At 40.5% G+C, this 487,082-nt stretch overlaps 23 protein-coding genes, 1 long non-coding RNA gene, 1 other non-coding gene and 1 pseudogene across 40 annotated transcripts; 10 read left to right on the top strand and 16 right to left on the bottom strand.

Moving 5' to 3' along the window:
• Positions 1–6,121: 6,121 nt before the first annotated feature.
• On the bottom strand, positions 6,122–11,934 carry r3hdml (R3H domain containing-like). The gene is made up of 6 exons (XM_072366325.1): positions 11,863–11,934; positions 11,027–11,359; positions 8,436–8,554; positions 8,214–8,316; positions 7,115–7,230; positions 6,122–6,521 (listed from the first exon to the last, which is right to left on the bottom strand). The coding sequence occupies exons 1-6, from the start codon at positions 11,932–11,934 to the stop codon at positions 6,398–6,400; spliced, it is 867 nt and encodes a 288-aa protein (XP_072222426.1). The 3' UTR covers positions 6,122–6,397.
• A 9,185-nt stretch (positions 11,935–21,119) lies between these two features.
• Positions 21,120–24,710, top strand: fitm2 (fat storage inducing transmembrane protein 2). Its single transcript, XM_072367166.1, has 3 exons — positions 21,120–21,322; positions 22,667–24,612; positions 24,651–24,710. The coding sequence occupies exons 1-2, from the start codon at positions 21,150–21,152 to the stop codon at positions 23,274–23,276; spliced, it is 783 nt and encodes a 260-aa protein (XP_072223267.1). The 5' UTR covers positions 21,120–21,149; the 3' UTR covers positions 23,277–24,612; positions 24,651–24,710.
• Positions 24,711–24,899: 189 nt separating this feature from the next.
• gdap1l1 (ganglioside induced differentiation associated protein 1-like 1) lies at positions 24,900–48,460 on the bottom strand. Its single transcript, XM_072367165.1, has 6 exons — positions 48,048–48,460; positions 43,021–43,213; positions 38,806–38,979; positions 34,680–34,774; positions 29,540–29,654; positions 24,900–29,461 (listed from the first exon to the last, which is right to left on the bottom strand). Exons 1-6 carry the CDS (start codon positions 48,225–48,227, stop codon positions 29,118–29,120), a joined length of 1,101 nt encoding a protein of 366 aa, XP_072223266.1. The 5' UTR covers positions 48,228–48,460; the 3' UTR covers positions 24,900–29,117.
• Positions 48,461–50,532: 2,072 nt separating this feature from the next.
• On the top strand, positions 50,533–70,623 carry jph2 (junctophilin 2). Its single transcript, XM_072367425.1, has 6 exons — positions 50,533–51,371; positions 54,982–55,795; positions 63,782–63,900; positions 65,242–66,131; positions 68,066–68,166; positions 69,880–70,623. The coding sequence occupies exons 1-5, from the start codon at positions 50,993–50,995 to the stop codon at positions 68,144–68,146; spliced, it is 2,283 nt and encodes a 760-aa protein (XP_072223526.1). The 5' UTR covers positions 50,533–50,992; the 3' UTR covers positions 68,147–68,166; positions 69,880–70,623.
• A 1,903-nt stretch (positions 70,624–72,526) lies between these two features.
• Positions 72,527–75,036, bottom strand: LOC140271520 (tubulin alpha-1C chain-like). Its single transcript, XM_072366768.1, has 4 exons — positions 74,939–75,036; positions 73,906–74,128; positions 73,666–73,814; positions 72,527–73,577 (listed from the first exon to the last, which is right to left on the bottom strand). Exons 1-4 carry the CDS (start codon positions 74,939–74,941, stop codon positions 72,603–72,605), a joined length of 1,350 nt encoding a protein of 449 aa, XP_072222869.1. The 5' UTR covers positions 74,942–75,036; the 3' UTR covers positions 72,527–72,602.
• Positions 75,037–76,386: 1,350 nt separating this feature from the next.
• On the bottom strand, positions 76,387–442,612 carry LOC140271521 (tubulin alpha-1C chain-like). The gene is made up of 5 exons (XM_072366769.1): positions 442,607–442,612; positions 80,057–80,086; positions 78,036–78,258; positions 77,512–77,660; positions 76,387–77,428 (listed from the first exon to the last, which is right to left on the bottom strand). Exons 2-5 carry the CDS (start codon positions 80,057–80,059, stop codon positions 76,454–76,456), a joined length of 1,350 nt encoding a protein of 449 aa, XP_072222870.1. The 5' UTR covers positions 80,060–80,086; positions 442,607–442,612; the 3' UTR covers positions 76,387–76,453.
• On the bottom strand, positions 92,452–93,307 carry LOC140271201 (tubulin alpha-1C chain pseudogene; annotated as a pseudogene).
• On the bottom strand, positions 96,622–99,838 carry LOC140271518 (tubulin alpha chain). The gene is made up of 4 exons (XM_072366766.1): positions 99,730–99,838; positions 98,537–98,759; positions 98,270–98,418; positions 96,622–97,775 (listed from the first exon to the last, which is right to left on the bottom strand). The coding sequence occupies exons 1-4, from the start codon at positions 99,730–99,732 to the stop codon at positions 96,795–96,797; spliced, it is 1,356 nt and encodes a 451-aa protein (XP_072222867.1). The 5' UTR covers positions 99,733–99,838; the 3' UTR covers positions 96,622–96,794.
• LOC140271519 (tubulin alpha chain-like) lies at positions 103,078–106,085 on the top strand. The gene is made up of 4 exons (XM_072366767.1): positions 103,078–103,202; positions 104,368–104,590; positions 104,695–104,843; positions 104,932–106,085. The coding sequence occupies exons 1-4, from the start codon at positions 103,200–103,202 to the stop codon at positions 105,910–105,912; spliced, it is 1,356 nt and encodes a 451-aa protein (XP_072222868.1). The 5' UTR covers positions 103,078–103,199; the 3' UTR covers positions 105,913–106,085.
• On the bottom strand, positions 106,874–117,834 carry pmelb (premelanosome protein b). Its single transcript, XM_072367239.1, has 12 exons — positions 117,777–117,834; positions 115,761–115,856; positions 115,399–115,545; positions 114,096–114,224; positions 113,745–113,906; positions 113,203–113,535; positions 111,195–111,425; positions 109,350–109,487; positions 109,151–109,253; positions 108,863–109,068; positions 108,699–108,789; positions 106,874–107,209 (listed from the first exon to the last, which is right to left on the bottom strand). The coding sequence occupies exons 1-12, from the start codon at positions 117,832–117,834 to the stop codon at positions 107,047–107,049; spliced, it is 1,857 nt and encodes a 618-aa protein (XP_072223340.1). The 3' UTR covers positions 106,874–107,046.
• sarnp (SAP domain containing ribonucleoprotein) lies at positions 122,423–165,512 on the top strand. The gene is made up of 11 exons (XM_072367327.1): positions 122,423–122,504; positions 123,984–124,083; positions 159,850–159,893; positions 159,992–160,062; positions 161,363–161,414; positions 161,732–161,805; positions 162,360–162,397; positions 162,927–162,952; positions 163,050–163,118; positions 164,507–164,593; positions 164,698–165,512. Exons 1-11 carry the CDS (start codon positions 122,472–122,474, stop codon positions 164,737–164,739), a joined length of 636 nt encoding a protein of 211 aa, XP_072223428.1. The 5' UTR covers positions 122,423–122,471; the 3' UTR covers positions 164,740–165,512.
• Positions 173,791–174,442, bottom strand: LOC140271816 (uncharacterized). The gene is made up of 2 exons (XR_011907870.1): positions 174,203–174,442; positions 173,791–173,967 (listed from the first exon to the last, which is right to left on the bottom strand). It is a non-coding gene; the product is annotated as an uncharacterized lncRNA (long non-coding RNA).
• ccnt1 (cyclin T1) lies at positions 180,737–186,500 on the top strand. 2 transcript variants are annotated; one of them, XM_072366761.1, is made up of 9 exons: positions 180,737–180,938; positions 181,572–181,653; positions 181,748–181,876; positions 182,604–182,664; positions 183,226–183,288; positions 183,417–183,462; positions 183,690–183,853; positions 183,942–184,012; positions 184,117–186,500. In XM_072366761.1, exons 1-9 carry the CDS (start codon positions 180,766–180,768, stop codon positions 185,422–185,424), a joined length of 2,097 nt encoding a protein of 698 aa, XP_072222862.1. In that variant the 5' UTR covers positions 180,737–180,765; the 3' UTR covers positions 185,425–186,500. The 2 variants fall into 2 exon arrangements, with proteins under 2 accessions (XP_072222862.1, XP_072222861.1); XM_072366760.1 differs by having other exon boundaries at positions 183,408–183,462.
• Positions 187,810–204,425, top strand: kansl2 (KAT8 regulatory NSL complex subunit 2). Its single transcript, XM_072366763.1, has 10 exons — positions 187,810–187,888; positions 193,336–193,593; positions 193,730–193,902; positions 194,063–194,177; positions 194,484–194,647; positions 194,743–194,906; positions 197,365–197,461; positions 198,153–198,406; positions 200,737–200,943; positions 204,068–204,425. Exons 2-10 carry the CDS (start codon positions 193,343–193,345, stop codon positions 204,155–204,157), a joined length of 1,515 nt encoding a protein of 504 aa, XP_072222864.1. The 5' UTR covers positions 187,810–187,888; positions 193,336–193,342; the 3' UTR covers positions 204,158–204,425.
• On the top strand, positions 197,577–197,737 carry LOC140272542 (small nucleolar RNA SNORA2/SNORA34 family). Its single transcript, XR_011907953.1, has one exon. It is a non-coding gene; the product is annotated as a small nucleolar RNA SNORA2/SNORA34 family (small nucleolar RNA).
• nckap5l (NCK-associated protein 5-like) lies at positions 204,814–249,080 on the top strand. Of its 2 annotated transcripts, none has more exons than XM_072367817.1 (13): positions 204,814–205,125; positions 229,860–229,940; positions 237,449–237,589; positions 239,108–239,176; positions 239,266–239,304; positions 239,387–239,506; positions 239,795–239,887; positions 240,168–243,076; positions 243,779–243,908; positions 244,050–244,122; positions 244,946–245,224; positions 245,729–245,880; positions 246,511–249,080. In XM_072367817.1, exons 3-13 carry the CDS (start codon positions 237,449–237,451, stop codon positions 246,769–246,771), a joined length of 4,266 nt encoding a protein of 1,421 aa, XP_072223918.1. In that variant the 5' UTR covers positions 204,814–205,125; positions 229,860–229,940; the 3' UTR covers positions 246,772–249,080. The 2 variants fall into 2 exon arrangements, with proteins under 2 accessions (XP_072223918.1, XP_072223919.1); XM_072367818.1 differs by lacking the exon at positions 204,814–205,125 and adding an exon at positions 227,213–227,621.
• Positions 250,158–264,266, bottom strand: tegt (testis enhanced gene transcript (BAX inhibitor 1)). 2 transcript variants are annotated; one of them, XM_072367819.1, is made up of 10 exons: positions 264,155–264,266; positions 262,577–262,684; positions 262,372–262,480; positions 260,750–260,870; positions 260,613–260,661; positions 258,374–258,471; positions 258,175–258,254; positions 252,869–252,969; positions 252,561–252,636; positions 250,158–251,001 (listed from the first exon to the last, which is right to left on the bottom strand). In XM_072367819.1, the coding sequence occupies exons 2-10, from the start codon at positions 262,630–262,632 to the stop codon at positions 250,978–250,980; spliced, it is 714 nt and encodes a 237-aa protein (XP_072223920.1). In that variant the 5' UTR covers positions 262,633–262,684; positions 264,155–264,266; the 3' UTR covers positions 250,158–250,977. The 2 variants fall into 2 exon arrangements, with proteins under 2 accessions (XP_072223920.1, XP_072223921.1); XM_072367820.1 differs by having other exon boundaries at positions 264,151–264,260.
• Positions 265,140–273,589, bottom strand: ctdsp2 (CTD (carboxy-terminal domain, RNA polymerase II, polypeptide A) small phosphatase 2). 2 transcript variants are annotated; one of them, XM_072366243.1, is made up of 7 exons: positions 272,911–273,589; positions 270,437–270,588; positions 269,135–269,236; positions 268,731–268,787; positions 268,039–268,131; positions 267,450–267,635; positions 265,140–266,810 (listed from the first exon to the last, which is right to left on the bottom strand). In XM_072366243.1, exons 1-7 carry the CDS (start codon positions 272,969–272,971, stop codon positions 266,685–266,687), a joined length of 777 nt encoding a protein of 258 aa, XP_072222344.1. In that variant the 5' UTR covers positions 272,972–273,589; the 3' UTR covers positions 265,140–266,684. The 2 variants fall into 2 exon arrangements, with proteins under 2 accessions (XP_072222344.1, XP_072222343.1); XM_072366242.1 differs by having other exon boundaries at positions 270,437–270,591; positions 272,911–273,588.
• LOC140271525 (natural resistance-associated macrophage protein 2-like) lies at positions 278,693–297,283 on the bottom strand. The gene is made up of 14 exons (XM_072366774.1): positions 297,197–297,283; positions 293,142–293,261; positions 291,458–291,465; positions 290,704–290,802; positions 290,547–290,617; positions 290,368–290,435; positions 289,813–289,968; positions 289,569–289,727; positions 289,364–289,450; positions 281,975–282,094; positions 281,585–281,734; positions 280,632–280,705; positions 280,392–280,545; positions 278,693–278,934 (listed from the first exon to the last, which is right to left on the bottom strand). The coding sequence occupies exons 1-14, from the start codon at positions 297,266–297,268 to the stop codon at positions 278,827–278,829; spliced, it is 1,446 nt and encodes a 481-aa protein (XP_072222875.1). The 5' UTR covers positions 297,269–297,283; the 3' UTR covers positions 278,693–278,826.
• On the bottom strand, positions 314,333–345,564 carry marchf9 (membrane-associated ring finger (C3HC4) 9). Of its 2 annotated transcripts, XM_072367403.1 has the most exons (5): positions 344,562–345,564; positions 343,918–344,179; positions 335,449–335,604; positions 315,282–315,474; positions 314,333–314,957 (listed from the first exon to the last, which is right to left on the bottom strand). In XM_072367403.1, exons 2-5 carry the CDS (start codon positions 344,140–344,142, stop codon positions 314,626–314,628), a joined length of 906 nt encoding a protein of 301 aa, XP_072223504.1. In that variant the 5' UTR covers positions 344,143–344,179; positions 344,562–345,564; the 3' UTR covers positions 314,333–314,625. The 2 variants fall into 2 exon arrangements, with proteins under 2 accessions (XP_072223504.1, XP_072223503.1); XM_072367402.1 differs by having other exon boundaries at positions 343,918–345,564.
• Positions 351,813–358,161, bottom strand: tspan31 (tetraspanin 31). Of its 2 annotated transcripts, XM_072366912.1 has the most exons (6): positions 357,981–358,161; positions 355,069–355,236; positions 354,620–354,700; positions 354,387–354,518; positions 354,015–354,125; positions 351,813–353,443 (listed from the first exon to the last, which is right to left on the bottom strand). In XM_072366912.1, exons 1-6 carry the CDS (start codon positions 358,041–358,043, stop codon positions 353,369–353,371), a joined length of 630 nt encoding a protein of 209 aa, XP_072223013.1. In that variant the 5' UTR covers positions 358,044–358,161; the 3' UTR covers positions 351,813–353,368. The 2 variants fall into 2 exon arrangements, with proteins under 2 accessions (XP_072223013.1, XP_072223014.1); XM_072366913.1 differs by lacking the exons at positions 354,620–354,700; positions 355,069–355,236.
• agap2 (ArfGAP with GTPase domain, ankyrin repeat and PH domain 2) lies at positions 381,995–425,217 on the top strand. Of its 5 annotated transcripts, none has more exons than XM_072366439.1 (19): positions 381,995–382,304; positions 394,844–394,902; positions 401,505–401,592; positions 401,771–401,856; positions 401,968–402,103; positions 406,578–406,712; positions 406,830–406,948; positions 411,127–411,279; positions 411,422–411,496; positions 411,845–411,949; positions 412,436–412,616; positions 414,983–415,108; positions 415,187–415,321; positions 415,673–415,732; positions 416,851–417,002; positions 418,810–418,900; positions 419,084–419,306; positions 419,987–420,266; positions 423,926–425,217. In XM_072366439.1, exons 1-19 carry the CDS (start codon positions 382,142–382,144, stop codon positions 424,130–424,132), a joined length of 2,574 nt encoding a protein of 857 aa, XP_072222540.1. In that variant the 5' UTR covers positions 381,995–382,141; the 3' UTR covers positions 424,133–425,217. The 5 variants fall into 5 exon arrangements, with proteins under 5 accessions (XP_072222540.1, XP_072222541.1, XP_072222537.1 ...); XM_072366436.1 differs by lacking the exon at positions 381,995–382,304 and adding an exon at positions 386,182–388,637; XM_072366440.1 differs by lacking the exon at positions 415,673–415,732 and having other exon boundaries at positions 381,996–382,304.
• Positions 426,905–435,410, top strand: LOC140272059 (zinc finger and BTB domain-containing protein 39). 4 transcript variants are annotated; one of them, XM_072367381.1, is made up of 3 exons: positions 426,905–426,994; positions 429,138–430,845; positions 433,183–435,410. In XM_072367381.1, exons 2-3 carry the CDS (start codon positions 429,169–429,171, stop codon positions 434,161–434,163), a joined length of 2,658 nt encoding a protein of 885 aa, XP_072223482.1. In that variant the 5' UTR covers positions 426,905–426,994; positions 429,138–429,168; the 3' UTR covers positions 434,164–435,410. The 4 variants fall into 4 exon arrangements, with proteins under 4 accessions (XP_072223482.1, XP_072223481.1, XP_072223483.1 ...); XM_072367380.1 differs by having other exon boundaries at positions 426,921–428,527; positions 428,563–430,845; XM_072367382.1 differs by having other exon boundaries at positions 426,921–430,404; positions 430,486–430,845.
• Positions 435,485–438,369, bottom strand: gpr182 (G protein-coupled receptor 182). Its single transcript, XM_072367383.1, has 2 exons — positions 438,252–438,369; positions 435,485–437,161 (listed from the first exon to the last, which is right to left on the bottom strand). Exon 2 carries the CDS (start codon positions 437,156–437,158, stop codon positions 436,067–436,069), a length of 1,092 nt encoding a protein of 363 aa, XP_072223484.1. The 5' UTR covers positions 437,159–437,161; positions 438,252–438,369; the 3' UTR covers positions 435,485–436,066.
• A 7,392-nt stretch (positions 442,613–450,004) lies between the features above and the next one.
• Positions 450,005–467,660, bottom strand: pip4k2ca (phosphatidylinositol-5-phosphate 4-kinase, type II, gamma a). The gene is made up of 10 exons (XM_072366435.1): positions 467,176–467,660; positions 462,586–462,683; positions 461,825–461,921; positions 461,567–461,716; positions 454,071–454,217; positions 453,659–453,697; positions 453,456–453,569; positions 452,395–452,659; positions 451,055–451,158; positions 450,005–450,901 (listed from the first exon to the last, which is right to left on the bottom strand). Exons 1-10 carry the CDS (start codon positions 467,332–467,334, stop codon positions 450,821–450,823), a joined length of 1,254 nt encoding a protein of 417 aa, XP_072222536.1. The 5' UTR covers positions 467,335–467,660; the 3' UTR covers positions 450,005–450,820.
• A 3,324-nt stretch (positions 467,661–470,984) lies between these two features.
• LOC140272307 (insulin-like growth factor-binding protein 6) lies at positions 470,985–475,832 on the bottom strand. Of its 3 annotated transcripts, XM_072367702.1 has the most exons (5): positions 475,255–475,832; positions 474,318–474,352; positions 473,493–473,612; positions 473,350–473,403; positions 473,186–473,233 (listed from the first exon to the last, which is right to left on the bottom strand). In XM_072367702.1, exons 1-4 carry the CDS (start codon positions 475,589–475,591, stop codon positions 473,374–473,376), a joined length of 522 nt encoding a protein of 173 aa, XP_072223803.1. In that variant the 5' UTR covers positions 475,592–475,832; the 3' UTR covers positions 473,186–473,233; positions 473,350–473,373. The 3 variants fall into 3 exon arrangements, with proteins under 3 accessions (XP_072223801.1, XP_072223803.1, XP_072223802.1); XM_072367700.1 differs by lacking the exon at positions 473,350–473,403 and having other exon boundaries at positions 470,985–473,233; positions 475,255–475,826; XM_072367701.1 differs by lacking the exon at positions 473,186–473,233 and having other exon boundaries at positions 473,242–473,403.
• Between the last annotated feature and the right edge of the window lie 11,250 nt (positions 475,833–487,082).

The following is a 487,082-nucleotide window of genomic DNA, read 5'->3' as shown; positions in this document are numbered from 1 at the left end:
TACTGGCAGGAAATTAATTTGTTGATTGTTGTATATTTGCATCTGCAACAGTATTTCACAATATACACCTTTTCAGCTTGTTAGTATTCAACTTTTTCTATTTTCCAGAAAATTAGTACCATGTCAAGCAATAAATTAGACAGCATTATAGCTCTGTAACTTTCATTTGTGCTGTATACTTTATTTTTCTTTACAAATAAAGACCAAGGCTATTCAATGTGGGGTTTTTTGGGGGGCATAATCAACAAACTCTATAGTGCATACTCTTAATCTTATGGATTATTTCTTACTGGAAGACAACAAGTGGTCAGAATCAATTATCAACTTGTTTTTTTCCGAACCTCTTGATTTCACCTGTGCTCCTTATACTGTAAATATATGTCTCCAAGAGTTCTGATCCAAAAATCAATATTCTAATGGTAAAGTCTCTGTGGGGCATCAAAAAATTTTACTTACTTATTGCCTACAACAAACCAGTTTGGTTTTGTACTCTTAGTGACATTGAGTAGTAACTCACTGAATAACATAATCAAAATTAATAGTAAAGTTATTGAACTGGAACTATCAACGATTATTTAGTAGCATCTCAAAGTAAAAGGCCAACAAATCAGAAAGACTTGTGTCAGAAACACACACACACACATACACACATTTTATTACTGTAATAGTGTTTTACACGCAGAGTGTAGATTTAGGGCACTCATATTTTATTCATTCCTCATTTTGAATAAGCAATGCCTATTAATGTTGTGTTGCATAATCAGTCACAACGTTGATATGTTGAATTGTTTCACTATTCAATTATTCTGTTTTTAACGCTTTGGTTCCATTACAGACTCTCTTGCCTGGTTTCAACTCACTAACAGAACAAACACGAAGCCAAAAAAAAGAAATGGGAATGGGACATGTTTCCATAGACTGGCTTAAATTGATTAAACAACAACTGCTGTGAGCACCTACAAGAAGAAAATGGAGTTTTCATCAGAAATGACTCAAACCGAAAACAGCTGGCGAGTCGTGTTATCTTAATCTTTGCCAGATCAGAAGCTATTTGTAAAGTTGCTTTCATTCACTGTGATGTGCACAGTGATTCACTGTGATATATATATACAGTATATATGTAGTTTCAATCATATTTTTTATGTGCCATAATCTATCAAATCATTTTGGAAGTATTATTTGTACGTCTCTACTTCTTGAACCCACAACAAATTTTATGGATGTCATTGGTTTTCATATATTTATGTCACAGTGACTATTAAGATTTAACTTATAGACCACTCCCCATAAATTTTGATGGAGGCTTCTGCTAATCTGAAATGACTGCACAGAGGCATGTCCTTCCTAAGGGTTTTCCTTAGCAACCCCCTCCACGACAAAAACAGGGAAACCATAATATGATATGTTGATTAATTTATCCACTTTAGGGAAAGTGAAAGAACATTCCATAGAAACTCCATGGTAGCTTGGGGAACTGATTTTGCAATTTCTAGTATGCAAGCTTAAGTGGTTTGCTTACCACTGAAAGTGATTTATGAATTAGCCCATAAGTAGATGCTATGTCACTAAGTTTCTACAACGGACCAACAGTTTTACGCATTTCCACTTTCACTTTGTCACATTATTGTGCACTGACTCCTTTGTTGGCAGGATACTATCACATATTGGACTGATTCAGAAGTATGACATGAAAAAGAAATAGGCCTACCGGTGAATGCTGTGTCGGTTTTTCAGAAAATGAACAGTAACACTGTGGTGTTTGTTGCTCTCAGACCATAAAGGTGGATCACACAATTCAGGAATACATCATGTATTAAGTTTTTTGTATTAATCTTTTGTTCAGAGCTTTATGAAAAGGGATTTGCATCTCCACATCCCACTGTGAAATGCAAATTGTTCAGTGAATGACCATGGGAGTTAATGTAAAACTCCCCACCAACGGAAAGATGTGAAAGGCTGCACAGAGAGGACTGAGCTGGTCAGTAAGTATGCATGACACAAGAAAAATCTTGTCCAACCAAAACTGGACTTTTAGAATGCACATATTTTAGTTTCACGAAATAAAAACTTTTTACAGCTGGACTAACACAGTGAGGTAATGAAGTTGGGAAGCTATTTGCGCTCAAGTGGACTCAAACTGGCCTGATATATGTCACATTTAGACCGTAGCCTAAAGACATATGTGCTGTGATTTTGACCATACTAACATGCATGATGATGTCCCACATTAAAAGTTAGAAGTGACAAAACTACTTTTACGTTTATTCACACAGTCTCGAGTCACAAAGTCTGACATACTTCATTCAATATATCAACTCCCTCTCAGGCATGTAAACTAGGACAAAGAAGAGAGGTACAATTAACTGCCCAAGCTGAGATATAATTGCAGCCCAACATAACCATGTATGTATTCTTACTGATTTTTCACAGCAGACATCACAAGGGGACATCTGGTCCCTGGAGAAGCAATGGAGGGAGGGTGAATGATTGGGATTTCGGCGATCCCAAAGGAATTTGAAACCCTCTGTGTTTGTGTTAGTACAGTATCAAATAATAATACAAATATTCATCAAAGTTAAATTTTTGTTCAATGTTTCAATCTTTTTGTAGACTGTAAATCTCAATAAGAAGTGTGTTCTCAGTGCTCCCAGTTCAAAATAAAGATTTGATCCCCTCGGATTAATCGCACTCTTAGTCCTTTGACATCTCGTCATCTCTGAACCTTCATCTCTGTCATGTTCCGCTCCCATGCCGTTTTTAACAACCTCCCTATCTTAGACACACCTCCTGGATTGCAGCTGTGTGAAAAAGCAAGACACATATGGCAATGATATTTCCATTGTGAATCACTTGTGATCGAACAGCGCTTTAGAGCTAAATAACTGTAGCACAGACCACTGAAAAAGAAAGAAAAAAACAGAAGCTGCCACTCTTGAGCCTTTTTTTCTTTTTACTGAAATCAACAGGCCAGGTGGATAAAAAGAGAACTGTGTACTCACCAAATGGAGGTTCCATACTTGAACTGACTTGGGTGTTTACATTGACCATGTCGCCCTCTACTTCCTCTAGAGCATATGATATAAATCCACTTTTTTCTTCCTTACCATAAGGCGTAAAATGTAGGAGTTTTGCACTGCGCGCCGCACTGTGAGAAGGGTGTTGTTGGTGCAAGGTAAGGCCGGTGTTGCCGCTGTTATCTTATTGATTTTCCTAATCTGGGCAAATGTGGGTGGGGAGGTTAAACAGTAACCAGGCTCATATGGACACCAATCTATATAGCAGCTGTAACTATAGCAACATAATGATAGAAACTCAAATAGACATAAAGTTATAATGTGCTTTTCCCCCTCTTTCAATAACAAAAAAATATTTCTCCAGATTTAAATTTAAAGTAAGAGTGCTGAACGGGAGGCAGTTTATACATAAAACAGATTGAAGCAAGAGGGTGGGAAGGAACTTTGAAGACAGAGAGGAGTGGAAAATGTACTGAAGGTGGCAGTGAACAAACTCTGATGGGTGACGTCATCAGTTTTGTTTTGACTGATGGGAAAAGTTTCATGCTTAGCTCTTACGTATTGAGGACTAAATTGTCTGTATGTGTAGACACCCTCTGAATTCTACAGGTTATTTCCACTGTATATGATATGTGGTATGGCATGTTACATTTCATAGGATGATTTCACATCTTGTAGCCCAGGTTGAAAGCTATCATTTACCTCAGTTTAATGAGTTTATGCTAAGCTAAGTTAACTGCTTAGTGCAGGCAATAAAGTAGTGTTAATCTTCTCAACAAAAATGTGCAAACACGCAGTTCAAGGACAAATTTCTTTCACAAACAAATCAGAACTTTCCTCATTTATGAGGAAAGATAAAGTGACTCCACTTCATCCATTCATGTAGATAAAGTTTTAAAAAACAATTAAATGAATCACTATGGTGGAACATGCTTTTATTTTAACCATGTGTTAATCATACATCTATGGTTACTGCACAGATAAACTTATAGTATGTATAAATATATATATGTGTGTGTGTGTATGTATGCATACATATACATTTTGATTATTTAATTTTCAATAAGTTTTCATTTATTGTTACTTTTGGAAGTTTCAAGTGATTTCAGTGAGAATTGTGGGTTTTTCCTTCTTTAACTGAGGGGTACCAACAATTTTATCCACGTGTGTACATTCATATGTATGCGTTGCCTACTGTCCAGAAGTAGAATGAACAGAAACACTGAAATTCCTTGTCTTCCAAGTTTTAGTATAGTTTCAATTGTATTCAACCAAGTATAGCCAAAACCAGTGCACATACTTTGTCTTTAAGTTACTTGAAATGTAATTTTGTCTGATGAACCTGCAGTTGTAACATCAGGATTTTATCAGATCGGCGCAGCATGTAGTCCTAATAGGTAAATTTTCAGTCGCAATTTCAGTCATCTGACAAAATGTGAATGAGAGCTACTTTATTTCAAATTGGGCTGTATTAATATAATATAATATAATATAATATAACTACTTTTACAAAAAGATTAAAAAAAGATTCAACTTTATTGCATATATGGTGTGTCTAGAGCCACTTCAGTGTATACATGCTCAAGTTATCTGGGCATGAAAGTTCAGCTTAGAAACGTTCGATTTTGTTCATTTCAATCAGACTGACATGTTTACATGTTATAAAAGCCTCGTTTTGGTTTGAAAAACTCAATTATTTGTCATTTTCTCATGTCATGTAAATATGCTATGTAGAAGCACCCTGCAGTGCCAGTCAGTCAGATCAGTCTTACTTTAGGTCTACTTTTCGAAGTGGTGGAAGAAGTACTCAGAGACTTTACTGAAACTAAACCAATACTGAACAAGTATTCCTTCACATTCCATTGTTACTCTGACACTTTTATGTGTTTTCATTATTTTATGCTTATAATGACGTACATAGAATGAGGAAATGTCCCACTATAACAGATAAAGGCTGAGCTTATTATTATTGCTAATTTATGTCAGGTTGTAACTTTGATTATCAATTTTTCTGATTCAAAATAAAATTAAAATAAAAGAACCTAAAATAATCTCCGACCTCAGCCATCAAAATATTTGCTTAATCCAACCCTCCAACTGAACAAAAGGGATTTAAGATATGGTAGCAAGTTCACCGTTTAAAATGTTGTTCTGTCAAATGTCAAAATACAAATACATTTTCATCAAATATAGTTTCTTATAAGATTAAATAACATATTTTGGCTCAGATTCTATTTTAGATTCAATCTTCAACAAATTGTTTAAGGATGTATAATGTCCATGCATTCTTTATGTCAAAATCTTATTTCAAAAAGCAATTTCTTAGGCTGTTAGAAGTATCAAGTAGTATTTCAGTTTCCATAGTTAATTATTTAATTTTGTTTGAGTTAATAAACTTATGAGTTATATCTGTCCATTTCTGATTCCTCTTTCCAAAAAAAGTCACCATTATTATCTTTTAACATTTTATTCCAGGAGATTACGCAGCTCTAGTTTACTTGGTTTCACAGTTTTATGCTTCACTCTGCTTTAACAACCAACTGCTACTCATAGCCATTAAATAAACAATTGCTGAACTCATTATTGCTCTTTATATGCTTGTTTGTATGAACATTTCTTTTTGGTTTCTACAGTATATGTCCTTATACATTACCTGCTTGTGGAAGCAAATACTCTCAGGTTTTTAACCATAAAAGCTGCATTAGTGTCTTGTTTTATGACATAGAAAGCCTCCATCGGGTAAATTGTGAGATGTAATGAGGTGAAATGCAGGACAGAAAATTTCCGGCTGTGGCAGTGAACAAACACAACTTGTAAACATTAGATTACTTGTATGGGTGTTCAGAATCATCCATTATTTATGGCTAAATTAATGGTCAGTAAGACAAACCATGAATGAAACATATTGTTTACTGCAAGAATGACACAATATATATTCATACTGACCAAACAAAGACATTTGACTAATCAAGTTAAAAAGATAACCCTTATAACCCATATAAAGGGAAGTACAAAAAAGTGCTTGATTTCGTAATGTTAATGCCATTCAATAATCACTCAAAACTAAAAATTAATATGTAACAGTGCAAAAACTTGAGAGGATAAAATTTCATTACTTAAATTTTTTAGAGTAATCAATTTAATTTGATTTGTCACTAAAATATGGATAATCACATGCAGTATGTGTGAAACTGCATTAGGTAATACTTAGAAGTATACACTGTTATACTGGTGACTGGACAGCATCATCAGTTGCCCTTAATGTAAATTGCCTATTTATACAACCATCATGTTATTTAAAGTTAAACTTCACATTGATTATTTTTTTCTTCAATAAAAACAGATGTAAAACTCTGTGTTGTGTTAACAACTTGGATTTTAAGTTAAAGTCTCCCGGTTTTTGTGTTTGATGAGCACTGGTTCCTCCGACAGGAGCCTCTGTAGCTGGATGGACAGACAGAACACGGCTTTCCTGTCTTATAAGGAGCCTCTCCAACCCAGTTTCCCCTGAAACACAAGTAAGCAGATAGTGGCATTACAATTGCAAGAGGTCTCGTTAAAGATGATGATGCAGAGTAGATTGTAAAATTTTCCTATTATTATCAGATCCAATGAAAAACACCAAACCAGATATTTGTTTCTACATTTATCAATCAACACAGTCTCACTCCAGGATGTGTAATAGCTACGTTGGGCCAAACAAAACATGACTTTCACTATGAAGACTCAAAAATGGTAAAATTACAGCACTTTCTGGGCTCCCAAATTGTTGCATGTCTTAGTCTGTCTTTTGATATGGTATTTGTAAAGTGTTTTATTTTGATTTACAAAATGTATAAGATTACTGTTTCATCAAAGACAACTGTAGCAGTTATCCATTCTCTTGTGAGACAGGGCTGTGTAGTACTTAGTAACATCCCTACTCTGCCTCAGTTCACCAGTTCATTCTAAAAATGAAAATCTTTATAAGCAGGTCACAAATGGAATCTTTGAATTAAAAAGAAAGAATTCTGAATTGATTTGAACTGAAAGTGACAGTGTTAATCAGTATAATGGGGCATATCTGAAAATGTCAAGCTAATCTTTTATGTTCCTCTTACTTTATTGAGTAGTTGCAGACCAATAGAATGGCTTCCTTCCAGGTGCTTCCAAACACATGCATGTTCAAGCACTTCCTGACAGCACATCCCACTCTGTTGCTGCTTGCCCAGACCATCTGTGAAAAACAGTAAACATATGCTTATTTTCATGAGCATAAACTGAAACAACACATTAACAAGGGGTGGAAGATGCAGCTCTTGAAATAGATTATATGGAGCAAGGCAGTGAAGGAAAAGTTTTTGTTTGCTTCTCCTCTGCAACAGCATTTTCTTCCCATTTATGGCAACCATAAAATGCTTGAGCCACTCTGAGTTTTGTATTAAGAGCTGCTAAATAAACAGCAGTGCAATCAATGAATGAGTGAAGCCACCTTAGTCAGCAGCTCTGTGATGCTTATAAAACAAAGGGTTGGAATAATTTCACCTCACCTCTAGATTCTGAATGATATATTATGCTTTAGCCTGATATACTTAACACCCACTCCCAAACCCACTGAAAATATATCATTTGAATGGATTCAAAAGGATCTTCTCCCAAAATATTCAGACAATTCTGTCTTCATTACTATCCTCCTCAAAATAAATGATTCCTATAAAATAAAATTATCACAAAATGATGAACCATATACAATATATAGGGGAGAACACATTTTCTTAGTGTAGTTAATTGCAGTGAAGTTCTTTTAACAGACCTAATGTTCTTTTAACAGACCTAAAACATTCTGAAGCAAAACAACATCCCTAAACATGCAGCCACAGTTACGAGGATCTCTCTTCAGCCACAAGAGGAACAAGGAGTCCTGCAGCAGATGGCACAGCTTTCACAGAGCCTTAACCTCAACGTCATGAAGTCAGTCTGGGATTATGTGAAAGGACAGGAAATGGAGAGAGAGAGTAGGTAGAGAGCAGAACAAGCTTACCAAGATGCTGGATCAACCTACCAGCAAAGTGCTATAGTAAACTTTTGCCCAGACATCTACTGTCAGAAAGCCGAGATAGGTTTCTTTTCAGAGCTTTGAATTAAAATATATATTTTTAGAAAGATATCTTCTATGTAAATCATGTTAAATGTTCCTCCTTGAAAACATTAAAACTATACCTGAGTGTAGTGAGAGCACACAGATCCACTGCATCTGTTCGGGTAGGAGAAATGATGCCTCTCATCATGCCAAGACCTGATACGTTCTGCAATGGACTGGTACCTGTCACATCCATCACACATCAAAATATTCATCAACATACAGTGCACACGGTGCAAAACAACTCTGTGTATGATTTGGAAGACTGAAGAACTCATTCTGAGGTCAGAAATCTGCACTACCGTCCTGAAGTTATTGACAAGTTTTGGCCAATGTATTTCATGGCATGTGTCGGCCCATGATCCCAAATGCATTTTGAAGCCCAGGAGTCGGCTAACTTAGCAAGGCCCTCATCCCAAAGCTGTCACAGAAAAGACAGAAAAATAGAGGAGTTGTTAATTTCACTCTTTCCAGCAAGAAGCAAAATAAGCAATAAAATAACTTCTACTCCTTTGAATAAAAATGACGGAAGCAGACAAAGAGAATAGCAACACCTATGTATGCGGAGAGATGGCAATATGTGCGAAAAAGACCTGAATTCTTGACCCCAAACAGTGGGGGAAAAGTCCTCTCAGAGAAAAATATTACTGCAAATTAATATAAAGTGATAATGTTTGTGTCATGATTACAGATTTTTATCCAGTGGGGAATGATCTCAATGATGGTAGACATCCAAAAGTCAGGAGGAGTCAAGAACAGTTGATGATCAAAATTGAGCGAATTTTGTGCCATGACCATCACAGTCTGCAGATTTCAAACAATTTGAACCGCTATTCAGACCAACCATCATCAAAACACCAAATGAGGTCTTTGGAAAAATGGTATTCTATCTCACTGAGTTTCACAAACTTGTAGAATCAATCAGGAACATTACTTTATAATATGTTACTGAAACGTAATGGAGCCGATTCTACCTGTTCTATATTTCTTTTTGGTTTATTTGAAGACTAATTTTTAAAGAAATGTCAAAAAATTTACAAAAACCTTTTGCGAAATAGTTATTCAGAGTAATTTCGCTGTACATACATAGATACATTTCCCTTTGTTTATAGAGATGTACTATATTAAAGCCACTATAGCTCAGTACAATAGGAACAGGAGTGTTGAGATTTGGTCACTGGATCAGTGGTTAGAGACGGTTGTCCAGTAACCAGAAGGTTGGCAGTTTGTTTCCCCATTCTTGCCACTCAAAAAAGCTTGTTGAACTGAACGCTGAAGGGGTGGCAGCAGAGCCAGATTAAATAAATGGACTACACTAGGCAGACTGCATTTTTTGGGCCCCCCTCCATCAATGTTATTTATGAATTGAAATCTGAAATTTACCAAAGTTACAAATAAAAGTTAATTCACATTTTACATAGTGTAGTCTTTGGTTAAAAGTTGGTTGTTTGTATGACAAAAATAAGTCATGTGTCGTATATTAAACGGTCTATTAGGATATTTTTTTTTATTTTCATTATTTATATGTTATTACACGGCTCTATTAAATGCTATTAAATTAGCCATATCTTGCCATCGTGGTAGTCTACCTCCTTGCCACGACAAGGCGCCCATGAGCAAGGCACCATACCCCATGCTCCCCGGGCGCTGTGAATGGCTGCCTACTGCTCCAGTGTATGGAATCTGTCTCCACGAGTGTGTGACCCTGTGCATGTGTTCAACAGGAGCCAACCTGGATGGGTTAAATGCGGAGGACAAAATTTGTGTATTTCCCTGCATGTACATTACAATAAATCTTAATCTTAGTTTATGCCATGCTGCATGCATGTAGCGACTACCTACTTTCTTGTTATGGGATAACAGTAAACTGCCATGTGTCACTTTATGATGCCATCATTTTTATCTTTTAGTGTTGCTGTATGACAACCCGTCAACCCTCATCCTGCACGGTCCTGACTGTTCTAATTCCCTCTCACCTGCCAATGGTTAGGATTAAGAGTTGAAGATACATAGTGAAGGGGAGAATGAGGTTAGCTTTAGATGCTAAATGGATGGATAGGGTTAGAAAGTACGCAATATTGTGTACATTTTAAAGTGTTTGCCATCTCACAAGTTTTTATTTTGATTTGTGACAATTCTATGATTTGCAAATGTGAAAAGACAAACCTATCACTCATTATCTTGTGGGACTGGGCTGACACGCGGAAATACACCAGAACTGTATTTAGCTGCTAAATAATAAAAGAGAAGTTGTTTTATGTGAAGACAAAAGAACATTTCATGTCAGTTTGTTTATCCATTTCAGCTTTGCATTTTATGCTAAGTTTGTGTAATCTTTGAGATTTTATTTCTGTAGTATCTTATCTCACCTGCTCCATACAAATCAGCCATGACACTGAGATCACTGACAGGTAAAGCAACTCTGCTCATCTTGATACAGTGATGCTCTCCTGTTGGACCTGCATAGTGGTATTCATCTAGAGGCTACTGGGACACTTGTGACCTAACTAAACACCTTTAAAAACCAATGAAACCTTCCACATTACAGCCTTCCCCAGCAGAAAAACTTGGTTAGAAAGGTTTAGAAAAATACTACAAAAATTCTGAAGAGTTCACGCCGCAGATACCAATCTGATATCATCTGTGTGAAACAAACCCAATCCACAACGACCCCACATCGCAACCTACTGAGTTCAGACGATCTATTGCTAAAGTTGTAGTAGTAAAGACTGTCCAGGACACCCCAAGATATTCTTTGTCCAGGGCACACACACAATACTATAATGTATAATTGTTGTTGTGTGTGTTCTAAAGTACGAGAAAGAAAAATAAACTACTCTCAGAAAGAAAAGTAACCTGTCTGCCTGGTCTAATACACCACACAGTATCTCACCATGTACTCCATATCAGCAGCAATAGGGAAGACCTGCGAACGGACACGGTTGTGGTAGTCCAGCAGGTTGTTCATTTCTCTGGGTGAAATGGCTCGCTTCGGTCTTCTACAAGGCACACCAGAGGCTCCAGTCAGCAGAAAGAGGCGAGTATCAGCTGCAGCTCTGGTGTTGTTGAACAGCTCGGTGGAACTTGACAGGACAGCAGCAGCAGCTTCCATGTGAGGCATCATCCACAGGGTGGCAGCTAGTAGGACCTGAGCAGCAGCAGCAGCCATCTGAGTCCTGCGGAGGAGGAGGACGACGATGAGGAGGAAGAGAAAGCCGTAGCACCTCTGAGGAAGGAAGTAGACGTGTCTTCACGGATGTAGTAAAGTAAGAGATGCAGGGGCCCAAAAGCATCACGCTGGTCAGGAGGTGTACAGAGAACAAGTTGACTTTTATTAACTAAACAAATGTAGCCTTTTAACAAAGGGAAAATGGGGTGTTGCTCTTCCCATAGCACATAAAAACATGACTGAACAACTCCCAACATACATATATATATATACTCTGATAGGCCTCCTCTCCAGTTCAAACGAGCCTATCAGAGCAGATCTGTGGATAAGAGGACGGACACCATTAACAATGAAATCATACATATCTTAGTTTGTTTGTGCCAACAAACACAAATGAACTCCTGCAAAATAAAGAAAGAAAATATAGTACATTCAAAACTAATCCACAAAATGTACAACATAAATAACCCAACTTAATTAACTGAAAATATTTCCACGCATTTTGTCCACCAATCACAACAATCCCCACCTCTTTCTGGTCTCTATAAAGGGAGACCTACAGAGGCGAGCTCCCTCTTTGAGCCCATGCCCAGATGCACACAGGACTGGAGAGACCAGGTGACAAACCACATTGTTTAACATTTACAATCTGACCCAGCATACAGGAAGTTAGCACTTCCTCACAACGGACCAACCTCTTTGTGGTTAGAAAATAAAAAGTAAAAACAAAATTTGTTGTTGGCAACAGCCTTTTAAAAAGTTGAGAGAGAGGCATGTTTACCATTTTGTTACATCACCTCTTTGTTTGATTACATTTTTTATTAGTTTGGGAAGTAATTGTTGTAGTTTTGCAAGAGGAATCAACGTCAGTCCTTAATGAATAAAACATTTCTACTGCTCAACAGTCCATGGTTATTTGTCTAATTCCTCTTTTCGAGATGATCTTTTTATTTTCAGCATGTCACAGGTTTGGGCAGCAGGCCTGTCAAGCACATGCGCTCTGTATATGCTAGCCACACTGATTATAAATTATTCAGAATGAGGTTTGGCACTCTATCCATCCATCCATTTTCTATACCAGCTTAATCCAATCTAGGGTTGTGGGGGTCTGCAATCTATCCCAGCTCTAATTGAACAAGAGTGAAGGGCAGGTTTGGCATTATCCTGCTGAAATAACCATGGACCAAAAAGACATAATCTTGAAGTATGAAAATATCTTTCCATAATTCTATATACCTCTGCATAAATAGTATCTTTAAACATTTGCTAATAACAGTTGATAACTGCCTGACTTGTCTGTCATATCTTTGTCACCCAATGTCTGTGTTTCCCAAAAGCAGCACAGACATGGACTGTTTGACCACAGAACATGCATCCACTGTCTTTCTGTTCTTCTGAGATGAGAAGAGAAAGTGTTTCTGTTCAAAGTTTTAGTTCATAGTTCATATATCTGCGTAATATACTTTCAGGTTACAGTTCTATTTCAGGATTTACATATCTGCTGCTCAAATGAAGCTCATGTGCTTCCAACAGTTACTTCCATCCTTGACCTTTAAGCAATGAGAATTCCCCAGACCATGGCTTAAAAAGATTAAACTTTTTACATCCAACCCTGACACCCATATTCCTGAACCATGTTACCTGAATATTATATGAACTTTTCTGCCTTTATTTGCCACTTTCAGCTTTTAAATCTGTGTTGGCACACAATCATTCTACAATTTCTTAGACTTTCTAAAAACAATGAGGAAATGCAGAATATAAAAGAAAATATTTCTTTTGTACTTCAAATTAATTAGAAAATTTCCAATTTAGGTTTTCATTGCATTCTAGAAAACTTTTTTAGAAAAAATAAAAACAAAGTTGTTGATGAACATAAATGATGCATTAACTTTGTTGGGATTCATTAAGGCAGAAAAGTACATTTTATTACATGTTATTACAACACAAATAAAGGGACACATTTTCTTCATTATTATATATTTTTTAATGCTCTGGAATTCATTTCTGTCATTCCTTTAAGAACCAATTTTTTTTTTACCAGATTGCACAGAAGCTAAACTGCATAATTAAGTTAAATTATGCCTCAAACCCTCTTTAATGAATAGAAATAAACTATCTATTTCAACATACAGTCACAGCATGAATACACGATTAATCTGAACAGTGTAATTTAATGTGTTAATGTTCCTAATATGCAACATAAAGCAACAAAAAATCCATGCCTCCTACCTTCATATGTATATCCTTTCGCAGATCAGAGCCATACAAATAGCAGCGGAGACCCTCACTTTAGTATGAGGCTTTGCAAACATGGTCGTTTGTCATTTGTGGCAGGGTGTTTCAACAGAGCCAGGGACAGTTTCACACACACAAATCCTCCTCTATGTTTCTTCCTCCTTTCCTCTTTTTTTCTTTCTGTCTCCTTACTTAAAGGGAAGTCAAAGATGTTTTTCACATCCTAAATCTAAATCATGACATTTTGAACAAGCCACTGGAGTCAGACTCATGTCTTATGGGAGACATCCACAACAATGAAATCTCTCTGTTTATCATTTGAGGTAAATATATTAGTTACCACTCATAATATAATGTAAACCAAATAGGTTGTACTAAGTAAATATTTGTGCAGCATTCCAGTTAACTAATGTGATTAGAAACCTGCCTGTGCACCACTTCGTGATCACTGAGGTATGACCACTGTAGGGCCTGAAAGGAAACTTTTCTAACTTTGGTTATAATGTGACTGAAAGTTAAGTTGCTAACCCACTAGTCATACAACATTTATTCAGCCAGCTCAAAGCCCTTTATACTTTTCCAGAAAACTTGAGTGAAAACTGGGGTGGTACAACCCTAACGCAACATACCTGACAAGTGCTGAATTAAATTACACCTAAAGTCAATTCAGAATAACGAGATAATTTAAAATGGCTTTAGACTGGGACAGGCACAGGGAGAGCATGCAAACTCTAGCTAGAAAAACAGCTTCAAACCAAGAACTTTTGCTGTTTGGTGATAATTTATGAGGGGGTGTATATACACAGAATTTTTACACAGACTATTTTCAGGACTTTAGTCTCCTGCCCCAGTTCACAGTCTACAGATGAAAAACTTCAATGCTGTAAATCAGCTAGAAATGTCATATACAAAATATGCAGTATTTTCAGTCAAACCATCAAGCTTTACACAGTGTGGAAAAGAACAGGAAATGCCTGCAAAATTCAACAATGTCGAGTAAGCATGAAACAGAGCTTTGACCCCTGCAGGTACATAAGAACTGCCACATGTGTGTCTGGGGGAAGTTGTGCAGCATTCCAGTTATTTTGGTCCACAGACAATAGTCAGTAATAACACAAAACAAAACACCTTCAGCAGTCACATCTCATTATTAAAGAGTATCATTAGAGATTCACAGATAATACACAAAGTCTGGTTTTAATAATTTTGCCCTACATTGTTTCTTGGTCTTCTTCTCTGCATTTGACAAGAGATTGAAACAACCCAAAGGTACACAATACCACTCTGAAGTTTCTTTTGTGTCACCGAGCTAGTCAGGTGAGCTCTCTGAAGTAGAGCCTTCTAAGACTGGCCTCATACTTCCACACAGCTTCAGCAGAATGCTGTCAAACTTTGTGACTTTGTGTGTAAAAGGGACTGATTGCATCATCAAAGAGGCAAAGAAGACATTTTGCACAGCTCATCCTTACCTATGGTTGTTATGTATTTAACTTTTTCTTTGGTCAATGAAGATGCAATGCTTCTCAGATGTTTTGTATTTCTGTAATTTGTAATAATTCCAATCATTTATTTAATTCAAGCTCCAACAGTTTGATACAACAAAGTTACGTTCTTCTGAGGTAGATCAGAGTTGCTGGCTGGATGATGGATGAGTTTGAGCATCACTTAACCTGTTGAAATCTTGTCTTGTCTTTGCAGTATCCAGCATCTAAATTTAGCAATGGCCACTTACATGTCAGTTCTGTCGCATAGTTGATATACCTCTATATGAGAGTAGAAATGCTGAGCAGCAATATAAAATAGATGCATCAGACTTTAAAAGGTGAGCAGACAGACAGCAGAGTAGAACAGAATTTTTGAGTGGGGAAGGTTATCAAAAACTAAAAGGAAGGTCAAGCGATGCAGTAAAACAGTAAATTTCTCACATGATTTGGATGTTAAAGTGTAAAGAGCTGTTCTCAGCTGAGTGTGACTGTACCACACAGAATTTACTGCAACACTCTCAAAGGGCAAACAATGGAAAAGCGTCATCCTACTGTCCAATTGAACAGTCTCTCGCTAAAATGTATTAAATATGGATAAACACCACTGCATGATTGTGGAGCAGAACACATTTGCCATGAGAGTCACTGCAAAAACACATTTGTAACAGTGCTAATATGAGCAAAAGTGTGCAGGAAATTTTTTCATGGTCAGTTGTCACAATTCAGGAAATGTGCTGTCAGAAACGTGTCAGACCTTGGTGGGATGATTCTCCAGCCAGCAGAGACCAGGCACTTTTTCTCTTCCATAAACTCTCATTTTTACCAAGCAGCATGACATCATCTGTATAATTCAAGGCACTGCAGAGTCCTTGTGTACAGAAGTTCCCTGTGCCCGTGTCATGAATGAGGAATGAGAACATAAAGTGAAATCTGTACCAAGCATATTTAAAAAGTGGTTAAAAATAGTTGGTTGATGTGAGTGACAGTTTCACCTTGTGTCTTCTGGCCCCATCCAGTCTCAAAAGAAAACGTGTTAAATATACACTCATTCACATGTCCAAAAATGTAGAAGTGTCCCAACAAGACTTCCACAACAAGGTCAAACCAGATGTGTTTCACCCCTAACCTTAAATATACTTATATTTATGTCGAAACATAACAATGCATTTTCATGCCCTTGTCTAATCAACTCTGACTGAAAGCAAAGTCAAAAAGGGAATATTTGTTGGACAATAGTGGGTCAGATGGGACAAAAACTCTCTCTGTGGTATAATGGCACCTCTCATACCCTCCTATAGTACTGTGCAAAAGTCTTGAGCCTCGCTTCAACAAGAAATAGGTGCAGCAATTTGTTGTAACATATCAAAAAAAGAATTAACATAATATATATAAAGTAAGACAAACTAGAGTTTGTAAAATTCTAATTAGCTTGAAAGACAATATTTGCTATGACCACTTTTAATTTTAAACAAAGCCTGCCCTCTGAGCAATATTTTTTGTAATCTAGTTTGGTAGTCTTTAAGAAAAATTGCCCAGTCAATCATGAAAGATTGTCCTGGCTTCTCTAAAAAGATTCCAAAGCTCTCCTTTGGATGTTTCATTCTCTGTCAAGAACATACCACATTGTTTCAACAATGGTGAGATCTAAGCTCTGGGAAGAATTCATTACTCCATCAGAAATGTGCCCACAGATTTTCAATTGAGTTCTTCTGTCATTTCGAATGAGGTTAGAAGACTGGGTGGGAATCTCTGGTACTGCTTTAAACTTTTGTGGAAATTGGTAACTGTGTCTCAGACCAAATGGCTATGACCTGTGGGGTTCCCCAGGGCTCCATCCTGGGACCCCTATTGTTCAATCTGTCATTGATGGCAGGAGAACACAGGCAACATTTTAATCATTATCTGTGGCCCACAGAAACAAAGAGAAAGTGTTATCAGACTCTCTCTCTAAAACCTAATAATCAAGTTAGAAATCTAGGAGTAATATTGAACTCAGACCTGAACTTTAACAGCCACATTAAATCAATAATATCAGCAGCTTTTTAACATCTAAAAAACATTGCCAGAATCAAAGGAATAGTGTCTAAACCAGACTTAGAAAGACTAATCCATAAATTTGTCTCCAGTAGGTTAAACTACTGCAACAGCCTGCTCACTGGGTGCTAAACGGGCTGTAAGACAGCTGCAGTACATCCAGAATGCTGCTGCTCAAGTCCTGACTAGAACCAGGAAATATGACATTATTAGTCCAGTGCTCAGGTCTCTGCACTGGCTTCCTGTCGTTCAGAGAATAGACTTTAAAACAGTTCTGCTTGTGTGCAAATCTCTTCATGGTTTAGCGCCAAAGTACATCTCTGACATGTTAGAGCCATATGAACCAACTTGGACTCTGAGAACATCAGGGAGAGGTCTCCTGCTGGTGCCCAGAGTCAGGACTAAACAAGGTGAGGCTGTGTTTCAGTTTTATGCTCCTAAAATCTGGAACAGTCTCCTAGAAGGTGTGAGACAAGCCTCAACTCTGACAATGTTTAAATCCAGCCTGAAAACAGTTCTATTTAGCTATGCATATGGCAACTGAAAGTATTTTATCTGCACTCTTCGCTTTTAATTAATTTAATTAATAACTATTCTTTATGCTTTTGGAATGATTTTGTTTCCCTTCTTGTGATTTTATGTAGCTATAAAGCACTTGGAATTGCCTTGTGTACGAATTGTGCTCTACAAATAAACTTGCCTTGCCTTACCTTGCCTTACCTTGCCTCACCCTTTTCTCTCAGTCTCCTTTTCTATATATGATTTATTGACAGCTGCTCTTCCATGGAGGCTATTTCTTATGGTGTTTAATCAATAGATTATTCAACTGAGGGGCCAGGTCCATCTTTCAGGTCCTGTGTCAGGCCTTTGCTGACTTTTCTCCTACTTCTTGAGGACATCTCATACAGATATTGTTCATCTGCTGTTGATAGCTTATTATCATTATCCCTATTTTCTTCTGTAGGTTTTTATTTAGACCTGACACTTTAGACCTTTTTTGTTCTCCACTTGTCTTGTTTCCTCAAACTTTTCAAAGAAAAACAGCACAACATACAAAGATGGGAATTTTTTGGCTGATAAATGGTCCACACTTATATAGTTTCTTTATAACCTTATTAAGGTTCTACAAAGCTTACAAAGTTTCACGTTCACCCATTCACTCAAACATTCAACATTAAACGCTTTTATATACACTATATTGCCAAAAGTATTCACTCACCCATCTAAAAAAATCAATTCGGATGTTCCAATAACTTCCATGGCCACATGTGTATAAATTCAAGCACCTTGGCATGCAGACTGCTTCTATTTGCATAAGAACGGGTTGGTCTCAGGAGCTCAGTGAATTCCAGCGTGGTACCGTGATAGGATGCCACTTGTGCAACAAGTCCATTTGGGAAATTTCCTCTCAATATCCCACAGTCAACTGTCAGTGGTATTATAACAAAGTTTAAGCGATTGGGAACGACAGCAACTCAGCCATGAAGTGGGAGGCCACATAAAATGACAGAGTGGGGTCAGCGGCTGTTGAGGTGCATAGTGCACAGAGGTCGCCAATTTTCTGCATAGTCAGTTGCTACAGACCTCCAAACTTCATGTGGCCTTCAGATTACCTTCAGATTATTAAGAACAGTGCATAGAGAGCTTCAAGGAATTGGGTTTCCATGGCCTAGCAGCTGCATCCAAGCCAAACATCACCAAGTGTAATGCAAACCGTTGGATGCAGCGGTGTAAAACACGTCGCCACTGGACACTAGAGCAGTGGAGACACGTTCTCTGGAGTGACGAATCACGCTTCTCCATCTGGCAATCTGATGGACAAGTCTGGGTTTGGCGGTTGCCAAGAGAATGGTACTTGTGGGGTTGTTATTCAGGAGCTGGGCTTGGTCTCTTAATTCCAGTGAAAGGAACTCTCAATGCTTACAAAGAGATTTTGGACAATTTCATGCTCCCAACTTTGTGGAGACAGTTTGGGGATGGACCCTTCCTGTTCCAACATGACTGCGCACCAGTGCACAAAGCAAGGTCCATAAAAACATGGAGGAGCGAGTTTGGTGTGGAAGAACTTGACTGGCCTGCACAGAGTCCTGATCTCAACCCGATAAAACACCTTTGGGATGAATCAGAGCGGAGACTGCGAGCCAGGACTTCTTGGCCAACATCAGTGTCTGACCTCACAATCGCGCTTCTGGAAGAATGGTAAAAAATTCCCATAAACACACTCCTAAACCTTGTGGAAAGCTTCCCCACAAGAGTTGAAGCTGTTATAGCTGCAAAGAGTGGGCTGACATCATATTAAACCCTATGGATTGAGAATGGGATGTCACTTAAGTTCATATGCGTGTAAAGGCAGATGAGCAAATACTTTTGGCGATATAGTGTATATGCACTCTACAGTATGAAGTGTTCCTTCTCTAAAATTACACACCAGTGGGTAATGTAAAAATTTTTCTCTGCACGGTCAGCCCCAGAGCAGTCCCACAGAGCCAGCCTTAATTCTCATTTTCTTTCTGATTAAGACAGCAAAGCTGATTGCACTCTTCACCATAGACTCTTAGTAGATATGCAACATCGTGTTGCAGACACTGAAGGAGCTAAGCATCTGCTAAGTAACTCTGCTCTGTCTCTTATTGTAGACAGCCTCAGTGTTTCATTTTTAGTTCGGATTGTTGTCCAGGTGAAAACCCAGGTATTTGTAAACCTCCACCTCTTCATCCAGGATGATACGAGTGTTTGGCTTAATCCTGGTCATTTTAAGATCTCCATTCATTTCTTTTATCTTGTTTACATAAAAAAATTGGTGACTGTTCCCACAATATGCCACATATTGGACAATCAGTTCCCTGCATTCAGCCTCTAGTCCATCACTGTTACATCTCACAACTGCAGAGTCATCTGAGAATTTCTGGAAATAACAAAACTCTTGTGTAGTACTGAAAGTCTCAAGTGTAGCAGAAAGTCCATCCATCCATCCATTTTCTATACCCGCTTAATCCAACTCAGGGTCGTGGGGGGCTGGAGCCTATCCCAGCTGTCACTGGGCGAGAGCCGGGGTACAAACTGGATGGGCCACCAGTCCATCACAGGGCTACATAGAGGCAAACGAAACAACAACCATGCATGCTCACAGTCACTGCTAGGGACAATTTAGAATCACCAATTAACCTGCCATGCTTTCTGTGCGGTGGGAGGATGCCAGAGTACCTGGAGAGAACCCACACATACACAGGGAAAACGTGCAAACTCCATACAGAAAGGCCAATTAGATTAATTGCATTTGATTACAATGAATTGGACTCTAATTGGCTTGAATTGGACTATATCATGGAAATGCCTTGAGATGACATTTGTTGTGATTTGGCACTATATAAATAAACTGAATTGAATGAAACTGAATTGAATTGAATTCTATCATAGTTGATGATAAGCGTTGATGGTGTATCATAATGACAGGGCTTAATATAGTAGGGAAAGAATTTAACAGTGATGCGTAAAAAGGTAGACGAAACAGATAAGGTTGGCTGAGAGATAGACGTATTCATGAGGATTTAAGTTTTTCAAGAGGAAGACAAAGGTGATATATAAAGATAAGAGAGGATAGGGTAAAACTGGAGCAGGTCAGGTGAAAACATTTTGAGAAGATATAATGCTACAGCCCCTTACCCAGTGTCTCGTCCATTGTTATTTCACACTGTGTGCTAAGATTTTTTTTATATATATAAATAATCGAAAATGGGGCTAAAGGAAAGGAAACTTGATAAGAAATAGTTGATAGAAGACATATCAAACATTTACTTTAATATTTACAGATACATCATTGAGGTTCATGTTAATCCCGGAAAATAGGGGCATCAAAGGCTTTTTGGCTGAACAAACTTTGAAGCACAATAGAATTATAGAGGTTTTTTATAACTTGCTGTCAGTAAAAAAAAACAACTTCGTCCCAGCAGTTTGGTGGCAGTAATGTACATATACTACACTGGATTTCAGTTGTCCCATTAAAGAGAAGAAGAAGAAGAAGATGAAGTGTCATTGGTTGAGCTCTAGTGACGACAGAGACCTCCCGACCCGGTGAGATCTTCAGCGTCAATATGGCGGCGATAGATGTCATTGTGGACAAGTTGGTGGTACTATGGAGGAACCCTGGTGTCCGACAAAAAATTCCCTGGATGTTTATAGTCATTTCGGTGGTGGGGTCAATTTTGAAAGAGCTGGAGCTCGTCCCGCAGACTTATTTCAGCAGCAGCAAAAACGTCGTGAATGTGTAAGTCGAGTTAGAGTACGTCGTCACCAAACTGAGATAGTCTCCAGAATTCATTTATTAAGCCAGTGGCTCCTGTCTAACTGGTGACCTGATGTTGGAAAAGACGTGAAACAATAGTCCTTTTTTTTTTCTTTACAGTTTTGTAAACTAATGTAAGCAACGCTTGAAAGATGTGGGTTAAGGGTAAACTGTCATTGTTTGCTGTGCTGCTGCCGAATTATTCAATATTTCAGTTTGAAGAGTTCAACTATAAATAAGAAATACAATGATTTAAAGAAACCATATTCAGGAAATGACTATAAATAAACTTTGGCTTAAAGTACCCAGTCAAGTCATCTAGCCCAGTAAAGAAATTACTTTTCGGACATTTCAGAAATTGAAAAAATGAGTTTATTGTTCAGTTTGTTACATCACTATGTCTGTGTATCTAGTTTGGTTTTAGATGATGAAGGCTGTGATGAGTTTAAGGCCAGTTTTTACTAAAGAAAGGCGTCGGAAAAAAGTTTCGTGACATGTAACTTTTTAAAAAAAGAATTGAGTGTGTTTTAGGTTGATCTTTGACTAAATTATGGTACATGTATCTGTGAAATGATTGTAACTAGGTTGTCAAATAACTATTATCCACATGGTTTAGGCATGTACATATGTTTGGAACTTTCAGATGTACTGGCCTTTTTAAGTCACTTGATTTATTCCATTAAAATTTAGGGGATAAATGAAAGTTATTTAAGATTCAGGGAAAGACTTTTCTTTTTTTTATCAGACAGAATAAACTGAACGATAACATTCCTGGATTGACTGATTGTTTTCTTGCAGAGTTTGGGACAGAAATGTTGTAAATATATTTGGACATACATACATACATATACATACAGTACATTGATTAACTGTGTAGTTGATTGACAGTGACTTAATTTCTAATAGAGTAGTATCAAGAAGCGTATAAGAAGAAGTATAAATAATGAATAAAAAAAATAGGGCTTTTTTTCTTTCTTTTTTTCTAAGCAACACTTTTAAATAGCTGATTCGCTACGATAATAAACTAGATATTTTTATCAGGTAGACTTGTCTGCAAATTGGTGTGAAAAGGCACACAATTATTTAGCTTTTGAGAGCTGACTGTGGATTCTGTAAAGGATGGAGCATTAATGAAGAAAAACAATCACATCTTGGTTAAATATTTAAGATCAATGCTTTTATTCAAAGTGACAAAGAAAAGATATTTTCCTCACAGCACTTCTTAAGGTCTGGTACAGCATTGTAGTGCTGAGAATTGAAAGAATCAAGGCACAAACATGTTCCTGATAGCAGAGTGCTAATATCTCTGCACTGTTACTCTTGCAGGTATTTTGTCAAAGTGTCTTGGGGTTGGACGCTGCTGCTACTGACACCCTTCCTTCTCCTCTCCAACTCCACCTTCAGCAGGAGTGTTTCTTTCCTTGGATGGCGGCTGTTGTCTCTGGTAGTGGCAACTATCATTTGGTATATCTGCACAGAGACCTTCTTTCACATCGAGGATATGACTGGCACTTGTTTTGAAAATGACGCCTTGACTGTTATCAACAAGGATTTAATTTCCAAAGCCACCTGCAGGCAGGCCGGCTTCCACTGGCAGGGGTACGACATCTCAGGACACTCCTTCATCTTGACCTACTCTGCCCTCCTCATCATGGAGGAAACTAGCCCAATGGCCTTCTTGAGGCTGGCCAGTCTGTCAGTACTACCCAGGATGGTCCTCAATCTGCTGTATGTGGCCTTGAATCTGTTTATAATTATATGGGTTTGGATGTTTGCCTGCACCTCTGTTTACTTCCATGATCCGTCACACAAGTTGCTAGGGACCATGTGTGGCGTGTTGGGGTGGTATGTGACATATCAGTTTTGGTATCTAAAGTCATGGTCTCCAGGGCAACCCCCTCAGCGCCAACCAAAAAAACAGAAACAACAGGCCTAAGCTAAAACCATGCTACCTTCTATAGATGGTCGCTAAATTTACTGCTATGCTCAAAACAACACTATAAATGACAATATCTGTATCCGGGTCCAAGCTGGTCATGATACTTGAAGCTATTTTGAGTTATTACCTCCTCACAGAAAGGTCTCTTTGTGCGAATGACCGACATGTTGCCCTTCGTAGTGTTTAACAGCTGCTGAGCCCAAATTACTTTTGGTAATCCGAGATAAAAGCAAGACTGCTCTGCTATACAGAAGGGTGTACTACGAAGAGAAATGAATGAGTTACCAGGAATATTCAATATCCTAAAGTTGGTCTTTTTTTAAAAATTTTCATATTTAAAGTGACTGATGCTAAATAGTCAGATTTAACCATAATAGATTTTTGATTCGGTCTGCCTAAAAGCATATCTGCTGTGGATTTTGACCATTACTCAGTGTTGAATGAACACGTCAAGTATCACTTTTAAAGTCTGTGTATTAGTTTTTAATTATATAGCTCTAATTTGTGGCTATCGTACAAAAAATAAGGCAGCAAGCTTTAGGAGTGAATTTATTGTTTGAATAACGCTTGTTTTAGTGTTCCTTGATATTTAACACAATTATTACTTTTCTGCGTCACCTTATTCTGAGCAGCAATGTTTCTTTGTGCCATTTTTTTAATGTTCTTCACTTTTAAACATTTTTGTGCAGAAGAGGCATCAATTGGCACGTCCAACGGCCACTTTCATGGGGAGCATGCAAAGAGTCTGGCAGGCTGAACAAAGATAGTTGATAATCTTTGTCGTGATACACATTATATCTCTTGAGTGTTAGGTTTTGTCAAGCCAGATGCCTCAGAGAAACCCCTCCAGCTTCAGCCTCTGTGGCTTTCATTAAACTGTTGTTAATCTGCCTTTATAATGCTCTACTGATCACTGAGTAATTGGAATTTTTATGACTGGGAACACTTGAGAATGTTTACAGCCCCAGTTATGTGTGTTTTTTGCACAGAATACAAATGTTTATTGCATGTTGGTAACTATCTTCAGATAAGATACTGGATCAACTTTTCATCCTACATGTAGGATTTAAAAGAGTTGCTCAATGATTTTACTACATGTCACTTTATCCGAATCTGTTGTCCAAAAATACTTCTAATTTAAGTGCAGTTTTTTTCCATTCCTAATGCTTGTTGCTGGAAATACTCACCTCTACAGATGAGTTGTATTGCTTCATGTCTAGAAACGTTCCCATACAAATACACTGTACACCCTTATTTAAACAAACATTTGTGACCCCTAGAGCATCCCGCTGCCTTATATTACTTACATGTTCCAAACTGAGTTTTTTTTTTAGTTTTTTTTTTTTTACAGCTCTTTGTTTTTAGTAGGAGACAGGTTTTGAGGCTCAGACACAATTTAAAAGTAATGAGGGATATTTATTTTCTGTAACAGCCGTAGATTCGGTGTTCATAAGTTGATTGTGATGTACAGATTATGTGTGGCTTCCTACATTGCAGGAGGCTCACAGTGTTTTGGGAAAATAAAAAAATAAAAAAACAGTTTCTGTAGATTCCATTTTCATTATTTATTTTTCATTGATGGCAACTGAATAAATTAAGGCTTATGAACAAACATCATAAAAAGCACCATAAACAATGCATTATATATGTGTGTGTCTATATATATATATATATATATATATATATATATATATATATATATGTAGACATGGTAATATTAAAAAGTAAAAAATATTATAGTGAAATATAATTGCCACAAATCACAATTTAGATTTTTTCTAATTTTGTGTAATCCAACAAGTACGTGTCCAACTTCTCAGGTAGCAAGATTTCAGTCAGAGAAAGAAAGACTTTATAGCTGTGCTTGCAGTAATGCGCTCACAGTCGTTGGCTGGTTATGACATTTCATGTTCACCCCCTCGGTGTCATATGCTGTTTATCAGTTAATCAAAAAAAAGTGAATAGGCATAAAAAAAGATTTGTTCAAATAATAAAAAATGTCAAAACACTGTTTAGCTATTTTTATGATTCATTTGCAACCACAAATAGCACTTTACATGTGCATATTTCCTAGCTTCTTTCCCTTTTTGCATTAAATGGCTCCCTGCCCTCTTTATATAAAACCTGAAACTGGACACAATGAGCTTCTTCTAAAGAAGACGCTACTCTTAAAAGAAGAATCGGACATCATCTTTGGATGGGGCACTTTCTGCCCTGGCTGCAGCGGGCTGATAATCTCAGCAGAAACTAGACATCTGGAAAATTTCTCAAATTATCTTTTTTTTTCCAAGTCTTATGATGTTAAAATAATGTCACCCAGGGTCAAAATGGAACAATGGACTGTCCTTTCAGCAAGAGTATCTGTCTAACCAGCCATAAAGCCAGACGGAGCTCACAACTCCAGCCAATACCTTGTGTCAATGAGTGAAATCCAGAGAGGGCACAGTTAGAGAGCATATTTATATCATGCTCCCATTAAGGGTAAACAGGAAAAGTAGACTCCATCAACAAACGACACTGGCAAGTCTACCGGAGAGGGCAAAAAACTGTTGTTTTTTTTCTTTCTGCAAACCCTCATCCTTCAGCCTTCAAATTAGTCTGTTGTTTTCCTAAGAGCTTGAAAAAGGGCAACTAGACGTCTTGGTTCTTGAAGATGCTTCACCGCTCAGCCGAAAGGCTTCTTCAGTTCTGAAATAGGTGGTGGGGGGTCTCGGCTTATAAGTAGCAGAGGGGCCATTCACACTTGGCAGGTCGTTACAGTTACCTGTTAATGAGTCACCTGACCAAGGTGTGGTTGTTCAAGTCAATCTCACCCATAAGTTGTTTATCTGTTTGAAAGAGCAGGTTTTGGGTCGCGGGATCCAAGGTTTGAATGGTTGTAAAACTGCCTGGGGAGGAGACACAATGCTGCTTTGTAGGTGCTGGGAAGGTGATACCTGAGACTACCTCCTTTTTCAAAGGTTTTTTATTTTTTTTCCAGTTTAATATAAGTGGCTTCTTTGGCTTCTCTTTCGAACCATCTGTCTTGTATGTCCAGAACGTGCACATTACTGTCCTCAAGAGAGTGTCCCTTCTCCTGAAGATGTAAAGGAACTGCTGAGTCTTGACCCATGTTGTGCCATGTGCTCGTGAAGCTGTTGTTTGGTCTCTCCTAAATAAAGATCTGTACACCTCTCACTGCCTGCAGTGCACATAGGACGCAACTTAGTGTTTGTTTAGGTGTTTAGTTCTTTAGGTGAACTCATCTCTGTCGGAGGGTTCTTGGGTTTGAAATGCACAGGAATGCCATATTTGGAGAAGATCTTTTTAAGTTTCTCAGACACCTGCCACATATGAAATTACAATATGTATGCGTCTGTTATTCTTAGCTTCTGTACCAGCGTTGTTTGATCCAGATGTCTTTACTGATTTGTCAAAGACCCACTTTGGACATCCACAAGTATGAAGTACTTGAAGTACTTCCTTGAGGTGTTTCTTTTGTTTTCTATAAGCCTTAGTAAGGACACTCACAGACCACATGTGACTGCAACAACCTGCCAAGTGTGAACGACACCTCTAGTATATAAGCCGGTACTCTCCATCAACTGATTTAGAACTGTAGAAGCCTTTTGGATGAGATGTGAAACATATCAAGAACCAAGAAGAAGTCCAGTTCCCCTTATTCAAGTTCTTAGAATTACCATGACCTGGATGACTGAGAATCTCCACTGACAGTCAGCTGTTTTCTTTTCTTTTCTCAAACTCTTTAGCTCATTAAAACAATCATTGTAGGGAAATAAGACAATTTGTAAATAATAATATCTATTAGCAGGACTAAGTGACAAACAACAGTATAATCAAGTGCTGATCTCTTGCTGATTGGTATTCAGCCACCAGCCCACTGAACAGTACAGGTGCTTCAAAGGCTGCACGTAGCAACTCAACATTTTGAAATCTGAATTCTGCTTCTGGACAACACAAAACCCTCTGTGTCCTCCCACACAAAATACCAGTTCCCATCCAATGAAACATACATCCTGAATCTGATGCAAGACATTTGTGCCATTGATGCAGAAATTATCGTGTACATCTAAGTGTCATTTTTCAAACAACAAATTTCTGTGACATCTGAACTCCTGCTCAGCAGAGTATGACAGTGGATTGTTGTGTGCTGTGTAGTCTGTGGTGCTGACAACAGGAGAAAGTGAGTGCTGGTTATAATGTGCCATAAAGTAGCTCCGCAAATCCCAACCACACACATTTTTGACACTAGATACGGGGTAGTGACTGACTATTTAGCCTGACTATTTCTAGAACAAAACTAACATACCAAAACTTGCACTCATTTCATTCAGTGATAGGATGCATGTTGGAAAACAGCTGTCCTTTTCTCTCTCTCTTGTTTTGTACATATGTAAACAATAAGAGTGTCTTCCAGTGACTATCATCCCCATTCAAACATTTTGTGTCTCCCCTGACCAATAACACTGTACTTTTCCCTTTGAATTCGAGTGTGGTCTTTTGAAAGTCTTTTGAAAGACCACACTCAAACATTAACCATTGAAACAAGCTTTGTATATTAGAAATAAAAATGAAAAACACTCACACTGCTGCACAAAAAATAAGGTTCTTGTTACATGTTTTCAGTTTGAGAGTACAATAGCTGAAAATTACATATCTCCTTGCTAAGCTAGTGGAAGTTAAAACTAAATTAAACATTTTATCATGATCTTGAAAATACATGCAAACTGTGTCAGTAGTTTGCCTGTTTCACAAAAGGAGCCAGGGCATATGTTGTTTCCAACTATCTGGCTGAGAAGTTACAGGAACAATGAAATAGTTAATTGTAACTTTTAGATTTAACAGTATTTGAGAAAGTGATTTGCTGCCTCTAGTCTCATAACAGTGCTGTGTGTTGTTAAACCAAAGCTCTGTAGTTTTCTAGGTGAACAGATCTTTTTTGGAAGAGATATTTAATAATGATGATGCATGAGAAGCATAATCTGCAGTTAGGGAAACAGCTAATCGAGCTCTGTCAAAGGGTAAAAAAATCTGACAGCCAGCCTCTTTGTAACTCAAAAGTTGTTATCATTTAATATATTATATCATATTGTACAATTAACATACATATAACCTCATTCATTAATGAGCTTTAGAGATGCTGTTTTGGTGAATTTTAGCTTTTGACAGAGCCAGGCTGGCTTTTCTCTCTTTTTTTCCAGTCTTTATCCCAGGCTTCATTAGCCATCTCCTTCCTGTAGCTTCATACTTGGTGTGCACAAGCAAGTGTTACTGAGATTCCCACCACACTTAAACAAGAAAGCAAAATATTTAAACCTTCAAACTTTGTCTCCATCCTCTGAATATTTTATCTGGCAGTTATTTGCAGCACAGCACTTATCAGACGGTTTGTGTCACGTGTTTTCCTGTGGTTTTACTGGTTTAACCCCAGGCAAATGGAAAATAATTAAAAAGCAGGTATCAATATAACTATTATAGTGGCATGCGGAGGTTGGTTAACCCTCGTTGGTGGTATTGTGTTCCATTTTTTAACTGGGTTTCTACTTGGAGATTCTCGTGTGAGTGGACCTGCATGCCTTCACAAAAGGTTAAATGATGACTTGCAAGCACAAGTGCTGCAACTTTCCTTAAATAAAACTTTATGGAGGCCGTTTCCACCAGAAAATGTGCTGTCAGGAATTTCTTACTATGGAATGTTTTAATATGTATTTGTTCACTCGGTAAGTAATAGTGTTATCTATATAGATTAATTATGTTTTCCTGCAGTCATAAAACATTACAGAAAAATTTAAACATCACACAAATACACATACATTTAACACAACAAGAGAGCATTCACTACATGTATTTCTTTTTTAAATACCAGTAGGCAAAGTAACCCATCCCACCCAGCGAGCCCATGAGAAAAGAGGCCCCGAAGAAAGATGGTGGCTTCTTTTTTACCATCCGGAAGGCGTTAGGTAGGACCGCTGACAGGAGGGTCGTGTGGATGTCACCCAAGACCTTTCGAAAAGCGTAGCGTTTTTGCACACGCACAAAAAAGGACTGTAGGTTGGGTCGGCTGCCATCCTCCCAATATTTCTTAGAAAGTCCCAAGAACTTGAGCCTGTGCAACAAGGCTCCAAGGCAGATATCAGCTAGTGTAAATTCAGGTCCACAAAGCCACAACTCACACTTCTGACCTGTGAGACAAATAAACAAATTAAATAACTAACAGCACAGCTCGAAACTTTTATCAGTATTATTTGAACATACTGTACCTTGATACTCTAGTTTCCTTTTCTCCAGCTCAGCCTCCACTTGATCAAGAACCATGGCTAACTCCCCCAGAATTTTCTTCAGGTAGTTCACATTATCATGGTCTAAGATTTTTGCCTGAAACCCATTTGAAAATCAATTGTATACCTGAAAAGCCTTACTTATACAGACACTCCAAAGTCCTGAATGGTGTTTTGTTTTGTTTTTTTCAAAATCTTCTGATGAACTGGTATTAGATACAAACAATAGTTTTCTTGAACCCCCTATTTCCAGAAAATTTAGGAGTTGTATTTTTTTAATGCAATAAAAACTTAAATCTGTTGTTCGTTCATTTATTCTCGCTTTTATTAAACAGACAGACTCCAAAGGAAATTATTTTCAATGTCTTCACTGCCCAACTTCATTGTATTTGGAAAATATAGACAATTTTAAGTTTGGTGACAGCAACGCACTAAAACAAAAAGCTGGGAAAGAGACGAATAAAGAGGAGAAACTGTTTATAGAATATATGCAAGTTACACCATTGTGGAAGGTGACCGGTGAGGGAGTCAGGATTGAGTATAAAAGGAACATCCATTCTTCCAAGCCAGGATGTGACATGATTCACCACTGTGCCAGACTTAGTCAGAGAATCATTGGTAAGTTCCAAATATATTTTTCTCAATGCAAGACCACAAAGAATGTTGGTCCTCAACATCTACAGAACATAATATTGTGAACAGATTTAAGGGATTTTGGAAAATCTAAATGGCCAAGGATGGAAACTGCATGTGGCCATCTGATCCTCAGATGGTGAGAAACCATTATGCCACCATCATCAGTATAGCCACATGGTCTCAGGAGTACCTTAGAAAAACACTGCCACTCAAAACAGTCCCCCACTGAAACTGTTTACACAAGGAGGTGGTCATATGTCAGCACAGTGCAGAAATGGCATCAAGTTGTCTGGACTTGAGCTCATCTTAGATGGACGCAAAGACAGTGAACAGATGTTCGATGGGCAGTTTAGTCCAGGTTTCAGCAACTAGGTCTGGTTCACAGTACTTTCCAAAGATGAGAAAAAGCATCAGAAAGAGGTGCACAAGCCAGCATGTGAAATGGTATGGGAGTACATCAGTGTCTACGGCATCTGTTATCTGCATATGTGCCGGGTACCACTAACGCAGAGGCGTACGCTGGATTTTTCATCCATCTGTTAAACTTCTTCTGCTTATCTGGTCAGGTCGCAGAGGCAACAGTTTCAGAAGTGAAACGCCAACGTCCTTCTCACTCCCTCCTGACGATCCCAAGGCATTCCCACAAAAAGTTCCTGTCATCGAATTTGTTTCAAAGTTGGCCAGTAATGACATTAAAATCTTGCCATTTGCACATGTCATACCCTTAGTACATGTACCTTTAGTACATGTATATGGATTTACATTTTTTTTTTTTTTTTTAATTTCTCAACTTTTCTGGAAAGGGGATTCTGTACATACAAAACAATATTTAAAGAGCATTACATAATCTTAACACCATGTTGAATTACAACGTTTAAAAGTCAGTCAAAAAAATCAATCTGGGTACCACAAGCGCTTCTCCAACATTTGTTGACAATTTTATGTTGACTTGAATTAACTGAATTAAGATTTAATTCTTCATATTTCTATTTTCTCACACACATCTAGTTGGAACCGAAATGTTTGCTCGGATTAATCATATTTAGATACATTTATTTTCTGTACTTACTGTACTATAGGAATTTGAACAGGGTAAAATTCCCTTTGACATGTACAAAAGTTATTCATGCTAAATGGACCTTACTTATATGGCGCTTTTCTAGTCTATTTGCCGCTTTTACACTACAAGCCACATTCACGCACACAGTCATAGTGTCTATACAGTGTTCAAGGAATCAAACTGCCACCCTTCCTATTGTTTTAAGTTTTATTGTCGTATACAGGTAACAATGGGACATCATTATTCATTATTGGTGATTAAATAAATTTAAAAAATATTTGTGTGTATATACGTTTACCTATACAGTGTGGTGGACAGTAACGGAGTACATTTACTTGAGTACTGTACTTAAGTACATTTTTTGAGTATCTGTACTTGACTTGAGTATTTGTTTTGTTTTGTTTTATGAAATCACTCCACTACATTTTAAAGACAAATGTTGTACTTTTGACTCCTCTACATTTATAGGAAGCTTGTCGTTACTCGCTCCTTTTAAGCTTTGTAATCCGCTGTGCTGTTTTTCATTCCTAAAATGCAATTGGCCACACCAGAGTGGTGTAATAAGATCTGGGGCCTCATGTACAAAGGGTGCGTACGCACAAAAAAGTGGCGTACACATTTTTTCATGTCAACGATCAGATGTATCAAGAGCGAAATGACCGTGGAAATGTGCGGTGCCTCACACAAACTTTCAGGGCTGTCATACACACTTTTCTACAGCTGTTGATTCTTTGGCGAAAAGTGATGTTGGGAAACTGCTATAATAAATAAATGTGAAAACAATTTGTCCTTAGAATGAGTGATCTGCACATTTGAGATACATGAACAATTAACACACACGTGTCTACAATTACACGAGTGGATATAAAAGCATGCGCAAAGTGTTGCAATGCATACCATTAAAAACAATGGCTGCTTTAGTGGTATTGGAAGACATTGTAAATGGTGCAATTGGAAGAAAGCGTGTGTTCAGAGACTGACAGGATTTGCTGGCACAACATGACAACTGGCTCATCAGCTGTTTTGAGGGCAATCCTCCTGGAACTGTGCACAGACCTGTGGCCGGCACTGAAGCACAACACAGAGAGGAGCCATGCGCTGCTTGTGCCACAGGTGACGTGCACACTGGGGTTTAAGCAACCGGGACATTCCAGAGGGAGCAACAGATTGGGACTGTGCCAGTCGACCCTGAGCCGAGCCATGCCAGCCAAGTGGGACGGAATTATCTGCATCTCAGCAGACATCAAATTCCCAAAATGCAGTCCAACAGGCCAACATTGAAGCACAATTTGAGGCGAGAGCCGGTTTTCCTAATGTAATCGGAGCTATCGACTGCACACACATTGCTATAAAAGCTCCATCAGATGATGAATTTTCATATCAACAGGAAACATTTTCATTTCATCAATGTACAGATCGTATGTGATGCTTTGTGGGGGTGGCCTGGTTCAACGCACGATTCATACATTCAGTAACAGAATTGTTGGGAACAGACTACAAGCTGGCGCTGTGTGCGATGGGTGGCTTCTTGGTAAGTAACTTTATTCGTGTAATTGTCCTAATATTATTCCACGTGAGGTGTATTGAGTATGTGCGCCCCCAATTTCTATCTCATCTTCACAGCATCATAGTTGGTGGTTAAAGTTAGTAACTTGCTGTTTTTTGCTGGTTAAACAACAGCTTAAGATCTTTCTAACAAGCCCCTGATCGTCTCTGTGTGCAAATGCTAATAACCCTGTGCATAAAGTGTGAAATGTCTTAGTTAGCCTCATCTTTTCCCCTACACACTTCTGCACTGTGTGAAGGTCACTGTGTGAACACATTTGTTGTGAGTTACACAAATATGAGTATTTACCTTGGGGGTAATCAGAGTCACCCACACTCCCACACCCACCACCCCTGAGAGAGCAGTGTCACCCATAGTTGTGCCGACTCTCTGTTCAAACAGCCTGCCTGTTTTGGCCACACTTCGGCGGTGGGCAGCCAGTCTCCGCTTCGCATCCACCTTAATATCGGACCACTTCTTCTTCACCTCTGCTTGTGTGAGCTTCTCAGACCCCACATCATTAAAGGCCTCGCTCACGCTCTCCCACCCACTCCTCTTACGTTTGCTGCTTATATCGTAGGACAGCGTGCCAAAGAGCACATTTTTGCGGGCCTCCACTTCAGAAAGTAGCACCTCCATCTCGCTTTCCGTTAAGTTATTCTTTTTCCCGTCTTACTTATTCTTTTTTCTTTATTTTCTGATCGTGCAGAGAGAGGAATCGCATATGCAGGGCTCATTTAAATATTATTTGCATATTTAAGTAGGGGCGTGGACAGGGAGGAGTCGGGTACTTTGACGTGCGTTTCAATTCCACGTTGATTGGGATGTACAAACGAAATGTGCATGGATTCATGCGTACGCCATGTTTCAGTAGGAAATTTACTTTATTTCCTTCAGTAGGAAAGTCTTTGTACATGAGGCCCCTGGAGTCTCAGCAGAAAACTGGATTTGGCTGAAGGCTGTTTTCTGCCGAGCCTACAAGTGTTTTGTGAACTGAAGATCTTCATCAAAGCAGAGTTGTAGAATGTTCGCGGTACTGTTCTCAACAGTAAACTTCTACTCCACAGTGAATGTGTGGGGAGAAAAAAAAAGACTCTCCTGTTTTTTGGGTGGGGATGTTTTAAATATATTTTTTTTATGAAAATTGCAGTCCTTATCATTTTTCATTGCAATTTTATGCTGAAGTTTTTACAGGTGGTTTAACTTTATGTAGCAGAGCGGTACAAAAAGTCTACATGTCAGCACATCATCAGGTGGTTTCAGGGAGTTACATGGTTCCATAAAAGCACTCAGAAAACAATACAGCAATGCACTGATATTAGCAAATGTACTTTTGCATACTTAAGTATTTTTAAAAGTAAGTACTTCAGTACTTTAACTTGAGTAACATTTTTACTGAACAACTTTTACTTGTAGATGAGTAAGATTTGACCATGAGTAGCAATAGTTTGACTCAAGTATTGGAGATGAATACTTTGCCCACCACTGCCTATACTTATACGTATATATACACAGAGAGGTAGAATGAATATATGCAAAAATAGAATGTATCAGAATACACAAAATGATGTGGCTGTAATGCAGGGGGTGTGAGTATGATGTGTACAATAAGTGTCCGATATTCAGCAGTTCAGTAGCCATATGACTTGAAGAAAGTGTCTCTGAACCTGCTGATGTGAGTTTCTATTAGCAGGACTGCTCTTCCCCCTGAGATACAGCTACCCCAGCTTACTCAATTCATTTCAGTGAGTTGAACTGAACTGAACTTATTGGACTGAGTTGCATTGTATCTAACTGGACTGTGCTGAACTTGTTTACTTTCTCTGTGAAGTGCCTTAAGATGATTCCTGTTGTGAAATAAAATATTAAATCAAACCCACCATTAGCTTCTTCTGCTTGGACAGGTACGGTTCTGTAAGCTGAGGCTCCTCATGATCCAACTTCATGAGCTCCGTTGCAGCATTAGCCAGGTGTCCTGAAGTTACACACAAATACACACACAGAACAGTATATACAAGTAGCCTGTTATCCTGTTATTCAGTGAGGAAAAATCCTTTCAGAAATAATTTTATTATAGCTCTGTTTCTGGCATGTAAGACAATTCACAAACCTTTACTAAACCTTCTTTAGCATCTGCTGCCCTCAAAAACACTCATGTCTATGCCTGTGGTTCATACATTGTTAACTTACATCATCAAGCCCACTGAATATGTCTGTGTTTGCAAAATGTGTGTCCTGTACTTCTGCATTGAATGGCGCTGTAGTTTATTTTCAAAATCACGAACATACACAGTCTGCATAGAACGTAACAGTTGTAATATTCCATCCAGAAAATGTTGTATTTTAATCATTTTTGCCAAATCGTCATTGCCTACCTCTCTTAGAAAATTATTTTGTCTTTTGGAAAGATTTGAAGGAGTCAGACAGCAATAAAACACAGACACATTGCTGAATTTGGTATTTGATTTTTGAACTTATGATAATAAAACAATTACAACGTTTATTATGGTATATATTACATGTTCTAATATATAAATACAAATCAAGTTGATTTGATTTGTTTTGCAAAACCTGACCAGAATTTCACGGGATAATGAATTCTGCTGCACAATTCCTTCTCATCCAGTCTGTTGCTTTGATTTACATGCCATGTATAAAGCCACAGTTTGGACTGTGAGTGCTGATGTCAGCTGTTATGAACCTGGCATTACTACAAAGTGCTGTGTTAAGGGTTTTGGTATTGCATAACTTCAAAATGGACAATGTGCTAAAAAAAAAACCTGTCTGTGAACATAAAAAGGGGCTAGTGTGCCAGTAATGTGGATTATACTGTCAGGAAAATGAACAACTTCACATTCAAAATGTCTAAAGTCTGCAGCTGTTGTTCCACAACACTTGTTGGTTCCAAAGCTGAAGCACCTTTATCTGTAGCATGAGTGCATGTCCTGATTAATGTACTGCAACTGATTTATATAATTCATTTATATTTGTTGAGATTTGTGTCTGCAAATCAATCATTTTTCAAGAGATTTCTCTGTGCTGGTTTAGAAGCTAAGCTGCTTGAGTAGTTTCTCCTCATACTTCTGATCTTTTTAACATTTGTTATGACAAGTCATTATGCCAAATTAAGAGTTGCTTACAGTTGACTGAGCTTTCCAAAGACCAACTAGTGCTATGAAAACAACCTTAAGTACCTGGCAACTGGAAGAGGAAAAGCAGGAGCAAGATGGAGAAAGAGGTGTCGGAAATTTAAACCTTCTCTGCCCTCGATTTTCATGGGGAATGTCAGATCACCAGCAAATAAAATGGACAAAGTTGGAGCGCTCATGAGGACAGGCATATTGAGAATGCAGTATTGTAGGTTTTACCAATACATGGCTGTGTGAGCATGTAACAAACAGCAATACTTTTCTGCCTGGCTATCAGACTGTTTAGATAAACCGAGACAGCAAAAGCTACTAAGTTACTGTGAAGGAGAGGATCTATATCCAGGACATTAAACTGTTAGCTGTGAGTTTACCTGTGTTTTATATATATATATATGTATTTTTTAAACAAACTTTATTCATTGTTTGCAGTATACAAACAGAACAGTCAGTCATTCCAGTTTAAATTCAGGAAAGAGAAAACATAAAAACAAGTTAAAAAAATAAACAAAACAAATAGGCAATAAATAAATGAAATACATCGTGAGACAGACTCCATAAAAGCACTCTGTACAGAAAGGAAATGCACTTCTGACAGCTTATGAGCTGAAAACCTCCGAACAGCCATCATTGATATACATTTATTATTTGTAATCAATTAAGATACTTAGGATAATAATCAACTTCAATCAAAAACAGCTTAAATAATGGGGTTGAGTTTTGAAATTTACATTTATGAATATGGAATTTTCCTAATAAAATATAAAGGTTGACAATAGTGCATATCTTTTTTTCTTTATGTTCAAAACAAGTAATAATGTTCTTCCCTTCTATGTTGATTTTATATGTTGTTTTACACAGTATATAGTTCTCAAGTTCTTTCCACAATCTATAGGAACAACCACAGAACAAGTGGGTTACATTTTCAGGTTCAGTTTTACAAAAGGTACACTTTCTATCAACTTTCTATCAACGGAATCTTGAAATATAGATGGATATATGTTATGCTGCTATATATATATTATCCAGCACTACCACACTATCTGTGGTGTCGTCAGCTCAGTTATTGCCAGGTTAAAAGCCCAACACTCCAACGTATTCATAGCAAAGTCTAGAGATTTCAATCATTTCTCCCTCTCTGCTACACTTTCAAAATTTCAAACAGATAATCAAATGCTCCACCAGAGAAGCACAATCTGGTTCTCAACACCTCCAACAATACATCCATTGTTCAGTAGCAACCTATATAAAAAAGTTTGAGGAGATGGTGCAAATACAGATAGCGTCAATGCTATGACTGAGTGTATGACAGGCTTTAACAACTTCTATATGGAGACTATAATGCCCAAAAAGACCGTGTGGCACTTCCTCAGGAACATGTCCTTTATCACCAGTGACCTAAAAGGTGCTGAACATAAAGACGAAAGCCTTTAGAAGAGGGACAGGTATATACTGAGGTGTGTACTGAAAGAGTTGAGATGTAAGAAAAGAGAAAGTAAAGAGGTGTAAAGAATCAAGCTTGAAAACGAGCTTTCAGGAGGACATTGTGAGGGATGTGTGACCAGGAATGAAAAAAGGTCACAGGCTTTAGGAATCAGACCGATGAAAACCTGGACAGGGCCAAAGACTGACCATGTTCTTGAATAACTTTAGTTCAGAACAATGCCCGACATTCTCCTCCCCTGCCTCCAGCTAAAAAGAGCTCATACCCTTCCTGGACACCACAGCCTCGCTCCCTGTCACACCTCTGCAGTGTCCCCGAGCAGCTTGGCCATGGATCATGGGCTCACCAAAAAAAAAGATACTAGAACCAAACCTAATCTAACTGAAAGATGTCAATGGAACATGTCTTGAAACCCACAGACTATTAAATTATGATAACTATAAATAAGAATAAGAACAATAAGAAGTCCATGACCTGATATATCTATATCTAAATCTACTTAAAGGATAGAATATAACCAGAACAGGTGTGAAATTGCAAAGTCAATGCAAGTTAGGCAGGATAGTGTGTATTAGGTAAGTATTAGGAGAGGAGTTATTCTCAATAGAGATAAGTATTCAATAGCTCTTTGAATGTAGAAATAAATGTCCCTGTTCTGATAGCATGTGGTAACACAGGGGCGGCTGTAGCTCAGGAGGAAGAGCAGTCACCCACCAATTGGATGGTCAGTGGTTCGACTCTGGCTTCCCCAGGATACATGTCGAAGCGTCCTTGGGTAAGACACTGAACCCCACGTTGCCCCCCCAGTGTGTGAGTGGGGTGAAGCGCTTTGAGTGAGGGTGAGCGCTAGAAAAGCGCTATACAAGTACAAGTCCATTTACCATTTAACTTGTTCAACCATCATGAAACCACAAATGGTAACAGTCTACTTGTGTGTAGGAACGGCAGTACCAGGCAGAGTTTGTGAAAAGGTTGAAAAGCAGCATAATACTACATCAGTAAGTTTAGATGACTGGCTGTAGAAGCCACTATGTAGGCAAGTATTTGTGATTTGAATTTATCACGGAAAGTTAAAGATTTTTAAAAAAATCCATCTCTTTGTGAAGTATTTTGAAATTCAGATTGTTACAATATAGGCAGAAGTTATTATTGTCTGTATGGTAAGGTCTGTGAATATTTCAACACTAACAATTCTTATTTTAGCTGTTAAACAAAATGTATACATCTCAGTTTTAATTTCCTGGTATTAACATTCAAACATTCAAACTATAGTTTAAATAAAAAATGTTGGGCCAAGTCTTCATGAAGTGGAACCTCCAGACATCACCAATAGATTGAGCTTCTGCTTTTCTTCTTGTAATGAATACAGTTATGCACATTTACAGTTACTCCGTACGGTAAGCTGGCATCACTTACTACGTATTTCTGCAGTGGCGTACTTTGGGATCATAGAGTCAGTGGTGAGCTCTGGATGGAGGATGCAGCCATGTGTGTAAGCGTCCATGGGTAGACCATCCAGTAACTGACGATACTGCTGCACACGATCGTGGAGAGGCGAGTCCACATCTGGAATCAACTGAGCCACTGTCTCTGTGTGAGGGTAACATAAAAGTGAAATGGTGAAAACAATTTTACTGTACTAAATCAAAACATTTAGTATAAAATAACATTACTTTTTTATGAGATGTTTTCATCTCTTGAACATCTGACATCTCTAAGATGTAACAGATGATTTCCCTACCTCCCTGTATTAAAAATCCTTGCATTTAAATTAAACTGGAACAATCTGGGGGGAAAAAACAACTCCTGCAAACTAACAGGCATCTGAGAATTCATATTGGAAAAACATTCTATATATTATAACCTAATGCGATTAATTTAAAGGACCGTGTAGGTTACTAAAAGACACAATTTGAGCACTCATATGAGGCCACTCATTAGAGGCAGGTTAATTAGGACGCATTAAAAGCCTGTTGTGCCAATTCCCTGTTGGCCTTTTCCTATTTGCTTGAGTATATCTAAAACAGCTGGAAATGTTTAGTGCCACTTTCATTCAATATCTTTCTCTTAAAAGAGCACTGAGTGTGAGCTATGAGCGTTAGCTTCATTCTTTTTAAGTAGCCTGTAGAGCGAAGGATAAACCCCTGCGTTTAACACACTGACATGATTGTCATCAAACTCTTCATCAGAGGTGATTCATGGGGGAATACCTTTCCCCACCCTGCTCTTTAATTTTTTTTCTCTATCTATGTATATGCCATTCTAGCTGTCCCAAACTTTTTCACGAACTGGCATCATATGAATACGAAACTGGGCTAATCAGGATTGAATTGGATCCTAATCGATTGGATAGAACTGGCTTATCATGAATTGGTTTGAAATTAACAAAGATAAATGCATGGTTATGCAATTATGCATCAAGTATACTTTTAATTAGGGTGGCTGTGGATCAGTGGTTAGAGTGGGTCGTCCAATAACCAGAAGGTTGGCAGTTTGTCTTGCAATTCAAAAAGATTTGGTGAACTGAGAGCTGGAGGGGTGGTAGTCCACCTCCTTGCCACAGCTGAGGTGCTCTTGTCACAGCAAGGCACTTACAGGCGAGGTATCTCATGCATATTAGAACATATTTGAATGACTTTTAGAGCAATAGAAGCTCTAATATTTCAATTGCTACCAGTTGGCAAAAAGCTTTTGTAGCCTTTGTTGCATCTTAGCAACGCTGTACAGTTACACTGCTGTTCTCTATGAATCTCCTCTATAAGACATCTGTACTTTACAGACAAGGTGCAGCCCACAATGTCAGTTTACATTAGAGATTTGAATGCAGAGGAACAGCATGCCTGTCTTATTACCCAGACTGACTTCTGTATAAAAAGCATATCCAGTTAGGGGCCTGAATTTACAACATAGTGGATCTTTTTCAACATTTAAAAAAATGTCATGTCTCTGAATGATTTTATATCTTAACTGTTTATATTGCACATTATATTAAAATCTATTTCATTTTGTGTTTCAGAATTTATATTTGGGTAACTGAAGTGATAACCAACCAAAAAAAACTCATCCGTGTCCCTTAGTTTGGGGGTGCCTTGGTCTGCAAATATGTCATTCAGTGAGCCATTCAAATTTGCCTGGTAACGTTTTCTCACATACCCAGTTCAGAGTAGAATTACCCACCCCCCAATCTTTATCTCCGTCCAACTTCTACTTCATGTCATCATGCTGCAGTCACTGCACTGCTTCACCTACTACTGGATATTACTTTTGCAAAGATTTAAAAGATGGTTAATGTTCGTTATTTTCCAGGTTTTACTGTTTTTTATTTTGCCATAGATGCAACTTTGGGATTTGACACAAATCACAGCTGATCAGCAGTAGGATACAATGCACAGCAGTCACTGGCACATAGGCTTGCAGATGTTCTTTGGTTGACAAAATAGTGACAAACAACTGTCTGATGCAAAAGTGATGCAGGAATAAAATCATAAAAAATCATAAAAATCATAAAAAATAAAAAGTATTTGCTAAAACTGCTGTGAATTTTTTTTGTAGGTTTTTTTTTCAAATTTGTTGTTCAAGGGTTTCCTATTTTGAATAGTTGTTACCTTAGATAAGCTGTCCTGTAATTCACACTACCCTAATTTAAAAAGGGTTAGGATAAAAAATAAAAAAGTTAATTTCTTTTAACAGAAAATTCTGATCAGCAGTTATATAGTTCACTCAAGAAAGAAATGATCCAATAATGCTATTTTCAGTCTAAAGTTGGACATTTACAGTTAGGATGTGTCTTTGAATGTACCATCAGCAGCACAAAAGTGGTCCCACCATTCTAGAAACAAAGTGATGAAACGTGTCCCACATAAGCAGCACTTCTTATCATCATTTTTCAAAAACTACAGGATAGGAGGAAGAAACGGATGAGTGAACAAACAGTCGGGTGGCTCACTCCATACCCTCAGACTGATTGCTGAAAACAGTTCTTTAAAGACAGAGTTGAAATGGGAGCTATTACATTACATGAAAATGCTTGCTACCCACCAGTAACTAAAGATGAAGAGAAATGTTGGCTGTTTTTTGCAAAGAAAAACAATGACATAGATAGCATCAGACTCAGAGCCAGAGCCAACTGAAGATAAAAAGGCCATAACATAAGTATTTAACAAAGACTGGTTTGTCAAATTTGCATGAATTGCAAACTACCAAGTAATTACTAAATAACTTGCCCGGACCAGCCAGTATGTAACAAACCATTGAATGGTTAAACTTAATGGATCTGAATAATAAAAAAATAAAAAAATCACTGAGGTAAATGTCTATCTTGCTGCCCACAAATCATGCCTCAGGCCTCTCTGGGGCTGCATGCATGTCACATAATGTCTCAGCTGACAGTCTTATAGGGCAAAGCACTATAGATACCAATACAAAAGATAAGATTCTGTGTATGCATCTTCACATTTACACACTCTTGGAACCGCATGTCTGTTATGTTTTAATCAAAGTCATTGCCTCAGCGTTCACAAATCAAATCTTCATAGATACTCTCCTCTGTATGTTTTTCTAATTAGCTAGCAATTTGTCCCACACCAAATCAAGTATGACAATCAAGCTGGACTCAATGTTTTAATGACAATTCCATGCTAAGTAATCAGTATCCCCCGTGTTTGTATCTGTGTGTGACGTAAAGATTTTGTTCTGGGTTTCCAGTTGTGTCTAATTCAATAAAAGTTAATCTTGGCACAAAAACATTGTTGCAACAACTTAGTTACAATAACACTGAGTGTCACATTATAGTACACAATGACACACTCCCCACAAGCATGACAGATGGCCTTGAATGTCTTCCAAAAGTCTCTGTTACTTCAGCTTTTACGAACCCCCTAAATGTGGCCTTACATTTCTGTAGCTCAGCGACAGGGAAAAGCAGGCCCCAGATCTCCTAATGGTTTGCAGTAAAAAATGCAACTGTAGATTTTTTTTTCCAAATGTTCAGAATCCTCTTCTAAGTAGATTATCAACTGAAATGGTATATAATGTTATGTGTGTACATAGTGTGTACATGATTTTGCATGTGGTAGACCAGGCAGTGTTTGTCACTCAGAATGAACCATTTCAAAATAAGAAATGGCAGTAACTTTGCAGTTTCTTCACCTAAGGTAAAAGGAATGCATAATGGTGTGGGATAACACACGTACAGTCACCAGCAAAATTATTCAAATATCATCCATGTGGAGGGGTTGAATCATTTTGTCAACTATCAGTATCATTAATGAAAAGATATTTACTTGATATTATTCTGTGCTTGCCTGGACTACTGATGCCAAAATGCTCTTCAGGGCAAAGGTGTTTTTTGTTTCAGAACTTTTTTTACAGACTTGTACATGTGAATAAGGCTTAATTACACCAACACACACATTGTTTCAAAGTGAAATAAAATTTAAAGCTTGCTGGCTCTTGTTAAGGTTGTTGCATAATGATTGTCTCCTCAGTGATTGTTTAATAAACAGTCAGTGGAGGTCCAGCAACTTATTTCTGCTGCAGAGTTCCACAGCAGGTCTATCTATGCTGGGAAAGTAAAGAGAAAACGAGGAGATAACGTTGTCACGCAGAAGCCTTAGCATTTGTGCGCCTTACCTCCCACAAAGTTTTTTTCCAGGTAATCTATTATCTGGTTGTAGTCGCTGATGATGGCGTCTCCATGGAGGAACACAGGTACCTCCTCTCCCAGGTTCAACCTCATGAACCAAGGCTCTTTGTGCTCCTGCAGCGGCAAACTCACATCTCTCTCGTCACAGACCAGACCCTTCTCGTTAATGACTAAACGTACCTAAAAATCACAAGACAATATTAAACTTTTCATATAAATTGCAAAATATGTGTGTCTCTGATATATGCAGGTTGAAATTAAGAGGAGTTTGTCAATGTCAAAACTTTATTCAAAAGGTAAAGAAAATATAAAAGGAGGTTATTTTATATCTGGAGTAGACTGAAAATGGAGATGAACAAAACAGCATGACTTTGTAACTCAAGTTACACAGTAATTATCGTAGGACCGGTGGTTTAGACAGCCGGAACAAATCAAGTCAGCTACACTGTCAAAGAATACAATAGCTTCACGTCTCTATCAGCACAGGTTAACAAATAATTTATAAGCTGGGGTGTCCCACTAGGATGCCCACAAATAAAACACTTACTGCTGCAACAAGACTTTGCTATGTAATAATAGTAGTCACTCCCTGGTGAAGACAAATGTTTAGTAACTAACAAGGTCAGTAGCTCAAAAACACTTCAAAACAGTTCCTTCATCATGAAAGTTAGAAAACTCTAACATGGCTTTTCTTACGAAGCAGTGGTTTTATAAATGGGCTTCTGTGATTCGTCTTAATGGAGGTATCCTTATGTACATCTAGGGGGCAGAGCAAAGGTGTGTCTGGCAGAGTCAAGTTCCTAGGTGGAGCCATCTGCCCAAAGGAAAATGTTCAATATTCAGAGGTTTTGCATTGCTTTGTTACGAACAGAAAAAGATTGTGGAGGTGTACTACTGTCCCGGTCTCAGCTGTCACATGAGTTTCATACAATATGTTTAGAGTAGCTGTAATTTCTAAATGTCACAGCTAATAAAGAAGCCTTGTTTTAAGCATATTATTTTAACTTATAGGGCTTAGTGATAAAATTCTTAACACTGTGCTGCTTACATGGTTAACTAAGGAGATAAACAAACAGCTAATGTCAGCAACACTACAATTATACGATTAATAAAACAGTTCATTACCAGCTCCCGTCAGGCAAAAACTATATGGCCTCCTGAATGCTTACACATCCAGTAAAATTAGTAAGGAAGATACCGCTCCCTAAGTCCTAAAACTTTTACCCAGGAGACAGTTATGCCTGGCAAGAATTAGGGGAAGTTCATGTTTTAAGACTTTTGCATAATGCCACCTGTCCAAATTCACATGTTAACTGCCTTTTTGAGTGTGTGTGTGTGTGTGTGTGTGTGTGTGTGTGTGTGTGTGTGTGTGTGTGTGTGTGTGTGTGTGTGTGTGTGTGTGTGTGTGTGTGTGTGTGTGTGTGTGTGCTACTGCTACCTTAAATATCCATGAGACAGAGATGAGTACTGCATCAAAGTCAAAATCTGGAAACGAATTAGGACTAACCATAATTTTTTAGATAAAATATTACACAAACACACCCAGGGGCTGCATGGCAGTGTGGTGATTAGCACTGACAGCAAGAAGGCTGTTGGTCTAAACGTTGACTGAGAACTTGTGGAGTTTGCATGTTCTCTCCGTACATAACCAGGCTCTCTCCAGCCAATCTGGCTTCCTCTCACAATCCAAAGACATGCATGTTACGTTAATTAGTGACTCTCAATTGACCCTAGCAAAGAGTGTGAGCGTGCACAGTTGTTTTGGCCATGCGTTGTCTGGTGACCTGTTCAGGTCATGTCATGTTATATTGTTGCTTTTAGTTAAGGGAATGAGTTTAGAATTGCTACATGACACTGATCTGAGGGCCATGAGTTTGCAGGTGTATTGTTCTGTAATAGATTAAGCAGATTAAGTCTGTTTAAGTGTGTCGCTCCTCCTCAACAGCACTCACCTGAGTAACAGGACTGCAGCTGAGTCTACACAGAAAGTGTACTAGAAGTGCACTGAATTAGTTGCATTTAGCTGGGATGTTTTATTGTGAAAAGATAAAAAGATCTGTGTTATCATGACTGCTGCTGCTTCAGCTGTTTCTGAGTGGGAAGTAGTGTCCTGCTGATCACAAAATCTTACTAACAACAAAATATGATTCAGTTACAGTCACTGAAAATGTGTTTGTTACACATTCTATGGGTTTTAGGGGTGTTTTGATTTGTTCCTTAATTGTACGACACTGTGAAACAATGTTTTATTGCTCTAATTTGACTGCTTTCATAATGACATTCAGAACAATCTTTTATTCCACCTGCACTGCACTGCTCTCCTGCACTCCAGGAGAGCCACCACCTGCACTGCCACCACCTGCACTGCTTCCCCATCCGATTAAAGAGGGCACGAATGGCTGAGTTTGACTGTTTTGTTCACAAACAGTAACAACTATTCATGTGGTACAGCTTAGAGTTATATGCTGGAATGTAATATGCTGGATATTAAACTTGATGTGACTCAAAAGGAAAGGTAGAAGTAAAACGTTGGGAATATCTAAGCAATCAGTAAGGTTCAGCACTGCAAGCCCCACCCCAAAGGCTCCAGTTAATCGCTTCAACATTACCTCGTTACCACAGCCACTTGTGGATTTGAAATTTGTCTATGCTTAGCACCTTGGAGGGGGTGCAGCAGTTGAAATGGAGGGGAAAAATGGAAAATAACATGGTTCCTTGAAAAGCTTCCTGCAATTATCAGTTAAGCTGATTTCTGGGTGTTTTTTTTCTGAGGAGGATTCCCATATAGTAGTGAGTTCACTGACAGCACTGTCACACATGATCATGGAGTCACTCCAGCTCAAAGATTGAGGTGATAATCGTGACAGTTAGTCTGGTGTTTACCCTCTGCTGAGAGACAACCAGCATAATCAGCAGCTCAGACGCAAGTGGCTGTGAGCCAACAATCCAGCCTTATAACTGACATACAGACCTGAGACTGAGCCTCAACTCAAGGTTGTTGAGCTACAGTGGAGAGGAATAGTGATGAGACACCACACTTCAGTTCGTAAAGATTGCTGTAGCTGATTGATTCCATACTGAGTAATATGTAATTATGATACATGTGTTTAATCACCTCTAACGTTCATGTCAAACGACAAACAAAGCAAAGCTCTCTTTAACCATACATTTTTTTCGTGATCAGTTATTCTGTTTTTTAGTAGTTTTTGCAGCAATTGATTAATCATTAGGTGTATCACAATTTCTCAAAGGGTAAATGGTTCTCATCTGATTGTTTTTTTAAGTCAAGTCCCTTTGACTTTAGAAAAGCTATAGAAACTCATCAGTTTGAATGATAATAAAATGCAAATATTAATAATAATAATAATAATCTCAGTATGAATCAACCTAGCTCTCAATCCTCTGTTATGTAGAGGAAGATTTCAGCCACAAGCAAGAAATTTCTGTATTCAAAATACCCTTAAGTCAAGACCAGTGAACACTAAAGTGAATTCAGATTGTCAATTAATATCTAAATTCAATTGAACACTTTTTAAAGTGGAAGTTCAGTAATTCAATATTTGATGAATTTGGAGGTGTGACAATAGACATAATAAAAGCATAATAAAAGCCAAGATGTCCTGAGTTTTACTCCACAGTATGGGTCATAAGTTCTTAAAATCACTAGAACCTACGTTTCACATAATGCAGTATGTGGATGCAAAAAGGATCACTAAGGGAAACAAGGGAGTTTTCTGGATAGTGTGATAACTATGTGGGTTTAATTTATGGCCATCATCATTCTTCAGGGTGTTCACGCTGACATTTACACTTTGTTTCCCTGTGAAAGATGCTGCTTATCAACCAAAGCTCTCAAAATTATTAGCGCATTATAGGATTCAGATATGGTAAACTATCTGAATTCATTTTAAGAACATTGAAAAACTCCTTTTGCTGCTCCCATTGTCATTCTTCACCAAAAGAGAGTATCATAAGTTTTCACTCTCTGAATATATCATTTCCAACTAGATACTAGCTATAAAAATGTATATACGATGTTCTACATGATGTTTGCAATGGAAGTTATTAAGAGGGGTTCAAATGAAATCACATTTAACTATACTTTGAGAAGGCAGACAGCTAAAGCTATCTCAAAACACGCAAACCTCAGCTCCTCTTCCAAAATGTTATGATAGTGAGGTTTGATATGCATGAATTGTTGTCAAAAGAGCAGATGTTGTATGATGCTTTCATTAACATTTTTGTTAATTATTCAGTCATGGGGATCTCCATTCCTAACCTTGTAAAGGTCTAATTTGAATTCCAGTGACATATCATCTTAAGTCTCCAAGTTCATGCAGTCCTGATGACATCACAGGGGTGATACTTAAACTTGACAAAGCTCTTGCAAAAGGAATGCAATTTAACTAATTGTTATGTGAGAAATTGGTGGAGTATCCCTTTAATGTATGCCACCGTTCATGTCATATGAAAGCTATTGTAGCTGCATGCATCTTATTACTCCGTATATACAACATCTTAATTGCACATGCTCAGAACAACACAGGTTATTTATTAGATGCCATGGCAATCAATGGTGGGCCCTAGAAAGGCATTAAAACAGCACCATATGTTGTGATTCAGCTACAGAAGGGAGAAGATGGCCTTTGGTTTGTTTTGCCCATTATTTTAATGAATTATTCAGGATGTCATGTGTCAGTGCTCACACTGGCAGTAAGAACAGAAAATAGCTGTAGCATGTGGATTTAACGTGGAAGCAGAAAAAACACGAGGCCTGATTTATGTGGTGATTCATGACAGTATAGAGAAAGCAAATTCTGCTATATGTCGAAGAATTGTGCGCCCTGCTGCAGCTTAAGGAGATCTGCATATACCTGAGTTATATGTGGACTAAACAACACAAATGCGCAGATGCTTCGGCCATAACAAACACACAAAGTGAGCCTCACATTGTAAAATCATGCAAAGAGACATGGAGCCATCTCAATTTTCAAGCTTTGCTCTTTTTTTTTACCTTCTGGGATGTGAAAGACTGTGTCCAGTGGTACAAAACGAGCCTGTCTTTGTTGAAGGGTTTGGGCTCTGCTGTCGGTTCATCACACTCCTCCCCATCTGTAATTTTTCCGTCTTCATCCATCGCAGAGATGGGCCACCAGCTACAGTTGGTGGGGGTAACATGGTTGGAAGACGCCATGACAGAGCGTTTTGTGCGTGTGGAGGAGAGGAGCGAGGAGGGAGTGAAAAGGAGGGACTGTGTAAGAGATACAAGCAGAGTAAGAGAGAGAGGGAGGATGTCAGCAGCCCCAACGCAGCATCACCAGTTCACGCGGCAGCAGCATCAGCCAGAGAGGGACAGCTCTGGTGCTGAACACGGCCTCACCTCCCAACGAAGCCAGAGATAGGCCGAAAAAAGACCCAACCTAATCCATATGCAAATTGATACTTACTTACTCGAGCATACATTAAATCAGCACGTAACCGTAATTCATTAAATCACGTGACAAGCCACGCACAAACATGCGCGATAGAGACTCACGAGGGAGCTCTTCGGTGGAAGGTCAAGCGGCTCCTGTAGGACGCTGAGAATGTTGAATTTAATACAGTGTAGAGGGATGACATAGGCTATTCACAACAAGTACACTGTGCTATTACGGCTTTTAGTATTTTTCCTTATCAATACTTTAATGATAAAAGATAAGCCATCTCATGAACTTCAAAACAAAATACTACCAATTATTTGTAGACGCAACCCAAACATTGTGTCTTCGTGACAAGCTGCTGATAAGAAAGTCCATAAAAAAGCAGTTTAAAATTGATACTTTGCTAAGTTGTTTGCCATGTTTGTACACAATAATGATTCCTCCTTTGAGTTAAGTGTCTTTTTTATTAGATGATTCATGGGTCAGTATTAAAATAACATTTTTCTGAAAATACTTTGGTGAAAGGACTGAACTAAAAACAAAGCCAACAAAAGAAAACTTTGAAAATCCTTTAAAGTTGGAGGGATATTGCCAAGAACATCTGGTTATTTGAAGCAAAATATAAAATGAAGGGTGGCTCAAGACTTCTGTCCAGTACTGTAAATATATATTCCAAGTTAATAATGTGGTTAAACCTGCTGCCCATTTTATTTTATATGAGTAGGTCTGTCCAAATCATTGACGAGCGACCAGTTGCTCTTATTTTGAAAAGAGATGTGTTTGTCTTACTTGCTTGCTTCGCTAGTTCAGCAGTTCACCAATTTTGGTTCTCATTTGTTGTCATTTTTGTCGCTTAATGCACCAAATGTTTCCAGCTTGAAAAGGTCTGTGAGCAGGCAGGTCAGTGTAACACTCAGATTATTTCACTCTTTGTTAATCCTGTTGTGATAAATTCCAGTGACCAAATTATATCTTCTGGATAGTTGTTGGGTACCATGTGTATGCAGTGATGTCTGGTGACCTCTTTTTTTTTTTCAAATTCCACATTTGAAAAAATGTATCTAAAGTTTATAAACTGGTGTCTTTAGATCCAAAATCTTCAAATTTCTGAATAAGAACATCTGATTGTATAGATTCCTCTGAAGCCACTCACTCCCAAAGATTTATGTTGTGAGTTCTGAGGGGATGAAACCTGTAAAAATAGCTGGGGACAAGTTTTTTTTTCTTTCTCTTACCTTTACTTCTGAGATTTTGTACAGATTATAATATTATTATAATAACGATATTATTAACTATAGATATCTACATTAATTCAGTGGTACTTTAATTTAAGTAAAATAACTGATAACTGCTTCCACCTGAGCTCAATTGGCTCCAATGGTTTGTCAAAAAACAAAACAAAAGTGTATTTAGATTTGAATAATACAATTATTGCAGGTACCGACATTTTCAACAGAGGGCACAAGTGAGTGCTGTAATGATGGTATAGAATATAAGGGACAACATTAAAAAAAAAGTAAAGTGATTATGAATGAGTATATGAGCAGAAATTATACCTATTTCAAATGGATTCCTGCAGTTACAAAGAAAAACTATTTCTCTATTATCTACATAACAATAGACAATTAAATATATTCACAATACCATTTCAACAGCATAACAGTTAGTCACTCATGAAATACATAAAGCGATACCAACATCACATATCTTAATAGGTACGTGCTTGGATATGGTGTTGAATAGAATTATAATTCTTGTGAATACTCATTGATAAAATGCTGACCCTATTTGATTTGATGCGATGCATGGTCACGACGTAATTTTATTACAGCTATTTATTCATCCATCTTTTACATTTTTTTCTTCAAGCTCAAAAGCTCATTGGAAAATAATTGTGTATAGCTACTCAAACTGCATCAGAGTACTGAATGTACCTCACTCCCCAAGTGGCAAGACTCTGGCATGGCTCCTTGCAGGCAGCAGAGTAAGGATTGGGTTGTATTTTTGGAAGGGTGTGTGTGTGTGGATTGGTCGCCTTGTTAGGTCTGCAGAAGTATTTCTAAATGCAACGACTGTCAGGAGATAGCTGGGTGGCAGGGACAGGGGGAAAGGGGCTTTTCTCATTAGCCACCTGAGAAGCCATGAAAGATCCCTGGCTTATCAAGGCAAAAAATACAGAAAACTATAATAATTAGCTTCAAATTTTGAACACATAATTTATTATTCAAGAGCGACTATGTATATTGATTTAATCAACGTATATACACAGAAGACAAAGTAATCTGGAGAAGAGGAAGAAATAAAGAGAAAGAGTGCTCAATGGACACGCTCAAAAAATCCCAAATCTAACTCCAAAAGAGGATATCTGCAAAAGTTCTGCACCGAGGATATGTCCAGGAAGTTTTGATGTCAGCTGAAGGTGAAGTCAGACTGTCGGAGCTTTTCTCCTCAACAAGGTAACAAACAAAAACAGGAAGGGGGAAAAACAAGAAAGAAAAGCTATTCTCTCTGATCGGTGGGTTTCGGGCTGAGGTGCGGGATGAGTGGAGGTCGCTTTGAGTTTGATGACGGCGGTGCTTACTGCGGAGGCTGGGAGGGGGGCAAAGCCCACGGCCATGGCATCTGCACCGGACCCAAAGGCCAGGGTGAGTACTCAGGCTCCTGGAACTATGGTTTCGAAGTGGTGGGAGTCTACACGTGGCCCAGTGGAAACACCTACGAGGGTTACTGGTCGCAAGGGAAGCGCCATGGTCTGGGAGTTGAAACCAAAGGACACTGGATTTACAAAGGGGAATGGACTCATGGCTTTAAAGGGAGATATGGTGTACGAGTCAGTGGTGGCAGTGGAGCAAAGTATGAAGGAACGTGGAATAACGGGCTTCAGGATGGGTATGGAACTGAAACATATGCCGATGGAGGTGAGTGACACATAAAACACTAACGAAAGTATAAAAACACTCATCATATAGAACAAGGCTATTCTCAGCAGTGCTTCTATGTATTAATGAGTGGCAATGGGTTTTTTTTATTCAGTTCAATTCTATTCCATTTCATTAAATTATACTTTATAAATCCCCGAATTGACATTATGTTACTGCAGTAAAAAGCACTGTGGATTAAAAAAATTAATGAAATGATTTTAAAAAATCAGCTGACAAACATTTAGAAAGTTGAAAAGTTGCAAAAAGAGGTGTGGTAGATCGCTATTAATTCATTGAGATGTTTTTGTCGCTTGGACACAACTTAGCTGATGATGTCACACACCTCGTCAGCAGGTAACACAGGCGAACGCTCAAAGTAGAGAACATGAACAGGATCCCACAGCCAGCAGTTCAACATGTTGGGTGCAGAGATCCATCTCAGTGACATGTCCAGGATTACGTGTTCTGTTGCCAACTGGCAAGAACTTTAGTTTACAAACGTGCTTTTGATAAACTTAAACTACGAGTTTATGATTATTTAGGCTATACCCCAATTCTTGAGTTATCATAAGATGAAAGTTTCTTATTTGATAATACATTTTGACTAAATCATGGTAATTTGAGAAGAAACTTTAAAAGGAAGGGAAAGGCAGAAATACAGGTGAAAGAGTAAAATACCATAAAAGAGCAAAAAGGTGAAAATACTGTACTATATATTTACCACTAATCACAGAATAACTAAATGAATGTGTATGCACATTGAAACTGCAGTTGGCATCCTGTGCAGGGCGCTTTCTTTTGTGATTATCATTTGTGTATTAAAGTACAGCATTTTACTGCAGTAGCTGAGGTGAAGCCAGTTTAAACCTATATTGATATGAAAGATATATATCTTTCATATCTTTCTCGCAATCTAACTTATATATTGGATCTGTAAATTAGCTTTTGTTGTCTAGTGGGCTTGATAGTATGAAGTAACAGGGTGAATGGTTTAAGAAAGAAGATCCTTAAGTAGAAGTTACTTAAGTCAATGTAGTTACAGATGTCCTACAATGTAACATTACTCTGTTACAAGTATTAGCTCTGCTGCATACCCACTTTTACTTAGGATGATAAGTTGTTTTGCAAAATGGTCCCTATCCAAAGTTACTGTCGGGATATTGTAACTGATATGCTGCTATATGGTTTGAAGTTGAGCTCATTCAACTTATCTATCTGTTCATAACAAACTTAAATATAGCTTTCAAATTGTTGCTAGTAAAAAGTCGAATATTGGTATAAATAACATAAAGTGGACCTCTCTATTTCCCTGAAGTTAAGTGATTGATTAAAACTGTGGGTTACGCTCCACCGTGCTGTGGTTCTTCTTATTACACCGAACACCTCTAGCCAAGTGTAACAAGTTGGTTGCAGCAAGATCATTATAAGAGACATGGAGAGAAATAATTGCAGCCCGATAATTCTCCGGGTCTTTTATGATGTGTGTGTAACCAGAAGAAAATACCTCCCTGCTGCTGTCAGTCAAGCAGTCTTCTGAAATAGTTTGAGCCACACAGTAATATGTCCATTTCTTAAACGATACCATTACCCACAGAGGTTGGAAAAAACTCTAACATTTACAAGAATGCTAAAATAAATGTATTACATAATATATTTTGTCCATAAAAAGCATCCTACTATACATTAGCAAAAAGCTGTTAAATTACTGAAAGTATGTTGTTATGCAGCAGAATGGTCCCTTTTAGTTTAAAGATTATTTAGCATATTTAAATATACTAAATATTTAGCTAGCATATTTTTTCCACATTACAGCTGATGAAGAGAAATCTGTCATCGACTTTATTTATTTATTAGAACGGATGTTGCCTATAAACGAGTGAAGAGTAAGGATTGTAAAAATTCCAATATAAAGTGGCATAAATTAGAACAACTTGAATTTTAGTGAATACTTTTTATGCACTAATCATCAACAATTGCTTTAGAATTCCTACACATCTCATGAGAGGATTTCTTACACAATATTGCCAAGAAAACTTTTTTTTTGTTTGTGTTAAATGCTTTCATATTTTTTTTTAAGCTTCTAGTAGCATTTTGTTAGCCCTCCACCTTACTCATTTAACTTTGCAGAGGACACCAGATAGTAAAGACAAAAGACATGTATCGTTCTTGTACGTACAATAGTAGTGGTTCCCTGACTCTTCTGCTTGAAGCTGTGGTGGGGGATGTGATAGCACCAGATGTCAGGATTTAATAATAGAACCACAAGCCCCATGCCCTCTTGGCCTCAAGGGCTGAGGCCTAGCTGTCACTGTAATCCATACATGTCAATTTTAGCCTGAGAACAGTCCTTTAGCTGACTTGTCAGTGAAGTATTAATGAATGAGATGTTTAATTATAAAAATAACTATGACATTCTGGCTTAAGTAAAGTAAGTTTTAGCTAGTTTTAGTGACAGCAGTGTTAGCAACTCAATGAACCTTAACAAATTCTAACAATAGCTGTGGAAAATTACAATGCTAACATGCTAATGATGATAAGGTAATGTTCAGCATTTTCACCACTACGTTGTTTGTATGTTCATATTTACTAATGAACACGAAACAAGAAGTGTTTCTGGTGTTGGATGAAAAAAATGTTCATCTAAGAAAAGCTTTGTCAAGTGCAAAAGGACTAAAATCTTTAAAAATGTATGGTAAGGTTAATATACTTTGGGCTTGTGTGGTAATTTGTTTATAATTGCTATTCAACATATAGACAAATAGAAATGCCACCCTGTCAATTTTTCCTGAAAAAGTGCGTGAAAGGGGTTATATTGATGAAAATATTTCATGTCAATTATCAAGACCAGACAGGTCTTATGAGAGATTATGAGAGTATATTACTATCTTTTATCAGTAACATACTTTTTAATTTTAGAGCAGACTTCATTGTTTTTATGACACTGCTATCCCTTAAATCTTTGCCAAACAGATAGTCTAAAACTGTAGAGCAGGACATTTGTAGACACAGCAGTGAATGAGTGGTGATGCACGCACAGTATTAAAGTTAAGCAGAATATATTTGTTTGCAAACAAGCACTTTTTGATTCTGAAGTTTTAAGGGAGATCAAACAATATCTTAGCATGAAAATAAGGAGTCTTGCTGTCAAACTGAAAAAATAAGCTCTTGATAGAACATAATAAATGGAATATGACATCCACATTTTTGTCAAAAATACATAATCAAAATGTTACATAGCATATGTAAAATGCTTTTTGGAATGCATTTTTCTTGGTGTGTATTTTGTATTTGATCATAAATCAAAGTATTAGACATGCACTGCACTGTTTGTGCAAGGTGTTTTGTAGTCATCTTGTAATCTTGATCGTCTTTGAAATTTTATGTTGATGGAAAAGTCAACATAAAGAAAAGTCATTGAGCAATTTCAATGGGGTTCATCCTTTTGAGACCATGACCATCAATACAAATTTTCACTGCAAACCTTCAAATAGTTGTTGATATGCTTGAGCAGAATCATGCTGCTGATTAAAACAGCTGGAGCTTTGATGTTTAATTTCTAAACATTTAATTGCAGTAAAACTTAGGTCCTGTTTTCCAATGTTTCCAGGTACTTACCAGGGTCAGTTCACTGGCGGTATGCGACATGGCTATGGTGTTCGTCAGAGTGTCCCCTATGGCATGGCAGCAGTTGTACGCTCCCCTCTTCGTACTTCTTTGACTTCGCTTCGCAGTGAGCACAGCAATGGCACTGTCTTACAGCAAGATATCCCTGTCATCACTACCACCAATGCCTCAGGTGAAGAAACACCTGTTGCCACCCCAAACCAACTGGGACCATCCCGTGGGGGCTTTGCTCTTACTCTCCAGGTGGACCCTGAAGCTGTGAAACCCAAGAAGAAAAGTCTTTTTCGCAGGAGCTCCCTACTGGGAAAGCTGAAGAAGTCTGATTCAAGCACATCACTCTCAAGCCAGAAGAGCAAGATTAGCTTCCTGAGGACAGAATCAGCTCTCAGTTCCAATGCCAGCGACACAAACTCCACCATCAGTGGGGATGAAAGCCTGGCTGGAGCTGAGGACTTCCCCCCAGTGGAAGCTGACATAGATGCCACTACAACAGAGGTCTACATGGGAGAGTGGAAGAATGACAAGCGTTCAGGATATGGAATAAGCGAAAGGTCCAGTGGGCTGAAGTATGAGGGCGAGTGGCTCAACAACCAGAGACATGGGTATGGCTGCACCACATTTGCAGAGGGGGGGAAGGAGGAGGGCAAGTACATGAACAACATGCTGGTGAAGGCTATCAAGAAGAGGGTGATTCAGCTGAAGGGAACCAAGATCAAGCAGAAGGTGGAGCGGGCAGTGGAGGGCGCTCAGAGGGCAGCTGCCATTGCCAAGCAAAAGGCAGAGATTGCAGCTTCCAGGTAAGAACAGACAATCAAAGATGGTTCACCCTATGTCTGTTTCACTTCTCTCTTCTACATTTACTGCAATCACAAAACTAAAGTATCAGTTCAAATCTGTAGTAAAACTAGAAATCTTATATTTATATACTTATTTTGATATTTTTAACCTGTTGCTGAAGTTATTCCTTTTTTTTTGTAATCGTATCAAATGATATAATTAATACATTCAAGAATTGAAGAATCAACTCTTTACAGGAGGGTTAAATAAAAGTCCAGTGGACCCTGGCAATACTCTTAGAACAGTAGTAAATCACTGTTCTCTGAGTATTTTGAATGTCCCTGAGAGTAGCACAGGTGCTAAACTTTGAATGGAAAGTGAACACATGGACAGCACAAACTGGAGAAACTCCAGTAAATAGGGAAAAAACAGTTCAAACAGAAAGCATAAAGTAGTTGAAGTCCCTTTCCTTGACTGTTTTTTGTTGGCATCTTCATTATAAAACATAATTGTTTAGAGATCACTGTAAGAAATGAAGTAGCAGCTAAGGTAAATGTTCGGAGTCATACATGGTTGGAGATGTTAGAATACATGCTGGTTTTCCAATGGTGCAATCACAGTAGAGACTACTAAAAATCAGTTTGGTCTCTACTGTGATTGCACCATACAAGAAAGTCACAACATTTCTCTCTCTCTGTGTCTGTTGCTTTGTGTTTCTGACTGAACGTGTTTTCAAACACAAAGACCAAACTAAATTTGAAATCGTAGCTCCACTGCATTCTGCTGCATCGGGGAATGAATATGTGAAAGTGGATTTCACCTACATCAGTGTTAGAAGAGGAGTTGAGAAATGGCATAAGCAAATCTGAATGTTTTTTCGGTTACTGATATCATTCTGCAACAGCAACAAAACTGTAATGTTGTTCCTCCTAACTTGATAAGGAGAGTAAACATCATATACTCATTATTTACGTGACAGAACATTGTGCCTCCTACTGCAAGTCCAGTAAAAGATTCAGCTAAGAGAGGACTGAGTTCTAAGTAAACACACTTCCAACTAACATACCAACTATTCATCTAGAGACTACCAACAAAAAGCTTTAACCGTGGTTTTAACCTTATTGCCCTGTCTATGTTTGTTTTACATCCTGGAGGACAGGGATGGGGGGACACTAACAATCAGCACTATTGTTGGGCATTTGATGACAGATTCAAAATCATACAGTGAGCTAGCAGGGTTATATATGAAACACACCTCAGGACCCAGTACTTGCAAAAAGGTTTTTTTTAGAGCTGGTAAAGAAGAACAAGGTTACTCTAAAATTACCAACTTATTAATAAGTGTTTGCTGCTGTCAATAAGCAGGGGGCAAAGTCATTTTCATAAATAGATTTTGTAAAACGAAACAAGAAAGCTTTACATTTACAGTTTAGTTAAGGGCATGTAATCAAACTTACACAGCACCAATAAAGTTCATCAATTAATGTATGAGTTTGTGAGTAGTTATTAGAGCAGTAACATCACTACTCTAAGAAACAATTTAGATCAGCGGATTTTTCAACTATTCCATCCATTTACTGATAGTGAAATGTCATTGTAAACTCTTTTCTTCCCACACAGCAGGGTTTAACCTCAGAGTTCAAGGCTTTATGTCTTTGAAGAAAAAGCTAATTTTCCAATTCATTAAAAAAACAAAAAGAACTTTTTCACAGACCAGGGGCATGTTCACATGCTGTATAGACAACTGACATGTTTAAGAGCTCATGGTAATAAGTCGTTACTACTACCATTCTGACTAATTTATTATAAGATCAAGTCAAAGAAAATTTGTCATTTGTGGGTATGTACTGTTCATACATGTGCATGTCCACCTTTAGTTTTTTTGTGACCATACAAGGTGCTGTTGTGTCTATCTACAGTCATCACTGAAACCTTAGCTCAGTGTTTATAGCCATGAGACACTTCACTGATAGACTGCAGACCTCTGTCCCAGTAGATTGAAATCTAAATATTGAACTGTACGCATAAGCAGTATATAAGAATTATTCACTCTGTCACTGCTTTAAGCTCACATTCTGCACATCAGGAGAAGGAGAACGGGCTGAGAATGGAAGCGTACACGCTGTATTTATGCAGGACTTTGTCCAGAAGAGTCATGGTGGCCTTTACAAACTATCTGAAACTCCAATGTACTGGAAGACCAGAGCTGGATTGTAGCCAAGTTCCCTTATTGAGAAGTATGTCTTCAGTACTTGAATTCTATACCATTTCATATTTTGAGTTGCTGACATTTTAGAAGAGAACTTTCACAAAATGTACTGCTCATGTTTTTGGTTAGCGTTCACATTACACTTTTAGATACAAAAATTTCAAATGACATTTTATATTTATTCAATTTTATACACATGTATTCATTAATGCCCTACAAAAAAGCAATGCCTGTTTTGGAAGTATGCAGGCATTTTTACTCTAGGTTGCCAACCCGATGACATGACAGAACTGTTGTGAGAACTGGAAGATCCAAAAATAGAATGCAGATTACATTGTTTTGTTGATGTTGTTTTATTACAAATGTGCAGCATGCTAAAAGAAAGAAGAAAAAAAGCAATCTGGTATTGTCTTAGTTAGCAGAATGATAGTACGGCGTCTAACCCTAACCCTAGCAGGGTGATAGAAAGGCTAGAGACTGAGTGGTGGCAGGCAGGCAGAACTGACAGATAAGCTCTGGGTAGAATCCTGGAAACATGGAGGACAAAGCTAATCAGACGGTCTGAACTAAAGCAAAAAAAAAAAACAATAAATCTTAAGTACTCTAACTAGAGTTGGCCACATCTGTTGTTACCAGGCTGGCTTGGACAACAATCTGACCACAAGTGAGAGAAATACCTGGTGTGTGTCTAATAGTCAACAACAAAAAAGAGATAGGGTTATGGAAGGATGGTATGAGAAATTCGTAAGGACTTGGAAAAAGACCACCACACTGCAACGAGAATCCAACCACACTTACACCAAGCTGTGTTGTAAGCCTGCATCACTGAAACTGTGTTAGAAAATTGAATACTTCTTCTAACTGAGCAGCTATACTCCATTGGTCCTGCACATAAACTGGAACCTTTGTTATATAAGCAGAGGAGACATGACACATCTGTTCCTGGCAATGGTTCGTTCCTGCTATGATCTTTTAGCAGTGAAGTCAAGGGATAAAAATACATGTACAACCAGTGCACTACATGGGATGCCAGACCTGGCCTCTTCAAGTCCAGTTGGTTAAAGAGTTTGCTGGCATTTACACACTCTATGGACATTGTTCTGCAGCATGGGCTGCCAGCTGGGTGTCTGGAGGAAGGCCTGTGTGGAAGGGCAGAGTGTAAATGACGCACACTGGGGCCATGTGGTAACTGAGGAGCCCTGACTAAATATGGACAGGCGCACTCTTGCTGTATCACAATCACACGGGAATGCAACAGCTGATTATCCACCCTCCCCCTTGCTGTCAGAGCCCATCTTCCCTGTCTGGTCACAAACAGACACTCTTTTCTTTTGCTCAATTGCATTGACTCTGTCCTTTAACGTCCGCATTCCTATTTTAGGCTGTCACTTTATTCACTATTGTACAGATAATTGTCAGAATACAACTTAACTTGAAAACAGTATGTGCTTGTCTCTTTATGTCTACTGAAAGCTTTTGCTTCTCTGCTAATAGCAGCAGTTAGAGACTCAGTACGTCTTGTGTCAGCAGGGGTGTCAGATGGTTCTGTGGATAAAAATATGACACAGCTCATAAACAAGTGCTTGGGTATAAAGGGTTGGTGTATACATGTACCACACCTTGCTTTAGTGTTAAAGCTTGGATATCGTACAGTACTGCTGATAAGAGCATTCTGTGTTGGATTGCAAATAACCAGTCAGAACATTTGTAAACAGCATTCAGTTGTTACTTCAGGTCAGCACTATTTGCAGGCTCGTTTTTAAAAGTTGATCATTTAATGAGAAATAATGTTAAAAAGGGAAAAAATTAGGAGTCCATATTAGTTAGAGACACTGATGAGATTTCTGTAACTGTTCCTCACAATATGACCTCTAAGCAACGTTGCAATAATGAGGTTTCAATTAGCACATTTTGGTAAAGTGATTCAATTATATTTAAAAATATAGTCATCTGTTTATAGAAACTGTATGTCTCTTTCAACTCCCTCATGTATGCTCACACACTCTCCCCACAGTTGAGCAGGACCCTCCACAAAGATCCGGCAGCACATGCCAGAATGACAGAATATCTCCTGCCACCAGCAGGCTCCAGGGCGGCTGCAGCAGGATAAAAAACAGACAAAGCAAAGGGACCCAATGGCCTACATGAAGAGAGAGTTGTATATTCTACTGGCCAGATATTAAGCTTTTGATTGTTTTGTGATCTTTAAACTTCGGGGTCTCGCTCCTACAGCTGGTATCTCTTAACTTCTCAGAGTAAATTGAATGTCCTCTCAAGGCAGCTCCCAGAAGTATTGAGGGAATTCAGGAATTCGGTGTAATCTCTGGTTTCAGAGAAACACGGGAAGAAAGACTGAGGCAGTTATACAACTTCAGGGGTCACTCTGGAAAAATGTAGAACTGACACCTTTTCACCTATAGTGTGGAAAGACAAGTGTTTGTCGTGTTTCATCTCTCCACCCTCTGTCTATCATCTAACAATTAGCAGATGCAACAAACTTTATCAGAAACAGCAGAAATCTAAAAGCAGCTCATTTGCTATTTCATATATACAATGGATCACATGACCACAGGGAGGAAGCCACAGATAACATTTAGGGTTACACCTGCATCTAGAAGTGAGAGAGAGATGTTTTCAGCGACACCAGAAGGTGCATTCACCTCGACTGTATTTGAACTGTCCAAATGTACACTATATAGTCCACTGTGCAGTGTGTCTTTCATTTTGCAGTGGTTTTTCAAAATGTCTACTGTAACTTGGTTTACTGAACATGGTTTACTGAAAACATGTGGTACACCTAAAGTAGTTTCCAAAAGCTTCTTCTCTGTTGTCTGTGCACAATGATACCACTTGGATGACTCAGTCTTGAAGTGACTAGTCTCTTTCTCAGCTTGAGCAGTGGAATTTTAGAAATTATATGTGAAATATGTAACAGAAGCATGTTTTGAACACTGCATTCAGTGTATGCAGTGAATATGTTAGGGATACATTGTTATATACCCACTTTGGAGATGTTTGTGGCTACAACAGTGGGGGTGCTGTAGCTCTAAAAACAATTATTCACAAACAATTGTCTTGTTTTGACATATTTAGCTTTTAATGGCTCAAATGAAATCATAATGATTATTATACTAAAGATTATTGTATAGTTACAGCTCCAACCCATGCTTGGATTGTAGGATATGGTACAACCAAGGCAGTTATGGATACATAACAGATTTGAGTTTTGTGTTCCCATTAAAGTTCTGTAATAATTATGAGATTCTTCTTAACTCTCTTGCATTCTTTTACCCCTCAGTCGCTCTCTGACCTCCTTTATTTCTACACTCTCTACTGAAACCTCCTCAGACACCGTTGTCTAATATCAGACTGATTTGTTCCAGTACATTTATTTTAAAAGGTTTCTATAACGTTCTTTCCATAACAAATCACTTACTAGTTAATTGTTGGGTTTCCTGCAGTGTTCAGTTTGAATCAAGAAGCTGCTGCTCCATGTAAAGAGATCAGAAGAGTGGACAGATTCAAAGGTCTGGATCCAAGCACCTAACAGGGCAGCTGTTCATATTCCTCTTGGGATTGTACACATTGGAAGACACTGCTTTCTACTGTCCTCACTCAAAACTCATTTTTTAAACACTTATTCTCATAATTGATTTATAATCCTGTTGGTCTTTTTTTTAGTACAATCCCTCTTTCTGGAAAAGTTGAGAAATGTTCTAAATGCAATAAAAGCTTTATCTGTAATTTGTTAATTAGTTTGAGCCTCTGTTCAACAGACACATGTTCAAAGACATTACTTCGGTTTCTTCACTGACCAAATTAATTTTGTTTGGAAAATTTAAACAAATCTAGAAATTGATGTTAGCAGCACAATCAAAGAAGTTGGGAGAGAGGCACGTTTACAGCTCTGTTACGTCACTCACCCTTTTAATTACACTTTTGAATAATTTATTAATCTGTTTGTTGCATTTTTGCGAATCTGTGTTCATTCTTGCTAAATACAAACTTTCTGCTGATCAACAGACCATGATTGTTCTTGCCTGATTCCACAGAACATGTGTCCAGTGTTTTTTTCACAAAACTGAAAATGTGATTTGCGTAGTTTAGTAACGTATGCAAAATCATACAACAGTTCTGTCACAGAGACTATTTTTGTTCGTTAAAGGAGCATCATATTTGGGAACTTCTTTCATTGTGCATTTTAGTACACCAATACCATCCATCCAGTAACTGACAAATATTAGAATTGCCACCTCTTTTTAACCCCTCGGTTGCACTGGTGTGCCTTAGAAAGTGCTTGGTGACCGTGTGTATCTCAGTGAGGACAACTATACTTTAGCAGAAAATATTGTAATATTGCAAACAAAATATATGATCACCTGATCAAATGTGATCCAATAAACTGGACTACACTGCTCAACAACCAATATGAAATATATTAACAAAATATATTGAGAAATTAACCATTTTGGTCTATTAATTGCATTGGTTGATGATAAGCTAAATATGGAATATCAACACTGTGTTCTCTCATTGTTATCTTATTTTAGTTTTTTAGTTTAGTAATCATTGTGGTGTGTTAGAGGTAATAGCCATGGGAGTTACATGCACTACCCACTCACTCACACACTCATACAGCACATCTTAGTCCATATAGGCTACATGGGGCATTCTTCTAAACATTCACATACATTCATTCACCAATGGACGCATTGGTAGGTGTGAGGTTCAGTGTCTTGCCCAAGGACAAGTCAACATGTGGGCTGGAGAAGCCAATTGGTCGGCAACTGCTCTTCTTCCAGAGCCACAGCCACCCCGGTAAAACCTTTGTTAGTTGATGTTAGCATGATTGATAACAAAAAAAGAAAAAGAGACTATATGAAAGTAAAAGGTTTTCTCACCCTGACTACTGCATCATCCCTTCCTTGTTTTTTTTTTTTTTGTAGTACTGGATTCCTGGCAACTCTGTTAATACAAATTTTATTTACACAGTAGCTTTGAGAGCAACCTGATGGCTGAGATCACAAATTAGATGTGATGCTGAAGATATAAGAAGACTTTTACATTTGATTATTTAAAGGTTTGGTCTACAAACTGTTAAAATAATTCTATCCAAATCTATGATCACATTCTATGACGGCATACTACAAATGCAGCTGTTTTTTATCTAATGATTTTGTTTATTTGTGTGTTTCTACCTTGTCCAAAACACAAATCCTGCATATCAAAATGATTAAATTTATTCGTACCTATTCTACAACCCAACATGAACAGCAACAAAAAACACAGATTTGCAAATATCATACATTAATAGTTTGTCAACAATAGAACAGAGAAAATGGGACATATTGGTATTTCATGAAAGATATTTTTTTCTTTAAAAAGTTGGAATGGGAGCAACAAAAAGATAGAGAAGAGATACTAAAAAGAAACAGCTGGAGGAACGTGTTGCAACTAATTAACCGCCCACAGCAAGTGGCCTTTCACATGGAAGAAACTTTTCTGATATTGTCCAAAACTAAGTAAGCATATGTTTCCAGTACCTCAATAATCTTATCTTGTTTGTTGATTCTGTAGCATTTTTTTGTTTACAAAGACTAGCTTTTTCCTGTTCCTTTGCATCAAACTGAGCTATCCATATAGCCAAACTGGTATGACTCATTCACAATTACCTCAAACATTTCATGATAATGTGACGATTGAAAATTTTCCAACATATCACAATAATATTTCAGATTATTATTCTTGCTACTGGTTCCCACTGATTTGTAACTTGTTTGGTATCTCTTGACTGCAGGACAGCCCATGCAAAGGCGAAATCAGATGCAGCTGAACAGGCTGCTCAGGCCTCCAACAGTGAGTCCAGCATTGCCAGACTGGTGGCCAAAGAGCTTTCTCCTTCCTTCTACCAACCAGGTCAGTGGACATATAGTCATTTGAGAGGAATAGCTTTGACTAACTTTGATTTTATTGAGGTATTTACTTTCACCTGTGCTCTGATGTGCTTTTCTTTCCAATAGGTGGCATATGTTTATCTTTGTAAGTGACTTGAATGCACCACAAAATGCTAATCACAGGCAATACTCCTATGCTAAGGCTTATGCTTGTGGAAACATCACACAAATCAACAGGTTCAGCTGGATGACAGATGGTCCAGCTTTGTTGTTTTACCTACTTGTTTTTATAGAATCAATATGAACCTCCAACTGCTATTTTTGTCATTCTTTGCCCCTTGTTTTATACCTTTTGCCGGTAGATCCCTCTGTTGAGGCTCACCACAAGGAGAATTGAATCTGAATGTCTAAAAAAGGAAAGTCTTATTTAGTTGAAGGAACCATATCAGTTTCATGGTGAGCCTGTCGACACACACACATTGACACAAAAGCAAAGCAGCCTCCTGCTTCTCTTCTTCTTCTCCTCATAGGGAGCTTGAAGAACATAGTCCATCAAAAAGACAGAAAGTCATCCAGCTCTCTGATTAACACGTTACAGACTATATTTAGAAGTGGAAAAAAAATGTCCTCTGACATGGATATCTTGCAAATAACTGCTTCACTTTTGCTGGGAGAAAGGTTACACAATTGTGAATGAAACACAATACTCTATATTTCATCTATTAAATCTAATTTTTAAAAAAGATTTTCAGTCTTCGAAGAAACAGGACTAAAGAAGCTTATTCCTCTGAGCCTCTTAGCTACATCGTACAAAATCAAATCATATTCATATACTTCTTTCCAAACGTGTTAATCCAACTAAACAATTCTACCGTGGAGACTGCAGGATACTGTCAGAAAATCAGAAAATGACCTTGTCGGCTTCCAGTTTGTATTATCTTTTTTTAAATGTTTTGTTGTTTGTCATGCATTTTATGGAAAATTTACCCTGATCAACATTTTATGAAGCCTAACTATAAAAAACTATATTTGACAGGAAACATCTGTAATATACTGTTGATGAAGTGGCAGGGGAATTTTGTTGTGGATAGTTGGACTTTAGGGGCACTCTTGCTCACCCGGTAGAGTATGCACCCTACACGAGACAGCTAAGTGCTCACTCTTGCAGGCCCAGGTTTGAAACTGTATCTGGTTTATCTACTGCATGTCCCTCCCACTATCACTATTTCCAAGTCTTCTTTCCACTGTCCAAATAAAGGGAACTATTTTTTTAAAAATGCTAATAAATTTACATTGATCAAATGTATATATGGTCTTATTAAGCTGTATGCTCTCTAACATAAGGACTCAACTGGTTCTTTAGGTCCCGAGTATCTGAAGAAGAGAGTGTTACAGGAGGTAGTGGAAGATAGAGAGCATACAGACACTATTATGCATGAGCCCCTGCTGGCTGAAGAGGAGCCCCTACCCACACCACCTGAAAGTCCACTTCTGAATGAACTTGACCACCTCATACCTGGTTCATCCCCAGGGCGCACCCCATCCCCCAGCCCAGCTATAATCAGCAAGGAAGACCCCAAACTCCTCAGTCCAAGAGGATGGAATGAGGACAAATCCAGTAAAGGTGGTGGTATTAAAGGAGGAAGTAAGCCCAACAGCGCACCAAGTAGTCGCCCCAACACCCCTTCAAACTCGGCTGTTGCACCTGTTTCAACTGCATCTGATGAAGGAGGGGCCTCTAGCAGTCGTGGCCCTTCTCGCTCTCCTAGTCGTCAGAGCAACAAGAATGAGCAGGGCTCTGATCTAGAGATTAAGCCACTGCAGAAATTTGACTCTGAAGCAAAAGCGCCAGACCTCGCTCCAGCTGCTGCTGCCCCTGTAAGGAATAGCCTCATCTTGCCAGATGAAGAAGAAGCCCCACGCTCTGCCTCTTGTGTGCCCGCCAAAGCTGTGACCCCTGAACCTAAAGCTACAGACGTAAAAACTGAAAGAGCTCCATCAGTCCATGAACGATCACCATCCGTCTCCGAGAAAAAAATGCAGTCCAGGGAAGGGAGCAGGCCAACCAGCAAAGCAGAGACAAGGCCATTACCAAAACGACAACCCAGCCCAACTCCACCCCCTAAACCTGCTTCCAATCTTGAACCTAAAACAGTTACAAAGCAAGTTGAAGCCAAACCTGCCAAACCTGCCCTGAAGGCCATGGTGTCAAGCCAAAGTAATGAGGTGATTACAGAGTCTTCAGAACTGGAGGTGAGACAGTAAGAATACATAAATACTCGCATTTCATTCTTTTAAGCCATCTTTGCTGAACAACTGCTGTTTATTTCTCTAAAGACAGATGTTTGTCCATTCAAAAAAAAAAAAAAATCACCCCCTCCAGACGACAAAGTAGAAATTCCCACAAACATTGTATTAATCACATCAGAATAGTATGTATAGATGTCTGCATTAACAGCATGTCAAAACACAAGAGAAGAACATTCTGCCTATTCTGTTGATTCAATTTTGGCAAAAAGTTCAAAACCAAAACAGTAGTTCACTTAATGGAAAAACCAAAAGAAAATATCATTTAATTTGCGTGGACAAAGAATGAAGTACAATTGTTGCTTAATGTAATGTAACAGTACAAGATAATGAAAGCCCAAGAACATTCTAATTACACAGAGCACTCATTAATGTGATCAGTCATAACATTATGACCTCCTGCCTCCTGCTTTTATGTCAAACAGGCCCTGAACCGTTAATGCAGGAGTTCCACTAGAACTCTGAAGGCATGGTGTGGTATCTTGCACAAAGCGGTCAGTAACAGATCCTTTAAGTCTAGTGTGTTGTGAGACAGGGCCTCCATGGATCTGATTTGTTTGTCCAGTACATTCACGTGAGCGTGGTGGATTGGAATGGATTTAGATTGTTTTAGGGGGCGAGTCAAATCCCAAACTCACTGTGTTCCTCAAACCCTTTTTTAACCATTTTTGCAGTGTGCCAGGGCACATTATCCTGCTTATAGAGATCACTATCAAGAAGCCCTTTCAGCAATGGATGCTGGTCAGCATGGGCACTCTGACTAACCTGCAGCTAGGCAGCCCATACGCAAAAACATTGTGATGAACTGTGTTCTGAAGCCTTTCTGTTGGAACCAGGATAAACCTTTTTGTAGCAACATGATAACACAACTTTGGACAGCAGTGATGCAGCATTATCTTCACTGGCCCGTGCTGTGCATCAATGAACCACGCCTCTGTCTCAGGTCCTCACCCCTGTGGACTGGGAACATCCCAAAAAATAATGAGCGATTATGGAGATGTATGATCCAGTCATCTAACCATGAAAGTTTGGCTCATGTAGAAGTCAAACAAATCCTTACGCTGGCCTATTTTTTCTCTTGCAACACATCAACTTCAAGGACAAAATATTCACTTGCTGCCTAAACTGTCCCACACACAATAGCCAGGTGCTATTTTAATAAAAACAGTCAGCTTTTTCTTTTCGGAGCTGTCATAATGTTATAACTTATCTATAAATTTCAAAAACTGATTTCCATTAAGATGGTGATATGTTATTCTTACTACCATGAATGATGATATAAATGTTTTACCTTTCTGTTGTAAATGTTTGATATGTGAACACATTAAAATAAGAATATCACATTAGAGGAATTTACATGTATACTGTTCACTCTAAAGATTGATGAGATGACAAATACCTTCATTGTGTCTGCCCATTTAAAATAAGCCAGAATAGATATTAGCTTAGCTTGGCATAGGGACTGAAAACAGGGTTCAAAGCTAGACTGACTTTGTCCAAAGCTAACAAATACCACCTATCTCTGCCTCTAACAACTAAAAACAATATACAGATGTGAGCTTTATTACTGCTGGCTCAAGGAGGTTACCAGTTGCCTCAACCTGCCTCAACAGTCTTCTTAATTGCAGCTTTATACAGTATATAGCAGAAAGGCATGAGAATGATGTTGCTCTTTTCATCTAATCTCAATTATAACACAAAGAAAGTTTGCCTCACCTTCTCAAACTACTTCTATAGCAGTATTTTCAACAATCCTCCAGCTGTTCATCACATTTACAAAGACTGAAACTTGACAGTAAACAAATAACTTACAATTGCATTTATGTTGGTCATCTACTGAATGCACTGTGCTCATACAACATATGTTCCTTTCTTTTAAGGGCCCAAACACGATAATGGTCTGCATGGTAATCCTGCTCAACATTGGCCTGGCAATTCTCTTCGTTCACATTTTGTCATGAGACAAATGCCACCACATCAGGTAAAACACCAACCCAACCCTGTCTCCAAGAACTTCTAGGATAAGATAAAATAGACCTTTATTCTTTGGAATTGAATCATGCACTCATACACATTTGAGTTGAGATACAGTTACAGCTCAACTGGGCCATTTAACTGGACCTTCATCCTTGTAACAGTATACATGCATGGGAGTGGAACTAAGTTATTGACCGAAGTGCATCCAATACCACAACACTGTGGATTGTGAGTTAAACATTGGAGACATTCTGCTGCTTCAAACTTTCTCTGTGGGAGAAATTAGACGTAAGCGTAGCTGAAATCACAACAATTACATTGCCTTTAACTTATTTGAAAGATAATTTTGTTAAATAACGCTACAGTTATAAATCTCAATTATATTAGTGCAAAGAGACATTCCAAAAATGCTTTTAAGAGGACATAATCACATTTTTGCAATTGAGAGCATATTTTTAGGTGTCTGAAGTCACTACTATTCAAAAATACAGCCCTGGCATTTTGTTTTGGGCCCCCTTCATATATAACAAATGTGACGTTCAGTGAGCTCATCATATTTGCAGAGAGATTACTTACATCCCTTTACAAGGTTATACAGCTTATTTTGCCTTCCCTGCACCTATCCTCAACTTCAGATGGTGCTGCATTTGCTGTACCTTGGAAGGAGGAATTTCACAATCTTCTCTTCCTGCTTTTTGCTCTGATATCAACATCAAATTTCATGATAAGTGAAATTGTTCATTTAAAGAAATAACTGAGCTGATAATAGTATCCCTACTTTGTGTAATGTACTAAGAAATCTGACCTCTAACTGGTGTTTTTTACAGGTGTAAGTTGTGAAATTCTGATTTCTCATTTGTCACTGAATGCACCATGCATCAGTTCAGCACTGGTAACAGCCATTTAAAAAACACACCAAATATAAATGAGAAATAAATGCAAAACTGTGCCTAAAAGAGTGATCTGTACCCAACCATGGTACACCTGCAGTCAATGGAAATTATTAGTATTTGAAAATGAAATTGCCATTTAATTATTTTCATAATAGGTCAAGTAAACATTGAGGAAGAGCGTGGAGGATAAGAGTCCCGTGGATCACTCCATGGCCACTAAAATGATCCGTTTGAATAGAGTTGTAAATTATTATAAATTGCAGTGGTGTTATTTTGACCAAAGCATGTCACAGATATTTCATGAAGACCTCATGAAATTGTGTCAGTTAGAAAAATAAAAAGGCGTAATGTGTCTCCTAGAAGCAACGGTGAGCTGCCAAAAGTGGTTTATTGGGAATTTCTTTGCTTTATTGCTGCATCAATATACACTTACAGTTTGGGGTTAGAATCACTCCTTCATGTATGTGTGCACACCAAGAAGTGTGTCTTATCGGTGTGTTAGTCCAGTTTAGAGAAACTAAATTCAGTGAAAAAACTCAACTCAATTCATGTTTTTGGTTGGATTTGGACTTACATATAATAATTTGTTATTTTCATAGTTTCATGTGAGGAATATTTTATTTGCTACCTCTAAGTTTCAACATTCGATGTTGTTTCAATAGAATATATAAGGTTTACATTTTTATCAAATCATTGCATTTGTTTCTACTTACACCTCATCAATTTTACAGCACCTCCCAACTATTTTGGAAATGGGTGATTTGTATAAAAAATGACTGTAGAAGGCAACACATTAAAAATGAATTTATGTGGGTTTGCTGCAGGTTACTAGCGGTGTTGGAGAGCGATGCTGTTGCTCTTCCTCCATATGGACCAGAGATCAAAGACATCGCTGATGGTTGACAAGAGCCTCCTGCAGACCGCTGCAGGTTTTTGTTGGTGTAATTGTGTGAGGATCTGTGGAGATCATCTCTTTCCAGTGCTTAAAGAAACTGAAAGACACTACACGACTGAAACCTCTCAGTTAATCTGAATATGATTGTTATACTAAAGTTGCTGGCTGGATGGTTAAGTATGTCTTGGAGTGGACACTCTAGAAGCAAAGCGGTAATGCAGAAGTAAACTTTGTCACTGTTTCACACAAGCATGTCATCATTTGCAGTGTAGCTTTTAACAAAACCCTTAATTGGCTCATACTGACTTGCTCAACTCTGAATCAGTAGATCATCACATTTTGTCTCAACATGGTTTCTTTCATCATTGTAGCTGAATGAATGTTGCTACCATATACGGACTGAATTTTCTTTCCACTATGCCTTGAACTTGATTTGACGCTGCAGCAGATGTGAAGTATTTGGGAATGATAAATGTCACCATCAATTATTTAATTCATTGCCATGTCTGGTGTTAAACAGGTGAAAAAGATGCTTTAGGAAAGGGTATTGAAATGTGTGCTTATATCGTCTGAAAGAGTTCTCCCAAAGCTTCTATAAATATAGGTCATGTTATCATCTTGTGGCTTTTCACTCCCATGAGAAAAGCTCCAAAGTGTTATGAGTTACATTTCTACTTATACAATATCTTTTTATGAGACTGTGGTCTACAACGCTGCAAAATTTTCTCTTTTAACTTTGATTGATATGCATGCGTTGTCAGTCTGCTCATAATTTCTTTGGGGAGCAGATAAAACAAAATGAGAGGGGAAAACAAGAAACTTAGGAATGCTTTCGCTTAGGTCCGTATGTTCCTCTGAAGCCATGTAGTGCCATTTGGAACCTCTGTGGTTTCAAATGAGCTTAAAATTTTTGCTAAATATGGAGAAAATTATACCTACAATCAATCTTAGCCAAAGCAGTCACTATATGTTGTAATGGGGTTGCGCAATCTCTAGATTTCTATTCATGCAGTTGAAGGTGGGTTGAAATGATGCATTTGTCTGTGAGCTTCTAGAACATTCTTGGTTTGATGTGACAGCATAGAAACCGATTTACACTGTGCTACAGCATTATATTCACATCCTGTTGCGCTTAAGAGCCAAACTTTTGTACGCATGAGGGCACTTTGTGTGCACATTTCTGTATTTTTGTACTTTTTGAAGTGCACCTTTTCAACATTCACAATACCCTGCCTTAAGGTAGTTTTGTTGAGAAGAAATATGCCATTCTAAATTTACTTATTTCCCAAAGGAGTTAGATTACCTCATGATATCAAGATAAAAACACAGAATTATTCTTAACTCCATGTCTTACAGTGAGAAGCGAGTTGTTGTTTTGTTTTTTCTTTGGGAGGGGGGGTATGGGGCTATGGTAGCTAATGTTTTTCTCCCTTTAAGTTGGCTAATGAAGACTGTAGATTAAATGGAAACGTGAAAGAACATTTACAAAAACTGCTTTCAATAAAGGCCCCATGATTATACATCTTGTAGTTTTTGTTGTATTCTCACAGTTCAATGTAATGCTCAGGCCATTTTAGGGAATGCGACTGCAACATGAAGGACTTTGAATAGTTATATTAGTGTAAAACTTAAATGACTAAATTAGAATTAGAATCCAAAGCATCTGAATAAGTTTTTAGTAAGTTGGGAGGTTTGTGCCATGCCATGTCACTCAGTCACAATAAATCCAGTTGAGTAAAACAGCATTTATTTTTAAACACCAACTGTCTGCCAGAACGAGACACCTTCTGTCCCTTGGGCCAAGCTGAATACCACTCCTTATTTTAGACTTTAGTTCTGACGAAGGGTAAACATTACACTTGTAATTTGTAAGAGTTGCAGGTGGTAGGATGAAAACATTCGAGTCCTTCTCTGGGGAGACTAAACTATCTGCACCAGCTGGGACCTTTGTCATCTTGTGGTCTTGGGTTCAAACTGTAGAGCATCACTGCCCCCTAGTGATCAAGAGGAGGAAAGCTCCACCTCACAAGTGCACATTTGAAGCATTTCTTGCAAGAACTTTAGTTGGAAGCATTTCTGAGCAAGAAATCGCAGAACAGGTTTAGTCATCCTTCAAAAATAATTGGGAGGGAGTGGTGTTCATTGTTCCCTGCTGTGGGAATTAAAAAGAAAAAAAAACTGAAGCTCCTCTTAATTACAGAATTCTAGTAGCTTATAACTGCTACTCAGATAATTACACTCATGAGAGTGTTTACAAAAACTTTCTAAGCAAATAATTTGACTAAACACCAATTTCCCCCTTCTTGCCTCCTCAGCTCCTGCCTAATGTTAACAGAAATACATTTACACAAACTGCTTTGATGGTCAGGCAGTAGGCTGCTACAAAAAAAAAAAAAAAAAAAGTTCAACAACACTGCAATTACAAGTAATGTGAAAGTCTAAATGCTGCACTGGAGAGACTTTGGTTCATTTTTGTTTTTATATAAAAATAAAGTAATGGTGTACAATTTTGTTAAAAGAATTGAACACCAAATGGTCAATGCAATTAGAGAAATTTAAAAAAAAAAAAAAAAAAATTGTGCAGCCAAAAGGAGAAACTTTATTTTTGACATTCATAAGAGGCACAGATCACATACATGAAATGAATGCTGGTCAATACTCCTCTCCCTCATCTTCCTCTCCCACACTATCAGTTCCAACCTCTTCATAATCCTTCTCCAGAGCTGCCATGTCCTCTCTGGCCTCAGAGAACTCTCCCTCCTCCATACCCTCACCCACATACCAGTGAACAAAGGCACGCTTAGCATACATCAGATCAAACTTGTGGTCAAGCCGAGCCCAGGCCTCTGCAATAGCAGTGGTGTTGCTCAGCATGCACACAGCCCTCTGGACCTTGGCCAGGTCTCCACCAGGAACTACAGTGGGAGGCTGGTAGTTGATGCCAACCTTGAAACCAGTGGGACACCAGTCCACAAACTGGATGGAACGCTTGGTTTTGATGGTGGCAATGGCAGCATTGACGTCTTTGGGCACCACATCACCACGGTACAGCAGGCAACAAGCCATGTACTTGCCATGGCGAGGGTCACATTTCACCATCTGATTGGCTGGCTCAAAACAAGCATTTGTGATCTCAGACACTGAAAGCTGCTCATGGTAAGCCTTCTCAGCCGAGATGACAGGGGCGTAGGTGGCGAGAGGGAAGTGAATACGAGGATATGGCACCAAGTTGGTCTGGAACTCTGTCAGATCAACATTGAGGGCACCATCAAAACGAAGAGAAGCAGTGATTGAGGACACAATCTGACTGATCAGCCTGTTCAGATTGGTGTAGGTGGGGCGCTCAATGTCTAGGTTCCTACGGCAGATATCATAGATGGCCTCATTGTCCACCATGAAGGCACAGTCTGAGTGCTCTAGGGTGGTGTGGGTGGTCAGGATGGAGTTGTAGGGCTCCACCACAGCAGTGGACACCTGGGGGGCTGGGTAGATGGAGAACTCCAGCTTGGACTTCTTGCCATAGTCCACAGATAGACGCTCCATCAACAGGGAGGTGAAACCAGAGCCAGTGCCGCCACCAAAGCTGTGGAAAACCAGGAAGCCCTGAAGGCCTGTGCACTGGTCAGCCTGAGAAGAGAAAAAAAAAAAAAAAAAAGCTTTTAGACAAAGCGGTTTTATTTTGAACAAAATGTCACAACTGCTCTGAATAACTCACCAGTTTGCGGATCCTGTCCAGAACCAGGTCAATGACCTCTTTACCAATGGTGTAGTGTCCACGTGCATAGTTGTTGGCAGCATCCTCCTTGCCAGTGATCAATTGCTCAGGGTGGAACAGCTGGCGGTAGGTTCCAGAGCGCACCTCATCTGAGAAGACAATGAGACTGAATTAGTTATTGTTTACAGAAATTGTAATATCAGAATACCAAATTGTACATTTTCCACAAGTTAAGTTTACCGATGACAGTGGGCTCCAAGTCCACAAAAACTGCCCTGGGGACGTGCTTTCCTGCTCCAGTCTCACTGAAGAAGGTGTTGAACGAATCATCTCCTCCTCCCCGTGTCTTGTCACTGGGCATCTGTCCATCAGGCTGGATCCCATGTTCCAGGCAGTAAAGCTCCCAGCAGGCATTGCCAATCTGGACACCAGCCTGACCAACGTGCACTGAAATACACTCACGCTGTGGGGGAAAAATAAAAAAATGAATCTATCTGCAAGCACTTAAGTACTTGTAAAAAAAAAATAAAAATTAGGTCTAAAATTGGACATTTGTTGCCGAAAAAACACAACTCAGCCATTTCAGCTACTTCCAGAGGAACATGACTCACGTGTTGAGTACTGCTCTTGGCTTAATGAAAGACGTAAGGAGATAAAGGGCTCTACTGTGAACAACCAGATATTCATGGCTACGGTCACCTGATTCATTTCACGCAGACATGAAACTCTGAACTGAAAACCCTTTAGAAACTAAAATATCGCAGATACGGAAATATGTGGTCAGAGAAAAGAAGGCTGTGTTAAGAACAAACATTTTACTTTTAAGTTAAGAGGCGCAACAAATCACACACCCAAACCACCATGAAGCTCAGAGTAAAAAGCTCATGTTGATTAGTTTTAAAAGTTCATAATAGCAGATTCACAACAGCCCGGTCGATGCCTTCAGAAAAGGTGCTTTAAGAGAGGAATGCGACAGTCACACCGAGTCTCGCCAACTGGGTCAACGTGCACGCGAGAAACAGGAAACACACCCATGACTGAATTTCAATTTGGACAATAGCCTGTCGAGTTCCAATAAAACTACGGTCTAAACTTCTCACTGACGATCAAGTTTAATTCACAGAATTGAAGAAAAAAAAGTCAGTCTATGAAACGCTGAATTTGAATGTAAGAAACTTTGGAAGACTAATTTAAAAAAATATATAAATAAAAAAATGCATACTTAAACAACACAATGAAAAACGTGAGTCTGAATTTAGCAGAAATTACTCACCATGTTTGCTCAGCTTAAAAAGTTCACGATTTGAGATGAGGGAGGGGGAAAAATAATAATGTTAGCTCCCACTTCAGACTTTTATGAGTCCTGCGTAAGAGAGAACTGACGCCCAACAGGGCGGGTGGGGTTTTATACTTACTGGTTGTCGCCGGAAACGCTTTGCTTAATCCGATTGGTTGGGTGCCACATGAGTCTAATTTCCATTGGTTAGAATTAAATTAAACGTCATTTCCTTCGTTTACACGCTACAAGAAATTGAAGAACATAACGGTAACCTAACTGAAAAACTCCGGTATCATTAGTGTAAGCAACGCAGGTGAAAATGGGAGAAATGCCATTAAGGATCAGGAGCATTCAGATTTTATTGGAATACTGGATTAATCTCCAGGGGCGTCCCGATTTACACTCTACCAAGCATAATTTCTCAAATGCTTAGGCACACAGTGAAAATAACTATAAGTTTAAGAGAGGTTAGTGATGCCATGGCAGAGGGTGTTTGATTATGTTTTTACAGTAGACTCCATAGTTTGAGTTCACCCCCCTGTCATGGCCCTTTCCATATGTAGATCTCAGTTAACAGCAAGACTTTATAAACACGGTCTGACACCTTTCAATATGGCACATTGTTCAAAACGATTTTGACCAGTAATATTCAAATTCCGTATATCTGCCTTTTTAAAAAAAAAATCTTATTCGTATACAATCGGCTAGTTCATCATTTAGAACTAACATTCTCGCCTCAATATAGGCTACACTATATTGTACAGGATGGAGATCAAAGGTATAAATACACACTTTGTTTGGGTTCCTGCTCCTGTTTGTGTGGAGGGAAATGAGCTGGTTGATATGTTAGCTAAACAAGCACTAAGATGCAAAACAGTTGAATTTCACTTTCCATTAGGCAAAGCGGAAGCAAAAATATTTTTCAGGACATATTCATGGCAGGAATATGCAAACTTGAGTGAAACTGAAAGGAGTCTATATAACACACTGAGACACGTTGTTGCTGGGAGAAAGTTTGGTTGGAAAAGAAGGGAGAGCGATATTATCCCTCGTTTAATAGATCATACAGATCTCAGCCGTACATTACATACAATAGGCAAACATCCAACTGAGAAAAGAATACACTAGTCTGCCAGAAACTGTGGAACATGTTCTACTTCATAGGAAATATAATAGTGATAAGGGGTTGCACGTTGGTGTAGTGGTTAGCACCGTCACCTCAATGGCACCTCACCCAAATCAGTGATGCGAGATCGACTTGCTGTTACGACCCCTGATGGAGGGAAGGCCGAAAGAAGAAAAAGATTAAGGAAAACCTTATAAATGTGTTGTTTTGGTAAGTTGGAGAGGTTTTCCCATCTAATACTCATAACACTCATCCAGAGCAAATGCAATCTACTGACATGTTTGATCATTTGACTGAAAATGGGAAAAAAGACAGCTGCCAAGAACCAAACTTTATTTTTGACATTCATGAAAGGCACAGATCACAGAGGAAATGAATGCTGGTCAATACTCCTCTCCCTCATCTTCCTCTCCCACACTATCAGTTCCAACCTCTTCATAATCCTTCTCCAGAGCTGCCATGTCCTCTCTGGCCTCAGAGAACTCTCCCTCCTCCATACCCTCACCCACATACCAGTGAACAAAGGCACGCTTAGCATACATCAGATCAAACTTGTGGTCAAGCCGAGCCCAGGCCTCTGCAATAGCAGTGGTGTTGCTCAGCATGCACACAGCCCTCTGGACCTTGGCCAGGTCTCCACCAGGAACTACAGTGGGAGGCTGGTAGTTGATGCCAACCTTGAAACCAGTGGGACACCAGTCCACAAACTGGATGGAACGCTTGGTTTTGATGGTGGCAATGGCAGCATTGACGTCTTTGGGCACCACATCACCACGGTACAGCAGGCAACAAGCCATGTACTTGCCATGGCGAGGGTCACATTTCACCATCTGATTGGCTGGCTCAAAACAAGCATTTGTGATCTCAGACACTGAAAGCTGCTCATGGTAAGCCTTCTCAGCCGAGATGACAGGGGCGTAGGTGGCGAGAGGGAAGTGAATACGAGGATATGGCACCAAGTTGGTCTGGAACTCTGTCAGATCAACATTGAGGGCACCATCAAAACGAAGAGAAGCAGTGATTGAGGACACAATCTGACTGATCAGCCTGTTCAGATTGGTGTAGGTGGGGCGCTCAATGTCTAGGTTCCTACGGCAGATATCATAGATGGCCTCATTGTCCACCATGAAGGCACAGTCTGAGTGCTCTAGGGTGGTGTGGGTGGTCAGGATGGAGTTGTAGGGCTCCACCACAGCAGTGGACACCTGGGGGGCTGGGTAGATGGAGAACTCCAGCTTGGACTTCTTGCCATAGTCCACAGATAGACGCTCCATCAACAGGGAGGTGAAACCTGAGCCAGTGCCTCCACCAAAGCTGTGGAAAACCAGGAAGCCCTGGAGGCCTGTGCACTGGTCAGCCTGAGGAAACAAAATATGAGAGACAGTTATGTCATTTCATATTTATCTTAAAATATTTAAGATAAGTGTTTTCAATTGCTCACCAGTTTACGGAATCTGTCCAACACCAGGTCAATTTTCTCTTTACCAATGGTGTAGTGTCCACGTGCATAGTTATTGGCAGCATCCTCCTTGCCAGTGATCAATTGCTCAGGGTGGAATAGCTGGCGGTAGTTTCCAGTACGCACCTCATCTGGAGAGACGAGATATTCAGTTTGTTGAGGTTTACTGATCTCACTAAAAACTATTTAGACCAGTCAAAAAGCCCACTAACACCAGCTTTTGGTTGTAATGTGACAGCATTTATTCGCCATTCAGTCCTGCGTCAAATTACTGCAGTAGTTGCAGGTGTTTACTTGCTTTAGCTCAGCATCAATAGGAACACAATGGAACACAATTTATTTTTGGTAGTTACTTGATAAACTCAGTTCTGAATATATGAGAGCACTGTTAGTAAAACACACTACTATTGGCAGTGGGAAAGGATTTAATCAACTTGTCTTAGTGAGTATACCCATGTTTAAAAAAGAAACACTTAAAATGTTCATCTAGAAGACATGCTGCTTACCAATTACTGTGGGCTCCAAATCCACAAAAACTGCTCTGGGGACGTGCTTTCCTGCTTCAGTCTCACTGAAGAAGGTGTTGAACGAATCATCTCCTCCTCCAGTAGTCTTTTCACTAGCCATCTGTCCGTCAGGCTGGATCCCATGTTCCAGGCAGTACAGCTCCCAGCAAGCATTGCCTATCTGAACACCAGCCTGACCAACATGAACTGAAATACACTCACGCTGTGGGGAGGGGAAAAAAACATTTATATTTTACCTGCATGTCTTGTTTCTTTGGAAACTTGTGATGAAAAAGTTTCCAGTTTTCAATGTCTGCTATTCTAAAGCAATTGCTCCAGGAGGTTTTAAATCATATGCTGAGGATTGCTCTTCATATGCAAATAAAAAGAGAAAAGGGTTCTTTCGTGAGCTAAATTAGAGCATCACAACTACATTCACTTGACTAATGTAACATACATTGGAAATGGAACTGAAAATCATTCAGAAACAAAAATACCACTGAGGCTGGCATATAATGGGTTTTAGGACAAAAGAAAGTCTTGTTTAAACAACACATATCCTAACATCAAAGTTCAGCTGTGCAACAAAACACACAGCTGCTCCTGATTATAGAATTTCACATGAAAGTAGCAGACCTATACAACCTGAAAGAACAAATGTGAAACAACCATAAAGCCACTAGGATTTGCCATTGACTGCAGTTTGCTAAAGCCCTGCAAGCCTCTTTGAAAAGGTGCTGAAACAGACAAATGCCACAGGCACACTGAGTCTCGCCAGCCAGAGGGGAGAGAGGGGGGGGGGGGGGGGGGGGGGTAGCACTAGACCCCCTGAAATCTGATTGGACACCTCAGGTTGGTAACATCTGATTACTGCTACATTACACCTGTACAGTAGTTGGCGCTATGTACCACAGAGAGTTGGAATCCAACCCTACAAGGAGAATAAGAATTACCACAGATTAAGAATACATGGAAAAATATTGCAGACGAACTGTGTCATTGGACAATGAAATACAAATCTGAAGTTTTTCAGTGCTTTCCAAAGGAGTCACCATTTAAAATCACTTTTGTGTTCAGAGAGGAGATGCTTTTTGTTATTTAACTTTGCTACAAACCACGAGTGTCAAGGTAACATTAACGCTACATCTCATGGTGTCAGATGATCGGCGTCCTTCCAAGGCTCGCCCCACGTTAATGTCTACCTTTAAATCTTGGTGTCGCCAAGGTTTTCCATGAGCTCTTCAGACTTTGCAACATTGCTGTTGTTACACTTCAGTCAGCTGTGCTTCCTGCAAGAGAAGCCTCTCAGCTTTAAACTGATAAAAACCTACCTCAGGACAACAATGACTGATGACAGGTTAAGTCACTTTGGAACTCTCAGTGTTGAATCAAGGAGGGCACGTGCACTCAGCATTGATTAATATGTCAAGCATTTTATTGAATCTCACAACCAAAAAATTATGCTGTTCTGAACCTTTATAATGTGGTTCATGTTAAAATGGTGTCATTGTTTGGTGTAAAATTGATGCCAAAGTGTTTTACATTCCATACTTTGTTAACAAACTATGCAAATTACATACATAAATCTTATCTCCTGTATGCTTAAAATGTACGTGGCTAATATTTCAACATTTGCACAAGCTTGCAATTTCTTGTTTGAGAAACAAGTTTATTATCATAGTCTGTGGGGCCCCTGAAAATAGCCTTGGCCAGCTCAAGGATAAAAGTCTCACTCCGCCACTGTCATCAGCTGGGTCAACATGCACGCGGAAAGCCGGAACACACCCATGACTGAACTTGAATTTGGGCTGTGGCGTGAGACTTACTGCAGAACTACATGGAAAAGACGTTTGTTAAACAAGAGTTAATTTTGTTGTGTTATTACAGCTTAAATATCAACACTTAATTGTACAAACTCATTTAAATGAACCAGCTTTCACATAACAAAAAAACTTTTTAAAAACCTTTTTAATTGAGCGAAGTCAGCACATGATAAGGGAAACTAAACGTTACATACTCACCATGTTTCCTGAAGTGAAAAACGAAAAAAGCTCAAGCTTTGGGAAAAGAAAAGGAATAATCAAAGTTTGCTCCTGCTGACAGACTTAAAGAGTTCTGCGCAAGAGGTAACTGATGATGACTACTGGCCGGACGGGGTAATTTATACTCGTTTGGCGATCGGAAACGTGTTCTATAACGCGATTGGTTTGATCTCACTTGAGTCTCATTCCCATCTGTTCAAATAGAAATCGTGTCTTTCTTGACACGGCACGCTATCTGCAGAAAAGTAAGGAAATCCAACCGAGTTAGCTCCAGACAGGAAGTGAAGTAAAGTGTATCCTCTGTTGTATCCATACTAACTATAAATACTCCTAAGTATAATTGGCAAAATAAACAGTGATTTAAAGTTCGTCAATTTATATATATATATATATATATATATATATATATATATATATATATATATATATATGATATGCACACTCACTCACCGGCCACTTTATTAGGTACACCTGTTCAATCGCTTGTTGGTGCTGTCGGTTGCTGGCTGATTAACAAACAGTTAATCAGCCAATTGCATGGGCGCAACTCCAATACGTTTAGGCATGTAGAGGTGGTCAAGACAACTTGCTGAAGTTCAAACCGAGCTTCAGAATGGGGAAGAAAGGGGATTTAAGTCACCCTTCCTCCCTCTGCTCTCTTTATTTCCCATGTAAATACTGTATATCTGACATTATTTATATCATTAACTTGTGTTTCTCTCTTTCCTGTTTAATAAGCCCCTAACCAGTTGAGGCACATGGCTCCTCTCTCTGGCTTTAGTTCTGCTGGAGGCCTGTTCAAAGGGAGTTTCCCTCTAAACTGTTACTGTATGCTCAGGATGGGGAACTGAATCAAAGTGAACACTCAATGTAATCCACTGGATACCTTAATTAGGCAACTTTTTATGAAGTGGTATTATATGAATTTGTTTCATTTGGATTTTATTGAATTGGGTTATATGGATGTTTGTGTCATTTGTCTCTGTATTGGCCCTGTGATGGACTACTGACCTGTCAAGGATGTACCCTGCCTCTGGTAGCTGGGATAGATCCTTGCAACTGTGAAAAGGATAAAGTGGCAATGAAAAATGGATGGATTAATGAATATGGTTCGTTGCAGATGTTAATTGTCACGTTACGTGGGTGGAGGTGCGTGGTGGGGTGGATATAGGACCCGGATGCAGATATTTCAACTAAAAACTTGATTTATTTAAACAGTCCAACAAAAAGCACGGCTGAGCCGGTATACAGGAAGAAACTTAACAAAATAAAAATCTGACTAGAACTGTGAAAAACCTGACCTGGATAACAAAGACAAACCTGATGACATGAATGACGGTGGCATTTATGACGGCAACATGGGGCATGGAGACTGTGGAGACCATGACCCTGGAGAGTGTGGAGCCAGCAACGATCTGGTGGCCGGCCAGACAATGAGGGTGCAGGAGCCGGAGATGGTCTGGCGGACGGCCAGACGACGTGGGACCTGGAGCCAGCGATGGTCTGGCGGATGGCCAGACGACATGGGACCTGGAGCCAGCGATGGTCTGGCGGATGGCCAGACGACATGGGACCTGGAGCCGGCAACAGCAAGGGAAACCAAAGGAAAACATGGTAAAACTAATGACTGACCAAGAACTAAAAACATGAAAAACCAACAGATGTGACATTAACAGAAAATACATTGTTAGTCTTGAAAAAAATTAAATGTGTTGTCACAGACTACACACTTGCTTTTTGACTAGGGTACCCATCACATTACATATCATCTCACAACTTCTAAGCCAAACTGTTACATTCTTATTTGACAATTTCCAGTAAGACTGGGCTGAATTTTAATAACGGAAGCTGTTTAATTTAAGAACATTATAGAACTGCTTTGTAAATATAACTGTGTAACTTTAGTCACCCTATGATCTGGTGCGACATGTGTCACTTTACCTCTCAAGTCTGGAGTGACAAAGGATTTTCAATACGCACAATTACCATTTAAATAATTGCCTATTGATTTGAAGGTCAGTTCCCCGAACCACATGTCAAAGTGTCCTTGGCATCTGTATGAATTGTGTGAGTGCGCAGAGGAAAGCCTCTATGTAAACTGAGATGTGCCGAGTGAATGTGGCATGTAGTGTAAAAGCGCTTTGAGTATATATTTGGGTATGTTTTTTTGTTTTTGTTTTTTCTATCTCACACTTCCACTCTTTTGCACTGTTTTTCTATTCTGTCTTTCTTCCCCAACCCGCTGCATTTCCACCTTAATAAGTAATGTTAACAAGCACGGCACACATAGAGTTTTGAGCAGAGCACATAATCAAGTTCCACACAGCATCGATGGCGCAAGTACATATTGTAGCAAGCTCATACTGACAACTGAAACACCAAGAATGGCATGTTCATGGAAGCATATATGCACACACACGCACGGGACGCTTTTAGCAAGCATCCAGCACTCACTGCGTTAGTCTGAGCATGTCCACGCTGAGGTTTATCTCCTGGAATGTGCATGGAGCTGGGTCCAGGGAGAAGAGATTAAAAATCTCCAATAAATTGAAGGATTTACAGGCGGACATTGTTTTATTACAGGAGATTCATTTATCACAGACTGTAGCTGATGTTCTCACCACAGCACAGTTTCCTCATGTGTACTCAGCCTGTTACAACTCCAGACAAAGAGGTGTAGACATTCTGATAAATAGAAGAGTAAATTTCACCGTAAACAACACAGTTATAGATCCAGAAGGTAGATTTCTAATAGTTACTTTAACATGGTATTAGACTCAGGAGTAGACAGACTCAGTACTTCAGGAAGTTAGCGGAACTGGCAGTCCACGAATATTGTTAAACAGTATATGAAAGATTTTGGTCTTTGTGATGCTTGGCGCTCCCACCACCCCACTCTTAGAGAATACACCTTCTTTTCACCGGTACACCACTCATATTCAAGAATAGATTATTTCTTAGTTAGCAGTTCCTTGATGAGGGATATTTCAGACACCAAAATCCACCCCTTCACTATCAGTGATCACGCTCCAGTTTCTATCACACTGAAGAATAACAGAGTTACACCACCAGCTAGGAATTGGAGATTTAATACATCATTACTAAAAGACCCTGATTTTATTAATTATTTCAAAAGGGAATGGTCTGTATATTTAGAAAATAATGACCTGCCAGGAATGTCAGCTTGTACTCTTTGGGAAGCCGGAAAAGCAGTTATGAGAGGCAAAATAATCTCTTTTTCATCAAATAAGAAAAAGAGGGAAAGTTCAAGGATATCAGATTTAGAACTCAGGATTAAATCATTAGAAATTGTCTACAGTACCTCCAAAGAGGAACACATACTGAATGAACTAAGAAAAGCTAAACTTGAATTAAACAAAATTATTGATAAACAAACACAGTTTCTGATACAAAGACTTCGCTTGGAGAACTTTGAGCACGGCAATAAATCTGGAAGGTTCCTAGCTAACCAACTAAAGAGAAACAAAGAGAAAACAACAATCACTTCTGTTAAAGACTCATAAGGAAATGTCACCCATGACCCCGATGTAATCAACAATGCTTTTAGGGACTTCTATAAAACCTTATATTCATCACAAAATGATCCATCAGACAGTAACATAGATCAGTTTCTTATAATATCAACCTTCCAAAATTACAAACCGAACAGGCAATGGCTCTGGATTCACCTCTTTCAATAGGAGAACTCCATGAAGCCCTTCAACATATGCCTAGTAACAAAGCCCCGGGACCAGATGGTTTTCCAGCAGAGTTCTACAAAGAATTTTGGACTGTTTTGGCACCTGCATTTCACAAAATGGTATTACAAGTTAAGCAGAATGGCAGAGTATCCCCACACATGAACTCTGCTAACGTTATCTTGCAACAGAAACCAGGAAAAGACCCCATACTTCCATCCAGCTACCGCCCAATATCTCTAATAAATGCAGACCTCAAAATAATTTGTAAAGCCCTTGCCAAATGAATGGAAAAAATAACTCCACTTATAATACATCCTGACCAGACAGGTTTTATAAAGGGTAGACACTCATCCACTAACACTCGCAGGCTAATTAATCTCATAGACTATTCTAACATCAACAACCTGGAAACCACAATAGTCTCTCTTGATGCAGAAAAAGCATTTGATCGAGTGAACTGGAAATTTTTATTCGCAGCATTAAACAAATTTGGGTTTGGGTCACACTTCATCAACTGGATAAGGATATTATATAGCTCCCCAAATGCGTGTGTCAGGACAAATGATCAAACTTCTCCAAGCTTCAGTCTGCAGAGAGGTACAAGACAGGGTTGCCCACTTTCTCCCTCACTTTTTGCTATTTTGATCGAACCTTTAGCAGCTGCTATCAGACAAGATTGAAATATTAAAGGCATCCAACCCCAAAATATTGAGCATAAAATAAGTCTTTATGCTGATGATGTTTTACTTTTCCTTCAGAACTCTCAAACGTCTCTCACTCACACGATCACACTCATAAATAAATTCTCAGCACTTTCTGACTACTCTATCAATTGGTCTAAGACCACAGTTCTGCCCATTAACTGCAGAGTCCAGAATATACCTGCGATCACTTTACAGTCAGGAAATATTAGATATTTAGGCATAAACATTTCCTCCAGGCTCTCAGAGCTAACAAAGCTAAATTATGTGCAAAAGTTAATTATTTGTTCTCAATGATCCCCATAAAACCATCTGCTACTTGGTTTAAGTCACTAGATTCATGCATCTCCAAATTTCTGTGGAAAAACAAACCACCACGTATTAGTTTAAAAACCCTACAGAAGACCAAGGACAGTGGTGGATTAGATTTACCTAATTTTCAGCACTATTCCTTAGCCAATAGGTTACAGTATATATCAAAATGGTTTAAACCTAGCCCAATAGATGAACCATGGATAAATATAGAACAAGCATTGTGTGATAATCTGGAAATCTCTGACCTGCCACTTATTAGTCAAAACGTAAAAAATCACAAATGTTTCAAAAGCATTAACATCAGCACCTCTCTGACAGCCTGGTGGGAATTTCTTAAAATAACACAGTCTTCAATTGTCCCATGTAAGCTTACACCCATCTGGAACAATCCTGACATACTGCAAAACAAAAAAATGCTAAACTTTACTCTGTGGAAGATCAAAGGAATCAAACATCTGGAACATATAATCCAAAATGGAAATTTTATTTCATTTGATGAGCTCATATCACAACATGAGATAGGCAGCAATAAATTCCTAGAATATCAACAACTTAAGTCTATAATAACAAAGAAACATATCCTCCACCAACCAGACTTACAACTCCCCATTAGGGTAGCAGAATTTCCAAGCATCTGCACCCCAAAACTGTTATCAAAAATATATAAATTATTGTCTAAAATAGATGACACAATGTCTCTTCCATCCTCAAAATGGGAGGCAGATTTATCCATCAGTTCTAGTCATAGCTTCTGGCCACAAATATGTTTGAACACCTTCAGAATGACTCGGAATCCTAATTTACAGCTCATACAATACAAAATCCTTCATAGAACACACTATACAGGACAAAGGATGTTCAGGATGGGTCTAACACACTCAAACATCTGCTCACATTGCACAGATAACACACCTGATGATTATGCACACGCTTTGTTGTTCTGTGCGCCTGTCCTGAAGTTCTGGCTTGAAGTCTGTGAGGACCTATCAACATGGCTAAAGTGTAGCATCCCTGCATGCCCCACACTGTGCATACTGGGTGACTTAGACAACATCAACATGGAAATTAACTCAGCACACATGGTTGTCACAGTGTTATGTATCGCAAAGAAAACTATTCTCATGAACTGGAAAGCGAAGAACAATCTGTGTATTAACCAGTTTAGAAATTTTCTTTTAGATTATATTAGCATGGAAACAATGTCTGCCTCCTCAAAACATCAATTGGCTGAATTTCATTCTCTCTGGTCCCCTCTGATTAGCTTTATCACATAGTGGTGGTGGTGGGTTGCTGTCCCATCGCTCTGGGCGGTTGGGTGTGTGCTGGGGGGGCTGTGTGGCTTCGGGCGTCTGGTGGTCTCTCGGGTCGTGGGGACCGGGTTGGTCATTGCTGGGGGGGACTGTGTGTTGGGCTTGGAGGGCAGTTTTGGGGGCTTGCGGGTGGGGCTGTCTTGCGGTGTGGGGCGGGGTCCCTTAGGGGCCTTGGGGTGGTGGCTGCTGGCTCTATGCCGGGTGGCCGGGCCGCTCTGGCGTGGGTGGTGGTGCTGGGCCTGGGCCCTGGTGGCTGGGCGCTGCCTTGCGCCCGGGGGGGGGCCCTGCCTGTGCCTGGGGGGGCTGGGTTGCCCTGGACGCGCCACAGTATGGGTGGGTTGGTGCAGGTCCTGGTGCCGGGCTTGTTGCTCTGGGACCTCCAAGGTGTCCGCAGATGGTTGTTTTTTTTCAGGGTGTTGGGGCGTGCGGTGGGGGGGGGGGGGCGGTGCTTTTCCCCTGTTGGGGGGGGCCTGGGTGATGGTGGGTCTCAGGCCCGGGCTGCTGCGACTGGTGTGACCGGGTGGTTTTTTTGTTTGTTTTTTGTTGTTGTTTGTTTGTTTTTTGTAGAGGTCCTCCGGCGTGGGGTTGGGTTGAGTGGGGTGGGGCGGGATGGGTACCTTCTGGGGGTACAGTAGCTCCCGGAATATGGTCGCTGCAGGCCCCGAGCCTGGTGGACATCAGCCCCTCCTGCCCTGTGTTGGCTCCCAGGTAGCGGGGATGCCTATTGCAGCCAGTCCCTGGCTGCCCTCTCCGGGGGAGAGTAATATTAGAAAATATTGAAGAGCCAGAAGGGTGAGGGGAGGGGTCTTCTTCCCACACCCCTGCTTCCTGGTTGCTGCTCGGGGCGGGAGGGGCCAAGAGGATTAATTAATTGTTCTGCTGGTTTGGGGTCTGTGGTGGCTGGGGGGCTGCTGGCCCCCTGGTGTGCCCGCTGCACTACACCCAGCGGAGTCGAGGGAGGGAGGACGTGTGGATGTATGGGACGTGAAAGTGTGTGTGGTAATGATTGGGCCTGGGTCTGGGACTTGCTGTCGCCTGGCCTGCCTGTGCTTCTCCCGATGGGGGGGCGGCGTTGCCTCTCCCCGCTGCTCGCGACTTCACCCACCTGTGGGCACGTCTTGACTCCCAGGGCACTTGGCCAGGGGCGCTGGGGCAGGCGCTGACCCACTGTGTGGCTGTCTGGGGCGCTTGGCCCTCCTGGGTATTGGGTGGGGCCTCTGCCGGGGGGTTTGGGGGCTGCTGGTGGCCTGGGTCTTGTGGCCCTCTCTGCCTGCTTCTGATTGCTTGGGGGGCTGTGGATTTGGCCCTGTACGCTTATACACTCATAACTAAGCACGGTTATCATGTAGGTCCTGTGCCATGGGTGTTGCATGTTCTCTCACACACACACACACACACACACACACACACATCTATTAGTCCAGTAGCATGGTCGCTAAACAGTTGATGTATTATCATGTCGTCTCAGGTCATCTATATCCACAGCTGTGTTGTATGTGATTGCCGCTTCTTGTGCTTGTTTTTGTTTGTTTGTGTGTTTGTTGTTTCTCTGCTTGTCTGCTTTCAGGTGCTCCTGGTGGCGCTAAGGCTGGATTCCCCTCAGAGGCCATGGATTGTTGTCTGTTTTGTTTTTTGCAGGTGTAGCAGCTGGTTGTCTGGTTTTTGTTTCTATTTTTGTTCTGTTTCCTCTTCTTTCCTCTTCTTTTTTCCTTGTCCCCCGGTCCGGTTCAGTTCTATTACATGTTATATATTGTCAACAGAAATAAATAAATGGGCATCAAGGGGAGCTTTACATTTATAAAACTTCCCTTGGCAAAGCAAATCTGTTTGGCATCAAAGGTATTCAGACTACAATGCTGTTGCCATAATGCTGAACAGGACAAGGGAAAAAAAAAAGCGCTTTGAGTGAACCGCTAGACTAGAGAAGGACTATACAAGTACAGTCCAGTTACCATTTCAGATGCTGAGAAATAATAGGTTTTATTGTACAGTTTTGTTTATGGAAAAAAACTGCTCTTTTAAAAGAGGCCCTAGATCTGATTGGGTTGAATTATGTTCAGTGCTGTTTCCACTATTCCATCTCTTCAACCATGGTTCTACTGGGACTTATTAACAGTAAATTGTACATTTGAGTTCTGTTATGATGAGCAAATTATTTGTATTCTTTGCAACAAATATCTCGCAGATGATGCAAGCCCACTCCAGCTTCCTCCCACCGCCCCAAAACATACATGTTAACTGGTGACTCCAAATTGTCCCAGGAGTGAGTGTAAACATTCATGGTTGTTTGTCTTGTTTCTCTCTATAGAAAATGGATGAATAGATGGATGATGCAAGCCCCCAAATCGAACAAGTTTCAGAGATGAATGGAGCTAATCACACTTAAAACCATGTAGAAATGTAGACATTGAGGTAGTTCTCTATTCTTCCTTTCCCAAATGGATGGTTTGAATGGACGATGTTACATCATCCATTCAAACCATCCATTTAACGATCGCAGTGCAAATTCAGATTTTATAGATTTGAAATTAGGAAGAGAAAGGCTCCAGTCACCTTAAAAAAACTTTAAACTTAAAAAAAACTTTTTTTGTGATAACATCTAGCATTTGTTCCAAAAATGAACTCATCTTTCTCAGTTCAAGACTGGCAACAGTCCTTGAAATTCTTCTTGATATCCCCAAAGTCTAAAAAAAGACAGGACGAAACTTAGTGATGCAGATAAATCAGATAAGTAACAGAAAAGTCTATCTCAGTTTGAACTGGCAGTGGGTAGTAATCAGTGGCGTAGTAGTACTCAGAGATGAGAGTATACTCTGAATTTCTATCTCAATGTTTTAGGCTGTTTGTTTAGCAGCTGTAAACAAGCTGTGTTTTCAAAGACTCGCAGCTGAGCCACAAGTATTTGGATATCGTCACGTATGCCCTTAAGCCCTTGCTTGACATCAGGGCTTAAGAATCATTGGAAAACTGGTGTCTATTTGTTTGCAATAACCCAATAAATGCAACTACAACTAGATAATGAGTGGCAAAGAAAGATTGTGACTTTGGCTTTTTCTGAAAAACTGAATAACACTTCTGAATGTGATGAACATGTGATGAGATTTGGAAGTGCGTAGACTACCTGAAAAATAAGTATGTTCCATATAGCCACATAAACACTTCATTCATCAATCTATATGCATTATCATCTATAGCTTTTTCTCTGAGGGCCATGCAAATATTGCAACCCATAATTTATCATTACAACTAAATGATGTAACTCTAATACTTTAAAATACAGCTATCTTCCCAAAAACCAAGTCTTTCACAATTTGATCTGTATTTGACCTGCAAAGTGGTGTGTATAAACACTTACCAAAGGTCTGGATTGTAAGTGGAAAGAGCTGGACAGATAAATAGGTAAGAATGCTAAAGCTGATGCCTTCCTGTGAGTGTCTTGCATACGTTTACAAAGTTATGCAATTTGCTTGTGTGTGACTTCTTACTTTTAAATCTTAGAGTCAACAAACAAGTACGTGGTCCAAAGTGAAGGATAGTTCTGGAATGGCTTCTTTGGATTTTCTAATGAGTTTTTCCTCTGAAAAAACATGATTTTTTAAAAGATTTATCTGTGATAGTTTGAATGCTGTACTACTGGAATTATTTCTGCTGATAGCTCACTAATTGTTACCTCTGTATTTATGCATAACCATGGCATTTGGGAAGTTGTTTGCATGTGGGAGCAGCTGATTTAGCTGAGATGTCTTGGATGTTACACAGAACAACAATCGCAATGGAACTAGAGCAGGAACAAACTGAAAAGAAGGGGGGGGAAGTTTAAACTATCATCCTCTTTAGATGGTCATGGGAAGTGTTAGATCAATGGCAGATAAAAAAAAGACCAGATTGGAGCCTTGACAAGGACTATCAAGATGGAAATGTTTTTTTTTTGTTTTTTTACCTGGACATGGCTGTGTGAACAAATCCTACACTTCCGAATTCAGATTTTAGACTTTATGGGTAGATAGAGACATGGACAAAGAGGTAACAGTGAAGGAGGAGAGATTAAAGTGCATATCAACAGCACATGGTGTGGTCCTGAACATGTCGACAACATGTTGACAACCTGACCAACGTGCACCAAGATTATATACATTCATGCTGTGAGGAGGGGAAAGAAAAAAATAGTTTATCTCCAAGCACTTTAGTACTTGTAAGAATAGTCTAATAAAAATTAGACATGGTTAGCTGGAAGGACTCTTTCCATGCCTATGCCATTTTTGCTACTCCCAGAAGAACATGAGTCACATGTTGAGTACTGCTCTTGGCTTTATGAAAGATGCGAGGAGATAAAGGGTATATTCATGGCTGTGGTCACATGATACCTTTCACACAGACATGAAACTCTCTGAACTCAAAACCCTTTAGAAACAAAGATACCACAGAGGCTGAAACATGATGTGGTCAAAGATAAAAGAAAGTTGTGTGTTGAGAACAAACATTTTACTTTTAAGTTAAGAGGTGGAACAAACCACACACAGCTATGACCAACTAAAGACTCTCACATGAAAGTAACAGGACCATACAAACTGAAAGAATAAATATCAAACCACCATAAAGCTAAGAGTTAAAAAGATTTAGTTTTTAAAGCCTGTGACCACATATTTGTAAAGGCCTTCTCAAAAAGGTGCTTTAATAGAGGAATACTTCAGTCATATTGACTCTCGCCAACTAGGTCATCTGGCACACAAGAAATGGGAGTTCAGCCTTGAGTGAATTTTAATTTGCACAGTGGCCTGTCGAGTGACAGCAAAACTACAGTCTGACCTCTCACTGATTAGTTGATGATATAAAAAGTTCACTTTTGTTGAACTGTTGAACTTAAGTGTCAACAGTCTAATTTTAAAAGGAAAGTTATGAATTTAGCTGAAATTAAAACATTTTCTTACTTACTATGTTTCCTCAATTGGAAAAGTTTAGGTGTTGGGATAAGGAATAGAAAAAAACAGTTGTCTCCCACCTATGGACCTTTAGGAGACCTATGCAAGAGAAAACCCCTACGTAAGTGGGCAGGGTAATTTTTTTACCCACTGGTTCACCAGAAACAGGGCTGTACAGTAGTGTGTTGGTTAGTAATGTTTCCTCCCAGCAAGAGGGCTTCTTGTTTGAATCCCGACTGGGGCCTTTCTGTGTGGAGGTTGCATGTTTTCTCTGTGCATGTGTGGGTCCTCTCTAGGTAGTATGGCTTCACTGAATTTTCATGATAGGCAATGATAGGTTAATTGGTGATTCTGAATTGACCCAAGGAGTGAGAGTGTGAGAGAGTGTTGTCTCTGTGTAGACCTGTGATGCTGGTGACTTTTTCAAGAGTGCACCCCACCTCTCACCCAGTGGGAGATGGGACAGGCTACAGCCCACTGCGACACTGAACTGGATTAAGCAGTTACATAAAATGGATGGAAGGATGGTTGGTTGTTTTGCCAGAAACATGTTACTTAATCCGACTGTCAACATGAGCCTAATTTGCAATGGTTAGAATGTAATATCATTGCCTACGTTTGCTATGGTACAAGATCCTCAAGAATATTGAGGTAGCCCAACTCAAAAATTCTGGCTCAGAGAGGAATGGAAACTTTCATAAAGATTTTACATGTACTGTTGTAAATGTCAACATGCTGTACTTGTGATGTACAGTACAATAGAGAACAGTCACTTGGGAGTCTACTTAAATCAGTTTCTAAAAAAGAATGATTGTTTTTTGTGTATCTGTGTCTGGTCATTTTCAGTGTATGTTTATTACATTGGTGGAAGAAGTATTCAGGTGGGTCTATTGCAAATTAAAGTCACTCTCCAGTATAAAGGGGAACAAAGAGGGTTTCTCTCTTTATAGGCTGTACTGACAACCTTCTGTATATTTGCATAGATGCAGTCTAGATGGTTGGATGTTTGAGAACATCTTTGTGAAAGTCTATGAAATAGAGGCTAATTTCCTTCACTGATCCTCAAATATGCTATTTCATAAAATCATATGAATAATTTAGAAAATAATAAATTACAACCCGTCCAAGGTGTAACCTACTCCTTACCTGATGGCAGCTGGCATAGGCTAAAGCACTGTCGACAGGTGTAGAAAATGGATGGCAACACAACTGTCAGGTCTTTATTTTCCTTGACCAGGGTGACCAGGGGCGACACCACCAGTACATCAAGTACTCTTGTGAATTTTGTTTCATTTTAATAATGCACAAAGCTTAGCACGGAGGAGGCAAAGATGTGTTTTTACAATAACATTTTTAATCTTATTTCGACCAAAAGAAATCAACCACAGCTGAAGCTGCTGGGGGAAAATAAGCCAAAAATTTAAATAACTAAAAGGAGATGTAAGTAAAAAGGATGTCTTTATCAACACAAAATGACACAAGGTGTGGAGTTGAAAGGAAAAGGATCCAAGATGCAGACTCGTTGCCAAGCCAAGCCCAGGCCTCTGCAACAGCAGTGGTGTTGCTCAGCATGCACACAGCCTTCTGGACCTTGGCCAGGTCTCCACCAGGAACTACAGTGGGTGGCTGGTAGTTGATGCCAACCTTGAAAACAGTGGGACACCAGTCCACAAACTGGATGGTACGCTTGGTTTTGATGGTGGCAATGGTAGCATTGCCATCTCTGGGCACCACATCACCACAAAACCGGAGGCAAGCCATGTACTTTCTGTGAACTCCATCAGATCAACATTGGGGGCACCATCAAAACAAAGAGACACAGTGATGGAGGACACAATCTGACTGCCCGTTCAAGTTGGTATAGGTGGGGCTTTCGATGTTTAGGTTCCTGCATCAGATATCGTAGATGACCCTGAGTGCTTCGGGTAGTGTGGGTGGTCAGGATGGAGTTGTAGGGCTCCACCACATTAGTGGACACTTGGGGGTCTGGGTAGGTGGAGAACTCCAGCCTGGACTTCTTGCCATAGTCCACACACAGAAGCTCCATGAAAAGGAAACAGTTTGCATAACCTTTTCAGTATCAGGTCAGTTATCTCTTTTCCAAAAGTGTAGTGTCTATGGGCATAGTTTTTGACAGTGACCTCCTTGCCAGTGATCTGTTGCTCAGGATGGAACAACTGGCAGTAGGTTCCAGTAAGCACCTCATATGAAGAGACATGACATTAACTTCAGTCTAGAAAGCCCATTATAGAATGGCCAAAAAACCCACTGCCTGTGACAGCATTTATTTGCCGTTAAGTCCTGTGTCAAATGACTGCAGTATACAGAAGTGTTTATTGACGCCAGCTCTGCATCAATAGGAACACAATGGGGATGCTACAACTCAGACTAGAAACAAATAAAATAAATGAATAAGAGTAGAGATTGACTGATGCGTCCCATCTGCAAAACAGCTGGCAGTTCACCATTTCCTGCTGTGAGAGGTTGATATCCTTGGTTATCCTTGGTTAAAAATAATTACAGTTTAATTATCTCCAAGTCATGCTTATCAGACAAGGTGGTCCAACACAGCCTGCTGTATACAATGTAATGCCATCTTTTTGTGTTGTAGTTACAGGCCTGGGAGGTAGAGGTAATTACTCGATAGCCTCAGTTCTGAATATATTGTAGCCCTAAGAGCACTGTTAGTAAAACACACTACTACTGGCAATGGGAAATAGATTAATCAGCTTGTCTTAGTGAGTATACCTGTTTTTTTTTTTTAAATCTAGACCTGCTCCAGTCTTGCTAAAGAAGGTGTTGAAGGAATCATCCCCTCCTCCAGAAGTTTTGTCACTGGGCATCTGTCTGGCTGGCTGGACCCCCCATGTCACACAAGGCAGCAGCATTGCCATTCTTTTAAATGCTCACCAGTGTGTGAGTCTGTATGAATGAAAAGAACAGAACAGTTTGGTATTTTTCAAGAGTACACTATATTTTTTAAAAATAAAAAGAGCACTCAATTGTTGGGCCCCTCTCTTGTAGAGCCAGCTGCCAGTTTGGGTTCGGGGGGCAGACAGCCCTCTGTCTTTAACATTAGGTTTAAAACTTTTCTTTTTGTAAAGCTTACAGTTATTGATGGCACATGTGATCCTGAATAATTTTTTAGTATTACTGCCACAGGCTTAGACTGCTGGAGGACCTCCTATGATGGACTGAGTAGCTTTCCTCATTCTGCTCTCTTTTCCTTTTGACATTATTTGTATCATTAACTTGTGTTTCTCTCTTTCCACCAACTAGTCAAGGCAGATGACTGTCCCAACTGAGTTTGCTTCTGCTGGAAGTTTCTTCCTATTAAAGGGGAGTTTTCCTCTCCACTGCTGCGTTGTGCATGCTATTAAACCACTTCACCCTCATGGGAGAGACTGCCAGTTAAAAACCCTTACTGCTCAATCCTTATCACAGTAATTTCACTTTTCTATGTTTGATGTTTTTTGCGCACATTTGAATTTCTACTTCGCTCCCACCTACTAATGGTTGAGCTAGAGGTTAGAAGAAGTATATGGTGAGGGTTAGAACTAATGTTTGCAGGGCTGCATGGTGGTGTAATGGTTAGCGCTGTGGGAGTGATTGGAAGCAAGCGTGGCTTGTTTGTGGGGAGTGTGTTCTGCCTATGCACGTGTGTGTTCTCTCCAGGTACTTCCCCTCACAGTTAAAAAAACAAGCATGTTTTTATCATAAAGATTACCATAGGAGCGAATGTGAGCATGCATAGATGTTAGTGTCATTTGTCTCTGTATTTGCCCTGTGATGTATTATGGCCTCAAGGCAGCTTGGATAGACCCAGACCTCCGTGACTGTGAAAAGGATGAAGTGGGGATAGAAAATGGACTGATGAACAAGGTTAGGTTGTAGAAGTTAAAAGAAAACACATTATTAGGTTAGAAAATATATACATTGTCATAGACTACACACTTGACTTATTGACTGGGGTCACATGACACTACCCTACCCTACACAAAAAAATTGCCAGCCAAAATGTTGTCATCTCACAACATTTAAGCCAAACTGCTACAATCTTATTTCACAGTTACTGGTCAGACTAGGGTGGATTTTATTACCTGAAGCTGTTTAACTCAAGAATAATAAAGACCTGCTTTGTAAAGGCACCTGTGCTTTAACCTCCCTATGAACTGATACAACATATGTGACATGCAACTCTGGCACTTCAAAATGCTTTAAGAAATTGCAGCTAATCCAAGCCCTCCTCAATATTACCTAAATTTGACCTTCAAAATGATGAGTATAATCACGTTCCTCTCTGAAGGTCTGGATTGTAAGTGGAAACAGCTGAACAGATAAATAGGTAAGAATGCTAAAGCTGGTGCCTTCCTTTGAGTGTCTTGCATAAGTTGACAAAGTTATACAATTTGCTTGTGTATGACTGGAAATATGAATACTTGCTTTCAATTCTTTGGGTACATAAACAAGTATGTGATCCAATGTGAAGGAAAAACTTATTTTGTACTACTGACAGGCCCATTTCTTTTCATCTGTCATTTTGATCACGTAAGATCAAAATCAAAAAAAGCAGGTTCTGTTTTTTGTCTCTGTATCTTTAGTCTGTATCTTTTCACATACACACATTGTTTGTATGAGAGTATCTATGCGTGTGTGAAAGAGAGAACTGGATGAGCAATAGGAACCCAACAGAGGGAGGGGTGACTATAAGGCCGATAGTCAAGGATTATGCAACTGAATGCTGATTTATTGCATGTATATCTGTTGCTGCCTCCCTTAGAAGCTATTATCCTGTAGTTGTAGTGTGTTTTATGACTGACTGAGGGAAGATGGGGCATTGGTCACTACATAACCCTTATTGGCATGAATTGATTTATTATGCATGTACTTATGACCAGCACAAAAGAGAGGAAACAAGATGGGCGACTGATGAGCCAACGTGTAAACAAGGTTGTTACAGTTCAAAATGGCTGTCATAAGTAGTTATTTGTGACATTCAGAATAAGGCCCAGACTGGAACTGCACCCAGGCTACTGTTGTAATTCATTGTGGTTTAGCCTGCTGAATTCCCACATGGTTTCAGTCTGTAATTTCTTATGACCTCTTATGGATGAGCTAAGTTCGTAAAATACATTTCAGGGGTGCTGTGTATGAATGCATTACTTACTTTGAAATAACTTAGAAATGGTACAATTAATGAGCACTGAGTGAGCCCACAACGTACCTAACAGGGCCTCCAAATGCAATATTGGCTTATTCAAGCCTATTCAAGAATTCTCTGAGAAACTGATGGTCTATGTGCACCCTCTGCTGGTGGCTGTTTTGGACTGAGTCTCTGTTCTTTCAATAAATTAAATACTCTTCAGATCACCATTTACATTATCGTCATAGAGCAGCATGAGTTTAGATGAGCTATTGATACATAATTTCTGCATAAATTAACAATGCAAAACAAAAAAAAGAAGCACTGGAAAAGTGTTGCAAAAACTCTGAATCCATTTTATGTCAACTGGATAAAATTAATCATTTCAGCTTTTTGAAGAACATCTCACTCAGGGCTAACAGCTATACTATCTGTACAATAAAGAGACAAATGGCTTCACATCACAGAGATTTTATTCAGAGCACAGCCAAACTTGACATTTTCAGTAGTTTTATTTGAACAGCCAAACTGCTACTTTAATTGACAGAAAAACATCTCTGTTTGGAATGCATTCAAGAGCACATTGCAATCAATTATTTCCTGTTTAGCTAATTCCGCCATGTCCCTTTTAATACTCTTCTCCCTCTTCCTCTCCCTCACCCTCAACCGAGTCGACTCCAACCTCTTCATAATCCTTCTCCAGAGCTGCCATGTCCTCTCTGGCCTCAGAGAACTCTCCCTCCTCCATACCCTCACCCACATACCAGTGAACAAAGGCACGCTTAGCATACATCAGATCAAACTTGTGGTCAAGCCGAGCCCAGGCCTCTGCAATAGCAGTGGTGTTGCTCAGCATGCACACAGCCCTCTGGACCTTGGCCAGGTCTCCACCAGGAACTACAGTGGGAGGCTGGTAGTTGATGCCAACCTTGAAACCAGTGGGACACCAGTCCACAAACTGGATGGAACGCTTGGTTTTGATGGTGGCAATGGCAGCATTGACGTCTTTGGGCACCACATCACCACGGTACAGCAGGCAACAAGCCATGTACTTGCCATGGCGAGGGTCACATTTCACCATCTGATTGGCTGGCTCAAAACAAGCATTTGTGATCTCAGACACTGAAAGCTGCTCATGGTAAGCCTTCTCAGCCGAGATGACAGGGGCGTAGGTGGCGAGAGGGAAGTGAATACGAGGATATGGCACCAAGTTGGTCTGGAACTCTGTCAGATCAACATTGAGGGCACCATCAAAACGAAGAGAAGCAGTGATTGAGGACACAATCTGGCCAATTAGCCTGTTCAGATTGGTGTAGGTGGGGCGCTCAATGTCTAGGTTCCTACGGCAGATATCATAGATGGCCTCATTGTCCACCATGAAGGCACAGTCTGAGTGCTCTAGGGTGGTGTGGGTGGTCAGGATGGAGTTGTAGGGCTCCACCACAGCAGTGGACACCTGGGGGGCTGGGTAGATGGAGAACTCCAGCTTGGACTTCTTGCCATAGTCCACAGATAGACGCTCCATCAACAGGGAGGTGAAACCAGAGCCAGTGCCTCCACCAAAGCTGTGGAAAACCAGGAAGCCCTGGAGGCCAGTGCACTGGTCAGCCTGAGGAAACAGAGAAGAAAGAGATGAAACCAAAAATGAGATTTTATGAGTTATTCTATTTTCACCATTTTCATATGATTTTTGTCCTGATTCATATTGTGCTTTATCTTCCTGCAAAACAGATTTCATATCTGCTTTTACATCTTGATTATCTATTAATCTTTAATGGCACTGGTTATGCCACACAGCTTTTAAAAAATGACACCTTATGTTTTTTGGTTTATTTTTCAAATGCTGACATATTTACTGATCATGTCATATCAGCTGGTTTATTATAGTAATGTTTATTGGTTCTATTTAACTTGCGATATTGTGTAATTGTGAGCATTTTATTCCTATTTCCTCCTGTGATGCATTCCCCCATCCTTGCAACCTCAAACCATTAAAGCTTTACATCACCCAACCAACTCTGATAAAAGTTTAAATATTTTCTTTCAGAGAATAAATGTCATTTTTGTCCTTTGATATCAAGCAACTCCTTATCCTTTACCCACCAGTTTGCGGATCCTGTCTAGAACCAGGTCGATGATTTCTTTACCAATGGTGTAGTGTCCACGTGCATAGTTGTTGGCAGCATCCTCCTTGCCAGTGATCAATTGCTCAGGGTGGAACAGCTGGCGGTAGGTTCCAGAGCGCACCTCATCTGAGAAGACAATGAGACATTAAATTATTTGTGGTTTACAGATACTCTGATGTTTAACTAACGCCAACAACTCATCACTGAACATTAAGTTTGACAAACTCTAAGACATGCTGCTTACCGATGACAGTGGGCTCCAAATCCACAAAAACTGCTCTGGGGACGTGCTTTCCTGCTCCAGTCTCACTGAAGAAGGTGTTGAACGAATCATCTCCTCCTCCAATAGTCTTGTCGCTGGGCATCTGTCCGTCTGGCTGGATCCCATGTTCCAGGCAGTAAAGCTCCCAGCAAGCATTGCCAATCTGAACACCAGCCTGGCCAACGTGGATGGAGATACACTCACGCTGTGGGACAAAAACAAAAAAAGAAACATAATAAAAGCTGTATGCATCCGTTTTTGATAAGGCAAAAAATAAAGTTAAACAAAAGTGTGAGGGGTGGAGAAATATGGTTTAGTACATATCTTTTTGTATCACACCCACTTCAATTAACCCTTCTTAGATTTTTTTCCCCAGCTTCAAACTTGTTGAATTCTTCATTAAAAATAGTCTGTAAGACTTCACTGAAGAGTCGATGTTTTAACTTGTCTGGCACACTGCGGTTGTGTCTGAAATTGCGTTGCTATGCAACAAGCCCATCACTCATGCCACGAATGACGTTTAGTTGCACGCTCAAATTCGTGTGAAATTCAACTGGTCTCTTTCATGCAAGAGATATATAATAATATATATATTATATATTATAATCTAAGGTAAAACCGCTGAGCTGCTTTTTGTCTGTTCATCAGGGGGAGAGGCAGCGGTGTCCATTACTGGCATGCATTATTAATGACTGCCGCCATACTGACAGTGCATTTCATCCATTTCCCCACAGATAGGATTTCTTTGGATGTGCGACATTTTCTGCTAATACGGTGATTCTTTCTACCACTTAATTATAGTCACGGCCCACTGCTGTCACTGAGTGATGATCGGGGCTTAGTCGTGCCAAGGGAGAGAATACAATAGTTGAGTTGGCGGCTGGGCTTCAGCCTAAATTGTCCAGCAGTGAAAACCTCTTTTGTTCAGTCTGCCCACCACGTCCCCACCCAAAAATGGGCCAGAACATCTCCCCACATCAAATTTCAGAAGGAACATAACTTCACATTGAAAATATAGAATATGTTTGTCTAAAAGCGCAGTGTTACGACCTCAAGTTTTAATTCACACATTGGCAACAAAAATAACGGTTCCTCTCTTTTTCTCTTTAAAGACCTAAAAGGTGGATGTTACACCTTAAATATGCCATTCAACAAAGCTACTGAAACGTTCTTACCATATTTGTTTTGTTGAAGTTGTGATAAAGGTTGGAAGAATCTCCTTGACAGGAAGTCTTACAATTCGACAGTTATGGGGTCGATGTAAGAGATAATGGCGCACAAGAGGATGACAGTGGTATATATACAAGAGAAACCCTAGCGCCGGTGTCTTTTGTGCTACTATTGGTCGTGCTAATGTCAGTCTATCGTTTAGAATCAGTTTCCACATTGTTATTGGACGAGCCCTTGGCTGGCCAGAAAGACCGCCTTCCAGACCCCACCCAAAATCTCCCCGTCATTGTACTGAAAGCATGGCGTTTCTGACCGCGAGAAAAATGCTGCGTAATTTTCTGCATGCTGGTAGAATACAGACCCAATGCTCTAACCGTCCACAGTTACTGCAGCATTATTAAACTCCTTCAATCACAGCTGCAATTCAAATTTTATTTATTTTAAATAGGACAGAAATTGATATGGGGGTATTTATATGCACGTGTACAACTTGAAATCCCACTGGTTTGATCTTTGATCGCTGTCGGCCATAATACATATAATGTCTGATCGTCTTCTGGTACAAATCAAACATAAAAAGTCGACATACTCATTATCCCTATATTGTCCATAATTTGTTACCACTGGCCTCAACTTCTAACCTTCAACATTTTAATGTAATACAGACTTTCCACTGGGTTATTATATAGTATATACACCTTAAGTTTATACATAAAAAAGATTTATATATTAATAGTTTTCTATTATATGGTGTTACAGAAAAGCCCATTGATTTTTTTTTTTTTTTTGCATTTCATAGAGTTTTGGTATCTCTTCTGTGTTACTTGGTCAAAGTTGTGCATATATTTGCATATTATTGCAATTCATCTTACAATACAATTCATTATGTTAACATGATGGCAGTGGATTTTATCTGATTTCAAACTTCCCTGCCAGACATGAGGGATATAGGGCACAGAGAACTGAACCCAACCCCCTCCCCCCAAGCCCTCTGTTGCTAAGATTTAACGGTTGCTAGGAAATGAATAAAGGAGTTGCCTAGAAACAGCCTTGTATCCACACAGACTGGCTTTATCTGATGGTCACATGACCCAGCTTAAATGGCAGCATTAAGAGGTGGTCCTGTAGCTGCCTGTGTGGGGGGATGTGATACACCACTTTCCCAAAATCTGCTTGCCTTGTGTCTTGTAAGGGCCGCCTTACCCTGCACAAGATTTTTGACAGAAAACAGCACACTTTCTAGATTCATGACCTGCTCTGTTAAACAATGCCATTCTTCAGTCACAAAGACTAAACAGAGTTCTTGACCTGCTGCCAGGTAATCACCTTGGTTGCTAACAACAAAGAAAGCCATGACAACAGTTGTCTCAGAGATATGCGATACTTCTTTGAATGAGGCTACTCAAATAGTCTGGATTTGTAGTTAGAGGCTGCTGAAAAGCAGGTAGCCTTGGGCCATTGTCACATTTTGTCAGGTCACATTGAATGTCATCATATCAGCAGTGAACGACATCTAACCTGGTTTGTCTGCATCTTTGTGTTTTCTCACTGTAGCATCTAATGCCAAACAAATAAAACAAGCACAATTCCTTATTGAAATTGTACATACCAGGCATTTGACTATTTGCTGTAACAAAAAGGTCTGTAGCTGTTTGTGGTTATTTTTGTCTATGCTTAATCATTTGATTGATAATGTGCTTTTTCCTTCTCTTGTAAACCTGCTTTAATGTTAAATTTTTAGTCACGATTGTGTATAAATTTCTCACTGTGCTGATTTTACCATTCAGACTTCATGGTCATTTTCCACATGTAGAAATATTAACTGATCTTAACAGATGTTTTAATGGCACAACATTGATTTTGGCTTCTCTGTAAATTTCAGTCTCTCATTCCTGTTTCCTGTAGGGCAGTTTTCCTGTGAGGCACTGCCCCACCCTTTTAACCCCACACGAGTAAACTCAGAGCCAGTTCTGACAAAAGCTCAAAGTATTGCTCGTGAAAATAAATATAACTTTCTTCTTTTTTCCCCACAACCCAGTTTATCTGACAGTCCCTTCATACAGTAACTCAGCTGTGGTCGATGGAAAATATGCTCAATCACTTTCATAGATATCATATTCTCTATGGAAGGATGCAATGCGGTCAGTTTCACGCTATGAAGGACCACTCCCATCTCTCTAGCATTCCCATCCTCCCTCTCTTCTTCAAGTGAACAGCTGCTCTGACCCTCCCTGCCTCACAGCTGCTGGGGAGGAAAAAGAAGATGAGGAGGGGCTAGGGGATGGAGAATGTTCTCTCAAAAAAACACTGGCTGTCAGCCATGGCTGTTTCCTGTTCTTCTGTCTCTTCTCCTATCGTTCATATTGAGTAAAGCAACCATGACTGGCTGCCCTGATGAATTAATGAGCGATCCCACGAAAATGTCCGCTTTTTGGGTTCAAAATGCCTGATTTTCAGTTCATTTTAATGTTTTTTTCAGCATTACAATAAATGTGAAAAGCTTTGATCAAGTCACATAAGGACTGTGTCTCCCAAGCCTCTTTTAATATAATTTTCATTCCTTGCAGGAGTTTAAACTGCAGCCACTGCTGTCGAGTTCCCTGATACCCCCATTATGTCACATAAACTGCTCTCCAGGCAATTTCAGTTCCTCAAACAGAACAGAACCAGAAGAAGCTGAGCCCAGCCTCTGTGCTGCTAAACAGTAGAGGTACACAGAGACATGCAGACATGCAGTCACGTGATCGCCCCACTGAATGACATCATTGCAGAGAATCTAGGACAAAGAGGGAGGAGAGTCAAGGAGCTGGCATCTCCGATGTACACCATGGCAGGCCTCTGCAACATGGATTGCCAGCAGGCATCAGCTCTAGTGGGAAGTTTTAAGTGCAGTCAAAGCATTCAGGCAGTTCACCTCCTTTGTGATGTTTCAGATGCTCTGGGAAAATTCCACATTTAAAGAAAATACTCAATCATGTTGTATGCATAATAAGTAAGATTAGTTTGAAACAAATCGTTTATTCAGTCTGTATGACTTCAATTCATGCCCTCAAAAAATTCCATATCAACAATTATAAGAGAAATATTTGCACAATTAAAACAAATCATCAAAATATACCAGCATCCTCAAATACCCAAGCTTGCACTTCTAAACACCCTTCATTTTTAACTATATTTATCTAATAGCCGAGGACTTAAAACTGATTTTAAAGCAAATATTTTGTCCAAACCAGAAACCGAAAAACAGGATCTGCGCAGTATTAACCAATGGCGGTGTTTAGAGTCGTGTTTTTTCCACAGCGCACAGGGCCAAGTCGCTCGTGCCGCATGTATAAATCTGGTCGCACCGCCCTCCCATTCAGCAGTTGTTGCATCGACCCCGTTGGGTACAACACGCAACGCAAACACCCCGTTCTTACAAAACCTCTTTCTTTACATTTCTTCCTTCTCCTCTGCTTTGAACCTTATCGGAAACATGGTAAGTTTGCTTCTATAATCTGCTGAAACAATTAGTGGAATTTCAGGTTAAATCAGCAGCCGGTGTCTCTGCCGATGTCTCTGTTGTTACACGACGTCGTCAAAGATGTTCCAGCCCTGCATGACATTTTAATGCTTAGGTGCGTTTGATTTTATTTTTACACTAATTTTAGTTATATTACAAATGAAAGAGAACGTTGTGATTTTACAGTTGATGCATAGAGTTTCCTGCAGATGTGGCAAAATCTGATTATCATTGTGACCAGATGAGAACAATGCATTGACTGGCAGCATTTAGACGACAGCGAGGACAATAAAAAATATATATTAAACCAGCCGCCTCTTTTTCGTTTTATATGTATTTTCCTCTAATTTAATGTGTGAATATCTTTAAATCTGACTGATTACACTTAACCTACCCTGTTTAAGGCAGGGAGGGGCAAATTGGGTGTGGATGGATGGATTCGATTGCCGCTACCATGTTTAATTCATGGGATGCAGTAACAAACATGTTTATTCTCTTATATTGGTATGATTTAAGAAGATAAACAGATGCAACCGAAGGATCTTACTGTAACATTACCATACAATTACGATATTTAAAATCAAATTAGAATACACATACCTTCTCTCAACTGATTGATCCTAATGGTTTATCTTTTTGCTGATTTCAATATTGCAGAACAGGAGGGATTAAATTGGACATTTTTTATGTTTTATTTTTTTTCCTTGTTTCCAAGCAGCAACTGTGGTTCTGTATCTTTAAGAAGAGTAAGTGGAATATTCCAGGCTGACGAAGTGTGCTGCCTGTGCTCAGGCAAATTAATTTGCATGTGAGCTTATGCTTGCAAAAGAGGGGTGAGGGTGGAAAAAAAGACAAGAGGGCAAAGAATACTGGAGGAAAGAGGAGAGTGTCCTGCCTCTGCAGGGACTGTTGTCAAGCATTTTTGTCCCCTGCGGGTTGTGGTGCAGGGAGGTGCCTCCTGCTGCACTGACTGTTCCTCTCAGATAGGAGGGGCAACTAAATGTCCCTGATGTTCAAATGCGCTTATGTTGCAATTTCTATGATAGGTTTAGTGTAAAAACAATGACAGAATGTGAAACTGAAATTGAATTAAAATAGATAAATTAATCTCTTTTTTCTTTTCTCCTTTTTCTCCCCACAGCGTGAGTGTATCTCCATCCACGTTGGTCAGGCTGGTGTCCAGATTGGCAATGCCTGCTGGGAGCTTTACTGCCTGGAACATGGGATCCAGCCAGACGGACAGATGCCCAGTGACAAGACTCTGGGAGGAGGAGATGATTCCTTCAACACCTTCTTCAGTGAGACTGGAGCAGGAAAGCACGTCCCCAGAGCAGTCTTTGTGGACTTGGAGCCCACTGTCATCGGTAACCGGAATCTCTTCTAGATGAACAATAAGTTAGGCAAATTTTAGTTAAATGTCAGAATATCTGTAAATCACATTTAATTCAGTGTCTCATTGTCTCCTCAGATGAAGTTCGCACTGGAACCTACCGCCAGCTGTTCCACCCTGAGCAGTTGATCACTGGCAAGGAGGATGCTGCCAACAACTATGCACGTGGACACTACACCATTGGTAAAGAGATCATTGACCTGGTTCTGGATAGAATTCGTAAACTGGTGGGTAAAGTGTTAGCAGTTCTTTTCAAATTCACCTTCAAAATATCAATGAAATTATATAACTGTGTCCCGTCCTTTGTTTCCTCAGGCTGACCAGTGCACAGGCCTTCAGGGCTTCCTGGTTTTCCACAGCTTTGGTGGAGGCACTGGCTCTGGTTTCACCTCACTGTTGATGGAGCGTCTATCTGTGGACTATGGCAAGAAGTCCAAGCTGGAGTTCTCCATCTACCCAGCCCCCCAGGTGTCCACTGCTGTGGTGGAGCCCTACAACTCCATCCTGACCACCCACACCACCCTAGAGCACTCAGACTGTGCCTTCATGGTGGACAATGAGGCCATCTATGATATCTGCCGTAGGAACCTAGACATTGAGCGCCCCACCTACACCAATCTGAACAGGCTGATCAGTCAGATTGTGTCCTCAATCACTGCTTCTCTTCGTTTTGATGGTGCCCTCAATGTTGATCTGACAGAGTTCCAGACCAACTTGGTGCCATATCCTCGTATTCACTTCCCTCTCGCCACCTACGCCCCTGTCATCTCGGCTGAGAAGGCTTACCATGAGCAGCTTTCAGTGTCTGAGATCACAAATGCTTGTTTTGAACCAGCCAATCAGATGGTGAAATGTGACCCTCGCCATGGCAAGTACATGGCTTGTTGCCTCTTGTTCCGTGGTGATGTGGTGCCCAAAGACGTCAATGCTGCCATTGCCACCATCAAAACCAAGCGCACCATCCAGTTTGTGGACTGGTGTCCCACTGGTTTCAAGGTTGGCATCAACTACCAGCCTCCCACTGTAGTTCCTGGTGGAGACCTGGCCAAGGTCCAGAGGGCTGTGTGCATGCTGAGCAACACCACTGCTATTGCAGAGGCCTGGGCTCGGCTTGACCATAAGTTTGATCTGATGTACGCTAAGCGTGCCTTTGTTCACTGGTATGTGGGTGAGGGTATGGAGGAGGGAGAGTTCTCTGAGGCCAGAGAGGACATGGCAGCTCTGGAGAAGGATTATGAAGAGGTTGGAGTCGACTCCATTGAGGGTGAGGGAGAGGAAGAGGGAGAAGAGTATTAAAAGGGACATGGCGGAATTAGCTAAAAAGGAAATAATTGATTGCAATGTGTTCTTGAATGCATTCCAAACAGAGATGTCTGTCTATCAATTACAGTATCAGTTTGGCTGTTCGATTAAAACTACTGAAAATGACAAGTTTGGCTGTGCTCTGAATAAAATCTCTGTGACGTGAAGTTGTTTGTCTTTTTATTCATTCTAAATATTTATTAACTTAATGTGAGTGTCCTTTAATGTAAATTCTCAGATTCAGAATTTTAAGCTCTTGAGATAAAGACATAGACTATAAAAAAAAAGTTTTACAGTAATTTTGTTTCATAGCCTGCTTAGTGTTGTACAGTCATCACAATTTCTGCAGTTATAGTCAATAATATTAATGTGACATAATTATTCGAAGAAATGTCTCAGTTAGATTCTTAATGTGTTTGCAATATATGACCCAAAACATAAGGTGATGTAAAGCTTATATTTTATTTACATTAAAGATGTTTGTATGTATAGAAGCTAAAGCTACTCAACACTGCTGCCTGGGGTTTTTCATGAGGTAATGGGGCCTTTTGCTACATGTCATCTCCTTCTCTTTGTTCTCTTTTACAGTAAAGCAATTTAATAAAGGCCACTAATGCTGGCAAAATCCTTTTATTAAAAAAAGGTGTCAGTATGCGCCTTTTGATGGAAGAACATTTTATTTATTGTGTCTCAAAAGAGGGAAAGAGATGTTTATTTTCCATTTTTTACAATTAATGTGTAAAAAATTATTATTTTCAGAGGGATATGGTAGTTTGTCTTCATTTTTTACGATCATCAAACTTTTTTTATCAACTACAGGATGATGTTTGATTTAATGTAACACAACTCAAAAAGTACTGGCCATTTAAACAATGTTTATTTGAAAAACCATCAAATTCAGTTTTGTTCAAATAGAAGAATTCACATTCAAACAAGCTTCAAGCGGGCTCACAAAATCAGCATTTCTAAGATATAATTACAGGATATTACCTGATTCAGTCATAAATGTTACACATTTGTGAAGTTTTCTATATATAAAAAAAGGTACAAAAGTATAAAAAGCCACAGTGCTTGTAAATTTTAAATCAGATGCTATTGGTTTTTGTTAGGTTGTGTGAGGCTGGTGATTCACAGGGGCCTGTCCTGAAGAAGAGGACAGTTGTCGACGGCTCCCCGTCTGCTCAGGGAGTTCCAAAACATCAAGGCTCCAGTGCAGCTGTGAGCCCTGCTATGCTGCAGGCCTTCAAATGCAGGAATGTCTTCCTTCAAGGGACTGTAGGATTTAAAGCGCCTAATCAGGGAACCACAAATACAGACGAGTCATGTGAAGTATCCAACATTGATTGAGTGATTGTGAATGTGAAATGGGTGAATTATAAACAGAATCAATTGGTCCCCTGTGACCCTGAGTTGGAATAAGTGGTTATAGAAAATGGATGGATGGCATTTAATTTAAAAAATTTTTTAATTGGTTCCCTGGTGGCCTCGTTCTGAGTAGCTTTTACCTTTAGTTCACCCATTGTGACCACTGTCAACACAAAATTATTTGACATGTTTCATCTCACAGAATAGCTTGGGGTTTGCCTCCAGCTGCAGCAGCTGTTGAAAGCTTGGGAACCAGATAAACCAGAGAGGTCATGTTTCATTTGCTTAGACAGAGTGGTATAACCCACCTCCCCATCAAGCAGATTTCTCCCCCTGCAAATTCACTTTCATATTCACTTTTGTCTACTGAGGCTGGATTTGGCTGGATTTTGGAGCTTTTACAATAAGTTGAAATACATATTGAACCTTTAGGAAGACGTCACTCACATGCATTTCAGACATCAATGATCTTGCTTCTCATTCACTTTGAATGGCATAATTTCTTGCATTGCTGATTTTGAATTATGGATCCATTGGTTTGCTATGCTACCATCACTTCCAATGGAAAGTTGAGAAAAATTCTACCTCTGAAGCAGAGGCCAATTAAATATAGAGTGACACTTATCTCTGCTATTTACAAGGTGGTACTAATGTGAGCCAGCACATGTGAACAAAGGGTATTCAACGTCAGTAAGACATTATTGCTCTTTTAATTGCTCTTTAAAGGTCTCCTGCAACAGAAGTTAAAGAGCATGCTTCCCTCCCAAAAGAATTTATTGAAATTAGCATAAAATGTATTTAAGTGCTGGATATTTTTAATTGTTTCAAAGAAATGACAATCTCTCCGATACCTTTAAAATACTTTTTGTCATAATTGTGCCAGATAGTAGTGCATAGGTGATGTACAGATTGAGAAAGATAATGTATAAATATTTAATCATCAGATTTGATTTCATAGTGACATCAAGCCAGAGCCATGAGAGTTTGAGCAGACTCGAAGGTAAACAGTCTGGCGCCTATCTATTGGGAACTAGATTAGTTAGCCATCGCCTGGAGAGTCACACTTTTGACCTCTGGCTACCCTAGTTCACATGCTGAAGTGTTCATAGTAGAGCTACAGAACCCAACATTTTCCCTGATTTTTGTAAAATGTTTTGGATAAATTTACATTTGTTGAATGAGTTAATGTAAGAGTGGTAGAAGAAAATGATGGAACCAGTTTGTGTGCGTGGAAATCTATGCATACAAAATAAGGTGCAGAATTACATTGAATCTATTTCAAAGTGCAAAATCATTTTGTTGAAAATACTACTGAATATGTCATTCTAATTAACGAAAAAAATTTATTTGGTTCTTCATAAATGCCAGTAGGTAAAATTAGATATCTTCAACATAATTACATTTACAGTTCTTACATGTAAGAGTAAGCCGTTATCCCCACTGCGAGAAGAAGAACAAGGGCACCCAGCAACATGACAATGGGGACAGAGGAGGGCAGAACTGAGCCTGAAACAAAGATCTCACTGTCAGCGCAAAGCAGACATTTATGAAGTGGTGTATTGTGGTAATGCTGCATTACCCGTGTCAATGTTGACTTTGGCACTGGTGACAGCTAAACTGACATCATTTGACATGGAAACATTGATGCAGAAGACTCCAGAGTCATTGAAAAAGTGACGTAGCACCAGCAGGCAGTCCTTGGAAGGTTCCACCATGTTGCATGTTATGTGAATTGGCTTCAAACAGTCTTCATCCAGAATCACACTACATACCTCCCTTGGAAGACTGCATGAAGAAGAAACCCCAACAGTAAAGACAACCTTATTCGTTCTGCAGCTGGCTTAAAATGTAATGCACAAATACTCACCTTCCCTGGCAGGTAACAGTGATATCTAAAACATTGGTGCCCTTTCCAGACATTGCCTTCACAGTCTTGTCTATTTGCACAATGCTTACTTTTTCAATGGCCTCTGAAAACAAAAATGTGGAGGAAATCACTATTGGTCATTTAGAATGTTTTACCATATTTTTTCAGATGAAAACAGCTGTGATGAAAAGTAACCCACCCAAAATTTCAATGCCAGTGCAGAAGGAGCCATATCTATATATCACACAGTCATCATCAGATGGCTTATCATTGGCATCTCTCTTAGCAACAACAACAGCTGTAGTTCTGCCTTTTAATCTCATTGTTCTCTTTGCATCTGAAAAGAGCAAACAGGCCAATATTACATTGTTAATTATTCCCACTGAAGTTTATGTCAACATGTTAAACTGCATTTGCACACTCAGCCATATTTACACATATACTGTAAAATACATTTAGATACATCAAACCTGATATACCCATCTCACCATTTGTTTTCACTAAACAAAGACTTGCTTGCAAAACCTTAAAGGATAACGTGAACAGACTAAAAAAACAGATTACTATAATAGAAAGGAAATGTAAGACAAAATACAGCTGAATAGACTAGAACGCAAAAATATTCATAGTATTGTTCAGAACCATACAGCAAAATTTGGAGTGCTACACTGATAAAGTGCCTCAAGTTAAAAAGCACAAACTGAATGATGAATACACGATTTATGAAAACAACAGATAGAATTTTAAACAGATGAATAGACAGTAGAAAAGCTTCACTAGGTCCTTTTGGGAACAGATGCAATCCATTCATGCAATCATCGATCCATCCATTCATAAATTATCTTCTGCTTATCCAAGGTCAGGTTGCAGTGGCAACAGGTCCAGGAGGGAAACCCAGACATCCATTTCCCCTGTGACACACTCTCCATCACCTCATAGGAGATCCCGTGGTATTCCCAGCACAGGAAATTCCTGTAGTATGTTTTGTGAGTACCCTAGGGCCCCTTGAGCTCCTCACTCTAATTCCAAGGCTGAGCCCAGCCACCCTCCAGAGGAAACTTATATCAGCAGCTTGTATCTGCAGTCTCATTTTTTCGGTCATTACCCAAATCTTGTAACCATAGGTGAGGGTTGGAACAAAGTTGGACCAGAAATTCGAAGGCTTTGCCTTCACAACAACACACATCACAACACAACACAATTCCCTCTTCACAACAATGGAACGGCACCCTGACAAACACTGAATCCATCTGTCCATCACTTCAACTTACCTTCATTCGTTAACAGGATCCAGAGATACTTTAACTCCTTCACTGGAAGCAGAGACTAATCTCAGACCCAGAAGGAGTCCTCCACATTTTTCTGGTTGAGAATTAGGGCCTCAGATTTAAAGGGTCTGAGTCTGATCTTGGCTGCAAACCACTCCAGTCCACACATAGCTTGAAGAGGCCAAGAGAACTACATAATTCGCAAAAAGCAGAGCTGCAACCCTGAAGTTCCAAAAACAAACGCCCTCTTCTCCCCAACTATGCATTGAAATCCTATCCATGAACACTACAAATAGTATTGGTGGCAATACTCCCCATACTCCTGCAGGACTCCCAAAAGAATCCCTCAGAGGACATCATCTTAAGCTTTCTCCAAGTCCACAAAACACATGTAGACTGGAGGGAAACGTTTTAGCTAACTTGGCAGCCTCTGTCAAGGTGATGGGTGAGCATTCCCCCAAGTCTTCTGACTATGCCTATTCAATGTAGGATATACTAGTCAGACTGAGGAGATTCCCAAAAATGCTCTTTCCACCAATAGACAATATCCCCAGATCAAGTCAGCAGTTTTCCACCCAGGCCAAGCACATTTCAGGTCTTTCTTAATGTCTTATAATATGTATAATGCTTATAATATGTTTATGCTTATCTAATTCATCTGGCTATAGAGCAGTTTTTGAGTTCAGTGTTCTGCACTTTAACAGAAGACATTGCTTGTTTTTCTGAATTATTAGCTTTGGAGGAAACCAAGCCTTTTTTATAAACAAATAGCTTACCTGTTGCCGCTGCCAGCTTGTTATCTTTGTCACCAGAAGTTGCCAGATTGATTTGTGACGGAGTCTTTGCCATTGTGGGATTTTGCTGGGCAGGTTGAGTAATAGAGGCAGTGGAGGCCTCACCCTCAGTGTTGTCCTCCTCAGTGTCTGAGGGAACCATGTTGACGTTCATTCCAGTTGGCTTGTTTGAAATGAGTATGGGTATAGCAGACACCAATGCAGGCACTATAACTTCACAAAGAGAAGATTGCTGAATTATATGCTGTTGAGCTAAGACAGCAAACATGTGTTAAATAGACCTTTAAAGAATAATTTGATATTTTAGGAAATACAGTCATGTGCCTACTTCATCAAACATACATAAGAATATAGACACTACTTTTATATCTGGCAAAAAAATATTTTTGCTTGTTAACCCTGCATAATGACGATCAACTGCCAGAGACAGCTAACACATTGCACCTACCAGCACATTCATATAGTGCCTGAGCAATGGAGCAATACGTCTGAGTCAGTTAGGAGGAACAAAGCATAAACACATAGTGCCAGTACAGCAGAGCAACCTTTATCCCAATGCCATGATGTGCATTCAAGAGACTTGGCTCTTCTTGATAGGCTGATAAGTTTCCCTGAAAATGTGATTCGTAGATTTTGAAGGATTTCTAAGATTTCTAAGATTTTCTGTATGCTGTTTTTGCCATGTGTTCCTATGTTTCATTGATCATGCTGAAAATCTACTATAAACTATAGCCTAAGGACAGCTGTTTAGGGCTGGTCTTTTTGTTTCCAATCTCAGACTTGATTTTTTTAACAGAAAAAATTATTTCATATTATCTGACCAATGCCTATGTTAAATAGTATATTTACAGTGTTGCCATCTGACTTACTGGATTTGTTGGTTAATGTGCAGCAAGAGGTTGGAAAGTTATGTAGAAAGAGAGAGTTATTCACTTTATTATATTATACACTTTATTGTGGATTTTCGGTATAAGCCATGAAACTTAGAAATGCATTGCAAAAAATAGCATACAGTCAATATTTCAGTCTTTGGTGTCTGACTAAAAAGCTAATTTGCTGTACTATTTGCTTTTGGCTTCACAAGCAAAAACTTGTATGAACAAAATAATTACGAAAAGTGAACAAATCAAGTACAATGATTGAACGAATATTATCTTGTTAGCTTAATGGGTTCTTTCATTAGTCAAGACAATCCATAGAACTATTTCATCCATTTTAGCAAAGTTAGCCAGATTGCTGGTGTAATTTTAGCTAGCTGGTTAGACAGCATTGAGTTGTCGAGGTTGGGGTATCAGAAATTAAAGGAAATTTGTCAGAGAACAACAGGGGGGCTGAGAGAGATGCACAGGGATATCTGTGTGCTAACAGAAATGGATCAGAGACACAGTTGACCCTTTTCAAATGCTCTTGTTGCACACATCCACTTAATTAAGCTGTGAAAGAATTCACAATTGACAAAGTTGCAGTGAAAAGAAGAGACTAAATAAGTACAGTGTGTTTGATCTTACTTTGATGAGCAAAATTAGTTACTAAATTGAATCTTCTGTGTTCCATGTGTTAAAAGTAGCTAACTCAAGCTTTTAAAAACACATTTTCTATGTTTACACATAATAGGCTCTGTGTCTGTTACTAAAAAACTTCACTTTCTCAAATGTGCATTGAAACAGCTCTTGGTTAGAGGGCGCCTAGGTTGTCAGCTTTTTGAAGTTATCATTAGTTACCCAAGTATAACATTATCCAAGATTTTTATACATCCATTACACAATTTGTAATGGGATATTTTGTAAGGTTATTTAATTTATACTGTATAGACTGGTTTATAGTTTGACCTCAAAAATGTCTACACTGGGGTGCTGGATAACCACAACCACAGCAATTATGCATCTTTCCCTTTGTGTCCTTCAATTTAAAACACAACCACACATGAAAAGCATTTTATGGTCCTCATTAAAAAGTATCATGTGATAGAATGATAACATTTGTAACCTACATGTGGTGGCCTGATCATCAGATGGAATGGGGGCCATTGTTGGGTTATCATCTGGTGGGTTGCAGGCCTTGTCAGGGATGACTGCTTGAATCACCACCTGAGGCTTGTATGAGCCAGAGTTGATGTAGGTGTGAGTGACAGTCAACTCTCTGGATATTAGAGCTCCACTTTCATCCCCAAAGTCCCAGTTGAAGGTGATATCTGCATTGCTGAGGTACTCGCTAGGGTCATGCAGGGTAATGGTGAAGGCAATTGCCCTGTTTTGAACAAAGTGCATGTCCCCAGACATAATGTCGTTCACTTGATCCAGGGAGACAGCAAAGGGGATTTGATCTGTGGAGTACAGCAAGTAATAAGATGATGGATTAAATATTAGACCCTTTTAGTTATCATCAGTTCAGCACTTTTGAAGTGTGTGGCCGTTTTGTCTGAGTAAAGAAATACAATTTACATTTCATTAGCTCTAGGGAGAGTTCTGCATTTCTAAAAAGGTGAACTGTAAGTTGTAGCCCTTCTAAATGCTTCTCTACAGTGAAACTAACCAGTGATGAAAAACTGAGCTGAGGCATATCCCAGAGGAATGAACCTCTCTTTGCTCCGGTAGTGATAAATAACAATGTCCATGGTGTAAGATCCCAGGGGAATGCCATCTGTATCAATGGTCAGTGATGAGGATGGCCCGTCTGCAACCTGCCAGTACCGATCTGTAAAATTAGCATCCAGAGCACAGTGTGATAATATTCAAAAGACACTATCCAGAGTAAGTTAATTAAGTCATCTTATGACATCAAATATGTATATGATTGGGCTTGTCAAATGATTGATGAACCATAGAGAGCTTTGTGACCAACAAAAATCACCGTAATTTAGCAGTATTCATTTTTTACACTCACCCCAAGTCTTCCACACAAACACATAGGCTGGTTTCTTATCCTTCTTTACTGGTGTTCCATCAGGAAAAACAGCTTCCCAGTTTGTGTTGTGCATTGCGTATACTGACTCAGACTCACGATACTTTATTCCTTTAAGAAGAGAGGTAGCAAAAACTGCAATTACCTGAGCTAAAAACACCAATGTGTAAGCTCTACTGTCTTCATAATGAGCTACAACTGAGGAGTGGTTGGAGTTTTCACTTATTTTCAAATAATTACACAAATATACATGTTGGTCAGATGATGGTGTTATTTAAAAATAAATTGCCATTCCTTTGTGGAGTATGACAGTCTGAATCAAATCTTACACTATCAAAAAGGCTGTCATGACATTTCACTCAAAATCAATGTCAACTGAGCAGCACTGATTGGGCAAATGACCATGGGTTACTAATACGTGAGAATAATATATTATTGTATAACCATGTCTTAGTTATCTGTGGAAAACATTTAATTAAGCAATGGTTACATGTTACTCAGTTGTGGTCACAGATTACTAATGCATGTATACAAGATAACTGAGTTGTTGCCATATGTTACCACAACATCAGACATTACCAATTTATAAAGTTGTGGCCACAACTTCATTATTGAGTGGCCACACTTTCAATATTTGATTGAACAGTACGAAAATGATTGATGACTGTCTATATTTCATTTGTCCTAAATAAAGGTTTATATGGTATGCCAACAAGCTTGGAATTGGACATTTATAGAGCCCTAAACTACTTCAGCCTTAACAGGTAGCGACTACGCTTAGATGCAGAGATGCAATGATTAAACTAAATTCTACCTTTTTTGCATTGATCCCATTCATCAGGAATTTTTTTATACATAATCCTACAGCAATATTTTCTCCCAGGTTGTACCAGCTCCTACTTGGAGAGAAAATAAAGCTCTTTAGGGACACTTTGCCACCACAGACTGGGTTGCAGTTTGGGAGCCAAATGAGTGTTATGAATGTCTTTAATTTTCTTATTTTTCTTAACATGGTATTTATTGTTACATTGCCCATGAAACTTGGTCCATAGAGTTTACATTTTATTCCTCTGTTATACTATATATGTTGAAAAATGACAAAGTTAAGTTGAGTTGCACTTTTTTTCATGTGACCATTTATCTTTGAAGCACCCATCAGTTCTATCAGACTATAGAAAAAGAGAGGCACACGGGAGGCATGATGAGTACACATTTTCTTGTATCTTGTATAAAAGACACTATACAATTGCATTATCTTACAGTTGGTCAAATGTGTGTGTATTACCATTCACTGTACAGTCTTCGGCCCAAACTACATTTCCGTCAGGCTGGACCTTTTGGTTTTGAGGAAACTCCAAATCGATGGTGAAGGTGACTTTGGCTCCGGTCAGAGTTGGTGAATCATTCCCAACATTGAAGCTAACTCTTCCACCTCCACCAGCAGACAGAGAGACACAGATTTTTCATGTCTGTCAGTCCCATGTAACCAATTCAATCCAATACAAAATTATTGTAAAGCATGTTTAAAAACAACAATGGTTGACCAAAGTGCTGTACATTAAGAGAATAAAAAAGCTAGACACACCAGAGTCATCTTAAATCAATGACCACATATATGGTTGGAACAACTGTATGTTGCACACACACCTTTCCAGGAGTCCTTGAATCGTGGGTCATCATCTTTCCAGATAGGATACATCCTAGTGTTCCATGATGGATATTGAGTGAAGCCGGTTTTGGGCTCTAAAAGATTGAGAATAAATACACTAGATGAATACTCATCCATAGTCACCCATCCATATTAGTTATGGGTCTAAATTATTCAGATATTTTGGATAGAAATAATAGAAAGGGGACTGCACAGTGGTGTGGTGGTTAGCACCATCACCTCACAGCAGGAGGGCTTCAGGTTCAACCCCCAGCTGGGGCCCCTCTGTGTGGAGCTTGCATGTTCTCCCCATGTATGCGTGGGTTCTCTCCAGGTACTCCAGCTTCCTCCCACCATCCAAAAACATGTATGTTAGGTTTATTGGTGTCTCTTAAATTGTCCTTAGGCATGAGTGTGAGCGTGTGTGTGGTTGTTTGTCTCATTTGTCTCTGTGTAGCCCTGTGATGGACTGCTGACCTGTCCAGCGTGTACCCCACCTCTCACCCAATGACCACTGGGATAGGCTCCAGCCCCCCCACAACCCAAATGACAGATTAAGTGGGTATTGAAAATGGATGGATGGATAATAGACAGATTAATTAGTTCAGTTTGTTACATGTGGCTGAGGCTGCCTATAACTAATTAAAAAGGCATTTTAATACCAGGTCAAACCTGTGGTACCAATCCCACTCATGTGATGTTAAGCTCAGTGTGAGCAAGGTTTTATTACAGAGCTGAATTTGGGATTAAATGTTAAAGCAGATAACATAATTAGCTGAATCACACTTTTGAATGAATTCAATCTGAATTGTTTTCAAGCATTTAATTCAAACAAGCTTCTCTATTACTCTACTCATGGGCTTTGCTGTTGACTTTTTTGTCCGTTTTATATTCAAAAGAAGTCTTTCCAAGGTGATGCAAAGTGATTTGCAATATAATGTAGTGCAGGAGAGACTATCAGGTTCAAGAGATGATAAACAGAGAAAACCTCTCTGGTCAAAAGCTTCTTCCAAGGCTGAAGGGGAAGAGTGTTAACTTTGGAAAATTTTGACCTTAACTTTGGAATAAATATTTTTTTCACCCATCACTTAATTTAAAACAACTTCAAAGTCTCTCTATCAATTGAAAAAAAAGTGCTTTAAATATCAAATTCTGTGTCATTTACATCCATGCGCAGTACAGTAAGGTTACTGAAAATCTAGACTCAGAGTTGAGATCAGCCTGCTTGTAAAGAGCAAGGGGTGTAGCCAAAAAAAAAATAGAAGCTTCCATAAAACCTATATCCAGAAAAAGGAAATCAAGTAAACTATGTGTTGTTTATGAGTCCTTATAGAATCATGGTAATTTTCTAAAAGTACTTATACAGTTATAACAAAGAACAAAGACTTTAACAAAGTACAACAATTAACAAAGACTTTTTACATGTTAGGCAACACCTAATTATAGATAAAGGAATACAGGGATTAGATCTAGTTTACAGAACATCTGCATTTTGACTGTTGTTTGGGACACTGACTTTATAATGTGTAAGTCTAGTTATTTGTAAATTGAGAAAATTTTGAGTAAAATTAAAGTTATGAGTAAAGTCAATTGATATGATATTCAATTCCACCTTTTATTTATTTGGTACGTAACTCAATTTCAAAATGAATATTGTACTGCATTTCTTTAACACTTTTATGATCATCCAAATATGAACAATAATTCATCAACATTAACATGAACATTAATTGATCACCAATCTGATCTTTTATATAAAAGACTAAAATGATATAATTACATAATATAATATAGCTACTAAATTAGGTAATTCTTTGTTGCAGCACTTTTCCACAAGCAAATGATCTGGTTGGCTTTCTCTCCATTGAAGTCAGAACAGCTTATTCTGTTCTGAGATTCTCACTTCCTGCATCAAAATTCAGATATTGTACATTTTCTAATAGAAAAGTCTAGATATGAAAACACAGATTGGTGTACACATGTTCTAATACAAAGAAAACATTTCCTCTACTCACTTGCCACAGTTTGTGAAGCTACTACCAAGAGCACCAACAGTACAGCAGATGTCCCCATTGTCAGTGCACCACTTCCATGTGAAAAATCCTTTCAGTGAGCAGTGGGCAACAGAAAACTGGCTTTATAAACTAATGGATATTTTATCTGCAGAAACCCCTCCCTTCTGCTGACCGCTCCTCCTCCAGTAAGATTCAAGGGCAGTTAGACTGATCTTGATTTGTTCTTTTACAGTACATGTGGGTCTCAGGGATTATAGTTACTGCTGCAAGGCAACACCTGATCATGAAACACAGTGCCCAACATGACTGAAGGAAACAATTTTCAAATAAATATTCTGCGTCACCACTGCCAGAATTATTGGAGACATAGGAAAATAGCTAAACCTCCAGGTTTAGATGATTGGGTAAATGCTGTGACTGCATGTTATGAATCAATAACAATGCAGTATAAAAGATGGGAGCAGCCTGTGAAATCCTAATTGAACGTAAATAAACTAAAGGCTAAAGACTGTTGAAGATCCATTTTAACTTTTGGATTGAATGCAGCAGGTCATCTGCTTTTAAATTTGGTGACTGAATTTCTCATCTCTCCAGCCATTATCTTATGCTTATCCTGGGTTGGGTGGCGGGGGCAACAGGTTTGTGAAAGAAACCCAGACATCCCTCTCTCCAGCGGCACTGTCCAGGACATCCTGGGGGATCCCAAGGCATTCCCAGTCTAAAAGGGATATATAATCCCTCCCTACAGTGGCTCAGAGGTTCGACAATTGGTCGAAGCCACCTTTCCCAATACCCTAGAGTAAACTTTCCCCAGGTGGCTAGGAACTGTGGGTCTGGATAGTGTAGAGGTAAGATTGCCACCTGTCATGTGGGTGACCTGGGTTCAAATCCTGACACCCCTGCATGAAATGTACTACCTCAAGTAGTAGTCCTTAGGCAAGACACCTTTACCCTATCAGTGTAAGTTGCTTTTGATAAAAGTGTCTGCCAAAATACATTAACAGGCTGAATAGTATGATCCCCCTTCATTTTCTTAAAAATGGGATTCACCAACCCGGTCTGCCACTCCACAGGCATTTTCTCAGGCCTCCATGCGATATTAAAGAGACGTGTCAGCCAAGACAGTCACACCATGTCTACAGCATTTAGCATCTCAGGGCAAATATCGTCCAGTGCCTTACCGCCAGGAAGCTTTTTCACTACCCTGTGACTTCCGCCAAGGTGATGGACGAGTCTTCCCCCCAGCCCTCACACTCTGCATCCTCAATGGTGGACATGCTGGACGGATTTAGGAGATCCTCAAAGTGCTTCTTCCATTGCATAACAATATACTGAGTTTGGGACAGCAGTTTTGCCCCCAGGCCAAGCAAAACCTGGAACAGACCCTGCTTTCCCTTTATGAATGGTTTGCCAGAATATCCCTAAGGCCAATCAAAAGTCTTTCTCCTTGACCTCAGTGAATTCCTCCCACACCCAAGTTTTTGCTTCAGCAAACACCAACACTGCAGCCCTTTTAGCCACACAGTACTTGTCAGCTGCTTCAGGTGACTACTGGGACAAGCAAGCCCAAAAGGCCTCCTTCTTTAGCTTGATGGCTACCCTCACTGCTGGTGTCCTTTGGTTCCACGACAGGCACCAACAACCTACAGGCCACAGCTCTTGGAATCCACATCTACAATGTAGGTCCTGAACATGGTCTATTCAGATTCCATGTCCCTAACCTCCCCCAGTATGTGAGAAAAATTCTCCTGGAGGTGTGGGTTGAAGACCTCACAGACAGGGGCCTCAGCCGGATATTTTCAGCTCACCCTCACTACAGGTCTGTCCTATTTTCCCCACTAATGGATCCAACTCACCACCAGGTGTTGATCAGTTGACAGCTCTGCCCCTCTCTTCACCTGAGTGTACAAAACATATGGCCGCAGGTCTGATGAGATGACTACAAAGTTGATCATCAACTTTTGGCCAAAGGTTGCCTGACACCAGGTACACTTATGCACCACCTTATGCTCGAAGATGGTGTTTGCGATGGACATTCCAGGACTAGCACAGAAGCAAAAAAACGTATCTCGTTCTCTGCTTAGATCACCCGGCCCAATTTAGTCTACATCTCTGATTACTTTCAATTATGTGCAGATTTACTCAGAATTTAAGTTATTGCCATAGTTGACAAATTGTCATCTTGGAAAGTTTTTCCAAAATTCTGCATCACTGAAAATGTACTACTACAAGTTTCAATATATTTTAGTGAAATGCTGGGATAAAATATAACATCTCAAATGTTAAAGTATGCAGGGGGAGTTTTTCATTTCTGTGTCTTTAGAACAATAGCTCAAACATGCCTGAAGAAAAAAAATGGAAGGAATGCAATGTTAATTAGGATTACTGAAGCACTTGTGACTCTGAATTTATCCGGCTTTGTCCTTCAACCCCACAACTTTAAAGTAACTCTGTTAAAAGCTTTTTTGTCTGCATATCATATGCCAAACTGCAGCAATGTTAAACCTCTTTTTGAACAATGTCAGTATTCACAGCAAATCCTGTTCAACCATGTTTCATCTGTCATTATGTTGACCATGAACTCTATAACTCCGCTCAGGCCTCTTCACTAATATATATACAGAGATCCATCCATCCAGTTTCTATACCCATTTTATCCTGTTCAGTGTCAGGAGGATGTTCACTCGGGTGACACTGGGTGAGAGTCAGGCTCAGCACTGAAAGACAAGCAATCCCAAAGCACAAAAAGTTGCAACAGTATTGAAAAGACAAATAAAATCAAATTAACAATTCTTTTTGCATCAACTTAATTTAAACTGATAATAGTTGTACAATTTTACATTTCCAGTCTGCAACTGACACAGGGGCAATATAGGGTTGGTATTGCTGTAGATAAGAAAAATAAAATGGGGGAAAAATCAACAAGTTATTTTACAAAAAGGAGATCTATAAAGGGCTTTGTAGTTGAGGAGCAAAGATTGATAGAGTATCTACAGTTTGTCAATAAATGTGTAAGAAAATCATTGAAATGTTAAAAAGCAATATTTCTAAAAGAAAAAGGAAAGAAAAGAAAGGAAAGGACAAGAAAAGAAAAGAAAAAAGATTGGATCGGCTTAGCATATTTCTCCCACTACAGAGCATGACATGATTAATGAATTTTGGTGCTTAAAGGGCACAGGCCTAAGCTGAACACCCGTGATCTCCAAACCTTCAGACAGCACTGCTTCAAGAAATGTCATTCATCAGACGCTGACACAACCACATGGGTAAGGGATTACTGTCCTTTGTCAAGCACTAAAATACAGATTTGGATCACAAATATCACTTGGAACTTGATTCTGCAAATAAAGATGCCTAATGTTAACTGTCCAGAGGCAACATCAACATACAATTTTCTGGGATGTCATCATTAAAGCAAATCATTTTATTGAGATTTTATGTCGACATATGCTTCTTTTAAGACAACACGTTTTACAGGTACAGCCAAGCATTTTTCAGCAAAACAATGCAAAATGGCATTTGGCACACATTAAAAACACACCTGCACAGAAGAATGGCATTTGCACTGGATTTGCTGTAGTCCTGACCCTTACCCCAACAGAAAATGTGTCTGGAATTTTTTAATGAAAAAAATCCCTTAAGTGCTTCATCACTTGGTATTATCAATACCAGAAATTATTTTAGGTATTATGAGTGGAAATGGAAATTTCCCAATGAGGTAAAAACTTTACTATCCCATAATTTTTTTAATGTGCTGCAGGCCTGAAATGCAAAAACTGACATATAATAACAAATTAAGTGAAGTTGACGAAAGAAAAAGTTCTGAATTTATACTAGTGGAGCAGATAAATCACATAATTGTGCATTTGGTGATACAAGCATGAAAATTGGAGGAGCCCCCAAGGAGAAACATACCTGATCATCGCAACATCACAGACGGTGTCTGAGGTCTGCAAAAGCTGGCATGATGAAAATGTGATTTGAAAATCTTTGAATAGAAAAAAAAAAAGAGATTATTTACTAAAGAGAACACTCTTTCTCACACAAACCTGGGGATGGAAATATTCCAGAAAACCCTGCAGGGGTAGAGGGAGGGTTTGATTTCAACATACATATGCAAATTCTGGATCCAAATGTCCTGAAAAGAGTTCGAAAAAAAGCTGTGAAATACAATTCACAATCACAGTATAACCTTCTAATTAGTTGTTTTGTCCAAAAAAGAGTAATTAAAAAATAAATGTCATAAAAATGAAAATTTAATATTTTCATTTAATGATATTGCTATCATGAAAACTTTTCACTCGAATATGAAAAAATAGAAAATTAATTGGTTTAACAAAAATCTAAATTGGTGCCAATTAACTATTAAAAATCACCTGTGTCAGCTATCATTGTACAAACTATTTGTTTACTTAATCTATCAAAAAAAAGTGGTCTTTTATAAACTCTTGTTTGTAAGATTCAGCTGAAAAAATTGTGCAGTGAATAGATAGTATTTTGGTTGCTGATTTTTGTTTACTGTTGGGAATGTAGTTCTTTTTTTTTTGTTTGTTTAAATAAGCATCGGTGGGACGTCTGCAGAGTGTTATTCTGACCGATAGAAGGCGCTGTGACAAAACGAGTGAAGCGAGTGTTGGAGTTCAGAAGAGATCAGCTCCAGTTTGATTGGAGGAAGTAATACATCAACAAAGAAAGATGGCCGAAGTGGTAGAACTGCAGAAATTGAAGGTTGGTAGAGCCATAAAATATTTACTTTAATTTTATTTGGCGGTTCATTCGTGGAGACCGACTTGAACTGGTTCTAACTGCAGAACCACAAGATGAAGTAACGGACAACTAAATGGTTCGAAAGAACGAAATGTGTTCTCCGGTTGTGAAAGCTGGGGGGGGGGGGGGGGGGACCGGGACCGGCATGTGTTCATGGAGCAGTAGCTAATTCCAAGCTAACAGTGAGACATTTAAGGGTAGCTACATACGGATCATATATATATATATAACTTAAAACACTAACTGTTGATAGATCTCAGCAATTCTCTTCTAGTTGGATGAAGTAATGGTAATCGTGTTTGGTCTAATAACAGTCGAACATTAGCATCCTGTGGTACGCTTCTGTTGCATCCACAAGCTGTCTGAAAGTAAACTGAAATAAATACTCTTATTCCAGTACAAAAGTGTACTTTTATAGTTTAACTAAACATCAAAGAGTTTGTTAAAACTCGTCAGCATTTACCGCTGTTTCCTACTCAGGCGTGCCTCATTACTTAAAGCAAATATTGCTATTAAGGCTAACCTCCTTCAGGCGTGTTGCTGCTTATTATCCACCACGGTCCTTAAGTACTTCCTCTCAGTGAGGTGGTTTTTATTGTGTGATACATTTACTCATCTCTGGTCTGGAGTTGAAGGGGTATAGTACAATATTTATTAGATTTCAATACTTTTACATTTTCTTTCCTTTCAGACAGTACCACACATTTGAAAAAGATAAATTGGAGATTTAATGATAATACACAGGGTCTCCACTGATATTAAGATTTGTTGGCTAACGTTCTGATTTTTTTGGTTGAGTCTCTGTGAAGTGTCTTTACCTGTTAAATACATTTCAGTTTTATTTATATTGCGCTAAATCGCAACAAATGTCATCTCAAGGCACTTCACTACACTGCCTAAAAGACCAATCAGCTGCATTACATTGAACCACCTGAACACGTTTTGAATGTGGGTGTGTTGAGATTTGTGTCTTGTGTGTTCTTCCTCTCGTCCTGTTCTCGGCTCTTCCTGTTGACCTGCAACAATACAGATGCGACTGAATATTTCTTGGATGTGACTGCTCACTCTGACCACACTCCACATGACAATGAAGTATGCAAATGTTTGGATCTTGATGTGAAATACAAAATATGGCATTGACCAGGACAGCTAAGTTTTCCAACAGCTGCTGTAACTCCAAGCAATCACCGACGCGTTTAGCTGAATGCCGACAGTTAACGTGGACGCAGGTTAAACCGGAATGCCGGAATCTTAATGAAAACTTCTTCTACTGCAATAATGAAAATGAACATGGTTTTGATTCAGGATCTCTTTCAAGATTTCAAGTTAACATTCAACAACTCTACAGCAATATCGGTTTCCAGAAACGTGTCAGTCAGTTCTCCTACTTTGCAAAGGAAGTTCACAATTTCTGTACTGCTGTTGTTTGTTGTGTTGTAGCTCGCTGAACTGAGGCAGGAGTGTGAGGCCCGAGGTCTAGATACTAAGGGAAACAAAGGAGAACTCATCGCCCGACTCCAAGCCTATCTTGATGAGCATGGTGAGTAGTGGCAATTTAAGCACTTCATTGAAATGAAAAGAAATGACATGACAGATGCATTTACCTCAGTGAAGAAGAAAAAAAATGACAGTTTACCGTTTTAAACAGCAGTTGTGACATTCAAAGTATAGATTTTCAACTTTATGTTGTGATCTTGAAGATACTACAAAGCCTCATTTGGCATATAGAGAAATGTAGATTTCATCATTTACTTTGTCTACCTTAGATGCACTTTGAAGTCCCATGATTGTAGTTTCAGGAGATGTAGATTTTAGGGCTGTCAGAGAGACGGCAATCATCAGATACTGATATCTATCTGCAAAAATTTTGTCAAACTATACATTAATTTTATGCATCTCTTATATAAATTTTGCTGCCTCTGCTGACTGTTGTAAGCAGACGCACAGCACAGAGCTGCTGATGTTCAGCCTAAAACTAACTCAAAATGTCAGTATTTTAATTGTAATTTTTCTCTCATACACCTCGGGGAAGTGATCATTTGTGTATGTGTGTTGTGTGAGGAAGAGACTCAAGTCAACGCCAGTCTTTCTCGTAGTCATAGTGACGCATCTGTGAGATATTAAAACTGTGCGGCTCGTCACCTACCTATGTCCTCTCGCTTTGCGGCTGATTCTTAGTTATCGGTTAATTTTTTTTTAAAGAACTGTGCATTCAGAGCCTCTTATGACAGAGCAGTCCTGAGTTGATAATGGCAATTAGATTTGAAAGCAGTAGGCAGAGATCTCCTTTCAAATTAAATTTAGTATTCAACCAACGCGTATCTTCATCTCTGAATGAGGCGGGCGGTATGAACTTTACTGCGGGCGGGAGCGAGCGGTATAAACTTTACTGTGGGCAGTATGAACTTTACTGCGGGCGGGAGCGAGCGGTATAAACTTTACTGTGGGCAGTATGAACTTTACTGTGGGCGGTATGAACTTTACTGCGGGCGGTATGAACTTTACTGCGGGCGGTATGAACTTTACTGTGGGCAGGAGCGAGTGGTATGAACTTTACTGCGGGAGGTATGAACTTTACTGTGGGCGGTATGAACTTTACTGCAGGCGGTATGAACTTGACTGCAGGCGGTATGAACTTTACTGCGGGCAGGAGCGGGCGGTATGAACTTTACTGTGGGCAGTATGAACTTTACTGTGGGCGGTATGAACTTTACTGCGGGCGGTATGAACTTTACTGCGGGCGGTATGAACTTTACTGTGGGCAGGAGCGAGTGGTATGAACTTTGCTGTGGGCGGTATGAACTTTACTGCAGGCGGTATGAACTTTACTGCGGGCGGTATGAACTTTACTGCGGGCGGTATGAACTTTGCTGCGAGCGGTATGAACTTTACTGCGGGCGGTATGAACTTTACTGCGGGCGGTATGAACTTTGCTGCGAGCGGTATGAACTTTACTGCGGGCGGTATGAACTTTACTGCGGGCAGTATGAACTTTGCTGCGGGCGGTATTACTGCGGGCGGTATGAACTTTACTGCGAGCGGTATGAACTTTACTGCGGGCGGTATGAACTTTACTGCGGGCGGTATGAACTTTGCTGCGGGCGGTATTACTGCGAGCGGTATGAACTTTGCTGCGGGCGGTATGAACTTTGCTGCGGGCGGTATGAACTTTGCTGCGGGCGGTATGAACTTGACTGCGGGCGGTATGAACTTTGCTGCGGGCGGTATGAACTTTACTGCGGGCGGTATGAACTTTGCTGCGGGCGGTATGAACTTTACTGCGGGCGGTATGAACTTTGCTGCGGGCGGTATTACTGCGAGCGGTATGAACTTTGCTGCGGGCGGTATGAACTTTGCTGCGGGCGGTATGAACTTTGCTGCGGGCGGTATGAACTTTGCTGCGGGCGGTATGAACTTTGCTGCGGGCGGTATGAACTTGACTGCAGGCGGTATGAACTTTACTGCGGGCAGGAGCGGGCGGTATGAACTTTACTGTGGGCAGTATGAACTTTACTGTGGGCGGTATGAACTTTACTGCGGGCGGTATGAACTTTACTGCGGGCGGTATGAACTTTACTGTGGGCAGGAGCGAGTGGTATGAACTTTGCTGTGGGCGGTATGAACTTTACTGCAGGCGGTATGAACTTTACTGCGGGCGGTATGAACTTTACTGCGGGCGGTATGAACTTTGCTGCGAGCGGTATGAACTTTACTGCGGGCGGTATGAACTTTACTGCGGGCGGTATGAACTTTGCTGCGAGCGGTATGAACTTTACTGCGGGCGGTATGAACTTTACTGCGGGCGGTATGAACTTTGCTGCGGGCGGTATTACTGCGGGCGGTATGAACTTTACTGCGAGCGGTATGAACTTTACTGCGGGCGGTATGAACTTTACTGCGGGCGGTATGAACTTTACTGCGGGCGGTATGAACTTTGCTGCGGGCGGTATTACTGCGAGCGGTATGAACTTTGCTGCGGGCGGTATGAACTTTGCTGCGGGCGGTATGAACTTTGCTGCGGGCGGTATGAACTTGACTGCGGGCGGTATGAACTTTGCTGCGGGCGGTATGAACTTTACTGCGGGCGGTATGAACTTTGCTGCGGGCGGTATGAACTTTACTGCGGGCGGTATGAACTTTGCTGCGGGCGGTATTACTGCGAGCGGTATGAACTTTGCTGCGGGCGGTATGAACTTTGCTGCGGGCGGTATGAACTTTGCTGCGGGCGGTATGAACTTTGCTGCGGGCGGTATGAACTTGACTGCGGGCGGTATGAACTTTGCTGCGGGCGGTATGAACTTTACTGCGGGCGGTATGAGCTTTGCTGTGGGCGGTATGAACTTTACTGCGGGCGGTATGAACTTTGCTGCGGGCGGTATGAACTTTGCTGCGGGCGGTATGAACTTTGCTGCGGGCGGTATGAACTTGACTGCGGGCGGTATGAACTTTGCTGCGGGCGGTATGAACTTTACTGCAGGCGGTATGAACTTTACTGCGGGCGGTATGAACTTTACTGCGGGCGGTATGAACTTTGCTGCGGGCGGTATGAACTTTGCTGCGGGCGGTATGAACTTTGCTGCGGGCGGTATGAACTTTGCTGCGGGCGGTATGAACTTTGCTGCGGGCGGTATGAACTTTACTGCGGGCGGTATGAACTTTACTGCGGGCGGTATGAACTTTGCTGCTGTTAGGAGCGAGTGTTATGAACTTGACTGCAGGCGGTATGAACTTTACTGCAGGCGGTATGAACTTTACTGCGGACGGTATGAACTTTACTGCAGGCGGTATGAACTTTGCTGCTGTTAGGAGCGAGTGTTATGAACTTTGCTGCGGGCGGTATGAACTTGACTGCGGGCGGTATGAACTTTACTGCGGGCGGTATGAACTTTGCTGCGGGCGGTATGAACTTTACTGCGGGCGGTATGAACTTTACTGCGGGCGGTATGAACTTTGCTGCGGGCGGTATGAACTTTGCTGCGGGCGGTATGAACTTTGCTGCGGGCGGTATGAACTTTGCTGCGGGCGGTATGAACTTTGCTGCGGGCGGTATGAACTTTGCTGCGGGCGGTATGAACTTTGCTGCGGGCGGTATGAACTTTGCTGCGGGCGATATGAACTTTGCTGCGGGCGGTATGAACTTTGCTGCGGGCGGTATGAACTTTGCTGCGGGCGGTATGAACTTTGCTGCGGGCGGTATGAACTTTGCTGCTGTTTGGAGCGAGTGTTATGAACTTTGCTGCTGTTAGGAGCGAGTGTTATGAACTTTGCTGCTGTTAGGAGCGAGTGTTATGAACTTTACTGCGGGCGGGAGCGAGCGGTATAAACTTTACTGTGGGCAGTATGAACTTTACTGTGGGCAGGAGCGAGTGGTATGAACTTTACTGCGGGAGGTATGAACTTTACTGTGGGCGGTATGAACTTTACTGCAGGCGGTATGAACTTGACTGCAGGCGGTATGAACTTTACTGCGGGCAGGAGCGGGCGGTATGAACTTTACTGCAGGCGGTATGAACTTTACTGCGGGCGGTATGAACTTTACTGCGGGAGGTATGAACTTTACTGTGGGCGGTATGAACTTTACTGCAGGCGGTATGAACTTGACTGCAGGCGGTATGAACTTTACTGCGGGCAGGAGCGGGCGGTATGAACTTTACTGCAGGCGGTATGAACTTTGCTGCGAGCGGTATGAACTTTACTGCGGGCGGTATGAACTTTACTGCGGGCGGTATGAACTTTGCTGCGGGCGGTATTACTGCGAGCGGTATGAACTTTACTGCGGGCGGTATGAACTTTGCTGCGGGCGGTATGAACTTTGCTGCGGGCGGTATGAACTTTGCTGCGGGCGGTATGAACTTGACTGCGGGCGGTATGAACTTTACTGCGGGCGGTATGAACTTTGCTGCGGGCGGTATGAACTTTACTGCGGGCGGTATGAACTTTGCTGCGGGCGGTATGAACTTTACTGCGGGCGGTATGAACTTTACTGCGGGCGGTATGAACTTTGCTGCGGGCGGTATGAACTTTACTGCGGGCGGTATGAACTTTACTGCAGGCGGTATGAACTTTACTGCGGGCGGTATGAACTTTACTGCAGGCGGTATGAACTTTGCTGCTGTTAGGAGTGAGTGTTATGAACTTTGCTGCGGGCGGTATGAACTTGACTGCGGGCGGTATGAACTTTACTGCGGGCGGTATGAACTTTGCTGCGGGCGGTATGAACTTTACTGCGGGCGGTATGAACTTTACTGCGGGCGGTATGAACTTTGCTGCGGGCGGTATGAACTTTGCTGCGGGCGGTATGAACTTTGCTGCGGGCGGTATGAACTTTGCTGCGGGCGGTATGAACTTTGCTGCGGGCGGTATGAACTTTGCTGCTGTTAGGAGCGAGTGTTATGAACTTTGCTGCTGTTAGGAGCGAGTGTTATGAACTTTACTGCGGGCGGGAGCGAGCGGTATGAACTTTGCTGCGGGCGGTATGAACTTTGCTGCTGTTAGGAGCGAGTGTTATGAACTTTACTGCGGGCGGTATGAACTTTGCTGCGGGCGGTATGAACTTTGCTGCGGGCGGTATGAACTTTACTGCGGGCGGTATGAACTTTACTGCGGGCGGTATGAACTTTACTGCGGGCGGTATGAACTTTACTGCGGGCGGTATGAACTTTGCTGCTGTTAGGAGCGAGTGTTATGAACTTTACTGCGGGCGGTATGAACTTTACTGCGGGCGGTATGAACTTTACTGCGGGCGGTATGAACTTTACTGCGGGCGGTATGAACTTTACTGTGGGCTGTATGAACTTTGCTGCTGTTAGGAGCGAGTGTTATGAACTTTACTGCGGGCGGGAGCGAGCGGTATGAACTTTACTGCGGGCGGTATGAACTTTACTGCGGGCGGTATGAACTTTACTGCGGGCGGTATGAACTTTGCTGCTGTTAGGAGCGAGTGTTATGAACTTTACTGCAGGCGGTATGAACTTGACTGCAGGCGGTATGAACTTTACTGCGGGCGGTATGAACTTTACTGCGGGCGGTATGAACTTTACTGCGGGCGGTATGAACTTTACTGCGGGCGGTATGAACTTTACTGCGGGCGGTATGAACTTTACTGCGGGCGGTATGAACTTTACTGCGGGCGGTATGAACTTTACTGCGAGCGGTATGAACTTTACTGCGGGCGGTATGAACTTTACTGTGGGCGGTATGAACTTTGCTGCTGTTAGGAGCGAGTGTTATGAATTTTACTGCGGGCGGGAGCGAGCGGTATGAACTTTACTGCGGGCGGGAGCGAGCGGTATGAACTTTACTGCAGGCGGTATGAACTTTGCTGTGGGCGGTATGAACTTTACTGTGGGCGGTATGAACTTTACTGCGGGCGGGAGCGAGCAGTATGAACTTTACTGCAGGCGGTATGAACTTTGCTGCGGGCGGTATGAACTTTACTGCGGGCGGTATGAACTTTGCTGCGGGCTGTATGAACTTTACTGCGGGCGGTATGAACTTTGCTGCGGGCGGTATGAACTTTACTGCGGGCGGTATGAACTTTGCTGCGGGCGGTATGAACTTTGCTGCGGGCGGTATGAACTTTGCTGCGGGCGGTATGAACTTTGCTGCGGGCGGTATGAACTTTGCTGCGGGCGGTATGAACTTTGCTGCGGGCGGTATGAACTTTGCTGCGGGCGGTATGAACTTTACTGCGGGCGGTATGAACTTTACTGCGGGCGGTATGAACTTTGCTGCTGTTAGGAGCGAGTGTTATGAACTTGACTGCAGGCGGTATGAACTTTACTGCAGGCGGTATGAACTTTACTGCGGGCGGTATGAACTTTACTGCAGGCGGTATGAACTTTGCTGCTGTTAGGAGTGAGTGTTATGAACTTTGCTGCGGGCGGTATGAACGTGACTGCGGGCGTTATGAACTTTACTGCGGGCGGTATGAACTTTGCTGCGGGCGGTATGAACTTTACTGCGGGCGGTATGAACTTTACTGCGGGCGGTATGAACTTTGCTGCGGGCGGTATGAACTTTGCTGCGGGCGGTATGAACTTTGCTGCGGGCGGTATGAACTTTGCTGCTGTTAGGAGCGAGTGTTATGAACTTTGCTGCTGTTAGGAGCGAGTGTTATGAACTTTACTGCGGGCGGGAGCGAGCGGTATGAACTTTGCTGCGGGCGGTATGAACTTTGCTGCTGTTAGGAGCGAGTGTTATGAACTTTACTGCGGGCGGTATGAACTTTGCTGCGGGCGGTATGAACTTTGCTGCGGGCGGTATGAACTTTACTGCGGGCGGTATGAACTTTACTGCGGGCGGTATGAACTTTGCTGCGGGCGGTATGAACTTTGCTGCGGGCGGTATGAACTTTACTGCGGGCGGTATGAACTTTACTGCGGGCGGTATGAACTTTACTGCGGGCGGTATGAACTTTACTGCGGGCGGTATGAACTTTGCTGCTGTTAGCAGCGAGTGTTATGAACTTTACTGCGGGCGGTATGAACTTTACTGCGGGCGGTATGAACTTTACTGCGGGCGGTATGAACTTTACTGCGGGCGGTATGAACTTTACTGTGGGCTGTATGAACTTTGCTGCTGTTAGGAGCGAGTGTTATGAACTTTACTGCGGGCGGGAGCGAGCGGTATGAACTTTACTGCGGGCGGTATGAACTTTACTGCGGGCGGTATGAACTTTACTGCGGGCGGTATGAACTTTGCTGCTGTTAGGAGCGAGTGTTATGAACTTTACTGCAGGCGGTATGAACTTGACTGCAGGCGGTATGAACTTTACTGCGGGCGGTATGAACTTTACTGCGGGCGGTATGAACTTTACTGCAGGCGGTATGAACTTTACTGCGGGCGGTATGAACTTTACTGCGGGCGGTATGAACTTTACTGCGGGCGGTATGAACTTTACTGCGAGCGGTATGAACTTTACTGCGGGCGGTATGAACTTTACTGTGGGCGGTATGAACTTTGCTGCAGGCGGTATGAACTTTACTGCGGGCGGTATGAACTTTACTGCGGGCGGTATGAACTTTACTGCGGGCGGTATGAACTTTACTGCGGGCGGTATGAACTTTGCTGCTGTTAGCAGCGAGTGTTATGAACTTTACTGCGGGCGGTATGAACTTTACTGCGGGCGGTATGAACTTTACTGCGGGCGGTATGAACTTTACTGCGGGCGGTATGAACTTTACTGTGGGCTGTATGAACTTTGCTGCTGTTAGGAGCGAGTGTTATGAACTTTACTGCGGGCGGGAGCGAGCGGTATGAACTTTACTGCGGGCGGTATGAACTTTACTGCGGGCGGTATGAACTTTACTGCGGGCGGTATGAACTTTGCTGCTGTTAGGAGCGAGTGTTATGAACTTTACTGCAGGCGGTATGAACTTGACTGCAGGCGGTATGAACTTTACTGCGGGCGGTATGAACTTTACTGCGGGCGGTATGAACTTTACTGCGGGCGGTATGAACTTTACTGCAGGCGGTATGAACTTTACTGCGGGCGGTATGAACTTTACTGCGGGCGGTATGAACTTTACTGCGGGCGGTATGAACTTTACTGCGGGCGGTATGAACTTTACTGCGAGCGGTATGAACTTTACTGCGGGCGGTATGAACTTTACTGTGGGCGGTATGAACTTTGCTGCTGTTAGGAGCGAGTGTTATGAATTTTACTGCGGGCGGGAGCGAGCGGTATGAACTTTACTGCGGGCGGGAGCGAGCGGTATGAACTTTACTGCAGGCGGTATGAACTTTGCTGTGGGCGGTATGAACTTTACTGTGGGCGGTATGAACTTTACTGCGGGCGGGAGCGAGCAGTATGAACTTTACTGCAGGCGGTATGAACTTTGCTGCGGGCGGTATGAACTTTACTGCGGGCGGTATGAACTTTGCTGCGGGCTGTATGAACTTTACTGCGGGCGGTATGAACTTTGCTGCGGGCGGTATGAACTTTGCTGCGGGCGGTATGAACTTTGCTGCGGGCGGTATGAACTTTGCTGCGGGCGGTATGAACTTTGCTGCGGGCGGTATGAACTTTGCTGCGGGCGGTATGAACTTTGCTGCGGGCGGTATGAACTTTGCTGCGGGCGGTATGAACTTTACTGCGGGCGGTATGAACTTTACTGCGGGCGGTATGAGCTTGACTGCGGGCGGTATGAGCTTTGCTGCGGGCGGTATGAGCTTTGCTGCGGGCGGTATGAACTTTGCTGCGGGCGGTATGAACTTTGCTGCGGGCGGTATGAGCTTGACTGCGGGCGGTATGAGCTTTGCTGCGGGCGGTATGAACTTTACTGCGGGCGGTATGAGCTTGACTGCGGGCGGTATGAGCTTTGCTGCGGGCGGTATGAGCTTTGCTGCGGGCGGTATGAGCTTTGCTGCGGGCGGTATGAACTTTGCTGCGGGCGGTATGAACTTTCCTGCGGGCGGTATGAACTTTCCTGCGGGCGGTATGAACTTTACTGCGGGCGGTATGAACTTTGCTGCGGGCGGTATGAACTTTGCTGCGGGCGGTATGAACTATACTGCTGTTAGGAGCGAGTGTTATGAACTTTACTGCGGGCGGTATGAACTTTACTGCGGGCGGTATGAGCTTTGCTGCGGGCGGTATGAGCTTTGCTGCGGGCGGTATGAGCTTTGCTGCGGGCGGTATGAACTTTGCTGCGGGCGGTATGAACTTTCCTGCGGGCGGTATGAACTTTCCTGCGGGCGGTATGAACTTTACTGCGGGCGGTATGAACTTTGCTGCGGGCGGTATGAACTTTGCTGCGGGCGGTATGAACTATACTGCTGTTAGGAGCGAGTGTTATGAACTTTACTGCGGGCGGTATGAACTTTACTGCGGGCGGTATGAACTTTGCTGCGGGCGGTATGAACTTTACTGCTGTTAGGAGCGAGTGTTATGAACTTTACTGCGGGCGGGAGCGAGCGGTATGAACTTTGCTGCGGGCGGTATGAACTTTGCTGCGGGCGGTATGAACTTTGCTGCGGGCGGTATGAACTTTACTGCGGGCGGTATGAACTTTACTGCGGGCGGTATGAGCTTGACTGCGGGCGGTATGAGCTTTGCTGCGGGCGGTATGAACTTTACTGCGGGCGGTATGAACTTTACTGCGGGCGGTATGAACTTTGCTGCGGGCGGTATGAACTTTACTGCGGGCGGTATGAACTTTACTGCAGGCGGTATGAACTTTACTGCGGGCGGTATGAACTTTACTGCAGGCGGTATGAACTTTGCTGCTGTTAGGAGTGAGTGTTATGAACTTTGCTGCGGGCGGTATGAACTTGACTGCGGGCGGTATGAACTTTACTGCGGGCGGTATGAACTTTGCTGCGGGCGGTATGAACTTTACTGCGGGCGGTATGAACTTTACTGCGGGCGGTATGAACTTTGCTGCGGGCGGTATGAACTTTGCTGCGGGCGGTATGAACTTTGCTGCGGGCGGTATGAACTTTGCTGCGGGCGGTATGAACTTTGCTGCGGGCGGTATGAACTTTGCTGCTGTTAGGAGCGAGTGTTATGAACTTTGCTGCTGTTAGGAGCGAGTGTTATGAACTTTACTGCGGGCGGGAGCGAGCGGTATGAACTTTGCTGCGGGCGGTATGAACTTTGCTGCTGTTAGGAGCGAGTGTTATGAACTTTACTGCGGGCGGTATGAACTTTGCTGCGGGCGGTATGAACTTTGCTGCGGGCGGTATGAACTTTACTGCGGGCGGTATGAACTTTACTGCGGGCGGTATGAACTTTACTGCGGGCGGTATGAACTTTACTGCGGGCGGTATGAACTTTGCTGCTGTTAGGAGCGAGTGTTATGAACTTTACTGCGGGCGGTATGAACTTTACTGCGGGCGGTATGAACTTTACTGCGGGCGGTATGAACTTTACTGCGGGCGGTATGAACTTTACTGTGGGCTGTATGAACTTTGCTGCTGTTAGGAGCGAGTGTTATGAACTTTACTGCGGGCGGGAGCGAGCGGTATGAACTTTACTGCGGGCGGTATGAACTTTACTGCGGGCGGTATGAACTTTACTGCGGGCGGTATGAACTTTGCTGCTGTTAGGAGCGAGTGTTATGAACTTTACTGCAGGCGGTATGAACTTGACTGCAGGCGGTATGAACTTTACTGCGGGCGGTATGAACTTTACTGCGGGCGGTATGAACTTTACTGCGGGCGGTATGAACTTTACTGCGGGCGGTATGAACTTTACTGCGGGCGGTATGAACTTTACTGCGGGCGGTATGAACTTTACTGCGGGCGGTATGAACTTTACTGCGAGCGGTATGAACTTTACTGCGGGCGGTATGAACTTTACTGTGGGCGGTATGAACTTTGCTGCTGTTAGGAGCGAGTGTTATGAATTTTACTGCGGGCGGGAGCGAGCGGTATGAACTTTACTGCGGGCGGGAGCGAGCGGTATGAACTTTACTGCAGGCGGTATGAACTTTGCTGTGGGCGGTATGAACTTTACTGTGGGCGGTATGAACTTTACTGCGGGCGGGAGCGAGCAGTATGAACTTTACTGCAGGCGGTATGAACTTTGCTGCGGGCGGTATGAACTTTACTGCGGGCGGTATGAACTTTGCTGCGGGCTGTATGAACTTTACTGCGGGCGGTATGAACTTTGCTGCGGGCGGTATGAACTTTACTGCGGGCGGTATGAACTTTGCTGCGGGCGGTATGAACTTTGCTGCGGGCGGTATGAACTTTGCTGCGGGCGGTATGAACTTTGCTGCGGGCGGTATGAACTTTGCTGCGGGCGGTATGAACTTTGCTGCGGGCGGTATGAACTTTGCTGCGGGCGGTATGAACTTTACTGCGGGCGGTATGAACTTTACTGCGGGCGGTATGAACTTTGCTGCTGTTAGGAGCGAGTGTTATGAACTTGACTGCAGGCGGTATGAACTTTGCTGCGGGCGGTATGAACTTTGCTGCGGGCGGTATGAACTTTGCTGCGGGCGGTATGAACTTTGCTGCGGGCGGTATGAACTTTGCTGCTGTTAGGAGCGAGTGTTATGAACTTTGCTGCTGTTAGGAGCGAGTGTTATGAACTTTACTGCGGGCGGGAGCGAGCGGTATGAACTTTGCTGCGGGCGGTATGAACTTTGCTGCTGTTAGGAGCGAGTGTTATGAACTTTACTGCGGGCGGTATGAACTTTGCTGCGGGCGGTATGAACTTTGCTGCGGGCGGTATGAACTTTACTGCGGGCGGTATGAACTTTACTGCGGGCGGTATGAACTTTACTGCGGGCGGTATGAACTTTACTGCGGGCGGTATGAACTTTGCTGCTGTTAGGAGCGAGTGTTATGAACTTTACTGCGGGCGGTATGAACTTTACTGCGGGCGGTATGAACTTTACTGCGGGCGGTATGAACTTTACTGCGGGCGGTATGAACTTTACTGTGGGCTGTATGAACTTTGCTGCTGTTAGGAGCGAGTGTTATGAACTTTACTGCGGGCGGGAGCGAGCGGTATGAACTTTACTGCGGGCGGTATGAACTTTACTGCGGGCGGTATGAACTTTACTGCGGGCGGTATGAACTTTGCTGCTGTTAGGAGCGAGTGTTATGAACTTTACTGCAGGCGGTATGAACTTGACTGCAGGCGGTATGAACTTTACTGCGGGCGGTATGAACTTTACTGCGGGCGGTATGAACTTTACTGCGGGCGGTATGAACTTTACTGCGGGCGGTATGAACTTTACTGCGGGCGGTATGAACTTTACTGCGGGCGGTATGAACTTTACTGCGGGCGGTATGAACTTTACTGCGAGCGGTATGAACTTTACTGCGGGCGGTATGAACTTTACTGTGGGCGGTATGAACTTTGCTGCTGTTAGGAGCGAGTGTTATGAATTTTACTGCGGGCGGGAGCGAGCGGTATGAACTTTACTGCGGGCGGGAGCGAGCGGTATGAACTTTACTGCAGGCGGTATGAACTTTGCTGTGGGCGGTATGAACTTTACTGTGGGCGGTATGAACTTTACTGCGGGCGGGAGCGAGCAGTATGAACTTTACTGCAGGCGGTATGAACTTTGCTGCGGGCGGTATGAACTTTACTGCGGGCGGTATGAACTTTGCTGCGGGCTGTATGAACTTTACTGCGGGCGGTATGAACTTTGCTGCGGGCGGTATGAACTTTACTGCGGGCGGTATGAACTTTGCTGCGGGCGGTATGAACTTTGCTGCGGGCGGTATGAACTTTGCTGCGGGCGGTATGAACTTTGCTGCGGGCGGTATGAACTTTGCTGCGGGCGGTATGAACTTTGCTGCGGGCGGTATGAACTTTGCTGCGGGCGGTATGAACTTTACTGCGGGCGGTATGAACTTTACTGCGGGCGGTATGAACTTTGCTGCTGTTAGGAGCGAGTGTTATGAACTTGACTGCAGGCGGTATGAACTTTACTGCAGGCGGTATGAACTTTACTGCGGGCGGTATGAACTTTACTGCAGGCGGTATGAACTTTGCTGCTGTTAGGAGTGAGTGTTATGAACTTTGCTGCGGGCGGTATGAACGTGACTGCGGGCGTTATGAACTTTACTGCGGGCGGTATGAACTTTGCTGCGGGCGGTATGAACTTTACTGCGGGCGGTATGAACTTTACTGCGGGCGGTATGAACTTTGCTGCGGGCGGTATGAACTTTGCTGCGGGCGGTATGAACTTTGCTGCGGGCGGTATGAACTTTGCTGCTGTTAGGAGCGAGTGTTATGAACTTTGCTGCTGTTAGGAGCGAGTGTTATGAACTTTACTGCGGGCGGGAGCGAGCGGTATGAACTTTGCTGCGGGCGGTATGAACTTTGCTGCTGTTAGGAGCGAGTGTTATGAACTTTACTGCGGGCGGTATGAACTTTGCTGCGGGCGGTATGAACTTTGCTGCGGGCGGTATGAACTTTACTGCGGGCGGTATGAACTTTACTGCGGGCGGTATGAACTTTGCTGCGGGCGGTATGAACTTTGCTGCGGGCGGTATGAACTTTACTGCGGGCGGTATGAACTTTACTGCGGGCGGTATGAACTTTACTGCGGGCGGTATGAACTTTGCTGCTGTTAGCAGCGAGTGTTATGAACTTTACTGCGGGCGGTATGAACTTTACTGCGGGCGGTATGAACTTTACTGCGGGCGGTATGAACTTTACTGCGGGCGGTATGAACTTTACTGTGGGCTGTATGAACTTTGCTGCTGTTAGGAGCGAGTGTTATGAACTTTACTGCGGGCGGGAGCGAGCGGTATGAACTTTACTGCGGGCGGTATGAACTTTACTGCGGGCGGTATGAACTTTACTGCGGGCGGTATGAACTTTGCTGCTGTTAGGAGCGAGTGTTATGAACTTTACTGCAGGCGGTATGAACTTGACTGCAGGCGGTATGAACTTTACTGCGGGCGGTATGAACTTTACTGCGGGCGGTATGAACTTTACTGCAGGCGGTATGAACTTTACTGCGGGCGGTATGAACTTTACTGCGGGCGGTATGAACTTTACTGCGGGCGGTATGAACTTTACTGCGAGCGGTATGAACTTTACTGCGGGCGGTATGAACTTTACTGTGGGCGGTATGAACTTTGCTGCAGGCGGTATGAACTTTACTGCGGGCGGTATGAACTTTACTGCGGGCGGTATGAACTTTACTGCGGGCGGTATGAACTTTACTGCGGGCGGTATGAACTTTGCTGCTGTTAGCAGCGAGTGTTATGAACTTTACTGCGGGCGGTATGAACTTTACTGCGGGCGGTATGAACTTTACTGCGGGCGGTATGAACTTTACTGCGGGCGGTATGAACTTTACTGTGGGCTGTATGAACTTTGCTGCTGTTAGGAGCGAGTGTTATGAACTTTACTGCGGGCGGGAGCGAGCGGTATGAACTTTACTGCGGGCGGTATGAACTTTACTGCGGGCGGTATGAACTTTACTGCGGGCGGTATGAACTTTGCTGCTGTTAGGAGCGAGTGTTATGAACTTTACTGCAGGCGGTATGAACTTGACTGCAGGCGGTATGAACTTTACTGCGGGCGGTATGAACTTTACTGCGGGCGGTATGAACTTTACTGCAGGCGGTATGAACTTTACTGCGGGCGGTATGAACTTTACTGCGGGCGGTATGAACTTTACTGCGGGCGGTATGAACTTTACTGCGGGCGGTATGAACTTTACTGCGAGCGGTATGAACTTTACTGCGGGCGGTATGAACTTTACTGTGGGCGGTATGAACTTTGCTGCTGTTAGGAGCGAGTGTTATGAATTTTACTGCGGGCGGGAGCGAGCGGTATGAACTTTACTGCGGGCGGGAGCGAGCGGTATGAACTTTACTGCAGGCGGTATGAACTTTGCTGTGGGCGGTATGAACTTTACTGTGGGCGGTATGAACTTTACTGCGGGCGGGAGCGAGCAGTATGAACTTTACTGCAGGCGGTATGAACTTTGCTGCGGGCGGTATGAACTTTACTGCGGGCGGTATGAACTTTGCTGCGGGCTGTATGAACTTTACTGCGGGCGGTATGAACTTTGCTGCGGGCGGTATGAACTTTACTGCGGGCGGTATGAACTTTGCTGCGGGCGGTATGAACTTTGCTGCGGGCGGTATGAACTTTGCTGCGGGCGGTATGAACTTTGCTGCGGGCGGTATGAACTTTGCTGCGGGCGGTATGAACTTTGCTGCGGGCGGTATGAACTTTGCTGCGGGCGGTATGAACTTTACTGCGGGCGGTATGAACTTTACTGCGGGCGGTATGAGCTTGACTGCGGGCGGTATGAGCTTTGCTGCGGGCGGTATGAGCTTTGCTGCGGGCGGTATGAACTTTGCTGCGGGCGGTATGAACTTTGCTGCGGGCGGTATGAGCTTGACTGCGGGCGGTATGAGCTTTGCTGCGGGCGGTATGAACTTTACTGCGGGCGGTATGAGCTTGACTGCGGGCGGTATGAGCTTTGCTGCGGGCGGTATGAGCTTTGCTGCGGGCGGTATGAGCTTTGCTGCGGGCGGTATGAACTTTGCTGCGGGCGGTATGAACTTTCCTGCGGGCGGTATGAACTTTCCTGCGGGCGGTATGAACTTTACTGCGGGCGGTATGAACTTTGCTGCGGGCGGTATGAACTTTGCTGCGGGCGGTATGAACTATACTGCTGTTAGGAGCGAGTGTTATGAACTTTACTGCGGGCGGTATGAACTTTACTGCGGGCGGTATGAGCTTTGCTGCGGGCGGTATGAGCTTTGCTGCGGGCGGTATGAGCTTTGCTGCGGGCGGTATGAACTTTGCTGCGGGCGGTATGAACTTTCCTGCGGGCGGTATGAACTTTCCTGCGGGCGGTATGAACTTTACTGCGGGCGGTATGAACTTTGCTGCGGGCGGTATGAACTTTGCTGCGGGCGGTATGAACTATACTGCTGTTAGGAGCGAGTGTTATGAACTTTACTGCGGGCGGTATGAACTTTACTGCGGGCGGTATGAACTTTGCTGCGGGCGGTATGAACTTTACTGCTGTTAGGAGCGAGTGTTATGAACTTTACTGCGGGCGGGAGCGAGCGGTATGAACTTTGCTGCGGGCGGTATGAACTTTGCTGCGGGCGGTATGAACTTTGCTGCGGGCGGTATGAACTTTACTGCGGGCGGTATGAACTTTACTGCGGGCGGTATGAGCTTGACTGCGGGCGGTATGAGCTTTGCTGCGGGCGGTATGAACTTTACTGCGGGCGGTATGAACTTTACTGCGGGCGGTATGAACTTTGCTGCGGGCGGTATGAACTTTACTGCGGGCGGTATGAACTTTACTGCAGGCGGTATGAACTTTACTGCGGGCGGTATGAACTTTACTGCAGGCGGTATGAACTTTGCTGCTGTTAGGAGTGAGTGTTATGAACTTTGCTGCGGGCGGTATGAACTTGACTGCGGGCGGTATGAACTTTACTGCGGGCGGTATGAACTTTGCTGCGGGCGGTATGAACTTTACTGCGGGCGGTATGAACTTTACTGCGGGCGGTATGAACTTTGCTGCGGGCGGTATGAACTTTGCTGCGGGCGGTATGAACTTTGCTGCGGGCGGTATGAACTTTGCTGCGGGCGGTATGAACTTTGCTGCGGGCGGTATGAACTTTGCTGCTGTTAGGAGCGAGTGTTATGAACTTTGCTGCTGTTAGGAGCGAGTGTTATGAACTTTACTGCGGGCGGGAGCGAGCGGTATGAACTTTGCTGCGGGCGGTATGAACTTTGCTGCTGTTAGGAGCGAGTGTTATGAACTTTACTGCGGGCGGTATGAACTTTGCTGCGGGCGGTATGAACTTTGCTGCGGGCGGTATGAACTTTACTGCGGGCGGTATGAACTTTACTGCGGGCGGTATGAACTTTACTGCGGGCGGTATGAACTTTACTGCGGGCGGTATGAACTTTGCTGCTGTTAGGAGCGAGTGTTATGAACTTTACTGCGGGCGGTATGAACTTTACTGCGGGCGGTATGAACTTTACTGCGGGCGGTATGAACTTTACTGCGGGCGGTATGAACTTTACTGTGGGCTGTATGAACTTTGCTGCTGTTAGGAGCGAGTGTTATGAACTTTACTGCGGGCGGGAGCGAGCGGTATGAACTTTACTGCGGGCGGTATGAACTTTACTGCGGGCGGTATGAACTTTACTGCGGGCGGTATGAACTTTGCTGCTGTTAGGAGCGAGTGTTATGAACTTTACTGCAGGCGGTATGAACTTGACTGCAGGCGGTATGAACTTTACTGCGGGCGGTATGAACTTTACTGCGGGCGGTATGAACTTTACTGCGGGCGGTATGAACTTTACTGCGGGCGGTATGAACTTTACTGCGGGCGGTATGAACTTTACTGCGGGCGGTATGAACTTTACTGCGGGCGGTATGAACTTTACTGCGAGCGGTATGAACTTTACTGCGGGCGGTATGAACTTTACTGTGGGCGGTATGAACTTTGCTGCTGTTAGGAGCGAGTGTTATGAATTTTACTGCGGGCGGGAGCGAGCGGTATGAACTTTACTGCGGGCGGGAGCGAGCGGTATGAACTTTACTGCAGGCGGTATGAACTTTGCTGTGGGCGGTATGAACTTTACTGTGGGCGGTATGAACTTTACTGCGGGCGGGAGCGAGCAGTATGAACTTTACTGCAGGCGGTATGAACTTTGCTGCGGGCGGTATGAACTTTACTGCGGGCGGTATGAACTTTGCTGCGGGCTGTATGAACTTTACTGCGGGCGGTATGAACTTTGCTGCGGGCGGTATGAACTTTACTGCGGGCGGTATGAACTTTGCTGCGGGCGGTATGAACTTTGCTGCGGGCGGTATGAACTTTGCTGCGGGCGGTATGAACTTTGCTGCGGGCGGTATGAACTTTGCTGCGGGCGGTATGAACTTTGCTGCGGGCGGTATGAACTTTGCTGCGGGCGGTATGAACTTTACTGCGGGCGGTATGAACTTTACTGCGGGCGGTATGAACTTTGCTGCTGTTAGGAGCGAGTGTTATGAACTTGACTGCAGGCGGTATGAACTTTACTGCAGGCGGTATGAACTTTACTGCGGGCGGTATGAACTTTACTGCAGGCGGTATGAACTTTGCTGCTGTTAGGAGTGAGTGTTATGAACTTTGCTGCGGGCGGTATGAACGTGACTGCGGGCGTTATGAACTTTACTGCGGGCGGTATGAACTTTGCTGCGGGCGGTATGAACTTTACTGCGGGCGGTATGAACTTTACTGCGGGCGGTATGAACTTTGCTGCGGGCGGTATGAACTTTGCTGCGGGCGGTATGAACTTTGCTGCGGGCGGTATGAACTTTGCTGCTGTTAGGAGCGAGTGTTATGAACTTTGCTGCTGTTAGGAGCGAGTGTTATGAACTTTACTGCGGGCGGGAGCGAGCGGTATGAACTTTGCTGCGGGCGGTATGAACTTTGCTGCTGTTAGGAGCGAGTGTTATGAACTTTACTGCGGGCGGTATGAACTTTGCTGCGGGCGGTATGAACTTTGCTGCGGGCGGTATGAACTTTACTGCGGGCGGTATGAACTTTACTGCGGGCGGTATGAACTTTGCTGCGGGCGGTATGAACTTTGCTGCGGGCGGTATGAACTTTACTGCGGGCGGTATGAACTTTACTGCGGGCGGTATGAACTTTACTGCGGGCGGTATGAACTTTACTGCGGGCGGTATGAACTTTGCTGCTGTTAGCAGCGAGTGTTATGAACTTTACTGCGGGCGGTATGAACTTTACTGCGGGCGGTATGAACTTTACTGCGGGCGGTATGAACTTTACTGCGGGCGGTATGAACTTTACTGTGGGCTGTATGAACTTTGCTGCTGTTAGGAGCGAGTGTTATGAACTTTACTGCGGGCGGGAGCGAGCGGTATGAACTTTACTGCGGGCGGTATGAACTTTACTGCGGGCGGTATGAACTTTACTGCGGGCGGTATGAACTTTGCTGCTGTTAGGAGCGAGTGTTATGAACTTTACTGCAGGCGGTATGAACTTGACTGCAGGCGGTATGAACTTTACTGCGGGCGGTATGAACTTTACTGCGGGCGGTATGAACTTTACTGCAGGCGGTATGAACTTTACTGCGGGCGGTATGAACTTTACTGCGGGCGGTATGAACTTTACTGCGGGCGGTATGAACTTTACTGCGAGCGGTATGAACTTTACTGCGGGCGGTATGAACTTTACTGTGGGCGGTATGAACTTTGCTGCAGGCGGTATGAACTTTACTGCGGGCGGTATGAACTTTACTGCGGGCGGTATGAACTTTACTGCGGGCGGTATGAACTTTACTGCGGGCGGTATGAACTTTGCTGCTGTTAGCAGCGAGTGTTATGAACTTTACTGCGGGCGGTATGAACTTTACTGCGGGCGGTATGAACTTTACTGCGGGCGGTATGAACTTTACTGCGGGCGGTATGAACTTTACTGTGGGCTGTATGAACTTTGCTGCTGTTAGGAGCGAGTGTTATGAACTTTACTGCGGGCGGGAGCGAGCGGTATGAACTTTACTGCGGGCGGTATGAACTTTACTGCGGGCGGTATGAACTTTACTGCGGGCGGTATGAACTTTGCTGCTGTTAGGAGCGAGTGTTATGAACTTTACTGCAGGCGGTATGAACTTGACTGCAGGCGGTATGAACTTTACTGCGGGCGGTATGAACTTTACTGCGGGCGGTATGAACTTTACTGCAGGCGGTATGAACTTTACTGCGGGCGGTATGAACTTTACTGCGGGCGGTATGAACTTTACTGCGGGCGGTATGAACTTTACTGCGGGCGGTATGAACTTTACTGCGAGCGGTATGAACTTTACTGCGGGCGGTATGAACTTTACTGTGGGCGGTATGAACTTTGCTGCTGTTAGGAGCGAGTGTTATGAATTTTACTGCGGGCGGGAGCGAGCGGTATGAACTTTACTGCGGGCGGGAGCGAGCGGTATGAACTTTACTGCAGGCGGTATGAACTTTGCTGTGGGCGGTATGAACTTTACTGTGGGCGGTATGAACTTTACTGCGGGCGGGAGCGAGCAGTATGAACTTTACTGCAGGCGGTATGAACTTTGCTGCGGGCGGTATGAACTTTACTGCGGGCGGTATGAACTTTGCTGCGGGCTGTATGAACTTTACTGCGGGCGGTATGAACTTTGCTGCGGGCGGTATGAACTTTACTGCGGGCGGTATGAACTTTGCTGCGGGCGGTATGAACTTTGCTGCGGGCGGTATGAACTTTGCTGCGGGCGGTATGAACTTTGCTGCGGGCGGTATGAACTTTGCTGCGGGCGGTATGAACTTTGCTGCGGGCGGTATGAACTTTGCTGCGGGCGGTATGAACTTTACTGCGGGCGGTATGAACTTTACTGCGGGCGGTATGAGCTTGACTGCGGGCGGTATGAGCTTTGCTGCGGGCGGTATGAGCTTTGCTGCGGGCGGTATGAACTTTGCTGCGGGCGGTATGAACTTTGCTGCGGGCGGTATGAGCTTGACTGCGGGCGGTATGAGCTTTGCTGCGGGCGGTATGAACTTTACTGCGGGCGGTATGAGCTTGACTGCGGGCGGTATGAGCTTTGCTGCGGGCGGTATGAGCTTTGCTGCGGGCGGTATGAGCTTTGCTGCGGGCGGTATGAACTTTGCTGCGGGCGGTATGAACTTTCCTGCGGGCGGTATGAACTTTCCTGCGGGCGGTATGAACTTTACTGCGGGCGGTATGAACTTTGCTGCGGGCGGTATGAACTTTGCTGCGGGCGGTATGAACTATACTGCTGTTAGGAGCGAGTGTTATGAACTTTACTGCGGGCGGTATGAACTTTACTGCGGGCGGTATGAACTTTGCTGCGGGCGGTATGAACTTTACTGCTGTTAGGAGCGAGTGTTATGAACTTTACTGCGGGCGGGAGCGAGCGGTATGAACTTTGCTGCGGGCGGTATGAACTTTGCTGCGGGCGGTATGAACTTTGCTGCGGGCGGTATGAACTTTACTGCGGGCGGTATGAACTTTACTGCGGGCGGTATGAGCTTGACTGCGGGCGGTATGAGCTTTGCTGCGGGCGGTATGAGCTTTGCTGCGGGCGGTATGAACTTTGCTGCGGGCGGTATGAACTTTGCTGCGGGCGGTATGAGCTTGACTGCGGGCGGTATGAGCTTTGCTGCGGGCGGTATGAACTTTACTGCGGGCGGTATGAGCTTTGCTGCGGGCGGTATGAGCTTTGCTGCGGGCGGTATGAGCTTTGCTGCGGGCGGTATGAACTTTGCTGCGGGCGGTATGAACTTTGCTGCGGGCGGTATGAACTTTCCTGCGGGCGGTATGAACTTTCCTGCGGGCGGTATGAACTTTACTGCGGGCGGTATGAACTTTGCTGCGGGCGGTATGAACTATACTGCTGTTAGGAGCGAGTGTTATGAACTTTACTGCGGGCGGTATGAACTTTACTGCGGGCGGTATGAACTTTGCTGCGGGCGGTATGAACTTTACTGCTGTTAGGAGCGAGTGTTATGAACTTTACTGCGGGCGGGAGCGAGCGGTATGAACTTTACTGCGGGCGGTATGAACTTTACTGCTGTTAGGAGCGAGTGTTATGAACTTTACTGCGGGCGGGAGCGAGCGGTATGAACTTTACTGCGGGCGGTATGAACTTTGCTGCGGGCGGTATGAACTTTGCTGCGAGCGGTATGAACTTTACTGCAGGCGGTATGAACTTTACTGCGGGCGGTATGAACTTTGCTGCGGGCGGTATGGACTTTGCTGCGGGCGGTATGAACTTTACTGCAGGCGGTATGAACTTTACTGCGGGCGGTATGAACTTTGCTGCGGGCGGTATGGACTTTGCTGCGGGCGGTATGAACTTTGCTGCGGGCGGTATGAACTTTACTGCGGGCGGTATGAACTTTACTGCGGGCGGTATGAACTTTACTGCGGGCGGTATGAACTTTACTGCGGGCGGTATGAACTTTACTGCGGGCGGTATGAACTTTACTGCGGGCGGTATGAACTTTACTGCGGGCGGTATGAACTTTGCTGCTGTTAGGAGCGAGTGTTATAAACTTTACTGCGGGCGGTATGAACTTTACTGCGGGCGGTATGAACTTTACTGCGGGCGGTATGAACTTTACTGCGGGCGGTATGAACTTTGCTGCGGGCGGTATGAACTTTGCTGCGGGCGGTATGAGCTTGACTGCGGGCGGTATGAACTTTGCTGCGGGCGGTATGAACTATACTGCTGTTAGGAGCGAGTGTTATGAACTTTACTGCGGGCGGGAGCAAGCGGTATGAACTTTACTGCGGGCGGTATGAACTTTACTGCGGGCGGTATGAACTTTGCTGCGGGCGGTATGAACTTTACTGCTGTTAGGAGCGAGTGTTATGAACTTTACTGCGGGCGGGAGCGAGCGGTATGAACTTTACTGCGGGCGGTATGAACTTTACTGCCGTTAGGAGCGAGTGTTATGAACTTTACTGCAGGCGGTATGAACTTTGCTGCGGGCGGTATGAACTTTGCTGCGGGCGGTATGAACTTTACTGCGGGCGGTATGAACTTTACTGCGGGCGGTATGAACTTTACTGCGGGCGGTATGAACTTTGCTGTGGGCGGTATGAACTTTGCTGCGGGCGGTATGAACTTTACTGCGGGCGGTATGAACTTTACTGCGGGCGGTATGAACTTTACTGCGGGCGGTATGAACTTTGCTGTGGGCGGTATGAACTTTACTGCGGGCGGTATGAACTTTACTGCGGGCGGTATGAACTTTACTGCGGGCGGTATGAACTTTGCTGCGGGCGGTATGAACTTTGCTGCGGGCGGTATGAACTTTGCTGCGGGCGGTATGAACTTTGCTGCGGGCGGTATGAACTTTGCTGCGGGCGGTATGAACTTTGCTGCGGGCGGTATGAACTTTGCTGCGGGCGGTATGAACTTTGCTGCGGGCGGTATGAACTTTGCTGCGGGCGGTATGAACTTTGCTGCGGGCGGTATGAACTTTGCTGCGGGCGGTATGAACTTTACTGCGGGCGGTATGAACTTTACTGCGGGCGGTATGAACTTTGCTGCTGTTAGGAGCGAGTGTTATGAACTTTACTGCAGGCGGTATGAGCTTTGCTGTGGGCGGTATGAACTTTACTGCGGGCGGTATGAACTTTGCTGCGGGCGGTATGAACTTTGCTGCTGTTAGGAGCGAGGGTTATGAACTTTACTGCGGGCGGGAGCGAGCGGTATGAACTTTACTGCGGGCGGTATGAACTTTGCTGTGGGCGGTATGAACTTTGCTGCGGGCGGTATGAACTTTGCTGCTGTTAGGAGCGAGTGTTATGAACTTTACTGCGGGCGGGAGCGAGCGGTATGAACTTTGCTGTGGGCGGTATGAACTTTACTGCGGGCGGTATGAACTTTGCTGCGGGCGGTATGAACTTTGCTGCGGGCGGTATGAACTTTGCTGCGGGCGGTATGAACTTTGCTGTGGGCGGTATGAACTTTGCTGCGGGCGGTATGAACTTTGCTGCTGTTAGGAGCGAGTGTTATGAACTTTACTGCGGGCGGTATGAGCTTTGCTGTGGGCGGTATGAACTTTACTGCAGGCGGTATGAACTTTGCTGCGGGCGGTATGAACTTTACTGCGGGCGGTATGAACTTTACTGTGGGCGGTATGAACTTTACTGCGGGCGGTATGAACTTTACTGTGGGCGGTATGAACTTTGCTGCTGTTAGGAGCGAGTGTTATGAACTTTACTGCAGGCGGTATGAGCTTGACTGCAGGCGGTATGAACTTTGCTGTGGGCGGTATGAACTTTGCTGCGGGCGGTATGAACTTTGCTGCGGGCGGTATGAACTTTGCTGCGGGCGGTATGAACTTTGCTGCGGGCGGTATGAACTTTACTGTGGGCTGTATGAACTTTGCTGCTGTTAGGAGCGAGTGTTATGAACTTTACTGCGGGCGGGAGCGAGCGGTATGAACTTTACTGCGGGCGGTATGAACTTTACTGCGGGCGGTATGAACTTTACTGCGGGCGGTATGAACTTTGCTGCTGTTAGGAGCGAGTGTTATGAACTTTACTGCAGGCGGTATGAACTTGACTGCAGGCGGTATGAACTTTACTGCGGGCGGTATGAACTTTACTGCGGGCGGTATGAACTTTACTGCAGGCGGTATGAACTTTACTGCGGGCGGTATGAACTTTACTGCGGGCGGTATGAACTTTACTGCGGGCGGTATGAACTTTACTGCGGGCGGTATGAACTTTACTGCGAGCGGTATGAACTTTACTGCGGGCGGTATGAACTTTACTGTGGGCGGTATGAACTTTGCTGCTGTTAGGAGCGAGTGTTATGAATTTTACTGCGGGCGGGAGCGAGCGGTATGAACTTTACTGCGGGCGGGAGCGAGCGGTATGAACTTTACTGCAGGCGGTATGAACTTTGCTGTGGGCGGTATGAACTTTACTGTGGGCGGTATGAACTTTACTGCGGGCGGGAGCGAGCAGTATGAACTTTACTGCAGGCGGTATGAACTTTGCTGCGGGCGGTATGAACTTTACTGCGGGCGGTATGAACTTTGCTGCGGGCGGTATGAACTTTACTGCGGGCGGTATGAACTTTGCTGCGGGCGGTATGAACTTTACTGCGGGCGGTATGAACTTTGCTGCGGGCGGTATGAACTTTGCTGCGGGCGGTATGAACTTTGCTGCGGGCGGTATGAACTTTGCTGCGGGCGGTATGAACTTTGCTGCGGGCGGTATGAACTTTGCTGCGGGCGGTATGAACTTTACTGCGGGCGGTATGAACTTTACTGCGGGCGGTATGAGCTTGACTGCGGGCGGTATGAGCTTTGCTGCGGGCGGTATGAGCTTTGCTGCGGGCGGTATGAACTTTGCTGCGGGCGGTATGAGCTTGACTGCGGGCGGTATGAGCTTGACTGCGGGCGGTATGAGCTTTGCTGCGGGCGGTATGAGCTTTGCTGCGGGCGGTATGAACTTTACTGCGGGCGGTATGAGCTTGACTGCGGGCGGTATGAGCTTTGCTGCGGGCGGTATGAGCTTTGCTGCGGGCGGTATGAACTTTGCTGCGGGCGGTATGAACTTTGCTGCGGGCGGTATGAACTTTACTGCGGGCGGTATGAACTTTGCTGCGGGCGGTATGAACTATACTGCTGTTAGGAGCGAGTGTTATGAACTTTACTGCGGGCGGGAGCGAGCGGTATGAACTTTACTGCGGGCGGTATGAACTTTACTGCGGGCGGTATGAACTTTGCTGCGGGCGGTATGAACTTTGCTGCGGGCGGTATGAACTTTACTGCTGTTAGGAGCGAGTGTTATGAACTTTACTGCGGGCGGGAGCGAGCGGTATGAACTTTACTGCGGGCGGTATGAACTTTACTGCTGTTAGGAGCGAGTGTTATGAACTTTACTGCGGGCGGGAGCGAGCGGTATGAACTTTACTGCGGGCGGTATGAACTTTGCTGCGGGCGGTATGAACTTTGCTGCGAGCGGTATGAACTTTACTGCAGGCGGTATGAACTTTACTGCGGGCGGTATGAACTTTGCTGCGGGCGGTATGGACTTTGCTGCGGGCGGTATGAACTTTGCTGCGAGCGGTATGAACTTTACTGCAGGCGGTATGAACTTTACTGCGGGCGGTATGAACTTTGCTGCGGGCGGTATGGACTTTGCTGCGGGCGGTATGAACTTTGCTGCGGGCGGTATGAACTTTACTGCGGGCGGTATGAACTTTACTGCGGGCGGTATGAACTTTACTGCGGGCGGTATGAACTTTACTGCGGGCGGTATGAACTTTACTGCGGGCGGTATGAACTTTACTGCGGGCGGTATGAACTTTACTGCGGGCGGTATGAACTTTACTGCGGGCGGTATGAACTTTACTGCGGGCGGTATGAACTTTGCTGCTGTTAGGAGCGAGTGTTATAAACTTTACTGCGGGCGGTATGAACTTTACTGCGGGCGGTATGAACTTTACTGCGGGCGGTATGAACTTTATTGCGGGCGGTATGAACTTTGCTGCGGGCGGTATGAACTTTGCTGCGGGCGGTATGAGCTTGACTGCGGGCGGTATGAACTTTGCTGCGGGCGGTATGAACTATACTGCTGTTAGGAGCGAGTGTTATGAACTTTACTGCGGGCGGGAGCGAGCGGTATGAACTTTACTGCGGGCGGTATGAACTTTACTGCGGGCGGTATGAACTTTGCTGCGGGCGGTATGAACTTTACTGCTGTTAGGAGCGAGTGTTATGAACTTTACTGCGGGCGGGAGCGAGCGGTATGAACTTTACTGCGGGCGGTATGAACTTTACTGCGGGCGGTATGAACTTTACTGCGGGCGGTATGAACTTTACTGCGGGCGGTATGAACTTTGCTGCTGTTAGGAGCGAGTGTTATAAACTTTACTGCGGGCGGTATGAACTTTACTGCGGGCGGTATGAACTTTACTGCGGGCGGTATGAACTTTACTGCGGGCGGTATGAACTTTGCTGCGGGCGGTATGAACTTTGCTGCGGGCGGTATGAGCTTGACTGCGGGCGGTATGAACTTTGCTGCGGGCGGTATGAACTATACTGCTGTTAGGAGCGAGTGTTATGAACTTTACTGCGGGCGGGAGCAAGCGGTATGAACTTTACTGCGGGCGGTATGAACTTTACTGCGGGCGGTCTGAACTTTGCTGCGGGCGGTATGAACTTTACTGCTGTTAGGAGCGAGTGTTATGAACTTTACTGCGGGCGGGAGCGAGCGGTATGAACTTTACTGCGGGCGGTATGAACTTTACTGCCGTTAGGAGCGAGTGTTATGAACTTTACTGCAGGCGGTATGAACTTTGCTGCGGGCGGTATGAACTTTGCTGCGGGCGGTATGAACTTTGCTGCGGGCGGTATGAACTTTGCTGCGGGCGGTATGAACTTTACTGCGGGCGGTATGAACTTTACTGCGGGCGGTATGAACTTTGCTGCTGTTAGGAGCGAGTGTTATGAACTTTACTGCAGGCGGTATGAGCTTTGCTGTGGGCGGTATGAACTTTACTGCGGGCGGTATGAACTTTGCTGCGGGCGGTATGAACTTTGCTGCTGTTAGGAGCGAGGGTTATGAACTTTACTGCGGGCGGGAGCGAGCGGTATGAACTTTACTGCGGGCGGTATGAACTTTGCTGTGGGCGGTATGAACTTTGCTGCGGGCGGTATGAACTTTGCTGCTGTTAGGAGCGAGTGTTATGAACTTTACTGCGGGCGGGAGCGAGCGGTATGAACTTTGCTGTGGGCGGTATGAACTTTACTGCGGGCGGTATGAACTTTGCTGCGGGCGGTATGAACTTTGCTGCGGGCGGTATGAACTTTGCTGTGGGCGGTATGAACTTTGCTGTGGGCGGTATGAACTTTGCTGCGGGCGGTATGAACTTTGCTGCTGTTAGGAGCGAGTGTTATGAACTTTACTGCGGGCGGTATGAGCTTTGCTGTGGGCGGTATGAACTTTACTGCAGGCGGTATGAACTTTGCTGCGGGCGGTATGAACTTTACTGCGGGCGGTATGAACTTTACTGTGGGCGGTATGAACTTTACTGCGGGCGGTATGAACTTTACTGTGGGCGGTATGAACTTTGCTGCTGTTAGGAGCGAGTGTTATGAACTTTACTGCAGGCGGTATGAGCTTGACTGCAGGCGGTATGAACTTTGCTGTGGGCGGTATGAACTTTGCTGCGGGCGGTATGAACTTTGCTGCGGGCGGTATGAACTTTGCTGCGGGCGGTATGAACTTTGCTGCGGGCGGTATGAACTTTACTGTGGGCTGTATGAACTTTGCTGCTGTTAGGAGCGAGTGTTATGAACTTTACTGCGGGCGGGAGCGAGCGGTATGAACTTTACTGCGGGCGGTATGAACTTTACTGCGGGCGGTATGAACTTTACTGCGGGCGGTATGAACTTTGCTGCTGTTAGGAGCGAGTGTTATGAACTTTACTGCAGGCGGTATGAACTTGACTGCAGGCGGTATGAACTTTACTGCGGGCGGTATGAACTTTACTGCGGGCGGTATGAACTTTACTGCAGGCGGTATGAACTTTACTGCGGGCGGTATGAACTTTACTGCGGGCGGTATGAACTTTACTGCGGGCGGTATGAACTTTACTGCGGGCGGTATGAACTTTACTGCGAGCGGTATGAACTTTACTGCGGGCGGTATGAACTTTACTGTGGGCGGTATGAACTTTGCTGCTGTTAGGAGCGAGTGTTATGAATTTTACTGCGGGCGGGAGCGAGCAGTATGAACTTTACTGCGGGCGGGAGCGAGCGGTATGAACTTTACTGCAGGCGGTATGAACTTTGCTGTGGGCGGTATGAACTTTACTGTGGGCGGTATGAACTTTACTGCGGGCGGGAGCGAGCAGTATGAACTTTACTGCAGGCGGTATGAACTTTGCTGCGGGCGGTATGAACTTTACTGCGGGCGGTATGAACTTTGCTGCGGGCGGTATGAACTTTACTGCGGGCGGTATGAACTTTGCTGCGGGCGGTATGAACTTTACTGCGGGCGGTATGAACTTTGCTGCGGGCGGTATGAACTTTGCTGCGGGCGGTATGAACTTTGCTGCGGGCGGTATGAACTTTGCTGCGGGCGGTATGAACTTTGCTGCGGGCGGTATGAACTTTACTGCGGGCGGTATGAACTTTACTGCGGGCGGTATGAGCTTGACTGCGGGCGGTATGAGCTTTGCTGCGGGCGGTATGAGCTTTGCTGCGGGCGGTATGAACTTTGCTGCGGGCGGTATGAGCTTGACTGCGGGCGGTATGAGCTTGACTGCGGGCGGTATGAGCTTTGCTGCGGGCGGTATGAGCTTTGCTGCGGGCGGTATGAACTTTACTGCGGGCGGTATGAGCTTGACTGCGGGCGGTATGAGCTTTGCTGCGGGCGGTATGAGCTTTGCTGCGGGCGGTATGAACTTTGCTGCGGGCGGTATGAACTTTGCTGCGGGCGGTATGAACTTTACTGCGGGCGGTATGAACTTTGCTGCGGGCGGTATGAACTATACTGCTGTTAGGAGCGAGTGTTATGAACTTTACTGCGGGCGGGAGCGAGCGGTATGAACTTTACTGCGGGCGGTATGAACTTTACTGCGGGCGGTATGAACTTTGCTGCGGGCGGTATGAACTTTGCTGCGGGCGGTATGAACTTTACTGCTGTTAGGAGCGAGTGTTATGAACTTTACTGCGGGCGGGAGCGAGCGGTATGAACTTTACTGCGGGCGGTATGAACTTTACTGCTGTTAGGAGCGAGTGTTATGAACTTTACTGCGGGCGGGAGCGAGCGGTATGAACTTTACTGCGGGCGGTATGAACTTTGCTGCGGGCGGTATGAACTTTGCTGCGAGCGGTATGAACTTTACTGCAGGCGGTATGAACTTTACTGCGGGCGGTATGAACTTTGCTGCGGGCGGTATGGACTTTGCTGCGGGCGGTATGAACTTTGCTGCGAGCGGTATGAACTTTACTGCAGGCGGTATGAACTTTACTGCGGGCGGTATGAACTTTGCTGCGGGCGGTATGAACTTTACTGCGGGCGGTATGAACTTTACTGCGGGCGGTATGAACTTTACTGCGGGCGGTATGAACTTTACTGCGGGCGGTATGAACTTTACTGCGGGCGGTATGAACTTTACTGCGGGCGGTATGAACTTTGCTGCTGTTAGGAGCGAGTGTTATAAACTTTACTGCGGGCGGTATGAACTTTACTGCGGGCGGTATGAACTTTACTGCGGGCGGTATGAACTTTACTGCGGGCGGTATGAACTTTGCTGCGGGCGGTATGAACTTTGCTGCGGGCGGTATGAGCTTGACTGCGGGCGGTATGAACTTTGCTGCGGGCGGTATGAACTATACTGCTGTTAGGAGCGAGTGTTATGAACTTTACTGCGGGCGGGAGCGAGCGGTATGAACTTTACTGCGGGCGGTATGAACTTTACTGCGGGCGGTATGAACTTTGCTGCGGGCGGTATGAACTTTGCTGCGGGCGGTATGAACTTTACTGCTGTTAGGAGCGAGTGTTATGAACTTTACTGCGGGCGGGAGCGAGCGGTATGAACTTTACTGCGGGCGGTATGAACTTTACTGCCGTTAGGAGCGAGTGTTATGAACTTTACTGCAGGCGGTATGAACTTTGCTGCGGGCGGTATGAACTTTGCTGCGGGCGGTATGAACTTTACTGCGGGCGGTATGAACTTTACTGCGGGCGGTATGAACTTTACTGCGGGCGGTATGAACTTTGCTGTGGGCGGTATGAACTTTACTGCGGGCGGTATGAACTTTACTGCGGGCGGTATGAACTTTACTGCGGGCGGTATGAACTTTGCTGCGGGCGGTATGAACTTTGCTGCGGGCGGTATGAACTTTGCTGCGGGCGGTATGAACTTTGCTGCGGGCGGTATGAACTTTGCTGCGGGCGGTATGAACTTTGCTGCGGGCGGTATGAACTTTGCTGCGGGCGGTATGAACTTTGCTGCGGGCGGTATGAACTTTGCTGCGGGCGGTATGAACTTTACTGCGGGCGGTATGAACTTTACTGCGGGCGGTATGAACTTTGCTGCTGTTAGGAGCGAGTGTTATGAACTTTACTGCAGGCGGTATGAGCTTTGCTGTGGGCGGTATGAACTTTACTGCGGGCGGTATGAACTTTGCTGCGGGCGGTATGAACTTTGCTGCTGTTAGGAGCGAGGGTTATGAACTTTACTGCGGGCGGGAGCGAGCGGTATGAACTTTACTGCGGGCGGTATGAACTTTGCTGTGGGCGGTATGAACTTTGCTGCGGGCGGTATGAACTTTGCTGCTGTTAGGAGCGAGTGTTATGAACTTTACTGCGGGCGGGAGCGAGCGGTATGAACTTTGCTGTGGGCGGTATGAACTTTACTGCGGGCGGTATGAACTTTGCTGCGGGCGGTATGAACTTTGCTGCGGGCGGTATGAACTTTGCTGTGGGCGGTATGAACTTTGCTGTGGGCGGTATGAACTTTGCTGCGGGCGGTATGAACTTTGCTGCTGTTAGGAGCGAGTGTTATGAACTTTACTGCGGGCGGTATGAGCTTTGCTGTGGGCGGTATGAACTTTGCTGCGGGCGGTATGAACTTTACTGCGGGCGGTATGAACTTTGCTGCGGGCGGTATGAACTTTGCTGCTGTTAGGAGCGAGTGTTATGAACTTTACTGCGGGCGGGAGCGAGCGGTATGAACTTTACTGCGGGCGGTATGAACTTTGCTGTGGGCGGTATGAACTTTGCTGCTGTTAGGAGCGAGTGTTATGAACTTTCCTGCGGGCGGGAGCGAGCGGTATGAACTTTACTGCGGGCGGTATGAGCTTTGCTGTGGGCGGTATGAACTTTGCTGCGGGCGGTATGAACTTTGCTGCGGGCGGTATGAACTTTACTACGGGCGGTATGAGCTTTGCTGTGGGCGGTATGAGCTTTGCTGTGGGCGGTATGAACTTTGCTGCTGTTAGGAGCGAGTGTTATGAACTTTCCTGCGGGCGGGAGCGAGCGGTATGAACTTTACTGCGGGCGGTATGAGCTTTGCTGTGGGCGGTATGAACTTTGCTGCGGGCGGTATGAACTTTGCTGCGGGCGGTATGAACTTTACTACGGGCGGTATGAGCTTTGCTGTGGGCGGTATGAGCTTTGCTGTGGGCGGTATGAACTTTGCTGCGGGCGGTATGAACTTTGCTGCGGGCGGTATGAACTTTGCTGCGGGCGGTATGAACTTTGCTGCGGGCGGTATGAACTTTGCTGCGGGCGGTATGAACTTTGCTGCGGTCGGTATGAACTTTGCTGCGGGCGGTATGAACTTTGCTGCGGGCGGTATGAACTTTGCTGCGGGCGGTATGAACTTTGCTGCGGGCGGTATGAACTTTACTGCGGGCGGTATGAACTTTGCTGCGGGCGGTATGAACTTTGCTGCGGGCGGTATGAACTTTGCTGCTGTTAGGAGCGAGCGTTATGAACTTTACTGCGGGCGGGAGCGAGCGGTATGAACTTTACTGCGGGCGGTATGAACTTTGCTGTGGGCGGTATGAACTTTGCTGCGGGCGGTATGAACTTTGCTGCTGTTAGGAGCGAGTGTTATGAACTTTACTGCAGGCGGTATGAGCTTGACTGCGGGCGGTATGAACTTTGCTGCGGGCGGTATGAACTTTGCTGCTGTTAGGAGCGAGCGTTATGAACTTTACTGCGGGCGGGAGCGAGCGGTATGAACTTTGCTGTGGGCGGTATGAACTTTACTGCAGGCGGTATGAACTTTGCTGCGGGCGGTATGAACTTTGCTGCTGTTAGGAGCGAGTGTTATGAACTTTACTGCAGGCGGTATGAGCTTGACTGCGGGCGGTATGAACTTTGCTGCAGGCGGTATGAACTTTACTGCGGGCGGTATGAACTTTACTGCGGGCGGTATGAACTTTACTGCGGGCGGTATGAACTTTACTGCGGGCGGTATGAACTTTACTGCGGGCGGTATGAACTTTGCTGCGGGCGGTATGAACTTTGCTGCGGGCGGTATGAACTTTGCTGCGGGCGGTATGAACTTTGCTGCTGTTAGGAGCGAGTGTTATGAACTTTACTGCGGGCGGGAGCGAGCGGTATGAACTTTGCTGCGGGCGGTATGAACTTTACTGCGGGCGGTATGAACTTTGCTGCTGTTAGGAGCGAGTGTTATGAACTTTACTGCAGGCGGTATGAACTTTGCTGCGGGCGGTATGAACTTTGCTGCGGGCGGTATGAACTTTGCTGCTGTTAGGAGCGAGTGTTATGAACTTTACTGCGGGCGGGAGCGAGCAGTATGAACTTTGCTGCGGGCGGTATGAACTTTGCTGCGGGCGGTATGAACTTTACTGCGGGCGGTATGAACTTTGCTGCGGGCGGTATGAACTTTGCTGCGGGCGGTATGAACTTTGCTGCGGGCGGTATGAACTTTGCTGCGGGCGGTATGAACTTTGCTGCGGGCGGTATGAACTTTGCTGCGGGCGGTATGAACTTTGCTGCGGGCGGTATGAACTTTGCTGCGGGCGGTATGAACTTTGCTGCTGTTAGGAGCGAGTGTTATGAACTTTACTGCGGGCGGGAGCGAGCGGTATGAACTTTGCTGCGGGCGGTATGAACTTTACTGCGGGCGGTATGAACTTTGCTGCTGTTAGGAGCGAGTGTTATGAACTTTACTGCAGGCGGTATGAACTTTGCTGCGGGCGGTATGAACTTTGCTGCGGGCGGTATGAACTTTGCTGCTGTTAGGAGCGAGTGTTATGAACTTTACTGCGGGCGGGAGCGAGCGGTATGAACTTTACTGCAGGCGGTATGAACTTTACTGCGGGCGGTATGAACTTTACTGCGGGCGGTATGAACTTTGCTGCGGGCGGTATGAACTTTGCTGCGGGCGGTATGAACTTTACTGCGGGCGGTATGAACTTTACTGCTGTTAGGAGCGAGTGTTATGAACTTTACTGCAGGCGGTATGAGCTTGACTGCAGGCGGTATGAACTTTGCTGTGGGCGGTATGAACTTTACTGCGGGCGGTATGAACTTTACTGCTGTTAGGAGCGAGTGTTATGAACTTTACTGCAGGCGGTATGAACTTTACTGCGGGCGGTATGAACTTTACTGCGGGCGGTATGAACTTTGCTGCGGGCGGTATGAACTTTACTGCAGGCGGTATGAGCTTGACTGCGGGCGGTATGAACTTTACTGTGGGCGGTATGAACTTTACTGTGGGCGGTATGAACTTTACTGCGGGCGGTATGAACTTGACTGCGGGCGGTATGAACTTTACTGCGGGCGGTATGAACTTTGCTGCGGGCGGTATGAACTTTACTGCAGGCGGTATGAACTTTGCTGCGGGCGGTATGAACTTTACTGCGGGCGGTATGAACTTTACTGTGGGCGGTATGAACTTTACTGCGGGCGGTATGAACTTTACTGTGGGCGGTATGAACTTTGCTGCTGTTAGGAGCGAGTGTTATGAACTTTACTGCAGGCGGTATGAGCTTGACTGTGGGCGGTATGAACTTTACTGCGGGCGGTATGAACTTTACTGCGGGCGGTATGAGCTTGACTGCAGGCGGTATGAACTTTACTGCAGGCGGTATGAACTTTACTGCAGGCGGTATGAACTTTACTGCGGGCGGTATGAACTTTGCTGCGGGCGGTATGAACTTTGCTGCGGGCGGTATGAGCTTTACTGCAGGCGGTATGAACTTTACTGCAGGCGGTATGAACTTTACTGCGGGCGGTATGAGCTTTGCTGTGGGCGGTATGAACTTTACTGCAGGCGGTATGAACTTTACTGCGGGCGGTATGAACTTTACTGCGGGCGGTATGAACTTTACTGCGGGCGGTATGAACTTTACTGCAGGCGGTATGAACTTTGCTGCGGGCGTTATGAGCTTTGCTGTGGGCGGTATGAACTTTACTGCAGGCGGTATGAACTTTACTGCGGGCGGTATGAACTTTACTGCAGGCGGTATGAACTTTACTGCAGGCGGTATGAACTTTACTGCGGGCGGTATGAACTTTACTGCGGGCGGTATGAACTTTGCTGCGGGCGGTATGAACTTTGCTGCGGGCGGTATGAACTTTACTGCGAGCGGTATGAACTTTGCTGCGGGCGGTATGAACTTTGCTGCGGGCGGTATGAACTTTACTGCGAGCGGTATGAACTTTGCTGCGGGCGGTATGAACTTTGCTGCTGTTAGGAGCGAGTGTTATGAACTTTACTGCGGGCGGTATGAACTTTACTGCGGGCGGTATGAACTTTACTGCAGGCGGTATGAACTTTGCTGCAGGCGTTATGAGCTTTGCTGTGGGCGGTATGAACTTTACTGCAGGCGGTATGAACTTTACTGCGGGCGGTATGAACTTTACTGCAGGCGGTATGAACTTTACTGCAGGCGGTATGAACTTTACTGCGGGCGGTATGAACTTTACTGCGGGCGGTATGAACTTTGCTGCGGGCGGTATGAACTTTGCTGCGGGCGGTATGAACTTTACTGCGAGCGGTATGAACTTTGCTGCGGGCGGTATGAACTTTGCTGCGGGCGGTATGAACTTTACTGCGAGCGGTATGAACTTTGCTGCGGGCGGTATGAACTTTACTGCGAGCGGTATGAACTTTGCTGCGGGCGGTATGAACTTTGCTGCGGGCGGTATGAACTTTGCTGCGGGCGGTATGAACTTTACTGCGAGCGGTATGAACTTTGCTGCTGTTAGGAGCGAGTGTTATGAACTTTACTGCGGGCGGGAGCGAGCGGTATGAACTTTACTGCGGGCGGTATGAACTTTACTGCGGGCGGTATGAACTTTACTGCGGGCGGTATGAACTTTACTGCGGGCGGTATGAACTTTACTGTGGGCGGTATGAACTTTGCTGCTGTTAGGAGCGAGTGTTATGAACTTTACTGCAGGCGGTATGAACTTTGCTGTGGGCGGTATGAACTTTACTGCGGGCGGTATGAACTTTACTGCAGGCGGTATGAACTTTACTGCGGGAGGTATGAACTTTACTGCAGGCGGTATGAACTTTACTGCAGGCGGTATGAACTTTACTGCAGGCGGGAGCGAGCGGTATGAACTTTTACTGCGGATTTTCTGGATTTAATCACTCATTTTGGGCCGTATTTAGCCTTCGGTAAAACTTTCTAATAAATGTTTTAGTTGCATATGAGTCATGACTTTTTTCTTCATGCTATCCAAATGCTGTTAACTGTTAACGTGTAATTCGAGCATGTGTCCCGTACAGCCCTTCCTCGTCTCTAAGCATTCTTTAGATAAACGTGCTGATCTGTCCTTCTTTCTGTCTGCTGGAAATTAATTTCTCCTATGCTTCAATCAACAGAGGAAGATGTGGACGTAGATGATGTGCTGGCAGAGGATGCAGTGGTAGTGCGATAGTTTTTTCCCATCATATGCTTTTGCTTGCCCTTTCAGCCCTCCTTGAATCATTTTACAAAGAAAAGATATGTCTTTTTCCATTTTAGGATTTCACTAAAGTTGAGAGCTCTGACAACTTAAAAGTGGATAATCATACTGAAACACCCGAGAGTGAACTGTAAGTTTATTTTAACTCTATTATTCTTTTTTATGTATCTGCCATTGTTAGACATAAGTGCCTTGTATTCTGAAGAATGTTAGGAAACCAACAATGGACAGAACGAAAGGCCTGAGACTGACTAAATGTTTTTTTTAGACATTTATGACAGAGCTCTCCTTCACACGTCAGTCATGGCAAATAACTGTTCAGTAGTTATGTAGTGAATTTAAATGATACAGTTTTAGTTGGAAATACGCTTTTAATCCAAGAATAAAATGTGTTGATCTATGATTCGCATGGTTGTTCATTAACCACCTCTAGCAACTAGAAGCAAGGCGATGAGCTCAGCTTAGTAGTGATGTGTCCATCCGTGTGGAGTCATTTAGGATTTATTTTGTGAAGCGTGTATCGAGGTGTGCGTCAATGATGTGTGTCGATGACGTATGTGGTGATGTCCACACGAACCGGCCGTACCACGTGACCGCTTCATGAAGGCTTCGTGCATAATTCGAAATATAAGTCCGAGCAAAACGGAATTGATCTGTCCTCACATTGTGTGGATTTAGAACCTTATGGTGCAAACTTATTGTTCATAGCTAGCTGCCTTTTTGTTATGGAGCCTGCCCGAAAGAGATTTTCTCCTGTCTGGGAGCATTTTGAGCTGAACTCCCCTAATAAGGCAGGCACACAATAATAATTGTGTGAAACAGAATAGAAATACTTAATTAACCCCATAGAGAAATTCTTGTAGCAAAGCTACAAGAACACAGAACGAATAGCATATATATGAAATATAATGAATACATTTATATTAATTATTATTATTATTATTATTATGGTGGACAACATAGTGAAGCCACGTTGTCATTTCAATCATTACCTGCTTTACATTTATTGTCCACTTGATGGCGCAGTCGAGCAAATGAAGCTTGGGCCCATTTTTGAACTACTCGGATGGAAAACGTCAGTGCTTCATGAGGCTTCATCTCGTCATCACTACAGCTTAGTGCAGAACCTTGACACAGATAATCTGGCCAACTAAAAGAAAACAAGAAAATCTCATAGCAAATCATTACAAGATGGAAGAATATAAAATCAGGCTGAAATGGGCCAAAACAGCTGACAGGAATTGAAGAGTGGGTTCCTTGTGTCGTGCTGTTTCTGTTGGGATTGCCTGTGGTCATTATGAGGTTGCCAACCATCAGAAAATCATCGTGACGGATTTCACATGTCTGATTTGATAAAGTGTTCAACCTGCTTAACGCCACAGATCACATCCTGTCTTTAATCATTTGTTTCTTTAATTTTCTGCTTTCAGACCTGCTGAGAAGAAGGTGGTGAAAATAGCTCCTCCATTATCTGCCACTGAAGTATGTATGACATCCTTTGCCCACTAATAACAAGCATGGCGATTATTGCAGTGATCTAATATAAAATGTTAGGTTTAAGTTTAAATGTATGTGCATGCTGAACAACAGCTAGTATTCATGGTCGTGGTCCTCACCAAAGTTTGAGATTTCCAGGACTGTTTCTGGGATTGTTGAATGTGTGATGCATCGACTTTATGGACTGCATTTCTTTCCTGTTTTTTTTTTTTTATTAACCCCCGCTTTACATACTGCTTGTCATTACTGTTTAAACATGGGTATAATGTTCGGATGTTTAAAGTCTATCATTTGTTGAGCAGAGACTACAGAAGAGAGCTGAACGTTTCAACATGCCAGCAACAAGTGAAAGCAAGAAGGCGATACGGGCAGCAAGGCAAGGCTTAAGTCAACTCCTGACTTTCTTTTAATAATATGGAATCTGTTTTGATAGCTGTGACCATCATTTATTCCAATAACAACTTTAAATTCACTGCAAAATTTGTTAGACTACAGGTTACTTGTTGTCACCGAGAACAGAAGATGAACAGGAAAACATTGACTCTGTGTTGTAGACTCCCTGGTTTGAGTTTTCGGTACTGCTACTGTTAACAATCAATGCAGCAGGTTTTAGCTTGTTTTCTAACCTTACGAAGCTACTAAATTCTCTGGAGATTCGCGAGATCATGAGAAAATAAATGTTGCCAGGCTCTAATCCATCAGCTTGTGGCCGACTCAGAAGCGCTGAGCAATCAGCAGACTGTGTTAGTAGCCAAGGGCCGGTTGCATGGGTGACAGTCAACAGTGACGGTTCCTCATCGCGGACTGGTCCAGGTGGTCCGCTTAGATTTTGACAGACAGATCCCTCAGGTCACCCAAGTTATAGCAAAGTCAAATCGTCCTTTAAGTAATTCTTAATATTGATGTTGAAATTTCTGATGCCCCCCCCAGGTTTGGTTTACCGAGTGATGCTTCAAGTCCTTCTCCGGGTATGTTTTCACTGCACATCTCACTGAGCTCACTGTGTCCTGACGGGAGTAACTATGAATGTATAAAAGGCTTACTTTAAAGGTTTCCTTCTCCACAGATTGTGTTGGTCTTAGTTTGACACCTGCAATTTATTTGGAATGAATGAGGATTTATATTAAACAAACATCTATTGAAAAAAATGAAAAAGAAGAAGGGAAAAAAAACAGAAAAATACGTTTGTGCTGATATTCTTCTCATGTGTAGCTTGTTTTAACAGCTGCTGTTGAGCTGTATTACCACAGGAACAGATGGATAAAGGGGCTCTGTTAGTCATTTTAATGTTAGAAGATATATTTGTCTGATTTAATAATCAAACTGTTGAGATTGGTGGAGTCACGCTTGGAGCTGATTTATAAGTGATCTTAACTGACTGCTTCAAACGCTATCCTAATGCTGCCACGATATGGTCGAGGAACATCATATACCTTAAAGTGTGGCAGCCGATACTAGTGTTTTTTCTCACTTTTTTTCCTGCCATCTTCCAAACAGGTCTTGTTGCAAACAGTAAAGCTGCTGTAAGTATTACAGAAACCATCCACCACTGAGCTGGTCATTTGTTTCTGTCGCTCCAGTGAATGAGAAGCCTGTTTCATGCGTTTTGTATTCCTGCAGGTGAATGTTGACCAGCTGAAGAAGAGAGCAGAAAGATTTGGCATGAATGTTTCATCTGTCTCACAAAAGGTGACTGAGCTTTTATGTTTGAGAGACCGTTTTCTCCCCTTGTTCTCTGCCCTTTTGGAACCTTGAGTTTGGCATTTTTGTGATTCTTTTTTTTTAAACTGCATCATTTTTCTCACCCACATGACAGAAGATATACATATAATTCAGATTGTTAGTTAGTATCATTGGCTGCTAAAAGTTGTGTGTGATTGTTTTACAGTCACAGGAATTAGCTTTTCACACACTATTGTTATGTTTTGATTTTAAATGGATAAAATTGACAATTTTGCCAATTAGTCTACACTCAACACTAAAAAAGCAAGAGGTGAAACAACGTTTGTACAAATTTCAGACGTTATTGTTTAAAAATGGTCAAAAGTAGAAATCTCATTTAAACAATTTATCAACACACCAATGGGCAAAAGCACATGCGTGTGTGAATCCTTTCTGAAGTGACAGCAGAAGACAGAAGAAGTCAGATTTCAGAACACAAAAACCAAGGGGAGTGTTTTTGTGAACTGCACGGCTTCTCAGTGTTGTGACTTTGGGGCAGCAGTTGTGTGGTGATTAGCACTGTCACCACACAGCACAAGGGTCATGGGGTCAAATCATGGCTGTGGCCTTTTCTGGAAGGTTCTGGAAGTTTCTTTTTTTCTGGATACTTCAGATAGGTGTAGTGAGTGTGAGTTTGGATGTTGGTTGGTTGTCCAGTTTGTGATGGACTTCTGGATGGACTGTAGACCCGTCCAGGCTGCATCCTGTCTTTCACCCTGTGACAGCGAGGAAAGCCTCCAGACCTCCCGCAGCCCTGACCAGGAAAGAGCTTGTGCAGAAAATGCATCGATGTGGAAGGCGGGCATTTATAAAACAGGCCAGCTACCTCTGAACTAGCAGCATATTCATTTGTCTGCACTTAAAGTGATCATTCGGTTAATCTTTTAACACTCTCTTAGTTTATTAAAAACCAAATTTTGTTAGTTTCTGTTTTTTTGTAGGTTTACATACGTTTACATCTTTAAATAATTCACCACCTTGATTTAACTTTGCTAATAAGCTGTTCAGGTGGTAAGTTCTAGGTCCCACAGTTTTATCTTTTTCCGTCCCATCAACACATTTCTTTTCTGGACACATTTCAAGACTTCAGTGCGAGGATGGAAAAAGAACGTAGTGACGTTGCTTGAGCTTGTTGGAATGCGTGGCACAATTAAAACCAAGGGTGGTCCAACAAAACATTAGTTCTATGACCACATTTGTTTTAATTGACTCAATAAAAACCTGACCATAAGGAGGTGGTACATAGTTTGGTGGAAAGGCAGGCAGGCAGGCATATTACTGTGCAATATAGTCATCCAGTATTAGTAAATTGTGTATGCATCAAGCATTATGTGATGTAAACTTTTTTTTTTCAGATTGAAGAAGATGAAAAGTTCAAAAAGAGGAAGGAGCGGTTTGGGATCTCAACAAGTGCACCTTCAGCTGGTGCAGACGATGTCGAGGTAGTTTTCTTTGTATGAACAGTCATGGTTAGTCGTAGAAAATGATCGCAAGGAATTTATTGAAGTAACACTTTATTATTTCTGTCCTTTCTTTATCTTCACAGGCAAAGAAAATGAAGCGTGCTGAAAGATTTGGAAATGTGTAAATGATGTTTGAGTTTGTTTTTGTAGTGTTCATATGGCTGTTCGACAGATATTCCCAAGGATGACAGTTGCCTCAAATATGATTCTTGTAAATCAAAAGTACACTTAAATACAAAGATAAATGTGAGTAAACTGAGAACAATCTCAAGAACCGATTGGGAGTCATTGGATAATTCAGCCAATTCAGGAAGAATTCTTTTTCACATTTCAGGTGATTGTGTTTAAACAAAACCACTTCAGTGTGTTTAAATCAGTTAATGACACGAGCAGGTTGAGACAACAAAAACTTTTCCTTTGAAGCAGCTGCAGAAAGCCTTACATCAGCCAGCTGGTGGCTCAAATGTTGCTTTAAGTCTAAATTAGGAGCGACTTTTTAAAATGACTTTAACAAATGATTGTAAAGAAATGTAGAAGAATAAGAACTCAAAATGTCCCTTTCATTCAGCACAACAAAGAATCTGGGATATTTTGGTCATTTTATTGATAATCTGTTTCAAATATGTTGAAAGACATGTCTTAAAACAGAAAAATCACACTTGCTGAAATATAAAGATGTGGTATTTCTAATTTATGAACTGTAGGGCATTAAAACAGTTCTTAGTTAGTGACTCAACTCACTTTTGTAGACACTGTATTTGATTGTACTTTTGACTCCTCAGACAGACAGCCTGTTAAATTCTTGTTTTCTTTTGGGGGATTCCATTGTTACTCTGCTTTGGTTTTCTGTCCATTTTATAACATTTTGTGATTAATAAATTGTTTTCAATTTTTGAAATTTGTCTCTGTCATTTATTATTTTGGACTTTGAGTATGAGTGTTGACACTGAAGCCACGAATAAAAAAAACAACCCAGCCCAAATTTTAGGGTGAGCTGTATCATCATTTTACTGTAACTGATGCAACTTTGACAAATGGTGTGGGATTATTCCTTCTCTCCTCTATTGAAGATGAATAAATAGCAGTTCTTGCTCTGTGATGGGATTTCATATAAATTATTACACTTATTATTACAATTATTAGGTGAAAGTCCTCTAAATTAGTGGAGGGCCACTTCCTTTCAAGCTATCTTGAAGTCTGTTTTAAAGAAGAATCTATGAATCAAAGCAAGGAGCTAACCCCTCTCTAACTGATAACCATCTTTTTCAGAGGGGCAATATTGTGAAGTGTTGTACACATGCGATTGTAGCCTGCCCATAAATTAATCCACATGTGTAGGAGAAAAGTCAGGGCAGCTGTTGTATTAGCACATGGCACTGAAGAAAACAATACTGGAACTGATTACTTGAATTTGGTTACAGTATTCTCTGATAGACTCCTATAATAATGACATTTCTTAAATACTGCTAAGTCAAATAATGTAAGCTCAAAGGTTATTAAAAATGGAAGCGTAAAACAGGGTTGTGAGAAACTACTGCAAGTTTTTACTTGTTTCTACTCCCTTTCAGGCCAGAATAAGATCAAGGGAGTGACTAGGTATGTATGCATTTTAAGAAAAAATTTGTGATGTGATCATTAGTGCGTCATTTTCAACGTGTACATGAATCTTAAAGTTGCCCACAACAGAGACTCAACGCTTAGTGAGACACAAAGATTTGAGGATTTAGACAGAATGACCAGGTGGACTCTGCACAAAAACCAATAGAAGTACGAAGATGTGCATTTACGAAGCCCCAGTACAAAGAGTCAACAATGATCTGGCCCTTCCAAGCAAGGATGGTTTGTGGCTCACCACTTTGTGTCAAACTCCTTCAGAGAATCATTGATCTGTTCAAAAAATATCTTACAATGTATAATACCAAAGAACCTTGGTTTTTCAACATCTACAGTGCATGATATGGTGAAATACTTAGGGACTCTGGGGAGGCCTCAGCACAAATAGGCCAAGGAAGGAAAGCCATGATGGATGCAGCTGATCTCGTAGCCCTGCATGAAAAACCACGTCAGCTCTGAAGTACCTTGGAAAACCACCATCACTCAACACAATCTGCTGCTGCATCCAGAAATGTAACCTCAAACTGTATTATGCAAAGAGGAAGTTTATTCATTTATCAACTCCGTGGAGAACTGCAGTTGAGTTGTCTGAGCACGAGTTCATCTCAAATGGACAGAAAGACAGTGGACATGCTCTGATCAATGTTTTGAACCAAACGATGTCAGACTCTGTAGTTTTCTCTGGACCCCTGCCAAATCTGACCAGTGACGACATGTTTAGCTGCATGTCCGCCTTCAATCACTGGTTGTCTTGTTGGTGTCCAGCAAACAACGTGGTCTACATAGATAATTGGCAATCTTTCTGGGGAAAGCCTGATATGATGAGGAGAGACGGCATCCATCCCACTTTGGAAGGAGCAGTTCTCATTTCTAGAAACATGGACAAATTTATTAGTCATCCAAAAACCCAGGGTTGAGACCAAGATGCAGAGTTGTAGTCTTAAACACTTCTCTGCAGCTTCCCACCTGCTGCTACCCCCCAAAACCCCATAATGACTGTGTCTGCTCCCACACCACCCACATTAAATAAAACAATTTATTAAGTAAATTTAGAAAACCTAAAAAAATAAACAAAAAAATGTAACAGAACAAAAACATCAAACTATTAAATGTGGTTTGCAGAATATTAGATCTCTCCCTTCGAAGTCTCTGTTAGTGAATGATTTGATTTGTGATCATCATATTGATATATTTTGTTTTACAGAAACCTGGCTGCAGCAGGAGGATCATGTTATTATTAATTAATCAACTCCCTCTGACTATTTAAATGTTCACGTTCCTCGAACCACAGGTAGAGGAGGAGGAGTGGCAGCTATCTTCAGATCAGGGTTACTAATCAGTCCTAGACCCAAGATTAGTTTTAGCTCTTTTTAATCTCTGATTCTCAGTTTTTCCCACCCAAAGTGGAAATCACAAAAACCTCTTGTGTTTGTTGTTGTGTATCGTCCACCTGGCCCTTATTCTGAGTTTCTGTCTGAATTCTCAGAGTTTTTATCACAGTTAGTGCTGAGTACAGATAAAGTCATTGTAGTGGGTGACTTTAATATTCATGTAGATGTTGAAAATGACGCCTAAATATTAACTTTGATTCTATATTAGACTCTATTGGATTTTCTCAAAGTGTTCACAGACCTACTCACTGCCTTAATCATACCCTTGACCTTGTGCTGACTTATGGCATTGAGAGTGAACAGTTAACAGTGTTCCCTCATAACCCTGTCTTGTCTGACCATTTTTTTAATAACTTTTGAATTTACATTACTTGACTACACGGTTTCTGAGAAGAATTCTACATATAGAAGGTGTCTGTCAGAGAATGCTGTAACCAGATTTAAAGAGTTGATTTCATCATCCTTTTCTTCACTGCCATGTGCAGATATGACAGAGGACGGCTACCTAAATTTTACTCCAGTAGAACTTGACTCTCTTGTTGACAGCACTATAGCTTCAATGCGTACAACACTGGACAATGTTGCCCCTCTGAAAAGGAAGGTAATCAGTCAGAAGAGGTTGGCTCCTTGGTATAATCCACAGCTGCGTGCTTTAAAGCAGACTACAAGAAAGCTGGAGAGACAGTGACGTTCCTCTAATTTAGAAGAGTCTCAATTAGTCTGGAAAGATAGTTTAATAACGTATAAGAAAGCCCTTCGTAAAGCTAGAACTGCTTATTATTCATTATTGATAGAAGAGAATAAGAATAATCCCAGGTTTCTTTTCAGCACTGTTGCCAGGCTGACAAAGAGTCCGAGCTCTGTTGAGCCATGTATTCCTTTAACTCTCAGCAGTGATGATTTCATGAGATTCTTTATCAATAAAGTTGTTTCTATCAGAGAGAAGATTAATGATATCCTTTCCACCATTATCACTGATGTATCATCAAGTAGAGCAGCTTTAGAAGTATCTTTAGAACCTGATTTGTATTTAGACAGCTTCTGCCCAGTTGATCTTTCTGAGCTAACAACAGCAATAGTCTCTTCTAAACCATCAACTTGTATTTTAGACCCAATCCCAACCAGACTGTTCAAGGAGGTTTTCCCTTTAACCAACACTTTCATATTGGATTTGATCAATCTGTCTTTGCTGACAGGATATATACCTCAGACTTTTAAGGTTGCTGTAATTCTCCAGTGTTAGCTTGGTCCAAATTCAGAATAGAATTTAAGATTCTTTTCCTCGCATATAAACTTCTTAATGACAAAGCTCCTGTTAAAAGGGAGTCGCTCCTCTCCACAATTACCTCAGGCATGCTCAGGACGGGAGACTGGACCGAAAAGAAGTTTCAGTGCAATCTTTTGGATTCCTTAGCTAGGAAATTGTTTTGGAATTGGCTCTGCATGTATGAATTGGATTAATTTTGAATTTTATTGATTGGATTTGATCGGATTATGATTACAATGAATTAGACTCTAATTGGCTTATATTGGACTGTATTATTGAAGTACCTTGAGATGACATTTGTTGTGATTTGGCACTATATGAATAAAACTTAATTGAATTGAGTTCAGTTCAGCACAGTTCAGCTGTGTTTTTGAAGAAACAGACATCAGGTTTTTGTGCCAAAGGTATTAGACCATTCAGGCTGTTATCAGAGAAGGTTCCAAAAGCCAGCATTTGTGACAGTATGGGTTAGTTGCACATATGTGACAGCAGCATTCATGCAGAGGTGCACATTAGAATTTTGAAGAGACTTGATCTACAATCAAGGTGATAGCCTTTTACCAGGTGGTCCATAGTTATTTTAGCAGAATAATACAACCTCATTTTACAAGACCTACATCAGCACGACTTCAGCATATATGTTGTGCCACACATTGAAAATATATGCTGAATTATGAAGAGTAGAATTAGATGATGATCACCGCAGATTATTGAGCCGCTGAAATATTGTATTTAGCAAAATGGACATCGATCCCTCTTACAAAACTGCAACAATAAGTATGCTCATTTCTTCAATTATTTTAACCAAACCTCTCATCAAACTTTCATTAAGTCAAGTTTCCATACCCTCTGCATATTATTCAGCGTCACAGACTTCAGAAAGGTTCCAAGTTTATCACAGGGCTAACTCAGCAACAAACAACCATGTAGGATCCCACCGGCTTTTATGGTCAATTTCCAAATCAAATGTGTATGGTTTTGAAGTGTGGTAGAAAGCCAGAGTAATAAGAGAAATCCATGCATGCACAGGAAGAAGTGTTTCATCCCCTATTTGAACCAGGTGCTTTCTTTCTCTGAGGCGACAGCGCTTACCACCACAGAGCAGCCTTCTCACCCAACTTCATTTTCCAAATACAGCGAAGACAACTGACACCAATTTCCTTTGCACTAATGGTTCAAACAAATTAACAATACAGAGACTTAAGTTTTGTTTACCTAATTGAATACTTTGTAAGATAAAGATCATTGTTTTCATTATGTCAGTTACCAGGGACTCAGGACACAGACGCAGGGTCTTTTTGGATTCCAAGGGGTTTTATTTTCAAACTGCACACAGAAGGCACAGCAAGGCAGGGCGATCTCCAGGCAGAGCAAAAGAACGGGCTATGGAAACCTGAGCGCTCTCCTCAGTAATTATGGCGTGGAGGGTGAGCGCAGCTATGAAAGTTAACCAACATAAATCTCTCCAAACTGGGAGGAAAACAGAAAAGCTATGAACAGTTTTACAAAACAAAGACACGCTCTCCTAACGAGGCGGATTTAAACGAAGGACGCACTCGAAAAACAGAGGCACTATGACACTTAAACTCTCCTTTAACGGAGGCAACTATGAAAGGTAGCAACGAAAAATCCCTCCTTAAAAATGGAGGAAAAAACACGGCTATGAAAACGTATCGTATTAATAAATAAACTAAGGTTAGGAACAAGAATAATTTACAAAACAAGATAGCACTGCAGGAGGATCCCTCACTGCAGGCTCGTGGAAGCTATGGATCAAGGTAACTATGGCTGGTAATGAAGCTCAAAGGGAGACAACATACTGGCACAAGACAAGGGAAACGCAGACTATTTGAACACATAAGAGACCAAGGGGAACAGGTGGAAACACTTGGGAAGACAATCAGACGCTTGACACGGGAGGAAACGAGAAGGGAAAGTCAATGATTTTTCAAAATAAAACAGGAAATGACGAAACAAGACATGTAAACCGTGACACATTATTTGTTTGTTACAAATTCTAAACTAACATTTTATTTTTCTGTTTCAGTTTTTGTCTCTGATATACAATTCTGAAAAGATTATTTGCCTTTGTTTTGCTTGAACATCTGTTCAATAGAGTTTGTTTTTCTTTTTAAATAAATATTTTGTTGATTTAAATTTTCCAGAAAACGGGTTTCTGCTTTGTTTCTGTCAGTGCAGTTAAATGTGGGTAATCGGATCGGATTAATGGCTAAATTACAATAAGATTGAGTTATTCAGCTCATGTAACAAGCTTAATCCGACAAGAAATTGAATTGGATCAGGTTACTTGCGATCGAATTAAGACCCCGGGATAACTCTATCCGATTTGCCCACTCAACGTGCCTGGAGACGACACTAGATCGGATCGAGCGTTCTGCGCATGCTCGAATTTTTTTCCCGCGATCGTCACCCGATATTACTGTTGTTGTTGCCGCCATCAGAAAGAAACAAACAAGGCGATGGAGAATGCGCCGTTGTGCATCGAGTTTGTGCCATAACCAGTTCATCACAAACTAAATGTAGAGGGACGTAGCTTCATCTTGCTCTTCGTTCGCCATCTTTCTCGAATGCCTTAGTTTTGTTGTTGTTGGTGGTGAAGACGTCAACCGGAAGTAGTTCTATTAGGATAGTTGAAATGGTACAGCGCCACTTACCTACTGTGGTATTGCATGCTTTGTGGCAGTGATTCGATTCATTCACCGCCATGTAACAAAGAACAATTACCCTTGCTCAGATAAGGAGCATAATCCAACTATAGCTATAATCCAGTTAATCTCATCATGTAAACCCACTGAGTGAGACTTCACTTATCCCAAGAGTTGAAAGGTCTGAGGTTTCATACAACTCAACCTTTCTGAGATCAGAGGGGTGTTCCACGAATGTAGCTAAAGAAAGCCAGGCTAACACCATCTCCCAATTAAGCCTCAAGTCGTTCCACTAAGACATTTCTGCTGCATCTAAGCGAGGCTGATTCAAGTGAAGCTTACAAAGCCTTGCTATGTGCGAGTGCCCGAGGAACGTAGGAAGCCCTGACGAATGGATGGTGGAAAAAAGATGGCAGAAAAGAAGAGCAAGGCAAGAGCTATAATTTTCTCGGCAGCTGAACAAAAAATACTGATGGAGCTGTATGATGAGTTTAAAAGTGTGATCACCAGAAAAGGTAATACAGCTGTGATCAATGAAGGAAACGGCCGTAAACAACTGCTGACAGACTAAATACGTAAGTTATACAAGTTTCATACCATCGTCAATTGTTCCATGTTTATTTCACTGTCCTCATGTATTTATGCTCTCCTCTTTGTCTTATATCTTTTTTACATAAAGCATGCTAAATTGTCTCTGTATGAGATGTACTGCACAAATATACTGGCCCTGCTCATTTTATTAATAACCCAATGATCAGCATGCATCATCATACTTTGTGACTATATTAAGGTGAGTGTGTGACCCACATATTAATTCTTCACTGTTACAGCTCAACAGGAGCAACCTTAACAGCCTAAAGCGTACCTGGCAGCAGGTGAAAGTAAAGCACAACAACTTGTTTCAGAGTAGCCTTTGAAGAAATGTGTTTGTCCAAAAAATGTGTTGAGCTGTAAATATGTTGCCCTGTAGCTACCAAAAAAAAGACAGGCCTCCGCCACTGGTGGGGTTCCCCCACCAAAAATCTCACACCAGCAAAGGAACTTGCTCTAACCAGCAATCGAGGGTGGCCCCTGGTGGAAGGAATAGATGGAGGGACCTCCTCGGGATGTCTTCCCAAAAGTGTGCGGGATCAGATGTAGACGGTATTGATCACTTTCTCTCGTTTATAATAACTGATGGTGTGTCTGAGAGGACATCCCTAGCCCATGTGTGAGTAGTTGTATTCTATTTAATTTTCTTTCGATGGAAATGCTCTGCATCTCATGCATTCCTGTGATCTCCTACTCCTACAACACAGTGTTTCTCCGTGTGTAGTTTGATGGCCCCAGCTCATCTCGGCCATTCGATGATGAAACTGTGTCTGTAGACGCAGAAATGCCACAGGCAGGCTATTTATTATTATAAACTGTGAAACGGTTTGGATGTGTCTGCAGTCTAACTATTCTATACCAACAGGCCTAATTATCACCAATACACTTTACTGCAGGTTGCAACAGGAACACAAATTCCAGCAGCAAAAAGTGAAGTAAGTAATTCTTCACATTACTATCACTACCTACATACTTTGTTGCTCACAGGCACATTTCCTCTATCACATGATGTCTGAACTCTGTACAAATGGAAACTTATGTTGAGTATAGAGAACACCAAACTAGATGTGGAATACATGAAACTTAAAATAAAAAAGATCAAGCTAGAGATTATGAAGCTGGAGAGGGATGCAAGTATAAATTCTGACAAAGAAGAAGGTCATGGTGTGAACTGTATTTAATTCTCTTTTCTCTCCACAGCTTGAAAAACAATTCAACACAACTTGAACTCGAAACTTGTCATTATTGTACGGTTCATGCAAAGTGTTAGAAAAACGTTAATACATTTCTATTCACAGCGGGGTGCCATGACCTAAAATTTGGAAAATTATAAATGATCTCTGTTTATTTAGCCTTCTTACACTTGCTCGAACTTAAACTGCTACTGTGTCAATGCTAAATTATGAAAAGAAGTCCTAACTCAAAGGTCACAACAATAAGGATTAATGGATAAATATGTGACCCTGTATAGGTCCCTCACTGCGTCAGGAGAGGCTCTGAGTCCTTTCAGGCACTGGAACCTGCAGGGAATCAAGCAAGAAAAGACTTGAGCCTGAAAAGTTGTCCACAAGACAAAATGTAAAAAATATGAAGTATACTATTAATTTAAGATAGCTCTGTCAGAAGTCAGCCATGGTGCCTGAGAACTTTAAGCAATGAACCTGCATTTAATTTGGCCAAAGGTAATTTCTATCTGTGCCCTTGTTTTAGCATGTGCATGGTTGAATGCCCTCTCCGCCCTTGTTCCTGGATCAGGATATGGCATGAGGAGGTGCGGCCAGCATACATAGCCTCTGTCCCTGAGCAGGACACCATTGAACTCTCCTGCAGATTAAGAGAAATATTGGTTGGACATGCGTGCGTTAAGACTTGGCAATTTGATGCAATATGCGCCTTATATGGCTGTCTATAATGAAGTGTGACGAGCACTTTAAATTCCTTAAGATGACCTCTACACCTGACCTCTCATAAGATTACTAAAATTATGCCTATGTTACATACACCTTACTTCAAAAGGACACGCCTTCAGGTAAGTAAAATGATTGCGCCTTGTGCAAACCTCTGTGCCAGTGAGGATGCTCAGAAGATCCTAGAATCATGAACTGATCCCGGCCATTTAGCCTCAGTGTTGGAAATTAAATTACCTCCATCACAGATCATCTGTATACATGGAGGATGGGAGGTAATGGTGAGGTGCTTGGTTTCACAGGGCATTAATGTAACATTTCTCAGCATTACTCAAAGGGGTTGATGTGGTGTTTTTCCAAATGAGAAATCCAGTTCAGAGTCTATGGACAATTATCCCAGTATCCCAGTAAATGTACCTGTACATTTAGGCTGTGGAAAACTTTTCGCTTTACTAGTCACTAGTGGTTTCCTTCTATGTAGTTTATTGTTAGCTTTGATGTTAACTGTAATGTTATATCCTCATTTGTAAGTCACTTTGGATAAAAGCGTCTGCTAAATGCATAAACATAAACAGCCGGTAGGACATTCTTTGAGACACTGCTAAGCTAAGCTTGAATGTTAGCCTGCGTAGCAGGGTATTGCACAAAACTAGAATAAAGAAATCCAGGCTAATTGAGCAAGCCCGGCTTGACCTAGTCTGCTCGGCGCATCCTGGCTTAATTGGTTGCACGTTTGCCGAGCCAGGATGAAAAGGCGCGGCTATGTTAAACCAGGTGAAGATAGTTGGGATAAGTGCGTGTTTACGGTACCTAGACCTCGCGATCGATCACAGAATCACCGATGGGAACATGGATAAGCTTCATACTTCACCGCCGCTGAATGGCTCCTGATGGAGTTTTATGAAGATGTGAAAGATACCATAAGAATATAAGGCAATACAAATGCTATAATTAAGGAATGTGAGAAAGCCTGGCAGACAATAGTGGACCGGCTTAATGCGTAAGTAGTCCAAAACTGTACACTCCACTGGAACTGCCAAAATTAGGCTACAATTAAAGGACTAAAGGAATTACTTTTGAGATCCACTAATCAACTTTTGTACACTTTACTTTAAAAGTGGCAAGTAGAGGTACATGTTACTCAGGAAATGTATAGTATGATTAAGTGCACAGAATTATCCACATTGTGTGTCATTTAATCTCTTTTTCTCATGTTACCTTTTGAGTTATTTTATCTTTCTATCCCTCATAAAGAACAAACTTATCTGACGATAAAAGGACCTGGCAGCAGGTTCAAATAAAATATAACAGCATTTTGCAGGCTGGTAAGTGACTTTAAGGTAGAACAGTGAACAAAGGAGGTGACTAGATTTGGTGTCTGCTGACATGTTGAATGTCTGTATGATTGATTTTAAATAAAAAAGCCCATAGAACTGGCACAGGGGACAGCCCACCAAACCAGGATATGACCCCGGCGGAGGAGCTGGCATTCCATTTAAATAAAGGGAGGCCAGTGATGGAGGGGGTCCAGGGAGGGAAAGTAATAGACTGTCCCAGCCACACAAACTGTCCGCTTCATACAAGGTACATATTGCAGTACTTCTGCACATGGAACACAATCAAATAAATATATTATACTGTCTGACTTTTGATTTCCTTGCAGTGTCTGGGAACACTCTTACACTTTTGGAGCCACCAGAAGATGATCCGGTTAGTACATTGTATTGAAATCACAGGCTTGGTATGTCCTGTGAAATCTGGATTCAAGTTCTCTCAATACATGTATATGGCAGGGGGAAGGCACATCTGCAGCTGCAGAATGCACTTCTGCAGATGAGGAGACTGTGTCACTGGACTCCAGAAGGCTTGAGGTATGTCAATTTTATGGAAATATCCTGCTTATTTAGTCTGTAAAGGATATGAAGTCAGTGATGTGGTGCTAATAGAAAATGTGTAACAGGATCCAGATGCTGCACAGTCTCCTTAGCAGCCTGGTAACATTGTATTGGCCAAAGTAAATCTACATTATGCACAAATCCTTCCATCCATCCATCATCTACCGTTTATCCGGGGGTCGGGTCGCGGGGGCAGCAGCTTGAGCAGAGAAACCCAGACGTCCCTGTCCCCGGCCACTTCCTCCAGCTCTTCCGGGGGGACCCCGAGGCGTTCCCAGGCCAGCCGAGAGACATAGTCTCTCCAACGTATCCTGGGTCTTCCCCGGGGTCTCCTCCCAGTAGGACGTGCCCGGAACACCTCCCCAGGGAGTTGTCCAGGGGGCATCCTAACCAGATGCCCGAGCCACCTCATCTGACTCCTCTCAATGCGGAGGAGCAGCGGTTCTACTCCGAGCCCCTCCCGGATGACTGAGCTTCTCACCCTATTTCTAAGGGAGAGCCCAGACACCCTGCGGAGGAAACCCATTTCGGCCGCTTGTATTCGCAATCTTGTTCTTTCGGTCACTACCCACAACTCGTGACCATAGGTGAGGATGGGAACGTAGATTGACCAGTAAATAGAGAGCTTCGCCTTCTGGCTCAGCTCCTTCTTCACAACGACGGGTCGGTGCATAGCCCGCAACACTGCAGACGCTGCACCGATCCGCCCGTCAATCTCACGCTCCATTCGTCCCTCACTCGTGAACAAGACCTCGAGATACTTGAACTCCTCCACTTGGGGAAGGATCTCATTCCCGACCCGGAGAGAGCATTCCACCCTTTTCCGGCTGAGAACCATAGTCTCGGATTTGGAGGTGCTGATTCTCATCCCAGCCGCTTCACACTCGGCTGCGAATCGCTCCAGTGAGAGCTGAATGTCACGGCCTGACGACGCTAACAGAACCACATCATCCGCAAAAAGCAGAGACCCGATTCTGAGGTCGCCAAATCGGACCCCCTCAACGCCCTGGCTCCGCCTAGAAATTCTGTCCATAAAAGTTAGGAACAGAATCGGTGACAAAGGGCAGCCCTGACGGAGTCCAACTCTCACCGGAAACGTATCCGACTTACTGCCGGCAATGCGGACCAAACTCTGGCACCCGTCATACAGAGACCGAACGGCCCCTATCAAGGGGTCCGGCACTCCATATTCCCGGAGCACCCCCCACAGGGCTCCACGAGGGACACGGTCAAACGCTTTCTCCAAGTCCACAAAACACATGTAGACTGGTTGGGCGAACTCCCATGCACCCTCCAGGATCCTGCCGAGGGTATAGAGCTGGTCCACTGTTCCACGGCCAGGACGAAAGCCACACTGCACCTCCTGAATCCGAGGCTCGATTATCCGACGGATCCTCCTCTCCAGTACCCCCGAATAGACCTTACCAGGGAGGCTGAGGAGTGTGATACCCCTATAGTTGGAACACACCCTCCGGTCCCCCTTTTTAAAGAGGGGGACCACCACCCCGATCTGCCAGTCCAAAGACACTGTCCCCGATGTCCACACGATGCTGCAGAGGCGTGTCAGCCAAGACAACCCTACAACATCCAGAGCCTTGAGAAACTCAGGACGGACCTCATCCACCCCCGGGGCCTTGCCACAGAGGAGCTTTTTGACCACCTCGGCAACCTCAGCCCCAGAAATGGGAGGCCCCGTCTCCGAGCTCTCCAACTCTGCCTCTTCCGAGCACGTGTTGGTAGGATTGAGGAGTTCCTCGAAGTACTCCCCCCACCGACTCACAACATCCCTAGTTGAGGTCAGCAAAGCCCCGTCCCCACAGTGTTGACTGTGAGCCGCTTCCCCCCCCTGAGACGCCGGATGGTGGACCAGAATCTCTTCGAGGCCGTCCGGAAATCGTTCTCCATGGTCTTACAGAACTCCTCCCAGGCCCGAGTTTTTGCCTCAGCAACCACCGAAGCCGCAGCCCGTCTGGCCTGCTGGTACCTATCAGCTGCTTCCAGGGTCCCACTGGCCAAAAAGGCCCGATAGGACTCCTTCTTCAGCTTGACGGCTTCCCTCACCACTGGTGTCCACCAGAAGGTTCGAGGGTTGCGGCCACGACAGGCACCGACCACCTTACGGCCACAACTCCGATCAGCCGCCTCGGGAATGGAGTCACGGAACATGGCCCATTCGGACTCAATGTCCCCCACCTCCCCTGGGATATGGTTGAAGCTCTGCTGGAGGTGGGAGTTAAAGCTCCTTCTGACGGGGGATTCTGACAAACACTCCCAGCAGACCCTCACAATACGTTTGGGCCTGCCAGGTCTGATCGGCATCCTCCCCCACCAGCGGAGCCAACTCACCACCAGGTGGTGATCAGTTGACAGCTCCGCCCCTCTCTTCACCCGAGTGTCCAGGACATACAGCCGCAAGTCCGATGATACAACCACAAAGTCGATCATCGAACTGCGGCCAAGGGTGTCCTGGTGCCAAGTGCACATATGGACACCCTTATGCCTGAACATGGTGTTCGTTATGGACAGTCCATGACTGGCACAGAAGTCCAACAACATAACACCACTCTGATTCAGATCGGGGGGGCCGTTCCTCCTGATCACACCCCTCCAGGTCTCACTGTCATTGCCCACGTGAGCATTGAAGTCCCCCAGCAGAACGAGGGAGTCTCCGGCAGGAGCATTCTCTAGTGCCTCCCCCAGAGACTCCAAAAAGGGTGGGTACTCTGAACTGCTGTTTGGCGCATAGGCACAAATAACAGTCAGGACCCGTCCCCCCACCCGAAGGCGGAGGGAGGCTACCCTCTCGTTCACTGGGGTAAACCCCAATGTACTGGCACACAGCCGGGGGGCAATAAGTATGCCCACACCTGCTCTGCGCCTCTCACCACGGGCAACTCCAGAGTGGAAGAGAGTCCAACCCCTCTCAAGAGGACTGGTTCCAGAGCCCAAGCAGTGCGTCGAGGTGAGTCCGACTATATCTATCCGGAACCGCTCAGCCGCGCGCACCAGCTCCGGCTCCTTCCCCAACAGAGAGGTGACATTCCACGTCCCAAGAGCTAGCTTCAGTAGCCGAGGATCAGACCGCCAAGGCCTCCGCCTTCGGATCTTGAGATTAAACGCCGGACAGTCAGGAAACTGGACCTGAAAATCCAGAAGTGAGTATTTCAGTGCACACAGTAACCATAACTGCAATACAGTGTTCTAATCGTTGTTGATTTTGCTCTCTCTATTCCAGGATCCAAGCAACCAAGACAAATGAAGAATGCCAAAATAAATATTCAACTAAAAAAGATTGTGGTGTCCTTCCCTTTTTATGAATGCAAAGTAGAATTTAAAAGAGAACCACCAATGCTATACAAAATGCACACACAGCAAATGCCATTTAAGATCTTTTATTAACTAAAGAATTGGGAGGGGGGGGGTCTCTCCTTTCTTAGGCCTGCAATGTTATGCAGTACTGCACATGCAGCAATAACATCACAGGCACTGTCCGGGGAAAGCCTCAGGTGGTGCAGACACTGAAACCGAGATTTCAGAAGGCCGAAGGTCATCTTGATTCGAGCCCTTGTTTTGTTGTGTGCTTGGTTGTAGGCTTGCTGTGATGGGGTTTGGGAGTCCGCAAGGGGAGTCAAGAGGAATGACTCGCAGGCGTACCCTTTGTCTCTCAGCAGCACACCAGAGAATATGCCTGATAATACAAGAGAACATTTAGAAAACAACACAGCCGAGTTGCACACTAATGATGTCCAAGGTGCTTACAGTACAAATAAAATGTGTGGCTTACCTTGTGAAAGACACTCGTAAATTGGACTAGTCCGAAAGACTCTGGAGTCATGCACTGAGCCAGGCCACTTGGCCTCTAAATTGCTGACAAGGCAGTCAACATCCCAGATTATCTGAAATGTTAAGTTGTAAGCGATTAAGTTCATTAAATACACAGAATTTATTTACGTAGGTCATAATAACCACAAATCACTCTTACCTGTACATTGATGCTGTGGAAGGAAAGAACGTAAAGAACGTGGCGCTGAAGTCATGAGGAAGTCATGACTTCAGCGCCATACAAACGCGTCTTATTGTGCCATGCCTAAATGCTTGCCTGAGGATTAGGGCTTCCTCATCCAGTACATCCTCCAAAAAGGGGCAAGCCATTATGAAGAGGGAACAGGTGAATGGGAGGAATAACTTATATGTACTATATTGCCTTGGCACAGATTTCATTGAAAACACCTTTGCAACTTCATCAGCTGTGTTTTATAATCGTAAATACTGCAAAAAACATATTTATGAAACCCTTGATAGCAATTTGACAAGCAGTCTTCATCAGCATAGCAATATAACAAAGCCCGAGTAATAATACTACCACTTGAATCAATATAAAAAGACTGTTGCAGTTACAAACATCCAACAGATTTAAATTAAATGAGAAATTACTATGTAATATTTGAATGCAGGATAATTAAAATGATGCAACATACTTAGACAGACCATGGACATGCTGTGAAACACATTAATTCGTCACAGGATTGACAGTGGAAATACAGGTGAATCACTAGGATTACTCTTAGCCTGGCTGTTAGCCTGGTCTGGATAAATCACCATAACCGTAATTTGGCCGGATTAAGTTTGAGCTACTTTAATGCAACCGATTTGAGGCTTAACTCAGCCAGGATAACCAACATATCCCGGCTTAATCCCTTATCTTGATTTTGTACAATACCCCACTGTTGGTGAGCAGCGGAACAACACAGAACTCTGGGTTTGGTGTGACGTATGTTCCTGTGACGCGCAGAAATTTTAAACTCTCGTCCTTCTCAGTGATGGCGGCTTCGTTTCGTTCTCTCCCTGTAAACTGTAATAACAAATGGTATTATACCCGACAACAGATCGACAGCAGTCCATCTCGGCGAGCTGGGCTTGATCCAGACAAGGAGCTGTCCTACAGACAACAGGCGGCAAACCTTCTCCAGGACATGGGACAGCGGCTCAATGTGTATCTTTTGTCGTGGTTTGTCGCACGTAGCCAACATTAGCTAGTTATCTAGCGAAGTTTAGCATCTCTCCTGCAGCCGGCTCGACCGATAGCGTGGCCAGTATCTGTTATTGTGTTTTGATCTTGAATTTTTTCCATGTTTCTCATCTGTTTCACACAGTGATTGGGGATTTTAGTCTACCTTGGCTTGTAAACGTTATCCGGCGGTGGCGTAACAAGCTAACTGGGGCCAAGAAGGCCCGTATGGTCGACAGGCCTTCATGGCGTTACCATTAGCCGCTGTAAATGTTTAAGAAGATAACATATAGAGTGGAAAAGTGTCTTAACAAACGTATCATTCCGTTTGAAAATGTTTCTGAGTGCTTTTTTTTAGATGAATGGCTTACATTTAGAACGTACTTTATCTTATGTTACTGTTTCTTCCGGCTAATATATTGATATGTTGAGCTAACTGGGGCTTCAACTTTGTTGTTCTTCTGCCGATTTGGTAACTGGGCAATGTAGTGTTGACTCTATTTTCAATAGCTAAATGAAGCCACCGCAGTTCTGTTATTTTGAAGGTATTCGCCCCGATACAGGTAGTTTTTTCTGTATTTTCACTATTTTCCAAATTGTCCTTTACGGCCGTGTCAGATCCCAACTAACAATTAATACGGCCATTGTGTACATGCACCGGTTTTACATGGTCCAGTCTTTCACCAGATTTCATAGAAATGTAAGTATTATTTTCTTCATATTCCCATGCCGTCCCTTGTGCAGCCGGTATGTGCTTTTGTCCAGAAACTGAAAAGTTCTTTTCTCCTCCTCAGGTTATAGCTCCTGCGGCTCTCTTCCTTGCTGCTAAAGTCGAGGAGCAACCCCGAAAGTTAGAACATGTCATCAAGGTGGCCCATGCATGTCTCAATCCTCAGGATCCTCCACCAGATATCCGTAGTGATGTAAGTTTTGGAAAGTAGTTAAAATGACCTGCCAATGTGGAGAGTGAATTTGTTTCTCAGTTTTATTTATATATACATTTATTTATTTATTTAGTGAAATCAGTGAAGCTGTAATCTTAAGAGCATTCATAGACTTCAAAGCGCTGTGTTCTCAGCTTCTAACTTTTTTTGTTGTTAGTTTTGTGACACTCATAATCACCCCCCCCCCCCTTTTTTTTGAGGGGGGGGGGTGTAAGTGCAATGCTGAAAAAAAGGAGAAGAAATTTCAGTTTTCTTCTTTGCTCCTGTTTTTCACATGGCATATAATCTTGGAACAAGCACTTGATCAAGCATTTTGAAATGCTGCTCCTTCAGATGTTGAGGTGGCTTGATGTATGGGTTGAGACAGCAAAAGGCAAAATTTATCCTTCTGTATAGGTTTCAGTCATCCAGGTGATGTGATGTCTAGCAGTTGTAAAACAGGAGCATCTGTACTTGCTGTTATCGCTTTTATCTTTATCGTTTATCTTTGAGGCTTCCTCGGGCTCTACAAGAAAGATAAGTTTAATATGCGCAACTCTAATCGTCACTATTTTAACACAAGTAGCTGAAACTTTCATTTGGGCAACGAAAGCCTTTCAGATGAATGACCAGACATTGTTAAAGCTACACAGCATGTCCAGTTACTCTTGTTTGACAACGTACAGAGGCCTCCCAGTGAGTAACGTGCCTGTCCTCTCAACCTCAGGCTTACCTGCAACAAGCCCAAGACCTGGTCATTCTTGAGAGCATAATTCTCCAGACCCTGGGTAAGTTTGGAAGGAAGAACTGGGTCCCTTTATTTTCCTCCAGAAACCCATAAAGCTAACCTGTTAAATTTTTGGTTTACAGAAACTCCAAATGTGGTTAGCAGACTTGGAAAGTGGCATTCATGCTTAATATTAAAAGTACTTTCCCACTGTTAAATGACTTGTTGTTTCAGCGTTTTTCTGTCATGTTCCTTCTTCTTATTGTTGTTTTCAAATATAGTTTAAGACATTTCTTTGACGACTTTGTGGTGAACAACATTGGCCCGGAAACTCCTGAAAATAATTTTGCTGACATGACATTGCTGTTTTTTTGTGTCCATTTTTTAATGTTTTCATCTTGTCTGAGGTGTTCTCTCGTGAAAAGTAATATTTCACATTACACAGACTCCCCACTTAGTATGGTTTAATAATATCCATTTTCTGTTTTTCAGGGACTTTAGTTTTAAGTTTGCCATGGGAACTGGATTTAATGAGGCCCAAATCGTTCGTGTACGTGTAGAAGTTTTCACCCAGCTTTCAGTTTACTAATCTCAACCTTTTTTTGTCCTGTTTTTATTGCAGCTTTTGAAATCACAATAGATCATCCACACACTCATGTTGTCAAGTGCACTCAGCTCGTCAGAGGTGAGTATCAGGTCCTCGGTCTCGAAGAGAAACGTGCTTCAGTATTTCAGCCTGATTTTGGTGCTTGCATTTAAACTAGTTATTTTGCAGGTTTTAAAGTTATTTTCTTTGCTCTGTTGTTATTCCAGCCAGTAAGGATCTGGCCCAAACGTCATATTTTATGGCCACCAACAGGTATACTTACAGTTAAAAACATCGTTTTGCTTTCTTTTTAAGATCAATAGGTCAGCAATTAGAATGTGCTTAGGGTACCTCTTTTTTCCTAGCTTTTTGTTTATCTATTTATTTTATATCTTGGTGCTATCCCTGAAATTGCACAGCCCTGAATGTCTGTCGTCTTCTCTCTGTTCTGTTTCCTTTTTTTTTTTTTTTTGCCGTCCCGGGCGCATCATGCCACATAGTCTGCATTTGACCACGTTCTGCCTGCAGTATAGTCCACCTGTTGTGGCCTGTGTGTGCATCCATCTTGCCTGCAAATGGTCCAACTGGGAAATTCCTGTGTCTACAGATGGCAAACACTGGTGGGAGTATGTTGATCCCACAGTTACACTGGAGCTGTTAGATGGTATGTACTATAAATCACCCTATAATAATGAATATTGATATATTTGATCAAAACGAATTGATCATTTTACTCATTAAACCTCTTTCAGAGCTCACACACGAGTTTCTCCAGATCTTGGAGAAAACTCCCAGTCGTCTTAAACGAATTCGGAACTGGAAGGTACAGCTTTTTTTTTTCACACTTACCTGAAAGTGCAAATCTTCAGGCGTAGTGTTGACTACATAAATTAACTTGATTTTATTGTCTGGTGTCTTGGCGTCTAGGCTGGAGGTCAGACACCAAAAGTCAAGCCAAAGGTCCAGGAGGAAGGCGACCAGAGGGACACCATGATCAGCATGATCTCTATGGCCTCGTCAGAGAGTACTGTTGCAGGCCTGATGAGCCTGTCAGCTCCTCCATCTGCCTCATCTTCCTCATCTGTGGGAGAAAGGGACAGGGCTACATCTGGCAGTGCTCAGACTTGGAGTGGTAAAGGACAGGCTGGAGCTGAGCAGCAGCAGCCCAACCACGAGGTCCATGCCCCAGCTAAGGTATCACTAAGTGAGTACCGTGCCAAGAATGCTGATGTCCTGGCTGCCCAGAAAAGGAAGCTTGAGAACATGGAAGCCAGTGTTAAGAGAGAATATGCTAATGCAGCGCAGGCTTTAATTGGTCAGCAGCAGAGGAAGGAGAAGCAGCAGTATCATCACCAGCAGTCCAGCTCCTCCTCCTCTTCCTCTGACATGTCCAACCCCTCACCCATTATTCTTAAAATCCCCTTGGAGAAGGAAAGGCACGACAGGCCTCTTAAAGTGCGCTTTCCACTTGCTGGAGGAGGAAGCGGTGGGCATAGTAGTAGTGGACACAGCGGCAGCGCCCGAAGTCAGGATCCTGACATCAAAGTCAGAATACGAGTGCCTGAAAAGCAAAGAGGGAGTTCAGGAGAGGAGGGTAAGAGTAGGGACAAGCATAGAGAACGATCTAACCACCACCACCACCACCATCACCACCACCACCACCATTCCTCCTCCTCTAGCAGTGCCTCACTTTCCTCATCACACAAACATTCCTCTAGTTCTAGTGGGGTGCTGGGGAGCTCCAAAAAAGTTTTGAGTGACTCCTCTAGGACAGTCATTTCATCCTCTTCCACCTCCCGAAAGAGAACGCACTCCCAAGATCCCACACCAGGGTCTCACTCAGCATCTAAACTCAGCAAGTCCTCTAGGAATCTTTACCAGCTACCGTCCATGTCTTCTTCTGCTGGGCAAACACTGGCTCACGGTCCTGACCTTCTCCCTGCCCTGGGCCTTTCCCACCATCAAGGGACCTATTCACACTCCAAAAGTGACAAGACAGACACTAATGGGCACAGCGCTGCAGGCGGAGCCCAATCAAACGAGTACCAGGACACTTTTGAAATGCTAAACTCACTTCTAAGTGCGCAGGGGGTCCAGCCATCCCAGCCGTCTGTCTTTGAATACAGATCTCAATATGGTGACTACCGGTACTCTGGTGGTTCAAGGGGGAACAACCCTAGGCCTCCGCCACTGCCTTCAGAACCACCTCCCCCACTTCCACCACTACCCAAATGATTCTCTAATCAAGAGATCACATTATGTACATTGTACTTGACATAACAACCATCCACCTTGTTACATAAAGTATTGTATAATGTTTAATTTTTTTATATATTCACCCGGCAATTTTGTAGGTTTCAGGGTGACAGCAGAGAAATGTACTGGTGCAATTGGAGTTTTTTCTTTTTACATACTTGGTGGGGCAATAATGAGGTTTGAAGAGTTTGCAAAATGTGAAGGGGAAAAAAAGGAAACTGTAGATAAGTGTAGATAACCTTTTTTTCTTTACTGCTCCATTCAAATGAAATGCTATTATGATAATTGATCTAAAGAAATTCATTGTCTTGAAATCATAAAGAAATTTTAACTGATCACACCTTTTCGGCCCTATTAACAATTGTCTTTTTGTAATGATTTTATAGTATGTTATTTATTGAGTGCTTTTAAAAGTAACATTGTCTGCCTTTTCTACTTTTTTTTTAATTTTTTTTTTTAAAGTTCAACTCTGTTCTATCTGGGCAAATGGAAATTTCTTCATCAAGACTGTACAGGCTAGTTTGAGAGTGCATGTCTCCAAAGCCATCTTTTAAAAAAAACAAAAAAAAAAACAAAAAAAAAAAACGTCCTTTGTTTTGGGAGATTTTTTTTTTGTCAAATTTTTAAAAAAAAAAGAGCCATAACCTCTCAGAAACAAACCTCGCCCTATAACTAATGTCTGTTTCCTGCATTATTCGGTTACCGTGGCATGTACAAATATTGCAAAATGTTTAAAACAAAATAATTTTTTACATTTTGTTATAGAATAAGGGGGAGTGGGGTGGGGAAGGGGGGTACTTTCTTTTTAGACTTTAAGTTGCAGTCATTGTTTTAAATGGTTGTAAAATATTCATGTTGAGTTCTGTTAATTACACTATATTCACACCAAGGACATACATCTGTTCAATGTTTAAACATATCCACCTGATATGGTCATGATGAAGAACTTAGCAGTGGTTTTTTGGGTTGTTTTCTCTAGAGTGTCAGTCATTTTAAGTGATCAGAGCAAATGTCGAAAAAGGCTACGTTTCTGAAAATACAAGATTGATTTTTGACTTTTGCTTCAGGGTGTTCATTTCCAGACAAGTCAGACGAGAAATGTATTATGGTTTTTTGTGAACCCTTTTGAACACGGACTACAATGGAGTATAAACAATACACAATATAAATTAATAATTTTTTAAAATTTTGGCAATGTTTTAAAGGTTGAATTCCTCATGTTAATATGGCTTTGGTTTGATAATTTTAAAGTTTTTTTTTTGTTTTTTTTTTGGGTTCGTTCCCTCAAAGTTGTCAGATAGTTATGTTTATAATCCATCCACAAGCCACCAAGATCATATCTCTTTGCATGTTTTCTGTATTTGTATGAAATCATAGATGCAAACAAGCTATTGATATACCTCCATTACAAGATCCTGAGCATGAAGTCCAATAATGAATGTTTAAATTTCGTGTTTGAACAAAATAGCAAAGAGGTTCTATTTGTTGGCAAAAGAATCGGGTATCATATGTACATTTAATTCATTTTAAGTTTTAAATGGGTTTGATTGTGTAGTATTACTGCTCTTAACCTGCTTTCCTTTCAGTTGACTAAAAATATGTTTTAGGCAGTTTACAGTAATACAGTACAACAAATCAGCCATAAAATTGTGAAATATTTTTATTCCCTTGGTTTATGAAAAATATGCTGGAAAAGAAATGCTCCTTGCTCAGGCAGCAGAAGTTTTTAGTTGTTCAACTCTTTATTGTAACAGGGAAATGTTGAATGCACTGAATATTTATCTTAGGTTTGCCTACAATGCAATTGATAAAGTGTTACATGTATAATGGTTAAACTAGAGTAGGTTTCCAATATATCATGGATATTTTTAAAATGCATTATTTGATCTGGGCAAATCTTTCAATTTAAGTATTAACATGCTGTGAGAAAGTAAAAAAAAAAAGTAAACATTTCATATTAAAACCATATATGATAAAGGAAGACACTCATGCAACCTAACAATGCAAAAATCATAGCTACGATAGCACAAGTTTAATTTTTCTTCAAGTAGTGGTGTTTTTATCGACACTCAGGTCTGGAAAAAAATGTTTTGGGTTTTTGTTATTTCAAAAGTTACATGTGAGCACTGTTCTTTTTGATATTATGTGGTTGCTTTATTCTGAAAGTCAATAAATATTTTAAGAAAATGTTTACTGCAATTTATAATTATTTTTTACCACTGCTATTTTATTGGCGCACCAGAAAGAGCAGGTTTGGTGACATTTTGAGTAGCAGTAATGTTGGCCAATGAACTATTCTGAAATGTGCCGTTGTGGCCAATCAGAGTTCTAATGGGCGGGATTAGTTTTTGCCTGCAGAGGCTGTAGCAATAGTAGTCGAAGAATGCAGGATATTCACCGTACTGTGCTTCGGCTGGTGCCGGTTGGTCGGACGACTGAGAAGGTAAGTCGTTTAACACCAAAAAAAACGAGGGTTTATCCACTTCCTGGTGTCGAATAATTTATTTGATATCAAGATAGACAGCTGCCGATGCTATCGGTTAGCAAATACGCGTTTTAAAATGCGAGTTATCAAAATTAGCGCCTAGCTAGTGTTGTTATCTGCTAAACAAAGATGGCAACTCCTTAACTGAAGCAGTGACGCAGTAAAAAGAGGCGGGTTAAAGCTAGTTGTAGCGCGTGTGTGGAGTTGGTGAAGACGGAAATATACACGTAATGTAGATTGAAACAAACCTTTTTTTGTCTATTTAGTCATTAGTGTGGCTGCAATATTTTTGTTTTAATACTTATGTTCGTCTTTTATGTTCATAATCTAATATTTTTTTATTAGAACCTACTAAGTGTTAAAACTGACAAGCCACCGTCTGCTTAACGTTAGGTACTGTGGAAAATAACAAACTCACTTTCTGCTTATTGCGATAGTTTATGCAAACACAGTGCTTTGAGTGATCGTTTGATCATGTATTTAAGTCTACATATATTATTTACTCAATTTGTAGACCATTTGTATCTTACGCATTTCAGACACTTAGACCACACACACGTTTATTTTTGTGTTTAGAGACAAATTAAGCCAAGTGTATGCTAAAGTAGACTCAAACATTTATGGATTTAAGTTGTACTGGCAGTGATAAAAGTTTAAACACAAAAGATTCTTATTTAATAAAATTATTCGTTACAGTATATGTTTACTGCTCTTCTACAAGTCCTACAGAAACCAAGACTTTTAATTTTATGTAATAAATGTCTAAGATTGGGCATGTCTTCTTCACTCTTTAAGAGGCTGACATGAAAGTTGGGCATTTTTGCAGATAAATCTCTGAAATCACTATGAATTTTTTTTCTCCACTGTAGAAGATAGAAAATATCAAATGTTGAAAAAAATTAAATCATGAAAAGTATTAGCTTATCTTACATTTGATGAGACCAACACTTTTCAGTAAAGTAGCATCTTCTCTTCTTTAACAAAAGTCCGTATGCATCTGAGAACTTAAGGCAAGATGGGGGATAATATGTTGAAAGCGAAAAATTTACTTTTTATTTTTACAATCTTCCTTCAGGGAATGTATGCAAGCTTTAGTTTGTTTGTTATTAACCTGTAAAATTTATTTTTGTCTCGAATGTTGGTATGGTGGTTACTAAGGACGCTACTATCGCTGTCGCTTCTGCAAACGGCAGAAATCACCAGAGCTTACTTTTTGTTTGTTTGTTTTAATTAGCTTTTGTTCCGACATAAAGGAAATACACGCAGGCAACGGAGAAATAAGTTTGTTTTGGATGAACAACAGCACACCCTGAAAGATCACTGACCACTGACATCTTCTGCATAGAATCAGTGCGCCGAAACGAATAGAGAGAGCTGGAATAATTATATTTAAAGAAGGATGTATTCACGGAGAGATACTATACAAACTAAATGAAAATAGGTTTCATTTGTCATTCTAATGTTTCACATGAAAACGAAATTGTGTTTCACATAATCCACCGTTTGGAGATCAGTGCAGTTAATTTCAACAATAAATAAGTAAACATGGATAATTAAAACAGATAAAAATGGTCAGGGATAAAAGAGAATAAAAATTATCTTTAAATAGGTACTCCAACAGATGAACAGCTACAGACACCACACACTCGTAGCAGTTCTGTTTTGAGCTAAACTAACACAGTTTAGACAGGATGGGGCGAATAAAATGGAGCGAAAAAACCCCCCAAAAAGCTAGAGACCCAGGCTGGCTGATATATACTGAAGTATACTGAAGTCTTGGTCATCTAGGACCATCCTGTCAGCATGGGGAAAGAAAGACCGTATCGTATTTTCTGCACCATCAGGCGCTCATAAAAGCCTTCAATTTTCACAAAAGTCGGCCGTGCGCCATATAATCCGGTGCGCGTTATGTGTGCACCGGATCCCAAAATCTGTCACGGATACCGCCATTTTGAATTTACTGCCAGGAGCGCCGAACATTCATCAGGACATTAATCCCCCTGCATCACTCACCGCTCTCCCTTCGCGCCACTCACCGCCACGTTCACTTTTGTCGCACAAGTGTAAAAACGGCCGATGATGTTGTCCTTGACCGGACCATTTCCCGCTGACTCAGCGACGTAATACATACACTACGTATGCTGGCAGCGATAAACCAATCAGAGACTCTGGTAGGTATACTACCGGTATCCTGCAAAACAACATTTGTTTGTCTAAGGACCCCCGAAAATGGCACCAGCAAAGAGACATGCTTACGAAGCACAATTCAAACTGCAGGCTATCAGTTACGCGGCTGTTCATGGGAATAGAGAAGCTGCGAGAGAATTCAAGATCAATGAATCTATGGTACAGAAGTGCAGGAAACAACAAAATGAACTGCGCCAAGTTAAAAGACCAAACTGAGTTTCCGCGGAAACAAAGTGAGTTGGCCACAGTTAGAAGACCAACTTGAGCAATGGGTCATTGAACAAAGAACAGCCGGGAGAAGCGTCTCTACAGTCACCATTTGGCTGAAGGCAAAAGTGATAGCAGAAGACATGAACGTTGAAAACTTTGACGGAGGTCCATCTTGGTGCTTTCGTTTTATGAAAAGGCGTCAGCTCTCGATCCGCGTGATGACGACTGTGGAGCAGCAACTGCAGGTGGGTTACAAAGAAAAGCTGGCCATCTTCCGCACCTACTGCTTAAACAAGATAATCGAAAAAAAGATCCAGCCCAATCCCATCACCAACATGGACAAGGTCCCTCTCACCTTTGACATCCCCATGAACCATACTGTGGAGAAGAAGGGGACCAACACGGTATCCATACACACCACAGGCCATGAGAAGTTGGCTTTCGCTGTTGTTCTTGGTTGCCATGGTAATGGAGAGAAATTGGAGGAAGACGCTGCCAAAAGAAAAGTTTCCAGCCGGAGTCATTGTTAAGGCCAATCAAAAGGGCTGGATGGACGAGGAAAAAATGAGTGAGTGGCTGAGAGAAGTGTATGTAAAGAGACCGGATGGTTTTGGGGAATTGTGCATGCGCACTGGTGTCATTCGGTATCCGTAGGATAATGCACGAAAATCTGTACGTAACTTTTCATACGTTTCAATACGAAACCAGCTGCACACATACCACCAGCACCCTTCAAAAAGTCTGGCACACAAGTGAGAACTAAAGTCCCAGATATCCGATTTGTGCTGAGAAATTGCACGTTGTATGTTTGGCTGATTAGAACATGAACATATTTTTCAAACTGAGTATGGATTTTCAAATTGACCTTTTTTGTCTTTCTAAAATATATTCTAAAACTTTCAAATTCCACAATACCTGATCTATACTCTCCGTTTTTTTTTTTAATGCATTCATATAGGGGTGGGCGATATGACGATATTAGATCGTGAAGAATTATAACGTGAAGACGATCTGTCAAACTGCAGAGATCGTGGGATCGTTTCGGGCACATTCTATAAATTGCTGTTCTGTGCTGATGCACTGACGCACCAGACGTAATACGTCATCAACCTGACCGACCAATCATAGCGAATGACGGGCAGCGACGCGCTTTTTTACCCGCCTCCTTGTTTGTGTGTGTAGCCGCATGGAGAGCCATGGCTGAAAGCCAAACGGAGGAGTTGGTCGCTAAAAAAATTCCACCTGCATTAGATGGAATTGGTTTGGATTTTTCGCAACTGATCAAGCGCAAACAAATGTCATTTGAAAAGTTTGCACATAAACGATTCGCATGTCGGGTGGCAACACGACGAACATGTTCAATCACTTGAAGAGGAAGCATCCCAAACAGTATGCAGAGAGTCAAACAGCGAGCGACCCGGCGGCACTGCAGGCGGAGGCAGCAGCTAGCGTAAGCGGCAGCTAGCGTGAGCCGCAGCTAGCATAAGCGGCAACTAGCTAAGACCAAAACAAACAACATTAACACAGGCATTTGACAAAGACACTCCGTATGACAAGTCAAGCAAGCGATAGAAAGAGGTAACAGAAGCAGTTACCTTTTATCTTGTAAAAGATATGGCACCGTTCAAGACGGTAGAAAACGAGGGGTTCAAACGCCTGCTTAAAGTAGTTAACCCGCGGTACAGCTGCCCAGCCGAAAATACTTCTCCAACACTGCCGTGCCACCTCTCTACTCTGAATGCTGAGAAAAGATTGAACGCAAAGTTCAGAAGGTTCAGTTTTTCGCAACAACGAGTGATATTTGGTCCAGCCGCACTTCAGAGTCTTATTTAAGCCTGATCATTCATTATATTGACGACTGGAAGCTCTGCAGTGCGACTCGGCAAACAACATACTTCCCAGAAGATCACACAGGGGAGCTCTTAGCGCATTTTTCAATTTAAGATCGTGATAAAATCGAAATCGTGATTTTTATTTTGAAAAAATCGTGATATGATATTTTTGCCATATCGCCCACCCGTACATTCATATACAAATCAAACTCAAACAATTTATTGGTTTGGAGAAAAGGGAGCTTAACACAATGGCATGATAAACAGCTGGTCCCACTGCCTTTGAGAGCTATGTCTTCAGTGAAAAATGCAGCCGTGAAAGGCTGTGCTGAGTGCTTGGTTATGGAGCTGTGTTGACATCTCAATTCACTTGCGCAATGACCAGTGCAGCAAACCTCATTGCATCTGTATTCATCCAAAATGTTGAGGTAATTTAGTCAATTTTTTACTATCAGAAATGGCGATCTTCTTTTACTTTTTCTGTAGAGCTGTACAGTGCATCCATTTAGCTCCTTCTGTCTCTCTCTGGCAAACAGTGAGAGAATTTATGTGCATAGATTGCACCGAATCAATATGTGTAGGACCAAAGTTTGTTGAGTTACGCTGCGACTATCCAAATGCTTCTGTTGTAACATGAGTATAACTGTTAATACATATCACTTTGGAAGTTGCTCTACAGTATCCAGACACAGCTTCTGCTGATTGCTGAACTTCTGCCCATCCCTTGTAAGACACTGCCTCTCTTTGGTGCTCTTTTTATATCCAGTCATAACTCGTACATGTTGCCAAGAATCTAATTAGTTCAACATGGTCACCTGGCTGTTTTTTCTTAGCACCAATTGCCCACGTCCCAACTTTTTTGAGACATCTTGCTGCCATCAAATTCAAAATGAACAAATATATTTTTCATCAACTGATACAATGTCTCGCTCTCAACATTTCAGAGGGAGCTTTTGGTGTTTTGGGATTCAAATTATTGCTGTCTTTTACATTTAATAAATTCTTTTGTTTACACAAAAAACTGAAGTGCAAAATATTGCAAGATTAACAAATCCCATCTTTTTAATCTTGAGATTCTTTGATTTTACATGATAAATGGCTGAAACAAATGAGAAAAGTAAAGGTAAAGCAACTTTGTTTTGAAAAACTTTTACATCAGTGTTTATTTGTTTGCAGACTCAAAATGAACAGAATCCGAATACACGTGTTGCCATCAAGTCGTAACCGGGTGACCCAGGCGCCTCGACCTCAGGAGCCCCAGGCCTGCTCCTTTGCCCAGCGACCATGTTTCCAGCCCCGCCTAGAAGGTCTGGAGTTCTGTATCAAACACATTCTGGAGGACAAGAATGCACCATACAAACAGTGTAGCTACGTCTCTTCCAAGAACGGCAAGCGCTGCCCTAATGCTGCTCCAAAAGCTGAGAGGAAAGATGGGTGGGTGCAAGGACATATTTCCACCAGTTTGTAAACACTTAGTCACAAATGATCTCAGCTTTGTATAGTATGTTTTGCCACTTCTGACAATGATCAATAACGCGTGCATCTTTTTTTCCTAATTTTTGTTCTGCAGAGTGACATTCTGTGCGGAACATGCTCGCAGGAATGCAATGGCTCTCCGAGCTCAGATGAGAAAGACAACTTCTGGTCCTTCCCCAGAGAATCTGTTATCACAGCTTAGCGGCTACAACCGTACAGAAACACACAGTCTGGATGGAGGACACTCAGAAGCTAGCCGCATTCTAGGTAAAAGGCCATGGCCTGACATGGATGTCCTCAACTTCAGTCAATTTATTCTAATGTGCATAAATTCTTAAGTAATTTCTGCATTGTAATGTGAATATACAATTTTTAAGAAGTGTATATCGATATGATTTTAATGTTCAACTATTGGCCCTTGTGGCAGATGAGGACAGTCTGAGTGAAGAAGAGCAGGGGCCCTTAGTACTAGACCAGACATGGAGAGGAGATCCTGACAGCGACGCTGACAGTATTGACAGTGATCATGAGGATCCTCTGAAGTAAGCTCAGCTGTTTGAATCTTGTTATTTACATTGCAATATGAATAAGCATATTCATTTTCTGTTAATTAAAAAGGCATTTCCTTTGATATTTCCCTCCCTTTTTCTTTTTTAAAAGAGAAAACTATACTGGTTACATTTAATTATTATAATTATAAAACTTTACTGGTTGTGGAGTATAGAAGTATGAAACTTTGACGTGTTTTGATATATTCCAAAAATAGAAAGTTAAGACTGTAAAGATAAAGCACACATTGCACTGTACTTAATAGTATTGATCTTTTTTTCACTTCTCAATATTTGCAGACATGCAGGCGTTTACACAGCAGAGGAAGTGGCATTGATTACTAGAGAAAAACTCATTCGGCTCCAGTCCCTCTATATTGATCAGTTCAAACGTCTGCAGCACCTGCTCAAAGAGAAGAAGCGCAGATATCTGCATAATCGCGCAGTGGAACATGAAACCCTAGGTGAACGCACAGCTAACCCTAGATTCAGTGAGTGTAAAATTCCTTGTCTTCACAGCTGTCATTGATAATCTATATTTTGTTTATGTTGTTAAAAGGAAGCAGTCTGCTGACTGGGCCCGAAGGTCTGTCTATGAAGGAGAGGGAGAACCTGAAAAAGCTCAAAGCTCTGCGTCGATACCGTCGTCGGTATGGCGTAGAGGCCTTGCTGCATCGGCAGCTCAGGGAGAGGAGGCAGGCTGTGACAGAAGGAGCCCCTCAGGTGTGAACAAAGATACAAAAAAGTGAAACTAGTGATAAGTTGACTTTAAAGTAATGAAAAAATACAGTTTTCCAAGTTTTAAAAAAGTTTCCCTTAGTCCTACAGTTATGTAGCATGTCAGTAGGTTTAGCTTAATATTTTCTAAACGTAGAGCATGTATACACTGTCTGGCCAAAGAAAAGTCATCACTTGGGATTTAACTAAGAAACCTATCAGGGGTTGCTTCAGCTCGTCAGGTCTAGATCTGGCAGTGCTGTGAGGTCAAGTGACCACCCGAGTATTATGAAAGACTAGGTTTTCCATCGGTAGATCTTTTTTTTCTTCACCGATGACACAGGCATATTCTGACATCACAGTGCCAGGATTGATCAGGATGTAATTGGTTCAGGGAGCATGATATATATAAAAAAATTCACACATGGACTTGCTAGCACAGAATCTAGAACTTGACCCTATTCAGAACCTTTCAGATGTGCTGCAAAAGACCACAATCTGCTCTCCATCATCAATGAAAGATCTTGGTGAAAAATGAATGCAACACTGGAGAGAAATGAATGTTTTGACAATGCATAGGCTTACTGAAACAATGCCATCGTGAATGTGACTGATAGTCAAAGCTAAAGGAGGTCCAACAAAATCTTATTGTGTGGCTCTTATTTATTTATTTTTTTTAGTCAGGCAGTGTATATGGAAGAGAGGAAATTTAATCATGTTTCTGGCTTTAAACTATTTAGCAATGTGTTGTATTTCTGTAATATTCACATTAGGGCTGCAGCAAACTATTATTTAGGTATTCCAATATTCTATCGCTTTTTGTTTTTTTTTCCCATCGATTAATCCAGTAACTGGATAAGAAATAAATGCAGTAAGTACAATGCAACAAATTATATATCTGTCACGGATACCACCATTTTGAATCTACGCCGAGCATTCATCGGGGCATTAATCCCCCTGCATCACGTGCCGCTCACCGCCACGTTCACTTTTGCCGCGTCTCTTCGCTCTCGTACATTGCAAAAGGATGGCAACTGGCCACTTTTGTCGCTTGCTTTGCGTTCGGTGTGAATCCAGGGTCAGGCGGATCCCAGCCATTCACTCTGAATGGGGCAAAGATTGTATCGAGCTCGTAAGTGAGAGCCTGTTCTTCGTTCTGAGATGGGTGATGCAGACCGATGTGCAGTTTATAAGTTTTAAAAGTGTAAAAACGACCGATGTTGTCCTTGACCGTCGGACCATTTCCCGCTGACACAGGGATGTAATACATACACTACGTGTGCTGGCAGCGATAAACCAATCAGAGAACATTGGGTAATACGTACGCCTTGTCATCAGGTGCGCCTTATGTATGGGTTAAGTACAGAAATGGACCCCATAATTGAGGGTGCGCTTTATAATCAGGTGAGCCTCAGTGCGGAAAATACGGTTTATGTCTCCTATAAAATGCCTTCTTTGGGCTTAGAATGCAGCAGCTTGGCTGCAAACAGAAACTAGTGGGTGGTCCCACATCACTGAAATTCTTGCCTCCCTTCATTGGCTTCGAGTAAAATTAAATTTGATAATTGATTTACAAGATTTATTACTCACATACAAAGCCCTTCATAAAATGGCACCTGCATATCTAACAGATTTATTGAGTCCCTTTAGCCTGTGATTTATCCTCTGATCAGAGTCTCTTGTCTGTTCTCTGTTCTAAATTTAAAAGTGACATATTATACCTCCTTTTTTTTTCCTTTTTTTTTAACATTTAACAAAATTTTCTTAGGTCTTATTGAGACACGAGAAGAAGAAAAAAAGCACAGATGCTTATGTACATTAACAACATGTGAAAATACAAGTAAAGAATATTTTGGCAAGCTGATTCTTCTTAGGCTAAACCTCCAAAGCTAAAAGATGCATCTGATGAGTTTCTGTGGACGAATGTTGAAGTAGGGTTGTTGCTCAATTTGTCAATCAAACTCTCAAAAGCTGTGAGAAAGACATCAACTCATCGAGATTTCCTACCTCGTTCTAAAAATCTTTTAAAAGTGCTATACATATGAAATGAATATGATCTAACGTTGTCTAGTGACTTGATCTGTAGTCTAAAGTTAAAGGTGTTGTGAAGGGGCATAGAGGTGGAATGACAAGGATGTTGAGCATTGAAGTTGTTAAAGGGTGAACATTCCATGTTTGCTTTATAAGTGTTCCTTAAAATACTGATTGCCACAGTAAATCATACTTAGTATTCACATTTTTAAGGGCAGCAGAATGTAATTATATGTATCACAAAACCCAACATGTGAACCACATCTGGCAGGCAACACTTGGATTTTCAGCAGTGTTCACACAATTTTGTGGCATCTAGGAATGATACATTTCTTTGAGATGATTATAGTTTATGAGTGACTCACTGTTTTGGATACATCTCCATTGTTCTGTGTCATGCTTTCAATCTAACGCTTACTTTTTTCTGTTGTAGCTCCACACAAGAACAGCAAATGAAAAATGCATTTCCTTTGTGGAGGGAACCAGATGTACCAATACCTGCCTGCCGATGGCCCGACACTGTGTCTCACGTATCCTTAATGATCTGTTTCCAAACAAGAATCCTCAGATGAGTTGATTAGCACCACTTTTGTTTAGACATCTTTATTATTCTTCAATCTGTTAGTTTGTTCACATCTTTCTCTCTTTGGCCCCAATCAAAAGCAACAGTTTGCAGTAGCTGTTAGTCTCAAACGGAGCCTACAATAAAGTCCTTCCTGTGGTCTGTTGATTTAAAAAAAAAAAAAAAGAAAATTTTCCCCTCAAAGTTACAAAGGGATTAATCAATTCAGTTGGAAGGAACAAAATCTCTTCCAAACTGTCTTTTGCCTCCATACCTAATAATTCAAAGTACCATCATCGGTTTAATTGATTAACATTAGGTTCTCCGCTGTTCTTTTCTAGGTTCAGTTGTTATTTTTGTTTTAGTAGCCGTTAAAGGTTTTTTGGTAGCTGAATCCAGACTTCAGAAATGTAAAGAAGAGTAACCTGCAATGCATTTTTGCTCATAGAGAAATCACTAACACACGGTATAAAACCCCAAGGGCCTAATGTTAACAATAAATAGATCTTTTTCCAATGGATATTAATAGATATACATGTCCATGCGGTAGATTTTGGGTTTAAGAATGGAGAACATTTTTCGGCATTACTGTTCCGCTTAGTTTGTTTCTGTGTGGAAATATTCTGCAGTATAATTCTCCTTTACAAGCAGATTCTCAGACATCTACCAGGACAGCAATCAGGTGCTTTTTAAGATTTGTCCAGGGCTTAAAGATGTTCCATGTGACCGTACTGTACACATGGGTCAGTCTGATGATCCTCGCTGCCCGCTTCATCTCACTCTGCCTCCACCCATGTACCAACCTGAGCAGGAACCTCCACCACAGGAGCAGTTTACCCCTGCAAGTAAAGACCTGTATCTGAGCGCAGCAGAACTTCAGCCCACAGAGAGTCTTCCCCTTGAATTCAGTGATGTACGTAGAAATTATGTTTCGATCTCTCCTCCAACATATATGCACTGTAACAAACATACTTCGTTCAACTCTTACCATTAAGCTTCTTTCACTTTGGACAAAAGAACTCAACTGACACCTGGCTTTTATCTGAAATTGGGAGGGGTATTGTCGCCATTCAGTCTCATTCAGTCAAATAACTGCAGTAGTTGTGGTTATTTATGTATTCCAGCTCTGATCAGCAGTAATGTAACTAGATGGACAAGCTAGTTTCCACTAAGTATGCTGCAATTATGACTGAAGGAGGGGCTCTGCTCATTTTTATTTCTCAGTATATTTACGGACATAAAATTTGTCATGGAGGAAACGAACAAGACCAACCCTCGTATAAAGAGACATCATGGATTCATTATGCCATCTGCATCACATACTGGTAATGGCAATCATTTTCAGTGCTGCTTTGTAGGTCTTACCTCCATGATCCCTGATATTATTCCAAGTAATGCTGTCCCCTCTTTTTGTAGTTGCTTGGTTGGTTGACCCTTGGGTTGCGTTGGGGATAGCTGTGCTAAGTTGCCCTTGTGTGGTCCTGTCTGGTAGCAGGTCAAACTATGGCCTCTGTTCGTGAATGTCCTGCTGTGTTTAGCTTTCAGTAGTTAAGTAGCTCCTTCCTGAATTTCTGTGGTAGAGTTTAGTTTAATTCCTTTGTTCCGGTTTTTGGTTTTCAGCATCAGTCTTATTTTACTTTTATTCATTGCCTTCAGTCTACACTGATGTTACGATACTGCAAACTCCTTCCAACTGTTCCTGCTTCACACTGATTCTTTTTCTGTTTTATTATTATTCATTTCTTTACAGGAAGGTTCTGGGAAATGTCATCAGTTAAGCAGATATATATTTTTTAGTCTGTTACAGAGCTGAAACGGATCATATTGTGCTCTGTTTGAACATATTGGATTAGTTAACAACATCACCAGGAGTAATGCTATAAGGAAAAATAACCACAATGTTGTAAAAGGACTGTAAACAAGAGGCCTTTACTTTGTATGTTTTTTAATTTGTGCTCGTGTAGCTCAGTTACCCTTGGATGTCTTACTACCCACAAGCTCAAAATATGGCTAAACCCCAGTTTTTATCGTCCAGGTCACACCAAAAAGATGCAGAAGTGATGGTTTGATAGTGGGTGTAAGGAGTCCATCTGTTTATGCTTCTGTCCAAGACTAATATATATATTTTTTTAGCTAGCTAGTCAAAGGTTTGTGCATACTTGAACATTCAAAATAAGGGGTACTGTATGTTGGTAATTTAGACTGAGAAGAGATGCATGCATGCATATCTGTATTATCTATTATTTGCTTCTATATAATTGGTAATATAATACTGTTTGCATTTGGCCTACTGTCAGGCCTTAACATCTTGCTGCTTTCATATACTGTATTTTAATACAGCTGAAATCCCAATAAAGTCTTTTTGCATCTTTTTTTTTCTGTGTATCAGACAACATAATAAGCCTAAAATTTCTAACTGAACAAGGCCTGTCAAGACTTTAAATTAACCAAGTCACTTAGTTTACAGTGTTAAAATCACCACAGACAAAGGCTGATGTTTTATTTTGTATGCACATATCAAATTAGTTTTACGTTAGTTCATGCAAACAGTCATATGTAAACAACAGACAGCAGTTACTCAGTAGGAATGACCAGACCTGAAGTAGATAGTAGCTGCTGTTTGTCCAACGCACTACCAGATTAGACAGGTCTGTGCTGTGACTGAAAGAAGGAATACGCAAACTGTAACAACTTTACAGGGAAACCAGAAGTGTTAGACTAAATTCATATAAATGTTTGTCAGGTTTGATACGGTGTTTGGGGGAAAAAAATATAACTTGAAAAGATGATATGCTGTCCAGCCTTAGTATGTCCACTCCTATTGTGAAGGTGTACAGTTTAAAAGCATCATATTTTACACCAGCATCATGGTAGGATCGTGGAAAATTTATTTTTACAGTCAAAAAGATGGAAATATCTTGCTGTGTTATTGATGTCATTTAAACTAAACCACAGTATGTTGGTGCTTCACTTTAACACATAAATGATGCATTGATAAGGAAGGACAATTTTAGACAAATCTGTCCAGTGAATTTGTATGACTTGATGTTTTACAGTCTGTGCTTATAGTTTTGAAGAGCCATATGAACATGCACTTGAACCATAAATTGAATGTTGCCTAAATGCATCAAAATACTGATATTAAAACTGAAAAACAGGAATTGTTTATATCTGAACATAGAAAGTTAAAAATGCTCTCTCTCAAGTTTTGATACTTATGATTGATTAATCTGTGTTGTGTAGGACCTGGATGTGGAAGGGGATGGCATGCAGGGCCCCCCATCCCCTCTACAGTTTGATACAGCCCTTGCCCTGGAGGACCAGACCATTAGAGCGATTGCTGAGGCCCCGATGGACATCCTGACCGGAGAACACCCAGACCAGGTCGACCTGGACACCTCAGAACAGGAGCTTTCAGAACGAGATGTTGATGCCATCATGGACGACCAGGTTACGTTTCAGTTTAAGGCTTTAACATCTTTTGCATCTTAATTCTGTATTTTGGTCGGTGTCTCCAATAAACTGTCGGACCAGGTGAAAGTTGAGACCAATGAAATGAATACTTATAGATTTGCACAAAAGAGAGGATTAGGGATCCCTCATCAGTACACATTCCTGTTTGATTAATCCAATCCAAATGTATTTGTATAGAGCATTAAAAACAACACAGTTGTCCAAAGTGCTGTTCACAAATATAAAATACAAAGTAAAACACTAAAAGCAAACAATAAAACAAAGGCACAGTAAAAGCCAACAGCTCAGACTGAATTAAGGACAGTTAAAAACAAAAAGAAACATTTTGAAATCAACTCTAAAATGAACCGGAAGCCAGTGAAGTGATGCCAGAACTGGGGTAATGTCCTCTTGTTTTATTTTGTGCCAATTAAAAGCCGAGCAGCAGGATTCAGAACCAGCTGTAGACCAGCAAGTGATGTTTGACTTAGCCCAGCATAAAGTGTGTTGCACTAATCTAATCTATAAAAAAGCATGGATTCAAATCTCAAAATGATGCAAAGAAAGAAAAGTTAAGCTTTGGTTACAGTTGAAAAAAGCTGAATTTGACCTCCGAACTAATCTGTCCATTTCAGATTCCTATCCAGCTTTACACCGAAGTTTGACGGAGTTTGACGGAGGTATCACTAGGCCCCAAACAACATAACCTCAATTTTATTGTAATTAAATAGCAGAAAATTCATTGACATCTATGTCTTAACTTCTGAAATGCACTCAAGTAGTGGATTTGTAGAATATCCATTTTCTTGCTTCAGTGATATACATTTGATTATAGTCAGCATAAAAATGGAACGCAATACCATATTTCCAAAGAATTGAATCCAAGAGGAAGTAAGTACAGGGGGAAGAGAAGTGGCCTAAGAATAGAACCCTGAGGCACTCCACGCATGAGAGGCGCTGGAGAGGACTCAGACACGAAGACAAAAACTTGATTAGTAGGACCTGCTCACCCAGCTCTCCAGACGAGACAGGAGGATCTGATGGTCCGCTGTTAGGTCCAACAGAACCAAAAACAACACAGTGACCAGAGTCTGTGGCTAAATGAACATCATTAAGAACCCTTAACAGTGATGACTCAGTACTGTGATGGGTTTTAAAGCCAGACTGGCTTTAAATCTTAGACTCAATCTAAGAATGATTTCAGCTGGCAGCAAATGATTTTCTCCAAGACCTTAGAAAGGAAAGGGAGCTTAGAGACTGGCCTGACATTAAAACAAATGATGAAGATAAACATAATGGTAGTTGAGACAGATTGTTAGTCTATAAAGGTAGCTCTATGAAATAAGATTTAAATGAATATTTGAAGCATTTCAGAAGTTATACCTGAACAGTGTTTCATGAAGATTGCTTAAAAAAACAGGGCTTAGAGGGATTTAGCCTAATAAACTGAAATGGGTGAAATCCTGAGGGTGTCAGAGCCTCGTGGCAGAAGCTAGGCATCTGTTTGTGTCTTCCACCCGTGTATTAAGTTGTTAAACTGCAGCAAAACAGGTTTCATCTTTAGTTCTTACTTCAAAATGGCACTTAGAATATATTAAATCATTTCATGTTCCACTGTCGTTGTCACATCGATAAGGATCATAAGCCTCATTCATGTCTGGCCTTAACACGCTTTCTTTTCGTATCGTGTCATGTTGAAGTCCAGAAGCAGAACGCGGGGGTCGACGTTGATCCGCCCTCTCATGTGCGTCTTTGCTGGCAAAGGAGATGATAACAGAAATTAAACAGGCCCACATCAAGCCTGCATTGCGAAACTCTCAACTCTAACCAGTGGTATTAAGCTGATTCTGCTGCGCCAGTTTGATGTTTTATACTGTTTAGAAGTGATGTGTTTTTTGTTTTTTTCCCACTAGTACGGCACAACCAACACGTTGCAGAGGCAGTAGTGTGAGAAATAGAGCGCACACTTTTTTAAGCCGTTTGATTTTTACAGAAGTCTGTCTTTGGTCAACAAAGCTCCAACTCAGTCATCATTGTATGTGATCTACCCACTTGCAGAGATAATTGATTGTTTTCTACAAGGCCATTGGATTTGGCCTGTTCCAAAAGCTTACATTCCATAGTTTGACAGCACTTTGACACGAAAATACACCTGGTGAAATGTAAAGATGAAATTCAGTGCCTTTGACAAGAGCACAGCACATAGAGAACAAAAGATGTGAAAAAATTAGACCAATTAACAGACTAAAATAATAGACAGCAGCTCATCTGTTATAGGATGGTGGCCCTTACCCCACCATTTGATAATCTGTTTAGATTACAGATTTCAACCCAAAAAATAAAAAGGGGTTGTGGTAAATGGACTTGTACTTGTATAGCACTTTTCTAGTCTAACTGACTACTCAAAGCGCTTCACTACATGCCGCATTCACCCACTCACACACACTCATACGGCACGTCTTAAGATACTACACATAACTACGTGCTTTCTAAGCATTCATACACACATTCATACCCCCAATGGATACATCGGGAGGCATATAGTGGCAAAATGATGCAATGAATTTAATATAAATGACGAATTGGCTGATTTCAGCTGTTGGAAATTCTAATTGGAGACATTCTAGATGTAAGGTTTGACTTAATTGTTCAGTTATGCCACTTTCAGACATAAACTGGTGTCCTGAATTTTTCTAGAGAGGTTGCAGAGCGGTGGCATATGAGAGCGCAAATGTTTGCAGAGATTTTCCATCCATAGTAAAATCTCCATCACATCAGCTGGTGAGAAACGTATGTACAGTGTCAGCAAATAGGCTATAGCATCTGCTACCTCTGTGGGCTGGTGAGGGTTTGCCCTTTCTATTGGCCTGTATGAACTCATATGAACACAATTAGGAGTCTCAACCACCATTCTCAGCATGTTGTAAAGAAACACTGCATTGTTGCGTCACATTTTACCTCAGTATGGCATACTGGGGCAGAGGTGGTTGAGGCAAAGATCCACAAAAACGAATCACTGAAGCAAGTTGATTTAAGAAAAGAAAAAAAAACCCTTCTGTACCAGGTTGAAAAAAATAAAATAAAAAGAAGGTATATGTCATGTTCTCCTTCTTCTCCTCAGGTGGTCTCAGAGGTGGTTGGAGGCGAAGACGATGCCACTGACAGTTTGGTCCAAGACATGGACAATGCTGCAGCCGACGCTCCTCGATGAAGAAGCCCCTCAAAGACAACACTGTTGTAACATTGTAATACTACCCTCAATCACAGCGAAATTGGGTTGTATCTGGCACTAATGAAACACCCAATAGGTAGTTGTTTATTTGTCTGAAGAAAAGATGAGTACGAAATACAAAAACAATAAGTGCAGTTTGTCATTAGAGAGGTGTTGTTAGTTTCCTCATCTGAAGAGAGATGTCCATCCACTGCTCAAGTGTCAGGGTTAAAAAAAGAATGAATAAATAAATGAAATAAAACCACCATCACTGAGTACAGAAACTGTGCATTAGCATAGTGAAAACTCCAATTTACAAGCTAGCAAAAACATGTCAAAGAAAATGACAGGATGTTGTCATATTAGTTCATGGCAGACGCACTGGATCATTAAATGAACCTTTACCTTTGGTGCAGCTTTGGAGGATCTTTTTCACCAGTTAAAGTGATGTGATATAATAGATGTGGTGGACTGAAACTGGCCAGTCTTTGGTCCATGACAAGTGTGCTTTTTCTATCCGTTTCCTCCTTGCCAGACATAACATATTTTCCATTTTTTTAAAAACATTTTTATTTTAGTTTGTTCTGTTTTTTTTTTTTTTTTGCACATTAAATGTTAGTTTTAATACCAGTACAACAAAACAAACAAACAAAAAACCTGTAATCGTCAATAATACATGTCATAACAACTTTTTGGTTTAGGTTTTAAGTGAAGTGATGTTTCGCAGCTTTGGGTCACCTATGAAGGAAAAGAAAGGAGGAAAAAAACTGGGGCGGGTAACGCGATTTCATGCAATGACATCACTTTTCCTCCAACCCAAACACTAACAGCGCCGGGGCGGAGGACGGGAGATGGGGGACACCTCTGCGAGGAGCGCGAGCTACACGTTTTAAGTTCATGAAAAAACAACAACAATTGTTTACTTTTATCAAGCATGGTACGGTGGCGACAGCCTCCAAACGGACAAGGTGAGTTCTGAGACACTGAAAATGGCCTTTAATATGCTTAATGCTCGCTTGGCCGAGATTTGCAAGAATGCCGACTGAGACTAGGTTTTTGTAGTGAAATCACCGGTGAAATGTTGAACTGCAAGGACGTGCACGTTAAGTGCTGGCGTACCGCTGCTGTGTGGTAGTACCCGGGATTACTGTGAGGTTATCTGTGTTAGCGAGAGAAACGTTAGGGCGTCACAGCTTCACTCCTATTGAAGGGGACCCATTTCAGTGCGGTGCAGTGTTTGGGTTCGGAGGGCCCGTCCTTGACAAAGAGGTGGGGGGGGCGACATTTTACTAAGTCCTCCACATCCAGGCCAACGCTGGTTTTGTTCAGTGGTTTTGTACGGTTATTGAAATACATCCAGTCGTAGATTTAGCCTCGAAAACCTGACTATGGAACATGGAAAGGAAGTGCCGACAGGCTCATGTAGGTGCGACTCTTTTTTTTCTTTTCTTTTTTTTCTTCCCACCAGGCACCGATACGTCCATAAAAGGCATCTTATAGAAATTGTCTGCATCTCTTCTTCTAAGTACCGTCTGTGAAGATATCCCGTCTGTAGCCGGGTTTGCTTCACATCCAGGTGGCCTCAGTAACTGCTGGTGAATGGGTTAATGCAGCAGGGCTGCTCTGCAGAATGAGCCACACTGAAATAATGTATGAAGTTTGAAGCAGTAGATCTGCATCACTGTGCGAATGGATGTCTGTTTACGGGTTTATTTTACTGGGTGATTAGAAATTTATTTTAATTTATTTTTGCTCACAGTGGTGAACATGGCCAGTGTGGAAACCTGTCACTATCCATTTTACAACCTTGAACGTGGACACTCTTGCATGCTAATCTTCATATAACCCTTTTCTTTTAAGTGTTAAAGAGTGTGAGTAGTTACTCTGACTTATAGACCCTTCTAGATGGAACAGTCTCAAAAGTACAGAGCAAAAGCTTTCACTTTGACGATAGAATAAAGAGCAGAATTGACCAATGAAATATCAGAAATTAATAATAAATTCTCTTTTGAGAATTCTCATTTTATCATTTTTTTTCCAAAATTGAAAGATATGACTCCATGATTACCAAAAGTAGGAATCCGGGAACATTTCTGCTGTTTCAGTTTTAAAAGGGTCCTTCTATTCTTCGGTGAAAGGATTTATTTATCAGCCACAACACAACAACTTATTGGGAGCAGTGAGCACATGTTAATGGGTTGTGCTTTAACAATGCTGCTTTTCACTAAATGTGACTTCACATTTTCTGAATGGTTCCCGGTCACGAGGAGTGGATTGTTCCCTGTTTGTTACCATCTCATGAGGGATTTTTCTGACTATAACACACGCGTCAGTAATGCCAATATGTTGTCTTAGCCAGTGATTAAAGATTTAAAACATGCAAAAGTTGTGTAGCTATTAAGGGTACTCCTTGTTGGAGAAAAACATCCCGACATAATGATCTGGGCCTGTTTGTTTGAGGTCAGGGATGCGTTCATGCTGTTTTCATTAACTTATTATTTACTAAACAAGGACCCAGATTGGGTTGAGAAGAAATGAGAATTGAATGATTGTTCCAACCCTCCTGGAAAGGTTCACAGAGATGGGGAACAATTATCTACATATTCTCCTGACAGCAGTGTTGCAGTTTGTTGTAAGTATTTCATTGGAAAGGAATCTTATCAAGTCAATGTAAAATCTTTCATATGTTATTCTTGATTTCATAAGAAAAAAGGAATTTTTGGATGTAGGATTTTCTTTTAATAGGAAAGCAAGAGTTTCAATGTCCTAATTTCAATGCTATTGCGCAACATATCATATAGTACATATGAAAAATATATAGCAGTTTCGTAATAAAGGTTAAAAAATGCACAATAGCTATATTTTCTTTCTGTATGACATGTCATAAAATATCAGCTCCCGCTGCACAGCTGATGATATTTCTGCTCCTGTTTGACCCGACACGATGTTGATATCAGCAGCTGCCATTCCTGTCCAAGACAGTGATGTCATATTAGAGGAGAATTTGCTGAATCAAATCTCATCCTGCGCAATATTTAACACAGTCCTTTCACTTTTTTACTTCTCCTGTACTTACAAGGTTGTTTACTTTTGAGTTTTTCTCCCAACTACTAATGGCTAGGTTTAGGAGTTAAATTTAGACCGCTAGGGTTGGCACGGATGTGTATTGTTGGGTTTAGACATTAAGGAATACATGGTTAGAGTTGAAAACCATAGTTATCCTCAGACTACACTGTTTGATTCTCATTGGTCACAGTTCCCATCTCGTGACTACTTTGAGCTCCAGCTGTGATGTCACTGAATGACAGAATTTCCCACCCATGTGGCACCACCCAGACAGTGTTGTATCATGTCTAAGTCCTTAAACTGGTAGTCACTTCAGACACCCAGACATTAGCTGTCAAGCACAGACAGGGTTTATTTAATTATTTTTTTAACTAAATGCAGCATCTATACTCACCATTCGTAAATAATAACACATGGAATGAATGTGCAATGAATTGTCTGATTAATTGTTATAGAAATGTATAAATTAAAGTTTATTTTTTCCCTTTTGTTTTTGTTTGGGATTTTTGGTATCAATGATTGTGATCACCACTATTTGCTGACACATCACTTCCCAAGTTGCTAAGCTTTCTGTCTTAGTTTGGCTTAAATCAAACTGTACTTACAGTGATGCTCTGTCATTTGTTATTGCAACTAAAGCCATGAGTAACCCTGTCAGTAGATGCTCATCAAAACTCAGAACTGTCGTTCAAATATTAAACTAAAAGCTAAACAGTCTATGTCAGTGAATTTGTTAAAGACGTAACAAGGATAGGGTTATAGCTCAGTCGATTTCCGTCTTCCACATGTCGTTGGACAAGATACTGAACCCTGTCCATTAGTGTGAATGTGTGTGATAGAAAAAAGAGCACCGTGTAGCTTGAAGCACTGCAGAGACTAAGAAATGCTTTATGAGGGAATGTGGCTCAATGAAGTGACCACGCAGAGCTGCTAACATCTCATCCTGATGTGTGACCCCTGAGGTGGGGGTTGGGGGTTCTGAGATGCACCCCCTAGCTAACATTTATGGTGTTTGTGCCTACATTGGGGCTTGATTGAAGTTTTGAGATAGTGTTTCCAAGCTGTGCCTCATTACATCATGAAAAGCCGAGCCAGTGACTTATTCAAGTGTAATGGGCAGTATAAGTGCTGGCGCTCTCGGTTCTCCTGTAATCGTTCACAGGTGTTCTGCACGCCTTTTTGTCCCACATCTTCTAGCAGGCGGCCGGTGCAGATGCTTCATACAGTCTGAAGGCTTTATTACCAATGTTGGGGTAACATAGCATGGAGTTGGTTTTAATTTGGCTCTTGGTTCCGTTGACTGACTGACTCTGTTGACAAAGCGGGGTTGAAACGATAAGGAAACCAGTCATTTTGTTGCAAGTTTATTCATGTAATTTTTAAAGATGCTTTTCCACATCTATTTCTCTATATTATCAGAATTTAGAAGGTGATTATTTCTCAGTTGATGAACCTGTTAATCAGCTAATTTCAGCTCTTTAGAGCATTTTTTTCCCATCACAATGGCTTTGATTTCATGGGCAACTTTTTAGTGCATTATAGGCATTTTGCTGTTTTTATAGAGAGGAAAGGCCAACAGGACAATCATTTATTCAGATTTAAGTCTAGTGTAGGAGAACAGACTGGTCGGACCTTAACGCAGTCACCCTGTCTCTCTTATACTCCCCCTCCCCTCTGCAGAAAGGGCTCTGCTTCGAAGATAGGGCAAGCTTGGGCTGAGACCCCTCCTTATCAGCTATCAGCTCAGTCCTTTATCACCCAGTGCATGCAGGTATTGTAGTTACCATGGTTATACACCAAAGACATCTCTAGAATCTGCATTAGCTTAGTGAAATATTCCTCAGTTAGCCCACAGAGGTGATATGATACAACAGACTCCCAGCAGGGGGTAGAGCCAACTGCAAGACATCATCATCTTCATCACAACTGTTTACACACACACACACACACCCACGCGCGCACACAGAGCAGATCCTCACATCAAAGGAATCGTCTTTGCCTGAATTGTTTCCCCATAGACTTGTTTTTTTTTTCCTCCCTTTTGAACCTCCTCAACTTGAGCCTCAGGATAATTTGTGCTTGAGCTCACTGTCTTCTGTGAAATACACATGATTGTGTATATTGAAGGAATCCTGAGCGTGTGTGAGAGAGCCCCATTCAAATGTAGAGGACTTCAAAATCCACCCCACAGAGGAATTTGAGGTTATACAGACAACTTAAGCTGGCAAAACACCTCTTTAACCACTACAGCTGTAACAAACATTCAATTTATCAGTCTGGCCAGAGAAAATATCGCTTGGAATGTAGCTTTAATCAAAAGCTAACTGTATCCACACTATGTCCTGTTTGACCAAAAAGGATTGAATGGCCACAGATTTTTTGACTTATTTTGCAGAAGCAGTTTAAAGTTATGAATTGTGATAGCTGGATTAAGAGTGCAGATAAAGAAAAGCACCTACAGTGGAAGGTTTTGTCTTTGTTCATGCCGTCTTGAACAGTGTTTCTTTGTGCAGCACTGTAGTTTATTTTCATTTGTCTTAAAATAAGATGCTATTTAGGAGCTTTAGGCACCCCACCACCACCTACTTAATCCCAAATCTCTTTGAAAAAGTGCTCAGTGAACTGCTGCTGTGTAAGTGTTTTCAAATTCTCACAAGCTTCCTGTTTCAAAGCCTCTCCCATCGCCTTGGACTGTATACCTACGGTTCTTTGTGAATGCCATGGAGGATCTCCATATATAACCCTACGTTTTATACATGTGTACTGTGTATGTATTTATATATGAGTAAGTAACCATAAATGGGTCTTTCTCTTGGCCAGACTTTGGGAAAAGGATGTGGATTATGAGAACATCTGATTCTGATCTGATGCTGCTGGCGACCAGATGTGACCAGTCAATTGTCATGCCACACGTGATTCTTCTTTTGTCTGTTGTCATTGCTTTGCAAACACCTTAATCTGTCCAGTGCTCTGTGGGTAAACTGGCTTCCCTGAGCCTAATATGGGTGAAAATGAGATAATGAGGTAGTTACTGCGGCAGCAGAAATTTATTTGGAATTAGGAAAAATGTATATGATGTTAGAATAAAGGCTCAGTCAGTTAGCATGCGGTTGAAAACTGCTATTCTTAGGTCTTTTCAAGACAATTTTATACTTTAGAATTTTGGTTAGAGTTGCTAAATAGAATCAAATGACAAAAATAAGATAAAAAATATGTAACTCTGTCTTTTACACTTTGAGTAAAATAATCTAATATCACATTTACAGTTTGTGAGTGACACAGGATGTTAGCCATTGCTTTTAGAACCTGTTATAACCCCTTTGTGCAAAACTAACAGTGCATCCTCAAGACAATCACTCAGTTGTTGGGTTCTTTGTAAAGGCCTCGTGATGGCTGTTTATTGGATAGGTGCTGTTTAAGTATTGTTGAATTAAATCTAGAATTTCCAGTTTATCAGCCGTGCACATAGGATTAGAGGAGTTTTAGCTAATTTTTCAGTACAAAACAGCTTAAATTATTAATAGCAAGTCTCTGAATCTGCCATCTTAATTTGAAATCATTGTTCTCGTACAGAAACTGCATACATCCACACCAGGCACTTCAGCTCATTTCTGCAAAGCTTTTGTCCATATTATAACACGTTAACACCTCTGTTGCTGTGCAATTGTGGAGGACACGTGAGCTTGAACCAGTGACAGAAAACCAGCAAAGAAACATGGTGGCTTCTTGCTAGTGTCTCTTGCTATCAGATTACAACAACCTCTTCAGTGAAAGAAGGTCCTGAGTTACAGCATTTTAACAAAAGAAGCAGAATTCAAATGGTTTCGTAGAACGGTTTAATGTTTCTCCTTCGTCTTACCAGTTAAGATCGATAACAGCATGGAACTTCACCATTACTTGTATCAGTCAGTACACATACATGTACAGGCTGGGTCATTTAATTAAACAACTGTCCATGTCTCAGTATACAAGCATGGGAGGATTTATAATCAAAATTATGAAGGAATAGTAAACCAAGTTTTGCTCTAAGGCCTAATAAATGTCCTAAAAATGGAAAAGCCTTGACTGTCATGTGTATGTCTGTACAATTCAACAGGAATTGTACAGACATACAGCTTTTCTGAAAGCACTGATAGGTAATCTCATTACGTCTTTGATCCCCTCATTGTGCAAGTGAAGCAGCTCACTCAATAAAAATTCTACTTAACACTACTTAATTCTCAAAGTTACTATGAGTGGTGATGTTGGCAGCAGGTTCTATATTGGTTTATGTAGTAGTGGCCTTCATGCCACTTTCTGGCACCTCTGTTTCTCAATATAGCTGGTGAGCCACTTTACATTTATGTGTAAAGTGTCCATTTAACATAGTTAGCATCTGCATTATCTTGTCCACATCATCTGTTCTCATGCAAACAAAGATGATAACGCTCAATTTGACACAAACCAAAAAGGCGGGACACCCTGTCTACGCCATAGCACTGAAAGCAGAGATTTCAAGTGATTATGCAATCCACTGATTTACAATAGAGTTGTATCAAAACAGAGAGTGCCTTTATGATGGTGTTAAACCTTCCAAATATGGAAAGTAAAGCAGATTGATACTTAAAACCTAATTATAACATATAGCTTACCCATAGGGTCTCATCTGAATGTTAACTGGAACTAAGATTTTTTTTTTTGCTATGTACATCCATCCGTTCAGATAGAATATTTCATTTAAAACAAATAAGTCATGTCATATCAAATGTGTCCTATTCAGTTTATAGTTTTTTCTTCCTACTTCTGTGGATGAGAAAAAGGGAAATTAACTGGAGAGCAAGATTGACTTAAAAGTAAGAAGAGGTACAGTAATGAGAAAACAAGTGCTCAGTTTAGGGAGGCCATAGCTATGTCACCAACAATGAGCACACAGTCAGTTGACGGACTGCTGGATCATTTCAACTTAAAAATTTGGAATGTAATGGAAGCTGTTGCACCAATAAGAAACAAAAGCACAAGCAAATAGAAAACACCATGGAGAAACACCATAACAGTCAAAAACCTGAAAAGAGAATGCAGGAAAGCTGAATGTAAGTGGAGGAAAACAAAGCTTCAGATTCACTATGAGCTGTATAAACAAAGCCTGCATAGTTATAACAATGAGCTGTGCAAGGCCAGAGAGCTGCATTTATCTGAAATAATTAATAAGAATGTCAACAATTCCTGAACTCTGTTTGCTATGGTTGAAAAACTCACAAATCCTCCTAAACAGTCAAACCCAGACCTCCTCTCCACTGAGAAATGCAACGAATTAGCCAAATAATCAAACAATTAGACAAAAACATTCACGCCACACAGACCAACAACAAAACTAATCTGTGTCTAAAACCTACAAATAACTCTGATGTTATGTCACAATTTAATATTGTTGATTTGAAAATCCTAGAAGAAACTTGCACTTGCATAATACCGTCCGACTTTTTAAAAACTGTTTTTGCCTCAGTAGAAAGTGATCTCCTACAAATAGTTAGCAGCTCACTGCCATCAGGTATTTTTCCCAAGTCACTAAAGACAGCTGCCATTAAGCCACACCTAAAGAAGAGAACTCTAGGCGCTTCTATGATGAACAACTACAGACCTGTCTCTTATCTCTCTTTTATATCCAAGATTATTGAGAAAGTTGTATTTAACCAGCTCAACGACTTTCTGAATGAAAGTGGAAGTCTCAATTACTTTCAATCAGGCTTCCGACGACATCACAGCACTGAAACAGCTCTGGTCAAAGTGTTAAACGACATCAGGTTGAATACTGATTCTGGTTATGTTTCAGTCCTGGTTCTGTTGGATCTCAGTGCTGCGTTTGATACTGTAGATCACAAAATCCTGTTGCACAGGCTGGAAAACTGGGTTGGACTTTCTGGAGTGGTCCTTAACTAGTTCAGTTCCTATTTAGAAGGCTGGAGTTATTTTGTTACAATTGGCAGCTATGAATCTGAGCGAGTGGCCATGCCTTGTGGAGTCCCCCAGGGGTCACTTCTTGGACCTCTTCTATTTAACTTGTAGATCCCTTTGGGTCAGATATTGCAGAACTTTAACATCAATTATCACAGTTATCCAGACGATACGCAACTTTCTTTTAACTGAACTTCCCAGGACTGGACTTAGACCCCTGTCTATAAGTACTAGCTGCTCCCACGAAGATAAGTATCTTCTTCCCCTCTCACATGCTGACCCTGATGCTAATTGCAATGTTTTTAAACAAGGTCCTTTACCCTGTTCTTATTTTTCTGAGGACTCCTTAAAGTCTCTCTGTGTTGATAAAAAATTGATAATGACTTTTGCCATGAATTTAAATTTACTGAATCTCAGAATAATATGAAAAACACATCGAGGACTATCAATGAACTTCATAAAAAAAACTGAAAAAGGAGTTAATAAAGCTCTATCAGATTCCCTCGAAATAGCTAATGAATTAAATAATTTCTTTGTCTCTATTGGTCCTTCACTCGCAGAGAAGATACCACAGACCCCGCTATCCACTGCAGGGATTAAGAGCCCCCCCCTTCTTCTTTTGCATTTTGCCCCAACACTGAGATTGACCTCATTGACGTTGTAAACAAAATTAAACTATCTGCACCAGGTCATGATGAATTGAAATCCTCAATATTTAAAAGAAGCCTTCCATATATCATCAAACCTCTCCTTCATGTTTTTTTTTTATCTCTCCCTTGAAACCGGTCAGTTCAATCTCTTCAAATCTGATGATCCCTCAATATTCTCTAATTATAGACCAATATCCATCCTTCCATGTTTCTACAAAGTTTTAGAAAAACTAGTTTATAATCATTTGTCTAAATAACTTAATGAGAATAACATTTTATACGACCATCAGTGCGGGTTCAGAGAGAATCATTCCACCTCTATGACCTTCACTCGACTTGTAGAATACATTACTAAGGCTACCGATAATAAAGAATTATCTCGATATATTGAAAGCATTTGATACGGTCAATCATGACATTTTATTACAGAAACTTTCTCTTTATGGTTTATGCAACTCAAATCTGTCATTTTTCAAAAGCTATTTGTCTGATTGAAGGTAATTTGTTTCCTGGATACCTCATCTGACTTAAAGTTGCTTTCATGTTGTTTGCCCCAAGGATCAATTTTGGACCCTTTACTGCTTCATATTTATGTAAATGACCTATACATGTCATCAACTAAAGCAAATTTAACTTTGTTTGCAGATGACTCCAATCTGGTTTAATACAACCTACCACTTAAAATAATCTACTAAGTTGGATTTTTAATTTTGCAGGCACAAAAAAAGTACTATATTGTTTCTATAAGGAGGAGAGTCAGTAGAAAAGTATGTACACCTGTCGGTGTTGCTGTTTATGCCCAACAGAGTTTCGCTTAATGATTTTAGCCTTTAAACTCCACGTTTCAGTTAAAACTCTGGAAGAGCTTTTAGCTCTGACACTCATAATCACTCATAGTCTCATAATCAAGGAGACATGGAGATCACTTTAGTTTTTGAGCAAATCAACACTACTTATGTTTATTTTATTATTTAAACTTTTATTTTGTGTGATAAACACCACAGACTCATTCATTGTCTAATCTGTGTTAGACACAGATCCAACGTCAACAGTGTAGAGCAGATATCAGCAAATATGTCAAAATATTAAAACACAACCTCAACATCTCATGCTGTAGATTCCCTTGGTAGTGCGATGAATAGCCTATAGTTTATGCAAATGTAACAGCAAACACATACTTCAAATGATACAAAAGAATTGGAAAAACAAGCTTTTTTATTTTTTTGTTTTTTTTCACTTTATTTTGAAAATTGAATGAACAAATTACATACGAATTGTTCTTCCTCCTGAGCTACACCAGCAATGTGAATTCTGTTGCACATGTGTTGATATTGGACATTTGCCTCATTCAAATCTCCCAACAATGTAAATCAGAAGAAGCAACCTGTATTACAGATAAACGAGCAGTTTCTTTTCTTTCCTTTTTGAGTGTGTTTGCTCATCAGGTCATTTAAAAAAAAAGAGGAAAAAGTTGTGTTATTTTTTTAGTTGCTGTAACAATACCTTACATGGTCGCTTGACATTATAAAACTGACAGATTCTTGAGTGTTACTTTGAAACATGAAGGTTGTCATGAATGTAAAAAAATTAACAGTCTCAAAAAATGAGAAACATGCAAACAACAACAAAAACCTTTTGAGAAGTTAGCCTAATCTCTAAGGTTTTATTGAAAATTACTCACTTTGCTCTCATATATGATTTCTCTTTGGGATACCGAAATAACTTTTCATTTTCTTGTGAATCATGAGTCTTTATAAGTAAGGATGGGTCGTGGCTTACCACTTGTGAATGATCCATTATTAATTTATTTTTCTTTTCTTTGTTTTTTCTTCGTGGGGAGGGGAGGAACACTATACCACCATAATCAATACTCAGGGGTACCTTAGAAAGCATTTGAACCCATCACAATTTATCGCAATATCCAGAAATGTAACCTGAGCTGTTACACAGGAAGGAAGCCATATATCAACACTGTGGTACAATGCTGCCACATTCTCTGAGTACAAGCTCATCTCAGATAGAAAGATGGCGGACATGTGTTCTGTGGTCAGGTGAGTCGACATTTCAGCTACTTTTTTGGAAAAAAAAAGCTCTGGTTATACAATATGTGCCAAAAATAAAAAGAACAACCAAGCTGTTCTTAGCCAAAGCTGCTTTTGTAATGGTATGGGGGTGCATCAGTGTCCATGGCGTAGCATGGTTCCATAGGTTCCATAAATGCAGAGGCGTATACTGAAATTTTGGACATAATGAAATCCTTTCCCAGGATGTCCATGACTTGTACACAGTCCTGCACACTAGAATTATAACTATCCTCTGTTCTCAAACAAATAAAATGTGTAATTAAAAGGAAAGGTCATGTAACACAGTTTTGTGTTACTGGCATTAAATTCTAGATATGTTTATCTAAAAGAAATAAATTTGGTCATTGAAGACGCATTGAAGACGGGTTCTGCATGTAGCGTCAATGGGCTGTTTGAGAAACAGTTATTAGTTGATGTAAGGTTGGCATGATTGGGACTACTTTACTTTTACTTTGATGTTTGAATTAAATTTGAATGCATTTTTAAAGCCAATTGACATTTGTATGTTAGTTGTCTTTATATAGTTTTTATGTGCTGTTAGTGAAGATCTTCACTCCAAAGGGAAGTAGATGGCAAAGAGGATGACAAAAAGCCCTTTATGTTGAAAGTTATCCTTGTGTGAGCTCTATGCCAACATGTGACCAGCTCTCATTCAGGTCACATCAGCCTGCTCAGCCTTTGACCCTCGTAGAAGGAAAGTTACTCCCTCAATGTCCCATTCATTCTTGACTGAAATCTGTATGCATTATTGTAGCAGAGGAATGACAATTCTCCGATAGTTCTTCATTCAGCATTTCCTAGTAACATGAGTAGTTAACTGCTTATGGGCCGCACTGCTGTTTAACATGTGGAGAAATTTCTGTACAGCTGCCAATAAAACAAATTGTTCTATGTGAGCAGTTGATAAATCATGTTGACACAGAAGCAGTGAAACAGTTTTCACTTGATGACCATGTCTTTTCAATGTGCCGCAAAGAATAACAAAATTCACTGCACTGCCTGTATGTAAAAATACTTAAGTGTTGGAGGGAATTATTACAATAAAACATCATTTTAATTTGTTTTCCTGCACAGTAACCAAATCTCCATCCAAATTTTGCATACATTTTCATATAAATTTCCTGAAAATGTGCAAAATGTACCATTTTTGTTGCTAATTCTCCAGTCAGATGCATATTAAGATTAGCTGCGAATGGTGTTCTCAGATATATGATTGACAAGCATGAACCAAATATAAAATTATGGAAAACTAAAGAAAACTATTTTAATTCCATAGTTGTTATGGAAAGTGCCTTCTTTTTTTCAGTTGCACTGCAAGCACTGGGAACTACAGAAGTTGATAGAACCTGGCTTGTAAGATCTTTTTTGATTAATTCTCAGCACATTGGGCACCTTTACCTTAACTTCACATAACTTGATTAGTCCAAACAACCCATTTTCACTCCCAACTTTTAACATACTGACGCTTGTTCTGGAGCCAGTTGCATTTGTTTTGAACATAGAGTACCTCAACACTTTTGAACATGCAGGGCTTCCCAAGCTGGTAACATAACCATTACACAATGTGTCTCTATGACAACGTAGGATACATGGACAAATCTTTCCTAAGAAGGAACATCCACCCACCCACGAGTCCAATGTGAAAGTGTTTTAATCGCTATATTTTTGCCTGAAACGACTCTTGAGTAGAAGCAGGTTTTTATTCAGTTCTGGCTCTGCATGACACAGGTTGGAACATGACGCCTGGGTGCATGTGCTAATTTTCATGCTGATGTCAGAGTCACACATTTACCTGCCTTATTGTCCCTCATGGAGGTTAATTAACTGACAGCAACAACTCTTCCACAAAAAGAGAAGAGATTGATCAATTTTACCTTCTGCATGACAGCTGGCACAGTTCCATTAGAGATAGTAAACCAGGCTACTTATCTTAGTAGTGTATAATTATCTTCAACTGTCCAAAACAACCTGTAGGATACAGAATAAGGTAATCACTTCACGTTAGTTCAGAGCACTGAAAGTTAACATGCTATTAATGGCAATGAGAACAAATTTAGTCGGCTTTTTTAGTAGATGTACTCCTGTCTGAAGAGCTTGTTTAAACACACTTTCTTTAGTCTGTAAACTGCATAATCAGGAAAGAAAGTAAAAACACAATCCAGTTTTAAACATTTAAAAAAAAAGAACAAAAACACTATTAAGGTTGAACTTGAACATTGGATTCGGTTGACTATCCTCCTCTTATCAACTTATGTAATAACAATGTTATTTATTTATTATTTATTTAATCATTTTCATATAATGTTATTCTGTTGTCATTTACTGTTCGTGCAATTGGTGCACCACTTACTACTGCAGAAGATTAGCTGGCAATATGCAGCTGTATAGCAGTTCCCTATGTGTTGGACTGGGGGTGGTAACCAGAGCTCAACGAGACCTTAGCCCCCAGAGTAGCACAAGCAGTTTGCCATACCTCTGAGATGATTTGGGATCCCCGTTCAGATACCATTTCAGAGGGAATGCCATGAAGACGGACCAGAAGAGCTGCAGTTTCAGCGGATGATGGAAGTTTCTCTAGGGGAATGAAATGAGTGGACTTAGAAAAACGATGAGAATGGTGGTTTTACCTTGCAAGGAGGTCCAGTGACAAAATCCAGGGAGATATGAGACCAGGGCCAACTGGGGACCTTCAGAGGTTGCAGAAGTCCAGAAGGTGGTCGGTTGTTACTCTTACTTCTTGCACACGTAGTGCAAGCGGTCATGTACTCTCTGGTATCTGTCTCAAGGGATGGCCACCAGAAATAGTGCTGAAGAAGTGTGATGGTGCAGTGCATTCCTGGGTGGCAGGCAAACTTGGAGGTACGAGCCCAGTGGATAACGGTGAAGCGGGCTGCAGAGGGAACAAACTGGCAACCCTTGGGGAATCTGTGGCCGTATTCACAAAGCTTTTTTTCTTACCGCTAGGAGTGCTCCTAACTTGCACTAAAACATTTTACTTAGGAGTTTTTCCTTAAAAGTAATTCACAAAACTGCTGAGACCTACTCATACTAAGGATAAATCATTAAGAGTTAACTAAGAGTGACGCACCATTGCTATGGATTACACCTCTGGTAACAGTAAACAATAATAAGTATGGATTTGAATTAAATAAAAGGCGACCACGAGCTAATACGATGTTTTTACCTATAGGGCTAAGTGTAATCACTTATATGTTATACTTTAACTGCATTCCCGGTTGTGGATTGAGATAGGGTGTCAAGAGATATGGCTTGCAGGGATAGCCACTGTCACCCAGCAAGTGACATCTAACTAGTAGATGGTGCCTCTCAAACAGCTGGCTCAGACCGCTCTCCATTAAAATACGCGAATCATGGGTAGATCCAGGCCACTTTGCAACAACATCAAGAATGTTAAAATTTGCATCAAAAACAACCTGCGTGTTGATTTTCTTTTTGATTGACAAACACGTCCTCGTCTACTGATGGCACGATTATTTTGATATGCGTCCCATCAATGGCACCAACCACACTGGGCATGCCTGCAATTGCCATAAAGTTGGATTTGATCCTGTGTCGTTGCTGATTGTCCAAAGGAAACCATATAAACTGTTGTATGATATGTGGTCTAGAGAGCGCGGTGATGGTTTGGTTTATGGCACGGCTGACTGATGATTGCGATTTTTACTAAAATGTCGGCATTGCAAAGTTGCATTTTTCCTGTTGATAAATATTGTACTGTTGCCAAATATTTTGTCTCCGGACTGATCGGGTTATTTCTGTTAGTAGGGGACATTATTCTGTCTCGCCGCAGCCATTTTCTGATTATTTGTGAATAGGTCTTACTGAGTTAGGAGTCCTCTTGAGGACATTTAAGCTCTTCTAGAGTTAGGTGTTACTTTCAGGCCTAAAATCCTTTGTGAATTGCTCTTAGTGAAAAGTACTAAATTTGAGCCCATTATTTTTTAGGAGTTTCTCCTAAATTCGCCAGTTAGAAGCTACTGTTAGCCCTAAGATCCCTTGTGAATACAGCCACTGGTTCTCAATCTGCCATGACATACCAGTCACCAGGCAGGTCAAGGGGAGAATCTGGGCAGGTTCCGCTGATTCCTCTTTGTAAGCAAACCCTGCTTGGACAGGGTGTCTGGTTTGATGTTGTGGGAGTGATAGAAAAAATGAACCAACCAAAAAGCCGGGACCGATGGGCATGGTGGGAGTTTAACCTTTTAGCGTTCTGGAGGTATGAGAGGTTCTTAAGGTCTGTCCACACTATGAAGGGCTGTTTGCCCCTCTCCAACCAATATCTCCATTCTTCAAGAGCAAGTTTGATTGCTAAATGTACCCACATCATAGTTTTACTCAGCGACGGACAGCCGCCGGGAGAAGACTGCGCAGGGGTGAAGCTTACCCTCAGATTCAGACCTTTGATACAGAACGGTAGAGGACTGCATTGGGATTGGGTCCCAACTCAAATCTCGCGGGAGCGGGCGGTATGAACTTTTCTGCGGGCGGGACCGGGTGGCTAAAAAAACCCACTGTGGGATCGGGGTGTAGCCTAGCGACAGGATGTTGATAAATGATGTGGAAAGGAAGCCCACAGAAGGTCTTTACAGCACAAAGACAAAGCAAGGCAAGTCTGACATTTGGAGAAGTTTCTCAATTCTCCATGAATCTCTTTATTAATAGCCTATAAAATGACATGTGTTCTCCTGCGGGATGGGAGAAGACACAAAATCAATGCATTTCTATTCTTGTGCAGGCATAAATTCTCAAAGTTTTGCGGGTGTGGGCGGGAGTGGACATACACATTGCGGGAGCGGGCGGGAGTGTAACACACATTGCGGGTGCGGGCAGTAATGGTCAGAAATTCAGTGGTACCCAAACCTTAGTCTGAAACATCCAACTCCAGAATGAACTACTGGTCAGGGTTAGGCTGAATGTGGATGGGTGCAGAAGTGAATTTGTCATTGAGCTCTTGGAATGCCAGGTCTACTTCAGGGGTCCAGAGAAAGGTGTTTTTTAACAGAGGTTAACTGGTTAGGGGAGATGTAATGATGCTATAGTTGTGGCTAAATCTGCTATAAAAGTTTGCGAATCCAAGAAATCTTTGGAGTTGCTTATGGTTGATTGGAGTGGGCCACCCTGCCATGCCTTAATTTTTGTCCGGGTCCTTTGTAGCTGAGAAAGGAGACAGTAGGTGCTTGAAAGTCATGTTTTTTAGCTTTGATGTAGAGACGGTTCTCCAGCAGTCTTTGGAGTACACAACGGACATGCGGCCTGTGTTCTGTGGGAGATTTAGAGAATATCAAGATGACATGAAGGTATACAAGGTATACAAACACGAATAGGTTTAAATAGTCATTAATGACTTTAAATAGTCATTAATGAGGGACCAGCTATTTGAAGTGGCCTAAGGGTGTGTTAAAGGCTGTTTTCCACTCATCTCCCTCACAAATTTAGACTAGGTGGTAAACATTGCAGAGATCAAGCTTAGTAAGATGGTGGCCCCCTGGATGGGTTCAAAAGGGGACGTGATGAGTGGCAGTGGATATTTATTTCTTACAGTGATTTGATTTAAGCCCCAATAATCAATGCAGAGTCTCAGGCTCCTATCCTTCTTATGTACAAAGAAGAATCCTGCTCCAACTGGAGAAGAGGACGGCCTAATGATACCAGCTGCAAGAGACTCACGAATGTAGAGCTCCATGGCTTCACGCTCGGGATGGGACAAGTTGTACAGTCTGCTGGAAGGTAGGGATGCTCCAGGTAATAGATCTATAGTGCAATAATAAGGGCAGTGAGGAGGTAAAGACGAGGCCCTGTCTTTAGTAAAAACAGTGCCAAGGTCATGGTACTCGGTAGAAACCAAAGACAGGTTCACCGGTGGAAAAGGGGTACCAGATGGTAGTCAGCTGGAGGACTGGGGAGCTGCTTTGAGGCAGCTAAAGAGGCAGAAGAGACTCCAACTCTCAATCCAGCAGTCAGAGGGTGTGTAATGTGAGCCAGGGAAAACCAAGAATTAAACAAATGCTAGAGATGGGGAACAAAAGGAACTAAATGTTTTTGCAGTGGTTACCATAAACAATCAAGGTGATGGGTTAGGCTTTGTGTGTAATAGTGGTTAAGATACCTCTATCCACAGCCGTGACCAAGATGGGTGAAGGCAGGGGTTCTAGTGGAAGAACTAGCCGAGAGGCCACACCAGGATCCAGGAGGTTTTCATTCGGCTCCTCAATCAGCTAGTGGTAAAAGTTCTTTAGTGGAGTTACCAAACTGGATGGTCACAGGTAGTGTTAAGTGAGGAGGATTATCATTCTTTGTACTGCCCACCAGTAATCCTGCCAATACTGGTGGGCTGGTTTGGCCACACTGGACAGGTGGCAATGGAATGTTTCTTGGAACTACAGTAGACGCCCTTAACCGGTGAAGATGTTCCTCAGGAGTGAGTCTCGCCTGACCCAAATGCATGGGCTCTGGGAATTTCTGTGATAGGTGGTGAGTCTGGCAATACGCGTCCAGTGGAAAGTGAAGAGGTGGAAGAATTGGTTGAGGTCCGCCGAGATGGTGGTAGTTGGGTACGTGAGGTCCTCTCCGTCCTCCGCTTGGCTAGCCAAGTTTCTATTTGGATTCCCACGCCGTCCTCCTTTGAGATCCTCAAAGGAGGCCAACTGGTCTTTCATTTTATCATTGAATGCATTCAGCAATACCCCCTGTAGTGCATTTGACTGCTATCCAGTTTCTGCTGCCACAATGTGGAATTAAATGATGAATTCAGCTATTGACCAACTTCTTTGTTTTAGATTTAAGTCTTTTGACAGCATTCACTTTGCGAAGAGGATGATCGAATGTTCTCTTAAATTTCCCCTGAAATTAAGTAAAAGGATAAGAGTCAATAGCATTTTGATGAAAAAAGGCTAGTGCCCAGTCTAGTGTTTTACCTCTTAGTAACCCAATGATGTAGGAGATTTTTGAGGACTCAGTGGTGAAGGAACGTGGTGAAGGAGCAAAAGCTAATGAGCACAAAAGCAGGAAGTCTCCACACTTGTTGATATCACAAGAGAAGTGGTCTGGGGTTGTTAAGGAAGCATCACTGAAGACTGACTCGGATGGAGCATCATGGCTGGCTAAGAGCGGAACTGGTGGCAATGTGCCTGGATGGGAAGGGCAAGCAGGCAGGTAGGGGAAACAAGAATCCAACAATGAATGCTAAGTCCTTAGCATGAGGATCCAGATTAAGCAGAATCGACAACAGAACTAAAGAAAACAAGGCAAGTTATGTACTACAAAATAACTCTCTATGGAATACAGGAGTCGGCCTAATTACAACTGGTGAAGTTGAAACAACAATAGAATGATTGCAACAAAAGCTAATTATTGCTTGAGGAACTAAACTAAACTGATCTTTTCAATGAAATTTTCATCCTTGGTGGACACGAGGCTTGGACAAGAGGACAGACTGAGCAGGATTGCCACATGTGTTAGCAATAAGGTCATAAATCCTCACTTAAGACAAGCTCCTTTGATCCAGGAGATGATGAGAAGCTTGGTCTCTCTGCTCTGTCATCATGCTTTGTTGTGGTTAATTCTTGATGATGACCTGTGCAGTTTTCGAAAGATAAAATGCTCATTTGAGTTGATTAGATACATTTAGTGTTTTTATTTTTCCATATGTGATTTATCATCATCAGCATTATGTTGATGTAGATTCTCAGTCATCCAGGTCATGATATTCCTAAGAGCTTGAACAAAGGCAACAGGACTTCTTGAATCTTGAAGACATTGAAACGTGAAAGTCGAAACGCCTGTAAAATCCAAGAAGAAGTCCAGTTGCCCTTATTCAATGCTCTTAGTATTGTCAGTATCAATCTAAGAAAAAAAAGTAATAATGAAAAAAGCTCATTTCAGATATGGGAGCAGCAAATCCTTTATGGACATGGGACAGTTCTACACTTGCCAGATGGGGTAGACTGTTCTGGTGAGGTCTGAATGACAATAGACTGTTTGAAACAACTGACTTTCATGTGAGCACCTCGACACACTTGATAGGAACAGTGGTGCCGGGTAAAGTCGAATCAGGTCAACTCTCTTTGTCTGCTCAATTCAAGTCAAATTTTAAAAGTCAACTTTCAAATCAGAATGTATAGATTCTTTGTATTAAACACACTACATAAAAATAATTTGGGATTTCAAAAAGGAAGACGATTCATTCTAAAATCACAAGATCTGGTGGAGGACGGCGCACTGTGAGTGCCCTTGTAGCTGCTTTAATGTTGATCCTCCTACATTATGGTCACAAACCCTTGTTTTCCTCCTCCTGCTGTTGTTGCTTTGGCTCACAGTCATTTTGTCATCAGACTCTGTTTAGTATGTCTGGTATGTCTGGAGAACGTGGATGATGTAGCTTCATTAACAAAGACAGCAGATGAGTCACACAGGGGTAAAACCTAGAGAGATAAACCAAGTTGAAGCCTTGGGCTGAGAAATGCTGAATGCCGCTGACTAGTTCAGACAACACATGCCACAACTGCAAAACTCGTTCACAGCAATTCCTACAGTTGAGGTGTTTTTAGAGATTTAGGTCCAGACTTTCGCCACAGTTAATTTCCACTGGAGATGTGTTCTCACAGCTAGAAATATTACAGAGTGATGAGACATGTTGCAAAAAGTGCACTGTGAAAAGCACTGTTTGCAGCAGTTAATGGGGCTCGTCAAAGACTCCTTGATTTTTGTGTTTTTGTGTTGATATCAATACCACTTATATTTGGATGCATAATGACTAATAACAACTTCTTATTTGTTGATAGAAAGCAGTATCCAGCTCAGCATAAAATAGGATGAAGCAGAAGCAATAGTTCACCCCAGTGAGGACATTTTTAATGGGCTGGAGTATTAACTGCTGCATTCAAGGTTGTCAAGGCAAGTCAAGTCAAATTTATTTGTATAGCACATTTCACGTACAAAACCATTGAAAGTGCTTTACATAAAATAAAAGCATTACAGCGGGGAGCGGAACAAGCATTAAAAATATGTAAAAGGATACAAAGAGAAAGAAATAAAATAATTAAAATTATTAAAAACAAGCAATAGTCTAGATAAGTTAAAAGGATGGTCTTCACTTCATAAAACATAGCTGGCTGGAAAATTTCTACAATAAGTCTGGAACAAATGCTGCTCACATACATTCCCGACATAACATATCAAGAAACTTTTGTGGCTACTGTGCATGTGTCAAAATAATTTAATACTGTTCACTAATTAGTTGATTGATGAAGAAGATCTGGAGCTAATTTCACACATGCTTCGTTGGTTTACTAATCAAGCAAAAGAAGTCAAATATTTTCAAATAGTTTTTTTTAATTAGGGTTTTGTGACCGATAGACAAAACTGAACATTTGGATGAGTCATGTTGAAGATAGGGGGCAACAACTAGAAAAAAACATATTTGAGAAATGAATTTTCACTTAAGGCAGTATTCATTCAGCTCCAGCTTTTCAGCTGTGATATTGTAGCTTTGTTTTTACTGATGTTTAATTTTACAGTTTTTTTTATAACTAATCAATTTGTGGTTCTGTCTATAAAATGTGCAAACAAACACTGAGTTTGTGATTAGTAAAGCTGTACAATATCACCTGCAAAACCTTAGAAGAACAAAGGATTTATATTTTTGCTTGAGAGAGAACTAAGATGATGAATAGAATGTTAATCTTGTTGTCTTATTAATCTTTCTGTCAGATAATCAATTAAGTAAGAATGAGCGAAACATATTGGGGTAGTTGAATCATTAACAGAAAGAGTTTAAACTACAAACAAGTTTTAAAATAGTTTACAACGACAAAATTGTGGTAAAAAAAAACTTTAACTCACCTCATTTAAGTTTTACTTCCAAGGAGCTAGACTTTCTTGTAATCTTTTAAAGTGGTCTTTAGCAGTAGTTCCCTAAGTAGTCTTTCAAAGATTTTTCTTTGGAGATTGACTGTTTTTAACTAATTTTCAGTCCAGTCCTTGAACTTTACTGTTTACTGTTGTCTCTGAGACATAAAAAGATGACCCCGTGTAGCACCTGTTTTCCAGGCAAGATATACAGAAATGAGGGTCAGCTCAAGACATTTGCACAGTATTGTACATGCCACTGGATTATCTTAATGTTCATTGTTGACACTAGTTGTAGAAGGACACATTGCAATGAAAAGATTTCAGCAGCGCTCTGTTCTACAACAGGTCTACATAAAGCTTGTCTCCATTACAGCAGACAAGCTTTGTAATGGAGCTCTGGCTGGACTTTTTTGTCCTAATGTATTCTCAACAAAATTTTCAGAAAATCTGCAAAATAACATTTAAGTTTAAGCGTATTTTCATCCAATGCTATCTAATAAAGGATTTGTTCATACGGCTAAACAGTTGCTAGTGTAAATTCACCTATAAGAACGGTAGAAGAAGAGGGAGAACCTCAGATGAAGCAAAGCAAATGATAAGTAAAAGCATGATGACAGAACTCATGGTGAACAATAGACATTAGGACTGTTGAATAGTATAACTATGTGCTCTTGGTGAACTTATGGTAACAGGCCTAGTGCATTTGTAAGTTTCTGTTAGTAATCATAAATTATTTGAACTGATTTCCTTTGCATTTCCTTTGTTAGATGTGGTTAGCTGTTTGAAATATATTTATGACACCTCCTGAAACATGATTTCTGTGCAACATTTTAGCAACTGATATTTACAGTGCCACTCATAACTGAAATGGGCCCTAAAATTAGCTCAGAGCTGCACATTTTTACTCTACTCGTGTTTTTTCACAGTACCAAGGTTTAGAGGTCTCTGTAATTATGTCAGTGTCTATATGTGTTGATTGGATTGCATGTGGCCATTTTGTCACAGTTTTTTTTTTGTCATTTCATAACAACAATGACTGCTATCACTACCTGTGACCATCCAGCTCTGTGACTGTTTCACAACAATAATGTGAATCTGTCATTTCCTTTTTTAAAAAATTCATTTTCATTTCTGGAGAGTTTCTTTTCCTTGGTGCATTCATCCAGGACTCATGCACACCTCTTACCAATGTGACTGAGAAAGACAATCCTCTTAGCGCAGAGCCTGTTTTATTTCTAGGGCACTGAATGGCTCTTTGCAGAACTCGTGTCAGTTCATCCGAGCAGTCGGATATCCATTTTCTGTTATGTCTCTTTGTCTGCTACATGGTAGGGTCTTTCATGAAACGCAACCCCCTCTCCTCCTCTTTATGGCTCGATCCGGCAGCTGTGGGGTTAATGTTTACCAGCAGCACAGGCAGAGAGGCAGGAGTTGTAGGAGCAGGAAGAGGAGGAGGGACAGGGGAGAGTAGCAGAGAGATGGGGGCTGGTCCACAGCTGTTGTAGAAGGCAGGGTCTATTGGGGTAGGAAGCTAGCCTCACTGGTCCCGAAACAATGGGAGACATGGCAGCCTCTGCAGACAGCATAGACACACACACAATGCACATGCCCAAGGACAGGCCTCTTGTAGCTGCAGCATAGAGGAAACCGGCTTCCTCGCCTCACTTACAAAGTGACGGCACATTTAACAGGGGAGAAAATATTCTCCTCAGATGGCTGAAAACAGAAATGTAGGGTTGCGGCCTCTATGTTTTTTTGGGTTGTTTTTTTTCGCTTTTCTCCTCCTGATGCCATATATTTCATTTTGCTGGAAGGAGATCTGATATGCTCTGACTGGATGACTGAAAAGGCAGTAGGAGCAAGGTGAGCTGACACACAATTTGTACTTGAAGAACAGGGACTTATTTGTAGATGTGTGTAAGGTAATGCAATATTTACAGCTGACATGGTATTTTCAGGGCCTACAGCTCTGTGTCCTATTGGACTCTATATCTGGGTTGAAATTAAGCACATATTTTATTATTGTAATTCTGTGTGGATTTTGTATGCTGTCTTGCCATGATTAGACATTGGACAACTCTTAGAGCAGCTTTGATTGACTTTATCTTTAGGTTAGCATAGATATGTGGGCTAGCTCTTTTTACAGCAGCAATGTGAGCACTGTTACTTCTCTGTGTTATTTTAGCTGAGACACAGAAGCATGTCGGACTGTTTTGGTTGCAGCTAACAATGTGCCATAAATCTCTTGAATGGCTGTCGGAAAGCACAGTCTGTGTGAATGCTGTGTGGTTTAGTTTGTATCAGAAATGGAGGTCCTGTGATTTCTCTCAATGACGACTGAGTGTAGAGGTAGCTTTGCAGAGATTTAAGAAGGATCCCTGTGGTTTTTTTAATTTAATCTTTCAGATATATATGGAGAACATCCAGTTGTTGAGGGTCATTTGGGGAAAGGAGCTCCCTTCCTCCTCCATCCCCCTCCCCCACTTTCTCTCCATTGCCTCTACTTCTCATCCCAAATAATGCTTGTGTATGATTAGACTTGGTTTGTGTAGCCAAACACCAGACAGGAAGCAATACAGAGGGAGCCTGCAAGCCTGATTCTGCCTCTCCCACATCACTCCTCCTCTTTGATACTTGTCTACATCTGTATTTATGGCACAGTTGATAATGCAGTGTCTGCAAAAAGAATCAAATTTGGCCTACTTTTTTTTTTTGGGAAGGGGGATACATCCAGTCTTGTTTAATTCCACCATGTGAGGATTTAGATTTTTGTCACATTGTTTACATCTCCCACCTACACACTTTGCCGACACAGCAAGTACTTCAGTCAGTGCATTTGCCGATTGGCAGATGGAAAGGGAGGTGCTTGACATATCCTCAGATGTACTTGCCTTTGCCAAATCCCCAACAGTGAGACTGACATGATTTAAGAAGCTTTTGTGCATTTCTTCTCTCTGCTGCAGCTGAGGCGCCTTTGATTTATTTTTTTATTCCACGCCCCCATTTCATGAATCTAATCATCATCTGCAGCATTTCCAAAAACCTTTTTGAAAGCCTGGTTACTATACATTTCAATATTTCTTTCTCTGAAATCAACCATCACAAATCAAAGTGTCTCCTCCGCGAGTAAATGCTTTGGATATACAGTCACAGAGGTGTTTTGTGCCCTTTGCTTTTGAGCTTTGTGATCTGCTGTCTGTGTGAGCCGGTTTCCTGACATGGATCACAGATCACAGTTTTGTTTCCCAGGACCAGGTGTACAGAGTATGGGACAGCCACACCAGAGGATCTGCTATTAAAACCCAGATTTAGTGGGCAGATGCTCAACACCTCTAATCCCATTTCAGTTGGGCCAGATCTGGTAGGATCAGGGTCAGCTACTCTATAGACTGCTTTTTTAAATGAAGAGTTGATGGTGCAGCTCAGTGCCGAAACAAACCTTGCTCAATGAGACAAAAAGCTGGACGAGGAGTCTCTGCAGTAGACACGGTGTCCCATTTATTTTAGATACTAATCCTTTGTAGCAAGGGAAGCTAATTAACAAGATTGATGGGGAATCCCACATCAGACGGAAACATGAAAATAAAATCATAGTGTGGCACTCTGTGCATCCTGTCTTACCAGAAAGACTTAAAAGGGTCATTCTTAAACTGCTGAATTATTCATCAGTCTTTCTTTCATTACACTTTACAATGACTCAGAGATTAAAGGAAAGATGAGAGGAGGAGATATTGTGGAAGAAAGCAAAATGGAGGAGTGGGGGCATGCAGGCTTTGCTGGGCTGGTGTCTGCCAAGCCCTGGTATCTCTCCAGGGGTAATGGAGCATCTTCCTAGCTGCCACAGCTTCTAAGTTTCCTGTTCACTCAGAGTCGAGGAAGGTTACAGCCTCAGTCCACCACAGCCCAATAGAGGTGACACTTCCCAGCATAATCCTTGCCATTGAACTGTTGAAGCTCTCATTACACACAGCCTTCTTGTGGTTTTCTGTCTTATAATTGAGGAGCCAAAAAACGATGTACAAAGATGCAAGGAAACTCCTTAGTGTAGGAAAGAAGAGGCTTGGAACGGGTTTATTAAAACTTGTCCTTGTGTTCCCTTAGCTCTGTGGTATTGTTGATGGGGGACAGAGGTGCCTGACCAGAGATCCTCTTCTAGAATCCTAACAAGAGCTCAACCCACATGTAAGTGTTTCCATATTTTGTTATTCTGTATGATTTGTTGATTTTTCAGCCTGATAATTCTGTAGCATCTAAGAAAATGTACTGATTCCTTTCTTAATTAATCTTTTTGTTTGTCTGTCATTGATTATTTCTCTTGTTGTTTTTGTCACCAAAATATCACATAGTGGTGGATATTATCTGTCAGCAGGTGACATCCTCAGGATAGTGTAATTTTCCACATAAAAGTTAAAAAAAATCCAAATATAGTAAAGTTTTACTTATGCAAACCTCAGAAAAGCAGCAATACATGACTTTTTACCGTAATTCTGAAACAATTTACAAGATTTTTTTTAGCTTCACATTTCTTGCTTCATTCAGACAAAACATCACATTTACAACAGCAACTCCTCTCAACTTACAAGTTGGAAAGAAAAAGATATTTTTTAGTTAAAGAACGAAATCATTTTATTCACGTCGTTTTTTTTAGTTACTGACTGAATATGTAACAGTTTACAGAAGATTCCTTTATGCTGTCCATTAACTAATGCGCTAATGCATCTTCTTTATTGTACAGTTCTGAGGTTTTTGAGCTTGTAGTTGAAAAGTTGAAGAATTTGTGGTCCCTCTTCCCTGTTTAATTTCCTTTGTCTGTGCTTCTCATCAGGCGTCTTGATAAAGAATAACAACATAAAGTTTGAAAAAAAACTGAAAAGCTCTCCCTTTAATGGCTGTATGCACCCATGAAAAGGTAAAGCAATCTTTGGAGCAGTTGCTGCTGGGTAATTTGTAAAAAGGACACTATGGCTCTTTATTTTACTGTAAAGAACAGGTTAGTTTTCCTCTGGTGTCGAGTTGCATTGTGTTTGTTTGCTGATGAATGCACCCCACTGTCCTCGCAGCTCACATTCTTCATACACAGGTTTGAGTCATTTTAAGAGGGACAAAAGCAGCACATGCTAACTTGGCTCTGAGGCTAACACATGATCCTGCTTGTTTTGTTCACTGATTGGAACCTTAAGCTGTGAACGCAGCACCTTGCTGCACTTCGCGAGTGGCAGTGTTTTTGAAAAGGGTACATTTATGATTATGATTACGATGAATTGAACTCCTATTGGCTTGAATTGAGATGACATTTGTTGTAATTTGGCGCTATATAAATAAAACTGAATTGAATTTACAGATAATTTAAACAAAACAAAAAGCTTTGTGCTGACTTTGACCTTTCCGCCTATCTGTTTACATCTTGGGTTTCTCCTTATCATTATCACTTAAAAGCATCTCCTTCTTGTGCCGATAAAGTACAAACGTTTGAAAAAAAACAGTAATTCCTGTTATGCAACACTTTACAATGAGGCAACGGACTATCAAACATGTAATAAATGCATGAAGAGAGTGGAGGGGTGATCAGTGCATCATGGGAGATTTCCAAGCAGCCCGGGCCTGTAACAGCATAACTAAATGATGTGTGAGATCAGCCACTCTTATAGGAAGCAATTGATTGTTTCACTGTTGCTGTCAGACTTTGGTTGTGACACATTTTTACCCATCAGATGAAAAAGTGAAAAATGTCAATGGTGACATATTCAAATAGTTTTGTTTTGAACCCAAACTAGATTTATTTAGTTAAATATTATACATTAGAAAGTGGGAAAGCTTCACATTTTAGAGGTTGGACCAAGCAGACTTTTGGAATATTGATGATTAAATGATGATCATTTTTGATTAATTTCAATTTTAATTCTAGTTACCACATTAATTTTTATTGCTATTGTATTTCTGTACTTTGTTGAAACATATTTTCTTGCTCGTTTGCAGCTTTTCTTATGAAAGTTATAATTATTAAATATAATATTATCTTCCACAAACCTGAAGCAGCAGAATCCGTGAGCCTGATGTTCGGTCTCCAGTGCATGATTGTACATTTTGTCTTGTTTAGAACACTGCAATTCAAGATGAAGGTTATATTTTTAAGTTTAGAAATCTTCACTGAGTGTTAACCTCACAATGACATCATCAGGGTGACTGTGAGTATGAAAAATAATCAGATTCAAAAATTTAACAATCAGGTTGATGAAATGGGATTAAAAGTGTAACTCATACAAAGATTAATCTTGAGTCCTTTTGGATAATAAACCAACAGGAACAATTGTTTTTTTTCATAAATTCTTCTTAGAAATGAATGCTAATGTCTTCAGAGTATTACATTAGAAATCAGAGCAGAGCAGCAGCGTTACCCCTGTTTGCATTCCTCTCATGGTTTCTTTCTGACAGCACCAGCAGCTGTGACTCCACACTGCAGCCCCTCTGGGACACAGCCTCTCGTCAGCCCTGTCAATGAGCCTCTGTGTGCAGTTTCAGGCCAGTCACAGCATCCTAAACCACAGTCCCCCTGACAATACTGCAGTTTAGAGAGCAGCCAGCAGCACTTTCTTTGCTTAATTTTCCCCCCTCGCTGTGTTTCCAGACGATGTCTTTTCAGACATAAAGGCAAATTCTACCTGTGAATCTCCTTTTAACAGTAAGACAGTTAAAGGGTTATAGTTTGCAATATAATCATAATTTGCAAAACATTTTCTCAAACGAAAGCTTTTAATACTTTTCTTTGCTCGACATGATATTGATAACTGAATATATTTTGGTTTTCAACTGTTACTAAAACAAACAGGATCATTCTCTGAAATTGCACCAGACATTTGCACAATTTTGTGACCGATTAGTGAATGTGTCACGAGACTAATCTTTAATGAAACCGCTAACTGAAGCCATTACGCCACACCCACTCAGTCCTAATGAAGAAGTTTAATTCTGTAAATACTTAAGGAACAAAGAAAATGAAAATAATCCAGAATGTAAAGATGAAAAATTAAGTAAAAAATAATCAGTCAGAAGTAGAAAGCAAGTTTGAAAAGTTGAATTTAAACAGATTCCAGTTTATTCCGGTTAGTCTCAACTTGGTGCAGTATACAAATCAAAAGCTGCTTCTTTGTATTTGGTTTTAAAGTAACGTTCAGGACGCTAAAGTGGCTTAGCAGCATGTCAGAAATGTGTATAATTAGTCCATTAATTGGTTAATTATTACCATTTATTGCTGATTATTATCATTAATGGGCTTTCCAAAGAAATAATTTTTTAAATGAAAATTTTAGTCAGTTGATCTCTGGCTGTATGTTTTTTTTTTTTTCACAGTTCACTGAACTTTAACAAACAGGTAAAGACACCACTAAAGATGCTGCTGAGGAAGCTAGGATCAACATTAACTAGCAGAACAATTTCTGATTAAAGAATTGTTAGTTGCCGTCAACTAATAGTAGTGTTATGAAAGACGTATGTGAAGAAATGTGATAATGACTGAATTCAGTTTAATTTTTTTTTTAATCAAAGGGACTTCAACCCAGTTTTTTAGATTTTTTTAAGAAACCACAGCTGCGAAGGCAGAAGCACATTTCCATATTATATTTAGCCTAACCTTTGTTGTCTTTTGGTTGACATAGTAATTTTCATGTGAATGCTTGTACAAAGATTCGTTCACATTTGGTCTGCCCGGAGCAGCACGGCCAAAAAAAAAACATGCATTAGAGAAGAGAAAAGCTGGTGTTATAACCACTCATCATTCTTGCAACCAAGGTCAAAGGGATGGGGAATATCTGCTTCTGTTCTTAAATGGGCTTTATTGATCAGATTTCCATTATATGTTTAGATTTGGCTGTGTTGAGTCAATCAGAGCTCAATAATCAGCCTACACTTTGCTGCTTTGGATGGTGGTTTGTCCATACGGGTTCATAATCAGTGACGTTCAATAATCTTCCTGTAAATGCTTTGCAAACGGCTCCTGTTACACAAAGTCTGGCAGGTTGGAAGCTGCTGAGCAAATTGCTTTTATTCTTATACTTAAGAATGTGTACACATTTAGGTTTTAGTGGTATTTGTGTAATTTAAAGCTCCAGTGTGTAACATTGACAGAAATACAAATGATACTGGTGTTTTTTTTCATTCGTGTAGTTGTTTTCCTCACCTTAAACGGCAAGTTTTTTTTTTTTTTTTTAAACCTGGACCTTATTTCTGGCATAAAATAACATTTTGATGAAAGTCTATTTAGATGGCAAGGCAAGGGCAAGGCAACGCAATTTTATTTGTGCAACACAATGTGCTTTACTTAGCTGGAAAATAAATTACAGAATAAAAGGATGAAAAGATAAAAACGTGCAAAGACACGTAAAACAAAGCAAGACAATAAAACCTTCTGTAACAGCCCAGAACCAGAAGTAGTGCAAGATGGAATTAATAAAATGCTTTGGTAAGAAAAAAAGGATAAGACAAGTAATAAGGAGATAATAAACACTCAGGAGTATCTGTAACTCTAACCATTGGCACCCATCATCACATTTCAAAGGCCCAACAAAACAAGAAAGTTGTGAGCCTTGATTTAAAAGTAGCAACATTTGGGGCACATCTAAGTGTTTCAGGGAGTTTGTTCCAGAAATAAGCAGCACAATGTCTGAATGATGCTTTACCATTTTTTGTCCTTGGACTATAAACCGTTAGCAGACCATTTCCAGATGACCTAAGGGTTCTTGATGGTTGATAGAGAATAAGAAGATTTAGCAAGTATTTTGGGCCCAAACCATTTAGGGATTTTTAGACCAGCAAATTCATTTTAAATTCAATTCTCTCACACAGAGGGAGCCAGTGCAAAGATCTGAGAACTGGTGTGATGTGGTCGTATTTTTTGGTTTTTGTGAGTACCCATGCAGCTGCATTATGAACACACTGCAATTTTTGGATTGTTTTCTTTGGGTCTTCAGATCACTCGAGAACACATCTACTAGGTTGACGTCATCGCCGCGCGCCACTGCAGCTCAGCTCATTCACTCCGTGCTCTTTGACGGTCGGCTATTTTCACACGAAGTTGGCTACTGCTAGTTTTGTGCAACATGGCAATTTGGAAATACGCAATAGCGAACCATGTTACCAGCAGCAGTAGCAAATTCCGTGTAAAGATAGCTGATGCTGCAGCAGCGTGCGTTGATGACGTCATCCCAGTAGACGTGTGTGTAGAAAGCCCCCGATAACCCCCCACGATAGCAACAACAGGCAACTCTGAACTCACTGGGGAACAGTACGCATTCATTCATTCATTCGTCTTAAAGTATTGGTAAAATAAAGACAGATAATGCTTTATTTAGAGGCTGTATTGTCTATGCCCCGTTCACTCTTGTTATATGGATATACGAGGATCTAAATAGCGTCCAAAGGACGCCGACTTTCACCAAAATGTTATCAATGATTAAACAAACATATTTTATACCAGAAATAAGGTCCAGGTTTAAAAAAAAAAAAGACTTCCCCTTTAAAAAAAGAAACATTTATGTCCGCAGTCAATACATTAGTTTCTTTTTCCTTGTCCTTTGAAAGTCGAACCATTTACTGGCTGCAGAGTGAGCCTTTTGTATTTAGCTCTTCCTACAATATTCACTCTGGACCTTTCAAAGTTGTTGCTGACATTGCTGTCCAAGTCTCGTGCCACCACTAATTTCTTAATATATTTTCAGCAGAATGGGAAATCGATGCGCTTTGCTGAAACTTGTACAAACAAAAATGAAACTACAGTATGTAAAGCTAAAAAACAGAGTTTGTACAATTCTAACTAATTTGAAAGTTAGTCTGACCCATCTTAGACAAGCTCTCGTGTAGTTTTTTTTTCTTCTTCTTTAAGTAGTCTTCAGGAATAGTTCTCCAGGCTTCTTGAAGGACATCCCGAAGCTCTTCTTTGGATGTTGGCTGGCTTTTGTTCCGTTCTCTGTCAAGATGATCCTACACTGCCTCAATGATGTTGAGGTCCTGGCTTAATGGAGAATTTATCGCTCCAAAGAACTTGTTAGCTTTGATTTTTAGTCCACTTTTTATGTATTTTGACATTTCCTTTATTCTTTTCCTAAAGACTAAAGAGACAGCCATTTTTCCATGGAAGCCATTTCTGATTAGGTTTCAGTACATTATTACACTGATTCATAGGTAATTCATGGCAAGTTTTGTGTTTCCTGACCAATTTTTTTAATGAATTTAAAAGCAGGGTATGTGCAAAGACAAACAACTGTTTCTTAATTAACAAAAAAAATGTTGTAGATGAACATCATTCAATTCTGATATTGCTCACAGACTACAGCATCCATTCCCCAAATATTTTAGTATTGGCTTGGCTTTTCATTACAAAATGAATGAGCGGACTATTTGATTAACAACATCAAACCAAAGTTTTAAAATGGAAGATTGAATTAAAACAGCTTGGTGCAGAAGGTTTTAGAAAACATTAATCAGTGGGAGTAATTGATTAATATCTAAGTAAGAGACTGAGGTTAAATGCACTGCATTGAATGCTAATGGTATAGAGGGAAAATGTGCCCTGGTTTGACTCACCGATGTGTTGTTGACACAGGTTAATAAACTGTGGATACTCAGAAGACTTTCAAGAGGAAGCAATCCTTTTCTTCAAAAATTCTATAAAAACAACCACGCATTAGTTGTCAACATTATGTATAGTACAATTAATAATTAAAACAAAAAAGTATTTCATAGGATATAAAACATAGTGAGTGTTGAACATTTCAATGTTTCTGCATGCATTAAGTGCTCATGGCAGTTTCCGTGTCACATGTCCAAGTCAGGAAAACTGTGCCAATTCCTTATTGGCTTTCAGCCACAGAATCAGGCTCGTCTCATCCGCTCTAAAGATACCTTAAGAAGTGTCAGTCGGATCTGGGTTCAAGTTAATATGCCTACTTCCCCTCGCAACCCTTTGCTGCTCTCTCACACACTCCACTTGAGACATACCTGGAGTCGAGCCTACTAGACTGGTTCTAAGCCATAGGCCCTGCAGTACACCACGCTCACGGACTCTGGCAGCCGGTGTGCTCAGCGTGATGCTGCAGTTTGATTGGTGGATGTATTGAAGCAGAATATGCAGGCTCACCTCTGAACACAATGTGTGCAACAGTGTAGTATGGATGGAATAATATGTTTTAACAGTGAGCCTCAATATCCAGTAGCATTGTGACATAATGACAAGTTCTGCAGTGTCGAGCATAGAGAGCTCCACTTTGAAGCAGGATAGAAATGAGATGCTGTTGCAGTCTGATAATCAGTGTGTCATGGTGATAATAACGTTATTGTCATTCGTTCGATTAGAGTTAGATGTGGAACAGGCCTGAGTTCAGTTAAATGCTATTTCCAGGGGTTGCTTGGAAAACTTGATGGGGGGGGGGTTAATGTAGCAACACATCATGAGCTGGTCCTGAAACAATCAATGACAACCATTATTTATTTTCTTTCTTTCTTGGTTCCTTCCTTCCAGGCAATTGTAATACTTAAAGCAAACATATATACCATTTATCCGCTCAAAGAATTATATATATATATAAGTGCTATAAATATCTAGCTTGTGCCTTCCCAAAATGAAACTTAATGTTCCTGTATGGCTGATGTTTCTGTTACTGGCAGCACTGATAGTTGCAGCATCATACTCTGTGTTGCAGATGAGAACAATGTCTGATGAAACAGAGCAGAGAATGTGTGATGAGGATTTTGTATCAGACGAGGAGGGCGAGGAAGGAGATGTGGAGTCTTACTTGGAGGACAACAGCAGCGAGCTCATGGACAGACTGAGAGAGCTGGAGGTGAGGAAGCTAACAGAATGTGTTGACCGAAACCTTTTCTGCATCTTTTTAGTCATTCCCTCCCCACCAAAAGAGGTAACAAAATTAGATTGAAAATAATTGTAATATATAAAAGGAAATTAACTGCTCACACAAATAGATATGCTAAGTTAATAAAATATATTCACAATAGCTTTTTTTTTTTGCTTTCACTATCAGTAACTTTGTATTTTCTTCAATTGTAAATCTATTATTTAGTGAATACAATTTCAGAAAATAATTCTCTCAAACGAAATATTCTCTTGTACCAACTTGGTTGTTTGACAGCAAAAGATGATTAATGAAGTGTTTCCCTATCATTTTCACGTCATCAGTTGATGAGGCTCTGCTGGAGGCTCTCCAGTTTCTTATCCCAGTGGTAAAATAGAATAAAGACGATGTTGGTATTGTAGTTAATAAAAGCTGTTAACTGTCGCTGTAATTCATGTAATACGCATTCAAGTGTATTAATGTTATCTATAGCTACAGATAGATAGAAACAACTGGCCTGGATGTGATCAAAGGTAATGAAATTACAAATTTGCACGTTGTGTCACTGACGTTATTGCATATTTATTTCCAGTGATATTCACGACTGCTATTTCGATCTGCTACTTCTACCAGAGAACCATAGCCAACAGTTATATACGCTTGGTACATACATATAAAAAAAAAAAAATGGATTTCATTTGACTGAAAAATACTTTTTTTCTCCAAAATTCCTCTGAGACACCCAGATGTTCTGCTTCCCTCCTCAGTTTTTTCAACCATAGAGCATGCTAACTAACATCTTGCTAAGTCAAGGTAAAAGAGGAAAGTCTGTCTGTGAATGTATATTATTGCATGATACAACTACCATATAGCACACGGGGTAAAACTAAACATTTCAACATTACTTATTTAAGGGGTAAGTATTAAAGGTAAGTAGAATGTGAACAAGACTGTCTGCTGGACTGCAGAAAGATCCTGTAAGTGGGTTTTTCCTGAAGGTGCATGTTTGACTGAATATGTGTGTAACAGTTGTGCTGCTTTCATAGACTTTTCTGTATTTTATTGAACAAAATGGCTGACATTTTAATAATGAAGCCATTTCAAAAGTTTTTGAGGCTTGACATTTTGTTTCTGTGTTCTCTTTTTCCTGTTATTATTTGTGGGGTTGAAGTGATGCAGTTTCACTGCTTGGCCAAAAAAAAGAAAAACACAGCCCAGTGTCTGTACTACTACAGGATTAGAATCAGGAAAATGTTTTTATTATTAGTTGAAGTCACAAAACACCCAATTATAAAAATAACTGCGGCAGTATTTGCAATAAACTTTTCTCAAATATGTCAAGGAATTCTTAACTGTTTCTAGAGAACTTCTGGTTGTCGAGGGATCAAAGAAACATTTGGGTCAAGTTTTTTTTGACAGAAGTACACTTGAGGGGTGTTTGCTTGTGCATGGAACATTCCCTACCGTGACTACCAAAAAATGGAATCTGTTTTTCATGTTGTGTTGCAGGCAGAGAATTCTGCTCTGATGCTGGCAAATGAGAATCAAAGAGAAGCTTATGAGAGATGCTTGGATGAGGTGAGCTCATGCTGAAAATGATTCGAAAATCTGCTCAGTGAACTTGCTGTACAAACATTAATTCATGTAAATATTCTCTTATTTATCAGGTGGCTAACCATGTGGTCCAAGCTCTGCTAAATCAGAAGGTAACATTAAATATTATTTGGCTGTCTATGTTCATGATGGACCTACTGACATTCATCATACCTCACTGTTTTTTCTGAGCAGGATCTGAGAGAGGAGTGCATTAAGCTGAAGATGTTGGTATTTGACCTGGAGAAACAGAACAGAGCTCTTTGTGAGCTTTTTCAGCAGAAGCTGCCAAACCACCCCACTGCTCACTACCAGGTAACTCAACTCGCACTCCTCTGTGACAACTCCTATCTGATATAAACAGTAATAAGTACTATTTCCCTATTTGTTCATGCGGACATCTCCGACTCTATATCAGATTAAGCTGCAAAGCTTCACTTTTTTTTATTTCAGCCTAATCCTTTCTAATGCTGGTGAAGCAGTAATGATCTCAGGCATTTCTACTATGCTCTATATTGTTTAAACAGTTTCCAGGATAATGCAGCCCCTAGTTGTCTGAGTATATAATAGCCTGTAGTGTGTCCTAATTGTTTCATCTTGCAGATCCAGGCGGGACCCCTCCCAGACTACAATGCACAGTTTCATAATGACTCGACCAAACAGGTGGAGTCTGCACAGACTGAAGCACAAGCCAAGGTGATTATCACAAAGCCAAGCAGCAAAGCTTTATCAAACATTGAGAGAGAAACAGTGTTATTATATCATCAGGCTCTGAATGAGACCACAATCCCCACTTGTATGTGACATTAGAGTCATTTGCTATGCTTTCAGTAATTGTTAGACCTTGCTGCTAATCTCTCGCACACTAATTTCCTGTACGCATACACTCAAAGGTCTTCGTGAACCGAATTGTTCCATTCTACTTCAAGTGTCAGCTTTTAATAATGTGCTGATATTATTCTCTTTCTTTCCAAAGGGAAATGGCTATCGCGCACAACATGCCTCCCCAGGCCCTCGTGGCCCTGCTGCCTCAATGGAGGCCCTGTCTCCCTTCTTCAAGAAGAAAGCACACATCCTGGAGGTTCTGCGAAAAATGGAAGAGACAGACCCCCTAAAGTTTCACCCATCCACCTCAAGCTTGTCTTTCTGCGACTACAGTCAGGTGCTGATGTCAACAGAGGCTGTGTTGGCCACTGCGGACCCCGTCCCTCTACAGTGCAAATCCCACCACACACACTGCCACTGCTCCTGTTCTAACAATGAGACACACCAGCATGTCAATGGTGACGGGGCAGTGAAGTGTGAAGGAGGAAACAGCTGCTGTTTACACTGCAAAAGAAGCCTAGATAGTCCCCCAAAGCCCTGCAACCACATCTGTAGTCCTTTAAAAGCCAACTCCATTCCCCAAAGCCATGTTGCTCCTGCAGCTGCCATGAGCCAATGTCTCAGTAAGACCAGACCAGGAGAGTCTGTAACCCCAGCCAAACAATGCACTGTGAATGAAGCCTACCAGAAACCAGAGGGCACCACCACCCACTCGTTAGTCACAGAAACAGGTCATCAGACCCTTGAGGTGATGGTAGTGGAGCAGGACAACTCTGAGGGTTGCCTAAAAGCTGGTGTTTCAGAGGATCTTACTAGTTTTTGTGCCACCTCCTACCCGCCCAGCTCTGTGAATGAGAGCTCACAGATCTCCCACTGTGACATGGATACAAGTGATGATGCTCACAACGGCTTGGCATTATCCTCCAACAGCATGTTGAATGACCCTTCATCCATCCCTGAGAAAGACAGCACAGATCAGGAGTCTGTATCTGTTAGAGCCGGTGCGTCTGTCAGCCCAAGCCCCTCCTGCCTCAGCGACGTCAAAGCCGCAGCCATTAACTCCCCATCCAAACTGCTCAAATTCCTGAAGATTCCGTCGATAGGGGAAAAGTCTCAGCCTCCAACCTCAGCCATCCGCCTCAGCCCGCAGCTGACCCGCAACTCCAGGATCCCCTGTCGCACCAATAACTACGAAGTGTACCACTCTCCTGTTCCCACACGCAGAGCCACCACCACAGAGAGGTGCAGACAGCCCCCTCCCCCACCGTCCAGGTCTGAGTCCTACCCTGCCACACACTCAGCACCAACTTCCCCTCCACAGCCTGAAGACACTTGTTCCCCACAGACTAAGGAAATAATCTACAGTAGCCTTTCTGCGCCTAAAACCAGTGCTGGCTCAAAGTTGGGGGCTCCTTCAGCCACATCCTTGTGCTCACCCAAAGTTTCTCAAAGGGTTCCTCATTATGAAAATGTCTGTGAAATGTCCAGCTCTAGAGACGAGGAACCAACCCAAGGTCTCGAAAAAAGAACCACTCTTCCTCCTCAGGCAAAGGCGAACAGTGAAAGGAAGCTTGTTAAATCGTTACCAGAAAGTGTTCTGAATCCTCCTACTCAACAAAAGCAGTCATCCTCATCGACTTCAGAATCCACATCAGATGATGAAGAGGATTCAGACAGCCCGGTGTGGGTTAATCATCACAGTTTACCCAACTCATCTGTCCTCAGCAAAGCTCCTGGCAGAACAAATTACTCAAGAACCACAGAGAAACAAGAGAAAGACATAAGAGAAGCCAAGGTGTCAAAGTCTGAGGTCACCCCACCTCCTCCTCCAGTCCGTAGGAGTGACTCCTCATCCATCCCTAAGAGACCTACAGCTGGGGCAGCAAGATCTCAAGCTGACTCAAGCCACCACGCTTTCAAAGACAGACTTGCTGCACTGGGCAAGTTGAGGAGCTCTGAGGATTTACAAGTCAGTCTCAGGCCCATTGACACAGTAAATGAGGGCACCCATGGAGAGGAAAGGAGCAGGACAGCAGAGAGGCCCATTGAGATCCATAAAGAGGAGCAGAGACATTCAAAATACACAGACTCTTTGGATGGTAAGCCTAAAGGTAGCAGTGTTGGTTTGAAGTATCCAGGCTCATCTCAGCTGTATGAACAGGCTGTCAAATCTCAATCATCTGGTCCAGCTGTGGTTAAACAAGAATTGTGCGTGACTAAACCAGAGGGCTCCAAAAGCAAAACTGGCCTGCCGTCTCCCAACGCAGATGCTTCACATGTACTACGCAATAACATTAAGTGTCCTGGCTCTCTGAATCTATCTTATAATGTTAAGGCTGGCCTTGGTTCTCACAGTAGCAACAGCCCCAACAAAATTCCCCCAAAGTCGCCATCTAAACCTTGCCAAGGCCCTTCTGTCCACCGAGGGGGGAAGTCATCAGAGGCACCACGTTATTCATCCAAATCAGAGGAGAGGACCAAGATCAGTGGGAAAGGGAAAAAGAATCCAATGTATGGAGACAGCCTCCCACCTCCTCCACCAAGACCTCCTACATCTGAGGCGGAGAAGCCGTTGCAGCCAGTCCCCAGCCCCCACTCTGCTATTGAGCAGAAAGTGATGAAGGGCATTGAAGAGAACATGCTAAAGCTTCAGGAGCAGGACAGAGGAGGGCAGGGGAGTGAGGTCAAGCAAAAAGCCTCCAATGGCATAGCCAGCTGGTTCGGTCTGAAGAAAAGTAAACTGCCTGCACTGAGCCGCAAGACTGATGCCACCAAAGCAAAGGACGAGAAGAAGGAGTGGAAGATAAACATTCCGTCAGTGGGTAGGGACTCTGTGAAAATGGCCACCAGGTGTAAAGAAGGAGTGGAAGGTCTCAACATCTCGACTCTGATGGAGAAGGCTGAGGGGCTGAGGAGAGCCCTGGAGGAGGAGAGGGCCTATGTGGAGAGGTCAGGCAGGGGCCACTCCTGTGAGGTGGTGATGGACCAAGCACAGGGACAGTTGGCTGTTATGTACAGAGGAGCACGCTCCGACAGCTTCATGCAACAGCTGCTGAACAGGTGACAAGTCAAGGATGTCTAGTTCATAACAAATGCAGCTTTACATGCCTCAACGTCACAGAACATCATGCTCAGTGTTCTTTTTGTAAAGGTTGTTTTGGGTTTGAATGAAGGAGTTGTGAATGATCAAAACTCAACTGCCCCAAAACCCTGCCTCAGTATTTTCAGTGCACATATTTGTATTATGAAGCCACACAGAACCGTTTTACTCGTCAGTACCAGAGTAAGAGTGTATGTGCAGTACACTGTTTTCAGTATGGGAATCTAAGCTTTTAGTCTTGTAATGTTGAGGTAAAACCACCTCTGTCCAAAAAGCCATTGAATTAAAAGCTTAAAGAAGCCAACACATGTTGCATGTGTCATAAGATGTACTCTACTGTAAATATAAACAATAAGCTTGATATAAAGTCTTTAAACAAGGATAAAGAGCTATTTAGGCTACGTGCAAGATGTAAATTTTAATGTGGAGTTTCAGCTTTTTGAGGGATTTTATTATCATCTGAAAGTCAGGCTAGCTTTCCCACCTTTATGCTAATTTAAGATAATCTCTGTTGGCTTCAGATTTGATGTATGATTGTGAAGTGACCCTCTTCTCTCATTGCATGTCTTCATCTTGTTTTTCCAAATAAGATTAAGTCTGTAAATGGGCATTGAATAAGCATTAAAGATCTCAACTCAAGTTTTATGTTTTGATAAATGTAGAGTGGATGGGAAGGACATGATCAGTTTGCCCCAGCGCCGCCTCTCATTTGACTGTAAGACTTCCAAGCCAGTGTTCACTCAGCAGAGTGACATCATCAGTCACACCACCAGCCATGAAAATATGGAGAAGGTAACTTTTCAGTTATGTAATTCAGAGACTGACATGATCTAAAAAGTTGCGACCTGGCATCTAATTGGTTGTAATCATCACCTGAGTGGTGATTTCATACATTACTAGCTCCCTGTGCTTTGTTGTTGTTCTTTAATGCAGGGATCGGATAGAATTGGCAAGATCACATCAGATGAAAACCTCTCCGATTCAGTTCACTCTCAGCACTTTGCAGGTAAGAAAACTCTGCTGGGAGTTTGGGACTTTAGAATAAAGTATATGAAGTGATGCTGAGGAAATACATTTTTTTCCAAATACTGATGCAAAGTAAGGATATTAAGTGCACTTTAAGGGTTCATCTACAGTGGATTGCAAAATTATTCATCCCCTATGGCTACAACAAATATGCAAAATCTCTTTTGACTAGTACAAATTATCAGAGCAATGTCATATGTTGTAATAAATTCCTGTATTAGCTCTCTTGAATTACTGTCTCGCAATCTCACAAGTCAATTATCATGTGTTCAGCATAGTTCTCCTCATCACTAGTGTGGGTAAACTGTAATGCATCTTTTATAGTGATTTGCTCGTCCTGTTATCCACTCAAGGTGCTTTTACATAGTGAGCCACATTCCCCCGTTCACAGAAGCAATCATACACCACTTCATGGTTTTTGCTGTGTTTTCTCAGCCAGTCTAGTGCTGTTTTGTCTATCATACACTCACTAACACTGATGAACGCATTGGTGGCAATGTGTTCTGTGTGTTGTCCAAGGACACTTTAAGCCTTCTGAGCCAGCTGCCTCTGAGGAATATTAAGGTAAAAATGACCAGTGCTTCAACGCTGTCATGTCAACATAATGATAAAACCAGCTTTAGAGGTACACTCATCTTTTTAGCCCTTTTCCAGCACAGGACATCTGGCACCAAAAGGTTTGATCAAATGACATATTTTGCAGACTGAAGGGAGATGCTTATATTGGCATTTACCTTATTAGAAAATCAACGATGGACAAAGCCACCCGCTAGTCTCCTAAATGCTTCTTCCCTCCTCTGCAGGCTCTGGAGCTTCCACATACACCCTGGACAGTGGCATCGGTACGTTCCCTCTTCCGGACTGCAGCAGCGGTGCAACAGGAAAGGGCCTATCCAAGACGAGGCCAGGGACCGAGCGTCACTCTTCTGAATCTCCAGGAAGAGCCGGACGACGAGCCCGCACCCTGGACAGAGAGCTGACGTCACACGAAGAGTGCTTCGTACAGCACAAACAGCTGATTCCCACAATTCAGTATGGCTCTATCCTGGAGGGGAGAAGCTCAACCAGCGTCATCCACGAAGGTGACCATAAACTGCCCCACTTATACATAACAGCTGGTAGAAATCACAACGTTTAGAACATTTTTATTTTGACCATATGGTACAGGAACACACATTGAAGAGCCATAAAAATCTTAGATTTTTTGGATAAAAAATGATTAATTATTCCCTGTTTCCTGCTGTTTGGCGATAAAGTTATAAGTTAATATACTTGTAGAATGACTTTGTATCTCAGTAAAGTCTGTCAGATGACCCCTTACACCTGTAGTTAATTCTCTGGAAACTACGAAGAGCTGTACGGAATGTTATGTCTGTCCAACCATTAATTGTTGAGAAATTGTTGTGCAATCACGTTGGCCACTGCATGATTTCCTTTTGTTGCACCTTCCATTGTGTAACTTTGACATAATTTTAACTTTCTTGACTTTTGGATTGGAAATGTGCATTTGCTCCTTAATTGGACTTTTGTTGATAACCCAATTATGTAAATAATTCTTATTTGGACATTTATGGTTCTGTCTGCAGACAAAGAAGTCCACGGAGCGAACATGTTTTCTCCTCGATCTAAGACTTGGACTTTCCCCAACCTGAAGACTCCTGCAGGACCAGCAGAGGTGTACCTGGCAGTGGAAGAGGAAGAGGAGGAGGCAGTATCCTTTGGGTCACCATTCAGAGGGGTGAGCACACACTTAAAAGCAAACTTTATTTATTTGAAAAAAAGCCAGGTTAATGACCTCATATAGCAAAGACGTTATCATCTGCTTAAGATAACTCATCATCAAACCTTTGTTTCACATGAGGTGAACTCCGTTATGTTTATCAAATTAAACATCACATGTCACAACTTTTCCTCAAGAGAGATGAAGATCTGTACATCTAAATTTATTCTCTAAATCAGATAAGGAAATAAATAAAGGGTAAAAATTCAAATGAAACCTCAGAAAAACAAGTCAGGTGGAAAAGACGAGCTTTGTGATTAGATGTTTATTACACTTGTCTTTTACTTAAAACAGCTGGCTAATGAGATTTTTCTTTTTTGTCTGTACATAATGACAGCTACAGATGAGAAAAGGAATGTTTCACTTCAAATTAAATATTTAGCAGTGTACTCTACAGAGTATATGTATATTTCTAAATTTGCGCTCACATCTTGCATAATGAAAAAAAACACAGGACCATATTCACCCCTCAGAAATGATGAATCACTGAATATTAAAAATTCACTGTGTTCTCTAACCCGCTTTTGTGCATTTTGTATTCCATAATATGACCTGAATTTTTTCTCCAATCCTTCGCCGTATATTTAGAACATGAAGGCTGGTGGTCCTTCCTCCAGCCGAGTCATCGACCCAGGAAGTCTGCCGGTCCCAGCTCAGTCGGGGATGAGTCGCAGGGGAAAGACGCGTACTCCCAGCGTTCCTGAGATGAGCCGGGAGGCAGGGCTGGAGCTGCTCAGGGAGCGACCAGAGGAAGCTCTCTCCCCAAGCCGCCCTCAAGTCCTGGAGACCCCCGAGTCTCTGAGTGATTCTCTATATGACAGTCTGTCATCTTGTGGCAGCCAAGGATAATGCAGCCCAGGACAGGGAGGGACTGAGAGTACTATTCCACTGATGACTTGTTTGCTGGCTGTACTTCGATGCTGCTTAGACATCTCCACCTTTGAGAAAAAGCAACTGCGCCTTGTTGACAGCTGTAAAGAATAATCTTGTGACGTCTCATCAGCTGTTGAAACTGGAAAGATGGATCTCCTCCTCAGGATTTCCAATAAACATGACACCAAAAGCCACCCAAATAATATAGGTTGTTCACCTTTTCACAGTTGGTCTTAACTGTGGTTGCTTCTCTTGAACTCATGTATACATGACAACAAAACGCATGGCCAAGCTGACGATCAGTGCGACAGGTTGTCACTCCTGCTAGTTGTTCAGAACTTCTTCTTTCTCATTCTGGTAGAATGCTCTTGTTGTGTGCATCAAGGAAGCAGTGAGCCGTTCAATAAATGAAGTACATTACTGTGTCAATACAACCAAAAATTATGGAATTACATCTCTTGTAGGATTAGTTGTTTTTTTATTTTGTATTTATAAAAATGAACAAATCACAGTTATGACGCAAAAATATTGAAATTAAGAGGTGAACATTCTGGCCTCGTAAAACATATCTAAAGACAAAAATGATGAAACAGTCTTTTTTTTCTTCTTTTGAAATCACTCGTTCTTGAGGGAATCCTGAACCGATGATGACCTTTTTTGCAGCTCCTCTCGCTTCTATGACAATTTGAATTATTTGAGGCACGGACATCACTAAGGGAAAAAGATACTCTTCAACAATCAGACTTTCTCGTATAGCAGTGGGCAGAACCGCTTCGCAGGATGGAGCCTTCTCACTTCAATTTCCAGCATAAGTTTTCATTTGGATTGAGATCCAGAATATTTGCAGGGCACCGAGTTGACATTTCTTTCCTGTGGAACAGTTTGAGTGCGTTTTGCTCTGTGGCAAGATGTTGCAAGAAATGACCTTAGCATCACCAAATATACTTTTGACTTAAGGAATGAAAAAAAAAGGCCAAAAAGTGTCCACCTGCGCATTTACTTTAGAAGTAAAGTCTGACATCTTACTGGTCATTTTCCTGGCATCAACCCCATGTCAATGATCAGAGAAATTTGCTTGTTCTCTTCGGGCAGTAATCTTCACGTTTAATTGGACCCACTTCAAACAAAAGTTCCAGCATCATCTCCATTCCCAATGCAGATTGGTGATTCATAACTGGATTCTGCTGTCATCCCACAGTCCATGACTGCTTCTTTTTAGCCCACTGTAACCTTGTTTTCTTCTGTTTAGGTGCTAACGATGGTTCACGTTTGGACACATATTGACTCCAGTTTCTGCTCAGTTGTTAGTCATTTCCTATATTTGGCATTTTCTGTTTCCAGGCATATTGCTTTTAGCGATCTGTCCTGAAGCTTTGACTTCTTCCTTAATCTACCTTCACTTTTACAACCCGCTGACTCCACACTTACTGCTGAATTACATCCTTTTCAATGACGTAACGGAGCACTCGTTTTTTTGGGTCCATGTTTCATGTCAAGCCGCCAGGTACAACAGCTTGTTAAGGTCTGCAAACACTTTCTTTTACCTGCAGACTCGTTTGCATATTAAATTTTAGAGATGCAAAATACAAGGGAAGTCCATATTTTCTGCCTACGATTGAATGATTTTTTTATTTTTTACTCAGTCTGGAAAAAAATATTTCCAAAAATCGAATAATTTTATGTAATTATTTTGGTATGTTTTTTTTTTTTTTGACAACTCAAGACTGTTCAGCAGTTGAATGAAATTGTTTAATGATATCTTTGATATGTTCGGTTTCTTTTTACATGTTGTAATTCCATAATTTATGGTAGGGAATGTGCAACCATTCCATTCTTCACATCATTTCACCATATAGTGTATTGGGAGTGGGGGGGGGGGGCTGACACACACAAAAAAAAGAAGAATGTCATCTCTGTGTTTTCTGATGCTTAACTCATGCACCACAATGTAAAATGTAAAAGATATTTTATTGATCATGTTGATATTGTTTTGAATGTTTGTTTCTAAATCATATTGCATTTAAAGGTAATATATACCAGCAATAATAACATAGATAAAAGAAATGGCTGCATTATTTGATGGATATTTCTATTATTTATTTATTTTTTAAATGTACATCATTTCCAGTCTTCTTTTTCCATCTGTGGAAAAATGCAGTCTTCTCGCTTCGTAGATCATGTTCATATCTTGTGTTTTAACATTTCTGCTGCTTGTTCCCTAGCATTTAGAGGTCCTACGTACCTACTGCCGTTTTTCAACTTTTTGATTAAAATTTTTTGATTTAGTCCTTTGTGTAGGAATTTTTCTTGTTTTTTCTGTTGGTATTTGTTATCATTGCAGCAACAAATGGGTGAAGTATACATTTGAAGAGCATAATGAATTCCAGAGGCAAATTCTTGTACTGCTCTGAGTTTTTGTGACAGCTAAATTTGACAAATTAGAACCTAACATAGAAAATATACTTATTTGCCCAAAAGGGGGACAATTTGTTAAAGTTTGCTCCATCTCAACACTGCTGTGCTGCTGGCTTCAATGCGCAGCAAGAAGGTTCAGTTTGAACCTACTGGATCATCTCTGCTCTCGACTACCGTCCAAAGATTCTGGAGGTGATGAAGGTCTGAGCTCAGGCCAATACATTGTTACGGTTTCCTGACGACTTTGACTGGATATTTGCATTGTTGGGTTTTCGTTTTAGTTGGTTAAATTATTACCTTGCAAGGCAGCTGCATTTTTCTGAAATTTAAAAGGAGAATTACGAGATGGGTCTGGAACGTACCATCGGGCCCACCTGGGTGGTCCAATGCCCATAGCGAAGTATCCTTGCAACCTGCCTGTGGAGATTGGCACAGAGTAGGAGTCCAGAATTGTTTGATTGCTGGGATGTAAAACAAAGCTTAGGCAATAAAATTGGAAGAGTAAACCATTTAATGAAGTAAACCAAGTAATTTCTTATTACTTATAACAGCTGCTTTGACCAAATATTTAAAAAAGATTTGACAAATCTTCCCATCGACTAAACAGTCCATTTAACAAATACTTTTTAAAAATTGGTTCAATTAGGGGCTGTGTGGTGGTTAGAGGGTTCCTGGTTGAATGAGGCCTTTCTGTGTGGAGTCTGCATGTTCTCCCCGTGTATGCGTGGGTTCTCTCCGGGTACTCCAGCTTCCTCCCACCACCCAAAAACCTGCATGTTAGGTTAATTGGCGACTCTGAATTGTCCCTAGGAGTGTAGCCCTGTTATGGACTGACGTCCCTCCAGGGTGTAACCCCCCTCTTGCCCAATGACAGCTGGCATCGGCTCCAGCTCCCCCGCGACCCAGAGTAGCAGGTATAGAAACTGGATGGATGGTTCAAATGCAAATATGTTCAACACATTTATTTGAGCAAATGTATCAAATTATTAGATTCAATTTTACATCAATAGAATAAATTCTTCACAGTTTACACTTAAAGAATAAAAGAAAAAAATGACACTAATAACAAATTGGTTGGGTTAACATCACCTCACTTGGCAAATGCAGATACTAGAGAAGTTTACAAGAGGAGTTGTCTGAATAACCAACTCTGACATCCAAAGCCTACTGAGCAAACACTTCCATCTAAATGACTTTAGTCTGGATCCTCAGAAATTTGACAGGCTTCACTTTACTCAAAAATAAATTTGAGAGAATAAAACATCTACAGAGAAATTTCTGAGAGAAGGATATATTGGCAGAATTATGGGGCAATATATCTTGTGACATTTCAGAGAAGAGAACTGAGGAAAACTATAAATAAGCAAATCAACAGATTACAGAAGATAAAGCAATTATTAGTTTCCGAAGCTTACATGACTCTTTAAATGAGTGTCATCATCTTGTTAATTTATGGCACCAATTTACAGTTAAATTAAAAGCTTCGTTGAGCGGTGCGTAGCTTCTGGGAGCCTTCACAAGGCAACACTCCCCTCTAGAGGCCAAGCATAATCGCAGTGGCATTGTTGTGTTCTCTACACACAGCCATGATGGAACTAGCATTTCTGTACCATAACTTACATTCAACCCTTGTTGTAAGTTTCAAAAACAAGTGAAGGAAATTTCGATAACATAAGACCAGATCAAAGTTAATGTGAGAAATGAAGACAAAAAGCACCGAATGCATTGGAAACTGTGCCTTTTTCCGACTGTTTATTCAAAAGCTCCTCACTTCTTTTCCTTCTTCTTGTCCTGTAAGAAACAAAGAGGGGTGCTTTAATAAAAGCTGCAATTATTCTGGCATGTGTGCGTTTACTTAAAAACAAATGAATATATATGGAATACAAATGCTCTACTTATCCTGTATTCTTTAGCTTTCTTACTTGCAGACATCTTAAAGTGTTCTATTAGCAGACAAATGCCCTTTGTTACATTTTATTTTGCCTTTATTAGCGACTTGTAAGTCTGAAATGGACTGAACAGGAAAACCATGTGGTATTATTAACATTAAAGAGGGTTACAAGAGGGACCTGTTGGCAGATTGTAGCCTAAATTAATGCATCTTGGATTATCCATCATCAAAATATCAAAGAGTCTTCTGTGGAAAAGGTAGTTGGTCTGTTAGTCTGGTATCAGGGAAATACCACCACAAGTCCAATAAAGTCAAGGAAACTTAGAGAAAAGAGGAGAGGGGGACCGTCAGAGCATGGCAGCAATAGCAATCTAATCAGTTTTATGGGACCAATGACGTACTTGGAGACACAAATTGTCCTTCGGGGTGGCTAAATGGTTAAAAGCCCTGTACAGCATCTGCGTTTGTCGGGATTGTCGTTGAGAATACTATTTATGTTCCTGAGGCATGAGCAGCAGGTTTTCTGAGGAAATATTTTCCTTGCGTCCAGGGTAACTGTAATCTGGAAAACATTATGACAGGTGGGTTCTCACTTTCTGATGCTAAACTAAATCCTGAGAGATTAACAAACTAATTGTGTATCTGACAGCACAAATTAGGGCTTGATGATATGACAAAAAGTGTGAGCTTGATATTAAGTTTCTTTATTGATCGAGCTTTATTCCAATATACAGTTTGATTATGCCATCAATGTGCACGTGTAAAGACCAACTAGCTATTTTCATGCGTTTACAGTTACATTCATATTTATATTATGCATAACGCCTTCATATTTCCTGTCTCACTCACAGGAAATGGATCAACCAAGTTCACTCTCGGTCTCTCTCTTCCCTGCTTTCTCACCTTCCATCGGGTGAGACCCGTTGGCTGCGTTTGGTCTATCACTGAATTGATGGATAATATTGAATGCTTAGCACAGAGATGAACATAACTGTCATAAATGTAATGTTAAGGAAACTAAAACACGTCAATCTTCCTAAGCTAAGATGATTCAAAGAAAGGTTTGCGATTGTGTGAGAACGTTAAGAATAAATAAATACAAGCAAAGACGTGATGTATTAAGTTATTGAAACAGTTCGTACTGCTGTGGCAAGTTTGTCCAACCTCCACAAACCTCCATAAACCAAGGATATTTGTAGCTCAATTTTGTGACGGCTACATAAGAAACTTATCTGTCACATATTTAAAAAAAATGTTCACTGTCCAAAAATCAGAGTGAAAACAGTTCAAATAAAAAGCTTAAGTCTGACTCCAAACACACTCGGTGCATAAATACTGAATAAACTCCAGTGGGAAACACTTAACAACATTTATCAGGACACAAAACTTTTGGCCCTTTAATGGACCGTCAAAGGGAAAAGTTTATTTAAAGTTTGAGATGATGCAGTAATGTCTGTACCTTATCATTCATAGCGAGGATGACCATCAGTTTCCTAAAGATGGTGATGAAATCAAGAAACAAGTCCACACAGTGCCTTAAAAATACAGAAAGAGAAAAAATTTATTTTACACACTCATTTTTTACGAGGACCCTGAAGCTTCCCTTAGTTATGTTGCATTTGGTCTATCTATCTATCTATACACACACATATATCTATATCTATATATATAGATACATACTGATTATTATCGGTTCGCATCACTTTTCAGATTAGCCATTTTTCTTGGTATGGACTACATTTCAAGTTTGCAAACAGAGGTCCTTACCAGACGTAGTCCTTGTCTCCATTCTCTGCTTTCTCGATGATGAGCTGAGTGTCAAAGAGGACGAAACCACACATGATGAGAAGCCCGAGGTAAATGTGTGCCTGTAAGAGAAAATACAAAGAAAACAAAGCATTTAGAAAGCAGATATGAACATATTCAACACAAGCTAAGGGAAGAGTGCCATCACCTGCAAATGGAAATGTAATATAATAACACTGGGAAGTCATGTACAAGCTGGTTACAATTCCTAAAGATGCTTGTTGCAGGAGGACAACAATCCACAGCGAGTAAGAGGAAGCTGCCCTGGGAGTAACAAAGCAGTACTTGCAACAGCTTTCTAAAGGAAAAACAAAAATTGGTGTCTGCTCTTTTTCTGTGTGCGTGTTTGGGGTGCTCATCGAGCTTCACAACCCAAGTTCTAAAATGTTCTGGAGATGTTTAGGAGCTATGGCATGTGAGACTGCAAATGTCAACCGAATGTGCTCCTTCTTGCAGAGATTTTCCAACCCTGACTACAACATCAGAAAAATAACCTTCATTCCTGAGCATTTGCTGGTGTCGCTGTGCGAGTGAGCATGTGTGTCTGCTTTGTCCTTTCTGATGACCATCTACTCACTCCCTGCTATAGTTGATACCAACAGATAAGACAGTACTTACAGTATATCAGTACTAGGGATGTGCATTTCAAGTGAAAGTACTTTTCAAAACCACAGGGGAATTAATGAACCATTTTTTGAGTCATTAATCACCCACAACACAAACACACAACCTGTCCCCCTCATCACAACACTTGTTTATTTGCTTGCATTTTCACTTAGTGTTTGACAGCTGCAGCTTTGCTCGCTTCTTTTGTTGAAGCGTCATTAGTATTCAAGCTCACAGCACCAGATACACTGCACTGAAGCCTGGCTGCAGCGGAGCTCTTTCAATGTTGTTTCATGGTGGTTGGCAAACAATCCGCTGCATGCCACCACCTTGTGGTAGCAGTGACACAATACCACCAGCTGCCAGTTAAAACAGAAAAGCTCCATTTCAACACGCCTCAACTATTCAATTTCTTATGGTTCAAGGACAATTCAAAAAGTTTAAAATCATTAATAAAAAACCTGACTTAATGAGCCTGCCCAGCTGGTAGAGTGCATCTAGCAAAAAGCCTCTCGCTGTGACCAGCAACTGTGGAAAAAGTCTGAACCAAATTATTCATGCTCTCCCCTGAAAATGTCCAGGATTGAGGAGTAAAAATGACTACAGGCTACTTTTAGGTGACTGTAGAAGGCTGAGGTTTATTGTGCAACAGATCAGCACACTCTCTATGCAGATCATGTTTGCCATGGCCAATTGTTGGAAATTTCAGTGTGTAACTGTATAAAAAGTTACACACCGAATAATGACACTCACGATCGGCTAAAACCAGCCTTCCCTGTCTCTGCTAAGCAATCAGCGGTTCTAATATCAGTTTAATTCAGGTATTCATTTATATATCCAGTGTGTTACAATTGTATGTTCAGTCAGTCTTAAATCTTTTAACTAGAGAGCGATTCTCAAACAAGCAACAGAATTATTTAAGGTCATTTGCATGTGGAAGCAGAGTAAACGGCTCACTTGCCAATTAAACAGGCAGCACAGGCACCACATAGAGGGGAGTAAATGTCAAGTGTTCAAGGTCATCTGACTGCCTGCCATTCAGCATAGTCAGCTGTTAAAAACTTAGAAACCTCAAGGTCTCAAGAACTTGTGATGAGTTATGATATGTCAGGTTCTGGGTGTTAGGACGCTGAGATAAAGCCCTCAGCTGACCGTGTTGCAGAAAGCATCGGCAGCTCACTGGATCTCCTGTAAAATAATTGCAAAGCATTTTGTGTGTGCCTTCACTACTACTCTTCCAAACCACAGCAGAAATCATAGACTGGTGGAGGACTTTGTGGGATGATCTAACCACCTGTAGCTTAACACCTCCAACACCAAGGACATGGTGGTGGATTTCAGGAGGAAGAGACCCATTTCCATCGAGGGCTCTGACGTGGAGGTCAGGTACCTGGGTACCTGGACTGGACTGGACCGTGAAGGACAGAGTCGTTTACTTCCTGAGAAGACCGGGGTCCTTTAACATCAACACAATTTAGAGTCACCAATTAACCTAACATGCATGTTTTTGGACGGTGGGAGAACCCACGCATACACGGGGAGAACATGCAAACTCCACACAGAAAGGCCCCAGGGGATCAAACCCGGAACCCTCTTGCTGTGAGGTGATGGTGCTAACCCGTCCTTTAACATTGTAAAAAAAACAAAAAACAAAACAAAACAAAACAAAAAAAACTGCTGCTGATATTTTACCAGTCCGTTGTGTCTCGTGTTCTCTTTTATGCTGTGGTTTGTTGGGGGGGGCAGTATTAGAAGGAGGGATGCTGGACGTTTGGACAGACTGGTGAGGAGGGCTGGATCTGTGGTGGGCACAGAGCTGGACTCTGCTGTCAGTGGCAGAGAGACGGACCCTGGAGAAGAGTCTGTCCAAGACACAACACCCACTCCACCAAACTCTGATGAGACAGAGGAGCATGTTCAGCAGCAGGCTGCCGTCTCTGAGCTGCTCCACAAACAGACTGAAAAACTCTTTTCTCCCGCTGGCCATAAGAATGGAGAACTCTTCACTGGGCAGCCAGGGAGGATCATGATTAAACCCACATTTACATGCATATCTTTGCACATGAGCACATTTCTATATTTATTTATTTTATACACTTACATCCTACTGTATGTTGTTACTAACTTTTGTTTTCGTTGGCTGATACTAACCTGCCTTTGGGCATCTATGTAGCTGCTGAATACTTTGAATTTCCCTCGGGATTAATAAAATATCTATCTATTTTCTTGACAGGATTCATATAAATTTTCTTTTACATAAAGATAATTCACCACTGTTGCAATTAACAAGCAGACTGGGCCTCCACACAGGGTATTACTTTACCATATGTGACATAGTGAAGGATTAGGAAGAATAATCTAATTGCAATTATTTTAATAAACATTGCAATTGCAATTCAATAAGAGTTTATTTTTTAAGTTTTCAACAAATATAGAGATTACAATCTTTTTGTTATGGTAGACAATCTTACGTAGAATAAACAAACAGCCGTACACCTTTTGATAAAATAAGATGAAGCATCAATTTAAATTATTGGGATTTTATTAGTATAGACAACAAACACTGAAGTCTGGTCCATTCATTAATCCTTGCAGCAGTGACCATATTTGACGCGTTGTCTGTTGTTATAGAGACGTGATTTTCTTTGTGGAGAACCCAGCTGGCGAGTCCCTCTCTCAGGGCAGCTGCAATATTGTTCCCTGTGTGGTCATCGGGGAAATAGCTAGTTTGTAGGCAGCGACTTTTTAGGTGTAAGTTCATCAATAAAATGCACATTAGACTCTGATAAGGCTCCGCTGTGCGGCTTGACCACATGTCGGACGTGGTGGCGAAAAACTCAGCTGTTTTCAGTTCTGCAGTCACTCTTTGCTTGCATTTTTTATACAGCTCCGGTATAGCAACCTGGCTAAAACATGTCCGGGATGGCATGTTGCACCGCCTATCTAGTGTATTAATTAAGGCTGTAAACCCAGACTTGGTCACTGTGGTGATGGGCATCATGTTTCTCCGTTACTGCTCGAGTTATTTCTCCGTGCCGTTTTGATGAAGTTTCATATGGAGTCACGCTTTCCAACATTTCAGTTAACAACCCTGTTGTGTGCTGTGTTGATGATGTGATACGCTGCTAGTCGCCATTTGAGCCATGCAGTTATCATATAAGGCTTTACGTTGTTTTTTTAAAATGTTGCGACAAGTTTGTTGTGTTGCCTCGCAAGGAGAGTAGCAAGACGCGTTTTGCACAATACCTGGTGCTGTGCAACATCCTGTTTTTTAAAACCAAAATGATATGTAGTGGTATTATTGCCACCTTTCGTGTGGGAGACGTGGGTTCAAATCCCCTGCATGAAAGGTACTACCTCCAGTAAGGGTCCTTAGGCAAGACCCCCTTACCCTACCTGCCTACCTGTAAGTCGCTAAGCGTCTGCCAAATGCACAAACATAAACAGCTGAACTCTCCTCTTACTAGAGGCTCACACCAAAAACGGCCAGAGAAGCTGGAAGCGGCCAAAGGGGCGGGGCTTATATGTATAGCAAATAGCAGTCATATATAATAATCCATCCATACTTCGGTTCATCGGTACATCTTTCACCATGGATCGTACTCTGGGCAACCTTCTTTGTGTTGCATCTGCATATTTGCAATGGAAACGCAGGTCCTGTTGTCGTCGGTCCATTTGGGTTCACAATGTCCTGAGAAACCAGCCTCTTCACGGAGAATTTCACCGGCTTTTTTCCGCCTTCGGAATCCAGATCTGCCCCAATTGGCTGTCGTCGCCGTCATGTCACAGCTCATTTGCATAAAGTTGAGCCTCTCTCAACCTTTGAAGTTCACGACGCTTATGAAGCTCACAACGCAGGCTGCTCATCGACGCCAGCTTACATTGAAAATGAATGGCAGCTGGCTGCTCACGCCGCTCACAACGCTTTTGGTGTGAGCCCCCGGTTAGACACTAAAGCTTCTTTAGTGTCGGCTGCTGTCGTGGTTGTGCCTGAGGCCATCTTCGTCTAGTCAGTTTTTTTTTTACCCTTTGCGTGCTGTAAGTCACATGACTTAAATCGCAATTTTATAGCAAATGCAATATTGTTAGTTCAGCAATTATGAAGAATAGCATAAACCCTGCATATTAAAATCAGCAATTTACTAGCAGAATTACAACATTTTGTAGTTCTACTGCTTCTTCCTCCTTTTCCTTATCCCTCCATTAGTTTCTGTATAATCCATCTTAAGAAACAGGTAAAGACATCCAATTCAGAGGCTTCATGAAGGTATTACCGTAAATGTATTCTAGCAGTTCATCGATGTCTTAAATTGTCATAAATAAATTGTAAAGTTTGATTACAATCAATTACAAGTGTGATTTGTCCTGTAATTACCTCATTTCACATTAAAGATAACACTAAAAGGATGATAGAACTGAGTCTGGAAAAAGCAGAGGTGAGCCTGTTTCTTTGAGATCCTCTCAATGATGTTGTCAAGACAACAATCCGAGTCTTGTGTCATGTTACTATAACAGCAGAAGGTAGCTTAGTTAATGCTATTCTCGCTCAATATCGATTAGACTAAAAACACATCTGTGTGTATCAATAAAATAGAATTCTAAACAAGACAAAATACAGGTTCGATTGAGGATAGAACTGTTTTTGTTGTTTTTTTTTTTACCTTGAACAGCATCAGAGATCCAAAGAACATGTTCATCACGGACAAAAGAAGCAGGATGGAAAGGCCAGACATCAATGTGCCTGAGAGGGAAATGTAAGCAAATGTAATATTAGTAATCTAGTCACTGTTTATACAAAAAAAGCAAATGTGTTTTTACAGTGTTACAGTAAATTTAAAAAACAAACAAAAAAAAACCTACCTCCAAGGAAGAGGTAGCTCCTACGTTTAGCATAGAGGGCACTGAGAGTGAAGCAAATGAAAATCACAGAAGTTCCCAAGAAGGCTGTCACAACGATGCTGAGAGGAAACAAACCAGAACAAACATTCAGCCTTTCCACACAACTGTTAAGAGCAGTACAGTTTAAGTTAATTGTTTCACAGGTGCAGAGTTCAGCTTTCATTAAGATAGCTGTTAGCCAGTGTTGTGCAAGTTCATGCTACTCATCAACTACTTCAAAGTTCAGTTTCCACAGGTTAAAAACTAATAGTTCACGTTCATAATTCACCATTTCAATTTTTAACTTGTTCAAAGTTCAGTTCATTCAAATTCTTTTAAGTTAGAGGGGAGAATGAAAGATTGAACTTGAGAGAAAGAAGAAATTATAGTGTTGTATCTTGCAATGAAATAAATTATACTGGATCTTAAATTATCACACAAAATGGGTCAGACACAGGGACCAGATGTGAGGGCAAAGAACAAAAATGGTGTATTTTTTGTCTTATTTGCCTGAATCACTTCTTCTCCAACACAGTGCAGTTACATGGGTGCCATTGGATAGGATTAATGGCTAAATTACAATAAGATTGAGTTATTCAGTTCATATGGACACCTTAATCTGACAAAAAAACGGATTGGATCGGATTACTTGCAATCGAATTTAAGACCCCGAGATAATATGTACACTGAACGTGCCTGTAGACAGCAGTGGATCGGATTGAGCGTTCTGCGCATGCTCGAGATTTTTTCCCAGCGATCGTCACCTGGAAGTCGAAGGAGACGATTTTACTGTTGTTGTCGCCGTCGGAAAGAAATAAACAATGCGATGGAGAATGCGCCGTTGTGCATCACGTTTGTGCCATAACCAGCTCATCACAAACTAAATGTAGAGGGACGTAGCTTCATCTTGCTCTTCGTTCGCCATCTTTCTCGAATGCCTTAGTTTTGTTGTTGGGGGTGGTGAAGACGTCAAACGGAAGTAGCTCTATTAGCGATAGTTGAAATGGGTACAGCGCCACCTATCGTACCGGGGTATGACATGCTTATATCCAAGGATAATTACCTTTGCTCAGATAAGGAGCATAACCCAACTATAGCTATAATCGAGTTAATCTCATCATGTAGACCCACTGAGTGTAGTCCATTATTAATCTGTCAACCTGTTGCTGGGAAATCACACCCCTGAAGACTGCAGGCAGCGTGACCTGGGTCGTTGGCAGGGGGCCTTACCCTTTCGCAATAACTTTTTTTAACTTTGTCAAGGACTATCAGATGTTTTCTCACACTCGATGGATGTTTCAACTTCACGTCTTTCCAAATAAGAAGTTTGACGGGGCTAATGTTCTGACCTAATTTGCACAGAAATGTTTTGTTTTTGTTACTGTCAGAACCCTCTACGTAAAATTTCTGTAAATAATCACAAGCACACGACGCATCTGACGTGCACACTGCGTCTGTAGCTCCTCTCCTTTCACCTTCACTTGCCATTTTAGAGCAGGACTGAGCGTCCTGTACTATGCGTTGCCGCAGAGCATTGGCGGTTTATTATGCTAGAGTGCACATCGTGGGTAACGTAGTGTGAAGAAGGTGTAGCGCTGGGAAAATGTAGGCAGCGACAATGACATGCTGATGCAGGACCCTGCATAATCTAAATGACTTCACGGTAAAGTTCTTTATTTGCAAATAAGTTGTGTTCTCAGAAACATTCTCAGAAAAACAAATGTGTTCAATGAAAGTTCTTTTGAACTCGTTCGTACACTGCCGTTAGCGGATATTTGAATTATTAAAGAATAGCCCCTTGAGATGTAACATCTCCTTTTCAAGGAGATCCCTCGACAAACATATACATATAACACACGACAACATTACACTGCAGACACACATAACATATATCAAATACAGACATCTTGCTCACCCACTCAGACACACAACCCCTGCTCACATAAGTTTAACATAGAGAATAAACAAATCGATTAACAAGGATCAATGATGTGAACATAACATAGCAAAAATAAAGAAAATAGAGAAAGAGAAAAAAAATAAAAATAAATTAGAAACATGAGCAATTTGTTTTGAGATGGGAGTGTAGTGACATCCTGAAACAATGCAAAGAAATAATAGAACGCAAAAAAAGAGGGAGGTCATTCCAATCCGATGGAGCTTTATATTGGAATGACCTTTTCCCAACTGTTCAATTTAGCACAGTTAATCTTTTACCAACCTTGGATTTACAGCAATGACAAAATCCAGTGTAGGACCAAGGCCGACACCTAGAGAGGGAGGATTACACTCATTATTTGGCTTTCTAAAAATGCACGGAACAAATTTTAATTCGACACGTCTATGTCATCAGTTCACCTGTGAGGAAGGCAAATGCAGCCAGGATAGCCAGTCTCTTCTTCTCCGTCTCAGGGTTGTGTGGTGTCATGGCAAGCCAGAACATCATTCCCAGGGAGCCGAGCACAGACAGCATCCCGCCCTATGAGAATGAGCACAGGGTAAGAATAGAGAAACACTATTACAGCCGAGACATTACAAACTCAGTTATTGTGTTATTCATTATACCTAAATGTTGGAAACAAAATTGTTTTAAACATTATTTCAAGGTTAATACTAGAAAAAGGGTTTCTTCTCTAGTGGGGTGCGTAACATGAATCGCATTAAGTGTCATCATCAGCAACAATAGAAGGCATAACAAAGTTGCGTGCTTTTGACCACATTTTGGGCTATAGTGAAGTACCCAATAGTAATTGTGAGTTTTTAATTAAAAAGTTGAAAATTTTATGTTTTGATCAGTGATATTATGTCTCCATAGCAGCAGAATAACATTCATAATTGATGCACTACCATATGTCTGTTGTTTTCTGAGTACAAAGAGCCTAAATTAACTATAATATTTCTTTATAAAAAAGGGACAAAGCAGATACACTACATTTATGACTGGCACAGCGGTTCCATTTAGTAGACCTTAATACAAAGTTTGAATATGAAACACATTAATTTTACATATTTAAAATGGTTTATCTTGTAGAATAAAATGTCTACCATAAAAAGTTTTGTGCCACACTGAGAGGTCACTTTAAACTTTGTGTGGCTATACAATACCTTAACTTGGTGACTTACCTGAGGAATAATATTTCTGACTCGATTCAATGACAGGATGGTGGGTTGAATAGTTCCAGTTATTTCTTGATCTCAATAATCGACCTCTTCTCATCAATTTTACAAATATATTTAATAAATTAAATTAAATATAGCACTGCTATAAGAGCAGGGAAGAAAAAACATTCAAAACTAAGCATCTTCACTGGAAAAGGATATTTTTTCAGGAGTTACAGATGGTCCCCCCCCCCATAATGATATTTTTTAAAAAGCCTGAATAACAATTATAAGCAATATTCCTACCAAATGGATTACATTTTTCTCTCTTTATGGTGTCATGTTAAACCCATTGAAAAAAGTTTGCCATCAACTGTTGCTCCTTCTTTAACTGTAAAGCCCTACGAAAAGAAGGGGAATGTGGTGGTATGATTTCATATCCCAAGTACGATGCAAGAGAACAGCTTGCTCCGCTCAGTTTCACTTTCTCTTAGAGGCTGCCATTTTAACATGACGCACATTTCGAAGCACAGAAGCTCAGTGTTGATAACGTTCATGGTGTTAAGAATGTTAACCTCACAAAATTGCCTGACTTTCAGTATTTCTGACAGTAATTTTCAGAAAAACCCACACAACCATGTGTTTCACCAGTTAGGCAATGATCTAATACAACATCTTAACAGCTGGTAAAATTAGAGGCAATGAGGCACAAATGATTGTAAACCCTCTAACATGTTAATAAGAAGTAATATAGAATAGTTTCAACCTAAAGGGAAAAACTAAACATAAAAGCTTATATTCAGCTGGATGGTCACCATCTACACCACAAATATCAAAAGATCCACCTGTACAGGTAGACTTTTGAATTTTGTTGGCATCACCTGTAAGAGGCGTGTGACGACATGAACGTAGGAGCCAGCAGCTGCCACAAACATGCAAACAGCTAAGCTGGAGTAGACATTCTTCAAGTGAACCTGGGTGGAGTGAGATCTGAAAAAAAGATAACAATGAACAAAGCATGAGAGATGGAAACAAGAGTTAAAGCAGACGAGTGCCATGCATCAAATCTGCTGTGCGTTTACGTACATTTGGGAAAACCTGAAGAGCGCATCAATGTTGATGTTGCGGTCAAAGACATTCATGATGAAAACAAGAAATGGAGATCTGAAGTAATTTTTGATCCAACAATGTCCCCTGTGAACAGAAAAGCAAACAAAAGCAAAGCTATTACCATTCATTCAACAACTTTCCTTAAAACTTTATAGCAACTTCACAATCTTTTACATTTTACACAAATTTATTTCAATTTAATTTTAGAGTTAGAGGACTATGTGTTTTCCATAACAATAGGGATGCAGATTACATCATTCTTGATTGTATTGTATTGTATTCTATTTAGGGAGCACAATATTTGTTGCCGGTGGTGATAAACAAGTTATGTATGTGCACAGAGAACAGTGCAAAGAGCAAGGGTTGGGAATGAAGTTTGTTTGCTAAAAGAAATGCACTTCCAATGCTCTATAATACATGCAAAACCAGATGCCACACAAAATGTTGTTACATGTAAGATCAAAAATTGTATCTTTGTTTGACAGAAGAGGATCATTTAAAAGCAGCTATGTCAACTTGAGGTAAAGAATTGACAAAACTTCCAAGTTTACCCTCCTTTAAAAATCACTATCCGTAAAATCAGTAAAAATTTGAGTCACTGCTCACAAATGCAAAACGTTTTTCAGTTTTTTAAAATGAAATACATTTTTCTGTCCTATACAATGCTTTATCAATGTTATGGTTTCCAAACATAACTTCAAACCATTCTTGTATTTTTTTTGAATTCGGGTATTTTTTTCACATCGCAAATTATTTAGTAGAAAAATGTATTACACAATTCTTTTCCCCTATCAGTGCAGCCGTACCTCACACCGTTTAATTGGGCGACATTCTTTTCAGAAGAACTTTGAAATTGTGTTACATTTTCTAATCAAAACTACACATTAAATTACTTAAGCATATGCTGTCACAACAATGGCTCAATTTTGAAATAGTCAATATATAGCTGTTGTTCTAATATACAATCATTGTAAATATTTGCATTTTTTTTCGGTCCAGACCATTCTATTAAATAAACACCAATAAATGTTAATCTTTCAAAGTAGCTCATACAACCTAGAGCATATTTTGAACTGAGAGCTTTCACTTTCACAGTACCGCAGCTTCAACGGGCACTAAATTTATCTGAAAGTTAATGACTTACAACATCAACTTGTACTACAGGTTAGCCTTAAATGGCAAGGATTGATTAGCACTAAGCTTGACAAGCTAACAAGCTGTTTTGACAACGCGCTACCAATCGATGCGAACGTTAAAACACATAGCTTGCATGAACATTAAAAAAATCATAGTTATTCATACATAACTACGCTTGTAAAAAATTTTAAAAAAAAATAAGATTTAAATTTTTCAAAAGGCAACGGGAAGCTAAACCTGTGCTGAGACACTTGTGAATAGCTAACGTTGCTAACCAGAGAGCGTTAAATAATGAGCAGCTTGGTTAGCTAAAGTCTGCCAGTCTATCAACAAACTCGACGTATCTCGACGGCGGAAAAACTGGTAATGCTACAGCTACTATTAACTCAACAAGCCGATATAACCACACATACTTACGTTTCGTCTCCGGCCTGTTCGGTTGCTCCTCTGTTTCACTGACACAGTTTGTTAACAATCCAGTACGTGTCAGTCAACTCAAGTCAGCCTGCTGATGTCACCATGGAAACGCCCAGAAGTCTGTACGGCGTATAACCTTTGTGAAATTTACAGAATTACCGCAATTTTTCTGAGCTGTTCATGGAGTTCACTTAGATGCTTATTTATTACATTGCTGCTGTTCGTTTGACCAAATTAGTTGTAAAGACCCGCTGACTGCCGAAGTGTTTTTATATCAAGATGCACTTCCTGGTGTGTCACTGAGTAATCTCCCGGTACACCTAAAATGGCCGACCTCAAACTAGGTTACCTCTACAAACACTAGCCTCGTCAGATTAAAATAAATACAGGGCGAACGTAATTTAAGTGTAGGAGTGAAACTCAAGTCCACAAACCCTTCATTTCAGTTTTATCTCGACATTATATGCAGTTGTGTGAAACTAGTCAAATTCATTTTACATAATCTTGGTTACGACACCAAATTAATGTTGTAAACAGAACGAGTTTTATGTTATTTTTTAGTAAGACCTTATTGTACTCATTACAGGCAGAGGCCTAGTAAATTTACATTTAGTAACTGCAAGGTGTGCAGAAATCTTAATGTGAAGTGATATGATTTAAACAACAAAAAGCATGTATTGTGGCGACACTTATTAATTAGAATGTACACACAAATTACGTTATATTTCTAGTCTCCATGACAACGGTTGTTGTCATGAAAACTAAAATTGTTTTGTTATGCTAGTTTATGTCAGTTTTTAATAGTTTTCTTCTGACGTGGGGGGAAGAGAAGAATAAATAGCAGAGACTCACCAAAACAGTCTCTTTTTCTTCTAATCTCCACAGTATAATGATGAATGACAACACAGAGAAAATGTGTTCGTTCAATGAGTGTTCGACAGTGTAGTTCCTATGTGTAAATGGAAAAAAAAAATTCCAAGCAATGTAAAATATAAACATACTTTATTTTAATATGAAAACTGGCAGATCCTTTTTGACTGTTTGAATTCAGGTACAAAAAAAATGAGCTTTGACATTTTATCCTCCAACACAAAAGTCTGACTTTAAAACAAATAGTTTTGGTCATTACAACTGAGGCATTTTCATTGTCATATTTTACTAGTCAACATGCAGGCAATAAGAGCATCAAACATAAAGAAAAACCATTCTACCAGGAAAACATAACCCCACGAAAAATATTGTACTGATTTTTAAATGACAAAAATGTATTCTTTGCACAACCATTTCACAGGTTTAAATCTGTGGATTTGCTTTAACTTAACACTTTGTGAATGTCCATTAACAGTGAAAGAAAAGTATGTTATTTAGGCACCATCAAACACAGAAGGCAAGCTTCAATGCAGGTAAAACAGATTTCAATACAAAATGTTGAGCATTAAGGAGTACTGGACAATTAAAAGCTTTTGGCCAATAAATATGAAAAAAAAAACTTGTATACTTGTTCAAAATATCAAATTTGATAGTTTCAAGTGTTGCACTGCAAGTACCACAGCCACTGGCATTACACTCGCTCTTGACAGTGTTTTCTCATGCTCAGCATGACACATCATGCATGTGTAGGTCTATAAATCTCAGTTCAGGCAGAACACTATTCTCTGTCCCAATTTCAAAGGCACAGTTTTTACTTTCAGCACTGTCAATATCAAACAAGTGCAAGTTATTTGTCATATAAAAAGAAAGACATAGTAACAAATTAACTATTATATTTGACTGAAAACCATGCTATGTGCCAACATGTCCAGTGTGTCCCTTTTCAATTGACAATCTAAAACAATATTTGCACTGTTTATCTACCTTTTAACCGATATCAATCCAAGCACTAATGATTTATATTGCATGTCTTGTAGAAATGTTCTTCATAGTACAAATAAGTAAAATATGCTTTTGTTTTTAATGCTTATTTACAGGTAAATAAGGCTACAGTAATGTGTTCTGCTGACAGCAAATGCTGGCTACTTTAGAGTTACTGTTCAAATCATGACAGAGCTGGGTTGCATAGAGGAACCTTGTTTACCATTTGAAAATAGATTTCCTTATAAAAAAAATCAAAAGGTATAAAAATTGATGGAAGATAAAAAAAGAGATGTTTTTTTTCTTTTCTTTGTTGTTCCTAAAAGGCACCGAAAAAACATGCAATATCCAAAGTCAAGTCAGGGCAGGCAGTTTTCTGCTTTGTCAAAAGAACCACTTTAACTTTCATACTAAAGTTCATACTCAAGCGACTGTGATGGGATTGCTTTGGCTGTTTTCCGCTCATTGTAGTTAGGCTTTCAATAAGTGGTTGTCAACAGTGTTAACACTGAGGTCCAGAGAAAAGGCCTCAGAGTTTTTAATCAAGAGTTTCAGCTTAACCAAAGATGCAACAAAGGATTCTAGGCAGAGGCCGTGACATCACAATCTGGAAACTCTACTGTATTTGAATAAGTCACAGGCAGGATCTCTAACTCCAGTCGAGCAGGCCCATCTCGAGCTAATGTCCACGAAGTTGGTCCAGCCGAGTGTAAACATTATCAGCTTGGCTGAGCTCCTCAAACACAGGCAGAAGGTTGAGCAGTTCAGCATCGTCCACGTCATCAAACCATGACACCACAGGAACCTGAAAGAGAAAAAATAAATGAATTCATTAAAAAAAATATATATATCTATATACATACATATAGATGGATAGATATAGACATGTAGTTGATTTTCAGTGCAGAGGGGTGTGTTCTGAACCAAAGGGATCTTAAATATGACTTGTTTGCAGAATAAATTTCTTTTCACCAGTATTAGAACTGAATAATGAGACATGAAAAGGAGTAAAAAAACAAATTCTCAGGGTTCTGCCACTCAAATGTGAAGGTTTGCTGCATTCTTCGTTTTTACATCATTATTCCATTATTGCTTGGACAAATTAAAACTGGAAAAAACTTGAATGTGTCATTTTCGGTTCTGAGAATTCACAGCATAAAATTTTCAATCTCTTGCACTGCTTTACAAACAAATCAAATGACATAAAGAAGGACCGAGCCAACTAACTTCCTAAAACTACCGACCACTTTGACTCTTTTCATGCTCTTCATTTTTTCTCTTATATCATATTATAAGAATTTCTTGTCAGATTTTTAATGATTTGATATTTATAACTTTTTAACTAACTTTTTTAACCTTTTTGAAAGGTCTATATTATTTCTACAACATCAACCATTCCTTTTTACGTTTACGTCATTTCTAAAAGAGTTGGGTAAAAACTCACAGCATTATTAGGGTGGAAGATGTAGGAGGAAGGTGAGTTATCCAGAATTAGGGTTTTGTGAAGGTCTCTGCCCAGGCGGCTCAAATCTTTCACATAACAGCCCTGGTGGAATACACAAGATTCCCGAAATAGCCGGGCCCGGAATACACCACACTGATCCAGCAGGTCAGTCACTGGGTCTGCATACTGATGGAGGATTGGTGAGCAAGTGAGGAATGACAAGCTAATCAAACAATTTCAACAAATTCTACATATATCTCCAATGGCACACTGAAGGAGGAAAAAAAATCAATTAAACAAACTCATTCATACTAGGCTGTACTTGCTAATCCAAAATTCAAGTTGGTTCGTGTGGTCATTCCTACATTCTTCAAAAATCTGTCCGTATAAGCTGTTGCATGTATGTTTATGTAGTGTCATATATTTTTTATATGGCTCAGCTTTCCACTTCTCCTATGTTAGTAAGCTTGTTTTTAAGGAAATATCCAGCCTGGGCTGAGAGAGAGCGGAACAACATTAATCACTGAACAATTTGTGCTAATGCTTGCTGAAGAAAACCATGAATCTATTTCAGCATCTATTCCAGTACCTTAGCAAGACTGGCTGTAAACAGCACACATTCAAACAGTTCTCCCATTCTTTGCAGGAACTCATCCACAAACGGCCTCTTCAGTACATACACCTGTGAAGCAGACAGGATGTCAGTAAACATGTCAACCTGAAGGACTATTAAAGTGCCATTCCTTTCTCTTTACATTTGTATCATTTTCAAAGGTTAGCTGCTTATGGCCAGTTCCTGAAACAAGTAATCAAGAATAGGCCGTGCCAGTGTTAACCAGCCTATCCTGGATTACTTGAACCAGGCAAAGGCCCATGGAGGATTCCTTTCATACACACAGGGTCCAAGGAATCATATTTCTGAGTTAATTACATTTCCACATGTCGAATAGAGATGTTCTACACTAAAAACAAAAACAAATGATCTAGTACATCATGATTCAAGAGTATTTTTTCAACATCTTCTTCACATATGCTGTTCCATATTTTGTCATTTATTAATAAAATTTTAGCTAACATTACTTTTCTTGCCGATGCATCCACTTCTAGGTGCATTCTTGTTCATTATCTGGCCACTAGAGGGCTCTGCACACCCATCTTTTAAAACCTGTCTGATCAGCTACAAGACACATCCCTATTCAGCTCAGCAAAGACTGCAAACACATCAACATACATACACAAACACAACCAATTCCGTCCACTGCAACAAACACAACAGCTTACCTGGTGTGTGGTCCCCTCTATCTCCACCGGTACAATGAAGTCCGCATTACTAATAGGCTGGAGGGAGAACACAGAGGGAGATGGTTGGCATACTCACTCACATGAGCCATGCTGTTTACACTCACATAGCATTATGTAACAACTGAGCAGTAAGAAGCCAACTCCTCACTGCTGCCATAAATCACAGAGAACAACCAATACAAGCTAAATAAAATTAATTTGATGCTCCTCCAACACGTGGTGGTTTTTCCGCAGAAACTCTTACACAGATTTGTAAAGAAACACAGAAAGGGCCATTGATCTTCAGCTTTGTTTTTCACTCAATCATGCTTTCTATCTTGATGCTTTAGAGACCACGGAAGCAACATAAAGAAAGTGATGGAAGTGAATCCTTGTGTTAGTACCTTGAATGAACTGTGCACCAAAGTCTCATCAAGGTCTATGACCACACATATCTTTCCTTGATCCTGGGACTCCACCTCAGGCAGGAGGCTGGCTTCAGATTGCTGAGGAGACACACAAAGACTTTTCTTAATGTCCAGAACACAACACACCAAAGTCTTTTGTGTTATCTGTGCTGTGTGAACAGCTAAAGAGTACGACTTTTCTCAAAAGTGCAGTAATTCATAGAAAAATTTAATCTGGGTCAATTGATTATATTTGGGAATTTAGATTAAATTAGTGTTAAATAGGCAAATCAAAATGTAGAAGTTTATTTACTGTCACAGCTATGGAGTTGTACATATTTGGATTATTTATATAGTTTATCATATCTCCCAAATGCATCTTGTCATACTCAACCCGTATTCAACCCATATTCACCCGTTTCAAAATTATATTAAATAATATATAAATAATAAATAGTTTCAATAATCACACTTTCAGACATTAAGTGTTTCCCTTTTGTTGTTTTAAAAAATATATATATTCTAAGCTCTTTATGAATAGAGTCAAGATTAAAGTAATCATTAATATATTACATAACAGGAATAGCTTATCTACTGGGAAGGAAAATTAAGATAGAGAAAGATGCAAGTATTGAGAAAAAACAATAAACCCAAAGCAGCAAAGTCCCGCTAAAGCCAGTGTTTTATCTGCCTTCATTTTATTGGAAGCCCGCAATGCTATAATCAGGCTTCTGGCTGCAGGTTCCTGTTTGTTACTGATGCTAGAGGACATCCTAAACATGAACAAACATGGTAACTCATTAAAATGCCCCAAACACGAAACTGAGTACCAAATCAGCCTGACAGCATTCACCAGTGTGACCTGCAGTGTGCAGCAGGCACTCAGAACTCTTTTTTTCAATTCCATCTCAGCAAATATAATATAGAATTCTCAGCTTGTTTGATCTCTTTGCCCTAAAGCAGTCACTGGCCTTGGGAGATCAAGTGTGAATCTAAGGGATTTCATATCCAGACATTTGTGGTAAGTTCTCAAAATGCTAACAGCTGGTGCACCAGTGGTTTTAATGCAAAGTTTCAAAAACCAAAACTTGATGACAATGAGCACATTTTTACAGCATCATGTCTGTTTATTTGCACATGTGGCCAAACTATTCAAACACCATCTCTTTATGGCAAATAGTGTGTGTGGGTGTAATCAAGAAGTCAAATCCTAAATAAACAAAACAAAACAAAACAAAAAAGCCAGAACCGAGCTGAGGCCTTCAGGTTGTTTTCAGCTGTGTGAAATGCCAGTGTTACCTTGACAACCGTCCCATTTTCCTGTGTCTCCACCAAGGCCTGCTGCGAAGGTGGCGGTGGTTTGGGGCCATCCTGAGCTTGGATGCAACAGAAGAGGGCTTTGAAGATGTTACAACTCCGAGGCTGTTTGAGCGCAGAGCGACTCACCTGGCCTGCTGAGCACAGAAAAAGAGAAACTTTCATGAGAAAACTCTCCAAACTAAGTGGAGCCTTAAATTACATCCCACAACTCACGTCAGCATGTAAACTTATCTTATTTTTACAAAATAATATCTTGATACAAATTTGCAGAAAAAGAGAGGACATGCTTATAAAAAGGCATAAAGGAAATTCAGTATAATATGAGAAAGTTTTTTCTAGAATAAGCTTCCCTTTTCCCAAAGGCACTGTCCATCTATCAACAAGGATGGCAAAGCCAACACATGAAATCTGTTTTTAATGCGCCTGGCGCTGCTGCTGCTGCTGCTGCTGCTGCTGGAAATGGCTGGTACATGTTATATAATCACAGAGGGCGGGAAAACCCACACTTTTCAGCAGTACCTTCAGCAAAAAAAAAATTCCAACCATTTCAAAAACCAAGACCTTTCGGGGCTGCCTGAAGCTAGCCAGAACAGTCAGATAGGCAGCCAGTCAGTCAGTGAACCAGACAAGCAAGTCCCACCTCAGTGGTCTGTGCAGGTCTTTGATCAGTCACTATACAGATGAGTGCCCCAGCCCCATGTAACACCTATGCCACAGCGAAACAAAAGGGAGGAAAGCAATCTTGCAAGTCCCTGTCTAGTGTATTTTGTAAAAGGACTTGCAAACGGACACAGAATCTAAATCTTTAGACAACATTTCATTATAGTTCATACACTCTCAGTCTGTGCAGTGTGCCAGACAACTGCATACTCAACGATTTGCTCATTTTATCTTTGAACTTACAGTGTCCAAGCTAATCCTCATTGCTCTGAAGTCATAATGCATACATGACAACAATCCTGTTACACAACTCCTTATTTAAGACACAAAGGACACTGGATCTCAATTTGTTAATTCTACAGATAATTCAACACAGCTTTATAGAATATGTTTAAGATGACTCTACAGAAATAATATACGCTGCATTATTTCTGTAATACATAAATGAGGGTCCTTAAGGCATGTAAATCAGCCTTCAGATTTCAAGAGGAGGATCATATTGGCCATGTATGACATAACACAGTAGAAGTCGCCCTCATATAAAACGAAGGGAGATTAATCTTGCAGAGGTTTATCAATGGCAGCCAGATAAACCCATACTGCAGATACATCACTTAAAACCCACCCAATCTAACAAGAGCTGGACAGCAAAAATGGGTATATTGTACACACTTGAGTAATTTTTATAGCCAAAACATCGCCCGAGGCAAAACGCACAACAGTCTCATATCATGCACGATGTTAACAACCGAGAGGTTGAATAAGAGAGCAGAGCCTCGTTCAAGTCGGAGCAAAGTGTGCAAACAACGAAATCTTTGAAACGGCGCTACAATGGGCGTGTGCAGAGGGGTGTGTTTGTGCATTCCGCTGTCAATAGCGCGGCACCTGGTAGTGCTACACAGCCCCACTGTATAACCAACAACCACCTTACACTCCTTTACACCTACCTGAGGCATAACATGTGTCATAATGCAAAACCAGACCCCGCTCTGTTTGTCTCATTTTTCAACCAAACGTGAAAACAGCGCAGCGGTCGTTCCGTTGACACGCACTGATTTGTGACCACCATCTTTCAAAACGTGAGAACACACACACACACACACAAAAAAGAAAAAAAGAGACTTGTAGTTGAGAGAAAAAATGACATGGGTTGAGACTGACATACAGGGCACTTTGGGCTGACCATGATGACCAGCAGCATTGCAATCTGGAAAAACTCAACAGTGATAATCTTAACAGCACATGTACAGAGACTCCACTGGTTTGCACAGTATCGCAGAAAGGGACAAACAGGATCAACAATAGTTAAGCTCTGGATGGCAAACCCACAGCGTAATGGAGACTGTGAACTTACACCTCAGCAGGAATAATTTATCTACGGTAAAGCAGAGGGGGCAACATAATATTATGCCTTGGAATGTAAAACTAGTGCTTAATGTCTTCAACTATACCTTGGCATTTTATGTTTTTCAGCAGATCACTGAAGGAAAATAAATAACTTTACATATTTTAGCCAAATGTCAGTAGCAAATTAGCACATTAAGATTGTTTATGGCTCCACTGCACGACATGCTATAAGGATAGAATCTAAATGTTACAGATGTGCTTGATAAATGCCAAAACAAGGCAATGCCTCAAAGATCGCGCTCAGCCAGCGTACGCAACCTTCATCTGTCACGTAAATGGGCGCACTACAAGATCTCTCAAAGCACTTGCTTGTTGTTCAGAAAAACAAGTCACAATATCAACCCACGCGACAAGAGTATCAAAGCAAACAACATACCCCAGTTTACCTGTTTTCGGTAACACTTGAACGTCTTCTTTCTGCACTTGTGTGATAACAGAACTTTCCATCTGACAATCACTGAGCCCTCAAAATCCTCAAATCCTGTCCTCGAGCACAGATGGGCATCCCTCATTGGGTTTTGTTTTTGTCAAGTTGACTAGTATGTCAAGTATTCACCAATGATTCTTGTCATCAGCCTCAGTTACAATCCTCGATGAGATTAGGATTGATCTTGTTCCTGGGTTCCTTTATTCTTCCACCGCCTCTTGTTCTTCCGTCGGAGGTCTGCTGTCCGGAGAGGGGGCAAGGCACTTGAATATGTTTTTTTGGAGGCTATCTGACACTGTGTGCACTCCGTCTTCTCGGGTAGACTGCTACTATTACTGGTGATATCGCCAAACAGCTTCCCTCTCCCGTCGCGGTGAAGTCCTCACTTTTGCACCAACAACATGGAGAATCCAGGCGAGAGAAGGAAAACAACCGAGGAAATGGGGCAAGGGAGGGCGGTTTCAAGCCACCCCCTTACTACAGATAAACAACATCGAGTGAAAAGCCATAAAGAACGAAGAAAAACCCTGATAATTGGTCAGACACCAAAAACCCGAACATAAAAATGATTCCGGTGATAGCTGCTTGTAAAATGTGACTTTTGCTGTTATCCAAGGTTTTGTTTTTCTACGGATTGGACTCCACGGGCGCCTTGAAACTGTCTCTACTTTATGATTGGGCGCAATGGTGGAGGAGGCGTGGTTAAGGCATTCCTCCCCATCCTGCACGCGTCTCACCGAACACATTCCAGCGCTTTTCGTCTATATTAGATCACATTGTTTGTGAATTGATTAAAAAACATTTAAAAAAGATATACCAGGGCAAACAGTCTCATAAAATATGCATTAATAAAAAAAGTTTTAATTTTGTATTTGCTTTATCCAGTTGTACGCTGGGTGTATATTTCAGTTTTCTGCAAATGTTTATCATAGGGTATGTCACGTGCATTTCTTTCTTGTTCAATAAATATATTTATTAGAGAAGTCGGGAACAGTTATTTGTGTTGTAACTTTTACAGTTCAGAGTAATACCCACCATCTCAACAATTACCACAATAAATAGTACTTTATCATTGCATTTAGAGTTTAAATTCGAGTTTGTCCACAGGCTGACACTTTAGTTTGGCCTTTTCTTTAAAGTTATAACCTAGAACTAGCAGGCAAACCAAAGGAACAACAGGATGACTTAGATAAAATGCATAAATGGCAAACAAAGTGTACCATTGAAAAAATATGAAAGATTGCTCTATTAATTTAAATTTGATTAACTTTAAACTTGTCTTTTGCCAAAACATAGACTGTATTGACTTTAAAGAATTCATTAGAAACAGATTAGCTTGAACAGAATATATGTCTGATATATCAATAACTTATAGTAAAAATTTAGGCCATAAAAATGTAAATAGACATACTCTTCCTTCAAATTATAAAGCAGGTAACAGGAGGATCTTTTTAGATTTACTTGATCTGATTTGCCTCTACAGCTCACGCTAAACATAGTGTGACTTGTGTTTTGTTGGTGAATATATCTCCATGTAAAATTATGTGTATGACGGTAACATAAAGGCAGAGAGAAACCAGGGAACCACGGCTACTTTCATTTTCTCTCTCATTTTGCTCCTCTTTATTGACACTAAGGTAAAATGTTTGAGGGTGTAGGGTGGGGCTTATGTAGCAATATGACTATCACTGAACATTTGAAAAACAATGCTCAACTTTACCATGAGAGCGCTGGTCATAAACATCATAAGATGGTTTCATCATATGGAAATAAAGAATAGAATGCACACAGTTAAACTGCTCATTACAGTTCAGTCAGAGCATGTATAGAAAGTTTAGGTTACTGTTGTTTTATTTAGGCAAGTAGCACTAAACTTCAGACATGTAATGCTGTAAAGCTTTGATGGTGATTGTTTTCATACGCTGACAATAACGATTTTGCGATTGTTCATCAGTGAAAACATTTGTTTTATCTTGTTAACACAATAGTGGATTTGACATAATGTTAAGCAATGTGGTCAATCATTGGGTTTCAAGATATCCATAAATTACAGCATGACGGTTCTAAATAGAGGAGTATTTGTGTCTAAATTTAGACTCATGTAAATCATGAAGAAGACAACCCAAACAGCATGCAGTATACCCATAAGATGGTTTAGATGGAAAATAGAATTAAATGATAACATTACAGTTGTTAATAAAGGAATAGCTGCATTGTTAAGTTGACCCATTTCAGACACGTGTAGGCCCACTACACCATGAGCTTAGCCACCGCCTACAGTGGCCACACTGCAAGACATAAACAAGAACGGCTCTGTCGTTTGCATTCCTGGATTAGAACATTTTAAGGCACCACTGACACATGTATGAAAAATATACAAATAAAATAAGTATGGACTGCAAAGCTGAAAAATGTTGTGTGCTTTAAAGCTGATGCAAATGTATACATAATCAACTTGAAATCCATTATCTTTGCCTGCTTTCTTTTGCATTCCTCTCGGAGGACAGCCTGACAGACAAAAAGAACACAGAGGTCAGCTACTGTGAATGAGGCTGCAAGCGGAGAGTTTAGGGGTGCCGCAGTCAACCCCTTAAAAATCTGTCCAAAGAAACTGATTACAAACATCACTACCGCATTTTTTATCAGTTGACAGAACTAATTCACACTAGTTTCAATAAAGAAAATAAAAGTCATGAAATAATGATACAGGAGATGTAAAAATTCATGACTTGTAATTTCATGTCTGGGTTTATTGTCCTTGTTCCGGGGGATTGCTTTAAATTCATCTACTCATTTACTTATTTGTAAAATTGCAAGTTATTAAATGAATCCATTTTGTGAGTGGAATCTTAAAAAAACAACACTTCTTTGGTTCCACATCAATGTATAAATAATATATTTCGCATTAAATCAACCGCTTGGGGAATTTTTTGTTAAACATGACAAAACAGACATTCAAAATACAATGTTGTTTGTTCAAACAGTCAAAGTTTAAACAAGTTGAGACAATCACTTATGAATCACAAATGAAAAAATCATGAACAATCAACAAATGAACTGTGCATCAACTTATGTTGACATCAACAATACCAAAAATCACATTTACACCCACTCCATCCATCAGACATTGTGGTTCTATTTCTGCATTTAACACTTGGGTGTCCACATGATCTACTTACAGCCTCATGCACTCTGCCATGCATTAACAAGTTCCAATCCTTCTGATGATAATCTAACTGTTGAAATATGCTTGGAGCATCTGAACCTCATGTAGGGCTGGAACTGTAAAGTCTACAATCATGTGATTTGCTGGAAGAGGCACCCTCCTCACCACCCCAACCCCCTTACCTCCCCTCCTCTCCCACCTCACAGACCTGCCCCTGAGTGGCCTCTGCTATGCTATATTTCCAGGAAAGGGGCCTACAGGACAGGCTGTGAGGCCTAAGCAGGGAGACATTGGCTCATTGAGAAAAACAAAAACAGAGAGGGGCGGTGGGAAGACTCTCCCCTATTACATAATTCAACCTCCATGACAGGGAGAGAGAGAGAGAAAAAAAGTTCTGTGCCACAATGCAAAGAAAAATCCATCAGACCCGCCTGTCCACAGTTCTCAAAAGCTGAGGCACTTCAATGTTGGAATTTGGGAAACACTGAAACCAGCAGGGCTTGCTTCCAGTTACACAATAGTTGCAACTCCTCAGACATACCGTCACCACAGGCAGGCGCAACACCAGCACCTCCGGATGAATACACTGAATATTACAGTTACAGTCAATGACTGTAGCTTTCTTTTTGTTTGCTTTAAGTACAGCTATACTGATTCTGTATTACACAAACACACATAAATGGACACACACACGTACACACAATGGAACGTACAATGCCCTTTAATCTTGTGTTGTGTTGTAAACTGTGGTGGTGAGCTGTTTTCTTTGCACAATGCACTGCCTCCTTGTGGTTAAAACATGAACTGCAAAATATTGAAGGCTGAATTCAAAAAGGCTGCAGAGGTTATAAAATGTCATTATCTAAAGTACAACTGGTTGCTTGTAGAACAGAACTTTTGGGGAAAAATTACCATTCAGTCTTTAAGTGTATTTACCATTCAGGCCACAGAAAAGGAAGATTTTTCTGAAGACTTGAGTTGAGTGGATCTAACATTTATCTGTTTACCACTGTGTTTTTATTGTTTTATAACTTAAACTATCTTTTTCATGTTTGCATTGTATAGTAATTAAGCTAAAACTTGTTCTCTTCTTGAACCTTTTTATGTTCAAACGTGGAATAGTTGGGTTAAAAGTCTGGGTACCACTTGACTAATCAAGTCAAAATCTCAGCTCATCTACTCAAAAAACATGGCTTTCAGATTCAGTTGATTAATTTTCTTCAAAAAGAATATAGTGTTTACTATAAACAGACAGTGTTTTGACCTGTACACTAGTCGACCACGACTTTTTAGCTACTAATGTGGATTGAATGACAATCATCTTACAACATGATTGTCCTGTTACTAAACTGGGTGCTGACATTCATGTGGATGTCGCTTTGACATTTATAGTACTCAGTCTTGAGCCATCCTTATTTCTTTATGTATCGCTGAGAAAACAGGAAATAGGTGCAGACATTTGTAAAAATGTACAAACACAAATGTAAATATGATAAAAACAGAGTTTGTGCAATTCTAAAAAAGACTTTCCCTTCTGTCCCTTCTGACTTTCCCTTCTGTCAAGAAGAATGGCTTCTTCCCAGTCACCCTCCATGGAGACCATTCCTGATGCTGCTTCAGTGAACATTGAAAGGATCAACCGAAAGTACAGTTGCATCTCTCAGGTCCTGTGTTCAATTCTTGTTGGATTTTTTTTCCTATATATTAACAAAATACTGTTTATTTGCAGTAGACACTTATTTTCAGGCTTGCTTCTTATTTTGTCCTTCACTTGCCCAGTTTCTTCATTTTTTAAGACACACTGCACACCATGCTGAGATATGCCAATTGTCAGCTAATGCCTCTTTGGAAATATCTTGTTGGTCCAAAATACTATATCATGTCTGTTAAACTGTTAAGCTTCCTCTTTAAGAATTTATGTATCTTTTGGGACAAACTGCTAGTAAAAGAGTGTGAAGATAGAATTTAAAATTGGTTCTTTTCCTGGATGTCTTTTGTGTGTAGACACAAAACCGTTCCCTCCCCTTGACTTAAGCACCTTTTTGTGGTGAAATAACTGATAGATCAGTGTTAAGTGACTTAACAAACACATTTCTCTGAAAATGGTCAGCACTGGACTAAAAATGAGTGAAAAAGATTAACTCTGACTTTCAGAACGCCTGGAGAACTGTTGCTCAAAATTGCTTTAAACTATTAATGGAAAGGCTGTCTCTTAGGAAGTGAAATATGAATATAAAGAAATAGGGAGAAGTAATACGTTTGTACGCTACTGATCACACGCACACAACAGCACTACATGACAGCAGTGGCAGCTGCAAGGAATAACATGCCTTCCAACACTGCACAAACTACTCAAAAATAACTCAAGAGGCACAAAAAGTCCAGGCCATCCAAACTCAAGAGGGCCTGCACAGATTGAGCATCTGCCGAATGTGCAGGAACAAGTTCATTCCACAGAGACCCAAATCCCAAAACACACAGAAGCCAAAGAATCCTGAATGAATAAAGATACAGTAAACAACAAATACAATAGATTATAAATAACTACATAAAAATATCTATAGCATCTGTAAAACTTAGTGTTTCATCTGACAATTCAACCTCTTCTTGTACATAAGTTAGGACTAAATACAGTTACTGGAGCAAAATAGTACAAAGTCAGTTATGTTCTTGCAGCTTTGAAATAAAGACCTTAAACACACAAATTACTCAGCAGTCGACATCTGGTTGCTGCTCTATCAATACAGTTGTGTCGTTTCCTCTCCTGGTGCTTGGATCCAGGCAGGATATCCCCAGAGCTATCAGACAAAACCACACCTGCAGCAGACAGACACAGGTCAAAATTTACATCTGTCTTATCAAGATCTCACGTTCACCAAAAGTGACAACCCAACAATCCTAACTGTGATATTTTCTATTTCTATGTCAAAAGTTCAAGTCATACAGTCTGAAAAGGAGAGAAGGCATCTCCAGGATTGTTACTAGTTTAGAGTGGCAAGATGTGGAGTTGGTGTTCCCATAAAAGAACACGGATACAGATGTCCTGGTTTTGGTTTATTTATTTGGCTGTGGTCTGCAACAACTTAACCATGAGTATAGCAAACACCATAAATGATACACAAACATAATAATATGTTGCTGTATCGGGAGCAAAAACTCACATCCACAGCACTGCATTACGGACACAGGTGTAGTGCATTCATTTAGCATCTGAACAGCTATACTGTGTTCAAGAGCGTGGGACATAAGACAACTTACCGAGAAACAAACTATCACAACAGAACTCATTTCATGGAACAAATTAACAATGCATTAACAGTGTTGGCTTTCTAACACTGTCGCTTCAGAAAGTGTTCAGACACCCGGGAGCAGTGCAGCACAGCTCTGACTGTCTATGATTGACTGAAAATGTATGTGAAGATCGTTGAGGATAGCAATTCAGAAAATCATCCCATCCAATCTCACAGAGTGACAAGAGACTTATCCAAAATGACTCTGTATCAAAATGACCGTGACAAAGAGGCTTCTTCATAGTTTTAAATGAAGTGTTTAAGATTCACATGCAATTCAAAAAACACATTTTCAGGGTGAAAAAAAAAAGACAACAGAAAATGCAAAAAAAGTGAAGGATCTTAACTCTGAAGCACCAATAACCTTAGACAAAATCAACTCTTACTAATTGCAACTCAAAAGGAAATATGCTCATATACCATGAAAATGTATTCACAAGATCTGATTATTTTGTTAATAAAAATGATAAACTCATGCTGAAAGCTTTATATTGCTTTAAATTGAGATATGGAAGGTAGCACATCTCTGCTAAAAAAAAAGAAAAGACTCAAACAATTAATTATTTATCCATTTGAATATGCCAGTTAATGATCTGTTAATTGAACAATCATGCCAGCTGACTTTTTAAAATGTGCTTGTATTTTCTTAAACCTTCTATTTTTGATTTAGTTTTCTCCAGCTTCACGTTAACCATGATCTATTTCAACCCCCTTGCACCATTAAAAAGACAGACGTGAGCACTGTGAATATTTGTTGGGCAGAACTGCCTATAACATTCTGCAGTACATATATATTTGACTATGCTTCAGTTTTTTTATGAGGCAAAGGCAGAGATGACTGATTTATAATATTGGAATCAGTGGAGATTTCAGTCTATTTCCAATCATGTATCTAAAGCTTACATTTAAACAAAGTTTTACTTTCGCATGAAACAAAATGTATTCACTTCAGGATCTGGGCCCATACAGTTTGATACTACCTACCAGGTATCCCACAAATGCCAGGTATGCAATGGAAAGGAATGCTGCCAACACGAACAACCATGCATTGTTGAGTGTAGTCATATATACCACGACATAGTACATATTAATGGCACACACACACAGGATCAGCAGTCCTCCTCCTATTTTAAACGCTCTGCAAAAAATGGTAATACATGTAAGAAAGAATAAAATTAGCAGTGTATCATTTTACTTTGAATCCAACCATGGAGACAAACTTACAGTCCATTGGCAAACTCCTTCATGAGAGATGGCAAACTGGTGAAAGTGAGGATAGGGATGAGAGCAAATGGCAACTGGAAAATGAGTGAATACCATACTGTATGAGAAATTTTACAATGTATTGTTCTCACTTTCATTTTGTACCCTAACTAGCTAAAAACTGCCCACTATGAGATGCTCCAGTTAAATTGTTCTAGACACACCTCTAATCTCCTGACCATTCTATGCCACAAGTGAACAAAAGCCCTGAGAGCCTTCATTTAAACTGCTTCAATACTTAATAACTTCAGCTCCAAGACTGAAATTGCAGCATTTTGTCAGGAAAGAATTGGACCATATTTGCTACCGTAGAAGTTAAACAGAAATACATTTCTAAGACTGAGATAATTAAGTCGAAGATAATCTTCCCAAAACATCAAGGTTAAAAGCAGCCTCTAACAGGCTGAGTTACAAATATATGAACCATGATAAATAGCATGATAACAGTAAGGGATTCCATTCCTAACTTTGAACATCACATTTAAAAGTAATTCACAAAGCATTTTACAAACCTGCCATGCTGATAATGCTCCTCCTTGTAACAGTATTTTTGAGAAGTTCAGTTCTAAAATATTGTTATGAATATCTGGCCTCTAACAGAGCTCATAAGTATATATAACCCTCCCTAATGTATCTATAAGTTCTGAGTACTGAGTAATGTGGAGCTATTAGTTCCAACGAAAATGTGCTAAAAAAATATAGGCTAAATAACTAGTCAAAGATATTATTTGAGTTGTCTGTGAAATTCTTGGTATAATTCACTAATGCAGTCCTGTAATCTGTTGACTGACAAAATAAGTTCAATAATCAACCCAAAACCTAAACCCAGACCTACTTGTTTGTGTAGTTTAAGTATAACAAAAGTAGAAAGATGTTGTTGAATGCAGTTAAACCGATTTTGATATGCGCCGAACCTGCATGCTCTGGAGCACATTGAGAAAGTTATTCATGCCTGTCATGTGCTGCACATCCTGAAAGATGGCCACGAGCAGGGTGGGAATGATAGCAAGTGAGCGGGTCAGCAACACCCGAGCAAAACGTGACCAGCGCAGGTTCAAGAAACCCTGAGAATACAACAGTTTGACATTTCTAAGTAAATTAGGTTTGTTTACAAATGATTCAGCAAAGTTATCAGTATAAAATTGTATGTAATTAATCACACATAAAAGTCTTAGTAGGTGCCAGAACAGATCTCAAGAAAAGCTACATTTCAGAATTAAATAATACATAAATAAATACCAATAAATACCAGTATTTGTACTCTTTGTGTTATTTTAACGTTTGGCCCTCACTTCTAGACTGACCTCCATGACAAACTGTCCAGAGTATGTTCCAGTCATTGTGGAGCTCTGACCAGCTGCAAGGATCCCCACAGCCCAAATGTACAATGCTGCCGGGCCAAAGAAACAGCCCAACACCACCCCCTGTGACAAGCACAACAAGATACCAGTCAGTAAAATCAAGTAAAGAGCACACATTCATCAGTATTTCATTCTCCAAGAGTTGACAGTTTATAATAAAACATTTTACAGTTACTGTTCAATGTTAATGTTGTACAAGAGTTGTACTTTGATCAACTGAAAAATGTAGACTTATGAAACTGGATATAAACTGTACGTAAAAACTGTGCAAATAGAAAATCCTGCATTAGATCCTGCATCAGTGACCTCATCAAATATGAAGCCAGTTATTATGCTAGTCTTTCACTTTGGAATAACACATATTAAATATATATCAATTCAACAATATACTCTACAAACAACTACAACAATGTGTAAATGTGCATTTGTTTTTAATGATGCTCACTTTTCCCATTGTTTGCATGTTATTAGCAGTTTTGTAAATATCTATAGACATCTGTGTGGGTGTTGTTACTTAGTGTATGAGTGAAAGCACTGCGGACCAGAATCAGCCTCAACATGCTCCCAGACCGGCCAAATTAAACAAATCAATAAACACAAGAGGAGCAAATCCAGAAAAACCTAAAAAAAGATTAAGACAAAAAAATTTACCTGAACAAAAACATAAAACTACTAAATGTGGTTTGTTGAATATTAGATCTCTACTTTAGAAGTTTTTGTTAGTGAATGACTTGATTTTGTCTTACAGACACACTTCAGTACACTTCAGCAAGAGGATCATGTTAGCATTACATTAATGAATAAACTCCCCCGGCTATTTAGATTTTCACATTCCTCGAACCACAGGCAGAGGAGGAGTGGCAGCTATCTTCAAATCAGGGTTACTAATCAGTCCTAGACCCAAGACTAGTTTTAGGTCTTTTGTATCTCTGATCCTCAGTTTTTCCCATCCAAAGTGGAAATCACAAAAACCTCTTCTACTTGTTGTTGTGTATCGTCTACCTGGTCCTTATTCTGAGTTTCTGTGTGAATTCTCAGAGTTTTTATCAAAGTTAGTGCTGAGTAGCTGTGTCCCATCAGAGGAGGATTTTACTAAGCTTTTCAGTGGATTGGATCTCCCTAGTCTATCTGAAGAAGACACCATACAGATGCTCCAATTACATTAGATGAGCTACTACAAGCAGTTAAAGGCACCAATAAGGGACAAATGCCTGGTATAGATGGCATCCTGGTAGAGCTGTATTTAGCTATTTGGGATGTTGTTGGACCATTATGGTTGGAAACATTGAACCATGCTATTAAACAGGGCTTTTTCCATAGAGATCTGAATACAGCTCTGATTACAGTTCTACCCAAACCTGGAAAGGACCCCCTGCAATGTGCTAATTATAGACCAATTTCACTGATAAATGCAGACCTTAAAATATTTTTGAAGGTGTTAACGAGCAGACTTGAGACAATCGTTGAGACAATCATAATATCCGCAGACTCCTCCACATACTGAGTGCAACAAATAAGATCCCACCTGAAGGCGGTTTGCTGTTTCTCGATGCTGAAAAAGCATTCGACCACTTGGCCATATCTTTGGAGGGTGTTGAAAAAATTCAAGTTTGGTGATAACTTTATCAATATGGTTAAGATCCTGTATGCTAATCCCTCTGCCCTTGGTGTGTGTAGAAGGAGGCTTTTCAGAACTATTTGATTTAAAACGGCGAGTTCGCCAGGGAAATCCGATTTCTTCCTTAATTTTCAATTTATCCATTGAACTGCTGACACATTTGATAAAGAGCTGTCTTCAAATCTCCCCTATAACAGTAGGTACAACATCACAGTCAACTTCGCTTTACGCAGATGACACACTGATATATATGTCGTATGTTCAACGGTCACCCTGTTGTATTATAAATTTTGGAGAACTTTGGGTACTTCTCTGGTTATAAAGTTAATTAATGCATTAATGCTTCTTTAAATAGACCAGAAGGACGTGTCCATCCCCCTGCAGATAAGCATTAAACAGGAAGTACTTTACCTGGGTATTAGAATCAGCACTTCCTTAACGACTATCGCTAAAACCAATTTCTCTCTAGTTCTAAAAAATATAGAAGTTGACATTAGTAGATGGAAACATTTGCCAGCATCAATACTGGCTTGTATAGCGACCATTAAAATGAATATCTTACCCCGTATTAACTTCATTAGCTCAATGGTTCCACTGCCACCCCCATCAGGCTATTGGCAAAAATTAGACTCCTTATTGAGAAGTTATGTTTGGAAGGACAAACAACCTAGTATAAAGTGGTCGGTGCTCCAGCACAGTAAGCCCCGTGGAGGACGGGCATGTCCCAACTTTAAATTATATCACTGGGCGTTTGTGCTGAGAAGTCTTCAATTTTGGATGGATGACGATAAAGTGTCTTCCTGGAAAAGTATGGAGCAAGATTTAATTGCACCCATAAGGTTGAAAGATTTTCACCTGATGGGCATTTCCTCTAAGAAGTGTGGCTTACATTATGGTCCCATATTTTCTTATCTATTGCAGATGTTTAAAGCAGTGGAGAGATTTATAGGTCATAAAAGTATTTGGTGTAAGTAATTTCCATTATGGAACAATAATCATATTATGTCTGGGGGGAAACCATTCATTAATAAGGATTGGGAAGAGAAAAGCATTAGAATTCTTAATGACATCAATGGACCAAGAAATATTCTTGACTTTCAGGAACTGATCTCTCAATATGGAATTGATAAGCATTCTCTTTTCTTTTCTTTTAGACTGAGGTCTGCATGTAAGGCCTACAGGGTTCCCTGGACAGCAGAACTAAAAAGTCATCCCGTTCTAGGTTGGTTACAGGATGACAGATAGTATCATATTTATATGACCAATTAAACTCTACAAAATATTCACTCTCTGTTTTTGTGTGTTTTGTATGTTGGTATATGTTGTTCTGTATCTAAGAAAATTGAATGATGAAAAAAGTTAGTGTTGAGTACAGACAAAGTTATTGTAGTGGGTGACTTTAATATTCATGTATTATTATGTTTTGTGGGCTAGCACCGGGAGCCGCTGCTGGCTGTCATCGGGAGCTTCTGAGCTAGCGCTGGGAGCTGCTGCTGGCTGACACTGGGAGCTACTGGGCTAGGGCTGGGAGCTGCTGCTGCTTCTGGTTGTCATCTGGACCTGCCCCTTGACTGCAGTCATGGTGTTTTTTTCCTTGGCTCTTTGCCTCGCCATGGCATGGCATCTTGACGGCTCTGTGGTCGGGAATCCAGACTTTTTATGCCAGCTGCTGACCATCACAAGTGGTGCAACTGATTGGCTACTGCATGTAAATATTGCTCAATCTGATTCCTTCTCCTGCTCATGTGAAATGGATATTTGCTGTTTCCCTAATGCGTTCTCTCTGACCCAATGACATGTTGGGCAGCACTGCTCACTGGTCTGTATAGGGATTATAGGGATTATTCACTGAGTCTGTTCCATTTTCTTTTGTAGCACAAGTTTCTTCTGTTTACTTTGAATTCAAATCTAGCCTAGCTAGTGACTGCTGTACATAGGGCATCTGACAACAAGGGAAAGACCATGTGACAGATTGGAAAGACAGCTGACAGGAGGCAAAGACCCCAAAGGTGCTGCCATGGGCTAGGAATCCATGGTAGCAGTAGCAAGGCCTAGCAGCTTTGTTACAACCAGCATAAACTACAAGTAAATTAAGGAGAATAATCCTAGGGTCAGCAAGAGCAGGGGCGGAACATGAATCACAGGCAGACTACATGGCAACTGACACTGGAACGAACATGACTATTAGTTGGAGATGTGACTCAGTGAAGGAAAGGGGTACAGACTTATTCTGTAGGGCTAGAGTAGGGTAGAAGGGTTCTCAGAGCAAAGAGAGCGTAGCTGGAAAAAATAAAAGTGGTAGACAAGAGGGAAATAAGCTTCAGGTTTGTCCTTGTGACTGGCAGAAATGAGTGTCAAAGCCCTTAAAATGCATTAGGGAAGAAAGAGATGTGTGGTAAAATAAGGGAAGTGTGGCCGTATTGATCAGCACTTTTTAAAAAGTCAATCGAGTAAGTCGGATGAAGTCCAGCAGCTGATACTGAGGTGAATAGACCAGTAAGAGAGAGAAATATGGAGCAGAAAGCTAGAGTTAAGTGGCCTAGGGCAAACAGCAACAAAGAATGGGAGGCAGTCAATAAAGATTTGTCAATGATATCAGGTAAGCTAGGAGGAAATTCAAGCGATAGGCTAGAGAAGATGGGAGATATAATTTACTCTTATGGTGTAGAAAGATTTGGGGTGCAAGATAGAGAGAGGGTTGAAAGAGTACATTAAGTCTAGGCGGCAAAGAGAAATGGAGAAATTGGTTAAGGAAAGAAGAAACTTAAGAAAGCAGTGGAAAAGTGCTACAGAGGAAGAGAGAGGGGGGGGGGGAATTAATGTTTTGCAGAAAGAATTTAGAAGCAGGCTAACAATACACAGAAGGGCTGAATATCTTAGGAAAAAGAAAAAGAATATACAATATGTAAGGACTGCGTTTTACAGGGACCTGTTCGAGTTTGTTAAAGGTTTGTTTAACCAGGAAAAGGGAGGGCAGCTTAAGGCAACAAAGTCAGAGGTGGAAGAGTATCTAAGAAATACATATTGAGATCTTGAGCAGTGTAGAGTAGTAGGCCTTCCACCTGACATGCCACCATTAGCAGAGATAGCTCATAAGATGGATGTTAGACCACCTTGGTGGAAGGAGATTGAGTAGGTAGTCAGGTGTGCAAAGGCTTTGTCGGCCCCTGGGCCAAATGGAGTCCCCTACCGGGTATATAAAAGTGCCCCTGATATCCTAAAGTTTTTGTGGAGGCAATCAAGGTTAGTTTGGGAGAAACAATTTATTCCTAGAGCATGGCACAGGGCAGGAGGCATTCTTATTCCAAAGGAGAGTCCCCGGACCTGAATCAGTTGTGGATGATCTCTCTCCTAAATGTAGAGGGGAAGATTTTCTTTAGTGTAGTTGCACAGATATTAGCTAGTTATTTAGAAAGGAATAGCTTAATCGATACTACTGTGCAGAAGTCAGGAATACCAGGCTCCACAGGGTGTTTAGAGCACACTAGTTTGATTTGGCATCAGATTCGGACAGCCAAGAGTGAGAAAAACGACTTGCATGTGTTATTTCTGGATTTAGCAAATTAATTTGGTTCAGTGCCACACAGCCTTATTTGGAAAGCTTCTGATTATTTTAGAGTGCCTGTAGTTGTTGTTAACTTAATGAGAGCATATTTCCATGATATTAGACTGTGCCTAAGTACAGCAGGTTTCACAAAAGATTGGCAGAGGTTAGAAGTAGGCATTATGGCAGGGTGTACGATTTCGCCATTAGCATTTACAATGGCGATGGAGATAATTATTAGAGCTTCTAAGTGGGTTGTAGGTGGTGAGAGACGTCAGGATGGCATCCGCCTTACACCAATTAGGGGCTGCATGGATGATATGACATTGGTGACTACAACAGTGAAATCTAAAGTGGGCAAGTATGAAAATCAAACCTACTAAGTCTAGAAGTATCTAGGGAAATAGAGGGATAGAGGGAAATTAAGTGATAGAAAGTTTGTAATAGATGAAGAAAAAATTCCAATAATTAGGGAAAAGGTCGTAAAGAGTTTAGGTGGGTAGACTTAAATGATGGAAAGCAGGCACTGCAGTTTTGGAAAGATGTTGCTGAGGGACTGGATAGAATAGATAAATCAGGGCTTCTAGGAAAGTTGAAGCTGTGGTGTCTGCAGTTTGGATTGTTTCCTTGGTTAATGTGGCCGATGTGTGTGTATGAGATTCCATTATCTGCTGCAGAAAAAAATGGAAAGATTAGTTAGCTTTTACATTAGGAAGTGGCTAAGTGTTCCTAGATGCTTAAGTACTGTGGCACTGAATGGGAAAGGAATACTCCAGCTTCCAGTATCTAGTCTCGTAGAGGAGTTACAATGTACTAAAGTTAGGACAGAGCTCTTGTTACCTGGGAGTAAAGATGTGGTAGTTAGTAAGGTGGTTCCAAACTCAACCAAGGGGAGGAAACGGAATTCAAGAATGGCAGCTCAGGAGGCAGAAGCAATTCTTAGACAGAGATTGTGGGTAATGTTCAAATAGGCCGGGGAGGCTTGGGGCTTGGCCCAGGCAAACCATTGTGGAGTAGAACAGGTTCCAAGGAGAAGATAAAGCTAATTGTTGAGCAGGTTCGTAAACAGGAGGAAATGTTAAGGGGTACAAAGGCAGTGGCTCAGGCTAAGCAGGGACAGTGGTTGAACTGGGAAGGTGTGGAGAAGAAAAAGCTTAGTTGGAAAGAGCTGTGGAGTATGGAGGAAAGGAGTATTAGATTTTTGATAGGGGCAACATATGATGTAGCGCCAACTCCCCAGAACTTAAAACTCTGGGCATTATGTTCAGGTACTGCAACTCTCAGGCATATTTTGTCAGGTTATAAGGTTAGTGAGTCACAAGGCCAGTATACATGGCGACATAACCAAGTATTAAGAAGCTTAGCTGTAGGTATTGAAGATAAACGAAGGCAGGTAAATTTAGGAGGGTCTAAGGTGAAGAGAGTGGCAATTCAGTTTGTTCAAGAGGGGAATAAAAGTTAATAAGACAATAAGGAGGCAAGGCAGCTTAGAGGATGCTTGTGATTGGGAGCTGCAGGTAAATTTAGGAGGAAAACTTGTTGTTTCCCAGGAAATAGCCTCTACAAATCTAAAGCCTGATATAGTCTTGTGGTCTAGGAGTAGAATGAAAATCTATTTCATAGAACTTACTGGTCCTTGTGAGGAATTAGTGGCAGAAGCATATGAAAGGAAAAAGCTTAGGTATGTGGAGATGGGGCAGAAGCAGCACAGCGAGGATGGAAAGTTAGGATATGTCCAGTGGAAATAAGATGTAGAGGATTTGTTGCAAAGTCTGTTGTCTCATTGTTGAGGAAGTTGGTTATAAGTGGACAGAGTATGAGGAAAATAGTAAAGGAAGTATCAGATGATGCAGTAAAGTCCAGTCAGTGGATTTGGATTAGAACAATAGTAGCTGGGGGCCCAGCAGGGGGAGCACATAGGGTCCTCTGTGGAGGACATTGCAACATCATGCAATATCAGCAAAGCCTCCAAAATCATCAAGGACATTATCTTTATTCCCTCCGTTGCCTACCATTCCATGTATGCTCAGGGCGAGAGTTGAATTGAATATAAAATGTTTGTCAATTCATCTACCAGTAATGTTGTGGCTGATAAGGTGGATATTAGAGGTTTGTATACTGTGTATGGGGTGTGAAGAATTCTGTGCAATGAATGTCACTGAAAACATACCCCTTTGTAGATATCCACCTCCAGGGTTTTATTATTCTGAGGGAACATGTGTAAATGAGGACTGCTAGACTGATTGCAGACGATGTACTGAAAAAAAACAACAAAAAAAAACAGTGAAAGACACACATTTAAACCCCTAATTTCTAAATTAAATTTTGACATGAAACAATTCTACGTATATAAGTGCAGCTTCATAGATACTCACCACCTCCATGTTTGTGCACTGGTAAAAAGCCTCAGCAAAGACAGCTACCACAAACACATTGATGAGGAAAGAGACAAACAGTGCGATGGCTGACTCAATGAAGAAATATTTGTTGGCCTCTTTTACTTCTTTCTTGTTTGAGCGATCCACTTCTCGAGACTAAGAGAGCAATAAGATACACACTGATTACCTGATAAAAGTTCTAAAACAGCTGATTAAAAAGGGAATTTTGTGACCGCCTGACCTTTACGAGAGCAGAATGGAGGTAAATGTTGTGAGGCATGATGATGGCACCCACGATGCCAACAGCCTGACCCAACTGAACAAGCCCGCAGCCCTCGCAGTATGGTACAAACATCCCCTTAAGTAATTGGCCTTGTTCTGGACTTACTGTCACATACTAGATAGCAGAGAACCTGTGTCAATTTCAAAATCATAGACATTTCAAATGTGCAACCAGGAGCAATGGAGCAAATTGCTCCTGAAAGTTGCATAGCTTTGATTCCTAGCAATTGGTTTGAGCAGTTAAATTAAATAGTTCACTTACTTTTTCTACCAACACTGTAAACCTTTAATTGGGGAGTTCCATAAAGCACTTAGCTTAAGCATGTTGTACTTATTTATACTCGAGATGAAAATCAGTTAAAGGAAAGGTTTTGCAGATTCTTTTTTTTTTGCCCCTAAACAGTGGCTTGCTTTATATAAATGATCTGCTGTTGGCTGTGAAACTGGAGGTGTTAAAACAAACTGACTGACACAATACAGTCCGTCATGTGTAAAGATGTGTAAATGTCAATACCTCATATCCAAAAGTAACAGCCATGATGGTGATAAGCAAACCAAAAAAGACTTCCAGTTTCCTCAGGCCTGCAGACAACAACATTAGTATGCCTTAATTTATTGTTCCTACACTGATGCATAGTATGTTTACCAGTTATTTGAAAATAAATATCATATGAGATCATAGTCACAACCTACCATACTTATCAAAGAAGAGGAAGACAAATGTATCAGTGATGGTGATGAGGACACCAGCCCATAGGGGGATCCTGAAACATACGTGGTAAATTTGGTCACAACCACATAATCTTTTCAAGCACTTACTGAACTATGACTCTGTCCCTGTTTAAACCACCTGCCAGAGGAGAGGAGGTTGAAAGCAATTGCACAGCCAATAACCTCCTGCATGTCTGAGCCTATAATCGCCAGCTCCACCATCAACCACAGGATGATACTTGACAGAAGACACAAGTCAGTATCAGGTCATATTGTATTCATGTTGCACTCTGATTTAGATAATTAACAAAAAGTTATTTTTTGTGTTCAGATATGCAGGTATCAATGTCCTGCTTTATATTTACGAATTTCCTTACCTTTTTTTGTGTGCTTGCAAATTCTTATAGATTTTCACTTTTTGATCTCTGATTATTGTTAGACCATACAATTTTGACAGGGTTGCTCTGAAATAAAATAAAAAGGAGAACTCTGGTATTTTTAAACCTAGACCTTATTTCTGGCATGAAATATGTTTATATTTATCTACTCACCAAGAACAGTTTGGCGAAAGTTGGCGTCCTTCGGAAGCTATTTAGATAGCTCGCGATCGGCGAATATCCATATAATGGAGTGAACGGGCAGGGACGATGCAGCCTCTAAATAAGGCATTATCTGTCTTTATTTCACCAATACTTTAAGACGAATGAATGAACGAACGTGTACTATTTCTCTGTTAGCACATAGCGACTGTTATGTGGCCATTAAAGAGAGCTCATATTGCTTATACTGGAAGGACAGAAGGAACATCAACAGTAGTTGGAAACCTGATGGAAGTTTTTTGCATGTATGTTACAGGAGTGAGCACCGTGTTTTTATTCATATAGTAATAAAGCCCTGGTTGCTTTATAGTTTACAGGTAGCTCTTGTTTTGAAGATCAATATTTTTAACATTCTACAAACCTAATTTCCAGAAAAGTTGGACATTTTCTAAAAAAAACGTTTTGTTCACCTTTATTTACTAGATACATATCAAAATAAATGATTTTCACTCACATTGAGAAAATAAAAACACATTTAAAATGTGATGCCACAAACACACTCAAAAATAGCAGGGAGAGTGGTGTGTTAACCAATGCTTTACATCATCCTTTTAATTACACTTTTTAATCATTTTCTAGTTTGGCGAGAGAATTCCATGTCCATTCTCATGCAGTATTTCTGCTATTTTTAGCAGTCTGTGATTGTTACTGTCGGAATGTCTCAAAATGCACACATTCAAAAGGAGTCCATTCTGGACTGCAGGCAGGCCAGCCAAGCATCTGGCCAAGCATTCAGTATCTATAGAGCCATATTTTTATATATTGTATAGAATAAGGTCTGGCATTGTCTGGTCAACCCCTGCCCTGAATCTGACTCTGCCAGAGGTTTCTTCCTGTTAAGTGTTCCCTCATTGCCAGACTCAAGGAACTGGCAATGAGGGAATTGATCAGAGAGGCAACAAAGAGACGGTAGGTAACACTAAAGGAGATGGAAAGCTCCAAAGCGAAGACTGGTGTATCTGTCCATAGGTTCACTATCAGCCATACACTTGACAGAGTTGGAAGAGTGGCCAGAAAAAGCAATTTCTTACTGAAAACATGTCAAAGCTGTTCAGAGTTCACCAAAAGGCATGTGAGAAACTCTCCAAACATGTGGAAGAAGGTCCTCTGGTCAGATGGGATTAAAACCAAGATTTTAGCCCCAGATACTGAACACCTCTCATCACCTCAAAAACACCATGCCCACATTGAAGCATGTTGGTGGCAGCATCATGCTGTGGGGATGTTTTTCATTAGCAGCGACCGATAAATTAGTCAGAATTGAGGGAATGATGGATGATGTTAATGAATGAAAATTCTTGAGATTATTTGCTTTTAGTTATTAAAACCTTGAAGGAGCTGAAACAGTTTCTGAAGCTTTGAAGAATAGGCAAAAATCAAAGGGCTATATGGGCAAAGCTCATAGAGACATACTCTAAGAGACATGAAGCTGTACTTTCTGGAAAAGTTGGCTCTTAAAATGACTAACTTTGCAGAAGTTTTCAGATTTTTTTGGTGTATTATTTCTGGTTTGCTTTACAATAACAAATATATTGCATCTTCAAGGTTGTTGGCACGTAAGGTCACATAAATAAAACTTAAACAAAGGTTCAGAGAAATATATAAAATTACCCAAGATTTCAGGAAATTAAGCTTTCATATCCATCCATCTATTGATTGGCTATTTCCACTTTATCCTGTAGATATGAGAGAGATAAGAGAGGGAAGAGCCAACACTAGTTGTTATTGGGCAAGAGGCATGTTTAATGTGCTCAAATATGACCACATTTGAGTTGCTTTAGAGAGGGTGAAGAGAAGTCTGTCAGTCAGAACAAATATCAAACAAACATCAACTATAGTGATGGTGAAATCCTGGTTTGTGCTCACTGGGAATGTTAATGACGACAGTAGACATAATAAATGTCAAACCATTGTACATATTTGTATATATTTGCTGCAAAAGGGAAGTTAATAACAGCAGATGTTGTTAATATCTCACAGTGTGGTACTGGCGGTTGCAGACTTCAGCCAGGTGCATCTCGGTGACCACGCCCAGCCAAATCGCCAGCCGCTGCAGTAGCAGGCCAATGAGAGTGGCCAACAACAGCACCCAGAGAAGCTGACAATGAGAGCAGAGAACTTGTTAATCAGTCATCTTATGAGCTCAAAGAAACTTAAAAATGTTCACATACAATATCAAAATCTCTAGCTATAATCAAACTGTAAATATCTGAAAGAATATCTGAGAAATTCAGGTGTATATAAAATCTTGTAAAGCACAAAGGATGAAATTGTTTAGGTTAAACAGTGACATCACAACCAGGTCTGAGTACAAACTAGAGGAATTCTAAAAAAAAAGAGAACAACTTAATTCCTAATACACTCACTCAGACATGAACATTTCCAACACAATAAATCTGAAAAATATTTGCAAATTATATTTGACAAAACAAATTTAAAAAACTCAATAGGAAGCCTCCACACTAAAATTAGGAAATAAATGCAAATTTGCAAAACATAAAAGCAAATTAAAAAAAGAAAAGTCATAACACAACACTTGGCTTACCAATAGGAATGGACTGACTTCCTACTGCCCTCAATCTTATACTTAACCATAAAGCACTGGGTCCTGATTGCTTCCCTGTTGAGTTCTAAAAACACCTTTTGCTCCTTCACACTCCAGTTTTCATTAGAATGTTAACAGAAACAATACTAAATTCAAGTCTTCCAGCAACCTGTCACGATTTATGCTTTGATTTATGTCTTGTCTCTTCATTTTCTGTTTTATTTTGAAATATTAACTTCGTTTCAGATACCTTTGCCCTTCCTCTTGTGTCAAGTGTCTGATTTTCTTCCCTGATTCCCTGAAGTGTTTCCACCTGTTCCCCATTGCTCCTCTTGTGCTCAAATAGTCTGCGTCTCCCTTGTCTTTTGCCAGTGTGTTGTGTTTGGTCATGAGCCTCACTCTAGCATCCTTGATTCACAGTATCCATAGCCATAGAATCCTTGAGCCTGCAGTGCAGCAATCCTCCTGAAGAGCGTATCCTTTGATTTGTAATTTTTTCATTAGTTCTAGGTTAACCACGGTAAGTTTCATAGTCTGTTTTTGCTCCTCCGATTTGGGAGTGATTTTGATTTGTAACCTTTTTCATAGTCACCTCCGTTAGAGGAGCGTTGCGTTCGTTAATTGTTAAAGTTCATAGTGGCTCTGTTTTTGAGAGAGTGTCTTTTGTTTAAGTCCGCCTCAGTAGGAGAGCGTGAGTTTTCTTTCTTTAATAGCCCTTTGTTTTCCTCCCAGAGTGGAGAGGTTTTGGTTTGATAATTTTCAAAGCTGCACTCTAATCAAGCCATGGTTATTGAGGAGAGTGCTCAGGAGTTTCACAGCCCTTTCATTTGCTCTGTGTGGAGATCCTCAACCTGTTGTTTAAAAATATACATTCTTGCATTGAACTCGATCCTGCATCTGTGTCCTGTGTACTCGAGGCCGTGACACAACCATCACTAAAGTTACAACTGAACTTTTCCTTAAACTCAACAAAAAATCTAATCGTTCCATCTCTGCCATTAATGTAAATATGAATATCTTTGCTAGGGCATAAGCCCTTAGATTAGAAAAAGAATTTCACCCATAATTTGTTTTATGCTAAACTAGTTTTATGAAAGGTAGCTGTGCATCCAGCAACACATGCAGATTCTTTAATTTGACGTAATAGCCATTGCTTCAACAAACATCATTATAGCCAGAATTAATGCACAAAAGGTTGTGACACAGTAAATTAGACGTTCTTGTTTGCCACCTTAGGGGTATTTAGCTGATCCAACATATTTTGAGACTGATACTGGGTTTTAGTTATTAGCTTATGAGATACTTCAGTGGTGCTCCGAGGAAATAATTTTCATTAATAATTTTACTGAATATTAATAACTGTCCTTAGACATTTAATATTTGCTAATAACTAATCCAGTCCTGCTTGATCCCACATTTCACCTACAGCTACTGTCATAACCAACAGAATAGCGTCGCATAAATTCTCACTGCACAGAGAGACTAGGCAGGGATGCCCACTCTCTCCCTCTTTACTCTCCATCTTTATTGACACATAAGCATCAGATTAACCACATTAAAGGACTCCAAACTCTAAAAGCACATCATATAATTCTCTATACCAATGACATGCTGTTGTTTCTGCTAGATCTGCCATCCTCATCATATAAAATAATAAAATGTATTAAATCAGTCTGTAGCACTTTTAAATTTAGGCTTTAAAAGTTATTTGGTTCATATATGAGAATAAGCAAATAACTTTTAAAAGAGTTTATCAATAGAATAAATAGGATTTAAAAAGACTGATATTACATGATGTAAAACATAATCTTGTTTGTTTACCTATCTGTTTTAAGAGTGCAAAAGATGTGGGACGTTTTATTTCTATACAGGAAAAGATTAATATGTATGATTTTGATGGGTTTATGCATGAGCCAATCACAGCTGAGGATGCTGTGTGTGTCCGTGACCCTGAAACATCCTGTAGTTATGCTGCTATAGACTTAAGTTGCTGGGGGACCTCCCGTGATACACCTTTCCTCACTCGCTTCTCTTTTTTCCCTATCTATGACATCATTGTCATCACAAGCATTAACTTGTGTTTCTCTTTCTCAGCAGGTATCCCTGGTCTGGTGTTATGTTGTTTGTTGTCACCTCGTTTATTTTCTCCTCTCAAACCCCTGCTGGTTGAGGAGAATGGCGACCCTTCCTGAGTCTGGTTCTGCTAGAACTTTCTTCGTGTTAAAAGGGAGTTTTTTCTTTCCACATTCGCCTTGTGCACACTCTGGATGGATCAAAGAGAAGTTTCGGTGCAATCTGTTGATCTCCTTAGCTTGGCTACTGTTTCAAAATTGGCTTTGTATGTATGTATTGGACTAATCTGGAATTTAATGAATTGGATTTGACTGGATTCAATTAAATTAAATTAAATTCAGTTTTATTTATATAGCACCAAATCACAAATGTCATCTGAAGACACTTCAATAATACAGTCCAATTCAAGCCAATTAGACTCCAATTCATTGTAATAATAATCCAAATAAAATCCAATTAATTGAATTCATACATGTAGAGCCAATTCAAAAACAATATCCTAGCTAAGGGAACCAACAGAGAGAAAACTTCTCTTCGGTCCAATTTACCATCCTGAGGCGACTGTGGAGAGAAACGACTCCCTTTTAACAGGAAGAAACCTCTGACAGAACCAGACTCAGAAAGGGTGGCCATCTGCCTCGACCAGCTGGGGTTTGAGAGGACAGAAAAGAGCGGTTTTTCACCCATGTCCATGAGATGTGTTCCAAGACATATAATGAGCAAAATCAATCGGCCGTGTTGAGGATTTCTGCATTTAATCTGCAGAGCACTGCTAAAAGTCCCAGAAAGTTGAGGTCAAACAGCTTATAGGTGGAAGATTTGGAGGAACCAATGCCAACAAATCCTGACTATTTGGAGTCAATGATATTTAAATTATATTAAAATATAAAATTATATTTATCTTCTTTGAACATTAACTGATATGTATATTGTTATGCGTTTGATAGATGCTTTTATCCAAAGTGACTTACAGGTAGCGTAAGGGGGTCTTGCCTGAGGACCCCTACTGGGGTCATGCAGGGGATTTGAACCTCAGTCTCCCACAAGAAAGGTGGCAATCATACCACTACACTATCCAGTTTTTCTTTTTCTTTCAGGTCTAAACATTAGTGTTTTCAATTGCCACTCACTCGAATTTTTTATATATAAGATTAAGTATGTTTACGAGTATAATATTTTATTTTGTGCTAAATTCAAATAACTTACTGTTGATACAACTTTGGATATTTTGGCTATATTCTATCAAACAAAAAATTAATCAATAGTGTTGTACCAATATCTAAACTATCCACAATAGTACTGCAACTGTTATTTAAACAATATTCCGTGCCATTGTGGAGCATACAGTAACCACCTGTGAAACATTAGATTATTCCCAATCAGTCAAATCAGATACCAATTGAGACCTCATTTACCTTGAATCCAGCTTTTGCACCCGACTGCAGGTCAGACTCAATGTTACCTGGGTCCAGATAGGCTATGCTCATCAGAAAGCCTGGCCCAGTAAAAGCCCAGAGCCTACGAAGACTAAACCCCCTCTACAGGAGGAGGAAACGCAAGCTGTTACACCAAATCTGGGATAATATATGGTAACATTATTGTTAACACAAGTAAACATGTATGGTACAGGTTTAGATTACCTCTCTGTCGTCCTCAGGAACAGGGACCCTCTGATCAAAGTAAGTACTCGGAGGTGGTTCATTATTATTATCACAGACTGAGGGTGCAATGAGTACTCTGTGGGTGTGCGTGGTCAGGATTGCAGCTTTCTTTCTTCTTTTCACAACATCATCTAATGAAAAATCAAGATTTGATAACAGTCTCAAACTTATTTATGAGTATTTATGACATGCAGAAATACAATTTATGCAGCTCACTCCCACAGACATACATGCAGAGATATAAAAATCCTGTGCATTGAAAAAAACCATTTGTGTCTGAAAATAATTTTTTTTTAAATTTTCAGCTTCAATTTCTAGAGTTTGAAAACAGTTTTCTACCTCCAATACTACACACAGTTAAAAAAATTATAACAGCATTTGTGAGTGAAAATGGCCTTTAAGACATCACAATTTGAAGTTGCACATTAGAAAAGGTTGAACAAAAGCATCTCTTCACTTTAGCAAATTCATTTTTACATACGCTTGAGATGGTTGTTGCCTTTTTATTACAGAGTTGAATCACAGAAGAGCATGTGGAAACAAATAATTCAGAGTTTACCACATTTAAAAATTGGCAATTAAAACCTCTGACCAAAAAACATGATCAATACTTGACAATACCCCCCCCCCCCAGTTTCTTACAAATATGCATCAAATAGCCAATACAGCTAACTGCTGAAAACAGATTTTGTTTTTATTTTAGCCACATTTCAAAAGTTTGCCTCAAATTCACTACACCAACATGGCTAATGTGATAATTTAGCTTTTTCTTTTTTTAACACTGCTGTGTAGAATCATGAGTTATTATTTCAAACTCCAGAATAGCCAATATGTAGACCTTAAAGTAATAATGTAAAGTTAAAAAACTAAATCCTGTTTAATTAAAATTTGCTTTTGTGTAAATATTGGAATTTCCTCTAATGAAATAGATAATGTTGTGTACGTTTACACTTTACAATAACTAGTTCAAAGGTCAGTTTACATTGCACTGTTGCATTGTTAAAACTGAACAACTTCATAGTTTATATTTGAAATTCTGAACTAAGTTCATCGTCCAGAAATAAACTGATTTCCATTAATTTCTTTTTGATGACATCAGAATTATCCTCTTTATATTGTTTCTTAAAGTTCTGGAGTGCTTTAAGTACCAGAACAAGGCTCCAACATCCATCTGAGCAGATGCATGCACATTTATGCACTTATCTGTTTGGATCTATGGGTTTTCTTTTGTTTTTCTTTGGGTTTTCCTTTTTATTCTGCCTCACCTCTGTTCCTGCCTCCTGCAGGAGTGGCTCACTGAGTGGCTGATTACTCATCGGAATCCCCTGTAACTGACTGATTGCCTTTTGCTTATTAGCCTTGGTATGCTCTCCAGTTGTCACTAGTTCATCCAGTTTCTATGCGGTATGTGAAATGAAATTATGAATATATATATATATATATATGTATAGTTTTACATAATACATAGCCTACTTTATTTGATCAGTTTTTGCTAAACAATGAAAGCACATTGGCCCAGAATGATCTCACCCAGTGAGAATTGCTTCAGTCTCACAATTAACATAACAGGAACATAAAGTAGCTTCAGTAAGTGGAAAAAAAATACAACTTCAAAATATCCACAGTATCTATCAAATCCTTCAGATTCAGCTGATGTGTCTTACTCTTTTTTCACTCCTTTATTGCTGTCTTCTGAAACATCCAACCTATTTTTTTTTCTGTCCGTTTCTGTCTTGCTGCCTGCTGTTGGAATGTTTCCATGTAGTTCTACACATAAAATGTCTGTGTCCTTTGTCCTGATGCAGTTGCATGAAGGCATGAGTAAAGTCATGAATAAGGGAACCTTTTTTCTGGGAGGCAACATATCTAACCTCTACACTACTGTATAATAAATAAACAAAAAAGTAATTCAACTAATTGAACTAACTAATTAAAATAATTAGTTCCTATATCAATATTTCTATACAGAGATCCTGCCAAACATTATGGTACCAATATGCCTGCCTTTGTATATATTAGAGCTACTTATTATTATAGTAGTATTATTAATAGATGTGTGTCGGAAACTGTGTATACTTAGATGTGTGTATTTTTATGAAAAAGTCTGCAATTGCAAAGTAAGCTTCAGGGTCACTTCTGAGACTCACCTGAGACTGAAATGAAGAATTGTGAGTTTTTCCAGCTTTTCAAGCTGTGTCTTTTACAGTGACCCCTCAAAATGAAAACAATGAAGGTTACTTTTCTAAGTTTTTAAGCAGATTTGTTTGCACTTGTTTTGCATTTACAAATTCATTAGCATCACTATTTTTACAAATTTTGTGTACATTTTCTTAAAACAAACATACACACACGGAGTGTTACTACAATAGCAGCAACTATTCTTAATACAGAGATATACTTTGACAGTTTATTGTTTTCCTAAGCCAAGAGGCAACACTAAATATAGGAACATACAAAACAACAAAAATAATATAAATATATATATATATATATATTTATATTATTTTTATTCTTATATACCAAGCTCTGCTGGGAGCTGTGGAGGAAAATTGTTAAGACCATCTCCATTCCTAAAACTGGAGTATTTTAAAATGTCATAATAATCAAGCTGGAGGTCAGAATATTCTGGAGTCAAGATATTCTTCTGTTATTACAGCATTGCAGATTTACAGAACTTTAACTGCATTGTTACAGGAAATGATAAACAGCCTACAATAAATCTTCATGCAGTCAGTGTGAACTTTGTCACCCTATAGAACCCTTATGAAATTTTAGAAATAAAAACACCACTGGGAATACCTGAGAAAGGAAGTCTTTTGACAGAGAAAACATTTTACATTAAGATTTAAAATCCAACCGAGTTGCCTCTTCTGTTCTGTGCGTGCATGGGGAATTAAATCAGACTGTGAGAGAGCTTACTTGTGCGCAGGAATGACAACATGTTGTGTTGTCCTGCAGGAACGCGGTTAAAACTTCTCATTAGGCAAAACGAGCAACCAACCTCTTGGATTTAATCCGGTAAAGTGACTTTCCTCCGCGGCTCCTTCCACTCTTCTCTTTTATGTCAGGTGGATTTTGCACTGTAAGAAAGGTTGTTTGACAGGTTTGTTGACTCACCTGACAGGTAAGGAGGAGAAACCTGCCAGAGTACAAAGAACTGGACCAGAAGAAAAGTGATTTCCTGTTGTTAAAAAAAATAAGTTATTAGGTTACAGCTTCTTTTTTCCAAGAATGAAATATTTTTTCTAAATATTTTAGAAAGACACTGACGGATTATCAAGGCCACATTTAAAAAAAAATGGGGGGGGGGGGGGGGATTAATTACGAGATTAATGTCGTTATTAAATATGGCAAGAATAAATTACGAGAATAAAGTCTTAAATATTCTATCAGTGAGCAGAAACGTTTAACTAATGTTTAACGTGTAGCTAATACCTTATATGCTAACTGTTGCACTCTCGCCTTTTCCGTTTTAAGTAGAACAACCTACCAAATAGACTTTATTCTTGCCATATTTAATAATGACTTTAATCTCATAATTGATTCCAAAATTTTGTATTTTTTTAAATGTGGCCCTAATACTCGAATACTTGAAATAAAATTACAGTGTCCTTAAGCACTTAAAGGGGAACTCCGGTATTTTTAAACCTAGATCTTATTTCTGGCATGAAATATGTTTATCTACTCACCGAGAACAGTTTGGTGAAAGTCGACGTCCTTCAGAAGATATTTAGATTCCTCGAGATCCATATAATGGCATGAACGGGGCAAAAACGATGCAGCCTCTAAATAAGGCATTATCTGTCTTTATTTCACCAATACTTTGAGACGAATGAACGCATACTATTGCACTGTTAGCTCATAGCTGCTGTGTTGTTGTTATTGCGGCTATCGGGGGGCTTATAGAGGGCTTTCTACACACTCCACTGGGATGACGTCATCGACGCGCCCTGCTGCTGGCTAACTCGCTGCTCCACACAGTTCAGGACTCACCAGTTCACTGGCAGCTCAAAGCTCACTCGCTCTCTCTCTCAGCTTCATTTTGAAGGAAGCGGGAGTTCATTCATTCTATGCATAAATATTTTACATTTTCTAATGGTGCATTGGGGGCTGCACGGTGGTGTGGTGGTTAGCACCATCACCTCACAGCAAGAGGGTTTTGCCTTTCTGTGTGGAGTTTGCATGTTCTCCCCCTGTATGCGTGGGTTTTCTCCGGGTACTCCGGCTTCCTCCCACCGTCCAAAAAACATGCATGTCAGGTTAATTGGTGACTCCAAATTGTCCGTAGGAGTGAGTATGAGTGTGCATGGTTGTTTGTCTCGTTTGTCTCTATGTGGCCCTGTGATGGACTGGCGACCTGTCCAGGGTGTACCCTGCCTTTCGCCCGATGACTGCTGGGATAGGCTCCAGCCCACCCGCTACCCGATTAACAGACTGTCGGTATAGAAAATGGATAGATGGATAGATAATGGTGCATTGTTGAATTTAGAATGTTATTATTTTTGCACTATTGTTTAGGTCATTTAAATATTCTATTTGTCCAGTTTCATACATTTTATTATAATTTTTCACCATTGCACTGTTTCTCACTAAATGTTAATTTATTGGCTGTTTTATTTTTTTGCATTAATTTAGAGAGAAAGAAAGAAAAATAAGTGTTTCGCCTTGGAGACTTCCTGATTTTTGAGGAACACTCTGAGTGACTAATTCAAGTGACTCAAAATCCCGATTCACTTTAGAGAATGAGTCATACAAACTTGAGTCCTTAAAAGGAATCGAGTATCCCATTACTAATTTGTATGGTCATGCACAGTGCTGCCAGGTGTGCGATAATTATCGTATTTGTACGATAATTTTGCCCTGTGTACGATGTACGATCAATAATCCCAAGATTCTCGTCCCAGGATTGTCGTCTAGCAGCTCCTACACCACGCCTAAGACAATCCAAACTCTTTTCATGTGTCGTCCCACGATGGTGGAATGACCTACCGAGCGCTACCAGAACAGGGGCGTCCCTGTCTATCTTCAAGAAGCTCTTGAAGACCAGCTCTTCAGAGAGCATCTCCTATCCTAGCACTTACCTTGTACTTACCTACCCCCTCTATCTTTGCACTTTATCTTTCTGCACCTCCTTCTATGCCTGCACCCTATCTCTACTCTATCACCTCTGACAGAGTCGGAATATTGGGTTTCTTCTATGTAGTTTATTGTTAGCTTTTTGTATAGCTTGTTATATCTTGATTTGTAAGTCGCTTTGGATAAAAGCGTCTGCTAAATACATAAACATAAACATAAAAAAGGCTAAATATACGATAATTTGACCATTCTGTGAATGTGTAGTTGTAATCGGTTGTAATGAGCCTGTCGCAACTGTCTGTCAGATTTTTTTTTTAACCCTGAAGGCATTTTCATTTCCATGCGACAAGTTTTAAGCCAATTGTGCTTTTCTATGTGAGCTACGAGTGACATGCATGCGTTTGCCTCAGAAGTTCCTAACAGAGACCATGGATTGTTGTCTGTTTTGTTTTTTACAGGTGTAGCAGCTGGTTGTCTGGTTTTTGTTTCTATTTTTGTTCTGTTTCCTCTTCTTTACTCTTCTTCTTTCCTTGTCACCCAGTCCGGTTCAGCTCTATTACATGTTATATATTGTAAACAAAAATAAATAAATGGGCATCAAGGGGAGCTTTATTTATAAAACTTCCCTTGGCAAAGCAAATCTGTTTGGCATAAAAGGTATTCAGACTACAATTCTGCTGCCATAATGCTGGACAGGACAAGGGGGAAAAAAAAAAGTTCCTAACAGTAGGTGGCCTCCAGGCCTCATAATTTGGCTCATTAGTTCCCACTCGTCATTGTTTACGGGGACATTTAGCCTAACGCAACTGTGGGGTTGCTGATGCAAAGCCATGAGTGCCTGTTAGACACTATTCAACACTAGCATGACTATAGCACATCAATAGACTTGTTATTTTGGTTATGACGGGTGTACGATAATTTCCCACAAAATACAATAATTTTATATCTCTGGTACGATAATACTACATTTCCCACCTGGCAACACTGGTCATACAAGTTATTATCTCATTTATTAACTTTAGGGTTGCTACAGATACAATGACACAATTCTCATATTTTATCAGCTTTCAAAACCCTGATGGGGTGTTGAATATGAAAAGAAAAATCTTACAATTGAAAACTGTGTAAGCTTTAATTAACAAACCAGCCAAGGTTTTGTATTAATGCTAAACCAGGTTAAGTAGATAGTGGGGACAAGATTAGTTGGTTGATTCAATAAAGATCTTTTATTAATAGATTCACAAAGTGGTAACACAATTTACAATATTTTGTGCTTCCTTTAAATACCTAGATAAAGCATATGCAAATTGTGTTGCAATAATAATAAAGAATATTTTAGTCACAACAGAATTGAGGTGACACTATATATTTCCAGCCCCTAAAAAAGGTTTAATAGTGCGTAAAATGTTTTATTCGGGTTTGTATAACTTGATGTATTTGGTTAGCTGATAAATTACAAGTACCTGGGCTAAAGAGAAAAAGAACTGGACTGTTGCTCAGAGGTCCACAGTGCTCTTTTCAGATGAAAGTAAATTTTGCCTGTCATTTGGAAGCCAAGGTCCCAGAGTCTGGAGGAAGAGTGGAGACGCACAAAATCCACGTTGCTTGAAGTCCAGTGTGAAGTTTCCACAGTCAGTAATGACTTTGTAATCTGCTGATGTTGGTCCACTATGTTTTCTGAAGTTCACAGTCAACACAGCCAATTTTGGAGCTCTTAATGATTCCTTCTGCTGACAAACGGACATTCTGATTTTATTTTCCAGCAGGACTTGCCACGTGCCCACACTGCCAGAGGTACCAAGAGCTGGTTCAATGACCACAATGTTACTGTGCTTGATTGGCCAGTAAACTCGGCTAACCTGAACCCCATGGAGAATCTATGAGGTATTGTCAAGAGGAAGATGAGGGACACCAGAACCAACAATGCAGATGACCTAAAGGCCGCTATCAAAGCAACCTGGGCTTCCATTACACCTCAGCAGTGTCACAGGCTGATCTCCTCAATGCCACGCCGCATTGAGGCAGTAATTCATGTAAAAGGAGGCCCAACCAAGTATTGAGTGCATAGAAATGAACATACTTTTCAGAAGCTCAACATTTCTGTTTAAAATATCCTTTTTTTAATGATCTTATGTAATATTCTAATTGTCTGAGATACTGAATTTTGGGATTTCATTATCTGTAAACCATAATCATCAAAATTACAAGAAATAAAGGCTTGAAATAGGCTTTTTCACGATATTCAAAATGTTTTAACTGTACTTGTATATCTTATATTTAAATATGTTTTAAAAAACTGATGTGTTTCCCACACTGCCAGGAAGAGAAATCTGGTGTAATATAAAAAATAATAAAAAAACAAAAATGACCATAGATTTTGTCTGAATTCTGAATTTGGACTGTGAAACTAAACTAATTAAATTTAGATTCATACTTTCAAACTTAGAAGACAGCTTGTGAATGTGCTCCCTTTAAAAAGTTATGCTACCATTTAAATTACTATGTGAGGATCATAATTTACCAGTCTCATTACGTTATTTGAAGTTTTGTCTCTAAAGTGTTCCCAGGGTATCCATCGCCACCCTCTAAAGATTTACTGTATTCAGTCCTTAATGTAAATCCACTCAGAGCAATATGAAAAATATATGCATTAATTCTGGGTAGCTACCCTCATACATGGAACAAAATCAAGGCAGCATGGGAAGGAGAGGTTGGAGAAATAATACCAGAAGACAACTGGAAAAATACCATATAGGGTACATACATCTTGTTTCTGTATCAGACATGGCTTGATTCAGTTTAAGGTTGTCCACAGGTTGCATTATTCTAATGACAGACTGTCTAAAGTATACCCTAATGTTGCACCAAACTGTCCTAGATGTCACTATTCTCCTGTTTCTTTGGGACACATGTTTTGGTCATGTCCATCATTGTATGGCTTCTGGTCCTCAGTCTTCCAATCATTCTCAGCAATACCTGGCAAAACACTGCAGCCTGACCCTTTGATAGCTATCTTTGGTGTAGTTAGGTATGAGCTAAAGTTTTCCTGTCTCCACAAAAATGCAATTGCCTTTGCATCGTTGCATGCCTGTCGTCTGATACTGCTGAACTGGAAGGGGAAGAATTCTCCTGCCTATGTTCACTGGGTTAAAGAGATGATGTTGGGATTGGCTCTGGAAAACTTAGGTATACAGTACATGGGTTGGAGGATAAATATAACAGAGCCTGGTCACAGTTCATAACACATGCAAGTGCTTGCCTTTTGCCTGACTCCTTGTTTTTTTTTACGTGTTTATTCTTTCTTTCTTTTCGACTGCCATCCTAGTCTTCTAACTTTTGTAAGAAATGCTTAATTAATGATGTCAGTGTTTTCAATTTGGAAAAATGATAAATAAAGTTGTTAAAAAAAATAATTATGCTAAATTTTGCAGCAGGTATTTTTTCACCATCTAGCAACAGCAAAAACAGAATTGTTTTTATATTCTAAAAAAGCACACTATGTGGCCATAATGCGACTAAGTGATTGACCATATTAGTAGCAACCACTGGGTGGTGACAAAGGCTGACTGATTTACACCCAAGAGAGGCTATTGTACTCTTTTGGCCACCTCAGTTCTATGGTTGTCAGTGTTTGAAAATCCAATATTTTTGTTTCCAGGAAAAGATTTGGCTCCTTGTTTTCTGTTTCCATCCTCTGAAGCGTGACCTGGATTTATGAGATATTTTGACTCTACTTTGTCTGTACTTTGACAAGTAGCATCAGCCCTCAGTTTTTTAACCTATGCAGCATATCACACTGTCTGGTGGGAGGGAAAAAAATAACTTTCCTCATCTCTTGACATGGACAGGAATCCAGGTTAGTCCTCTCTGTGAGTCAATGGTTCTTGTTTTTTTAAGTGCAAATATTTATGCTCCTCTGAGGATGAATCTTCTTCACTTTTACTCTTGCACCATCTGCAGGTCAAAGCTTTAATTCTTCATACTTCAACAGCAACTCAATAGATTGGAACATGATTTTACGGAGATCTATGGTGTTAAGGAGAAGTATTGATTTATTTTCTTTAGGACCACACTGAGACTGATATTTATGCCTTTGTGTAAAAAGTGTTATCAAGTGCTGGATCAATTCCCATGAAATTTGCTGGAGAAGCTCAGGATGTCAAAAGGACAAATTTAAAAAAAAACACTGGTGATGAATATCTAATTTAGCATCTCATCAAAACTGTAATTTGTCCAAATATAAAACTGTAATTTCAGTTACACTTTTGAGTGTAATTGTTTCTGAATCTCAGAGAGAGAGAGAGGTGTGGTTGAAATCTTCAGAGCTCGCCATGAACTGAAGTGTTGTTTTCGTAGCTTGGCAACAATTTAGCTGATGATCCCATATACATTTTCAAGAGATAACTAAGGTGAACTTAATTGACAAAATGGACCGAAATTAACAGTCAACAGTTTCAACATCTAGGGTACAAAAACACTCGTGCTCAGGATTACAATAGATGGTTGAATTATTCCTCCTTTCCTGTTACTTCTCTGTTGTTCCTGCACTCAAGTCTGAGTGAAACAAATAATACTGCCTTCCTGATATTTCTTCAGCTGTTGGTTCAGGGCTCTGAGCTCCTTCATTTAATCTCTGTGCTCTCACATTTCCCATGGTGATCAAGAAAATAAATGGTTTTAACTTATTTATGTTTATGTATTTAGCAGACGCTTTTATCCAAAGAAAAAAATCTGACAGACAGTTGCGACAGGCTCATTACAACCGATTACAACTACACATTCACAGAATGGTCAAATTATCGTATATTTAGCCTTTTTTATGTTTATGTTTATGTATTTAGCAGACGCTTTTATCCAAAGCGACTTACAAATCAAGATATAACAAGCTATACAAAAGCTAACAATAAACTACATAGAAGAAACCTAGTTGTCCAACTCTGTCAGAGTTGACAGAGTAGAGATAGGGTGCAGGCATAGAAGGAAGTGCAGAAAGATAAAGTGCAGGGATAGAGGGGGTAGGTAAGTGCAAGGTAAGTGCTAGGATAGGAGATGCTCTCTGAAGAGCTGGGTTTTCAAGACCTACTTGAAGATAGACAGGGACGCCCCTGTTCTGGTAGCGCTCGGTAGGTCATTCCACCATCGTGGGACGACACATGAAAAGAGTTTGGATTGTCTTAGACGTGGTGTAGGCACTGCTAGACGACAATCCTGGGATGAACGGATATGTCAGAGAGACAGTCTGAGATTCGTGCTGAGACCGTGTGGTCATCAGGTGGGAATAACAGATAGAGCTGGGTATCATCAGCATAACATTGGTATGAGAAGCCATGTGATCGGATGATCTGTCCCAGTGAGTTGGTGTATATGGCAAAGAGAAGAGGTCCCAGTACTGAGCCTTGGGGGACCCCTGTGGCAAGGTGGTGCGCTGCAGAAGTGTGACCAAGCCAGGATACTTTGAAGGACCGACCAGTGAGGTACGATTCAAACCAGGAGTGTGCTCTCCCTGTGATGCCCATGCTTGAGAGCATGGACAAAAGGATACTGTGGTTGACAGTGTCAAATGCAGCCGATAAGTCGAGCAGGATAAGTACAGATGACTTAGCTGTCGCTCTGGCTTCTTTTAAGGCTTCTGTCACAGCTAACAGAGCTGTCTCGGTGGAGTGTCCACTTTTAAACCCAGATTGGTTTGGGTCAAGGAGGTTGTTATCAAGGTAATCGTTGACCTGCTTAAAGACCGCCCTTTCAATGATTTTAGATAGAAACGGGAAGAGAGAGACCGGCCGATAATTCTCCACATGAGTTGGAGGGAGGGAAGGTTTCTTGAGCAGCGGTGTAACCTGAGCTTGTTTGAAAGTGGTAGGAAATGTGCCCGATGTCAGTGAAGCATTAATCACATGCGTGACTGCTGCAGTAACAGTAGGAGCAATGGATTGGAGAAGATTAGTATGAACGGGGTCCAGTGGGCATGTAGTAGGACGGCTACATGTGAGCAGTTTAGACACACTGCTCTGAGTCAGAGGGGTAAATGAGGAAAATGATGCAGTAGGACTTCTGCATGCAGATTTTGTGGTAACAGGTTTGGTAAACTGTTTGCTTATAGCTGCCCCTTTGTCAGTAAAAAATGAGGCGAAGGTGTCTGCTGTTAGATTGGTAGCAGGTGGCGGAGACGGAGGATTAAGTAGAGTTTTGAAGGTGGAAAAAAAGTTTCCGGGTGTCAGTAGTACTATGAATCTTGTTGATGTAGAAAGACTTTTTTGCATCAGTGACACTGGATGCGAATGATGACAGTAGCACCTGGAATTTAGCTAGATCTGCCGGATCTTTTGACTTTTGCCATTTCCTTTCGGCAGCTCTGAGATTGGTGCGCAACGCTCGGAGAGTATCATTAAGCCAGGGGTGAGACTGGGAGGATTGGGAGGGTTTGGTGGATAGAGGACACAGACTATCCAGAGATAAGCTCAGAGTAGAGCAAAGGGACTCCGTGGCATCATTAACCTGAAGGGAGGAGAATGTGCTGGAGGTTGGAAGAGCGGAGGCAACAACGGAGGAGAAGCGGGTGGCCGACAGGTTGCGGAGATTGCGGCGGAAGGAAACCATAGGGGTAGAAGCAGATGGTCTTCTCGGGAGAGTCACTCTGAACTGAATGAAATAGTGGTCAGAGAACTGCAGAGGTGTGACAGATAGGGCCTCTGTGGCACAGTTTCTTGAGAAAACGAGATCGAGCACTTTGCCGGCTTTATGGGTCGGAGGACTTGATGAGCAGTTGTAGCTCAAACGAGTGCATTAGTGACAGAAAATCAGAAGAGTTTGGACTGTCAAGGTGGATGTTCATGTCACCAAGGACAATTGTGGGACAGTCATGCTCCAAGATAGAAGAGAGCAAGGTATCGAGTTCATTTAGAAAGTCACCGAGTTGTCCTGGTGGGCGATATACGACAATCATATAGGTTTTGACCGGTGCAGTTACCAAGATGGCGTGGTATTCGAAGGTATTGTATTTAGCTACAGGTAGCACTTAGGTGTATTTCCATTTGTTGGAAATGAGCATGCCCGTTCCACCACCTCTCCCAGATGTACGAGAGGTGTGGGAAAATGAGTGGTTGGTTGAAAGTGCAGCCGGGGTAGCTGTGTTTTCAGGCTTAATCCACGTTTCAGTGAGAGCCAGGATGTCAAGAGACAGGTGATTAGCATAAGCCATAATGAAATCTGCTTTGTTTACCGCCGATTGGCAATTCCACAACCCCACAGACAAGGGTGTGTCACAGAGTGAAGTGGGCTTTAGAGAGCGGAGGTTGTTAAGGTTGTGGTGGCGTTTGGTTGTGTGAAACCTTCTGTGCGAGCCGGAGACAACAGGAATGGGAATGTGTTTGAGGCACATTTTAAAGCAGGTGGTGAGGCCAGAGCGACATGGATGAGGCAAGTAGGACAGGTTTGCCTTGTTCAGTGGCCTTGCTCGGTGGACACGCGCAGGTAGACACGCTAGTCTTTACCCAAGAATGTCTTCACACGAGAATGGCTGACGCTTCAGGCGCCACCCCTTACTTTATGCGCACAATTGGACACAGCCGTTCATGTGTTGGTTAATTGCACTAGGCTGAGACCGCCCACCGAGAGTTAACCAGCAAGTGTTTTCAGAGAGGAGAGTGACCCGTTCACAGCTCCTGAATACTCTGATTGCTTTGCGATGGCCCAACCGAGGCTACTAGGCAACAGGTTTCACCCACGGATGGGTTTTGATCACTCTCACAACAACAACAGATATTGAATTAGGCAAGAAGCTTAGAAAAAACTTACACTAGCAGACACACAGTTCTTTCCGTGCAGTTCCGATACCTTCAGTGTGCTGTAGTGAGTTTTTTAAAGCTCTAACCTTAGTGAGAGGACCGCCCACCGAGAGTTAACCAGCAAGTGTTTTCAGAGAGGGGAGTGACCGCCCGTTCACAGCTCCTGAATACTCTGATTGCTTTGCGATGGCCCAACCGAGGCTACTAGGCAACAGGTTTCACCCACAGATGGGTTTTGATCACTCTCACAACAACAACAGATATTGAATTAGGCAAGAAGCTTAGAAAAAACTTACACTAGCAGACACACAGTTCTTTCCGTGCAGTTTCCGTGCAGTTTACCTGTTTTAGTCCTGCTCTGCATGCAAGATGTCTCCTCTTCATCCCATCTGGGCTTGGGGTCTTATCCCAGGAATTACTTCAGTCTTGTAAAGCTTAAACAGCTGCTCCCAAATACAAGCAACGTACCCATTGTCATGGTTATGCATCAAAACAGATGAATAATGATAAATCATTCCACCATCACAGTAACCAGACCAGCTAAAAAATAATTAAAAAAAAAAAATCATTGCTTTCACAGAAAAAAAGCTAATTAGAAAATTAAAAGACACAATGTCCAGTGCTGCTGCAGAAGTCTGCCACTTGTGCAGCAAAATTAAATTATTTCAGTCCATCTACAATATCCCTGATATTACAGTTAGCTTAAGATGTGCTCTCTGTTTAGTATGAATATTAAAACTTCAAGTTCAGTATGAAAAAAGTTACAAATTATAAACAATTTTTTTTGTTTTGTTGCAATATAGTAACTCTAACTCTGGAACTTAAAGAAAATTATTCCTCAGGAATCCTCACATGTGTATTGTTCGTTACTGTTTTCCCCCAACTTTATTATGTAAGCAATGTCATTGAGCCTGTTTCCATGCTAGCATTAGCATTTACCCAAAACCACTGTGTGCTGTAACTGTAGCCTCATGGAGCAGACAGTATGGGTTAGGCTCGTGTTTTTTGCGTGTGTGTGGTTTTTTTTATACGAGTAAAGATAGAAAAATTAATTTACTATAGTACGGCTCCCAACTGTAATATTTGTCTCTGTAGTTATTCTTTTCTCTCTTATATCTCATACACACATATATATATATACATACAGTATATATCTATCTATGTATTTATACTGTATATGACAGTGATGAAGCATGTATATATATATATATTTTTTTTTTTTAAATCTAAACCCTATATTCTAAGCAGTCACCCAGCAACAAAAAGGATAAGTTTCTTTCAATATTTTCGAAATTTATGCATTTATAACCATATGTATATATCTTCTATAGCCCTTAATTTTAACTAAGCTTTTCCAAATTTATGATTTAATTAGAGCATATTTCCACAATTTTGAACTCAGTGTGGCATCGACAAATACCTTACAGTTACTGGAAAAAGAAATTCCAATTCTAAGGTTTTAAGCATCATCATATGGACAACAACATATAAGATTTCGTAATGTGTCATTGTTTGTTTAACAAAAACTAAGCCAAAATAAAAAAGCAGCGTATAAAAAACTAAAGTACACCCTTACTGATTCCAGAGGAATTATAGCTCTAAGAAGGAGCCAGCCAATCAAATTCACCTCCAGCTAATCAAATGATCATCAGCACCTGTATAAAGAGAGCATTTTTTTTAAGTTTGCTGTTCTGGAACCTCTAGATGTGTGTTCACACAATGTTAAGGAGAAAAGGGAGAAAGAGTATTTACAAAACATCCAATACTGTTGCCAATATTCCCAGGAGTGAACAACCCAACAAGTTCACCTCAAGGTCATGCAGTGCAATAGTAGGAAATATAAGAGCAAAATCCCAGACTACAGGCTTTAGTAACTTTGTTGAATACCAAATCAGATGACAATAGCCTAAACAAGTATGGTGTCTTTGGAGGGTTGTTAGGAGAAAGCCCCCCGGGGTAGGGGTGAGGGGTAGTCATGACTTGTTTTGCAGCCACAGGGCACACTGCATTTATTGAGTTGATCGTAAACTCTTCAGTATGCTGAAATCAAATGTCTAGGGAGTGAATCAACTATGACGCCATCTGGGTGATAGCTAAACCTAGGCCAAAATCTGGTAATAGAATAAACTGAAGCAATTTTGTAAGAGTGGGCCAGAAGTCCTCAACAACAATGATGTACAGAAAACAATTTCTTATAGTGATTATAGCTGAAGGGTTTTACATGAAGGCTGCAGGGTGGAATGGTGGTTAGCACTGTCACTTCACAGCAAGAGGGGTAATTCATGGTTCGAATTCTGACTGGGGTCTTTCTATGTGAAGTTTACATGTTCTCCCTGTGCATGCATGGGTTCTCACTCCAGCTTCCTCCCACCACCCAAAAACATGCATGTTAGGTTAATTGGTGTCTCTAAATTCACCGAGGAATGACTGTGAGCATAGATTAGTTGTTTGTCTCTATGTGGCCCTGTGAAGGACTGGCAACCTGTCCAGGATGTACCCTGCCCCAGTGACGGCTGGGATAGGCTCCAGCCCCCTCATGACTCAACAATGGATTTTGTTAAATAATGGCATGGTGTCATTTGCCATTGGACACTGTTCATTTGAGATTGTTGTGACCTAATTTCAAGATTTTATGTTTGATGTTCTGATATATAAAATAAATTAAAGTAGAATAAGAGTGTACTTTGTTTTTAAAATGCTTGGAAGTGTGAATCAATATGAAATATTCAGTTTACTATAGAAAAAAGAGAAAAAAAACGGCATCAATATGAGTGAAGATATGGATAAGAGACACGTGAGATTTCTGAGATGCAATAATTCCCTTTGTCGATACCACCTGGTCTAACAGAGATGTAAGCTAAAATAATCTCAATCAAAAATGTATATTTTTACAAAAACCTAGACAACACTTTAAACTGGAATGTAAATAACTAACAAATAACAATGAATGAGGCATGCTGATGTTATAAACACTTTTTTAAAAACTCTGAGAAGTAGCTTAAACATACCTGATGCAACAATTTTATCATAATTCTACCAGGATGCCTCTTCACCCTATGGCTTTCTGCAAAAGATGTCTTGCATTTTAAAGGCTGAATTTAGCATGTTATGCCATTGAATAAGGAGGTTGCAGTTTGCAACTGAAACCCCCAATTCATCACAGTGGATGGTAAAACACACAAAAAAATTACCTTGATATTACCTCACTTCAATTTGAACCAAGAAAACATATTCAACCAAATAAAGTATGCATTAAACCACAAGTTGGGTGAAGAAGAGACTAAAGTGAGACTGAGAGGTAACAGATCATCCGACCCCTTTTTTTATTACAATAGCTTACTTATTATCAAATCTGAATAAGCACACAGCAGCAACAATCTGTATTTTAGCTGAAATAACTGTAACTCACTGCCATTTCTGATGCTGACAAAAAGTAGGTGCAATGAAATTGAATGTTTTTAAAGTGTTTATTTTGCCAAGCACCATTCGAAATAGAGCAGATTTGTCATGTGCTTATGATATGTGATGAAGAATAAAATTATATACCCATGCAAAATCCCCTGTTAAAATGTACATACGTTTCTTTATTGCAAAAAGTTCAAGTGTAAATTAAGTTGCATTTATTTAGCTTTTTTTTTACATTTTAAAAATGTTTTACTTGTATTAGTTAATTTCCTGTAGATACCTCAGCGTTCCTCAATTGTCAGTCTATTTATCAACATTAGTTGACTTTTAGAAATTTAAAGATCATTGAGCACTGTTTTTTACTTTTTGGAAATGTTTAGCATATATGAAATTACATGGCCACCTGTGAAATCATACATCTGTCCAAAATTAAAGTGAGTAAAAAAATAAAAGAAATTACAGAAGGAGAAGATATATAAATCAAACTAGAAGGATTGAAAACAAAAAGATATTTTTTTGTGCATCCTGATATTGAACTGGACAAAAACATCTTATTATCTTGGACCAGGTTATAAAGCCAGTTGCCCCCACCCCACAATACCCCACCCCAACACAAACACACGCACCACCCACCCCTTACATTTCATGTTCAATGTCTTTTAACACTTGTTCAACTTATTTTCATCAGTTTTTTTATTACTGAAAATGAGCATCTGGGTTCCTTTTGTTGTTCAAAACAGGAGAAGTGATCCTCATGTATGATCAGTCTATTGATGCTCCAGGCATCATCTAGCTTGTTACAGGGCTCTTGCTGCCAACATGAATCTTTAGTATTTAGTATTCAGACTTTGAGTCCCTGCACTCATTTACATCAGCCACATAGATAATTCCTACCATGTGACACATGCCTGGTCCAACTCATACAGTGGTTACCCTCATTACTACCTCCCGGCTGGCAGCAGCGCTCATCCGCGGGTCATTGGGCCTCAGTTGACTCAGGATGTGCAAGATGGTGTATCCACAGTGATGGTTCAGAATAGTTCTTAGCCTCCTGCTCTGCTGGCCACTGCTGCTACTGGCTAGACCATGAGGGTTGCCACGGGAGCCACGGGCACCAGTCTTACTGCTTGAACTCACCGGGTCACCCAAGTCTTTTGATTTCTCATAATTCAGCACTTTCCACTGCTGATTGACAGCCTGCCATCGTTTAAATATACGATACACTGATGATCCTTCATGGATGATAAGACCTGGGTGGGGGGAAAAACCAAACAAGAGAAGGAGGGGTAGAGTGAAGTTGTTATCACTTACCCTAAGCACCAGCTGTTTATTTAGTTTAGTAGTTTTGCACAAGCTTAACAGGCAACAGAATGTAAATTGATTACGTGTTTTTCTCACCACACTAGCTTGGATAATGCAACCTGTGCTCATTAATATTTTTGTTGTGCCTCCTGCTATTCTTGTTGTTGCATAATGCAGCCCTCTGTGCTCTGAATAGAAAACTATTTAGAATGGGTAATATGATTTTATGTTTGCACAGTTTGGTGTCAATCTTGCATCACTTCGTGTTTTACCTATGCAGACGATATCCATGAAGCCATACATGCCGTAGCAGATTTGGAAGAGCAGGTCCTGACGTTGCCACTTGGCCGAGGGGCTGAGGGAGGACCAGATGAGCCAAGAAATGCTGGCAATGAGGAACAGGGAGCCCAGAATTATGGCCGCTATCTGCACTTTCTCAATCACCGTCAGAGAGATGGCCTGCCACTGCGAAGAGAAGGTTGTCTATGATTCAATGCTGAAAGGACCAACAGATAATTTCTTCCTTTTCCTCATGTAAAATTCTGAATAATAATGTGAATATCCTCTTTTACAGGCAACATTCCTGTATTCAAAATCCAGGTTTTTAGTTGTACATTTTTTACATTGAATACTTTGCATAACATTTGTTCTGACTTTATCCAGAGCTCATCAGACTCATTAGGGTGGATCCATTCATGGATGTATCAGATTTGAAGATTAAATAACTTACAATGTTTGGAGCTTCCAAGCCACCTGTGTTTTGGGTTTTCTGTGAACTGTTAAATTTTATAAGAGGTTTGATACGAATGGTCTTTCCAGTAAAACATTGAAATAACAATTTGTAATATAGTGATAGTAATATAGTAGTTGTTCAAACTGTGATCACAGCGAGAGAGTTCCAAGTTCAACTCCATTCTATGTGGAGTTTGCATGTTCTCATGCGTGTGTGGTTGTTTGTCTCTGTGTGGCCCTATGATGGACTGGCGACCTATTCAGGGTATACTCCGCCTCTCGCCCGATGACCGCTGGAATAGGCTCCAGCCATCCCGCGACCCGACCGACTGATTAAGTGGATATAGAAAATGGATGGATGGATGGAAATTGTGATAGATTTGCCAACTTTAACAGCATGGGGTAGATGTGGATTCCGAGATATTTGAGTTTGCTGACTTGTAGAGCAAAGGATGCTAGGGCTGCTGCATCCCAGTTATTTGTTTGTTGGTTGCTGTGCACCGGCCTTATCGGCAGCAAGTCTGTGTAGTTCCCATATACAGTCGTCATCATTGTTTACATTCCACCGAGAGCAGCACCTACAATGGCGTCATAGATGACATCACACGCCATTGTAGGTGCTGCCCTCGGTGGAATGTAAACAACGATGACGACTGTATATGGGAACGCATAGAATGCACGGAAACCAACTGACAGCAGTTCACAGTACTTTCTGAGGGACTGTGCTGGTCAACTAGCAGTTCCTCTTCATAGGCTCTTCAATATGAGCCTTCAGATGGAAAAAGTCCCGGTGCTGTGGAAAGCTCATACCAGTGCCCAAATTAGGGCAACCAGTGGAGCTGAATAACTACAAATCGTTGGCTTTGACATCTCATATCACGAAGACCTGCACAAAGGAGCTGCTCCTTGTTTGTTGCACGAGATTGCAGGTTGCTGAGGATCTTGACCCCCTCCAGTTTGCCTACCAGAAACACATAGGAGTGGAAGATGCGATTCTGTACATGCTGCATCGGGCATATGCTTACCTGGATGTGCCTGGTTCATATGTGAGAATCATGTTCTTTGACTTCTCCAGTGCCTCCAACACCATACGACCTCCCTTACTGAAAGATAAGCTTCTAGGTATGGGTGTGGCCCCCTCCCTGACATCATGGATTATAGACTGTCTAACTGCCAGACCACAATATGTTAGGATGGAGAGATGTGTTTCTGGAACACTGGAATGCAGTATTGGGGCTCCTCAGGGTACTGTTTTGGCTCCTTTTCTTTTCACCCTGTACACATCGGACTTCAGGTACAACTCAGCGTCCTGCCACATACAGAAGTATTCTGATGATATGGCTGTTGTGGCATGTGTGCGCGGTGGACAGGAAAAGGAGTACATGGACCCTGTGGAGTCCTATGGCTGGACCAAAAAAACTGCTTGCTCCTGAACACTCCCAAGACCAAAGAGCTGGTGGTGGACTTCAGGATATCTAAAACTCCAAACCAGTCAGTCTGCATTGATGGAGGATAGATAGAGACTGTTCAGACCTGCAAATACCTGGAGGTGGTGCTGGATAATGAACTGGAGTGGTCTGCCAACATAGAAACAGTGTACAGGAGGGGCCAGAGTCGTCTCTTCTTCCTGAGACGGCTCAGGTCCTTCAATGTCTGCAGTGACATGATATGCATGTTTTATCACACTATCATTGAGAGTGCACTGTTCTATGCTGTTGTCTGCTGGGGTAGTTTAACTACAGACAAAAACTGTAGGCGCCTGGACAAACTGGTGAAAAAGGCCAGTTCTGTTGTAGGCAGAAGACTAGACCCTCTCAGTACTGTGGTGGAGCAATGGATGATGAGGAAATTATATTCTGTTTTTGGAGAATAATAAACATCCTCTCCACAGCATCCTAGTAGGACAGAGGAGCAGCTGCAGTGAGAGGTTCATCTCACTCACTGCAGGACTGAGATGTTCAGGAGGTCCTTTTTAACAGTGACTCCTGACATGTTCTTCTCAAACTTATTTATTTAGTCATTGATTATTACTATTATTATTGTTGTTGTTGTCTAATATACAATCATTGTTAATATTTATTTACAATACAAAAAAATCAAGCTGTGCTGCAGCGGTGGGTGTCGATGACGTCATCCCAGTAGACGAGTGTGTAGAAAACCCTCTATAAGCCCCCCGGTAGCCGCCAATAACAACAACACTGCTATGAACTAACAGTGCAATAGTACGCATTCATTCATTAATTCATTCACTCGTCTTAAAGTATTGGAGAAATAAAGACAGATAATGCCTTATCTAGAGGCTGCGTCGTCTACGCCCCCGTTCATTCCATTATATGGATCTTGAGGAATCTAAATATCTTCCAAAGGATGCCGACTTTCACCAAACTGCTCTCGGTGAGTAGATGAACGTATTTCATGCCAGAAATAAGGTCTAGGTTAAAAAATACCGGAGTTCGCCTTTAATCTGCCTCTAGTGTATTGGTCATGGGTTGAATGAGCCTGAGGGCACAGGGGGCTAGAAGACAGAGGTTTGAGTTGAGACATATGGAACATAGGATGGATCTTAAGGGAAGCAGGGAGCTTGAGGAGAATGGTGGTAGGGCTGATGATGGAGTTTTTCTCATATGAGCCAATGTACCAGGGGGCCAATTTCTTGGAGATAGACTTGAGAGGAACGACTTTTGTAGCAAACCAGACATGCTCACCATGTATATCCTATGGTGGCCTGCCACACCGCAATTGCACACAGCCATGTGCTGCAATGCCTCTCGTGTATAAGCCCAGAGCAGATCGGAACGCTGAAGGTGGTGCTGTGCGGAGGGTACTTCCAATTCCTCTTCCATTTCTGGGAACAAAGGAGGTTGATATCCAGCACTTTCCACGTGAGGGAGATGACGTGAGGGAGATGATGTGATGGAGTTGTGTGCATACTCGACCCAGGGAAGCTCCAGCCGCCAAATTCTGGTTGAGTCATTCCATTTGTCCATTGGAGTGGCGGTGGTAACCAGAACTCAGACACACTCTAGTTCCTAGGGCCGAGCAGAAGGATCTTCATACTTGGGAGATGAATTTGGGACCCCAGAACGACTCTCTCCTTGGGAATTCTGTGAAGCCTGAAAACATGTTTCACTCGGAGATATGGGACCAGGGTTGCCCGGGGACTTTCAAGGCTTAGAGGAGGCCAAATGGTATCTTACTGATGCTCTTGTTTCTGGCACAGAGAGCAGTAGAGCAGGCTAGAACGTACTTCCGGACATCTGACTCTAAAGAAGGCCACCAGAAACATGTTTATGTTTATGTATTTAGCAGACGCTTTTCTCCAAAGCGACTTACAAATGAAGATATAACAAGCTACATAAAAAGCTAACAATAAACTACATAGAAGGAACCCACTAGTCCGACTCTGTCAGAGATGACAGAGTAGAGATAGGGTGCAGGCATAGAAGGAAGTGCAGAAAGATAAAGTGCAAAGATAGAAGGGGCAGGTAAGTACAAGGTAAGTGCTAGGATAGGAGATGCTCTCTGAAGAGTTGGGTTTTCAAGAGTTTATTGAAGATAGACAGGGATGCCCCTGTTCTGGTAGTGCTCAGTAGGTCATTCCACCATCGTGGGACGACACATGAAAAGAGTTTGGATTGTCTTAGGCATGGTGTAGGCACTGCTAGATGACAATCCTGGGACGAACGGAGGGACTGAGTTGTGACATAAGCCTTTGCAAGAGCATTCAAGTAGATGGGAGCCGTTCCATTAAGCACTTTGTAGGCTAACATCAGTGACTTGAATTTGATGCGGGCGGCTCAGGCTAGCCAGTGAAGTTCAATGAACAGAGGGGTGACATGTGTTCTTTTAGGCTGATCGAAGACCAGACGCGCCGCCGCGTTCTGGACCATCTGCAGAGGTTTCATAGTACAGGCTGGGAGACCAGTTAGGAGAGCATTGCAGTGGTCAAGGCGGGAGATGACCATGGCCTGCACCAGGAGTTGGTTGGCATGTTGGGTTAGGTATGGTCTGATCTTTAGTAATGCAAAGCGGCATGAACGAGCAACCAAGGTAAGGTGATCTTTGAAGGTTAGTTGGTCATCATCATCATGACACCCAAGTTTCTAGCAACCTTTGATGGAGCAAGAGATAGGGATTGAGTTTGGATGCAGATGCTGTGGTGTATGGTTGGTTTGGCTGGGAAGACAAGCAGTTCAGTTTTTGGGAGGTTAAGTTGGAGGTGATGGGCTTTTATCTATGTTGATATGTCAGAGAGACAATCTGAGATTTGTGCTGAGACCGTGTGGTTGTCAGATGGGAATGACAGATAGAGCTGGGTATTCAAACTAGGAGTGTGCTCTCCCTGTGATGCCCATGCCAGAGAGTATGGACAAAAGGATACTGTGGTTGACAGTGTCAAATGCAGCTGATAAGTCGAGCAGGATAAGTACAGAGGACTTAGCTGTCGCTCTGGCTTCTTTTAAGGCTTCTGTCACAGCCAACAGAGCCGTTTCGGTGGAGTGTCCACTTTTAAACCCAGATTGGTTTGGGTCAAGGAGGTTGTTGTGTGAGAGGTAATCGGTGACCTGCTTAAAGACCGCCCTTTCAATGATTTTAGACAGAAACGGGAGGAGAGAGACCGGCCGATAATTCTCCACATGAGTTGGAGGGAGGGAAGGTTTCTTGAGCAGCGGTGTAACCTGAGCTTGCTTGAATGTGGTAGGAAATGTGCCTGATGTCAGTGAACCATTAATCACATGCATGACTGCTGCAGTTACAGTAGGAAATATAGTTGTTATAGTGTTACTGTGCGATGAATATCTGGTTAGCAGGTTTATCCAGATGTATGGGCCTAATGGATGATGGTGGCGCGGCCAAATGCCGGGACAAAACGGTGATTGGGGGGACCAGTATCAGGATGAGGGTCTAAAGCCAGGCCGCGCAAAATCCGACTATCGAGTTCCCACTTAACGTCTCCGAAACTGCAGGATTGGGTAAGGATCCGGTCCTTTTCTGTGGAATCCTCCTGGCAGGCAAACTGTCAGGAGAGTGCATCGGGTTTAATATTGCAGGTGCTTGAACGGTAAGTGATAGGATGCCCGAGTAAGAGGCATCCACTTCCACAATGAATTGTCTCTCAGGCTATGGTTGAATCAGAACAGATCAGAGGTGAATCTTTGTTTGACTTTTTTGAAGACAGAATTGGCCTGAGGGGACCAGCTGAAAGAGATCTTAACAGAAAGTGAGTCTGGTTAGAGGCAAGGCAATCTGACTGTAGTTACTAATGAATCAGCAGTAGAAATTGGCAAACCCTAAGAACCTCTGAAGTTGCTTACAGTTTGATGGTAATGGCCAGTTGGCTACAGTGTTTATTTTCTCTGGGTCCGTCTTCACCTGCACACCCTCGAGATGTAACCAACGAAAGTGACTGAGATTGCATGGAACTCGCAAATTTGTGCCTTGACATCTAGGTAAATTTCCAAGAGCCTTGGGAGGACCGGTATGATGTGCTATTTGTAATCTTCCAGAGATCTAGAAAAAAATCAAGATGTCATCAAGATAAACATAGACAAACGGGTTAAAGACGTGTCTGAGGACATCATTCACTAGAGCTTGGAATACTTCAGGGGGGTCAAAAGGCATCACCAAACACTCAAAGTGGCCAAATGGAGTGTTGAAAGCAGTTTTCCTCTCGTCACCTTCAGGGATGCGCACTAAGTGGTATACATTACAGAGATCCAACTTGGAAAAGATGGTGGCTCCCTGGATAGGCTCAAATGCAGATGAGATTAGCAGCAGAGTATATTTATTCTTTACAGTTATTTGATTTAGGCCACGTTAATCAATGCACAGTCTGAGAGTCTTGTCTTTCTTTTAGATAAAGAGGAAGCCTGCTTCTACTGGAGAAGAAGAGGGCTGGATTATTCCCAAAGCCAAGGAGTTGTGAATGTGTTTTTTCATTGTCTCCCTTTTAGGGTGAGACAAGTTATAAAATCTGCTGGAAGCCAGCGGAGCTCTGGGAAGCAGGTCAGTGGCACAGTCATAGGGTCGGTGTACAAGGAATGAAAGGGAAAAATTGGAAAAAAGTGGAAAAAAGTGGAAACAGGAAAAATTCAATTACTTCATGGTGGTTATCAGAAACAATCAAAGTGAGCAGCTGCGTCTTGTATGTAATGGTGGTGAGGAGTTGACCATTTAATGTGGAGACAGTAATTAGAGAGAGTAACCGTACCGTAGGGAGTTGTAGCTGAGCTGCCAAGTTAGTGTCCAAGAGGTTTTGTTCCACTCCAGAGCCAATTAATGCTTGTATCCTTTTGGTAGATTTTCCTAACTGCAGTTCCGTTACGCCCACCAATACGCCTGTCTTTATTGGTGAGCTCTGTCTTTTTGGCCAAACTGGGCAGAGAGAGATAAAGTGGCCATGAGCCTTATAACGATGAACTCTGCAACAGATTGATTGTCTTAGCTTTAGGAGACATTTGACTGCATCTCTTTCACGGAGGGGATAATCGAATGTTCTCCAAAATTCCTCCAGATAGGTATTAAATGGGGGACGAATCGATCAAAAGGTACTTAAAGAAAACGAGAGCCTAGGCCAGAGCTTTATCCTTTAGCAACATTTCAACTTTATTGATGGGAAATAAGTGTGGGGAACAGGCGGTAGCCAGGTTACATTGGAGAAGAAAACCTCCACATCCACAGTCCCCAGGATAAGATTCTGGAGGGGGGAATGCAGCATCACAGAAGATTGGCTCGGGAATGATGCTGTGACTTGTGGCAGGGGGAGCAGCAACTGTGGCAGCAACTGGTTTAAGTGTGGGTGGAGGACCTGGACGTGAGGCAAAGAGACGTTCATGAATTGATTGAATGGGGATCTGAGAGCCTTTTAATGCTCGCCCAACATGACATCCTGTTTCGAAATAACGGATTTGAAAGTGTCTGCAGAGTCCATGTTGTCCAGATTGTACTGTCACAGCTCGAATGAGCCAGTACGTAAAAAGGACTCTTATGCAGGACACTGAGATGTTTATGGTAAAAGAGGTTAATTATAAGGCTTTCCAGGGGTGTGATCAGAGAATGGTCCAGGTCTATTGAAGTTGCTGGGAGGAAAGGTTTAGACAATATGGATATCTAAGCGGTTATTGTCCAAAGTTGTTTTGCGTGAATAAGAGAGTCTTACAGGGTCCAGGAGGGTCACTGGCTGTGGTGAAGAGGTCCTGAGTTGGCAGAGGGCAAGCAACAAGATTGGCAGTGTGAGGAAGTTTGAACAGAGAATACCCACAGAGGTCTTTTTAGCGAGGAGTCAGGGTGACAGACTTCCGCTATCTCGGTGTCCACATTAAGGAGGACTTCACCTGAAGCATCAACACCATGCCCACATCAAGAAGGCACAACAGAGTTTGTACTTCCTGAGAATACTCAGGAATAACTTTCTCAATCAAAAACTGCTGGTGTCCTTCTATCGTTCAATTCAGTACAATTCAGTTTTATTTATATAGCGTCGAATTACAACAATTGTCATCGCAAGGCACTTAAATAATATAGTCCAATTCAAGCCAATTGAAATTCAATTCATTGTAATCATAATCCAATGAAATCTAATTCATCAATTTCAAAATAATCCAATTCATTCATATAGAGCCAATTCAAAAAACAATATCCTAGCTAAGGAAACCAACAGATTGCACCGAAACTTGTCTTCAGTCCAATCTCCCGTCCTGAGCGTGCCTGAGGCGACTGTGGAAAGGAAAGACTCCCTTTTAACAGGAAGAAGCCTCTGGCAGAACCAGACTCAGGAAGGGTGGCCATCCGCCTCGACCAGCTGGGGTTTGAGAAGACAGAAAAGAGGAGGGAAAAACACCATAACACCATTCAAAGGATATCTGTGGGAACAGGGAAACACAAGTTAATAACCACAATAATGTCACATGTACGTAATATCATTTGAGAAATTAAACAGGGGGAAAAAGAGAGCAAAGTGAGGAAAGGTGTGACAGATGAGGTCCCCCAGCAGTCTAAGCCTATAGCAGCTTAACTATGGGATGTTTCAGGATTACCTGAGCCATCCCTAACTATAAGCTTTATCAAAAAGGAAAGTTTTAAGCCTAATCTTAAAAGTGGAAAGGGTGTCTGCTTCCCGGACATTTACTGGCAGCTTATTCCATAAGAGAGGGGCCTGATAACTGAAGGCTCTGCCTCCCATTCTACTTTTAGAAACTCTGGGAACAACAAGTTAACCTGCAGTTTGGGAGTGAAGTGCTCTGTTAGGAAAATATCTTACAATGAGATCTTTAAGATATGATGGAGCTCGGTCATTAAGACCTTTTTAAGTGAGGAGAAGAATCTTAAATTCTATTCTGAATTTAACAGGGAGCCAATGAAGAGAAGCTAAAACTGGAGAAACATGACCTCTCCTATTAGTTCTCATCAGAACTCTGGCTGCAGCATTTTGGATCAGCTGGAGGCTTTTCAGAGAATATGTGGGGCACCCCAATAATAAAGAATTACAGTAGTCCAGTCTTGAAGTAACAAATGCATGAACTAGTTTCTCTGCATTACCCTGAGACAGGATGTTCCTGATTTTAGCAATATTACGAAGGTGAAAGAAGGCAGTCCTAGAAACCAGTTTTATATGTGCGTCAAATGATAAATTCTGGTCAAAAATAACTCCAAGGTTCCTCACTGTAGAACTAGAAGCCAAGGAAATACCATCTAGAGTAACTATATAACTAGACAATTTCTCCCTGAAGCACTCAGGTCCAAAGAGAACAACTTCAGGTTTGTCTGAATTTAGAAGCAGACAGTTCTGAATCATCCAGGTCTTTATGTCTTTAAGACATGCTTGTAGTCTGACCAACCTATTGGTTTAATCTGGTTTTATAGATAAGTACAGCTGAGTATCATCAGCATAACAATGGACATTTATGCCATGCTGTCTTATAATTTTACCTAATGGAAGCATGTATAAAGTAAAAAGAATTGGTCCAAGCACAGAACCCTGAGGAACTCCATGACTTACTCCGATGTGTGAGGAAGATTCTTCATTTACAAGAACAAACTGGAATCTATCAGATAAATGTGACTTAAACCAGCCTAATGCAGTTCCTTTAATCCCAATAACATGTTCAAGTCTCTGTAACAGAATGCTGTGATCGATCGTATCAAATGCAGCACTGAGATCCAACAGGACAAGCACAGACAGAAGTCCGCTATCAGAAGCTAACAGGAGATCATTGGTAACTTTCACCAGTGCTGTTTCTGTGCTATGACGCACTCTGAATCTTGACTGAAACTATTCAAACAGATGATTTCTATGTAAATGATCACAAAGTTGAACTGCAACTATTTTTTCAAGAACTTTGGACAAAAAAGGGAGATTGGATATAGGTCGATAATTAGCCAACACTTCTGAATCAGGAGTAGGTTTTTTAAGTAAAGGTGTAATTACAGCAACCTTAAAAGTCGGATGTACGTATGCTGTTAACAAAGACAGATTGATCAAATCCAATATGGAAGTGTCAATTAAGGGGAAAATCTCCTTGAACAGTCTGGTTAGGATTGGGTTGTTAGCTCCAAGAGATCAACTGGGCTGAAGCTGTCTAAATACAAATCAGGTTTAGAAAATACTTCTAAAGCTGCTCTACTTGATGATATATCAGTGAAAATAGTGGGAAGGAATTCATTAATCTTCTCTCTGATAGAAACAATTTTATTGATAAAGAATCTCATGAAAGCATCACTGCTGAGAGTTAAAGGAATACATGGCTCAACAAAGCTCGGACTCTTTGTCAGCCTGGCAACAGTGCTGAAAAGAAACCTGGGATTGTTATTATTCTCTTCTATCAATGATGAATAATAAGCAGCAATAAGCAGTTCAGGCTTTACGTTTCTTACGTTTCTTATACGTTATTGAACTATCTTTCCAGACTAATTGAGACTCTTCTAAATTAAAGGAACATCACCGTCTCTCCAGCTTTCTTGCAGTCTGTTTTAACGCATGCAGCTATGGATTATACCAAGGAGCCAACCTCTACTGACTGATTACCTCCCTTTTCTGTTTTTTCTGTGCTGTCAACAAGAGAGTCAAGTTCTACTGGAGTAAAATTTAGGTAGCCGTCCTCTGTCATATTTGCACATGGCAGTGACGAAAAGGATGATGAAATCAACTCTTTAAAACTGGTTACAGCATTCTCTGATAGACACCTTCTATAATTAAAATTCTTCTCAGAAGCCGTATAGTCAAGTAATGTAAATTCAAAAGTTATTAAAAAATGGTCAGACAAGACAGGGTTATGAGGGAACACTGTTAACTGTTCACTCTCAATGCCATAAGTCAGCACAAGGTCAAGGGTATGATTAAGGCAGTGAGTAGGTCTGTATACACTTTGAGAAAATCCAATAGAGTCTAATGTTGTCACAGTTTATGTTTTGATTATTGTCATGTTCAGGTTCTTTATGTTCTCGTCATGTTTCTCCCCTGCCATCAGCTTCACTCATGTCACCTGTTTCCTTGTCATCAGCTGCACTCACTCAGTAATCACTCCCTCCACAGCATTTGGTCTCCTGGTTTCCTTTCATTCATCGCAGAATCCTCACCTGCCCTTCATGTCTTGCCATGGAAAGGGTTTTTTTTCCCTTTTTTTTCCCCCTTGCTACGGAAAGGGGGATTTTGCCTCATAGTCTCGTTAAACCATAGCCTTGTTTCACAGTCTTGTTTTGCCTTGTTATTTATCGCAAGTCTTGTTAGCTTTTTTCATAGTTAAGTATTTATGGTAACTGGCCCAGCCGCGCTTTCTGTTTTTGCCTTGCTCCCTGTTTTGTTTTTTGTGAATAAATCAAGTTTACTTTGAAGAACTGCATCTGGGTCCTATCTCCTCCACCGTTCCGTGACAAATATAGAATTAAAGTTAATATTTAGGCTGTCATTTTCAACATCTATATGAATATTAAAGTCACCCACTACAATGACTTTATCTTTACTCAGCACTAACTGTGATAAAAACTCAGACAGAGAATTCAGACAGAAACTCAGAATAAACCCAGAAACCCAGGTGGACGATACACAATAACAAGTAGAAGAGGTTTTTGTGATTTCCACTTTGGGAAAAAAAAGAGAATCAGAGATTCAAAAGAGCTAAAACTAATCTTGGGTCTAGGACTGATTAGTAACCCTGATCTGAAGATAGCTGCCACTCCTCCTCCTCTGCCTGTGGTTGGAGGAACGTGAACATTTAAATAGTCAGAGGGAGTTGATTCATTAATACTAACATGATCCTCCTGCTGCAGCCAGGTTTCTGTAAGACAAAATAAATCAATATGATGATCACAAATCAAATCATTAACTAACAGAGACATCGAAAGGAGAGATCTAATATTCAGCAAACCACATTTAATAGTTTGATGTTTTTGTTCAGTTAAAGTTTTTGTTTTAAATTTTTTTTGTACAAGAAGATTTGCTCCTTTTGTGTTTTTTGATTGGGACGGCAGCATCAGGTGGGACGCCATAGAGAGGTTTTCAACAGTGCAGAGCCGAGCTTCCAATTCAGATAACCTCGCCTCCAAAACTACAAAAAGACTACATTATTTACATGTACCATTACCACTAAAGGAGGCAGAGGAGTAACTAAACATTTGACACACAGAGCAGGTGAAAGCAGGAGATGGAGGAAGAGAACTGGTAGCCATGCTAAGCTAGAGAACCTGAATAAATAAAGACTAAAGATCTGTAAGAGTGAGCATTAGAATATAACAAGTATGCAATAGAGTTAACAATGCAAGATGTGTAAATTATAGGGAGAAATAAGGTGATTATTAGTAGTTCAAGAGGAGAAAGAAATGTCACAGTGCACACACAAGGCAACAGGAAGTTGTCACAGTTTAGGTTTTCTCTGTCACAGTTTATGTTTTAATAGTCTTGTTTTCAGGTTATGTTCTTGCCATGTTTTTCCCCTGCCACCTAGTTTCACTCATGTCGCCTGCTTCATTGTTCACAGCTGCACTTCATTCACTAATCACTCCCTCCACAGTATTTAGTCTCCTGGTTTCCTTTCACCCATTGCAGAATCCTCACCAACCCTTCATGCTACAGATCATAAGAGTTAAGTCTGGTTTCCTGCCTCAAAGTCACAGTATTTATTCATGGTCATAGTCTTGTTCCTTTTTGTTCATAGTTATTCATAGTCTTGTCTTGTTTTTTCATAGTCTTGCTTTGTTTGTTCATCGTTTAAATATTTTTTAATCCGGCTCTGCCGCGCCCTCTGTTTTGCCTTGCTCCCTGTTTTTTGTGTTTTTGGAATAAACCTTTTTAAAGAACTGCATCTGGGTCCTACCTCACCACCGATCATGACAGAAGTGATGCAGTACGTCTTACTGCAAAGCCGCAAAGTGAAAATGATTAAATGTATAGACTGCCCCAAGAGGTACCTCGTTGCTCCATAGAGAGTATCCTGACTTAGTGTATGTGTGTGTGTGGTTCACAAGCTGCAGAGGGGAAAGCGCTCCAGAGGGTGGTCAACACGGCCCAAAAAAATCATCGGTTGCCCTCTTCTCACCCTGGAATATCTGTACAGGTCCCGCTGCCTCAGGAGGTGCTACCAACATTCTCAGGGACTCATCCCACCCAGGCCATTTGTACTTTCAAGGGCAGGCATTTCAGGTCATTGAAAGCACGGACAAACAGGCTAAAAAAAACAGTTTTTATGCTAAAGCCATAACTTCAGAGATCGTTTCTTATCTCTCTCTTACCGACTACTATTGAGTCGTGCAATACTGCAAAATGTTTTTCTTTTATGCTGACTGTATGTCTCATGTTTTTTATGCATTATTTTTTATTTATTTTTATTTTTTGTTATTCATTAACAATGCACTTTAAAGAGATTGTGCTTTTTTAATTTCGTTGTACTTGTACAATGACAATAAAGACATTCTAATTCTTCTAATAATATTCTAATCTGTTTTGCCTTGACCTGAGCTAAAGCTCATCTTAAAGTGTCAAGGTGCATTCTTCTCTCTTTCTTTAGAAAAGAATCATCCAATATACTAACGAACAGATGATACTCCTTTTTTACTTTATTTATCTTCAAAGAAACTTAAATTGCTGCTGTAAAAATACATTTTAATGATAAACAACAAAATAGAATAAAAATCAATTGACAAACTTTTGGAAAGTTGAAGTGTAACAGAACAAAGAGAGGTGTGGTTAAAATCTTTAGAGATTGCCATGAATCGATCAAGGAACAGTTGATGTCACACTCAGCATTGTTATTTAACATTTGCATCCAGAAATTCAACATATGGCGTGCAAAGATGCTTATTCTTAATGATATGTCCAGACATTACTTGGACCATTGTAAAGCTGTTCCATTGCTGCTCCAACAGTCAAAACAACTTCCCCATCGGCAAGATTAGGCATTATAACATGTAAAAAAGAATTACCAGCAGAAATCATTCCATTGTCACAGTCTTTCAAACAACAATTTTTATTCTTTTACAAAAGACCTACATGGGGTGGTCGGTGGCGTAGTAGGTCAGGCAAGCGCCCCATATACAGAGGCTATAGTCCTCACTGCAGTCAGCCGCTGTTTGAGTCCCAAACCAAATGGCCTCTATTGCGTGTAATTCCCCTTCTCTCGCCCGTTTCCTGTCTCTTTCCACTATCCTATCAATAAAGTCATTAAAAAAAGCCCCACCCCAGAAAAATCTCAAGAATATACAAAGAAAGAATCAGTATGTCCAGAGCTGCTACAGGAGGTTGCCAATAGTGTAACATAATGAAAAAATTCCTCAGAGTAGAATAAAAAGATTGCTGAAGACTGTCTGGAAATAGTACAAGTGTTGCAAAGTGTTGAGCAGCCTCTTCAAATATATCTCATATCATCCACTCATATTACCATCTTGTTAAAGTTTCTGTGCTCACAGCCTCAAAGTCTTAGAAGGCCTGGGTGGCCATAACCCCATCCCCAGCCCCTGACATTAGTAGTTCTTTGCCTTGGAATGGCAAAGTTTTGGTTGCATTTTTTATTTTTTTTTTGGAGAAGGAGCCAGGATTTTGGTGGCTGAAACAGAAATAACTGGTTCTAAGTTAGGTGCTGTCTCTGAACCAGCAGTAAAACCATGATGGTAGATGTTTTTTGGAGCAAGATTGTTGTAAAATGTGCAGAATGAGACCTGACCTTCTCCTGCTGAAAAAAAACACAGACCACCAGGGAAAAGAGTGCCAACTATGTTGGCTTGTCGTTTGTGTTTTGCCGGCTATTCTTCCGGGTTGAGTGAACGCTGGCGTACTTTGCCTCCGCTACTTCTCTTGTGCTGCCACCGCTAGCTGGCAAACGCTGCCTACCTGCTCAGCACACCTCCTGGCTCTAAGCTGTTGCCTCGTTGCCTCTGTGCTCTATAATGTGGGTCATCAATGTCTTTGTGTGGTCTTTGCTGGTCTGGACTGTCCTGTCGCTCTTCCATCTACCTGTGAGAGGACTCCTTCAGTATTTGGTTGCTGAGCTTCTCAGGCTCCTCTCACAATGGTCCAGATCTAGACTGGTGACACTGCACCTCCACCCGACATCACCCGCCTGCCTCACCGGAGGCACATCCACATCTTGGCGGGGCTTCCACTTTGGCGGCTCCAAGGGGATTACCTCTTTCTGGTCCTTCACTCACTGGGCACCGAGAAACACCGGCCGGACTGTCAATCACATTGTGTTAGCTAACCTGGCTAGGTCGCCTAACACTCCTCTCATCCATGACAACACTGAGTCAACTTCGGTCTCCTGACTTGGCAACTTCCTGGTGACTTTTCCCAGCTCAATGACTCTACTCCTCTGGCGTTTGTTTACCTTTTCAAACTTCGTGGCTTGGGTCGCGGAGGCGGTCTTGCGATACTTTACTGCGAGAAGTGGAAGGTTTTTCCAGTGTCTGTGCCACCTCTCTCCTCACTATGCCTTGCCTGTCAAATTTCTGGACCCACCCAATTATCATTGCCACAGTCTACCGTCCCCCTAAGCCTCACAAAGACTTTCTAAATTAATTCTCTGCCCTCCTCTCCCTCCTCTCCACTCTCTCACCTTCTGTAATCCTGCTGGAGGATTTCAATATACATATGGACAATATTGCTCTTTCCCTTACCTTAGACTTTTCTTCATCACTTGACAGTTTTGGTTTAAAACAGTTCTCAGACTTCCCAACACACATAAAAGTTCACACCCTGGACTTAATTTGGTGCGCTGGTCTCACCCCCTCCAACTGTTCTCCTGATGAACTCCATATTACGGACCACTTTATTTATAAATATTAAGGACATTAACCTGGACTCCTTCTCCTCCCACATCGCCACCTTGACTCCGGACTCTTCTTCCATCCCTGATGAACTTGTCACTCAACACAACAATGGTCTTACTAACATTCTTAACTCACTTGCTCCTGTCAAATCTCACTCTGTTTTCTTTACTCAGTCTGCTCCCTGGTTCACTCCTGATCTCCGCTCCATGAAATCCAAAAATCGACAGCTTGAACGACTCTACAGGAAATCTGGTCAGTCATTCATAAAGATATTTGCTCTTTACAAGGACTCCATCTCTCATGCTAAAACACAATAATACTCTGGACTTATCTGCTCTAATGCAGGCAACACCAAGATTCTCTTTTTCGTATTTAACAGCATCTTTCAACTCCCTGACTCCCTACCCCCCCACTTCTACTCCCCCAAAACCTGCAACTCTCTCCTCCTGTTTTTCAATGAGAAGTCCTCCTCTGAACTGTCAATCATTTTCCAGCTTTGATCTCCCTCATCCCTCAGTAATCTCGCACCTCGTCAGCAAGTCCAAGCCTTCTTCTTGTCTCTTTTGAGCCCCTCTCAACAGTCCTGGTCAAATCCTGCCTCCCCTCTCTGCTCACCCTCATATCAGCCATTATCCACTCCTCACTGTTCACTGGAATTGTTTCCCGCTCTTTTCAAGTCTGCAGCCATGCATCCCTTCCTGAAAAAACCTGGTTCAGAGCCCAACGATTTCAATAACCTCTGCCCAATTTCTCACCTTCCTTTCATTTCCAAAATCCTAGAAAAAAAATGTTGCTTCCCAACTTTACTCCCATCTCACCAATAACAGCCTTTACGAACAATTCCAATTTGGTTTCTGTCCCCACCACAGGACAGAAACAGCCCTCATAAAGATCCTCCTCCTCGATCTGAATGTGGCCTTTGACACCATTTCTCACACCATCCTCCAGTTCATACAGCTCAAGTCCTTCTCTTTTCATCCCTCCCCAGTCCCTTCAGGTGTTCCCCAGGGCTCTGTCCTGGGGCCCCTTCTCTTCGTCATCTACCTCCTCCCATTTGGCAATATCTTCAGAAAATTTTGAATACATTTCCACTGCTTCGCGGATGACACTCAGCTCTATCTGTCCAGTAAACCTGACGCCACTCTCCCTCCCTCCTCCTTAACCAACTACCTCTCTGAGATTAAATCCTGGTTCACCTCAAACTTCCTTAAACTCAACAGTGAAAAAACACTCCCACATCAATAACATTACCCGGTCTGCATACTTCTATTTACATAATATCAATCGTCTCTGCCCCTCTCTCACTCCTCACACCACTGCTATCCTGGCCCCGCATCGATTATTGTAACTTTTTCGGTGCCCCTCACAAATCCCTTCATAAGCTTCAACTGGTCCAAAATTCTGCGGCCATATCATCACCAGAACTCCTTCGTTTCATCATATCACACCCGTCCTCCAGCAGCTTCACAGAATTCAGAATTATTTTTAAAACCCTTCTCTTCACATTCAAGGCCATCCACAACCTTTGGGTTGAGATTTCAGTCGCTCTGCTTCCCAACAATGGAACTCACTCCCACCAGACATCTGCAACATTGACTCTTTACCCCTCTTCAAATCAAATCTCAAAACCCATCTGTTCCAAGCTGCATTCTCCCTTTAGCCTCATTTTCTTTTCAACTTGTGTTATTTTATTTATTGTGTTTTTAATGTGTGTAAAGTGTCCTTGAGTGTTACGAAAGGCACTTTTTAAAAAGAAAATGTATTATTATATTATTAAAATATATTTGTTGCCTTGATAGTAGCACCAATGACACCTTCACACATATGCAAGTTAACCATGCCACAGGTTACACCCATACACCCTTACATCATCACAGATACTGGCTTTTGCATTTATCGCTGATAGCGATAGTCTGTCATTTTTAGCATGTAGAACCTGGCAGTTTTTTTTCCCAAAAGTAGCTGAAATGTAGAATTATTTGACCAAAAGAAAAATGTGTTTTTATCCATCTGAAATAAGCTTGTGCCCCAAAAAATCAGTGGCATTTCTACAGAGTTGGTACATGGCTTCTTGCTTGCATACTACAGTTTCAAGTTACATTCCTGGATGCAGTGGTTGACTGTGAGTCAAAAGGATTTTCCAAGTTACAATATAATCATTACATCATAATACAATTTAGCCCATGTGGTTAAAGGACCAGTGTGTAATAATTATGGTGACTTATTCACAGGAATGTAATATAATACAAATAACTATGTTATTAGTGCTATATAGTCACCCTATGAAAAGAGTTGTTACGTTTCTATTACTTTAGATTTCACCTTTTTATTTACTTATATCTCGGTGCACTCTACACAATGGCTTACCCGGAAGGACATCACTTGCGTCCCCATATTGATTACAATGGCCAAGAAGGGACAAAGAGTGGCGCAAGTGCTATTCGTCGCTACTTTGCAGACGAGAGAAGCCAGATGTGACGTTGTAGAAGATAAGGAAGAAGGAGACGAGGAAGCGATCAGAATATATTTTGGAAGTTTTTCAATTTTGTAAAGTTATCTAAATAGACATGGCGGACCACACTTACTGTTCTGCAAAACAAACCACAAGTCATCATCAAAGAAACAAAAACATGATGAATCCAAAAGGATTAGAGACAGAAGACGGGGTAAAACGCGAGTAAATATTGGCGTCGCCTTTCCCAAATGGAGGTTGTTGATGGGGGAGAAAGGCTTTAAAAGTGACGCCGAAGTTGCCTCTTTTCTGCTGGAAAGGTAATTCAACTTAGTGTTACTAATGTAAATGATAAGTGTTATTTGGTGGCTGTAGCCCGTGCATGTTACGGAGATCAGCTGACCTGATTAAACAAACATTATCTCTGTGTCCCTGTTGAAAACTGTTGATTCATGTGAGTTTATGCACCAAAACTACTAAGTAGCTTTGTTAGCTGGACAGAAATTACACAGCATCATGTTACGGAGATGATCTTCAATCCTCTCCTCCTCTTCACTTGAGGCAGCGGCTGTGTCCGTCCTGCCTCTCCCTCGCCTTGCCCTGCCTACTCGTCCTCTTCCTCTCTCTCTTACCATTCCAGTGTTACACTCTGCGAATGGTGAGAAAAACGTGTTGCCTGCTAATGCTATCCCTCTATCAGACGAAATACAAACAGCCTTTAGCCTTACGTGGCTAATATTAGCTTTTATTACTATGCAGGTATCTACCTGGGGTCCACAAAACACTAATATAATGCAGAACAACTAACAGTGACATTCACTGTAAGTTATATTTTCACAGAATATCTAACCAAATGTAACATCTATTTATAATTTATATCTCTAAAAGGAACCTCAGAACTTGAGAAGGTGGTTTCACTCGATGGAGAAGACATTGTGACACATAAGTGATGGGTGTGTTGGGTAGTGTGTGCTGCATGCAGTGTCAGGCCACCGTAGTTTCTCCTAAGCGTGGAGTTTTTTCAGAAATGACAGAATCTAGTGAATACCGTTCAAACGCACTTGTAAATTACAAAATTAGACGAACAGCGGCTCTTACATACTGCTCCTTTAACTATGACACGATGGTATGATGGTTTCTCATCCAGTGCTACCAGAGGGTTTGACGGTCACACTCACAAATGGTGTTTGTCCTTTGCATTCTGAGATTTCCCCAGATACCTACCAGGTTGAATTAAGTTATAACAGAGATTTAACCATCTTATTGGTAAAAAGTTACAATATCATTGCTAAATTACTACTATACTATTATTAAATAGTTTTGCCTTGTCATATCTAAACTGGTTTATTAAGTTATTAAGGGGCCTGATTACTGTTTAATTTAAATTTCTGACTGATATTACCTCAGTGTAGCTATTGTTACTATCAGGCTATAACTTTGTAAATGACATGGTATTTACTTAATTATTCTATCTTTATAATCAATCCATCCTATTACTGAGCTTTAATTTAAAGTGCAACCAAATTTTGTTGCAATCCATGAGAATTTCTCCTTTATTCTGTAAATGGCATTTATAGCTGTTAAATGTAAAGTAATGTATGTATATTCTGGTCTGAAATACAACACTACTGATGTGTGAAGTAGCTTATTCAAATGTGTCATTCAAAAAATCCATACATGACAAATTAACTCTCAACGAGTTTTGTTGGCTATGTTCATGAAAGAGGGCAGAAGGACAGTGACGCAGAAGGAAAATGAGTCAATATGGCAGTACTCATGACAAAACCTGCCTGTGATTTGCTCCAGCAAAGTATTTGGCTCTGTGTATTGTTTGTATCTTGTGAGTCTTAAGATGAAAGGTCACGAAAAGCAGTGACTCTTTTCATGTTATATTTTCCTCCTGCCTGAATCTGTCTTATATTTAAGAACTGATAGTCACCGATTACTTTGTTCATACAGGTTAAATGATTGTTTCCAACAGCTTCTGACTCTTTTTGTGTTACCTGTAATGGATTCTTGGTGCTGATGGCCAGGACCTGATACTTGAAGTAGCAGAGCTCACAGCTCCAGGAGCCTCTCTCACTTATCCATCGGATGAGACAGGGCTGATGGGTGCAGCGCACTGAACCGTCACAACGACAGGGGCTCAATAACTCCCCCTGCAGGACAGACAAGGCAAAAAAGATTTGTTTTTATTTAAAGAGATATATGTCAATGAAAAACAGTGACAGTGTTTTTTTTTTCATAAGGAACTCATGTTTGACTTTTTGACGAGACCTCATACAGTCTTATCATTATTTTCTGTTGAATGAGTATTAGATGAGTCTGATATTACTCTCATATCAGTTTACTGAATATGAACCTACAGTAGCACCAGTTTAGCTTTGCACACAGAATTGAAACAGGGTGGAACAGCTAGCCTATCAAACCTCATTAAAATCTCTAAAAGAAAGCTAAATGAAGAAATATTCCTTTAACCATTATTAGCATCATATTTATCACAATTGAACATTCCATATTTTTTCAGTGCATTATTTTTCACAATGTGCACATTCAAATTAATATTAGAGCAGAGTTCTTTTAGCCAAATATTACAGCCATTTGCCAAGAGCTACAAAACATTAGAACCTTCCAACCAGTTCTCCAAACAATACAACGATGCAGCTAATTTATTCATACCCTAAAATCTAAACTATAATGGTGTTGTTGCAACACGCAAGGAACATGTTGCAACTAATCAGGTTAATTGGCAACAGATCAGTAACATGATTGGATAAAAAACGAACACATCAGACATACAGACGTGCTCTGTATGTCTGTATGTCAGAGAAGGGCAAAGATTCATCATCTTGCAAAAACCCATGTCTACAAGAATAAAGAAAAGAAATGGACATATAAATGCAGGGATACAAGAATAAACTTAACTAAAGAAATGAATAATAGTAGTAATTCAATTAATAAATTAAACTGAAATTCAAATGGCAAATAAAATAGATAGGGTTTTAACACATAATGGTAAATACAGTAAATATAATTGGTAACTAAAGCAGAAAATATTATATAATCTAACGTTTTACACATTTATTTGTGATTTTTTTTTAAATTTTCCTGGCATCTACTCAATGAGTCATTCATCATTTTTGTACTTATTTCAGATTATGACCATTTCAGTTCTCCATAACATCCAGCGATCATGTTGGCTGAGGATCAAACCTATATTCACCCATACTACAGAGAAACAAATACTGTATGTCACTAGCTGAACACCTCCTCTGATACTATAACAGATAGGAGTTTAATCTGTATCTTTTGTATCTTTCTGTTAGTAGTTGCAGAGAAATTGTTTTCTAATTAGTATTCCAACAAATTTCTACTGAAAAACCATCATTACAGAGGTTTAGCTACATTAGTAGCTACATTTTTCATGTAGCTACATGTGAAAACATATGTATATGTCCAGAAAAGTCTTGATGTTCTCTTACATAGGTTGAAAAAGAAAACGTCATTGGATGATTTCTTTGATCATGGGATCCAAAAGAGGACTTTTACTTAAGGTCTGATATATGTTGCATTCACACTGTACCAAAATCATCCAACAGCTTGCAACAACTGTCGATATCCCTTTAATATCCTGCTCAGAATGAGAACTGGTAGCGGACATAGTGGACCTAATTAATTTAATCTTGACGTCCCTTGTTTGCTAGAATGCGACACCAAAAAAGTTTAAACAAATAAAACATATTTTTAATTTGTTTGCTGTTTTTAAAATCTAAAGTCCAAATAGGTTTTCCCCATGTCCATAAATTGTTTTCATGTGTTCCAAGAAATCCTGAAAAAATGTTAGCCTCAATGCTATGGCCACAATTTTCTGCTTTAAATCTGCAGAGTGCCATCGTCCATTTAAAAAAAGGGAGGTCAGATGGTCCGTGTGTTATACATAGAAGATATGAGTAACCAGTCTTGACTACTTGCACGGTGGGGCTGTACTATTTTGCATGCATTGTGAAGAATGAATGAGGGATTAAATGAGAGGCTACCTCAAGCTAAATGGAGATACATGCTATAGCATAGTGAGGAGTAGTAGCCATTCTCCATGCCAAATGAGCAGGAACTTCCTGTTAGATGGTAGGACTGTGTCCGGTTAAACATACAAGTAACTGCCAGCTGCTAGGACTGGGCCTAGACTGTGTGAGCAGCTGCCGGTTGGTAAAACTCACTTGCTCTACAGAATAGAGTCACCAATTAACCAAACATGCATGTTTTCAGATGATGGAAGGAAGCCAGAGTACCCAGAGAGAATTCATACATACACAGGAAGAACATGCAAACCTCACGCAGAAAGGCTGGGATTTGAACCTGGAACCTTGCAGTGAGGTGACGGTGCTTACCACCACACCACCGTGCAGCCCCATTCAAAGATTCCTAACTTCCTACTTGTGCTTACTTATTATGTAAAACAGCCAAAGATGTGACGAAGCGCAAATATTGGACTAACTATAACAAAGTAGTCTCACATGTCACCATTTTAATGCAGGGCATTTATTGTCTTCTGAACAGGCCGGTTTAAATGAATGGGACAGAAATTAGCCGCGTTTCCCAGATTCCCAGAGCCCTAACTTAGACCGCTCCTAAGAAGCTCTTAGCGCTAAGAGCTTCTCAGCGAATCTGGGAAACGCAGCCATTATTATTATACCCACTTCTCCAGGTATCACTAAGCCTTTGCTCTGAGTTCATTTCAAATATTACCCTTTGAAAATACTGAATTCCAACTAACTTCTATATTTACTATTTACGTGACACAGTAAATATATATCAAAAGCATTAACATAAAATGTTATGAATGTCTTGTACAATTTCATATATTTAGTACTCAGTTTTTAAAAATGAATACATATATGAATATATAAATGAATATATATGTGTAGAATAAATTAATTAATTTCAATGTGTTAGCAACTATATAATTGTATTCATAGATGGATTTTGTTTTGTGACTGAACTTTTTGCCTCTTTTTCCAGTCTTCGTAAAATAAGCAAAGCTAATCATCAGGCTCTATACAATTGGACCTTGTTTTGCAACCATAGAAGTTGCCTCTTTCTGGTCACTTCAAAGAATTTTAGTATAGGACACTTCCAGGTTGGCTTTATTTTCCAGACTAGTATAGAGACTATATACAGTATATAATCTGCACTCTAATAGCAAACTTGACAAAAAAAAGGCATCGTTTACATGTTCTTTTCACATTATTTTTTTGGCTGATATCATAAAAAAGTCTCCAATTAAAAGCTAGTTGTTTCTAGTGAGTAAGTATACCTGATCACACCCATCAAAAAAAGTTTTGAAATAGTAATTTTGGTACACCGGTCTGGTTGCACTCACACTCTGTACTTTTTACTCTTCAAGGTTGGTTGTTTTCTTTTGTTTTGGGGACCTTGTTGTAGTAGTATTTGGTGATAAAACAGCAATCTCAAGACCGTTATATCTGCCTGAGAGGCACTATATAACGTTTTTTTTTTTAAACTTTTTTTTTAGTAATGAAGCTGTCTCATAATTAACTTAAAGCCAAACCTACCCGTCATTACACAACCAAACCTGCAGGTTTTTATGGTTTACAGCTGGCAAATATGCTTAGAAACCCATATATCTGTATAACTGTTTAAAGTAAAATGTATCAAAATTTAAGTCAAGGACAATATTCTTTCCTAAAAAAAATTTGTGCATGTGTGTGTCTTTGTGTCATCTAACAAAACAGATCAAGGGATCAACTGAAACAAAGTAACATTCCAAAACCCACTTTCCAAGTCAGATGTTTTTTTTTGTTTCTTTTTTCCACACTACCTTGACAACAACTCATTGAAATGGTGAGAAATACCCGTTAAGTCAACACAGGTTTACGAATCAGATGTCTGTCCTTACAAAAATAACTTCAAATACATTTTTTTAGACTGGCGATCTGTCCAGGGTGTACCCTGCCTCTCGCCCAATGACCGCTGGGATAGGCTCCAGCCCCGCCGCGACCCGACCGACGGATTAATCAGGTATAGAAAATGGATGGATAGATCTTTTTTCTGTCAGTCTGCTCTCTTGTCATTCCCTCTTCTGGCTCATTTGACTTACCCACTTTAGATAAAAGACAAGTGTTCCATTGTATAAAAAATTGGATTTGGCAGATGAACCACATGCCACTCATAAACTTTAAAATAACTTGCCAGCTGACATTATAAAGATAATGCTGAGAAGGTCATAGTAAATGTGGGACCAAAAAAAATAATATGACAGCAAACATTTCCATTTCTTAAAATGTCAAGCTGTCATTGGGGGGTGTGTGTGTATGAGCATGCCCATTTTCAAAATGAATAAGTGAATGTCATGAATAACTAAATCCAAATAATAACAAAGACCTTTAAAACTTTAAAACTATTGATTTAAATAGTTTAAGCATAAATTTAATGTAAATCGCAATGTTGTGTTAATCAGAAATTCTCTGCAGGTCCTCCATTAATGATGTATATAAGATCATGTTGTAGTAAATGCAAAAGCTTATGTTTGCATTCACAATATGCATCAAACTGTTAGTTTCAATCGCAGTTCTACAAAGAATCATCACAGTTCGCTGAAATATCAAGTTGAAAATTCAAACTCCTAAAAAGCATGGTTTGATCTTCACTATTTCTGATCATCCTACTAAACACTACTCCTAGCGTATACATGAGAAAATTTTGTGCTTGAAACCAAAGAGAGGGAGTAAGATACAGGTACTTTGAACAAAAAGAAGTTCAATAATGACTATATACATGCCTGCCTTTAAAGCAAGTAAATAACTTAAAGCAGAAAGTCTACACAAAGAGAAAATTATGACGTAAAAGCGTGAAATGAAACACATTTTGAAATTTGGCATTCAAATCTAGTTTGCCATTCATAGTGCCTCCTTTTGATTGTCAGTCTGTGCACTTGATGGTCATATGACAACACAACAGAACTAGATGTAAAAGGTCCCACCTGAACAAGCAAGATGGGCTCAGCTAAAGGAAAATAAAATAGAAAAAAGAACATGCACTGTTAGGCTGAAAAAACAACAACTCTATAGCTACATCATATTTATAGGATAAGGCTAATGCCTTTTCAATATTTGTCTTTTGGTAAAACACTCAAACCAGTACAACACTAAAATTGAGACATAAGTCATGGAAAAGGTTTCCCTATAATTTAATCTGAACTTTTTCTTGAAATATCTTGATGCTTACATCAAAAACTATTTTTTAGGGACGAATAATCAGGTCAATAGACTGGTTTATTTGGCACTGATGATTCAAAATGCCAGAAATGTCACCAACTGCAGTAGTGTGGCTCATTAACCCATTTATACATTCACCATTTTCAAAAATTAATCACTACATATCTTTTGAAACCAGAAATTGTCTCTGTTCAAGTGAATTAAACCATTTTATGACACCTAAACAAGTATGTGTTAAGAGTATGTAAACAGCATTTTCTTTCATCATATATTGAAAAACAACGTGATGCATACATAAATCCCACTAACAAATCACTTTAAAAAAGCCACCAAATTTTCCAATTTTAATTCAATGCAGCCTGTAACCTGCAAGGTCTGTCTCCCCCTCTTGTGAAAAACAATAGTATTGCCTCTTTTTACAAATGTCCAAAGGCTTTCTATGTTTAGCTTTTTGTTTTCCCTTTATATTTTCAGAGGATAATATGCTGAAAATGCAACAAAGTCTGATAGAGGATGGATGTGGCCCAAAACATGAATGAAAAGCTTTGTTCTTTTCAATATATATCACTTTACCCAAATCATGTTCTTTTGGAACCAGAAATCAAGTTGTGGTTCAGCACAGAGATAACCAAACCGTGATTATAGCCTAATCTTGCCCTGCCAAATATGTTGCGCATGACCACATTAATGACGGAATTTTATATTTTCAGGCGTAACGACTGTGTATGCAAGTAATGCAACCTCATTGGAGCTCATATGGCAAAATCATCAATAATTTCATCAAACATTTACAGCTTTACCTCACTTTTTATTTTAAGTCAATATAGTATCCAAATATTTTTTTTCCAAATCTTTCTGTGTTATGGTGTCACATGATTGAGGACAAATAAATAAAGCTAGTAGCAAGCTGACTACTCGGATGCAATGTGATGTAGGGTTTGCTTCAATTACCTTAAGTTGAAGCTTGGTGCCAACTTGTTACTCCACTGGCATGGGTTATGGGTTCATGTGGCAGAAGCAGTGTTTCTACTGTACTACTACTTCTGAGGGCAAATATGTTGTATTTAGATACACAAAAATGACTATCAGGTCTCAAATGCACTTTTAAAGAAATAATAGTCATGTATAACAACATTTTGTCTTTCTAATACAGTTTTTTTTTGAATATCTGATATCTGATGGTTATTGACAGAACAGATAAATGCAAAGATGTGCATTTATCTGGTAAAATTACTGTGGTGCCATGTTTCACGATGTAGCACAATCTGTTTGACTGACCTTTTAACTAGTTCTTGTGAGACGTGAAGCTGCACCACTGTATCTTTCTATGGCCGGCATCAGATTAAACGTTTGTTGAGGGGCATGTTTTTCAATATATATTGTCATTTAATTGGGAGTATGAGAGTTGCAAAACAATGAAACTACCAGGGGCAAAAGGATCAGGATCACTAGCCCTCCTTCACCCACCACCCAGTCTAACACAAATATGCCTGTAACACCTTGCATGCACCTTGCAACAGCTTCTGTGAATCCAGATATTGTTGGGTCAGATCAGTGGCCCAGCATATGTCATTCACAGCAAACACTGATTTTTGATACAGTGTTAACAATAATTCATACTCAATACAGCCCACAGAGCAAGGTGATTCTTTGAAAGATTGTTCCTCTGACAGCAACATGATCCCTAGCCCCTGTTGTGATCAGCTTGAATAATGAAATAACAATAAAATGGCAAAAAATCCCTCAATCTTGCACCCAATGAATTATACAACAATTTCATTTTGCAAGGGAGGGGAAAACTGTGTGCTGTAGAGGAAGAAAATAAGCTTAAAAGAAAGTGAGGAGCTGATGTAGTAGTAGTATAGGTCAGGATTTTTTCCCTCAGTTTGTGTGCTCTTTGTCTGTAGCCAAAATTGGCAATTCAGAGCCACCTTGCTTGATGACTCATCTTGTCAAAGAGCTCAGGCCTAAAACATGAACCTTAGGAAGATGTTTTTAAGTGGGCAGGACAGCAACTTGATCCCTTTCTGTAACATCAAATGGCCTTGTATTCAAAGTAATTCTGACGTGGTTTACACCGTCCTCTGGCTTGTTTACTATTTTAAAAAATTCTAAACTTTTTTATAATTTCACAATTCAAACTCTTAGGCAGATGTCATAAATTAGCACATGGGCTGATATGAAATTCTATGCCTATCTCAGAGAAGTGACTAAATGGTAATAACCATCTGTGCTCCTGCAGGATTTACAGTGTTTCTAATTATCTCTGTCTTCAGAACTACCTGCTGAACCAGGCAGCACAGGTTTATGCACATCTGGTGGAAGTGATTTTTGGCCACAGACCAAAACATGTTCCACCTATTGTTTTGTTTGGGCTCATGTACAGCAGACTAAAAAGAAAAGGAGATTAGGGAGTAATGATACAAATATGTAGGTGGAATTAATTAAATTTGTCTTTTGTCATGCATAGTTAACACCATTTTCTGGCCAGGAACATGTGAGTGACCATCACGTGATCAGTAGTTGAGCATCATGTTGTGTGACACATGCAGAAAGATGAGTAACAATATTATTGTGACTCATGCAAATTCAGTCCCTCTCACCCTGTTTATCACCCTGCAGACCTAACAAGCTAACTTTCTTTGTTGCCATGCTGGCCAGATTTCAGAAGTTTAAAAAATGCTTCCTGTCTACCACTGATTACTGATGAAAATTAGGTTATTTTGAAAACAAGATCATTGAGCAGTAATTTTTGCAAAGTAAAAAAAAAAAAAAAAGACAATAGCTGAGAAGTCAAGCTGTTAAGAATGTGCTGCAAGTACAGTTTTATGATCTGTAATTTTGGGCTAAAAAAAGATAAATCTGGTTTGACTATTTGTAAACGATTGTTAGAAACTGAGGCCTCAGTCTAGACTGTATTCAAAAGGGCTATTTGAGGGGAAGGTGGGTGGTAGAGAGAGAAATGTGGGACAGGATGATTGTAGCAGATCCACTGAATCAGAGACCCCTTATGATTAGCAGGTTAACAAACAGTTATAGCAGATGAGATTAAAGAAAGTGATAGTAAGAAATAGTGATTTTGCTATCATGGAGAAGCATCGCAAAATCGCTTTCCACAGCACCACAAAGGCTAATTTTAAGCACAAACATGTGGGAAACAAAAACACGCTGACCACCTAAAATCCACACAGGACGTGGCATCAGCTTTAGCAACCATTCTCTGCTGCTTGTCTATACCTGCTCAGGGCCTTGGAAACAGATCCGGCACTGGGGGGTCCGTAGGCTGCTGGCGGTGCTGGTCAGGGACACGGCGTCCAGGCCCACTTGCAGCTTGGGCTCCTTGTCCTCAAACGCCAGGCTCCGGGGTCGCGGGTCGCTGCCGTAGTACTCCTCTTCGTCATCCCGGGAATGGCAATTGACGAACGGCGGCCAGCCGCAGCCGCCCATCCCCAGATCTCGCATGGTGGTGGACCGTCTATCTGTGTCTGAGCTGGACTGTCTTGAATCGGATCGCATAAACACCAGGACTTTCAGTTCATTGAAAAGCATGCGTATCCGATACTTGAACATGTTTGGCTACATAAAGAATCCTCCAGACTGCTATTATTATTATAATTATTATTGTTATTGTTATTATTATTATTATTATTATTGATGTTGATAATTTTCATACACCTGATACAATCATTATATTCATTGTATTTGCTATAATACCACAGTTAATAAATTCATAGAAATAAAGGCTCTCGCCCCTCTGTTGGCATGTGTGTCTAAGGCAATGCGGATGAAAGATATTCTCTTTCAGCTGGCTGACACACTCTTTCAATATTCATTACTCAAACAAGACAGCAAGCGCTGTTTAAATGCATCTTCCTACGCACCCCAATAAACATTACAACTCGTACGGTTTTTGCCTCCACTCTTCATTTCTTCACAGTTGCTCTCAAATACACCTTTTCTCAAATGCAGTCAGCTTGCAGCAATAAATAGCCTACATGTTTTGCTACCCAAAGCAGAAGACTGAGAGAGAATGGACAAGTGGAAGAGAGAACAAAACAGAGGCAAGAAATAGATGATAGGATGTAAAATACAACGACATGCCATCCACACAGTCACATCTAGGATTCTTGTCAAGCATCATAATCCAAAAAGAAAAAAAAAGGTAGAGGGACAACGGAAGAGCAGATAGAAGTTTGATACGGATGTGATTATATTGTCTTATTGTCGTTATTGTCCCTCACTGTAGCATCCCGAGCGTTAGATCATGTTCTCATTTTCTTCTTCTTCTTCCCCTCTATATTACTTCCTTGCTGTAAAAGCTCTCGTTGATCCACGAATAATCAGTGCCATTCATCTCCACAATCCACGTCGAGAGAAAAAAATCCTTTTCATTTGCATTCTCAGAAGCCTAGCAGGAAATACAGCAACATAAAAACACCCGAGAGCCCTGTGTTTCCCTTCGCTCGATGTCCATCAGCATTGCAATGCAAGTCAGAACACTGTAGGCAACGCCAAAAAAAAACAAAGAGCGGCAAAATATCAAAGGCACCTTGCGATGTTTTTGATCTGTTAGAGAGAAAACGAGAAGACGCGTGGAGATGTCTCCGCATCAGCCAGAACATTTACAGAGGTAATGGCAATGATTATTGGATCAGATATGTGGTGGTGATCATACTGTTGGCGCTGATTTCCTCCTCGAAATGGTCGGCTTGGAGACTGAACCAATGCAGCCGTTATTTCCGGAACAGGGAGGAAAAAGGTGACTGCTATTATGTAAACAAGTTGTCATTTTTCCCTGGTCATCCATCCCTCTCCGGTGGGTGATGCCAAGTCCTTCGCGCTCCCAGCAGCTGGACAGGGAAGAGGCTTTGGCAGCTTTATTATTGATCGAGTATCGCTGTCCAGAGTGCTGATCTCCCCCTGCTGACGTGGACGCTATGGCCACATGTAGAGGGAGCCCGCGAAGTACGAATGAGACTACGACCCAGTGATGTTTGTGCTGTGTCGACGAAACGGCTACGTGGGGACAAGCTTCTCCTTTAAAGGACAACTTATTCATGTATACTCATCTTTGCAAGTAATTAACTGTTTAGTATATAAAGGCAGAAAAGATATTTAGGCAATGTAAGTAAACTTTGGTCTGCTGTCATACTGGGCACAGGCCAAGGGGCACAGGGTGTCAGCAGGCCCTTGGTTTTGTCATTGTAATATAATATACATTTCACAAAACAACTAAAATGAAATGCGAAACAGAACTGAATGAGGGGATGAAAAAATGATGGTAACCAAAAAAAGCCAAATAACAAAAATGCCCAGAATAAGGGATTAAATGACAATGGCACAAAAAAATCATTGAAGAGTTGCAAAATGTCTAAATGAGAGATAAAATGTCCTAATGAAGGTACACAATGAGGGAGCGATACAACATGATTGAAGTTAATTCACCTGTCAATGAGGAGATGCAAAATGACACAATGTCATGAATTATGAAAATACAACACATTAGGAGATGCTAAATTACCTTACACAGACACATAATGCCTATGTATGAATACATCCATCCATTTTCTATACCGACAGTCCGTTAATCGGGTAGCGGGTGGGCTGGAGCCTATCCCAGCAGTCATCGGGCGAAAGGCGGGGTACACCCTGGACAGGTCGCCAGTTGTATGAATACAAAATGAGAAAAAAAATGTGACAAGAAATTAGCAGAGTCACCATGCATTCAATATTTTGGCAACAAAACAATCTCAAAGTGATGTAAAGTAACCAAACTGGAGGAGAACCAGGACATAAATTAAAGGACTTCATGATAGTACAAAACATAACAAAATCCAGCTGTAAGATGTTTATACAAGCTGGTGATTGCCCTTGTTTGCTGTAAGCTGGATGTCTTGATTCTTAATAGGATGAGCGGGGGTGGGGTTAGGGCGCTTTTACTCATTTGTTCCCAGGGACTTGTTGTTCCATGATCCATCCATTAAATCAGTGATAATCAGATTTGGCTTAGTTTTCAAAATTTAAGCATTTCAGTGCAGTTGCAAAGACAGGGTCAATGCAATGAAAAGCTGCACTAATGAGAAAGTCACAACATAAATGCAAAAGTCACAATACAAAAGTCACAACACATAAGCCACAGCGGAAGTAAGTAAGTAAGTAGAGAAAAATGGTTGGTTGGCCATCACAAATATATTAGTCTGGATCTGAAAGTCCCACATGAGTTTAGCTCTGTCAATCTCCCTCAACTTTGAAGAGAATCTCCCACTTTGACTTTGGGACTTTGTAATAGTAAATTGTCTCTTAGAACTGCTTTAGAAACCCCCACAACAGGCTTTCCAAACTGCATTAACCATATGTCTCTTAATTAACAGCCAAACACAATAATTGGTTAAAACTATTTGTTTAAACAAATAGTTATACATTTGTTTGATAACTTTGATAATTATCAACGAGACCACATCCTGGATCCTGCTCCAAAGTGTGATACATTCCCCCAGGGGGTGTGGTAAGGTGACGATTGAACAATACACACCCAAAGAACAGAGCCCCTACCTCAGGTATAAATGCTTTAAGCCTAGTTTATACTTCTGCGTCTAGTTGACAGCGTAGCTACGGGTTCAACGTGGACCCTTACGCCGTAGCTTGACGTGCACCGCCAAAAAATCCTAATTACATGTCGAGTTGACGCTGACCGCAAGGGCTGTGATTGGTCCGCTCAGAACGTAATTTCTGGCAGTTGCTTTTTCCAGTCTTAATGGCTGTATACGACAAAGAAGCTCATCAAATCGGCTCGTTGACATTCAAAAGCATCGAAAGTGTTCATACAAGTCCCTCAGTGGGTGAACCAGTGTTGTAAATTTACCCGTTCCCAGGATCGACCAATTTAAGTCTAGTTTATGCTTCCCTGTAACGTTGACGGTATCGACGTGATGCCATCTGCCAGATCGTCCCCGGCTCCAGGCCCCACGTCACCGGAGTTCTGGCCTACTGCCAGACCGTCTTTGGCTCCTGCACCTTCCTGCACCGGCCACCAGATCGCCGCCAGCGCCACAGTCTCCACAGCCTCCAGCGCTACAGCCTCTTGCTGCGCCCCCCGAGGAGGCCCAGGAGGGCACGCCTCCATGTCGCCGGATGTCTGGTCGTCCGCCAGATCGTCTCCGGCTCCTGGTCCCTTGTCACTGGGTGTCTGGCCATCTGCCGGACCGTCTTCACTCTAGGTCCCTCCGTCCGAAATCCCCCCTCCCACCCAGGCTTTGGGATGTCTGGGATCCATCCTTCAGTATTTAGTTTCCAGGTTCTTCCATGCACTATGCCAGATCCTCACCATCATTCATGTTGTTTAAGTTTAGTTCCTGTTCATGTCAGGTTTTCCCTCATATTCACAGTCAGGTTTTGTTTTTCTCATAGTCATAGTTGGGTTTTCATTTTCCGACTCAGCCACGCCATGTGGTGTTTTTGTGTTTGAATAAATCAAGTTTTAATTTTTGAAAAATATCTGCATCTTGTCTTAACTTCCACCATGCATCACACCCAACCTCACAATATGTGACAGTTTGTTTTGATTTAATCATTTCAGCTACATCTCTGTCAGTGGTCAGTATACACCAACTATCCTGGGCCTCATGATGAGTGGGCTCTTCATCTAGCCCCACTGCCGACTGGTAAAGCCCAATCTGTCTATATCGCAGTAAATATTGATACATCGGACTATGCAAAAAAATTAGATATGCTGTTTTACAGAAGTTTGAAATCCTTGCTGAAACCTACCGCATGAGATTTCATTCCAGTGTTCTTCGAGAGGAGACCCAAAGAGAAATGCAGGTGTACCAGGAAGCAGGGGTGTGGGAAGAAGACCCCTTCATTGTTTTTTTTAAATATACATGTAGAAGGACCCCAAAGAGGCGCATGGCAGAGCGGGGAACTTTTTTTTTTTCTTTTTTTTTCAAAGAACTCCGGAGCAAATTTTAGCATCGTCAGAGACATTGTAATGTTGAATGGTGATCTTATAACATTAAAATAAAACATGTTTAATTTTTGGTAGTTAAAATATGCGTCACAACCGCCGATGTGCTACACCCACCGGCAAATAACAATATAGATGGATTTGCTGCAGATGGATAGTTTAAGTTCGACTTTTTATTTCATAAATGCGAGGACTGAAATAGACATTGAGTGTCTGAAGTTCAAAATGTTTTTGTGGCATGCAAAACAGGTTCAAATGGCTCTTTGAGTGTTTAAGGTTACCCACCCCTGAGCTAGGTACACAAAACAGAATTTTTACCCTATAGATTCTGTGAAAACTGAAAGTACAAACCAGACCCCCAGAACATGTCATATGTGGTCAGATTTGTCATCTCAGAGCAGCGTCCAAAGAAATATGCTAGCAAAAACTTTGTGTTCCTCTCCCCAAGTGTCTGTCAGGAAGGTTGAGAGTGACAACGTTCCTGAGTGTCAATATGACACTATGTCAATATTTCTGTAGGAGTATTTGTTCAAGACATAGCTCTTTTGGATTTGGTAAGTAATCGCACCCTAGACAAGACAGTCTTCCTAGAGATGTGATTTTTTTTGTGGAGACACAATTGATGTTTCTTGCATTCATAGTGATAAAATGTCATATCCCATTGCTGAGGTAACTATTCTGATTGAAGGTCAACTTTTAACACTATCAATAGTACGAGAGCAACTACCCTACGAAGTTGTATTTGCCATTCCAGTTCACACCCAGTTGATGGCCAAGTATTGCTTCCAAGCTGAAAGTTTGTTTGCCATTACTAGATTTAAAGATAAGCAGGAGCAGGCTGAATCGGTTGGATGAAGAAGAGACACCTTTTGCAAATAAGGAAGTGCCTATGGTTGAGAACTACACAGAAACTAAAGTGGAGATGGAAAAGACAGAAAAGAGTGACTGTTACAAATATAGCTGAGCACATTTTAGAGCAGTTAGAAAGCAGTCACTTTCCCATTGCTAGTGATGTTGCGAGACTGCAGAGAGACCCCACACTTCAAACTTCGTTTTCCAAGTACTAACCAGAGTCAACTCAAGTTAAAGGCAAAAAGGAAGTCCTTGTAGTCAAAGGAAACATGTTTTACTGTCATAGCCAAATCAGTGATCAACTTGTCATTCCCAGGGGTCTGATGCCCATCATTTTGAAACTGAGCCTGTGCCTTGGGTGGGACATTTGGACAGGCGAAGACATTTTCTAGAATCGTTCCCTGGTTCTGTTGGTCCCATCAGTATGCAATTACTGTCAAGCTTGTCCAGTGTAAATTAACAACTCTGAGCAGAAAAGAAGATGGAGCTCCCTTATTAAGCATGCCCACCATTGCCACACCCTGTTATCGCACTGCTATGGGCGTAGTTGGTCCATTAGTCTGTGATTATGTCACAAAAGCTTGCCAGATTGTTAACTGTCTCATTCAATTGTTTTCCATAGTTGAAATCCCAAAATAAATCATCAGTCAAACTTCACTGATGAAAGAGGTGTACAGTCTGTTTGGAATTCATGTGTCAAGAGCACCATCCACAAACTGATGACCTTGTCGAACGGTTCAATAAGACTTTAAACGCCATGCTGAGGAAGTTTGTGAATGATCCTGGGTCTGACTGGGATCAGTGACTGCCTTTCTTATTTGCATATAGGGAAGTTCCACAGTCATTTACTGGGTTTTCATCTTTTCAATTGGTATGTGGACATTCAGTTAGGGATCCAATGGACATTTTGAAGGAGGTTCATAATTTTCTGTCTGGAGTCGAGGGTTGCTGACCCCTGGTTTAGATGAAGCTATGGTTGTTGTCAGCTCAGTGAACTTGAAATGACATATAATGGACCAAATGTTTTAGGATGCTGTCTTCATGCACTTGCAGACCCCATGCTACATTGGTAAAAAGACAGATGGCCGTCCCTGTCTGTGCAACTCTCCGCAGCTTTTCCAATCTAATATACTTGCCATATGGACATGCATGGGTAGGGATGGGCACTGAGCCCTAAAGAAAGCATGCTGACAGGACAGGGGATGAGATGTGGTGAAGTTTCCAAAAATGCTGGTCCCCAGCCATTGGAAACACTCCAGAGCTAAACCCATTAGCAGGTACATTTCATTTACATTATTGTTTCTGTATCTCAAGAAAATTAACCTGCAGGTGGTCCCTGACAGGGTGTTTAATACACAAGAGATTAGGTCAGACTTTTCTTGAAGTAAAAATGGTACATTGAGATGAGGGTAGAGAGACAGTTTATCCTAATTTTCTATTCCCTTGGTTGAGATATCATGGTAATTTCCTTGTATGTTGCCTCTATTCACCTATCAGAGTGTACTTAAACTCTACTTCTGCTCTCTCCACACTGTCATCCCCATATTTCTGGACCCATTCCAGTTGAAGGGATTATTGGTTTCCTGAAGTAATCAAAACCAACAACCACAGTAAATTAATCCTAAAGCCGTCATGTCAATAGCATCCACACTCAGGTAGCAGTCAGTATGATAAAAGTTTAAGGAAAAAGATACCTGGGCATATAAATATTTTGCTTACCACTGGATGTTTAGTCATGTTAAAGCAGGTCTTAAGTTAATTTCACTAGTGGGAAATGAGATGGCAACTGCACTCTCTTTATTGCCATCATGTGGTGAAAGGTGTAATATCTCAGGTATTAACCATCAACCTGGCAATATGATATCACAGGTTTGTTTCCAAGTTTCAAACTCATCCTGAGACTGTTAAAACCAGAATTACCATTACTAACATGATTTATGACACTTTTCTAAGTCCTGTAGCAGTGTTTCCCCACTATCTTCTACTTAGCCAGCAATGGACCACTGGAAACACAAGATAATTATAACCATCCGGTGAACAATGGCCTTATATTGATTTACTTGAACAAGCCTCTGGTAAGATGATTAATTCCAATTTAATCTGAACACTGCATCAATGGATGGATCCAACTTGAAGAATCCCAAGCTTTTGTTAAAAAAAAAAGAAGCCACAGAACTACTTCAGGTGATTGCTGTCCTACAAATAGAGAAAACCCTGTAACATTTTATATCAGACCTTGCATTTTTAAATATTTCAACATTCTCAAACTTCTATTATTACAGGGTTATCTTAAAAATATCACGTTCTTACCAGAAAACCTTTTCCACTTTCAAGTTTTATTTGAAAATGTCTCAAAAATTCAACATACATTTCAATAACAAGTGCACACAAATTCAAAGTGAGGTGTCATATAGGATAAGATCTGTCAAAATGTTAAATTTACATTAATGAGAACTCTAAACCAGCAGCAAGAAAACCACATCAGAAAAGATGAGAGGTTTATATAAGTCATGTTGTTATAGTTTGAGTTAGTCCTTTAAGATAAAACCAATTCATAGGAGGAGAAAGAAAACATTAGAAAATATCAAATTCCTATATCAGCAGGAAAGGTCAAATATCAAGCAAAATGATATAATCAAAACATCTGCTTAATATGCATCAAACTTAAATAGATTCTGAAAATATTTCACAAGCACATTTTACAAAGCATTTAACACTGATGAAAGGAAAAAGTTGATGGTAACTGAGAACAAAAAACTACACAAAAGAATCACTGTTTTCAAAAGCACTTGAAACAAGAAGAATTGCAACAAAGAGCACATTCTCACAAATAAAACAATAAAAAAAAATGGATTTGCAATAAACGGTTCCAAATTCCCTCAATAATTTTCAAAACGACACATAATTTAGTTTGACTTTTTCATGATTTCATCCATATAAACAGGAGGTAACAGCACGTACCTGTATTCACTTTTCTACTACTATACTAAGCAATATTACTCTGCAACACAGAAGAATGTGGTAAAACACAGGAAGGGTGGATAATTGAGGCTTTAGGAGACCTCAAATCTGAAAGCAAACCTTGCAGCTGGAGGGGAAACTACTTGGCAAATGCATCAAGAATTATTTCTACAAGCTACAGTAGTTAAACATTATGTACAACATCAAAGCTGCAGTCGGTGGCATCTGAATGTCATCGATTCTAAGTTAGTTGGCTCAGTTACAGTTCAACATTTGAATCTGAAAGACTAGCAACTATGTTATCTAAAATTTACCTCCTAAAACCTACTCCTGACATTTCTATACAGTGCCTTGCTTTCTCGCTTCACACTGGAAATGTTTAGATGCATATAACTGAGCACTGCAGAGAGTATATTTTTGTTAGGTGGTGACACGAGAAAAAAATTCTAAGTTGCATACAAGTTGTTTGGTGGAGTCTTTTGTTAGTGTGTGGAAAAGATCAACAAAGAGGCTGTCCTTTGTTGATCTCTGTTTATGTGTGTGGGTACAGGACTCGTGCAGAGATGTCTCGTAACCTGTTCAAGTAGCTGGCTGCAATTGAGAAGTCTGGTACTCAAATCAAAGCTAAACAAGTCATACGTATCAGCATTACAAGTCATCCTTTCATACACAAGTATCCAGGTGTTGCAGCTTCAGCTCTGCCATACATTTCTAAACAAGTTGTAATTTCTGAGTCTCTGGTGAGGGTGTGCATTTTGTTTCTCAGTTTCATAAGGTGCTGAGTGTGCTTGTCCATTCTGTGTTGTTGCTGCTGTGGCTCTGTATTTATGTGCCTAAGTGTCTACCTCATGGTGTGTTATTCTGTGTGTACCAGTGTGAAACTGTTTTTAATGCGCTCCAATATGGGACAAACTATAGGAAAGCACTTGGGTTTGCACGTGGATCCTTCTGGTTTCTGTAGCGCACAGCGAGCCACACTCCCAGGATCTATGAGTCAGACAAGATTTTAAAGGCCATGAACAACAGTTTTCCTCCAAAGTTTAAGATGGACATTATCAAAGCTTTCCTGATGTCAAGCAAAAATAACTTGTAAATGGGCCCTGTGGAGTTAAAGATGTAATATAGAGTTCCCACAACTGATCTGGCCTTCACATTTAAAATAAGAATATTATGATATAAAGACAAAAAAGTGGCTGACATGTAGTCTGCTAGACTAATCATTTTTAAAAATATGTAAAGCGTACAGTGATAGTTCCTGTACACGTTCCACATCAAGGTATTTAGGCTATGTTATTGAGTGGTGTCTCCACACATTTAGGCTGCAATGTAGGACCACAGACTCTATGAAATATCACAGAAACACATTCGGAATTCCCAAGGTGGCTTATTCAAACGTTTCTTTTATTTCACTAAATACCAGAGTAAACTAATGTTAAGCTAACAATTAGCTTAAAAAGCTAGAACTGAGAGAATGCTACACATCCATTTGTCAAAATACAGCAAACAGCCAAGATAATGTGCAGCCTTAAATTGCATCCACTGTGAATTGGACTCTCACCTCTGAGAAGCTAAAGAAGAGTCCAACTCCCCCGAGGATCTTCAGAGCCTCTGTTGCATGATTCAACATCTTTTCGCCACAGGTTGAACAGTTGCCTTTCTTTTTGCATAGCTGGAGTAAAAGTCACACAAAAAATTCAGTCAAGAAGAGAAAAAAAACAAAAGGCGTTCAGCGCTACGGCTCAACGGTTTGTCGGTGAAGTAAGTGCTAACTGCCAAAATGTATTCTTAGGACAAGAGTATTTGGCCTAATTTTTCATTTTTTATGGTTTGAGGAAACACATATGCATTTATTCAGCGGGACATATTAAGTAAATGGAAATATCATTTACTGATGCGTTTAACAATGAGAATGCTACTAATTAGGACTTACAGCATGGCAATTTTGCAAATCCTGATCAAACTGTGTGGTGATGTTGAGCAGCCCACAACAGTTGAGCTGGATCTCAAGGTCTGTCTTGGTATCGTTCTCCAATATCCCCCAGGCAGAATTCAGAAGCACTTCCTGGAAAAGAAAACAGAAAAATTCACACATTAAAAGATTTAATTCATACAAAGATAATTATTATCTGAAAAGGGTTAAAATTAAACACTGTGTTAGCTCACCTGCTGCCCTCGGTTCATTGCCAAGCATGAACATGAAACACCAAATTGGAACAGGAAAACAATGAACAGAATGACCATGTACTTCAAGGAAAGTCAAAGAAAATATGCTACAAAAACTTGAGAAAAATAACAAAAACATAATTACTTTGCATCTCCTTAAAAATATACAAAATAATTAAAGTGAACAAGATATTGCTCTTTTTTCCCCTAATAATTCAAAGATGAAAGGAGTCAACTTAAACTGACAAATTAGTGTATTAGTTCCTGTATTTAGTTCCTGCAAAAGGAATACATCTTACACGTTATGCAATCCCAACAAGTAACCATATCATTCAAATAACATTGATCACAGACTAACGCATGAAAAAATAGTAACAAACATGCAAAAATCAGGTACCTTAAGTCACCTTGTGACTGTGTACACCAGTGCTAATACAAAGAAAGGATACAAAGAAGAGCATGACTTGGTGGTGATGGATTGCTCCAATAAGCCCTACAATAGCAATAAGCAGCAGGAAAACACCCACTGCTATGACTCCTCCTATGATGTGTATGCTTGACACCAAGCCGAAGCCCTTCCCCCATGCTGCCACTCCAATCAGCAGCAGCCCAACCAGCTAAAGGGAGCAGAAGGAAATAAGTTAATAATAGTCAGCTGAGGCAGAGTGAATTGATCAGTTTAGGACAGTCACAGCACACATTTCTACAAACACAGCTAATCCTCTAAACAGTGCTTCAAGCTTTAAATATGCTCTATGGCGGTTCAAGTATTAGAAACAGGCCAACTAACATAACATGGCACTGGATTATGACGTAGAACCCTCAACAGTGTTTGAGTATTTATAACTATATGAAATTAATCAAAAGCACCAAGTTTATTGTGATATTTTGTCATGTTTTTTTTTTCTTTTTTAACTGATTATTCAATCATTTGTTTAGCACATAACAATCTCGTTTAGTAAAAATGTCAGTTTTTCAAGGTTACAAAATCTTAAAATCTCTATTTTGTCCCATGAAGAAATTAATGTTATGACCAACAAATATATGAAATAATGTGATAATTATTTCCTTAATTTGCTGGTCCAACAATAAATAGTCTAAATATCACAGTTCCTCTGAGTCAGAATGGACATTTCAATTTGCTTGCTTTGTCCAATCCCAAAATATTGATTTTAATATTGCATGTAAACTAAGTTGTTTTCATATATGAACACTGTGGAAGCTCTGGGAATCAGGTAGTCTCTGTCTGCAGCTGCCTGTACATACAGGCATACTTCACAGTGGAAGATTATTACAATGTTTTGTCTTAACTGGAAATAGTCAGGGTGGGAATGGATAATATGCATGGGAGGCAAGGCACGTTGCATTAAGTATGAGGCACAAATTGCAGTGTTTTATTTACAGTACATCAGGAAGGGTGGATGAGCATTCTATAGCTTATCCTACGTATCCATTATAATGACTGCTTTGTGTTGATATATATATCCTCTTTGTTTTTGCAATTGCAATACTGATCAGTGAATGGAAAGCAAAAGGTAGCAACGGGTAGGTAGGAAAAAAGAGATATAAGGTAGCAACTGTTAAACTAATTACTTGCTCTATTCACACATTGGCTTATATAAGACATTTTCCAGACTTAGAAGCTGAGCCAGGTCCATAATCTCAACCAAAATGCCAGTCCATTTGATGCAAACATTTCTGTTCTCAAATGAAGACCTTCTTGAAATCTTTAGAGTAAATGCATGAAAATGGCTTTATAAATTCTGAAAATATGTACGTTAGAGATGTGTTACAAGTAAAATCCAAGCATGTTTGATTCAAAACAAAAAAGTATCAATCCATTCAAAAAGGATTAGTCTATTCTGATTAGATGAGACATACGCATATATTTCCCTTTCAGCCCTGGAGCACCATTCTGTGCTTTTACACTACAAGCGTGATGTATCATGAGGTCGACATGTGGGAGACTGGGGTTTGAATCCTGAACACCCCCCACCTCCCTCCCGTATGAAAGGCACTACCTCCAGTAGGGGTCCTTAGACAAGACTCCCTTACCCTACCTGCCCACCTGGGATATGAGTGTGAGAAAAAAGCATCTGCCAAATGCATAAACATAACACACATCTTTTTTTAACGATACACGGTTCAAAATGTCATTGCATCACAAGACAAAAACTACTAATCCTATCGTTAATTCTGTTCGGACCAGTAGACCCAAATCAATATTGAGTAGCATAAGCACTTCGCACCATTTTACATACTGAGATGAAAACACAGTCTTGTACGAAATTATCTCTGCCTACTTTCATTGTTACCTGGTTAGTTTTTATTTTGTGTTTGGCCAAAAACTATCTAGTGGAGAAGGGAATAAATTGAGACTACTACAAAGGAGAGAAAAGGTGGACCTTGCAGAAACTAATTGAAATGCACTTATGACAACAATTATGATAACAACAATCTGCTTATAAAGCCTTTTTTGATGAACCCCCACAAACAACAACCCACCTTTTTTGACAGCTTTTATCAAAGTAAACGAACTACGAGTACTTCCACATACATTCAGCAGTGTTTTCATTTAATAGGGTCATATGCAGTGGGTTTAAGGAGTCACTATACCAATTAATAGATGTGTTTTCATACTCAATAGACATGTGTTGAGCAGACGTGTGTGAGCAGAATTTTAGACGCTGCTACAACGGTTTAACTGGACAAAAACTAAAAGCCCCCTCCCCCCGGTGTATAAAGAAACAGAGGCATGACGTCAACTTTTCATTCTCTATTACTATAATTTAAGATACATTAGCATAATTTCTTCAATTATCTAGCCATTTTTATGGACCTCCTATTTTCTGATATCAATGTAGCCATTAGTTTACTGGGGCTTAACGTCAGCTGAATTGAGGCCAGTGTGTCGACAATTTATATCACTTCAATTAAGGCAGACACATAAGCTGTGTAAGTCTTGTTAACTCTTGTTATAACCTTGATAAGTGGATAAACGCGATAACCTACTAAAACGTGTTAGTTTGACACTGTAGGTCTGCCGGCCTCGCAGCTAACGCTATCCTTTAAACGCATAATGGCGATAGCTAACAGACTGGTAGCCACTACTTTCTAGGTTTCCATCTAGATATTTTAATTGCCACAGCTGTAAACATACCAATTATATACCATTGTTGTACATACCGATCACAAATGGGATGCAACTTGAGTGCATGTGAAGCAAAACGATTATATCATCAGAAATTTCTCAGCGCTATTGCTAAATTGCTAGCTAGCTCTTAGTCAACATTATGCTACTTCATTCAGGAGCTAGCTAACCAGCTAACTAGAACTTCGCATCCATATATTGTACACTCACCATGTAAACAACATTAAGGGAACAGAGCGCATTTTTGGAACAGGTGAAACCGCCACACACCATATTCGAAAAATTCAACCTCTGTCGATAGAGGCCAGTTTATGAATAGAATTATACCCCTGCTATCTCGTTCTCAAATGTTCTGATGTCTATCCGGACACAAACAGCAACGAGGGCGTGACTGACTACGTTTGCACCACATATGACGTCAGGGTGGTGTCCTTTCCTGTCTACTTTCCTTGACACCGTGACATTTTTCACGAGATCAAGGTAAAGGGCTACGGAAAAGACGATATGATGTTATTTTTTGACTAATCAACCGCTGTCATACTCCTATTTCCTGTCATCGTAGTTGCCTACACAGTTAGTATGAATGGATGAAAATAATTGAGCGTAGCTATAAGAATTGCCGCAAGGAACTGTAGAAGATAATTATCTCCTACCTCTCTTAAAGGATGGTCCGGTGCGTTCTAGGCTAATTAGAGCTCATTTTCTTTAGTATTTAGAGAAGAGATACCAACGCAAAATAGACTATTCGGACCCCTTATTTGAGGTTTTGCAGTAGCTGTTATGTGTGTAGTTGCATGTGTAGTGCTCTGGTATTTGCAACATTCACAAAGCCTAAAATTTTCCTTAACCACCCTTTTGACCTCTTTTCACCATATTCTTAGTTTGTTTTTCAACGATATTTCGATATTTCCTCAAAAGTGTAAAGTACACACAAAACACCTTTCTAATACACATTTAGGAAGTTTAATGTTCTGTTAATCACTGACTTTTTAGGAGACTATGGGTTTTGTCAAACAGTAAAAAAAAAAAAAAAAAGAAGATTATTGTCTTTTCCTCAGATCTTTTCCTTGACCTTGTTGGGATTATGAAAAGTTGGTAGGAAAAATTCACTAAGTCTTAGAAAATGACAAGCACATCGCATTGAAAACTGTACCACACTTACATGAAGCTGTTATGTGGGTCTGCAGCGGTGAAACTACAAATGTTCAATAAATATTCTACAAAAGGTGCTTTAGATAATTGTCTAATACAATCCTACCACACTGCTGCATTAAGGTTATCTAATATTTTAAGAGATGATATATAATACGCCTTTATTATTGAGGTCTGTGTCTGATTAAAGGAGAGAAAAAGTTCAGAAATTGAAACATTTTATTATCACAAGCTGCTCACTGTCACCCTCCTTACCTCATATTTAGTTAGTACGACTGGATGAAAATAATTAATTGTTTGAGGAATGAGGAATTGAGGAATTAGGGCAGAATTATCTTCTTTCTTTCAGATAGGATGGCCCAGTGTATCCCATGCTAAAGGAGATCTTAAAGGAAAGATTGAAGTTCCTTTCGTTAGCATTTGGAGAATTCAAGCAACTCTTTTCATAGATGCCACTTAGATACTGTTGGGTCATTTTATTCAGTTTGGAAGGTTCCTGAGCAAAATAGACTACTCGACCAGACCAAATACTTATTCAGCCTGCCTTGTAGAGATCATTAGTTGATGCTTTGATCGGTTATTGAATACTTGGACATGCTTAATCCCTCTGTATATCAGTGTTTTCATTTCCTTCCTAGATTTCTAGCTCCATATCAAGATTAGGTACCTCAAGTATCCAAACTGAAACGTAATCACATAACATAGTCAGACACTCCTATTATTACTGCCACTCCATCACCATCCAAAACTTTTTCATTATTTTTCTTAGTTTGTCCTTAATCATGGTCTTGTGGGTCTGTTTGCATATTCTCTGTATTGCAACTCTTAATTAGTTAACAGGTTTCTCTGCATAAACACAATGTGATTTATTTGTCATCTATTCTACTTAACCTGGAGCGTGCAGTCTAGCACTGACTCTGCACCTGGAATCATCTTATCATAGATTGTACGTCTTTTATGTACATAGTCATTCAGTAGCAAATATTAAGTGCCTGACAGTACAACTAATACAACTGGACGCCACTAGCGGCGAGCACTGAAAAATCTCTGGCTTCAATGCATTCTCATATTTCCAAAAGAAAAGTCAAATTCTCTAATAAAATTCTGAGTCAATATTTTATCTATAAACCATTTTGGTATTAATAGCTTGGCTTGTTTTTTCCTATCAATGTACTAGTGATATTCGTCTTAATAATTCCATAATTTGATCTTAGACTTCAAATATATATATATATTTGATTTTGTTCAGTCAGGTTTCAAGTGGGAAGTCAACAGAATTTTCAATCTGTGTAGTTTCAAAGCACAATATACGCATAATTTTGTCACTTAGAGGAAAAAATCATCTCTTCTATCTCACAGCTGGCACAAGTTCAATGTTTGATTTTATGACTACTAAACTACTACTAAAAGCTTCTAAACCATCAGCATGTCTGTTGGATCCCACACCAACTTGACTATTTAAGGATGTTCTATGCCTTATCAACACTTGTGTACTTGCTCAGATTAATCTGCCTCTTTGAACTGGTTATGTACCACAGGGCTTTAAACTGCTGCTGCAATTAAACCACAATTAAGAAAGCCAGTAACCCACCTGTATCCTTTTATTTTTTAGAATTGGGAAACAACAAATCAGCCACTTGCAGAAAAATGGTCCATGTGAAGATTTTCCTTCTGCCAGCTGGTTCCATCCGACTTCGGTTTATAGGGAGTGGTGCGTGTCTTCTTTATTCTCAAAAGCTGACAGAGTCTCTGAACAATTTCAGCTTCAATTTCAGGGTCAACTGCCGACCCTGATCACTGTGAACAGTCTCTGGAACTCCATGCACAACCACATAATCCTCAAATAGGCAATGTGCAACCGATTGGGCTGTTTGTTTGGGAAGAGCATATAAATTCACATATTTGGTGAAGTAGTCTTCCACTACCAGCACATATCTGTTCCCCTTTGATGTCACAGGCAGCTCAAGAATGTCAGCAGCCATTCTTTGAAATGGTCGAGTGGCTGGGGACCCATCCATAGGTGCCTGATGTCTTGGCACAGGTGCTCTGTGGGTCTGACAAGGCACACATAGCTCACACTACTGCTTGAGGTCTTTAAACAAAGAGGGCCAGTAACACATTTGCCTTGCTTGCTCAAACACTTTTTCAGCAGAGAAATGCAGATACTGGGCCCCTGTGCAGGTGTTGCAGCACATCTGAGACAATGGAACAAGACACCACCACCTGACACAGAGCAACTCCAGAGAGAGCTGATCCTCAAGCTTCTTCCTGTAGTGGTTCCTCCCCTCTCTGATCTTCCACCTCAGCTACTTCTGCACAATCTTCTGCCTTTCCTTATTTCCAGACTGAAAAGCCCTCCTTTTCTCCTTAAGAAGGGCCTTTATGTCTGGATCAATCCAGGGTTTGTTGTTGGAGAAGTACAGTACAGTCCTGGCAGGTATAGTGTTCTCAACACAGAAATAGTCTGTGATGCAGTGAGAGAGACTGTCAATGTCCTCCCCATGAGGATCATAGAGTTCTCCCCACACAGGTGATTCGAAACAGTCCCTCAGAGCCTCTTCAGACTCAGACCATCTTCTCACTGTGCGGGTCACAGCTGGTTGCCTGTGCACAAGGGGTTCATACACAGGCCGGAGACGAACCAGGTTGTGGTCTCCCCAAAGGGGGGGGGTTGCATTATATGCGTCCTTGACTTTGGCATAACATAGATCCAGTATTTTATTGTCTCTGGTGTGGCAGGTGATGTTCTGGGTGAATTTGGGTAGAGTGGAGGAAGGAGAGGCATGATTGAAGTCTCCAGAGATGAGGAAGAGGGCTTGTGGGTGCTGTGTCTGCAGCCTGCTCACAGCTGAGTGCAGGACATCACAGTCCGTGTCACCATTAGCAGAGGGGGAGACATATGCCACATATGTCTTTGCACCAGAGTTGTTCTTTAACAGTGGTATGACCAGTCTTACACCATCTGTCATTCACAAACACAGCCAGCCCTCCTCCTTTCCTCTTACCGCTCTCCTCTGTCCTGTCGGCCCGATGTAGATTAAATCCACCCAGTGAAATATGTGAATCCGGAGTCAGTCAGTGCGGTTACATGCGGGCAATTGGATCGGATTAATGGCTGAATTAATAATACGGAGTTATTCAGCTCATGTAACAAGCTTAATCCGACCAGATATCGAATCGGATCAGGTTACTTGCGATCGAATTAAGACCCGGGGATAACTCGATCCGATTGCCCACTTAACGTGCCTGGAGACGATAGTGGATCGAATCGAGCGTTCTGTGCATGCTCGAGATTTTTTCCCGCGATCGTCACCCGGAAGTTGAAGGAGACAATATTACTGCTGTTGTCACCGCTGTCAGAAAGAAACAAACAACGCGATGGAGAATGCGTTTGTGCCATAACCATACTCATCACAAATGTAGAGGGATGTAGCTTCAACTTGCTCTTCATTCGCCATCTTTCTTGAATGCCTTGAATTGCCTTAGTCTTGTTGTTGTTGGTGGTAAAGACGTCAACTGGAAGTGACTGTGTCGTCTTCTCATGGCACGATGTCGGGCGCCAGCACGAGTCCCCGTGTTCTCCTCCTCAGCTCCTGGGGGACGTCTGGCCTCTCCTGGGGTAGCACCGCTGCGTTATGAAGCGCCAACAGCTGATTCCTGGTGTAAACAATAGGGGCCATGGCTGCTTCACTGGGTGTCCGGTCACGGAAAAGTTTATTTTAAAAAAGTCAACGGAGAGTTAAGAGAAACGCGGCAATTTTGGTGCCCACAGTGCAACTGTTGTTCTGTAGTGATACACTGTATAAATTAAAACACTAGAAAAACTAGAACTATCGGAAAAAAGAAAAAAACGCTAAACTTGGGCGAGAGCTGCTGCAACTGCAGCCGCTCTGGGCAGCGCATGATCATAATAGTATGGGAATTATGTTCATGTTTTTTCTGTGGTTGAATGATAGTGCTCTGAGTTTTTATGGGTTTTGGAAAGTATCTGAGCCTAATGGGTTTCTTTTGATGGTTGATTTGTGTTTTATTTATTTTAGTGGTAAATTATTTTATCCTAATTTTTTAACTTGACGTAATTTGGGATATATATATATATATATATATATATATATATATATATATATATATATATACATTTTCTATTTTTCAATTTTGTTATGTTTCTGTTTTGTTTTGAGTTAAAGAGGGATTAATATTTTTAAGTAAGTTAGTGTAATTGGGTGTAAATCTAATTTGTAAGTGGACATTGCCATTTCTGCTGACTGAAGTGTCCGATGTTGAGCTGCACACCCACACACAGAGCTCACTGTTTTCATTTCTGTTGACAGTAAAACTATTGAATTGGATCCGAGTCCCTCTTTTTCATTCCCGCACAACACAACGCAGAGGAAAGATGCACAGTGAAAAGCTCACACCGGCTACATTGGTGCCCTGACCCGGATCCATCAAGGATTGACGTCATTGCGATCACCGAGTGGAGCTCATCCTATTCCCTCCAATTCCAAGATGGTCATTTTCAGCCATATGGGACATTCTTTAATGGATGATCCATCTAGCAATAACTTTGCATTGCAAGTGATCAGATGTAATAACTAAGTTACATAATATTGTGCAGTTTGTAACTTTATATTTGAGTTGGACTTTTCAATTTTGTGCTTGTGATCATCATTATGGAATCAGCAACTGATTTGGGAAATGGTGAAACACCATCAGGGGACACCTAAAGTGGGTCGTTTGGAGACTCCTAGGTCCCTTTATGTGAGCTCCATCCCCCACAGACAGAGCTGGCTGATCAGATTGGCCAGTCTATAGCTGCCCAGTTGCGAGGTGATTAAAAAGGCCAGTGAACCTGCACTAACAGAGGGCTCTAGGTCAGAGCAGGGACATTCACAGTTAAACCTGTCTGGTGTAAAACTAGTCATACAGTCTGATGTCAAAGAACCACCATTTTTCAGGGGTGACAGTAGTGATAAATGTTCTGTTGGTGAATAGGTTGATTTGATGGAAATGTATTTAGTGAAGAGAAACAATGCAACAAAGCAACAGTCACAAGAAATATGGTCTAGGCTAATGGGAAAAGCTAAAGACATAGAGAAGGTGACTCTATTGTTTATGTTTATATTTATGTATTTAGCAGACGCTTTTATCCAAAGCGACTTACAAATCAAGATATAACAAGCTATACAAAAAGCTAGCAATAAATTACATAGAAGAAACCCAGTAGTCCGACTCTGTCAGAGGGGACAGAGTAGAGATAGGGTGCAGGCATAGAAGGAAGTGCAGAAAGATAAAGTGCAAAGATAGAGGGGGTAGGTAAGTACAAGGTAAGTGCTAGGATAGGAGATGCTCTCTGAAGAGCAGGGTTTTCAAGAGCTTCTTGAAGATAGACAGGGACGCCCCTGTTCTGGTAGCGCTTGGTAGGTCATTCCACCATCGTGGGACGACACATGAAAAGAGTTTGGATTGTGGTGTAGGCACTGCTAGACTCTACATAACAACATTTCCCTGAACCACATTCAGAACCTCAGACTGATAGTTGACATCCTGAAACAGCACTATGGTGAGCTGACTTACTCCTCTATGCAGATGGCTGACATCTACAACATCAAGCCACAGCGAAATGAGGGATTTATGGAATATTGGACTGAACAATTGATTGCTACTGACATTGCTGATGAGTGGTGACAGGGGCGCAGTGTCGAGGATCCAGGCCATGAAGTCACAATGATGTTCATTAAATATTGTCTAGACCCCATCCTCTCAAACAGGCTCAGCTTCAAGGTAGCCGAGGAGTGGACAACCAGTGAAGTCCAAGAACGAATTGACAGCTTCCTTCGGGAGCTGAGGACACATCCTCATGTTGGAAATCAAGCTCCGCAGAAACATACTATCAGTCACGTCCAGACCACCATGTCACAGGAAATGGAGTTTGCTTCGCCACCCCATCTATGCCCCACCAGGCACCACTCTTGCCTCCCAGCTGTCACTCACTGCTGATCAGTTTGTCCCAGCTTCAGTCATAGGACTGCCCCTTCATTCTTCACAAGCACACACCTCCATCTGCTCAGCACCAGCGTTTGCCTCACAGCTTATGCTGTCACCAGCTCTCTTAGGAGTCCAACCAACACTGGAGCAGACTCACTGTCAACCTGCCCCACCTGTCACTTCAGCCATAGATGTAAATGGCATGTAGGCTCTCATAAGTCTCTTGGACCACATTATGGCATATTAGGAGATACAAATAACAGCCCCTCACCAGTCTCATCACAGCAGCTTGCCCCAGGTCCCCGTCAGAGAAGTATCTGCAGGATTTGTAGGGATACCAGCCACTCGCACATTGCAGAAAGGAGAATCTGTGCTCCTCATGCTACATGCCTGGCCAGTTAAAGAGGAACTGCAATAGACATAGTCAGAGACAGGTGGCACCACAATGACACCAGCCAAAGTCGACATCAGGGAAACTAACCCTAACCCTCAACTCTAACCCTTGAATTGTATTGAACATTGACTGTCTATGGTGTGACATGCATCGTCCCAGTTCTAGTGGTTTCAGGCCAGCTCCAATGTTCTCAAGCACTTGATGTGTGTTATGAAAAGTAATGTTGACTACTGGAAGCTCATATCCACAGGATGCAGACATTAATTTAATGACTATCAGCACTTCTTGGATGTGATGTCATGTACTACCAGATGGAGGGGAGATGGAGGTCCCAGTCAAAATTGGAACTGTAAAACTGCCTGGTGCTGTAACACTGCTCCCTCAGCGTGAATATTTGGTGTGGGGTAAACTTTCCAGCAGAGTGCCCGTGTCTCCGGGCAGTACAATTGTTGCGGAGCCTAGAGCTTCTAAGTCCAGGCCTAGAGACATCCTGGTTGGACGCACCATCACGCCAATGTGGGGAGATTGTTGGGTGCCACTGAAAATAAAAAAACTCTCATCCAGACCAATCACCCTGAAGAGCAACCCTTTGATTGTAGATGTGTCACCTTGTATTGCAGTGGAGGATTTCAACATCCAACAGGGCTCTTGTGAGATGGAGACAGGGACGTCAGAACAAGTCACTGAATCCACCAACACAGAGGTCGACTTCAAAGACAGACTCTCAAAGCTGGGTGAACTTGACGTCGATTAATGCCAAGCCAGCGCCCAGTCTAAAGCAAAACTTGTTGCGCTTGTTGAGGAGTTTGAGGGCATTTTCTCCAAGGACTCGCTCGACTGTGATGAAGCTAAGGGGTTCATCCACCAGATCTATCTTACTGACAACCGACCATTACGCATGCCCTAGAGAAGAATACTCCCTGCCCATTACCAACAGCTTTGGCAGGCACTCACAGACATGGAATAAAAGGGCAATATTCGTAAATCCATCAGTGAATATGCATCCCCTCTCGTCATGGTTTGGAAGAAGGACAGTGGGTTAAGGAGCTGTACAGATTTCAGATGGCTAAATGCACGAACACTGAAATATGCTCACCCACTCCCTCACCAAACCGACTGCCCTCCTTCTTTAGCACCATGGACTTAATCACTGGGTTTTACAACATCCCCATGGATGAAGAGGACAAAGTACACAGCCTTTGCAACACCTGCTGGCTTGTACGAATATAATAGGATGCCTCAAGGGCTCTGCAACAGTCCAACTTCGTTTATGCGAATGATGCTAAACAGCTTTGGCAAACTCAACTTCACACGTCTGCTGTGCTATTTAGATGATCTGTTGGTGTTCGCTCCCACTGAAGAGTTGGCTCTCAGCAGGCTTGGTGTCGTTTTTCAAAAGCTGAGAGACAACAATCTCAAGTTGAGTTGAAAGAAATGTCATCTGAGTCAGTCAAGTTCCTTGGACATGTGATCGATCCGAAGGGTGTCGCTGTAGATCAGCAAAAGTGGATGTGATTTCAAACATGCCAAAAGAGACTCTGATGGAGGAGGATGGGTACACTGCCTTTGTGAAAAAAAATCAAATCCTTCCTGGGGATGGTACTGTTTTATCAGAGCTTTATTCCAAGGTGCTCAGCCATTGCCAAGCCCCTATTTGCTCTGACTGCAGGCCAGAAGATAAGTGGATGGTTTGGTAAAACTGCCAATGACTGGAGCCCGGTTTGTGAGGCTTTTCATAAACTCAAGGAAGTTCTCCTCAGTTGTGCAGTGTTGGTTCATCCTGATTTCTCAAAACCCTTCATCTTGTTTGTGGATGCATCGCTAGATGAATTAGGTGCGGTTTGTCTCAGGTGCCTGCTGGAGTTGATATGGCATGGCCTATCTCCTTTGCTAGTAAAACTCTCAGCGAATCACAACAGAGACATCCCTCCTATCATCTCGAGTTCATGGCCCTGAAGTGGAGCATTGCAAAGAAGTTCAGTCATTGGCTGAAAAGGTGATGACTTCAGAGTTTGTACAGATAACAACTCGCTCACCCATATACAGACCAAGCCCAAGCGAGATGCTTATGAACAAAGATGGATGGCCAAGTTATCTTCCTACACCTTTGACCTGAAGTACATCCCTGACCCAAAGAACATTGTGGCAGATACATTCAGTCAAGCCCCCTTCTGAACCTCCATTAGCACCTGTCTCATTCAAGAGCCTTTCAACAACTTGGTGCGGGAAGCTGAGGGTGCAGAGGCTGACAAGGTGCATGATGCTTTCAGATCTGGCATCCAGCTTTCTCAGTTCATCGAGCAACACAAGTTCCCCCCAGACAAACCAGGCTCCTGCAGTTCAACTCAAATCAAGGCTGCCTTACTGAGCCACAATGACTGGGAGAGTCACACTGAAACAAGAGCTTCACACCTAGTCCATCATGTCTAACAGTGGCAACCACCTGGTCAAGACACCCTACGTTCGCTTACCCTGTGTGAGCGAGAGAACTACTAGCTCCAAGATCCAACCATAGCCAGTGTTATGCCCTTCGTAGTCCGCAAGTGGCGTCCTTCTTGATGGGAGGCAGTGCATGGGAGCAAAGTCGCTGGTTCTACTGAAACACTGGGCTAAGCTCAAGATTCAGGATGGTATCATGTCCAGGGAGATAAGAGACCCAGTGAGCAAGGTAAAGAGGCTACAGTTGGTGTTGCCAGTGTTTGAGGGATAGGGCATTGGAGGGAGTTCACAATCTGGCAGGACACCAGGGACAAGTCAGAACTCTCCATCTGGCAAGACAACGCTTCTTCTGGCCCAATATGGAGAGAGACGTGAAGGGCTGCGTGCAGGGTTCTTAGAGATATGTACTCGCCAAAACCCCTGAGCCTTCAGCCAGAACCCCATTAGAAAGCATGAAGACCTCGGTCTCCATGGAGCTTGTCTGTATTGATTTTTGGAAGATAAGAAGAGCAGAAGATAAGAACAAGAGCTCTGTTGATGTGCTAGTGTTGACTGGCCACTTCACAAAGATGGCTCATGCTTTTCGCTGCCGAAACCAAACAGATTACTAAACAGCTGTGGGACCGGGTGTTTTGTGTCTACGGGTTCCCTGAACACATTCACTCAGACCAAGGTCCCGTCTTTGAGAGTGAGAAAAACGACTTAAATGTTATATTTTTGGATTTAGCAAATGCATTTGGTTCAGTGCCACATAGCCTTATTTGGAAAGCATTTGATTATTTTAGAGTGCCTGTAGTTGTTGTTAACTTAATAAGAGCATATTTCCAGGATATTAGACTGTGCCTAAGTACAGCAGGTTTCACAACAGGTTGGCAGAGACTAGAAATAGGCATCATGGCAGGGTGTATGATTTCTCCATTAGCATTTACAATGGCGATGGAGATGATTATTAGAGCTTCTAAGTGGGTTGTAGGTGGAGAGAGACGTCAGGATGGCATGCGCCTTACACCAGTTAGGGCCTACATGGATGATATGACGTTGGTGACTACAACAGTGCCATGTATAAGGAGAATACTTGAGAGACTTAACAAAGATCTAAAATGGGCTGGTATGAAAATCAAACCTATTAAGTCTAGAAGTATCTCAATAGGTAGAGGGAAATGAAGTGATAGAAAGTTTGTAATAGAAAAAATTACAATGATTAGGGAAAAGGCAGTGAAGAGTTTAGGTAGGTGGTACCAGGCCAATTTAAATGATGGAGAGCAGGCTGGGCAGTTTCGGAAAGATGTTGCCGAGGGACTGGATAGAATAGATAAATCAGGGCTTCCAGGAAAGTTGAAGCTGTGGTGTCTGTAATTTGGATTGTTTCCTCGGTTGATGTGTCCACTGTCTGTGTATGAGATTCCATTATCTGTTGCAGAAAAAAGAAAGTGTGCATTTCTTGTGCGTCTCTCTGCAGCTGCTTCAAACTACTATAGTTTCATGATTTAAATACAATCAATCATGTTTTATGACAAATAGCCCGTCGCAGCCTTGTGGTGTCATCGTTCCTTTGATAAACATCAACACACACAGTGAAAGTCCCTAATCTAAATGTCTAGATGGTGTCCAGCAAACAACGTGGGCTACATAGATAATTGGCAATCTTTCTGGAGAAAACCTGGTCTGATGAGGAGAGACGGCATCCATCCCACTTTGGAAGGAGCTCTTCTAATTTCTAGAAATATGGACGAATTTATTAGTCATCCAAAAACATGACATCCCAGGGTTGAGACCAGGATGCAGAGTTGTAGTCTTACACACTTCTCTGCGGCTTCCCACCTGATGCTGCCCCCCCCCCTCAATCAAAAAACACAAAAGGAGCAAATCCTCTTGTGCAAAAAAAATTTAAAACAAAAACTTTAACTGAACAAAAACATCAAACTATTAAATGTGGTTTGCTGAATATTAGATCTCTCCCTTCGAAGTCTCTATTAGTGAATGATTTGATTTGTGATCATCATATTGATATATTTTGTTTTACAGAAACCTGGCTGCAGCAGGAGGATCATGTTAGCATTAATGAATCAACTCCCTCTGACTATTTAAATGTTCATGTTCCTCCAACCACAGGTAGAGGAGGAGGAGTGGCAGCTATCTTCAGATCAGGGTTACTAATCAGTCCTAGACCCAAGATTAGTTTTAGCTCTTTTGAATCTCTGATTCTCAGTTTTTCCCACCCAAAGTGGAAATCACAAAAACCTCTTGTGTTTGTTGTTGTGTATCGTCCACCTGGCCCTTATTCTGAGTTTCTCTCTGAATTCTCAGAGTTTTTATCCCAGTTAGTGCTGAGTACAGATAAAGTCATTGTAGTGGGTGACTTTAATATTCATGTAGATGTTGAAAATGACAGCCTAAATATCAACTTTAATTCTATATTAGACTCTATTGGATTTTCTCAAAGTGTTCACAGACCTACTCACTGCCTTAATCATACCCTTGACCTTGTGCTGACTTATGGCATTGAGAGTGAACAGTTAACAGTGTTCCCTCATAACCCTGTCTTGTCTGACCATTTTTTAATAACTTTTGAATTTACATTACTTGACTATACGGCTTCTGAGAAGAATTCTACATATAGAAGGTGTCTGTCAGAGAATGCTGTAACCAGATTTAAAGAGTTGATTTCATCATCCTTTTCTTCACTGCCATGTGCAAATATGACAGAGGACGGCTACCTAAATTTTACTCCAGTAGAACTTGACTCTCTTGTTGACAGCACTACAGCTTCAATGCATACAACACTGGACAAGGTTGCCCCTCTGAAAAGGAAGGTAATCAGTCAGAAGAGGTTGGCTCCTTGGTATAATTCACAGCTGCGTGCGTTAAAGCAGACTGCAAGAAAGCTGGAGAGACAGTGGTGTTCCTCTAATTTAGAAGAGTCTCAATTAGTCTGGAAAGATTTAATAACGTATAAGAAAGCACTTCGTAAAGCTAGAACTGCTTATTATTCATTATTGATAGAAGAGAATAAGAATAATCCCAGGTTTCTTTTCAGCACTGTTGCCAGGCTGACAAAGAGTCCGAGCTCTGTTGAGCCATGTATTCCTTTATCTCTCAGCAGTGATGATTTCATGAGATTCTTCATCAATAAAATTGTTTCTATCAGAGAGAAGATTAATGGAATCCTTCCCATTATTATCACTGATGTATCATCAAGTAGAGCAGCTTTAGAAGTATCTTTCGAACCTGAATTGTACTTAGACAGCTTCTGTCCAGTTGATCTTTCTGAGCTAACAACAGCAATAGTCTCTTCTAAACCATCAACTTGTATGTTAGACCCAATCCCAACCAGACTGTTCAAGGAGGTTTTCCCCTTAATTGACACTTCCATATTGGATTTGATCAATCGGTCTTTGTTGATAGGATATGTACCTCAGACTTTTAAGGTTGCTGTAATTAAACCTTTACTTAAAAAACCTACTCTTGATTCAGAAGTGTTGGCTAATTATCGACCTATATCCAATCTCCCTTTTTTGTCCAAAGTTCTTGAAAAAATAGTTGCAGTTCAACTTTGTGATCATTTACATAGAAATCATCTGTTTGAAGAGTTTCAGTCAAGATTCAGAGTGCGTCATAGCACAGAAACAGCACTGGTGAAAGTTACCAATGATCTCCTGTTAGCCTCTGATAGCGGACTTGTTTCTGTGCTTGTCCTGTTGGATCTCAGTGCTGCATTTGATACGATCGATCACAGCATTCTGTTACAGAGACTTGAACATGTTATTGGGATTAAAGGAACTGCATTAGGCTGGTTTAAGTCACATTTATCTGATAGATTCCAGTTTGTTCTTGTAAATGAAGAATCTTCCTCACACATCGGAGTAAGTCATGGAGTTCCTCAGGGTTCTGTGCTTGGACCGATTCTTTTTACTTTATACATGCTTCCATTAGGTAACATTATCAGACAGCATGGCATAAATTTCCATTGTTATGCTGATGATACTCAGCTGTACTTATCTATGAAACCAGATGAAACCAACAGGTTGGTCAGACTACAAGCCTGTCTTAAAGACATAAAGACCTGGATGACTCAGAACTGTCTGCTTTTAAATTCAGACAAAACTGAAGTTGTTCTCTTTGGACCTGAGCGCTTCAGGGAGAAATTGTCTAGTTATATAGTTACTCTAGATGGTATTTCCTTGGCTTCTAGTTCTACAGTGAGGAACCTTGGAGTTATTTTTGACCAGAATTTATCATTTGACGCACATATAAAACTGGTTTCTAGGACTGCCTTCTTTCACCTTCGTAATATTGCTAAAACCAGGAACATCCTGTCTCAGGGTGATGCAGAGAAACTAGTTCATGCATTTGTTACTTCAAGATTGGACTACTGTAATTCCTTATTATTGGGCTGTCCCACATATTCTCTGAAAAGCCTCCAGCTGATCCAAAATGCTGCAGCCAGAGTTCTGATGAGAACTAACAGGAGAGATCATGTTTCTCCAGTTTTAGCTTCTCTTCATTGGCTCCCTGTTAAATTCAGAATAGAATTTAAGATTCTTCTTCTCACATATAAAGTTCTTAATGACCGAGGTCCATCATATCTTAAAGATTTAATTGTAAGATATTTTCCTAACAGAGCACTTCGCTCCCAAACTGCAGGTTTACTTGTTGTTCCTAAAAGTAGAATGGGAGGTAGAGCCTTCAGTTATCAGGCCCCTCTCTTGTGGAATAAGCTGCCAGTAAATGTCCGGGAAGCAGACACCCTTTCCACTTTTAAGATTAGGCTTAAAACTTTTCTTTTCGATAAAGCTTATAGTTAGGGATGGCTCAGGTAATCCTGAAACATCCCATAGTTAAGCTGCTATAGGCTTAGACTGCTGTGGGACCTCATCTGTCACACCTTTCCTCACTTTGCTCTCTTTTTCCCCCTGTTTAATTTCAAAATTGATTTTATGTACATGTGACATTATTGTGATTATTAACCTATGTTTCCCTGTTCCAACAGATATCCTTTGAATGGCGTTATGGTGTTTTTCCCCCCTCTTTTCCCTCTTTTCTGTCTTCTCAAACCCCAGCTGGTCGAGGCGGATGGCCACCCTTCCTGAGTCTGGTTCTGCCAGAGGTTTCTTCCTGTTAAAAGGGAGTTGTTCCTTTCCACAGTCGCCACAGGCACGCTCAGGACGGGAGATTGGACTGAAGACACGTTTCGGTGCAATCTGTTGGTTTCCTTAGCTAGGATATTAATTTTTTGAATTGGCTCTATATGAATTAATTGGATTATGATTACAATGAATTGAATTCCAATTTGCTTGAATTGGACTATATTACTTAAGTGCCTTGAGATGACAATTGTAGTAATCTGGCGCTATATAAATAAAATTGAATTGAATTGAATTGAATAGTTAGCTTTTACATTAGGAAGTGGCCAGATGTTCCTAGATGCTTAAGTACTGTGGCACTGTATGGGAAATTCATACACCAGCTCCAAGTATCTAGTCTAGTAGAGGAATTTAAATGTACAAAAGTTAGGACAGAGCTCCAGTTAGCTGTGAGTAAGGTGTGTTAGTAAGGTGGTTCCAAACCCAACCAAGGGGAGGAAATGGAATCCAAGAATGACAGCTCAGGAGGCAGAAGCAACTCTTGGACATACCGTCAGGAACTGTGGTGAGGTAGGACCCAGATGCAGCTCTTTATGTTCAACAAAAGGTTTATTCCAAGAAACAGGGAGCAAAAGCAAGAACAAAATGCGTGGCAGAGCCGGATTAAAAAATACTTAACGTTAACAAAATACCAAGACTATGAAAAACAAACAAGACCATGATTAACTGTGACTGTGAATAAATAACTATGAACAGGACTATGGCTATGAGGCAGGAAACAAGACTCATCTTCAGTGTCTGCGGCATGAAGCATTGGTGAGGATTCTGCAGTGAATGAAAGGAGACTAAATACTGTGGCAGGAGTGATTAGTGAACGAGGTGCAGCTGTGAACAATGAAGCAGGTGACGTGAGTGAAACTTGGTAGCAGGGGAAAAACATGACCAGAACAGAACCTGAAAACATGAGAACCTAACATAAACTGTGAGAGCATAAACTGTGACACATACAGAGATTGTGGGTAATGTTCAAATAGGCCGGGGAGGCTTGGGGCTTGGCCCAGGCAAACCAGTGTGGAGTAGAGCAGTTCCCAAGAAGAAGAGAAAGCTAGTTGTTGAGCAAGTTCATAGACAGGAGGAAATTTTAAGGGCTGCAAAGGCAGTGGCTCAGGCTAAGCAGGGACAGTGGTTGAATTGGGAAGGTGTAGAGAAGAAAAAGCTTAGTTGGAAAGAGCTGTGGAGTATGGAGGAAAGGAGTAGTAGATTTTTGATTGGGGCAACACTTGATGTATTGTCAACTTCCCAGAACTTAAAACTCTGGGTAAATGGAGACTCATTATGTTCGTTATGTTCAGGTACTGCAACTTTAAAGCAAATTCTGTCAGGTTGTAAGGTTAGTCTGTCACAAGGCTGGTACACGTGGCGACATAACCAAGTATTAAAGGGGGAAGTATTTTTTAAACGTAGACCTTATTTCTGGCATGAAATACGTAAATCTACTCACCGAGAACAGTTTGGCGAAAGTCGGCGTCCTTCAGAAGCTATTTATATAACTCGCGATCCATATAATAGAGTGAACGGGGCAAAAACTATGCAGCCTCTAAATAAGGCATTATCTGGCTTTTTTTCACCTATACTTTAAGACAAATGAATGAACGAACGCGTACTATTGTTCTGTTAGCACATATGTTATGTGGCTACTTGCAGCTATAGGAGAGCTGGTTACATGCTGCCATTCCGACATCTCGCCATTCCGACATTGGCCTCCAACTTACTAAACGTCCTGCCATTCCGACACTTTTTTCCTCCTATGGTCGGAATGGCGGTATGTTTTTTTTTTTTTAACATACCGCCATTCCGACAGTTCCTTTTAATAGCCTATTTTTTACCCAAAACATTTTGCACTAATGATGTGCCGGCGCAAATACGCCCTAAAGTTTGGCGCACAAACTCTGCACATGCAGAGGCCACAGAGGCCTCGCAAACAAACTTTAATAATCTATTGTCAAAATCCCCTGAATTTCAAATATAAAAATACAGATATTAATGTAACTCTGGCGAGACTGAAACTGATTAAGCAGAAATACAGTGTCAGTGACCTGTCACAGTAACCAGCTGGAGTGGAGCTCTCCACAGAGCCAATGCGTCTTTTGCACGCTGTCATCATATGCAAAAGTAATAATTGCAATTACAGATATCACGGCTACTGCACAGGACACAGTTGCGAGCACTCTGCCTTGCCTTGCCAATAGGAGAAGAGAGAAATGACAGCATAGAACGTATAAAACACAACAAAATGCAGTAAAAACGTTTATTCATGTTATTCATGTGATTTATGAGTACTCGCTCCAATTTTGGGAAGCGCGGATGGGCTTTGCGCATTTGGCACAAACACACAGCCGTTGCGCAAGGCTGGTCACACCTGGGAGTAAATGTCATGTAGAGATTGTTTTTACATGACATTACAGCTGAACATATAGCTTTCATCCACAAACCAACGTGGGAGAGCCCGAAGACGCATGTGCCAGACGCACATAGGCATGCGTAAAACCAATTTTGACCACTTCATGCTGTTTATTTGCTTTCTTTTAGTTAACTTTCGTTTCTTTTGGATTCTTGGGCGTATTATGGAGCCGTTTTGGTCCATGTTTGTAAGCCTTTTTTTCCTGGATTAAATTTTCGGAAGTTGAAACAAGTGGCATTGGAGTGTGTGATTGAAAACCACCGCGGACTGCTTCTCCTCCTCCAGTTGCCGAGACTTTGTGTTTTTAATAACGCTTGTCTATAAACATGTGTTAAACATATAAATTGCATGAACAGAAAGAAGGGACTCACCTGTTGAGTAACACACATTTCCTTATACGGAAAGCCTTGTCGGAATGGTGGGACATTTGAACGTCGGAATAGCGGGATGTCGGAATGGTGGTATGTCGGAATGGTGGGATGTCGGAATGGTGAGATGTCGGAATAGCGGGATGTCGGAATGGCGGGATTTCGGAATGGGTGTTGCCACCCAGGAGAGCTAACGTAGGGAATTCTACACACACCTCTACTGGGACGACTTTATTGACACGCATGGCTGCAGCACAGCTCATTCACTCCGGTAAGAACATCCATCTTACTCAAAGTCGTCGTTCACATTGTCAAAATTTGATAAATATCCGGCCATGTTGTACAAAACTAGCAGTAGCAAACTCCGTGTGAAGTTAGCCGACTGTCACAGAGCAAGGAGTAAATAAACTGTGCTCAAGGGGGGCGTGGATGAAGTGGTCCCAGTAGAGTGCCTGTGTAGAAATCCCCTCATCACAGGAACACAGGTAAGTTCTCCAGGGGACAGCAGGGGGGCTCCAAACAGAGCCATGGGAGGAACATGGAAACACAGGATTACAGGACATATTACTCAGAAACAAGCAATAAACCGGTTGAGCCAAATACCACCATGGTGGGTTCAACAATCTCGTGGAGAATTGCAGCCCCAGTCAGATCTACGCTCACACCTAAGGACAATTGTAGAGACACCAATTGACCTAACATGCATGTTTTTGGACAGTGGGAGGAAGCTGGAGTACCTGGAGAGACCCCACACATACACAGTGAGAACATGCTAACTCCATACAGAAAGGCCTCAGAAAGGAGTTAAATCTGGAACTCTCTCACTGTGAGGCAATGGTGCTAACCACCACACCACTGTGCAGCCCGTGAAATTTTACTATTTCATGAAAAATATCAACTCTTCTTGAATTTGATGGCAGCAACATGTTTCAAATAAGTTAGGTTGGGGCCAGTAAAAGGCTGGAAAAAAGTTACCAAAAAGATAAAGCTGGAGGATTATGTTGCAACTAATTTGGTTAACATCAGTGACATGTCTAGGTGTAAAATAAATTTTTTTTTCGGTGGATTCATTCAAGATAAACACAAGGAACTTGTGCTAAAGAAAAAAATGGACCAGACTCATTGAATAATTCCCTATAATCCCTATATAGACCTTTATATAGTGAGGGCGCTGCCTATAAGTATGGTGTAGAGGCAACTCTGAGAGAAGTGACACCTGAGCTGTCCCTGGCCATCAAAACAGCAAAACACACTTATGTTCAGAAAATCCACAACCACACCATAGACACCAAAGACACACCTATGGCAAGGCATACAAGCCCTCACCAACTACAAGGCAGCTCCACTCTACTCTGATGACACCCTCTCTGAAGCACTTAACCAGTTCTACACAAGGTTTGAGGAGCTGAATAACACAGTGGTGAGGAAAGGAACCTCTCCTCTCAACGACCAGGTGCTCTACCTGTCCACCACTGAAGTGAGAAAAACTCTGCTCAAAGTCAACGAATGGAAAGCTGCTGGGCCAGACCAAAAACTTGGTTGCGTGTTGAGAGAATTAGCAGACCAACTGGCTCATGTTCTGACTTCAACATCTCTTTGAGCACCACTGTTGTCCCTACATGTCTCGAGACCACCAACATCATCCCTATACCAAAAAAAGTCACAGTGACCTGCCTCAACGACTGTCGTCCAGTTGAACTTTTAACCACTATCAGAAAGAGCTTTGAAAATCTGGTCATGAAACACCTATAGTCACAGTTATATACAGTCATATTGGACCTGCTGCAGTTTGTGTACTACCCCAACCACTCCACTGATAAAGCCATCACCACCGTCCTTCACCTTGCCTTCACACATGGTACAAAAGACAATTATGGAAAATGTGTCAGCTGGGCCCCAACACCACCCTCTGGATACTGATCTTTCTGATAGGAAGGCCACAGGCAGTCCGGATAGGGAACAGGACCTCCAACACCACAGTGTTGAACACAGGAGCCCCTCAATTCTGCATGCTCTGCCTCCTGCTGTAACCTATGATTGTGCTGCAATACACAGCTCAAACCACATCATCAAATTCACTGATGATATGACCGTAGTGGGACTGATAAGCAGAGACAACAAGGTCCTGTACAGAGACGAGGTGGTACAGTTCAGCAACTGGTGCACTTATAGCAACCTGTCTCCTAACAAAACAAGATAACTAATCATCATAAAGAAAGTCCAGTAGTGTCTGTCTCACGACTACTTTCTGCAGAAGCTCCACAAAGCCCATCTCTCCTCTCCCATTCTCACAACATTCTACAGAGCGACTATACTCAGCAGTGTCATCACAGCCTGGTTTGGAAAGTGCTCTGCTGCAGACCGAAAGGCCCTGCAGTGAACAGATGAAAAGATCAGTGGGACCTCTTTTCTTTCTCTTAGACACCTACAACACCTGCTGCCTACCTGAAGCAAAGCCACAGTCTTTGACAATACTGTGACAATTGTCTTTGACAATACTGTGGCTTTGCTTCTCTTTACTGACATCAGGGAGAAAGTACTGCAGTATACCTGCTCACACCTCTAGAATGGGGATGAACTTCTTCCCTCAAGTAGTCAACCGTTGAACAACAAAATATGATGCAACTTTGCACACTGTACCTATATAGCACTCCTGCATCTTTTTTCTGCTGCTACTATTCCAAAAAGTACTCTACTCAAACTACCTCATTACCTACTGGCAAAAGCAATCAGTGCTCTGTTACAAGTCTATTTTTGCACTGTCCTTTGTTCTGTCCACCGTCTGTCTTAAATGTACTGCTTTAGGCTGTAACTGCACTTTATGTATATATTTCGTGTGTGCACTGAATGTGTCCTGTCTCTACAGTTTCATATCCTTATAAATTTTGCACCAATTGATCCTGGTGAAATGCTAATTAATTTCAGTGTATATGGGTGAAATGACAATAAAACTCGCTTGACTTGACTTTACTTGAGAGGGGATGCAGAGAAAAGTTTTTTGGAATTGAATGGACTCTAGAGCTTGAAGGCAAGACTGATAGACGAGCAGACTGGGATTCAGGTGTAGTAAGTGAAGAGGCAATCTGAGACACAAGGATGAAAAATGATTATTAACTGGGAAAATTTGGTAACGAGGAGAGGGACCACAGCTGCATTGGAGAACCAGCCTGGAGCACATGACTGCCATTCCCACAACCACACTGTGATAAGCAAGGGAAGGCAGGCTATATATAACCTGTTCATTTTGCTTTCACAGATTGTCTGACTGTAAACCTGAAAAGTGAAAAAATTTTATTAAATTAACAGTATTAAATTATATTATATTTGTGGGCCATAAGTGTCATGGTTTGTGTTTTTGTATCATGTTGTGAGTTCTATCGTAGCCTTTGTTAAGTTAAGGTTTGGTTTTCTGTTTTGTTTCATGATCTGTATTTTGTTCTGCTTTTAAAGATCTGGTGTTTGTATGGTTTCAATAATATTGAAGTATATCGTGCTTCCTGTTTTATTTTGTAGAGTTTAGGCCCTTGTATTATGTTAAGCTTACTTCCTGTTTTTGATTTATGTGGGGATTCATTTAACAAATCACTATCACCCTCTGTTACCTTCTTTTAGTTATTATCTCCCTCAGTGTAAATTCTCCTTTGTTTCCTTTATCAATTGCCAGCTCTGTGTCATGACTTTTGTCATATTTCCACCATGTTACTGCATCCACTATCTTTGCTTTAGCTCTGTTTCTATTTTTTCTAAACTTCTTTTCATCTCCTGCTACTGCAGTGCTCGTGTTTGCTTTATAATCAAGCCTTTGTTTGCCCAATGTAGTGTTAATGTTTGTAATAGGTCATTAAAATGTCACAGAGTTCCCCTGTGCCTTTGTGGGGTTTTTCCATGTGCTTTGGCTTTCTCCCAATACAAGACACACATTTTAGTTTAATTTAACCCTATAACACTGACTTTGGGTTGAGTTTCCCAGCTCAAATCAAATCAAATCAAATCAAATCAAATTTTGTTTACATGGCACTTTTCATACTTTAAAAGCAACACAAAGTGCCTTACAGAGGTTAAAAACAACAATGATATACAACATACCAACCCACCCACCCCCATAAATACCCAGAGAGACACGGAGATAAACAGACACACATGCACACACAAACACACAAGCTCAGACCCACTGCATCTATCAGACAGAGACATGGCCGGGCACCCAGACCTAAGGCAAGGAAAGAGCCACCTTGGGGGGCCGACCACACTCAGAGGGCTCCTGGCCCACGACCACAGGGAGTGCCGCCACAGAGACAGTCCCGACCCGGGCAGACAAGAGGCCCCACACCAAGGTGCAGAGTCCTCCAGTCAGCCGGGCCAGAGGAGTCCACAGAACAGCACCCTGTCAGTGGATCAAAAGCAGCTCCCAGTGTGGTAGCCCCCCATGAGGAAACACTGGAGCTAAAAACTGAAAGACTAAAACAGTAAAATAATATAAAAAGGTGTAAAATAAACAAAATAGATAAAAAGCTTTTCAGCTCATATAGTTAAATTGTCTAACTAAGACATGGAGTTTAAAACATATAATTAAAATGATATGGAACAAAAATTAAATATGATAAAAAGTTTGATAAAAAGGAAAATCAATAAAATCAAATAAAAGCCTGATTAAAAAGGTGTCTTGAGCCTCTTTTTAAAAACATCAACAGCTGCATTATTTATTTATTTTATATGAATCCTGTTAACAATTCTCTAATTTTAATAAATTATCAAATTTTTCACCAATTTTATTTCCTCATCTGCCCTCATCAGGACATCTACAGGAGGAACCAGTCTTTGCCAGACTGTCTCACTATTCTAGTGGTAATTAGGCTGACTCCTGTGTTTCATAGCGACTTAAACTTAAAGTACTTACCTTTCTGTCTCCTGCAGTACCGTTTCCGTCGCCCACTCTCCTGCCAAAGCCTGTTTCGCTTACCTGCCTGCTCACCCCACCACTGACTCAGAACCACTGACCACTGCCACACAGCCAACATCCTCCCCTCTACTCTGGATTCCCTCCTGGATCTAGTAAGAACAGATTATTACCTTTGTCTGGACAAATCCATAAATCTGAACCTCACTAACCGTCTCCCTCCTCTCTCAGAGACCCACCATAACCTGGATCCTCCCTTTGAATTCCTACACCAAGTTCCAATGAATAAACCCTGTTCTATCTCTGAATCTCCCTGTGTTCTAGGTCTGCTATTGAGTCCTTTTTGTGATTCGCCAAGTCTCATAGCCCGGACACCCCTTGGTTAATCTTAGTCTTTGTTAGATCCTCACTGTTACAACCTTCCAGTTATTATCTGCAGTCTGTATCAGTTTGTCACCTTTTTTGTTTTTGTATTTAGTTTTATTTTCACAGTTTTGTTAATGGGTTTTCTCTGTCGCGTTTTAGTTTCTACTTTTTCTTGTAAACCATGAGTCAAGTATTCAATCTGCCTCCAGTCTGCTGTTCTGCATTTGGGTGCTCTTCTCTCTAACTTCACCAACTGTAACATCTTTTCCTTTCTACTAAGTAGTTTATTGGCCCATTTGTCCAGCAGCCTACTAGGAAGAGTTTTGGGTACTTCTGATGGACACTCCTTCTTTGGGCTCAGTGGGCTTATGTCTTACGGCAGTAGTTAGTTTCTACGGCAGTAGAAAAGGTATTAGGAGCTCATAAAAATGAGCTCCTAATACCTTTTCCTATGCTCTTTTCTTGACCAACATGAAAAACATCATAGGGTTAAAGAAGGGTGAAGAGAAACATTTTTAAGGACTTGCAATGAGATTTGGACCACACTTGCACTAAACTGTAATGAGGGTCTGCAGCACTGAAATTACAAATGTTGACTAAATATTCTGCGAAAGGTGCTTTAAATACTTGTCTATTTTATTTTTATTTTATTGTGTTGTTGCACTATGGTTATGTCATGTATAACATTTTAGAGATGATATAGGACGGTTCCTAAGCAAAATAGACTATTTGACCTATTATCTCATAAAGGATAGTTTATGAGCAAAACGGTGATAATTCTTCACTGTCAAAACCTGTCATTTAAAGACAATTTGTGACTAAAACATGAAATGTAACAGTGATATGATTTTCAGTGATTTTTTAACATTTATTCTTTCTAGTTATAGAGAGAAATATATAGTTATATGAGGTATATGGCAGTTGTAGCTCATTATCAATGCTGTGAAACAGTAGCAGTTAGCGCTGGCTCAGTGAAGAGTATGGTTTGAAATAAGGAAGTGAATTCAGTTCAGTTCAAACCTGCAGAGGAAACTGACATTATTGTGATCTGACTTTTGTGGTTTGAAAAGAGAGAGAGCGAAAGCAACACCCTGAGTTGACTTTACCTCTTCTTCGGCTGCCTCTGTGTCTTAAGTTTGACTTCTTGTAGAACAAACAACCAGGAGTTCAAATGGCCTGAAGCAACTCTTTGCTTCAGTGTATAATTGATTCATACGTGAGGATGACCAGCAACAGTAAATCGGTGATTTCCACTGCAATAAAAGCTGAGATCAAGAGGCATGAATCTCTCCAGAGCACAATCAACAGACTCTCCAAGCAATTTGAAAGAGTGGCTGATCAACAGTTGCGTTCTGGGCTTAAAATTTACCTCCACAGCATTCAAGGTCAGATCATCTTTTTCAAGCTATGCAGCTCTTTGCTACTGACTTTTGTTTGTTGTATTTTCTGTCTGCTAAGCTCTTCCATGCCTGTAACATACTTATTAACTTGTTGTCACATGAATAAGTTGCTAATTTTAATGATTTTCTTTGTATGACAAACAAGAAACTTAGTTATTCTTTTCATCAGTTTTATTGATGTATAGATAGTTTAGATGATCGATATCGTCCTCACAGCTTCCTGAGTAAGTCCATGTGTTTTCTTTAGTCGGAGGGGTGGGGGGGCAACCTCCTGGTCACTGTTATGTAGTGACATAAGTCCATTGCGTCTGGACAGGGGCAACCAATAGTAACAACCCTAAGCAGTCATCGCCATGGCAGCAGGATGAAACCTGCTGTGCGGCCTACTTCCTGTCTGCCAATGTGCAACTGCCCTCAAAGCCACTTCCTTTCAGACAAACAGTACTTTTACATGATCAGTTTTGCATCATTTCCTTATATTGCTACTTCCCATTGTCTCTATTTTACACCACGCAGCTATTACTGATGTATTCTTTTAAATGGTCTGAAACAATAGTTTTTATACAGCACAAGCATAAATGAAACCCAGTTTTGGAGGAAGTCATCCAATCCTGCAGTTTAACTAACAAGACTGATATAATAATGTAGACATACACTGTTACATGTAGGTTCTACTGCCAAAACATTTCTCAATGCAAAAATGCAATCTGTACCTGTATTGTATTGTATTGTATCTGTTTTATTCTTTCTATCTGTCAGATAGTTAGAGTTAGAGTTATTTACTGAGGTAACAATTAAAGGAGAAGGATCATTTTTTCGTTTCCTTTTATATGCAGCTGTTAGACTTCATTTTGTCACCACTAGAGTCGCACCTGGTGCACTCTAGAAAGAATGTAGGTTTAATGCAATGGCATCACTCTTGAAAAACTGAGTCTATGGTTACATGTTTATTATATGGAACTTAACAAAATGTGGAAATCAGATCTGTCATCTTTGGCTGGTGACCGTTATTTGTAACCAAAACATGTCCCCTACCCCATCTGTGACATGACTGGTGACTGCTAGCTATCTACGTAGTTAGCTACCTAACTTGCCTTATATCAGCCAAGCTACCTTTTTCCCCCTTGGCTGTGCTCTTGGACGGTTTAATGTTAGCTTACTAAGTTAATATTCAAAATGCAAACATAATACATAAAAAAAAGATATTCCTCAGAATGCAAGTACAGTTGATGGCAACAGAAGTTATGCTATGTATAAGTTGGGAACAGTTAGTGCTGATAAAAACATGCTGGTAAGAATCTTGCAATTTTAGGAAGGGGAAAAAAAAGAAAAAGTGTAGCTGTTTATTTGATCAGTTTATTCATAGCATTGTTGCTCTTCAAGTCTGTGGTCTGAAGGTTAGCTTCCTGATGGACTTTTGTGAGCTGTGAGGTCTTTTTTAGAATCTAACAGAATATGACATTCCCTGAGAGGTATCTCCTATGTGTAAAATACTTTATTTAATCTTTTGTGTAATTAGAGCACTTGAGTGTCAGTACTGTAGAGAGGGTCAAAACCTTTGTATGCTTGGCAGAGCAGAGCTCTATTAGTGTAAAGTTCACTTATGTAATAAAGTGAGCCATAATCTATTCAGACCTAATAGGTAAATGTAATATAAACAATCGACTGTAGACTGTGAGGGAAATGGGCAAGGTGGAAACTAAATTAAGACATTTGAAAGTTAAGTTTGACTGGTTATGGTGTTCAATTCAATTCAATTTTATTTATATAGCGCAAGATTACAACAATTGTCATCTCAAGGCACTTAAGTAATATAGTCCAATTCAAGCCAATTGGAATTCAATTCATTGTAATCATAACCCAATTAATTCATATAGAGCCACTTCAAAAATGAATATCCTAGCTAAGGAAACCAACAGATTGCACCGAAACTTGTCTTCAGTCCAATCTCCCGTCCTGAGCGTGCCTGTGGCGACTGTGGAAAGGAACGACTCCCTTTTAACAGGTGTTGGCTGCTGTGAGAGATTTTGAGAGGAAAGATAACAAGGACAGGTCACAGTGATAGAGAGATATGAAAAATTACCCAGCCTGACTAATGCCTTTGACCACTGGCCATCTGACAGCACTTGTTGTGTGATGTGTGTGTGTATGCGTGTGTGTATTTGTGAATTTGTGTATATGTCTGTTTGTTTGGGAGAACTTTGTGTGCAAGAGAGAGATTATGTTTATGCATGTATTTCCTTGATTTTCTGTCATATGTGGGCATCTGTGGCAAAATAAGATTAATCAGCGACAATGCAAACCAAAGCAACATTTTATCTCAGACATGTCATATCATCACATGTCATATCATCACACTTTCTAAAATGGATTTTAGACACGTGGCTACTTTAAAAATGCTTTAAGATTTTTAATGTAGTTTTTAATGTACATTCTTTCTGTGTAACATTTTACCTCCATCTCTTTTGGTGTTGGAGGGTGCACCTGTAAACCCTCTCAGGTTGTATGGTTTCAGAGATCTTTTGTATTCAGTGTGAGTAGTTATTTGCCCTATCACTGATTGTGGAAGGTAGAGGGAGCAGGCTGAGCAGGTGGACAGTAATTATGTCTAGGATGGTGAGAAGCTCAGGGCGGCACACCATTAGGAAAGATATCTCATGTTTCAAATGATTTTTCCTATGATTAACTAACATGAAATTACCCTGTATTTACTAAGGAGATGGATGTTTAATGATGATTTCTTCAGTGTCTCTGGTACTGCACACAACAAAATTGCAGCAAAATTGCAGCAGTTCCTCTTGTGCCTTTGCTTAGATAATTTTTATCTTATATCAAATGGGTTTAACAGTCATGTTCCAGCTGATGAAATGCCCAAGTGTGCTGCTTTTCCCCATTACCTTGACAACTAAATATGACATTTGATGGAAAATGTTGGTGCAGCGTTCATTATTTTGCATGTTTTGCAGTTGAACTTTTAATTGGAAAATGCTGGGCCAATTAAATAAAAAAAAAAGTAATCAATAGTTGCAGCTAATTATTTAAAAAAAATCTAAACAGTAGCATTCTCATATCTTCAATTTCAATTAAATTCAATTGAGTTTTATTTGTATAGTGCCAAATTACAACAAATGTCATCTCAAGGCACTTCCGCTTCACTTGGCACATCTTAACATAACACATATGATATTTTGTAGATGTAGAAAAAAAAACTAAATGATGATTGAGTGTTTGTGTATTTTCAAAATTTTTCATTATGCGATTCAAGAAGTCTGCTCCCTGGTTCAAGCAGTAAGCCCTGGCAATTGCATTCTGCTCATGAGCACATGCAATTGCAGGCAATAGACTATAGATCAATAAACTTATTGAAATCTTGTGGACTTGCATAAAAAAAAATACATAAACATAGAAAGACCTTTTTGACACTGTAGGATAGATTACAATACAGAATGCACACAAGGAAAATAAGGAAGAGGAAGGACATGGAGGAGATAATGGTGCCACCAGAGCCAGGAAGATTGTAACACCTTAGCAACAAACAAGCCAAGCCTCCTACAGAGGAGGAGCCACATAGAGCCACAGAACATGAAAAGGCACACTTATTCACACAAACACAAATAGGCAACTAAAACCAGATGGATGATGTTGATACAATTGTTCTGTTGTTTGTTCACATGACAGACAGATACATGGAAAGAGCACCATGACCCCCATTTTCTCTGTCATTTCCCCCCCTTTTCCCCCAAATATACATTAATTTTTTTCCGCTGTTTGTCCTTCCTGACTAACCCTTGTGGCTTGCCTCTCCCTGTTACACTTCTGCAGTCTCCTCTCATGTAGCAGATCCAGTTTGTATGTGCACTGCTGCTTTGCCACCAGCAGTTACAATGCGCCTCCCCCACCTCTCTGGCACACAGGAAGAAAGATGGAAGGGAGGGGATGGGGATTGGATGAGTAATAAAAATCAGGAACCCTGCACATTCTGAGGAGAGCAGCAGGGGAAACCGTGAGTGAGAAAATAAAGGAGAAGGAAAGGAAAAGAAAAGAAGTAGCATCTTTCTGCATTGTATGGATGCATATTGGATCAAGGAGGGGCAAGCTGAGGGAGGGGCATTGGAGATTCCTGTCAGTGTATTTATGAGAGTAGGAGAGTGAAACAGAGTGTTAGAGAAATGAGCTGTGCATGGTGTGTGCATGATATGCTTTAGACTCACTGAAATTGTGTGACGGTGAGTCTGTCGGAGGGCTTCAGAGGCTTTTGTGGATATTGGAGAGGCGATTTTACTCAGCACCTCCTCTGTACAAGCGCTGTGTTGTAATGCTTAATGCCAGATGCTCTCAAAGGACACAGGCGACCCAGGAGATAAAGAGAGGGGCGTGATGGCCGGACGCACCCTCACTCGTTTATGTATTTCCAAATATCTACCCAGGCTTCTACTGGCTTCTCCTCCTGATCCCCAGCCGTCATCAGTGAGGCTGCCTGCCTTCCTGCCACTGCACTCTTTGAATGGATACTGCTGTCAAAACACATGTGAGGCTTCCTCTGGCAGCCCATGATCTGGACTGGATTGCACTCAGCCCTGGGTTTCCTGAGCCATGCTGCTTTAGGGTGACACTAATGGAATTACAGCTGCTCTTCCACTTCTTCCTGATGGGGAGCTGTTATTCTGATCAGAATCAAGAATTTCTCTGGCAGTAACAAGGATGGATTGGGATACAGCACATAATAAAAGGTCAAGTAAATAACTACCACTAGCAATGATTCATCAGACATAATAATGAAGTTTGATTTGCCTCAGTAGCTGCATGCATATCGTTATAGATTCTAACTGGGTGTCCTCTTGGAACAAAAGAACTGCTTGGCCTGCACTGAAAGAATGCTCAAGGTTGTCAAGAGGAATGGATTTTGTTTTTTCTATTCTAGAGAAATGGAAAATTACAGTCTGCAAAAAAATCAGTGACTGAAATTAAAAAATAGTGACAGAGATTTGGGGGATGGATGAAACCATCATCTCCTCTTTTACTGAGTCTTCCGAAGAGAAATTTAATGTCCCTCCTTCTGAATCGTTTGTCTCCATATTGCTGTTGGATTATTTTACACCCCAACACACAGTCGAACTGTTAGTTGTTCATGTTCTGTCTAGTTTCATTCATATATCGTGTATCTACTGAGGCCTGACCACATGAGTGGAGGCAGTGCCCTGCAGCAACGTACAACCTACCTCATTTCCCTCACCTTGGTGAAGGTAGAGGCAGTGGAGGAGAATGGAGGGGAGGCCAGGAACAGCTCCCAGGGGAAGGAGGTGGAGGGCAGACAAGAAATAAGGCGAAGGGAGGAGGTCAGAATGAGAGTGGAGACTGAAGGTGGAGCTCTTGCCTGCACTGAAAATAGAGCTGGAGTGGTTCTAGAAGATCCACAAAAAGCTCATGATACTGTAATTGTGAAAGGGAGCACTAATGAATTCAAAGATGAAGAGATAAAACCACTCAGCCCCCTGAGAGGTAACATACTGCCTAATGTTGATGTTGGAGGTAAGAATAGTGAAACACAACCATCCAATCTCTCAATCCCCTTTCCTTCAGAGGGAGTGACAATTCAGAAGACAAAGTCTACAGTCATAATCGAGAATATACTTCCCATCTCAGAGGCAAAACACAGTACGTCTCCATTATTAACCACAACACCACCAAAAGAAGTTGTGGAGTCAAGTTGCACCCAAACCAGGGCATACCTCCCTATCCGTCCAGCCGGACAGCAGCCTGAGAGTCTGCTGAAGTCTCACAGCAGTGTGATCATCCGTGGTCGTGACTCCAGGGAGGGTAAAGAGCGTAGCCCTACTTCCGCACAAAGCCTTGATCGCAAAGACTGCCGTGTGCTTACTCATTCACCAGGCCCCTGCCGGGCCTCCTGGGCAGAGGCAAGTCAGCTAAAAGAATGGAGGGATGCGCAGGATGGGGCTCTAGCTGGAATGCCACTGGAGACAGGAGTTGGCATGGTTGGTATGATAAGAGACATCCCAAGGAAGGAGAGGCTGAAGACAGGCTCAACTTCCTTACCTGCACCTACTACCCAGGTCCCTAAACCGACACGCAAAGATAAAAGCCGCACACTGGATAACAGTGACCTGAACAGCCTTTCTGAAGACCTGGGGCTGGCCAGAGAAGCCCAGCAGGCACAGCAGGGCCAACGAGGCACTGCAAAGGACAGAAAGATGCTCAAGTTCATCAGTGGTATTTTCACAAAGAGCAGTTATGGGGCAGTGGGGCCATCCACCACAGCACCTGCTGTTTATATACAAAGAGATTCCAGTGAGGAGGAAGGTAGGAGGTTATAAATACGCGCAACATCACTGTCACCTCTGTAGTTCTAATTCATGTACATCCATTATAACAAGCCATTATCAGAGACACTACTGACTGCAATCTCTTATTGCCAAACACTTATCAGAATGTAGCCCCTTCATCTGTGTGGAGGCATCCATTTAAAATGTTATAGGCTGGAATTGGGTGTGAACCCCACAAAGAATATATCTGCAGGCTATAATACAGTCACGTGTTTGAGGAAGATTTTCCTGAGGTCATATGTGACTGGAAAATAATGATATATGAAGGTCGTTGATCTGAGAATTGACAAAAGAGTAATATTGGACAGTCTTAATCTAATTGCCCTGTATGGGTCAATTTCACACAGCTAGTGAGGTCATTTGTACCCACATTCACTGACATGCACAACACACACAGAAATACTAAGCAGCCTTCCAAGCAATAGTGTAAAATCTCAGAATGGTGCCGAAGGGCAGAGGAGCTGGTGGCATGATAACAGATGGATTGCACCATTTCAGCTCCAGTGTTTTGTTTTTGGCTTTATATAAGCTGGAAGGCTGGAAAGGGTAAGAGTCATGAGATGATATTTGTTCACCCACGTGAAAAATTAATCCATTCTCAATGGACATTTCTAATGCAGTCTTTAATATTCTACTCAATGCATGTTCTGCTACCTTGAAGTTTATTTCCTCCCTGTATCATATTTGTTTTTTGTTTTTTCAATTCATGTCAAAGGCATACATGTCCATTTTAAGACGCAGGAGTTTTCTTTTTCCTCTCTGCTGTCTTTCTTGACAACTGCACCTTATATAGCGTGTGTCTTTTACAAACGTTTTATAAGAGATAGAGTGTGTATGTTTTCATGTATTCATGCGCTCATTGTGTATTCACGCTGTTATACATGCACACTGTGGATTCATTCACTTGTGTACTGAGAATAGCCCTGCCAACCACACTCACACATACGCATTCTCACACATACTTAGGGGAGGAGGAAGTGTTGCTATGGTAACCATCAGGACTGCTGCTTCTGCTTCTGCTACAGAGGCAGAGCCTGATGAAACGAAGGGTGGAGGTAGTTGTGTGTGTGAAACACCATTAACATATGGCTTAGAGTACAACATTCCGAAAAAAGGATCTGCACAAAAGCAGCAGAAGAACCACATTGTCTGATCACTTTTGGCTTTAGCAGCAAGTTGTAAAAAAGAAAATTACAGTCAGGAAGACAGACAAAGGCTTGTGTGTGTGTATGTGTATCTCTGTCTGTAGCAGGAATAGCTCTTTTTGCAAAGTAGCATTCTGCAATGACATCCCATATGAAAGTCCCTTGTTTCTCTACTGAAGTACATAATCACTGGCTACATTAGTTTACCACTGGCCTAACTGCTCCACAGATTTAGAGCAAGGATCCATTTTAATCATAGTTTGCTTTTTAAGGACACGTTCATGCAGAGCACAGTGGACAATATATTTGTTAGACTTGGCTGCCAAAATGTCGTGGTCTCTTATATTTTTTTCTGGTTGTTACTTTTTTCCTTTCACATTTTTTGAAAACTAAATTTTTATTAGAAACTTCAAAATGACGAAAGACTCACCAGGCCTTTCTGATATCAGGACTGAAACAGCTCACTATTCAATCAATTAAGCTACTATTTTGACACAAATTATAGTATTGCGCGTGGTTAAAGCAGGTGAAGAAGAATGTGGATGCACCATTAAGCACAATGCCACAACCTACCACAAGATGCAGCCTCAAAAAGCCCAGGCTACATTTGACTTCCATCATCCATAAACCACAATGCATGTAATAACTGCACTTGTCATTGTTTTGATTGCTCTGATTGACAGCTCTAGAATTTCCAATTGTCCACATGTGTGACTCCTTAAATAATGCAGAACGTAAGCTGTACCTCCTCGCCTCACCTTGTTAAAGTCCATTTTTGCATACAGTCTTTAGTCAGCAGTGGATAAATCCATACGAATTTGGTGATTATTTTTTCATCATGCACTATTTGCTTTTCAGTTGTTTTTCAGTTTCATAAATAATCCTGTAAGACTCTTGTTTGTAGTTTTGAATAAAATGTTGTATAGCATTTTGTCCAACTCAATCATCAGGTGAAATAATTTGCTCACTGCATTGTTTTGTTACTAAGCCTCCTATCAGCCATAGCCTCCATTTTGTGTCTACTGCTAACTGGTGATTAAACTGGCCATAGATGTAAACTATACATTGTCATCTATGTGGCAACACGTGGGTAGACCTTGCAATGTGTTTTCACAAACATACTGGCCATTGTCAGCTGAGATAGGCTTTAGGTTTAGAAAATAGATCTGTAAATGAAAGAACCTTTAAATAATGATAAAAAATGTCTTATATGTTTAAATAGCAAGATAATTGATGAGTGAATAACCACAAGAAAAATATTATGACTCTGGAAAAAATAAAAGTCTAGATGTTGCCAAGCCTGCCAATTTTTTCCAATTTGTCCTTTAATTCACATGTTAAACAGGTATCTAGGGCAGCCCTTTTCACCAGTAGATTATTAACAAAATCAGAAGCTTCCTGTCCTAAGACAATGCTGAAAACCTTGCCCATGCCTTCATCACATCTTGAATGGACTACTGTAATGCCTTTTTGGCTGGTTGTCCAGACAAATTCTTTCAAAAATATTTCAAATTATCAGAGAGAACTGACTGCTACCATCAAAAGAGAACACATATCTCCTGTGTTTCTCTATATTGGCTTCCTGTTAAATTTAGAATATAATTGAAAATTCTTCTTCCATCTGTGATGGACTCACAACCTGTCAAAGATGTACCGTGCCTCTCATCTGATAACATCTGGGATAGGTTCCAGCTGCCCTGTGACCCTGAATTGAATAAAACAGGTACAGAAGATGGAACTGTATTCTTTATATTACATACTAAGCCCGGAATTGTCAATTTCCATACTACATTAAAGATCTCATCCTTCCATATCAACCTACAAGAGCTGTTTACTCACAGAGTTCTAGCCTGCTTGTTCTTGCCAGACCTTTCAAGACCAGATCGGAATCTTTCCTCTCATGTAGAACAAGCTGGATCCAGGATTCTAACTCCCCTGCTATTTTTAAAACTTAGCTAAACTCACCTTTTTTATACAGCATTTAACTAATTTGTTTATCTTTTTCAACTTTATATTTGTATTTTGACTTTGCTCTTATTACTGTTTGTATCAATATGCCAATACTAAATTGCTTTTGTTTTTTTAATGAGTATTGTTACAGTAATCTTAAAAAAAAAAAAAGTTTAATCTTTTTTCTCCCTTATTTCCTATTCTTCTATGGCTTCTATTTCTTTCTATGTCTCATTTCTTCTGAGTTTATTTTTGGGTTACACTTCCAATGCTTTGTAGATAGAGCTGATATTAATTAAGTTCTGGCAACAAATTTAGCTTGCAATACTAATACTGAGTTGCTGGCCCCATGGTCAAATTAAACCCCAGTAGTGTAATAATGTCCTACAAGACCAAAAGCCCTCTAACATGACCTTCTGGTATAAAAAAATTTAAAAAAGCGATGAAAGCAATACCACCACACTGTGTTCTGACTGCCAAGATGAAGGATATTGAATTGCAGTAGTCCCCAATGGTCATTATGACTCACCTTAACACCAAATAAATAAATGAATAAGGAGGATAACTTGCCAAAGAGTTTACATGTGTACTGTGATAGCACATAATTTGAATGAAAAACCTCTTTCGCACATTGGTTGCCCCGATAGAAGACATCTTCTTATGGGTTACACTGCTGTTGCCCTTTGTAATGCTTAGTTTATACGCCTCCATAATGTCGACGGTGTCGATGTAACGTCGTCATTGAGCATTCAAAGTTCTGCATCACACACATCAAACCAGCGTCACAGAATCAGCTGAGTGACTACAGCACTGTTGTTTAGAGTTGTGAGTTTCTTTAAGTGTATAAGCACACTGGAGGCAGTATGGTTTTGCTTGTTTATACTTTACTAACCAGCTCAGAGGCATATCAGCAGCAGATAGACTTCGATCAACTGTTCCACCTCTGCACTTTCACGCATGACATGATGCGTATCCATCCCCGTCTTGTGTCGAAACATGTTTCCCCGTTGAGATCCGTTAAATTTTGTACAGGATATAAATGTCATATCCTTGCTACTAATCATGTGTCACTTATTCTCCCACAACATGATAACAGTTGGAATTTTATGAGAAAATATTAAATTGTAGATTACAGATTATTTGCACAAGTTTGAGTATATAACATAATCTTTCTGTCTGCAGTCTCTATCTTAGTAGAGAGTGGCAGAGTTGTCGTGGGCTATTGTTCCTGCAGCCTACATGACAGTTGAAAAAACAAATTGATCTCACATGTCCAATGATGATCTAAGGAAAAAAAGGTCTAAACGTCTTCCTGATTTAGTTTATTTTGTTCCTGCACTGCATCCTATTTGTCTCTTCTTCAACTTTTCTGGATTTCATTTACCAGGCATGAAAAACTGTTCAAGAATGGCGCCACACAAGTAGCAGCCGGCTGCATTAGCTCTGGACACATCAAGACTAGTCTCTTTTTTTACATTCTTTCAAGATTTCGTAATCAAATTTTTCCCGTGAAAACAGACATTTCTGAAACATTTTTCTACACTGGTTTGATTGCTGTAGTGCTAGAATGATCTCTGCTGGTAACTTTTTCACATCTGTATAACCATCTGTGTAATAAAATGATGCATAACTATGGCAACAGAAAGGTTGGAGGGCATCTAGATTGAGAACCTCAGGGTTACATCTGCCCTTTGTTAAGGATTTGGTCCTGTTGGCTTTTTCAAGCCATGATCTTCAGCGCACACTAGAGTGGTTTGCAGCTGAGTTTAAAGCAGCTCTTCCAAATCCTAGGCTATGGTTCTCAACTGGAAAAAGGTGGAATCTTCTCTCTGGGTTCAGGGTCCTTGCCTCAGGCAGAGGAGTTTAAGTATATTGGGTATCTTGTTCACGATTAATGGTAGGTTGAAGCAAGAAATGGACAGAGGGATTGGGGCTTCATTAGCTGTATTGAGCTGTAAAGCACTGCTCTGGTCCGTTTTGTTGGTAAAGAGGGACTTGAGCCACATAGCAAAGCTTTCAATTAGCTGGTCCACCTTTGTTCCAACCCACACCTATGGTGATGAGTTCTGGGTAGTGACCGAAAGAACGAGGGTGGCTGGGCTGAACCTTAGAGACTGAGTTAGAAGCTTGGCCATGCAGAGGGAACTTGGAGTAGAGTCACTGCTCCTCTGCATCGAAAGGAGTCAGTTGAAGTGGTTTTGGATCTGGTTAGGATGCCTTCTGATTGCCTCCCTTTAGAGGGAGTCCTACGTCCTACTGGGAGGAGGCCCCAGGGCAGACCCAGGACTTGCTGGAGGTATTATATATCCCTTTTCGCCTCGGGATTCCTCAGGAGGAGCTGCAGAGTGTTGCTGGGGAGAGGGATGCCCAGGTTTCTCTCCTGAAACTGTTGCCTCCATGACCAGACCTTGGAAAAGCGGATGACAATGGATGGACAGTTTGTCCAGACTTCATTTTAAATGCAATTTCCATGTGAAATCAAATTGTTTCATGTCAGAGGTTGTGCCTCAGACCTGCTATTATCCCTGTGATGATGGAATATCTGGAATATTTAGTATTAATGCAAATATTTAAGATTAAATTTGTAAAGAGTACTAATTCATAAACTTTGATTATATGGAGTCAACTTTCTGGCAGAAGTGCAGCTAAGGCACATATAACTACTTCAAAATTTGTGCATAACCAATTCCTATTGAGTCTATGCCAGTTCAGTTATCTTGTTAGTCAAGAAACAAAATAATCAATTTGTCATGAATACAGACGTTTTTTGATTAGCCATTGAACAGAACCACTTGAGATGAGCACCTTAAACAGAACACACTGCTGCCTGTCATTTAAAGCACGAAGGAAGGAAAGTGGATAGGATGCGCTATGGTGGCACTTTTATGAAAACCACATTGTTCATGAAGAACATTCATTCATGCTAGCCACCCATGTAATAAGTCAGCTGTAATGCAGCAGATGTGTGCTTGAATAGCACTTTGCGTAGGCTGTTAAGATGGCTGCCTTTTTCACTGTGTATTGTCAAAATCATTAATGTTGTCTGTGTTTTTTCTTCACTGACTGTCTCTGTCTGGCTTTCTTTTAGTAAATATTGCCAACAGCCAGGAGTGGGCACTGAGTAGATCAGTCCCCGAGCTGAGATTGGTGAGTACAAGTTATCGCATCCTCATACCTCCCTACCAATTTACATTGATTAAGAGTATTTATACCTCTACTGGCCATAAAACTGCATCAGGCCTTGGATTTACAATATTTCAGTGACATCAAAGATGTTGTTTTTTCAGAAAGAAAATGTACATGGTTGAAGGACTTTTTTATTTTTGCATAAAACAGGGAGAATAGTAAGTGTCAATAAAACTGCTCATTATTGTTATTATTATTATGCAGTAAATGCATTCAGCTGTCAAGTATACTTTTTTTTGTCTTGGGCTAGATTGCTTAAATAAGATCATGCCCAAAGAGCATCTTTAGGCAGCAGTTGTATTAATATCTTTAAATAAAGTTAAGATAACAAACTGTAGTAATTTTACATTATAAGTAATAGTCCTGCTTTAAAGTTTCCAAAGTAAAGTGGTGTAAAACTGGTCAAAAAGGGTGCACCACTCACTGTTGCTTGTTATTCATGATCAAAGTAATGTAACTTACATGAATGAATTTAACATTTTTGTTGCTTTAAAATCAACCTGAAACAACAGGCCTTAAAAGCCCTTCAAGACTTGAAAGTTGACACTTTTTTAAATCTTGCCAGCAAAAGATACTGATTGTGTCGACATTAGATGAATATTTTTTGGTACAATTAAGCAGTATGCCTAGAATGAGAATAGTAAAAAAAAACAGAAAAGAAAAAGTCTTGTTCTATAATAAGCATTTTGATAAGAGACCAATCAGTATTTCAGGTACTGTGCATGTTAAAATACTTCGACTTGGACTTCCGGTGATGCAAGCAGCCACGTCTTGTCGGAGCTCTGGCACACTTATCCTCCAATATTGGCATTTTTTATTCTTGGTGGCTCAAAGCGCACGAAAAATCGGAGTGACTACTCCGGGTGATGTCCCTGGACCGATTATTGAGCAAACCTGTTGGTAAAATGCCTTCTAAATAACTTTCAAAGAAGAAAGATACGCCTGCGGCCTCCCCACAAGATGACGATGCTACGCTAGCGGCTAACACTTGTGCGGCACCTGATCCGGGTCTGACCAAAGCCCTTGAAGCGATGATAGCGAATATTGCTGTCATGATGGATGAGAAACTAGAAAAGATGCTGCACGATATCACCACAAATATTTCTCAGAGTTTGAAAGAAGTCACTGACCGTGTCTGGGCGGCGGAACAAAGAATTCTAGTGGTGGAAAATGCGTCTACTGATGCTGATCAGCGCTTGCTTGCTTTGGAAAGAACAGCGAAGGAGCTGACAGAGCGACCTGAGGATTATTGGCCTGCAAGAGAAACTCGAGGGGACAAACCCAACACAGTTTATGGAGTCCTGGATTCCCCAGCTCCTACAGCTGGACACCAAAGCGGGCCGCGTCAAGCTGGAGAGGGCGCACAGGCTCCCCGGTCCCCAGACCTCAAGGTTTCCACGCGCAAAGATAGTGAGGTTTTACAACTTCAATGACCGTCAAAGGGTGATGGATGTTGCTAGACGACTCAAAGACATCCGACAGGACGGAGCGAGGATTCACTTCTTCCCCGATTTCGCTGCTGCTACACAGAAAAGACGGCGCGAATACGACCAGGTGCGGAAGAAGCTCCAGAACATCGAGGGAGCTCGTTATGCCATGATCTACCCCGCGTCCCTCAGGATCACAGTGAATGACGCGGTTAAAACTTTTCACTCTCCAGGAGAGGCTTCTGCCGTTGTTGACTCTCTGTAGCTGTCCTGTGATGCGCAGGTGAGGTGTGACACTGTCCTGTGTCACCAGGCGGGCGCTCCACCTGGAGGACTCACAGACCTAATATGTTCCCCGGCGGAAAAAACTGTTGATCCAGACCGGGATATATCTTTCAGAAATGAATACATAAGTATTGGTGTGTATTATTTGGTCATCTATAAATATAAGGGCGGTGTTCATCCATGCCGCACCCGTTAATTACATCCGTGTAAATTACGAGGTGCTTCACGCAGCTTCTTTATGCTTATTCTTATGGAAGCTTGAGGCTCACATGCTCTTAAGATACGGGTCTTGAGAGACAGGACTGAACGTTTCTCTTATATTTTAATTTAAATTTTCTTTATTTATTCTTATTGTTTTTGATAGTATGATTACTTTGACTGCCATCAGGACCAGTGCCCTACCAACTGTGTTTTCTCTTTTTATTTTATTCGCTTTTCTTGGTGGATTTATATAATGGTTATTATTAATGTTACTTAAGAGTGGTAGGGATTGTGTCTGTCTATATTTTCAGCCATTGCTACTTCAACTTACTGTGCCAGATAAGTAAGAAGTGTGCTTGCATTTAGCGTTAGGCAGGGGACCCACCACCTGAAAGGAGGGTTTGAATTTGCTCTCTGTGGTGTGATCTCAAGTTTAGAGGTTCTAGAACGGTTTGTGAAGGACCTAGTGTTAGTCTTTGTAAATAGTTTCATCCCAGGAATGGCCACTGTTTTGTTATGTTATCAGCCCGCTCAGTCCCGTTGCTATACTACTTATGCTGCCCAAAGACATGCCGTATGTGCGCTGTGGATAATGATAAATGTGTGACAGCGATGAGTAGCAACAATTTAAGATATGTTATGTACTTAATTTAACTATGAATATTCCTAGTATTAAACTCTGTACTTGGAATGTACGCATTCATCATCCAGTGAAGAGAAAGAAGATTCTCACCTCTCTCAAAAAAGAAGGAGTGGAAATCGCCCTCACATCGAACTGCCACCTGAATCCGCTAATGGACAGAATGCCTGCAGATCCTAGGGTCCCATCAAAAAGAGCCAGGGCATTAATGGACACATGTGAGGAGTTTGGTTTTCTTGATGTATGGAGAACTGTACACCCTACTTCTAAAGAGTAATTCTAGAATAGATTATCCCTAAGTTATTGCTTTCTTCGGTTGTCTTGTGATACAGGAACTATTTCTATTTCTGATCACAGCCCAGTATTTTTACAGTTGCTCTTTAGCGAGAGACAGTGCTCCTCTAATTTCTGGAGGTTCAATCCACACCTACTAAGTGATCCCAAATTCATTTCTTATTTTAAATCAGAATTGAACATATTCTACGAAATAAATAAAACCCCAGATATAACCCCATCAATATTATGGGAAACCTGTAAGGTCTATGCTAGAGGCCTTATTATCTCCTATGCTAGAAGCAAACAAGGTAAATCTTTAGAAGCCCAATGGGAATTGGAAGGCACACTTGCTGATTTAGAGAAGACGTATGCAAAATATCCCTCTGATATTTGGCTACAAGAGCATCTCTAAATTCTCTTCTTACTCATAGAGCTGAGCAGAGTATTCGATTTGCTAAACAAAGGTTATATGAGTATGGTAATAAACCAAGTAAGTATCTTGCAAGACTAGTGAACAAGAGGACTGACTCTCATACAATTTCATCCATTAAAGACAAAAATGGACATAGTAAGTCTGACACAGTTAATATTTGTAAGGTGTTTAGAGAATTTTATAACCAGCTATATAGCAGTGAGGAACCCCCGGAAGCACAGGACTTGATTGATAGATTTATGTCGAAGCTTACTTTACCTAAACTAACAGAGGAGCAAAAACGGGCTAAACGGACCGATTACGAAGCAGGAGGTTCTAGTGGCATTGCAGACTTTACAATCAGGGAAGTCTCCAGGCCCAGACGGCCTTAGCAGTGAATTCTATAAAGATTTTAAATCGGAGCTTATGGGTCCTTTTTTGGAGATGCTGAACGAATCATTTAATAAAGGCTCTTTACCTAGATCACTTACAGAGGCCAATATTAGCCTCATACTTAGAAAAGGAAAACCAGCTGATGAATGTCCTTCATATCGACCTATCAGTCTCCTGAATGTTGATTTTAAAATCTTATCTAAAATATTAGCGCGGCGTCTTGAGAAGGTTTTGCCCTCCATTATCAACACTGATCAGACAGGGTTCATTATTGGTAGGAACTGAGTAACAACATGAGAAGGTTATTAAATGTAATTCAGCTGTCGCATCAGCGGAGGTTGTCCAGTATGGTGATAAGTCTAGATGCCGAAAAAGCCTTTGACAGAGTTGAATGGCAATTTCTTTTTTCTACCTTAAATGCCTTCGGGCTGGGAGATGCTTTAAGCAGCTGGGTTAGGCTTTTATATAACAGACCACTGGCTGCTGTTCGGATCAATGGCCAGGTCTCATCCGCCTTCCCTCTGGGTAGGGGAACAAGGCAGGGATGCCCTTTATCCCCATTGTTGTTTGCTATAGCGATCGAGCCCCTCGCAGAAGCTATAAGGAATAGCCCAGATATCACTGGAATCTCAGTTGGTCGGAAAGATCATAAAATAGCCTTATATGCTGATGATATATTGCTTTTTTTTTAACTAACCCAACAAAATCTATACCAGCTGTTTTGGAGATAATAAATCAATTTAGTAAATTTTCAGGGTATGAAATAAATTAAAGTCTTGCCGCTGGGCAACTCCTCTCGGCCCATCTCCTGTCCATTTAAATGGTCACCCGCAGGCTTTACTTATCTTGAGATTTTCATCACCCTATCATTAGAAGCAATGTACAAGGCCAACTTTGAACCTCTGTTAAAGCATATATGTGATGACCTGGACAGATGGATATCCCTTCCACTGTCAATGATGGGTAGAATTGCTTTACTCAAAATGAACGTTCTGCCGAGACTACTTTATCACTTTCAAATGGTCCCTATTTTACTTAATAATAAAACAATTAGAAGGGTAAATGGCTGGATCAGTTCATTTATATGGAACAGAAAGAAACCACGACTAAAAATGTCTAACTTGCAAATGTCTGTAGAGCAGGGAGGCTTAGCTGTCCCAAACAATAGGCTCTATCAGCTGGCTGCACAGCTCCAGTACATAGCCGAGTGGATTAATAATGATCCAGATTCGGTGTGGTTAGATCTGGAGTCGGCAAACGCGGGTAATGGCCTCACAGGTGTTTTATTTGCCTTGGACTCAACGAAAACTAAGAATGCTAGGAACAATAACATCATAATTACAACAAGTCTGAAAGCCTGGCAAGCGATAAGAGGGTTGTTCTAAAACATTGTCGTCGCTAGCTCCGATATACGGGAACATGGATTTTGCCCCAGCCTGCTCAGACATGGGATTTAAGATGTGGGAGGAGAGGGGGATTTTAACTCTGGGACATTTATTTGATAAAGGAGGGATGCTTACATTTGAACAAATCCGACAGAAACATGGTCTCCCCAGTAATCACTTCTTCAGGTATCTGCAAATTTGCAACTTCACCCAGAATCAAAGAAGGTATGATTTTAACTGTCAGACTTCACAGATGGAACGTTTACTTCTTGGTAGAGGCAAGAAAGCAGTTCTCGGTCGGGGATATGCTGAGCTCAACTCTGTTAGCAATATGAACCTAGAGTATGTTCGATGTAAATGGAATGCTCATTTAAATCTTACAATAGATGAATCAACATGGTTGGAAATATGGCGACTAGCTAGAGAGATCTCCATATGTAACAGAACCAGAGAGACCCAGTTTAGAATACTACATCGCTTGCAGATTACACCACAGCTCAGACACAAGATGAACCCAAGTTTGTCTGAAAAGTGTTCCAAGTGTCAGGTAGAGGTGGGAAGCTATAGGCACTGTGTGTGGACATGTATCCATGTTGAGGCGTACTGGGGTAAAATTGTTGGCAAACTTAATTAGATTTTTAATGTCCAGCTTGATGCTGATCCTCAGGTTCTGCTCCTCGGCTTGCCCAGTCGTCATATCAAAGGGTCCCATCAAAGAAGGCTGCTCAGTATTCTTACATTTGCTGCTCAGAAAAATATATTGCTTAGATGGATTGATACTGCTCCCCCTACAATTAGGGGATGGCACAAAGTTGTATTTGATTTACTACCAATGGAATACCTAACGTACAGATTCAAATGTAAGATGGATGATTTTAGTAGGATTTGGACCCCTTTCTTTAAGTATGCAGGTAAAAGACTCACAACCATTGTATTAAAAGGGATGTTAGATGGCATTGAGGGGAACTGGCTAACTGATGTTTTTGGATCATAAGGTTGGACATTAATTTATTCATTTGTTTTTAATCTATTCATTTTCATAAAAAAAAACCAGCCTTTTCTCTCTAAATTGACAGTTATTTTCTTTATTACTCTTCTTTCTTTGCTGATATGTATTTGCTGCATCGCTGTCAATATGTATTTGTGTGATGGTGTATATATCTGTATGTATATATACTTTGTTCCCACATCCTCACAGCTTATTTATATAGGGAGATGTTTTTTTTTTTTTGTATTGTACTGTGTATAACACACAAGTAGTCAGATATTTGTTTTTGTGGCCATGTTGTTTTGTTGTTTGTGGTCTGTGTTCATGTCAGAAAAAGTAATAAAAATATTATATATAAAAAAAATACTTCGACTTAAGAGCATGACTGTCCCTTTGACTAACCAACAGTACTTTTTACTTTGCTAATATCATAATGATGTTAGAACACTGCCTGAACATTGTCTGTGACTTATATTTGATGCATTCAGCTGTAAATGTGCCTAGATGGTGAATCTGAATAAAGTGCTTGGTGCTGTATTCTCCCCTCCTCTCTCAGGGCATTCTTGGAAGTCTAAAGAGTGGCAAGTCAGCACTGGTGAACAAATACATCACTGGCAGTTATGCTGCAGTTGAGAAGCCAGATGGTAAAAACAAATGTTGTTCAAAATGTGGTTTATTGATTACAAAGTTTGTTTTTTCCTTTTTTTTGCCTTTTCAAAGTGATATCTGAGCATAAACAGTGGAGTCGGACATATGATGTGGCATCATCCTTGGTGTCTCATGCTATTAAAAATCTTCTCCCACGTTCATTGTACTTGGCAGGTGGAAGGTATAAAAAGGAAGTGCTGGTGGACGGTCAGAGTAATTTATTACTTATCCGGGAAGAAGCTGGACCCCCTAACTCACAGGTACTTCTGAGTGTGTATATGTATGCGTTTGTATGAGAAAGTAATGAGCATGCAAGTTTTTCATTTATTGGGCACAAAGAGCTGACACCTCTGTCTCTTTTGTTCTTCCAGTTCAGCAGCTGGGTTGATGCCGTGATCCTCGTCTTTAGTCTGGAGAATGAAGCCAGTTTCCAGGATCTTTACCAGCTCTACAGCCAACTCAGTACATATCGTTCAGACATACCTGTCATTGTCGTTGGCACCCAAGGTCAGAGTACAAACCACATTAATCGTACTATAAGGCCTTTCTCATCTGGATACCAGACTATGTCAGTTTCCTTTATGTTTTCTTGGTGTCAGTGAACAGCTGTATTATAAGTTAAGTATCAGTCAGTGGGAATACATGCGGGCCATCAGATTGGATTAATGGCTAAATTATAATAAGACTGAGTTATTCAGTTCATGTAGACACCTTAATCTGACAAAAAAACGGATCGGATCAGGTTACTCGCAATTGGATTAAGACCCCGAGATAGCTCTATCCGTCACCTGGAAGTCGAAGGAGATGATATTACTCTTGTCATCGTCGCCGTCGGAAAGAAATAAACAAAGCAATGGAGAATAAGCATGCTCATCACAAACGAAATGTAGAGTTTTGCTCTTCATTCACCATCTTTCTTGAAAACCTGAGTTTGTTGAAATGGGTACAGCGCCACCTATCATACCAGGATATAACATGCGTTGTGCCAGTGATTCGATTCATTCACCGCCATATATCCAAGAATAATTACCTTTGCTCAGATAAGGAGCATAACCCAACTATAGCTATAATCAAGTTAATCTAATCATGTAACCCCACTGAGTCACATGCTGGATTTGATGAAAGCCATAGTATCTAATTTCTCTCTAAGTGCACTTTTTGTTCTCCACATCCCGACGATAAATTTGCTTGAAAAAAACCAGGAAAAAGTCTGTATTGTAAGTCACAGGCATGTAAAAAGATGAACCACTGCATAATCAAAACTGAATGCAAAACTGGATGGCCTACCTGTTTACCCTCCTCTCTGCTGACTGTGTCTGTCCAATAATTATGTGTCACCTACAGAGGCTGCAGGGACATAGAGCAAGAGTAGCTAGCAGACAGCACAACAAGGCCAGGTTCAAACCAGGATCTTTATGCGTGTGTGGGTTGAGCAAAAATTGATTTTTGTTTGGCTCCCATGTTAACGGATTAAAGCATCCACACTCGTTGTGTGAGATGCACATCTTAGCTGTGGCTCAAGCAGAAAAATAGTTGAAACTTGAACCTTCCACATCAAGCACTTCTACAGGCAATAACAGAACAACTGTATCAGTGAAAAAAACAACATGTAGATATAGAAAGAAATCAAACCACAGTCAGTATCAGGAAAGCTTATAATAAAGCTTACAGAGAATACAGAGAATCACCGAGTTTAGCTATTATAGACAATTTTCTGTTTTCATTATTACACCATCAACACAGTGATGTAGCTACATAATGCATTAGTCATTCACTGTGTTTACCACAGTGTTAACCCAAGGGTGTCTCCCTGATCTTCCAGCTGCCCAGGGGTGTGCATGTGCAGGTTTGGCTTTTGGAGGGATCTCTGTGGGAAAGGCATGGGAGCTTGTCAGCTGTGTGGTTTGAAAATCTAGCATTCTCGTACTTTGGGAATACATTGTCCACTGCAACTTTTGTACCAGCGTTAGTTTAAAGATAACCTGCCAGGCTAAGCGTTTTTTTTTATGTTACATAAACTTAGGGCTGAAATTAATGCTAACTGTAATTTTGGTAAATAGTATGTTCAGACTTGAGTTGTCTGCTAAAAGGGTGGCCTTTCTTTTGTAACTTAAATTTGATAAGTCTGAAATGATTTGCAAATCTCATAAACCAATATTTAAGTCACAATAGAACATAGAAAACACATCAAATGTTAAACATGAAACATCAAACTATTTTATGAGAAACATCTGGTTCATTGATGGTTGAAACATGTCTCGAAAAGGTCGGGACAGAGCCATGTTTAGCAATGTGTAGCATCCCCTCTTCTTTTAACAACAGCCCTTAAACACTGGGGCACTGAGGATATCAGTTGCTGGAGTATTGGGACTGGAATGTTGCCCAATCTTGTCTGAAATTGGATTCTAGCCACTCAACAGTCCTGGGTCATCTATGCTGTGTTTTGTGTTTCATAATTCACCAAATGTTTTCAACTTTTTTGTAAGATGTGTTGCTGACGGTTTTCATGAAATAGAAAAATTTCTCACTTTGAAAATTCAATATGTTTCTATGTCCCATTGTGAACACTGATTGGTTGCACATAAAAAATGTAAGTAAGTGCAAAGTATGTGCAAATTAGATACTTAGGCTATGAGAGCTGTTAAGAGAGGAGGTGTTTTTGAAAGAATGAGTCTTCAAGAGATTTTAAAAGTAGAAAAGGAATGTGCATGCTCTGAAAGCATTTGGTTTCTCGTTGCACCATCGTGGAACCACAAATGAGAGCAAGTGGGACCAAAACTGCTCTGTGCGTAGGAGTGGCAGTAAAAGTTGACATTTCTGAGAGGGATAAAGTGGTTGAAAAGGAACATAAACCTGCAGAACTGAGTTTATATAGCTGAACATACATCCCAGAAATTACTCTGAAGGTAAACATAAGACACCATAAACTAACTCAGTCAGAGATTAAGAAGTGGAATCTGAATGCAGATTCAGGGTAACAGTTTATTTTGTGGGCTGATTGCAAGACAGGGAATTTAAGTGAGTGTTTTGCAGGGGCATGTATGTCACTACAAGGGGTAATAACTTTCACAGCTCTGGGGAAGAAGCTGTTTCTGGGCCTGAGAGAGATCCTGATAAAGTGGTTCTTATGAAAAGAACAGTCACTTTTTTAAAAATAAGTAAATCTGACTGTCATCAGCATAACAATAAAATCATATACCATATTTCCTTAGGATGGATCCAAGGGGGAACGTGTAGAGAAATAAAATTGGCCCAAAGGGGCTGAAGAAGAAACAGTCACTCAGGCTGACAGCAAAGCTTTCGTCAGGTGAAAAAAACTTAGACCATTCTAGTGCAGTGCCTTTAGTACAGACACAGTGGTCCAGGTGAGACAAAAGTATACTGTGGTCAGTTTTATCAAATGCTGCTAAGATGTCTAAGACCCTGTGGCAAGATGATGAGATGCGGACATTTGTCCTTGCTCTGACACACTAAGAAAATGCAGTGTGGTTTGAATCAAACTGTGAGTGTGCCTTTTCTTTTATACGTATTTCAGAAAGTTTGGATAAAGGATGTGGTGGTATATTGTGTCAAAAGCTGCTGATTGGTCTCACAAGATAAGAACCAAGGACTGCAGCAGATCTAGCTGTTATTATATAAGGCGCTATATAAGTACAGTCCATTTACCATTTGTAAAGTAATCACTCTTATAGACTAAGTAGAATCAAGTGATTGTTCTGTCAGAGGAAATCTGAAGTCTATTTAAAATCAATGTCTCGACAACCATACATTGGAAGATAGGTAATTAGACCCACAAGAGTTCTCAATTTGAAAGAGGTTGAGAAAAGGCCTTTTGGCAACTGTTGTTCTCTAAGGCTCTTTGAATGCAGTTGGGAACTTGCCAATAATGCATTTAGTACTTGTGTGAGTGCTTCTACAATGGTAGGAAATTTGGTCTGGAGTATTAGGAATTGTGTCTTACAGATATGTAGCTTGATGGCTGTAAGGAGTTTTGTTGCCACACTCTCAGTGAGAGTTTATTATTTTAACTTCTCGTATCAAGTCAGAGGATCATATCAAGTCAGAGTAACTGTATAAACTGAACTGTGTAAAAACTAGTCTAAATTTTAGAATAATTAGGCAGATATTCGTTAAGGATGGTAATGTTAGCCAATTTTAAACTTGTCTACTTCAAGACTTTTTAGTGTACACTCCAGAAAAAAAACTTTATTGACAGACACTGACAGTGTAAAAGTTTTGTATATCTATTATCCAACTCACATCAGCCACCCAATAGTGCAATGCATGGACAACCATTGGATTGGAATAGTGCACCTTTCAATCAATGGTGGAAAGTTGTATATCAGACTCACAGAGTTGACATTGATGGAACATCAAAATAAATGCCAAAAACAGACTGAGACACAGAGTATCAGAGGATTTTTTTTCATACTAGTTACTTTGTACGGAAGTGTGCACTTTTCACCAGTCTGACTGTGCCTGTCAGTAAAAATGTACAGATAAATTCAGAAAAAATAAGAATAAATGATTGCCAGATATTTATACTGTGAGTTATTTATTGAAGTGCCTTGAATTTAGAAAATAGAAATTGAGACTTTATTTCAAATATATCAAAATGTAATAGATATATAATGTGCTAATAAGAGAGAACAAGCAAGATGACACAATGAACAGAGAATTTAAGGAGATACTTATCTTGACAATGAGGATCGGGATGGATGGGCAGTAATGCAAAGGGAGACTTGATTGATAAATGAAAGCAACTGCCAAACAAATGAACATCAGACTTAAAGACCTCCATGTAACTGGCAGTTTACTTTCAAATGGCTGATTTAGCTTGTGGAATAAACTTGTACATGAAACATGGTACAGTGGATTGACCCAGAACATGGTAAAATATTAGTGTTAATATCATACAGACTTGGCCTGTCTCATCTTAATTAATAATTTTTCTCACTTTCACTGTGGTTTGTTTATTCAGATAAAATAAGCAGCACCAACCCTCGTGTGATTGAGGATCAGAGAGCCAGACAGTTGTGTATTGATGTACGTCACTCACTGTTTTATGAGACTTGTGCCACATATGGGTTCAATGTTGACAGAGTGTTTTCAGAAGGTGAGTTGACTCTCATTTTATTAGTAATGTCAAAACACACAAAAGCAAAAATAATGATTCACAAAGAGTAGAAATGAAATAACTAACTAATCTAATTTTGGATGTGTTTTTTTTCAGCTGCCCAGAAGATTGTTGCTCACAAGAAGCAGACAGCACTGCAGGCTTGCAAATCTCTGCCTAACTCCCCCGGTCACTCTGGAGGCTCCACACCTGGATCTGCGTCATTCCCTGGACAGGTACTATGTCCTCACAATTTCAGTTTCTATGAGTCAAGATGAACATTTTCCTCAGCTCTTTACAAGGCACAGCTGTACAGTATATCAAACATTAAATAACACAAAACATTTTCCAGTAATATCTTCAAATACAATAAACAAGTTCAATCATTGATACCAATTGAAATAATCTAATTCAGAATTAAAGTTCTACATCAGTTTAATTAATAGATTAAATGTTTTCTGTGAGGGTATTAAATAGTGGAATCAAATCAAAGAAACAAATAACTTTAAAGCACTTTTACACAACATGCCACTTTCATCCATTCACACACACATACTAATACAACACTTTAAAATCTATTCAGTGTGCCAAGGGTATGATTTGATTTTTCTCTGTCACACACACTCACACACAAACGAATGCACCAGAGGCAATGTAGGACTCAGTGTGTCTTGTTTGTCTAGTCAAGTTACATGGAACCTGGGTTTTGAGTGGCAGAAGACTCCTCTTCCTCCTGAGAAAGAGCTGCTTTAGTATCATGCATACACATTAAATGTTTTTACAACATAAACTTAAAGAAAGAAGTATCCTCATAGGGCTGCCAGGAGTGACTACAACCCATTCATGCTTAGTTTATGCTTCTCCGTAACGTCGAGCATTCGAAGTTCTGCGTTGAGGGAACGCGTTGCTCTGCAATTCACCGTGCTGCTCGGGGGTGTGGCTGTGTGTTTGTGTGGTTCAGGGGTTACAGCCGAATCCTTGCTTTTTCTTCCGGTCACATTTGACAGCAGTAAACAATGGCAACCAAGGTGGAGAAGCTGTATTTGCAGTTGGAGCTCATCAATATTGAAGAACAAATGCTTATATTGCGCAGGCGACAGAGAAGACGTTTGCGGAGGTGGTCTGTGCGGCCACTAAACCGGTCAAGGCTGGGAACGGGTGAATTTACAACACTGGTTCACCCACTGAGGGACCTGGATGAACAAATGCACTTTCGATACTTTTAAATGTCAACGGGACGATTTGACGAGCTTCTTTGCCGTGTACAGCCATTAAGACTGGAAAAAGCAACTGCCGGAAATTTTGTTCTGAGCGGACCAATCACAGCCCTTACGGTCCGCGTCAACGCAACATGTTTCTAAAGTGATATTTGGTAAGGCACAAAAGTGTGAAGCTCTCATTGAATTAGAACAAGTTATATATGATCACACTTTGACTTGTTTGGCTGAAAAGAACATCCACTAATAAAACATTTTGTGGTCCCATCCAAATGTCTTTAACTTCTAAGAGTTGCAACCAGTAACCAAGCTCCATCATATCTTAGACTATGTTCACACTGTAGGTCCTACTGCTCAGTTCCAATTTTTTTTGCTGAGATCTGATTTTTTTTTTTTTTTTTGCGTGATAGCTCACAATTAATTTAAATACCACTGTCATCAGACTCCAGTGAGAACAGTCTATGGCCCTGAAATCACCCGCATGCGCAGAAGATGTATTGTCAAACGCAGCGCACTGCATTTACAGAATTAAATATGGATGCTACACATGCTAGCATGTGTGTCTTAATTCTGAATTCCAGAACCCAAAGAAACACAAGAGAGGATCAAATCAGGATTACAGCAGTGGCATGAGATGAATGAAAATATTTGCAGTCGGGGAAAATATCAAGCGCAAAGACTTGCAGATCTAGATTATTTCTCTGCCAAACTCACCAGAGACAAGTCAAGAAGCGATGTGGAAAATGAGAAAAGATAGCAAAAACTTTGACAAATGCACAAATCATGGACAAATAGAGAGGCATACCCTAGATATGACTATCCTTGTTCCTGCTCCCTGTACTTTCACGCACTTGCTTGCTCAAAATGAATTGATTACGATTATTGCAACTGCACCTACAGCATTACTTATATGAAAGTCAGCCTGGTGGGAGAGGGACAGAACAGAAGAGAATTGTAGAAAACGTGGATCAGACTGATTGGCTAGACGGCCCAAAGCAGTCCAGCACAAAGTCCATGAGATGGGAGGGCAGTCGCTGGTGCCGCCTCCATGGCTGTTACAGTTTCCCATTGGGAGATGAGTGTCCCTGATTCTGCTGCTGTGGTTCATGCTCATTCTGTTTGATTTGGGGTACCCAAGGCTGATAGGATGCGAGCCTGACCCAGTGAAGGACCACCACCCAATCACACCCCACCAGCCTCACCTGCTAAGTCCCTTTGATCAGTCTTTTTAGCATAGTGCATGAACCATTTCAGTGTTTCATGAGCTTGGGTGAAAGTCTATTCTTGTGGTTTGGGCAGTACATCCATAAATACGCATCAACTTCTGCTGAACTATTGTTTCTGCCAAGGCTTGGTGGCCAGCTCGTGAACAGCTCTGAGCCAATCTCAAAACTTGGCCCAATTCTGAGCCAAGTTTTGCAAATGCTTTAGTCTAAGTCTCCCTGCTGCCTCTGCCTCTGGGCGGGACCCAAATGCCAGTTCCACTGGGGTGCAAAGTTCCCTCTCAAATACGAGGGCTTCGGGACGCACCAGATGGACTCTTGCACAGCAGTGCAATAAGGAAGTGCAACTGTCGTTCTGTCACTTGCTAGTAAGGATTGCCAGTTGAGTGGCCAAGGTGCAGTTGAACCAGCCAGTGAGTCTTTTTGACTTCTGCCGACAGAGCCTCCTGGAACACTTCAGCTTCGATGTTCCTCCCCTGGTCAATGAGCAGCTCCTCAGGAACCCCGAACGAATAGAACATTTTATTCAACACTTCTTATGTGGTTCCTGCACTCTGATCTAGAAGTTGGTGACTATATCTAGCCACTTGATGAGGTACTCACCAAGTGGCCAGATATAGTCACCAAGATTTAACGATTCCTGGCATTGGTGGTGGGAAAAGGACCAAGGATGTTCACTCTCAGTCACGCCAATGTGGTGTAGCTGCAGTGGAATGCAAGTGACTAGCCATTCCTTCACTGTGGCAATCTTCACAAGGTCAGTGCTAACACCAACTGTACTAACTACATGACGAAGGACAGCAGTCCTGCTGGAACAGGAGATGCGGTTTCAACCCAGTCTGGCGAATGGCCTAGGACACATTCCTCAGATTGGCCAGTGAAACCTCAAAATCCACAGCATGCACCAACAAATCATCATGGTACACTACACACTTGCTGCTGGGAATGTCCCCCATCATCCATTCCATTAGTCTCTTAAAAGTGGTTTGTACTTTACACTGTCCAATTTGCATTGCCTTGAATTGCCAATTTTCCTTATCCTATGGAGTAGGCGGTCTTGGTTCTATTGGTTCTACTGTCGCTGGTCGCTGTCCAGAACCTCGCACATAGAGTGTGGCCCTGGAAACATCGCACTGGCTTTACGTCTTCAGCCTGTCAGAACCAGTGATGGATAGTCCTGTTTCCCACCATTACTGACAGTAGACGCTCACCTTTCATCTCCGTGATACGGAGCTTGGTGTGCTCCCATCTGTTGGGTTTTGTTCGATCTGAATCTGGCAGTGTCCCAGATCAAGATAAGAGAAATAGTGGCCCAGATGTCCACTAGTGCTCTGCAAGGGACCCCTTGAATGCAGTAGTGCACATATAATCCATGGAGAACTCTTAGGTGGCGAATACGACCTTGTGATGACTGAAGGGACAGGGGACAGAGGTTGGGGCAGAATTGTGTGATGTGGCCTCTCTCACTACAGTTGGTGATATCAAATCACCAGTGCTGGCAGAAACTAGCAGCATACTGTGTGTATTTTATGACATATTGGACACTGTTTCTCTATCATTGGTGCCTTCTTATTGTGAAAATGTTGCAATTGTTGTCTTTGAATTATTTATAAAATGTAATGAAGTAATCCTTGATACACCCCCCCCCCCCCCCCCGGACTTAGAGGATTAAATATAACAAGTTTGGTTCTCTTTCTGTAATTTATATGGTGAAGTATTCAACTTGAGGAAGAGATATGCTCAAAATAATCTGTAAAACTGGAATCTAATTTTACACACCATCGTAAACATCCTTTATGACATCCTCTATCACAGTTCCCCTCGTTCTTAGTAATCAACAAGTCATGCTGTCAATCTTCATCCACTTTATGTAGATCTGTTTCATCTTTGAACTCACACTCATCTCCATTCCCATGTTTCTCCTCTGCATCCTAAATTCATGACCCCACTCTCCTCCTTCACTGCTCCTCTTAGGCCAGTAATGGCCCCGGTAGTGGCTATGCATACTCCCTCCCCTCCACCCCTGTGGTTGGTCACAGAGAGCTGCGGGTTGCTCAGGTGGAGGGGGGAGGCAATGTCAACTCACGTTCGCTGAAGAGCATCCCAAGACGGCCCTCCCTCTTTAAGGTCAGTCACTACCAACTGTTGGTGTCTCATACCTTTGAGTCTCCTATCATTTCAATAACATTTCACTCCATTCATCCATCTCAGACTGTTCCAGCTGAAACCATGTTTTTTAAACATTTCCCTGCTGTTGGATTTGTTACAGAACCGGGATACAGATAAAAAAGCTGGTGATCCTAAAGGAGACCTGAGTAGCGTGAGGGGTGTTCCAATCAAACAGGTATGATAGTGTATCATTACTAACAAAGGATGTGGTGGAGCTGAGTATGGCTTTGCTACCAGAACAATATTATTTGTCAATTCTTTTTTTCAGAAACAATAATGTAACATAAAACGCACTTCTCTGTTTATTTCATCTTACATTAGCAGCAGCACAAGAATTCAGTTGTTTTATCCATTTTAACCTTTCTTGGGACTCTTCTATTTGTATAAGTGCTCTTGGCTTTTGCTGTTTTGTTCAAGTCTTTTTGAATGATGCCACACTTTGAAGAAGTTGTATTTAAAATGTAGGCATATTCAGAGGGCAACGTGTCATGACTGCAGTGACCTTTGTGTTTGTCTTCAACAGAGCATTCTGTGGAAGAGGAGTGGTAGCTCTCTAAATAAGGAGTGGAAGAAGAAATATGTCACCCTGTCCAACAATGGCTCACTGTCTTATCACTCCAGCTCCAGTGTAAGGAAACAACACCACACAATCAATACAGCAGTAAAACATAGGAAAGCCTCAGCAAATAGGCAAATGTTCACAGAGAAGATGACATCTGCCAATTTACACATTCAACAAAATGAGACATTCTTATTACTTCTGACCCATCATTAGAATAACTATGCATAATTGTCACTTTAATAAGATGAGCCTTTGCCTCAAATAGGCACAGACACCCTGTTTTTTGTTTAGAGGAGATATACGATACATTGAAAATACATAAGCAATATTCCACAACAACTTGTAGAAGGAGATAGCGGGACTATTTAGACATCGCTGCAGCAGCACTTTACAAACTCCAAATCCCCTCTACCTGGCATTCAGATTATACAGGCTGACAAAGATTGCAGAAAGAGCAGCGACAGAAAAGGAGGAGTTGCTGCAGTACTTGTTGACAGTATATGGTATCATTCATGACGTGTTACTTAGCAATATATATTTTTTCATTTTTAGGACTGTACACAGAATATCCATGGAAAGGAAATTGACCTGTTGCGTGTGACTGTCAAAGTTCCTGGAAAGCGTCCTCCGAGAGCTGTTGCACCCACAGGTCCTTCACCTGTCCCCCCAGGAACCTTATCTGGTGTTAATGGTCTGAGTAAGGAACTATCAGCAGCTGATAGTACCACCACAGGTAATTCTTCTTGTGTACATGTAAACTGAGTGCACCTGTCACTGAAACTTGTTCAGTGATTTTTCTTTATAAGGGCTGATGTCATTCTGTATTTTTCATACTGTCAACTCATCTCATTGACAGAAAGATACAGCACTTTCTGATTGATATATGCTGTCTGTGGCTCTCAGCTCCAAACATATTATTTGTCTTCAGATGTATGATTTTAAGTCTTTAAAAGACTGATTAGTTTTCCAAAACAGGAAATCACTGATTTTGAATACTGTTAAAAACAAGATTAAGGTGTGCATTTTTGACCATTTCAGTCTTTTAAAATGTTTTCTTTTAAAATCATTATTCATAAAGATTTCCTGTTTGTGAGTTAGGACCTGTGACGCTACCAAACACGCAAAAGAGAATTAAGTGTGTTTCATGTAGTTTGATAGATTTTCAACTCTTCATTTTCAGTTTTCTTAGCATTTCTTGGCAGAAAAGAAAATAAAGTGACCATAAAGACTCTTACACTGGTTTTTCAAATTAGATTTACATCATTATGCATGTTTCTCCTGAAATTGATGTTTGGAACTGAAGGAGTTCAGAAGCACAGGCTGTTGCAACATTACCGATGGATACCATTTATAAAAAAGAATTAAATATTGACAAAGGAGTGCTTATAAACCAATAACAGTAACAAGCAACGTTATTCAACACTCACTGCATTGGATTCATCATTGAATAATGATGATTGAATAATTGAATAATTTTGCTAGTGTCTACAGCATGTGTCTTGCACATCCTCGAAGTCTGGTTCTGCACAACACCCTTCTAAAAGCACTTTCTACTTAGAGATTGAGGAGAATAGATATTAAAGGATTACATTTATAGTGCCTAACTAACAGAACTGAATTTCACCACAACAAATTTAAAACATAGTTCGAAATAAATAACCACAGCTCATGTGACATGAAATCCGTAACTGTTAAATATGGCACAATATTCACACTGCTGTGTGAATTATGATTTAGAATAGAGTGCAATGATTTGCAAATCTCATAAATTAATGTTTTTATTCAGAATAAAACATAGAAAAACACCTAAAATGATATGTCATATGAAGATGAGATGTCAGCTCATTTGAAATCCGATAACAGCAGCACATCTCAAATAGGTTGGGAACAAAAGTTGGGAAGGTTTGTGGTACTAAAAAGAAACAGTTTTACAACATGTTGCAATTTCTTAAATGAACTGTTACATCAGTTACATGATTGGTTATAAAAAGAGCACCTTAGAAAGGCAGAGTCTCTTAGAATTAAAGATGGGTAGTGGGAGCTTTAGCAATTTGCAAATAATTGCGTCTACAAATGATGAGGATTGCGTATATTTGTACGTAGATAATATGAAAAGATTCACAAGTAATCCAGGCAAAAATCAATAACTGATGCCAGTGGTCCTCAGGCCCTCAGGCAGCTCTGCATTAAAAACAGGCACGATTCAGAAAGACTTCCAAAAATGATTGTCTGTGTACCCAGTTTGTCCTGCCATCCAGGTTAAAGCTTTATCATAGAAAGAAGACTGCCAGCTTTCTTAGCCCAAAGCTCATTTAACATGGATTTAGGGTAAAAATCGTAGATGCTAAATCCTCCAGACTAAAGAAGAGCGGGACCATCCAACTTGTTTTTGTTGGTCAGTGCAAACGCCTGCATCTCTGATGGTATGGGAGTGCATTAGTCATTAGTCAGAACTGGGAACTTGAACTTGAAAAAAATGCAAAATACAGGAAAGAAGAACCAGGAGGTTGGTGGATTCTATCCCTTGTAGTGTAAAACTGTGAATCACCTAGAATCTTATAGAGACAGAAAAGAATGCGAAAACATTCCACTCCCATAGGTCATACAGCTGGGCTCCTCAGTTCACTTATGTTTAAGGAGTGATGTTAAAAGAAAAGGGGATGCTTAACATCGGTAACATGTCCCTGTTCCACATATTTTGAGATGTTCTGCTGCCATCAAATTCAACATGAACTAATAATTTTTCACTTTCAACATTTTATTTTTTTTCAATTTGCTATTGTAAATGAAATATTGATCTATGAGATTTGCAAATTATTGCACTGTTTTTATATACAATTTACACAGCAACTCAACTTTGAGTAAATTTCTAAGCAAGACAAAGTGACAAAATAACTAAAGGAATGCCAGATTGATTTGTCTTTGAAATAGAAGAAAGTTTAAACAGAAAGTGAGTTACAATTGTTGTTTGTCATAAAAGTATCTGAATCTTTTAAATTTGATTTCCCTTTCTGTTGGGTTATTTCTGTAATGATTACTTCATTCACATCATAAATGATCTACTGTATAAAAACACTTTATTTCTTGTCTGGTCATTAGTTCCTCAGCTGTGTCCAGTCACTGTGTCTGTGGTTGACGACCGGTCTGGTGGTTTGTCTCCTCAAGGAGGTGAGAGAGGACTTCAGCGTTGCCCTTCCTCACTGTCCACAAAAGCTCAAAGTGTTGGTGGGTACCAGTACATAAAAAAAGGAAGCTCTAGACCACAAACAATATTTTCATATCTTATGTTTGCATCTATGTCAGATGGCCTTGAAGGGACAGCGAGTCCTTTTGCTGGAAAAGATCCTAGCCAAGCATCTCCCATGGGTGACAGGAAGAAGAACAGGAGGAAGAAGAGCATGAATCAGAAAGGAGATGCAGCTGCTGGGCAAGCTGAAGGTAATGTCATTTTTACAATAAAGCAGCTACTTCTAGGCATGTCATAAAATTAGGTTCTTCCATGTTTGCTGTACAAAGTTCTGACATTGTAGGAAATTATTAGAACTTAAAAAGAGAAGAGCACATTTTTTGTTTTTAGTTCTTCGTTGGTGACAGCAGTTTTTCATTTTTGCAGTCGCCACTTGTTACTAGAAACAAGTTCACTTTTTTTATTTTCCTATCTTGTGTCTCTTCAGGACAGATACAGACGAGTGAAAATGTTTCTCTTTCTCTGATGATTTATTAACAGCCTCTTGTGTGTCTCACTGCTACTCTTTTTTCCCTGTTCCATGCTTATCTCTTCTTCTGCAGCTAAACGCAAAATGTGGAAATTAAAGAGCTTTGGTAGCTTAAGAAACATTAATAAGACAGGTAACACGTGAGGGTGCTGACTCAGTATGTGCTGTTATTTGTATTTTTATTTGCATTTTTTTCTATATTAGTTTTCTGTTTGCCTGATAATCATAATCTACATCACAAGCATGAGTTGAGCTTGACTTTTCTCACTGTAATAACCCCAACATGCTTCTTGTATCACCCTCCATCACACAGTCTTGTGCTGCCTTGTATTTGTTTTTTCATATCCTTCACTTACTGAATGCTCAACAGATTATTAACTATAAATATATCGCAATTGTGTAGACCTAAACAGTTTCTGGGATGTAGCTTATTTTCTGGCTGTAGTTCAAGAGGAGGAGCAGTTGTCTGCCTATCAGAAGGCCAGTGGTTCGATCCCTGGATTCCCTGGACCACATGTTATAATGTCTTTGTCATCCACAATTCAAGGTTCAAGACTTATGTGAACATGATCCAGAATTGCTGCCAGCTTCTCTTGACCAAAGCTCATTTAAAATGGACTGATGCAAACAGGGAAATGTTCTGTGGTAAAACACATTGAATTTTGAAATTCTTTTGGAAAATCATGGATGTGAAATCTTCCAGACTAAAGAGGAGAGGGACCATCCAACTTGTTTTCTTGAACTTGAACATCTGGAGAGGCATCAGCATTAGTGACAGGTTTTTGGAGGAACATATGCTTCCAACCAGATAACATCAATGCTAAATTATATACTGCATTTATTACACCAGCCTGGCTTTGTACTAGAAGAGGATAGGGGCTGGACATGCCTTGCAGTCCACATCTTTCTCTAATTGAAAGCAATTGGTGAATCAAGAAATAAAATACACCAAAGAAGAACCAGGAGGTTGGTGGCTTCGATCCCAGATTCCCGTACTACATATCGTAATGTCTTTGGTCAGGACACTTAAACCCAAGTTGCTTCCCATGTGTCCATCAATGTGTGAATGTGTGTGGTAGAAAAAGCACTGTGTAGCCTGCGATACTGTATGGACTAAGTGCTGTGTATATGTGTGTGTCTGTGAATGGGTGAATGAGGCTTGTAATGTAAAAGTGCTTTAAGAGGTGGTAAAAAAGTGATTATATGAAAATAACCCATTAACCTTTTATTCTGCTTCTCTTTTACATACAGAGGAAGAGAATGCAGACTTTATTATAGTTTCATTTACTGGGCAGACATGGCACTTTGAGGCTCAGAGCCAGGAAGAAAGGGACTCTTGGGTGTCGGCAATAGAGAGTCAGATCCTGGCGAGTCTCCAGTCCTGTGAGAGTGGCAGAAACAAGGTAAAGAAGAAAATATTTCTGAAAACGCTTTTTCTCTAGAAGTTTTTAACAATGAGTAATGCAATACAGTTATTCTCTGCAAGTTTGAAAGTTTGTAAAATCAGTTTGCTCAAGTTAAGTTGAGCATTTTATTTGTTTTGAATTGACTTTCTCGCTGTCCCATTACTGCTCATATTTTTAGGGGTTTTATTGGAGTTTATTGGGGATTCTTTTTCACACTTGCTGTTCTTGCATTGTTATCTGTATGGACCGAAGTGCAGCTGTGTTTACATGTTCACAAGCAACAGTGACACTTTAAAAAAAAAATGTCAGAAACTGTCTGGAGGAGCCTTTTCTTGAAAAAAGTTATTTTTTAATTCCAAAAACATTGTGGAAAAGCAGCTAAACTTCTCTTTCTTGTTTTGTGAAATGATACATTTACATAGATTTACATATTCATTACATACATATGATACATTTATTGGACTTTTAGCAGAAAATAATTAGTTCATTTCTTGGGGCCAGCAGAGTTTATTCCATGCCAAGTCACTAAACTCTACCAGTTCATGTCATGGATTATCTTGGATTATCTTGAAACCGTCATGTTTCTAGGAATCGTATAACATAAGCAGTTTTATCTTGAACATGGAAAAACTTCTGATTCTAAAGCTCAATTTCAAATGCTTCTAGAATTCTTCTAGAATTTCTCTAAAGTTTATCCCTCAAAAGTAAACTTCATTATGTTATACTTTCTTAGCTTCACAAATTGCCTATTTATCGTTGGATTTGGTTGTAATTTGTATTTCCACACAGGTTTACTATTTCAGATTATCATTAAAAAATTACTTTACATATTTGTTCTAATATTATTTTCAGTTTTTTTTTATCAAATATTATTTCTGAATAGCATTGAACCAGTTCTGTCATTCCTAGAAGATACTTTGTGTCATGATTCGATGGAGAGGTAGGACCCAGATGCAGCTCTTTTAACTTCAAAAACAGGTTTATTCCAACAAAACAAGACAAGGCAAAAACAAAGCGCGGCAGAGCCGGATCAAAAATACTTAACGATGAGGAAACAAGACAAGACTATGGATAAATAACTATGGTTAACAAGACTATGAAAATGCTGTGGCAATGGCGGCAAAAACCCTGACTTGACAATCGTGGCTGTGGCATGAAAGGTTAGTGAGGATTCTGCAGTGACTGAAAGCAAACCAGGAGACTAAATACTGTGGAGGGAGTGATCAGTGAATGAGGTGCAGCTGTGAACAATGAGCCAGGTGACGTGAGTGAACCGAGGTGGCAGGGGGAAAACATGACTAGAACGTAACATGATTAAACATAAACTGTGACATGACAAACTGTGACACTTTGTCCTGCATAAAAAAATAAAAAAACTTACCTTAAACTGGGTTGAAGGCCCGCCTGTGTTCCTGAATGCCAATACCAATCACTAATGTATAAACAATTGAAAACTAGTGTATTCTTCCTTCATCCTTTAATACTTCTTAGAAACTTGCTTATTTTTCCTCCTGTTTTACTGTAAAACTGCACTCATCCATCTCTTAGGTGTGAGTGCCAAACTCTTGAAACATATTTTCCCACCAAGAAAGTGGAAAATTATAGCAATCTTGTCAAGTCATATATTGCTACAAAGTTTCAAAGTAGAACAGTTCTTACAGTTCTAATCTAAATTGCACATAAAGGGAACCAGTTTCCTAGTTATTCATATGTTCTCTCTCAGGTTCCCATGTTACCAAGCTATGTATAGAATATAACAGAAATATATGTGTTGATGTAGATGATTACCATTTTTGTATGCTAGGCAAGGAGGAGCAGTCACAGCGAGGCCATGGCACTGCAGGCCATTCGTAATGCCAAGGGCAACAGTCTGTGTGTGGATTGCGAAGCACCAAGTATGTTCCCAAATGTCTGCATCTTGCACTCTTAACATTTCCTTTGGACAATAACTTAGCGTAAAGACAAAATAGCTTGCAGTGTTGTCATCATTTGTGCTTTGTTTATTTTCTATTAATAGTCCTTTTAGTTTCTTTATAGGATCACATGCTGTAACCCTTTTTTCCTCTCTTGCCCTGCAGATCCCACCTGGGCTAGTTTAAACCTGGGTGCATTGATCTGTATTGAGTGCTCAGGGATCCATCGGAATCTGGGGACTCATTTGTCTCGTGTTCGCTCGCTGGACCTGGACGACTGGCCTGGAGAGCTGACACAAGTCCTGGCAGCCATTGGAAACCACTTGGCCAACAGCATCTGGGAGAGCTGCACCCAAGGCCGAACCAAACCAACACCGAATGCAACACGGTTGGGTTAAAAAAACTATATTTACTTAGCAGATATCATACAGCGTTCAGTGTGATAAATTATCTTTCAAACAGCAACACGGGTGCCATAGATTTGTAGATACTCATTCATAACATTGAATGCTATGGTTTAATAAATAAGATTCGGATTTACTCTACATTAATTATATATGAACACTTGTTTAACATTGCTTTGGTTATGAATTGTTTAATGTTATTGTAATAAGACAAAGCATTAATTGATGTTACCTAATTCCTAACCCTAAATCTCAACTTATCTTACACTTAATAGCTTTCTCTGTTGTATTTACTCATATTTCACAGCCATCATGACCAAATGGATTACCGACAGCTCAAATGGCCAAAAGTAGATAAATAAATTAATCAAGTTTATATCAGTGCATCATATTTCTGTAAACTTTTGTCTCAACAGTACTGTGCAGCATTTTATAATATTGTCAAATGCTTCTCTACATTTTCTGTAAATTTGATATGAACTAAATATTTAAAGCTTCAAATGGTGGAGTCAAAATTAGGTACTTATTGGAAACCCAAATGTCCAACAAGTCTAACCTTTGGGTGTAAACTTTCCCTACACCTTTGTATTTTCATGTATATGTATTCTGACACACAGTTGTCTGTTTTGTCTTTTTTCCAATTTTCCTACAAATCTTTTACCAGAGAGGAAAGAGAATCCTGGATTCGTGCTAAATATGAACAGCGTGCGTTTGTGGCGCCTCTTCAGCCTGCCTCAGGAACCCAGCTTCCAGAAGACAGCATGCCTGAGTGGCTGCTGTCTGCAGTGACTGATAGAGATCTGCCCCAGCTGCAGCTTCTTCTGGCCCACAGCACCAAGGAACAAATCAACACTCAACCAGTCGGATCATCTTCACTGCCTCGCACGGCTCTGCACGCTGCTTGTCAGCTTGGTGATGTTGTCATGACCCAGCTGCTTGTCTGGGTGGGTTTCTCCTTTCTCCTTTCATCAACAATCATAGCAGCTTGATTATTTTTCCAGGTAGCCTTAAACAGCTGTGAAAGCAATGTATTGAGTCCCCACAGCAGGCCCACCTCTCCCTGCAGCTTCACTGTGCAGTCAACAGCGGCGAGGAGCCAGCTTCAGCACCCATGTGCCCGCTGTTTGTATAGTTTTGATCTAATGGTTAGTTACTCAAATGGAAGCAATGCACTGTGATGGTGAAAATAATTTAGAGAGACATTCAATTTTTTTCTCTGATGTCAGCCTCACACCAGGAACTTATCGGTAGACCATCATGTTTGATTTGTGCTTGCTGTTCTACTAGCACTCCAGCTGGCACTCCATGCACTTTGGTGTCGTTTAGCCTGATGCGCCTCTCAATTTTTGTAACCTGGTGTGCGGCTGCGCGAAATACATGTTTAAAAAACAAAAAAAGTTGCAGGGAAAAGTGTGTGAACAGATCTATCTCTACAAATATTTGTATGACTCACTGAAACCCAAGAAGGTGCACAACTATTAGAAACATTACAAAAAGATCTTAAAAGTGAGAAAGAGAAGTTGAAACTGTGTAGTTACGTTTGTTCATGTGTATTCTAGATCCTTTACGCCTTCCACTGATGCTATTCCTGTGGTGTTGGGGTAACTTTTGTCTCAGTAGTAACACCTACTGTTTAGGAAGAGTCCAGCGCTCCTGAAATGTCAGTATAACAGTTATGGTGCTGTGCTGAAGTCTAATAATCATAATGCATAATCGCAGCTTCATGTACCACTTGTTTTTTGGAACATGGTGCACGCTACATGAGGGGTGTGTTTGGAAAACAGGAGGAGCTACAGTGAAGAGTCTGCTAGCAGGTCCTTCTACGGAGGCATATTTATGTCCCTTATTCAAACTGAATAGGAATCAACATAAGAAACGGCTTAAAAGTGAAACAGAGAAATTGAAAGTATGAAATTATGTTTGCTTATTATTTTTTCACTTCACTGGTGACTACCTCTAAAGCTACTCTTGTGGTGTCACTGCGCTTTTTTTTCAGAAGTGAACCCTACTGTTCAAGAATATGTATCTGTTCAAAGAGACCACTGTAAGCTTTACACTCCATGGAGCTGGACTTTACAGAAGGCCCAGGCATTGCTTTCAGAAAACTGCACCAAAAGACTCGCCACACATGTGGAAGGTCTTTGGGTCAAAACGACATTGACTTTTTGGCTATGATACACTATGTCGCTATGTACCTTTAATCCCCCAAGTTTACCATCCCCATAGTGAAACAAGGTGTTGGTACCATCAGGCTGTGGGAATGTTTTTCATCGGCAGGGACTAGGAAACTGGTCTGGTCAGAATTGAGGAAATGATTGATGGTGCTAAATACATAGAAGAAAAACCAGTAATAGTCTTCCAGAGATTAGAGACTGAAGGTTTACCCTATTAGGGGCACCCCTCTTATATAATGGTAGGGGAAACATTGACATTACAGGTTGCAATGCCTATAAAAGGAAAAATGCTATCAGTTCTGAATATTTTTGCCAGCTACTGTATCTGTTTATGTTCACAATAGCAGGGAGAGAGTGGTAAACAGCATACAGATCAGGTAAAAGGGCAAACTCACCAGCATATGCACACTTACTGGCATAGCGGCAGCAAATGCTCCAGAATATTTACTGACACTATCATAAATCATCGTAACTCATCTCACCCACTGATGTTCAGGAGATTTTATCAGGAAGCTGGGAGGAAAGTCTCCACCAGAAGTCTGAAGCAAATATTGTGGACATTTGAGTTCTCATGGCACCATTCTGGAACATTTCAAGAAAATTTCATGTGTGAAAATGGTTGGATTTGAAAATTACAGCTTATCTCTTATGATGATGATTGATGATGATAATGAATGATTTTCAGTTAAATTTGGTTGCTGCATATTACCGCTCTTACAGCTGGAAAACTTTCATGTCTTCACTTTTTTAATCATATCAACTGTGTATTAAACTAAACTGTATATGTATGGTGTAATCAGAGGCCTCCCTGTGTTTATAACCAATTGATTTGAAAGTTATTACAGCACTACAGAAATATTGATAGAATAGACACACTCTGTTTGAAGCTGTTCAGCAAAAAATGTGCATTCCTGGTGTAAAGCCAGCCTGAAAACTGCTTCTATGACAATTACCTCACACATGTAGAATAGACACCAGGCCAAAACTGTATATATCTAACATCTGCAGGTAGACTTGAGCTATGGCTGAGATTCGTGTCTCATGCAGCAGGTGAAAGAAAATAATGGCATTCTGCAGATGTCACACTCCGTATGTGAAGGCAACTTAAAGCTTTGAACATTTGCTATTATTACAATGAACTATCAAGAAGCATTTGTAAACACTATCCTCAAGCCTCATCTGCATATTTATCAAAACTGATTGATCTATCATAATTCACACATTTAGTCAGAACAGATGGCCTCTTATTAAATGTACTGCAGATGATATCCTAAACTCATAGGAGCCTATGTTTTGAAGGAGACGTTCTTTTTTCACAAGCTTAATTCACCAAAACACGTCACTGGCATTTCAGCTAGTGACATGTTTTGGTCAATTGTGATGAACTGGGGACCTGTCTAGGGTGTACCCCCTCACTTGCCTAATGACAGCAGGGATATGAGAAATGGTTGACTAAGTGGCCTCGTTTTTACAGAAAATAGCATGTTTATTTTAGTAATGGCGGAGCTGATGGTGTATTCAAAGACAAATGAAAGATTATACTTTCCTGCTTCTGACTGGGAAGAAAATTGAGATATGATGTCAATTCAATTCAGTGCAGTTTATCTATATAGCATCAACTCACAACAAATGTCATCTCAAGGCACTTCAATGATACAGTCCAATTCAAGCCAATTAGAGTCCATTTCATTATAATCATAATCCAATCAAATCCAATGAATCAGATTCAACATTAGTCCAATTCATACATACAGAGACAATTCTAAAACAATTTCCTCACTAAGGATACCACCAGATTGCACCGAAACTTCTCAGCGATCTAATTCCCCGTCCAAAGCCTGCATGAGGCGACTGTGGAGAGGAACGACTCCCTTTTAACAGGAAGAAACCTCTGGCAGAACCAGACTCAGGAAGGACGGCCATCTGCCTCGACCAGCTGGGGTTTGAGAGGACAGAAAAGAGGGGACAACAAAAACCATAACACTATTCAAAGGATACCTGTTGATAATGCCAAATGTACATAATATCATACGAGGAAATAAAATTTGTTGGAAATTTGTTGGCACCTGTGCCAGTACTTGACGTGGAAAAAAAATGGAAGCTATTTCACTATTTTACTGAAGCATTTTCAGTTTTTTAAAACTAGATGTTGACACAGTACCCCTTTACGTGACCACAAGGTATTTTACAGGGGCCATGGGTTCAAGTGTTTGATATTTCTGGTAATTTTATTATAAATCAGTTGATTAACAAAAACTAAAATCAGGAAAAACTCCCTTTTACGGCTCCTGGACCAACTATTTCATTATATATTGTATAACTTATATTCCAAGATGATCAGAGCTGCCAAATGTTTGACCCTGTAATCAATATTTATTCAATAAATAAGTTTATCTGTCATGATTTGTTTTCCATTTCTTTCTCCACAGTATGGAATCGATGTAAAAGCGAAAGATAACCAAGGCCAGACAGCCATGATGATGGCCAGGAAAACAGGGAGCAAAGGCTGCATCGATATTTTGCTCCAACATGGGTGTTCCAACGAGACGTCTCCCACTGTTGCCACTCCTGTCCTCTCTCGCCGCTCCAGCACTGCCAGTCTTGGTCGAACCAGCTCCAGGAAACGGGTGTCATAGTGTGGACTAAAGATGCTATCACACTGAGGCTGAAGAAGGCAAAGAAGGCAAAGTTTAGATTTTTTTTTAACAAGCAGAGCTGAGAGTGGAAAGGGCTGAAGTGTAACCAATTACCGTATAACTTCATACAAAGGATCAAACATGAATTTCTGAACATTGAACAACATATCAAACAACTGCAAAGCAATATTCAGTCACTTTTTCGATAACATACTTATTGCTGAATTACTATCTGGCTCAATTCAAAGTGGCTCAAGTAGAATTGTAGCAGTCTGTAATTTTAGAGCCAACACTCTTGCTGCTTCTGTTTCACTTCATCCTGAAAAAGTACTATATAGCAATGAAGATGAAAGGCAACAAATTTGAGTGTGAACCGTGTCAGATAACTGTATGCTCCCTGTTTCGACTGACTTAGTACAAGAACAGGGTGAGGATTTTATTTATATTTGTTGTGACTGAACCAAAATGGCAATTTTTTTCTTTTGGCTTTACAAATAAACATAAAACTAGTATATCATGTTGTTAGTCATGTCTACCTGTCATTTTGGCCAATTTAAACAAATTTTCAGTGATAAATCTGCTGAGATAGTTATGATTAAACTACAGATATGAATGTTTGGAATACTAAATGAACAATTATTATCAAAGATCACAGATATTACGTTTTATTAAGTAAAGAAGTGCACATACTAAATATGTAATGTTCAGCTTTGTAAAAAAGACATAAGAAGGCCAACACAGTTTTGTTGATGATTTCATACAAGTAGTTTTAAGAATATACCAAGATTGATTTTTCATTGTCTTCCATCGTTTCGGATTATTCAACATGTCATAAGCCAGTGAGGATTTAAAAAAATGTAAACTTGTGTAATAAAAGTTTTATTTGGGGTTGCTGAGAATCCACATGATCAAGATGTTGCTCACGTTTACATCATTGTTGTGTAACTCGATCCTGTGAGTTCATGTTGAAATATAAAGTGGTTACAGCTGTCACTGTTTCTTCTGACACGTTGTGGGTCGTGTTAATTCCTCATCGGTAAAAGAAATGGTTACAAGAATAAAATAAACTTTTTTATTAGCATTAACATTACTATTTTTTGTTTATTTTGTGTAGACATTGGCCTTTTAAGCTGTGCTCTGTTTTGATTCAGGCGGGAGTAGCTATAAGATAGATGCTATCATTTTACTGCCTTCTGCAGGTCAGATTACCTGTGAACTCATTCATTATTTACCACAAGTATTGGATGATGTTGATAAAGCTGGCATTTTCACTTCTTATGTTTCAACAGGTAATAAATGGGTTTATAAATTAGACATTCATCTTGTTCTTAGATAAAATGTAATTCCCAAACTTTGTAAAGCTGAAAATAGTTGATACATTTAACAGCTTTTAAAATAGTTAATTTAGCCTTAACTAAATGACTCAGATAATCACACCAGAATACTGATCAACAAATTAGCAGGTGCATTCTTAGTTATCAAGTTATCTGCCAAGTTATAGAAATGTAAAGTGGACATGAGGAAACAATAATGTTTTGTATGTGGCAGATGCAATTCAATGGGTTTTTCAAAAATTTTAGACATGCAGACAAAATTTTTGATTTGTCAGTTTTATAATTATTTCTAACCGAAATTTCCAAGCTCCCCTATCATCCTCCCAATAAAGCAGATCATGCTTAAAAATACTTTAATGCTATGAAAAGAGTCTCTATAGATTATTTAAAAGTATGCCTTGGTTTGTATTATCAAAGGGTGTTATCATAGTTGTTGCCGTTGTTGTTTTGTTTTTTCCCCTTTTTTAATTTATCTATCTGAAGTACTGAAAGATCCTTTTAAGCTCAGAAATTACAACAATTAGATTAGTCATAGCAGGGCTTGATAAACAAATTGAGACTTAAGATACCCTGTCCAGCACAGCTATTTCTTCTTCTTCTTCTATATGTTTGTCTGTCTGTATGTAGAATTTAACCATGCCTCAAGGAAGTATATATGCTACAGCAACATCGGAAATACAGAGTATTTGCACACAGGCTATATACAAGCTATATGTATGAAATACATTATCAAAAAGAAGGTCTAGTTTCAGGTATAATCATAAGTTTGTAAACACAACCCAGACACAGATGGTGCATAGATAAATATCTACATGCAAATCTGGTATTACGTATATAATAGCATGTTATGTGGATGAACAACTGTAATCACACGATAATTAGCTCGTAACATACACAAAAGGGCAGGGGAAAAAGTCACAGCCTTATACCATGTGGGTATTAAAAATTCAGTTGGGATAAAAGAATTGTAATAATATTCCCTTTTTTATTTTGGTTGTAGCAGTCTGCAACTAGAAGAGCTGCTGGGGGGCCATGAAGTGTCTTGAGAGGTGTTTTGCTGACATCTTGCTCTCACCCACTTCCCCTATGTTTCAAATCCAATTTGAAAAATGTATTTTGTTCATGAAATAAAAGAGAGAGAAATGTCAGTTAGCCTATTTTCCTCCATCTCACTTTATATCGATCAAAATCCCCTACTCTTGTCTTGAACTTGGACAAAATACATTTAGTGGACTGTAGAGACTCTTTTAAACTGGAAATTGAACTAAATCTACAATTGTAATCAATATCAGTTTCAATTTATTCTTTTCGGTTTATTTATTTTTTCTTAAAAAACTGCCTCCTGAGCGTTTTTTCGTTGCAGTGACGCTTCCAGCCAATAGAGGACGACGTCACTGCTTTAGTTGACGTCTTTAAAGTGCGACGGACCATCTGAACGCTGGTAATTAGATGTAGGTGACCAACTGAGTCCTTTTGAAAACAGAAGATAGGAGACTAGTTTTCACGGCTTAGACACATATGTCCACAGGTAAGTCAAAGATCAGACGTAACGAATACCTCTAAAATGTGTGTGTTTTTAGCTGTCAGTGAGCAAAAGATAATGAAAAAAAAAAAACTGTCTGAGCCCGTTTGCTTCTTATTGAGCTGCTCTTGGTCAGCATCATTGATGTATCAGTGACAGAGTTTACTCAGCAGGAACCAGCAAAAACGCTAATGTAAATGTAAAATGAGACATTGGTGTGTTAGAACACATCTTGTCGGTTACTGGAACAAATTATTATCTCACAGTCTTAAAAGAAGTGTGTATATAGTTGTAGTTATATTTTAGAATTGCAATATATCAGCTGTGAATTGATTTTTTTTTTTTAAGGCTGCCATTTTTGCTCAGTCACATAACAACTTCAGTCACTTGATTAAGAGCATAGAGACCAAACTGATAAATGTAGAAATTATCAGAATATTCAATATAATCTGAAATTCATTTCAGCGTATAAATTGCTGTTGGAGCTAAAGCTACCGGCCAGTTACTCATGCATGAATCATTCGTGCCTGTTTTGATTGCTAAGAGGTAGTTTGTTTCATTACTCAATAGTTCCAGGTTCTATTAATTGCTAGTTTTCTTTGTTTTGTGTTATTGAAAATAGAGCATTTTGGAATTTTGCTCTGTTAGTTTAAGTGAGATAGTAAGATAGTTCTGTGCATATACTTCTTTATATTTTGCTTCCAAGGAACCACACTTTCTTGTAATCTTTTTTTCTTCTTCTAATCCTTCAGGCTTTCAGAGGGTCTAACCAAAGTTTTCCTTTAGATATGTACTACTTTTTCACTTATATGCGTCTTAATAGATATTAGTTTTTTTATTCTATTGTTTGTGAAGGCTTATACTCTAAGGGATGAACAAGACCTGTTTGCATATAGCAGACAATTCGATAAAGAACTATTTTTTTTCTTTTTTTTTGCAGACTCCCATTGGAAAAGTACTGCAAGGGTTAATATGTTTTAAATAACTATCCAATGCATTATTAAAACCTAGAATGGCAATGGTGAACCATAATTTCAACAAATGTTTTCAGAGGAAAATGATAATAATTACACTCGCCCAATGACAGCTGGGATAGGCTCCAGCTCCCCCTGAGTTTGATTAAGCGGGTAAAGAAAATAGATAGATGGATGGATGATGATAGTCATGATCAGAGTTTGCGAATACATTTGGTAAATCAAATCAAAGAAAATCAACAATAGAACTTCAGAGCATTTCCAATATGAACAATGCAAAGAGAAATCAAAGCAATTGCATTAAAACACTGTGTAGCCTTAAAAAAAAACATTTGTCAGCGAGACCATTGAGGAAAAAAATAACCATCAATTTTACCAGCCAGCATAAAGATTGTACTTGAGAGTCCAGATTTAACGTGTTCCAGAGTGATGGGCACATCAGGTTAAGAAGAGCATCGGATGAAGTGCCTCATTCATCATGTCAATGCACGAGCCTGTAAAGGAGGTACGATCTGGAGTTACCTCAGTTGGTCAAGTCTACGTTCAGCAATATGTCAAAAAAAAGGTCGGCTGACATCCTGAATGGACTGATAGACCAAGTTTTCCATCAATTGATGTTTTTTGTTCCCTGATGACATTGACACGTTCCAAAATTTCACAACGCCTGGATTAATTGGTATCAAATTATGAGTTCTCTTGCTTGAAACATTTTTTACACACCGAGTGACTACCAGATCAGAGCCCAGATCTTAACATGACTGACAATCTTTGAAATGTGCTTGAGATAACTTTATGGATTGGTCAAACTGTCCCATCATCCATATAAGATCTTAACAAAAAATGAATGCAATTCTGAAAGAAAATGTTTTGACATTGCATAATCTTATCACAATACTGTCATAGTGAATGTGTGCTGTCAAAGTTAAAGGTTGTCCAGCTAGATATTAGTGTATGACTTTTCTTTAGGGTAAGCTCTATACTTTTGCACAGTACTGTACTCATTGATGGAAACCTTTTTTTTTTTATAAAATGTTTCCATGACCTACACAAGTGTCACAGACACTTTTCTGACCTTTTAGTATCACCTATAGATGAATCAATAATGGAGTTATTTGCAGTTGAAGAAGTGTCTTTTTTCCATATTTCTCTGGAGCTTGTTTTGCATGTTCTTGCAGATCAATTGTAGCATTAAGAGCAGCAGCAGTTATGAGGATCCAGCTGCAGAGTCCTGGCCATGCTTTGAGCCTGCTAGTCGAGCTCAACCGCTGCCGCCAAACACGCCAGTACTGTGATGTGTTCCTGCAAGTGGGCAATCAGACTTTTGGAGCACACCGTACAATTTTGGCCTGTGCTGGTACATACTTCCACAACTTGTTCACCCAGGCCCCCGTCGCATCCCCCGCTGTCATCTCCCTGGAATTTATCTCCCCAGCCAACTTTGAGAAGGTGCTGACATTTGTCTATACAGGGGAGATCTTGACTGATCTTATAGATGTTGGGGTGCTGTATGAGTTGGCTGAGAGGTTCGGCATCAGTGAACTGGTGAGGACCTGCCACGCCACTTTCCCTGACCTGCAGGTATCTGTGTCTGCCAAATCTAAAAAAGGCAGGGCTGGAGATGTCCCTCTGGACTCCACAGTGATCTCTGCTCCAACTGCAATCATAGCTATTAGTGCAGCTTCTGTTTCTGCGTCATCTGTGTGTTCCTCCGCCACTTCCTGTTGCTCATCAGCAGGTCCATCAGCTGCCGCTTCCTCGCCTCTTGTCCAAGTAAGGACAGTTAGGCCTGACTGTGAATCTCACACTGAGGGTCTCTCTTTGAACCTAAAGGCAGAAGATGTCCAGTCTCATATAAGCAATAGGCAGATGGCCGAAGGTGATCAGCTACAACAAGATAATCTTTCAACCAGCAGTAGCCTTTCCAGTCAGACTGAGAATGTACGGCGTCCAGGCCCCTCGTGCCTCATGAAGACTGAGCAGGGTCTGGAAGATGGGGAGGCCGAACGGGACTGCGAAAATCGTAACACAAATGGTCAAATGATTTCTGAGAGAGGCTATCTACCTCAAAGCAGCAAGCCTGTGCCATCTGACTCCTGCTCCCTCTCTCACTCCGCAGCTCAGCTCGAAGCTGAGATCTGCGCCCCAACTTCTTATTCGGGAGAGCCTCTGGGCATCCTACGTGTAAGGTCAGTTAAAGATGGCCTGATGGATGTGCAGAGGGACTGCAGGGTGATATTTGGAGAGGTGGAAACGGGAGAAACAGGGGAGCAGAGTGAGGCAATGGAGGGAATGGAGGAGGAGCACTGGAGGCAGTTAGCAGGTAAGATCATTGAGTTGAGTGATGATGAGAAGTTCACAGAGGAGGAAAATGAGAGTGCTGAAGATGACCTTGTTTGTGTGGAGAACAGGATTACAAAAGAAGGAGGAAATGCAAACAGCCAGGTAATAGCTGTGTTCTTTTTCAGTAAAATGCTTCAGGATAAATGTGTGTCCATACTACAGAATGCACCTTTGCTCCTGCAGGTGACAGGAAACATGTTTTCCTGTAAAGCCTGCTCAGCGCTTCTCCCGCCAGACCCAGCGACCATTAAGAGACACAGTGCGACCCACCTGACAAAGCTGGGGCTCTGCCGGGTGTGCGGGGCTTCGTTTCCGGATCGTGCTGCTGGTGTCTCCCACTCCCTCTCCCATGTTGGGATTCAGCTCTTCACATGTGACATGTGTCATTTGCAACTTTGCAGCCAAAACAAACTGCTGCGTCACCACCACCAGGCAGCCTCCAGTTACAGCATACCACAGGAGAAGCTGACCAACAGCAGCCAAGCCCTATCCTATGAGCTTGAGTGTGCAGTGTGCACCACGACCTTCAGTAAGGACTTCCAGGTATTAAAAAATAGTTTTGAGTTAAGAAAATGCTTTTAAATATCAGGTCAGTTTGATACATCATTCTTTATGGGACACCATGTGTATGGAAAATATCAGTAGTACAACGATGACATGAAAATTCTATAGATTACTATAAATATATGGAAGAAATGGACACTAAGTGGTACGCCAGTAGTATCCAGTTGCCTGTCAGATGTGGTTCAAAAGGAGACATGAGGGAACAAAAAAGATTCTGCCACATTTTTCCCCTTATAACTTTAACTTATAACTTTTTTTTTTTATGTAACAGAAATCCTAAATCCTTGACATCTAAACAATTGTTTGTATTTCAAAAAGAACTGACTTTACTATGGCAGTACTGTTATGTCAAGAGGACAAATCTTTTTATTTTCCCCATTTTGTTATTTTTACTCTTTTCGTTACAACAAAAACTAAACAATTTCCTAGTTGGTTATTAGGCTTCAAAACTGCTATGCCAGCGTTCAGATGTCATCTCGACATTTTTTGAGTAGATGTGAGAAGTTGGAGTTAGTCGACTTTCCTTTCATCTTTGCTAAGAGTAAAGAGTAAAGCTGTTAGATCATTGGTTTATTTACAGGCCGTGATTAAGGATCTTACTTGCACTGAGGCTGTATTTTGTTTGTAGGAACTGTGCATTCTTAATGACCTAAACGATGAAACTGCCTAATGCAAGAGAAGAGAAGAAACTCTTTTATTTATTTACAGAATCCAAGGTTTTAGCACATTTTACCATGAGTGTAGCTGTGGATAACGTTCACTGCAGTTGAGGGGAGGCTGGAGCCTATCCCAGCTTTTTATAGAGTGAGAGACAGGGTACACCGTGAACCCTGGTCACATAGCTAAATCATTTCTAATTTAGTTTTTCTAATTTAAGATTTAGAAATGGTTTAGTTTAATAATAAATAAATAATTGGGTTAAAGGAGAAAAAAGATGCAGGGGGTTGGTAACACCACACTGGCTGTGTTGATTACACAAAGCCATTGCTAAACAGTTTGTGAGCTTTCTTGGATTTGTAACGTTTTAACTCATGCAAAGTGCATATCATCAATCAGCATGTTCTGGATGGGGGCAAAATGTTCTCCCATCCATATTATGTCTTTTTCTGGAAAGACCTTACATATTCATGGCATCATAAGTTAAGGATTCTGGGGGCTGGACTAATCTGCCTGCAGTCCAGATATTTGACCATTTGGTTCATCATGAAATGTGAAATATAACTTGGAGGACCGAAGGCTGTTGAGCAGGTCCAATAACTAATCTCCTTAAAAGAAAAGGAGATGCTACACAGTTGTAAACATGGCCCTATCTCCACTAGTATGAGCTCTGTTGCTGCAGTCAAATATAATAGAAGTTAATATTTTCAAATGTTTAATGTTCTCTATCTTTTAATTGTGACTTAAATATTAGTTTATAAAATTTGCTAATTATTATATTCTGTTCTTGTATACATTTTATGCAGCATCCCAACATCTCTGGAATTAAGTGTAATTTAGATTAGTTACTGGACTGAATTGAATTATAATTGGATTGACTTGGACTATATCTTTAAAGCGTCTTGAAATTACTTTTGTTGTGAATTTGATCAATATAAATAAAAAATGAGGGGGTCTTTGTTATTTGTCAGTGCGGTTACATGCGGGCCATCGGATCGGATTAATGGCTAAATTACAATAAGATTGAGTTATTCAGTTCATGTAGACACCTTAATCTGACAAGAAATCTTATCTAATCGGGTTACTTGTGATCAAATTAAGACCCCAAGATAACTCGGTCCAATTGCCCACTGAACGTGCCTGTAGACGACAGTGGATCGGATCGAGCGTTCTGCGCATGCTCGAGATTTTTTCCCGCGATCGTCACCCGGGAGTCGAAGGAGACGATATTACTGTTGTTGTCGCCGCCGTCAGAAAGAAACAAATAATGCGATGGAGAATGCACCGTTGTGCATCGCGTTGGTGCCATAACCAGCTCATCACAGATGTAGAGGGACGTAGTTTCATCTTGCTCTTCGTTCGCCATCTTTCTCGAATGCTTTCATTTTGTTGCTGTTGTTGGGGGTGAAGACGTTAACAGGAAGTGGCTCTATTAGCGGTAGTTGAAATGGGTACAGCGCCACCTATCGTACTGGGGTATGACATGCTTTGTGCCAGTGATTCCATTCATTCACCGCCATATATGCAAGGATAATTACCCTCAGATAAGGAGCATAACCCAACTATAGCTATAATCCAGTTAATCTCATCATGTAAACCCACTGTGTGAGAAAGGGTCTAACTCTCTCCTTTATGTCATGTTTCTTTCATCCTTTGCAGACTGTCAGAGATCACCTACTGAGCCATGTGTGTCCTAAGAGCCTAACGTGTGGAGTGTGTCACCTCCCCCAGCTCTCCTTGTGCTCTCTGCTCTGGCACACTCTTGCCCACCTCTCTTTAGCTGTGTACTCCTGCCCACAATGTGTCCGCTGCTTTGTAGAGCGTCCTCTGCTGGACAGACATATGATGGCACATGCTGATGAGGCAGCAGCTAAGGAGAGGGAGCAGTTGACGCTGAAAACTCACAGAGTCAGAACAGATGAAAATGAGGAAGAAACTATGACAGCTATGGAGGAGATGCATTGCTTTTTGTGCCCACAGACATTCTGCTCATCCTCTGCCTTTCAATACCACCTCAGTTTGCACACCTCTGAGTCCATTAGGAGTGTGGGAGACACATGGGGTCATGGGTGGTTAAGCAAACGTAAAGCCGACCAGTTTCTGGAGTGTCCCCCATCTTCCTGCTCCTCCTCTTCACGCAACATTGGCAGCCTTATTAAAATTAGCAACCTGGGTTTGGGCATGGGAAGGGGCTTCAGCATACCAGAGAAGTTCTTTCAAGGTCGAGTACACAACTTGTCCTCTGGGGACCAGACCAATGAGAGCTCAGGGCCAGAGGGAGGAGTCGACACAACAGGGTTGCGTGCAAAGTGGTACCATTGTCACTACTGTGGCAAACGCTTCGCCCACTCTGGGGAGTTCACTTATCATCTCCGTATCCACACAGGGGAGAAACCCTACCAGTGTAAGGTGTGTTTGCGCTTCTTCAGAGGCCGCTCCACCATGATCTGCCACCTGAAAACGCATGCTGGCGCACTCATGTATCGCTGCACTGAGTGTGGTCTTTACTTCTCTACACTGAAGCTGGTGTCGTCACATATGGAGCTCCACAAGGACTACCTTCCGCCAGACTTCAACATCGAGCAGACCTTCATGTACAATGATCATTCTAAAGAACCACTGCCTAATGCGGACACCTGAGGAGCTGCATACCTCATCACCTCTCTGATGCGTCCTCTGTGTCTGATTGTCTTGCAGATAATAAACTACGGCTGCAACTAAAAATTATTTTCAATATTGATTATATTTTTGAGCAATGATGGAATCTCTCAGTTGTCAAACATGTCAATGAAAATGCCCTAAAATACATATTGGAATAGTTTTTTGTTGTTTACTCTTTCCAAAACTCAAAAACATTTAATTTGTGATATGAAAAAAAATTCAAACAGCAATTGACATTTTTTTGACTATTTGACTCAAATTTTCACATTTTTGACAAAATGTATAAATGTATACATGAATGACATCTTCATTTGGATTATTTTGTCCAAAACAAAAAAGTATTCACAAAATTATATCATGTACACAAAATACATCAGATTTTAGGAGCTGGAATCGGAGCATATTTGTCATGGTTTGACACATGGTTGCACAGTTTACAGGGCTGTAATAGGAATGTGTGATCTGTGGGTTTAAGTTGTCATTTTACTCTAACTTTAGGTTGCACTTTTAAGAACTGCCTGAAACCTGCAGAACTGTGGCTCAATTACAGTCCTTTCTCATGTTGATCAATCATCATTGTGACTGTCAAAGAAATTATACATTTTCTGAACTATATCAATACAATTTTCTGTTCAAAAAATTGTTCAACTCTGTTAGACACCGACTCAACCTGACTGAAAATGTGATAAACGACGTGGCAGTGTGAATGCCATTCATGATTTCTTGCATAAAGATTTTAATCTTTAAGATGCAAAAGCTTTTTAGTCACATGTTATTTGTTTTTAACATTTGAAGCCTGTCCTGTAATAAAAGTGATCTGTAGGTGCTCCATGTTTCTTAGGGACATTTTTTTTCTAACTCATATTTTTTTTATAACAGTATGGCTATTAATTGTATTTTTATGCCTTTATATTTGTAAGTTACCATTTCTGAAGCTGTGTATGAATGTTTTTTAAATGAATGCCTCTAGGTAGACTTTTATCTCTCCTGCATTATTTTCAATCTGTTGGCTGGCCTTTTACTATGTCCTGCCACAGAAAACTCATCTATCATTTAAGTGATGAACTTGCAGAAAAATGTGCGACATCATGAGCCTCCTGCTTCCAGACGCTTCTCACCTTTGCCCTTTAAAAGCCATGTCCCTTCCTGCTATGGTGCCATCTGTGGAATGACACCCCCATTTCCTTTACTTTTCCTGCCTTTTTTTTTTTTTTTTACCATTTAAACTGTTGAACATGACACATTCCAGAAGTGGAAGTCAGTGTAAGAAGATCAGCAGTAACTGCAGAAGAAGCAAAGTGACTTGTAAAATAAACATGACGCTTCCAAATATATCTTCCAAACCTTTTCATTGTTTTACTGTTTTTCAGTAAGTTACTGTTGTTTAGAAAGCTTAGATCAATACAGTGTTTGAGGGTGTTTTATTGTAGATAACAGATCGTTTCTACATTCGCACCCAGAAAAAGATTAATAAGCGTTCAGGAAGGCATGCTAGGATTTATCTATAATTAAACAGTTATATTTTCATAATTGCAACATGTTTGCATGGATATAAGGATTGCAACTGCCTGATGACTGCAGATGATTGGTTTATACACATTCCTGGTGTGGCACTACTCTTCCTCTTTGTTGTCAGATAACAGTCATTGCCACAAGATCCTGCGTGAGTTGTGCAGCTTTGCAGACAAAATAACATTTCCTACCCTACTGTGTTCATCTGAAAAAGGAAAAAAAATGGATTGTGAGATGAGATTGTGCCTAATTAATGCTCCTTGGACACAGGATTGATTCAGTTCTGTTCCACTTTTACTTATTAACAAAAAAAAACCCTGACATCCACACTATTCGCTATTCTCAGTGTTTTGTTTTTTTTCTTCTTTTTCTACGATCCAACATCAGACTGGCTGGTACTGGCATTACTTAACTTGTGCTGCTTCCCCAGTTCTTCCTCGCCTCCATTAGGAGTGCTGGCTTTGGCCCCCGTTTCCACCTGGTTTACAGTCCCCTCTCTGGGTATGTAGTTTATGACAGTGTTGATAAGGTTGTTTCGAAAACTCTTGCTGAGGAAGTTGTAGAGGAGAGGGTTAGCGACACAGTGGAAAAGGGAGAGGCTTTGCACCACGCTAAAAGAGAAGTACAGGACTTCTGCAGTATTGCAACTAAAGACATATGGGTCAAGGTCATCTATAATGATCAGGAACATAACCAGGTGGTAGGGCAGCCAGCACATGACAAACACTAGGGAGTACATGTGCACCAGCCACACGTCCCGCCGGCCTTCCACATCTGGCGCTGTTTGAACTGCACGGGCAATTAACACATTGCAGGTGATGATGACAGCAGCAGGGCCGAGAAACTGGAAGAGCAAGCAAAGAAAAGCTACAGACACAAACCATTCAGTGTAGTTGTACTCTGGCAGCATGTAGCAACCCGGTTCATCCCACTCCAGAAGATCCACATGGACATTCTCCATCAGAGCTAGACACAAGGAGAACACCCACAGGCCTACACAAAGCACCCAGCGCTGCCTGCCAATCACAGGGAAGAAAGCTGAGGATGATGGTCTGGTAAGGGACAGATAACGCTCTAGGGTCATGAAGGCCAGGAAGAAGGAGCTGCTGTAAAAGTTGACAACGTAGATGAGGTTGGTGACCTTGCAGAGGAAGCGGCCCCACAGCCAAACTTTGTCCATGGTCACCTCCATCATGAGGAAAGGCAGGATCACAATCACCATCAGGTCTGACAGGCTCACATTGATGATGCAGAAGAGGACCCCATTGGCTGAGTGGCGTCGACGCCAGTTTACCCAGACAACCACCAGGTTCTCCAGCAGGCCAACCATGAAGATGAAAAGGTAAAGCAAGAAGAGGGCAATGCGTCTGTAGTTGGCATCGAGTTGGATGGTGCACTCATATACAAACCATGGTGTGCCATTCAAGAAGTCCAATGAGTGGTTGTGCTCCTGGATGCTCATGGTCTGGAGTGAAAGGCAGAGGAAACATGTTTCATATTTGGACAGAGTTTAGGTTTACTTTGGGGCAATCTGATTTTGTTTTTATATGTTACATAATGGCAAAGTAATCAGATTTAGATGTTACTCTTAATGTTTTTGGAGGTATATACTAAAAACTCAGCATGTTATCAGACTGCCATTTCACAACCTTCAGAACAGAAATGTTTCACTTAAAGGTGATTTATAAAGAATTAAAATCATACACCCCAACAATATGGCAATGATTTTCACAAAGAGCACTCTGCCTCACACGTATGACACTTATGGTACTCGCTTAACTATGTTTTATTTCTGAAAGTACAAATACTGATGCTATGAAGCCAGAAATACAGCGTTTGTCTTTAATCTTTTTTCTCTCATCAGAATGAGTCACCAGCCATTGTTTCTTACTATTTCTTTCCCGTTTCTTTTTCTTCACTCTCTCTGTTTCTCTGTCCCCCTGTCAGGTTCGGCACTATTACATGTAAAGTATTGTAACTAAAATAAATAAGTAAGCATTACTTGGGAAACAAGGGGAGCTTTACATTCATAAAGCCTCCCTTGGCAAAGCAAATGTGTTTGGCATTAAATGGCAGATTACAATTCTGCTGCCATAATGCTGGACAGGACAAGCGGGGAAAAAAAGGGAGTTGATGTTGGGAGTCACCAACATCATCACCCAAAATAAGACCTTACCAACAATGGGTTGGGAGAAAAAAAGCAATACGTTCTAATAAATTATTCATATAGTTTACAAATAAATTGTAAACATTAGATTTACAATAGAAACGTATGAAAAAAAATTGTTCCTAATTTATTTTTAAAAAGAACAAATAAAAATGAATATTTAAAAAAAATGCTAGTTTGTCAACAGAACTCAGAGATCCCCACCTGCCACCGAATGACTACAATGACATCTATCAAATTTCAAGCATCTTCCTCTGGAGAGGCAAAAAAAAAGAAAAAAAAACTTTACATAGCCTTTTTTCACATATGCAATTATCCACTAAAAATAGACTGATGTTTTAAACTTGAGAAAAATTTGGTTCTCTGTAAATGTATGGAAATGCTGAACTGTACCTTGTTGTTATGATGGGCAGACTGGAGTTGAATGGATTCCTCCCAAAGTCTTGTTTTCCTCTGTGGAGCTTGCAGAACGATACTGAGTAATATCTGAGCGATCAAGCAGCCAGGAGTTTCAGCCCTCCCATTTCCTATGAACACACACATCTAACAGGACATCCACAGTGAGTGATGAGAAGTGGAGCTAAAATCCAGAGACAACAGCAACAGGGAAGAGAATGGCTTGTGTGCTTTTGGTTTTGTCTTTTTCCTTTATGATATATTTCAGGAGGGAAAGCAGTGTGCAATCCATGGATAGATTAGAAGCCCTATGTCGTTTTTGTGGTGAGTCTGTGACATACAGCTGACGTCACATGATATACTTTTTTAATTTATTTTTTACGATGTCTTGTACTGTATGCCATTAAAAGAATAATGGCATACAAATCAATAATAATAATGGCATAATAATCAAATCATCATCACCTGCAAAAGAACAAAAACAGTGACGTCTCATCCTACATGTCAGGAACTTATAAAATGTTTTTGCACAATTGAATGTTCTCACATTGTAAATGCACAGAACTAATGACATAGCAGAGACTATACTAGGATTAGCGAGCCTGCTGTCTGACAGTCTATACGGTCTTAAATAAAACTTGAGATCTATAAAGGAGTTGATGGCAAAGTAATTGTGAAAGATTGTTTAGCTGCTAACACTTTTGACTCTGAGAGTGTGTTCAAATGTGTTCAAAGAAAGTGTTTTTGGACTCATTCCAAACATCCATCCATTTTCTATACCGACAGTCCGTTAATCGGGTAGCGGGTGGGCTGGAGCCTATCCCAGCAGTCATCGGGCGAAAGGCGGGGTACACCCTGGACAGGTCCCATTCCAAACATGCCACAGAAAATATCTCATTGAGTGTCACAGAATGATATTTATCATCTAAAAAGTGTCCTTAGAGTTATTACTGAGTTTGAGGAGACTACTACGAGATTTATTTGCCACCAATTCTGTTTACTAATATGAATTTCTTTAGCCAATTAGGGAAAATTGAACAGAGGTGGATAGAATGAGGTGGGACGTGGGGGGTGTGGAGAAACAACAAACTCTCAGAAGCTTTGTTAAATATCTATTTGGATTTTGTCTCGCCTGTGAATGGTTATTGACAGCCCTTTGGACCACTTTGACTTTCTATGCCTAAAAGAAAAAACATATTTTTCTTTTGAAGCAAGGCAAAATTTAGGTAGATTAAAAGTTTCATGGAGTGGGAAAGTCCACAGCTGATTTTGGTTTGGTAATCAGGTGCTAACTGCTGTAATAGAGACAAGGAATCTATTATTCTAATAGTATACACACCATATGAAAGTTCTCTGAATGAAGATTACTATTTAAATAGGGTTGTATTGATCTTTTTTTCTTAATAAAAAGATAATATCTCCAGTGTCTATATATTTTGGGATATGAATGCAGATATTCTTTATTTGAACCCATTGTTTGCCAATCAGCTCTGAATTTAGTTAAGACAATTTATATCAAGCCTCAAGGCTTGATCAGTGTATTAGTACAGCAGATGTCCATGCTTCTATAGAGTGTATGTGCCTTTATATGCGGTTGTAGCAACTGATCATCTACCAGTCACAATGTTCATAAATGTTCATTTTTTATAACATTGATTGCTCTGTCATCTAGAAATTAAAATAGACAGTGTGTTTAAATGCTAGAGAAATTTTGTTGGGATGTTTTCAGCCACAAAAGGATGTCATTATGTGTTATGACATCAACATTAAAGAAGCTCATTATTGTAGGATATAGTATTTCATTTGTGTCATTTGTAGAAAGGAGGAAGCCATTAGGGCTCATTCAGTGGCTGAGAAGCTGCTAAGTAATAAAGCATCTGATTTTTATTAAGAGGTAAGCCCTCTTAACAAATGTAAAGTGCCTCTTTCTGGATCATTGCAGAATTAACATTATTGAACGTTATTTAAATGACCAAAGTGACTTACTGTGCATCTGGAAAGTATTCACAGCGCTCCACTTTTTTTTGGCCCTACAGGGATGGTATTAGCCAGGTGATGACCAGTGCCCGTTTTCCTCCAGACATAACGCTTGGCATTCAAGCCAGAGACTTCAATCTTTCTTTCATCAGATCAGAGAAATTTATTTCTCATAGTCTGAGAGTCCTCCAGGTGCCTTTTGGCAAACTCCAGGCAGACAGTCATGTGCCTTTTCAACATATTCTCATGAAAGGGTTCGTATGGAAACGTACCAAAAGTTATGTACAGATTTTTCGTGCATTATCCTACGAATATCCAATGACATGAGCGACCAGTGCGCATGCGCAGTTCCCTGCAGTGAAAAATGGCTCCCATTAGTTTCAGCTATTGAACACGCCCCTTTCCGTCGGCGAAACAGAGTAGCAGGAATCATGTATACATTTTTTATGTTATCATAACATAGCTTTTCTCACGACATAAACGTACATTAGGGTTATACTTTTTCTGTTGAACAATGCGAAGATATATGTTTTTTAAACCCTAAACACGGAAGCACGATATAAAAACTACAATTTGTACTAAATTGCCGTACACAGTGGAGGGCAGCACCATATGTTTTGTAGTTCGAATGTGTTTCCTCTAATATGTGAAATTGTGGCCAGGAAACTTTCAGACTTCTTATAGGTTTTGGGGTTGGGAAGCACATCTGTTTGGTCAGATTTGATCTTGCTTATCGTTAAAGGGGTGAAATCACATTTTTTCTGGGTTTTGACCCTACTTAGTGGCACCCCCTACATGTGTCCCACAGGTGATGTTAGTATAGGTCAAAAGCTTTCCAAAACTGTTTACAACTGGTCTGTAGCCCATTTTGTTGCTGCTCTGTAAGCCTTCAAAAGTGTCTCAGGTTCAAGGTTCAAAGGTCACCTCTGAGGAGCTGCCCACAATTTTCATACTGACATATGTTACTCCCTAGGTTGTTACTACCTTTCCAACAATGTCTTCACTTTTGTCCTACACCAAAGTTTAATTTTCATCTTGCTCCAAGGCAAGACCCTTTGAGGTGTACTTTCTCAGACCCTTATTAAGACCAAGCTGGATGAGGTGGGGTAGTAAGGGGTAGTTAGTGGCCACATGTGTTCAAAATATTGACATCTGCTTAATAACTTTTGCATACATAGCTTTACAAATGTTGTTTATTAGTGATGATGTGAAGATGATGAAGGGATTTCCGTACGCTTACAGTTTTTCTTAACATTTCAAACTTGCATTAAATTCAGCCAGCCTGGGTCCATTTTATTCCCTCCACCCTGTCCAAACTGCGTTAGTTTAGCTCAAAACAGAACTGCTACGAGTGTGTGGTGTCTGTAGCTGTTTATTTGTTGGAGTACCTATTTAATGATCATTTTTATTCTCTTTTATCTACTACAGCAATAGTATCGTCCTTAGTAACCACCCTAGCAATGTTCAAAACAAAAACAAACTTTACAGGTTAATAACTAACAAACTAAAGCTTTCATACATTCCATGAAGGAAGATTGTAAAAATAAAAAGTAAATTTTTCGCTTTCAACAATGTATTATAATGTCGAAACTATTTCAAAATGTTTATTTTCCTCTGTGAACAAAAGGCACGTCAGCACTGACTTCAGGCTTTGTGCAGGCTCACTGGAAGCTCGTGTTGATGGATATTCGTAGGATTATGCACAAAAATCTGTGCATAACTTTTAGTACGTTTTCATATGAACTGTTGGTAAGAGCAGCCTGGCCTTTTACTGAGGAGTGGCTTCCGTCTGGCCTGTCAAGCATACAGGCCAGATTGGTGGAGTGCTGCAGAAATGGTTGTCCTTCTGGAAGGTCCTCAATGCTGGAGCTCTGTTAGAGTGACCATCAGGTTCTTGGTCACCTCCCTGACTAAGGCCCTTCCCTACCGATCGCTCAGAGTGGGCCTGGCAGCCAGTTCTAGGAAGAGTCCTGGTGGTCCCAAACTTCTTACATTACGGATGATGGAGCATCCTGGGCTCATTGGGATCTCTAGTGTTGCAGCAATTTTTCTTTAGCTTTTCCCAGATCTGTGCGTTGATACAATCCTGTCTCGGAGGTCTATAGACAATTCCTTGGACTTCATGTCTTGGTTACATGACATGCACTGTCAACTATGGGACTTTTTCTGGAATAGTGTGTGCTTTTCCAAATCATTACCAATCAACTGAATTTACCACAGGTAGACTGCAATCAGATAGTAGAAACTTCTGAAGGATGATCAGTGGAAACAGGATACACCTGAGCTCACTTTTGAGGGTCATGGCGAACACTGTGAATACTTATGTAAATATTTTATTTTTAATAAATTTGCAAAAGTTGAAAAATAAACAAACAAAAAAACTTTCTTCACTTTGTCATTTTGGGGTATTGTGTGTAGAATTTTGAGGTAAAAGATTAATTTAATCTATTAGAGAATAAGGCTGTAACATAGGATATTGTGGATAAATTGGAGCTCTTTGGTGCAGCAGAGCCTGAGCACCAAAAAACGATCAAACAAAAACCGAAGAAAACACAAATCTGACTTGACAAGATTAACAAGAACATGAATTGACCAGATCAGTGAAGGTGATGGTGAGGTTCCAACAAATGCTGAAGACAACGTGGGGGACTAAATACTGTGCAGGGTGATTGGTGACTGAATAGAACAGAGGATAAGTGAGTAGAGGTGAAAGGAGTTGAGCTGATGACTAGACAGATGAGAGACTGAGGAAAGTGAGGAAATGGCAAGACTGGGTAGACAAAAACACAGACGTGAAAAAAACACAAGATGCAGATTGTGACACTGTATATGAAGTGGATAATATTGAGGACAATAATAGAAAAATTTAAGTCCCGTAGGTGCATCAATATAAGAAAGTAGACCGACAATAAAGTGAGTGGTTTATATCATATCTCTGATTAGCATCCTAAAAATTGCGTCATGACAATAGTTTCTGTTCTTGCCACCTGTTTCACTGGCTTTATATTTTATGGCTAGTAATCTGACTCAATACTTTTAGTTTCAGTTATTAAGTTCAGATGATTTTAAGCCCAGGTTGGTTAAGCACCCTGTCAAAAGTCCCTGAAAGAATTTTTCGGGATGTATTAGATTATATCTACATATAACCAGATTGGTTTAAAAGATGAAAATGGCACATGCATTTATGCCCTTAAGATAAAAACTACACACTTTTTGTATGTTTAATTGATACCTCTAAAGCTTTTTATTGTGCAAAGAAAGTCTTATTGGGCCAAATTGTATGCCCTCCAGACCATACAAATTAAATGGGGCAATAGTGTCTCTCCCGTTTTTGGTCAACAGTGTCAGACAAGGAGACAAAGGACAGGAAAGAGAGGAGAAAGACTAGGAGAATGACATGCCTGCATGTGCTCTACTCACTTGACCACCGAAAACCCATTTTGTGGTCATTTTTTATCTTTATATTCAGCCCAGAAAGTCAAAAGCGTGTGAAACTGGGTACATGGTTGACAGTTTACTGGTGAAGCATATTATGTATGAAACGATCTTGTGTTATTTAGCCCAAGTTGACCTGGTCTCCGGAAGCTCTTCACTTCATGTATTTGCTCTTTGATGATTTAAACAGGATTTCAGTCAGAGTGGTACTATCACATATAGAGCCAAAGAGGCCAAATGTCTGTTAGTCCTGTAATTTAAAATGTCTGAACTAGTTTTAATGCTGCATAAATCATGTGGCTTTGCATACGCAAACATTCTCCTAAGCAAGTTTGGCGCATGTACAGATAGAATGAGGATGTCTTTGTTTAGGGTTAGGGTTTTGTAATAAATACCACTCTGTATTGCACACTTGTGATCAAATCACAGAAAATCAAGCATACACAAATTTTAAGTTGCTTATAATGATGCCATGAGACTGTTATTGAAGATGACTTAGTGCAAGTCAGATGTTTTTGTGGCTCCAGGAGAGGAGACTGTTTAAATAAACGTAATAATCGATTTGCCCCCTCAGTGCCTTGGAAAATGAAGTTATTTTGGGACCACCTAATGTACAGGTTAGCTCTATTTGACTCCTGCCCAGCTGTAGATAGATTGGCATGGTTTTCTTCTTTTGGGAGGCAGATTTATTTTCACATCTATATATGCCTTTTCTGTTTATTTTGAATACCCTTTTTTTTTTTATCCTGGACCTCAAGTATGTAATAAACATTTTATATTGAAAAACGGTGAATGATATGTGCGAAGCACAATGGAGTTGGGCTCTATGTGAGGGGTGCTGCCTTCTGGCATTTTTTTAATAGAAAACAGCTAGCACTCCTCCAGACATGTAACTTTAAAACCACTGACACCTTAAGTTAGAACATTCATGACCTCATAACAATAGCATCTATGAAGGGGTATTATTTATCAGGTAGCTAGTGAACAGCCAGTTGACGAAGTTTAAAAAGGGGAAAAGTAATGAACAAGTGTAAAGATCTGAACTATGATGACAAGGGCCAAAAACTTACGACAAGACTACTGGGTCAGAGCATTGGCATAATGTCAGATCTTTATGGATATTCCTTGCTTGCTGGGGTTATTACCTACCAAAAACAGTTGTAGAAATCAAAACAAAACTCTTCAAAGGATAAGAATAAAGAGAGACTGGAAACCAGACACTTTTGTACTTTTGGTGTGTTTATCCTGCCCATACCACATTAGAGAGTGTTTTTACGCCATCAAATCTTAAGAAATAACAAGGGCACCTGTGTCCACTATACTGTTCTGACACAGCATTGGTTACAATGATTTCTGAAACCACATAAGGAAGACGACACCTGCTGGTTTTGTTATAATAGAACAATTGTGTTATTTCTGAATGAATAAAAAAATAACAATAGTTTGACCTTAATTACAGGAAGGAAGTTCACCTTTAATATTGTTCTGTGGGAACATTTTTTATCTTATGAAACCAAGAATCCTTGTCTAAAATGAGGCTATAGGAAAAAGAAAAAAGAAAAAAATGAAAAAGTGATTCAGTTTCAGAGAGTTCCAACTATTTCATTTATATAAAGACTTTAGACTTTAAAGATGAGCTCTCTAGATCTAAAATACTGAAGCCAGTGCAGAATATTTTATTTGATTCTGGTTCGACCTAAGCTTTCGAAAAAGTTCAGTCCATTCTGTCCTTTTACATAGACAGCCTCAGTGTTGCATTTAAGGTCTAGTCAACTGTTCAGGTAACCCATCTGTATCTGTAGTCATCCACCACCACCTCTTCTCCCAAGATGGACATAGTGTTCGCCTTATTCCTGGTCCCTCTAAAATATACAATCAACTTTATTGTTTTGTTTGTGTTCAAGGTGAGTTGCCTGTTCTGACACAATGCCATAAACCGGTCAACCAGTTCCCTGTACACAGCTTTTTGTCGATCACTGTTACACCTAACAACTACAGTAGTCTGAGTATTTGTGGAGATGATGGAACTTTAGTTTTTCACTGTGACAGCAAATTGTTTATGTGAATGACATTGCATGATTCAGTATGTTTATAGAGCAGAAACAGTAATAACAGTCCCCACATAGCAGAGAACAATGCCAGGAAGCCCCCCCCCCCCCCCCCCCCCCCCCCCCACCACCATCCTGATGAGCTTAGACAGGCAGAGAGTGACAGAAGATGTGTAGCCTGTTCTACATCAACCTTACGAAGGAAGGGGGCTCTTTAATCAAAATGTGCACACATTCTCATCATCATATTACGGTGGTTAGAGAGCAGGTAATGTGCTTGTTTACTTAAATATTCAGCCATGAGCAGGCTCAAACTTGACATGCAGGAGGATGAATCACAGAAAGAAACCGTTGCATCAGCTTGATATTGAGCAAACTGAGGTAGTTTTCTGATAAGTCTGCCCAAATGTTACTTTGCACAAAGAACAGCCAAGGTTAAAACTGAAATCAGCTTCACTGGGAGAAAACACAGGAAAATTTGTGTTGGCCACGATTCATACCAATGGATGGGATATGCTCCCTGGACCTCGTGTTCTTTCTGCTTCCACTGATCGTCAGCAGTTTGCAGCAGTGTGACCCTCTCAACTGCTCCCTCTTTCTGTCCTGTTGCTAATCCTGTCTGAATCCTATTGTCTTATTCCATTTGATTTTCGAGTGAAAAAAGGAGGAATCTGTCAGCAAATTTGGTCTCCTCTGATGAAACAGGAAGGAACCAGTCAGCAGAAACAAGGAAACAAGCCCTCACTTACCCTCATGTTTTGTAAAAGTAGCTATATGATGTCAGATAAGCTGGCCTGCAGAAAACCAGTTGTCAAGCAGTAAACTATCTCCCAGTAAATGGGAACTATTCACTTGCCCTGTTGATGTCTTAAATCATGTGGCTTGAGTCTCAGATTATGACTGGTCCTGTTTTAAGTGAGAATACTATATACATCTGGCAGCCATGACATCGCTAATCCAGTGGTGGAACTGTCCTTGTCAAAGTGATGGTTCTGACTGGCTATGATATTTATATATATATGTATGTATAGTGTAACTACATTATTCTTATCTAATCATGTTTGTTTGTTTTTTTCCAACCAGTGCAGTCTTCAGTTCAGACTGTCTGAAGGTCCACTGAACTATGTTAAGATTATGAGATTTCTTTATGTAACTGTACCACATTTGTCTTTTGCTGGTGAACTAGTAAGCAAAAGAAAGATTTTTAACATATGGTAGACATTTTGAGAAGGTTTTTCTTTAATGGTTCAGGTAGTAAGATCTTGTCCCATTGAGTGATATTACTTGCTAAGTACCTTTGAAGATGTACAGTAAAAAATATTATGGAAAAAATAAATAAATAAATAAACTGCTGGGTCTAGCACCAGCGATTGGTTTGCCTTTCAGGGTTAATAATAATAATAATAATAATAAGAAGGACGCCGACTTTCACCAAACTGTTCTCTGTGAGTACAAATATTGAGTTATTCAGTTCATGTAGACAGCTTAATCTGACAAGAAATTGAATCGGATCAGGTTACTTGCGATCGAATTAAGACCCCGGGATAACTCAATCCAAATGCCCACTGAACGTGCCTGTAGACAGCAGTGGATCGGATCGAGCGTTCTGCGCATGCTCAAGATTTTTTCCTGCGATCGTCACCCGGAAGTCGAAGGAGACGATTTTACTGTTGTTGTCGCCGTCGGAAAGAAATAAACAACGCGATGGAGAATGCGCTGTTGTGCATCGTTTGTGCCATAACCAGCTCATCACAGATGTAGAGTTTCATCTTGCTCTTCGTTCGCCATCTTTCTCGAATGCCTTAGTTTTGTTGTTGTTGGTGGTGAAGACGTCAATCGGAAGTGGCTCTATTAGCGATAGTTCAAATGGGTACAGCGCCACCTATCATACCGAGGTATTGCAGGCTTTGTGCCAGTGATTCGATTCCTTCACTGCCATATATCCAAGGATAATTACCTTTGCTCAGATAAAGCGCATAACCCAACTATAGCTATAATCGAGTTAATCTCATCATGGAAACCCACTGATTGTCTATGCAAAGTCAATGCTGTGTGTCTTTTGACAGTTTATCCTCTGATAATTTTTTCCCCATCCGTGTCAAGCCCACAGTCACACTCATTTCGAAGTCATAAGTTAAACTTAGCAGAAAATCATTGCAAAAATAAATTTGGACCAAAACCTGATTTGCAAAAAACAACGTGTAATCATTGATTAAATGAGATGTCATACAGAATATCATTGTCTATGCTGTTGTTTGGGTTCAGGAATGCTGAATCTCTCCTTTATAAGGCTAAGCCACTGAAATGTACTTTTAATGTCAAAAAGAAAAAGAAAGGGAAATGTGAATAATAATAGAAAACAATAAAATAATCTTTTTTATATTATAATTTAAAAATTAAATAAATAATGAAACCTTGCTTATCGATCAAATTGAAGAAGACTTGACAATATGAGTAACAGAGACACCATTGCAAATTGCATCTTGCCTCTGGTAATGACATAACTCACCAGTTATTTTGGTTCTGAGTTGGAAAAATAAAAAACTTCCCACATATTTCCCAAAGATTTATGTAATTGTTGAAGAAAAGCATTCTCCATTTTCCTCTTGTGGATGTCCACCACAATATTTGTTGTCATTTTTTTCTCCTCAAGGTAAAAGCTTTATTTTCCAGTTAGGCCAATTAACTTCTATTAATTTTCAATCCCCAACACTCTCTAGCAACACTAAGCAGCCCGGTATATTCTCTGCAAACCAGTCTTTGGAAACATGCCTGACTCATTTATTTTTTTGCAGATTTTCAAAAGATTACTTTACTGGTTAATGGAAACCTGGCAAATGTTTAACACAGTACACTCACTGCAACAGAATCATAAATGTCAGTAAGCAACACCATAGTCTCTATTTACTTGAACAATGATTCATGTCATTTTAGTGATTGTAGGACTGTTTAGGTGAGTTTGTCAGCTGAATCTGCTCGGGACTTGTACTGCCTCCACCTCTGGCATCCTCTATACTTTCATTACCCCCTACCTGAACCAGGGTTCGAATCCCATTCCTACTTATCTTTACTTCTTCTATTTCTACCCCCTACCCGAACCAGGGTTTGAATCCCCACCCCGCTATGACTGGTGTGCAGTTGGTGAGAGGCTGGGGTAGCTTGTGGTTGTGGAAAAAAAAAAAAGATGGTTGTTGTGGTGTGAGGAACAGTGATGGCTGGCATTAGGGGAGTGACTCTGGGACACCAGTGATCACTGTCTAGCCTCCTGAAGGTGTCGTTGGCCCAACTAGACGAAACACTGATGAAAGAAGGTTCCCACCCGCTGACCCCAATGACATGTTGGTCCGCACTGCTCTATATAGGGATTATAGGGAATTATTCACAGAGACTGGCCATTTTTTCTTTAGCACAAGTTTCTTTTGTTTACCCTGAAGTACACATTCACCCAATTTAACACAAAAATCACCATACGGTGTTCAGTCTTTTCAGAACCATGATGGATGGGCTCACTTTTTGGAACTGCACATCAAACAAGGAATTATCAATTCAAAAGGCAAAACTGGTTCCAAACTTTAGAATAGTTCATTCACTAACGTAGATCCAGCTCTGGGTGCAAGTGAGTGAGCCCATGTTCCACTTACAGGCTGTGGCAGCATGATTGAAGATGTGTTCAAAGCTAAATGTTTAGACATGGTCACCTTTTTTATTATCAATTCAACAGACAAAGTTGTTCTAGGAATATTTCATAAGATTAACAAAAACTAGTACAACATAATTGTTCCACTCAAATTGTGTTAGATTTCACCACCCTGTCAAACTCATTGCATGTAAAGTGCATAATCTGCTTTCATAAAGTTTTTGTCCCAACATATCTAGAACTCTAAAAATCCAGATGGCCTTTTATGAATTGATATTTAGTGTATACTAACCTATATTACAACTGTTTAATACCACTTTCTAATTTGAAGGATTAAAGGTATAATTCTGGGAAAGTCTATCTGCTGTGCTTCTCTTTTGCAGAGTTATAACTTGTCTGCAAAGTAAATGGAACAGTAACTGGTTAGTTTAACATAAGGATTTGAAACTGGGAAACAGTAAGCTCTGCTTTTTCCAAAGGTTCTCTCACCCTCAAGTCTTATACTCACAGAGGAGGGCTGTATAACTATGTGTGATTTGAGAGGGCTTCTATCTTAACTCACCTCTAAGTGTCTCGTCTGATCTGCTACCTTAATTCTAACAAGGTACAGAGAGCAACTGGCTTAAAAATAAGAGGAAAAAAAGAGAAAAAAATCAGGAGCACTTATGTTACTGGTGCTGAATGGAGCCTACAAGAATTCCTAAAATAAAGAATAATTTGTATATTTTACCTGAATAGATTAGGCAGCAAACCAAATGGTTCTTTAATATAACAATCTGTTGTCCAGATTGTTACTGTTGAATTACTGTTGTCTTATTTTTTTTTAGATATTTCTTTTTACTACTATTGGTATAGCAACAACTCAAACTTATTTTAATTCTGTTCCATTAGCTTGATATCAATATTTAATAAACCGTCCAACAGATTCAGAAGGCCAACATTTCATTGTGATGTTACATGTGCAAGAAGGCTGCTTTTGTTTCCTTCAGACAGAGATAGGCTCCTTTATGTCAAGCCAAGCAAACCATCTAATATTTACAACACAGACATATGATTAATATTTGTTTTCATCCAATTCAGTACAAGATAGCAAATGTTTTAACAGTTCTTTAAAGTTCAGTTCAAGCTTGGATACAAAGAGAAAATTGGAAAAAAAGAAAGATAAAATCTGATCTGCTACTTATGTAGTTCAATACTTTTAACACTGATCAACAGCAGTTTGTTTCAAGATACACCGTTGCTCTGGAGTTGCCCCTTTATGAGTTTTTAAACACCTACAGAAATACCCCTTAAATTTTAATAATAAATATATGCATCATAAGTATTCAATTCTATTGATACAACTTCTTTTTTTCTCAGATTATCATGTTTCAACAATATTCTGTGCCTGCATATTAGTGTTGGTTTACAGTCAAAGACTTCAGCTCTCAGTTGGAATGCATTTGGCAGTGTTCACTGTAAGTGTTATGCGAAAATGTTTGAGATGAAGTCCCGAAATCGTTTGGCATACTGCTCAGGGTGAACTGTGGATATTTCAGCGCCAGCCTGCAACAAGAGAGAAAAGAATAAGAGCAAAAACAGGTCATTAACATCATCTGGGTCCCCTGAGAATTACATGACACAGACATTAAACTCACAAGGAGTGCTTTGATGAGTGCTTTAAATAAATGACTGCTCTTCTTCTTTTGTGCTACTCACCCCATGTTTGACAGTTTTTGCTGCATGAGCAGCCTTCTTCTTGGTGTCGTACTGAGTGAGAACATCTATCAGGCCCATGAAGTAGACCTCCCTCTGAGGGGCTCCTGAGATTAAAGGAATAGAACAATTTTGCCAAGCTTTAGTTAATGATGGTAGTCACAGAACTCGGGTAATAACCATCAAGCCCCAAAAAACACAAGATTTTCAATTTACAGAAAGACTGAATCTGAAATATGCTTTTTGTACTTATATACAATGAATTTTTTGTGTTTTGAACTGTGTATAGGGAGGTATAGAGGGGATGTGATGCACCACATAACACTGAGGAGACCAGGTGCTGGGTTTTTTAGTGTGAGGTGTCATTGTTATTCTATTCTTGCTCGGGTCAGGACTTCAGCTCTTCAAAATGTCAGGGCCTCATCGGTCAAATACTTTGTTGCATAACACACCAAATGTCATCAGTGGAAGACATTTATGGCCATTTAAGCAAGGATTATTTTTCTTCGTTGCCACGCTGTTGTAAAAAAAATTAGGTTTGGCATTGTGTGGGATTATTTCTTGATGAAATAAAGACCTTCACCACAAAATATGTCATCTGAATGGCTGCTTGTCGCTTCAAAACCTGTACATATCATTAAGCTTAATGTTGTTTTTACAAAAGAGTAGGTTAATATTTCCATTTCCCACAAAAAGATGTTTTGCTTTTCAAATAACAGGACAGTGTAACACTCAGGCTAAGTCAGTCTTGGAGAAGCTTGAGCTCAGATAAGGCAGCTATATCCCTGGATGTTGAGGCTTAAATTGAACTGAAAATGGGGTATCTGTGGCTGTTTTCCAATTGGAAGTTGGTGATTTGATCCCAAGCCTGTTGTGTCAAAGTATCTTTGGAAAAGACATTGGTTCCGGTCAAAGAGTCAAAATACAACTCCTTGGTTAACTTTCTACTTTTTGTTTGTTTTTTTAATTCATCGTGTTTTTAGGGGGTAAATAAAGTGGATTTGTTATTTGTTATTGCTGCCACTTAGATACCTCTTAATCATTTCGCTTAAAGACCATTCCACCAAAGTGTGAGATTACTGATCAACAAACTCATTTCTAAAAATGGAACAAGGTAAATGTCATCTGAAAACTGAAAAGCAGCTTTAGAAGAAGTAGATGTATGACTGTTTCCATAAATTTCATTCATCAAAGAAGAAGTGCACTGATTAAGGAGTGAAAGTCTTTGTCAAAGGTACTCATAAATCCTAGAACTGAATCGATCTGTGCACTCTATTATCAGATTTCAAGATTTAGTTTCACATCTAAGTGGGAAAATTTTGTTGTTTGAACTAAGTATTCACCTGGGCAGCTCTTAACCGCATACACATCCACATAGGAATCAAACTCCCCGGAACCAAGAGGTTTGCAGGAGGACATGTAACCAGCAATTCCTTCTGGAGAAGTGCCATAAGACCCCACTGTAGAACACTGTGCCATGCCATTCTCAGACTCTACTTCCTCCTCATTGGACACCTCCTCACCCTCCTCCTCCTCCCGCTCAGCTCGGCCGACGTCGTGGATACCGAGCAGCAAGCTGTAGTCCATGATCTTCAGCTTGACTAAAAACTGAGGAAGATGAGAGAAAGATGTTTGCATTGAGCAAATTCCAAAAGATATTAAAAAAAAAAAATACTGAATTACTGCAAAGAAATACATTCAGACACTTCAAAAGTCAATTAATCAAGTTTCTCAAATGGTTCAAACAAATATAAGTTAGTTAACTGACTCCAGCATCCAGCTATAATGGTTTGCTTTGATGCTCTAAAGCCAGCTTCACCTCAGGAATGTCAAGATTCTCATTTAGGCTTCTTTCTTAACAGACTAGAGCATTCACACTTACTCAGAGACACACATCTCAGCTGAGCCATGCTGCTTTAACTGGAATTTTAGTGTGACTGCAATATATCACAGACATTAAAAAAAAATAAGCTTACCAGTTGAGATGATTAATGAGTGTGAAGGATTTTCAGTTCATTTTGGCAACTGAATGTGATTATTCCCAACTAAAAGTTCAGTATACTTCATGTTATTATTTTGAGTCACATCAAGCATGGATTACAATCCATCTTGTTCTCATATGCTACAGTTTATGTTAGGGCGAGAACAATCAATGTCTGAACTTGCCTTTGAGCAAACATGCAGCAACAACCCAAGAAAACCATGACCAAATTCTTTACAAATGATCAAAAAGACGGCATTTCATTCTTCAGCTCTTATTTCTGTTGCAGTAACTAAATTCCTGTTGTTCACTAGCAAATAATTTCACATCTATAATCTTGCTGTCAAAATAGCATCTCAGGGGTGATACTGCCACTGTGTGGTGATGGTTATTCAGCACATCATTTCAACACAGCACCCTTACCTCCACATCTTTGTTGAGTTTCTCCATGAACTTCTCCTTCTGCTCCTCGGTTACATACACTTTCTGCAAGTTGTTCCTGAAATCCATATCCTTAAAAGTAGGAAGCTCTTTTTCCTTTAGACAAGTAAAATATTGTATAATAAGGACAAGACTGGTAGCAAAAGAATATCATGAAAAGGATAGTAGAGCAAGACATCTTTTACCCTTTCTTTGTCACTTGCTTCACGATCCACCAGAGAGCCCTGTAAAAAGAAACTGTTCTAAATATCTTTGCTGAAACTTTGAGAAATGGTATGAATTGAGGTGGCATCAAAGGATTTGACATTTGGTTTACTCCATGACATGTCAGAAAATGTTATTTATTTATTTATATATATATACATTTATTTTTTTTTTTTAAAGTCATACCTTCACATTTCAGCTACAGAAATTAGGTTAAATTAAGATTCTTTTTTAGGTTGATATGTCTAAATAAATGGTAAACATGTCTTTTTATTTGTACTTGTAACAGCAATGTATTAACTTATCTGTAAGGCTTCCTTGTGACTTTGTGAGCAGAGCCAAGAATCGGACTGTGCAAATAAAGATCCGTTTGTTGATGCAATTCCTCCTCACCTTCAGATCGTACTTCCTGTGCACCACCAGTCTGTGGCTGAACATATTTCTCATGACCATTAGGTAGGCCTCCTCACTGTCCACGCTCACTCGGTACATACCAAGAAACTGTGGCAACAGAGTGCTGCCGTGACACTTTACTATGTGCTAGAGGAAGGAAACAACTGTGAGTATTCATGGCAATTATAGACAAGATTGCTATCAGTCATAAGTTAGAGAGGCACCAATCAATTACATGATTACTGGTAAACCAGTGTCACATTATCATAATCTGTGCCAATTAAATTTTCACAAATAAGCTGCACAATAGCTCATGCACACAGTGCCACAATTACCAACATTATGACCACACACAAACATGCACAGCAGTTCTTTGCAGTTTATTTAGAAGAGACAAACTTAATTTGTTCTGATATTTCTGTTTAAGTATACAAGGAAAAAGCCAGACCAGAGCAGCCTTTCTCCATGTCACCTGAAGACCAACACACCTGCTTCAATGACATGAAATGAAAAAGCTTTGATTCATTATAAGCTTTCATTATGAATTGCTACTGCTGCTGACAGGAATGACCTGTGTCTTGCAGTTTTACAACATAGCAGAAGAAGCCTCACGATGATCACATTGTATTATGGAGAGGGTGGGCACTGTTGTTCTTCATGTTCATTAACTTCTGTAGCGTTATTCTTTGCACTCTTTAGGTCAGCCAATAAAAGTCTCTCCAGGACTTTCGTGATGAAGAATGTTGCAACAACAGGTCTGTAGTCACTGAGGGCAGATGCTTGAGATTTTTTTTTTTATCTTTATACTGGAACAAGGCAGGATGTCTTCCATAGTAGAAGGTAGAACTTTCTCCTGACTCACGCTAAGGCTTAAGAGATGCTGTAGAACCCCTCAAAGCCATTTCACACATACCCTCAGTACCCTGGAGCTGACACCATCTGGACCTGCGGCCTTGTTCTGGTTCAGTCTCTCCAGCTGCCTCCTTACCTGACTGCAGGGGGAGGCAAAAGAAGGTCTCAGTGTGTCCTGATGTGGGGTGAGATGTTGGTGAGGCGGTGCTAAGATCCATGACTGAGGTGGAGGGTGACAATATGGAGGCGTGACAGGGAGGATGTAGGTAGAGGAAGAGTGTGAGGTCTGTAATACTTGAGGCAAGCAAAGAACATGCTAAGTGATCTGAACTGAACCTATTGAAACACATTTTCAGCCTAGTCTCTGTTCGACTTTCCATCAGTTTGATCCTCTTTCAACTTAAAGCCTGTGATCTTTTTTTATCCCTGACCACACATCTCTTCTGTTGTTCTGAGGGAGCTTGCTTTCTGTCATTTTTCTATACATTTCCTTGCTCTCTGTCATTTTCTTTCTCAGCTGTTTTTGAGCAGTACTCAATAACTTCTCATCTCCCACCACAAAAGCTTTCGTTTTTATGTTCAGCAACAATTTCAGGCCACTGGTGATCCAGGGTTTATTTTTAGGGAAGCACTTAGCTGTCTTCATGGGAATAATGCTCTTAACACAGAAGTACACTATATTGCCAAAAGCATTCACTCACCCATTCAAATAATCAAATTCAGATGTTCTAATCACTTCCATGACCACAGATGTAGAAATTCAAGCACCTAGGCATGCAGACCACTTCTACAAACATTTGTGAAAGGATGGGTTGCTCCCAGAAGCTCATTCAATTCCAGCGTGGTACTGTGATAGGATGCCACCTGTGCAACAAGTCCAGTCGTGAAATTTGCTCGCTACTCAATATCCCACAGTCAACTGTCAGTGGTATTATAACAAAGTTGAAACGATTGGAAATGACAGCAACTCAGCCACAAAGTGGTAGGCCACATAAAATGAAATGGGTCAGTGGATGCTGAGGCGCATAGTGCGCAGAGGTCACCCACTTTCTGCAGAGTTGGTTGCTACAGACCTCCAAACTTCATGTGGCCTTCAGATTAGCTCAAGAACAGTGCATAGAGAGCTTCCTGGAATGGGTTTCCATGGCCTAGCAGCTGCATCCAAGCCATACATCACCAAGTGCAATGCGAAGTGTTGGATGCAGCGGTGTAAAACACGTCGCCACTGGACACTAGAGCAGTGGAGACATGTTCTCTGGAGTGACGAATCACGCTTCTCCATCTGGCAATCTGATGGACAAGTCTGGGTTTGGCGGTTGTCTGACTGCATTGTGCCAAGTGTAAAGTTTGGTGGTGGTGGTGGGGGGGGGATTATGGTGTGGGGTTGTTTTTCCAGAAGCTGGGCTTGGTCTCTTAGTTCCAGTGAAAGGAACTCTGAATACTTCAGCATACCAAGAGATTTTGGACAATTTCATGCTCCCAACTTTGTGGAGACAGTTTGGGGATGGACCCTTCCTGTTCCAACATGACTGCGCACCAGTGCACAAAGAAAGGTCCATAAAGACATGGAGGAGCGAGTTTGGTGTGGAAGAACTTGACTGGCCTGCACAGAGTCCTGATCTCAACCCGATAAAACACCTTTGGGATGAATCAGAGCAGAGACTGAGAGCTAGGCCTTCTTGTCCTTGATACAGTGTCTGTATCACAAATGCGCTTCTGGAAGAATGGTAAAAAATTCCCATAAACACACTCCTAAACCTTGTGGAAAGCTTGCTCAGAAGAGTTGAAGCTGTTATAACTGCAAAGGGTGGGCCGACATCATATTAAACCCTATGGATTAAGAATGGGATCCCATTTAAATTCATATGCATGTAAAGGCAGATGAGCGGATACTTTTGGCTATATAGTGTATATAACAGTTTTTTCTTTCTTTCACCTTCATAATAATGCCATCATTAGGGAAATCCTGACTGATGCAGAAAAACTGCTCCATGCATTTGTTACTTCAAAATTAGACTATTGTAATTCTTTATTATTGTGCTGTCCCAGAAATTCTTTGAAAAGCCTCTAGCTGATTCAAAATTCTGCAGAGCCGGTTCCGCTCTATTAAAGCTTAAAGATATGACATGTTGTCATCATTAACTTGTGTTTCTTTTTCTCAGAAAGTATCACTGGTCTGATGTTGTGGTGCTTATTGAACCCTCTTTTCTATCATCTCAAGTGCCAACCAGTCATGCCTGAATCCACCCTTCCTAACTGTGGTTCTGCTGGAGACTTCCTCTTTTTCCAATGTCGCCTCATATATGCTCAGGATGGGGGACTGAAATTCATTTTTATGAGATCTGTTGGTTTCCTTAGCTTGGAATTTTTCAAGAAATTGGTATTGTATAAATTGGTATTGTATAAATTAAAGTTGTCACGATACCAAAATAAGTAACCACGATACTATACCAGACAAAGTATAAAGTTTCAAGGTATTATCGCGATACTGCGGCCTTTTTCAAAATTATTATTATTTTTATGAACTGCAATGTATTTGTACGAGTTATAAATACTTTAATTACGTATAATGTTGTTTGGTGCATGATAAACATAATACTAATATAAATAATCAACTTAGGATAACAAATCCACTGTCATTTTAAAAAATCTATTTGAAAATAATGCTTCTTCTCCAACATAATAAACCATAGAGGACAAAATACAATAAGAACTGATTCCCTGTGAAAACTACATTTTTATGTATTTTCTATGTGCTTTATATACTTTGACATCCTTTAACTCTTCATTCTTCAGCATGTACACGGAGCATATAGCCTAATATTAGCCAATTAGAAAATAAACAGGAAATACTAACCTGGTATTCGACATATAAATCTGGGTGACGACACTGCAGGTGTTTTGAGGTTGGATGTGTTCCCTCTTTTGGCTCCTATAACTTGGTGGCAGCGCCTGCACAGTGGACGGCCATCGTCTATTGCTTTACCGTCTGTGCCTTGTTTAAACCCAAAACATTTCCAAATGTGACTTTTGGAGTATGTCTTTTTGATTAGTGGTGCCATGAACGAGCACGCCGCGGCAGACTCACTGCTCGGGCCCGGTGCTTCTGTCATGGTGAGTGTGTGTGTGTTGTTTTGTGTTTTTGACTGCTGTGTGCGCAGTTGTGTAGTTCGGTTTCAGTGGGTGCTGTGTGGGTTTCTTTACAAGGTTGTCGCACGCGGTGAGAAGCCGCTGTGTAGCGGAAACTGGCACCGTTAGTATAGTAATCCACGGTACTACCGTCATGTAGAATTTCTAGTATAGTAGGAACCATAACGATTTAGCAACTGTGGTGTACCGTGGGTATCGTGCAACTCTAGTATAGATGGACTAATTAAAATTACAATTAATTAAATTTGATTGACTTATGATTGAGCAATTCCCAAAGAAAATAATATGTTGGAACACCACAAAAGATCTCAACCATCCTTATAAATGTAACATTGATATTTGTCTTGTATCGTTTTGTGAGTAACATAACGCAACAATACATCTTACTGAATTCATCAAAGTCTGTGTTAAGGACCAAATTAGGACAACACCTCTTTTCCTCATAAACTCATCTCTTTGGGGACGACTTTAAAACAGTTGAATCCAGCAAAACATTAGTCTACCATAAAATATAAGAACTGCCAATCCACAGAAATGACTAAATCAATATATGAGAGTACTTCTTTCCAAATTCAAATTTCACCAGGGCAGACAACAAGGATGTCTATTCTCTCCCTTGCTCTTTGCAATTTTCATAAGACCACTCCCTCATGCAATAAGGACGAGTAGTACAATCCAAGAATTAATATTGTAAATAAACATCACAAATTTAGATTTTGTTATTAATATAATATTTTGTTACACTTGCAGGATGCAATACATTCAGCTCAAAACATTCAAAGTAATAAATTATTGACCAAAACAGATACCTTAACATATGCACCACAAATCAAATGGAGTAAGCACATATCCAGCCTTCTCACATCCAATCACTGGACAGATATCTCTAAGAATACATGAACAGAGACAACAAACACCACTTAAAATCACTCAATATAAAAACCCACTACATATGATTTACTGCCATCTACATCTGCTCACCAAGGACGTCACTGAATTATTCTTAAGCAGTGCCTGCCTTCACGAGTTTATGGGTAACAATGATAAAAACTTTCAGATATCCTGAGCTGCAGAATATCCCTCTCTTCATCTCTATGTCTGTTGGAATACCTTCAAACAAGAAGTTTACATACCAAGTACAAGACCAGCCCATTTGTTTCTTTAACCGTTGGCAAGAAAATAGAATAGATACTCATAGAATAGATGACAATGACAAAAATATCATCTCTCCATAGCAGTAGCATGCTGTCCTTCAGGGAAAACTATTTTCTGGAGACCAATTTGAAACAATTTCAACTTTGAGACCAAACTTGCCTGTTGCCATGTACATTCCCGTAAAACAAACTAAAACTTGACATTTTGCTTTGTATACATAAACATTTTACATGCAGGTGCAATTACCCAAACAGTATCGTTAATATACAACACATAAGATTTTCTTGTGAAAATCTCCAGTGTTCATGTGTGAAAACGGCTTGTGAGTCCACCTAAACATTTACATACAGAAGCAATTTGACACCCAACTGCATTTTGAGGAAGTGGTAGTCAAACTTGGACAAATGTGATTTAATAACATACCACCTGGACTAAAACAATATTGTTTCCTCTTATACAAATACACAGAATCAATAAGGCCATAATGGATAAATAAAGTTTCTATCCATCTATAAATGTATCTTGGGGCACTTTTCTTGTCCTCAGCGCCATCACTGTCCCACCACAGAGATGGTCTAAAAATATCCAGAACTCTCACTGTATTTCTCTCCTTGCCCAATTTCATCTGTATTGACTCAGAATGATTCCAAACACACCTGATCTGACATGATCACAACTTCTACTCTCATGTTTTAGTTTTCAAAAGACTACCTTCAGTTTTTTTCTTATAACAGTGTGTTATCCCCTGTATTTATGATATTTCAGCTTTACATCCTACACAAGTTTTAGATGTGATAATAATCAGTCAGAGAATAATAACAAAAAATAAAGTCAGACAAGTTGAGTTTGCCTTTTAATCCAGTGCCTGTAAAGTAATTGTTACAACTTGACATCACAATGTGAAAATTAAAGGGATTCAATTTAATAATATCTAGCTACTTTTCAAACAGGCTTTGGCTGGAAAGTGTTGGTAACACTTTTTCCACCGAAGGCAGGACAGTCAGAAAGTGTGAGATTTATCAGAGGGGACATACTATGGAAAAATCATATTTTTCTGTTCTTGGGAGCATATGTTTCGGTGTCTGAAGTCACCAGCAAATGTAAAAGTCCCCAAAAACACAACCCTGGCCTTTTTTTTGGTTTGTTTTAAAGTTCCTCATTTAATAAGCCAATTTGATTTTCATTTTAAAAGTACATTACTCTTTAAGTGCACTCCACCACCTCTGCTAAGCCTTGACCTCTCAGACCTGCCCACTCGCATTCACTCTGCCAGACTGATGACGGCAGCATGGAAATGTCCTGTTGTAACCTGTTCCGAGAAGCATGCATCTAACATCTACCACCAGCCTCAGAGGATATAACAACCCACTGGATAAACTATATTTGAGGGTAACGTTCCAGCAAGAGTTAGCAAAATATTGTGTGTGAAGCAAAGACTTAGTCCAGTTTAATGTTGGACTGAAGAAACTGTGCCACAAAGTGGTATTAGTTTCAACTCGCAGTGCCTAAACTTCAAATGGAGGGAAATGCAAGTATCTGAGAATCTGAGACATAATTTGTCATTGCTTATTTATCTATTAATCTTAAGCAACGAAGATGACGTGCACCAACTTCTAAGAAGTTTTTGCTTACCTTTTGAAAGAATAACATTATTGTTACACCATAACTTTGTTAATCTAATTGAATGGTTACATTCTGCAATTAAGACAACTCAGTGGATAAGGTGTGTTTTCATTACAACACCGGTCCTCTTTCTGAAAACAATGTAGGCCCCAAAGTACAGCTATTTAATGAAATTGTTATTATATAAAAATGCTGAAACAGCAATTAACAATACATATGCATTACTATGTGTTAAGTGGTGTACGTCTTCCGTTTGTTCTCCTACAGTTGATCTGAAAGCATTGTTTACTAGCATCTGGTGCTAACGTACAGCTACACAGCTAAAATATTTCCCACTTGGATGAATAGAGTAACCATCTCTACCTGTTTTTTTTCCATGACTGAAGAAATTACTTCATTATATTGCGTTTACCGCATTAAAGTACAGAACGAGTGTGAAGGTTTTGCTAACAGGTTATATATGTAAACACATTGTAAGTCGCCACATGCTAGCATGTGTGTCCTTAGCCAACATGTGCCTACCTCACCAAAAGGGCAGGGATGCACACTTGCTCAACACATATTTTGGCCAAAGCCTGTCTCATACATCTTAATAAGACCTAAGAAAATTGTGTGAAATTGTTAAATATGACACTTTAACATATTGATAGTTGTTTCATGACATTTGCTCAATTTGCTGGACATACTAAACTTCATGCATTTAGCATTAAGATTACCTGGTGATATTCCGATAGAATGCTGTGCATGTCTGCAACATCCTCGCTGGAGATTTGCTTGATAACCAACGTACGATCATAAGAGTTGAGGAGCAGACCCTCTCCCTGATCATCAACACATCTCATTGGAGGGCTGCGTGTCAACGACACCTGGGGATAAGACCAAAAGCATGTAGCTAAGTAAGTATAGGATCATCCACGTCTATCAGGCAAAAGACTTGACAAAATAAGTGAGAATTTTACAGAACATAAATACACCTGATAGTCCAGATCTTCAATACCAAACCGTTCCCTTAGATTTCGGAAGACTTGAGGGCAGTATTCTTTGAACTTAAAATGTCCTGGGAGGTTTTCTCTGCCAAAGGAGAAAAAGTGTATAAATTACTCTTATGTTCCTTTTAAAGTTTTAAAACCTGTTTGAAAACACTTGTCTGGCTTTACAGTCAAAGCCATTTTCACACTTGAACACCAGAAAGTTTCAGGAGAACGTGCGGACAATTTAGTTCAATCCATTTCACCAGTTGCCGTTTACACATACACATCGCAGCAGGAAGCTTTCTGCTAGAGATGTATTCTCCCGGCTGGAAATGCAGGAGGGAAGGACGCAGAATGTAGCATGTGATGCAGAAATACAACCAGTGAAATCATGTTTTCTTTATAATACAGTTAGAGCACATGCTCCTTGTGTATCCATGTGTACTGCATGTAAGCAGCAAACAGGTCAGGATAAATTACTCTCTCACCAGCACACACACGCTCCCAGTCACACAGTAGCATACTCCTGAATATTTGTCGACATGTTCATATACAGTCTCACCCACAGAAGTTCATGAGATTTGAGGCTCAGTGAAAAATCTCCATAACATGTAGAGAGCAAATGTGGCAGATATTAGCATTAGCCTTCTCACATGCCAGCACTCCTAGCATCTCTAGAACATTTCAAGGCTCATTTTTCACTGGAGAAATTCTTCAAGTAACAATATTTTTATCTTTACCATATACATATTCATGCGTCTTACTTGTTGAAGAGGTGGTTGTTGACTTTGATCTTAGTGTTGGCTTTGAAGTCATCAGGCAGCAACATGACTGGAACAGGCACCTGGTTGAGGTCATTAATCTGTAGTATGAAGAAACTATAATCAATTAGCCCTTCTAAGTGTGTGAAACAGATGTGCAACTTATGATCACTGCAAGATATCCCACAAAGACAAAGCAAGACAACTAATGAGGTTGCCTGAGGTTGTAGGTAGTCATGTTGGATATTTGTCAGTTTTTTATGTGTATTCAAAAAATTGTTTGTGCTCTGTGGATCTTTTCGCTCTTCTTGGCTCACTGAATCTGATATCATTTTCTTCTTGTAATTTACAGTGTAAATTATGACTCTCTGTGCTCTAACACATAACTCTAAGCATCTTTTGGTGTTTCAGTTCTCTACTCTTCAGTCGACCATAGTCAAATACATTCCAGGGACCAGAATAGGTGACATAGAATCTTATTTGAAATAAATAGCTATGGATAAACGTAAATACACCAAGTTTGTTTTTCACATTGAATGTAATGACACATGATTGAGCTAACTGGAGGTCACTAAAATGAATGATGCATCGTTGTGTTACCAAAACAATGGAAGATTCAGTAGTTTTCTCTGGACCCCTGCCAAATCCAACCAGTAATGACACATGTCATCCTTCAACCACTGGCTCTCGAGGTGGTGTCCAGCAAACAACTTCAGGCTACATAGGTAACTGGCAATCTTTCTGGGGGAAACCTGATCTGATGGGAAGAAACTGCACCCATCCCACTTTGGACAGGGCAGCTCTCATTTTCACACTTACCAAAAAATCCCATACTGACCTTTGTCTGCTCCCAGACCACCCCAATTTAATAAATCAACAAACAAAATGTATACAGAGCAACTCACTCTCCTAATTGTACTCTCTTAATCATACCTTTATTTGTGTGCAGATGGCATTAAAGGTGAACAGTTAACAGTATTTTCTCATAATCCTGTCCAACCATTTTTTGATGACCTTTTAGCTTATCTGGCTATACAGCATCTCTGAAGAACTTTCTTTAGAGTAGGTTTTTAATCAATACTGTAAACAAAATCAAAGATTCAATTATCAATATTATACTTTTCTTCAATGCCAAGTGCTAAATGGAGAGAAAGTTTTGTTTCATAAATTCAGACGAATCTCACTTAAACTGGAAATATAGATTGATACCATATAAGAAAGCCCTTCCCCCAAAGCTAAAACTGCTTATATTTCATCACTGATAGAGGAGAATAAGAAGAACCCCAGATTACTTTTCACCACTGTAGCCAGGCTGATTAACAGCCATAGCTCCGTCAAGCCATGTATTCCTTCAAATCTTAGTTGTGATGACTGCATGATCTTCTTCACCAATAGGATTGTTTCTATTAGAGAGAAAATCAATGGAATCCTTCACAATACTATCACTAATCTATCATCAAGTACAGCAGGTTTAGAAATGTCTGTAGAAGCTGAATAATGTTTAGACTGTTTCTGTATTGTCAAACTCCAAGCTAACAAAAAAAACAATAGCTCTATTAAACCACCAATGTGTATTTTAGAGCCAATCCCAACCAGAATGTTTTTTCCTCATAATCACCACTTCCATATCGGAAGAGTTAACCATGGAGTTCCACAGGGTTCTGTGCATGGACCAATCTTGTTTTACTTTATCTTTGCTTCCATTAGATAATATTATTAGACAGCATGGCATACATTTCCACATCTATGCTGATGATACTCAGCTGTACTTGTCTAAGAAACCAGATGAAAACAATCAGTTGGTTAGACCACAAGCAGGTCTTAAAGACATAAAAGCCTAGATGACGGAATTCTCCTGAACTAGTGCTTCGGGATGACACTGGTCTGACTATAAAAAACATTTTTATTCTAGATCACATTACTATGGCTTCTATCATGAACCTTGAAGTTATTTTTGACCATGATCTATTATTTAATTCACAAATAAAAACAGGTTTCTAAGGAACACCCTGTAGGAGAGTGATGCAAAAAAAAAAAAAAAAAATGGTCCATGCAATTGTTACTTCAAGAATACACTATTGTAATTCTTTATTGCTGGGCTATCCCTAAAATCCTCTGAAAAGCCTCCAGCTGATCCAAAATACTGTAGCCAGAGTTGTAATGAGAACTATCCATCCATCCATTTTCTATACCCTCTTAATCCAATTCAGGGTCGCAGGGGGCTGGCGTTACGCGAAAGGCGCAATACACCCTGGATAGGTTGTGAGTCTATTGAGAGCCAGCAGGAGAGAGAATATATCTTCACTTGTTGCTTCTCATTGACTCCCTGTTAAATCCAGAATAGAATTTAAAATTCTTCTGCTCACATGTAAAGCTCTTAAAGGGGAACTCCGGTATTTTTAAACCTAGACCTTATTTCTGGCATGAAATACTTTTATCGACTCACCGAGAACAGTTTGGCGAAAGTCCCCGTTCACTCCATTATATGGATATATGCCGATCGCGAGTTATCTAAATAGCTTCCGAATGACGCCAACTTTTGCCAAACTGATTGTATTACAATTAAGTAGATTACAATTGGCTTGTGTGGGACTGTATTTTTTAAGTCTTTTGAGGTGACATTTGTTGTGTTTTGGTACTACATAAATAAAACAGAATTGAGTTGAATTAATAAGGTCAGGAAAATTATCAGTTAAGTTCCATCTATTAGCTGTACAATTAATTTTTTGTAGCTACAGTAAGCAATTCGTCATGTGTAGTTTTGTTTATAGTTTTAACTAGGCTTCTTTATTTCCTGTTAACTAGTGCTACACAAATGTCTGAAAATGTCATAACACATTTTTTTATGTTCCAGTCTATTTCCCATTAAATTCAATTATCATATCATAAGCTGTCATGTAGGAATAATTGTTGCTGAGAGCTCGGAGTAGAAAAGCCGATTACTGAACACACTCCATTGTTTTAATACTATGCTACCATTTTTTCAATATCCATACTGTGTCAGGTTGTCGCTTAACAAAGGGTGTATAGTTGAAGGTAAAGAGAACATGATCTTCGTCTGATTTTCCACTTTCCATTTGGCATGTCAAGATTACACCAAAAAAATGGTGTAATCTAAAAGAAGATGTTTTCCATCTAAAAGAACTCAACATTAAAATATTTCATAGCGGTCTAACAGAACTCTTCTCATAATAAATTTGACATCTTATCACTTTTGCGCAACAGTGTTGTCACTAATTTCTTCTGTGTGATCTCACAAAGTGATTTAATAGAGAGAAGCAAGTGTCTGACGTTAAATAAACAAGTTCAGGTATACAAACAGTATGACATGCTTCAGTAGTGCTTCTCACTAGGTTTTGACTCTTTAGTAATAATGATAATTACAGAGTAAAGGACCAGAGAGGTTTAAGATATTTTAAGATTAAAGTTTCCTACATATAATGTTAATATAGTCATAATATTCCATAACTGTGAGTGTTTATACAGATGTCATGTGTTAGTATCTTGCTCTAAAATATGGAGTTGTATCAAGACTATAGATAAGTATCTGCACTTCTACTGGCAATAACGATTGCATAAATGTTACTATAATTATCACCAATAACTGCTGGTACAAATTACCTTTAAATGAATGAAAACAAAAGAGCTGATGGTTTTGGTTGAATATATATAGTTTTTTTCTTATAAAGTGAAACTTGACATTTTCATCATCAAGCATTAAAGGTGCCAAACTATAATGCTCATCAGGAGATGAACCCCAAATCCTCAAGCCAAAGAAACAAACCTAAGTAACATAAAACAAGTTGTTTAATGGATTTGTGAGCCAATCCATATGTGCTTCCATAAATAAATAACCTGCACAAAAAAAAAAATCAAATGATTAATTCTTAACTATTGAAGCAATCATACCAAACACTAACTTGTTCCAATATACCAAAAGAGAGCATTTGTTGCCATTTATAGTGTAACAGAATTTAGTCATTTGTAAATGCAACTTAGACAAGACAGGATATTTGAAGACACTACAGGATGGACTGAGCATTCAATGTTATTCCATACTTCCAAATTATGAATCGAATTTAAAATGACAACACAACCATAAAACAAGACATGGACTCACGTAAAGAAAATAAAACAATAATAATACTACAATAGATGCCTAATACTATCCATATAGGAATTTCATGAAAAGTTAAAAATTGAAAAAAATACTAAACGCAAATGTATCAGCCAGGTGAAAGTAGCAGAACACTAAAATAATTTAACTGCTTACAACAGGCTACAAATTCTACTGTACATTTGTGAAAACTATATGAGAAACCATATAAATTTGCCGACAACCTGTGTGTAGCTGAATGTTGACGTATCATAGTAAGTAGGCATGTGGCTAACTAAACATATTTTCCAAAGACTGCCATCGATGTCGCTAAGTCTGACTAGTCCCATATTTTGGCGATACAACTTCATATTTGTGGTAATATTTTCTACGTATGTACTGGCCAACTGCCTCTCACGGCGACCCTACGGCTAAGTGAGAGAACAATATTACATCAACATTAGCATTTACTGAAATGTTAGCTTCCACTGACTCACCGAGTGATTGACACCCCACATAAAGACGCTCAGGACAGGGTCGCTGGCTCGAAACACTTTCACCTTCTGCTGAACGAAGTGTTTCTTTTTCGTCTTCGTTTTGGGCGCTAGGATCACTATAGGACTGGTTGCGGACCCCAAGTTACCGAGGGTAGCCATGACCGCAGACCGTCTTCCCTTGTCCCCTGGCGAGAGCTGGAGCGGGCGGTGATACTTCTTCTTCCTGATGGTTAAACTAAACAAGCTTCTCAGGCAACTCCTCCACTTAGTCGTTTAGACCAGTTTTACCAACCCACGGGTCTCTCGCCCAGCTTCAACTGTTAAACTGATGTTGCTGTGTTGGAGTACAACTTAACGTTTCAGTTGCCGAATTGAATTGTTAGTTATGCACTCTCATATATTCAAACAATTGTTAACAGCCAGTCCACTACTGCCCCCTCGAGCAAAACCTTGTTATTTTCAACCGTGTGGTGAGTTTAAGATTGACGGCTGTCAAAGGCCAAAGAAAATCGGGCCTAATGTCAGGTGACACCAATGAGGGCAGGAACATCCTTTTTTAAAAACATACGTTCAAGTAAATCAGAATGGTCGGAATTGTCAATCCTTTTACAAGGAATCACTCTTTTAGATGAGACATCACAGCCAAACAAGTATGTAAAACCTCAATTTCTTTTTGCCGTCGATATAGTATTGCTGCTCGTGTAAAACAAACAAAAAAAAATTAAAAATCTAAAAGTACCAAAGAAAGACTGCCAAACAAAGATTTATAACATTATCTGGTTAGCTGAAGATACAACAGGGAAGCAGAGAATGATTAGCTTGGTCTATAGCCTATAGAATAGAATAGAATAGAATAGAAAAATACTTTATTCATCCTCCAGTGGGGGAAATTCAAATTAGTCAAGTAGCTCACAAAATGTAAATATTTACAATGATTGTATATCAGAACAATAATAATAATAATAAATGAATAAATAAATAAATGACTGTTAAAAAGGCTGTGGGGACATCTCCTGAATATATTTAATATATTAATAATATATATTCATTCATTAATTAATAATATATCATTAATATATTAATTAAGTATATAGAACTGCTATGTATATTTGAAAATTATGTGAAAATTATCTACTTTATATGCAGATATTTCCAAAAAAATTCTGGAGGCCAGTAGGCATAATGTTTTTGCTAGATATGAAAACCACACCATTTTAGCTTTTAAAGTTACTCTGCAGCAATTTGATATTTTAATTTCATACAGCTTCTGTTGGGGTCCTCACATACTGAAGTCATTCATTTGTGGATTACACAGGACTTTACTTTGAAAGTACATGGCACTTCCAGGTAGCCACACCCCCTGCTTCACTCACCTAAACTCCTCTGAGACTGCTTGCCCACTCTTTCTCCCTTGCTAGACCTCAGAGAACAGAGGTCAAGCCAACTATCTCTGTAGCCTTTTCCCCTCCTCCATGACTCTCTCTCCATGAGGTGGAACAACAAAGGCCTGCTAACTACAGCTCAGTTTGCTCTCAAAGCCTTCAGAATTGGCGCGATCTGCCAGTGGCCTCAATCCCTCTTAGTGCTCTTGCAGGAACAATAAAAAACCTGCACTGGACCCCTCCTCAGCCAACCTAGCCAACACGAGTGTACGGCAAAGAATCCACCGAGAGATAACTCAGAGTTAGTTATAATATTAACTCCACCAAGACCAGAAGAAGCGACCAGAATCCTTCCTCTCGCGAACACATAGATTTACAACAAAGACTGAACCTTAACTGGACACGGGACTGTCTCCTGCCTTTTTCTTCCATGACTGAATCGTTTCCAAAGACTGTGATAACAACAGTATACACTAGGCATTAGCATTAGCACCACAAGGCTGATCATAGGAATTCCTTTATAGTGAAAGTGCTTTGGATTAGCTTGTCTTTTCTAAGGTTTCGTTGTGATAATGTTTAGAAAGTAAAGTGAATTTTTGTTGAGTTGATATTGCTCATACTCTTGCATGCAAACGTATCATTCTCCTTTTGTTTAATCTGGTACATTAAACACAAGTCACACACTAACATTTGAAGTCTTTGTTTACCAGTAGTGGACCCACAGGCAGGGATTTGTATCCCACTCTGCATGCTCTCTGTCATGCTATCACATGTTTGCCGTTTGCTTTCACATGCTGGAAAAAATGCTTACACACACATAGAGACCAGAAATCTCCAGTTAACATGTGGGCGACATCAGTGGAGCAAATCTGTTCTCTAGTGGAACAGTTTGACAGTTATCTACTGCAGCGTTCTTTCAGGCATGGGATTTAAGGTTTTTTTTTTATATACATTATACCATGATGGTTGCAGGGCAACTGGCACAAATGGAGATGATTTCATTTTGGGTTTTAATCCAAGATAATTCCAATGAAAGACTATCACTTGTAGATTTCTTACATGGTACATTTTACACATGTTTCATGGTAATCCTGCTGATCCAAATTACCTGTGCGGTAGTTGGGTCTTTCAGCATTTACCTCTAACCCATGAATGTTAGTTTCCAATGCCACAGTCTTCTCAATTCAGTTTCAATTATCAAATCAAAATATGCAGAAGGAGCAGGCTTTCAAACTATGTATGCAGACTTTTGATGAAGTCTTCATATTCACGAGATGATGTTGAAAATTAACTGCAATCCTGAGACTGTGGCCACCAGTACTGCAAAAATCCTATAGTCAAGGTTTTAGCAGGTTTTGTCTCAAACAAGAGTATATCAAGATGGACTATTTTGATTTTTTTTTTCAGTAACATTCATTGTTAACCCTAACCCTACACAATAAACCTAAATACCCTTGGTGGCCCTTTGCTACTTCACTGTAGATTGCCCTTGTGTATGTGTTTATGCTTCTGAGACTGAGCTGTGATGTAACTTGATACTTTGTCTATTACTCTGGTTTGTAAGCAAATAATTGCAAACTAATAACATTCACATCAATTTCAGTCGAATTCCACTATGTAGCAAACCATAACATAGCTTAGTAATATACCAAATCAACGTCCAGAAACACAGCACTATCAAGGCAGCCACTGTTCCCTGCTTACTGTGTGAATGCTGTGTCAGAAGTCACACTATGTTTTCCTCCATGCATTCATTTTTGACATTTGTTTATTCTGTATGTTTTTTGAAAGCCTACGCTTTCTGCATAGTTTATGCTATTTAGATCATTCAGACATCAAAATGTTCAGTCAATTCCAGAGACTTATGCTATGACAACTAAGACTTATGATAGAAAATTTGATTCAGGAGCTAAGCGTAGCCTAACATATATGGTGCCCCATGTGCAGTGATTAAAGATCCTCAATGCAGTGCGTTCTTTTTTCAGTCCTGGCTTGGAACCGCTGAAGGATTCCTGTTAAAGGTAGAAATTTCAAAAGTCATAGCACAGATCTCTAGTATGAGCTTAATGTTTTGATTTTTGAATAGTTTAAATGATCAATATAAATTATGCCAAAGGAACAGACTTTCAAATAATGTCTAGAGTAAGCCAGAAAAGCAAATTCCTGTTTAACAATGAATAGAGCATTTTTTTTACTGCTAATGTCACTAACCATGCATGAATACCCATGGTGCAACAAAATCTCTGCCTACAATACATTTTTTTCCAATCAATTTACTTCTTTGTACATGCATGTTTAGTGGCCTTCACAGTAAGTGCAACGTTTTTTGTTATTGAAAAGCATATTCAAAAACTTCAAGAAACACTTCCCAGCAGATTTGAGTGCATTTATTCAGCAATTAGCATTCAACACTGCTGTTTCACAAGATCAACATCTTCTCGTGTTAACATTTACCTTGATATACACCTTAGTATCCTTTACCAGAAACTCAAGCTGCACTTGATTTGATGTGTTTAGGATAGTTGCAACATTTGTATTTGTATGTTTGATTTGATTTTTTTTTGTTTTGTATGTATGTATGCATGAATATGCATGAATGAATAGAAATATTGCTAGAAATGATCATTATTTATTTTCACAGTTTACAGAAGAGTAACTGTGTGCTGTATATAATCATCTGTAAGCATTGAAGATGAGCTAATTGTGACTTTTAAAACAGTTGCTGTGAGCAAAGTAAAAAATGTGTAATGTGTTCATTATCTATCTGCCTTATAACTAATTCACGTGTGGAGGCAAGATGGTATCTGTACTATTTATGTAGCGACACAAGTATCTGAAAAACGCATTTAAGTACATTATTTTAGCAAATGCGCTTAAAAAAACTTTTTGAATTGAAATTGTCATTTTGTAATATTTTGGCACAAAACCACTTGAAAAAAATCTCATGAAGATTTATTAGTAAAAAGTTTTTGTTGTCTCAAAAGGATCACAGTCAATAATACATTTCATAGGAATAAATGTTTCATTATTCTCCATTTTTCATAATCATTATAATTCTTTATTTTCATACTTGCAAATGTCTTACAGGTCCTTGCCGCATGGACCTATTGCTATGGCACACACATTGGCACAACAAGATTGGTCAGAAATTGATAGATTTTGTCATATTATTTCATTAGCATAAGATTTAATGATATTTGCAAGGACTCAGAAGAGAAATACCATAACAATAACAAACAGAATCTTTTTTTCCTTAATTAAAACCAATTTTATACTAGTATGTGACGAAATAAAACATAATTGAGCATGGAATTTCTGAACCATAAAATAAACAAAGCACAAAAAAAAGGAAACAAAAACACGAGCTACGGCTATTACATGTACAGCAGTTGAATGGAGGTCTGATGAATGTGATTAGTTTTGCCATGAAGGTGCCTTTGCAGCACAACACTTCCACTTTCATGAAATAAAATAATCTCTGTCTTTAAATAAGAAACTGCTGGCAATATAAAAATACATGACATTGTACAGTAGTTCATTAAATAAACCAACAATTTATATATAAAATATCATACTGACATGTACAAAAATAGGCCTTTTTTTTAAAAGGTTAATAGCCACAAGCTTTTTGTCTGCCACATCAGAACAGTTGATCACAAAATTTCAATACATATACAAACAATCAACTGATAAGCAGTTAGAAAGCCATTTTGATAAATTAAATTAACAGAGGCATCATAGATCATACTTACATCTATCTATCTATCTATCTATCTATCTATCTATCTATCTATCTATCTATCTATCTATCTATCTATCTATCTATCTATCTATCTATCTATATATATATATATATATATATATATATATATATATATATATATATATATATATATATATGCATATGCACATATAATGATACTGTGAGTTTCAAGCAGTACTTGATGGAAATCATACAAAATAAATTAATAGAAAATACATTTTCTGTCAATCTCTAATGGTGATATCAGTATATCTTTGGAGAGAGGGAGAGAGGACGGTGAGGGGGACACTTTTTTCAAACATTTGTGTCACATCACCTGCGTAACAGTATTTCAGCCCACTGAGATTAGAACAAACACAGGCAGTGTTAGCTATCCTAAAATGAAAAATAAAAGAGAATCTACGAGAAATACCAATACCAGAAAGCCAAGACAAGAGCCAGGGAATAAATAAATCATTTGGAGTAACACTGCTTGGATCACAGAGGCAGTTCATGGAGTATTAATGTGAGCACGCACCATGTCAATAGACAACGCAGAGACAGCTGTTGCAACTGTTGAACATTCACGCAGATGTTATTGTTGCTGATACTGAACTGTAAGAGTGTGTGTCTTACTTCTAGAGAGGACATGAGTGTTAACCTTGTGTGTCTGTTTCATGGAAGTGGTTTATCCCTGCTACCTCCTGTCCAGGCAGTGTCTAACACATGCTAAAGCCACCCCCTCTCCCTGTGCTCCTTCTCCTCCACCACCTCCTCTTTCTCCTGGTCTAGGCTCAGAGCTGTAGGACAGATTCGTGCCTTACTCTCCATCACATGGTAAAGAACCATCTTCGCTAGTATGTGAAAGCAAGGGTGCACCAAGCTCATCTACGCACCAACAATGGCCACGCTGCATGCCCTTGGAGGAGTGACACTGTGAATTGAAAAAGAAAAAGATTTTGAAAGAGAAAGAAAATGGAGATCAATAGTAAGAAAGGTCAAGAGAAAAGAGGAGTGAAAGAATTATATTCATCACAGTGCAATACTGACTCTCTGTGACCACAGCTGAGAAGCTCAGAGATGGGTGTCAGTTACTCTCAGCACCTGTGGTCATAGAAGAATCTCTGGATGCACCAAACGGAAAGCTCAAGTTCCACCATCATGTTTTAAGTTGACTAAAGTTAACATTCTACCTGCTTTTTCCTGTAAAAGCCACGGGTGTCACAGTTGGGTATATAGATGTCGCGATCGGACTGAAAGATTGTTGGCTCGAGACCCCTCAGAACACTATTGAGCAGCTTACGACAGGGTGCCTGAAAGCAGCAATTCAGAGTATGACTTCAAACATCATCAGAAACAAAGACAGAGAACCTGAGTTGCAGTGGCAAGCTGGTATATCCCCTAAAATAACAGATGACAATGTTGATGTGAATCCTTAAGGATTTGTTAAAGCAATGCAGCACTACAGTGGCGTATATATGTATGTACATAAATACATATGTACATACATATATATGTATAAACTACATATACATATATATATAAAAACTATAGAAATATGTAGAAATATATATGTATATAAACAAAATGGATTTAGGTGACTTTCATTTTGTGAAACTAGATTGTGTTGTATTGGTAATTTAAGTGACTATTGTTGTAACAACAGTAGCATACAAGCTAATTTTAACAATACAGCCCAATCACCTTTTGGAGAGAAAAATCTCTTGCTGCAGTGGCTGACTCAAAACTTTCCTGATTCACATCATGCTCAATTACTTCTGCCGCATAGCAGCACACACATCATGCACCATAATGCATAGATTCAGAGCGGTGTGTCTACATGCCACTGCAACACCCCAAACAGCAGATCTATGTTAACAGCAGTCTGTAGTGCAGAGCAGTGCAATATAAAACCCTTAACATCTTCAACAGGATTACACCATTGATTTTTTTAAAATTCATCTAAGGATTTATTGTTTTAATTCATTAAAGACTGTTAAATGAGAGCATGAACTTACTTTTTCAATGTCATCACTGTGTGAGGGATGAGGACCTGAGAAAAAGATCAATTCTGGCATGAGTATGTAAAAATAAAGCATTTAAGCCAATAAACAACATCCAGTGTCAAATTAAACAATATATACTGAAAATAATATGGCTACACTGTGTTATGCATATCGTTTGCACAAGACATTACCAAGAAGGTGACCAGAAGACATCTATCCATGGATGGTCATTCAATGAGAGACCTAATTTCCATCAGTACTTTTCCTTTTCATATATTTAATCGCAGTATCTAAGTTTGAACAGTAGATGGAGATCACTGCATAGAACCTCCTGATCAGGATGTAGGTGGTACTGTTATAATTTCACATTCATTCTAATTTCTCCACTGAGAGACTGATTTGCAAGACAGGTCATTGTCATGCATCCTGTCATTGAAATCAATGAAATGCATTACTGCACAATTCATGAAAATGCACGGCTACTGATGCAAAAGGCTAAACAAAGAAGGTTGTTGAATACAATTCTGAACCATAATTTCTGCTTAACAGCAGTACTATAAAGATATTTTTTAAATCTATAGCAACTCCAGAGGTGCTCCAGGGCAGTACTGAATTTTGGAGATTAGCAAATTTCTGGTCTATCTATCTACATACACACGCATATTCGTTAAAGACTGTAAAATTAGACATACATGTATCTATATGTGTAAATATATATATATGTATATCTTTAGATAGATAGATAGATAGATAGATAGATAGATAGATAGATAGATAGATAGATAGATAGATAGATAGATAGATAGATAGATAGATAGATAGATAGATAGATAGATAGATAGATAGATAGATAGATAGATAGATAGATAGATAGATAGATAGATAGATAGATAGATAGATAGATAGATAGATAGACAGACGCATACTTACATATAGTGTAGCATCTTACCTGTAGGGTGGGGCCTCTCAGCGGGACTACTCTTGCTGTGCTTGGCGCATATACCCCTTCCCTGCAACAGAGCCTGCAGGGGGCTATGCTCCCTGGGAGGGGGGACGCAGCGGAATCCCTTGGCACAGCTCAGGGTGTACACACCACATGGCTCTCCTTGGGCCAACACTGATGTGCTGCTGGCATCATTATGGTCCCTTGGGGGCCGATCTGCCCCCAGTGGATCCTTACAGGAGGGACAGACTTTAAAGGGGCCCAAACGTTGTGCACTGGTCCTTGATCCGCAGTGAGTGATCAGCAACAAAACAATAGCTGTTAAGTTAGAAAGGATTAGCATTTTCAATTCAGGTCTCAGGTTCTGCACAATCTCACTCTCTATCAGCTAAATGTAGCTGATGCTATTTCTAGATGTATATAACTGTCTCCCTTTCTCTACCGTTTGCTCAGTCCTCTTCCTGCTCCTTTACAGTAGCTTTCCTTGGTGCTTTGCCGGTTGAGTCCCCTGCAGTGCCTGAGGACACAAATGGAGATTGAGAGAGACACAGCAAAGCACCAGCTTTTAAAGGTCTGGAAGGCAGTGAGTGAGAGAGGGAGAGAGAGCATAGCTATGACACCTTCAGGGGCTGGGACTCAGTGAGACACACATGGAGAGAGAGATAGAGAGATAGAGAGAGAGAGAGAGAGAGAGAAAGAGAGAAAGAGAGAGAGGTGGCAGGGAGGGGTTGAGCAAGTGGGGGTGGATTATGTTCTCAGAAATTATCAAAATCTCTCCACCCATTCCTGTTCCATTTACCCCATCTTTTTCTACTTACACTCAACATTGCACATACATACACATACAATTGTAGTCATGTTCAACTAATACTCTTTCTTTCGAAGACCTTTACCATGGTAACAAATACAAATGTACAGTATATGTGCTTCCATCAGCGTCACCACTGCAATGCTATTTGCTATAGCAAATGCACAGCTGTTTGTCTCCTTCTTGAATTCTGCAAGAGATAATGACTATTATGAATATTTCCTGTACAAACATGTAACCGTGAAGCTCGGTTCCACACTTGAAGCAGTCCTTCCTTTCATTCATATTAAACTTGACTTAATGAGCTACATGCAGAAGTAATCCATCATGAAATCTTATTGATATAAGTTAAGCAAAACTAAACTTGGATCAACCTAATAAAATGATAGTTGGGTCAGGTAGAACAGGCTAGTTAACTTCTGGATTGCACAAAAATCTTGTGAGCAACTTTAATTTTAATTTGTGGTGGCTGTAGTTCTGACTGAGCAAAACTATTTCAGTAACCTTTTGCTTTTACCAATGATGCTCCTCTATCAATACTACACATTACTGTGTTAAGAATATTAAAGACAATGCTTATCTCAAGAGAAAGTGAAAGTAAAAGGTCTGTAAAAGATCAGGTTGGCATTTTTTCACTAAAGTTCTGTGTAATATGGCACTCCCAGCCGTGTACACAGATGCAACATAAACCAAATTTAGAAGGTTTACACTGCCAAATTACATCTAACTACCTTTAAAATAACTTTCTGTTAAGTACTAAAGAAAAAATGGGGCCTGGCACTTGGTCCCCAGCTCCTGCAATAGTACTATAGACTCTACAGACATAGCCAGACATATCCACTGGCCTGTACTTACTGGAATTCAGGGTTACTTGAGGCTAAAATCGGCTTTGTCATCAGCCACCTGTTGTTCTGATTAATCTTGGCAAAGAAGTGCAGAAATCACCTACCGTTTTGTGTTCCCATCACCTGGCAAGCTATAGCGTTTGTCTGTTTCCACATATCAAGAGAATGTTCCAAGACACTTGCCAGACCAACAGGGGCTTTGTCACTTTTCCACACTGCCCTGAATTATTCGGAGTTCTTGCCTCAGTTTCACTTTCGTCTCTGCTACCCCCGTCCAGCTCCTTGGCTCCTCTGCTTACAAAACGACAAGTTTCCCCAACAACTAAATGACTGGACATGGGTTTTAAGTTATTCCAACAGACCTCTTGTTATAATGACCCATTAATTCATGACTTTGACTAAGTCAATACAATTTAGGTTAGTAAAACACTCAGCTATTGAGTAAAAAATTCAACTTGTAATGTGATCCTTAGCAGATTCACTGCCAGTGAAACAGTTAGGTACACACAGAATTTGTTGAATGATTCCTGAGTACAAGCCCATGATAAATTATAAGACATTTTTATGAACTGAAATAGGAAAAAGTTAACGGCCTCTCACAAATCAGGAAGACAAGACTAGTTGGACACTTGTCACCATTTGTTACAATATACTTTTGTTGGCAATCAAATTAACAGAATTGTGATGGGTAGTGCCGAACTCTACTTTCCAAAGTTCTGTGTAAAGCTATAGAGAGAGAATGGACAAAAGTAAGTATCATTCCTATTAACTGCTCAGGTAACTGTTTAAATAATCAATAAACGTTCTTATAAAAGAGCAAAGTATAACTCTCTGGTATAACAAATAGTCATTTGTGGTTGACCCTTGTTTTGCAGCAGACCTTAAGCAACTGTAACATTTGCCACTAACAATATTAACCCAGGTTTAGCTTCCTGATTAATTCTCCCCCTTGACTACAAGTGTGTGCAAATACTTATCATTAAAAAGTGTTATCCAATAAATACAAACCTATTAGCCTATTTTTGTTAACAAAGCTGGCCTTAAATGTTTGAATAAAAATGTCTCACTATCATGGTAGCTAATAGTGAATGTTAGTTTGAAATTAATAAAATTACAATAAACTAAAAAATATTTCAACCCAAAAGGAACTCATACTGTTGCAGTAATTTTTTTCTTTTTTTTTTCTTTTCAATCATTAATTCAATTCAATTCAATTCAATTTTATTTATATAGCGCCAGATTACAACAATTGTCATCTCAAGGCACTTAAGTAATATAGTCCAATTCAAGCCAATTGGAATTCAATTCATTGTAATCATGATCCAATTAATTCTTATAGAGCCAATTCAAAAAATTTATATCCTAGCTAAGGAAACCAACAGATTGCACCGAAATGTGTCTTCAGTCCAATCTCCCGTCCTGAGCGTGCCTGTGGCAACTGTGGAAAGGAACGACTCCCTTTTAACAGGAAGAAACCTCTGGCAGAACCAGACTCAGGAAGGGTGGCCATCCGCCTCGACCAGCTGGGGTTTGAGAAGACAGAAAAGAGGGAAAAGAGGGGGGAAAAACACCATAACGCCATTCAAAGGATATCTGTTGGATAATTTCACTTGTATTGTTATTGCTGCTGGCAGGGGTGACCATTTGTACCTCTCCATGTTGCATCATAGACGAAACCTCATACAGATCATTCTATGTTGTTTCAATATTATGCTATATAGAGAGTGGTCAACATTGTTCTTTATGTTCATCAGAGCAGTCCCCAGCACACACACAGTCTTTATTAGATTAAGTTTCTATGAGTCTCTGGCTCTGATGCTGCTGCCCCAACAGTTGGCAGGAAAGCAAATTGAGCTCTCCATCACAGACTTGTAGAAGGTATGCAACATCATGATGCAGAGATTTAAGGACCAAAGCTTAAGAAATACAGTTTATTATTATTTTCTTGAAGACAGCCTCGGTGTTGCATTTCCATTCAAGTCTGCTGTCTGGATAGTCTCACAGGTATCTGTATTCCTCAACCATTTCCACCACTTTGCCTCAGATAGAGATCATGTTGTGACTTACTCCTGGTCCTAAAATCCACTATGATCTCTTTTGTTTTTGTTTGTGTTCAAGGTTAAGTGATTGGTCCCACATCATGCCATAAAATTATTGATCAGTTCCCTGTACTCAGCGTCTTGTCCTTCACTGATACAACCAGCCTCTGCTGAGTCATATGAGTATTTTTTGGAGATGACAGGTCTCTGAGTTGTACTTGAAGTCTGGGATGTACGGAGTGAAAAGAAGCAATGAGAGTACAGTCGCCTGTGGTGATCATATGCTGCTGACTCCGTTTTTAGACACAGAACCCTTCAGTCTCTCAAACAGTGCTTTGTTTGTCAAGTACTCAATCTAGGATGATAAGCAAACTGTAATGGGCCCTGAAAGGAGTTCACTTGCTTATTTGGGTGAGCCAGTAACAGTCTTACCAGGACTTTCATGGTCCTTCAAGTCGAGATGTTCAGGCAACTTGTCTGTAGTCACTGAGGGCAATTGCGTGAGATTTTTTAGGTACTGGACTTTCTCCTGACTTAGGCTAAGGTGCTGTAGAATCCTACATAGCTGTTTTGCAAAAGTCCTCATGAAGCTGGGGCTGACACCATCTGGACCCGTAGCCTTGCTTTGGTTTCGTCTCTCGAGCTGCTACTTCACCTGACTGCTGGAGACACACAGACCAGAGGGGGAGGCAGAGGAGGTTTCAGAGAGATGTTGATCAGGCTGTGCTAGGATCCATCACTGACGTGGGGGATGATATAATGGAGGTGTACATGCTCATAGCTGATCTGAGCTGAACATGTTCAGCTCATTGGCACTGTCTTTTACCTTAAAAACCTGTGATCTTTTTCACCCCTGACCACACATCTCTCATGCTGTATTGCCACTTTTCTTTCCAGCTTTCTTCTGTACACCTTTTTGATTTTCATTTCGGTTTGTTTTATACTTTACAACACCAAAGTGCACTGATCCCACATCCACATTTTCACTACTGACTCGCAGTAAGCTTTACATGCTTAATAATGTCATACACAGTTTATATTTTTGTGAAATAAATTTGCGTGTCCGTACCTATTTTTGTCATGGCCTACTAAGTAGGGTCATCATAAATTGGTAGATCATCCACTTTATTTAGAATTAGGAGTAGGAATTAATAGGAATTTTTACTTTGATGATACTAAATTGTACTAAGTTTGAATTGCAAATGATAGTGAGATTTTGTCCTGAATTCAGTGTTTTTGCTGTTTCTGCAGACCTCACGGCCTGTGGTCGTGGAGTGTGTAATTTGTAAATAATGTGGAGCACCCTGGTAGGAATAGCAGTGTTTACCTTTAGGCTCATCGCTGGTTGGGGGTTAGTGTTGAGGCAAAGTGGGTAAAACGTCTGCTTGGGGGTACATCCATTGCTTCAGAGGAAGTCACTAGCATGCTTCTTCTCTTTTGCCATCCATCAGGCTTCAGTGTGTAAATTCTTCTCATAGTGCCGTATTAAGACTAGGGGTAGCTTAGCTACTGTGTGTGGTCGAGGTAGTTTGTGCAGATGGCTTCGTACCAATTAACGTTTCTGTACTCTTTGTGTGTACTTGTATCACCATCGTCTGGTCCAGTTCTTTTATATTTGTTGTTTGCTGATGTGATTCTGTTGTGACTTGAAATAGTGATTACATTTTGTGATCCCTTTGTTGCTGCTCCATCAGAAGAAGCTTTGGAAAAGTTTAATAAAAAAACTGTTACTCTCGCTGGCTGAAAATATTAAAAAATTAAAAATATTAAACCTGCTTTTAAACTGAAGTTGATTGATTCGGGACTGATAGACATTCATGAAGAGCAGGTTGAAATGATTGTCACAGAGTCTGTTAAATTGTCCACCTCTTTACTGTAAACGGAACATGACTGAGTGAAACATGAATCTGACCTAAAAAGCAAATTGAAGTGCAAAAAATTTGCCAGCAAGTAGATCAGGATGAGTAGGAGGTGGAAGCATATTGTATGTCTTGTATCTAAATAACAGCTCTGAGGAGCAGGCTGTTTGTAGGATTCCAATTTTGATGCACCATTTTGATGTAAATAATCTGTGGTGGTTACCACATTTCAATAAGTGGTACCCAGATATATTTTTCACATTATTTGAGAAAGTAAGTAAAATAAGGAAGTGATCTGATGAGGAGTGTGCAATTTGCTCACTGGGAATTCCCAGGAAGCATATTCATACTGAGGGAGGACGATAGTTTTAGCTGCAAGTGAATAAAATCTGCAGTGTTGAAGGCCTATGAGCTGGTGCTGGAGCCTTATAGACAGCGTTTTAAATCATGGAAAAAGAGAAATGGCATGTGTAGAGTTGGCCAGAGATCCCACAATGCATTTTAAATGCTGGTTAACCACGACAAACCGTATCTCTTTATTTTAATCTCTTTATCTTAGAGCAGTTTAAAATGTTCTTCCAGAGCTTATTCCTGCCTACACCAATTAACAAAAAGCCACTACAGTTATAGATTTGCAGTTTCAGCCAGTGAGTTTGAGCTCCTTCATGAAGACAGGTCTAGAGAGTGCATTGTGAAGCAAAGAGTAATTGCTTGTAAGGGGTTCTGCTGCAACACGTTCATGGAAGTTTAAAGAAATAACTAGTGTCTGTACAGTGGAAGCTTGCCTATTCCTATACAAATGGTTTTGGAGTCAGTCAGTGAGATTATTCTACTTGTAGTACCTGTAGATTCTGTTTGTTCGTCTTCTGCAGAATTAAATGCAACTCTAGAGTGCTCTGAAATGTCTTCAGTGTATGCAGTCACACATGCATGGAGTAAACTGTGGCATTAAATGGCCAGGATGATGGTAAAGCAAAGCATGTTGTCTCATTTAATACTGGAGCAGCATAGCGATGCTACTCCAAAGGATTTATTTGACCATCGGTGGAAATAAGAGTGTGGCAAGTGGTGATTTTTTGCATAATGAGCTGTTGTACAGGAAATTGGTTACTTTTTGCGTGAAGTTTATTGAAAGTCCCACATTTCAGTTAGTGGTCCCGGTAAAATTTTGTCCTCTTGTTTTGAAAGAGCATTGAACATCTTTTTCTGGCATTTTATGAAAAGAAGTGTCTGAATATGTGACAACTTGTCAGGAATGTCTGATAAGTCAAAGCAGAATGCTGCACTTGCTCTGATGCAAGCTGTTCCTGCAGTAAGTGAGCCATTTGAATGGCTTATTGTGGACTGTGTTGATCCGTTGTCAAGTTCCAAGTCTGGCTATAACCATTATGTGTCAAAGCAATCAGTACCCAGTCATTTACTCGTTGCAGTCCACTAAGACTGTTGTCAAGGCTTTCTCATTTCAGTATTTTGTATTTCTTAAGGTATTCAGAGCAACAGAGGTTATAATTTATCTTGCCATATGTCTGCACTGATATTGGAGCTATTACACATAAGTCATAATCAGTCATCTGCATACCATGCTCAAAGTCAAGGTGCCTTGGAAAAATATTATCAGACCCTGAAGTCTCTCTGAAATGCATATTGTACTGAGTTAAATAGAGAGTTGGAAGATTATGTAAATCTTTTGAAACCTTGCTATGAGCGTGCTACTGTCTATGGTGGTCAAGATGGTATGTGCCCTGCTCTTGCGGTGTCTTGAGAACAAGAGGATGATGGAGTGCTCAAGTCTGATGATATATATGTACGACTTTATTGATCAAGTTAGTTCTGCCAAATTTGTAAGTAAATTTAATTTATACAAGCGTGCACAAAATATATCAGCATTTATTATGCCATCTGGTTTCTTCTCTTATAAAGTCATGTGATTTGGGTTATGTCATTCTCCAGTGACGTTCCAGCATCTGAAGTTTTCCCAAAGCAATCAGGTATACTTAAGACTTGTGGCAGTGATGTCAAGGGGTCCTACACGTAAAACGGGAGATCTTTCTCATGCAGAGACAATTTGTTTTCCTCACCCTCTTTCAACACTGTTTTCAAATGTGCTTCAGATCGGAGCTGAATTGTAAGGGACTTGACTGCAACTAAAAAAGGTATTGGAGACAGGGGGCAGTCTTGCCTTTAGCCACTGTAAAGAAGGAATTAGTTAGCTATATCCCTGTAAGTTTGCACTTGTGCCAAAGGGGATGAGTATTGTAACTGGATCCATGAAATATGAAGTACTTAAACCAAGTTAGATGAGGTTATATTATAAATAGTCCCACTCCATCCAGTCAAATGCTTTTTCCTCATCAAGGGATAAAAGAATCTCCAACTGAGAGGAGGAGGGTGTGTATAAAACTTGAAGCAATCTGTGCATTGTAAAAGTAGAACACCAAGTGGGATCTTTAGGTCTTTAAGGTAACATGTTCAAATCTCTTTTTACTGCAACATAAGCAGAATTTCTGAATCCCAGGTGACTCGTCTTAGTGTGGGTTTAAACACGACTGAAATGCAAAGGATATACACCACAGCCAAATTTACACCAAATGAGCTTTATATGCTGTTTTACTTCAATAGCCTTATTGTCTTAAATTGGCATATTCCAGAAGGTGTTGCACTGAAGTTGAAGTAGCTCCTATAGTATCGCGTGTATTCACACACAAGTATACCAAGCTATTTTTTCTGCAAAAAAAGTGATTTTTGAAATATTTTTTCTGATTTGTAAACTGTGCTGCTTGAGTGGAATCTCCTGGTATTTTTAACACTTTTAGCACATCTGTTATGATGAGTTGCCATGCCAACACAAGAGTCGTTTACAAACTGGAGCAGCTAATTGAGCTTTCCAATTGCCAACTAAAGCCTGAAAAAAGACTCCAAATGTTGGGCAGGAGCTAGACAGAGAAACAGGTGGAGAAAATAGAGGCCGGATCCTCCCTAAAAACTGATGGGGAATGTCAGATCACAAGCAAACACAATAGATGAGCTTGGAGCGCTAAAATGGACAAGCTTGAAGCACTCAGGAGAATAATGAGACATGACTGCAGCAGCTTGTACTCCAATGCTCCAATGCTTCTCTATCTGGCTTTAAGACAAAACGAAACTCCAGAGACATTAGGGCTTGTGGCAAAGTGGACGTTTCACATTAGTCGTTAACAACAGATGGTGGAATCCTGCACATGTCACTGTGAAGGAGTGTATCTGTACCCAGGACATGGAACTGCCAGTTGTGAGTTTCCACATTATCTAACAAGAGGGTTCAACTGTGTCACTCTAGTGGTGGTGTATATAATATCTGGAGCCACTGCTGATACATTCTGTGATGTCGTTAGCTCAGATATTTACAAACAAAACAAAAGGGATGATTGTGGATTTCAGGAAGACTAGGAATTAGCTGAACACTGACTCTATCCTAGGTAAAGAGATGGAGGTGGTTGAGGAACACAGATACCTGGGAGTCGACCTGGACAGTAGACTGGAAATGCAACACAGAGACTGTCTTCAAGGGAGGACATTACAGACTGTACTTCTTGAGGGAGCTTCGGTCCTTCAGTGTCTGCACTAAAATGTTATTAATTTTTCACAAGTTGGTGGTAGAGAGTGCAATTTGCTTTGCAGCCATTTATTGGGGCAGCAGCATCACAGGTAGTGACTCAAATAACTGAAAAAACTGATAAAGAAGGCAGGCTCCGTGCTGGGGCCCTAGACCTGACTGTAGAAAGAAGAATGCAGCACATATGAGGGGCCGTACAAGACATAATTCATTCTAACTCTCTCACACACATACGTTCTCCTTTCACATATATATATTCTCCTTTCACACACATACATTCTCCTTTCACATACATATATTCTCCTTTTAAATACATATATTTTCACTCTAGCGCACACATATATTCTCCTTTCACACACATACATTCTCCTTTCACATACATATATTCTCCTTTTGTATACATATATTTTCACTCCCACGCAAACAGATATTCTTCTTTCACACACATGCATTCTCCTTTCATGTACATATATTTTCACTCTCGCACACATATATTTTCTTTTCACACACACACATTTTACATTCATATACATATATTTTCACTCTCACACATACATTGTCCTTTCACACACATACATTCTCCTTTCCCACACATGTATTCTCCTGTCACACATACATTTTCTTTTCACATACATGTATTCTCCTTTCACACACATTTATTTTCAATTTTTCATGTAAAAAAATATGTATGTCTGAAGAAAATATATTCAATTCAATTCAATTCAATTTTATTCATATAGCACCAAATTACAACAGTTGTCATCTCAAGGTACTTAAATAATATAGTCCAATTCAAGCCAATTGGAATTCAATTAATTGTAATCATAATCCAATTAATTCATATAGAGCCAATTGAAAAAATAATATCCTAGCTAAGGAAACCAATAGATTGCACCATAACGCCATTCAAAGGATATCTGTTGGAACAAGGAAACACAAGTTAATAATCCCAATAATGTCACATGTACATAAAATCATTTGAGAAATTAAACAGGGAAAAGAGAGCAAAGTGAGGAAAGGTGTGACAGATGAGGTCCCCCAGCAGTCTAAGCCTATAGCAGCTTAACTATGGGATGTTTCAGGATTACCTGAGCCATCCCTAACTATAAGCTTTATCAGAAAGGAAAGTTTTAAGCCTAATCTTAAAAGTGGAAAGGGTGTCTGCTTCCCAGACATTTACTGGCAGCTTATTCCACAAGAGAGGGGCCTGATAACTGAAGGCTCTGCCTCCCATTCTACTTTTAGAAACTCTGGGAACAACAAGTAAACCTGCAGTTTGGGAGCGAAGTGCTCTGTTAGGAAAATATCTTACATTGAGATCTTTAAGATATGATGGAGCTCGGTCATTAAGAGCTTTATATGTGAGGAGAATAATCTTAAATTATATTCTGAATTTAACAGGGAGCCACTGAAGAGAAGCTAAAACTGGAGAAACATGATCTCTGCTGTTAGTTCTCATCAGAACTCTGACTGCAGCATTTTGGATCAGCTGGAGGCTTTTCAGAGAATATGTGGGACAGCCCAATAATAAGGAATTACAGTAGTCCAATCTTGAAGTAACAAATGCATGAACTAGTTTCTCTGCATCACCCTGAGACAGGATGTTCCTGATTTTAGCAATATTACAAAGGTGAAAGAAGGCAGTCCTAGAAACCAGTTTTATATGTGCATCAAATGATCAATTCTGGTCAAAAATAACTCCAAGGTTCCTCACTGTAGAACTAGAAGCCAGGGAAATACCATCTAGAGTAACTATATAACTAGACAATTTCTCCCTGAAGCGCTCAGGTCCAAAGAGAACAACTTCAGTTTTATCTGAATTTAAAAGCAGACAGTTCTGAGTCATCCAGGTCTTTATGTCTTTAAGACAGGCTTGTAGTCTGACCAACCTATTGGTTTCATCTGGTTTCATAGATAAGTACAGCTGAGTATCATCAGCATAACAATGGAAATAATCCTGATTAGGGTAGCAGAATTCCAAAGTATCTGCACCCCAAAACTACTATCAAAAATATATAAATTATTGTCTAAGATAGATGACACAATGTCTATACCATCCTCAAAATGGGAGGCAGATTTATCCAGATAAATACGACTTAAACCAGCCTAATGCAGTTTCTTTAATCCCAATAACATGTTCAAGTCTCTGTAACAGAATGCTGTGATCGATCGTATCAAATGCAGCACTGAGATCCAACAGGATAAGCATAGGAACAAGTCCGCTATCAGAGGCTAAGAGGAGGTCATTGGTAACTTTCACCAGTGCTGTTTCTGTGCTATGATGCACTCTGAATCCTGACTGAAACTCTTCAAACAGATTATTTCTATGTAAATGATCACAAAGTTGAACTGCAACTATTTTTCAACAACTTTAGACAAAAAAGGGAGATTGGATATAGGTCGATAATTAGCCAACACTTCTGAATCAAGAGTAGGTTTTTTAAGTAAAGGTGTAATTACAGCAACCTTAAAAGTCTGAGGTACATATCCTGTCAACAAAGACAGATTGATCAAATCCAATATGGAAGTGTCAATTAAGGGGAAAACCTCCTTGAACAGTCTGGTTGGGATTGGGTCTAACATACAAGTTGATGGTTTAGAAGAGACTATTGCTGTTGTTAGCTCAGAAAGATCAACTGGGCAGAAGCTGTATAAATACAAATCAGGTTCTAAAGATACTTCTAAAGCTGC

The sequence above is a fragment of the Leuresthes tenuis genome, unplaced genomic scaffold (assembly GCF_036924035.1).
Source record: "Leuresthes tenuis unplaced genomic scaffold, fLeuTen1.0.hap1 SCAF_16, whole genome shotgun sequence".
Lineage (NCBI taxonomy): Eukaryota > Metazoa > Chordata > Actinopteri > Atheriniformes > Atherinopsidae > Leuresthes > Leuresthes tenuis.
This window is presented reverse-complemented; position numbering and strand designations above follow the sequence as displayed.

Coding starts and splice junctions, on each gene's coding strand:
- r3hdml (XM_072366325.1), bottom strand. CDS start 11,934: ATGTGGTTTGTCACCTGGTCTCTCCAGTCCTGTGTGCATCTGGGCATG. Junction 8,317..8,435: donor TTGTCAATAACTTCAGGACG/GTAGTGCAGATT, acceptor TGGATGTGACAG/GTACCAGTCCATTGCAGAAC. Junction 7,231..8,213: donor TGTGCTCTCACTACACTCAG/GTATAGTTTTAA, acceptor TGTTTTTCACAG/ATGGTCTGGGCAAGCAGCAA.
- fitm2 (XM_072367166.1), top strand. CDS start 21,150: ATGGCGGCGATAGATGTCATTGTGGACAAGTTGGTGGTACTATGGAGG. Junction 21,323..22,666: donor AGCAAAAACGTCGTGAATGT/GTAAGTCGAGTT, acceptor TTACTCTTGCAG/GTATTTTGTCAAAGTGTCTT.
- gdap1l1 (XM_072367165.1), bottom strand. CDS start 48,227: ATGGCGTCTTCCAACCATGTTACCCCCACCAACTGTAGCTGGTGGCCC. Junction 29,655..34,679: donor CCAAGCAGAAGAAGCTAATG/GTGGGTTTGATT, acceptor AATGGGTTTCAG/GCAAAAATCTTAGACCATGA. Junction 29,462..29,539: donor AAGGAAACTAGAGTATCAAG/GTACAGTATGTT, acceptor TTTGTCTCACAG/GTCAGAAGTGTGAGTTGTGG.
- jph2 (XM_072367425.1), top strand. CDS start 50,993: ATGAGTGGAGGTCGCTTTGAGTTTGATGACGGCGGTGCTTACTGCGGA. Junction 51,372..54,981: donor TGAAACATATGCCGATGGAG/GTGAGTGACACA, acceptor CAATGTTTCCAG/GTACTTACCAGGGTCAGTTC. Junction 63,901..65,241: donor TCCTTCCTTCTACCAACCAG/GTCAGTGGACAT, acceptor CTGGTTCTTTAG/GTCCCGAGTATCTGAAGAAG.
- LOC140271520 (XM_072366768.1), bottom strand. Junction 73,815..73,905: donor CTTGGAGCCCACTGTCATCG/GTAAACTTAACT, acceptor TTGTCTTCTCAG/ATGAGGTGCGCTCTGGAACC. Junction 73,578..73,665: donor TGGACAGGATCCGCAAACTG/GTGAGTTATTCA, acceptor TTCTCTTCTCAG/GCTGACCAGTGCACAGGCCT.
- LOC140271521 (XM_072366769.1), bottom strand. Junction 77,661..78,035: donor TTTGGAGCCCACAGTAATTG/GTAAGCAGCATG, acceptor TCGTCTCTCCAG/ATGAGGTGCGTACTGGAAAC. Junction 77,429..77,511: donor TGGACAGATTCCGTAAACTG/GTGAGCAATTGA, acceptor TTGTTTCCTCAG/GCTGACCAGTGCACAGGCCT.
- LOC140271518 (XM_072366766.1), bottom strand. Junction 98,419..98,536: donor TTTGGAGCCCACTGTCATCG/GTAAGCAGCATG, acceptor TTGTCTTCTCAG/ATGAGGTGCGCTCTGGAACC. Junction 97,776..98,269: donor TAGACAGGATCCGCAAACTG/GTGGGTAAAGGA, acceptor CTGTTTCCTCAG/GCTGACCAGTGCACTGGCCT.
- LOC140271519 (XM_072366767.1), top strand. Junction 104,591..104,694: donor CTTGGAGCCCACTGTCATCG/GTAACCGGAATC, acceptor TTGTCTCCTCAG/ATGAAGTTCGCACTGGAACC. Junction 104,844..104,931: donor TGGATAGAATTCGTAAACTG/GTGGGTAAAGTG, acceptor TTGTTTCCTCAG/GCTGACCAGTGCACAGGCCT.
- pmelb (XM_072367239.1), bottom strand. CDS start 117,834: ATGGGGACATCTGCTGTACTGTTGGTGCTCTTGGTAGTAGCTTCACAA. Junction 115,546..115,760: donor ATTCAAGGACTCCTGGAAAG/GTGTGTGTGCAA, acceptor CTGCTGGTGGAG/GTGGAAGAGTTAGCTTCAAT. Junction 111,426..113,202: donor TGATGATCAGGCCACCACAT/GTAGGTTACAAA, acceptor CTCTTTGTGAAG/TTATAGTGCCTGCATTGGTG.
- sarnp (XM_072367327.1), top strand. CDS start 122,472: ATGGCCGAAGTGGTAGAACTGCAGAAATTGAAG. Junction 159,894..159,991: donor TGCTGGCAGAGGATGCAGTG/GTAGTGCGATAG, acceptor TTTCCATTTTAG/GATTTCACTAAAGTTGAGAG. Junction 161,415..161,731: donor CTCCATTATCTGCCACTGAA/GTATGTATGACA, acceptor TTTGTTGAGCAG/AGACTACAGAAGAGAGCTGA.
- ccnt1 (XM_072366760.1), top strand. CDS start 180,766: ATGGCGGCTTCGTTTCGTTCTCTCCCTGTAAACTGTAATAACAAATGG. Junction 180,939..181,571: donor ATGGGACAGCGGCTCAATGT/GTATCTTTTGTC, acceptor CGGCCGTGTCAG/ATCCCAACTAACAATTAATA. Junction 182,665..183,225: donor CATAATTCTCCAGACCCTGG/GTAAGTTTGGAA, acceptor TTTTTATTGCAG/CTTTTGAAATCACAATAGAT.
- kansl2 (XM_072366763.1), top strand. CDS start 193,343: ATGAACAGAATCCGAATACACGTGTTGCCATCAAGTCGTAACCGGGTG. Junction 193,594..193,729: donor AAAGCTGAGAGGAAAGATGG/GTGGGTGCAAGG, acceptor TTTGTTCTGCAG/AGTGACATTCTGTGCGGAAC. Junction 198,407..200,736: donor TTCCCCTTGAATTCAGTGAT/GTACGTAGAAAT, acceptor TGTGTTGTGTAG/GACCTGGATGTGGAAGGGGA.
- nckap5l (XM_072367817.1), top strand. CDS start 237,449: ATGAGAACAATGTCTGATGAAACAGAGCAGAGAATGTGTGATGAGGAT. Junction 239,177..239,265: donor ATGAGAGATGCTTGGATGAG/GTGAGCTCATGC, acceptor CTTATTTATCAG/GTGGCTAACCATGTGGTCCA. Junction 244,123..244,945: donor TCACTCTCAGCACTTTGCAG/GTAAGAAAACTC, acceptor CCTCCTCTGCAG/GCTCTGGAGCTTCCACATAC.
- tegt (XM_072367819.1), bottom strand. CDS start 262,632: ATGAATGTCTTTGACCGCAACATCAACATTGATGCGCTCTTCAGGTTT. Junction 252,637..252,868: donor GGAGACAAGGACTACGTCTG/GTAAGGACCTCT, acceptor TGTATTTTTAAG/GCACTGTGTGGACTTGTTTC. Junction 251,002..252,560: donor TCCTCGCTATGAATGATAAG/GTACAGACATTA, acceptor TGTTTCTTACAG/GACAAGAAGAAGGAAAAGAA.
- ctdsp2 (XM_072366242.1), bottom strand. CDS start 272,971: ATGGAAAGTTCTGTTATCACACAAGTGCAGAAAGAAGACGTTCAAGTG. Junction 270,592..272,910: donor TCAAGTGTTACCGAAAACAG/GTAAACTGGGGT, acceptor TTCTGTGCTCAG/CAGGCCAGGTGAGTCGCTCT. Junction 269,237..270,436: donor AAAATGGGACGGTTGTCAAG/GTAACACTGGCA, acceptor GTGTCTCCTCAG/CAATCTGAAGCCAGCCTCCT.
- LOC140271525 (XM_072366774.1), bottom strand. CDS start 297,268: ATGAGCATAGCCTATCTGGACCCAGGTAACATTGAGTCTGACCTGCAG. Junction 280,546..280,631: donor AAGGAGTTTGCCAATGGACT/GTAAGTTTGTCT, acceptor CATTTTTTGCAG/AGCGTTTAAAATAGGAGGAG. Junction 278,935..280,391: donor TGGCATTTGTGGGATACCTG/GTAGGTAGTATC, acceptor TGTCTGCTGCAG/GTGTGGTTTTGTCTGATAGC.
- marchf9 (XM_072367402.1), bottom strand. CDS start 344,250: ATGTTCAAGTATCGGATACGCATGCTTTTCAATGAACTGAAAGTCCTG. Junction 315,475..335,448: donor GCACCAAGAATCCATTACAG/GTAACACAAAAA, acceptor TTCTCTTCGCAG/TGGCAGGCCATCTCTCTGAC. Junction 314,958..315,281: donor CATGGATATCGTCTGCATAG/GTAAAACACGAA, acceptor CCCCCCACCCAG/GTCTTATCATCCATGAAGGA.
- tspan31 (XM_072366912.1), bottom strand. CDS start 358,043: ATGGTGTGTGGCGGTTTCACCTGTTCCAAAAATGCGCTCTGTTCCCTT. Junction 355,237..357,980: donor CCCTTAATGTTGTTTACATG/GTGAGTGTACAA, acceptor TGCTCCCTTTAG/CTGGTTGGGCTGCTGCTGAT. Junction 354,126..354,386: donor ATTTGCAAAATTGCCATGCT/GTAAGTCCTAAT, acceptor CTTTTACTCCAG/CTATGCAAAAAGAAAGGCAA.
- agap2 (XM_072366436.1), top strand. CDS start 387,500: ATGAGTGGAGGCAGTGCCCTGCAGCAACGTACAACCTACCTCATTTCC. Junction 406,713..406,829: donor TGACAGAGTGTTTTCAGAAG/GTGAGTTGACTC, acceptor GTTTTTTTTCAG/CTGCCCAGAAGATTGTTGCT. Junction 411,280..411,421: donor GACGGCCCTCCCTCTTTAAG/GTCAGTCACTAC, acceptor GATTTGTTACAG/AACCGGGATACAGATAAAAA.
- LOC140272059 (XM_072367381.1), top strand. CDS start 429,169: ATGAGGATCCAGCTGCAGAGTCCTGGCCATGCTTTGAGCCTGCTAGTC. Junction 430,846..433,182: donor CCTTCAGTAAGGACTTCCAG/GTATTAAAAAAT, acceptor CATCCTTTGCAG/ACTGTCAGAGATCACCTACT.
- gpr182 (XM_072367383.1), bottom strand. CDS start 437,158: ATGAGCATCCAGGAGCACAACCACTCATTGGACTTCTTGAATGGCACA.
- pip4k2ca (XM_072366435.1), bottom strand. CDS start 467,334: ATGGCTACCCTCGGTAACTTGGGGTCCGCAACCAGTCCTATAGTGATC. Junction 461,922..462,585: donor AACAACCACCTCTTCAACAA/GTAAGACGCATG, acceptor CTCCTTTGGCAG/AGAAAACCTCCCAGGACATT. Junction 453,570..453,658: donor AAGCAAGTGACAAAGAAAGG/GTAAAAGATGTC, acceptor ACTTGTCTAAAG/GAAAAAGAGCTTCCTACTTT.
- LOC140272307 (XM_072367700.1), bottom strand. CDS start 475,591: ATGCTAATCCTTTCTAACTTAACAGCTATTGTTTTGTTGCTGATCACT. Junction 474,353..475,254: donor TGAGAGGCCCCACCCTACAG/GTAAGATGCTAC, acceptor TCTTTTTCTCAG/GTCCTCATCCCTCACACAGT. Junction 473,234..473,492: donor GCTTTTACAGGAAAAAGCAG/GTAGAATGTTAA, acceptor TTCAATTCACAG/TGTCACTCCTCCAAGGGCAT.